This window comes from Musca domestica, unplaced genomic scaffold (genome assembly GCF_030504385.1).
Source record: "Musca domestica strain aabys unplaced genomic scaffold, Musca_domestica.polishedcontigs.V.1.1 18, whole genome shotgun sequence".
Lineage (NCBI taxonomy): Eukaryota > Metazoa > Arthropoda > Insecta > Diptera > Muscidae > Musca > Musca domestica.
In genome coordinates, this window is record NW_026712238.1 from 8,022,155 (window position 1) to 8,598,870 (window position 576,716).

The following is a 576,716-nucleotide window of genomic DNA, read 5'->3' on the forward strand; positions in this document are numbered from 1 at the left end:
CTAAAACCGTTATTTCGACCAGGCACGCTTTGACCGTATCAGCCATATGGCTGAGGGTATAAAAATATTGCGGCAGAAATTAACCTTGTATCAGAGAACTGAACTTATTTAAATTAGATTTATGTATTCTATAAAAATAACTGACAGAATCAGCCCGGTGGAAACATTTATACAGAAAACCCATTTTATTTAGACGGTTCCCTTGTTCTTTCTCCTGTAATTGTGCCATGTACATTAAGGTGGGAATACATAAAGCGATTGTTTGTCTGCCTTAAGTCATCGGCTGTCTTTTTCGTAGAGAAACAAAGGTGTTTGAGGTTGAATTAGTTCGATTTTGCTCCCTAGGCTCCTTTGTTCATTTCCGAAGAAGCCAGCCAAATAAGCCGTTTATGTATTCCCACCTTTAGTACAACACTATGATCACTTTTCCTTAGAATTTTTTTTAAAGTGATATGGAATAAGATGTCCTATTTATCTTATACATTTGTTCTTTTTAAGCTAGAAAATTAAACGCGGAAATATAATAAAAAAAATCGTATCGTGACATGGTTTCTATGACTTAAGTTTGTTTTAGATCTAGCTTACGCTTCGTTATTTAACTGACCTATAATCAAAGAAATTGGCATCTTAAATAATACGTTTTCTGATAATATTTTGGTGTTTCGACCACAAACAATTTTTGGTGCGACGGCAACTCTGTTCAATGACACATAACTGTACGACACGTTCTATAGTAATTCCACCGAATGAGACTTTTTTTGCAATATCTCGCTAATTGAAAGGGCAAAAGCTGAGTGCGTTCGTGAAAATTGTGAAAAAATGCAAAAATCTAGCTTAAATTACAAGCAATTCCTATAAATTCTGTATAAAAATGTGGATAACATAGCATACAACGGGATTGTGAAGAAAAATAGTCGGAAATTTATGGTTTTCTTTGTAAAATTGTGCTTTAAGTTTTCAACTCTTATGACGGCAACTAAATATTTGTCGACGTATTCGAATTGAATGTTAATTGAAATAATAACCGCTGAGAATTATGGAAATATCAATGGAAATAATGTGAATTTCATTGTTAAATAATATATTTTTCGAAGATTGCCCATTCCGTCGTTTGAAGTTTGATTTGAAAAAGAAGTGTGAGGTTTTGTGGGGCCAATAAAAGTGTCAGCGAAAAAATCTATAAATTAAAATTGGAGCAGAGCAGAGACAAGCAAGTGAAAAATTGAGACCCCCACACACACGCAAGTGAGAGTGATACACACAGGAATTATGGTAGCAAAACAAAAACGGAAATTTAGAATATAAACAAAAAACATAAAATATAAAGTAAAGGAAAAATAATGACCGGCAAAAAAATGTGTGCTTTGTGTACAACTACTGTCTACACAATTTTTAAATAATGATTTAGTTTTTTTTTCTGTTATTGATGTGTGGAGATTTTAATAAAAAATGGAAATAAATGGATAAAGAACGCCCGGGTAATTGTGTGTATGGACTGTTGCTGAGAAATCTTCGTAAAAATGGCTGAGGGTGGTGGTGGCGGTTGTGCTGCTGCTGTTGGCGGCGACCAACAACATTCGCTACCGGCAACAAGTGTCGATGACGAATCTCAAGACAACAACACAGAAGCCAATGAAAACACACAAAAAGAACAACAAAGCGATGTAAACAAAGAAATGACAACACATTCAAAAAGCTCTTCACCACCCCCCGTGAAAACAGATAACGTGGATAGTTTGTTTTATGCGGCAACCGGAACACATAAAGAAAAGGATGTAATTCAAAATAAAAATGAAGAACGGATTTATTTGGATGCCGATGCCAATAATGATGTAGCTCATGACGATGACGACGATGAAGATGGAGAAGATGAAAGTAATCAAACATTTTACGAAGCTACTGGCGGTGTAACGGAACTTGTTTTGACATTTGGCAATACACTGAAAATAGTTAATGATGTCATCAAAGAATCAGAAGCCAGCATGGCTTTGCTACCCATTCCAGTATCACAACAAGAAACCCATTATGTTGATGCTGCCACCGCTACAATTGATAATGCCGAGAATAAGGAAACCAAGCAATTGCCTTTTAGTAATGAAATAAATAACCTGAACATCACCAATAGTTTGTCGTCCACACGAACTAATACCATTCTTTTGGATGAGGATGAATGTGAAGGTGCTGTTGGCCTAGCAACTGATATTTTGAATGATGTGAATGTCTATGCTCCATCTTTGTTGGACAATGATCTCATTAGGATTCAACAGCAACATCCACAACACGATGAGCGGGATTTACACATTGAGGGTGAAACGGAGCCGATTGTGGTGTTGCGCAAAAAGAGAGGAAGAAGTAAGTATTTTTGAATCGAAATATAGGCTTTTAGTAAGCTAGTTATGCAGGCTTTTTGTTATGTGCCAAATCAAAAATAGTTTTTAAGGGCAGGTAATCTCGCCACAGGTTCTAGGGGACACGCTATTAGGCCTGAATATGAAGGCGGGTTGTGAGCTTTGGGCACATGGATTTTAAACTTTACATGGAGGTTTATCCCCTATTTATAAAAAAAAAACCTTTGAGACATGAATTTTCACACCCTACCATAAGAAGGTCATTTACGGACAACGTCTTATTATACCTTCCAGCATATTATGGAGAGTATATTAAGCTTGTCATTCCGTTTGTAACAACTCGAAATATACATTTTAGACCCCATAAAGTATTTATATTCTTGATCAGCACAAAATTCTATGTCGATTTAGGGATATACGTCCGTCTGTGGAAATCACTTTAGCTTCCCAACTAAATGAAGTAGGTTGATAAAATGTTACTCAAATGAATATTCTATCTGCATGGCAGTTGGTATTGAAAATGGACCATGAAGGTCCACGTTTTGGTATATCCCCCATATAATGGTACCTCACTATTTTTGGTATTTCGGTGATTTAAGCGACATTATTCACCGAAAATGTTTTACATTTGGTATTTGAAGTTCGTAATGGATACTACTGCCTATGACAGAAAATTGTCTGCGCAGGTCCACGTCTTCAAAGACCCCCATATAACGGCACCTTTCGATATTCGGTATTTTGATAATTTTAGCGACATTATTCACCGTAATTGTTTCAAATTTGGTATTTGAAGTTCGTAATGGATACTACAGGCTTTGAGAGAAAGTTCTCTGTGAAGGTCCACGTCTTCGTATAGACTCCATATAGCGGTACCTCCCGATATTGGGTATTTTGATGATTTAAGCGACATTATTCACCGGAATTATTTCAAATTTGGTATTTGAAGTTCGTAAAGGATACTACAGCATACGACAGAAAATTGTCTGTGCAGATCCACGTTTTGGTGTAGCCCCCATAAAATGGTACCTCCCTATATTCGGTATTTTAGTGATATTAGCTAGATTATTCGCCGATTTTTTTCAAGTTTCGCATTTGAATATTGTAATGGCTTATGACAAAAGTTGCCTATGCAGGTCCACGTCGTCGTATAGACCCTATCATCATTTGAAATACCTTTGACGTCGCATGGTCGGGTTATGGACCCCGTTGTTCCTCATCGTCTGCAACTATTTCTGCAATCACCATTAGAACCTCCATTTTTAACTTCAAGACTATTTTTTTTTACAGTACAGCCTTTTTGTTCGCTATTCACAATTTGGTGATCCAAACGAAACTGTGAACTGCTTGCATTTGCAGAACCATTACTCTTATCTATCTCCGCATAGCCAAGTTAGTTTCATCATTTGAAATACCTGTGACGTCGCATGGTCTGCAATCTCAAATAGTTGAGTTTTGTAATGCTCAAATAGTTGAGTTTTGTAATGCTCAGGTTCATCTTGCTGACCTCTTCATTTAGAATAAGCATAACGGGTCTTTGCTTTCAGAGTTAAAATCGCTTCTTATCATTATTTGACTAAAGATATCAAGAGACCAACTTCTTTTGGAGATTGCTCATGATCGATAGCATTTCATAGTAATTTACTTACGTGGTCGACTAAATATTTGCTTCAGATATTATATACTTGTTAGAAAAAGTAAGGCATTTTTGATAACTTCCAATTCCTAATCGACAGTGGTTCATATTGCTAAAAATCGTACTAATAACCTCCCCTAACACTATTTCCAATAGATGATCCTCATCCAGCGAATACTTAGGCTGACCTTACCCCATTATGTTTATGTCAATCTTGATGAATCACTCACCCTTCATCGTTTATAGTTATACAGATTTATATAATTTATAAATGCTATTTTCAAATAAATATCTAAAATTCATTCTAATTTTTCTTCTTCCAGACTTAAAGGATTACAATCACATCAATCAACATACAACTAGTGCCGCTCCAGAAGATGAACAAGCTTTGAAGCAACGTCAACAGACATTACTGACAACCAAATCGTGTGAAACTCCAGCTTCGGCCACAACATTGTCGCCCACAAACTCCTACAATGGCAGTATTGGCAGTGATGGTGGTGGCAGTGTTGGCGGTGGAGCGCGCCGCAAATCATGGACCCTCTCACCGCAAAGTGGTACCTCCACGCCGTTGAGCGGTGCCCGAAAGAAAGAAAAACGGGCCAGTGTAAAGTCGCCAGCGTCATCGACCCCAACAACCTCCACCGCAACGGATTCATTTAATCTTTGGATAGCTCGAGAATGTTATGAAACAGTACCAGCTGAAACTGTATTTGAGGTGGACGATGGCGGTCAAGGTTTGGTGGGACCAGTCAATTTTACAATCGATGAAGAGGCAGATGAGGAGGCAGCTGCAGTAGAAAGTTTACTGGGCGCTGCAGCAGCTCTACATGCCTCGGCCAGTGCTAACAAGGAAGCCCAGATCCAGAGACGGCAAAAACATTTACGTCAACCACAACATCGGCCATTGGAACGATCTTGGCCACCACGAGCCATTGGCAGGGATTTTCGTCTGCAAGGTGATGTCTTTAAATTTGATATTTTGGATACGGACGATACACTTGATGTCTATGGTGGTGGGGGAATTATCGGTTCCAATGGATATGGCAGCAATTCGAATAGCACCAACAACTCACCGCTCTATTTGCTGAACAGTGCCAATTCTAGTAATTCATCCAACTCGAGCCCGCAATATGAGCTAAGTGCCACACCCTCGCCACCTGCAATGAAATTTAAGCCTTTGATAAAAAAGAAAATCGGTCCTGATAGTTATATAAATACGATTACAACCAAAAAAGTGCCCGCAAGTGAAACATATGAGTTTCCGGCTTTTCCCACAAAAGAGAATTCCTCGAATACTCAATTTCCACAGACGCCATCGACCTCATCTCTGCGACAGCATAGACCTCTGACACGGACTCTGTCCAATGGGAAGTCGGCTTATGAGGAACGTCAATCTCAGTCGCCAAGTCGCCTAATGCTATCGCCAAAAAGGCATCGTAGCCCACCATCGGGATGCTCGACACGTAGTGCTTCCCCACTTGATTTTCAATTAAGTCCCGAGGCCCAGGTGTTGAACAGCAGCAACAGTGGACAACAGCAACAGGTGTCAGCAGTGTCCAGCAATTCGGGCACTCCCATTTTACACAATCGTCCGCAACAACGTCTGTTAAAACGGGTTGGCGGCGTTGGTGCTGGGGTGGGTTCCCCGAATCTTATATGTCCCCCAACACCTACACATCATGCCAGACGTCATGCTCGCATGCAACAGCAACAGGCGGCAGCAGCTGCGGCCGCTGCAATTTCCCTCAACAATAATCTCGATGATACGTATATTGGCAACGGGCCACCAAGTGGTGGTGGTGGTGGCGGCGGCGCTGTGGCGGGAGCCCATGCTAGTCATTTAGATTACAATTATTTATCGTCCCGTACTCCACCCTCTTCGCCAGCATTCCATGGTTCTTCCAGCAATCGCAGTGCCGATGATCGACCACGTGATCATTTAGGTGCTGCCGCCATGGCCGCCGCATCGTCCTCGGCCACTTCATCCACAATCGAGGTCATCGATAATGACGAAGATGACGGCAATGCCTCGGATGATTTGGGTGTGGTCCACATCACCAGCACACGTTTGCCTTCAATACCGGAGAGGGGTGCAGCAGGTGGCCTTTTACGCACTAGTGCCATATTTTCGGCCGAAGCTGACGGCCAGACCATAAATGCCGCCACTGCTGAACCTTTACCTCCGGCATGGGAGGCTAGAATGGATAGTCATGGTCGTATTTTCTATATCGATCACACGACCCGTACAACTTCCTGGCAAAGACCCGGATCAAATGGTTCGGCCACTCTAAATGGCCATGGTGGCCGTGAACAACATCACCGTCAACAACTGGACAGACGTTACCAATCCATACGGCGCACCATCACCAATGAAAATCGTCCGGCCATCGTGGGCCATAATGATAATACTCAAGCCTCGCAATCTCCACACCATCACCTAGCTCACAACAACAATCACAATGCACCACCACCATCGAATTTCCAGCACGTCTCTTTGTCGGTACACCCAGCTGTTCTTATGCTCTGCCGTCCGGATTTTTACTCAATGCTTCATACCAATGAAGATGCTTTAGCCATTTATAATCGCAATACTGCCCTCAAGCATATGGTAATACGTATACGAAGAGATCCCTCGTGTTTTCAACGCTATCAATACAACAAAGATTTGGTAGCTTTGGTCAATTCATTTGCCCAGCTCAATCGAGATTTGCCCTCGAGTTGGGAGACAAAGCTGGATCAGTCGGGCAAACAGTTCTTTATAGATCACAATAATCGACAAACGTCATTTATGGATCCACGTTTGCCCATTGACTGTCCAAGGATAATACGCCATAGGCAGCAACAACCCCAACCACATCATCCTCAATTCGATGCCATCGATGGCAATTGTATTTCTGCCGCTGGAGGCGTAGGAAATCATCCTCCCCTGCCACCACCCAGACCAACATCAACCTCATCGTCGTCGGGGACGACAAGCAATTCACGCCACAGTCAATTTATGCAAAACGATAATATGCCTCATTATGCACCGTCAACATCGTCATCATCCTACAACAATGGTCCCAGCTCCTCCAGTGCAATGTCGTCGAATAATAGTTATCATGAGATTCCCGTGGCCTATAATGAAAAGGTGAGTCTTGAATTTCCTGCCATTTAAGAAGTTATTTTAAAAATTGTTTTCCATGTTGTTGTTTTTCAGGTTATTGCCTTTTTGAGACAACCCAATATTATAGAAATTTTACGTGAACGTCAAGGCCAAAACAATGTGTCACGTTCCTTGAGGGAAAAAATTAATATTCTTCGAGTCGAAGGGGTGCCAGCCTTGGAAAGAATGGCTCATGATCTACAATTGACAATTATGTTAAGGTAAGTAAAGTACTTTTTACACAATAAAGGCGAAACTCGCTTTTTATCCAGATTTATGTATCAACTTATCTTTAGCCTAAGGGGAATATAATTGAACTCGTTTTTTATCTAAAATTACATTTTTTTCTCTCACAATGCCTCACACATAAGATATGTTGAGTTTTATATCTTTATATAGTTAGATATTTACATTGGTTGCTCAATAAAGAGTGGCTGTTTTTTATTGCGGCCTAGACCTTACAACACATGTTTATCCTATTCTTTATCATACACACTTAAATATCCGTGCTTTCTGGCAAAATACCTTCTCGTATACAATTTGTTACATATGCACTGATGTTATTGGCACCGCAATTAACAGGACTTATGAATTACTGGTACTGAAGATCTAGTTGGGTTCGACTTTTGTTAAAATTCGTGAAAAATGTTTTTTGGTTCCTCAATAATTCAGAATTATATGCTACTATGACCCTTTGAAAAATAAATTTAACCTTCAGAAAAAACTTAAAAAAATCCAGGAGTATAGACCGGAAGACAGTCCTTAAGAACTTTTAAAAATCTACGAATGTCATCCTATGATAAACTGTGAAAAAATGCGTGAAATTCTTCACTATTGACCTGAAGATATATTCAAGAAAATCTTCTAAATTCCATGACAACTGTCTGAAGATGGTTTTTAAAAAATCCACGATTATGGATTTGATGGTGGTCTTACAAATTTCCGAAAACCCACGACTATACATGTTATGTTAGCCTTAAAATAATTCCTTAAAAGTTATCAAAGGTGGCTATTCTGTTTTAAACCCCTTTAAAAGCCTCCTATATCTTACCAAAAAAAGATATCATCCTGAAAGTGGCCCGTAAACATTTTCTTTAAATAAGCCCTACTGAAATGCACGCCTGTAGACCTGTCGGTGGTCTTTGAAAAAATCTTTAAAAATCCATGCCCAGCGATCTGATGATGGTCTTCGACAAATTCTTTAAAGTTCCAGGCCTATAGACCTGAAGATGGTATTTTAAACTTCTTAAAAATCCTCGTTTAGGGACCTAATGATGGTGTTTGAAAAAATCTTTAAAAATCCACGCCTAGAGATCTGAAGTTGGTTTTTGAAAAATTCTTTAAAAATCCACGACTAAAGACCTGAAGATGGTATTTGATTTTTTTTTTAAATCCAAGCCTAGAGCTTATGGATGGTCTTTGAAAAATGCTTTAAAAATCCAAGCCTAGAGACATGAAGATGGTGTTTGAAAAATCCTTTAAAAATCCATGCCTAAAGATTTGGAGATGGCCTTTGAAAAATTCTTTAAAAGTCCCCGCCTAAAGATTTGGAGATGGTCTTTGATTTTTTTTTTTAAATCCACGCCTAGAGACCTGAAGATGTTCTTTGAAAAATTCTTTAAAAATCAACGTCTAGTGATTTGGAGATCGTCTTTTAAAAATTTTTAAAAATCCGTGACTAGAGACCGTCTTATTAAAAACTCCTTAAAAATCGATGCCTTGAGGTTCCTTGGTTAAAAATTCTTTAAAAATCGACGCTAGAGACCTGAAGATGGTTTTTGAAAAGTGCTTTAAAAATCGACGCTAGAGACCTGAAGATGGTTTTTGAAAAGTGCTTTAAAAATCGACGCTAGAGACCTGAAGATGGTTTTTGAAAAGTGCTTTAAAAATTCGAGCCTAGAGACCTGAAGATGGTGTTTTGAAAATGCTTTAAAAATCTACACCTAGAGAATTGGAGATGGTCTTTGAATTTTTTTTTTAATTCCAAATCTAGAGGTCTGAAGATGGTCTTTGATTTTTTTTTTTAAATCCACGCCTAGAGAATTGGAGATGGTCTTTGAAAAATTCTTTAAAAACCCACGCCTATAGACCTGAAGAAGCTTTTTGAAAAAATCTTTAAAAATCCACGCCTATAGACCTGAAGAAGCTTTTTGAAAAAATTTTTAAAAATCCACGCCTATAGACCTGAAGAAGCTTTTTGAAAAATTCTTTAAAAATTCACGCCAAAGGGAACTGATGATCTCTTTGAAAAATTATTTAAAAATCCACGTCTAGAGATCTGAAGTTGGTTTCTGAAAAATTCTTTAAAAATCCACGCCCAAGGGAACTGATGATCTCTTTGAAAAATTATTTAAAAATCCACGTCTAGAGATCTGAAGTTGGTTTTGAAAAATTATTTAAAAATCCACGTCTAGAGATCTGAAGTTGGTTTTGAAAAATTCTTTAAATATCCACGCCTAGAGACCTGATGAAGGTCTTCGGAAAAAATTCTTTAAAAATCCACGCCTAGGGAACTGATGACGGTCTTCGGAAAAATTCTTTAAAAAACCAGGCCTAGAGACCTAAAGATGGTTTTTGAAAAATTCTTTAAAAATCCAAGCCTAAAGACCTGAAGATGGTCTTTGAAAAAAATTAGTTAAAAATCTACACCTACCGACCTGAAATTCGTTAAAAAAATCCATATTTATTTTAATTTTAATTATATTCTTCTCTTCACACTGTTTATTTTGGAATGTATTTTTAAATTTTTAAATTCTAATTATCACTTTTTCGATGTTTTCTTCTGCATAGTAAATAATTCATAGAAAAATAAAAATTAATAAAGAAAAGACAATTATCAAATTTATTAAACAATTAGCACAAAAACATGTTGGCAATAAAAATAAACATGCTTTTAATTTATCAAATATTAACACCTTTCCAAATAACAATAATCGAAACTAGCTTCAGCATGATGTGTGTGGGAGTGGATGGATAGATACCTTAGTGTGTGTATTTGTTGGATTCCATACCTTTCGGTATTAATTATTGGCGCTAATTTGGCGACGTGAATTGCAGTGAGTAGTACGTACATATGTATGAACATATGTGCAAATTGAATTTAAATGAAATTACCTGAGGTCGCTTCGATATATGACCCAACATGTTTCGTGTCTAATTAGATTGTCAATATTTAGACAAGTTAATTACGAAAGTTGAACGTCGTGCGGTTAATAAAGGGAAACCATGTCACTTAGCTTTGTTTAAAAAATTCTAAAACCATATTTCATTATCAAGTATCGAATGAAATTCAGATCAATATTTATAAGAAATTCTTGAGTTATATCAGTTTTTAGCAGATGTTTTGTAAACTTTGAGATTTAATGTAGTCAAAGACATTTATTCAAACATTTGCAAAAATCAGCTTTACTTCTCTTATCTCTTAGATAAGTAACTGCAAATTATTCCCAAGCAACGCCTACATTATTTCATTTTTTTCATTCATTCATATATTTACATTCGATATGACAAAAGCTATTATAATCTAATTAAATAGAAATCAATAAGACGTTGACTTCCCAACCCACTAGCCTGGGAATATTAAATATTTGCCGTTCTTTACAATTCAACAACGATTAATACATAGTAATCAAGAATTAAGCAATGTCTCACTTATCGTAAAGGAATTCTTGCTTCGTGGAATTTATGACAGTCAGCCAGCCAGCCAGCCCTCCTTTCGTTCAGATTCTAAGTCATCTGGAAAATATTTGTAAACATTGGAATAAAACCAATACAGTCATATGAAATTCATTAAAACGAAGCAATTTCCTATGGATTTGTTAATTTGAATTTGAACGGATATATTAGCTAGGGAAATCTCTGAATCGGAATGATTTTTATATTTGAAGAAGGCGTGGATTTTTAAATCTATCTACCTCTATCCGTGGAATTTTAAAGAATTTTTAAAAGACCCTTATCAGGTCTCTAGGCGTGGATTTTTAAATCTATCTACCTCTATCCGTGGATTTTTAAAGAATTTTTCAAAGACCTTCATCAGGTCTCTAGGCGTGGATTTTTAAAGAATTTTTCAAAGACCTTCATCAGGTCTCTAGGCGTGGATTTTTAAAAATTTTTCAAACACCTTTATAAGGTCTCTATGCGTGGATTTTTAAAGAATTTTTCAAAGACCTTCATCAGGTCTCTTGGCGTGGATTTTTAAAGAATTTTTCAAAGACCTTCATCAGGTCTCTAGGCGTGGATTTTTAAAGAATTTTTCAAAGATCTTCATCAGGTCTCTAGGCGTGGATTTTTAAAGAATTTTTCAAAGACCTTCATCAGGTCTCTAGGCGTGGATTTTTAAAGAGTTTTTCAAAGACCTTAATCAGGTCTCTAGGCGTGGATTTTTAAAGAATTTTTCAAAGACCTTCATCAGGTCTCTAGGCGTGGATTTTTAAAGAATTTTTCAAAGACCTTCATCAGGTCTCTAGGCGTGGATTTTTAAAGAATTTTTCAAAGACCTTCATCAGGTCTCTAGGCGTGGATTTTTAAAGAATTTTTCAAAGACCTTCATCAGGTCTCTAGGCGTGGATTTTTAAAGAATTTTTCAAAGACCTTCATCAGGTCTCTAGGCGTGGATTTTTAAAGAATTTTTCAAAGACCTTTATCAGATCTCTAGGCGCGGATTTTTAAAGAATTTTTCAAAGACCTTCATCAGGTCTCTAGGCGTGGATTTTTAAAGAATTTTTCAAAGACCTTCATCAGGTCTCTAGGCATGGATTTTTAAAGAATTTTTCAAAGACCATCATCAGTTCTCTAGACGTTGTTTTTGAAAGACTGTTGTCAGGTTTCTAGGCGTGGATTTTTCAATCAATCTTCAAAGACCATCACCAGGTCTCTGGGTAGTTTTTTAGGCGGATAATTTTTGTTATATAGCCGTTTTTTCTTTTTGAGAGACCCTCCTCATAATTCAATTAAATTTTAGCCTTATTATAAACTAATTACAAAATGTATTAACAGAAAAAAATTAATTTTAATTTCAAATGTTTAGTTCAATGACCTGTAATCGAACATTATAAAAGGTCATTATTATTTTAAATAAATATTTCCTGTAATTTATTGTAAGTAAAAAAAAAACAAAAACCAAAACACCTAACAATCGAAATCTAAGATTTACCGCAATAAGTTTACACAAATTAATAACATTTACAAATTAGGCAGAACTCCGCAAGCCTCATAGTTTTTTTCCTTATCGCAGTCATCAATCTCAAATTAACCCTAAGCATGAAAATATTCGAACTTAATAACTTATTAGGTAGGTAGGTGAGCAATTAGTTAGTCAGTCACTTAGACAGTTTGTTTAAGTACACATACTCTCCTACCCGACCACCCCCGTTTGCCTGGGCTAGGTGTTGTGTGGCGGCTACGTGCGACCAACCTGTGGTTTTTGTTAATGGCTGTTGTCCTGCTTCGCTGCATTTTAAATTTTTTTGTTGATTCGATAAGAACTTTTGATTTGATTTGACTACGACAACAACGACTACGGCGTCGATAAAACAAGGTCAGATTTAATATTTTAATAAATGCTTTAAATAAAAATCTATTTTGTATTTTTTCTGTGTTTTCTTGAAGGTTAAATATTATCTTTTGAGGGTAATTAAGTGAAAAGGGTTGCGATTTGTATATCAGTAAAAAACCACATAGAAATCTTTTCTAATGTTTTAAAAATATTACACTCCAAACAAAATATTTGGTAGGATGGAAAATAATTTTTGCAGATAAAAGGTCGTTGTGAGTATATTAAGATCCTCGAAGGACAGATTTACTGTAGGTCGAACTTCTGAGTTATGGTGTGATGAATTTCCTTCTGGCTCTATTATTTCCATGTCCATCCTTCCTTGAACCGTAAAATAAGTACACAATTTGACATTAAAATGTTACGCGAAAATATTGCTCAGAAGATTTTAGATACGATTTTCACAGACAAAAAAAACATATTTTGATTTTTTCTCGTTTTTTTATTCATTCAAATTCACTCGAAAGTTGGAAATACCCATAAAAATATGGATATAAATGCCGAAATTCGAGTATTCGAGGGTGACGTATATCTTCTGTCATTGGGAAAATACTGTTCAAACATCAAACAACTAGCAAGTGCCCGATACTTCGTCAGGGACAGGTCCGCCTTAAAATGTTCAATTCATTCCAACAGTTCGTGTTAGGTCTTTTTAGTATTCTAAATTTTTAAATTTTGACGTTTCCTTCCTTTTTTTGGAAAAAAAATAAGAAGAAAATGTTTACCTTTACACAAAAAAAAACTTCATAATCTCTCATTTTGAAGTTTACCGAATATTATATTCGGGTCTCCGAAAAACTCCGAAAAACTCGCGTATTCGCTCGAATAGGAGTGAGCATGTTTTCGCTCGTTTTTGAGTGGGAGCAAAATCCATTCGAAATCGAGCAGATTCTCCTCATGCCGAGTACTCTTTTTAGTTCTTGTCATACCGTTGTTGTATTACTATGCATGCGTATTTTTTCTGTACTCGATCTCATCCCCTGTCAGAATAATGTCTATATCTGAGCCTCAGATACCAACAGTGACCTTAATATTAAAATTCAGGATTTCAGCTCTTTAATATTCCACATTACCAAATTCAGTATCAATTAGTACAATTATAGTACGCATATCCAAAAACAGCTATTTCTCTTTACCACAAGCACCAACAGTGCCATCCATATCAAATATCAGGATTACAGCTACAGGGTGAGATAAAAAATCTGCAACAAAGTCAAACGCCATAATTTTTACATTTTTTTAAATTTTATTTAATGAAAGCAAAAAATGTCGGAAATAACATCAAATTTTAGAATAATTTTAGATTTGTTCGAATTGGTCACCTTTAGCACGAATTATAGCCTTCAAACGGCCAATTAAACCGTCACACGCTGCCCGAATGTTGCTCTGCGGTATTTTGGCCCATTTCCGGCAAAGCGCTTCTTTGAGGTGATCGACACTTTGGTATTTTTTAGTGCCAACCTTGCTTTCCAAAATACTCCAGACACAATAGTCCAACGGATTGCTATCCGTTTTGGTGGCCATTGTGCGCTTTGGTGGCCATTGTGCGCTGAAAATTAAGCTCATTATGTAACCATTCTTGGGTGGCGCGTGCTGAGTCCTGTAGGAATGTCCAAGATCTGCGGCCAAAATGTTTGCGTGCCCAAGGCTTTAATACACCGTCCAGAATATTTTCGCAATAATATTCGGCAATTATTCTGATGCCACGGTCGATTAATACGAGCGGAGAACGACCATCGGCTGTTATGGCGGCCCACACCATCACCGTGGCCGGCCCTTGAGTTTTGGTGGCCAACCTGAAGGTGAACATTTTCAGCTGACCTGTTTACAAACTTCTGAAAAACGAATGTTTTCTCATCGGAGCGGAGAAAACCAAATTCGGCAGTTCACCACTTTCGGCCAAGCAAAGCAAATCTTTAGCTCTTTTGAGTCTATTTTTTTCTGACGCGGTGTAAGTTCTTGCACTTTTTGGAATTTAAATGGCTTTACCCCGAGTTCACTTTTCAATATTTGCCGAATGAAATATTGCGATATGTTCAGCTTACGAGCCATTTTTCGGCCACTGCGACGCGAGTTTCGATCAAGTCGCTTCTTTACTTTTCGAAGCATTTCGGCTGATGTTACTGTTTTCTTCCGTCCACCTCCTTGACATCGGGCTACGCTACCAGTATCACGGTAACGAGCGATGGTACGAGACACAAAAGATTTATTCACATTTAAATGCTGAAGTGCTCTAACGATAGCCACTTGTGGTTTTCAGCCAAATATAATGAATTCACACTATCACGCTTGAATTCCATCGCGAATAACTTTTTTTTTGGAAAATTCGCACCAAAATTCTTTTTTACGCTTGTAGACAATATAATGAGCTTTCACTGGACTAATTTTAACAGCTGTCGGGCGAGTGGCTTAGAAATGACAGCAGTCTGAAGATGGTTACAGTTTTTTCATCTCACCCTGTATGTTATTGGTGAATGGAGGGCCCCTTTTTTAGCCTCTCTTTTCAACAAAATGACAGTATTACCCAATAAAAAACCCAAAATAGTATAACTCTATTACTCCATTATCTGGGAATATTCATTTTAAAAATACAAATTGGAGATTTAATAATAAAAAAATATTATTTAAAAAAATCTTTGGTGCCAATGAAATATAGGCCAAATTCCCCTTCGAAACACCCACAAACTTCCTCACTTACATATGTATGTATCATCTATGTAAGTTTATATATTGATATTACAAAAACTTCCTTATCTTTGCTAAAATCAGCAATGAAAAGAGGGGAGCAGATGACGTCCAGCAGCATCATCGCCACCGTCATCATCTAACACTTCGATACTTCAACGACTCATCTCGATACTCGCATCTACTTAAAATACAAAAACATCGCGTATAGAAAGAAAATAAACAACAACATGTCATGCAAATATGTTTTGTTATGACAAATGCAATCTAAGCAGCAGAAACAACAACAACAACGCCAACAGTAATATTAATTGAAAAGATGAATAAAAGCCAAGCAACAACACAACTTCTAAGTTCGAATATATAATTGATGATAGCTACAATTAAGCCATCATTAAATGTTTCAAAAAATTCGAATAATAAAAAAAAATAAAATTAAAATTTTTATTCAACTGCAATAAATAAAAAACACCCCAAAAAACATACAAATGAAATGTCTTTTTGGGAGTGAAGAAATATTCGTTGATGTTTTAGGAGGGTGGATGGTGAAGTAACAATAACAAAATTGACCTACTTTTAAGTACCTAAATAAATGAAAACAAAGCAGATATATCTAATATCACTTTCGTGCCTCTATATAAGGTACATAGAGTTCATTTCTTTACAAAATGGATTTCTTCTAGCACTTCAAACCTTTACGGAATGATGTTTCCCATATCATTATGAAAAAGTATAATACAATAAGTACTGTGTCGTCGGGAGTCAGATTCTTGATCAGCATAAAATTCTATGTCGATTTAACGATGACCGTCCTACTGTTTGTCTGTCCGTCTGTGGAAATCACTCTAGCTTCCGACAGAAATGAAGTAGGTTGATAAAATTTTACTCAAATGTGTATTATGTTGGCAGGACTTTTGGTATTGAAAATGGTAGCCCCCATATAACGGTACCTCGCTATTTTCGGTATTTTTATGATTTAAGCGACATTACGCCTTCGTATAGGCCCCATATAACGGTACTTCCCGATATTCAGTATTTTGATGACCTTAGCGGCATTATTTACCGGAATTATTTCAAATTTGGTATTATAAGTTCCTAACGGATCCTACAGCCTATTACAGAAAATTGTCTGTCCAAGTACACGTCTACATATAGGCCCCATATAATGGTGCCTTCCTATTTTCGGTGTTTTCGTGATTTAAGCGACATGATTCACCGGAAATGTTTCAAATTTGGCATTTGAAGTTCGCAATGGATACTACAGCCTATGACAGAAATTTGTCCGTGCAGGTCCACGCCTTCGTATAGCTCCCATATAATGGTACTACCCGATATTCGGTATTTTGATGACTTTAGCGTCATTATTTACCGGAATTATTTCAAATTTGGTATTATAAGTTCCTAACGGATGACAGAAAATTGTCTGTCCAAGTCCACGTCTTCATATAGCTCCCATATAATGGTGCCTCCCTATTTTCGGGTTTTTCGTGATTTAAGCGACAATATTCACCGGAAATGTTTCAAATTTGGAATTTGAAGTTCGCAATGGATACTACAGCCTATGACAGAAATGTGTCCGTGCAGGTCCACGCCTTCGTATAGCACCCATATAATGGTACTACCCGATATTCGGTATTTTGATGATTTTAGCGGCATTATTCACCGGAATTGTTTCAAATTTGGTATTTAAAGTTCCTAACGGATCCTACAGCCTATGGCAGAAAATTGTCTGTCCAAGTCCACGTCTTCATATAGCCCCCATATGATGGTGCCTCCCTATTTTCGGTATTTTCGTGATTTAAGCGACATGATTCACCGGAAATGTTTCAAATTTGGCATTTGAAGTTCGCAATGGATACTACAGCCTAAGACAGAAAATTGTCTGTGCAGGTCCACGCCTTCGTATAGCTCCCATATAATGGTACTAACCGATATTCGGTATTTTGATGGTTATAGCTACATTATTCACCGGAAATATTTCAAATTTTGGTATTTGAAGTTCGTAATGGATACTATAGCCTATATCAGAAAATTGTATGTGAAGGTCCACGTTTTGATATAGCCAACATATAATGGTATCTCCCTGTATTCTGTATTTTAATGATTATAGCTACATTATTCACCGAATTTTTTTTCAAGTTTCGCATTTGAAAATTGTAATGGCTTATGACATAAAGGGTACATTCGGCATTTTTAAGATTTTAATAGAATTTTTAACGGATTTTATTTTTTGAAAAGTGCCAAATTCGTTCCAAATGGTGAAGGATATTGAAAAGTTCGGTCCGGCCGAAGTTACAGCTTTTTTACTTGTTTACTTTAAAATATCAGTTACCCTACAAGACTTTTTTCAACATCCCTCGCATGTTCTCACAGAGCGAAAGAATTATATTGAAAATATTCAAATCATGTGTGACTGCATGTTGTCTTTTAGACAAACGGAGAACTGAATTGAGAATATGACGCTATAATGAATAAAATCAACAATAGTTTGTCATAGCCATGCGGTCTCGAACAATATCATGTTTTATTCTGCTTCAATCATCCATCGTCTGTTATTGACTCACGGTGAGGTATTTCAATGTAGATGTACAGTATCGGACAAAACATTTGCAACTAGTATACACATTTCATAAATTGTCTTAATAAAACCTGTGGGGTAATGTTATTCAAATTTTATTTGCATTTTTGTAATATTGTAGATCTAAGGTAGCATTTTAAACAAAAATTACATTTACGTCTTTGTAATTTAGAATATTTTTAAAATTTTTGTGAGGAAAGTCATTATTTGGACAAGACAAAACAATTGCAACTTAAAACATTTTCTTGTTAAACTGTAAAAACCCGTTATGTTTTGTTTCGTTTTGATCTCATTCGCTGATTTTTGATTTAAATGCAAGGCTACGAAATATTAAAAAAAAGTTGCAATTGTTTTGTCTTCTTCAAATTATGACTTTCGTCATAAAAAGTTTAAAAATATTCTAAGTTTCAAAGACATGAATTTAATTTTTATTTAAAATACCCGCTGACATTTACAATATTACATAAATGCAAATAAAATTTGAATAACTTTACCCCACAGGTTTTATTATGGCAATTTATAAAAAATGTATACTAGTTGCAAATGTTTTGTCTGATACTGTACGTATATATGTAGATACTGCATTGTTAGCAGAAGTTGTCAAATGTTGATCTTAAAAAACGTACCTTTTTTCACACAAATGGCTTTGTCCAAAATACGTTACTTTTTTGAATGAAATTTGAATGTTGAGATTTTGTTGTGGTTATTTGCATAAAAATATTTGTCGTTGTTTAAGGAATATTGGTGGACATTTTTACGGCATATGTATTTGGAAGTTATTTTGCATATGGTGTAAACTTGCATATTCTAAAAGTACAACCTTCTGGCAAGGAAGATAAGTATTCTACTTTTCATCCCAAAATATAATTTTATAGCGACTTTACTATTAATCAATACCAGTTTATGGGGTATTTTCCCAAATCAAGGAATAAATTTTACAATTTGGTATGTGTCAAAGTCACAGCTTAGATTGGCTTGATTTTACTCCCTCGTCTTAGTGCTCGAATTTTACAAGAAATGTACTCTCCAATCTTATGTGGGACGTAGATAGAAACTCTTATACTCGAGCGTTTTATGGCATGATTGAAACATAAATAACCAGACGGATTATTTTTTTTATTTTTTCATTTTTTTAATTTAAAACAATTTTTTCTATAATTCAATTTTTTAGCTAATTATGATTTTGTTTGAAAATTATTAAAAAAGTAAGAATTCGACCACTCGAGAGCAAGCAATGCAAACTCGCTCATATTTCTGTGGCATAGAAAAATTTAGTACATTCAATTTTTTTCGCTGAAGTACTGCCGACCAAATTTGAAACTCGCTCGAATTTGAGAACATTCTACTCTCCGCCATAGAATGGAGGGTATATTAAGTTTGTCATTCCGTATATATACAATGCAAATTATATATATTCTTGATCAGCATAAAATTCTATGTCGATTTAATGATCACCGTCCGTCTGTGCAAATCACTCTAGCTTCCGAACGAATTGAAGCTAGGTTGATAAAATTTTACTCAAATACTCAGGACTTTTGATATTGAAAATGGGCTATATTTGGTATTTTTGATCATTTTAACGACATTGTTCATCGGAATTGTTTCAAATTTCGTATTTGAAGTTCTTATTAGGTACTACAATTTATGACAAAAAATTGTCTATGCAGGTCCAGGTCTTCGTATATCCCCCATATAACGGTATAGCACCCATATTCGGTATTTCGCTGATTTCAGCGACATTATTCACCGGAATTGTTTCAAATTTCGTATTTGAAGTTCTTATTGGGTACTACAATCTATGACGGAAAATTGTCTATACAGGCCCAGGTCTTCGTATAGCCCCCATATAACGGTATAGCCCCCATATTCCGTATTTTGCTGATTTCAGCGACATTATTTACCGGAATTGTTTTGAATTTCGTAATGGGTACTACAGTCTCTGAAAGAAAATTGGCTATGTAGGTCCACGTCTTTAGCCATAGCCACCATATAACGGTACCTCCCTATATCCTGTATTTTGATAATTTCAGTGACATTATTAACCGGAATTGTTTTAAATTTCGTATTTGGAGTTCCTATTAGGTACTACAATCTATGACAGAAAATTGTCCATGCAGGTTCATGTCTTCGTATAGCCCCTTAATATTTATACCTCCCTATATTCGGTATTTTGATGATTTTAGTGACATTATTTACCGGAATTGTTTCAAATTTCGTATTTGAAATTCGTAATGGGTACTACAGCCTATGGCAGAAAATTGTCTATGCAGGTCCAGGTATTCGTATAGCCCCGAAATATCAGTACCTCCCTATATTCGGTATTTTCCTGATTTAAGCTACACTATTCACCGGAATTGTTTCAAATTTCATATTTGAAATTCCTAATGGGCACTGCAGCCTGTGACAGAAAATTGCCTATGACAGAGTCCACGTCTACGTATGGATCCCAAAATATCAGTACTTCCCTATATTCGGCATTTTGCTGATTTCAGTCACACTATTCATCGGAATTGTTTCAAATTTCGTATTTGCACTTCGAAATGGCTACTACACCCTGTGACAGAAAATTATCTATGCAGGCCCAGCTCTTCGTATAGCCGCTAAATATCTGTTCCTCCCTATATTCGGTATTATTATAATTTTGGCCATTATTCACCGGAATTGTTTCAAAATTTCATATTTGGAATTCGTAATGGGTACTGGAGCCTGTGACAGAAAATTGCCTATACGAGTCCACGTCTTCGTATGAACCCCAAAATATTCGATATTTTTATAATTGTAACATATTCTACGGATTCTATTTTTTCTTTATTTGTTTTTTTTTTTTTTTTTTTTTTTTGAAAATTTCCAAATTAGCTCCAAATGGTGGAGGGTTTGTCAAAATTCGGCCTGGTTGAACTTACTACTTTTTAACATTTGTTTTATGCCATTTGTATTGGTGCGAATGTGCGTTGCACGTTTTCGAGGCTGAGCATACTTCGCTCGAAATCGAGCAGAATCATATACGATGTGGGAGCGCTTGCGAAGACCCCTGTTTTAAAAAATTAGAGTGCCACCACTAGTCTATCCAATAAAGAAGTTGCAAATACTGAACCTACTAATTTTGTTCTGACCTATTTCTATTATTTTTCAATAGTTGTTGAATGGTATTTACCTCAGTATACAAATTTTGAGGGCTAATGGCTTATTTGAAAGAATCTCATTGTATTTTAGTTTAGGATTCATACCCCTTAACCCTCACCTCCCCCACATATGGTAATCAACATTTTGCAAAAACAAATTGTATTTAGTTTTCTTCAAGAAAGTAATTAAAATTCTCTTCACGTCGTCTTCATTTGCTTTCCATTTATATTAGTGGGCGCCAACACAAACAACAACAGCCGCGAACAATTGTTCTTCTTTTTTTGTTAATTATACAAGTGATGTTGTCATTATTGACAATAAAATACTAACGGAATAAATAAATGTCACCAAACAAACAATTAATTAACATTTAATTTTTAATAAAGCCAAATATGTTTCGACTAAGAAATGGAAGGAAAAAAAACAAAATTTCCTAAAATGGTGAGGCGTTTTGACTCACTGTTCCACTTTTGAGGAAACTGATGTTGGCATTATTACCAATACGATATAGTACATATAAATGCCTTAATCACTAGCTTGGTAACCAAAAGAAAATATAAGTGAAGGAGTATGACGTACCCACTAACATTCCTTTAAAAGGCGAACATTTCTGACATCGATGTTGAAAGTGAAAAAGTCCGACCAATGTATTTAAAATGAAATAAGAAGGTTAGGTTAGGTTAAAGGATGCACGGTTGTAAGAAAAAACAACCACTCCACTCGGAGACCTTTTGGTCCATTGTGTTCATCCTAATTAGGAACATACGAGAATAGAATAGAGAGAAGAAAATGAATGAATAGCTAAGAGTGAAGAAATAAGAAATTGTATACAGAATAGAGAAATTGGTAGGTTTGTGTCCACGGTGTGTTAACGTATCGTCTTTTAGCCATTTTAGTCGCCCGGCTAACTGAAGAATGACTGCTGACTCGGTGTCGGAGGGGGAGGACAAGTCCGGCAGAATATGCTTACCCAGTAGCCTCTGTATCGCTCCAATAAAAGTTGGGCAGTGGCAGAGTAAGTGCTCCACCGTCTCAGTTTCTTCCTCGTCCTGACGAAGCCTACAGCATTCAGTATCGTCACCCCCCATTTGGATGTCATGGCCTTAATGTTGCAGTGTCCTGTAATTAGGCCCACCACAAGAGTCAAGACCAGCTTCGTCATGGATATCAGTGACCTTGACCTCCTCTCGGAGATCACCGGCCAGATCTTCTTAGAGACCCCTTCCAATCCCCTTCTAGTTAACCAGTTTTGCTGAAATTTCTCAGGATAATGCTTACGAAGAATTTGGACAAAGTGACATAGGGGTGCCTTCACTGAGCGCCCCATCTCCAGATCTATCGACTCAGATCCGCGCCTGGCCAATTCATCAGCAGATTCATTACCAGATATGTTGCAATGTCCAGGGACCCAGCAGAGTTTGACAAACGATTTAACCTTTACCAGAGCATTCCTGCATTACAGAACCGCCATAGCCTCAGGACCGCCCTTCAGGGCCGCTTGATTATCGACATATATAGTCACCGGTCCGTCCAGTTCATTGATTCTATTTGCCAGCAGCTCTATGACCTTCCTGACAGCGAAGATTTCTGCCTGAAAAACACTACAGTCATTGTTTAGTTTGAAGGATCGTCGAATATTTAGACGTTCACAGTAGACCGGTCCACTTTCCATCTTTGATCCATCAGTATACACAGCTATACCGTTAAATGGTGGAGTGTCACGAATCCAAATGTCTCTGTTAGGTATATGGATATCAAGTAGTTCAAAGCTGTGCCTAGGTGATATATAATCGCTAGCTATAGCCTGATTTACTATGCTTCCCACAAACTTGATAATGGCAGAGTGTCGGAAAGGCTGACTGAATGAAATATAAAATAAATAAAATAATTAATATCAGTCGGTTTGGCCAACAGATTTATACCCCCAGCCTTAAATTATGATTATTCAAACAGTTGACCCATTATGGGGGAGGTTCCGAAGCAGTTGACCAATTCGTATCTGCCCTAAGACTGACAAAATTCCATATTCATATCAGATTTCTGGTTAAGAGAAATATTTAGATATAGGAAGTTGTAAACAATCGCCGACTTGTTTCGAAAGTTATGACAGATAAAAGTACTGACAATTGTGACCCTTTGTTGGTTAGGTACCAGAAAGGTTTCGCAGATATATATCATCTTCACAACAGATCTTACGTTAGCAAAAATATTTGGATGTGTGAAATTTGAAGAAAGTTGGATATCTCGCTTTCTTTGAGCGTTTTGTTTTTCAAAAATCTTGAACCCTATGTGGGGAAGGTACCAGAAGAAATGGTTCGATCCCTCCCATCTTTATAACAGGTTTTGTGTTGATGGAAATATTGAGATGTACTAAGTCTGAATGGAATCAGATGTTAATGTCGTTTTTTATGAGCTTCATGGATGTTCAAAATTTTGACCTATTGTGGGGAGGTACCGGAAAGAGTGGAACCTAATTTCGGATTTTATGAACGTTTTGGTTATTCAAAACATTGACGCTTTGTGGGGAGAAACCAGAAGGAATGGTCCGATATCTACCATATTTATAACAGATCTTGTGTTGATAAAAATATCGAGATGTGCGACTTCTGAATGGAATCGGGCGTTAATTTCGTATTTGTGAGCTTTATAAAATATCCAAATTGTGACCCTTTGTGGGAGAGGTACCAGAAGGAGTGGACCGATATATTCCATCTTCATACCAGACCTTGGTTTAATAAAAGTATTGTGATCTGTTTAATTTGGAGACATTCGGACTCTTACATCAAATTTTATAAGAGTTATAATTATTCAAAATTTTGACCCTTTGTGGGGAAAGTACCAGAAGGAATGTTCCGATCTCCAACTTCTTTGTAACAGATTTTGTATTGGTAGAAATATTGAGATGAGCAAATTCTGAACGAAATCGGATGTTAATGTCTTGTTTTATGAGCTTTCTGGATATTTAAAATGTTGACCCTTTGTAGGGGAGGTACCAGAAAGTGTGGACCGTTAGATTTCATTTTCACACCAAATCTTGGATTAATAAAAATATTGTGATCTGTGTAATTTGGAGACAATCTGACTCTTACATCACATTTTATAAGTGTTCTAATTTTTCAAAATTTTGACCCTTTGTGGGGTAGGTACTTGATGGACCGACATTGTCCATTTCACACCAGACCTAGCGCTGATGCAAATATTAGGATTTGCAAAGTTGGAGCAAAATCGGATTATTCTTTCTCTTTCTGTGTATTTAAATATTTTATTGAAGATTTCGACCTTTTGTGGGGGAGAAAAAGTGGACCTATATTGCCAATCTTCGAACTCGATCTAAGTTTTGGCCGTATTAAATGATATATACCCTCTTTAGCCATATGGCTGAGGGTATAAAAATTTGTCCTTGAAATAATTGCAACAAATATTAAATATGTAAACTATGGGACCCAAACGTGATTCGAATCCAATTATTATTCAAACGATCTGTTGGCGAACCAAATGATTTGATATTGACACACAAAAATTCCAGCTGTCCATTTTATTTCAATTGTTGTTGATGATGAAGATATCTAGATCCTCCAAGTGTTAGTTGTTAATTCCATTATAACAAACATACATATCTTCTAAAGAGACAACAACACCCAATGTCGACAAAGCTGTTCATATTTCGTGCATTTAATTATCGCAAAGCGAGAAAAAAAAACAGAAGCCAAAAGTGCCTTAGAAAAATAACTTCTTTTCACACGCCTTCTGCTGCTGCTGCTGCCGACTGACACTCGGCATTCGGTATTCTCATGCAATGCATGTGTCATTTTTGCTTAATCGACAACGTCGCCGCCAGTGCCACTCTCTAGTCAGTAAGTCATTCAGTCTGTCCTTTATTTCTCCAAGTCAAATGTATCATAAAGCGTCATAAAGCAGACGACCGCAATCATCCGGGCAGACCATGCCATGCCAATCGATCGCGGCGACCCCAACAGTAGAGCAGTTCGTGAAAGACCACGAGTCTGGTCACAGCTCTGCTTAGAACTTTAAACGCTTTGTGGCTGGCTTGCTTTCTTCGCTGCAGAAACAAAAAAACAAACGTTTGCGATTTGTTTACAATTTGGTTTGAGTGATTGACTGAATGACGAATGGATGGACTAAGCAATTGACTATCAAAGTTTTGCTGCTGTCGTCTTTGTGGTGGTTACTGCTGATTAGGGGGCTCCCTGGCTCTTTATCGCTCGGTTGGCAGTTGGGGGAAGGGAGTGGAGTGCAGTGTTTGTTTGTATTGTCGTTTTTCTGCGTTTATTGTTTAACTATACCAACTGCTAATAACAATTAAGTAATAATAATAATAGTAACCACCACATTGGAGCAGGTCGGCCGTCCGATCTCTGCCGCTGGGGCGTCTAGTCTATTTTTCTGCTAATTTGCCTCTCGCAGTTCTTGGGCTCGTTGCTGCAAATGAAAAGTGAATTGTTTACAACAAAAAAGTTCATTCACAAGTCACAACTCCAGTGGAACGAACGTGCTACGTACGCGAGCACGCCTGGTCTGCTCTGCTCAACTAGCTAGATCGATCGGCCCGGCCGCATGCCGTTTTTTTTCGAATCGGAAGTTCGAGTTGTGTGTGTACGATTTAATATTGTTTTGATTATCGTTCGAGTTGCTACTCATCATCGCCCAGTGCTACTGTTCGGCAGTATTCTTCAGCATTCGGAAGAAGATTTTCCCAAAGCCCAGTGGCAAACAAGCAATAAGTGGCCACAACTTTATATGGTTGGTCGGAATAGAAATAATCGTTTGTGCATAAATTAAATAGCTACCATTTGTAATTGTTATAATGAACTGGACAACCACCCCCAACCGCGCTCGCTCTCTCTCTCGCTATTATTCGCAATAAACGGTATAAGAAATCCAATGAATAATTAAAAGAATATGAACAAAAAAAAAAAAAAGAAAACATTGTTTATGGCAAGGTGCAAAACGATCACTATTTCAAATGCTATAAGGAAAACATATTGAAAACCCCGCCAAAGTGACGTAAAATTTATTTATGCTCTCAGCGGATTGGACTTTGAGGAAAAGTATGGTGTGCTGCGTTAACAATACAAAAACTGCATTCTGTTTCAGTTCGTGACACAGTGTTCGGAAAGAAAATATGACCAAAAAAAAAAAAATAATTTATTACTGAGTAAAAAAAACTTAATTATCAAAAGCTCCAACTCAACGACCTGTGCTGAAATGAACGAAAATTCTCACTTCTCACTCGAGTAAACAAAAAACGTAGAAAAACATTTTTTACCCTTCACCTTGTTAGAAATTAATTTAACGAACTTCATCAAAATCTTTAAAACTTAAAAAAATCCGTACGTGTTCTGTAGTATAGCAACAGTTATGAACCCAAAATACCAAATAGTATCCCATTTAGTTGAAAAGTGTGACTGACTATAACCCTTATAATATCAATAAATTGTGGGATACCATTATACAAAGGCTACTCCAAAACAGAGATGGTCGGTCCATCATAACCATTTTTTTTAAATTTTCTTCAAAAATCTACCAATATATTTCCCAGGGCTCCCTCAGTAATATTCGAAAAAATCCTCGTGAATAATTACAAATGTTCCCCCAAAAGTATTCCTTCCACTACTATATCTGCCAATGGTAAAATACTGCATAATCTAATCCTCGATTTAAAATGTCAAAGGACACTCAGAAGTATTCTGTAAAAAATCACGACGCAAATGGTCCCCAAGAAGTGCTCTTGGAAAATCCACGATGCGAATGCTTCCAAAGATGTGTTCTTGAAAAATCTACGGTTATTTCTCCAAAAGTATATTTTGAAAATCTTTGATTATAATTATCAACGAATTCTCAGAAGCATTATTTAAAATATTCCTTAAAAATTCACGATTATAATTAAAAATGGTTCCTCAGAAGTATTCTTTCAAAAATTTATATGATTGTCATTGGTACTTCAAAAGTAATCTCTAAAAATCCCCTATTATTCAGGGTGAGATAAAAAAAATTGCAACAAAATCAAACGCCATAATTTTGACATTTTTTTTTTTTAATTTTATTGAATGAAAACAAAAAATGACGGAAATAGCATCAAATTAAAAAAAAAAATTGATTTATTCGAATTTGTCACCTTTGGTACGAATTATGGCTAGAGAAACCGTCACACGCTGCCTGAATGTAACTCTGTGGTATTTTGGCCCATTCCCGGCGAAGCGCTTGCTTGAGGTGATCGACATTTTGGAATTTTTTAGTGCCAGCCTTGCTTTCCAAAATGCTCCAGACACAATAGTCCAACGGATTGGTATCCGGAGATTTTGGTGGCCGTAGTTCGCTGGAAATGAAACGAGAAATCTCATTTTGGAACCTTTCTTGAGTGGCGCGTGCTGAGTCCTGTTGGAATGTCCAAGGTCTGCGGCCAAAATGTTTGCGTGCCCAAGTCTTTAATACACCATCTAGAATATTTTCGAGATAATATTCGGCAATTATTCTGAGGCCATGGTTGATTAATGCGAGCGGAGAACGACCATCGGCTGTTATGGCGGCCAGCCCACACCATCACCGTGGCCGTCGCTTGAGTTCTGGTGGCCAACCAAAGGTGCAAATTTTCAGCTGACCTCTTTGGCAAGTAAACACGATAATTTTGTTTGTTTACAAACAGCTGGACAACGAATTTTTTCTCATCGGAGCGGAGAAAACCAAATTCGGCAGTTCACCACTTTCTTGGCCAAGCGAAGCAACTCTTTAGCTCTTTTGAGTCTATTTTCTTTCTGTTGCGGTGCAAGTTTTTGCACTTTTTGGAAATTCAATGGGTTTACCCCGAGCTCATTTTTCAATATTTGCCGAATGGAATATTGCGATTTGTTCAGCTCACGAGCCATTTTTCGGCCAGGCAATATCGCGGGTTTCGATCAAGTCGCTTTTTTACTTTCCGAACCATTTCTGTTGTTTTCTTACGTTCACTTCCTTGACGTCTGGCTACGCTACCAGTATCTCGTTAACGAGCGATGTTTCGAGACACGAAAGATTTATTAACATTTAAATGCTGGAGTGCTCCAACGATAGCCACTTGTGGCTTTCCAGCCAAATATATAGAAATCACACTATCACGCATGAATTCCATCACGAATAACTTTTTTTCTGGAAAATTCTCGCCAAAATGCTTTTGTACACTTGTAAACAACATAATGAGCTGTCACTGGAATAATTTTAACACTTGTCGGACGAGTGGCTAAGAAATGACAGCAGTCTGAAGTTGGCTGCAGTTTTATTTCATCAAGTTTCATCAAAGAATAATTTTTGAAGTTTGGTGCCGAACCACCTATAAACGTAGATTTTTAAAATACTTATTTGTAGAACTTTCAAATTTATTCACACGGATTTTTTTAAACATTATTTGAGGATTTTTTTTCAATTTTTTTTTTATATATTAGCCCATATGTAATACCTTCCTCCTCAAAAAACCCTTCATCGACCATTACCTTTTTTTCTATTTTCTCATGTTACTACCAACTTTCATTTTCATGCAAAAGAAACTTAACTTTTTTTTTGGAAGCCATTAAAACAGGCAACACGGCTTATCTCGAAAAAATATATCAATATTCCAAAAAAAAAAAAAAAAAAAAAAAACCAATAGCCTTAGTATTTCAAAATGCTTTAAAATCAACAATTATAGTTGCGAATGAGCCCCCAAAAGTATGCTGTAAAAATCTATGATTATAGTTGTCATTAATCACCTAAATTCTATAAAATTCCGCTACGACAGAGGCAATTGGCCCTCAGGTTATTCTTTAAAAAAAAACCTTGATGGTACTTTAAAAGTGTGTCTATAACTCGAAAACCTACAGAACTTCATCCAAGCATTGGGCACACTTTTTATCTGAGTGTATTTACAAAATAGCTTTTTTTTACAGACGAAATAATGGTTATCTTGGTTAGATTTGTATTGCAATAAACCCTTCGAAGTAATCAATTAACACTCACACACATCATGACACACATAGATGGAGGCAAAAGCAGATAACTCAGTGATAGGGTCCGCTAATGCAATTAACTGTTTTTCGTATAGTTTTGTAATCGTTTCGGTTTATTTATACATATGTGGGTGTGTGTGTGTTATTGAAAAGTGTTGAAAAGTTCTATCAGCAAGGTTGGGCCTTCTTGGAGCATATCTAGTGATTGCAATATTTTAACGCATTACACCAAAGCTACGGGAGATATAGCGAGAGAGTGAGAGTGGGGGGACTTTACCAACCATCAAAACGATTTAATATTATTGTGAAATCGCAGAAACCATCCCCACCCATTAAATGCCCCCTCAGGTCGTTGTCAACAATCAAATCGTAACAAAACACAAACTGAAATGTAAATTAATAAAATTTAACACAATACCACCAAAGACCAGCAAATTTCTAAACGCAAAGTTCAATCGGTTAGATGCAACAGTTGGGACGCACCCACAACGAACGAGGATATGTTGGAATGGATCCCATTCATACTCCTCTCATAATCAAGTTTTATGGCATTGTTTGAATTGAAAGATAAACAGATATATAAAAAATACAAAAACCGCAATTCAAATGACATACCTACACTCGGGCATACTTATGCATGTTTATCTTGTGGATTTTAATGTTCCAAAGATATGATTTGATTTGAAACCGAGAATAATTTTTATGGTGAAATATTGTTTTTTTTTACAGTGTGTGTTATTTTAAATTAAAAAAATTGTGAATAAACATTTTTTATTTGTTTAATCATTTAAATAAAAACCCTAATAAATTAAACAAAATATGATTTAGAAAAAAACTTGAAAAAGAGAGAATATTATCTCCTCTTCGAATTCACCCGCTTGTATTGTTTTTGTTGTTGTGCTCCTGTGAAAATCTTAGAATGCATGTTATGAACCAAACCTCGTCACTGCTGATTTGTGTTGATTCCACGAGTCCAATTACAAATCCAACCAACTCCAATTCCAACGTCATCTCATCCGCCACCACCAAAAACAACAGCAGCAGAAACGACCGCCCAGCTGTCATTACCAAAGAAAACATTGTTTGGAATTCAAAGAATTTCTTCATTCGAAATGGGATTTTTCTCCAAAGCCGCCTACATTGTTTGGGCTGTGTAAGTATTTTGAAATTGTTTTTTTTCCTTTGTTTGCAATTGAATATCTGGACCGGAAATGGGGATATTAATTTTCAACTAATGTTTGAAGTTTCATTTCGGCGGAAATTAAATGAGAAAATGTTAGAAGTGCAAAAATGCGAAAACAACAAAAATAATTTTCTTATTTTTGTCTCATATCCTCCAAAGAAAGCATGAATGGAATATTATTTCGAATAATTTTTATACCCACCGCTAAAGTAAATATCGTGAAGATCAGTCTCGAAGTCGATTTAGTTATGACCGTCTGTTGAAATACAAATTTCGGATTTTATGATCGTTTTGGCTATTTAAAATGTTGTCCTTTGTGATGGAGGTACCAGAAAAAACGGTCTCTCTTTGTGATGGAGGTACCAGAAAAAACGATCTTGTGCTGATAAAAAATATTATGATGTGCCAAGTCTGAATGGAATCGGATGTTAATTTCGCGTTTTATGAGCTTAATAGATATTCAAGATTTTGATACTTTGCGGGGTGGTGCCAGAAGGAGTTGACCGATATATCCGACCGATATATTTTCAAACCAGACCTCGGGTTAATGAAAATATTGTGATCTGTGTAATTTGAAGACAATCGGACTCTTACATCACATTTTATAAGTGCTATAATTTTTCAAAATTTTGAGGTATGGACGAGACTGATGGAGTGGACCGATATTGTCCATTTTCGCACCTGACCTAGCACTGATGCCAATACTAGGATTTGTTTCCTGTGCAGCAAAATATATATATTTTTTTTGTTATTTAAACATTTCAGCCTTTTTTGGAGGAGGTACCAGAAGGAGTGGACCGATATTGCCCATCTCCGAACTCGATCTAAATTTAATAATAATATTGCGATGTACCAAAGAGACCTATGAAAAACCCCTCCGTTATCCTTTAATTTAAAGAAATTAGTAGATTTTAGGTACATTTTTTTATAAAAATGGACTGTAAATTGATATTTGGTGTCCTTAATGGGTGCCATAACTTGATACAACTCCCATATAACTCTGTCCCGATTTTAATTCTTTGAAGGGTTCTTACTAAAAATTGTCATTATTGGACATGTTTTTGATATAGCCCCTTTATATCCGTACTCATCGATTCAAGGTATTATCAAAATTTAAAAAAAAATATATTTTTTTTTTAACCTCAGCTATATGGCTAGAGAGAGTATATATACGGTCAAAACGTGCCTAGTCGAAATAACAATTTTAGACCCTAGGTCCCTTTTGGCCAAGTTCGTTTCAGGACATTTGTCTTTCTGGCTGGATGGTGCGCACGATAACTCTCGAAGAGAGTATCCGATTTTACCCAAACTTGGTGCATCGTAATATTCTAAAACTTAGATCGAGTTCGGAGATGGGCAATATCGGCCCACTCCTTCTGGTACCTCCCACGCAAAATGTCAAAATTTTCAAAGAAACTAATTTGCTGCACAAAAAGAGAAAGGATTATCCGATTTTGCTCCAACCTTGCGAATTCAGTGCTAGGTAAGGTGCGAAAATGAATAATATCAGTCCACTCCATCAAGTACATACCCAAAAAATGGTCAAAATTTTAAATAATTATAACTCTTATGAAATGTGATGTAAGTGCCCGATTGTCTTTAAATTACACACATCCGATGTGAAGATGGAATATATCAGTCCACTCCTTCCGGTACCTCCCCATAACGGGTCGAAATTTTGAATATTCATGAAGCTAAGATTAGATTTGCTCGAATTGGTCACCTTTGACACGAATTAAGGCTTTCAAGCGGTGAATGAAACCTTCACACGCTGCCCGAATATTGCTCTGCTGTATTTTGGACCTTTCCCGTCGAAGCGCTTATTTGAGGTGATCGATACTTTGGTATTTTTTAGTGCCAACCTTTCTTTCCAAAATACTCCAGACACTATAGTCCAACGGATTGGTATCCGGAGATTTTGGTGGCCATTGTGCGCCCATAAATGAAGCGAGGAACCTCATTCTTGGCTGGCGCGTGCTGAATGCGATGGTGCTGAGTCCTGCTGGAATGTTCAAGGCCTGCGTCCAAAATGTTTGCGTGCCCAAGGCTGCAATACACCCTCCAGAATATTTTCGCGATAATATTCGGCATTTATTCTGATTCCACGTTCTGCCACGATTAATACGAGCGGAGAGCGACCATCGGCTGTTATGGCGGCCCACATCATCACCATAGCCGGCGCTTGGGTTCTGGTAGCCAACCGAAGGTGCACATTTTCAGCTCACCTCTTTGGCAAGTAAACACAATCATTTTGTTTGTTTACAAACTGCTGGACAACGAATGTTTTCTTATCGGAGCGGAGAAAACCAAATTCGGCAATTCACCACTTTTGGCCAAGCGAGGCAACACTTTAGCTCTTTTGTGTCTGTTTTCTTTCTATTGCCGTGAAAGTTCATGCACTTTTTGGAATTTCAATGGCTTTACCCCGGGCTTAATATTTTGTCGAATGAAATATTGCGATATGTTCAGCTCACGAGCCATTTTTAAGCCACTGCGACGCGGGTTTCGATCAAGTCACTTCTTTACTTTTCGAACCATTTCTGCTGATGTTGCTGTTTTCTTCCGTCTACTTTCTTGACGTCGGGCTACGCTACCAGTATCACGGTAAAGAGCGATGGTACGAAACACATTTAAATGCTGGAGTGCTCTAACGATAGTCACTTGTGGTTTTCCAGCAAAATATAAAGAAATCACACTATCACGCTTGAATTCCATCACGAATAACTTCTTTTTCTGGAAAATTCTCACCAAAATGCTTTTGTACGCTCGTAAACAATATAGTGAGCTGTCGCTGGAATAATTTTAACAGCTGTCGAACGAGTGGCTTAGAACTGACAGCAGTCTGAAGTTGTTTGCAGTTTTTTCATCTCACCCTGAACATTATTCCTTTATGTGATTTAAGCAGTTTTGAATATTTTCAACATGATTTTTAACTAATTTGAATTCACATATGTTTCAATTCTCTCCGGTGCTCAAAAATCATTCCTATCTCTCGAATTGTTATTGAACGTGAGCATTTCCGTTAATATTTTTTTTTTAACCCAATAAAATAACCACATATTATTTAGCATTGCATTAATGACTCGTCACAATAAAACTCCCCTCAATATTTGGAATAATTTCTCCCCCAAATATATTTAACCTTGGACTTCAATAAAACCAAATTGTCAACTTAACAATTAATAATCGTTTTGCAAAAAAAGTGGTCAGTGGTGTCGAAAAACATTTGGTTCTGTTATCGCCCGCATAAACCGTAATTTTTCATTAAAAAGTGGTTAAGTGGGTTTTGTTATCTGGTCGGGTGTGTGTGCATGTGTTTTTTTGGGGTCCTTTCATGCAATATTCGAATCAAATCACTGAACCGTATCATGAATAATTTAGAGGCTTTTTTCTGCGATGCCTCTCTCAATTGGTCATTGGGTGGGCGAGTGTTACCAATGGCGTTAAACATCACATGGAAGTGAAATTAATAATTTTTATTCGTTTGAATTTTGGAAGTGATAATAACATCGCCGGATGACTTCATCATTGTAGCTCATCTAATGGAAGATATAAAGAAATGTAGGTCTTTTAAGTTGGTAATAGAAGGTCTGTTGCAGATTTCACTCTTGCCAAGCACTCTTGGTTTTTGTCATGCCGTTGTTGTATTTCTATGCATGTGTATTTTTTCTGTACACGATTTCACCCCCTCTCTTCTCTCAAAATAATCTCTATATCTCAAATTGCAGAACTCCAGCTCTATAATTTCCCCCATTACCAAATTTAGTACCATTTAGTACAATGACAGTACGCATATCTAAAACCTGCACTTCTCTCAACCACAGACACCAACAAAGACATACTAAATTTCAGGATTCCATCTCTATCCCTTCACCCAATACCAAAGTTGGTGCAACATTTAGTACTTTCCCTACATTACACATTTTGCATCGCAATCCCTGAGAGGCCTTAATACTAAATTTCTATCCTTCTCCCAATTTATGAAGCACCTCAATATAAAATTTCACGGTTTCAGCTTTATTCCTTCACCCAATAGCAAATTTATCAGTTCACCCAATACCAAATTGTACCAAATATAGTACTATTTAGAAGTTTTCGTGCACACATTTCCAAAACCACCTGTTTATCACAAATCTACTACCAACAGGTACCCCAACACATAATTTCAGCTTCATCTGTTCACCCTGAACCAAACTGTTCCAAAATTTAGTGCCACTTAGTACAGTTTGCACACTTAGTACAAATTTCCCTGACTGCCTTCATTATCAAAAATAATTTTTTACCTTCAAGATTTTAGCTTTATCCGTTTACATAACAGTACCATTTAATATGTTTTGTAACATTTTAGAACTTTTCGTAACCTGTAAGTTCGAATTTCCAAAAAAACCTTTGATACATCTATCCTCCACTCCATCAGTCACTCTCATTCCAGACTTAAGAATTCTAGCTCATTCCGTTTGTCCAATACAAAGTATTTAATTTTTATACCCACAGCCATATGGCTACAGAGGATATATATCATTTGATAGGGCCAAAACGTACCTCATCGAAATAACGGTTTTTAACCCTAGATCTCTTAGGACCAAATCCGTTTCAGGACATTTGGAGCCGATCTAGCGATGTCCGTCCGTCTGTCTGGTTGGTGCGCACGATAACTCTCCAAGGGAGTATCTGATTTTGTACAAACTTGGTACATTGCAATATTATTATTAAATTTAGATCGAGTTCGGAGATGGGCAATATCGGTCCACTCCTTCTGGTACCTCTCCCACAAAAGTTCGAAATTTTGAATCCAAATCTGTTTCAGGACATTTGGGGTCGAGCTAGCGATTTCCGTCCGTCCATCTGTGTGGCTGGTGAGCACGATAACTTTCGAAGGGAGTATCCGATTTGGTCCAAACTTGGTACATCATAATATCAATATCACTTAGATCGAGTTCAGAGATGAGCAATATCGGCCCACCCCTTCTGCTACCTCTCCCACAAAAGGACGAAATTTTCAAAGAAAATTATTTACTGCAAATCCTAATATTTACATCAGTTCTAGGCCAGATAGGCAATGTCGGTCAACTCCATCAAATACCTCCCCCACAGAGGGTCAAAATTTTAAATAATTATAACTCTTATAAAATGTGATGTGGGCACTCACTCTACAAATTAAACACATCGTGATATTTTTATTAACCCAAGGTCTGGTGTGATGATGGAATATATCGGGCCACTCCTTGTGGTACCTCCCCCACAAAAGGGTCAAAATTTTAAACATCCATGAAGTTCATTCATCGCGAACATCTCAATATTTCCATCAACGAAATATCTTTTATAAAGATGGTAGAGATCGGACCAATCCTTCTGGTACCTTTCCCACGTAGGGTTCAAGATTTTGAAAAACAAAACGCTCATAGAATGCGAAATAAATATCAAACTCTCTTCAAATTTCCCACTCACAAACATTTTTGCTAACACAAGATCTGTGTTGAAGATATAAAACTGCAAACCCCTTCGGGAACCTTACCCACAAACGATAACAATTTTCAATTATTTTATCTGTCATAACTTGCGAAACAAGTCAGCGATTCTTTACAACTTGCTATATCTAAATATTTGAATATGGATTTCATGATTTCGCATAAAATTCAATATAAATGTTAGATTTTTTTGTCATTTTTTCCATTACAATAATTTTACACGTATTAGATGAAGTGTGAAAATGGAATATTTCGGTCGACTATATTTGGTACCTCACGCATATATAACATTTTCTAAAAATTATCATATATCTCATTTAAAGTGAAGGAAGTAACCAATCTAGTCTAAACCTGGCACGTCGCAATATTGAAATCATATTCATTTAGGTCTGATACGAAATGGACATATTTGGTTCATTCCTTCGGAACCTACTCCATAGAGGGCCAACAATTTGAATAATCGTAACAGAAGTCAAAATATATTTAACTAATCGAACATTGGCTGAGGGTATACACCTGTCGGTAAAACCGACTGATAATTTTTTAACTTGTTAGTAGGTTTACTGATCTCCTTGTGACATATCTGTTGATTTTCTCTTATCAAATATATATAACCTCAAATATTACGTTTAGTTGTTAGAGAAAGATTGACTACTAAATTATTTGAAATACATTTAGAACATTTAAAATGTAATCAATCAATCGATCAGTTTTTGAAATAAGGAAAACAAACACCGCAGAACATACTGGGTGCAAATCTATAATTATTTTAATAAAGCGCCGTTAAAAAATCAATTAAATGTATTTCGTATTTGTTGTTAACAGCAGAGGCCAATGCCAATACAAATGCAATTAATAGTTTTATGGCAACAATTTGGCTAACACCTAAATTCCCTATTTACTTTTTCACAGTAATAAATATTAATTACCAAAAAAATTAAATATATTATTTAGTTGTTATACACATACACATGTTAATATATTTCGGATTATTTGTACCATTTAATTGTGTTTAATGATATTTATGAGTCAGAACAAACCATACTGCACGTGAACTAGTAACGTTTCATTTTGGCACAATTAACATTGAAAATAAAACAACACTCATAAAAACAAAAAAAAAAAAAAACACAACCAATTAACCAAACGTAATATAATTTTTGAAGTTGCTGTTCTTTGAAAGCAAAAAAGAATATTTGAAATTTTATACAAACTGAAATTTTATACAATGGCCAGCTACCATGGTAAAAAAGTGAAAAATTTGGCTAGACCGGTCGACATGTTGCCATACTATGAATATACACTCCTCCATAGGTCTTCTTTACATATAAACTTCTTTCAGATTTATTTTCCAATATGTAAAGATATTCTATATAGACTTCAAGAGATCAGTTTTATATAGGAGACCTAGAATTTCCATATGACTTTTTATAATTGATGTGAAGTGTTCTTACAAAATAGCATATCTATGAAAATATGTGTCCTTTGAAATATAGCTACAGAGGGTATATTTAATATTCCTCTTAGAAACAGTTTTAAGATTCCATGTTTCTGACTGGCTTGTGTGCACAACAATGCTTGACGATACCAATAATGGGAAGATCAGAATTTTGTAAAATATGTAAACTTTTTGAAAACTCACGAATATTATGTGAGATTCATGATTTCCGAACGACATTTCCTATTTGGTCTAATTTTTTAACATACTAATATGGCTGTCAAATCAAGGTCTCTCTAGCCAAGGAACGGAAATTTATTTCAAAAAGGACTCTTGATTTTGTAGAAGCAATTTTCGTTCTTGCTAAGCCCAAAAAGGTTTAAAGTACTTCTTGGCCGAGAATCGAGGATTTTTTATTTTTATTCTTGACCAAAAATCGTATATTTTTAAAAATAAATTTCAAAGACCAAAAATCCTGATTTTTTAAAGGAATTTATTTTTTTAATTAATTTTCAAAAAAAAAAAAACAAAAACCGTGAATTTTTAAGAAATTTTGAATTAAAATGTGAATTTTTTATAAGCTTTTCCAGCTACGAATCGTGGATTTTTTTAAGAAACTTCCTCCTGTCCGAGAATGCTGGGAGTTTTTAAAAGGAATTGTCGCTTTTTTAGAATTAATTTCCAGAAGAAAATTTTTTGTCCACGATACGTGCAATTTTTTAGAGAATTCTGGCCAAGAACTTTGATTTTTTAAAAATTGAAAATACAATGACCAAATTCAAAAATTGTAGATTTTTGAAACAAATGTCAAGTACAAAATGGTCTCTCTAAAATTCCTAGGATTATTCAAATGTCTTCCTGACCAAGAATCGTAGATTTAAAAAAAAAAATTAAACACCAAAAATATTTACTTTTTTTTTTGACCAAGAACCTTACATTTTTGGCCAAGGACCGGTGATTTTTTGCAAATAATGTTTAAGGACTAAAAATTGTGGGTTTAATTTTAGTTTCTAAAGACTAAACATGTGGATTTCTTAAGGATGAATGCTGGGGTTTTTTAAAGGAATTTCTTAGACAAGAATCGATGATTTTTTAAATTAATTTCCAGAAGAAAATAATTTCTACGATACGTACAATTTTTAAGGACTTCTGGCCAAGAACTTTGGTTTTTTTTTTTAAATTATTTTGAATGACCAAAATCAAAAAGTTATGGATTTTTAAATAATTTTCAAGGGCAAAATTGTCTTTCTTAAATTCCTAGGTGTATTTAAATGACTTCCTGACCAAGAATCGTAGATTTTTTAAATAATAAATAAATAAACACCAAAAATCTTGATTTTCAAATAGCGAATTTTTAAGGGAATTTTTTTGCCGATGATCGATGATTTTTTGTAAATAATTTTTATGGAATCGTGGATTTTTCAATTTAAACATTTCCGTAAAAACCCTAATGGTCGATTTTGTAATAGAAATCGATTAATGTAGCTTCCAACAGTACTTTACAAATAGCTTGGAAAAAAACCCGATGAGGAATGCTTCTGATAGTTCTTTGAAATCCAGCTTCTGAATGTCCCTCCACAGTTCTAATACCAAATCCCTTTCATTGCTGATGATAGTCTGTCAAAAATACTCTTAAAAATCCAAAGCTGTTAGTCCCACGTGTCATTCAATTCAAAACTCGCTTCATTATTATTAGTCCCAAGAGTCATTCAAAAAGCCCTTATAGAATTAGACGAGGGCAGCTTCTGATGGCCTTTCGAAAAGGCCGTAAAAAATTCAATTCATTCAAATGAATTCAAAAGCCACAATCGTGGATTCTATTTTTGATTTTTCTTCAAAGACTGGAATCAAAAATCTTACATTATTTTTAAATGAAGGTCTATAAAAATATGTTTTGAAATATACAAAAATCTAGGATAATAGCTTTTGGCTGACGCTCTTTAAAAAATATTTCTTTAAGATTTGTTACTCTTATAAAATATACGATCATAGCTTCCAATTATCTTCAACAAAGAATACGCGTAGAAGATCTCATCAAAAAAGAATACTTATGGACCGTTTTCAATACATAGAAATATATCACATTTATTGAGTATAGATATAGATTGCTTTATCAATCAGAATAAAAATATTGTGTGGTTGAAAACCTCGCTTTTATTTATTATTTATAAAACTATAATTAATTAGAACACTTATCATGACAATATAAAAGTAATTTACATGCCGGCCATGCCAACGTGGTAATCTCTCGAAATGTATGTGATATCATAAAAGTTATTAATATTTTGCCACAAAATGATAGGATTGTAAATCTGAATCATTTCGATAGCATCATCGTTGTGGTGGCTTTTATAAATAAACAACTTGGATAATTGCCGCTCGCACGTTTTTTTGCTGTTGTTTTATTTTTATTATTGGGCAAATGATGTAGAGGAAAAATGTGCTATGACTTCAATTTTGGGATGCTAACAAATGGGGCTTGGTTAATTTAGAGAATATTAAAGGTCATAAAAATACTTCTTAATATTAATAATATATTTCTCGTTTTTTATCTTTTCAGCCTTTTCGAACAGGAGATTATGAGCTATGTGCCCATCGAAGAACGCAGTCCCCAAGGCTCACCAGTGCTCAATTCTCGCATGCTGCAACGAGCTCCGCCACCATTCCGGCGTGACTTCGAGGCCAAACTGAGAAGTTTCTATAGGAAATTAGAATCAAAAGGATATGGTCAAGGACCACATAAATTAAAGTAAGTATATGATCATAGTTTTGGCAAATATTTCACGATTTTAAATTCTAAGAATATTTTCAGAATTTCAGCCTATTAGATTCTAATTAGTCCTAAGAATAATTATTCCAAAAAATTAAGGTTTTAAGAACATATAAGAATCCATTTCTATAACTTTGGTTCTCTTAAACTTTTCAAAATTTTATTATTATCGCATCTTCTTAAAAATCTATGAATATAGTTTCTGTTATTCCCTCAAAAGTATTATTAAAATTATTGATTTTAGCTGGGCCACGATTATAGGCATTTAAGGCCCCTCGGAAATAAATTAAGAACCCTCAAAAATAATCTTTATAATTATAACTTCTAAGTCTCAAGCAGCTAGGACCTCCAATGATAATGGCTCATTAAACCCTTAACCCTTATTTGCATAATGATCAGTCGGGTTTGCCGACAGATATATACCCCCTCAGTAAATTTTCGATTATTTAAATATATTTCGACTTCTGTTATGATTATTCAAATTGTTGCCCTCCTTCCCTTCCTTCAGTTCGAGTACAGCTCCTGATAGATCCTTTATATACACTCGGGACAGCATATCCGTGACAAAATTTTCTTATTGATTTCCAAAAATTTCTTATAAAATTTTGATGTGTTGTTTTGATGTGTTTTCCGAAATTTCTTATAAAAATCCGCGTAAATTGCTCCTATTGCTCTTTTAAAAATTCCAAATAAAAAACTATAAATGTAGGTCCTTTTGTTCCCCGGAACATTTCTCTTTTTAAAAATCGTTACAAATCCCGGGCTACTACTCTCACAGGTCCTTTATAAAATCCACGAGTAATGTACCGATGATCTTAAAAAATTCTAATAAAAACTCAACATTCCTTATTTAAATACACAATTAAACATTCCTTATTCAAATTCTTGTAAAATTGTTTAATAAAATTTCAGTAATAAGGTTTCTTATTGTCCTTCAGAATCCTTTATAAAAATCCACGAATTCAAATTGTTTAATAAAATTTCAGGAATAAGGTTTCTTATTGTCCTTCAGAATCCCTTATAAAAATCCACAAGTTCAACCCCTGATGGTGCTTCATAAATTCCGTTAAAGGTCCACCGTTGTTTGTTCCACTATTCTTTCATGGGTCCTTCTGAAATTGTTCATAAAAATTTACGAAAATAGTCTCACTGATGCTTCAAAAAAATCCTTACAAAAAGCTTAGATTATGCTTCTTCAAAAATCCTTTATAAATATCCACGAGTACAGCGCCCGAATGTCCTTAAAAAAATTTTAAAAATCGCTTCCATAAGTCCCACTGGTCCAAAAATTCCCTAAAAATCCACGATTATTGAAAATGTCCTCCTTCAAAAATTACTCAAAATAATTTATCTCACGAGGACTTTAAATATTCATTATAAAAATTAACGAGTATAGCACCTGATGGTCCTCCAAAAATTCTTTAAAATAGATTTCCAAATACACGGGTATAGCTCTATTAAAAACTGCTTAAAAATTCATCAGTGCATTTCTTGGTCGTCAGTCTTCTTTAAAATTTTGATATATAAATTCTCAAGTTCAGCTTTTTAGTCAGGTCCCATCAAAAATTCGTTTCTGATGGTCCCTTATAAAAATTCCTGTATTACTGCCCGTGATTGCCATTCACAAATTTCTTGAATATTCTGACAGGAAAGCTTTTGATGGTCCTTTCAGAATTATTTTTGAATTATTCCAGCTTTTCCCTAATAAAAATCCACCAACCAATAATCCCATACATACAGAATTTCCTAACCGCTCTTTTGAAATTACCAAGGTTGCAAGTTCTGACCGTCTTTCAAATATTCTTTTAAAATCCTTTTTCTTCATTAAAAATTATTTTCAAAATAAACAATTTTAATTTTTATTATTTATATTTTTTTAATATTATTTTTTTTTTCAGATTACAAATACGACGTACCCACTTATTAGAAGATGCCTTCCGTCGTATTATGTCTGCCAACAAAAAAGACTTACAAAGAGGACGTTTAGCTGTGCTATGGGATACGGAAGAGGGTCTGGACTATGGTGGTCCCTCAAGGTAACTTTTCATTTCAAAACCATTTTATTTGCATTTTATTAATCACCTCTCTCTCCTGATTTATTTACAGAGAATTCTTCTTTTTGCTATCCCGTGAACTGTTCAATCCCTACTACGGCCTCTTTGAATATTCAGCCAATGACACCTATACGGTACAAGTGTCACCACTTTCAGCCTTTGTCGATAATTGTCACGATTGGTTCCGTTTTAGCGGTCGTGTCCTGGGCTTAGCTTTAGTTCATCAATATTTATTGGATGCCTTCTTTACGAGGCCATTTTACAAGGCTTTACTAAGACTTCCGGTAGCTTTAAGTGATTTAGAATCATTGGATAATGAGTTCCATCAATCCCTGCAATGGATACGTGATAATGACATTGGTACGGGTATTGATTTGGGCCTGACATTCTGTGTGACCGAAGAGTTGTTGGGACGAGTTGTGGAACGGGAATTGAAACCGGGCGGCAAGAATATTATTGTGAATGAGAAAAACAAAAAGGAGTACTTGGAGCGTATGATCAAATGGCGTTTGGAACGTGGTGTCCAGGAGCAGACAGAATCGTTGGTACGTGGCTTCTATGAAGTCGTTGATTCTCGTCTGGTGTCGGTATTCGATGCGCGTGAATTGGAATTGGTAATAGCCGGTACGGCAGAAATTGACATAAACGACTGGCGCCTTAATACGGAATATCGTTCCGGTTATCATGATAATCATCAGGTTATCATATGGTTCTGGCAGGTCATTGAGAAGTTTACAAACGAGCAACGTTTGCGTTTATTACAATTTGTCACTGGTACCTCCAGCATACCGTATGAAGGTTTTTCGGCCTTGCGCGGTTCAACGGGTCCCCGACGTTTTTGCATTGAGAAATGGGGTAAACCAAATGCCTTGCCACGAGCTCACACATGTTTCAATCGTCTAGACTTACCACCATATCCCACACCAGAATTGCTGTATGAAAAACTGTTATTGGCTGTTGAGGAGACAAATACCTTTGGTATTGAGTAGAAAGCAATGTGATGATGGAAGGAAACGAAAGAAAAAACGGATGTCAGTAGCAAAAGAAAATCGTGATATTTTTCAAATATCTGTTATAATAATTATTACAAATGTTTTAAGTGTGCCGGTTTTTGTCTGTGTGCGTGTATGTGTGCGTCATGTAGTTAAGCAATTTATTTAGTTTAGTTATTTATTTTGTAATAATATTTTTATAAGATATTTAATTTATTTTCATATTCGAATTATAGTTGGCCATTATTTATTTAAAAAAATAGAATGTTAATAATTATGACGCCGTATGACGGAGACCGACCTCCCTTGTCCCCTGTCTATGTAGCATTAGATAAATGTTAGTATGTAGTTAATTGATTCGAGTCAATCAATTGATATTTTTTGCCAGTTAATTGATATTGCATTGCTAGTATTGCATCTATCCACCCATTTACTATGTACTCAAATGATTTATTCTGCCGTTTTGATTTTTTTTAATGTTTTAATATTTATTTGTTGCCTTAACATATTCTTGTCTTTTTAGTCATTAGATTTGTAAGTGATATTAACAAGTAATATTTAATATAATAATAATTATAACAACAACAATCGTTATTTACATATACATTCCCTATTATCGAAACAAAAATCACAAAATGGTCCATAGTTACTCTTGACATAAATGCCTGCAATATTTCCATGGTAAAATGGGATCATGTGTTAGTATATTATTTATAATTATGTCCAAAGTCGTATTGAGCAGTGGTCTAAATGCTTGCATTATGCTTTATATATAAGACCCAGGACGTTTTCAATTACAAATAACGATACACTAGTTTTTTTGATTGCAAGCTGTGTCTAGTATTGTTTTCTTCCACATTTTGGAAATTTTCAGATTAAGATTCCTTGGAATCCTTTGATTATCGGTATATAGTATATAGTGTTATGGGCAATATTGCAAACAAAAACACCAGAATTATTTTGGTCGAAATTTTAATCCGCAAACGAGTTTTGAAAAAGGGCCAAATTAACAATTTCCCTCTTTCGAAAATTTGTTAAAAACTCCTTTCAAACGATATCGTAGCAAGTCAAAATATTCTACAAATTTATTAGTCATAAAATTTTACTCTAGGTCCTAGAAGACCTCAAAAGTTTAAATCTTATCTAAACGCCAGGAATTCATATACATTAAAAACACTTTTTAAGGTTAAAGCCGTACTTTTGTGAGTTTATGCAAAAATCTCCTACAAATCATCACATTTGAATTATTACGTCGAAAAAATAAATATTCATAAGAAAAGTCACTAAAGAAAAGAAACTTCTACTTCCATTGCATAAAAAAATGTGGATCAAAGTTTCAAAAAAAAATTCTAATTTTTTTAGATAATTTTTTTTCTCGGCCTATTTTTTGAGTTGATGCCTGAAAGTTTACGTTTACGTTTTAGACGTAAGGTGTCAAAAGAAGAAATATTCTACACAAAATTTCACTATAAGTCTCGGAACAAACCATATATCTAAATACAATACAATACAATAAAATTACATTCAACATTTATGTACTAAAAGTGAAAAGTATATGTTTGGTTTTTACAGTTATTTTAACGGGTTCCTAATTTCAGTTAAAATCTCCTTTTATGCATCATTTTTTGCCAAAAGTGTCAAAGGAACAATAATTCTTGATCAAATTTCATTGTGAGTCTCTGAACAAAAGAAATTCGTATATTCAATATGTACCATGAAAAAATATATCATCAATTTTTGTTTAAAAAAACCTTGTTGATTTTTTGAAAAATCTAGCCATTTTTCTAATTCCTTGAAAATTTTCTCATAATTTCACTGTAAAATTGACAGTCGGAGTTGTAGAAAATTCCAAGTGCAGTAGCCAGTTGGGGTTGTAGAAAATTCCAATTGGACTTTCTAATGTTTCTTTGTATATCAAAACTCCAAAGGAGTAGTGGTTTCTTAGGTCAAATGTTGTTAAGGCTTTAATATAGTTTTTGACTATCTGAGATATTTGAAATTTTATTGAGATCTTTTTGATTGAACACTGAACATTGTACACTGGAGAAAAAAGATTTAACGACGTAATGGTAACTGATTTGATTACTGATTTGAATGATTACTAGATCGTATCAACTTCCTTGCGACAGTTTACAATGTGCCGTGAGTCTACGTTTCTGCACTTCTCATTCAGTCGATAGAAACATCTATTCAAAGACCAAAAATACCCTTTTTGGGAATATCGTATTTTTAAACCCTACTCCATAGAAGAGTACATATTATCGTCCGATTGTGCACCAAATGTGTACCGAATAGTATAAAATTTTGCACATACGACCGAATTGGGCCTGAAAATAAATATACAAAATTTGATCGTATTCGGTTCAGATATGCCTATAGCTCCCATATATATAGTTCATCCGATTTGTTATTTTTGTCGCCCGCAGCCGTAATATGCACTCGGCAACAACAATATTTAGGGAAATATATCAAATACGGCTAAGAAATACCTTTGCTAAATTTTTGTCGAGATCGGTCCAGATTTGGATATAGTTCCCATATATATCTTTATCCGATTTTAAGTTAATTGTGCACCAAAGGGGTGATACAAGCCCGAATTAAAAAGGGACACATGTTGGTATGATTTAATTCTCACAAATTCCCCATAAAAACTATTTTTTGTTATGTGAACCTCTACTAAATATTCAAAGTGGTGGGCCACGCCCGACTCTAAGATTTCCTTCACTGTTTTTTTATTATTACTTCACAAAATTAACTATCATGGAAATATTGCTGGCATTTTGTTAAAATTCAGCGTTTGCAAGTAGACTACAGTTAAATAATAGATAAATTAATAGAATTTATTAATAACAAATCCACATAAACATACTAATTGAACCAAATCAAAACTAGTATAGAAAAAACAAAACAATAATACATTCCAACAAAACTGTGAACCGAAACATAAGAATCCTTTATACCAATACACCATTCCAATGGCATAACGTTCAATAAAACCGAAATGATTTTCCAAAATGCATTTAGAATTATTAATTAATACCAGAACAAATGTATGTTAAAAACATTGGTTTTCGATTTGAATCCATCCAAGAATTTGTGTTTTATTTTTCAAACATAATTTATTTTAATGTAAAAAAAAACCCCTTAGAAAAGAAGAGTTTAAATCAATAGGATTTCCAAAAAATCAAACTAAGCAATTGTCCTTTGGAAGACTCATCGACTATCTTTCATAAAAATACACAAATATTGTTTTAAATCTAATTAAAATTAAATGAAATTATTATCTTTATAAAATTTTATTTAAAATATTTTATTTTATTTTTTTATTTTTAATTAAGATTTATACAATTTGTCATATTATTTTGAAAATAAGCTTTGTTATCATGACAACTTTTTTATTTATTTTAATTAATATTTACGTACTTTTTATAAATATTTTAGAATCTGTTTCTGTGTGACGAAATGAGACAATGGATTTGAAAGTAAAATACCCTTCCAAATGTGTTGTTAAATGTAAAATTTAACGCAAAAAAAAAAAATGAAAAATGTAAAATGCAGATACATAAGAAGCTTGGCATCAAAGTGGTAACAATCAAATGGGATGTCAGTGCCACACTTCAATCTTGTCGTTATTTTTATACCCTACACCACACATAGCATGGAGGGTATATTAAAGTCGTCATTCCGTTTGTAACTCATCGAAATAATAATTTTAGATCTAACAAAGCATATACAGGGTGAGATAAAAACTGCAACAAAGTCAAACGGCATAATTTTTAAATTTTTTTGTTAAATTTTATTTATTTCACATTTAAATGCTGGAGAGCTCTAACGATTGTCACTTGTGTTTTTCCAGCTAAATATAAAGAAATCACACTATCACGCTTGAATTCTATCACGAATAACTTTTTTTCTGGAAAATTCTCACCAAAATGCTTTTGTACACTTGTAAACAATATAATGAGCTGTCAGTGGAATAATTTCAACAGGTATCGGACGAGTGGCTTGGAATGGACAGTAGTCTGAAGTTGGTTGCAGTGTTTTCATCTCACCCTGTATATTCTTGATCAGCGTAAAATTCTAAGACGATTTAGTTCGTCTTTTGTAATGACGCTAGAGTCAAAACGAATAAAGATAGGAAGCTAATATTTTGCACAGATCGGTCTTTTGTCTGCATGCAGGCCAAGTTCAAAGATGGGCTATATCGATCCACGACATCGTATAGCCCCCAAACAACGGTACCCCCCGATATTCGGCAATTTGATGATTTTAGACACATTTTCCAACGGAATTGTCTGAAAATCCACACAAGGAGTTCTTCGTGACTACTTTACCCCCTGGAAGAGAATTGTCTATATAGGTCCACGATATCGTTTAGCCCCCATATTACTGTACCTCCCGATATTCGGTATTTTGATGATTTTAGCCACATTTTTCAATGAAACTGTCTGAAAATTAAAACAAGGGGTTTCATTTTAGTATTTTACTCCCTGGAAAAGAAATGTCTATATAGGTCTACGATATACGATACGATAGATATATTTTAAATGATTTTAGGGACATTATTCACTGGATGGTTTCAAATTTCGTATTTAGAGTTCGTAATGGAAGGTACAGTCTATGACAGAAAATAGTTTATGCAGGTCCACGTCTTCGTATATAACGGCTGTATTCTGTTTTTTTGAAATTTTAACAGAATCTTTAAATCATTTTATTTATTTATTTATTTTTTTTTTTGATAATTGCCAAACTTGTTCCAATAGTAGAGGGTATTCAAAGTTCGGCCCGGACGAACTTACGGCTTTTTTATTTGTTTCTTATAATCTGACTTTAATATGCCATGTCATGTATCATCACCTTCAAAGGTTTTTACTGGTATAAGTCATCGGCTGGAAGGCGTAGGGGCGAACAAGCATAAATTATAGCCCGGAACTGAACTATGTCTACCTAAAACCCAGTAAAAAAATACTTTTATGTATCTGCACATTTATTTGTATTATTTTATTTTTTTGGCATTTTCTTTCGTATCGACACACAGAAACAGATACTTGATTGCCAAAAAGATTTCTATGTATTAACTTATCTATTCATTTATTTTGATTCAAGTCTGATCAAATACTTATAAAACACGAAAGAAGATACTGTCATAAAATGCAACCTTTTAATTTTACATTAAATAAAAATAGAATTTATGTTATTTACTCAGTCTAAATAGTATACAAATATAAACAAATATATGTATTTATTTTAACAGAAACCCAACTATTCACTCAATATTTATATTTTAAAATACAACTCAGATACCACTCAATACCATTCCCAGGAAGCTATAAAGCTTTTTTTGATCTTAAATCAATTTTTAACCCTTTAAGAAATATTTATTTATGTTTTTAAAAAAATGAATGATTTTTAAATATTTTTATCAACAATTAAATACCAGATTAGAAAAAAAGTTAAAATAAATGAAAGTGAAGTTATGGACAAAACTAAAAAATAAATTAATTAATATGTGATTTTAAGCTTGCGCAATAACTAACTAATTTATTTTACCTATCTGATGATTACCTTAAACTTAGAACAAAAAATTTATATATATTTACATTTAATATATTTTATATCATTATGGAAACAATACTAAACTAAAAACCTGATTTATTCACCTTAATATTTGTTACCTGATAATTATTACATTATTTTATTTTTGTACATTTATTTTTTTAATTTTATTTATTATTTTAAATCCTGAATTTTTAATGCCTTATTATTATTACTGTATTCCAAAAAAAATCCTAAAAATATTTGATGGAGATTTTCGTAAAAATCATAAATAATTGGCCAACAAATGTTATTCGATGGCATGAACATTCGCTGTAGTTTTGTATCCTCAACCTCATGTATTCAGAGGCTATGCAGTAGTTGATACGGCCGAAAGCTTGCCTCATGGCAACTTTAGAATATTTCGCGTCTTGCCGCGTGTTTCGGAGCACTCATTAGATTTTTTCCTGTGCATCTGATGAAATTTACGATAGAGAAAGAGTTTTGAAATATTGCAAAGTTCATGGTTTAATTATTTGCTCGTGTTTTCCCGAAAGGTTTGTCTGAACCTAGTGTGAATAATTTAGTCACGGTCAATATTTTCAGCGATTTTTTATACCCTCCACCAAAGTAAGGAGGATATATAAAGTTTGTCATTCCGTTTGTAACACCTCAAATTATACATTTTAGACCCCACAAAGTATATATATTCTTGAGCAGCATAAAATTCTATGTCGATTTAGCGATGTCCGTCCGTCTGTGGAAATTACTCTAGCTCCGAACGAAATGAAGTAGATTGATAAAATTTTACTGAAATGTATATTATGTATGCAGGACTTTTGGTATTGAAAATGGGCCATGTAGGTCCTCGTTTTGGTATAGCCGTCATATAACGGTACCTCCCGATATTCGGTATTTTGATGATTTTAGCGACATTATTCACCGGAATTGTTTCGAATTTGGCATATGAAGTTCGAAATGGATACTACAGCCTAAGACAGAAAATTGTCCGTGCAGGTCCATGTTTTGGTATAGCCCCCATATAACGGTACCTCCCGATATTCGGTATTTTGATGATTTTAGCGACATTATTCATCGGAATTGCTTAAAATTTGCTATTTGAAGTTCGTAATGGCTAGAGAGGGTATATCGTTTGATACGGTCAAAAGGTGCCTCATCGAACTAACGGTTTAGACCCTAGGTCTTTTTGGGCCAAATCCGTTTCAGGACATTTGAAGTCGATCAAGCGATGTCCGTCCGTCCGGCTGGTACGCACGACAACTCTCGAAAGGAGTATCCGATTTAGTCCAAACTTGCTACATCGTAATATTATTATCAAACTTAGATCGAGTTCGGAGATGGGAAATATCGGTCCACTTCTTCTGGTACCTTTCCCACAAAAGGTCGACATTTTCAAGGACAATATATTTCTGCACATATAGAGAAAGGATAATCCAAATTTTCTCCAACTTTGAAAAACATTTTATTTACATCAGTTCTAGGTCAGGTGCAAAAATGGATATCAGTCCACTCCATCAAGTACCTCCCCCACAAAGGTTCAAAATTTTGAACAATTATAACTCTTATAAAATATGATGTAAGGGTCTGGTTGTTTTCAAATTACACACACCACAATATTTTTATTAACCCAAGGTCTGGTGTGAAGATGAAATATATCGGTCGACTCCTTGTGGTATATCCCCCACAAAGTATTAACATTATGAGTATCCATGAAGCTCATAAAACGCTCAATATTTAATTCAGACTAAAGTCAGATACAAAGTGGACAATATTGGCCAACTGCTTCAGAACCTCCCCATAAAGAGGAAACAGTTAGAATAATCATAACTCAAGGCTGGGGATATACAACTGTCGGCAAACCCGACTGGTGTCAAACTTAAAACCGAAACCACGTAGTTCGAGAAATTAATCCCCGAATTAATCACCAAATGCAAAATGTGGAAATTAAAAACGCCAACAAACATTTATTCAATTTGAAATTCTTCCACAAATAAACTTGAAAAAGAAAATCAAATGTACACCTCATGATGATACTTTATGAATTTGTGAAGAAGGCGGCAGTGTCGATCAAAAAGTAAACAAATAAATATATTACTAATTAATAAATAAATCCTAGCTTGTGACCTAATAAAAAACAAATAAAAATAAAAATGGACAAAAAACATAAATCAATTAAATTATATTGATAATAAATAAATACCAAGCAAAAAACAAACACAATATTTAAAACAACATATACATACAAAAAAATGCAAAACAATTTTTCTGATGAAAAAAAAAACAAAACAATAAATAAATTCAATAAAACAAATTTCTGAGAAATTCATAAAAACATTTTTTTTTGTTAATGAAATTACTTCTATATACAGTAGGAAGGTAAGTATTAGAAAGTATTTTATTAAACTTGACCAAATAGACAAATTTAAAGATATTATTCTGCCTACAAAAGAGATGAGCTTATTTTCAAAAAAAAAAAAAAATCCGTTTTAAGGCAACATAAATAAATAGCTTAATAACGAAGAAAGAACGAACAAACAATTTTTTTCAATAAAAAAATATTACCCTGTTCTAGAAAATGCAAAAAATCATTATTTTTTACAATTTTTTCGATACCATTAAAAAAGTTTGTGGGTTCGTTATTTATTATTTATTTGTCCCTCTTAAAATGACATATTATGTCTTTTAAAAATAACCTACATACATACATATGTGTACGTTTTTAAATTTCGCATACAAATTTTGTCAATTTCTTAAAATTTATCAAAATACCAGGGGAACATAATTATGTGTCAGACATAAAATAGAGCTATCCGAGCGGCGCCATCTGTTGTCAATAATAGTCAATAACATATTTCACGCTGCTGCACTTATGTCTCTTTGCCACTATCATGTGGGTTTGTGTCTTCAATGACATTGCTAGCACATGCCTTTTTCTTAGCAGCATTGCCAGCATCATTTTTTCATTGGGTGGCGATATTAGACACACATACATACAGTAAAGGAAAATATCCCTGCTACTCAATTCTGTTTGCCTGGTATTTTTGAGATTTTTCTGTGAAATTGTTGTGTCGTCACAACAACAACACCAGGGGGGTTTTTGGGTGGTGCTCTGCTCACACACAGGGTATTTTAAATATAATTTTAATAAAAAATCATAAAATGTCAGTTTTTTTTAAATAAAAAATTCTAGGTATTTTTATTGCTTTTATTATTTAATTTTTATAATATTAAATAAAAAAAGAATTAATTGTATTATGTAAAAAACCTACTACTAAATAAATCGTGATCCATGGTTTTTAGTAAGCGATTTTAGTTTTAAACTTTAAATCTTGGTTAATATAGGATTTTCTAGATTCTTTCTTATTTAAACAAATTGTAGAAAATATACTTACTACAAAATACTTACTTACTTTCTTTCATTTTCACCCATGTTTTTTTGAACCAATAAAAAATCTAATTTTTTTAACATTGATAAACACTTTTGTAAAGTTTTTATTTATTTATTAATTATTGTTTTATAATGATTTCCTGATTATAACTTAATTGCTAAAACAGTTTTCGCTTTTGTTATTAACTAACTAATATTACTACAGATAGAATAAATAATTTTATATTTTTTTAATAATATAAATAATATTTACATAAATTACAAGTATTATTTAAAGAAAAAAAACGGGATATTTTTGAAATAAGTTGTCTAAATGTAGATTTCCATTGTGATTTTTTGCAGAATTTTTAATATATTTAGCTTGCACATTGCTGATTTATTTATTTTCGGTTCCAGAACCAGCAAGGATCTAATAATTTTACTACAATAATCGATTTTTCTTTTTTGATATCGAAAAAATATACTGTCTAGTTCTGATTCACAGGTTCTCTGGATCTCACACTCAGATAGTTCATTTCTTTAAGGTTTTGGGAATTTTGATGTTTTTTTTTTGGACTGAAAAATTTTTATCTAACTACTTTTTATACCCTTCACCTTGGTAACATCCCTAAGTATTCGTCTTAGACCCCATAAAGTATAAATATTTATAATCAGCATAAAATTCTAAGTCGATTTAACGATGTCCGTCTGCCTGTCTGTTGAAATCACGATACAGCCCACATTATTTGACGTAGAGCGTCAACATTTAGCAGAACAATTTGTATTGTGTCTAGGATGGTTGGTATTGAAAATGAGATATATCGGATCTACGTTTTGCTATAGTCCCCATATAACAGTACCTCCCGATATTCGGTATGTTATGCTATTTAACACATGTTTTTACAGATTTGTCTAAAAATTGGTATTTGTAGGTCATAATGGGTTCTATTTGTGTGGCAAAATATTGTATGTGTAGGTCCACGTTTTTGTAAAGCCACATACAGCGGTACCTGCTACATTTTTTCACAGATTCGTCTAAAAATTATTATTTTTTGGTCATTATGGGTTCTAGCTCCGGAGGAGAAAATTTGTATGTATAGGTCCACGTTTTGGTATAGCCCCCATATAATGGTACCTCCCGATATTTTCATAATTTTTGTCACATTTTTTCACGGATTTGTCTAAAAATTGGTATTTTTGTCATAATGGGTTCTAGCTCCGGTGGCGAAACATTGTAAGTATAGGTCCACGTTTTTGTATAGCCCCATACAGCGGTACCTTCTCCTTTGCCACATTTTCCCACAAATTTGTCCAAAAATTGGTATTTGTGGGTCATAATGTGTTCTAATGTTTGCTTTACCCTAAGGTAGAGGGTATTAAATGTTCGGCCAGTCCGAATTTAATGTTTTTACTTGTTATGTAAGATACTTTTTATACCTAAAAAAATTGAAAGCCGATTTAATTTTTTTGCTAATTAAAAATTTATAGTTTGTCAAGGCATTGATCAATATTCAATTTTCTTTGTCTGAGGTCTAATATATAAGGAATCATAATCTTGGACTTTTGCTGGAATCATAATCTTGGACTTTTTTTTAAATAGAAACAAAATTCAAATTTGCATTAAAAACAATAGAAAATGTACCAATTTTTTTTTTTGAATTTTTTTTTGCGAAGAAGAGTTTTACAACTTCAGAAACAAATTTGGCAAATTAGAGTCAAATCGATGGAAAAATGTGGACAAGATCCTTGAAATATTTAAAACATTCGAACCTTTCATTACTATCAACCACACAAAAACGAGGACCTATATTGTTAATTTTTTGCAAGTTGGTAAATATGACTAAATCGAAACGCGAAAATTGACGGAAATTTGAAATCGAAAGAAATTACCTCGTTTACACTCATTTATGTCGATTTCTAGAGTTATATTTCGTAAAATTTCCCATTGCAGGAGTATTAGCTATCGTGATATTTTCAAACTCCTCGACAAATGGCATTGGATGTTTATTTCGATTTTTATGAACTTCAGGAATATTCAAAATTTTGACCCTTTGCGGGGGAGGTACCAAAATGAGTGGACTTTGATAATAATATTACTATGTACCAACTTTGAACCAAATGTAATACTCCCTTCGAGAGTTACCGTGCGCACAATCCAGTCAGACAGACAGACGGATGAGAGAACATCGCTAGATCGACTCCAAATGTCCTATTTATTTAAAGAGTAACTCATTTATAATTTTAAATTTCTTAAATTATTACATGAAATTATAGCTACATACAAAACACTTTAAATGTTACTAGAAAACAAGTAAAAAATCAGCTTAGTTCGGGCGGGCCAAGCTTTTAATATCCTCCACCATTGAGAAGGAACTTGAAAATTAAAAAAAAATCCAAATAATACCATTAAAGTAATGAACTTTATAGAGGGGCTATACGAAGACGTGAACCTGCATAAGCAATTGCTTTTTCATAGGTTGTAGGTACCCATTAAGATCTTCAACTACGAAGTTTGAAACAATTCGGGTGAAGGTACCGTTATATGGGGGCTATACGAAAAATTGAGCCGACATTTAGGTACTTAACCTGCCTACTGCCAAATACATATGTGTGCCAATTTTTAGCCTTCTATCTCAATTCGTTCGGAAGATGGCGTGACTACAACAGACAGACGGACATATAGACAGACATACACACAGACAGACGGACATCGCTAAATCGTATTAGAATTTTACACTGATCCAGCCAGATCCACCAGACAAAGCTAATATACCCTCCATAGAATGGTGGAGGGTATAAAAATGAAAATCCACTTCATTCGATGGATAATGGTATGAAAAAGAGTTAACTTTTCAGTCCACGCAGAATTGTCTTACAAATAATTTAAAAAAAAAAATTAACAAATTCTTATTAATTCTTAAAGTATTACATGAAATTATAGCTACAAATATTAATGTTTTTTTTTTCAAAAATGAATTAAATTTTCCAATATTATACATTGACTCTTCATATTAGTCTTCAATAGATCACATTAAATATATAATTTTAATTTTCCATTTTGTTTTTTCAAACAATAACACTTCATTTTTTTGTAACATTCAGTATATATAATAATAATTGTATTCATACATTATAGGTTGTTATGTATATAAATTTTGCAATAGCCATGGTTAAAAAAAAAGAACATTGTAGAGCTGTCATTAGCGAAATGTAATTTTCGTTTTAATTAAATTTATTTTTGCATTTGCTTTTCGTTTAAAATACCAGTCGTGACAATTTTAAAAACACATCGAAAAATCATGTTTGTATATGTAAATATTTCGTAAATTTTCTTATTTTTTCATTCCATTTATATGGTACGGCGGCGTATCTTTTTTCATTTTGTAATATATAATTGTATATTTTCATTTTTCATAGGTAGAAACCTCCATAAATTGTTTGCTTTTCAAAAAATGTATTGTGAATTATGTATGTGTGTATGTATAGCGTTATTGAATATTTTTTGTTCGATTTAATTGATTTTATATAAAGTGTTTTGTTTTGCATAAATTTCATTTATCTAATTGTTTAATGAACACGCAGATTTTATGTTTGAATCGATTTGGTTTTTATTCCGATGACTAATTAAATTGACACATTGAATAGCGTTGTTTACCATCTATGTAAATGCATAATGACTTTGCGTTTTGTTTGTATGTGTGATTGTTTTATATATATTTATGAAATTCGCATATAATTTTTGTTTATAACATCAACAATGAATTTAATATTTTTTTTTAATTCTTCGATTTGTGTTTGTTTTGTGATATGTCTTGAGCGATATTTGTATTTATTTACTAATGATTTCAAATGCTCGGGTATATGTTACGATTTGAATGACCTTCAAATGGTATCTACTTCCATATTTACTATTTTCTAGCTTTAATTTTAGAGTAAAATAAACCAATTGATATATGTTTGTAATTTGATGAATATAAGGGAATATGCGGTGGAAACTAATGCAAATCGATTTGTAGATTCACAATTGTGTATAGTTAAGTTTCACAGTTAATTATATTAACATCTTCTAGTTTAATTAACATTTGTTTAAAATTAATTTACAATTTTCCAAAAAAAGTTTGGCAAAAAATAAATCATTTAAATCGATTTGCAATGATTTCCAACACATACCCATATACGTTTTAATACTTTCACTATAAGACTTGATCATTTCAAAACATTATAATTACTATATATATTCATTAACTATGTTTGTTACACTTGGTTTAAGCAAAATTTATTTTACCTACTTTTTTTTCTGATTAAATTTTGGTTCCAATAATTATTGTTTTCGTTTGGCTTTGCCGGCAAATCAATAATTTAATTCGAAAACATCAAATATGAAATTTTAGTTAAATTTTTAATTTGCCGAATGATTGAAGATTAAGCTCTATTAACAATAATTTACGTATGTATATATGTACATATCAATATATATTTAATTATAAATTTATTTTAATTATTGTTTGTTACCAATTGTGCGTATTTGCATTAATTTAGATTTATTTTCAAAATATTTGAACATTTTGTTTATTAATATATTATTCAAAATCAAATGGAATTCAAAAATATGAGGCATAAAAATAATTTAAACGAGGTTTTTTGAATACTGTTATAATTGGTTACAAATTTTGTGCTTTGAGATTTACCAATTATCTCAATATTTTATATTTTTATTATAATTATATCATAAAGAATTAAAAGAAAGAATTACATTTAAACAAGATTTTTTTGAAAAGTTTTGAATTTGCTTAAAAATTGTTAAGTAGATTTATCAAATAATCTCTTAACTCAGATATAGTATAGACTTCCAAATATTTGAACGTTTATACATTTTAACATATTATTCAAAATCATATGGAATTTAAAAAATATGAGGCATAAACATAATTTAGACGAGGTTACGATTGGTTACAAATTTTCTAGATTGAGATTTACCCATTCTTTCATTTTTTTACATTTTGCAATATATTAATATCATACAGTATTAAAAAAATTATAATACAAGCCAAAGAATTAAAATTTTAACAAGATTCATTTTTAAAGTTTTGTAATTGCTCATATTTTTTTGAGTAGATTTATCAAATAATCTCTTTACTCCGATATAGTATAGACTTAAAATCGATATTTTCCTGTTTTAATCTTATTTCTAAATAACAATATATTTCAGTAGTCCCAATGGTGTTGTATGTGTTGATCGTGATTTAAATGATGACTGATCTGAAAACAGCTAAATTAGCAAAAATTATAAATTAGAGTAAAATTGTCTTGCTATGGTTGTGTGTTGCATCCATGGAAATAATAATGAGATCTGAAAGTGTAGAAAAAGAAATATAAATTAAAATAAAATAAATAAATGTATATAAATATTTTTTACTTTTACCAATTAATTTCTTTGTTTTTTTTTTTTGGAATTCAACTCTGGGCGGATTTTGGTTTCATTTGTAATGTTGAAAATAATGTGGATTACAACTTTTATAAAATCAAAATTAAGGTGGTCGTTATATCCATGTTGATTTAGTACTGAAAAGTCCTGCAACATTATTTTTAATCCGGTGCATAAAAAACGGTACTATTTTCTATGCTACATGTGAGTCTATGTGATGAATTTGATTTTTTGAAGAATTTATGTGGAATTGTCTTTAATGATACTCTTGGACAATATTCTTCTCGTAAAAGTATTAAAACTAGGCATTCAAATCTAGAGATAAATTCTAAAATTTGAATGGATCTTCTTGAGTAGAAATATGGAAAGTTGTATAAACGTAGAAGTCCCTATGACCGGTTTGGACGTCCGGCGTTCAATAACTTTCTTTGAAGAAACTTGCCAAGCAATACACATTAAGACCGTGAAGATAACGAAAGTTTTGAGCAAATCGGCTAACAACCATCTTAGATGCAATCAATTCCAAAATCAAATTCAACATTTCGAATAAAACTTCAGGGACTTCAGCAATTTGTTTAACTTCTAAAGAAAACGCCTCATTGATATTTAAAATTTTGGCCCTTTGTGGGGAAGGTACCAGAAAGAGTGGACCGGTATATCCTATCTTCACAGCAGATCTTTTGTTAGTACAAATAATGGGATGTGTGAAATATGAAGACAACCGGATGCTTATTTCAAAACGTTGACCCTTTGTGAGGGAGATACTAAATCTATCTCTATTTTTATAACAGATCTAAATGTAATCGGATGTTAATTTTGCGTTTTATGAGCTTCATGGATAATTGAAATTTTGATCCTTTGTAGGGGAGGTACTAGAAGGAGTTGACCGATATATCCCCTTTTCACACCAGACCTTGGGTTAATGATGTGTGTAATTTGAAGACAGTCTCACATCACATTTTATAAGAGTTATATTTATTCAAAATTGTGACCATTTGTGGGGGAGGTACTTGATGGAATGGACCGATATTGTTAATTATGGCACCTAACCCAGAGCTGATGCAAATATTAGGATTTGCAAATTTGAAGTAAAATCGGATTTTCCTTTCTTTCTCTGTGCACTAAAATATTTTCTTTGAAAATTTTGACCTTTTATGGGAGAAGGAGTGGAACGATATTATCCATATCCGAACTCGATCTAAGTTTGACAATATTTATACGATGTACCAAGTTTGGACCAAATCGGATACTCCCTTCGAGAGTGCGCATCAGCCAGGCAGACAGACAGACGGGCGGACATCGCTAGATCGACTCCAAATGTCCTGAAACGGATTTGGTCTAAAAGAGATCTTGGGCCTAAAACCGTTATTTTGATGAGACACTTTTTGGCCGTATCAAATAATACAGGAAATATGTACAAAAGTTTTAAAATTCCTGCAGTTCAGGACAATAAAAAAATAACTCAAAAATACAGTTTTGTGAATTTCCGAACAATGCACCACAAAGTTACAAAAATTAGAATGTTATTATTTTACATTTTATAATCACATAAAGTACAAACTGAATTTCTTTTGGGTTTCTGATTAATTAAAAAAATCTTGATTTTACAATAATATTAAAAAAAAAGAAAAATATTTTGTTCTGAATAAAAAAAATATATCTTTTTTTTTAAAAAATCCAATTTTGAAAATACTAATAAAGTACAAAGTGAATTCTCCTTCTTTTGGCTTTTTGATTGATGAAAAATCTTGGTTTAACAAGAATATTTGAAAAAAAAAATTAGAAAAAATGTTTAGTTCTTGATAAAAAATATTTTTTTAAAATTCCAATTCAAATAATTGTGTGTTGAAAAAAAAATTATTTATATTGAATGCCCTGTAAATTGTTATGTTTTAACAGATTTGTAGAGTAATAACATGTTTTATTAATTAAATGAATATAACAATCTGACTGATCTGGAAAAAAGAACAAAATTTTTCTTACAAAAACAGAATAACAGTTGCAAAAAGCTTTGAGCTTTAGATGAAAAAAAAAAAAATCAATTTGTAGGTTTTTTTGTTTAATAAATTTTTATTAAGTTCTCTTCAGTTTAAATTTTTGTATAACGTTTTCTTTAAAAACTTCAGCATTCAGCAAAATAATAATAATTATAATTATATTAATTAATTAATAATTAGTGTATGTTGGGATATTACTTAAATGGAAAAAAAAAATAATTGGGATTACTAAAAACTATAATTTCTTTTCTTTTCATTTCTCTTTTTGTTGTTGTTGTTTTAATTATTTTAATATTTATAAATTAATTAATGTATATATAGTAGGCATATATAATATAGTTTTTTTTCATGACAATTTTTTTAACATTTTAAACAACTTTTCATTTTTTTTTAATTTGAATTATTTTAACATTAGCTAAAAATTAAAAACAAAAAATACATTAATTAAATAAATCGTAGATTTTTTATTAAGATTTTTCACTTTTCACCCAGTCTCGCAATGAGATACTGAAACAGTTTCAAACTGTTGGATTTTTATTTTGTTCCTTTTAGGGTGGATTTTTGTTTTTATTTATTTTTTTTTCTCATTAATTTAATTGTTTTTTTTTTTAATTTTAGTAACAGCATAGTTTCCATTTTTTGTTTCTTCCGATATTTATTTTTTTTTATTAAGAATTCCCAAAATAATGTTAATAAAGTTTCCGTCGTTCTCCACTTGGAATACTTTGTAGACATATGTCGATTGAACAAATGCATGACAAAACATAAGCAGTACAACATATAAACTTATTTTTTTTAAAAATAGCAATATTTAAAAAAATGGAGGGTATTTTTGTTTAAATGAAATAAAGAATTATCATACTCCAAAGCAAAATAATAATATTTTTTAATATTTAAAAAAAAAAATAAAGACAAAAATATATAGTAAATCTTTTTGTTTGATAAGCTTAAAAAAGACGAAAATTAATTATGCATTAAACATTGAAAATATATAGAAGAGAATGAAACTAATTTTATAATTATAATTAAAAAAATATAGATGAAATCACACAAATAAGAGACCTTTAGGAAATTTGGATGGGGGATTAATTTGGGGAAATTGTGATCACAAGGAAAGTGGGATAATAAAACATTAAAATTGTTGTTTTGTTTTTTAGATTGATATGTTATTTAAATATGAAAGGAATTTGTGGGACGATGTTGGTGGGATGCAATCAGGGGTAGGAGAGAGATAGAAAGTATTTTAAAGTACATACTGGTTTTCTTTCTTCTTTGCTTGTATTCCTTTGTTGTTTTTTCTTTCTTGTATTATCTCAATAACTAATTCATTTTAATTATTTTACACTTTAAACTAAAACTTGTTTAGAGGGTTTTTGTTTTTCTTTTTCATTACCATTTGTTTTATGTATGAGCAGAAATTTGTTTAGAAATGATCTTAAAATTTGGCCCTGGGGATATTTATTTTTTTTTTTCATTTGAGAAGTGTAATTTGTATTGGAAGTAAGTGGGGATTTTTCTTATATATTTCTTTTGTATATACTTTAGTTAACCAGCTAAAGTTTGTTATGTAGCTAAACTTTGAATTTTATTTGAATTCAAAATGTCTTGAACAGAACATCTTGGGGTACTAATGTTTCAATAACTAAATATTTTGGGAGAGTTGCTTTTGAATTACATTGGAATTTTTCGATGGAGCTCAACATGCTTGTCTTTATTTTAAGTACATATTTTACCAATTGGAATCAAATTTGTACACACATTCAATCCAATCTAACGCCATATTTGACCATGCTATCAAATTTCATCCTTAGAAAATGTTTGCCTAAAAATAGGTTCTGCCCAAGCTCAAGTTATTTTGCCCTTTCTTTATATCAGCTAAATTCCGAATTTAATTTTAAAATGCCATGAACAGGACATATCTTGGGGCACTAATGCCACACCAACTAAAATTTTTTTGAAAGCTGCTTTTTTATTTCCAAATTCCTTTTTGGAAAATTATGTTTGGTATACCCAATATTATTTGAATTTTTATTGAAGATTATCCTTTGCCCTATACACATCTCAAATCGATGGAGTTCAATATGTATATCAATATTGTTTAAGTAAATAATTTTACGCAGTAATTGAAATCAAATTTAAACACACAATCAATTTAATTATACAACATGTTTGGCTATATCTCAAATCTCATCCTTTTGAAAATGTTTGCCTGAAAAGAAGTCCTGGCCAAGTTCAAGGTAATTTTTCCTTTCTTTAAATTAGCTAAATTCCAAATTTAATATAAATTCAAAATTCCATGAACAGAACACCATTGGGGTACAACTATCATAAAAACTAACCATTTTCAGAAATCTGCTTTTTTATTTCGAATTACATTTTACGCATTTTTTTGATATACCCTGTATTTTTTGATTTTTTTTGAAGAGAATCATTTGCCCTATACGGATCTCAAATTTTTTGCAGTACAACTTGCATATCTCTATTTCGCATCCCTTTGCACATGTTTGATTGAAAAGAAGTCCTGCCTAAGTTCAATGTCTGGAAATATATATTTTGAGTAAATATTAAAAAACCAACTTCTTTAAATGAGTGTATGCCTAAGATATATGTCTAAAAACTGAGCATTTCGGAGGACTCCCACCTATTTTTGGATTATGTCTGGAATATATATTCTGAGGAAATAAAAAACCATTTTACTGTCACGAACGTAGAAATCGGATGTGTCTCAAACAATTTGAATAACTTCATTTTGAAGCAAGAGGCTCCAATGGCTTATGGTAACAGATGTGATGAACAGTACGATATGAAATTTTAAGAGACTTTATTTAAAATAATAGTTTATATTTTCAAAATAGATTCAACTTTGATTTAGAAAGAAATAATAAGTTTTCAAAATAGCCTAAAATCGCTATACTTGGCAGATTTAAAAATGGATTCAAATTAAAATTTTAATTCAAAATAAAAGTTGTTGAGGAAATGGGCCCTAGGATTCGGTTTTATAATATATAGATTATTTTGAGAAATTCGGAATGTTTACGTCACGGGCAGTGTGAAAATCAAGAACATTAGATATATAATTAGAATTGATTTAAAATATGTTGGAAAGCCCATTTGGACCTAAATCAATTTTTGTAGTTTTTTTAATGGTACCATACAGATCAAACCGGTGGCATTTGCCCTTTATTTATGTTCTCTGTTGTAGTAATAGGTATTCTTTAAGACAATTGCACACAAAAGTTGTGCTCTACTTTACCCGCTAAATTTTATCCGATGGTCATCCAAAATGCAAGACTTCTGCACTGTCCTAAACTCTAGCCTTATGCGAAATAGCGTGATGATTGGTCTTAAATTGTGATCTGTACAGCTACTGCAAGACTAGGAATTTTTTAAGTTTTTGGTCCGTTACATTCCCTAAATATGGAAGATGCCGCGATGGAAGGACGATAATTATGCCTGTAGCGTGATTACAAATTTACATGGACAGATGGACAAACGAACGGATATAATAGAAGATCAATATGTGATATCGTGGATCTTGAACTAATATTTCGGGTGCTACAAACTTTTTTGAACTTATAATACCCCCATCACATAGTTTTGTAGGATTTAAATATTGGCACTACATTTTTCAATCAGACACAAAAGGATTCTTACAAGAATGGTACGAGGTAAAACTTATCTTTAGCATAACATTTTTGAAGTGAACATATCAAATTGAATACTCTAACTTCGAAGAGGGTATTATTGATTTTAAAATAGTATTTTCATGCTAGGGGGTCCAATCAAGAAAGATAACTCAAAATTACATTTTCGTAAAATAGAAATGGGGTCTTTGGGAATGATAAAAAACATGGATTTTAAATATAAAATATTTGTATAACTAAATGGGAAGGTTTTGAATTTCTACTAGGCATCCAATTACTTCCAATTTATAATTATGTGCTCTTCATTACATGTTGATATTGGTTCGATGTGTGTTCATTTAATTTGTATCATGTCTAGAATTCAATTTACATTTGCATAAAATGAAGATTGGGTCTCTTGGAATATATATAAAAAACTGATTTCAAATATATATGATATTGTTTTAATTGAATGGGAAGAATTTGAATCTCTGCCGGAATTTAGTAGTACATATATTTTCAGTTTATAAATTATATGCTGCTCATAACATATTGATATCTTCGATGTGTATTCATTTCATTTGTATTGTTTTAGCTCATTTGAATCTTCCAATATTTTTCATTTTGTTTTTCATGGGTAACTATTTTGGATTTTATTTAACTTTTCCCTCCCTAATAAAGGATATTAAAGAATGAAATTTTCCCTCAATAAAATGTTTCCACATAATATGCTGGACAGGTTTAAAACTCCCCCCAATTTGCTGTCAACCGCAAGGTTTCTGATTTACCCAATTTTTAGGTAAAAAAACTAATTTGATTTCCCTCTACTTTAAAATACTGGCTAATAAATCCCCAAATTTTTCACATCATCACCACTTTAATTTCAGTATCAGCCGTACGAAGAGGGATGATTACAAAAATTGTAAATTAAGAAAAGGCTTAACCCAAACAAAGTGAATGACAAATGTCAAACTTTCATCATTACGTTTCTTACTCCACAATACAAATACACATTCTTCTCTCATTATTTCTGCTAAATTAAATAGAAAACTCCCTATTTTTTCTTTGCTGGCCAATCACTCTAAACAAATTCTTCATAGGCTACACCGCCACCATCTGTACAACATAAAAAGTAACTAAAATACTTTTTTCTTTTCGTTAAATAATTTCTATAGTAATGCGTATAACTACTAATATTACTATTTTTATGGTTTTTATTAATGCTCGTTTTGTTCTCCCTATACTACATGCAACACAAGAAACGATGAAAGAAACTTTTGGCATTCCTTCGCGCCCTAGAGGCCCTTAGCTAACAGATAATACCCTGATCTAGACTCAAACCATTTGTGGCAGCGCCAGCACTCTTCACCACACCGTGATGGTGCAGATGATGATGGGGCGGATGGTGATGCGAGTGATGGTGGTGGTGGCCCGGATGATGATGGGAGTGGTGAGAGGACGAGGTGTTGTTGTTGTTGCTGCTGTTGGAACCACCACCATTGAATAGTAAAGCATTTGATGATGTTGTTGAGGTGTTGGTGGCATTGCTACTGGAACTGGTAAGACTACCATTGCTGCTGCTGCTGCCGCCTCCATTGATCAATGATTTGGTACTGTGGCTAAAGGGCGAGGCAACACCGTTCTTGTGTACCGCATTTGTTGTCACTGTTGCAGCTACTGCTGCTCCTACTCCTGCATTGGACGAGGGATGCCTGCATCCATTGTTTGCCGTTATTGTTGTAATGCCAGCCGCATTTGTTATTGCATTACAGGAATTACAATAAACACACTGTGTTTTTAAATTATTACTGCTGGCCAATAGCGGTGGCGGTATAGAAACAGGGCCAGCCGATGTTGTTGTTGTTGTACTGCCCAACTTCTTAACGCTGTGTATGGCCGTTATGGGCTCGGAGGCTCGTCTCAAAGCATTGTTGATGGTAATGGCCGTTGAATGCTGTGTCGGAGGATTCTGCAACGATGGTCTGCCATTGATGAATTTCGTTTTCGTTTCGTTTGTTTTCATCGTTGTGGTGTGGTTCGTCGTAGCAATGGCCGTTGGCTTAAGGCCGCCGCTGCTACCGTTCGTGGCAAATTCTGGTGGGTTCATGGGCTGTTCGCCACCCTCCAATTGGAATTTCTTCACTAAAGCCTTAACCGAGGTGGGAGATGTGTCCGAATTTGGTGCCTTGCGTATAACTTTGGGTGTAGTAGGAGCATCTGGGAAAAAAGAATTATGATTGTTGGTGGTGCCATTAGTAGTTGCTGCTGTTGTGGTTGCAGCTGTATTTGGACTAACAACACTTAGGGAAGCGGATGTGGAGGAATTCTGACATGCTATGGAAGCATGGGAGGGTAAAGTTATGGTGGCCACAATATTAGAGGGTATCATAGAAGAGGAATTGCCCATTGCTGTGGGATTGATGAGAATTGTTGCTGTGGTTGTGGTATTGGACTGTTGTTTTACTGTTAAATGGGGTTTCTTAATGCCACCGACGCCGCCTACGCTGCTGCCGCTGCTAATGCCATTGGTAGAGGGTGAAATTTTCTTGGTGGTCAGAAAGGTGTTTTCTTTATTGGAATCGGACGATTGGCGTCTGGCTGGTATGTGAAGAAACTGTTGTTGGTCCGGCGGCGGTGTTGTTGACATTGTTGACGATGTAAAATGTTGGTGTTGTTGTACACTGCTTAGGGGTATGGTAATGGCTTTTGTTGCTGCTGGCACATTATGGACCGCCGTGGTCTTTGTTGTGGCTGTGGCTGTGCCCAACGATTTGGGAGACTTTAGAAAGGATGACATTGTGCCATTTGTGCCTAGCTGGGATGAGGTCTTGTCATCGGAAATTTTGCCAAAACCATTTGAAGAGGACGCATGGCCATTGGTTAGGCCATTTGCATGACCATTGATGTGATGACCATTTAAATGATTCCTGGCATGGCCATTGGTGTTGGAGGTGCTTGAGTTGATTGTGCTAGATGAAGTAGTGTAACCATTGCTATGGCCATTTGTGTTGTTGTATTTCTGATAAGTGGTGGTATTAGTGTTGGTGTTGGTGGTGGTGGTGGTGGTGTTGCTGTTGTTCAATAAATCATCATCATCATCAACTTCCTCTTCTTCTTCGGAATTGTCTACACTTATTGCCTGGGGTTTATCTTTAACATTTCCAATTTCTTCATGTACTACCTCATGATGATCCTCAACAATGCTCTTGTGGGCTAAATCTACTTGCTGCTGCTGCTGCTCCTGCTCCTCTGCTGACACATTGTCAATGATGTCTTCTTCTTCGACAGCTACGGCATGATCATCGCTATCCAACTCCTCATCGTCAACTTCGTCATCTTCCTCATCGTCGTGTTCCAATTGCTGCTTATTGCTGAGTTTAGTATTGAAAATATGTCTATCGATGCTACATTCGTCTTTAAGCCAAATGTGTTCGAGACATCCTGCAGCAGTCATGCGATCTCTGTAACAAACAACAACAACAAATTAAATTTCAATTGCATAATTTTTTGGAAAATACAAACAAAAAAACGAAAACATACCCTGGCTTTATTCGCAATGCTTTGCGCATAAAATCAATGGCTGCCGATGAGACGCCTCCAAATAATTTATCCGGAAATGTTAGTGCACATTGTGATATATTAAGGAAGGTTTCCTGTTTGGTTTCACCGCCAAACGGTGAAAAACCCGTCAACAGGACATAGGTTAGAACACCCACCGACCAAATGTCGGTGGCCAGGGATAAGGGTTCATACTGTAGGACTTCGGGGGCCACATAATCGGGGGTGCCGACAATTTCACGTACATTGGTACCCTCGGTAACAACGCGTGAAATGCCAAAATCACACAATTTTAGACCATCTGTAATTTAGTAAAAAAAAAATTGTGGTTAATGGAATTGTTCCACTGGATGCCCAGGTGAGTGGCATACTTACCTTCAATACGTTCTCCGCTTAAAAGTATATTTTGTGGTTTTAAATCTAAATGAACAATGGATCGTTTGTGCAAAAATTGTAATGCTTTAAGTACTTCACGCATGCAAATGCGTGCCTGGCCCTCGTTCAGACACTCTTCGTTGTCCAGAAATGTTTGTAGTTCACCGCCAGTCGCTCTGCAAGGGAGAAAGAACAAGAAGATGTTTTGGTTTATTTGGATTATTAATTACAGAAAATAAAATCTGGCGAAAAATACTCACAAATCTAATAAAAGCGCTGTATCCGAACGTGATTCATGCACAGCATTTAATTTGACAATATTATCGGCATCATTACACAGCATGAGCACGGCTATTTCATGTTTGATTTCTTTATCGGACGATTGGGCACGTCTTCGCCGTTTCAGAAATTTCGCTGCAAAATGAACTCCAGAGTTTTTGTGTATCGCCCGGCGAACAGCGGCAAATTTGCCTCTGAAAGAAGAAAATAAAAAAATAGGAAATTAGTATAATTTTTTAAGTGTTAAATTTCTATTTTTTAATATTTTGTAGTGATTTTCGGAGGATTCGGTAGGCAAAAAGAGAGTAAAAAATTTCCCATGAACGCGTTCTTTTGCCTTAGGGTAACTAAAGCAATTGAGTCATGACAATTGATCTGAATCATCAGAGATAGCTTTAAATGAAATGGCTGTACAGGGAATTTTTCTTCATCTCATGATGGCTGGCTATGGCCCATGTGGATAAAAAATAACACAGTGCAAAACAAAAATAATTTCAGAAAAAATCCAGCTGGTTTTGAAAGTAGGGCTAAAAATAGAAAACACGTGTATTGGCGTTTAGAGATGGCAAATTACTCCCTCTTCCACATTTTTTAAAATTTTCCGATTAAGATTTCAGGGAATCTCTTGATTTTATGTATATAGTGTCTTCGGCAATATTATAGATACGAATATGAACATTATTTTGATCAGACATTTTAAACGCTAGAGCGAGTCACGAAAAAGGACTCTTTTTGGTTATTTTTTGAATATGTGGTCAAAAAACTCCATTTAAACGGGATCGTAGCAACTCAAAATATTTTTTGTTATTTTTTATAAAATTCTACACACGATCAAATCCGATTTGTGTTTTCCACAACCCAGACTGGCTATTGGACAGAGAAAATATAAGAAAATTTGAAACGAAATGGGTAAAAATGCAAAATTTTTATAAACAAGGATTTTTGTTAGCAAAAATGGATGATATTTTTTCATGGTATGTATTGAATATACAAATTTATTTTATTCAGAGACTCACAATGAAATTCGATCTATAATAATTCTTCTTTTGACAGTTTCTCCAAAAAATGATTTAAAAATTGGGATCTGGGCTTAGATAGAAAATATGTCATATTAACAATAAAAAACGTAAACACATAATTTTCCACTTTTAGTATTTAAGTTTGGAATGTAATTTTCTTGAAAACTATTGTATTTAGATACATGATTAATTCTGAGGTTTATAGTGAAATTTTGTTTAGAATATTTCTTCCTTTGACATTTTTTGTCTAAAACGGAATTTTATGTTATTTTCAGGCGTCAACTCGGAAAACGGTAGAGGAAAAGTTTATCCAAAAATTAGAAAGATTTTTTAGATTTCTTTAGCAAGATTGATTCATTTTTTTTTCGTTAAATAATGGAAATGGAGATTTCGTTTCTTTGGTAGCTTATAGTGAAATTTAGTGTAGAATATGTCTTCTTTTGGCACCTTCGGCCTAAAACGAAATGTTATGTCATTTTCAGTCGTCAACTCAAAAAAGGCCAAGAAAAAAATTACCCAAAAAAATTAAAAAAATTGGATATATTTTTGGTCTTCTGATGCACATATTTTGATATACAATAGAAATAGAGATTTCTTTTCTTTGCCGACCCATAGTGAAATTTCGTATAGAATATTTCTTCCATTGACACTTTCTACCTAAAACCAGATTTTATGTTACTTTGAGGCGTCAACTCGAAAAAAGGCCAAGGAAAAATTTATCACAAAATTTTGAAATATCATCGGTTTCTTTTTGGCGACAAACATTTTTGATATAAAATGGAAATAGAGATTTCTTTTCTGTGGTGGCTTATAGTGAAATTTGATGAAGAATATGTTCGTCTCTGACATCATCCTTCTAAAATGATGCTATGTTGGAGATTTTTGCATACACTCACATAAAGTAGGGTTTTAACCAGAAAACGTGTTTTTAATATATGTATGAATTCCTGGCGTTTTGACAAGATTTACACTTATGATGTCTTCTAGAACACATAGTAGAGTTTCATGACAAATAATTTTGTAGAATATTTTGACTCACTACGATCTCGTTCAAAGGAGTTTATAACCATATTTTCGAAAGAGAACCAAAAAGACCCATTTTTGACTCGGTTGAGGGCTAAGATTTCCGACCAAAATAATTCTCGTATTTTTATCCGCAATATTGCTGATGACACAATATACCCAAAATCAACGGATTCCAAGGAATTTTAAACCGAAAATATTAAAAAAAGTGAAAGAGGGGGATCTTACCCCCGTCAATTTGGGTTACTTTGCGATGCAAATTTTTAAAGACGCCGATAAAGTTGTTTTTTATTTTTTACTCTATCTTCATAATCTGCTGGAATTCCTCTGTATTATTGAATAGATTGAATTTTGTCGCTCAGTGTAATTATAAAGTTTAAAAATATTTCTGATTTTGGCAAGTTTTCCAAGTTTGAGAGATTTTTGTTTAATGAAAAAAAAGACCAAAAAACAACCATATGGTCCAGCTGGACACTTGGGTTGTTTTGATGAATGAAAATGTTGTTGTTGGTGTACGACAATTTCCGTCCAAATCGCAATAGACAACAACAACAATCCGCCCTAGTCAGAATGTCTGGTTAAAAAGTGGCGTGTATGAATATTTGTTGGTGTCTTGCGGATATTTTGGGCGTTCATGTTTAAAATTGAAAAAAGTAAGCAACAAGTTGTTGTGGTTATTACGAATATGATTTTGGGATTGTTGGATATTTACAAACAAAATATATGGCCAAAATAAGAAAAAAATAAAACTAATTAAATATGGCAAAGAGGAGGCCAGACAGTTTGGGATGTAAATCATTATTTGTGATTTTTATTAATTTTTTTTTCTTAATTTTAGTAAATGTCTCCAGATTTGCAAAAAATAAAAATTCTTAGGAAAAACGCTACCAGCTTTTCTTCTTCTTCTTCAATTAACAAGCTTTAAGTATTTTCCCGCAGAAACATTAATTTGATAAAGCGATTTGGTTCTCACTGGTTGGCCAGCCAAACTCTAAATCGTTTCCAAGAATATTCCGCAATTCATTTTGACTTTTATGACGTCTATGTTAAGCCGCCGCCACCAAGCCAACTTGAGCAGCTAGCTAAAAGACTTAATAAGCCGACTGTCTACTAATATGTGGTAGGGGAACTCTTTTCTCCTTCGCTTACAAAATTGTCTTGAGGAAAACAATTAAGTTAGGCAGCCAGGCAGCCAGCCAGGCAAAACAATTAACACAGAGAAGTTGGGAAAAAATGCTTCCCCCAAGGAAGAGGAAAACGACAAGTTGTAAAGAGTTCCGACGACAACGTCTAGAGGGAATTGCGTTTACGATTTTCACACACACACACACGTTCACAAATTACATTTCAATTTTGTTATTGACAACTGTTGAGGAGGAAGAATTCTTTGTAATGAAATAATTAAAAAGGAGAAATAGTTGAACAAAACTATTTACACTCAGAAAAAAAAAAGACAAAACAAAATAAAAAATATAAATAATTAAGTAAATAAATATGTAACAAATAAATAAATACATTAACTAAATATATCAATATCAATAAATAAGACTATATAAAACAATAGGTAGATAAATAAATTATTAAATAAAAATTAAAGAAAAGAAAGAAAGTAAGTAGATAAATTAATTAATAGACGAACAAAAAATAATAAATAAATAAATATTTGAAAATAAATAAACAAAACAAAATAATAATTAAAAAATAAAGCAAGAAATAAATAAAAATAAAAAAATAAAAGAAAAAAATAATAAAATGTCTTCTAAAGAGAGAGGGATTCCTTCTCTTCTCAGAGAGAAAGAGAGAAGTCCTTCAAAAGAACTTCTTTATTCTGAAGAATTTCAAAGACTTTCAAAGAGGTCATCTGAGATCCTATTAAACAGGGGAGCAATTTTAAGTTACTACAAAGAGAGAATCCTTTTAAATACATTCCGCGGAGGAAGTCCTTCAAATTGTACCTTTCTAATGCATCCTGCAGGGAATATATCTTTGAAAGCTACTCTAAAGTCTTCAAAAGAGATTATTTTTGTAGGTCTTCCACTCCTAGAAGATTTTCTTAAGTTATTCTAAAGAGAGAAGGCTTTTTTCCAAGGTCTTCTAATGAGTAACACATTTTAACGGGTTTTCAAAAAAAGTCCGTTTCAAGGGCTTCTAAAAGAGAAAGGCCTCTTGAAGGATTCAAAAAAAAAAAATCTAAAGAGCAACTTTTAGAGCTTTTTTATGAAGAGAGGACCTTTCCAAAGAAGACCTTCTAAAGTTGGACCGGGTAAAAGCGGAGACGCGTGACTTCAATGAGCGTAATTCTCTCCGCACAGAAATTGTCGGAGTAAAAGTCCACTCTGCCCAATTCTATTCCAATGGTCTTCTAAGAAAAGCGAATTTTTAAAGGACGACTTTTAAAAAGAGAAATACTGTCAAAGTTACTTTAAAAAGATAATTCCTTTCTAAGGAGAGAATATCCTTAATAGCACCTTCACAAGACATTTTAAAGATAGAAGATCTTTTGAAGTTATCATAAAGAGGACGACTAAAGAGGGAAGTTCTTCTAACGACCATCAAAAAACAGAATATTTTCCAAAGAGGGAAGTCCTGACGAAGTTGATTAAAACTGGGAATGCCTTTTAAAAGGTCTAAAGAGGAAATATCTTTTATCGTTAGAAGGTCTTTTAATGGTCCTTTCGAGTTATTTTACAACAGAATCTCTTTTTAAAGACTTCTAAAGGAAGAAGACCCTTTGGAACTATTCTAAGGACAAAAAACTTTTAAATGTCTTCCAAAAAATGTACTTTCTGAACTTCTCATAAAGAGAAAATCTTCTATAGGGAGAATATCTTGAAAAGGACCTTTAAAGGACTTCTAAAAATAGAAGATCAATACCTTCAGTATTGTCGAGAGAAGTCGATTTAACGGGCACCTAAAAAGAAAAGGTTCCGCCGAAGATTTTTTAAAGTGAAAATTATGTTTTAAAGACTCTTTTAAAAAAAATCTAAAGAGCAACTTTTAGAGCTTTTTTATGAAGAGAGGACCTTTCCAAAGAAGACCTTCTAAAGTTGGACCGGGTAAAAGCGGAGACGCGTGACTTCAATGAGCGTAATTCTCTCCGCACAGAAATTGTCGGAGTAAAAGTCCACTCTGCCCAATTCTATTCCAATGGTCTTCTAAGAAAAGCGAATTTTTAAAGGACGACTTTTAAAAAGAGAAATACTGTCAAAGTTACTTTAAAAAGATAATTCCTTTCTAAGGAGAGAATATCCTTAATAGGACCTTCACAAGACATTTTAAAGATAGAAGATCTTTTGAAGGTATCATAAAGAGGACGACTAAAGAGGGAAGTTCTTCTAACGACCATCAAAAAACAGAATATTTTCCAAAGAGGGAAGTCCTGACGAAGTTGATTAAAACTGGGAATGCCTTTTAAAAGGTCTAAAGAGGAAATATATTTTATCGTTAGAAGGTCTTTTAATGGTCCTTTCGAGTTATTTTACAACAGAATCTCTTTTTAAAGACTTCTAAAAGAAGAAGACCCTTTGGAACTATTCTAAGGACAAAAAACTTTTAAATGTCTTCCAAAAAGTGTACTTTCTGAACTTCTCATAAAGAGAAAATCTTCTATAGGGAGAATATCTTGAAAAGGACCTTTAAAGGACTTCTAAAAATAGAAGATCAATACCTTCAGTATTGTCGAGAGAAGTCGATTTAACGGGCACCTAAAAAGAAAAGGTTCCGCCGAAGATTTTTTAAAGTGAAAATTACCTTTTAAAGACTCTTTTAACGGCCATCTAAAAAGAGAAGATTCTCCAAAGAAGCTGAAGGTTTTTTTTTAAAAAGAGAATACCTTTCAAAGGTCCCCTAAAAACAGGAAATACCTTTCGTCGTTAGAAGACCTTTTAACTGTTTTCAATTGTTTTTTTTTTTTTTTAGAGCAGAGATTTTTTATGGCTTCTAGACAGAGAAGACCTTTAAAGGTATTTTAAGAACAGAAGAACTTTTAAATGTCTTCCAAAAAATACGATTTTATGAAGACCCTTTAGATAGAAGAGCTTGATAGAATAATTTTCAATGGTGTTTTTTAGACAATGGCCAATTGAGGGGTATTTCATGGCCAGAAGATCTGTCAGAGATTTTACAAGTTTTTTCTACCGACTAGCAGACATTCAATATTGGAAGATCTCATTTAGGTCCCCTACACGCAGAAAATTATATGAGAATAGTCTGGTTATCGAAAGAGTACAGAAACAATTTCGATATCAGCCTGGAAAAGGGAGAATTTAAAATTCAATGATTGATTTCATGAAATGTTTAATTTCTACTGTTTTTAAACATTTTTGGTCCAAAATTATTAAAAGAACAAATTATAAAAAATATATATAAATAAATTTTCTACGCTGATTTCTTGATAATTAAAAAAAACTAAGTAAAATTGGACTGGAGAATGATGTCTTCTTTTTAAGCAGCATTGCAATTGTCATGATTCACACTTGTTCAAAATCATTCGTGGTGAGAGAGTTTTTCCTTTTGTATGCCGATGAAAATTAAGAGAGAATATGTGTATCATTGTTTTTACTTTTTCGTTGGACACGACCAGCTGGACAAACGACGGACAATGATAACAACAACAACAAGAACAATTAAAAGGCATTGGCTTATTAAAGGCTAAGATTAACAGCCTGTTCCACGATGTCGAAAGAACACGTTCGCACAACTTTTACACGACAAACAGCTGATTTCCGTTCCACTAAAATCCATCAGAACGAAAATTTGCACGAAAATCAAAGCGAACGAAAACGTAAGCGTTTCAGTGTAATTTTGCGTTCCACTATCTTTTTTCTTTCGTACGCATGCGAACACAAATGTCAAAATCAGTCACTTGTGTGTTTGCTGTCGAATGATAAAAATTAAGGAAAATTGTTTTAACATAAACATTTCTTGATTGAAAATGGAAAGAAAAATGTAAGTAAAAATAATAAATGCAATTTAATCTGTGAACAACAAATATATATTTTTTTATTTTCTCAATTCCAGCACGAAAAAACTACACAGCTGCGGGCAATAGTTGAGTATATGGGGGAGAATCCTAAGTTCGCCAGAGGAGTGCCAATTTTTGGAAGCAGCAGGCAATCCCATGAAGACCACTGGAAAACACAAACCTAGAAAAAATCATTTTTTTATTATTTTAAAAATGTAAAAATACAATCATACTTACTGGTTGTTAGGTACTTCAAATAAATTCGAAGCATCTCTTAAATGCCTCCGTGGCACAATTTGAACCTCCTCCTCATCATCCATAAAAAATAGGGCTACAGAAATATTCATTTTTTTCTTTTTTAAGAACACAAATAATCTGAACACAATCACTAGAAATTTTATTTTGTTTGTTTATTTACAATTTGTTTGTTTACAACTGAACTGTCAGTTGAGACAGAGCCACTGCTGCTTTTTCGCGTTTATATTAGACATTTGGCCCTTTTTTTTGCCTTATTTCGCGATTAATTTTGCCAAAAAATATTTTGCAACACTGAATCACGTAAGGCTATGCGAAAGAAAGAACGAAAGTTAGTGGAACGCATTCTTATGCGAAAGTGAGTGAGTAGCCTTCGTTCGCACAAATTTTCTTTCGAGATCGTGGAACAGGCTGTAAGTATTGAATGTTTCCGGTATAGTACGGAACAATTGACTAATAACAACAAAGCCAATAACACATAGAAAACAACTTAAAATATTGTCAACAACAATATTGCCAAGAGAGGGGGACAGCAATTGTAGATGTGTGCAACATACAACATGTCGGAGAATAGTTGTAATCAACAACATAACAAATTGTCTCTTCCTCTCAGTAGAGAATTGAATTCATGTAGAAGAAAGGTGCTTACACTCGAGGGAAAAATTGCTCAATACAAAAAAAATGAATAAATGAATAAATAAACAAAAAAAGAGTCAAAAAAGTAATAGATATTATTTATTACACTCGAGGAAAATAATTCACTTAACCAAAAAAAAAAAAATAAAATAAATAAATAAAAAAATTTAATAATAAAAAAAATAAATTTTGAAAAAGGCTAGAAGTGAGTGGTTCTCACCCTATTGAGAATGCTCGATACTTAAAGAGCTTTGCTTCTTACCAAAGTTATCATACAAAAAAGCTGAAAAACCAAGCTATCATTCCTTTTCTTGGTAGGTATCAGCAAATATTTTTAAAAATTGTTATTTAATAAAAATATAATATTTAAATAAGAAACCTTAAGATTTACAAAAAAAATAAAAAAATTGTTATTATTTTTTTAATATTGCTTATGAACTTTACTTCTGTCCAACAAAAGTATTTCTCTTCCAAGTAATAAATAAAATATAAATTTCCATAATACAACAATTTTATATCCACAGCTGGCCAATTGCCAGCCGGCAATAAAGGATATGTTTATTAGCACTTCACAGAGACATGCGTACATTTTTTGTAGCTCTTGGAAAATTTACCGTTTCGAAATAGGTGCATAGTTTTGTCTTTATGCCCAGTTAGTTGTGTGCCGGATAATTGCAGTTTTGTCCAGCACAATTTGAACAAAATGTGCGAACAGCAACAGGAAACGTTCGAGGTGGCGGGGGTCTATAGCGCAATAGAAGTGCGTTGGAGTTGTAATTTGTAAATTCATTTTGTTGTAATTTTTGCTTGTAATTTATTGACGTGTCTAGGTTGGTGTAAGGAATTTGTGTTAATTTGTTCGGGCACGTTTTGTGCGGAATTAATTAAAACGACAGGGAGACTAATGGGTGTAAGTAGGAAAAAAAATCAAGTTAATAAGAAAATAAAAAATAGATAAAATCCTAAAAAACTTGATGTTTTATAAGCTTCATGGGTATTAAAATTTTGACCATTTGTGGGGGAGGGTACCAGAAAAAGTGGACCGATATATCTCATCTTCACACCAGACCTTTGGTCAATTAAAATATTGTAATGTGTGTAATTTTAAGACAATCGGTATCTTACATGACATTTTATAAATTTTGACGCTTTGTTGGGGAGGTACTTGATAAGGTGGACCGATATTGTTTATTTTCGCACCTGACATCGCACTGATGCCAAGTTGGAGAAAAGTCGGACTATATTATCTTTTTGTGCAGTAAAATATTTTTTTTTTTGTGGGGTAGGTACCGGAAGGAGAGAATTGATATTGTCCATCTTCGAACTCGATCTAAGTTTGTAGCGACATTATTTACCGGATTTATTTCAATTTTCATATTTAAAGTTCGTAATGGGTACTACAGCCTATGACAAAATTTTTTGTATGCAGATCCAATATAACGGTACCTGCCGATATTCGGTATTTTGATGATTTCAGCAACATTATTCACCGGAATCGTTTCAAATTTCGTAGTTGAAGTATGCAGTTTGACGTCTTCGTATATTTCCCATATAATGGTTTTCATTTAAATGACAGTTTACGGATTTTTGTGAAAATGTTCAAGTTCCTTCCAAATGGTGGAGGGTATTAAAAATTCGGCCCGGCCGAAATTAAATGCTTTTTTACATTTTTTCTTCAAACCGAAAATTCATTCTGCAAAATATTTTAAAAGAAAATTTTACTTCTCTCAGATTTGTCGATGTTCTCTCCTACACCATTTTTTTGGTTTAACTGCTTTAAAAAATTCCTTCTACAATCCCATCCCCCTGTCTGTACCTCCTCCCATATCAACAAAATCTAATGAATTTCATATGCCATGATCATGAGTAAGTTAACTAAAAATACCTCAAACTGTGGTTAGATATGCAAAACCGTTGCTTGCCCCCCCCCAAATAGATGTGTGGACCTAACCACAAAAAAGAGTTTTTAATTAATTTTCCAGCAATGAAAAAAAATAAAATGGGAATAAATAATGCAATTCTGAAAAAGGAAATGCGTGACTGCAGTTTAAAGATATCAATTTTCCGTTCAAGTTGGAAGCAGCATCGTCGGCCGGAGACAAGATACAAATTAAAGCCCCCAAAAGAGTGAAGAAAAAATAAAAAAAGAGAACTAGAACTGGTCAATTACCGGCAACAAAAATGTGTGGCACACCTTCCAGTTTTTTTTTTTGGCAAATAATGAAAATCGTATAGGGAAGTATGATAATTGGGGGTAAAATGTGAAAATTTTTAAAAAATAAATAAATATAAAATAAAACAAATTGATTTGAATTATTGAGAAAAACAAATGTTGAATAATTCATACATCAGAGAGAGTTTTTCAAAGGATCCAATAAAGACTGACATGTGGATTTTAAAAGGCTTTCAAGAAACATTAGACCCCTAAATAATTTATTGGAGAGATATTTCTAGGACCTAATGGAGACCGTATTTTTTAAATAGGCTCAACAGAACATATTTCTTCACGGACTCAATAGAGCTCCGAACTTGTATTTTCGAAATAATTTTTCGATGACCTAAAAGAGCTTTAAACCTTGATCCTTTGAAATATTTTTAAATGTCCAAAAATAACTTTAAATGTGGATTTCTTTTAAATATTTTTATCAAGGACCAAATGGACCTTTAAATAGGATTTTTTAAAGAATTTTTGCTGATTCAACAGAGCGCTAAACTTACATTTTTAAAAGATTTTTTGGAAGGACCGAATAAGTATTTAAACTTGGATTTTTTTAAATATTTTTTTAAGCACTAAATTGAGCCCTGTACCTGGATTTTTTTTAAAGAATCCTTTCAAGGGCTCAATAAAACTTAAAACGAGGATTTTGTAAAGAATTTTTTCAAAGGTCCAACAGAACTTCAAACGTGGATTTTTTAAAGAATTTTTTCAAAGGTCCAACAGAACTTCAAACGTGGATTTTTTAAAGAATTTTTCAAAGGTCCAACAGAACTTCAAACGTGGATTTTTTAAAGAGTTTTTTCAAAGGTCCAACAGAACTTTAAACGTGGATTTTTTTAAGATTTTTTTCAAAGGTTCCTACCGATCCCCAAACTGGGATTTTTTAAAGAATTTTTATCAAGGTTCCTACAGATCCTCAAACTTGGATTTTTTAAAGAATTTTATCAAGGGCTCAATAGAACTTTAAACGTGGATTTTTTAAAGAATTTTATCAAGGTTCCTACAGATACTCTAATGTGGATTTTTTAAAGAATTTTATCAAGGGCTCAATAGAATTTTAAACGGGATTTTTTTAAAGAATTTTATCAAGGGCTCAATAGAACTTTAAATGGGGATTTTTTAAAAAATTTTATCAAGGGCTCAATAGAACTTTAAATGTGGATTTTTTAAAGAATTTTATCAAGGGCTCAATAGAACTTTAAATGTGGATTTTTTAAAGAATTTTATCAAGGGTCCTACAGAACCTCAAATGTGGATTTTTTAAAGAATTTTATCAAGGGTCTGTAGGACCCTCAAACGTGGATTTTTCAAAGAATTTTATCAAGGGTCTGTAGGACCCTTAAACGTGGATTTTTTAAAGAAGTTTATCAAGGGTCTGTAGAACCCTCAAACATGGATTTTTTAAAGAATTTTATCAAGGGTCTGTAGGACCCTCAAACGTGGATTTTTTAAAGAATTTTATCAAGGGTCTGTAGAACCCTCAAACGTGGATTTTTTAAAGAATTTTATCAAGGGTCTGTAGGACCCTAAAACGTGGAGTTTTCAAAGAATTTTATCAAGGGTCTGTAGGACCCTCAAACGTGGATTTTTCAAAGAATTTTATCAAGGGTCTGTAGAACCCTCAAACGTGGATTTTTTAAAGAATTTTATCAAGGTTCCTACAGATCCTCAAACGTGGATTTTTTAAAGAATTTTATCAAGGTTCCTACAGATCCTCAAACGTGGATTTTTTAAAGAATTTTATCAAAGTTCCTACAGATCCTCAAACGTGGATTTTTTAAAAAAAATTTATCAAGGTTCCTACAGATCATCAAAGGTGGATTTTTTAAAGAATTTTTTCAAAGGTCCAAAAGAACTTCAAACGTGGATTTTTTTAAAGAATTTTTTCAAAGGTCCAACGGAACTTCAAACTTGGATTTTTTTAAAGAATTTTTTCAAAGGTCCAAAAGAACTTCAAACGTGGATTTTTTAAAGAATTTTTTCAAAGGTCCAAAAGAACTTCAAACGTGGATTTTTTAAAGAATTTTTTCAAAGGTCCAAAAGAACTTCAAACGTGGATTTTTTAAAGAATTTTTTTTAAAGGTCCAACGGAACTTCAAACGTGGATTTTTTTTTAAAGAATTTTTTTCAAAGAACTTCAAACGTGGATTTTTTTTAAATTTTTTTCAAGGTCCAACGGAACTTCAAACGCGGATTTTTTTTAAAGAATTTTTTCAAAGGTCCAAAAGAACTTTAAACCTGGATTTTTTTTAAATTTTTTTTAAGGGTCCAACGGAACTTCAAACGTGGATTTTTTTTTTAATTTTTTTTAAAGGTCCAACGGAACTTCAATCGTGGATTTTTTTAAAGAATTTTTTCGAAAGTCAAGGACAAGAAAAAACGTGGACTTTCGGAGATTTTTTCGAAGGTCAAGGACAAGAAAAAACGTGGACTTTCGGAGTTTTTTTTGAAGGTCACAAACGTACTGATTTTTTTCTATTTCTAAAAAGGACTGTTTTTTATTTCTAAGAAAGGATTTTAATAAATTTTTTAAAAATCTTGAATTTTGTAACAATTCTCCAAGGATCCAAAAATGGATTTTGTAAAAAAAATGTCAAGGACCCAAGGAGGACCTAAAAGAGCTCTAAACCTGGATACTCTTTGTTCAAGAGCCTATTCAAACGTGGACTTTCGGAGATTTTTTTGAAGGTCACAAATGTACTCATTTTTTTCTATTTCTAAAAAGGACTGTTTTTTATTTCTAAGAAAGGATTTTAATAAATTTTTTAAAAATCTTGAATTTTTTAACAATTCTCCAAAAATGGATTTTGTAAAAAAAATGTGAAGGATCCAAGGAGGACCTAAAAGAGTTCAAAACCTGGATACTCTTTGTTCAAGATCCTATTAAGCTCAAAAATGGAATTCAAAAATTATATTTCCAAAAGCTCTAGGTGTGATTTTTTAAGGAAAATTCTCAAGAACTCTTTTCAAGGATTCGAGGAGTTTTTTATTTTTTAAGGACGAGATGTTTAAGTAATTCTTCCAAGAATCCGACAGAGCAATATTTATAGGTTTTAGGTCTAATTTCATATTTTATATAATTGATTAATTTCAAAAAATGTTCGAACTCCAACCTGTCTTTCCATACCACCTACCCCATTCGTTTTGCTGTTAAAAAGCCGATAAACAACTTCAATTCATTCATTAGCATTTTAAACAAATGAAGGATGTTTTTTTATTTCTTTGTTTTGGTTTTCTTTGCCATGCCTAAGTACGTTTTGGCCAAGACTCGAGTGTCGTGTCTGACACGTTACGTTAGTGGCAATGTCGTGGTGGTGGTGGTGGAGTAGACCAGACTAGAATCTTAAGCCAATGATTTTCCGGTACATTGCATGTCACTGGATGGGTTAATTTGGTGGTACATGGCTCAACGGGACGTGGTCGTGGTGGCTGCAGCACCAGGATGGATGATATAAATGACATTTATGGTAAAGTTAATTAAGCAGTCTACGAAGGAAACCAGAAACCAAATGGCCAAAATAAAATAAAACAGTTGTGGAACAGAATTTTATCTGCAACGCCATCATCGTGTGCTGGTCGGTCGGTCGTCGTCGACGTTGTCATGTGTTTTTGCCATTCTTGTGCCATGTGTCACAGCCACGCAAAATTGCGTTTGTCAACAAAAATATTTACGTTGTTTACTTGGCTCTACTTCATAATGATGAGAGCTCAAATGATGATAATGACCATCATATTTCTAGCAACTTAGAAGTGTTACTTCTTTCGAGACCGAAAAAAATATGCTTCTCAACTAAAATAAGATTTTGTAGATTTGTCACGTTTTTTCTATCGGCTGAGAATGAAAATGCATTTGGATGGCGAAGGGGAGGGGGTTTCAGTTACGATGGCAGGAAACAATTTGATTTGTTTTATGTTTTGTTGTTGTTTTTGTAATATAGAATATCATTCTTTTGGTATTCAGTAGCATAGGACAGCATTATTAGTAGGTGCTGCTGATGGAAATTCAAGGAAAACGTTTTGGGGAAAAACATGGCCAGACAAACTGGTGCTACCAGTGTTGGATTGGTTCGAGGAGTTTTGTGTGTTTGTTTTTTTTTTCATTTTCTGTTGGAATGAAAGGTGTAAATCTGTTTTGAATTTGTAATGAAGGCAGGAGTGTCCACATCATGGGTACGAATGGACAAGTCTTAGGAGCTATGTCACGAAACCTTTTTCAAATTGATTTAAATGAAATTGTAACATGTAAAATGTGTAATGACAAAAATCAAAGAAGGGGGGAGGGGGGGGGGGGGGACTGAAAACATCGATTTTTAAAAGAAGTTTTCAAGTATTCAAAAATATCTCAAGGAACCAAATGCGGATTTTATAAAGAATGTTTTGACAAATTTTTTAAGAATCCAATGGTTTTTAATGATTTTTTTTTTCGTTTTTTATTTCTCAAAGAGCCAGACGTTGAATTTAAAGAACCTATTTCTTAGATTCCAATATGAATTTTTAAAGACTTTTTTTTAAAGAATTTTTAGAATTCTTTCAAGGCTTTAATATTTTTTTCAAAGGTTTCAACAGAACTCCAAGCCTGGATTTAATAGAAAATATTTTAAGGGTTCTAACAGAACTCTAAGCCTGGATTTCATAAAGAAATTCGACGGAACTCTAAGGCTGGATTCTATACAGAATTTTTGAAGGAAGAAGATCCGAAATTTTTTTTAAAAACGTGGGTTTTCAACGATTTTTTCAGGCATCCAACAGAGCTCTAAACTTGGATTTTTTAATAAATTTTTCCAAGAATACCACAGAGCTCTAAACGAAGAATTTTTGAAACAACGAACAGAGTTCTAGACTCGTATTTTTGAAAGAATTTTTAAGGACCAAAGATTTTTAAAATATTTTGCAAGGATATAAAAGGGCTCTAGATGTGACCTTAAAAAACAATGTTGAAGGACATATCAGGGCTGTAGTTTTTAAGATTTTTTAAGGGACCAAATAGAGCTCTAAAATTGTTTGTTTTTAAGGATTGTCTTCCAAGACAAAACACGTCTATAAACATTAATTTTTAAAGGGTTTATCAAAGACATAATACGGCTATAAACATGGATATTTTCAAGATTTTTTCAAGGGAACAAAATGACCCTAAACGTGTTTGTTTAAAGATTGAAAGAACATAACTGATCCTTGAACGTGGATTTTTTTTAAAGATTTTTTAAGAACATAAATGGTCATTGAACGTGGGGTTTTTAAAGATTTTTTCAAGCACATAACAGGTCTCTAAATATTTTTTTTTTAATTTTGGATTTCTTAAAGAGATTGATCCATGTAGCCTATGAGCGGATTTTTAAAGATTAGTTTCAAAAAACCATCAGAGCTCCAAACTTTGATTTTTTGAGAGATTTTTGTACAAAAACCGCTAGCTTTTTAATTTTTAAATAATTATTTGCGAATACTTCCAAAGATTCAATCGAGGGTTTTTTAAAGACAATTGTTAACGTAACTTCACTATAACTACTATAATCGCATTTTTAAGGCATATAGTTCAAAGTACCCTCTGTTTCTTTGTCATAAAATTTTACAATCCGCAACTACTCCTAACATTCATTATTCTCATCAAACAATACTTATATTAAACACTATTATATTCCACATTCCAAAGTTCTGACGTGACATATCTCAAATGATGTGCCATCAGACATCCAGACTTCAGTCACGTATTTTTATATTTGCACATTACATTCATGTATTGTAAAAACTAAATATTTAATAATAATTTTTTTTCACATTGATATTGAAATTTTCCCAGGAATCTCCAATAGTTGGCCAATAACATGCGATTAAACAAATGTTTTTCTTTATTGTTAATAACATTACTATTATTAAATGTTTGTAATGAAATTTAAAACCAAACATTTAATGACAATGAAAATGTGTGCGTTTTTTTCAGAAATGGTGTATAACACATATTTGCGGTTAAATAAGGGGTAAATGTTAAGTTCTAAATGGGAAGGTGTGGATAATAAAAAAAAATTAAAAATAATAATTTTCCCAAGATAAGTTAATGACCTCATTTCTAAAAATAGGTATGGTTCGAAAAGCTCGAGGTAAAGCCATTGAAATTCCAAAAAGTGCAAGAAAATAGACTCAAGAGATCTAAAGAGTTGCTTCGCTTGGCCGAAAGTGGTGAATTGTCGAATTTGGTTTTCTCACCTCAGTTGAGAAAACATTCGTTGTCCAGCAGTTTGTAAACAAAACATAAAAAATGATCGTATTTACTTGCCAAAGAGGTCAGCTGAAAATGTGCACCTTCGGTTGGCCTCCAGAACTCAAGCGCCGGCCATGCTGATGGTGTGGGCAGCCATAACAACCGATGGTCACTCTCCGCTCGTATTAATCGCGACCGTGGCATCCGAATAAATGTCGAATATTATCGCGAAAATATTCTGGAGGGACACGCAAACATTTTGGCCGCAGACCTTGGACACAGCACCATCGCACTCAGCACGCGCCACCCAAGAATGGTTACAAAATGAGGTTCCTAGCTTCATTTCCAGCGCAAAATGGCCATCAAAATCTCCGGATACCAATCCGTTGAACAATTATGTCTGGAGTATTTTGGCAAAGCAACGTTGGCACTAAAAATACCAAAGTGTCGATCACCTCAAGCATGCGCTTCGCCGGGAATGGGCCAAAATGCCGCAGAGCAACATTCGGACAGCGTGTGACTGTTTCATTGGCCGTTTAAAGGCCAAAGGTGACCAATTCGAAAAAATCTAAACTTAAAATTTGATGCTATTTCCGATATTTTGCGCTTTTATTCAATAAAATTAAAAAAAAACCTGTAAGTTCGATCTGGATACCCTCCACCATTTGGAACGAATTTGGCAATTTTCAAAAAAATAAAATCGGATAAAAATTCTCTTAAAATCTTAAAAATACCAAATGTAGCCGTCATAATAGGGTCTAAACGACGACGTAGACCTGCATAGGCAACTTTAAAACTTAAACAAACAACTTAAAAAATCGGTGAATAAGGTCGCTAAAATCATCAATACAGTGAGGTACTATTATATGGGGGCTATACCAAAATTTGGATCTGCAGCGACAATTTCCTGCCTTAGGCTGCAGTATTCATTACGAACTTCAAATACCAAATTTGAAATAATTCCGATGAATAAGGTAGCTAAAATCATCAAAATACAAAATATAATGAGGTACGGTTACATGGAGGCTATAAGAAGACGTGGACCTGCACGGACAATTTTCTGTAATAGGCTGTAATATTCATTACGAACTTAAAATACCAAATTTGAAACAATTCCGGTGAATAATGTCGCTAAAATCATCAAAATGCCAAATATCGGGGGGTACCGTTATATGGGGGCTATACCAAAACGTGGACCTACATGGCCCATTTTCAATTATATTCAAAAGTCCTGCAGTCATAATATACACTTGAGTAAAATTTTATCAATCTACTTCATTTCGTTCGAAAGCTAAAGTGATTTCCACAGACGGATAGACGGACGGAAATCGCTAAATCGACATAGAATTTTTATGGTGATCACTTAGTGGGGTCTAAAATGTATATTTCGGGTATAATATGTAAAAATCATGGCGTTTGACTTTGTTGAAGTTTTTTTATGTCACCCTCTATTTTTATACGTTTTGTATTCTTTTAGTCAAATCCAACATTTTCATAATATACAGTTTCCGAACTCAGTTTTTAAACTCACTCCATCTTCTTGTAACTTTTTATATTTAGCTAAATATTTCTGTAATATTTTTTTTTCCAAAATTGTTTCAATATTTATTCAAAAAAAAAAAAAATAAAATAAAATAAAAATAAAAAATAAATCATTCATTCATCTACCCATCACAAATATTTCAAATAAAATGATTCATATCATCTTTATTTATCACCATTCCATTTTTTTGCATTTCAATCAAAATCAATAGGAAACTACAAATCTTTTCTAATGACTGTGATTTTGGAAGAAACGCCTTCGTAACTTCAACCTATAATTTAAAATGGTTATTAGACAATGAGGTTTTTTTTTGTCCAATTTTGGGTGAATGGCAAACATTTTTTTTTTTTGGCGAAAAAAAAATATTCTTTCCATTGAAGATTTATAATCAACTTCAAACAGAAATACATCATTTTTGATTTGAATGGTGTTTGATTTGACCAATACATATGTGGGTTGGAGGGATCTATGTTTGCTTTATTTTTAATCTTTTTTTTGTCCCCGCCCACCCACACTTCTCGCATGTTCGAAACATTCAGATTACAACCAAAACAATATTTTTTTCTGAGTGGAGGGGGAGCACAGATTGTTTCGGTAGATTTCGATAACAAAAAGAGCAGCGAATGAACAGCTTCGTTTTAGCACGTTTTTCGATTAAAATAAGAAGTGTGTAATCATTAAAGAGATCATCATACCTCTCTGGACCAAATACGGTCAAGATTTAAATGTCAATTTTTATGTTGGCATATCTCACCAACTATAAAATGATACCGAGACAAGACAAGACAATGCGAATGCGATTAAGAATAACAATTTCAATTTAAATAATACCTGTTTCAATTTTTCAAACGTTTGTTTACCTACCTGTGCATCAAAATGTCATTGCCACCACCATCACTACGAAAGGCTCGAGGTGAGTGCCTGTCTAAAATCGGTCATTTATTGAAATAAGAACAACTGATCTGTTCTCTTTGATGTTTTTCTGAGGCTATTGTTTTTGACTGTCACTCAGATTTTTAATAAGTTGGACATTTATTCTTATTTGGTATTTCCATGATATTTTGAAAATAATTATTTTACATTCAGAGAAAAAATAATAAAATGTGAAGAGTTTTCGGCTAAATTAAATTTCTCTTCGGATTCAGAGAATTTTTTCTGTTGGAAAAACTTACTGTTTCCGAAAACAATTAAAGGGTAACTTTTTGTTATCTTTTTGCCAACACTGGATTAAACAGCTTATTATGTAAAGAAGCGACTTGATCGAAACCCGCGTCGCTGTGGCCGAAAAATGGCTCGTGAGCTGAACATATCGCAATATTCCATTCGGCAAACGTTGAAAATGAGCTCGGTGTAAAGCCATTGAAATCCAAAAAAGTGCATGAACTTACACCGCAACAGAAAGAGAATAGACTCAAAAGAGCTAAAGAGTTGCTTCGATTGACCTTCGGTTGGTCACCAGAATTCAAGCGCCGGTCATGGTGATTGTGTGGGCCACCATAACAACCGATGGTTGCTCTTCGCTCGTATTAATCAACGGTGGCATCAGGACAAATGCCGAATATTATCGCGAAAATATTCTGGAGGGTGGATTAAAGTCTTTGGCACACAAACATTTTGGCTGCAGACCTTGCACATTCCAACAGGACTCAGCACCATCTCACTCAGAACGCGCCACCGAAGAATGGTTACAAAATGAGGTTCCTCGCTTCATTTCCTGCGCACAATGGCCACCAAAATCTCCGGATACCAATCCGTTGGACTATTGTGTCTGGAGTATTTTGGAAAGCAAGGTTGGCACTAAAAAATACCAAAGTGTCGATCACCTCAAGCAAGCGCTTCGACGGGAATGGGCCAAAATACCGCCGTTTGAAGGCCAAAATTTATGCCAAAGGTGGCCAATTCGAACAAATCCAAACATACCCGAAAATTTGATGCCAAATTTTGTCTCAGAGGCTGAGGCCCGATTTGTGCTACGTTTTATTTTTCTATAGAAAAAAAAATAGCTCCATAATATTTCTATGGAAAAATGTCCTCAGGAGCTGAGGACCTGATTTTTTTCTATGTAAAAAAAATGTTTTAAAAGCTGAGGACCCGATTTTTTCTATGGAGAAAAAAACTGCCTCAGTAGTTAAGGACCAGATTTTTTTCTATAGAAAAAAGTACCTCAGAGGATGAGATCCAGATTTTTTTGTATAGAAAAAATGTTTTAGAAGCTGAGGCACGGATTTTTTCTGTAGAAAAAAATAACTCAGAAGCTGAGGCACGGATTTTTTCTGTAGAAAAAAAATAACTCAGAGGCTGAGGCACGGATTTTTTTCTATGGAAAAAATCTGGATATCATCTGGAAAGTGACCAGATTTTTTCTATAGAAAAAAGTGCTTTAGAAGCTGAGGAACAGATTTTTTTTTTTTTTATGGAAAAAATATTCTCACAAGCTTTTGATCGATTTTTTCTGTTTCCGTTTTTTTCTTGTTCTAGCCCACATTATTTTGTAAATGGTCAAGAACTTTAAAATAATTTATTCATGGTAAAACATTAACCTTTTCGCCAATGCAAATTGAAAAAAAATGGCATTGTATAACGCTGACGGCGAATGCTATAATTCAAGTGATGTCTTTGTTTTACAACGAATTCTGAAGAAGATACCTCTTGGCGACTCCCACTCGCATATTTGATATCTTATGCTTGGTCATGTCTGAACTTACAAAGTTACGTAATACATAATACATGAATGTTGTTGTTGTTGTTGTTGTTGCAGTTGACAACTAACGGCTGGGAGTTGAAGCTGCTGCTGGTGTTGCTGCCGTTTCCGATGATAACTTCAAGATAACACAACAAGTCACAACTTCATCATCATCATCATTTAGTCAAAGCTTCTTCATCGCCGTGTGATTTTCATCATGATGGCAAAGAACTGACGACCGACCAGCAGCTAAATTTATTTATTAGTAGACTTTGTCCAATTAGAGGTGGAAAAAAATAGAGACACTCACGCTGCTGTGTAGAACGATGATGACGACAACATCAACGAAACGGATCAAAGAAGAAGAAGAAACAACAAAAACAACAACTACAACAGCATATACAAGACTACTTATCAAGAAGCTCTTAAAGCTAGTCACCTCAATGTTAGGATGTCATTCATCTTCCACTAGGTGGACCAACCAGTAAACCAAAATGCCAGATTTTCTATGGGATTGGTTTCAAAAATCAGGAAAAAAAAATTGAATTGGGATCCGACTTTGAACGAAAAAAATCTGACATTTTTGCCGACATTTCTTAACAAATTCTGATGTCCACGGAATTGTGAATATTATAACGATATCAATTTCGAGCAGTTTCCGGAATGGGAAAAATATAGTTCCACTTTAAATGTACTTAACGGAAAGTCATATTTGGATGTTATTATTTATGAAAAATCTGACATTTTTGCCGACTTTTCGTATCAAATTCTGATGTCCATGGAAATTTGCAATATTGTAATAATATCAATTTCGAGTAGTTTCGGGAATGGGGAAAATATCTAGTTCGACTTTTCAAGGGACTTATAGGGCCAATCATATAGAAAGCCCCAATATTTAAGTTGGTCAGACTTTTGACATGACCTTTTTGGTCATCCCACAATTGGTTCGCTGGGATTGATTTTTGTTTTTTAATTCATTTTGGCTCCTTTGATGATGGCCTAGTAGTGGCAGTGACAACACATGTGGAATATCATTATGCTTCATACAGCTCCTCTACTCCCGCTTATCTGCGCCCTCATACCAAACCCCTTTGTATGAGGGGTATTGTACCTGTTCAAGTGACAAACGATGGTTGGCTTTTCATTATTTGTTTTGGGACCAGTTGGTCTCTTTTCTTTATTATTAATGTGACACGTACACGACTGAGGCTAGAATCTTGAAATTTTCCACGAGGGTCAGTCTTGGTGTGTAGGCGTGTGATAAGGCTGGGTTTATGGAAATTCGCACAAAAAGGATACGGAAAGTACTAAATTGTACTAAAAATTCAATACTTTGTATTGGACAGATGGAATGAGCTAGAATTCTGGAATTTGAGACGATGAATGAGAGTCATGGATGGAAGGCAGGAAAGTGTTTTTGGAAATTCGAACTTTAAGGTCACAAAAAGTTCTAAAATGGTACTAAAGGGCTAAAATGGTACCATTTGGAACTAAATAGTACTATATTTGGAATAATTTGGTGTTGAAAAAAATGTTGAAATTTTCGGATCATGATTTTTTGAAATCCGTTGTTTTTAGGTACATAGTATCTTTGCCAAATTTGGAATAAGAGTCACTGATGGAGTGCAGGATAAATTTAGCAAAGGGGTTTTGAAAATGTTCTAAGATGGTACCAAAATTCTAAAAAGGTACCATTTGGTTTTATATGAACGAATAGAGCTTAAAACTAGAAATTTGGTTTGAGAACCAAAGTTATAAAGTAAGGATTATATGTATATATGAAGGTGGTTTTGGAAATGTTTACTAAGTGAACTAACTGTACTAAATGGTACTAAATTTGGAACTGTTTGGTTTAGGGTGAACGGATAAAGCTAGAATTTTGAAACTTTTTATTGAGATCCCTGTTGGTGGTAGGTTTGTGATAAAGATATACTTTTGGAAATGTGTAATATGAGTGCAGGAAAAGTACTAATTAGTACTATATTTGGTACAATTTGGTCTAGGGCGAACATATAGTGCTTGAAATCTAAAATTAGGTATTAGGATCGCTGTTAATGTGTAGCCTGGACATATGAATGTAATTTCGGAAATGTGTACTATAATTGTACGAAATGTACTAAATGATATTATATTTGGTAATGGGTGAAGGAATAGAGCTTAAATCTTTAAATTTTATATTTAGATTACTAATGGTATCTGTTCGGTGGTGGTTTGGAAAAGTGTCCTATATTTTTTTCAAATAGTACTAAATTGTACCAATACTAAAAATTAAGTATTGGGTGAAGGGATAGGGCGGGAATCCTCAAAATTAATATTTAGGGCTCTGGAATTAAAATTTTGAGGTGGTTTGGGAAATGAGTACTATAATTATACGAAAAGTACTTCATGGTACTATACTTGGTACAGTTCTTCACCCTATACCAAGTATAGTAGTGCTGGAATCTTGAAAAGACAACCTTGGTATCTGTGTTTGAGATTTGGTGGTGGTTTGGAGATGCGTCCTATATTTCTTACAGAAAGTACTAAATTGTACTAAATTTGGTATTGAGTGAAGGGATGGGCCAGAATCCTCAAATTTAATAATGAGGTCTCTGTTGGTATCTGGAATTCAGATATGAAGATGGTTTTGGAAATGTGTACTATAATTGTACGAAAAGTACTTAATTTGGTATTGGGTGCAGAAACAGAGCACAAAGCCAGAAATTTGATATGGATATCACTGTTGGTGTCCGTGGTTGAAATTCTGGAATTCTATTTTATGGTCGTTACAATTATTTAAAATTTTGACCCTTTGTGGGGAGGTACTTGATGTAGTGGGCCGATATAAGAAGGGGTGGAAAGATATTGCCCATCTCCGAACCAGCAATGAGTTTGATAATAATATTATGATGTACCAAGTTTGAACCAAATCGGATACTCTCTTCGAGGGTTATTTTGGGCAACAGTCAAAGTGATAGACAGAGGGACGTATACGTAGATCGACTCCAACTATCCTAAAACGGATTGGGTCCAAAGAGATTTAGGATCTAAAACCGTTATTTCGATGAGGCACGTTTTGGTCGTATCGAATTCCCCTATATCAATACCCTCGATAGCCATGTGGTCCCCAGTTTCTGAGGATTTTCGTGGAAAAATTCAATTCTAAACTTCTGGGTATTTTTTTGTATAAAAAACAATTGGTCCCTAGATTTTGTGAATTTTTTCCATGGGAGGATTCTGAGGGTTTTTAGTTTTTATAAAAAATGATCCTCATCGAGCGATTTTTGTGGCGGCTCCCGTCACTGACTACAAATATAAAATAAAAACGACGTAATACCTTTTTCCGTAAAATAACAATGGTTGTTGTTGTAAATCCAATAATTTCAGACCAGGTCTTTACACATCTTGTCTCTCCCTCTCCTTAACTTTTTCCTTTGTTTGATAGTTTTGTTATCTGAAAAGACGACCGACCGGCAAATTGAAGATCCCGCACATTGAAAGTGCCCTCCTTAAAAAAAGTGATTTGTAATCCACTTGTTATTTGTTTTGTTAACGTTTTTGTTTACCTTTCGTTTGCTGTTGTTGTTATTGTCTTGGTTTTTTTTGTCGGTTGGTTCCATAATCTGCTTGTCTTCTTTGCCCCACCATTTTATTGTTGATTTTGTGTGTTAACGGTTTCTTTTTCAAACTCTTCAGAAATGGTGTTACCAATTACTCCCACCCCCATCGAAAAATGTGACAAGTGGTTATTATTTCCCTTTTAAACATTTTTTTATCATCTTCGTATTTATATCTCTCTTTTCTTATTTGATTAGTTACAGCCTCAAAACGAAATCAAACAAACAATAAACAAAAGTAGTGCAAGCAGATGGATGGATTCGTAATTCATTTTCCGCTAATAGTTCGTAGATAGTTGAATTGTGAATAGATGTTGTGAACATCATCATCTGGGTAGGGGTTTTTGCTTCTTTTTCCTATTGCATTATCTTTGGCGGAGCTGGGTGAGATCAAACCTCAAACCCCCTCCATACATCACTTGAATGGTGTTGCGTTTTTGGTTAAGTAAGTGCACTATATTATTAATATAATTATGTCATTTTTTAGCACACGCACACACACACACCTTTCAATCCCTTGCAAGATAATTGGTATGAGTCTTACACTCAGAAAAATTGGACTGTCAAATATTAAAGGACTTTTGTTAAAAAAAAATAAAAACAAGTTAAATAGTATCGGTCGGTTGGGCGACAGATGTTTACCCCCAGCTTTGAGTTATAGTTATTTTAACTATAGACCCTCTATGGGGGAGGTTCCGAAGCAGTTGGCCAATATTGTCCAATTCGTATCTGACAAAGACTGACATAAATATTACAAATTTGAAGACAATTGGATGCTTATTTAGCGATTTATGAGCGTTTCGATTTTTAAAATTTTGAACCCTTTGAACCAAAGGACATGGTCCGATCTCTATCATATTTATAACATATCTTGTGTTGATTGAAATATTGAGATTTGCCAAGTCTGAATGGATTTGGATGTTAATTTCGTGTTTTTGGAGCTTCGTGGATATTCAAAATTTTGACCCTTTGTGGGGGGTGGTACCAGAAGTAGTGGACCGATATATCCCATCTTCACAGCAGATCTTGTGTTAGTAGAAACAATGGGATGTGTGAAATATGAAGAGAATTGGATACTTATTTCGGGTTAAATAATCGTTTCGGTTATTCGAAACTTTGACCCCTTGTGGGGGAGGTACCAGAAGAAATGGTCCGACCTCTATCATATTTATAACAGGTATTGTGTTGAGAAAATATTAGAGTTGTCAAGTCTGAATGGATTTGGATGTTAATTTCGTATTTTAGGAGCTTCATGGATATTCTAAATTATAACCCCCCTGTGAGGGAGGTACCAGAAGGAGTGGACGGATTTTTTTCCATCTTGGTACCGGACCTTGGGTTAACAAAATTATTGGGATGTGTGAAATTTGAAGACAATCGGACTCTTACATGACATTTTATAAGAGTTGCAATTACTCAAAATTTTGACCCTTTGTGGGGTAGGTACTAGATGGAGTGTACCGATATTGTCCATTTTGGCACCTGACGTTGCAGTGACGCAAATATTAGGATTTGCAAAGTTGGAAAAAACTCAGATTATCGTTTCTCCTTCTGTGAGAAAATATATTTTTTGGACATTTTCGACATTTTGTGGGGGAGGTAACAGAAGGAGTGGACCGATATTGCCCATCTACGAATTCGATCTAAGTTTGACAAAAATATTGCGATGTACCAAGTTTGGACCAAATCGGATACTCCCTTCGAGATTTATTGTGAGCATCACCCAGCCAGCCAGACAGAAAGACGGACGGACGGACATCGCTAGATCGACTACAAATGTCCTGACACGGATTTGGTCCAAAGAAACCTAGGGTCAAAAACCTTACTTCTACTAGGCACGTTTTGACAGTATCAAATGATATATACCCTCTCTAGCCATGGCTGAGGCTATAAATATTACGATGTACCAAGTTTGGACCAAATCGGATGCTCCTTCGAGAGTTATTGTGCGTACCAGCCAAACAGACAGACGGACTTCGCTAGATTGACTCCAAATTTCCTTTGGACCAAAGAGACCTAGGGTCTAAAACTGTTATTTCGACTAGGCACCTTTTGACCCTATCAAATGATATATATCCTCTCTAGCCATATGGCTGATGGTATCAAAAATCATAATACATTTCATTTTTTGTTATTTTATTCCCCAAAGTATAACATTCCAATAAATTTTAAAAATATGAGGTTACATAACATATTTTCTTTATGCAAGTTTCAAATTGCCCATTTCCGCATTGCAAAAATTCCAGCTCGAAAATCTCGCCATTTATGGCCGCCACAGCCGAAGCTGAATAATAACAAATGGTTCCAAGGAAAAAGAAAAAACGATCAAAAAATATATGTGTCAGTAATGCTTTTAAAAATAACAAAATAAAATGTGTCACACACACACGCCGAGGTGTTGTTTATAATTACGTGTGGTGACCATAAAAACAGCAGCACATCTCATAAATTCGAATTCCAATTTTTTTTGTTATGCATTCTCCAAAAAAAATTTTTGTTTTGAAGACAATTCTTGGCGACATCTCAATTTACAAAGACATTGAAATTTAATATTTTAAAGGTTCTATTTGGCGTTAAGTTCTCTCGGCGCTCTTAATATGCAATCTAACATACAACAATGTTGCATCGAGCATGTTTGGCATCTGGAACCACACAGAGGAAACAGCCACAACCACAAAAGCAACATGCAGCAGCAGCACCAATGCAACATTGTTGCCATATAATTTTGTGGTTAATATTTATTTTCAGCAGAATAAAGTTGTTAAGAATCGAAGGAAATTCTATGATTTAATGGAATTTAGCACCAGCAATTGAAATCGCAATAGAAGAAATGGCTGAAAAACTGCAGAAGTTCGTTTAGGTATGTAAAGCTTTCAGAGAACCCCAGAAAATCGTCAGGTGTTCATTTTAGAGAAGATAATCTAGGAATAAACTCAGTCAGAGCAAAGGTTCTAGAGGAGGAATATAATTCGATCCTGTCGACAAGAAACAGACAAAGCCACGTTGGGTAAAAACAAATTGCGGGAAAAGGAAAACCCCCGAATCAAAGCCAGAGAAGGCCGCCAAAAATGGAAGGCTTCCAGAGACCGCCAAAAATCGTCAAAAAATTCTTATAACATGTCAAGGACCGGTCATGTCTCTGGGATAATGGCGAGCCTGTTTAAACCATTCACTTCAGGCTCCAGAGGTAAGATTCCGGGGGAGGAAAATCCACATTGGAGTAAAAACATGGGTAATCTGTTCATTTAAATGAAGAGGAAATGAGTCCTAATCAAAGTCAAAGAAGGTCCAGCAGAAGGTCTTCGTGGATAAGAAGATTATCCTTTCTTGCTTCAAAATTTGATTTATCGAAAGCTTTCTGTATTTTTATACCCTTCACCTTGAAAAGAAGGGTATATCATGTTTTTCATTCCGTTTGCAACATCCCTAAAAATTCGTCGTAGACCCCATAAAGTATATATATTCATGATCAGCATACAATTCTTGGTCAATTTAATCATTTCGGTCTGTAGGTCTATCTGTCCGTCCGCCTGTTGAAATCACGATACAGCCCATTTTATTTCATGTAGAGCTTCAAAATTTGGCAGGGCAATTTGTATTGTGTCTAGGATGGTTGCTATTGAAAATGAGATACATCGGTCCTCGTTTTGGTGTAGCCGTCACATAACGGTAACTACCGATATTCGGTATTCGAATTTGTCTAAAAATCGATATTTGTAGATCACGATGGGCTCTAGCTCCGGTGATGGAACATTGTACAATATAGGTCCACGTTTTGGCATAGCTCACTAAATATGGCTACCTCCTGATATTCGGTGTTTTGATGATTCTTGCCCTATTTTTCCACGGATTTGTCTAAAAATTGGTATTTGTAGATCATGATGGGTTCTACCTTCGGTGACGAAACATTGTATAAATATGTCCACGTTTTCGTATAGCCCCCATATAACGCTACCTTCCGATTTTCGGCGTTTTGAAGATTTTTGCCACACTTTACCACGGATACCTAAAAATTAGCATTTGTAGTTCGTAATGGATTCTAGCTCCGATGACGGAACACTGTAAATATAGGTCTACGTTTTCGTATGGCCCCGATATAACAGAACCTCCCGATATTTGGTATTTTGCTTCTTTTAGACACATTTGATTTGACAGATTTGTCTAAAAATTTGAAGTTCATAATGGGATTTAGCATCGGTGGCAGAACATTGAATATCTAGCTCCACGTTTTCGCATAGCACCAATATAAGGGTACCTCCCGATATTCGGCATTTTGAAGATTTTTGCCACATTTTTCCACGTATTTTGTCTATAAAATTGGCTTTTGTAGTTCGTAATGGGTCCTAGCTCCCGTGGCGGAATATTATAAATATGTCCACGTTTTCGTATAGCACCCATTTGACGGTACCTCCCGATATTCGGTATTTTGATGGTTTAGACACATTTTTTACGGATTTGTCTAAAAATTGGTATTTGAGGTCCATTATGGGATCTAGCTTCGTTGGCAGAACATTGAATATCTAGCTCCACGTTTTCGCACAGCACCAATATAACGGCACCTCCTTATCGTATCTCTCTATAATATGGTATTTATAGTTGATAATGGTTTCAGGTGGCGGAACATTGAAAATTTGGGGCCCACGTTTTCCCATAGCGCACATATCACGATATCCACCGATATTTAGTATTTTCATAATCCTAGTCACATTTACCCACGAAATTGTTTCAAATTTGGTGTTTAAGAAGATTTAAAAGATGACAATCCCTGTTGTATAAAATTTTCTATAGAGGTTCCCATTTTGGTACGGCCTCACCCACTAGGGTTTTTTTTGAAAAGTGTAACAGCAAATGATCTTACTGATATTTGTAGTTTAAAGTGGAAAACGTTTGAATTCAGATACTTTTATTTAAAAATGTTTGAATTCAGATACTTTTATTTATGTGGAGAGTATTAAAACTTCGAGCTGGCCGAACTTAATGTTTTTTTTTTTTAATTGTTTGAATTAAGACAAGCTCTTGAAAATGTTCATATCTATCGTTTGGAATTTAAAGAGCAGTAATGTTCGTAGATATCGAGTTGCTAAGTTGGCCAAATACGAAATATCACCAGAAGCAAAAAAAAAAAAAAAAAAAAAAAAAAAAAAATCAAACAATTTTCCAGTACAACTAGAAGTGGGTGTGTTTGATTTTTTTGGTGACTTTATAATGTAGTTCTGCTAGTATTTCTAGATTGTTATGTTAAGCCAAAGGGGGGAGACAGCTTCAGTAAGCAGTGTATGGGTATGTGTGCGGGTGACAAGTTGTTATTAACCATTACTTGGTAGCTTACCAAGCAACCCAGTAAATTCCACCAAACAATGATTGTCAAATGGTTAGACCGGTAGGCAGACTGAAAGGTGGTTGGTTTCTAACACCCAGCAGCAGCACCCAGTCAGATGGCAAATCAACTGGCCAATAATATTGGCAATAATAATAAAATTCAGCACTAAATAAAAAGAATTAGCAAAAAAATCGAATACAGAACAGAAATAATGTTCGTGATTTATTAGCATTTTTATGTTTATAATTGGGTGCGAATTTAATTTGGCAATCAAAAAAATATTCAAACACACAAATACATACATACATATCTTCGAAGGGGTTTGAGATTGAGGAAAACGTAGCCATCGTAATATATATATGTGTGTGTGTTTGAGTGTTAAAAAGTTAATTCAAAAACCAAAGAGTCTATGAGTAGAATTGGGCAATCAAAATATTTATTTTTTGAACTTTTGTTTATTTTTCTTATAAAATCAATACAGTAGGCTCCAGATAATTGGTTCAGAAAATAAAATATAAAATCAAATAAGACAAAATTAATATTAAAAAATATAAAAATAATGTTAAAATATATTATTTTCCTGAAAAATATTGACTCAAATGCCATGAAATAGAAATCTAACACGCCATAGTCATATAGCATTAGAGTCTTTTTTGCAACTTTACTCAACAGAGTTAAATGTGCAAGCAATTTTTAAAATTAATTAAATTTTATTAAAATAAATATTTCCAAAATTTAAATATTTTCCCCTCTTAGCTAGACCCACCTGTGATTGAGGTGCATATGCCTGACCATTATTATTATTACTGGGCCATGTTAAGGTTAATTAAACACTGAGCTGTGATTAATCAAAGTTAGACCCCGTTTTGGTTTGAAACCAATAAAAAACGAATGTGTGCGATTATTTTGATCAGCATCTCACGATGCTGAGAAAACTGAGGCTAAAAATAATCGATTAATCACAACCAAATTACAGTTTTGTGAGGAAATTGATTGATGGCAACGATTTTGAAAGTGCAACAAGAGAGGCAAGCATAACCAGCAATGGGTTAATTAATAAATGTTGATGGAGATTACGAAATATGATTGCGGAACATAAAATGCGAATTGAACAGTCAGTGCAGTGGATGAGGAAAAAATTTCAAGAGTTTTAGCCATTTCGTTAGGGGGAATGACTGAGAATCAACGCCCTGACAAAATGGATGAAACTCTTGAAATGTTGCACCAGTGTCAGTCTTGGTGCGTAGGCCTGTGATAGGGCTGGGTTTGTAGAAATTCGCATTAAAAAGTGTAAGAAAGGTACCATAACGTACTTAAAATTTAATACGTCGTATTGGACTAACAGAAGGATTCAGATTTCCTATGTATGAGGTCACTGATGGAAGGCGGCATAGATCCACCAAAGTACTAAATTGTACTATATATGGTACGATTTTTTATTGGGTGCACAGATAGAGCTTGAAATCTAAAAATTGGTATTAGAATTGCTATTTATGTGTATCCTGGTCGTATGGAGGTGGTTTCTAAAATGGGTACAATAATTGTACGAAATGTACTGAATGGTATTGGGTGAAGGGATAGGGTTGGAATCCTGAAATTCGATATGTCACTGTTCGTTTTTCTGATTCAAATAGGGAGTTGGGTTTGAAACTGGTGTCTAGGATTGCGATATGGAACTGTTATACAAATGGGTAATAAGATATGAAAATGGTTTACGAAATGTGTACTATAATTGTACTAAATGGTAGCAAATTTCGTAATGAAGGAAATTAAAGAGCTGGAATCCTGAAAGGTCACTGTTACCTGAAATATGATATGGATGACACTGTTGGCATCTGCGGTTTAGATATAGAGGATGATTATCGGATGAAGGGACAGATCTGAAATCCTGAAATTTGCTATTGAAGTCACTGTTGGTTTCTGGGGTTTACATAGACATCTGGGTCTTTTTCTATATGGGGAAGACCGTTGGGCCTTCTCCTAGGCGGAGCAGACCCTTGGGCCTTCTCTTAGGCGGAGCAGACCGTTGGGCCTTCTCCTAGGCGGAGCAGACCGTTAGGCTGCTCCTAGGCGGAGAAAACCGGTGGGCCTTCTCCTAGGCCGAGAAGACCGGTGGGCCTTCTCCTAGGCGAAGAAGACCGGTGGGCCTTCTCCTATACGAAGAAGACCGTTGGGCCTCCTGTGGGTCATCTTCTATACGAAGAAGACCTGTCTGTCTTCTTCTATACGAAGACGACCTGTCTGTCTTCTTCTATACGAAGACGACCTGTCTGTCTTCTTCTATACGAAGACGACCTGTCTGTCTTCTTCTATACGAAGACGACCTGTCTGTCTTCTTCTATACGAAGAAGACCTGTCTGTCTTCTTCTATACGAAGACGACCTGTCTGTCTTCTTCTATACGAAGACGACCTATCTGTCTTCTTCTATACGAAGACGACCTGTCTGTCTTCTTCTATACTAAGACGACCTGTCTGTCTTCTTCTATACGAAGACGACCTGTCTGTCTTCTTCTATACGAAGAATACCTGTCTGTATTCTTCTATACGAAGAAGACCTGTCTGTCTTCTTCTTACGAAGAAGACCTGTCTGTCTTCTTCTATACGAAGACGACCTGTCTGTCTTCTTCTATTCGAAGAAGACCTGTCTGTCTTCTTCTATACGAAGAAGACCTGTGGGTCATCTTCTATACGAAGAAGACCTGTGGGTCTTCTTCTTCTTCTGTACGAAGAAGACCTGTGGGTCTTCTTTTTCTTCTATACGAAGAAGACCTGTGGGTCTTCTTCTTCTTCTTCTATACGAAGAAGATCTGTGGGTCTTCTATACCTGGAAGACATTTGGATTTTCTTCTACTCGTAGAAGACCTTTCTTCTTCTACTCGTGGAGACCGTTGGGTCTTCCTCAATGCGAGGAAGACCTTTAGACTTTCTTTCAAACGCAGAAGTCCTTTGGGTCTAATTCTAAGCACAGAAAATCTGTGGGACTCCCATACCTAGGATGTTTTTCTATTTATAAACAGATCTTTCTGACTTCTGTACATAGAGGGCCTGGAGGCCTATCTGACCTGTGGGTCAAATTTTTTCTAATTAGATCTTATTAGAATTTTATTTTATTATTTTTCTTCTCAAACATAAACACCATTTCATGACTCATTTTGGACAAATCTTATTCCCTACAATTTCCGAACACTCACCGCATTGAAAGCCATAGAAGAAAAACCTCATGTTATTCCAATGTTGTCGCCACATTGTAGCCAATAAATTTTAGAATTCATTAAAAATTCCAATCATTGATGATGTCGATGATGGAGGTAGGTAGGCAGGCTGGCTGGATGGATGGATGGCTGTGCGCTTAGTTTTGTGTAATAAATGAGTTCCAGCCGAAAAATAAAATCACACACACACATACATGCACACACACCGGCAGACAGACATTTCCTCTTCCGGTTGAAAATCAATAGGAACAAAAATAATAACAACAACAAAAATAATTACAGAAACAAAAAAAAAAATTAAGAGGCAAGCCTACCTTAATGTGAAAGCGGTGGGGGTATTCAAACATGTAGCGGCTTACAAATTACAAAAGACAACAACAATAACAAAAATGCTTGATTAGCGTTTTTTTGGAGGTAGCTAGCTACCGACCACCACATACTGTCAGCATGGGGTTCATTGGCACCAGCCTAAGAAGTTCATTAGACAAAAGAAATAATTCAAAAAAACAAAACAAAATTGGTTACAAGTTGCCAACGAACCGCCCGAAAAATTGACAATGAATTACAAATTACCATCATTGGCTACAACAAAAACTACACGCCACCGCACTCAAGTGCCCAAAAGACCCCTTACATTATGCCGTTCTGTGATTTTAATAAGAAGGCTTTGAGAATGTAATCGGGTTTTTTGTTTGTGTTTGGAACAACACAACAATGCTACGGAGACCCTCAAAGAGACAAGTTCAATGAATTTTTGATGAATTTCCAAAATGCGATTTTGTTCTGTCTGTAGGTCTGACACGCACTGCATAAATAAATAAGTGATGGGACCAGACGAGACGCGTCAAAGGCAAATTACATTAAACTTTGCCGGCTTGGGTGGATGTGGTAGCGTCACGTCAATGCCGACGCCACAGCCTGGCTGGCTGGCCCTAAAGCCCACATTGGCTGGTCATGCTTTATGCTTCTTTGCCCTAGTGCTTGCATGGCTTACTCTTTGATTTGCAAGGAATTTCCAGATTTCAAATCAACAAATGGTTTTTTTGAGAGGAATAAACACGAGGAGGACGAGGAGTAAGGCCGATGCACATAAATAGGGATTTTTGGTATTAAGTAGATATTATGGTTGTGTTGAGGCTCGTGTTTTTTTTTAAGAACACTTTGGCAGGCACACGTGCAAGTCCGCAACTTTTTTGTTTCTCAAGAATGTTAAGTGCTTTTGTTTTTAAACAAATAAGCAATTAAAAATTAAAAATGGGGTTAAATGTTGTTTTTTTTCTTCTTTTACTTATGAAAATAAAAGAAGGGGTCGTCAACAGCAGCCTCCAAAAGGAAGAGGCATAGATTGATTACCAGGCCGCAGAGTATTTAAGAGTTTAATATATTTTACTCACGTGTCATAAAATATTTAAAAAGAGGTTGGTTTTTAAAATTACCTATAAAGAGAAGAAAGAAATGCATAAAATTAATAAAAATGTTATTTTTTTGGAAAAAAAAATAAAAAAAGTGTTTTAATATTTTAAACAGATATCCAAAATTTTTTTTAGTATAGAAAATTTAGTATAGAAAATGTTATTTTTTTTTGAAAAAAAAATAAAAAAAGTGTTTTAATATTTTAAATAGATATCCAAAATTTTTTTAGTATAGAAAATCTCTAAAAGAGATTTGTGTAAAAAAGAGACAAATAAAATTTTCTAGTTATACAGGGTGAGATAAAAAAAAATCTGCAACAAAGTCAAACACCATTATCTTTACATTTTTTTAATTTTATTGAATGAAAGCAAGAGATGTCAGAAATAGCATCAAATTTTAGAATAAGTTTAGAGTTGTTCGAATTCGTCACCTTTGGCACGAATTATGGCCTTCAAACGGCCAATGAAACCGTCACACGCTGCCCGAATGTTGTTCTGCGGTATTTTGGCCAACCTTGCTTTCCAAAATACTCCGGACACAATAGTCCAACGATGATGCTGAGTCCTGTATTAAATTCCAAGTTCTGCGGCCAAAAAGTTTGCATGCCCAAGGCTTTATTACACCCTCCAGAGAGCGACCATCGGCGCTTGAGTTCTGGTGGCCAACCGTCACTGGGATAATTTAAACAGCTGTCACCTTTGCCCCGAATTGTGGCCTTCAAACGGCCAATGAAACCGTCACATGCTGCCCGAATGTTGTTCTGCGGTATTTTGGCTCATTCCCGGCGAAGCGCTTGCTGAGGTAATCGACACTTTGGTATTTTTTAGTGCCAACCTTGCATTGCTAAAATACTCGAAACACAATACTCCAACGGATTGGTATCCGGAAATTTTGGTGGCCATTGTGCGCTGGAAATGAAGCGAGGAACCCCATTTTGTAACCATTCTTGGGTGGCGCGTGCTGATTGCGGTGGTGCTGAGTCCCGTTGGAAAGGTCTCCGGCCAAAAATGTTTGCGTGCCAAGGCTTTAATACACCCTCCAGAATATTTTCACGATAATATTCGGCATTTATTCTGATGCCACGGTCGATTAATACGAGCGGAGAGCGCCAATCGGCTGTTATGGCGGTCCACACCATAACCATGGCTGGCGCTTGAGTACTGGTGGCCAATCGAAGGTGCACATTTTCAGCTGACCTCTTTGGCAAGTAAACACGATCATTTTTGTTTGTTTACAAACAGCTGGACAATGAATGTTTTCTCATCGGAGCGGAGGAAACCAAAATGGGCAGTTCAGCACTTTTGACCATGCGAAGCAACTCTTTAGCTCTTTTGAGTCTATTTTCTTTCTGTTCCTGTTCTATTGTAAGTTCTTGCACATTTTGGAATTTCAATGGGTTTACCCCGAGCTCATTTTTCAATATTTGGCGAATGGAATATTGCGATATGTTCAGCTGACGAGCCATTTTCGGCCACTGCGATGCGGGTTTCGATCAAGACGCTTCTTTACTTTTCGCAACACTTCTGCTGATGTTGCTGTTTTTCTTCCGTCCACTTCCTTAACGTCAGGCTACGCTACCAGTATCACGGTAACGAGCGATGGTATGAGACACAAAAGATTTATTCACATTTAAATGCTGGAGTGCTCTAACGACAGCCACTTGTGGTTTTTCAGCCAAATATAAAGAGATCACACTATCACGCTTGGATTCCATCACGAATAGCTTTTTTTCTGGAAAATTCTCACCAAAATGCTTTTGTACGCTTGTAAACAATACAATGAGCTGTTAGTGGAATAATTTTAACAGCTGTCGGACAAGTGGCTTAGAAATAACAGAGGTCTGAAGTTGGTTGCAATTTTTCATCTCACCCTGTATATTGCAGGTGACCGTAAGAAATAAATTCCTCTTTGAAGGACTTTCAATAGCGTATCTTTAAAGGAATTTGTCAAAAAAGTTCAGTTCAAGAATCATGATTTTTTTCAGCTCAGATTTCCGTCTGGGTATATTGCAGCTTTTTCAAAAAAAAAAAAAAAAAAAAAAAAAAAAAAAAAAAAAAATCCTGCGTTGTTTAAGAAAAAAAAATCAAAAAACTATTGACTTTTTTCCGGCAAATAGTTATGAATTTTTTCACTGACTCATTCAATTTGCAGATTTTTTTTTAACCACTAAAATACCAAAATTATGATAAATATTTTCAATATCAGTATTTGTAGTTTGCCGATCGAACAACAAACAATTTTATAAATAAATAAAAGAAATGTCCTTTAAAAACGTTCATCCTGTTCTTTCTTTTCCCCTTTCCATACAGAATATCCAGGAAACTACTACAGCCTTTCTTTTGTTAATTACAAAACATAACATGAAATGAAACATTTTTTTACATATACTTCTGGCCAAACATATCCTGAAAGTATTTTCCAGAATGTTGAGACAAAGATGAAAAGCAAACCTGTTGGAGGAAGGAAAAAAAGAACGCGGAATCTTTTCATGTCTCAAGAGCTCTATATGAGTTGTAGAGAAAAGACTGTTTTAAAAATCTTCATACATCCATTTGATCCTTTGAGAAAATTTGTGAGTGCAAAGGAAGTTGCATGTACTCCAAGGATACAAGAAGAAAATATAAACAATATTGGGAAAGAGGAAACGTTTTCCCCTAAATTCACAAGCAATACCATTTATTGTAGCGATTTTCCGTTTGGTATGGGGAAAATGATCCAGGGATGGAATATTAAAATGTCTATAGAGAATTCTAAAGCTGACATAGATCTCAAATTAAAAAAAAGGTAACAAAAGACAATAATCGAAAAATATCATCTTTTAAAATATCTAAAAAATTCCCCTTGCATTGACTAACAGAGATGTATATTTAAATAAAATTCCATGATTAAAAAAATATTAAAAGTATTCAAAATTGAGATAATTTAAAACTAGAAAATACTCTAAAACATCCCTATGTATGCAAAAACTTCAAATGTGATATAATCCCTTAACTCTTGCCTCTTTAAAACGAACTTTTAACACTTTCCAGCCCTGCAACATTTTGCAATTGAACAGAGGGAAAGGTTTAACTATGCATGCTGGCTTAAAATCACAATAACAAAATACATTTGCCTGCCCGCACATCACTAGTTGTTGTTGTTGTTTTTATTTTTCCCTTTTCGGTATTTCTTATTTTTTTGGTTTTTGTTATTCCTCAAGTTCTCAACTTCTTGACAGAGTTCATTCAACTCGGTTGTTATTGTTGCTGCAATGTCTTAAAAACTGATTTTAAAGAAAACAAAGTACTACTTTTGCAAAAAAAAAAAAAAAAAAAAAAAATAACTTATATTCCTGGAGAGTAATTCCTCTCCCTCTCTTTTTATTATTAGGTTAGCACAACCATATAAAACACATAGGGTCTTTCGTTCCAGGCCATCCGCCAGGTAAAAGCCATATGACAACGTTTTGGAAGAGATAAATAACTTGATCTCTAAAAGCCCCCTAAAAATTGCTTTCTCATGGAATGGCTCCCAAACTAATATTTAGAGGTCCAGCTCGTATGGCTCGTGAGCTGAACATATCGAAATATTCCCTTCGAAAAATATTGAAAAATGAGCTCTCGGGGGTAAAGCCATTGAAATACCAAAAAGTGCCAGAACTTATACCGCGCAAAAGAAAGAACATAGACTCAAAAGAGCTAAAGAGTTGCTTCGCTTGGCTGAAAGTGGTGAACTGCCGAATTTGGGTTTCTCCTCTCCGATGAGAAAACATTCGTTGTCCAGCAGTTTGTAAACAAACCAAATGATCGTGTTTACTTGCCAAAGAGGTCAGCTGAAAATGTGGACCTTCGGTTGGCCACCAGAACTCAAGCGCCGGCCATGGTTATGGTGTGGTATGGCCGCCATAACAGCCGATGGTCGCTCCCCGCTCGTATTAATCGACCGTGGCATCAGATAAATACCGAATATTATCGCGAAAATATTCTGGAGGGTGTATTAAAGCCTTGGGCACACAAACACAAATTCTGGCTGCAGACCTTGGACATTCCAAGAGGAATCAGCACCATCGCACTCAGCACACGCCACCCAAGAACTGTTACAAAATGAGGTTCCTCGCTTCGTTTCCTGCGCACAATAGCCACCAAAATCTCCGGATACCAATCCGTTGGACTATTGTGTCTGGAGTATTTTGGAAAGCAAGGTTGGCACTAAAAAATACCAAATTGTCGATCACCTCAAGCGAGCGCTTCGCCGGGAATGGACCAAAATACCGCAGAGCAACATTCGGGCCGCGTGTGACGGATTCATTGGCCGTTTGAAGGCCTTAATTCGTGCCAAAGGTAAACAGTTCGAACAAATCTAAACTTATTCTAAAATTTGATGCTATTTCCGACATTGTTTGCTTTCATTCAATAAAATGATAAAAAAAAGTAAAAATTATGGCGTTTGACTTTGTTGCAGTTTTTTTATCTCACCCTGTATTTATATATTTTTGAAATTTGGTGAAGATACAAGAAGAAGTGAACCGATATTTCCCATCTCGGAACTCGATCTAAGTTCGATAATAATATTACGATGTCCCAAGTTTGGACCAAATCGGATAATCCCTTCGAGTTATTGTGCGCACCAGCCAGACAGACGGACCAAAGGTACATTACCTTGTAATGGATTACTCGCTTTCCATAGCTTCCCATTTTTCTGACAATGATTCCAATCGACAATTTTTTTTTGCTCCCCATAAACGCAGTACCCCATCCATATGTGTGTACGATATGAAAGGGCATACAGTTGAGAACATAAACAAAGTTGAGAAGAAGAAGGAGGAGGAGAAAGAAGAAGATAATGGTTTTGCAAACTTAAAGCGGAAGTAAACAGGATTTCTTTATCTTTATATGAAAGCATATGTACCATCACACACACACACAGATATACATACATGTATGTATGAATGTATATTATGTTAATGGGTATCTGCAGCATTATGATTATTACAATGGTTTCTCTGTTGTTGTTGCTTCTTCATGTGTCGGCTAGTCTTCTTATTATCTTTTTCTTAACAATTGTTGCTGCCGCTGCTGCAACATTAATGCATACAATACAAGCCCGCCAACAAACCATTCTGTTTTACGACATGTCGTGTCGTCGTTGTTAGTGTTGTAGTTGTTGTTGTCCGTTGTACGTTACATTTGTTTACAAATAAAACGAAAATAATGAAATTATAATTTTGGATTATTATGCTGCTGTCGTTTGACTCCTCTCTCTGCCTCTCTTGACAAGTTTTTCATATGTTTTTTCTTGGGTGGTTGGTGGCACAGTGGGATTTTTTTTTACAAAATGGGGAAATGTTGTCGAAAACAAAAATAGGTAGCAAAAATTGTTTGATGAAAAACACAGAACTTTTTTTATAGTTTAAGATCTTAAAATTGAATAGTAACCAAAATAATGCGATCATACAAATAAGAAGAATGCAAGAAAATTTTGAATTCCTTGGGTAGGTAATCCATGAAATCATAGCTTGAGGAAATTAATAAAATAGTTTTGTTTAATGATAATAATAGTCAAATGTATACCCTCAGCCAATGTCAACTTATTTTCATATGTTTTTACTTGCTTTATAATTTTAAAACTGTTGACCGTTTATGGGAGTGGTCCCGAAAGGGTGGGGGCAATATTGTCTATTTGGTATCTGATCTAAGTCTTATATAAATATTACAACGTGCCAGATTTGGAATATATGGAATATTTCCTTCACTTAATATGAGATACTGAGATGAGATGAGTGATAATTTTTGGAAAATGTCGAGATAAAACACCAGTTATAGTGGAATTAAGTATTTCACTTCACCTAATACTTATAATAATATTGAGTAAGATTAACGAAACTCGGATATTTATTTCTAATTTTATTCAAATAATTTTTAATCGGAATTGTAACCTTTTGTGGGGTATAAACGAGAAGGAGTGCGATATTAACATCAGATCGCTGTTTGAGGGAAATATTGAGATATACTAAGTTTGACCTTTGAGGGGGAGGTACCACAGAAGGGTGAGGCACCTATATTTATTCTCTTCACACCTCATATTATATTGAAAGCAATATTGGAATGTGAGAAATTTCGAAATTTCGCATTTTATGAGCAGTACGGTTATTCAAAATCAGACCTCTAAAAATCTTTTTGGAGGGAGTTTCACTCACTTTTAAAGTAGGAGCAAAATTGTTCAAAACGAGCAGGTTTTACTCTGGTAGAGCACTCTTTTAGCTCTTCTCATACACCCTTTCCCCTTTAGCCTCTTTGTGGGGAAAGTATCACAAGAAGTAGATAGATATGTCCCATCTTTATACCAGATCAAGTGTTAACAAAAAAGAGAGGAGGAATCGAGGTGGGGGAGGTACTTGATGGAGTGGACTGATATTGACCTTTTTCTTTATACCAGATTAAGGGTTAACAAAAAAGAGAGGAGGAATCGAGGTAGGGGAGCTACTTGATGGAGTGGACTGATATTGAAATTTTTCGCACCTGAATTTGCACTGATGCAAGTACTAGAATTTGCATCTTTTGAAAAATATCGGATGAAAATTTTTCCCTTTTTACGAGGTAAATTATTTTTTTTTGAAAATTTCAGCCTTTTGTTGGAGAGGTACAAGAAGGAGTGGGCCGATATTGCCCATCTCCGAACTCGATCTAAGTTTGACAATAATATAACGAAGTACCAAGTTTGGGCCAAATCGGATACCCAATTCGGGGATTATCGTGCGCACCAGACAGACGGACGGATATCGCTAGATCGACTCCAAATGTCCTGCAACAGATTTGGTCCAAAGAGACCTAGGGTCTAAAACCGTTATTTCGATGAGGCACGTTTTGGCCGTATCAAATGCTATACAGGGCGAGATAAAAAACTGCAACAAAGTTTAACGCCATACTTTTTATTTTATTTTTTTAAATTTTATTGAATGAATGCAAAAAATGTCTGAAATAGCATCTAATTTTAGAATAAGTTTACATTTGTTCGAATTGGTCACCTTTGGCACGAATTATGGCCTTCAAACGGCCATTGAAACCGTCACACGCTGCCCGAATGTTGCTCGCGGTATTTTGGCCCATTCCCGGCGAAGCGCTTGCTTGAGGTGATCGACACTTTGGTGTTTTTTAGTGCTAACCTTGCTTTACAAAATACTCCAGACACAATAGTTCATTGGTGGCCATTGTGCGCTGGAAACAACGCGAGGAACCTAATTTTGTAACCATTCTTGGGTGGCGCGTGCTGAGTGCGATGGTGCTTAGTCCTGTTGGAATGTCCAAGGTCTGCGTCCAGAATAATTTCGCAATAATATTCGGCATTTATTCGGATGACACGGTCGATTAATATGAGCGGAAAGCGACTATCGGCTGTTATGGCGGCCCACACCATCAGCATGGCCGGCGCTTGAGTTCTTGTGGCCAACCGAAGGTACACATTTTCAGCTGACTTCTTTGGCATGTAAACATGAACATTTTGTTTGTTTACAACTGCTGGACAACGAATGTTTTCTCATGGGAGAACATCAAATTCCGCAGTTCACCACTTTCGGCCAAGCAAAGCAATTCTTAAGCTCTTTTGAGTCTATTTTCTTTTTCTTTCTGTTGCGGTGTAAGTTTCTGCACTTTTTGGAATTTCAATGGCTTTACGCCGAGCTCATTTTTCAATATTTGTCGAATGGAATATTGCGATATGTTCAGCTCGCGTGTCATTTTTCGGTCACTGCGACGCGGATTTCGAACAAGTGGCTTCTTTACTTTTCGAACCATTTCTGCTGATGTTGCTGTTTTCTTCCGTCCACTTCCTTGACGTCGGGCTACGCTCCCAGTATCACGGTAACGAGCGATGGTACGAGACACTAAAGATTTATTCACATTTAAATGCTGGAGTGGTCTAACGATAGCCACTTGGGGGTTTCCAGCGAAATATAAAGAAATCACACTATCACGCTTGAATTCCATGACGAATGACTTTTTTTCTGGAAAATTCTCACCAAAATGCTTTTGTACGCTTATAAACAATATAATGAGCTGTCACTGAAATAATTTCAACATCTGTCGGACGAGTGGTTTAGAAATGACATCAAGTCTGAAGTTAGTTGCAGTTTTTTCATCTCACCCTGTATACCCTCTCTCTCTAGCCATATATACCCTCTCCAGCCAACTATAAATGATATTCCCACTGTATTACCCTCCTTTATGTCACCACCCTTCAAAGTTACTCCTTTGCTGTTTTGCAGTATGGCAATAAATTCAAAATAACTTTGTTATGTTTTGATTTGCATTTTGTGGCCACAATGCAGAAGGAGAAGAGAAAACGGACAAACAAAAAAGCTTACCACAAATTTGGTGAAATGTTGAAACACAAACAAAAGGGAAGTGCCAGCTAGCGATGACGATGTTGTAATACAAATTCAATTATGACCATCATAACACGAAGGAGAATGTTGGCACATTTTCAAAAAACAGGAAAAAAAACGTTTTGGTAAAGTTTCGATATTAGATATTGAAAAGTTTTTGAAAAAAAAAAACAAAAATGTGAAATAGGAGAAAATTCAATCGAATATAGGAAGGTTAAAAGGATGTCAATAAATTGAATACTTGCAGCTAGAAGTATTGTGGAAAACATTTTGGAAGACTTCTAGCTATACAGATTTTTTAAGTATAGAAGACCTCTTGAAATCATCCGATGTGCATAGAAAATCTACAGAAGGTTTCCATTTACTTAAGACCTCTTCCATTTCCAGAAGATCTCTTAAAGTTCTACCAATGTAAAATAAACGCGTCTTCTTCATGTAGAAGACCTCTCGTCGGTCTTCAATCTTTAGAAGAACTTAGGATAAGCGTCTTTCTGTGGAATACCTCAGGTGGGTTCTTTATCTATAAAAACCTTAAGGCATTTCTTCCTTCTGGATAAGACTTAAGGAAGGACGTCTTTATCCCTACCTATTGAAAAAAATGCAGAAGGATTTTTATCTGTAAAATTTTTATAGGCAATCTGCAAATAAAACCTCTAGAGTGTATTTTTTCACTAGAGGTCATCTGTCATAAAGAATCTATTAGAGGTCGTTAACTATAGAATATATTCGGAAAGTTGCTCCTGTTTATGAAACTCTTTGGAGGTTTTGGACTTATTAAAAGGCCATTGAAGGCTTCTAGAAGCTGTTCTGTCAGTAAACAAGCTTTTGGAGGTCGTTTGTGAAAAGAGATTATCAAAGGTTCTCAAGATGAACTCAATAAGGCCTACTTTTTTCAACGTCCTTAGCAAGATCTTCTATGTGTATAAGAACGCTGAAAGGACTTCCTTTTAAAGAAGACCATAAGAAGGCCGTCTGTCTGAAAAAAATTTCCAGGAAGGCCTTTTTCAAGTATTCAATTTTTAGAGGAACTTAGGATGATCTTCTTTCTGTGGAATACTTTTTCTATAAAAGATCTCAGACACGTCTTCCTTTAGGATAGAAAATCTTTTGAATGTCGTTTGAAAAAAGAAGGTCTTCTGAAGAACCCTTCAAAGAAATTCTATTCATTAAAAACATTTTGGAACATTCTTTTTATAAAATATCTCTTGAAAATCTCTTATCTACAAAATAACCTTGGAATGCCTTCAATGTTGTTCTAGAGACCTAGAACTGAGGTTGTCTGTAAAAAATTTTTTGGAGGTCGATTGCGATCCATAGCTTTTTATATTTATTGAAGACGTCTTGAACCACTTCTGTCTTTAGAAGATCTATAAAAGATGAGAGTTCTACCATTTCCACAAGATCTCTTAAAGTTCTACCAATGTAAAATAAACGCGAATCGAATATTGTTTTGCTATCCGGTTATTGAATATTTACATTCTCATTGACCGACCTTGCTAACAATTATCATAGCCATAATTCGTCATATTCCCTCCCCCGACCTCATGACAATAACAACAACTTAAGTCCGAATAAGCTTTGCCGACCAGCTTAGTCCGCCAGTCGATTGAACTTCCAGCTCATTGCAATTTATTTAAACGTCTTATTATGGGGTGATGGCCCGGTGGAAATCCTCCAGCGGCTGCAACACTTAAAAGATCAATGAAACCATAACAAAAAAACAAGCAACGTTGTGACCTTCCGGCTGGAATGACTTTCCGACTTGAGCCATAATTTACACGCCCGCTATTTCTTACTTCAGGCAATCGAGATGTAAAAATCAAAAACAAAATCAGGAAGGTGAGGAAGGAAATTTCAGTTGCAGTTTATGAGAGACCAAGACAAATAAGGCAATGGATGGCGGGAGCCAATGTAAAACAGCAGATAAATGTAAACTGTGTCAGCGGGCAATTTACACCTTGCGAATTGAAATGTAGTTTTTTTTTGCAAAAACAACAAAAATACAAACAAATGAATAGCATTTAGCTACCGCTCATAATTGTATGAATTACGAATGCGAGAAAAAAAAACTTGATTTACTGATACCGCTCCAAAGTCTTCCCATCGTCATCCGTTTCGATTTGTTTATAAGGAAGTGACATTGGTTCCGATTCGACATTCAGTGGAAACCAGTGGCTACGCTGCTCGTTTGAATTCGTCATTAAGCATTTTGTTGTGTTTAGAATCATTGTTTTTTTTCGACTTCTATTTCAAATGAATCCGATCACTGCGGGGGTGCTACTTTGTGACAGAAAAATAACATCAACAACAACTACGCTAAAGTTGTTTGAGAAACATAAATAAACGTTGCAAATTTAGAGGCGCTTCTGTTTGCAGTCCCAATGCTATAAATAAATACAATGATAGCTTGGCTTGGCCTACTGGCAACTTGATGCTTAGCAATATAGCCCAGCAAACAATTTTGTGGGGAAATTCAATATCAAATTTTGCAAAATATTTTTAATAAAAAACTAAGGCTTAAAAATGGAAAACCATGAAGAAATATTAAAGTTGGAAGGAGGAGGTGGACTTCTAACTGCAGAGGACCTTAAGAAGGGTTATATCGGAAAAAGACCTCTGAAAGGTTTCCTATTTGTGAAAGGTCTTTGGAAGGACTTATATTTATAGAAAGAAAGTTTTCTACACATAGAAGATCTCTAGGAATCCTTCTACATGTTGACAACTCAGGAGACTTAAAGAGGTCTTCTAACGGCAAAAAAGGCGATTCAAAAGGCCTTATATCTGTATAATATAGGATTTTTACATGAACCCTCCAAAGGTCTTCTCACTTTGAAAAAACTTTGGAGGCTCCTCTCAAGGGAAAAAGAAGATCCAAAAGGCCTTATGTCTGTAGAAACCCGCAGGATGAGGGTGCTCTACCTCAAATACCGAACTCGGAAAAATCTTCTAACTGTAAAACATCTCAGGAGGGTATTCTATGGGTAAAGGTTCTCATGAAAAACTCAATATTTTTATACATTCTTAGGAAGGTCTTCTCTCTGTATAAGAACTCTGAAAGGACTTCTTTCTAAAAACGACCCCAAGAAGAAAAAAGTATTCAGGAAAGCCTTCTTTATCTAGAAGACTTCCTGCAGGTATTTAATTTTTAAACGACCTTAGGATAATTTTCTTTCTGTGGAATATCCCAGGTGGATCCTTAACCTACAAAAGCCCTCAGGCACGCCTTCCTTCTAAATAAGTCTTCACGAAGGACTTATTTCGATAGAAGTTCTACGATGGTCTTCTTTCTGAAGGCCTTACGAAGACCGTTTGTTTGTTGGAGGTACCCCTGGTAGATCTTCAATCAGTGGAAGACCTCATAATGAATTTTTTATATGAGTCCTCAGAGGGTCTTCTATATGTGAAAGAATTATGGAGAGTCCTCCCAGGAAGGTCTTCTGACTCAAAGAGATCATAAGGTTTTCTAACCTTAGAAATCTCAGGAGGGCATTCTATCTTTAAAGGTTCTCAGGAAGAACACAATAATGCCAACCTTCGTAAGGTCTTATCTCTGTAAAAGAGCTCTGAAAGGGCTTCTCTTTAAATACGACATCAGAAGTTTCTTCTTTATGTAGAAGAGCTCCTGAAAGACCTAATTTGTGGAAGAGTGATCTTCTTTCTATGGCATACCTCAGGAGGGACTTTTATTTATAGAAGCCCACAGGACGTCTTTTTTTTTGGATAAGACTTCACGAAGGACTTCTTTCTGTGACAGGCCTCTGGATGGCTTCCTCTTTGAGGAACTTAGAAAGACCGTCTCTCACTCTAGAAAACCTATCTGTAGAAGACCTCAGACAGATCTTCTTCCTCTATTGGGCCCCAGGAATGTCTAATATCTGTAGAAGACGCCTGACCTCAGGAAGGTCAGGAAAATGACTTATGGAGAAGACTAAATATCTGTTGGAGATCTTAAGAAAACATCATATCTCAGACCCCCAGTCCTCTATCTGACTTCAAGAAGGTATTCAATCTCTAGAAGACCTCAGCAAGTGGTTCCATCTATAAAGTGTCTCACGAAGGGCTTTTCTATTTGTAGAATACCCCATGAAGGTCTAAAATCTGTTGAAGGCCTTGCAGTATCTCCCGAAGGACTTTTGATTTTAGATAACATCAGTATAGTCTTTTATCAGTAGATGACCTCAGACGGATATTTTATCTGTAGAAGACCCCAGGGAGCTCTAAAATCTATTGAAGACCCCCGAAACGTCTTTCCTATGTGGCAGACCATAGGAAGGTTTAACATCTATAGAAGACACCATGGATGTGGAGAATCTCAGGGATGCCTCTTATCTGTAAAAGACATCAGGAAGGTCTTCCACCACTGGCGGACCTCAAGAATGTGTCCTATTTGTAAGAGATCCAGAAAGATCTTCGATCTGTAAAAGTCCCCGGAAGGGTGTAGAACACCTCAAACGGACTCCCATATGTAGGAGACCCAAGGAAGGTCTAATATCTATAGAAGAACGCAAGAAGCTCCTCTATCGTTAGAAGACCTTTGGTTGGTTTTGAGAATGCTTCAGAAGGACCTCATGAAAGATTTCTGAAAGATTTTCCATCTGTAAAAGATCTTAGTAAGACTATAGGGCTTTATCAGATATCATGTAGGTCCTATCAGAGTCTTCTCTCTTATCCTAGTCCTCTATCTGTAGAAGACCTCCACCAAGTCCTCGTTCTTTAGAAGATCAAAAAAGCTCTTTAAAAAATCTTCTTTGGGATTTGAGATTCATTCCTCTGAGAATGTCTGCTGGTATCTCAGAGAACTGTCTCCCATCACAAATAAACACACAACCAAAAAAAAAAATCAACAAATAAATTTCATTTATTTATTTTACAACATTTAGTTGTTTTTGTTGTTGCTGTTGCAGTAGTTTTTTTCCATTTCAATAAAAAATAATTTAATGAGATTTTGAATGTCAATAACCGAATGTTGGCCTAGTAAAATGTGAGTAGTGAGGTTGTTTATATGATTGTTGTTGCTTTTGGCATTACAATTGTTGTAGTTGTTGTTGTTGTTCGCTTTTAATCATAGTAATTTGCGAATCGTATTTGTTTTACAAGTTTTCGTTTTCAATTTTTTTTTTCATTTTTCGAAATTATTGTGAGAAGTATTTGTTTTTAATTAGTTTTACGAGCCATTTGATTTTAGGTGTTTCTGCGGCTTTCAGATGTCATTTGTAAAACTTGTAAAATGTGGTTGTTGTTGCTGTTGTTGTTTTTTTTTGGTTTTTGTGGTGTGGGTGGAGGCGTTACCAATTTTCGAATGTTCAATTTGAATGATGTTAACATATTTCAATTAACCAAATTTGGCTAACTAGACAAGGAAATTCGTATTGAGTGGAATGGGAATTTTTTTTTTTTGGAAATGGTGGTGGTGGTATTGGAAAAATTTGTTTAAATTCTAATTATAAATTGGAGGTAATTTTGTTAAGTAATAAGATTTTTTTATAGCCAATGAGTTGTATGTGATTTAGTGGGTCCGAAGGTTGTCAGGTGGAGAGCTAATTAGAATTTCAAGGAAATGTATATGTTTTAGAATTTAAGGCTACTATATGAAGTAGATGTTATAAAAAACAATGAAAAAATGGAGATAGATCGGTTCGCTGCTGAGAACAGATGTTTAATATTTTGAAATATTAAATTAGAAATATTTGATATTTATCCATTGTGTGGGGGAAGTTATCTGAGAGAGAGTGAACAGAGAGTTCATTTAAGGTGGGAAAATTTTGAGCAAAGCGTTCCACGGTCCAACGGACCCATAATCATAGATCAACGCAAAAGGTGTTTCAGTAAAGATTTTTTTCAAGAAAAATCGGGGTCGTAATTATGGATTGGTTAAAGATCATTTTTAAGAACCATAGTAATAATCGAGGATTTATAAAGGGGGTTTAAAGACTATATTAAGACAATCTGAGTAAAAATATTTGCTTTTGAAAACTTTAAAAACCATGAGACTCAATAAGGAGACTTATTATGGGAGATTTTTAAAATATTTTTCAAATACCATCAGACCCAAAATATCGGAGTGTTATAAGTATCGGAGTGTTTTGTAAAGACTTTTTCGAGATCATCGGACACACAATTAAAAACATATATATATTTTTTAATCTTGAATTTTTCCATGTGAAATCGGTCTTTTAATTGGGGCTTTTAAAATAAATTTTTCAAGGATTATTGAATCCTTAGTCGTGGGTTTTAAAGAAATTTTTAAAAGGCCCAAAATCTTGGACTTTTTGAGATATTTTGTAATCCGCAATAGAATCCACAGATCTACAATTGTTAATTTTGTAATGACTTTTTCGAGATCATCGGACTTATAATTTGAAAAAAAAAAAATTATATTTTTTAAAGGACCATTGGACTCATTATACCATCAGCCATATGGCTAGAGAGGGTATATATCATGTGATACGGCCGTAATGTGCCGCGTTGAAATAACGGTTTTCGACCCTAGGTCTCTTTGGGCCAAATCTGTTTCAGGACATTGGAGTCGATCTAGCAATGTCCGCCCGTCCGTCAGGTGCGCCCGATAACTCTCGAAGGGAGTATTCGATTTGGTTGAAACTTGTTACATCGAAATATTATTATCAAACATAGATCGAGCTCGGAGATGGGGAATATAGGTTCACTCCTTCTGGTACCTCCCCCACAAAATGTCAACATTTTCAAAGAAAATAATTCACTGCACAAAAAGAGAAAGCATAATCCGATTTTGTTCCAACTTTGCAAATCCTTATATATGAATCAGTACTAGGTTAGATGCGAAAATGGACAATATCTGTCCATCTGCCTTCCCCACAAACGGTCAACATTTTGAATATAAATGAAGCCCATAGACCGCGCAATTAACATTCGATTCCATTCAGACTTGACACATCTCAATACTTCCATCAACACAAGATCTGTTATAAAAATGGTAGAGATCGGATCATTCCTTCCGGTACCTCCCGTGCAAAGGGCCAAAGTTTTGAATAATGAAAACGATCATAAAATCCGAATTTTCTTCATATTTCACACATCCCATTATTTCTACTAGCACAAGATCTGCTGTGAAGATGGGATATATCGGTCCACTCCTTCTGGTACCTCCCCCACAAAGGGTCAAGATTTTGAATAATTATGACTCTAATACAATATGAAATAAGCGATCGATTCTCTTCAAATTTCTTATATTCCAATATTTTCATTAGCACAAGATCTGGTGTGAAGATGGTAAATACTGGACCGCTACTTCTGGTACCTCCGCTACAACGGCTTAAAAAATTGAATAATTATATATCTGATAAACTGCGAAATATGCATCAGATTCGCTTCAAATTTCACATATCCCGATATTTTTACTAACGCAAGTTTTGGTGTGAAAATGATAGATATTAGTCTACCAATGCAGGTACCTCTCACACAAAATTTCATAATTTGCAAAACTTTTATTTCTCATAACTTGCGAAAAAAGTGGGCGATTCTTTCAAACTTGGTATAATTAAATATTTTCTCAATCAAAGATCTGATGTCAAAATGGAATTTATCGGCTCGCTCCTTATCAGCTTCCTCCTTCCTCCTATGATTAATAACTATTCCAAAAAAATTGATTTTCTTAAAATTTTGCACATCCAAATATTTTTATCATTATATAATTTTTTTATTCTTTGGTTCAATATATGTGGTACTTCACGCATACTTCAAATTTTCAAAAAAAAAAAATCATATAAAGTAAAGGAATTATCCAATATAGTCCAAATCGGGCACGTTGTAGTATATATCAGAGTTAGTTTAGAGGAGAAGTGGATAATATTGGTCCACTTCATCGCTATCTCCTATATCTAAATAATCATAATTTAAGTCAAATCATATTTTAGAATATACTGACATAGGGAGTATACATCTGTCGGCAAAACTGACTGATCCTTTTTAACTTCTTAAGGATATACCTTTAGTATGTTTGAATATTGAGAATTTTTGTTCATTGAGCCTTTTATAGTTCTGGGAAAATATCAAGAATCTTCAAAACGAAATTATTAGTCAAAATATTTCCTCAATCTCTTTAATTCTCCGAACCTCCTTCAAATTTCATTTGTCTTCATTTCACACGAAGGTCTTCACCCCCTCGTTTTTAAACGGCATCCAACAAAAATTCCAAAATCCTGTTAACCTCTTGACTTGATTCCTTTTCCCTTTAGCTGCACTAATGACGGCTCTGATGATGATTCTTATGTTGAACTTGGTTAAATTCCTGTCATAACTGCAGAGCAGTTTTCCAAGTAATCCCCCGTTTTTTTAATGGAATTCATTGCAAAGAACCTACAAATTGAAAGAACACAAGTCACAGCAGGTATTTCCTTGACGCTCCCTGCCAAGATATTCATTATTTTCTATGGCGCTTTTTTACACGCCAACTGTCACATATCATACATACATGCATATATATAACGAGAAATGCATAAAAGGGGGCTAGAGGATGGGAGAAATGGGTTCTCTCTTTTTGCTAGATTCTAGACAAATAAAAAAATGCAGTGGCAAACAAATTTGCCACAAAGAGCTAAAGGAGGAACAAAAAAAGATATTCACATTTGAAAAAAAGACGCAGAAAAAAAGGAAAAGACCCTCCATCATGTTGCCGGTTGCTGTTGTTGTTGGCATGGCATGACTCGAAGTGTCACTCATAGACTTGAAAGAATGGGATTAGGAAAAATGGGTTATGCATTTCGCATTCAAAGAAACACAAATGCGTTTTGCATTCTTGATATGAGAAATGTAGAGCCGTTTGCAGCTATGGGAGGGATATATGTACGTATTTACATATGTACGAGTATGTCTATTTAGACGCCCACCCACCAGGAAGTAACTAAAACCAACATTGTCTACATTTTACACATCTACATTTTACACCTTTGTTCTTTGGCTGGAAGGCTGGCTGACTGGATACAGAGATAGATGGAGGGTTTGGAAATTGAAAAAAAAAAAAAAAAAAAAATCCTCATTCTGGTATTCAGGTTTTTTATACTTTTTTTAAATAACTCCCGATCCCGGTGCAAAAAATATATTTTTTTTTTTTTTGGCATGAAGTAGGTGATGGCGTTGCAGTAGCAGCTTTGCATAAAATAAGTAAGTATGTCATTAGGGCTGATATGACACCACTTGGTCGTTGTCGTCATCGTGTTTGGGTGGAGGAGATAGGCTGACTGACTGGCAACAGTCATGTTTTTTTTCTATTTCTCGTTTGGGTTTGAATGATAGATAGCTAGACAGGCCCATAGAGACAAATAAATCTCATTAAAATCCCCATAGGTTCTGGCTTGTTTTTTTTCGCTCTCTCTGTCTGTCATGTTGTTTGTCAATATCATGTTGTGTGTCATATTTATTGGAATACGTTATTGAATATTGAAATTTATTGGAGTTGCAAAAAGGAATGAAGGGAGTCGGAGTTGGGGTTTTTTAAGGGAAAATTGGGTTAAATTAAAGGAATACAAAAGAAAAAAAAAAAAATAGAAACAATAAAATAAAATAAAAAAATATCAATAAATTTAATTCTATTAATTATTTCGCGGATTTTGGAAAAAAAAAATCTGCAGGAGGATCTAAATGATGTGAACTGAAGTACAAATTTTCAAAACTTAATACTACACTCCCACAGTAATCCATATTTTAAAACACAGAACTCCATCCTCATCGGTTAGCCAAAAAAAAAAAAAAAAAAATAAATAAAAAAAAAAACAAAATGGACCAAATTTAGTATCATATAGTACACACAAGTACGAATTTGCAAAATTTCCTACATAACCCAATTCTACACTCCAACAGTAATCTTGATTCAAAATTTTGGAAAATAAACCAATTCTACACTCCATCTATAATCTTGATTCAAAATTTTGGAATTTCAGCTCTATCACTCCACCTTAATCGTATTTCCAATTTTCAGGATACCAGATCCATTGGTTCATCCAAATCAAAAATTATACCAAATTTAGTACCATTTAGTACACTTAAATACACATTTTCATAACATCATACAGTCCAAAAGAAATCTTATTTTCAAATTTCAGGATTCCAACTCCAACCATTTCACCCAAAATTTAAATGGTACCAAATTTTACTATTTTACATTTGTACTATTTAGTACACATGAGTACATAAGTTTTCGAAACTACCCTCAAACCTCAATCCTAATATGTAATAGTTATCTTATTTCTAAATTTCAGGATACCAACTCTATTGGTTCTCCCAAAATTTAATTTTTACCAAAAATTTAGTACCATTTAGTACACATAAGTACGAATTTCCAAAACTTCCTATATTCCTCAGTCCTAGAATGCAATAGTACTTTTCCAAAATTTCAGAGTTCTAGTGCTATCGATTCACTGAAATTTCGAAACTGCACCAAATTTAGTACCACTTAGTACTTTTCATGCACAAAGGTACAAATTTCGAAAATTTCGTCCATATTCCAATCCTACACATAACAGGCCGATGTTAATTTCAAATTTCAGGATTTCAGCTCCATCCTTCCTTCAAAACTCCAATAGTACTAAATTCAGTACAGTTTTGTACTTTTCGTATACGTGAGTACACACTTTCAAAACTACCTCCTTATGACGACCCAACCTGGATTCCCATGCCAAACTTTAAGTTTTTAACTCTTATCGTTCACATGATACGAAATGGTACCGAATGTAGTAGCATTTTAATACATTTCGTACACTTATAGTGTGCAGTTCCAAAAATCCTTTGGTATATCCTTCACGCACTCTATCAGTGATTGTTATTCCAAATTTCAAATCTCTAGTTCTACTGCTTCCTCAAATACAAAGGGTACCACATTTAGTACCTTTTTATACATTTTCTACTGTTTTAGTTGGAATTTCCAAAACCCGAACCCTATCTGATCCCTTCGGAGCAAGAGTGACCCTCGCACAAAATTTCAAAATTCTGGAAATTTTATTTCTTTCATTTTTTTTTCAGAGAAACCTCTCTGCCTCCCCCCTACAGAAGCAGAACTTTAAACTATGAAGTCTCAGCGTTAACTATACCCTCAGCCATATGGCTAGAGAGGGTATATATCATTTGATAAGGCCAAAACGTGCCTCATCGAAATAATGGCTTTAGACCCTAGGTCTCTTTGGACCAAAACCGTTTCAGGGCATTTGAAGTCGATCAAGCGATATCCGTTCGTCTGTCTGTCTGTCTGGATGCCTGGTGCGCACGATAACTCTTGCAGCAAGTATCCGAGTTGATCCAAACTTGGTACATCGGAATATTATTATCCAATATAGATCGAGTTCGGACATGGGCAATATCGATGCTTTAGGTACCTTCCCCACAAAAAATATTTTACTGAATAGAAAGAGAAAGGATAATCCGATTTTGCTTCAACTTTGCAAATTTTAATATTTGCATCAGGTCCATCAAGTACCTCCTCCACAAAGGGGCAAAATTCGGAATAAATGTAATAGAAGGGATTTTGCTCCAACTTTTCAAATTTTAATATTTGCATCAGTTCAGTTGAGAAAATGGCCGGTCTACTCCATCAAGTACCTCCCCCACAAAGGGACAAAATTCGGAATAATTTTAAATTTTATAAAATGTGATGTAAGTGTCCGATTGTCTTCAAATAACACACATCACAATATTTTTCTTAACCCAGCGTGTGATGTGAATATGTAATATAGGGGACCACTTCTTCTGGTACCTCCCCCACAAGGATTCAACATTTTGAATATCTATGAAGTTGATAAAACGCAAAATTAACATCCAATTCCATTCAGACTTTGTACATCTCAATATTTCTATCAAAGCAAGATATTTTATGAAGATGGTAGATATCGGACCATTCCTTCTGGTACCTGCTCCACAAAGGATCAAAGTTGTGAATAAGCAAAATTATCATAAAATCCGAAATAAGTATCCGATTCTCTTCATACTTCACAAATCCCATTATTTCCATTAACACAAGATCTGCTATGAAGATGGGATAAATCGGTCCATTCCTTCTGGTACCTACCCCCACAAATGGTCAACATTTTGAATATCTATGAAGCTCATAAAACGCGAAATCAATATCCGATTCCATTCAGATTGGCAAATCTCAATATTTTTATCAACCCAAGGTCTGTTATAAAGATGGTAGAGATCGGACCATTCCTTTTGGTACCTCCCCCACAAAGGATCAACGTTTTTAATAAGCAAAACGATCATAAAATCCGAAATAAGTATCCGCTTCTCTTCATATTTCACACATCCCATTATTTCTACTAACACAAGGTGTGCTGTGAAATTGGGAAAAATCGGCCCACTCTTTCTGGTACCTAACCCCACAAAGGGTCAAAATTTTGAATATTCATGAAGCTCATAAAACCCGAAATGAACATCCGATTCCATTCAGGCGTGGCACATCTCAATATTTCCATAAACGTAAGATATGTTATAAAGTTGGAAGAGATCAGATCACTCCTTCTGGCACAAGTGCTGTGAAATTCGGTCTACTCCTTCTAGTACCTCCCCACAAAGGGTCAAAAATTTTAATATCCATGAAGCTCATAAAACGCGAAATTAACATCCGATTTCATTCAGACTTGGAACATTTCAATATTTCCATCAACACAAGATATGTTATAATGATGGGAGGGATCGGCCCATTTCTTTTGGTATTTATATGAGTCTTAGGTCAGTTACGAATTGGTCAATATTGGCCAACTGCTTCGAAAACTCCACCATAAAAGGGTCAACAGTTAGAATAATCATAACTCAAATCCGACTGATACTATTTAACTTGTTAGAAGTAGGATTGGAATGAAAATCATTCCAAGTTGATAAGACACTGACCTCCTCACCATATTTTCCGGTGTAGTTTTTAAGTTTCGTTAATATCATTCTCAAGAATTTTAAAGTTCTGTTTAAACTTCTTGGCCGGCCTTACAACGGCTGGAAGCTTACAAGATTCAGAGCGGTATGGCAAGTAAGAAAGAGAGAGAGAGACATGTCGATTTGATTGCGGTGGCGTGCTGTTGGACATGTATGATTGATACTTAATCCCTGGAATCAAGGTTATAGTACAACATAATTGTTGTTGTTGTTGCTGTTGTCTGAGAGGTGGCAAACAACAGAGAGTGAGTTTGAAAGGGAGCCAACGAAAAGTTCAAACTCGGACTGACAATGTAGTGACTGAGTTATGTTGCAATGGTATAATCTGGTTCTTGTTCTACAACCCAAGACATTCTATATGTGTTCTGGTCTAAATTGTATTGTTTCTTTTTGTTGTTGTTGTAATGCTACGAAAAATTGTTCTAGCCGTTTCGAACACTCCCCAATTGTTTCTATTTAATTATTGTTGTTGTTTGTGGTGGTGGCGGTGGTTATGGTGTCGTTGTTACCTCTGGGGGCTGCCAGAGTTAAATCAAGAAAATATGTTCATTTCAATGGATAAGGCGACATATGTAGATATGTATGTATGTATGTATGTCTCAAGATTGTATCAGTAGTTTTGTTTTCATGACAAGATTTCAAGTCCGCATTTTTTTTTTTTTTTTTTTTTTGCTTTTTTGTATGACCCACCATAGCAGCAGCTCAAATTAAGCGGCACAGTTTATTACTTTTGATTTCATTTTTGTTGACGTTGTCGATATATGTCTGTCTGTATGTCTGTCCGTCCATTTGCCTGTCTTTGCTTCCTTTTCCACCTATTGTTGAGTTTATTTTACACATTTTTTTTGTATTTTATTTTATTTATCTAAAGAATTTTTGTGGTGATTTATTAAGTTTTTCGAGTTGTATTAAAACGAGGGGATTTATTGCCCGAAATTGATAATAAAATTTATTTTTTTCGAGATTTTTATTTTGAGTTTTTTTGTTTTGCTTGATTGGTAAGTTTTGTTAAAATTTCATGTAATCTGATCAATGACACCTCAAGGTTTGTGTTGTTAAAATATTTTGTTTTTTTTTTTTTTTTTTTTTTTTTTGAGGGAGTTCTTAAATTATTTTAAATAAATAAGGAATGAATGGAAATTCTGTATGAGGCGGCGGTGTTTTGCAACACAAATGCCACTAAATTGGGGGGAGGCCATATTGGAGTTAATTTTTGAAATAATATTAGCTTTGGAGGTAAATCTCGTTACTTACGTCAAGAAATTGATTTAATTGCTAGTCAAGGAAATAAGAACCGAAGTAAGTACCTGGAAAGAGAGATAAAAAACAAAGATTTTGTTAGAATGATTAGACAGAGAGAAGATAAAAAATTAAAATTACTTTTTGTCATTAAAAATAAATTTTATAATTTTTGTAATTAATTTTTTTAAATAAAATTATTTAATTTTATTTTAATTTTTGTTACTATTATTACACCGTGCGACAAATTTCAATTTATTTCAACAATTATGAGAAGAATCCAGCAGATTTTGCAAGCAAGGCTAAAAAAGGAAGACACGTGTATCGGCGTTTTGAAAGTTTGCATCGGTTCCCCTCTGTTCCACACTTTTGGAAAATTTCAGAATAAAATTCCTCGGAATCTTTATAGTGTATTTGGCAATATTACGGATAAAAAACAAGGGGATTATTTTGGGCGAAAATGTTAATCCTAAAGCAAGTCGAAAAGGGGGTATTATAAACTTTCGAAAATATGATTAAAAACTCCCCTTAAACGGAGTTGTATAATGTCAAAATATTGTACAGAATTATTTGTCATAAAATTCTACTATAAATCCTAGAAGACGTCATAAGTCTAGATCTCACCTAAACGAGGAATTCATATACATATATAAAGAAAAGAAAAGTGTGAGTTTGTGCAAAATTCTCCAGCAAAGCATAATTTTGAAGAATGACCTCAAATATCAGATTTCAATATAATATATATCAAAAAAAAAAAAAAAAAAAAATAAAAAAATAAAAAAATAATAATGAATAAATAAATAATTAAAAAAAATGAAAATAAATAACATATTTTCATCAATGTTCCATATTTTGTGATCAATTTTTCCTTGGACTTTTTTCGTGTTAAAATTTTTTCTAAGACGGAAGATGTCGAGACAAGATATATTCTACACAAAATGTCACTGTAAATCTCTGAATAAACCATATATCTAGGTGCAATAGTTTTCATAAAAATTACATTCCAAATCTCTTTGGATCAAATCCGTCTCAGGACATTCGAAGTTGATCTAGCGATTTCCGTCCGTCCGTCTGTCCATCTGCCTGGAGCGCACGATAACTCTCGAAGGGCGTATCCGATTTGATCCAAACTTGGTACATCGTAATATTATTGTAAAACTTAGATTGAGTTCGGCGATGGACAATATCGGTCCGCTCCTTCTGGTACCCCCCACACAAAATGTCAAAATTTTCAAAGAAAATAATTTACTGCCACTCCATCAAGTACCTCTCCCACAAAGGGTCAACATTTTGAATAATTATAACTCTTATAAAATGTGATGTAAGAATCCGATTGTCTTCAAATTAAACACATCAAAATAGTTTTACTAATCCAAGGTCTGGTGCGAAGAGGGGATATATCGGTCCGCTCCTTCTGGTACCTCACCCACAAAGGGTCAAAGTTTTGAATAACCAAAGGGTCGAAGTTTCGAATAACCAAAACGATCATAAAATCTGAAATAAGCATTCGGGGTTTTTCAAATTACATACATCACAATATTTTTATTAACCCAAGGTCTGGTGTGAAAAGGGAATATGTCGGGCTCAAGTCAACTCCAACAAAGGGTCAAAATTTTGAATATCCATGAAGCTCATAAAGCGCGAAATTAACATCCGATTCTATTCAACCTCGGCACATCTCAATATTTCTATCAATACAAGATCTGTTATAAAAATGGTAAAGATCGGCCCATTCCTTCTGGTACTTCCCCCACAAAGGGTCAAAGTTTTGAATAACCAAACCGATCATAAAATCCGAAATAAGATATTTCTACTAACACAAGATCAGCTGTGAAGATGGGATATATCGGTCCACTCCTTCTGGTACCTTCCTTTACAAAAGGTCAAAATTTTGAATTTTCCTTAAGCTCATAAAACGCGAAATTGTCAACCAATTCCATTTAGACTTGGCACATCTTAAAATTTCTAACAACAGAAGATATATTATAAAAATTGTAGAGATTGGAAAATTCCTTCCGGTACCTCCCCCACAAAGGGTCAAAGTTTTGAATAACCAAAACAAAAACTCATAAAATCTGAAATGAGCATCCGGTTCTCTTCATATTTCATACATCCTATTATTTTTACTAACACAAGATCTGCTGTGAAGATGGGATATATCGGTCCACTCTTACCTCCTCGGGCCGGACTTTTAATACCCTCCACCGTTGGGTAAAGGAAACGTTGGAACCCACTATGACCCACAAAAACCATTTTTAGACTAAAAAATGGGAAAATGTGACAAAAGTCATTAAAATACCGAATATCGGGGGGTACCACTATATGGGGCTATACCAAAACGTGGACCTATACATACAAAGTTTCGCCACACGAGCTAAAACCCATTATGACCTGTTATTTAGGGATGCTGCAAACGGAATGACAAAGTTAATATACCCTTCTTTCGAAGGTGGGAGTATAAAAATTTTGAACATCCATGCAGCTCATAAAAAGCGAAATTAACATCCGATCCCATTCAGAATTGGTAGTCTAATAATATGCCCACTAACGGCGATTCTTTACAATTTGCTATATCTAAATATTTCTCTCAACCAGAAACTTGGGATGAATATGGAATTTATGATTTTTCCATAAATTAGATATAAATGTTCGATTTTCTAGTAATTTTGCCAATACCAAAATATTTATATGTATTAGATGAAGCATGAAAATGGAATATTTCGGTCGACTATATCGGATACCTTAGGTAAATTTTAACATTCATAAAGAAAGTAGCCAATATAGTCCAAACCGGGTACATCGCAATATTTATATCCTATGTATCCAGGTCCGACACGAAATGGTCAATGTTGATTTCCATTTCTTTGTAACCTACTCCATAGAGGGTCGACAATTTGTATAATCATAACAGAAGTCAAAATATATTTAAATAATCGAATCTTGGCTGAGGTTATACCGCTGTCGACAAAACCGACTAATATTTTTTTACTTTTTTTTTCATTAATTTTTTAGTTGTTTTTTATTTGTTATTTTTTTTTTTATTTTTTTGGAATTGAATTGGTCATTCCACATTACCTTGAAAATTTTAATTTTTTTCACATTTTGAATCGTAAATAAATTCCATACCATTTTGGGAATTTATTGCTGTGACTCCCACAATTAATTGGAGGATGTGGTAATTTTGGTTGTCCTGACTTAAATAGTAATTACAAAAATAATTTTGGCTTTTATTTGAAAATTGTAAAATATAGCATTTTTCAAAATTTTATAATGAAAAAAAATTAAAATATTTTCTATATATTTCGTAAAAAAAATTAGAATTTCATTTTACCTTATTTGGCATAATTATAAATGCAGCTTGAGAGATACAAGGCTCTGAGGAAAATTAAATGTTCATCTATAGCTGAAAAGTGCCTGAAATTGGAGCATCTTTCGGTATGACACCAATTTATCAAAAAAAAAAAAAAAAAAAAAAATGTGTTCTCACAATGGGGTTATGGAGAAAAGGTGCTGCAATTACAAGCAATCTTGGGCTATAGATAATTATTTTATTTTCCTTTAAGCCTTTTGTATCTGTCCCAAGTCTTTTGAAATTTTATTTGCCAAATGTAAACTAAGTCTACCTCCAAAATATTCTCATAAAATTATCTTCACACCTACAGATTATAATAATTATGATATTAAAAATTTTGACACCTTTTTTTGTTTGTCGTGGTCTTGTGATAATTACTTTATTACGCTGCCTCGGATTTTTAGAAGATTATAACAAATATAATTACACATTTCAAGTCAAATACTTAGCCCCACCAACTTGAAAAGACAACAGAACAAAACGAATTTTGTATTTTGTTATTCAACTGTGGAATATTCAATTTGTCGCCGCGTTTGTATTCAAATGTTTTTTTGGAGATTAAGTTAAATATAATTTGCAATTTTGTTGCGTTACTTCTCCCCTTTTTTCTCTCCTACCATTCGTAACAATAGAAAAAGATACCGCCTTATCTGCTTTTGGTTTTTGTCTTTTTTTTTGGCAATTAGCATTGCTCTTTTTGGTTGGTTGTTTGTTTCTGTTGCTGTTCGGCATTAGTATTTCTTTCTTCGACATCGGCTTCTGTTTATATTTTTTTCGTTTGAAAAATTTACATTTTTTTTATTTATATTTTTGGTCATTTGTTATTATTTTGTTAATAGCTTCGGACATTGTTTGAAATATTCATAATGCCATTTATTTACCAGCTTTTGTATTCATTGAAATATAAATGCAGGTCTTTTGCATAAACAAATTAAATTGTGTGTTGTTGAACCAAAAAAGGATACAACTGGTGTTGCTTCTGCTGCTTCTGAGTGATATTTCATACTTGCCAAACAGCAGACGTGTTTGAAATGTTAAAATGATTAGCAAAAAATATGAACAAATAAAAAATAACCATAAAATGAAATTTTTTGAGAATATTTTTGGGGGATCTGTTTTAGGAATCTGCATCCAACTTCAGACTGCAGTCATTTCTAAGCCACTCGTCCGACAGCTGTTAAAATGATTCCAGTGGCAGCTCATTATATTATTTACAAGCGTACAAAAGCATTTTGGTGAGATTTTTACAGTGATGGCATTCAAGTGTGATTTCTTTATATTTGGCTGGAAACCCCACAAGTGGCTATCGTTAGAGCACTCCAGCATTTAAATGTAAATAAATCTTTTGTGTCTCGTACCATCGCTCGTTACCGGTTACCGTGATACTGGTAGCGTAGCCCGACATCAAGGAAAATGATTCGAAAAGTAAAGGCCGAAAAATGGCTCGTCAGCTGAATATATCGCAATATTCCATTCGGCAAATATTGAAAAATGAGCTGGGGGTAAAGCCATTGAAATTCCAAAAAGCGCAAGAACTTACCGTGGCATCAGAATAAATGCCCAATATTTTCGCGAAAATATTCTGGAGGGTGTATTAAAGCCTTGGACACGCAAACATTTTGGCCGCAGTCCTTAGACAATCCAACATTTGTAAGCCACTCGTCCGACAGCTGTTAAAATAATTCCAGCGTACGAAAGCATTTTGGTGAGAATTTTCCAGAAAAAAATTATTTGCGACTTGATCGAAACCCGCGTCGCAGTGGCCGAAAAATGGCTTGTGAGCTGAACATATCGCAATATTCCATTCGGCAAATATTGAAAAATGAGCTCGGGGTAAAAACATTGAAATTCGAAAAATTGCAAGAACTTACACCACAGCAGAAAGAAAATAGACTGTAAAGAGCTAGAGTTTCTTCGCTTGGTTTTCTCTGCTCCGATGAGAAAACATTTGTTGTCCAGCAGTTTGTAAACAAACAAACTTATCGTGTTTACTTTCCAAAGAGGTCAGCTGAAAATGTGCACCTTCGGTTGGCCATCAGTGGCCAATCAAGCGCCGGCCATGGTGATGGTGTCGGCCGCCATAACAGACGATGGTCGCTCTCCGCTCGTTTTAATCGACCGTAGCATCAGAATAAATGCCGAATATTATCGCGAAAATATTCTGGAGGATGTTCTAAGGTCTTGGACACGCAAAAATTTGGCCGCAAACCTTGGACATTCCAACAGGACTCAGCACCATTGCATTCAGCACGCGCTACTCAAGAATGTTTACAAAATGAGGTTCCTCGCTTCATTTCCAGCGCACAATGGCCACCAAAATCTCCTGATACCATTCCTTTGGACTATTGTGTCTGGAGTATTTTGAAATGCAAGGTTTGGCACTAAAAAATACCAAAGAGTCGATCACCTAAAGCAAGCGCTTCGCCGGGAATGGACCAAAATACCGCAGAGCAACATTCGAGCAGTGTGTGACGGTTTCTTTGGCCGTTTGAAGGCCATAATTCATGCCAAAGGTGACCAATTCGAACAAATCTAAACTTATTCTAAAATTTGATGCTATTTCCGACAGTTTTTGCTATCATTCAATAAAATTAAAAAAAAATATATATAAAAATTATAGCGTTTGCCTTTGTTGCAGTTTTTTTTTTATCTCAGCCTGTAAATGTTCATCACACAATTCAATATTAATCTTATTTTCAAATTTCTGGATTCCAACTACCGGTTCATCCAAAATTTGAAATATACCAAATTTAATACCATTTAGTACACATAAGTACGAATTTCCAAAACAACCTACATACCTCAGTTCTTCAATGCAATAGTAATATTTTGCATTTTACGACCATTTCGGTTTATCAACATTTTGACCACATTGTGGGGCAGGTACCGATATTTACCATTTTTCATACCAGACCTTTGATTGGAAGATAAATTGGGATGTGCCGAGTCTGAAAGGTGTCGGGTGCTCATCTTCACATCAGATCTTGTGTTAATTAAAATATTCCAAAAATGATTTTTGAAGTGATTCCAATGCTACAATTGACAGCTTTTTAAAATATCCTCAAAATACTATTTTTTCCGGAACAAACAAAACATGAAAACATCATTCCTAAAAATGTATGTTTCCTTCTTTCCATTCATAATTTGCTGCATCCAAGCCTACACAAGAAGAAAAAAACCCAAAAAACCTCAAATAACCGCCATCAACAACCTTTTATTAAATGCCAAAATAATATGAAGGATTTCCAAGAACTCGGCATAAGTCAAAATACTGCCTAAAGTTTCAAAAGCCTAAAAACATAATCTTACAAAAAGTATGATTTAATCATGAATAAAACATAAGTTTTCAAACTAAAAACTTTTGGAGTAATAATACCCCAAAAGAAGTAAGAATTTGTTTGTTTCCTTTGGTCCACTGATAAATGTCAAAAGCACACAGAAGAATAAAACAAAACACTAATTGAAAAAGGGATTTTTTTGCCGGGAGCTGCATTGAAAGGAAAGGAAAAAACAATGGAGTAAAAAAATTAATTTGACGATTTTCGTAAGCCCTACAATGTACATTGATCTGAAAAAAGAACATTATGTGAAATTTTTTCAATATAATGGAGTTTTCTTTGGGGAGGTATCAGAAGGATAGCTTAACATGAGCGGAATTATTGACTCTACTTAACAGTACTTTCAGATTATTTAAGTTATTCATCACCAAAATATTGACCTTTTGAACCGATAGTGGTGGAATTCTAAAACTTAGAATTAGAGTCGCTGATGGAGTGCAGGTTAGATATACCAAAGGGTTTTTTTTTTAAATTCGAACTATAAGATTAGGAAAAGTTCTAAAATGGTACTAAACTTCTAAAATGGTACCATTTGGTATTAGGTGAACGGATAGAGCTAAAAACTTGGTATGAGAATCAAGGTTTGAAAGTATATTTAATATATGAAGGTGGTTTTGGAAATGTGTGCTAAGTATGCGAACTGTACTAAATGGTTCTAAATTTGAAACAGCTTTGTTTAGGGTGAACGGATGAAGCTGGAATTTTGACAATTTTGTTTTGAGGACCTAGAGGTGGTTTTGAAAATGTGTCCTACAAGTCCTACAAAATGCTAAATAGTACTAATTTTGGTACAATTTAAATCTGAAAGTTGGTATAAGGGTCGCTGATCATGTGATCGCTGTGGTTTTTTTCATTATAATTGTACAAAAGGTACTAAAAGTTACTAAATGTGGCTGAAATACTAAAATTTATTGTTAAGGGCACGGTTGGTACCTGAGTATAAGATTTGGAGGTGGGTTTAGAGATGCGTATTTTAAATTTAACTAAATTTCGTATTGTGTGAAGGAATAGACCTGAAATCACCAACAGTGATGGTGTCTGTGGTTACGATTTGGCGGTGATTTATAAATGCGACCAATATTTGTACGAATAGTACTGCATGGTACTAAAATTCGTTACTTAGATTACTGATGCTATTCGCGTTTGAGATATAGAGGTGGTTTTCGAAATGTGTTCGATGATTGTACGAAAAGTACTAATTTGTACTATATTAAAACGAAATGTACTGTATGGTACTATATTCGGCATTGAGTGAAGGAATAAAGCTGAAATCCTGAAATTGGTCAGATTGGATGGATTGGTAGGTAGATTACTGATGCTATTCGTATTTGAGATATGGAGGTGATTTTGAAAATGTGTACTATAATTGTACGAAAAGTACGAATTTGTACTATATTTGGTATTGGGTGAAGGAATAGAGCTTAAATGCTGAAATTTGATTTGGATGTCACTGTTGGTATCTGTGGTTGAGAAAAGGTACTGGATTTGGAACATTTTGAAGGGGATCGACATAAACCATTTCCACACCAAAACTTATATTGGCAGAAATACTTAAATGCGTTAAGCCCGGAGAAAATCGGAACAATATCGTCACCTTCGAGAATTTTTATTCTGTAAAATATGTATATAATTTTTCTTTTATTTTTGGAGGAGGGTGGTGGGAGGGTTGTAGTAATGAATGAACCTTCTCATTTTGGAATCGATAATTCCTTAATAAAAAATTACTATGTACTGAGGTTTAGATCAAATTGGATTTTTTTCAAATGATTGTGGTCATCATCCAGTCAGGATGTCAGACAGACTGGCATGGCCAAATCGGCTCCAAATTCTCTGAAATGTATTTCATCTTCATAACCATCAGGGAACTAAGGTTAAACGAAATTACACTCCCACAACAAGATACTGGTTTTTCATTTAAAAAAAAATCCCAACCCTCCACTCCTAAGGAAAGTTATATCCTCCACTTTAATATTAACGCTGAGTTATTTTGGTCACCATAATGTGAATGTCCTACTCTTGGCTTTGGTGTTACATTTTTTCATTTCTCTACTTTTTGCTGCCCGCCAGCACACTTAAAAAGTAAAACTTGAAACGCTAAACTCAAAACCAAGTGATATGAACTTTAATGTTGGCTTTTTTGCCTGCCTGCCTGATTTACGCAAAGGCCTAAATGCGAGACGACGATGGCGATGATGATGCTCACGCAGACCAATAGCCAGCCAGCCGAGCCGCCAATATTTGCCATTTAGTTGTTTATGGCCATTTGAGGAACGGTGGTGGACGACCAGGAATGTTTAATGTGCATCACATGGCAATTTGCATCACTTTCACCCCAAGGTGGGGGTTTCTGTTTTTTTTTTTTTTTTTTTGTTTTTTGCCTCTCTTTAATATGGTCTGTCGGAAAATCATAATGATCAACATCGTCTCACATGATGAGGGCGACAATGTTCAGCGGAGCATTGATAATTTGGAGAGGGAGGGAATATTTTTATGAAGCATAAAACCATGGGTGAAGCGACAGACATTTCATTATATTTGAGTGTTTATGAAAGTCAAAACACAGGTCACCTCCATCAACACAACTTGATGTTGGCCTTTTCAAGAAGTCCCGCACGTGTGGACTCAATTTTTGAGCACCCAAAGATAACGGGTCTGCTGCAATATTTCCTTATTTTTTTCTTGGTCTTTAAATTTTCCCCTCTTTGGATGAGAGCCTCGAAAACAGTTTGTTTTTGAAATATCCAAAATTATGTCAAAATCAATTACTGCCACCATGTCATGGTCAAATGAAGGACTACCTTCACATATTGCGTGTGTGTGTTATTGTGCATGAATTTAGGCGGTTTACATTCAATTCTTGCTCTCTTTAATCCCAGTTGTCTTACCATTTAAGTTTTGATTATAAAGGCCATAATCAATTATTGTACCATAAAATCCCTTTAGAGAGCATCAATTCATTATGCCCCTACTTGTCCCTCCACTAGCTGTCATCATCAGCCAATGTCTTCTTGGGGATTATTTAGGTATCATCTTTTTTAAATGGCTGAAGAGATGATTTTGTTTTCTGCCATGACTTTTTGTGTAGGCCTTGATTACGAGTATGTGGCCTTAAGAAGATTACGGCAGCAATAAATGGAAACACACTTTTGTGATTTAATTTTAATTGTTGAATTTAAAGGAGGACTTTTCAAAAGAAAAAAAAAAAGTTGTTGATTTAAATGCCAAACATGTCAATATTTGGTGCATACTCTTAGGATGTTGAAATTAAATAACTAATATAACCTACTTTTTCTTTATGATATCGACAAAATAGTAAGACAAGCTGATTTTTGTAGATTAGGTCTAAATGCTAGTTTACACATCACTTTATAATAATTTTTTCATATTTTATTTAGTATTTTTGGGGGTAAAAGAAAATGCTTCGGAGTATTTTATAAATATATTAAAATATACGCATAGTATACATATTCCTATATTTTCTGAATTCATTAATAATTTAATGTGAAAACCGAAAATGTCAATGTGTGTTGCATACTTTTAGGATGTTGAAATGAAATTATAAACAAAACAATATTTACAGGAATGCAGCCACAAATGGATATTTAACATATCATGTCAACGTCATATGTATAGTGGTTTCTTCATAGTAGTGTTGAGCACTTTTAGAGCATACTCTAGGGCGCTTCCCACAATTATTCAACTAATAGGAAATGCCCTGAAGCCTTCAATAAAAAAAATTGTATAAATACGTTTTGTCAAGACTTTTTGAGTAGGTTTCTTTAACGAGCATGCGATCTTAAAAGTACTAAATCGGCGAAAAATGGAAAAAAAATTCAGAATTATTTTTAATTGTTGACATTAAAGAGCTTTGAAGGATGTTTCGCAAAATTTACTATCTGTTAATGTAAATTCCAAAAAACGTGTTTTTTATATTTTTATTGAAAAATTTTGAAGCATACTTTTGGGTTCTCCCCAAAATTTTTGAACGCTTTGCAAAAATTAATATAAAGGGTGAGATGAGAAAACTGCAACCAACTTCAGACTGCTGTCATTTCTAAACAACTCGTTCGACATCTGTCAAAATTATTCCAGTGACAGCTCATTATATTGTTCACAAGCGTACCAAAGCATTTTGGTAAGAATTTTCCCGAAAAAAAGTTATTCGTGATGGAATTGAAGCGTGATAGTGTGATTTCTTTATATTTGGATGGAAAACCACAAGTGGCTACCGTTAGAGCACTCCAGCATTTAAATGTGAATAAATCTTTAGCGTAGACCGACGTCAGGGATGTGCAGAAGAAAACAGCAACATCGACAAAAGAAAAGACGCGACTTGATCGAAACCCGCGTTGCAGTGGCCGAAAAATGGCTCGTGAGCTGAACATATCGTAATATTCCATTCGGCAAATGTTGAAAAACGAGCTCGGGGTAGAGCCAGTGAAATTCCAAAAAGTGCAGAACGTATACTGCAACAGAAAGAAAATAGATTCAAAAGAGATAAAGAGTTACTTCGATTGGCCGAAAGTGGTGAACTGCCGAATTTGTTTTTTTTTTTTTTTTGGTTTTCTCCGATGAGAAAACATTCGTTGTCCAGCAGTTTGTAAACAAATAAAATGATCGTGTTAACTTGCCAAAGAGGTCAGCTGAAAATTTGTACCTTCGGTTGGCCACCAGAACTCAAGCGCCGACCATGGTGATGGTGTTGGCCGCCATAACAGCCGATTGTTGTTCTCCACTCGTATTAATCGACCGTGGTATCAGAATAAATGCCGAATATTATCGCGAAAATATTTTGGAGGGTGTATTAAAGCCTTGGGCACGCAAATATTTTGGCCGCAGACATTCAAACAGGACTCAGTACCATCGCTCTCAGCACGCGTCACCCAAGAATGGTTAAAAAATGAGATTCCTCGCTTCATTTCCAGCACACAATGGTTACCAAGCGCACAATGGATACCAATCCGTTTGACTATTGTGTCTGGAATATTTTGAAAAGCAAGGTTGGCACTATAAAAATACCAAAATGTCGATCACCTCAAGCAAGCCCTTCGCCTGGAATAGGCCAAAATTCCGCCGAGCAACATTCGGACAGCGTGTGACGGTTTCATTGGCCGTTTGAAGGCCATAATTCGTGCCAAAGGTGACCAATTCGAAGAAATCTAAATTTTTTCTAAAATTTGGTGTTGCTTCCGACATTTTTTGCTTTCATTCAATAAAATTTAAAAAAAAATAAAAAATTTGACTTTGTTGCAGTTTTTTCATATCACCCTGTAAGTTTGACAAATATATTTGCATGTCCTTAGATTGGACCAAATCAGAAACTCTATCTAAGAGATTGGACCAAATCAGATACTCCATCAGACTGATATTCATGGCTAGGTCGACTCCAAATGTCCTGACACAGATATCGTTCAAAGAAACAAGTGGTCTGAAACTGATATTTAAATGAGACACTCTATGGTCATATCAAATGACATTACCATACATCTGCCGTCATAAGGCTGAGTACATATTTTTTTTTATTCAAAATTAATATTTTTATAGCATCTCATCTTGTAACGTATTTTTTAATTTAGGCTTCCAAAAAAAATCCAGTATTTCATGGAGAATTCAAGCTAAATAAAGCAACTTAAAATTATTTTTTTTCTATTCAAAAATGTTCTTCCTAAAAATTTGTGTTTTTATAACAAAAATTTAAAAATGTTTGTGTCTGACAAATATGTAGCTACCTTCATAATATTGCAGCTAGCAAATCAATAATTTATTGTTGTTTACAAACAAAATCAACAACAACTAACACTTTAATTAAAGGCCACTAGTGTGGTGGTAGGTAGGTAGGCAGCAACACTAGCAGCAACAGCAGCAGTTCAAATGAAAACGAAACAGTAGCAATGGTGCAGAAAAACGATGCTGTCAGTCATTAGCCACCAATGTTGTTGTTAGCTGATGCATCCACAATTCAAAAACAACAACAACAAACATCTACACTACAACAATAAAATGTATTAAGGTGTTAAAATACTTTTGTTTTAATTAAAAGTTTTCATTTTTGCGGTTTTTGGAAAATTGTAATCCATCCGAACGACGATGATGATGACGATCGATCGACCGACCAGGTAACCATCCACCATTGTTGTTGTGGAGTGCTGGTGGTGTTGAGTTGTTGTTGTTGCAACACCAGTGTTAATTGAAGGTTAATTGCATTGAAATTATAACTTTTCAATGGCCATTAAAGTAAGCTGATATTTTTGTGAACTGTTTGAGAAAAACAAAAAAAAAAAAAAACAAACAAAAGCAAACTAACAATAATAACAAAACCAATAACAACAATTAAAATAGCAATGTATTATGGGTTGGCAACGAAAATTGTGGTAAGTAATAATGGAGGAAAAACTTATGGTGAGTGTTTGTATGCCAACACGCCTAAAAGTATGCAGCATTCTTTGCTAAAATTGCGTTAAAGAGTCGAACTCAATGGCCAGACGAAATGGCTGAAGCTAGAATCTTGAAAATTTACCTGAGAGTCATTCTTGGTGCGTAGGCTTGTGACAAGACTCCGGTTTTGAAAATGCGTACCAAAAAGGTTCCGAAAAGTACTAAAATGTACTAAAAATTTAATACTTTATTTTGGTCTAACGGAATGAGCTAGAAATTTCGAATGAGAGTAGCTGATGTAGTACAAGCTGTTTTTAGAAATTCGAACTTTAAGGTTACGAAAAGTTCTAAAATGGTAAAAAACTTCTAAAATGGTACCATTTGGTATTATGTGAAGGAATTGAACTAAAAACTTGAAATTTGCTATGAGAATTAAGGTTGGAACATAAGTTTGATAAATGAAGGAGGTTTTACAAATGTGTACTAAGTGTGCGAACTGTACTAAATGGTTTAGTTTGGGGTGAACGGATAAAGGTGGAAATTTGAAATTTTGCATTGGGGTCCCTGTTGGCCGAACAATTTGGCATTGGCTGAACAGTTGCTTGAAATCAGAAATGTGATATTAGGATCGCTGTCCATGTGTAGCCTGGATGGATGGGGGTGGTTTCGGAAATGTGCACCATAATTGTACGAAAAATACTGTAGGGTACTATATTTGGTATTGGGTGAACGGATAGGCATGCAATTCTGAAATTTGATATTTAGATTACTGTTGGTATCGGAGGTTGAGATTTTAAGGTGATTTCGGAAATGTGTACTATAGTTGCGAGAAAAGTACCAAATGGTACTAAATTGGGTATTGGTTGAAGGGATAGATAGTGACTTTCATTATGAAGAAAACAATGCGACCTGGGAACTGCTATATGTCCTATGTGTATTCTGTAATGCCAGAACCCTTATTATTTCTATGCGATTCTGTTTTTCCAAGATCTGACATCTTCAATAGTACAAGGTGCTTGTGGGTTTCTATAAGACTTCATACTTAAGGACTTCTAAAGCAATTACAGTTTCCATTACGGTCTGAAGTTTTTATAAGGCATTATACCTTCTGAGGCCTTCAATTGGACTTCACCTCAGCATGAGGTGCTCGAAAAGCAGTTCTCTGCATGAAGACATGGTGATGGTCTTCAATGATGAAGACATGATTGTCTCGATATGAAGTCACGATCTGGGTTCACCTTAAAAACCTGAGAACCTTAAAGGTCTCCTATAAGATCACAGGCCTTCTAAAGGACAATGGGACCAGGTACCTGAGGGTTTGTGTAAAGCTTCATACCTAAGATCTTCTATAACATCTACAGTCAATACGAGTTGAGGTCGATGAAAAGACCTATAGTCTTCTATACGAAGTCTTTGGTGGTCTTCTATACAGAGAATGAGGTGTTCGAAAAATAGTCCTCTACACGAAGATCTGGTGATATTCGATGTTAATACATGGTTGTCCCGATAGGAAATCCCGATCTGGGGTTTCTTTAAAATCCTGAGGACCTAAAAGGTCTTCTATACGATCTGAGGCCTACTAATGAACTTGAGGTCTCCTATATGATCTGAAGGTTTCTGGAAGACCTGAAATCTTCTATAAGACCTAAGATCTTCTATAAGATTTAGGAAATATGTACTTTAATTGTACGAAAAGTATTTAATGGTACTAAATTGGGTACCGGGTTAAGGAATAAGGCCGGAATCATATTTAATATAGAGGTAGATGTCTGTGGTTAAGATATGTTTTGGGAATGTGCACTATCTTTGTACGAAAAGTACTAAATGGTACTACATTTTCATATTGGGTGAAGCGACAGGGCTGGAATCCCGAAATTTAATATTAAGCTTTCTGTTGATTGAGATATGGAGGTGGTTTTGGAAATATTATAGTACATATTTCCAAACCCACGAAAAGTACTAAATAGTACTAAATTTTGTATTAGGTGAAGAAGGGCTGAAATTCCGAAATTTGATAAAGATGCCATTGTTGGTGTCTATGGTTGAGGTATGGAGATGGATTTCGAAATGTGTACTATAATTGTAAGATAGTTACTAAATTTGGTATTGGGTAAAGGATGGAGCAGGAATCCTGAAATTTTATGAAGATTTCACAGTTGATGTCTGTGGATGAGAGAAGGTGCTGCTTTTGGATATGTGAACTATAATTTTACTAAACGGTACTTAATCTCGCAATAGAGGATATTACAGACTGAAAATCCTGAAATTTCATTTTCTGATATTTTAAATTGAGATATGGGGTGGGTTTGGGAAATTTGTACTATAATTGTACGATAAGTGCTAAATAGTACTAAATTTGGTATTGGATGTAGGGTTGGAACAGGAATCCTGAAATTTAATATGGATTTCACTGTTGGTGTCTGTGGCTGAGAGAAGGTGCTGCTTTTTGGATATGCGTACTATAATTTTAATAAATGGTACTTAATGTCGTAACGAGGGATATTGCAGAGTAGAAATCCTGAAATTTGATATTATGATCACTGTTGGTATTTGAGCTTGAGATATGGAAATTGTTTTTGGAAATTTGTACTATAATTGTACGAAAAGTACAGAGGGTACTAAATTTAGTATTGGGTATAGGATGGAGCAGGAATGCTGAAACATGATATAGATTTCACTGTTGGTGTCTGTTGTTGAGAGAAGGTGCTGCATGCATTTTGAGTAGTAACAAGTAAAAATGCAGCTAAGCTCGGTCGGGCCGAACTTTTAAAAAATTAAAAAAACTTAACTTAAAAATTTGAAAAAAAAAATCCGGAAACTACCACTTTAAGAAAACCGTTATATGAGGACTGCTTAGGACATTTTTTGTCATAGGCTGTAGTACCCATTACTAACTTCAAATATGAAATTTGAAACATTCTAGTGAATAATGTCGCTAAAATCATGAAAATACCGAATATCTGGAGGTACCGTTATATGGGGGCTATGCGAAGACGTGGACCTGCATACAAAAGTTTCAAGTTACTCTCCTTTCAAATGACTCACAGAATCTTCAGGCGTAATAAAAATTCCCTCCCGATCCCATAATCTTCCTGCGCTCTGTCTTCTTAGCAGTGATTAAAAGGACCATCATAAATTTTCCCCAACATTTACGATAACATTTCTTCTTTGGCACTCCATTACGGATAATTTATGGGAATTCTATTTAGGAATTTCAAATACTAAACTTAGTCATTTGTCTAATAAATATTTTAGCTCCTCTCTGAATTTTTCTCTATTTGGAAATGGGGAAAACGAATAGAAAAACTTAGAATCATATAAAAAATGCAACAATTTGTTCGTGGTTGTTGTTGTTGTCGTTGTTGGCATTGTCGTCATTGTGTTGCTGTTCTATTTGGTATCCAAAACCAAATAAAATTCATTACCAAACGATTAGTCATCCGTTCATTCATCGTTCGTTTGGTTAGGTTATTCATTCATTACGTGGAGGGAGAGAGAGTTGGAGAGGGAGGGAGAAGAGGGAGCCAGAGGTAGGCGTGTGTGTGTGCGTCTCGCTGGAGCTGTGGAAAATATCATCAACTTCGAATGCAATGCAACGGCATGGCTGGCAGCGTCATAAAATCTGTATATGGTCAATGGGACGATAAAAAAAAGCAAAGTCCAATGGGTAATGATGCTATGGCACAGTGGGTGAAATTGAAACTCAAATCAAGTGATGTTAAAAAATTGAAAAAATTAAAAACTTGATCGTTTTGGGGAAAACCTGCTTCCAAATTCCAAATCCCCCAGAAATGCAAAATAAAACTCCACCCAAATTTCATAACCTGTTCTTTCACTCCATTATGGCACAGTGGGAGATATTGTAAGAAAGGTCCAATGATGTTATGAAAAGGGTGAAGAAATAATAAAAACACATAATTTTTACAGAATTGGTTATTTTTTATACCTTCACCACACTATGGAGGGTATGTTAACTTTGTCATTCCGTTTGTAACAGACCCAACAAAGTCAAACGCCATAATTTTTACATTTTTTTTTAAATTTTATTGAAAGAAAGCAAAAAATGTCGGAAATAGGATCAAATTTTAGAATAAGTTTGATTTGTTCGAACTGGTCACCTTTGGCACGAATTATGGCCTTCAAACGGTCAATTAAACTGTCACACGCTGCCCGAATGTTGCTCTGCTGTATTTTGGCCCATTCCCGGCGAAGCACTTGCTTGAGGTGATCGACGCTATGGTATTTTTAGTGCCAACCTTACTTTCAAAAAATACTCCAGACACAATAGTCCAACGGATTGGTATCCGGAGATTTTGGTGGCCATTGTTCGCTGGAAATGAAGCGAGGAACCTCATTTAGTAACCATTGTTGGGTGGCGCGGGGGCTGAGTCCCGTTGAAATTTCCAATGTCTGCGGCCAAATGTTTGTGTGCCCAAGGCTTTAATAGACCCTCCAGAATTTCTTCGCGATAATATTCGGTATTTATTCTGATGCCACGGTCGGCTGTTATGGCGGCCCACACCATCACCATGGCCGGCGCTTGGGTTCTGGTGGCCAACTGAAGGTGCACAGTTCCAGCTGACCTCTTTGGCAGGTAAACACGATCATTTTGTTTGTTTATAAACTGCTGGACAACGATGGATGGATGTTTTTTCATCGGAGCGGAGAAAACCAAATTCGGAAGTTCACTACATTCGACCCAGCGAAGCAACTCTTTAGCTCTTTTCTTGCACTTTTTGGAATTTCAGCCATATTTCAGCTCACGAGCAATTTTTCGGCCACTGCGAAAAAATTTAAGCCCATTTAGCGATGTCCGTCTGCCTATGTGTCTGTCTTTCCGTCTGTTGTTAGAACGAATTGTGATAGAAGGCAAAATTTGCACACATGTGTATGTTGACAGTAGGTTGATTTCTAAGTGGGCCATGTAGGTCCACGTTTTTATATAGCCCCCATATAACGGTACCTCCCCATATTCGAAATTCTGATGATTTTAGCGATATTTTTTACCGGAATTATTTTTAATTTCGTATTTTATTTTCGTAATAGGTACAGCAGGATATGTCAAAAAATCGAGTATGCAGGTCCACGTTTTCATATAGCCCTAATAAAAATGATACCTCCAGATATTCGGTATATTGATGATTTTGGCGATATTATTAACCGAAATTGTTTCAAACTTCGTAGTTGAAGTTCGTAATTGGTACTACAGCATTTGACAAAAAATTACGTATGCAGGTCCACGTCTTCGTATAGACCCCATATAACGGTACCTCCCAATATTCAGTATTTTGACGATTTTAGCGACATTTTTTTACCAGAATTGTATCAAATTTCGTACTTAAAGTTCGTAATGGGTACTAAAACCTGTAGTAAAATATCGCGTATGCAGTTCTGAGCCTTCGAATAGCCCTCGTATAGCGATACCTCCCTACATTCGATATTTTGATGATTCGCCAGAATTGTTCCAATTGTTCGTAATTGAAGTTCGTTATGGGTACTACAGGCAATGCCAAAAAATTACTTATGAAGGAACACTTCTTCGTATAGCCCCATACAAGGGGTTTCATTTGAAAGGTATTTTCCAACGGAACTTTTTTTAAATTTTTATGTTCCTTCAAAATGGTGGAGAATGACTTTTTACTTGTTATTTTGAATATCCTCCACTGTTCTCTTCAAATGCAAACCATTTGCTCTTATTTTCCGAGTTCATATCAAACGGAGTAAATTTCAGCCAGCAGCAATTTTCACAAACGTTTTTTTTTGCTTTTCATAGCAGCTATGAGTAGTCATGTTCTAAGCATGCTTAGCTTCTACGAAAAAAAAATTAATTAAATTCTTTTTTCGAATTCTCACCGTGATGACGCGTCATAGGCAAAAACAACAATAAAAAATTGTAGAGAAAACATATTTCCAAGTTTTATTAGCCATGTTTCCTCGAGATCCTAACATTGATCACGAATGATGATCAAGGGCACACAACGATAGCCACAATGACATGTGACTATTGTGGCGGCTTAAGAGAACGACCTGTCGGAAGACTCTTTATCATCATTCTGAGGTTGTGGGAGATTTTGAAAAAACTTCCAAATGACCATTCTTGCCTGGCCTCCTTGAGTTAGTATGCCTGTAGGAAGTTATTGTCGTTTTCAGGTAACACATACCCAAGCCATGACTCACCATGTTGTGATTTTATCCTCCTTCTTCTGTGTGATGTGTTTGTGTGGCAAGATATGATGCCCAGAACACACAGCTTAAAAGAAGTGTCATTAACATGATCATTCTATGGCGATTATATGACCAAGTTTTATTTTTGGCCCATGGGTTGGGACAACTGTAAACCTTCCTTTGGTCATTTATGACTTCTTTATTCGTGGCCCACACTGTTTTTGTTAAATTGCCGAATGATATATGAGATTGCATTTTTATTACTTATTTTTTAAGTTAAGTAATGCTGGAATATTGTTTAAGTACTTTGTTTGTCTTAAGCTATGGAAAATGGAAGAATTTTTAAGATCTTCAAGAAGACCAGCAGAAGCCCTAGAGCCATATTTCAGAAAGGATACATAAATGCCGAATTAGATGTGTCCTTCTGTAGCAAAAATTAACTAGGATTCTTCCATGTCGTTCTTTTGCTAAAATTGGATGACTAAAGATTTCTACTATAAAAGTCTAGAAGTCTTCTGAGATTGGAGAGCTTTTTTGGAAAAGAACTCAGTCTTTTGATTCTGCAGAAATGTCGCCCAAATGACGTCTTTTAAAGGGGAGAATCAAAACCTTCCAAAGGCAGAATTAAAAAAAACTGAATTCGCAAAAGTGGACTCGTCAATAGACTCGCCCTACCAGAAATATATAATGACGGACATATTTCCCTGATAATAAAATATATGAAAATGGCGCCCAACGTGAATTTTTGGCTGGCGATAAAAGTAAAAATATACCGTTTCTTTTAATAACTATGCTCCAAACAAAATGGAAAATTCATGATTTCAAAAAGTGATTGTTGAAAAAAAGGCGACCAATAGAAAACTTCAAAAAATAGAATGGGTCTTCCTTAAAAAACTTGGAGATTTGTCACATTGACTCAAAACTGGGATTCATCTCTTTTTGGAAAAAATTGCCACCTAACGTAGGCTTTTTATTTGAGCTGTAAACTATCAGGCAATTTTCACTACCCGACGATGTATCTAACAATTATAAAAATTCAGACAATTATAAAAATTGGAGCTCTATGGGAAACATTTTTTACAGCATCGGATTTAGACCCTAGGTCTCTGTGGACTAAATCCGCTAGAGGACATATGGAGTAGATCTAGCGATGTTCATCCGTCTCTCTGTCTAGTCCGATTTGATCCAAACTTGGAAAACTGGAAATTTAGATCGGCTTCGGAGATGGGCAATATCGATCTAGTCCTTTTGGTACCTCCCACAAAAAGGTCGAAATTTTCAAAAAAAAAAAAAAAAAAAAAAAAATTTGCACAGAAAGAGTAAGGACAATCCGATTTTGCGAATCCTAATATTTGCATCAGTGCTAGTGAAAATTGACAATATCGGTCCACTCCAGCAAGTAACTCCCCCACAAAGGAAAAAAATATTGAATAACCATGAAGCTCGTAAAACGCGAAATTAACATCCGATTCCATTCAAACTAATGGAATGAATTCCATTCAGACTCCGATTCCACGAAGACCACTAAGATCTGCGATCAAAGGAAGTCATTCCTCTAAAAGTGGAATGTCTTAAATGTCGACCATAGATGGATGAGCACATACATATTGCTACGATATTTAGTTAGTTGGTAGATCTAAAATATGGCGCCCAATGTGAAGCGTGGTCTTCTTAATCTAGATCTAGCCCATCGGTTTATCTTGAAATTGGCATTCCCGTAACTATGATCCAGAAACTATGCTACGCACTAATTGGTGCCAATTGAAGTGAGGAAATTTCAATTGTTATACCTTCCATTTTTAAATTTACATTTTCGGAATACATTCCGAAATATTTCACGCAAATAAAATCACTAGCAATTTTGTACATAGTGGCGCCCAACGTGGAGTTTTGTGTTTTCGACGAAACATTGCGGACATTTTGTGCTCCCAGATATAATTTCACAAAAAAAAAAGGTCCGATGAAATGTTCACTGATTTTTCAATATTACACAGGCTTACAAACCTGACCTCCGAAAATGTTCTTTGAAATTTGTGAAATATATTTTTGGAATAAGTGGTTTAGTTTCTTTTGTCTCTTCTGGAAATGTGGGATATTTCTGGATTATCCCCCTAAAAATATTACACGAAATCATAAACAGGGATCAATTCACAGTATTGGACAAAGTGGCGCCCAACGTGGGGTTTTTTAAAAATGTCAGCACTTATTAAATGCCTTTTTACTACTTTAATGCATGCAAGCTTTCGAAAAAGTGTCACTCGCCCTCCCAGAAAATAATCCCGAAAGAGCTTTTCTACAAGCACAATGTTCCCAAAAAGGTGGCGCCCAATATGCACAGACTTCTCCTAGTGTAAAGAGCTTAAGTCTACGTTGCACCTTGAATTTCTGTAACTAAATCAAATGGAAATGAATAATGTAAAATTTATGGATCACTTTTAAGACCTCTGGAAGTCCTAAAATGACCATAGAATGTGGCGCCCAATGTGTATTTTTTTCTATTTAAGTAAAAAAATTTCAATATCATCCAGGTAATGTTTGTAATTCATTGAAATCTTTAGCATTAACATCAAAAATGTATGCTAATGTTTCTGAATTCGCCAGGACTTCAAAAATATCCATCGCACTTGGACTATATGAAAATATGTTCCACCATTTTCCTGCATTTTTATTAGGACCTTGAGGACTCAATGTCAATAGCTTTTTGATTGGCCATATATGTATTTCAATATATCGATTTTTCCACATCTCATTTTTCTCCATCCTCCTCTCTTTTCCTTCACATCTTCAGAAGATGGTTGGCTGACTGATTGGTGGCTTTATTGGTTAGTTGGCTATATGGTTTTTTGCTTGACAACCAGTCATCTGCAGATGGATAGATAGATGGGTGGTGGTGGTTAGTGGTAATGCTTATGGATGTTACCTTTTCTTCTTCTTCTTTTAAAAATCAATTCATTGGCATTCTACATGCCAACCATAACATGAATATAAAAATGTATTCAAAAATCTTAATGATTGACAGTTTTGGGACACTGCGATATACCATGTTTTCTTAGTGGGCAATAAGATCTCACTCACTTATACCTGACTGACTGGCACTGGCACTTGGTTTTGGGGTTTTTTACATTTCTTCTTGCCTCACCATCGTCGTCTTCATCACCATCTTCAATTACTGGCTTCTAACTATTTTGTTACAAATAAAGTAATAAAATTAAGTTCGCTTGGTTTGATCATCACCATCAGTGGTTGTTAACGTTTTTTTTTACCTTCTGGGTATTTATATTTTTCATCTTCCATGTGAAACTAAATGAGTTAAGCTATTGTTGCTCCTCCATACTCTGTTCATATCTTATCAAATTAAGCTAAACGAAGCGTTAAAAACAATTTTCTAATTTGCTTTTGTTGTTGCTGTTGTGGATTATATTACATAATGATAATTGTTGGCTGTTGGGTGCTAGCAAAGAGCAGCTTGAGGTTAGAGAGGTTTTGCAATGGAATTGTGGGTATATTTTTTGAGTTTGGTAAAGTCATATTACAATTGTTTTTGACATTGACTTTTGTAAAAAAAAAAAAAAAAATAATAATAATAATAAAAAATAAATAAATAAATAAATAAAAATAAATAGATAAATAAAATAAATAAAAAAATATACCTATATTGGTAACTTTGGTACAACAGAAAATAATTTCCATATTGGGCGCCACTTACTTACATTTGCCTATGTAAAAAACTCTAGGTTGGGCGCCACATTTTTAATTTTTTTCACGATTATGTTTAGAACTCTACAGATGATTGTTTGGTCTGAGAGCGCAAATTGCTAGATTTAGGATGCTACTCAAAGAATTTATGTTGGGCGCCACTTTACAAATTCTGCTCATGAAATAAGTTCAAGCCAGGAATTCATTGAATATTTTGCTGGTAATTGCTTTTAGTTTTAAAATATTGAAATAATTTTGCCGACAACTTAACGTTGGGCGCCATTTAAGATAATTTGGTTGTAACCCATTTTCCTCCTTCTATTTTGAGAAAAAAAAAAAAACAATTAAAAAAGCAGTAAGTTCGACCGGGCCGAACTTTGAATGCCCTCCACCATTTGGAATGACTTTAGAAATTTATAAAAATTAAAATCCGTTAAAAATTCTGTTAAAATCTTAAAAAACCGAACATAGACGTTTTATAGAGGTCTATATGAAAACGTGGACTTGCATAGGCATATTTTGCCATAAGCCATTACAATATTCAAATACGAAACTTAAAAAAAAAAAAAAAAAAAAAAAAAAAAAAACGGTGAATAATGTAGCTAAAATCATCAAAATACCGAATAAAGGGAGGTACCCTTATATCGGGGCCATACGAAGTCCTGGACTTGCATATACAATTTTCTGTCAAAGGCTGTAGTATCTATTAGAAACTTTAAATTTCAAACAATTTCGGTGAATATTGTACCTAAAATCGTCAAAATACCGAATACACAGAGGTACTGATATATGGGGCCTATACGAAGACGTGGACCTGCATAGACAATTTTCTGCCACAGGCTGTAGTATCTATTAGGAACTTTAAATACGAAATTTCAAAAAAAAAAAAAAAAAAAATTCGGTGAATATTGTACCTAAAATCTTCAAAATACCGAATAAAGGGAGTTACTGATATATGGAGCCTATACCAAGACCGGGACCTGCATAGACAAATTTCTGTCATAGACTGTAGTTCCAATTACGAATTTTAAATACGAAATTTAAAACAACTCCGGTGAATAATGTACCTAAAATCGTCAAAAATATCGAATATCTGGGGGTATCGTTGTATGTGGGCCATACGATATCGTGGACCTATATAGACATTTCTCTTCCAGGTGGTAAAGTGGAACTTCAGTTATTGATTTGCAGACAATTTCATTGAAAAATGTAGCTAAAATCCTCAAAATACCGAATATAGGGAGGTACCGTTATATGTGGGATATACGATATTGTGGACCTATATGGAGAATACTCTTCCAGGGGATAAAATGCTCCTAAGGAACTCCTTTTGTGGATTTTCAGACAATTTCATTGAAAAATTTTACTACAATAATCAAAAAACCACCTAAAAAAAGGGGGGTACCGATATAGGGAGGGTATACGATATCGTCCACCGATATAGCCCGTCTTCGAACTTTACCTGCCTGTAGACAAAATACTTTTCTGTGCAAAATTTAACTTCATATCTTTATTCGTTTTGACTATGGCGTAATTACAACAGACGGACGGACCGACAGGGCTATATCGTCTTAGAATTTTACGCTGATATGTACTTTGTTATGTCTAAAATTATTATTTCGATGAGTTAAAAACGGAATGACGAACTTAATATACCCTCCATACCATGTATGGTGGAGGGTGTAAAACTAATCCCTAATAATGAAAATTTTAAGTGTCACAGTGTAGATTGCACCACTGCGACATTCTGGCATGACAACAATCTAAAGGTCGTCATGACAGCAATTGTTCGATGACAGAGGGGGCAAACATAAGGGCATGATCTCCACAACTAGCATCACCACCGCCACAAATGCCTGACAATGTTGCGCCACGACCTATGTGATTGAATGTCAACTATTTGTGACTGACAATTGATGAGTGATGTGTTGGAGATGACGTTGATTATTGAGTTTGTTTGGTTTTCCATTCCATTGCTTCTAACGGTTGTTGTAGGGGGTTATATGATGATGCTAACTAAGATTCGTAGAGATGTTTTTAATGGATTTTTTTTGCTAACGTCGATTTTTTTGACGTAAGGTAAATAAACAATTTATGAAAAATAATATTTTAAAATTATTCATAAAAAATCACAAATTATTCACCTAAACACAAACAAAGTGAAAATAGTATTGGTCATGGTAATTCCATTATACTCATTTGAGAAGGTCGCTCCTCCTTCATTTTTTTTTAGAGATATGTCATTTTTTGCTATTTAATAAACACTTATCTCACCAATGTGAGAAATGATGAAGATTTCAGTAGAGAAACTAAATAAAATAAAGAATTAATAATTAAATAGCAAAATATTTAATTAAAAAGGTGGGATATATGACTAAATATTTTGAGGTCATGGTTTCCTGTTGTGTTATTTTGAAAATAATTGATGGTATCATGACCTATTTTTGTGAGATTTTCATTTTTGTTTTGAGATCGATGACCGAATAATAATAAAAATATAAGCAGGAGCTTTTGCATTTGGCTTAAAAAATCGACATTCATTATAAAAGAGACTCCACGTTGGGCGCCACTATATAAAGGCGTAAAATTGGCATCCGCTACGGAATAAACGAAGATAATATTCAACAAGTAAAAAAGCTATAAGTTCGGCCGGTCCGAAATTTAAATACTCTTCGACACTAGGAATGAATTTGGCAATTTTCAAAAAAAAAAAAAAAAAAAATTAAATAAATAAATAAAATCCGTTAAGTATAATTCAAGTAGATAAAATCCGTTAAAAATTCTGTTAAAATCTTAAAAATACCCAATGTAGCCGTTATATTAGGGTCTATACGACGACGTGGGCCTGCATCATAAAAATAATAAAAATACCGAATACAGGGAGGAACTATTATATGGGGCTATGCCAAAACGTAGACCTGCACAGACAATTTTTTGTCATAAGCTGTAGTATATATTACCAACTTCATATACCAAATTTGAATCAATTCCGGTGGAAAATGTCGCTAAAATCATTAGAACATCGAATATCGGGAGGTACCGATATATGGGACTATTAGAAGACGTGGACCTGCACAGACAATTTTCTGTCATAGGCTGACATATCCATTACCAACTTCAAATACCAAATTTGAAGCAATTCCGGAGAATATGGCATGGCAGGTACTGCTATATGGGGGCTATAGGAAGACGTGGACCTGCACAGACAATTTTCTGTCATAGGCTGTAGTATCCATTACGAACTTTTAATACCAAAGTTGAAACAATTCCGGAGAATAATGTCGCTAAAATCATCAAAATACCGAATATCGGGAGGTACCGCTATATGCGGGCTATAAGAAGACGTGGACCTGCACAGACAATTTTCTGTCATAGGCTGTAGTATCCATTACGAACTTCAAATACCAATTTTGAAACAATTCCGGTGAATAATGTCGCTAAAATCAGCGAAGTACCGAATATCGGGAGGTACTGTAATATGGGGGCTATACAAAGACGTGGACCTACACAGACAATTTTCCGTCATAGGCTTTAGCATCCATTACGAACTTCAAATACCAAATTTGAAACAATTCCGGTGAATAAAGTCGCTAAAATCATCAAAATACCTAATATCGGGAGGTACCGTTATATTGGGGCTATACGAAGACGTGGACCTGCACAGACAATTTTCTGTCATCGGCTTTAGTATCCATTACGAACTTTTAATACCAAATTTGAAACAATTCCGGTGAATAATGTCGCTAAAATCAACGAAGTACCGAATATCGGGAGGTACCGTAATATGGGGGCTATATAAAGACGTGGACCTGCACAGACCATTTTTGTCTTCGGCTGTAGCATTCATTACGAACTTCAAATACCAAGTTTGAAACCATTCCGGTGAATAATGTCGCTAAAATCAACTAAGTTCCGAATATCGGGAGGTACCGTAATATTGGGACTATACCAAAATGTGGACCTACATGGCCCACTTTCAATACCAAAAGTCCTGCAGACATAACATATATTTGAGTAAAATTTTATCAACCTACTTCATTTCGTTCGGAAGCTAGAGTGATTTCCACAGACGGATAGACGGACGGACATAGCTAAACCGACATATCATTTTATGCTGATCAAGAATATATATACTTCGTGGGGTCTAAAATATATATTTCGCGGTGTTACAAACGGAATGACAAACTTAATATACCCTCCATACTATGTTCGATGATATAAAAATATAACTGCATGAAATACTAATATAAAGAAACCACACGTTGGGCGCCACTCAAGTAAAATTTTCGGAAAAAATTATAAACAATTGAAAAGCTAAACATTTTAGTAAGTAGGTGGGATATTTTGCTGGTAAAGTTGAGATCAGGGTTATAATTGGGTATACCACTTTCACCATCCCATTTCTGTGCGGCTTCCATTTTGTTAATTGTATCGAATCGAAAAGTTAGCTGGAGTAGTGGCGCCCTCTTTGGAATTTTAAAGAAGTTAAAATCACAAATAAATCACCAAGAAGATCATTGGGCGCCACTTTAATAAATTGTGTAGTTGAAAGCAACTCTCGGTTGTTACCATTTTTGATATATACATTTTTTATATGAAATTTTTAATGATGCCACGTTGGGCGCCATTTTGGTTCGATACATAACCTCCTTCCATACACAGTTTTATTAGGCAAACATGCCATTATAATCAAATTTGGAACCCGACAAATATTCCACGTTGGGCGCCATTCAAGTTTGATGCTTTTTAAGCCATAATGTTTTATAAAAAAATGTTAAATGATTAATCTTTTGTCATTTCAAGCCTTGGTCTCTTCGAGTGTTCAGTTTATATAGATATATAGTTTATACAGATATATTTCTCCTCTTAATTTCCAATTATTCCACATAAATTTAGATCCCATTAATTTTCAACCTCATTTTCCTCGTTACCATCCTTTGCCAACCCATAAAAATGATAAATTCATTTCGAATACATTCTAAATGATTTTTTCCTCCTCCCTTTTTTAATAGTCCATTGCCTTTAAAAATAATAGCATGGTCAACAAAGGGAAAAATGCAAGGAGAAAAAAACTAGAAAGAACGACGTCCTCTACGTCAAAGTAGTACCAACTAAAAACTTTCCCACACTTTGAATAAATGCTTACAATTATAGTTATCATCATACGAATATGCGCTGCTCCCCCACACCATTTAGAGTTTTTAGACAGCAGCAACAACAAGAAAAACACCATCATCGTCATATAGACATTGCAACTCTTTTCAACAACTCCTAAATGTTTGTTGACGGCATGATGATGATGATGCCGTTGTTGATGAACAAATAGCAATGAAGAGGTGAAAACAGAAAAGAGAGCTGTGGGTGAAGAAAAATAAGGAATGAAGAAACGAAAAACATGAAAAATATAACTGACCCTATCTAATTGAATGCAATGTGGAGAGGCATAATTTTTTCTCAAGGAGGGTGGTATGGAATTTTTTGGGGAGAAGGAATACTGAGATAATTTTTTCTGAAAATATTTGTGAAGATCTCTCATCTGCCTTGACTGAAAGTTCATTCATCCAATAGGGTGAAAAAGATTTCAATTTGGTGGTTTGTTGTTAATATGTTGTTAAAATCTGTTTCTGTCGCTGTTTTGAACATCCTCAGGTTGGGCGCCACTTATGTAACCCAAAATTCCCGGTATTTATGTTACCCAACATGCCGTAAAACATATATATGTCTTTGTTTTTAGAGTCTATTTACTTAATATACCAGTGTAATGAATTTTAATGTGACCTTTTTTCAGGAATACCACTTTGGGCGCCAATTATGCTTATATAACATTCTCTCAGTGTTTTTGAAGTTTCTTACAAAACAAATAAATGGTTATCTCGCAGCGATTCATTCGAGAGATTATTGAATTAATTACAGAATGACGATTTCTACGTTGGGCGCCATTTAAACTTAAAATTCAAATAACACTTACCCAATATAACATTGATTTTCAGGCTGTCTGTTACAGACAAATTGTTGTTTTCCCAAAGAGATTCTTTAAATTTAATTAAATTTCCTTTCCCCTTCCTCTTCTACCTCGCAAAAAAAAGCAGTAAGTTCGGCCGGGCCGCACTTTGATAACCCTCCACCATTTACAACGAATTTGAAAATTTTCGAAAAAGATAACATTCGCCAAAAATTCTGTTAACATGTTAAAAATACCGAACATGGCCGTTATATTAGGGCCTGTACGATGAGCACCTACATAGGCATTGTTTGTCACAAGCCATTACCATATTAAAAATCGAAACTTGAAATAATTGGTGAATAATGTTGACAAAATCATCAAAATACAGAATATAAGGAGCTACTGGTATATGGGACCTATACGAAGACCTGGACCTGCATAGACAATTTTCTGCCTTAGGCCGTAGTATCCATTTTGAACTTCAAACACCAAATTTGAAAAAATCCGGTGAATAATATCGCTATAATCATCAAAATACCAAATACTGGGAGGTATCATTATATGGGACCTATACGAAGACCTGGACCTGCATAGACAATTTTCTGCCACAGGCTGTAGTATCAATTTCGAACTTCAAACACCAAATTTTGAACAATTCCGGTTAATAATGTCGCTAAAATCATCAAAATACCGAATATTGGGAGGTACTGTTATATGGGGGCTATACGACAGACAGACGATTTTCTGTCTCAGGCTGTAGTACCCATTTCGAACTTCAAATGTAAAATTTGAAACAATTCCGGTGAATAATGTCGCTAAAATCATTAAAATACCGAATATCGGGAGGTACCGTTATATGGGGGCTATATGAAAACGTGGACCTACATGGACCATTTACGAACTTAACCTGCCTACTGGAAAAATAAACATGTGTGCAAAATTTTAGCCTTCTATCTCAATTCGTTCGAAAGATAGCGTGATAAAACAGAGAGACGGACAGACAGACAGGCGGACATGGCTAAATCGTCTTAGAATTTTATACCCTCCATAGTATGGTGGAGGGTATAAAAAGCCGTGTGTGACCTCTCTTAAATATTTGGACCTAAAATTATACTTCAGAGGCAAAAAGAGTTCTTTCTACGCCATTTATTAGTTAATGTATAAATTTGTATTATTTTTCATCAGAATCCCATGTTGGGCCCCAATTAAAGCAATATGTACATATCTTCATAGTTTCATAATTTTTATTAAATACTTCGTTGGACGCCAATATATCTATATTTATCTTTATCTCTTCCCCTGTTGACTTTAATGCTAGAAGTTTGAAATTTTTTCCCAGAGCGAATTTTTCGAGAAGAATTTTAATGCGGCGTCATGGTAGAATCTGGGGAAAAAAAATATGTCAAAATATTTTAACAGAAAGCACGTTCGTCCAATCGATGGTCTTCTCAGCTTTTCACCTTAGAAAAACTTACAACTTTTCCAGTAAATAAATAGGCATTGATTTTTTTGAAGAACTTCACTGGGATTAAGCCTTAATGACAAAGAAGGTTCGGTCTTTCTTCGAAATTTTTATATTTCTCAATTCTCTCACTTAATTGCCCAAAATTAAATAATAATAAAAAAAAATAATTTTTCCAAAATTAACAATCCACCCCCCTCAAAATATCCAACTTTCCATCGATATCTGACAACAAGGGAATGACTAGCTCTCTCTCTCTCCAGCCTTTTGACCATTGGCCTAGCCAAAATGGCTCAACATGTTTCATATAAGGCAAGCAGCACAGGCAGCAATGCAGCAGGCAAAGATGCACATCAGCTGTCAATGGCACAGCACCCTCACCATTTCCTTAAACAAATCTCGACGATTTTATTTAAACATGCTCGTGCTAATGTTTCTAATTAAGATTTCAGCCAAAGAAAGAAAAAAAAAATGCCTTCATTGCCATACTGAAAAAAGTGGTGATTTTCATTTCAAAAGAAGAGAAAAAAACAACAACAAACAAATGGGGAGCTTACAAACAAATATTGAAGTGTGAGTGTGTGCTGTTATTACTTCTGGAGGATGCTGGCGGCTTTTACTTCTGGCAGTCATGTGTGAAAAACTAAAGCTAATGTTTGTAAATGGATTGCATTTAGTTTATGGATTTTGCTTTACAGCAAAATAGCTTTGTCAATCACACACATCTCTACCAACGAAAACTGGAGTTGAAAATGCCCCTTTCCACCACTTTATAGTTTACCTAAACAATTAGCATAGATTCTCTACAAATATAAGCAAGTAATATAAGAAAGTTTGTAATAAAGAATGACTTTTGAAAGGCAAATTTAAATCAAATTCCCCCCTCCATTTCCAAATGCATAAATTTTCTTAACTTTCTTTTCAATATAAAACTCATAAGTTGGGAGAAAACTAAATTTACGTTGGGCGCCAATTGATCATCAGAATCACAAAAAACATATAATTGTTTAAGTTTCCTTAACTTTGAATGGCTTCGGTATGTTCTGACGTTTAAAGAACCGTATTCTTAAAAATTAAAAGATTGGAGAAAACTGAATTTACGTTGGGCGCCACTTGAAAAATCATCGGAAAAAAATAATTGTTTTAGTTGCCTTAAATTTGAATTGTTTCGTTATGTTCCAAATTTAAAATACCATATTCCTAAAATCTATGTCACTATAATGCGCTAGATATTTGACAGTCTCACGTTGGGCGCCAATTTCAAAAAAGGCTATAATATTTATTACACATAGTATATTTTGAGAATCTTCTATGCAAAAAGATTGTAGAAAGGTCTCCGAAATGAGACGATCTTTCTAGAATCTTCTGTATAGAGAGTACCCATAGAAGGTCTTCTTTTTCACAGAAGAAGTTAAAAAGTTATCAAAAAGACTAAAATTCCTCCAAAAATATGATTTTTAACTTTGGAGAAAATTGGACTCAAATAAGTCAAGTCTTACGTTGGGCGCCATTTGACCTTTCATTAAAAAATAAATTATTTTTATGAACGTATTTTTATTCCATAACAAAAATATTTTTTTTCTAAAACCACACGTTGGGCGCCACCGTATCATACAACAAATAATTTGCAAAAGAATTACAATCTGTGGATATTCTTAAAATGTTTGATGATTTCTTAATTTTCCCTTAAAAATTTAATTCGATAGCGCACTTATATTTACAAAAAATCCTCTCTCTCCTATATCAAAGTTGATTCTTGAAATTAGCATATAAGGATGAGATAAAAAAAAAAAAAAACAGCAATCAACTTCAGACTGCTGTAATTTCTAAGCCACTCGTCCGACAGCTGTTAAAATTATTCCAGTGACAGATCATGAAATTGTTTATAAGCGTACAAAAGCATATTAGGTGAGAATTTTCCAGAAAAAAAGTTATTCGTGATGGAATTCAAGCGTGATAGTGTGATTTCTTTATATTTGGCTGGAAAACCGCAGCGGCTATCGTTAGAGCACTCCAACATTTAAATGTGAATAAATCTGTTGTGTCTCGTACCATTGCTCGTTATCGTAATATTGGTAGCGTAGCCCGACGTCAAGGAAGTGGGCGGAAGAAAACAGCAACATCAGCAGAAATGGTTCGAAAAGTAAAGAAGCGACTTGATTGAAATCAAAGTCGCAGTGGCCGAAAAATGGCTCGTGAGCTGAACATATCGCAATATTCCATTCAGAAAATATTGAAAAATGAGCTCGGGGTAAAGCCATTGAAATTCCAAAAAGTTCAAGAACTTGCACCGCAACAGACTCAAAAGAGCTTAAGAGTTGCTTCGCTTGGCCGAAAGTGGTAAACTGTCGAATTTGGTTTCCTCCGCTCCGATGAGAAAACATTCGTTGTCCAGCAGCTGTCAGCTGAAAATGTGCAACTTCGATTGGCCACCAGAACTCAAACGCCGGCCATGGTGATGGTGTGGGCCGCAATAACAGCTGATGGTCGTTCTCCGCTCGTATTAATCGACTGTGGCATAAGAATAAATGCCGAATGTTATCGCGAAAATATTCTGGAGGGTGTATTAAAGCCTTGGGCACGCAAACATTTTAGCCGCAGAGCTTAAAATTCCAACAGGACTCAGCAGGCGCCACCCAAGAATGTTTACAAAATTACAAATTTGAAAGTCTCACGTTGGGCGCCAATTTTATACAACTATAATATTTATTACACATAGTATATTTCGAGGATCTTATATTCAAAGAGATTGTAGAAAGGCCTCCAAATTGAGATGTTCTTTTTAGAATCTCCTGTTTAGAGGGTGCCCATAGAAGGTCTTCTTTTGCAAAGAAGAAGTTACTAAAATTCTTTTAGTCGAAATTTTCGTCCAAAAATTTGAGCTATCAATTTAAAGAAAATTGGAATCAAATGAGCCTTACGTTGGGCGCCATTTGACCCTATGTTAAAAAAATATGATTTTTATGAATGCTATTTTATTCCATAAAAAATAAGTATTCTACAACCACGCATTGGGCGCCACCGAATCATACTAGGACTTATTTGGAAAAAACAAATTTTTGTAGTTATCCTCGGAAAATCTGAAGTTTTCTTAATTTTCCCATAAAATTTTAGTTCTACAGTGAACTCATATTCACAAAAAATTCTCTCCCCTGTATAAAAGTTTATTTTAAAAATTAGCATAGATATGTGTAAGTTTTAGATAACTTCAGAAAAGCAAATAAAATTCTGCTTCTCCCAGCACAACCTCCTCTTTCTCTCTGGTAGGGGTAAAAAAACACTCCATTTGGCGATAGGAGCAAAGACTCTACAAATATATGTGTATGATTGTAAAAAGAAAACTTCTCAAAGGCAAATAAAATTCTGCTTCCCCTTCCCTCTCTCTCTCTCCACCCTGGCATAGCCAAATAAGACACTCCATTTGGCAAATGGCCATAGGTTCCCAGTAAATAGCAACTGGTTTTTTTCGTGTGAACACTTTGTTATTTTTTCGGTGTGACCTGTTTACTGCTACTCCTTGCCATTATGATTGACTACATCATCAAAGACTGTCAGATACTGCTCTAGGTAGGCCTGGGCTGGCTACTGCCACTGCCTGTGTCTATGGTCATGGTACATCATTACGACGCTGTTCGCCGATTTTCTCCAATTTACTTAGAATAAAGTAGAAGCTGGATACGGATTTGCTTGCCATTTAAATGAAACCATCAATCATATGGCAGTTATGATGACGGTCAATTCTTAACGCTATTCAGCAGTCGGTCTGTTAATTCTATGACAAAGGCTGTGTCGTTGTCGTTGTTGGTGTTGGCGTTGAAGTTGTTAAATGGATTCGCTATGACTTACTTCCTTGTATGAATTGTGAGAAAGAAAAGTGGAAATTTAATGGAAAATATTTTGTGGAGTTAACTGCTGTGGGAAAAAGTGGGTTGCGAGACTTTGTTATGTGTGATTCACGAGAAAAAGAGGTAGAGATTTTAGTGATGGAGGTTTTATTTTTTAAGTGATTAGAATTTGTATTATTGGGTTATCATTATAGAGAGAGGAAGAGAGCCAAGGAGAGGGGAGAGATAATCATCTTTTCGATGATGATATGGAAGACATTCTGTCTATAGAAGACGTACAGAAAGTATCCTGTTTATAGAAAACCTAGAAGTATTCTTCTGTACATCGGAGGCCCTAGAGGTCTTCATTTACCTATTGAGGACTTAGAGGTCTTCATTTGCCTATTGAGGACCTAGAGGTATTCTTCTGTCCAGAAAAGACCTAGAGGTCTTCTTCGCTCTAGAAAGACCTAAAGGGCTTCTTCTGTCCATAAAAGACCTGGGTCTTCTTCTGTCCAAAGAAGACCTGGGTGTTCTTCTGTCCAAAGAAAACCTGAAGGTTTCCTGTGTAAAGAAGAACTGAAGGTCTTCTGTCCATAACAGACCTGGAGGTCTTCTGTCAATAGAAGGCTTAGAGGTCTGTCCATAGAAACCTAGATTTCTTCTTTTTATGGAAGACCTAGAGGTCTTCTTCCCTCTAGAGAATACCTAAAAGTCTTCCTCGGTCTATAAAAAACCTAGAGGTCTTCCTGTGTTTATAGAAGACCTGCATGTCTTCCGTCTATAAAAGACCTAGATATCTTCCTCTGTCTATACAAGTCCCAGAGGTCTTCTCTCCATTGAAGACCTAGAGGTTTTCTTCGGTCTATATAAGACCCTAGAGGGCTACTTTGGTCTATAGAAGACCCTAGAGATCTTCTTCTGTCTATAAAAGATTTAAAGGTCTTCTTCTGTCTATAGAATAAGTCTTCTCCGGTCTATAGACAACCTAGAGGTCTTCTTCTCTCTATAGAAGACCTAGCGGTCTTCTTCTCCCTAGAGATCTTTTTTTGACTATAGAAGACTTAGAGGTCTTCTTCTGTCTATAGAAGACCTAGAGGTTTGCTTCGGTCTATAGAAGACCCAGAGGATTTTTTTTCTTTATAGAAGACCTAGAGGTCCTCTTCTCCCTATAAAAGACCCTATTGACCTTCTTCTGTCTATAGAAGACCTAAAAGTTTTCTTCTGTCTATGGAAGACCTAGAGGTCTTTTTTTGTCTATAGAAGACTTAGAGGTCTTCTTCAGTCTTTGGAAGACCAAGAGGTTTTCTCTCTATAGAAGACCTAGAAGTTTGCTCTCTATAGAAGATCTAGAAGTCTGCTCTCCATAAAAGATCTAGAAGTCTTCTTTTTATAGAAGTACTTCTGGCTATAGAAGACCTACAGAATATCTTCTATCCACAGACTATCTTTAGAGAATATCCCCCAAATTGAGACGATCTGTCTAAGGTTTCTTGTTTATGGAGTACCTATCTATTTATAGAAGATCTAACGAGCTTTTTCTATCTTTAGATCATTACCTCACTTGGAAAGGTCATATCACACTTTTTTATCTCATTTTCCCCTGTTTATTCGTTTCATTACCGGTCATTTGTCCATGACATTTGATGTCTGTTTTATCTGTATCTGTTGTAAAAATTACATTAATGCACGTCGTATTTTTTCCTGATTAAATTGCACATAGCGCGCCAATGAATTTTATGCGAATTCAGTTGTGTGTGAGTGTTTTTTATGACTTTTTTATATGACTTTCCTGTCCACTCATGCGCGCAAATCAACTATTCGCCGCCATGAGGGGTGACAATGATGATGACACGAACAATGTTGATGGGAACATTTCGCGAATAAAGATTCCGACAGAGATGAATTGGGAAATTGGAGTTGAAATAATATAGTCATTTGGTGGACAATAAACCTGGTATCGGATAAATATATATATTAGAGCTATATCTAAATCTGATCCGTTCTAGATAAAATTTGACAGATGTATTTCTGGGCTGTATCTGATATCTGGCACCATATATCTTTCTTGTAGAGTGCATATAACGAATATGAGGGACTTAAATACTAAATCGGATGAAACGTATACATGGGAGATATAGCTACATTTGAACCGATTTTCTCGGAATTAGATGTTATTGTTCCTAGAATCAATTCGGTCGGATGTGCCAAAATTCAGGTCATTTGGACTGATATTGGCCATTTGGTATACAATTAAACCGAAATCGCTTAAAAATATATATGGGAGTTATATATTGTCCAATAGGAGGTTTTTAAAAATTAAAAATCCTCTTTGTTCTTAACATTTTTTTTTTTCGGAATATAGTACATACTTGAAAATATTATTTCATTTAATGTCAGCCTTATTTTCATTCCAAAAATTTTCCACTCACACTCAGGCCGGCTTAAACCAAAAACGAAAAAAAAGCCCCAAAAGCACACCAACAAAAACATAAAATTTGCGGTCAGCTAACAACAAATTAAGGAAAAAATTATGCGGCATTTGCGCATAAAATAATTGCCGTAAAAAAATTCCATATAATCAGCCAAAAAACAGCGTCGTCATGGCGGACATTTTACAGCCTGCTAAAGACCAACATGCACTTGGCACTACTGGCCCCCATATAATAACAATAATATAAGAAGTGGCCAAAGGAGAAAATTATAAAAACGTAGAGGCAAAAGAAAAAAGAAAGAAAGCAATAATAACCTGGTATAAAACTTCACACACGTACAAAGGCAAGGGGTGGGACCATGAGGGGTATGGGGGAATTTCTTCTTGTTTTTAATTTTTATGAAAGCCCCCCCTCAATGTTAAGATGCCTCCAAGAAAGAGAAAAAGAAATGTTTGCTCAACAATGTATGGCTAGGTCTTGCAAATAAATGTCTGCTTGCCTCTGGGCTGGCCAGGCATTTGAGCGCAACTCCCAAGAAATTGCCAAGGGGAAATAATTTTGCAGTAAGACGAAAAACCAGTTTTTTTGGTTATAGAAAATATGACGGTTTTTTGGTGGCACGAGTTTAAAGTTTTGCACTGCAGCAAAAAATTTTGGAAGAAAAAAATACGAAAAATATTGATAAGATGGGGAAATAAATAAAAAGGGCAAAGGACTAAGGAATGTTGGATAAAAAAAAAAAAAACTAAGCCATAAGTTAAGACAACTTAAGACACCCTCAATACCACATCATGAGTTCCTTAAATTCTAATCAGAAGTCATAATTGCTTGCTAATCAGAATTATAACTCATTATTTAAATGTGGGGTGTCATGGGAAGAAAGAACTTCTTTGTAACTACAGGGTGATATACAAAAAACTGCGACCAACTTCAGACTGCTGTCATTTCTAAGCCTCTCGTCCGACAGCTGTTAAAATTATTCCAGTGACAACTCATTATATTGTTTACAAGCGTACAAAAGCATTTTTGTGAGAATTTTCAAGAAAAAATATTATTCGTGATGGAATTCAAGCGTGATAGTGTGATTTCTTTATATTTGGCTGGAAAACCACAAGTGGCTATCGTTAGAGCACTCCAGCATTTAAATGTGAATAAATCTTTTGTGTCTCGTACCATCGCTCGTTACCATGATACTGGTAGCGTAGTCTGACGTCAAAGAAGTGGGCGGAAAAAAACAGCAACTTCAGCAGAAATGGTTCGAAAAGTAAAGAAGCGGCTTGATCGAAACCCGCGTCGCTGTGGCCAAAAAATGGCTCGTGAGCTCGGGGTAAAGCCATTGGTATTCCAAAAAGTGCAAGAACTTACACCGCAACAGAAAGAAAATAGACTCAAAAGAGCTGAAGAGTTGCTTTGCTTGGCCGAAAGTAGTGAGCTGCCGAATTTGGGTTTCTCCTCTCCGATGAGAAAACATTCGTTGTCCAGCAGTTTGTAAACAAACAAAATAATCGTGTTTACTTGCCAAAGAGATCAACTGAAAATGTGCACTTTTGGTTGGCCACCAGAACTCAAGCGCCGGCCATGGTGATGGTGTGGGCCGCCATAACAGCCGATGGTCGCTCTCCGCTCGAATTAATCGTGGCATCAAAATAAATTCCGAATATTATCGCAAAAATATTCTGGAGGGTTTGTTAAAGCCTTGGGCATCCAAACATTTTGGCCGCAGTCTTTGGACAACCCAACAGGACTCCATCCATCCATCGCACTTGGCACGCTCCACCCATGAATTGTTACAAAATGAGGTTCCTTGCTTCATTTCCAGCGCAAAGTGGCCACCAAAATTTCCGGATGCCAATCCGTTGGACTATTGTGTCTGGAGTATTTTGGAAAGCAAGGTTGGCACTAAAAAATACCATAGTGTCGATCACCTCAAGCAAGCGCTTCGCCTGGTATGAACCAAAATACCGCAGAGCAACATTCGGGCAGCGTGTGACAGTTTCATTGGTCGTTTGAAGGTGACCAATTCGAACAGATCTAAACTTATTCTAAAATTTGATGCTATTTCTGACATTTTTTTTATTTTGTTGCAGTTTTTATACCCTACAACACTATGTGTTGGGGGTATTATAAGTTTGATTGGGCCAAAAATTATGTAACACCACGAAATATTGGTTTCCCACATAGGAAAGTATATATGGATCTTCCTAGCTCGCCGAGCTGAGTCGATCTAGCTATGTATGTCCGTCCGTCCGTCTGTCCGTCTGTCCGTCTGTCCGTCTGTCCATGTTAATTTGTAATCACTCTACAGGTCGTAATTATGGCCCGATCTTCACGAAATTTGAAATGGAGGTGGGGCTTGGACCAGAATAGAACCCTATTTCTTTTGGAGATGATCGCATAATATTTAGGGGTTGAAATGGACCAAAAACTGAAAAAAATCCTGATTTTGCAGTTGCTCTACAGGTCGCAATTATAGACCAATCGACGCGGAATTTCGCATGTAGCTAGAGTTTAGGGCGGGGAAGAAGCCTACCAATTTGGGTGGTCATCGGATAATATTTAGCTGGTAAAATAGACCATATCTTTTGTGTTGAAAAAATTCAAAATTGTTCATTAAACCGCGAATATTTTAAATCCCGGCGAAATCACAAAGCCATGACAAGGTTACTTCTGATCTTTACATTGATTTTAACATCCATCAAATCGGATATATAGCAAAATATGTGCAATATATATGTCTATCAAAGAAGATATGCTTGAAAGATCTCTTATATGTCGAGAACGGCTGAACTGATTTCGACAGTTCTCATTAATTCAAAATGGCCTCTTGGCAGGAAAGGAAAAACGTCTAAAAAATTGCATAAAAATATCTTTCTAAAGATGAAAATATTGATTTTGTAATATTTTCTCATATTTTTTCAATTTTGTCATATTTTTTGGCATATTTTCATTTTGAATTAAACATTTGGTAATATTTCTACAGCTAACAAAACTAAGTAGTTAGGATATCAGGATATCATATACAGATCGCATTTATGGCCCGATCCTTATGAAATTTTGCATGGGGATAAGATGAGGGTCAGAATAGAAGCCTACTCATTTTGGAGATAATCGCCATATATTTAGGGGTTGAAATGGACAAAAAAAAAACTGCAAAATTGTCAGCAAGTCGTAATTATCGCCCGATCGTCACGTGCATTTGAATGGAGGTTACCGGACATTGCAAAAGCAAAATAGTTTTGGATGGCCATCCAATAATATTCAATGTGTGAAATAGTTTGCCAACTTTTGTAGACAAAATACGAAAATATCCATTCCAGTGTCTTTTTGGAGAATTCACAAATACAGGAAAGACGCACTTCTGACTATTTCGTTAAGGCCGATTTCGTTGAAGAAAATAGTCAAATGTCTGTATCTCATATAGATCATACAGATCTGGGAAGACCATTTACGTGCAACATCTACCTATAAATTGGAATTAAGCAAATTAGTTCAAGTTTCTATTATTCGAAAATTGGAGAACGAAACCTGATGGTTTTCTTTTATTATTTGTCACAATATCTTGTGGAATTCTTTCGAGTATCTGGCCTATATAAACTGTATCATTTATTATAGTGTTGTAGGGTATTCAACGGTCGGCCCCGCTCGACTGTAGCCTTTGCTTACTTGTTTTTTATCTCACCCTGTACATATTCCATATAAATAAAAATTGACAATAAGTCGTCAAACTTCATATTCGCAAATAAAAATTATAAACTCATATATGACATTTGTCATGTTGGGCGCCACTTCCCAGAAAAAGATGATTTTTGGAAAGTCTAAATGTCCTAGATTTCGCTAAAAATAAAGAATGGTTTAGATCAGAATAAATTAGATATTTATGATTTCAGCAGCACGTTGGGCCCTATTTATATTGAGGTATTGTAAATCCTAAAAAAATCTTAAATTGTCCCAAATTAACATTGAATTATTATAATATGAGACAAAAAATAAACATAAATGAGTATAAAATCGCGTTGGGCGCCATGTATGTTAATACTCTCTTAATTCTATAAAGAATTTAATTTCTCCAAACTTTACGTTAAATTATGTGTCTGGGAGAAAAATGAATTGATATGAGTGAGCAGCTATAGAGAAGTCATTTATAGAAGTGTTTGGAACTGTCCATGGCCCTATGGGGTACGAAACTGCTTATATTGAAAATGAAACAAGTAAAAAAACATTAAGTTCGGCCGGGCCAAACTTTTAATACCCTCCACCTTAGGGTAAAGGAAACATTAGAAGAAATGTGGCAAAAACCATTAAAAAGCCGAATATCGGGAGGTACCGTTATATGTGGGCTCTACCAAATCGTGGACCTACACATGCAAGGTTCCGCCAACGGAGCTAGAACCCATTATGACCTACAAATACCAATTTTCAGACAAATACGTGAAAAAAAAAGGGGCAAAAATCATCAAATTAACGAATATCGGGAGGTACCGTTATATGGGGGCTATACCAAAACGTGGACCTATAATTACAATGACTCGGCACACGAACTGGGACCCATTATGATCTACAACGACCAAATTTTCAGTGAAATTCGTGAAAAAATCAGTCAAAAATCATCAAAACACCGAATATTGGGAGCTACCGTTATATGGGGACTATACCAAATCATGGACCCATACATGCAATGTTTCGCCACCGGAGCTGGAACTCATTATGACCAACAAATACCAATTTTTAGACAAATCCGTTAAAAACTGTGGCAAAAATAATCAAAATATCGAATATCGGGAGGTACCATTATATGAAGGCTATACCAAAACGTGGACCTATACATGCTACGTTTTGCCACACATACAGGGACCCGTTATGACCTACAAATACCAATTTTCAGACAAATCCGTTAAATAATGTGGCATAAATCATCAAAATACCGAATATCGAGAGGTACCGTTATATGGGGACTATACCAGAACGTGGACCGATATATCTCATTTTCAATACCAACCATCCTAGACATAATACCAATTGCTCTGCTAAATTTTGGCGCTATACGTCAAATAATGTGGGCTGTATCGTGATTTCAACAGACAGACAGACAGACAGACGGACATCGTTAAATCGACTTAGAATTTTATGCTGATTATGAATATATATACTTTATGGGGTCTACGACGAATATTTAAGGATGTTACAAACGGAATGACAAAGTTAATATACCCTCCTTTCCAAGGTGGAGGGTATAAAAATATATATTAACAAATTCGGAATGCTCATGGTAAGGAGTTCTCATCCTTGCAATGCATGAAATAATGGTGTGTGATTGCCTAATATTTGCAGTGCAATTCGAGAAAAAATCTACTTATTTTTTGGGAAAAACTTATATCCTTAAAAATATTTTAGAATTTTTTGACATTTCCCAGACAAAACTTTTAAATGCAAATTTTCATTTTTTTTTTTTTTTTGGACTTTTCCTTATCATTGACTTCCAAAAAACAATATCCCCAATAACTTTATCGAACAAATTTGTCCACTTCCTTGCCATGGCAGCTGCTGCTAGGCCTTAACTTTGTTTCCCCTCTTCCGATTTCAAATGGATAAGCGCTGTTTAATTGCTGCAAAATTATGCTTGATGTTTCGTTTTTTGCCTTAATATAAAATTTACTACACAAACAACAATAAATGGCCATAAGAGCAGTATTTGTTGCTATTGCGAACGTTTTGAAGTTTTCATTTTCTGCTTGTGGCCATAAAAAGCAACTCTTTTTCTAAATGTTAGTTGTCGTTGGGGCAATTCATGTGGCGTTATTTAATTGCTGTTTTTTTACGTTGCCATGAATATTAATCAAATTATTGGTTAGAGCAGCAATAATCGTTTCAAAAAAAATTTAAACAATATCAATAGTTTTCAAGAGTGATTGTGTCCATAAAAATTGCAAACGGTAAATTTTTTAAATTTAAAAAAAAATTGTTTCATCCATTCAGTATAATAATAAAAGTACTTACTGATAAGGGATACAATAATATAGGTTTAATTTTTGGACATGGTATGGACATTTACCTGCAAATATAGAAGTAAAAAATTTTATTTAGTATATTTTTCTTTACAGAAATTAAAATATTTTATAAAAATGTCTTACATTCTGCCAGAGTCAAAAATATTACTATAGGTCCTGGAAGACGTCAGGAAGAGTCCAAATCTAATTTTACGGTATTTTAGAATAAATCCGCACTTTGTGCGAGTTTACCTAAAACTCTCCTACAAAACATCGTTATGACGTCATGACGTTAAAAAATTAAATTAAATTCCTCAAAAAAATTCAGCAAAGAACAAAAATCTCGACTTAAAAATCAAAATAAACATCAACGTTCCAAAAAGATGATGTACAGGGTGAGATAAAAAGCTTCAACAAAATCAAATGCCATAATTTTTACATTTTTTTTAAATGTTATGAATGAAAACAAAAAATTTCGGAATAAGCATCAAATTTTAGAATAAGTTTAGATTTGATTGAATTAGTCACCTTTGCCACGAATTATGGCCTTCAAACGGCTAATGAAACCGTCACACGCTGCCCGAATGTTGCTCCGCGGTATTTTGGCCCATTCACGGCGAAGCGCTTGCTTGAGGTGATCGACACTTTGGTATTTTTTAGTGCCAACCTTACTTTGCCAACCTTATTTTTGTGGCCATTGTGCGCTGGAAATGAAGCGGGGAACCTCATTTTGTCACCATTCTTTGCTGAGTACGATGGTGCTAAGTCCTGTTGAAATGTCCAAGGTCTGTGGCCAAAATGTTTGCGTGCCCAAGGCTTTAATACACCCTCCAGATTATTTTCGCGATAATATTTGGAATTTGTTCTGATGCCACGGTCGATTATTGCAGCCCACATCATCACCATGGCCGGCGCTTGAGTTCTGGTGGTCAACCGAAGGTGCACATTTTTAGCTGACCTCTTTGGCAAGTAAACACGATTATTGTCTGTTTCTTTGTTTACAAACTGCTGGACAACGAATGTTTTCTCATCGGAGCGGAGAAAACCAAATTCGGCAGTTCACCAATTTCGGCAAAGCAACTCTTTAGCTCTTTTGAGTCTATTTTCTTTCTGTTGCGGTGTAAGTTCTTTCACATTTTATGAATTTCAATGACTTTACTTCGAACTCATTTTTCAATATTTGCCGAATGGAATATTGTGATATGTTCAGCTTACGAGCCATTTTTCGCTTCTTTACTTTTCGAACCATTTCTGCTGATGTTGCTGTTTTCTTCCGTCCTCGGGCTACGCTACCAGTATTAATGTAATGAGCGAAGATTTATTCACATTTAAATGCTGGAGTCATCTGACGACAGCCACTTGTGGTTTTGCAGCCAAATATAAAGAACTATCACGCTTGAATTCCATCCGGAATAACTTTTTTCTGAAAAATTCTCACCAAAATGCTTGTAAACAATATAGTGAGCTGTCACTGGAATAATTTTAACAGCTGTCGGACGAGTGGCTTGGAAATGACAGCAGTCTGAAGTTAGTTGCAGTTTTTTCATCTCTCCCTGCACACCTGTCGGAAAAAAACGTTACGTGTTGTGTTTTTTTTTTTAATTTTATTGGAGGAACCTCTTAGAGCTAAATCGTGAATATTTTAAGATTTTTCGAAACAAACCATTAGAGACCATTTTCTAATAAAAAATGTTTTCAATGCCTGAATTTTTTTACTAAAGAAATGTAAAGGACGATTTAAGGTTTTTACCGGAAACAATTTATACCAATATAATTTTATTAAATATAATTTATATAGGACTATTATAGGACAGAATCTAGATTTTTATGGAATTTTTACGGATCTCCTAAGGACGAAAGTGCTACTTTTAAAATAGTGTGTATCAAAAACTTAAACAGAGATAAAAAACATTTATAAGGACTTTCTCAAGTTTTAAGAGGAATTTTTGAAATAACATTTTATGAAGAACCCTAAGAGACTTCAAATCGATTTTTATAATCAAAATAGGTACGCCTGTTGGAAAAAAACGAAATATCATATATATATATATATATATTTTTTTTTTAAATTTTATTGGAGGAACCTCTTGGAGCTAACTTGTGAATATTTTAAGATTTTTTCAAAACAAACCATTAGAGTCGATTTTCTAATAAAAATTTTTCAATGGATTTTTTCTAAAGAAATTTAAAGGACGATTTAAGGGTTTTACAGGAACAATTTATAAAAAGCGATGAGACATAAAAATCTGATTTTTTAAATATATCCTATCAGGGATCATCATAAGACAGAATCTAGATTTTTTTATGGCATGTTTACGGATTTTCTAAGGACGAAAGTGCTACTATTAAAATAGTGTGTCAAGGACTTAAACAGAGATTAAAAAAAAAACATTTATAAGAACTTTCTTAAGTTTTAAGAGGAATTTTTGAAAAAAACATTTTATGAAGAACCCTGAGAGACTTCTAATTGATTTTTATAATCAAAATAGGTACACCTGTTGGAAAAAAACACACATAATATATTTTTTGTTTTTTGTTTTTTTTTTTAATTTTATTGGAGGAACCTCTTAGAGCTAAATCTTGGGCGATTTAAGGTTTTTATCGGAAACAATTTATAAAGGGCGATGGGACATGCCAATATAATATATATTTTATATATTCTATCAGGGACCATCATAGGATAGAATATAGATTTTTTATGGCATTTTTACGGATCTTCTAAGGGCGAAAGTGCTACTATTAAAGTAGTGTGTTTCAAGGACTTAAACAGAGATTTCATGAAGAACCCTGAGAGACTTTAAATCGATTTTTATAATCAAAATAGGTACACCTGTTGGAAAAAAACGACACATAATATATTTTTTGTTATTTTTTTTTTTAATTTTATTGGAGGAACTTCTTTGAGCTAACTCGTGAATATTTTAAGATTTTTTCAAAACAAACCATTAGAGTCGATTTTCTAATAAAAAAAATTTTCAATCCCTGAATTTTTTTTCTAAAGAAATTTAAAGGACGATTTAAGGTTTTTACCGGAAACTATACCAGTCTGATTTTTTAAGTATATTCCATCAAGTACAATCATAGGACAGAATCTAGATTTTTTATGGCATTTTTACGGATCTTCTAAGGACGAATGTGCTACTAATAAAATAGTGTGTTTCAAGGACTTAAACAGAGATTTAAAAAAAATATAAGGACTTTCTTAGGCTTTAAGAGAAATTTTTGAAATAACAATTTATAAAGAACCCTGAGAGACTTCAAATCGATTTTATATAGATATTTTCTAAAGCACCATCACCGGGTTAAATCAAGATATTTGATGGTATTGTATTTTCGCATCGTCTAAGGACGAAAACGGAATATTTTTAAAGATGGTGTTTTTCAAAGTCTTTCAAAAACTGCCAGATCCATGAATAATTTTTCAAGCACTTAGTTTTTTTTTAAGAATATTTTTCAACGACATTTAGAGGTAGAATACATTAAATTTCTTCGAATTGGAATCTTTCGAGGAAAACTGAATATTTTTAGAGATCGTGTTTTTCAAGGGCTTTCAAGAACTACCAGATCCATGAATAATATTTCAACCTCTAAGTTTTTTAAGAAAAATTTTCAACGTCATTTAGAGCTAGAATACATTAAATTTCTTCCAATTGGCCCCTTTCGAAGTAGATGGCTTATTATTTCGATGACTTATCATCTGCATCGTAAAACAAAAAAATATAATAATTTCATTAATATATTCATTTTGAAAAACAAGCCATTATCTTCCGGTTTTATTGGGCCTATATGGCTCTTAAATCTATTATTATTCACTTTAAAAAATTTGCAATGCAAAATTCACATCATGTATGAAAATGAAAAAAAAATTGCTAATTTTGTTATTGTCGTTGTTGTTGCTTTTTTTTGTAAAACAATATGTAATTGCATATGAATGAAATTGGCGCTGCAGTTATTTCCGTTAAATTCGCTGCAACTTTTACTATCAAATATATCGATGACGATGATGATGGCGATGACGACGAAAGTATATCTTCTGAAAGTTGACGGGAAAATGTCTATATTTGTTTATAACAACAACAACAACAATCAACAATATCGACAACAACTATTATCAGCTGCAGCATCATCATCAGTATCCAGGTTCCACAGCTGATGTTGGTTTTTTTCTATTCATATCACATGATCTGACACAAGTCAACCAGTAGCCGTAGTTGTCTATATGTATTTTGGCCAATATTTGATGTTTCGTTTTGTTGTTGTTATGAAATTGAAGGAAAAACAAAAAGGAAAAAAAAAACAGTAGCGCCATCCATCCATCCATTCCATTTTTTTTTTGAAATTATGCAATTTCCTTTTGGCAGATTTGCCATATCGGCTGCTTCAATATTGTTTAGATTTTGTTGTTATAGTTGTTAGTCTGGTTACAGATAGTAGCGGTGTTGTTGTTGTTGCTGCAACTGTGGCTGGATAGTTTGTTATCTCGCTTGCAAAAAGCCTTCCAGCATTATGGAAATCAAAAAATTTGTAAACGAGTCCACAAAAAAAAAAAAAATTGTTAATGGGGAGTAGTGTGGCAAATGTGGGTGTAATGTTTGGCGGTATGCGGAGGGGATTTTTCGAAATTTTAAAGAATATTTTTTGTACAACCATCAGAATTTTTAAGGATATTTTTCTAAACATCATTAGACGATTTCTAAGCAAATGCAGACGATTTTTGGGAACATTAGCTCCTGATAATTTGATTTTGATTTTTCCAAGGATTACCAGAGATTTTCAGTGCATGAAACGACGTTTTTATACCCTACACCTCATAGTGGTAAGGGTATTATGTCTTTGTGCATTTGCTTGTGAGATGGAGAAGGAAGCGAGGTAGACCCACAGTTACTTTTGAGAATATTCATAGAATCACTTTTTGAGTCGATTCACGTGTGTCAGTCCGTCTGCCCATGTATTTTTGTGAACAAAATGCAGGTCGCATTTATTATTCGATTACGATGAAAATTTCCAAACAATATTTGCTTGGTCTAATGATGAACCCCATAAAAATTGTGATCATCGGATCAGATTTAGATATAGCTCTCACATATATCTTCAAACGATTTTGGATTAATTGTGCACCAAATGGCTAATAAAAGTCCAAATGACCTGTATTTTGGCACATCCCACAGAATTCGGAGTAGAAGCAAGTAAATCAAATAGAAAAGCATTTTGGTGAGAACTTTCCAGAAAAAAAGTTTATTCGGGATGGAATTCAAGCGTGATACTCGTGACTTCTTTATAATTGGCTGGAAAACCACAAGTGGCTATCGTTAGAGTACTCCAGCATTTAAATGTGAATAAATCTTTTGTATCTCGTACCATCGCTCGTTAGTGTGATGCTGGATACTAGCGTAGCCCGAAGTCTAGGAAGTTGGCGGAAGAAAACAGCAACATCAGCAGAAATGGTTCGAAAAGTAAAGAAGCGACTTGATCGAAAACCACGTCGCAGTGGCCGAAAAATGGCTCCTGAACTGAACATATCGCAATATTTTTCCATTCGGCATATATTTAAAATGAGCTCGTTGTAAAGCCATTAAAATTCCAAAAAGTTCAAGAACTTACACCGCAACAGAAAGAAAATAGACTAAAGAGTTGCTTCGCTTGGCCGAAAGTGGTAAACTGACCTGAATTTGGTTTTCTCCGCTCCGATGCGAAAACATTCGTTGTCCAGAAGTTTGTGAGCAAACAAAATGATCGGGTTTACTTGCCAATGAGGTCAGCTGAAAATGTGTACCTTCGATTGACAACAAGAACTCAAGCGCCGGTCATGGTGATGGCCATAACAGCCGATGGTCGTTCTCCGCTCGTATTAATCGACATCATGCGTGGCATCAGAATAAATGCCAAATATTATCGCGAAAATATTCTGGAGGGTGTAGTAAAGCCTTGGGCACGCAAACATTCTGGCCGCAGACCTTGGACATTTCAACAGGACTCAGCACCATCGTACTCAGCACGCGCCACCCAAGAATGCTTACAAATTGAGATTCCTCGCTTCATTTCCAGCGAACAATAACCACCAAAATCTCCGGATACCAATCTGTTGGGCTATGGGGTCTGGAGTGGTTTGGAAAGCAATGTTGGCGCTAAAAATACCAAAGTGTCGATCACCTCAAGACAGCGCTTCACCGGGAATGGGCCAAAATACCGCAGAGCAACATTCGGGCAGCGTGTGACGGTTTCATTGGCCGTTTGAAGGCCACAATTCGTGCCAAAGGTGAACAATTCGAAAAAAAATCAAAACTTATTCTAAAATTTGATGCTATTTCCGACATTTTTTGCTTTCATTCAATAAAATTTAAAAAAAATTGTGAAAATTATGGCGTTTGATTTTGTTGCAGTTTTTTTATCTCACCCTGTATATCATTTGATACGGTCAAAATGTGCCTCATTGAATTAAGGTTTTAGATCCTAGGTATATTTGGACCAAATCTGTTTGGGGACATTTGAACTCGATCTGGCCCTTCCCATCGTCTGTCTGGCTGGCTGGTGAATAGCAGAATAACTCTCGAAGGGAATATCTGATTCAGTCCAAGCTTGGTATATCGTAATATTATTGCCAAACTGAGATCGAGTTTTAATATTTTTCAAAGGATCCGATGACGATGTTGAGGGTTTAAGGACCTTTAGAGATAACAAGAAAACATTTTGAAAAATGATCAGTGCTCTTTCCGCTGTTTTTTACAACCATTGAGGAATTTAAGAGCATTTTTAAGGACTTTTATAGACGATTTGTTGAAAATATTTGTCGTTGGATCGTGGACCTAATAACGGCCGCTTTTAAAAGTCCATTTAAAGGTCCTAGGCCACCAATAAAAATTTTCGTTTTTTGGTGACATTTCGTATTTCTTAAAACAATCTGGCAAGAAGCTTTGGAGCTGCCCACGAAATTTGTTAATAACCTGAGAAAACAGCATCGATTTGTGATATTCATGTTATATATTCAAGGCCTATCATAGTTATTATTGAGTAGATATCAATGAGGATTCTTTAGCGAATGTGTACAATGGTTTCCAAAAGAGGATTTTAATTTTATTATTTCTTATTTTTAGAGATTTTTCTGATAATTTTGAAACATAAACATTGAAACAGGCGCCTCCCAAGAAAATTTAAAGAATGGATCTTTACAGCTACGGACGAGGACCTTTAGAAGTACCATTGAACATTTTCTCCAAATTATAGGATGTTTAGAACTACCTATAGAGACCCTTAATGAGTATTTTTAGGGACATTTAAAATATTTTTAATGATAACTTTGGAAGGGCTGTTTAAGCTTCATATGGGGAATTTTTAAGAAAAGGTTTTGGATGGAGTTTTAAAGTTTCCAACATTGTTTTTCTTTTATGGATCTTTAAAGTTGCCAACGACTATTTTAAAGTACAGTTTTACAATTTAGAGAATCGACACCGATTTTGTAAAAAATATTTCTCATTGATCGGCAAATCAATAATTGTGGATTTTTAAGGCATATTTGAGGGGTTTACAGGCATTTCACAATTCCTTAAATTGCCTTCCAAAAGTCTCATCCTTATCTAGGATTTCAAAATCCATTAAAATATGTTACAGACTATTACTGCCAAAAAAAATATCCATTTCATTGTTCCAAATAAGGAAGCACTCCTTTACAAACGAAACGACGAACAAAATGACATAACCCAAGTGTTTGCCATAATGAACCACTATTCATCCTTTAGAAATGGGGATACCAGAAATGTGGAATCAGTGGTAGCAGAGGAGCATTCAAACTGGGTCAAACAAACAGCCAACCGAAATAGGCCCACTTTTAAAACAACTGACACAAGATATGAACACTTCACAAATGGGAAGAGACAGAAAGCAGAGAGCTATTACTGCTGCTGTTGCAGCAGCAAAGATGAGGATGACGATGACGACGACGATAGTGCAACACACATTCGTTTTCAATTTCAATTCACTTTTCCTTCATTTTTTTTTTGGGTTGCAACCACACTTAGGCAACCATCCGTCCATCCATCCAAAAAAAAGGCAACCGAAAACAACACAACATATCATTCAAACTCACAGACATATGTATGTATATATGTATGTACTTGTTGCCATTATATGCTCTGTAAATGATAGCAGGCAAATGTTGCATGATTTTTTTTTTTTTTGGCATTTTCCAAATGAAAATCTCTTTGGGGGGAAGTGAGCGGCGAGCTGCATTAGAAGCTCGAGAGGAAGGAACACACATTACCTTTCTTTATTGCCACTTTATGTTGCCAGCTAGGAGGTTCTTCGCTGCAGCAGCTAATGGACGAATGGATGGATGGCTGGCAAAATGGTATTTGGAGCTTGCCTGGCTGATTACAAGAGTAAAAGTGATATCTTTCGTTCCCTGGCAAAATAATTTCTTATTTAACAGATTAACTTAACAAGGTACGACTCGCTGACTGACTGCCTAAATAAATGTCTATCTGTCGGCTTGGCTGACTATTTTGTGTCTGTTTTTTGTGCAGCAATGTGGAAAACTGTGATAATAATCTTTGATGATTTTATTTTTTGTTGTTTTTTATTTTTCGAAAAGAAAAACTAGTTTTTATTAAATTAAATTATGATAATTTTTTGGACGATTTCGTTGAAAAATTCGAGAGTTTTTTGGTCGCAATGGGTGGTATTTTGTCATGGTTGGGTGCTAATGTGTGTTTTGTGGTTGGAAATTGATTAATTTTTTTTAGTTTTTTATTTTTTTTTTATAAAAAGTGTGGCAAATCAAATGTTCCAAATATTAAATGAAAGGAAAGTGGATTCAAACATGGCTGCAAGAACTTCGCAAAGTAAAATGATATTGAATTTTTTTTTCAAGTACAATCAGAGCTATCAATGTGGATTTGTAGATATTTTCCCAAGGACCTTCACAGCAACAAAGGATGGATTTTTAAGGAGTGTGGTTTAAGGTCAATCAATCAGCTTGGATCATGATGTTTTTTCCAAGAGAATAAAGGGCGACTCATTCGAATTGCCTATTTTTAAATTGTATTTTTCAAGAGCAATAAGGACAATGCTAGATTTTCAGATATTTTGTAAGGACCATCAGATCTACCAACCTGAATAAGGACCTTAAGAGTTACCAATCAATCTTTTAGATTTTTCAGGAGTGTAAGGGCGACCATTTTGGATTGTCTTGAGTTTTGGAACAAAATATTTCAAAGGCTATCAGAGCAATGTTAGATTTATAATTTTTTTTCAAGGACTATCAGAATTACCAACGTGGCCAGGACCTGTAGAACTACAAATGTGATTGTATTTAAAAATATTTTTAAAGGACCCACATATCTATGTTAAGGAAAATCAGACTAATACCAACCTAGAATTTAGGTTACAAATTTAAATTTTTTGTTGAGCAATTTTTTTACAAGGATCATCAGAGCTATAAAGGTGCTCAAGGACCTTTTGAACTAAAATTTCGGATATTTTAAGGATCATCAAAGATTTATTAACAAATATTTTTTAAATTACCCGAAGTGGATTTTTTTTTAAAATATTTTTCAAAGGACCCATAAATATTCTTCAAGGACCCAAAGAGGAATTTTTAAAAAAAAATTAGAGGATCTAACGTGGATTTATTTAAAAATATTTTTTTGAAGAATCAAACGTGAATTTATTTAAAAATATTTTTTTGAAGAATCAAACGTGAATTTATTTAAAAATATTTCTTCAAGGACCCAACAAGGAGTTTTTAAAAATATTTTTTTAGAGGATCAAACGTGGATTTATTTAAAAATATTTTTTTGAAGGGTCAAACGTGAATCTATTTGAAACATTTCTTCAAGGACCCAACGAGGAGTTTTTAAAAATATTTTTAAAGGATCAAACGTGGATTTATTTAAAGATATTTTTTTAAGGAATCAAACGTGGATTTATTTAAAAATATTTTTTAAGGACCCAACGAGGAGTTTTTGAAAAAACTTTTATAAAGGATCAAACGTGGATTTTTTTTAAAATATATTTTAAAGGGCCCAACTTGGATTTTTTAAAAATTTCCTTTAAAGGACTCAACTTGAATTTTTTAAAAATATCTTTTAAAGGATCAAACGTTGATTTATTTGAAAACATTTCTTTATCGACCCAAAAATATTTCCAAAGGACAAAACGTGGATTTATTTTTCTAAAAAAAATTTTTTTAGAAATATTGTTCCAGGACCTTCAGTTCTGCCAATGTGATTTTTTCAAAAATATTTTAAGGAACTAATTTTTAAAGAATATTTTCTTTAATTAATTAATTAATGCTACAAATATTTTTCAAGAACCTTCTGAGCCACAAACGATTTTAAACAATGTTAATTGATTTAAGGACCATAATTTGGATTCTTACATATATTTTTTCAAGGACCACCAGTATTTCTCCAAAGATTAATTTTTTTGAAGGACGTGGATTTTTTCAAAATATTTTTTTTGAAGGACAATCAAAGAATTGGTTTTAAGGACATGGATTTTTTCAAACACCTTTCTTTAAGGACGTCAAAAAATTGTGTTTTTAAGGACATGGATTTTTTCAAAACATTTTTTTAAGAAGATCAAATAATTAACAACAAAGATTTTTTAAAACATTTTTTTGAAGGACATCAAAGACTTGTTTTTGAAGGACGTGAATTTTTTCAAAACATTTTTTTGAAGGACACGGATTTTTTTCAATGGATTTTATTTGAAGGACATGAAGTTTTCAAAACATTGTTTCTTTGAAGGACATGGATTCTTTCAAAGAATTTTTTTTGAAGGTCATGGATTGTGTCAAAGCATTTTTTTGAAGGTCATGGATTTTTTAAATCATTTCTTTAAGGACATGCATTTTTTCAAAGATATTACTGCGAAGGATGTGGATTTTTGACAATGATATTTTTTTTAAAGTGGATTTTTTTTTTTTTTTGAATGACGAGGATTATTCTATGTTTTTTAAAGGACTTATATTTTTTTCTATGAATTTTGTGGATTTTTTGAAAGATTTTTTGAAGTACGTGGATTTTTTCAAATAATTTTTGTTGTAAAGGACAGGCATTTTTTAAAGAATTTATTTTGATGGCCATTTGAGAACTCTCACAAAACGCAAAATATGCGTCAGATTCCCTTCAAACTCGGCATATCTCAGTACTTCTACCAACATAAGATCTGGTACGAAGAACGGACGAAAAGAAACACTCCTTCTGGGACATCTCCCACAAAGGGTCAGAGTTTTGAATATTTATAACTCTCATAAAACTCCCATTCTCTTCAATTTCATCCTACATCCAAATATTTCTTCCAAAACAATATCTGGGGTGTCGGGAATGGATATCGGCCCACCCTTCCTGATACCTCCCCCACAAAGATCACAATTTTCAATAGATTTCTTGAGTTCTAGTCATTGGTTTTTAAAAATATTTCAATAGAATTTATTTTTATATTTTCCGACAATTCTGGAGCTCGAATTGCGGAGTGTTAACTTAATATTTTTTAAATAATTCTAGAGTTTTAGTAAAATTTTTGAAAAAAAAAATAATTTTTAATACTTTTTGAGAATTTTTAGGTCCAGTTTTTTTTTATTTTGACGTATAACCCAACTACAAAAACCCTTCGTCGACCATTACCTATTATTTTCTTTGCCCATCTCATGTTACTACCAACTTTCATTTTCATTCAAAAGAAACTTACGTTTTTTTTGGAAGCCATTTAAGCAGGCAACATGAGAGTCTCCCCAATGTGGTATGGCTTGGCTTATCTCGAAAAAATATATCAATTTTGCAAAAAACAAACAAAAAAGACAACAATGGGTTTTTCTTTTGTTACGATCTAAACAAGTATGGAGAGAAAAAAAAAACGACAAGGAAGTTTTCTTTCATTATTCATTAAAGTCAAGTCAAGCCAAGCAATGGATAGGCTGCTCTCTGCCCGCTACCTTACATTGATGTCGTCTTTTGTTTAGCGAGGAGCAATCGTAGAGCAGTGGGTAATTGGTGGTAAGATGATGATAGAGTAGAGTGTTACGACAAAAAAAACAACAACAACAAAAAGTTGCCCAAAAAGAAAAAGTGAAAAACTACCGGAAAATTTATGTTTTCCGAATAATGCGTTTCAGTTGCTTGTATTACATGGTTGTGGGAGGGATGGGGGTAGGAGAAGCGAAGTTAGTTTGTTTTCAAAACAACATTTTAACAAGTTTTGGCCGATAAACAACAACAGCAACAACGCCAACGACAATGCAATAACAAGCCAAGAAAAATTGTTGTTGTTATTGTTGTAATACGTTAAACTTTAATGCAAAACGCAATTCCTTTAGCCCAGAAAAAAAATCTTCCAAGTCATCATCAGCAGTGACCAGTTGAATTTACTTGGTTAACATATTTTCGAGAGTACCACCTCCATTCCATTCCATCCCTCACCATTTCCAACACCTTTACCATCTCCAACACCCTCACCATCTCCAACACCCTGACCACCTCCTCCACGATTGTTGGGCTCTGTTGGTCTTCTCCTCCTGGCCTGCTGAAATCATTAGCTTTTGACAATGACTAGCTTTACATTTTTTCAGTCCAGTTCAGTTGGCAATTTGTCGGGAAAACTTTTTTTTTGCCAGCTGTAGAAGTTACAATGTTGCAGCAGTCGCACCGGCAGAGGCGGTGGCGGGCTAACTTTCATTTGGGCGTTTGTTGTCGTTTTTTTTCTCTTCTCTCTCAAACAACAAAGTTTCAAGTTGTTGTTCGAACAAGAATTGCCATTCAACAACAAAGTTGTTGGAGGAAAATTTTTTACAAAACAAAATTGATTAATTGATATGAAAAGGTAGCCGTCAACGGAATGGGCGGTATCGTAAATATATGTTTCAAGATTGAGAACAAAACTCGGGTTTTCCGACAGATGTATACCCCCAGCCTTGAGTTGTGATTATTTTAGACTGTTGACCCTTTATGGTGGAGGTTCCGAAGCAGTTGGCCAATATTGACCAATTCTAATCCGACCTAAGACTGATATAATTATTACATCGTGCCAGATTTTGAATATATCGATTAATTCCTATACTTTACATACATGAGATATGTACAAATTTTCGGAAAATGTGGAAATATGCGTGAGAAACCTGATATAACGGACCATTTTCAATTCCATTTTCATACTTCATCTAATACAGGGTTGCCCATATGTTGAGAGGTCCCCAAGAACATCCCAAAAACGCCGTTCTCAGCAGTTGGGTGTGGCACGGTCCAATTTACAACGGATTATTCGCATTGATTTGCATTTGTTCCCGTACAAAATTCAATTGACGCAAAGAAGGTTGCCTGCGGACAAGCCTCGTCGATTGGAATGGGCCCAAAGGGCCCAAAGGTCCGTCGAATATGGGCAACCCTGTACAGATAAAAATATTGATATGTGCAAAATTTTAAGGAAATCGGACATTTATATTCAATTTTATGCGAAATCATAAATTCCGATAAATTACATATTCATATGAGATTTCTGGTTAAGAGAAATCGCCTACTTGTTTCGCATGTTATGACAGATATAAGTATTAGAAATTGTGACCCTTTGTGGGTGAGGTAGCAGAAGGGGTTGGTAGATATACAGGATGAGATGAAAAAAACTGCAACAGCAACATCAGCAGAAATGGTTCGAAAAGGTAAAGAAGGGACTTGATCGAAACCCGCGTACCAGTTGCCGAAAAATGGCTCGTGAGCTAAACATATCGTAATATTACATTCGGCAAATATTGAAAAGTGAGCTCGGGGTAAAGCCATTGAAATTCCGACAAGTAAAAAAGTGGCTAAGTTCGGCCGGGCCGATCTTTTAATACCCTCCATCAATTCGAAGGAAAGGAAAAAATTAAAAAAAAAATCCGAAATCTGCCACTTAAATGAAAACCGTTATATGGGGACTATACGAAGACGTGGATCTGCATACGAAATTTTTTGTCATAGGCTGTAGTACCTATTAAGGTCTTTCAATACGAAATTAGAAACGATGCCAGTGAATTTTTTGTCACAGGCTGTAGTATCCCCTACGAACTTCAAATACGAAATTTGTTACAATTTCGGTGAATAATGTAACAAAAATCATGAAAATACGGAGTATCGGGAGGTAACGTCATATGGAGGCTCTGCGAAGATGTGCATACGAATTTTTTTTTGCCATAAGTTGTAGTACCCATTAAGATCTTTCAATACGAAATTAGAAACGATGCCGGTGAATAATGTTGCTGAAATCTTCAAAATGCCGAATATCGGGAGGTACTGTTATATGGGGGCTATACGAAGTCTTGGACCCGTATACAAAAATTTAGTCATAGACAGTAGTACCCATTACAAACTTCAAATACGAAATTTTGAAATAATTCCGGTAAATAATGTCGCTAAAATCAGCAAAATACCGAATATCGGGAGGTACTGTTATATGGTGGCTATACGAAGATCTGAACCTGCATACAACATTTTTTGCCATAGGTTGTAGTACCCATTAGAATCTTCCAGTACAAAATTTTAAATAATTCCGGTGAATAATATTGCTGAAATCATCAAAATACCGAATATCGGGAGGTACTGTTATATGGGGCCTATACGAAAACGTGGACCGACATGGCCCATTTACGAACTGAAAATGGACAAAATTTTAGCCTTTTATCTCATTTCGTTCGAAAGATAGCGTGATTACAACAGACAGATAGGCCGACGGACATCGCTAGATCGTTTTAGAATTTTACGCTGATCCAGAATATATATACTTTGTAGGGTCTATTACGAATATTTCTAGAAGTTACAAACGGAATGACAAGGTTAATATACCCTCCATAGAATGGTGGAGGGCATAAAAAGTGAAAAAACTTATACCGCAACGAAAAGAAAATATACTCAAGAGGGCTAAAGAGTTGCTTTGATTGGCAGAAAGTGTTGAACTGCCGAATTTGATTTTCTCCGACCTATGAGAAAACAGTCGTTGTCCAGCAGTTTGTAAAAAAAACAAAATGATCGTGTTTACTTGCCAAAAAGGTCAGCTGAAAATGTGCACCTTCCGTTGGCCACCAGAACTCAAGAGCCGGCCATGCTAATGGTGTGGGCCGCCATAACAGCCGATGGTCGCTCTCCGCTCGTATTATTCGACAGTGGCATCAGAATAAATGCCGAATATTATAGCGAAAATATTCTGCAGACCTCGGAAATTCCAGCACAGCACCACAGCACTCAGCACGCGCCACCCAAGAATGGTTATAAAATGAGGTTTCTCGCTTCATATCCAGCGCACAATGACCACCAAAAATTCCAGATACCAATCCGTTGGACTATTGTGTCTGGAGCATTTTGGAAAGCAAGGTTGGCACTAAAAATACCATAGTGTCGATCACCTCAAGCAAGCACTTCGTCGGGAATGTGCCAAACTACTGAAGAGCAACATTCGGGCAGCGTGTGGTGGCTTCATTGGCCGTTTGAAGGCCATAATTCGTGCCAAATGTGACAAATTCGAACAAATCTAAACTTATTCTAAAATTTAATGCTATTTCCGACATTTTTTGCTTTCATTCAATAAAACTTAAAAAAATGTAAAAATTAAGGCGTTTGACTTTGTTACAATTTTTTATGTCACCCTGTATGCCTCAGGAAAATAAATCATAAAAATTAAAAAACAAACAAAATCTACTATATGACCTCCAAAATATATATCTATAATGTATAATATTGATAAAATCTTTACGGTTTTCTTACAACAAATCACTCCAAAAACCATAAAAAGCCACAAATAAAATTTAAAACTAATATCCAAAAATAAATAAATAAATTAAAAAACATTATTCCCCCTTTCCACAATTCGTGTTTATTAATAACAAATTTAAAGTTGGAAAATAAACAAAAAAAAAAAAAATAATAAAATTTAATTGACACATAAAGCATGTGTAAAGTTCTAGCAACTAAATTATGATTATAACTGAAAAGCCATTAAGAATAATTTTTTCCACGTAAAATAATGGCATTATTAAATTAAGTAAAAAAAATAAAAAAACATAACAACAACTAATGTTTCCTTATTGAAAAAAAGAGTTGATTAACACCCACACATCGGTGAAACCACCACAGTGCCATAGAAAAGCAATTTTGAAATTCTTTTTTTTTCTAATGTCTTAGAAGTTCATTTATCGAGCGGTACAGAAAAATGTCCAATATTGGAAAGGCTTTAAAAGCCCACTCTCGATTGCATGCAGTTTCTTGCTGCCATGCTAGGTTAGTAATTTAAAATAATGTTTATAATAAAATACATATTTATTCACATTATTACTATTATTATTATTACGGCTGCTATTGGCCTTTGAGATTTTTATTTCTCTAATTTAGTTTTATGTTGGTCGTTTTTAATCACATTAAAGATATAAATCATTTTTTTATTGCCATTCCGGGTGAGGTTGGTTTTTTTTTTTGAGAATTACGATATGGAGACAATAACAGAAGTGCTGTTCTGGTGATTTTTGAAAGAAAATTTCAGAAGATTTTTATCATTTGAACAGAATTAATAAATGGCTTCCTTCAGGGGGTTTAGAAATATCTTCCTCGCTCAGGATTTTTGAGCGACAAAAATGTGGCAAAAAAAATCGAAATACCCAATACAAATTGTTCTGCTAAAATTTGACACTCTACGTAAGATAATGAGGGCTGTATCGTGAATCCAGCAGACAGACGAATTTCGTTTAAACGGCTTAGAATTTTATGCTGATTATACTTTATATACAGGGTGAGATGAAAAAACTGCAAACAACTTCAGACTGCTGCCATTTCTAAGCCACTCGTCCGACAGCTGTTAAAATTATTTCTAAAACTAAAGGATTTTGGTGAGAATTTTCCAGAAAAAAAGTTATTCGTGATGGAATTCATGCGTGATAGTGTGATTTCTTTATATTTGGCTGGAAAACCACAAGTGGCTATCGTTAGAGCACTCCAGCATTTAAATGTGAATAAATATTTTGTGTCTCTCGCTCATTACCGTGATACTTGTAGTAGCGTATCCCGACGTCAAGGAATTGGATGGAAGAAAACAGCAAAATTAGCAGAAATGGTTCGAAAAGTAAACAAGCGACTTGATCGGAACCCGCGTCGCAGTGGCCGAAAAATGGCCCGTGAGCCGAACATATCGCAATATTGCATTCGGCAAATATTGAAAAATGAGCTCGGGGTAAAGCCACTGAAATTCCAAAAAGTGCGAGAACTTACACCACAACAGAAAGAAAATAGTATCAAAAGATCTAAAGAGTTCCTTCGCTTGGTCGAAAGTGGTGAATTTCCGAATTTGGTTTTCTCCGCTTCGATGAGAAAACATTCGTTGTGCAGCAGTTTGTAAACCAACAAAATTGTGGTGTTTACTTGCCAAAGAGGTCAGCTAAAAATGTGCCCCTTCGGTTGACCACCAGAACTCAAGCGCCGGTCATGGTGATGGTGTGGGCCGCGATAACAGCTGATGGTGGTCGCTCTCCGTTTGTATTAATCGTGGCAGACGGTGGCATCAGAATAAATGCCGAATATTATCGCGAAAATATTCTGGAGGGTGTATTAAAGCCATTTTAGCCGCTGACCTTAAACATTCCAACAGGACTCAGCACGCGCCACCCAAGAATGGTTACAAAATGAGGTTCCTCGCTTCATTTTCAGCGCACAATGGCCATAAAAATCTCCGGATACCAATCTGTTGCACTATTGGGTCTGGAGTATTTTTGGGAAATCAAGGTTGGCACTAAAAAATACCAAATTGTCGATCACCTCAAGTAAGTGCTTCGCCGGGAATGGGTCAAAATACCGCAGATCAACATTCGGGCAGCGACGGTTTCATTGGCCATAATTCGTGCCAAAGATGACCAATTCGAACAAATCTAAACTTATTCTAAAATTTGATGCTATTTCCGACATTTTTTGCTTTCATTCAATAAAATTTAAAAAAAAGTAGAATATAGAAAAATAATAATAGAATAAGATATTCTATCTTAGACGAGTCCTAAAGTTCCCACATTCGAAATTTAACTCCAATATTTCTATCCTTTGAAGAGGATTTCGGATATCTTGCATAGCTTCCATAACTCCTTTATATTTTGAACACTTAAACAACAAATTAATAATTTTTCCTACGAATAAAGTTTGTTTATAGTTTCTTTATTGTTTGGAACACCACCCCAAAAAATGGCGCCCAACGTGGGGTTATCGTTTTACCATTGCATCAAATTTTACTGGCACCTACTGCGGGGTTTCCCTGACGACTCTCCCTTTGTCATAATACTCAAATGTCTTAGATGAGTCCTAAAGTTCCCACATTCCAACCACCATAACAAAATGGCGCCCCCAAAGGGGGAGTTTCATAGATGACCCTCATTCTCAGAATTGCGGATATCCGTAGGTTCTATTAAATATCTTTCATTCTTAATTGTATCGAAAGTTTTGTGCGTCTTGAACCACACAAGCAAATGGCGCCCAAGGCGGAGTAATAATAATTTCAATCAAGTTTTACTGGCACCTGATGAGGGGTTACCCTGTTGACGACTCCTCCGTTTAGAAAAGTGGATGTTTCGAAAAATATTTCCCAGTCCTGGTTTTATTAAAAATCCTTTTTTTAAAGCTTCATCGGAGGCATGGATTTTTTTTTAAATATTTTAAAAGTCAGATTCGTGGATTTATTATTAAATTCGTTTAGAAAATTGGATTTTTCGAAAAAAAATTTCCATGATTTCCAAAAATATTCTGAATTGTTTTCTTTTTTGTTTGCTTAAATTTTAGACACATTGCCACACATTGGGCGCCACTGAAATAATTCATCTTATATTTTCCATTAAAAACTTTTTATTTTGATAATCGAACTCTGTTTCATATCAAATGCCTAAATTTACAAATTACCAACTCCCCCACCCCCTACTCACTTCGGAATAAATTAGTGAAAAGTTTTAGGGTTATTTTCCATGATTTCCCTTTTCCCTAAAATAAAACAAAAAATTGGTTTTCTTCCTCAGCAATTTGCCGAAACCAAAAACAATTGATTTCAATCATTCATTCACTCATTGCTGGTATTTTTCATGCCCTCCCCCACCCCTTCGCATTCTCATTTGAAATGAATCAGTCAGTCAGTTGGACTGATTGGCATTTCTCTCTTCACTTTCAGTTTATGCAAATAACCATTAATGGGTTGCAGTAGTAGCGACAGAGTAGCGGCAGCAGTACATTTCTAAGCTTCAGACAGCAGTTCGAATACCGAGTTATTAGTTGGGTTGCAAATGCATTGATTATGTTGCCATGACAGCATCCATCGATCCATCCATCCATTCGTTGAATGGCAACGTCCACGGAAAGTACTCAAACAACAAATTCGCTTGGGCGAAACAACAAACAAGTCAAACATTCCAACAATGTATCGCTCTTTCCCCCTCACCCCTCCCTCTCTCATTCCACAGAGAAACAATCGATAATCGAAAAAAATAGAAACAAATGAGGGAGCTGCTGCACTTTTGTACACCCATAAAATGCGGCCATGGTTAACCGTTGTTTGATGGAATGGTTGGCATGGTTGCCGATGCACTGGGCATTTGAAGGGGTGCTCCTCTGGGGCACTAGAGAGAGAGAGAGTGGGGGGGATACTCATCAGCTGTAGTGGCTGTGGCATACATGTGTGATATGTCGATATAAATTCAATTGTTTCATTTGTTATTTGTTTTCACATTGCCAGGCAGTCGCTTCTTCTGCTGCAGTTGTTGCTGCTGCTGTTGTTTCGGTTGCATGTGCCACTGAGCTTTATTTTTGTGTTGTTTCGTGTTTTTTTAGTTGCCACTTTTTCTTTCTATCTGCGCCGACGTCACTGAGTGACTCCCCCTCTAAAATGCCGATTGGACTTCAATGTCATACCGGAAATTCAATTAAACTCCATTATATTTTGTGTCAATACGTGACACTGCATCAATTTATTGGTTGATTGCAAGCCAATGGCAGAGAAAAACCTCGAAAAACTAAACACACATTTTTTTGAGTTGTTTCTCTGGTAGTTTTCAATTTTCCATTTGAAATTTGTTTGAATGGAAAAATATTTTCAATTTTTCAAAATTTAGTCATTTGCTTAGAAAAATTAGGAAATTGGAAAGGGAATTGAAAAAATTTTATTTATAATTAAATGAACCATTCAATATAGAAATTATTACAAAATTAAAAAGTATTAGTCGGTTCTGTCGGCAAATGTATACCCTCAACCGATGTTCAATTATTTAAATATATTTTGGCTTCTGTTATGAGAATTCCAATTGTTGACCCTCTATGAAGTAGGTTCTGGAGAAATATCATATAAATATTGTGGGGAAGGAACCAGAAGGAATGGTCCTATCTCTACTTTCTTTATAACAGATCTTGTGCTGATAGAAAAATATTGAGACGTGCCAAGTCTGAATGGAATCGGATATTAATTTCGCGTTTTATGAGCTTCATGGATATTCAAAATTACGACCTTTTGTGGGGGAAGTCCCAGAAGGAGTGGACCGATGTATTCCACCTTCACACCCGACCTTTGGTGAGCAAAATTATTGGGATGTGTGAAATTTGAAGACAATCGGACTCTTACATCACATTTTATAAGCGTTGTAATTATTCAAAAATTTGAACCTTTGTGGGGGAGGTACTTGATAGAGTAGACCGATATTGCCCACTTTCGCACCTGACCTAGGACTAACGCAAATATTAGGATTTCCAAAGTTGGAGCAAAAACTGGACTATTGCTTCTCTTTCTGTGCAGAAGATATATATTTTTTAGCAAATTTTGAAATGGAAGGAGAAGGAGTGGACCGATATTGCCCATCTCCGAAGACGATCTAAGTTTGACATAAATATTACGATCTACCAATTTTGGACCAAATCAAATACTCCCTTCGAGAGTTATCGTGCGCACCAGCCAGCTAGACAGTCGGACAGACAGACGGACATCACTAGATCGACTCCAAATGTCCTGAAACGGATTTGGTCCAAAGAGACCTAGGGTCTAAAACCCCATTTTCGATGATGCACATTTTCACTGTATCCAATGATACATACCCTCCCTAGCCATATGGCTGAGGGAATAATTATTACCCACGTTGGGCGCCACTTTTGGCGCCATTTATTCATTTTTCTCAAAAAATAAAAATCATGAATTTAAAATTTGGATTTGTAAGAAGGGTGGATGAGCAAGGGTGGATCCAGTCATTGGATGTCTATAAAATTTTATTCGAAAATGAAATTATTGCCCGGCGATGGGTGCCATTTTTTGAAGTGTTCGAAGCAATAGAGAAACTATTGGCAAATTGGATTTCAATGATTACCCCACGTTGGGCGCCATTCATTTTTGGTGCTCAAAACATACAAAATTTTTAATTAAATTTAGGTTGAAAGATATCTATCAGATTCTGGAGATATCAGAAATTTCGAGAAAGAGGGTCATCTATGGAACTCCCGCCGTTGGGCGCCATTTGGTTTATGGTGTTAAAAGTATAAAAATCTTGCAGTTAAATGTAGACTGTGAAAACTTAAGGACTCATTTAAGACAATCGTAAGACCCCTCATTGGGTGCCACAGAAATGTTATTGAATTACGTTGGGCGCCATTTTTTCTGGTTTTAATAGCAATAAAGAAACTAAAATATGGAAAATTAAGAATGAGGTAGATGTAGTAAAGATGAAATATGTTCGAAATTCTGAGAAAGATGATAGTCTGTTAAACTTCCCCTTGGGCGCCATTTATTTTTGGTGTTCAAAGGACAAAATCTCGAAGTAAAATGGGGAAAATGGAAACCCCTGGGGATCATCTCATATATATTCGAATGCAATAAGCTGGCGAGCCATCAATGAAATCCATCTTTGGATACCAGTAGAATTTGATTCAGATATAAAATGATAACCCCTCGTTGGGCGCCATTTGTTCAGAGCAACAAATTATAAATTTAAATTAAATTTTTTTATAAATCCTGTTCACTACTCGTATATGATTCGCAGAACCTATGAACCAATGAACTTTTGATACCAGATATCAGTGAATTGCATACGGCAGGTGGCCCACGTTGGGCTCCATTAATCTTAAAAAACCATTGAATTTAAAATAAAAATCAATAAAGCGATAGAATATATTTGTTTTCTCCAATAAATCTATTTTAAATCATAAGTTTGCGTAATTACATTGGGCGCCATTTAATTTATTTGCAAATTTTCCAATTTAACATCAGACATTAGTTATTTTATTGATGTACAGAAATAGCTGTTTCCTATATGGAAGGAAGGTCTTTCTACGTACATACATCTGTTGATATTGTTTATATATCCGGTAACAAATGTTGATAACTAATAAGATTTCTCTTCAAACAAAAAAGATTTGCTATGAAAAAAAATTAGAAAATTTAAACTTTAGAAATCCTAATTTGTATGCACATAACGTAAATCATTTGTAATTGAAACGGTAGCTGATGCAACATGATAGGGTGGCGCAATAGAGAAGGAATGAGGGTAAGGGTAAGGATACTTTTAAGGGCCCCATTGGAGGAAAGAAAATAGGGTTTTTTTAAAAGACATTTAAAAAAAAAATGTTCAAGGAATTGTCAAGGATTTTCTCAGGACTCAGGACGCAACAGAGAAGGAATGAGGTGGGGGTAAGGATATTTTCGCCCCTTGGGGGAAAGAAAAGAGGTCTGTTTATAACATATTTTTTAAGAAAAATGTTCAAAGAATTTTCAATGATTTACTCAGGACTCAAGATGGATGTTGTGATTTCTTAAAGTAACTGTAAGACTGTAGTCATGGAGTTTTAAAGCCTAGTTTAAAAGCTTTTCCAAAGATTAGATATTTTCCAAAGATGATTATCAATTTACCCTCGTTAGGGGATATTTTTCAGGGGCCTTCAAAGCTATTTCCGAGAATTTAGAAAAGAATAATTTTCCAAGAACCATAAGATCTATAATAATGACATTTTTTGGAGTAATTTTTTTAGCATGGATTCTAAGAATATTTGTCCAGCTACCCTTGGAGCTATCCTTGGGAGTTTTTCGATTTTTGTAAGAAGGGGCCTATTTCTCCTAAGGCCTTCCTTAGAAAATAATCATTTTCAAGCACCATAATGTCTATAATAATGACATTTTTGGAGTAATTTTTTAGCATGGATTCTAGTAATATTTGTTAAGCTACCCCGGAGTTATCGTTGGGAGTTTTTCGATTTTTGTAAGAAGGGGCCTCCTTCTCCTCAGGCCTTCCTCTCTCATTGGAGTTTGTTGCTTTATTTTTTTCCGCTAAAATCAAGTGATATATTTATGTAGCACTTATGACAGCCATACGCTATGCCTACTCCACGCTCTCTTCTGCCTCGTGTAACAAAAAAAAATCCCGTGAATAGCAGAGACGACATGTGTATGGTCGATAGAATCGGATGCAGGAACGGATTGAATAATAAGTGAGCAAGTAAAGTAAAGTAATGAATGGATGGCTGGCTGGATGGATGGAGTAAAAGTTCTAAAGTGTGTGGGCAATTGAAAATAGTTTTTGGTTTTGTTTCCTCTCGGCTACGATCTATGTCTGGTATTCAATTAAAAAAAATTACTTCAATTCATTCAGTGATTTAGTGTTGTGGTTGTTGTTGCATTAGCATTCCTGAAGCTATTTTCATTCATGAAAACGCGGCGTAAAGGGGAAAGGGGAGCGATGGGGAAAGGAAGAATTTTTCAATGCAATTAATAATCATTTTGAGGTTGCATTGGGAATTTGTATGTTGAGTGGAGGTGTTTGTAAGGGTGTAAGGAGGACAGATGGAACCAGGAGACAGACGGAGACCCGGGGTTTTTCAAATCCGTTGGATTTTCAACATTTTTTACATTAACAAATTATATGAATTGAAAGTGGAAATATTCTTCGAATAAATATATTACGAAATTTTCAGAAAATCGGTTGTAAAGAAAATATGAGTAGGAGTCCTTAATGCATGCCAACTTTTTTTCTCATAATTTTATCTGATTAAGGAAAAACTGAAAAATCTTTACAATTCTTTAAATTTTGTCTAAAAATCGTTTTTTACAAACCATTCTTTGACCAACTGTAATACGGGATATTCTGTAATGAGCATTTACCTGCAATGAAAAATAAAAACAACAGAAATTAGTAACTTCAGAAAAATATTGAGCAGAAATATTGACATTGTATTTACATGGATGCTATGTACGAGGAACTGTTAAAAATATTTTTTAAAAACTTAAAATTTTAAATAATTTAATTTTTTATTTTTTTTTTAAATTGTGAACTTTTTTAAAATATTTTTGAAGAACTATCGATGCTTCAATTGTGGATTTTTGTTAAATAATTTTTGAAGAATTTTTACAAATTCAAATTTAATAAAAAATGAGCTCGAGGTCTTTGTTGTTGTTTAATTATTTATTATTTTCGATATTTCGTCCTCCAACGGAAGACATCATCAGGAACAATACTGTTTAAACATATAACAAAATTTTACAAAATATCGCTGAGCTTCGACGCCGACCTTGTGTTGCTGCCATCTGTTTTGTCACTGTTTTGTCACTTCAGTGACAAAACAGATGGCAGCAACACAAGGTCGGCGTCGAAGCTCAGCGATATTTTGTAAAATTTTGTTATATGTTTAAACAGTATTGTTCCTGATGATGTCTTCCGTTGGAGGACGAAATATCGAAAATAATAAATAATTAAACAACAACAAAGACCTCGAGCTCATTTTTTATTAAATTTGAATTTGTAAAAATATATAATAAAGGTCGAATTAAATATCTAAAAATCAAATAATTTTTGAAGAATTATATGAAGGACCATCGAGGCTTTAATGTCGAAAATTTAAAAGTACTTTTAAAGGACTAGACTTCTGAAAATATTTTAAAAATCCTTTGAATCATAATCCTAGACTTTTAGGATATTTTTAAGTGGTATCGAAGCTATAATCGTTAATTTTTCTTATAAAGGACGATTTTTTCAATATCTGTTTAAAGTGCTGTTAAAGCTATAATCATATAATTTTTGCAGATTTTTTGAAGGAATACTGAAGTTAAAATTAGGTTGTTCAAAAAGTTTTCGAAGCACCATCTAAACTGCAATCGTGGATTTTTTAAGTTTGTTTTAAGAATTTTTTTTTAAGAAGTATGGAAGCTATAATCATTATTCTTTAAGAGTTTTTTTTTTTAAATCCCCATCGAAGCTATACTAAGATTTGCATATAAAGGAGCAACAGAATAGTCAGTGAAGCCCATAAGGGATGTCACTAAAGTTTGATTTCATGGTAAAAAAATAATGTTGCTAAAATCATCAAAATACCGAATATTGGGAAGTACCGTTATATGGGGGCTATACGAAGTCGTGGACCTGCATAGACAATTTTCTCCTTAGGCTGTAATATTCATTTCGAACTTTAAACACCAAATTTAAAACAATTCCGGAAAACAATGCCGGTAAATCATCAAAATACCGAATATAAAGTGGCACCGTTATATGGGGGCTATACGAAGACGTGGACCTGCACAGACAATTTTCTGTCTTAGGATGTAGTATCCGTTTTGAACTTCAAATGTCAAATTTTAAACAATTCCGGTGAATAATTTCGCAAAAATCGTCAAAATACCGAATATCTTGAGGTAACGTTATATGGGGGCTATATGATAACGTGGACCTACATGGCCCATTTACGAACTTAACCTGCCTACTGGCAAAATACACATGTGTGCAAAATTTTAGCTTTCTCAATTCGTTCGAAAGATAGCTTGATTACAACAGACAGACGGACATGGCTAAATCGTCTAAGAATTTTACGCTGATCAAGAATATATATACTTTGTTGGGTCTGACATGAGTATTTCGAGGAGTTACAAACGGAATGACAAAATTAATATACCCTCCATAGTATGGTGGAGGTTATAAGAATGTGTGAATTTTAGGAGTAATCTAAAACATCGGAATATTATAAGCAAGGGAGTCATCAGTAAAAAGTAAAAAAAAGTGTCAGTAAATTTGATTCAATTGTGTAGGGCGCCGTTTGAAGCTATAGTTGTGAAATGTTTTAGGAGGGAAGCTATAATCTTTAATAATTTTAATGATTTTGGGAAAGATTGTCGAAGCTATAGTCGTGCTTTTTTTTTTTTTTTTTTGATTTTTAAAGATACGATTTCGATACTAGATACTAGGAACATCGAGGCTATAATTGTCGTTTTTAAAGTATTTTTTGATGGGGTATCGAAACAATAATTGTGGATTTTTAAATAATATTTTTGAAGGTTAATCGAAGCTGTTATTATCGTTTTTTTTTTAATTTTCTGAAGCACCATCGAGGCTGAATTCTTTAACATTTTAAAGGTCCTTTGAAACAGTAGTGGTTAATTTTTTAAATGTTTTTTTAAATGGAATGTTCAATCTGTAATCTAGCATTTTTTTAACGATTATTGGAAAGACCTTTGAAGCTATAATCTTGGATTTTTGAAATTTTATATGGAATTTTTTTTAGGAGTCATTGAAAGGTTATAACCGTGTTATTTTATTTTTTTAGGACCAACAATGCCTTTTTAAAAGGAAATGAATGACCATTAAATCTATGATTGCGATTTTTTTTTTTTGAAGAACCATCGAAATTATAATCCTGGATATTTTAAGATTTGTTAATCGCGGACTTTTTTAAATTATTTTTTAAGACTGTTGAAGCTTTAATCATGTATTTTTTAAGACTTATTTGAAGGACCACCGAAGCTATAATCATAGATTTTTATACCCTACACCAGGGTGGTCAGGGTATTATGTCTTTGTGCATTTGTTTGTAACAGGCAAAAGGAAACGAGATAGACACATAGTTCCTTTTGATGATCTGCACAGAATCACATTCTGAGTCAATTTACGCATGTCCGTCCGTCTGTCCGTCTGTCCATGTATTTTTGTAAAAAAATACAGCTCGCATTTATTACCCAATCCAGATGAAATTTTGCACAAATCATCTGTTTGGGCCAAGGACGAACCCTATTGAAATTGGAGATAATCGGTCAAAATTTAGATATAGCTCCCATATATATTGTTCATCCGATTTGTTATTTTTGTTCTCCGCAGCCGTAATATGCACTCTGTAACAACAATATTTGGGGAAATATATCAAATACAGCTCAGAAATACATTTGCTAAATTTTATCGAGATCGGTTCATATGTGGATATAGCTCCCATATATAACTTCGTCCGATTTACCTTTGATTGTGCACCAAACGTCTAAAATTTGCCCAAATTGTATGAAATTTGGCACTTACGATCGAATTGAGTCTAGAAGCTAGTATGTCAAATTTGGTTAAGATCAGTTCAGATATAGCTCCCATATATACTGTTCATCCGATTTGTCTCATTTGTTACCCACAGCCGTAATATGCACTCCGCAACAAAGATATTCAGGGAAATATATCAAATACAGCTCAGAAATATCTTTGCCAAATTTTATCGAGATCGGTTCCGATTTGGATATAGCTCCCATATATATTTTTATCCGATTTAAAATTAATTGTGCACCAAATGGGCAATACAAGTCCGAATTTAAAAGATACAAATGCTTCGGCATATTTAGTCCTTTGAACTTTAAATTATAATTATAATCATAGCGTGTATGCTTGAATTCTCCCATAAAAACTTAATTGTTATGCGCAGCTCTACTAAATTAGCAAAGTGGTGTAGGGTATCATAAAGTCGGCACCGCCCGACTTTAAGACTTTCTTTACTTGTTTTATTTTACTTTTTTGTTTTTAATTAACCATCGGAGCTATTATTGTGGATTTTTAATGATTTTTTAAGACAATCGAAGCGATAACTTTTTTAACAATATTTTTAAAGGATTTTAACCATAAACATTGATTTTTCAAGTATCGAAGCTATAATCATGGATTTTTATGGATTTAAGGCTTTTTGTATCGAAGTTATAATCACAGGAAGAACCGTCAAAGGTGTAATTGTGTATTATTTATAAGTGCTTGTTTTTAAAGACAATCGGAGCTTTAGGAAATATTTTTGAGGGACCATCGAATTGGAAACTTTTAAGGAATATTTCTAAAAGACGTGCTTGGCTATAATAATAGATTTTTTTCTATGGAATCGTTAGTCTATAATCACGGCTTTTCAAAGAAATCTTTTAAAGTAAAATTTTAAAGAATTTATAATCATTGATTTTTTGAAGATATATTTCTAAGGACCATCAAAATTATGAACCTGGGTTTTTCTATGATGATGTTTTTGAGCTATAATCGTTATTTTTTATTTTATTTTGTTATTTATTTATTATTATTATTATTATTATTATTATTGTTTTTATTATTCTTATTCTTATTTTTTTTTTTTTTTTGAATAACATTTAATATTTCATCTTCATTTTATAATTGTTTTTTTTTTTTTTTTTTTTTTTAATAAATATATTTTCTAAAACATTTTGGAGAACCATCGAATCCATCCATCTGTCCGTAGATATTTGTCAATTTTTTTTATTGACCATCGAATTGTAATTGTGGTTATTGTTTTTCACTTGAAAAGTGTTGGACCTCTTCACTTGAAAAGTGTTGGACCAATTCATTGAACGAAGATGTAAACAACATGTTAGAGGGTCAGACTAACCCACACATCCCCCCCATCGCTCAAATACGGATATAATTGTGTGTAAGAAAATGCATGCGATTGAAACGCATTTTATTTCTCCAGCTTTTGTTATTATATCCAAAATGCTTTTATTATTAAAAAAATTGAAAACAATACCACCCGAATGGAAAAAGAGAAGCATGAAAGTGAAGTGTATTGTCCCAAAGTAGCTTTGGATGGCTCGCTGACTAACTGCCGCACTCTTGTCGCTGGCTATTGTAGGTGAAAAATTACTTGCAATTTTTATGTAGTTAGGGAGTCTTTGTTGCTGTCGTAGCTATTGTTGTTGTTGCTGTGATTATGCTTCGTTCATATGGTTTTATTGTTATTTTATATTTTTGGAGTTTTTTCATTGTTTGTATCTTTTCTTTTTTGAAAAATTGTCTTATTTTCAAAAACCTTATAACAAGGCGAACTTATAGGCCAAATAGCAAAGCAAGCCGTCAACTGATACTCCCCCACCAAAAAAAGACTAGTAAATGAAGGGATTACAATGGTAGTGCTTACAAAAGAAAACGAAAAAAAAATTAGAAAGTGTGTGAGTTGCATAATTAAAATTGAAAGAAGAAGGAGACGACCCAAACAAAAAAAAAAAAACACAAACAATAATAAAAAGAAAGAAATGAAAGAAATCAGTTTAAATTACAGAGTTATGATCAAAAAAAAACAAAAAAAAAAGTAACGAGGTTTTTGGGCGAAAAACTTCCTTGAAAAAAAAAAAAAAAAAATTTTGAAAAAAATGTTTGATAAATATTATGGAATTATATGAAAAAAAAATAATATTTAATTGATTGTGGATTTCAGTTATATTCTTTTCTTTTTTCGACATTTTTGGGAACAATATCACACATATTATCAGAACTATTATCAGGATATGTTTACAGAATTCATTGAAGGACCATAATCATGCATTTTTTTTAAATCTTTTTCAGGACCATCGAAGTTATAATTGTTTTTTTTTTTTTAATATTTTTAAAGAAACATTGAAACCCCTTTATCATTGATTTTTTACTAATCTTTGATTTTGTGGATTTTGATTCTGTGGATTTTTTTTGATGTTGCTAGTGCTATTATCGAGGAATATTTTTGAGGAATATTTTTTAAGGGTATAATCTAGGAGTTTTTAAGGTTTTTATCGAATATGGCCTGCAAGATTTTTTGAAGATCATTGGCGTTATACTTTGGGATTTTTGTATTTGTTCGAAGGACCATTAAATCTATAATAATATATTCCTAATTAAAAAAGTTTTGAAGGACCACCGGGGTTATAATCTCGGATTGATTGAATTTTTTTTATTTTTGAGGACTTGCCCGATTTTTACCTTTAAGGACTTGAAAGACTCAGAAGGACCATTATGGAGGCTAGAGATGAAAAGACTGCAACCAACTTCAGACTGCTGTCATTTCTGAGCCACTCGTCCTACAGCTATTAAAATTATTCCAGTGACACCTCATTATATTGTTGACAAGCGAACAAAAGCATTTTGGTGAGAATTTTCCAGAAAAAAATTATTCGTGATGGAATTCAAGCGTGATAGTTTGATTTCTTAATATTTGGCTGGAAAGCCGCAAGTGGTTATCGTTAGAGCACTCCAGCATTTAAATGCGAATAAATCTTTTGTGTCTCGTACCATCGCTCGTTACCGTGATATTGGGTAGCGTAGCCCGACGTCGAGGAAGTGGAAGAAAACAGAAACATCAGCAGAAATGGTTAGAAAAGTAAAGAAGGGACTTGATCGAAACCCGCGTCGCAGTGGCCGAAAAATGGCTCGTGAGCTGAACATATGGCAGTATTCCATTCGACAAGTACAGAAAAATGAGCTCGGGGTAAAGCCATTGAAATTCCAAAAAGTGCAAAAAAATTACACCGCAACAGAAAAAAAATAGACTCAAAAGAGTTAAAGAGTTGCTTCGCTGGGCCGAAAGTGGTGAACTGCCGAATTTGGTTTTCTCACCTCCGATGAGAAAACACTCGTTGTCCAGCAGTTTGTAAAACAAACAAAATGATCGTGTTTACTTGCCAAAGAGGTCAGCTGAAATGTGCATCTTCGGTTGGTCACCAGAACTCAAGCAACGGCCATGGTGATGCGGTGGGCCGCCATAACAGGCGATTGTCGCTCTCCCCTCTTTTTAATCGACCTTGGCATCAGAATAAATCCCAAATGTTAATGCGAAAATATTCTGGAGGGTGTATTAAAGCCTTGGGCACGTAAACATTTTGGCCGCAGACCTTGGACATTCCAACAGGACTCAGTACCATCGCACTCAGCATGCGCCACCCAAGAATGGTTACAAAATGAGGTTCCTCGCTTCATTTTCAGCGCACAATGACCACCAAAATCTCCGAATACCAATCCGTTGTACTATTGTGCCTGGAGAAATTTGGAAAGCATGGTTGGCACTAAAAAATACAAAAGTATGGATCACCTCAAGAAAGCGCTTCGGCGGGAATGGGCCAAAATACCGCAGAGCAACATTCGGGCAGTGTGTGACGGTTTCATTGGCCGTCATTGAATGCCATAATTCGTGCCAAAGGTGACCAATTCGAACAAATCTAAATTTATTCTAAAATTTGATGCTATTTCCGACATTTTTTGCTTTCATTCAATAAAATTTAAAGCAGAAAAAATTAAAAATTATGGATTGACTTTGTTGCAGTTTTTTTTTTTTTTTTTTTTTTTTTTTTTGTTGATTTCACCCTGTATTTGGATTTGCAAAGTTGGAGGAAAATCGGGTTGTCGTGTCTCTGTGGAAAAAAAAAAATATATATTTTTTTAAAAAATTCGACCTTTTGTGGGGGATGTACCAGAAGGAGTGGACCGATGTATTCTAACTCAACACCAGACCTTAGGTTGATAAATTTATTGGGATGTGTGAAATTTGAAGACAATCGAACTCTTACATCAAATTTTATAAGGAGTATAATTATTCAAAATGTTGACCCTCTGTGAGGGAGGTACTTGATGGAGTGGACCGATATTGTTTATTTTCGCACCTGACCTAGCACTGTTGCAAATATTAGGATTTACAAAGTTGTAGCAAAATCGGATTATCGTTCCTCTTTCTATGCAGAAAATATAATTTTTGAAAATTTCGACTTTTTGTGGGGGAGGTACCAGAAGGAGTGGACCGATGTATTCTAACTCAACACCAGACCTTGGGTTAATAAAATTATTGGGATGTGTAAAATTTGAAGACAATCGGACACTTACATCACATTTTATAAGAGTTATAATTATTCAAATTGTTGACCCTTTGTGGAAGAGGTACTTGATGCAGTGGACCGATATTGTCCACTTTCGCACCTAACCTAGTACTGACGCAAATATTGCGATTTGTAAAATGGGAGCAAAATCAGCTTATCGTTTCTCTTTCTTTGCAGAACATATATTTTTAAAAATGTCGACCTTTTGTGGGGGAGACACCAGAAGGAGTGGATCGATATATTCCATCTTAACACCAGACCTTAGTTTAATAAAAATATTGCGATGTATATATTCTGAAAGTAATCGGATCATTATTTCACATTTTAAAAGAGTTTAAATCATTCAAAATGTTGAACCTTTTTGGGGGAGGTACTTGATATTGTCCATTTTGGCACCTGACTTAGCACTGATGCAAATACTAGGATTTACAAAGTTGTAGCAAAATCGAATTATCGTTCCTCTTTCTATGCCGAAAATATATTTTTTGAAAATTTTGTGGGGGAGGTACCAGAAGGGGTGAACCTATATTGTCCATCTCCGAACTCGATCTAAGTTTGACAAAAATATTGCGATGTAACACGATTGGACCAAATCGAATACTCCCTTCGAGAGTTATCGTGGGCACCAGCCAGCCAACCCGACAGACAGATGGACGGACGGACATAGGTAGATCGACTCCAAATGTCCTGAAATGGATTTGGTCCAAAGAGACCAAGGGTCTAAAACCGTTATTTCGTCTAAGCACCTTTTGACCGTATCAAATGATATATAGGGTATATATCTAGCCATATGACTGAGGGTATAAAAAACCCTCTCCATATCCATTTCAAGAGCAATAAAATCATTACACACACCATCAACAACAACAACAACAACAAAGGCAACAAAACAGTCACACTTTCCCACAATTTGAAAACAGAATAACTCTCACTTGAATTGTGTGATTATTGTTTTTATATTTTTTTCTGTTTTTAAATTCAAACATTGTTTAAATTGCGAATATTTAGCCAGACAATAAAACCAAAAAATCCAACAAAAAAGTGGCTGTGAAAACAATGAACAACGGATTTGACAACATGTTGTTGTACAACAGGTTCATAGTACGCGGTAATAACAATTAACCCACCTTCCCCCACCCCCCAAACCAAACAGCAAGCCGAGGGATCTATGTATGTCTGGATGAAGAAATCCCCCCCCCCCCCCGCCATTCGAAAAAGCACTTGACATCTTTTCACGCAGAGCATGTAAACATGGTGTTAATCGACACAATTATAACACGCTGCCATGGCTAACACAATTTCCACAGCCAAAAAAAAAAAATGGAAACGCGTAATTGCATTGGACATTAAAATGCGTGTATTGTCGAAAAGTGCTGTTGTCGTTATTGTCCCATAACAAATTTGGTTTAATTTTAGGCCAACATCACACCGTGCCGTCCATCAAACGCTCAGACACACTCACACACTCTCGCACTTGGTTTATGCAATTCTATGTTTTATGGCTTAGCCAGACAGTTATTTAATTGTTAAAGCTTGTCTCAGGTTGTTGTTATGGTGGTCAGCTGGTGTTTGTTTTCCCCGTACTTCCCCCCGGCCAACTTTCAATTTGTTTGAAGCCAACAAATAACCAGGGCTTGCAACAATGTTATGTTGGGGCGACAATTTGGCCAATAGGTGGTCATCAAAAGTGGGTCTCCATAATGTCTCTCTCTATTGTGTAGCATGGCTATTAGCTTTGTTTACAACACTGTTTATCCATCTAACCCCTCTCCTTCCACCACATCTTAACCCCCTCCACTTAAGGCAAGCAGCTAGTCAACATAATCCGTATGAAATGAAATTGTTTATATTTTTTCATGGTTCAATGCCAACTGCAATGAATCTCAAATAGGTTTTTGTTAACGTAATTGTTTAAAACAAAACTCACGAAGTTACATCGTCCTATGAATGAATAATCTTTGTTTTGGGTTTCGTTTTTTTTTTTTACTTTTTTTGCCAGCCAGCCAGCCATATTCCGCTGAGCCTATGATATTATCAGGGGGAAGGGGGAAAAAGTGCTGTTGGTGGGGGACCTGAAAATCATTGTTTGCTGTCAATAAAGTTTGATAATGACTTAGATATTGGTAAAGGTGTTACACCATTTCCCATAACAAAAAAAAATCACAATTTTTTCTATCAAAGAAAAAAATATCTAGGATCCGAGTCCGTTTTTTTATCGGATTACAATTGCAGTATCTGGGAACCAAATTTCTCACCAGGAAAAGAAAAGGGTTTAGGTTTTTATAAAATATACAAACCTTCAAAGTAAGATTAAGAAGAAAAGCAACAGAAAAAAATGGGTACTCCGTTTTAAAGGTTCCTTTTGATATTAAACCAGTAAAAAAGCTATAAGTTCGGCCGGGCCGATCTTTGAATACCCTCCAACATTTGGAAAGATTTTGGTAATTTTCAAAAAAAAAAAAAAAAAAAAAAAAAAAAAATCTGTTAAAATCTTAAAAGTACCGAATGTAGGCCTTATATTAGGGTCTATATGTTGACATGGACCTGTATAGGCAACTTATGTCATAAGCCATTACAATATTCACATGCGAAACTTGAATAAAAAAATTCGGTGAATAATGTAGCTAAAATCATCAAAATACCGAATGTAGGAAGATATCGTTATATTGGGGCTATACGCAGACGTGGACCTTCACAGATTCTGTCACAGGCTGTAGTACCCATTACGAACTTCAAATACCAAATTTGAAACAATTTCGGTGAATAATGTCGCAAAAATCATGAAAGTACCGAATATCGGGAGATATCGTTATATGGGGGCTATATGAAGACATGGACCTGCACAGACAATTTTCTGTCATAGGCTGTAGTATCCGTTACGAGCTTAAAATACCAAATTTAAAACAATTCTGGTGAATAATGTCGCTAAAATCATTAATACCCTACATACTATGGTGGAAGGCATTAAAATAGAAATAATGTAGTCCTCAGTTTCAGAGGTTATTTTTTCCTCAGCTTCTGAGGTTATTTTTTTCTATAGAAAAAAATCTGGTCCTCAGCTTCGGAGGTTTTTTTTTTTCTATAGAAAAAAATCTGGTCCTCAGCTTCTGAGGCATTTTTTCTATAGAAAAAAATCTGGTCCTCAGATTCTGAGGTTATTTTTTTTTGAGACACTATTTTTCTATGGAAAAAATTGGGCCAATTTTTGAGGCACTTTTTTATATGGCTTCGAATTTTGAGGCACTTTCTTTCTATGGAAAAAATTGGGCCTCTGCTTCTGGCACACTTTTTTCTATAGAAAAAAATCTGGTCCTCAGTTTTTGAGGCATTTTTTCTATGGAGGAAAGAATTGGTCCTCAGCTTGTGAGGATTTTTTTCTATACCCAAAAATTGTTCCGCAGCTTCTGAGGATTTTTTTATAGCCGAAAAAATTGGTCATCAGCTTCTGAGGACTTTGTTTATGTGGATAATAGTTGGTCCTCGAATTCTGAGGATTTTTTATATGGAGAAAGAAAATTAGTCTCCAGCTTCCGAGGATTTTTTTCTATAGGGACCTAGAATCTAAGGACTTTAAATACGAATCAACGACCAGACGAAACAGCTGAATGTGAAATCCTGACATTTAAAATTAGAATCTCTAATGGGGTGCAGGATAGATGTAGCAAAGAGTTTTTGGGAATTCGAACGTAAAGGTTACGAAAAGTTTTAAAATGGTACTAAAAATCTAAAACGGTACCATTTGGTATTATGTGAACGGAAGAAGCTAAATTTGGAATGAGTTTCAAGGTTGGAAAGAAATTTTAATGTATATGAAGGTGTTATTGAAAATTTGATCCAAGTGAACATATGAAGATGGCATCGGAAATCTGTACTATAATTGTACGAAAAGTACTAAGAGGTACTACATTTGGTTTTGGGAGAAAGGATACGGCTGGGATCCTGAAATTTTATATTGAGGTCTCTGTTGAAATTTTGAAAGAGTATCAAGGTGGGAAAGCAATTTTAATGCATGAAGGTGGTTTTGGAAATATGTACCAAGTGTGCGAACTGTACTAAATGGTACTAAAATTGGGACAGTCTGATTTGGGGTGAACAGATGAAATTTTGTATTGGGGTTCCTGTTGTGATAAAGTGGTGGTACTGAAAATGTGTACTATAATTGTACGAAAAGTACTAAATACTAATATAATTGGTATAATTTGGTATCGGGTGAACAGATAGTGCTTAAAATCTGAAATTTGATATTAGGAACGGTGTTCATGTGAAACATTGACATATTGAGGCGGTTTTGGAATTGCATACTGTAATTGTACGTAAAGTACTAAATGGTACTAAATTTGGTATTGAAGAGATAAGGCTGGAATCTTGAAATTTGATATTTAGATTACTGTTGGTATCTGTGTTAATGGTTTGGTGGTGGTTTGGAAATGCGTCCGATATTTGTACGAAAAGTACTAAATGGTAATAAATTAGATTTTGGGTAAAAGTATGGGTCTGGAATCCTCAAATTTGATATGGAGATCTCTGTTAATATCTGGAATTGAGATGTGGAACGTGTTTGAAGAAAATTAGTACCAAAATTTTACGAAAAGTACTAAGTGGTACAAAATGTGTTATTGGTATTTTGTATAGAAAAAAATCGAAGGTATAGGATTGAAATTCCGAAATTTCAATCCTATGGAATTGAGATATGCAGATAGTTTTGGAAAAATATATTAAAGTTCTCGAAAAGTACTAAGTGGTACCGAATTGGGTGAAGGGATAGAGTGGGATTCCCGAAATTAGATATTGGGATCTCTGTTGGTATCTGTGTTTGAAATTTGGCGGTGTTTTGAAAATGCGTCCAATATTTGTACGAAAAAATTCTAAATGGTACTAAATTAGGGGTTGGGTAAAGAAATGGGGCTGGAATCCTCAAATTTGATAATGAGGGCTCTGTTGGTAGCTGGTATTGAGATATGGAACAGGTTTTGCAAATAAAAAAAAATATTGGAAAAATACTAAGTGGTATCACATTGAGTATTGGGTCATGGGATATAGCTGGAGTCCCGAAAATTGATACAGAGGTCTCTGTTGGTATCCGGATTTGAGATTTGAGGGTTGTTTTGGAAATATTTGCCATAGTTCTACGAAAAGTACAATGTGAAAGGATAGAGCGGGAATCCCGAAATTAGATATTGGGATCTCTGTTTTTATCTGTATTTGAGATTTGCCCATGGTTTGGAAATGTGTTCTATATTTGTACGAAAATTACTACATGGTACCAAAATTTGGTATTGGTATTTTGTATAGAAAAAAATCGATCCTGTTTCTGAGGATTTCTCTTCTATCCCAAACTTTGGGTCTAACAATTTCCATATAATTTGGTGTATGAAACACAGTTTTTTTTTGGTTCCAACATTTTCTGGCTAAACGGGCTAAATACCCGCAGCAGCAACAGCAGCAGAGGTATTGCCAATTGTGTAATATTTGTTTTGAGTTTCTTTCGTTGCTACATTTTTATGGGTTATTGTATGAATAATTCCGTTTTGTTGTGTTAAGCCAAGATCTGAAATGACTTTCTGGCATGGTTTCTCTCTCTCTCTCTCGCGCTATACATAGATGCATGAATATGAAATTGAATTTATAATTTCTGCATAATTTTGGTACAATTCGAATACAATGTATCGTAAATTTGGTATTTGTAATGGGGGGATTTCCTTTGTAGCGACGGACGATGATGGTGATGACAATGCAAAAGATATGAGTCATGCAGAGATTGGTTTTTGTTATTTTTGGAGAATTTTGATTTCAATTTAGTTGGAATTTTGGGAATAAATTAAAAAATGAGATGGGAGAGATGGGTCAAAAGTCAGATGGATTTTGGGTCAGTATTTAAATTTTTCAATATTTTCAAGAGACAGCTGACCTCCAATGGAATACTTAATGCAAAAACTATGAAAATACATTATAGCCACCCATGCTCACGAGACCCCTCTCTTTTAATTTCTAAAAATAAACTACAAAACCCTGACCTCCGCACCTAAGGCCATGCCCATCAGAGCTTGAAGAAGCATGCAACCCAAGAACGCAGATAATCTTTCAAGAAAAATTAACAAAACGCCTCCCTTCATGGCTGGGTCAAATGACAGTCCAACACCACTTTGTCTAGCTTGAGACTGCACTATGTCATTCTACCTACCTACCTACCTACCTCCCTCACCTCTCTCTCTCTCTCTCTCTCTCTCTCTCTCTCTCTCTCTTTCTTGCCAACCATTGACTTTGCCAGTGATTTTTTTCATTTTGGTATTTCATGCAAATCAAAAAACACTTTCACTCTTAATACAACAACCCAGCACAGACATGCACACACAGGGTGTATGTATGTATATGTATGGAGGTATTACACTACCCTTGTCATAATTAAACCTTACCTTAGTTTCGATTTACCTTACCTTGGTTCAAGTTCGTTAGTTAGTTTTAAAAGTTGTCAACGCCATGGATTAGTTTTCATCACCGCAAATTGCTATTTAAGAAAACAATTGTTAAGTGTCAACCACATTTAAATGTATCGCATTTCGAAGCAGCAGCAGTGGCAGCAGCGCGAAAAAAAAACATAAAAATCACACATTCACCCAAAAGTCAATGGGTTGGAAATTGCAAAAAAAATTAATTTGAAAAAAAAAACAAGCTATGCACTGGAGTGTCGCAAGTCATGGCACTCGTAGAAATTAAAAAAAAAATCAAAAATTCAAGAAAATTAATTGGCATGGTTGGCGCCCAACGTGGGTCCCAGTATATACATTTTGAATTGCGGAATAATTTTTATGAAATTCTTTATTCTTAAATATATAAACTCAGACCTAAGTTTAACATCTTCATTAATGGCGCCCAAAAGGAAGGTTACTTCAGAATTTTTTTCCTTGGACACCCGAAGGAGATCCCATTAATTAAATTTTTTAACTGCATCTTTTTACGAAATTATTTTCTTTTTAATAGGAAATCAGATCTCATTTACGCCGAGGTACTCTTTCGGAGAGGCCCAATGTGGCTCCCAGAATAAATAAATAAAATGTGAAATAATTCCTTTTTTTAAACAAATTCAGATTTCAGTTTCATTGGCTTTTAAATGGCGCCCAACGAGAGGATACTTGGAAAAAAATATACAATTTCAAATAACGAAGCTATCCCCTGGAGTATAACAAGGCATGGCACTCGTGGAAAAAAAATTGCATTAAAAAATAAAAAAAAAAAACTTTTCATAAGTGGCGCCCGACGTGGATTCCAGAATATAAATATAAATTTGAATTACAAAATATTGTGTACGAAATGCCATGGTTTTTAATATGCATTCAGATCTCAGTTTATAAATGACGCCCAAGGCATAAGGTCACTTGGAGTTTCTTCGTTGATGCCCAAAGAAGTTCCCTGTATAAAGGCTCATTTTTAGGAAATTCCTTTCTTTTCAATACTAGATATCTCAGTTTCCTAGTTTAATAAATGGCGCCGAATGAAGGGATGGCCGTGGAATTCTTTCGTGGCTTTTATATAAATTCAGATTTTAAATAAATAAATGGCGACCAATGAGGGGATACTTGAGTCTTTTTTAGTTTCTACAAAAATTATAAGAAAATTAGACCTCTCTCCGAGGTCTTATATTCTTTGGAAGACGACCTCTCTCCGAGGTCTTCTATTCTTTAGAAGAAGACCTCTCTCCGAGCTCTTCTATTCTATAGAAGAAGACCTCTCTCCGAGCTCTTCTATTCTATAGAAGAAGACCTCTCTCCGAGCTCTTCTATTCTATAGAAGAAGACCTCTCTCCGAGCTCTTCTATTCTATAGAAGAAGACCTCTCTCCGAGCTCTTCTATTCTATAGAAGAAGACCACTCTCCGAGCTCTTCTATTCTATAGAAAAAGACCTCTCTCCGAGGCCCTTTTTTCGTAGAACAAGTTCTCTGTCTGAAGCCTTCTTTTAAGTAGAAAAATACCTTTTTCAGATGCACCCTTTTCTATAGAAGAAATAATATCACAGAGGCATTATTTTCTAGCTAATAAGTCATCTCTCATCTACTCTATAGAACAAGACCTCTGTCAGAGGCCTTCTACTCTATAGAAGAAGACCTCTATTCTATAGAAGAAGACCTCTGCCAGAGGCCTTCTATTCTATAGAAGAAGACCTCTGTCAGAGGCCTTCTACTCTATAGAAGAAGACCTCTGTCAGAGGCCTTCTACTCTATAGAAGAAGACCTCTGTCAGAGGCCTTCTACTCTATAGAAGAAGACCTCTATTCTATAGAAGAAGACCTCTGCCAGAGGCCTTCTATTCTATAGAAGAAGACCTCTGTCAGAGGCCTTCTATTGTATAGAAGAAGACCTATTTTTTTCTATTGAAAAATTACGCTCCTCTGTAATGTCACATTTGCCCACCTCAGTTCTAACATTCTTCAATAAAATCCGTGTAAATACAACACAAAAACGAATGGAAACACACATAGAACCCACAAATGTCAATTGGTTTTGTTGGAAAAGGTCTTCCAACATAATCACCACACAAGCACGCTCAACCACTCCCACCACAGCGGTACTGAAAGGGTCAAGTTTCTGTCTACATGTCATGTGATTTACGTATGTAAACCAATTGTAGTATATGGAAGAGAAAACGAAAATCACAGACAAATGAAAGTGAAACCATTTAGAATGTTAACAGCCAACAGAATGTTAAGTATTTACAATGGCTTTTGACGGATTTTGTGCGGCGGTGCAACATTAAAGGCATGGCAAAACAATTCAAGAAAGGTGAAGAAGATTAAAAGTGTAGAGAAAAAATCTGACGAACAAGTAGAAGAAAATAAAGAAAAATTCAATTTTTTCAATAAAGTTCATAGCTGAATGGCGCCCAACGAGTGGTTAGATTAAATAAAGTTTGATGTTTGTAGACTGTATTTGAAATGAATTAAAAAAAAAAATAAAATAAAAAATAATAATAAATAAAAAAATAATAATAGTAAAATATATAAAAGACAATTATACAAAGTGTGGAAAAATTGCAAAATTTTGGCTCCAACGCGGGAGAATATTATTATTTTCTTTTTTAATTTGCTAAGAAGCAATATGAAGGACTTAAAAGAAACATCTACAAAAGTAAGTCACAAAATGGAGTAGGTTATATAATTTTAGATTGATAATTATTCATTGGCGCCCAATGTGGAGTACAATTTCATTTTATTTTTAATTTTATTTTTTATTATTTTGATTATATTATAATGTCAATAACAGAAATTTAGAAAAATTGTCTAATTCTGTCTAAATGTTCTAATTCGCAAACATTGAAAAATGAGCTCGGGGTAAAGCCTTTGAAATTTTAAAAAGTGCAAGAACTTACACCGCAAAAGAAAGAAAATAGACTGAAAAGAGCTAAAGTGTTGCTCGCGTGGCCGAAAGCGGTGAACTGCCGAATTTGGTTTTCTTCGCTATGATGAGAAAACATTCGTTGTCCAGCAGTTTGTAAAGAAACAAAGTGATCGTGTTTACTTGCCAATGAGGTCCAAAGAGCTGAAAATGTGCCGGCCACGGTGATGGTGTGGGCCGCCATAGCAGCCGATGGTCGCTCTCCCCTCATATTAATCGACCGTGGCATCAGAATAAATGCCAAATATTGCGCGAAAATATTCCGGAGGGTCTATTAAAGCCTTGGGCACGAAAACATTTTGGCCTCACACTTTGAACATTCCAACTCAGGACTCAGCACGCGCCACCCAAGAATGGTCACAAAATGAGGTTACTCGCTTTATTTCCTGCGCACAATGGCCACCAAATTCTCCAGATACTAATCCGTTGGACTATTGTGTCTGGAGTATTTTGGCAAAACAAGGTTGGCACTAAAAATACCAAAGTGTCGATCATCTCAAGCAAGCGCTTCGCCGGGAATGGGCCAAAATACCACAGAGCAATATTCGGGTAGAGTGTTACGGTTTCATTAGCCGTTTGAATGTCATAATTCGTGTCAAAGGTGACCAATTCGAAAAAATGTAAACTCATTCTAAAATTTGATACTATTTCCGACATTTTTTGCTTTCATTCAATAAAAAAAATAAATAAAAATTATGGCATTTGACTTTATTGCAGTTTTTTTTTTATCTTGAAGTTACTACAATGAAGGATTCATAATTTTTCATTGGCGCCCACAGTGGGTTATATTTTTATTATTTTAATTTGAATTATGTATTTGAGTTTTTTGCTTGAAAGTGATATAAACTGACTTTAAAGTAGACGGTCGATCGGCTCCCATCATGCAATACGGCTTTGTTACTATAATGAAAGATTGATAGATATTCAATGGCGCCCAAAGTGAGGTACAAATGCATTTTTTATTTGAAGAATATAAATTGAAAGAAAAAACCCAGTGGGCAAGTAGAAAATATTATTTCAGGAAATGTGTCCAATATTGGCGCCCAAGGTGAATCAAAAGTATTATTATTATATTAATTGAGTTTTTGCTTGTCATATGAAATGACTTTAAAGTAGATTTTAGATTCAAGAAAATTGTCTACCATCATGAAATTCGGCGTAGTTACAATAAGGTAGGATTGATTTTTTTTCATTGGCGCCCAAAGTGGACTATTATTTTTATTATTATACTATTTTTTAAGGAAGAAGTCAAGATTGTTGATTCAAGAAAATTGTATACCATTGGCGCCCAACGTTGGTCAAAAATATAATTATTATTTGTATAACTTCAGTAGGTGGCGGTGGTTGGCGCCCAATATGGAATTTGTATTGACTTGCTAATCCCAAAATCCGTTCAGGCAAATCTTTTCTTGGGTTTTTTCCAAGAAAATTACTCTTCACAAAAATCTCCTCTAACTCTTTTGACATAATCGATGACAAATCATTAATTATTTTAACAAAGAAAATAATGCAAATGGACAATAAAATAATAAAAAAAAAAACAACAACAATTACAATTGACATTTGTTCTTTTTTCCCATTCTTGGCTAAAAACAAAACGTTAATTAGCATATTTTGTAATTTATTGCATTTAAATGGAACATTAATTATCCCGGACACATGTTACTTAAGAGATTAGCACTTGTTATGTAAAACAATAAGAACAACAGCAAAAATTATAACAATAATAAAGATATTGGATTAAAATTTATTAGGCTTTAGATTTTCTACTTTAAAATTACAAAAAAAAAAAAAAAGATTAGAAAATTGATCATTGAAAGGGATTAGTTCTGTGTCTGATGAAGGAAAAACAAAACTGAACATTTGCATTCCGCATTCAATTGAAATTAATTTAGATTAATTGCCTTTGTTGTTGTTGTTGTCGCTTTCGCACTCTTTTTCTCTCGGCTCGGTTAATGCGCAATTCTGCCAAGTGTCGTGCTCGGCTCCAGTTCTGTCTGGAAAAAGGTGTAGTTTTTTTTTTTTTTAATAACAAAATTGTCGGCTAATGACACGGTGTTGATGGATCACCATCATCACCACCGACCGACCGCCTGCCATCATCACATCTCATCTGTCATTGGCTTATTGTTGTTGCGTACTGTTTTTTGTTTTCTCCTGTGCGGTTTTCTATTGGCGACAATGACTGTTACATCTGTCATTTATCCAATAGCCAGCCACTGGACAAAGTGACTGCTGCTGAATCACTTAAGATTAGAGCGAACGGCGAGCCATCGCGTTAAGCTAAATCTAATCAGGAAATTGACTTTTGTTTTATGGGCTACTCTTTTTTAAGTGCGGTAATCGGTTTTAACATCACACATTTAATTTCATTTAATTTATGTAGGGTGGAGTCTGCGTTCGGCATGGAGACATATTGATTGTAGTTCCTGATTCCTAAGATCCCAACACGTTTGCAAATTTATTGTGTTAGCGCGAAGAGGCGACATGTCAGATTGACAGATATGTAGTGCGATGTTGGCAGGTGCAATAATGGGTATTTTGTAATATATTACAGTATTAGGGGTGTGTGGATTCAAATCGGTTTTTGATATATATAAGACCTCTTTCGAGAGCAATAAAAGGCCTCAAGCAAAGGTCTAAAGAAGCATTTTCAGAGGTCTATACAAGACTTCTTTCAAGACATACAATACCCCTCTCTTGGAGGTCAATTTAATACTCCACTTAGAGGTATATAGAAGACCTCTCTCTCTCTCTGAGGTCATAAAACACGATTATCGGAGGTCTCTAAAATACCTCTTTCAGGGTTCTACAAATACTACAATTAGTGTTCTATAGAATACCTCTCTGAAGCATAAATACTACTCCTTCCAGGAGTCAATAGAAGACCTCTCGGAGGTTTCGTAAAATACCTTATTCAGAGTTTTACAAAAGATATTTGTGAAGAACTGCAGAAGACCTTCTTCGAAGGCCTACAAAAGACCTCTTCGGTTTGGCTCTTAAAGACTTCTATCAAAGGTCGACAGAAAATTTCTTCAGTGATATATAGAAGAAGACCGCTCTCAGAGATCTACAAAATACCTCTACACGAGATCTAACGATGTACAGGTGTACAGAAGATTTATCCAAAATGTCGACATTAGACTTCAGAGGTCAGCAGAAGACATCCATCTGAAGTCTATAGAAGAGGTCTTTAAAATACTTCTTTTAGATGTCTTTAAAAGGCCTATTTCAGAGTTTTTTACAAGACCTCTTTAAGAGGTCTATTGAAGATATCCTACCGAGGTCTATAGAAACCTTTCAGAGTTCCAATGAAGACCTCTTTCTTTCTAAAAAACACCTTTTTCAGCGGTCTATGGAAGAACTATCTCAAAGACCTATTGACCTCTATCGAGGCACATAAAAACCTTCTCTCAAATGTCAATCCAAGTCTTCTTTCAGAGGTCTGTAGAAGACCTCTTTTAGAGGTCTATAGAAGTCCTCTTTTGGAGGTATATAGAAGACCTCCTTCAGATGTCTATGGAAGTCTTCTTTCAGAGTTCAATACAAGACCTCTTTCAGAGGTCTATCTCAGCCCTGTTTCAGAGGTTTATAGAAGACCTCTTTCAGATAGATGAATTTTTTTAGAGATCTGTAAAAATCATTTTTTCAGAGATCTACAGAAGACATCATTCCGAGGTCTACAGAAGATATATAAAATACCTCTTTCAGGAAGGAATACATCTTTAAAAATCCCTAGAAGACCTATTTCAGAGGTCTATATAAGAACTCCTTCTGGGGTCTATAGAAGACCTCTTTCAGAGGTCTATTAAAGAAGACCTTTTTCAGAGGTCTATAGAAGACCTCTTTTAGAGGTCTATAGAAGACCTCTTTTAGAGATCTATCAAAGAAGACCTTTTTCAGAGGCCTTTAGAAGACATCTTTCAGAGGCCTATAGAAGACCCCTATCAGAATTCTACTGAAGGCCTCTTTCAGAGGTCTATAAAAGACTTATTTTAGATGTCTATAAAAGACCTTTCTGAGGTCTATAGAAGACCTATTTCCGAGGCCTATAGAAGACCTCTTTCGGAAGTCTATATAAGTATTTTTTTAGAGTTCTATAGAAGATCTTGTTCGGAGGTCTTTAAAATGCCTCTTTCAGAGGTCTATGGAAGACCTCTTTAAGAGGTGTATAGTTGACCTCTTTCAGAGGTTTATAGCAGCCCTGTTTCAAAGGTCTATAGAAGACTTTTTTCAGAGATTTTTAAAGATCTCCCTTAGAAGTTTGACAGAAGACGACATACCTCACAGGTATATTGAAGATCTATCTCACAGGTCCCTAGAAGACCTCTCCCAAAAGTATGTAGTAGACCTTACTGGAAGTTTTTAGAGGTCTTCTGGAGACCTCTTTAAATTATATGCATGGCTCGAAAAATATATTTTTCTGAGAGCTATAAAATACTTCTTTCTAGAAAATTCCATTGTACCTCGTTCGCTTTATTAAAAATTGACATAATACTGAACTCTTTTCTCTTTAACTACCGCTTTTGGGAAAATCTTTATAAGTTTGCTATCTTGTCCTCATTGAAATGCATAATTCAAAAAGGTAACTCAAAAAACCTTAATTTAGTTTGGAACAGGATATGTAAGGTGTTCCCTAAAGATGAATATTTGCCATAAGATATGGGCTGCTGGTTTTTGTATATTTTAATTAAGAACTAGTTTAAAAAAAAGTTTCCAAAAAAACGTATATTTTGATTGGCGAAAAAATCATAATTTAATATTAACTTAATAACATGTCTGTCTGTCTGTCTTAAAAACGTTATTTTCTTATCTAAAATTTAGGTGAGGAATTTTATTCTAAACTTACCGAAAAAAAAACAAGAACTTAACACACATTCAAAACAATAGCTGTGAAAAGACCTTCAAACATTTGACCTACCGACCCAATAGAACAGCTCAGCAGCTACCACCATCTACCAAAAACAATGGGCCATAATTAACGCCTGATTCTATTTTTGCGTCCGACTTCAAAACAAAGAAAATAACTGCGCCGCGTGCACTACAATGGAACCGCGCTTGATTTGAAATTATTCTTAAAAATACCCCAAAAAAAAAAAAAAAAAAAAAAAACACAAGAACTTCTTAGAAGCCATTGTTCTTTTCTTATAATTCGCAAAACTGAACAACAGCAGCAAAAAATTACCTTGGCGCGTGCTTTTAAACATAGAACATAATTAATTAGCTTAGCTATGGTGACCTTAATGATAGCTTCTTAGCAATTTGCCAAGTATTTTATTGTCTTTGCAGATTTTTTTCTTTGCCTTTATGGAATTTTAAATTCTTGGTTAATTTGAAAAGGTATTTTTAATTTGAAAGGTTAATTTTAGTTTTGGGGAACAATTGAATTGTGGGAGTGTAACAAGTCAAAGGTATAATTACCAAAGAGAGAAATAAATCGTGGTATTGCAAATTCAAGTCAACCGACCAACATATGGGTAATCACAAAAGGCTGCGCATTTCCAGAAAACTTGGATTTATATTTAACGCCATCTATATGTGATGCAGAAATTTGCAAATAGTTAACCGTAGTCGTCAAAACTGTTGATTCCTAGTTATCATGCCCTTTCCTGAGCCACAGCTCAATATTTTCTTCTGGTATGTATTCCGAATTCCAAAACAAATCTATTCTAATTTTAAAGGGGCATAAATACTATTTACACTTTACGCCATCTATATATACAGGATGAGCTAAAAAAAACTACGACCACCTCCAGACTGCTGTCATTTCTTAGCCACTCGTCCGACAGCTGTTAAAATTATTCCAGTGACCCCTCATTATATTGTTCACAAGCGTACAAAAGCATTTTGGTGAGAATTTTCCAGAAAAAAAGTTATTCGTGATGGAATTCAAGCGTGACAGGGTGATTTCTTTATATTTGGCTGGAAAACCACAAGTGGCTATCGTTAGAATACTCCAGCATTTAAATGTGAATAAATCTTTTGTGTCTCATCGTACCATCGCTCCCTACCCTGATACTGGTAGCGTAGCCCGACGTCAAGGAAGTGGACGGAAGAAAACAGCAACATCAGCAGAACTGGTTCAAAAAGTTAAGAAGCGACTTGATCGAAATCCGTGTCGCAGTGGCTAATAAATGGCTCGTGAGCTGAACATATCGCAATATACCATTCGGCAAATACTGAAAAATGAGGTCGGGGTAAAGCCATTGAAATTAAAAAAGGTGCAAGAACTTACACCGCGCAACAGAAAGAAAATAGACTCAAAAGAGCTAAAGAGTTGCTTCGCGAGGCCGAAGAAAGTGCTTAACTGCCGAATTTGGTTTTCTCCGCTCCGATGAGAAAACATTCGTTGTCCAGCAGTTTGAAACAAAGAAAAAAAAGATCTTGCTTCCTTGCCAAAGAGGTCAGCTGAAAATGTGCACCTTCGGTTGGTCACCAGAACTCAAGCGCCGGCCATGTTGATTGTGTGGGCCGCCATAACTGCCGACAGTCGCTCTCTGCTCGTATTAATCAACGGTGGCGTCAGAATAAATACCGAATATTATCGCGAAAATATTCTGGAGGTTGTATTCAAGCCTTGGGCACGCAAACATTTTGGCCGAAGATCTTGGACATTCCTACAGGACTCAGCACCATCGCACTTAGCACGCCAACACCAAAGAATGGTTACAAAATGAGGTCCGTCGCTTCATTTCCAGCGAACAATGGCCACAGAAATCTCGGGATACCAATCCGTTGGATTATTGTGCCTGGAGTATTTTGCAAAGCAAGTTTGGTACTAAAAAATACCAAAGTGTCGATCACCTCACCTCAAGCAAGTGCTTCGCCGGGAATGGGCGGGCAGCGTGTGACGGTTTCATTTGCCGTTTGAAGTCCACAATTCGTGCCAAAGGTGACCAATTCGAACAAATCTATATATATTCTAAAATTTGATGCTATTTCCGATATTTGTTGCTTTCATTCAATAAAATTTAAAAAAAAATGTAAAAATTATGGAGTTTGATTTTGTTGCTGTTTTTATGATCTCACCCTGTATAATGACAACCCTAGCGATGACTCTTATCATGACAGTATTAAAAGCCTTTTGCTGATCAATTTCTAGTGAAGATGGCACCAGATATTGCTACCAAATCTAGAAAAGGGAAATATCTGAGCCCCAGTTTGTATTCCAAATTCGTACTGGCAATATCATCGGATATGGGTTAAAAAAATGAACCGACATCTATATATCGATACCGATTATCAGTGGATATAGTGAAAAAAATATTTTAATAGACCCATGGTTAAGAGGATCCTGGTATCAAGATTTCAATATATTATATCTAAACTAGAACGACTCTAATTATTAAGAAAAAAACAGGTTTGTTCTTAACGCCACCTGTATGCCAGCCAACAAAGATAGTGTCATAAACAACCATATTCTTGTTATGAGTGTTGTTTCGTAGTTATCATGCCTTTCCCTGGGCCACAGCTCGATATTGTAATCCAGAAACAGTCAAAGTTGACATTTTGAACTCTAGATTCAAATTTTTAAAGAGTTGAGAATATTATTCACACTTTACGCCATCTATATGTAAAATTACAATGACAACTCTAGCGAAGACTTTCACCATCGCAGTGTTGAAAACCTTTGCTGATCATTTTCTCGTCAAGATATAACTCGATATGACTATATAAGTTAAGTGGGTCACAGCTTGATCCGTTCAGCCCACAAAACGGATATATATTGTCACTAATAATACTAAAAGACAAATATTGAAAAAGGCGCCATCTATATATCATTTACCAATATTAATTATGTCCAATAATTCATGCCTTAAAAAGTGATCACAAATAATAGCTAAAAACGCCGAAAACTCAATATTTAAGGAGTTATGGCCATTTTACGATTTCCAATATCATGCCTTAAAAAGTGATCACAGATAATAGCTGAAAACGGCGAAAACTCAATATTTAAGGAGTTATGGCCAATAATTCCTGCCTTAATTACGTTTAATTTTGTAAAGGATAAAAGGTTGTAAGAGCTTATGCCTATAAATCGGAAGATCTATGGTTTACAGGATGATCCTGTGATCAAAATTTCAATAGATTATATCATGATTATGGATTATGCGCCCTCTTTATTTAAAAATAAAATCCAGTTCGTAAAAAATTACTTATTCATTGACTACTAGATGAGATACTTGTCCAATTCATTAAAACAACATAAAACGGATGACTACTGTCAGCGGTGACACTGGCCTCCTCAACATGAAAAACAAGCAGAAAAATAGACATTATGTTTTTGTCAGTCATTTGGTGGACAACATCCAAAACTCAATTTTTTCAAAGAAAAAAAAAAAAAAAAAATCGGACACGAATGGAAACAGTAGTCATAATTGCCATGACGCTCGACGAGTAGAAAAATATTATTTCAGATGAATAAACTAATAAAAATGTTGTAAGTTCAGTCGGGCCGAACTTTGAATACCATCCTCCTCCACCGTTTGGTATAAATTTGACAATTTTCAAAAAAATTAAATCCATAAAAATTCTGTTAAATTCTAAAAAATATCGTCATATGGGGGCTATACGAAGACGTGGACCCACATGGCTCATTTTCTGTCTTAGGCTGTAGTACCCATTACAAACTTCAAATACCAAATTTGAAACAATTCCGATAAATAATGTCGTTGAAATCATTAAGATACCGAATAACGGAGGGTACCGTTATATGGGGGCTATACGAAGACGTGGACCCACATGGCTCATGGCTGTCTTAGGCTGTAGTATCCATTACGAACTTCAAATACCAAATTTGAAACAATTCCGGGAAATAATGTTGCTAAAATTATCAAAATACCGAATATCGAGGGGTACAGTTATATGGGGGGCTATATGAAGACGTGGACCTACATGACCGATTTTCTGTCTTAGGCTGTAGTATCCATTACGAACTTCAAATACCAAATTTAAAACAATTCCGGTAAATAAAATCATCAAAATACCGAATATCGGAGGGTACTGTTATATGGGGGCTATACGAAGACGTGGACCCACCACATGGCTCATTTTCTGTCTTAGGCTGTAGTATCTATTACGAACTTCAAATACCAAATTTGAAACCATTACGGTAAATAATGTCGCTAAAATCATAAGAATACCGAATATCGGGGGTATCGTTATATGGGGGGCTATACGAAGACATGGACCTACATAGCCCATTTCCAATACAAAAAGTCCGGCAGACATACTATACGATTGAGTAAATTTTTATCAACTTACTTCTTTTCGTTCGGAAGCTAGAGTGAATTCCACAGACGGGCGGACATCGCTAAATCGACATAGAATTTTATGCTAATCAAGAATACATATATACTTTGTGGGGTCTAAAATGTATATTTCGAGGTGTTACAAACGGAATGACAAACTTAGTATACCCTCCAACTATAATGGAGGATATAAAAAAATTGTTTGTTGTTTTGCTCCTACAAAAAAAAATCGAAACCTAGGTATTCCCTGTCTTACCCCCTGGTAAACATTACCATCGTTCTCCACTAATAAACAAACGTTGTTTTTATAAAAACAACAATAAAGGGATAAAGCCAGACCATTTTGCAACAACAAAAACAATTTAGTTTTGTTGTCTTAAAATGCTATAAACTCTTTTCAAATTGCTTTCGCTCGCCTATCTCCTCGGTAAGCAACAGTTTCCTTTTCAGAGCAACTACCACCTCTGAAATTGACAAATTATGTTTTTTTGGGTGCACCGTCGTTGTCTATTTTCCAAAGACATTTCTGGTCCAAATGGCGGGGAATTTATGAGTTGTCTATTCGGTTTCCTTGTAAATTATGTTTGTTAATTGATTTCATGTTGTTGTTGCTGTTGCTTCTGCTGTTGTTAAACTTTAATGAATATCCGTTGAAATGGCGGGGAATTTAACAATGATTTATTAGAGCATTCCGAAAATATTTCGAGTTGACAGTTGAGTTATGAGTGAGTACCAGTAGCAATAGTTATGTTCGCACTGAGCAGTTACATAAGTTTTGATGAGATTGATCTGTTTGCTGATTTGAGTTGTGGAATGTCGTTTCAATTATGGAAAAGGAGATGAAAGAAATGGAGAAAAGGTTAAATGATCGAAAAATAGGCATAAATGTGGTTGCGATTTAAAAGAAAATCTCTTCAAGAGGACTTCGGCGCGTGAAGAGGAAGGTGATAGATCCCATCCCTAGTCTTGAAGTAACAGTTCCGCCAACATAAGTTACTCATCCACCAAGAGATTATTAGGGCAGTAAATGCCTAGGATTTCAAAGCTTGTTTTGGAATCTATTGACACCAAATGGCAGATTTTGGAGATTTATGATCCATGCTTGAGGAATAAGACCATGTTCAAGGATAAGGCAAAATTTCCCACCTACAGGTTGAGATAAAAGAAAATCTGCAACAAAGTCCAAGGCCATAATTTTTACATTTTTTAAAAAATTTTATTCAAGGAAAGCAAAAAATGTCGGAAATACCATCAAATTTGAGAAAAAGTTTAGATTTGTTCGAATTGGTCACCATTGGCACGAATTATGGTCTTCAAAGGGCCAATGAAACCGTCACAGGCTTTGGTATTTTTAGTGCCAACCTTGCTTTCCAAAATACTCCGGACACAATAGTCCAACGGATTGGTATCCGGAGATTATGGTGGCCATTGTGTGCTGGAAATGAAGCGAAGAACCTCATTTTGTAACCATTCTTAGGTGGCGCGTGCTGAGTCCTGTTGGAATGTCCAAGGTCTGCGGCCAAAATGTTTGCGTGCCCAAGGCTTTAATACACCCTCCAGAATATTTTCGCGATAATATTCGGCATTTATTCTGATGCCACGGTTGATTAATACGAGCGGAGAGCGACCACCGGCTGTTATGGCGGTCCACACCATCACCATGGCCGGCGCTTGAGTTCTGGTGGCCAACCGAAGGTGCACATTTCCAGCTGACCTCTTTGGCAAGTAAACACGATCATTTTGTTTGGTTACAAGCGGCTGGACAACCAGTGTTTTCTAATCGGAGCGGAGAAAACCAAATTCGGCAGCTCACCACGTTCGGCCAAGCGAAGCAATTCTTTAGCTCTTTTGAGTCTATTTTTTTCTGTTGCGGTGTAAGTTCTTGCACTTTTTGGAATTTCAATGACTTTACCCCGAGCTCATTTTTCAATATTTGCCGAATGGAATATTGCGATATGTTCAGCTCACGAGCCATTTTTCGGCCGATCAAGTCGCTTCTTCTTTACTTTTCGAACCATTTCTGCTGAAGTTGCTGTTTTCTTCCGTCCACTTCTTTGACGTCGGGCTACGCTACCAGTATCACGGTAACGAGCGATGGTACGAGACACAAAAGATTTATTCACATTTAAAAGCTGGAGTGCTCTAACGATAGGCACTTGTGGTTTTCCAGCCAGATATAAAGAAATCACACTATCACGCTTGAATTCCGTCACGAAAAACTTATTTTCCGGACAATTCTCACCAAAATGCTTTTAGTCAATATAATGAGCTGTCACTGGAATAATTTTAACAGCTGTCGGACGAGTGGCTTAGAAATGACAGCAGTCTGAAGTTGGTTGCAGTTGTTTTTATCTCACCCTGTATATCTCTCTACTTCCCAATAGCCAACCAACCAAATGAAAAGTGGCAACAATTGATTACTTCTGTAACTAATGACGACGTTTGTCACATTTCAACCTGGTTCACTATGACCAGTTCTTCCTCCCAAGCCTTTATTTAGGTCAAACTTTTCCTATATCGTTTTTTTTTGTTCCGCACAGCTTCTGACATGTTTGAAGCTTTTTTTTTTTTGTTGTATATTCTCTTCCAACGAACAAAGAGGTTTTTTCTTTCTTCATCCCAACATTTGTCCAAATTCCCGTTCCGGAGAAAACCCATCAACATCGACGTCATGACCATCAATTTAGCCTTGCATCCGACATATTGTTGCCACTGAAAGGGAACAAAGCCCAACACCAAAAAACATACGAAATACTGGCTACTGGAAGTTTCTTCATTGGGAGAGAGGGGAGGGGAGGTGAGGGAATAGGATCCATTCGGTCTCTGTCTTCTACCTACCATATTTCGCTTGTTGTTAGTTCATTCGACTTGGGCAAGTTTCAACAATTATTTATTATATTTTCAAAATTTCCGTGGACTTCCTTCTTTGGCGGACCAGGCCACCATCAGCACCACTCATTCGCAACATCCACAAAACAAATAAAAAAGAGCCGAAATGGACAGCTGTTTGGGTTTTCTTGGGAAAATGTATAGATTTTTTTTTGGTGTTGTTGATGTTTTGGTTTCAAATTCTTTGGCTGCTGCTGCTACAGTGTGAAGAGATTTCTTCTTAACTTTTGTTTTTCCAAGTCTTCCATTTTTTACCCTTCCATCGACAAGCTAAACATTCATTTCCTCCTTAAGAACTGATCCGAATATTCTCTGTATGGCTCATTTTTAAATTAAATAAACAAAATTAATTATATATTTTTGAATTTGACGGCGGGGTGAGATGTTATTGCGGATAGTGGGGCGATGAGCGTTTTTGCTTAGAAAAACATGAGCAACAAAAATGCTTTCCAAATAGTTTCGTTGTTTTTGGCTATTTCTTTTGAAGCTATTTTCTCAACTGCTCTTCATTGTTTATTGACCTATCTATCATCTGGATATAATGATTTTGCAATTTCCATGATTGTGGAGGAGAATCAATCAGCAATAAGCTGCGGGGGTGTGAAGGAAAAGGAGGGACGGAATAGAATTTAAACAGCATTTGATTGAGGAAAGAAAGGAAGAGAGAGGTCTTCATTAATTGAATAAAAGACCTCGGGGAAGAGTGGGGTTTCCCATAAAAAAGAAGCTCTCCAATAGAGATCTTCTTCCATAGAAAAGAAGAACTGTTTCAGATCTTCGTCATCTTCCATAGATTAGAAGAGCTCTGAGAGAGGATAGAAGGTCGCGAAGAGAGGTCGTCTTCAATAGAAGAGAAGGTCTCGGAGAGAGGTCTTCTCCTATAGCATAGAAGACCTCTGAGAGAGGTCTTCTTCTATAGCATAGAAGACCTCTGAGAGAGGTCTTCTTCTATAGCATAGAAGACCTCTGAGAGAGGTCTTCTTCTATAGCATAGAAGACCTCTAAAAGAGGTCTTCTTCTATAGCATAGAAGACCTCTGAGAGAGGTCTTCTTCTATAGCATAAAAGACATCTGAGAGAGGTCTTCTTCTATAGTGTAGAAGACCTCTGAGGTCTTCCTCTGGAAGAGGTCTTCTTCTAATGCATAGAAGACCTCTGGGAGAGGTCTTCTATAGGATAGAAGACCTCTGAGAGAGATCTTCTTCTATAGCATAGAAGACCTCTGAGAGAGAGGTCTTCTTCTATAGAAGAAGAAGAGAGGTCCCTTTTTATAGAATAGAAGGCGCGTAAAAGAGGCCAGTTCCTGGACCTGGACCTATATCCAATGATATATCTTATTTCCCCCCCTAGGAGTTGTCCTCCCATGGAAAAATATTGTCATAAATCCTTTCACCATTTTAGAAGGAAAAAATAAATACCTGCACACACACACACACCTCACATAAATCTGCAACGTATTGGTATGTGGATGTAGTTCATTTTAGAATAACTAAAGAGAAGGTTGGCCGGTCATAATGATAAATTCCGAAGAGTTTGTGCCTTTCAGAAAAAATAATAAAAAAGACAAACACACACATAAGTGGTGGTGAACGTGAAGGATTAACGGCTGACTTGGCTGGTAAATTTCGAAGACATGTAAGGCACCAGCATCAACGCCACCACCAGCCATTCTACAGAGAATGGTACGAAACGAGTGAAGCGAGTGAGTGCATGGCAAATATTTGACTTTTAACGGCAAATAGTTTCTGCTTAATTTAAGCGATCATTTTTTTTTTTTTTTTTTGTTGGTTGTTGTGGTGTTCTTGTTGCTGCCTGGCTGCTTGGCTGGCTAAGGTTTATTTGTAATTTTAATGTGGCGGGAGGCATTAACAAATAAATAATGTCATGTACTAAGACGAAAAAAAAAAAGAATTATCGTGCCATGGTAATGCTGGTGATGGTGGCAAATCTAAACTCCTATGAATGTCCTACTCCTCCTCTTCGTCACCACCATCGTCACCATAACCCAAGACCAGGACCATGGGAGCAGCATGCATATTAATCTCGTGCAATTTGAAATCTAAGCAAAGCGCTTTCTGTTCTGTCAAAATATTTAACGACAGATTGTTTGTTAAACATAAATTAAATCTAATGATTGAACAAGAAAAAAGAGGAAAAAAAAAGACCACTCTGAAGCCAAGTTCGCCACAAAATTGGTGTTGGATGTGGTCGACAGTTTGAGACCTTAAGGGAATTTATTTTTGAGATTTTAAAAAATAAAATTAATAACAATAAAAAAAATATGAATATTTTTAGGTTTAAAACCGTTCTTTGTGTGAGTTTGGGTGAGTTTGTGAAAAAATCTCCTACAAAGCATTATTTTAGAAGGAGGCCGTCAAAGACAAAATTATTCCTCATCAAATTTCACTACAGGTCACCGAAGAAATGAAATCCCTATTTCCATTGAATATCAAAAAAATATTCGCATCAATGTTCACAAAAAAAAAAAAAAAAAAAAAAAAAAAAAACGGAAAACTTTTCAAATTTTTTTCATCAATATTTCTTTGGACTTTTTTTGAGTAGACGGCTGAAAGTACCATAAAATTTCGTTTTAGGCGAAAGTTGTCAGAAGAAGAATTATTCTACACAAAATTTCACTATAAATCTCAGAACACACCATATCTCTTAGTACAATAGTTTATAGGCCAATTACATTTGAAATTACGGTACTACAAGTGAAAATTAGGTGTTTGATTTTTTTTCCTGTTAATTAAAGACGTTTTCAATCCGAGTCAAAATCTCCATTTATACTTCATTTTTTGGGAAAAGTATTAAAGGAAGAAATATTCTAGATCAAATTCCATTGTGAGTCTCTGAAGAAAAGAAATCTGTATATTCGATACGTGCCATGAAAAACTATCATCAATTTTTGTTAATAAAATCCTGTCCTAAATGTGGCGAAATATATCTGAAACTATTGAGGTTATTTTGTATTTAGTCAAACTATGCAAAGGCCTTAACAACGAAGTTTGGCATAAGAACTTCTTGAAGGGTTTTGATCTAAGAAGATGTGCTTAGAATATTTCACAACCCAGACTGGCTACTGGACACTGAAATTATAAGGAAATTTGGGGCGAATCGGAAAGAAATGCTAAATTTATCAAAAAATCACCAAGGGTTTTTTATTAACAAAATGTAAGGCTATTTTTTCATGGTTCATATTCAATATAGAAATTTCTTTTATACAGAGACTCACAATTAAATTTGATCTAGAATAATTCTTCCTTTGAAGTTTTCCCCGAAAAATGAAGTACAAAAGGGAGATTTAGACTCAGAGCGAAAACGTCCTAAAATTGCAGTGAAAAAAACATATTTTTCACTTGTAGTGGAATTTCCTTTAAAACTATTGTACCTAGATATATGGTTTGTTCTGAGATTTATAGTGAAATTTTGTGTAGAACATTTCTTTTTGCGACATCTTCCATGTAAAATGAAATTTTTTGATATTTTCAAACGCTAAATCGAAAAAAGCTGGGGAAAATTGATCAAAAAAATTAAGAAATATACCTGATGAGATGAGAAAAATTGCAATAATCTTCAGACTGCTGTCATTTCTAAGCTACTCATCCGATAGCTGTTAAAATTAGTCCAGTGACAGCTCATTATATTCTTTAAAAGCGTACAAAAGCATTTTGGTGAGAATTTTCCAGAAAAAAAAGTTATTCGCGATGGAATTGAAGCGTGATAGTGTGATTTCTTTATATTTGGCTGGAAAACCACAAGTGGCTATCGTTAGAGGCCTCCAGCATTTAAATGTGAATAAATCTTTTGTGTCTCTTACCATCGCTCGTTACCGTGATACTGGTAGCGTAGCCCGACGTCAAGGAAGTGGACGGAAGAAAACAGCAACATCAGCAGCTCTAAAAATAAAGAAGCGAAGTGATTGAAACCCGCGTCGTAGTGGCCGAAAAATGGCTCGTGAGCTGAAAACATCGCAATATTCCATTCGGCAATTATTGAAAAATGAGCTCGAGGTAAAGCCACTGAAATTCTAAAAAATGCAAGAACTTACACCGCAACAGAAAGATAATAGACTTAAAAGATCGAAAGAGTTGCCGAAAGTGGTGAACTGCCGAATTTGGTTTTCACCGCTCAGATGAGAAAAAAATCGTTGTCCAGCAGTTTGTAAACGAATAAAAAGATCGCGTTTACTTGCCAAGGAGGTCAGCTGAAAATGTACAAATTTGATTGGCCACCAGAACTCAAGCGCCGGCCATGGTGATGGTGTGGGCCGCCATAACAGCCGATGGTTGCTCTCCGCTCGTATTAATCGACCGTGGCTTCAGAATAAATGCGAATATTGTTGCGAAAATATTCTGTATAGTATTAAAGCCTTGAGCACGCAAACATTTTGGCCGCAGACCGGAATTCGGTATTCTCCGATCCGATGAGAAAACAAAATGATCGTGCTTACTTGCCAAAGAGGTCAGCTGAAAATGTGCACCTTCGGTCGGCCACCAGAACTCAAGCGCCGGCCATGGTGATTGTGTGGGCCGCCATAACATCCGATAGTCGCTCTTGGCTTCTATAAATTGACCCTGGCATCAGAATAAATGCGGAATATTATAGCTAAAAAAAATATTCTGGGGGTGCATTAAAGCCTTGGGCACGCAAACATTTTGGCCGCAGACCTTGGACATTCCAACAGGACTCAGCACCATTGCACTCAGCAAGCACCACCCAAGAATGGTTACAAAATGCGGTTCCTCGCTTCATTTCCAACGCACAATGACCGGACACCAATCCGTTGGGCTATTGTGTCTGGAGTATTTTAAAAAGCAAGGTTGGCACTAAAAAATACCAAAGTGTCGATCACCTCAAGCAAGCGCTTCGCCGGGATCGGGCCAAAATACCGCAGATCAACATTCGGGCAGCGTGTGACCGTTTCATTGGCCATTTGAAGGCCTTAATGCGGGCTAAAGGTGACCAATTCGAACAAATCTAAATTTATTCTAAAATTTGATGCTATTTCCGACATTTTTTGGCTTTCATTCAATAAAAATAAAAGAAGAAGTAAAAATTATGGTGTTTGACTTTGCGGCAGTTTTTTTATTCTCACCCTGTAGATTTTTCTTTTTATACCCTCCACCGTAGAGTTTCGATTGAGTAAATGTGGATTTTTTAAGAGACTATCGAATCTATTCCATCGAAGGTATAGCCATGTATGTTTTTTTTTTAAGGATAGTAATTGTAGATTTTTTAGATATTTTTGGAGGACGGTCAAAGCTGTATTCGAGGAGTTTTTAGGTTTTTTGAAGGACCATCGAGGCTATAATTTTAAAATATTTTCGAAGGAATACCGAAGCTATAAACTTTAATTTTTATACCCTCCACCATAGTATGGAGGGTATTTTAAGTTTGTCATTCCGTTTGTAACACCTCGAAATACATATTTTAGACCCCACAAAGTATATATATTCTTGATCAGCATAAAATTCTAAGTAGATTTAGCGATGTCAGTCCGTCTGTGGAAATCACTCTAGCTTCCGACCGAATTGAAGTAGATTGATAAAATTTTACTCAAATTTATGTTATGTCTGCAGGACTTTTGGTATTGAAAATGGGCCATGTAGGTCCACGTTTTGGTATGGTCCCCATATAACGATACCTCCCGATATTCGGTATTTTAATGATTTTAGCGACATTTTTCACCGGAATTTTAACAGAAATTTTAACGGATTTTATTTTTTTTTTTAAATTGCCAAAGTTATACCAAATGGTGGAGGATATATCAAATTCGGCCAGGCCAAACTTACAGCTTTTTATTTGTTTTTTCTACTTTGCTATACATTTTTTCTCGATGTCTTCGGGGACCTATAGTAGAATTTTATGACAAATAATTTTGTGGAATATTTTGACTTGCTACGATCCCATTTAAATGGAGTTTTTGACCATATTTTGAAAAAAGGACCAAAAAGACCCGTTTCGTGACTCGCTTGGGGGTTAAAATTACCAACTCAAAAAATCCTCGTATTTTTATCTGTAATATTGCCAAATACACTATACCTAAAATCAGCGGATTCCAAGGAATCGAAATCTGAAAATGTCAACAAAAGTGGAGGAGTCAGGAACTTGTCCCCTCTAATTGGGACTCTTTGCGAAGTAAACTTTCAAAGCACCAAAAAAACTATTTTTAGCTTTGCTTTCATAATCTTCGGGAGTTTTTCTGTGATTTTGATAAATTAGGGAAAATTTAGGAAATAAAGTCGGGTTCAGGGAAAATTTTACCAAGTCCTCAAAAAAAAAAAAAAAAAAAAAAAAAATATTTTTTTTATTTTTCCAAATTTATGTCCCCCAGTGTAGGGTATAAATTTAGAAAATAAAATCGGGTTTAGGAAAAATTTTTACGAAGTCCTCAAAAAAAAAATATTTTAAATTTTTTCAAATTTATGTCCCCCATTGTAGGGTACATCCCAAATTATTAAACACAAATAAATAAATAACTAAATATTACAAAGAATTGCGCCAAACAATGTGTTTATTGCAAAGAGGGGGAGGGGGTGGAGGTTGGGGTGGTGTGTGTAAAAAAACAACACACAAAATAGCAACACTCACTCACAATCGGAATCGAGCCAAGAAGACGGAATATGGCCGTAACGAATGAAAGAAACGAAAAAAAAATCTACAAATCTGCAAACTATGAAAAGTGAACGGCCACAACAAGATGAATGGATGCGATGGTGGTGGTGGTGTTGTTGTTGTTATTTGGTTTCTGGGATGCTGGTCGAAAAATCACCCAAACACAGGAAAAAAAATTGTTATTTTGCTGCTGGTGCTATGAAATGTTAATTCGAGAGAACAACAACAACAAAAGCAAAAACACCAAAAAATTGCAAAATTTATTTTATTCAAAATAACATTTAAAAGAACTGAGAACTGTATTATCTAGACCCAAAAAACAACTATTGTTTTTTTCTATTTCTTGTTTTTGGATCCTTGGGCTCTGTTGGTATCTCAAGAATTTTTCATGTTGCCTGTCACACACAGCGCAATAAGATTGCAACATGTATGGTGCAGCAGCAGGCTGGCTGGCAGGCAGACAGCCAGGCAACCACCACCAATGTTGGTGACTGGCGGCTAAAGTTGACAACAATGTGTTGTCTATCTGTCGGCATGTTGCTTGCCCTCAGTTGCTGGTGAATGTCTTCGATTGAATTTATTTATATTTCTTAAAATTCAATTCAAGAAAAAAACAAAAAACTGAATTTACCAACAACAACTAAATATGCTGTGTTTTCAAGATCACAGCATGTGGGTATTGAAGGGAAGTACTTTGAAAATAAGTTTTGCTAGCAAATTCAATATTTTGTAGAGAATCGTCGTATATTGAAAAGTAATACAAACAAATGTTTCAACAGTTATCCCATAAATATATCCGCTCCTAGACAAATTCCTTTACTGATAATACTTTTTAGATGACCTCTATACAGAGAAGAACTTTCAGATATCTTCCACATAACGAATACTTTCTGAAGGTATTTTATATAATGAGGACCTTCTAGAGGTTTTCGGTACAGGAGATATCGTAAGGAGATCTTCTGCAAAGAGTAGATCGTATAGAGGACCTTGAAGAGGATTTCAGTATAGAAAAGATCTTTCAGAGGTTTTCTTTACCAAGAAGACCTTCACGAGGTCTTCTGTACAGAACAGATCTTCAAGAGGACTTCTGCACAAGAAAAAAAAACTCCTGTAAAGAGAACACATTTGAGTGGTTTTCTATAAAGCTAAGACCGTCGAGAGATCTTCTATGAAGATAAAACCTACCAGACGTCTTCTGCATAGAGAAGATATTTCAGATGTCTTTTGTACATAAAAACCTGTCAGAGTTCTTCTGTGCGTAGAATACCGCGTCTTATGCAGAGAGCCTTTCTTAGACCGTCGAGTGATCTTCTATGAAGCTAAATCGTTCTGAGGACTTGTATAAAAGAAGACCGTGAGAGGTCATCCGTATATCCTTTCGGCGGTCTTATTCTCCTGTGTAGGAGAAGAGGACCTCTTCTTCTCCTGTATTGAAGAATAAGTCCTCTTCGTATCCGGTATAGAAAAACAAGACATCTTCTTCTCCTGTACAGAAGAATAAGACATATTCCTCTCCGGAACGGAGAATAAGACCTCTTCTGGAGAATAAGAACTCCTCATCTTCGGTACGGATATGTAAGACCTATTCTTCTCCGGCACGGAGATGTAAGACTGTACGAAGAAGCAAGATCTCTTCTTCTTCGGTACGGAGAATAAGCCGTTCTTCTCCGGTACGAAGATTAAGACCTCTCCTTCTCTGGTACGGAGATGTAAGACCTCTTGTTCTCCGGTACGGAAAATAATACCTCTTCTTCTCCGGTACGGAGAACAAGACCTCTTCTCCGGTACGGAGAACAAGACCTCTTCTCCGGTACGGAGAACAAGACCTCTTCTCCGGTACGGAGAACAAGACCTCTTCTCCGGTACGGAGAACAAGACCTTTTCTTCTCCGGTACGGAAAATAAGACCTCTTATTTTCCTGTACGGAGAAGCAGAACTCATCTTCTCCGGTACGGATAATAATACCTCTTCTACTCCTGTACCGAGAATAAGACCTCTTCTTTTCCTGTACAGAGAAGCAGACCTCTTTGCGAAGAGGTAGTCTCCTTCTCCTAGACGGAGAGGAAGAAGATCTCCTTGCGAAGAGGTCGAAAAAGACCTCCTTTCTAAGGACAAGACCTTCTTTCGAGGGGTCGTCTTCTTCTTCTTCTCCTATCTCACGGTGAATATGACCTCCTTAAGAGGGGTCGTCTTCTTCTTCTTTCGAAAGTTCCTATACGGAGAAGCAGACCTCCTTTCGATGGACGTCTTCTTCTCCTCTATGAAGAGGGGAAGATTTCTTCTTCTTCTATGCGGAGAGAGGATTACCTTCTTTATCTCCCAGATATTTTCCTGTACACAAAGGACTACGATTTCGATACGGATAGGAGGACCTATTTCGACGGTATCTATTCGAAGTTTTTCTTCTGTACGGAGAATCCCTCTGAGGTCAGATCTAATATCCTACTTTTAAAGGTCTTCCGCTTTCGAAAAACTTCTATTCGGAGAAGACTTGCTTTGAAAGGACTTACGCAGGACATATATGTTATATTTAACGTATGAAAGACCTGATAATAACATGGCAAGTCTATAAGAGTCCTGTCGAAGATCTCCTACTTATAGTAGGACAAGACGATCCCCTCTGAATGATTTTCTCATTTACAAAAAGGACTTCCATTCGAAGGTATTTTCCCATATATTGAAGGTCTTCTTCGATAAAGAGAGAACCTCTCATTTAAGGTCAGATCCGATATGTAGAGGACCTCTACAATAAAAGGTCTTGTCCTCATATATGGAGCGGACTTCTCCAAAGTTTTCTTCTAGTATATGAAGAGCTCTGTTGTAAGGTATTCTTTAATTCAAAGGGAAGGTCCGCTTCCGAAGAACTTCTATACGAAGAAGACTTGCTTTGAAAGGTCTTATGCAGGACACATGGGTTATATTTAATGTATGGAAGAATTTTCCTATCGAAGAGTTCCTATCTATAGAAAGCCTTTTGAAAGTTTCCTACTCATTAAAGATCCGTATTAGGTCCACTGTACATAGATGACCTTTTGAAGGTTTTCTATACATAGAAGACTTATTGTGGATCTTCTTCAGGACATATGGGTTATATTTAATGTATGGAAGATCTGTTCTATCGAAGATTTACTATCTATGGAAAACCTTTTGAAGATGTCCTACCCATTAAAGATCCGCATTAGGTCTTCTATACATATATGACCTTTTGAAGGTTTTCTATGTATTGAAGACTTATTGTGGGTCTTCTAGCCATAAAAGTTCGGAAGTTTCCGAATTCTTCTATCCTCAAAGGAGAGAGGTGAAAGGTCTTCATCTATAGAAGAACTGCTAAACATATTCATCCATAAAAGATCTAGCGAAGGTCTGTTAAATATCTTCTTTCCATAAAATTCCATGTTAAGGAGTGTTATCCATAAAATACCTGATGAACTTCTTCTACCCATATAAGGCATATTTAGGTTTTTCTTGGGAGAGAGGACCGTTGAGAGAGGACCGTTGGATTTGGTATTCTTTAATTTCAAGGGAAGGTTGGCTTTTGAAGAACTTCTATTCGGAGAAGACTTGCTTTGAAAGGTCTTATGCAGTATATATTTATATTCAACGTATGGAAGAATAGTCTTCTGTCTATAAAAGTCCTGTCGAAAATCTCCTATTCATAGAAAACCTTTTGAAGGTTTCCTACAAATTAAAGATCCGTATTAGGGCCACTATCCATAGATGACCTTTTGGTCTTCTAGCCATAAAAGTTCGGTTCGGAATTCTTCTATCCTCAAAAGAGAGAAAGTCTTCATCCATAGAAGAGCTGCTGATCATATTCCATCCATAAAAAGTGCTAGCGAAGGTCTATTAAATGTCTTCTTTCCATAAAATACCAGGTATAGGAGATTTATCCATAAAAGACCTGTTGAAGTTCTTCTACCCATACCTAGAACTACTTAAGGTTTTCTAGGCCCGTCTTTTCCTTTCTGGAAGTTTTTCCCCTTAAGAGGACCTTTCATTTCTGCAACATGTCAATAAAAATCTTTTTTTTTTTTGTATTCATATCTGTGGCATTGTTGTTTTGGTTTTCCCCAACCTTTTGAAGGTTTTCTATCCATAGAAGACTTATTGTGGGTCTTCTAGCCATAAAAGTTCGGAAGTAATCGGAATTATTCTATCCTCATAAGAGAGAGGTGAAAAGTCTTCGACCATAGAAGAGCTGTTGAAGATATTCATCCATAAAAGCCCTAGCGAAGGCCTGTTAAATGTCTTATTTCCATAAAATACCAGATGAAGGAATTTTATCCATAAAAGACAGGTTGAAGTTCTTCTACCCACACCTAGAACTATTTAAGGTTTTCTATGCCCGTCTTCTCCTCTCTGGAGGCCTTTCGCCTTTAGAGGACCTTTCATTTCTGTAGCATGTCAATATTTTTTTTTTTTTTTTTGTATTCATGTCTCTGGCATGGTTGTTGTGGTTTTCCCCAACTCTTCTCACTGACCAAATTGTATCATTAAAAAATATATATTTTTTTTTCTAGAGCAATTTGGCACTACTAACCGACATTAAATGGCAATAACAATAAAAATTAATGGATATCAACAAAATAAAAAAAAAAAAAAAAAAAAACACAGAGAAAATTGATCTTAATAGACACGTTCTTGGCCTAGTTTTTTGAGTGAGCTGTTTTTTGCTTCGCTTCTTTTCGCTTCTCCTCCAAAGATGACAACAATAAGAAACGATTTGTCTTCTTCATATTCGACATTACTGGCATTACTTTCGGGCCATTGTTGTTTGGTGACGGCAAAGATGATGGCGATGGCAATGGTTTCTGCAGCTTGGTTGGTGGCCTGGCCCGGCATTTGTGAAAGATTTTTTTCGGTTTGGTTTGGATGTGCTCTCATTTTGTTGTTGTATATATCTCACTTAATAAAGGAACAAACAAAGATTGTCATATCTACAATGAAATGAAACGATACCCCAATATTCTACAAAAAAAAAAAAAAAAAAAAAAAAAAACTCCATAGATTGGGCCAAGAACATTGTTACCACCACTAGAGATAAGAGTGGCAACAGCAGAACATTTCGAAATTGTAAGCAATATCAGTTTACTTGCCATGATTACAACTGACAGCAGTAAAAGTAACAGAAACCGAAATTAGGCTAAGTTGTTGAACTAAAGACGAGCCAGTGAACGAACGACCTACTCTCCTCATGGTTTGCCATTATTATTATTTTTTATCATCATTTTCATATTATCCAAAATGTAACTAAGCACAGCAGTGCTGCAGTAGCAGCTGATGCGATATCTGAAAGACACCAGAACAAAACGTTCAACAATCAAACGAGCAATTTGGAAGAAGTGCAGTACCGAGCAGAGCACAGAGGCCAATTCTCTGGAACAAAATTAAAGATAAAAACGTGCTGATGGTTTTATAATTTTCATTATGGCTTCTGTTTTTTCGTCGTTATCTTCAATTGAATTCTATCGGCTTCACAACAGCTACCAACTTCTTTGTTGGCTATTAAATTGTAAAGTTTTATTGATGCAGTGGCTACTGTATTTCCCCATCATTTTTTTTTTTTTTTCATTTCCAAACGTTCCAAAGTGATTGCTTTATATTCTTGGTCCATCATCGTCACACAAAGATTTGCTGTTACTTCTTTTTCCAATCGATAGTTTTGATACTTTCATTTTATTGGGAAAATAATGAAAATAATTGACAAGTCATTCGTTTTATTTTATCCATAAAGAAATTGGTGTTACATTTCCTTTTGCTCTAAAACGATGTTCTTTCCTTTTCATTGGGTATCAGCAATCAAATTTAATTTGAAAGTCTCAAAGAAAAATAAATTACTTTCAAGTTCAAATGTGAGATGTCCGTCAAGATGTATATAAATTTAATTAGCAAAGACACGAACCAAGGGGATTTTTCTCCGGTTCAGAAAGGGTTAATAAAGAGAGATAGCGAGAGAGAGGTCAATATAAAAAAAGAGAGAGCAATATAAAAAGAGAGAGAGCAAGATGAACAAGTAAAAAAGCAGCAAATTTCGTCGGCAGGGCCGAACTTTTAATACTCTCCACCATTTGGAAGAAACTTGAAAAATTTCAAAAAACTTCCGGAAACTACCACTTAAATTAAAACTTTTATATATAGACAATACGAAGACGTGAACCTGCTTACGAGATTTTTTTTGCCATAGGCTGTAGTATCTATGACTTTAAATACGAAATTTGTTACAATTCCGCTGAATGAAGTCGCTAAAATCATCAAAATACCGAATATTTCGGGATGTACCGTTATATGTTCTACCCATGACTTTAAATACGAAATTTGTTACAATTCCGGTGATTAGTGTCGCACAAATAATAAAAATACCGATTATTGGGAGTAACCTTTATATGGGGGCCATACGAAGACGTGGACCTGCAAAGGAATTGTTTTCCATAATTTGTACTTGCCATTAAGATATCCCAATACGCAATTTGAAACGATTTCGGTGAATAAAGTTGCTGAAAACATCAAAATACCGAATATCGGTAGCTACCGTTATATGGGGGCTATACGAAGACATAGACCTGCATATGAAATTTTTTGCCATAGGTTGAAGTACCCATTAAGATCTTCCAATACAAAATTTGAAATAATTCCGGTAAATAATATCGCTGAATTCATGAAAATTCCGAATATCGGGGCGTACCTTTATATGGGAACTATACGAAGACTTGGACCGACATACAAAATTTTTTGTCATAGGCTGTAGTACCCATTATGAACTTTAAATATGAAATTTGAAATAATTCCGGTAAACATGAAAATACCGAATATTGATGGGTACCGTTATATGCGGAATATACGAACACTTGGACCGATGTGGCTCATTTACGAACTTAACCTGCCTACTGGTAAACTATGCATGTATGGAAAATATAAGACTTCTATATCAATTCGTTTGAAAGATAGCGTGACTACAATATACAGATGGGCGTCGCTAGATCGTCTTAAAATTTTACGCTGATCCAGGATATATATACTTTGTAGGGTCTATTATAAATATTTCAAGGAGTTACAAACGGAGGGACAAAGTTAATTTACCCTCCATAGAAATGTGGAGGGTATAAAAGAGAGAGAGAGAGCAAGATAAAGCAACAGAGGGGGTGAGAGAGGTCCATACATAGTACTTTCAAAATATATCGACCTTATAAGCAAAAATTATGTTAGACTTAGAAGTTGCCTGTAATCTGTAATTTTCCTCCAAATGTGCTATCATTTGTCAGAAAATTCGAAAAAATTCCTGAGTCTGAAATTCGTTTTCCTTCAAGGTCCATATATTTGGAAAGTACTCCTCGGAAAGATCCCCTCGAGACCTTTCATTTGTACCCAACCTCAACATCGCTTCATTCTTAGTTTCTGTTCAGTGAGCCCTTTTATCTGAAACTTCCCTCAAATTGAGGGAAATTCGAAAAATTCAGAAAATTCGAAACAAAAAAATCTAAAAATCTTTTTGCCTATAAGGTCCATATATTTACCTCAACACCACTTGATTCTTAGATTCTGCTCAGTGGATCTTATTTCCCTCATATCGCAATGATAATAAAAACAAGCTTAAAAGAATCTGTCGGTTCCATTCACCTTTGCGTGAGAAAAATTATAGTAGACCGAAGTGTTCCACTTCATCTACCACTGAAAAAATATTGGGTTGAATATCTCACATTTATTTCCAAGATTATGCGAATAATTAATCAAAATTAAAACCTTTTGTGGGGGAGGTACGTGAAGCAGTGAGCCGACAAATTATATATTCACATCAGATCTCGGGTTACCACGTTTTAAAAGAAACGCTGACTTGTTTCGTAAATTATAAGAGGCATAAATACTGAAAATTCTGACCCTTATCTCTGACCCTATAGGGCATATACCAGAAGAGGTGGACCGATATCTGTCAACTTTACACCACATCATGTGTTGAAGGAAATATTGGGATATATGAAATTTGAATAGAATCGCAAGCTTATTTCGACAATTATGACCTCTGGGCATTAGCTACCAGAAAGGGTGGTCTGATATATTACCTGATTATGTGTTGATATAAATATTAGTATGTGTGAACTTTGAAGGGAATCAGATGCTTACTTCACATTTTTAAGCGTTATGGATATTCAAAACTTTGACGCCATAGTGGGACAGGTACCAGAAGGAGGAGACCGATAAGTCCTATCTTCACACCTGATTATGAATTGATAGAAATATGTGAAATATTGGGATGTGTGAAATTTGAAAAGAATCAGATGTTTATTTCGCAAAAAAAAATTTTGACCTTGACAAAATGTTGACCTTTTGTGAAGTAGGTACCAGGAGGAGTAGACCGATATATTCCATCTTCACATCAGGTCTTGTGTTAGTAGAAATATTAGGATGTGGCAAGTTTGAAAATAATTGGATGCTCATTTCGAATTTTATGAATTCATAGTTATTCAAAATTTTGACCCCTTTGTGGGGGAGGTTCCAGAAGAAGCCGACCGATACATCCTATCTTCAAACTAGATCTGGTGATAGTATATTTATTGGGATGTGTGAAATTTAAAGAGAATCAGATGCTTGTTTCGTATTTATTAGAGTTATGATATTCAAAATTTTGAACCCTTTGTGTGGGAGGTGTATAATGGAGTGGGTCGATATTGTCCATTTTCGCACCTGACATAAAATTGATACAAATATTAGGATTTACAAAGTTGGAACCAAAACGTATTATCCTTTCTCTTGCTGTAAGGCACATCGTAATATTTTTTTGTCGGAATTTTTAACGGATTATTTTTTATAAACTTGCCAAAATCGTTCCAAATGGTGGAGGGTATTCAAAGATCGGCCCGGCCGAACTTACAGTTTTTTTTACTTGTTAAATATTATCAGGTTTTAAGTAATATTTTTAAGCGGACAAAATTTGTCCGAAATTTAGTTTTTGAGACGCTCAGGAAATGTCGAATGGCATATTAGACCATTTCAGGAGTCAGGAAATTTGTTGTAATTTTCAAAATAAAACTACAGATTTTTACTTACTCATAAACAAGTTTTTAATAAGAGATCCCACATACCTGGAAAAAGAAACAGAATTTAAAAATTGATTAGAAAATGAAGTATTTTTCATAAATAATAATCTTCAGATAAATTTAAGCTTAATTCGCTATCAATAAGTAAGAGGCTTTAATTTCCTTCCACCCAAACTCATGGGTCACATGGGCAATGGGTTGTCTTCAAGTCTTGTTTTCTTATTTTCCTTTTTGCGACATGACAATTTCTTATCAAATTAAGAAAAACAATAAAGAAAAATGGGACAAAGCCAGGAAAAAAATAAAAACAATTAAAAAAAAACTGAAAATTACTACACAACCAACGACGACATTTCCCAAGTGGACTTAAGAAATACAAAAAAAAATAGAAAATAATAAAAAGGGAAAACATGAACAACAACAACAAAAAACACAAGTAAATAAAATAAAGCTAACCTCAATATTGGCCAGGGAAATCTAAAGAAGTCATGACATAAATTTTGCATGATTTCTTGGAAGGGAAACCAAAGGAAAAGCAGAAAAAAATGCAGCAGCTACAACTTCTAAGGCAAGTTGCAGGCAATTCTTTATCACAAACATGCAGTCGTTGTCGGTGTCAGCCACTCAGGCAGGCCGGCAGTCAGTCAGGCAAACAAAAAAAAAAAAAACTCAGAGGGCAACTCTTTTGGGGAAGAATAATTTCTAAGGGGTTTTAATTTCGTTGTTACGTTCCTTCATTCTTGCTGTTGAATTCATAGAGAATTCACCCTCCGCCCCCTTTCGCTTCTCTTCCATGAAAAACAACAACAACAAATAAAGCCAATTGCTGGGCTATGGTGGTGGCGGCGTAAATTGCAATTTTTGCAGTTCTATGCATAAATTGCTGATATGTTCCATATCAGAACGCTCCTAGTAGCTGCACCAAACACAGCTGGAGACGTATTGCGAATGTAAGACGACAATGTAGAAGGAAGAGGAAAGAGCAAAAAACAAAAGCCAATTGCATTGTGTAAGAACTATGCAAAATGTATGTGTGTGATGATATGTATTCTGTGTTCAACCGGGTGTCCAACCAAAGTGTGGGAGAGGAGGCCAGAGGGAAAGGGGAACAGGGAATTCTTATCAGAAGTTTTCTTACAGTGAAACGACTGACACTCAGAGAAAAATGTGTAAAAAATACGAATGTTCGACGAAGCTTTTTAAAATTAAATAAAAATTCTGGAGAATTATTTTTTCAGTTTGAGATATATTTTTCCATTACACTGTGCGACAACTTTCAGGTCATAGTCCGGGAGTGGTAAATTCCAAGTGTAGGTTGTAGTATTCGTTTAGTAGATAAAGATCCCAAAAGGGTTTTGGGTTTCTAGGCTAAACCTTTTTAGGGTCCATTATATATAAAGCCCTAAGCGTACACAAAGAGACCCAAATATTTTGCTGTGTACTTCGCAAAATTTAAGGTAGGAGGTAATTTAGGAGGGGAGATTTAAAATTTGATTGCCTCTCTTAGGGTACTTTGTTTTACATTTTAGCCATATTTTTATACTAATTTCGGAAAATGTTGGTCATTTGAGGTCCTGATAAGAAGAAACTACCCTTGCCAAAAATGATCAATATGGGTTCACTTTTTGATGTGATCCTCCTATAAAGGTATCCTCTGATTTAAGCTATGTTCAGGGTCTTGAACAAATTTCGCACTTGATTTGACCCATATTGGGGATCTTGATTTCTAAGATGATACAAAACCTATTCGCAAAAAAATGTAGGTCAATGTTTCGGAGTATTGGGACTATACTAAAATTTATAGAAAATGTTGACATTTTTCTTTAAAATAGTTCTCTACTACCAATGTTGCCTAAAATACAACATTTTTAGCCAGATTAATTGGAAAATGAGGACAAAATACTCGAAAAATTACGTACCTACCCCTTAGAATACAAAATGCCAAATAAGGGGCAAACCAATTGAAAAATGTGGCCAAGACCCCGAAAATGGCTGACATCAGGGGAGGGTTATATCACAACATGGCTATATTGATAATTTTTTGCAAGGATAGTTTCTTCTCACCGAGAACTCAAATTTCCAAAAATTTCCGAACTTAGTAAAAAATTATTGCTAAAATATAAAAATTATTGAAATTGGGATATACCCTTATATGGGGACTTTGGACCGACATGACCCATATTTTTTAAAATTCAAAAAAAAAAATGATTTAAAATTTTAGATTCGTCCCTTTTTAGTACTCAAAATGCACAATTTGTTCGGTTAGACAATTTTTAACCAAATCTTCATACATCGAATTAAATTTACAGACTTTCAAGATTTTAAGTTTTTCAAGTTTTCCCTTTTTCGAAAAAAATAGGAAAAGGATTAACTTTTACACCAAAAAGTCTAAAAATCTTTAATTTTGGAGCTTACCGAGGAGAATATTTGTAAAATGGACCAATTTTTCTGTCCAAAACTATTTTATCGCCCACTAGAAACCCATATCCAAAGCAATCTACATCTCTTCATTCTTGACACCAACAGTGATCCAAGATTAGTACCATTTAGTACTTTTCGTACAATTGTAGCGCACATTTCCAAAACCACCTTAATATCTCAGTTCTAGACCTCGATATCAAATTCCGTGATTTCAGCCCTATCCATTTACCCCATACCAAATGTTGTACCCTGTAGTATTTGGATACAAATTTCCGCATTTTATCTCTACTTCTTTACCCAATACCAAATTTTAGTACCTTTTTGGTGCTCTTTGTACAATTATATTACATATATCCGAAACAATATATATCCATATATCCTGGCTACACATGAACAGCGACTCTAATACCAAATTTCAGATTTCAAGCCCTATCTTTTTACCCAATGCCGAATTGTACCAAATGTAGTACTTTCGTACAATTATGGAACGCATTTGCACAACCACCACCCTGATACCAACAGAGACCCCAAACATGAAAATTTCGGGATTTCATATCTATCCCATCACCCAATTTACCCAATTTAGGACCACTTAGTACTTTTCGAAAAATTATAGTACACATTTCCCGAACCACCTCATTTCTAGATGCCAACAAAGACTTCGATATCAAATTTCGGGATTCCAGCCCTATCCCATCAGATACCAACAGAGATTCCAAGTATCAAATTTCGGGATTCCAACTCTATCCCTTCGCCCAATATCCAATATTTAGTACTAATCAGTATTTTTCTAACAATTTTGGTACACATTTCCAAAACTACCTCCATATCTAGTTTCCAGGTACCAAAAGAGATCTCGATATCAAATTTAAGGATTCCAACACTATCCCTTGACATAATACTAAATATAGTACCATTTAGCACTCCTCAAACAATTTAAGTACACATTTACGAAACCACCTCCATATGTCCAAGTTACACATAAACAGCGACCCTAATAACAAATTTCAGATTTCAAGCCCCATACGTTCACCCAATACCAAATTTTATCAAATATTGTACTTTTCGTGCGCTTGTATTACATATTTCCAAAGCCACCTCGTTATCACAAATCTTCCACCGTAAGGGATCACAATATAAAGCTTCATTCGTTTACCGTTAAACCAAACTGCTCCAAATTTAGTACCACATGGTACAGTTCACCCAGTTAGTATGCAAGACCAAAATCACCTTCTTATGTCAAAATTATTTTCCAATCTCGATTCTCATAATAAATTTCAAATTTTAAGTTCTATCCGTTCACACAATTGCAAATGGTACCATTTTAGAAGTTTAGTGCCATTTTAGAAGTTTAGTACCATTTTAGAACTTTTCGTAACCTTAATGTTTGAATTTCCAAAAACGCTTTGGTACACCTATCCTGCACACTATTTAGAATTCTATTAGAATTACAGCTCATTCCATTTGTCCAACACAAAGTATTCATTTTATAGTATATTTTAGTACTATTCGTACCCTTTCAGTACGAGTTGACAGCTTTATCACACGCCTATGTACCAAAACTAGTCCCCGTGCAAAATTTCAAGAATCTAGCCTTTGCGGTTTCATCTGGGCGCTGATCCACAGTCAGTCAGTTATTTGAATACTCTTTTGTTTATACATTTTTTATTATCTAAGGGCCATCTAGCTATGATCCTGAAGTTCTAATTAATATTTTTCTCTGGATTTTCAGAGACCTTTGAGCTTTAATTTTGGATATTTCAAAAAATGTTTGAAGATTCAACTATGATGGCGGATTTTTTAAATGAGGATTCTTAGAGTTATTGGGAATCGGAATTTTTCGTGGAAATTTCAGAACAATATACTATGATTTTTTGGGAACATGCATTTATGGGTTATTGGGGCCAAAAAGTGAAATTGCTAAGGAAGATTTTCTCCAGGATTACTGAAATTGCTTTCATGGATTTTTAAGATTTTTTTGAAGGACCATCAAACATACAATTTGGTGAATTTCTATGAAATTATTTCAAGGTATATAAGATCTATGATCACATATGTTCGGAATATTTTCCAAGGATCTCCACATATATATGTTGCAAAGAATGTGTTTTCCAAAAGCCACCTGATCCACAATTGTGATTTTTAAGAACTAATTTGTTCAGTGCTACATGGGCATAAGGGTGATTTTTTAAGGGCTATTTTCTATGAGCGTGTACCTAACACCTTACATTTTCCATATAGGGTGCCACAATGACCAAAAACTAGGGTCTTGGATACAAGACGATAGAGGTGATTGCCAACTGCGATATTGAGAATAACTTGAATAAAATCCAATTCCCAAAAAACACAGGCACACACCCTTCCCTACGACATATAAAAATTGTGATAAAAAGTTAAAAAGTTATAAGCTATAAACAAATTTGTGAAAAAAAGTTCCGCTTGGAGTAGCCTGCTGCTGCACACCACCACCGCAACCAAGTCCAAATGTGCATAAAATTAAGAAAAATTGCACAAAAAAAAAAAACAAGACTTGGGTAGCATTTTGTTTTTCTTGTTGTTCTTGATGGAAAATTACAAAGAAATAAAATACACAATGCGACAGACTGACAGATGGACGGACGGACGGCCAACAGCTTTACAAACTATCAGTAACAGCAGCAACAACAACAAACCATTGCAGGCAGCATTTGCTTGACATGAAATTTACATCTTTCGTCGGCTGTTGTTGGTGTTGCTGATCGGTAAAACTTCAAAGTGTTGATTATTGTTTGTTGTTGTTCTTGTTGGTGTTCTTTTTTGCAATTGGCGTTCTTGTGATTTCTTACTAGACAGATTGTTGTTTTGAGAAAAACAAAAACAAAAATATTAAAATTACCAAATAAACCAACAGATTGAGGCCCAAGAAAAGGTTGGAGGGAGGTATGATAATTATGGTAATTTTGAATTTTTTGCTACATGTTAAAAAAAAACAAACGCTGCGAAGTGACAATTACAAAATGGGATTTTCAAAATTAATTCAATTAGAGTGTATTGAAATTCTGAGAATTAATAAAATCGATTATTTGTATTCAACAACGACTTTGTTTAAAGCCGCCTCGGCAATTTTTCCTCTCGTGCTGCTTGCCTCCCGCCACATTGCGTGAAGTCAAGGAAATTTGTTTTGTTCAAAAAAATAAGTAATTAAAACAAATTAACATGATTTCGCAGAATATTGACAACCTGCCTGTTTTGCCAATAGCTAAACGGATTAAAATTCCAATTGGCTTAAGAATAAAAAAGAATGTATTGAAAATTTGGAGTAGGAACTAGTTTTGTTGCGATTTTTTAAGTGCCAATCTGAAGTCATTTTGTATTATTAAAAGGCAGAAAGAGCAATTTGTTACAAAAAAAAGAAAAAAAAATTGGTTCCAAGAAATGATCGCAGTAGCAATTTCGGCATTTAGGCCTTGATATGGAACATTTCAATAGGTCAGCTCGATCCGTTGTAATATTTATAAGCAATAATAAAAGAGTAGTGAAATAACTGATCGGCTGAGAATCAACGCCCACAGGAAACCGCAAAAGCTAGAATCTTAAAATTTTGCACGAGGGCTAGTCTGAGTTTTTGGAAATGCGTACAAAAAAGGGCACTAAGAAGGTACGAAAAGTGTTTAATAAAATGTACGAAAAATATAATACTTTGGATTAGACAAACAGAATGAGATAGAATTTGGAATGAGAGACAATCATGGAGTGCAGGGTCGATGTACTAAAGGGAAATTCCAATTTTAAGGTTACGAATTATAAAACAGTGTTGGCATGTATGTTCGGGATAGCGTAGTATTTTGTTGTTGCAAAAGAGTTAGGTTTAATGACCATTATTGTTGATTTCATAAAAATAAGGTGGCATTTTTTATTTGAGCTAGAAATTTAATATTTTAGTCATTCATGGGGTGCAGGGTAGATTTACCAAAGAGATTTTGGAAATTCGAATGTTAAGGTTACGAAAAGTTCTAAAATCTTACAAAACTTCTAAAATCGTACCATTTGGTATTATGGAAACGGATGAAGCTAAAAACTTGAATTTTGGGTAAAATAATCCGTTTTGGAAAGAAAGTTTGATATATGTCGGTGGTTCCGGAAATATGTACTAAGTGTACGAACTGTACTAAATTTGGAATGAAAATGGTACTAAACGAAAAGTACTAAATGTTACTAAATTTCCTACTGGCTGAGGGAATAGAGATAAAATTCTGAAATTTGCCATTTAGATAGCTGTTGATATCTGAAATTTGGTGGTGACGGTTTTGGAAATGTTCACCAATTGTGCGAGCTGTACATAAAATAGTATTAAATTTGGAACCAATCGGTTTGGGGGTGAACAGATGAAACTGGAATTTTGAAATTGTTTATTTGTGTCCCTGTTGGTGGAAGGTTTGTAATAAAGAGGTGGATTGTGAAATATGTACTTCAAGTGGACGAAAAGTACTAAATAGTACTATATGGTGATATTGGGTGAACAGAACATTGCTTGAAATCTAAAATTTGGTATTAGAGTCGCTGTTTATGTCTGCTCATGGACATATGGAGGTGGTTTCGGAAAAATGTACTATAAATGTACGAAGAGTACTATATGGTACTAAATTTTGGTATTGCGTGAAAGGATAGAGCTAGAATCCTAAAATTTGATATTGGGGATTCTTTTGGTATCTAGAGATGGTTTAGCAAATTCGTAGGATAATAGTATGGAAAGTATTAAATTAAACGAAGAGTACTAAACTGAGTTGGTACAATATGGTATTGGGTGAAGAGATAGTGTTTGAAGTCCGAAATTCGCTATTAGGGTCGATGTTCATTTGTTGCCTGAACATATGGTGGTGGATTTGGAAAATGTGTAACACAATTGTTTGAAAAGTACTAAGTGGTACTAAATTTAGTATTGGGTAAAGGGATAGAGGTGGAATTACGAAAATGTATGTTGAGGTCGCTGTTGGTATCTGGAATTGAGATATTTAGGTGGTTTTTAAAAAGTGTACTATAATTTAGGAAATGTGTACTATAAAGTACTAAACTGTACTAAATATGGTATTGAGCGAAGATACAGGTCTGTAATCCTGAATTCTGGTCTCTGTTGGTATATGGTGATGATTGTATTAATGCGTACTATAATTGTACTAAAAGTACTAAATTTGATACAGTTTGGTATTAGGTGAACATATAGTGTTTGAAATCTGAAATTTGACAATAGGTTCGCTGTTCATGTGTAGCTGGGACATATCGAGGGGGCTTTGGAAATATATACTATAATTGTACAAAAAGGTACTAAATTTGGCATTGATTGAAGGGATAGATGTAAAATTCTGAAATTTGATATTTAGATCGCAGGTGGTATTGGTGTTAGAGATTTGTCGATGGTTTGGAAATACGTCCTATATTTATAGAGGGTAGAGGGATAGGGCCGGAATCCTCAAATGTGATATAGAGGTCTCTGCTGGTATCCGATATTGAGATATGAAAGTGGTTTTGTAATTGTGTACTATAATTGCACGTAAAGTACTAAATAGTACCAAATTTGTTATTGGGTGAAGGAAAAGATCTAAAATCCTGAAATTTTATATTTACATTACTGATGGTAGCTGTGAAGATTTGACGGTGCATTTGGAAATGTGTACCATTAGTGTACGAAAAGTAGCAAGTAGTACTAATTTCTGATCACTTTTGCTGTCTATGGAGAGATGTAGATTGTTTTGGATATGCGTATTAAATTTGACTAAATTGGGTATTGAGTGAAGGAATAGAGCTTGAATCCCGAAATTTGATATTGAAGTCTCTATCGTTATCTAGAATTGAGATATGGTGGTGGTTTTGAAAATGTTTACTATAATTGTAAGAACAGTACAAAAGGGTACTAAATTTAGATTTGGGTGAAGAAATAGAGCTGAAATCCTTAAATTTAATTTTGTGTCTGTGGCTAAGATATGGTATGATATGGTGAGTTTGAAAATGTGTGCTAAAAGTGTACGAAAAGTACTAAGTATTGATTGATGTCGTTGTCTAGGATGAAGAGATGTAAATTGTTTTGGATATGTGTACTAAATGTTACTAAATTGGGTATTGAGTGTTGGGAGATAGCTGGAATCCCGAAATTTGATATTCAGGTCTCTGTTGGTATCTGAGATTGAGACATGGAGGTGGTTGTGGAAATGTGTGCTATAATTGAACGAAAATTACTAAATGGTACTGTATTTGGTATTGGGTGTAGGGATAGGGCTGGAATCCACAAATTTGATATTTAGATGACTGATGGTATCTGTGTTTGAGATTTGGCGGTGGATTTGGAAATGTGTACTAAAATTTTTCGAAAACTAAGTGGTACCAAATTGGGTATTGGATGAAGGGTTAGAACTGAATTTCCGAAATTGATCTCTGTTTGTATCTGAGGTTGAGATATGGAGTTTGTTTGGAAAATATGTACTATAATTGTTCGCAAAGAACTAAATGGTACTAGGATGAAGAGATGTTTAATGTTCTGGACGTACGTACTAACTGTTACTAAATTTGAGGCGATGGAGTTGAAATTCTGCGTTTTGAAATTTAGCAATTCCGCTAACTAAATATTTTAATAGCTCGAATTATCTGCTGTTTTTTCTGTCATTCACCGACCTCCTGCAATTTCTGGCTAACCTGTATTTATTTACAATGCAAAATCATAAATTAAAATAAACAAATCAAATCTCTCCCTCTCTCTCTCGTTAACATTCACTACTCGGCCACCAAGAACAGCCAATAAATCTTTTTTCGAAATGTTATTAATAGTTATCATCTGCAGCGGAACAGTGTATTTTCTATTACCTGTTTCTCTTTATTTTTTTTTTCTCGCTTGCAACTGAGATCGTAAACTAACCCTGTGACATTTTCCATGAGATAGCCCATAAAATACAATCTCGTAAAATACACTTTACACCGAAACTAAATAATGCGGCTATCACCCTTAGGGGGGTCTTTAGAGCAGAGCTGGGTAGCTCTATCGCGCTATCGAATAATGTAAACGAATTGCAAATTTATGAGATGTAATGTGTTTCAGTAAGGTTACTGTTGTTGTTGTTGTTGTCGTTGTTGCCGATTTGTTTTGCAACAAACACAACTCATTTGTTTATCTCTAATGAACATTTCAACAACTAAATGTTGAGCGGCTGCTGCTACAACATTCATCGTCGTTTGCATGTTGCAGCTGATCTTAAATGTTAAGTCAGCACTCCCTTTGTCCCCCTCTCTCTCTCCTCATTCTCTCCTACAAATATCAAAATGTTTAAAATTATATGGTGGTTTTAATGGTGTGTTTTTTATAAAACAATAAATTATTATAATTTAATACAATTTTCTGTAAAACAATCCTAGAGAATTATAGACCCCGACTTGACTTCAGAAATTGACAGAATTATGGCCGTAAGGTGCCGGAGAGATAATTTGCATGACACGAGCATTTGTTTACCTTTTGATCGTGTCTCAACAATTACTTATTGATTTTTATTGTTAATGATAGACATTTCAAAAAATTTGCCATTACTCGCAGCAAATCGTTTATGAATTTTCATTAAAAAAATTTGGATTTTTTCAATAAAACATTCTAAGATTTCATTAAATTTAGATGGCAGCATTGAAGGTTTTTTTTTTTATTTTTGAGCACTCGTTTGTAACATGGATAAGCAATCGAGATATACCCATAGTTCCACTTGATGATCTCCATAGAATCACATTCAGAGCCGATTTATGCATGTCTATCCGTCCGTCTGTCCATGTATTTCTGTGAACGAGGCCCATTTATATTCCGATTCACATGGAATTTTCCACAAATCATTTATTTTGCCCAAGGACGAACCCTATTAAAATTCGAGATAATTGGTCAAAATTTAGATGGAACTTCCAAATATATCATTGTCCGATTTTTTCTTTTACTGTGATCCAATTGTATAACATTAGCTCAAATATGGTAGAATTTGGCACCTGCGACCAAATTGAGCCTAGAAGCACTTATGTCAAATTTGATGGAAATCGGTTTAGATATAGCTATAGCTTTCAAATACATTTTTCCTCCGATTTATATTTTAGTCCCCCACAGCCTTAATATGCACTCCACAACAATGCTATTTGAATACGGCTCAGAAATAGCTCTGCTAAATTTAATCGAGTTCAGTTCAGATTTGGATATAGCTCCGATATATATCTTTATACGATTTTACGTTTATTGTGCACCAAATGGTTATGATGGTTATACCCTCAGCCATATGGCCACAGATCATTTGATTCGGTCAAAACGTGTCTAATCGAAATAACGGTTTTAGACCCTATGTCTCTGTGGACCAAATCCGTTTTAAGACATTTGGAGGTGATCTAGCGATGTGCGTCCGTCCGTCTGGCTGGCTAGTGCGCACGATATCTCCCGAAGAGAGTTTGCGATTTGGTCTAAATTAGGTACATCACAGTATTATTATCAAACTTAGATCGAGTTCGGATATGGGTAAAATCGGCCCACTCCTGGTGGAATCTCCCCCACATAGGGACACTATATTGAATATCAATGGCGCTCATTAAACGCGAAATTAACATCCGATTCCTTTCAGACTTGATACATCTCAATATTCCATCAACACAAGATCTGTTATAAAGGTGGTAGAAATCGGACCATTGCTTGTGGTACCTCCCCCACATAGGGTTCAAGATTTTGGAAAAAAGCTCAAAGAAAGCGGAATAAGCATCCAACTCTTCTCCAATTTTAGACATACAAACATTTTTGCCAACACCAAATCTGTTGTGAAGATGATATATGTCTGCGAACCCCTTCGGGAACCTCACCCATAAAGGGTCCACCCTCTACTACCTTTTCCCACTTTTCCCCCTCTTCACAACTACACAGCAACTTCAAATCCTGTTTTCTATTACACGCAAATCATAATACAGTATATTTTTTCCACTCATTTAATTCCTTAGAGCAAACTCTAGCTCAATTTTCAGTGATTCTGCTTCCACTCCAAATATTTCAAACAGGAAAAAAGTGAAGAGTACAATCCATAAAAAAACGCCTACACTTCGAGTAATTCTGCTCGTGAGCAAGTCTCACTCCTGAGCGAAAATGAGCAAATCTGTGCTCTGAAATATATAACGAACGTCTGTCATTTGGTTTGCTGGGCATTAACGTCATATAATTCCTGAATTTACTACCACCACCATTTGATATGCAAATCCATATGTGAAGTTGGGATAACATATTTTGTATTCCAAAATCACAAAACAGTGAGCTCATGTGAACAATTGCTAAGCAGACATTTAGACGCATGGGCTGGTTAAGGGTTTGGTGCAACCGAAAAATGCAATTTGTAGGAAAGAAGGTGGGATGTTTCATTCCCCAGAAAAAAAAAAAAACAACCTTATTTTTTTTTTCGGACCGTAAAATCTAACTTTACGGCCATTCAGAAAACCGAAAATTTTATATTTCATGTTGTGTGTTTATTTTTGTTTTTATTTCAAAATATCATTCTCTGGGTAAATGAAAACTTTAGTGAGGCTTAAATTTCGTTGCTAACACGGCCGACTATTTTGTGGCGCTCCCACACTCAAACCACCAACCCCCAGCAGTCTCGCCAACAGCACAGTAACCAAGCTGGGCCAGCCAGGCCAGCTCTTTTGACTTCTTTTAACAAATCGTTTTTCACGGTAGGCAATGGTTCCCCTCTATTCGTTTTTTCTGACTGCTACTGTTTTTGTTGTTGTTTTTGTTAAAACTTACGCAATAAAATGCAATGCTATTTGATTTTTATTTTTTGGATTTTGTATTTTTTGTTTTGAGTTTTGTCTGCTGCCTGCCAGGTCAAAGTTACAAATAGGCGCTTGCTGTGATAATTTTGTAAATGTAATTTGAAAATAATTTTAATACAGATAACACTTTAGTTTTTGCTTCACTTTTTGGTGAGATTTTTCCAGAAAAAAATTTATTCGTGATGGAATTCAAGCGTGATAGTGTGATGTCTTTATATTTGGCTGGAAAACCACAAATGGTTATCGTTAGAGCACTCCAGCATTTAAATGAGAATAAATGTTTTGTGTGTCGTACCACCGCCGTGATACTAGTAGCGAAGTCTGACGTCAAGGAAGTGGACGGAAGAAAACAGCAACATCAGCAGAAATGGTTCGAAAAGTAAAGAAGCGACTTGATCGAAACCCGCGTCGCAGTGGCCGAAAATTGGCTCGTGAGCTGAACATATCGCATTATTTCATTCGACAAGTATTGAAAAATGAGCTCGGGAAAAAGCAATTACCCATTGAAATTTCAAAAAGTGCAAGAACTTACACCGCAACAGAAAGAAAATTGAGTCAAAAAAGCTAAAGAGTTGTTTCTCTTGGCCAAAAGTGGCGAAATGCCGAATTTGGTTTTCTCCGCTACGATGAGACAACATTCGTTGTCCAGCAGTTTGTAAACAAACAAAATGATCGTGTTTACTTGCCTCTTTGGCAACTGAAAATGTACACCTTCGATTGGCCACCAGAACTCAAGCGCCAGCCATGGTAATGGTGTGGGCTGCCATAACAGCCGAGATGGCCGATCTCCACTCGTATTAATCGTGACAGACCGAGGCATCAGAATAAATATCGAATATAATCGCGAAAATATTCTGGAGGGTGTATTAAAGCCTTGGGCACGCAAACATTTTGGCCGCAGACCTTGGACATTCCAACAGGACTCAGCACCATTGCACTGAGCAGGCGCCACCCAAGAAGGGTTAGAAAATGATATTCCTCGCTTCAATTCCATCGCAAAATGGGCACCAAAATCTCCGGATACCAATCCGTTGGACTATTGTGTCTGGAGTATTTTGAAAAGAAAGGTTGCCACTAAAAATACCAAAGCGTCGATCACCTCAAGCAAGCGCTTTGCCGGGAATGGGCCAAAATACCGCAGAGCAACATTCTCGGGCAGCGTGTGGCGGTTTCATTGGCCGTTTGAAGGCCATAATTCGTGCCAAAGGTGACCAATTTGAACAAATCTAAACTTATTATAAAATTTGATGCTGTTTCCGAAATTTTTTGCTTTTATTAAATAAAAATAAAAAAAAATGTATAAAAATAATTGCGTTTGACTTTGTTGTAGTTTTTTTTGTCTCACTCTGTACATGGTAGCCATAACTTTATCTGCACCAATTTCCCCAAATTTGTTGTACTCGTTTCTAGGATGAATTTAGTCGGAATTGCCTAAATTTAGTCCTGATTTGGGCTGAAATTAGCCATTTGGTGCACAAAAAAACCCATATCCTAATCTGAACCGATCTTGACCACATGTTAAATATTTATTTCCGAGCTATATCTGATATCTGGTACCCAATATTATTATTGTGGAGTGTATATTACGCATGTGAGGGGCTTAAAATCCTAAATCGGATGAAACATATATATGGGAGCTATAGCTATATCTGAACCGAATTTCTTCAAATTTGATGGACTTGCTTCTAGACTGAATTCGATCGGATGTGCCAAAATTCAGGTAATTTGGACTGATATTCGCCATTTGGTGCTCAATTAACACGAAATTGGTTGAAGATATATATGGGAGCTGTATCTAAAATTGATCTGATCTCGCTAAATTTTGACAGAGGTATTTTTGAGCTCCATAAGTTATCTGGTACAAAATATCATTCTTGTGGAGTGCATACTGCGCACGTGAGGGACTTAAAACCCCAAATCGGATGAAACATATATATGGGAGCTGAGGCTGTATCTGAACCGATTTTCAACAAATTTGATGGACTTGCTTCTAGACTGAATTCGGTTGGATGTGCCAAAATTCAGTTCATTTTGTGCATAATTAATACGAAATCGGTTGAAGATATAAATAGGAGCTACATGTAAATTTGAACATATTCTCACCAATTTTAATAGGGTTCGTCCTTGGGCCAAAACAAATATTGTTTGGAAAATTTCATCTCAATCGAACAATAAATGCGACCTTCATTTTGTTCACAAGAATACTTGGACAGATGGACGGACGGAGGAACTGAGAGACTGACATGCATAAATCGACTTAGAAAGTGACTCTATGAAGATCCTCAAAAGTAACTATGGGTCTATCCCGCACAAATGGTCAAAGACCTAATACCCTCACCACTATGTGGTGTAGGGTATAAAGAAATAATATTTTAAAAAACTATTTTCAAAACATTTTGTAATTACATAATGACAATTGTAATAAAAAATCAAAACACATTTGTAGATCACAGAAAAAAGGACCGCCTTAGAAAACCAAAAAAAATCGCCAATTCCAACACCTACATATTCAAATCTGATTTGAAATGGTCATAAAAAATAGTTTTACTTCACAAACAAAAAAAAAAAAAAGAAGAAAAAAAACCGCAAAAACTAAAGCCTTATATGAGACATAATCTCAGTCACATATCTACGTATGTTTATGAGCGGATCAACTTCCATTGCAGACTGACATAAAGACATTTTTTTCTGTGTTTAATACTGAAATGATTAGACAATATTACAATGGTAATTTAAAAAAAAAAAGCAGAAAAAAATCCGGATACCAGTGGAGAAAGACCACCACCGCAATGGCCAACAATACATATGACCACTTTTGGTTATTATTATGACCTGCCAAGACTCTCCTCCACCAAGAAAAGTAACAACAACATTCATTATTTCTTTCTCAGTCACTTTACAACAAATTTTTCTATTGTTGTTGTCTCTTTTTATTTTTTTTTTAATTTTTTTCTGCTTTACAAAAAGCATAATAATTTACAATCAAATAAAAAAGCCGACAATAATAATTTGCATATTTCTAGCTAATATTATTATTAATAACAATATATAGAAAACACTTTGTTTTGTTGGTTTTGTTGTTGTTGGCTTGTTTTCTACATTGCCATTATTCATTGTTATTGATTTTTTACGTAATTACTAATGGCAAATATAATTTTCGTTTTTTTTTTTTTTTTTTTTTTTTTGAAAATAAATAAAACCTCAGCTGAAAGCTAAATTGCCATTCGCTCGCTCTCTTTAAACTACCGCCAAACAAATGCTGCCACCTACGAAAATTTGTGGCCAAAGGGAAAGGTCTTTTGTGAAATAGAAATACATTTTTATAATAAAAAAAAATAAATAAAGAAATCTAGTTTTATTTTGACCATAAATGGAATTTTATAAGCCATTCAAGCAGCTGAATAATATTTAGTCATGTCATTTCAAATTTTGGATTCTAAATTATTTTGAAATAAAAATTCGACTCACGTAAAAGAATGTCATAAAAGAAACCAGTAAGGAAAGCTCAAAAGTCGGGCGGGGTCGACTATATGATATCCACTATGCATATTAAGTAGAGCTCTCGTAAAAGGGTTTATACAGGGCATTTCAGAGCTCTACACATTTAACCCGAAATCGGATGAAGATATATATGAGAGCTATATGCAAATCTGAACCGATTTCGATAAAATTTAAAACAGCTATTCCTGTGCTCCATCCAATACCTGGTACCAAATATCACGGTTGTGGAGTGAATATTACGAATGTAAGGGACTAAAACACTAAATCGGATGAAACATATATATGGTTGCTATATCTATATCTGAACCGATTTTCACTAAATTTGATATACTTGCTTCTAGGCTGAATTTGGTCCGATGTACTAAAATTCAGTCCATTTGAACTTATATCGGCCATTTGGTGCACAATTAACCCGAAATCGGATGAAGATATATATGGGAGCTATATCCAAATCTGAACCGATTTCGATAAAATTACAAACAGCTATTTCTGGGCTGTATCTTATATCTGGTACCAAATATCATTCTTGTGGAGTGCATATTACGAATGTGAGAGGCTTAAACACCAAATCGGATGAATATATATATGGGAGCTATAGCTGTTTCTGAACCAAATTTGTTGTATTTGCTTTAAGGCTAATCTCGGTCACATGTGCCAAAATTCGGGCCATTTGGGCTGATATTGACCATTTGGTGGTCAATTAACCCGAAATCGGATGAAGATATATATGGGAGCTATATCCAAATCTGAACCGATTTCGATAAAATTACAAACAGCTATTTCTGTGCTCCATCTAATACCTGGTACCAAATATCACGGTTGTGGAGTGCATAGTAGGAATGTGAGGGACTTAAAGATCAAATCGGATGAAAGATATATATGGGAGCTATAGCTATATCTGAACCGATTTTCTCCAAATTTAATATACTTGCTTCTAGGCCGAACTCGGTTGGGTGTGCCAAAATTCAGGTAATTTGGAATGATAGTGGACATTTGGTGCACATTTAACCCGAAATCGGATGAAGATATATATGGGAGCTATATCTAAATTTGATCCGATTCTTACCAATTTCAATAGGGTTCGTCCTTGGGCCAAAAAAATATTGTTTGGAAAATTTCATCTCAATCGGATAATAAATGCGACCTGCATTTTGTTCACAAGAATACATTGACAGACGGACGGACGGACGGACGGACGGACTGACATGCATAAATCGACTCAGAAAATGATTCTATGAAAGTTCACAAAAGTAACTATGGGTCTATCTCGTTTCCTTCTCCATGTTACAAACAAATGCACAAAGACATAATACCCTTACCACTATGTGGTGTAGGGTATAAATGCACAAATGCCATGTTACAATCAAATGCACCACTATGTGGTGTAGGGTATAAAAATTGAAAACTTAAATTCTAGTACAAAATAAAGTTTATATAAAGATATTGAAATATTAATTGAAATTTTGTGCAAGTATTTGTACTCAGTTGGAAAAAATTTGATTACAAATTTAACTGCATCTTAAAAATTAATTTTTCTCCAAATTATTATTTTGGTATAAATTTTCAACCCCAAACGTGTCGTGTCAAATATGGTTAAAAATGTCCCTTTAACGGGATCGTAACAATTCAATATTCTATAAAATTATTTGGAATAAAATTCTATCACCGATCCTAGAAGGCATCAAAAGTCTAAATCATAACTAAACGCCAGGAATTCATAAATTGAAAACAAAACAAATTTTTTTTGAACTTGATGTGAGTTATTCAAAATCCTTAACTAAACGCCAGGAATTCAAAAATTTAAAACAAAAAAAAAAAATTTTTAACTTGATGTGAGTTAAGCTAAATCCTCCTACAAAGTATCATTTTAGGAGGAAAACTTAAAAGCCAAAAATGCTTTCCATAAAATCTCTATATACAAAAGAGTACTAAAATTATTGACCGACCGACCGGCAACAGCTAGACTCTTGAAATTTTGCAGGAGGGTCAGTTATGGTGCATAGGCTGGTTTTTTTTTTAAACTACTAAAATATGCTTAAAATGTAATACTTTGCTTTGAAAACAAGGAAAAAAACATGTAGAAAAAACTGTAAGTTCGGCCGGACCGAACATTAAATACCCTCCACCATTTGGAACGTATTTAGCAATTTTCAAAAAAAAAAAAAAAATAAATAAACATGCTGTCAAAATCTTAAAAATACCGAATGTAGCCGTTATATTAGGGTCTGTATCATCAAAATACCGAATATGGGGAGGTATCGTTATAAGGGGGCTATATGAAGACGTGGACCTGCACACTCAATTTTCTATCATAGGCTGTAGCATCCATTACAAACTTCAAATACACAACCTGAAGCAATTCCGGTGAATAATGTCGCTAAAATCATAAAAAATACCGAATATCGTGAGGTACCGCTATATGGTGGCTATACGAAGACAGTTCCATGTCTTCGTCACAGACACTTTTCTTTATTAGGCTGTAGAATCCATTACGAACTTCAAATACACAACCTGAAGCAATTCCGGTGAATAATTTCGCTAAAATCATAAAAAATACCGAAAATAGGGAGGTACCGTTATATGGAGATTAAACGAAGACGTGGACCTGCACAGACACTTCTGCCTTAGGCTGTAGTATCCATTACGAACTTCAAATACCAAATTTGTAACAATTCCGGTTAATAATGTCGCTAAAATCCTCAAAATACCGAAGAGGGGGGGGGGGGGGGGGGGGGTTACAGTTATATGGGGACTATACCAAAACGTGGACCTACATGGCCCATTTTCAATACCAAAAGTCCTGTAGACACAATATACATTTGATTGAAATTTTAGCAATCTACTTCATTTCGTTCGGAAGCTAGAGTGATTTCCACAGACGGACGGATATCGCTAAATCGACATAGAATTTTATGCTGATCAAGAATATATATACTTTGTGGGGTCTAAAATGTATATTTCGAGGTGTTACAAACGGATTGACAAACTTAATATATCCTCCATACTATGGTGGAGGGTAGAAAAAAAAGGAAGCTGGGAAGAGATTCACTGATCAAGTGTAGTATAAATGTACCAAAGGGTTTCTGGAAATTCGAAGTTAAATGCTACGAACATTTCTAAAATGGTACTAAACATCTAAAATGGTACCATTTGGTATTATGCGAACGGATAGAGCCACACTTCCAATTTGGTGCAAGAATCAAGGGTGGAAAGTAAATTTGATGTTTGAAGGTGGTTTCGGAAATGTGTACTATAATTGTTCGAAAAGTACAGAATGGTACTATATTTGGTATTGTTTAATAGAATTGATATAAAATTGTGAAATTTGATATTTAGATTACTGGTAATATCTGAGGTTGATATTTGGAAGCGGTTTGGAAATGGCTCCAATATTTGTACAAAAAGTACTAAATTGTACTAAATTTGGCATTGGATGAAGAAATACAGCTGGAATCGTAAAATTTGATATAAATGTCACTGATATTTGATAACTGTTGATTCTGAGATTGAGAATTAAAGGTGATTTACCATAAATTTACGAAATGTACTAAGTGGTACTAAATTTGGTATTGAGTGAATGTACAGAGCTGGAGTACCGAAATGTGATATTGAAGTCTCTGTTGGTATCTGGTGGTTGGTATTGGAAACGTGTAAAATAATTTTTCGAAAAGTACCAAATGGTAAACATTTTCCATTACTGTTGGTGCCTACGAAAAGCACTAAGTGGTACTAAATTTGGTATTGAGTGAATGTACAGAGCTGTAGTCACGAAATGTAATATTTAGGTCGGTCTCTGTTGGTATCTGGTGGTGGTATTGGAAGTGTGTACAATAATTTTTCGAAATGTACCAAATGGTAAAAATTTTCCTTTACTGTTGGTGCCTAGGATGAAGAGATTTTTCTAAATTTGGTAATGGGGCAAATTGCAGAGCTGAAATCCTGAAATTTGATATTGAGGTTAGTGTTAGTTGCTAGAGTTTAGATTTGGAGACATTGAAATAGTTTTGGACAGAAAACTGAATTTTTGTCTATAGCCAATGAAGCTGCTAATATTCTCCTCGGCAAACTTTAAAATAAAAGATTTCGGTGCAAAAGGTAAATATGTTCCTATCATTCTTTCCGACAACAACTTAATGTCCTCCACTATTTGGAACGAATTTGGAAATTTTCAAAAAAAAACAAATCTTTAAAAAAATTGTTAAATTTTTAAAAATACCTAATATAGCCGTTATATTGTGCTCTATATGACGTGAACCTACATAGACATTGTTTGCCACTAGCCATTACCATATTCAAATTCGAAACTTTAAATAAACGGTGAATAATGTAGCTAAAATCATCAAAATATCGTATATAGGGAGGTACCGTTATATCGGGGATGTGCGAAGACCTGGACCAGCCCAGACAATTTTCTGTCACAGGCTATAGCATCCATTACTAACGTCAAATACGATATCTCAAACAATTTCGGTGGGTATTGTACCTGAACTCTTTTCTGTCTTAGGCTGTAGAATCCATTACGAACTTCAAATACACAATTTGAAGCAATTCCGGTGAATGTCGCTAAAATTTTCAAAATACCGAATATAGGGAGGTTCTGATATATGGGGCCTATACGAAGACCTGGACCTGCATAGACAATTTTCTGTCACAGACTGTAGTTTCCATTACGAATTCTAAATACGTAATTTCAAACAATTCCGGTGAATAATGTGGCTAAAATCATCAAAATGCCGAATATCGGGAGGTACCGTTATATGGAGGCTATACGAAGACGTGGACCTGCACAGACAGTTTTCTGTCTTAGGCTGTAGTATCCATTTCGAACTTCAAATACCAAATTTTGAACAATTCCGATCATTAATGTCGCTAAAATCATCAAAATACCGAATATCGGGTGGTACCGTTATATATGGGGCTATATGAAACCGTGGACCTCCATGGCCCATTTACGAACTTATCCTGCCTTTTGGAAAAATAAATATGTGTGCAAAATGTTAGCCTTCTATCTCAATTCGTTCGAAGGATAGCGTGATTACAACAGACAGACAGACAGATGGACAGGCAGACAGACAGACAGGCTCAATCGACTTAGAATTCAAGAATATATATACTTTGTTGGGTCTGACATGAGTATTTCGAGGAGTTACAAACGGAATGACAAAGTTAATATGGTGGAGGGTATAAAAACGCCTAACACGACCTTTTGGAAAGAATCTAAAATTTGTTGGTTGACTTTTCGCAGAGGAAGTAGCGGTCACTTGCAAAGATGTTCATTTTTGAACAGGCAACCGCATCCTTAACCTTCTGAATAACTTTTCTCACTTGCTGAAAGTGTTTACAGTTTTATGAATTTAGCTTCAAATTTCTCCAAATCTCAAATGCCGCCGAAAAAAATCAAAATCTCGTCAAACGCAAGGAGCAAAGGAAAAGCTAAAATGTGAATATAAATTTTGATTGAATGGTGTTTCTTTCGAATTTGTTTTGGATGCCAGCGTTTGTGGAAAACAGAGGAAACGACAAATTGGTGGAGATAAAAAAAAAATTGTGAAAAAAAACACTTTAAAGTATTTTGTTGCCATTGATCATCACGGCCGCTTTGCAGCAGGCAATGACGACGAGTGCTAACTTGGCGGTGGAATGTTTTTAAACGGACAACAACAACAAAAATATAGCTTGTAAGCCTCCGGTTATACATTGACCCATGGAAAATGGTATTTTTGTTGTTGCTGTTGTTTTCTTAATGCGAAAATTTTACAGAGTGTTCATGTTACACCGAAATGTAGTTTTCTCCCATAGTTTACACCTCCTCTTAACACGACCGGCCAACAGCTAATGTTTCATGCCAAGATGCTATTACATGCCTGTGAGACTGCTGCCGCCGACTCTGGCACTCTATCCTTTTTTGGGACGCGATCGTCCATAATAAATACGAAAGTTTTCCTTTTTTTTTTTCTTTCCACAATAAAGGGGGGTCGTCTTACTTTCCTTGGTTAATATTCTACCGAAAATGTTTTGACATTTCTGGCACAAAGCAATTTTCTTGAATATTAGAAGCTGCCTCATTTTCCTTGTCTAAACTACCAACCATGTCGCCTATGGCTTGATGTGATGTTTTTTGATAAACTGTTTTTTTTTTATGAAAACCTAAAAACCTAGAAAAATAATATTTTAAGAATTAAATTATAAATTTAAAAATTTGGCTATAAATCGTTTAAGGGAGAGGGAAAGAAAGTTGGGACGCTTCGTATTGTTTTTTTTATGAAAGTCTCAATACCGCGTCTTTCCAAATACATTCAAATGAAAAGGAATTTGAAAAAATTGAAAAATCTCGGAATTGGGAAAGAAGAAAGGTATGGACATTTTCACGTCCTCTAAAAATCTACAAAAGAAACCCTTACTTCTGCTGATTAAGTTGGTTAAAGAAAGCTTAAAAAGGTCCAGAACCGTGCAGGGATATTTTTCCAGAGTACAGCCCCGGAATATTTGTCGGAGAGCTTTTGTGGCTTAGAACCAATATATGACTCCCCTCAATTTTTTTTGCTTTTTTATTATTTTAAGGGTTGCTGACACTCCCTGCCGGAAACTTTCAATATAGCTCCCAGCGGTAGCTCTTTATTTTCTATATTTTATGATCACAAAGGTTGTAATTTGGCAATTTGAATTCTCTTTGATTAAAAATCCGTCCTATGAATATTGGCCCATGTTTTGGCATAAACACCATAAAGCGGCACCGAGTGGTTTTGGGTACTTTGAAGGTCGAATTTTCCTCCTAAACATGGTGTGTAATTTTAATTTCTTCAAATCTTAATAGGTGGAATGTGACAGCGTCCAATTTTATATATACTTTGAAGGTTCTAATAACACTATCCCACATAGTCGACATTAATTACACTGTGCAACACAAAAAATGGTAATGGGGAAAATCTAGCAGATTATGAAAGTAGAGCTAAACAACGAATAAGCGTGTATCAGAGTTTTGAAAATGTACATCACGAAGTAACGGCAATGGAGGGGTCAAGTTCCCCTCTCTTCCACATTTTTGGAAATTTTCGAATAAAAAATCCTCGAAATTCGTGCATTTTCGGCATATAATGTCTTTGGCAATATTGCAGCTAAAAATACGAGAAATATTTCGGTCGACAATTTTAAACCTCAAGCGAGTCTGCAAAGGGGTATTTTTGGCCCTTTTTTAAATATGGCTTAAAACTCCCCTTACACGAAGTCGTAGCAACTCAATATACAGGGTGAGATGAAAAAACTGCAACCAACTTCAGACTGCTGTCATTTCTAAGCCACTCGTCCGACAGCTGTTAAAATTATTCCAGTGACAGCTCATTATATTGTTTACAGGCGTACAAAAGAATTTTGGTAAGAAATTTCCAGAAAACAAGTTATTCGTGATGGAATTCAAGCGTGATAGTGTGATTTATTTATATTTGGCTGGAAAACCATAAGTGGCTATCGTTAGAGCAATCCAGCATTTAAATGTGAATAAATCTTTTGTGTCTCGTACCATTGCTCGTTACCGTGATACTGGTAGGGTAGCCCGACGTCAAGGAAGTGGACGAAAGAAAACAGCAACATCAGCATAAATGGTTCGAAAAGTAAAGAAGCGACTTGATCGAAACCCGCATCGTAGTGGCCGAAAAATGGCTCGTGAGTTGAACATATCGCAATATTCCATTCGGCAATTATTGAAAAAGAAGATAGGGGTAAATCCATTGAAATTCCAAAAAGTCCAAGAACTTACTCCGCAACAGAAAAAAATAGTCTCAAAAGAGCTAAAGAGTTGCTTCGCTTGACCGAAAGTGGTGAACTGCCGAATTTGGTTTTCTCCGCTCCGATGTGAAAACATTCGTTGTCCAGCAGTTTGTAAAGAAACAAAATAATCGTGTTTACTTGTCAAAGAGGTCAGCTGAAAATTGCACCTGCGGTTGGCCACCAGAACTCAAGCGCCGGCCATGGTGATAGTGTGGGCCGCCATAACAGCCGATGGTCACTCTTCGCTCGTATTAATCGACCGTGGCATCAGAATCAATGCCGAATATTATCGCCAAAAAATATTCTGGAGGGCGTATTAAAGCCTTGGGCACGCAAACATTTTTGCCGCAGGCCTTGGACATTCCAAAAGGACTCAGCACGCCACCCAAGAATGGTTACAAAATGAGGTTCCTCGCTCCATTTCCAGCGCACAATGGCCACCAAATCTCCGGATACCAATCCGATAGACTTTGTGTCTGGAGTATTTTGGAAAGCAAGGTTGACACTAAAAAAAAATACCAAAGTGTCGATCACCACAAGCAAGCGCTTCGTAGGGAATGGGCCAAAATACCGCAAAGCAAGATTCGGGCAGCGTGTGACGGTTTCATTGGCCGTTTGAAGGCATTAATTCGTGCCAAAGGCGACCAGTTCGAACAAATCCAAACTTATTCAAAAATTTTATCCTATTTCCGACATTTTTTGCTTTAATTCAATAAAATTTACAAAAAAATATATAAAAATTATGGCGTTTGAATTTGTTGCAGTATATCTAAAATCAGCGGATTCTCCGCTCTAGATCCAAAAATTTCAATAAAAAAAATTTGGAAGAATTGAAAATTTACAATAGTATCCGTAACAAATTCCAAATACCAAATTTAATGCAATTCCGATGAAAAATCAAAATACCGAATATCTGAAGGTGAAGGTGATATGGTGACTATACCAAAAATTAGACGTATATTGGTATTTCTATGCAACGAAGTTTCTTAAATAATGGAAACACATTTGGCAATTTATTGCAAAAACATAATTTAACAAAAACACCCAAAACCCTTTAAATTTGTCGGTACAGTTATATGGGGGCTATACCAATACGTGAACCTATATAGCCTATTTTCAATACCAACAGTCCTGCAGACCTAGTGCACATTTGAGTAAAATATTATCAATCTATTTAATTTCGTTTGGAAGCTAGAGTGATTTCCAAAGACGGAGAGACAGACAGACCGACTGGCGGACGGACATAGAATCTTGTGCTGATGACGAATATATTAACATTTTGTGGTCTAAAATACTTATTTCGAGAAGTTACAAACGGAATAACCAAGTTAATATGGCCTCCATACCATATAGTGAGGAGGATCTAAAAAATGATAATTGGAGGCCATTTGCTGCAAAAACAACAATCCAGCACAAAATAATTTAATTCGGAAATATAATAATTTTCGAAACCAAATTTATATGTTTTGCCATATTTTTAGACACCCCCAGAGAATTACTAAAAATTTTCAAAATAAAAAAATTATTTAAATAAAATTTGAAAATTTCTAAATTTTTAAGAAAAAAAAGTTTTAATGCCCTCAATATTTCTGCATAATAAAGCTCCAACCATTTTTGCTTATCATCCAAGTCCTACATTATGTTATGAACGCAAATTTCTCTTCCTGTTCGCCACATCATTCTAATGATAATAGTTGGCTGGTGGAAAATTAATAGTCGGACTGGCCTGACAAGAGTTTTATCATTCGAACCCATTAAGTAGAGCTATAAATCATATTTTATTTTGCATTTTCCTAAATTGTAGTGCAGTGGCAGATAAAAAAAAAGAAAACACCAACAACAAGTGCGACGTAGTTCGACTGAGACCCAGTGACAACAACAATAACAAAAAAAATAAACAATTGCTTTGGACAAATTTGTACAATTTCGCATTTTATGATCTTGAGCTGATGACGATTTGCAGCAGCAGCAGCAGAAATAATAAATGATTTCTGTTATGGATTGATTTGGATCGGTTGCAAATCATAGGTTCGTGGAAGGGGGTGAAGAGGGAGGGGGTTTCATTGGAAAATTGAAAAAAAAAACTACTCAAAATGCGCGGGTGATTCGGATTTTATTACCCACCATCATAAGCCACAATCCCGCTTGTGACAGATCATGGAGAGCAAAAGTCAAACCAAATGTGCGGCAGCTTTTCTTTACAAAAGTCATGATCTTTTGTGTGTTTTGTAATCAAAACCGGCATTAAATTCTGAAATTGAAATTTTATTTCTTATAATTTTTTTTTCTTACAACAATAAAACTTATTCCGTGTTAGATATTAAATCACAAGGCAACAACAAAAAAAAATAAATAAAGAAAAATAAAAAATAACATCGTGAAAGCAATTGCTCCACATATGATTGGAGGGGGGAGGAGGGGGCACTTTATGACTTGGTATTATTGTTTTCCACATTTGGTGGTAGCTAATGTTATTGTTTTCAAATATTTAATTGTTTTTTGATTAGTTGAATTAACATATGTTGTTGTTGCTGTCATTATCGACGTCTGTGTGCGGACAACTCATTCTAATCGCTTTTAAAAAAGGATTTACCTGACAGTCAGGTGAGGAAAATAATTTTTTTTCAACTACAAATTGAAATTTAATTTTCACCTTTTATAGAATCAATTCCAAGAAATGGAAAATTGTCAATAATTGTGTGTGTTTTCAAATAAAGTTGTAGAGAAAAAAAATATAAAACAAAGGGAAGTTAACTTGGGTGACAAAGAACATTATTGCCCAATGAATAATTGGCTGATATCTATTGTTTTTTTATATGAAAACGAAAATGGTAATATAACAATTAAGCCTCTACGATTCGATTTTTTTTTCAAAAAGTGCCACTGCTACAAACCACGTACATGTGTGTATGTAACTTGTGTACGTTTAATAAATTAGAAAATTTACTTTACACTCAAGTACTTTGCCGTATTCCCATAACAATCAATTGACAAATGTCGATGGTGTGGAATATTTCCATGACGACAATATGAAATCAATAAAAAAAGAAGTGAAAAAGCAGCTAAGTTCAGCCGGGCCGAACTTTCAATACCTTCCACCATTTGGGAGGAATTTGATAATTTTCAAAAATACGAAGACCTTCACCATAATTCTCTGAATAAACCATATAACTAGGTTAAATAGTTTTTAAGAAAATTACATGCGAAATGGGTCTATTCTAAGATTTATAGTGAAATTTTGGTTCGTTTTTGCAAAATATTGTAAAAAAAAACCTATTAAACGAGGCGATACTGATTCAAACTATTCTACAAAATTATTTGTCATAAAATTCTACTATAGGTCCTAGAAGACATCAAAAGTCAAAAACCTTTAGGAATTCTTAAATATTAAAAAAACAAAATAATAATAATAGTAATAATAATAATAATAATAATAAAAATAATAATAATAATAATAATATTAATAATAATAATAATATTAATAATAATAATAATAATAATAATAATAATAATAATAATAATAATAATAATAATAATAATAATAATAATAATAATAATAATATTAATAATAATAATATAATAATAATAATAATAATAATATTAATAATAATAATATTAATAATAATAATAATAATAATAATAATAATAATAATAATAATAATAATATTAATAATAATAATAATAATAATAATAATAATAATAATAATAATAATAATAATAATAATAATAATAATAATAATAATAATAATAATAATAATAATAATAATAATAATAATAATAATAATAATAATAATAATAATAATAATAATAATAATAATAATAATAATAATAATAATAATAATAATAATATAATAATAATAATAATAATAATAATAATAATAATAATAATAATAATAATAATAATAATAATAATAATAATAATAATAATAATAATAATAATAATAATAATAATATAATAATAATAATAATTAATAATAATAATAATAATAATAATAATAATAATAATAATAATAATAATAATAATAATAATAATAATAATAATAATAATAATAATAATAATAATAATAATAATAATAATAATAAAATAATACATTTAAGGGATAAAGCCGTTCTGTATGTGATTTTATGCAAAAATCTCCTACAAAGCATCATTTTACAAGGTTGACCTCAATGACAAAAATATTCTTCATCAAATTTCACTATGGGTTACCAATGAAAAGAAACCTCCATTTCGACTGCATATCAAAAAAAAATATATATTTAAAAAGAAAAACAGAGCGAAAATATTTCCAATTTTTTTGATCAATTTTTCCTCCGACTTTTTTCGAGTTGACACCTGAAAGTAATATGAAATTCCGTTTTAGGCAAAGAGTGTCGAAGAAAGAAATATTCTACACAAAATTTCACTATAAATCTCTGACCAAATCATATATCTAGGTCCAACAGTTTTCAAGAAAATAGCATCCGAAACGTATATGCTAAAAGTCAAAATTATGTGTTGCTTTTGTTACTCCTAATTCAACACCTTTTCAATTCAAGTCCAAATCTCCCCGTATACTGCATTTTTCGGAGATGGCGTCAAAGGAAGAATTATTCTAGGTCGAATTTCATTGTGGGTCTCTGACCAAAAAAAATTAATATATTCAATATTTACCATGGAAAAAAATAATACATTTTTGTTAAAAAAAATCCTTATTTATTTCTAAAAAATGTAGGACTTTTTCATTGCGCATTGCCTTATTTTTCCAATTGAAATTATTTTATTTTTAATTTCATTGGATATGTAAGCATAGCCAGCCTTGATCGATTTTTTAACTATTGACATTATCTGCTGCAATGTTAAATAAATAAATAATAATTAGGCAAAATATTGTTTTGATGACTTTGAAGAAATATTGATGAGAGAATAATTCCGAGGTGTAGTTAACAATTTATGCAAATTAATCGCAAATAAGCAAACAACGACATTGCTTTGAACTAACTAATCAAAACAATATTTTGTAAATAAAATGCCACACAAAGATATGTATTTTTATAAATATTTTTTTTCTTTTTAATAGTATTTATTAATGGCTTTTAGGAAAAATATTTTACATCAGCTTTGGTTCTGTTAAAAAAATTTTAAAATTATTTAAACCTGTCAAAACGCATATTCGGCGAAATTTTATTAGACAGAAAAGTTTTAGAAAGCATTTATAGGCCAGTAAAGTCTGACGGGACCGACTATGTGATACCCTACACCATTTGAATTAGATCATACTACCTATCAACATTTGGCTTTAGAGAAGTTATAGTTTGGTTTCAGAGGGAACAAATATAAAAATTCGGAATTGATTTTCACAAAATTTGACGGTGATATTTTTATCTCTTATGCAAACTAACATAGCTATAGAAATGGATTATATTATAAGAATATATATTCGACCCGAGGTCCACAAAATGGGAAACGTATATCCCGAAATTCACTACATTTGGGCGGATATCGGATAATGGATATATATGAAAGTTATATCCAAATCTTAGCCGTTCCTGATAAAATTTGGCAAAGGTATTACTGAGAATCGGTTGCAGCTATATATGGGAGCTATATTCAAATCTGAAACGATCTTGGCAAAATTTGATACACTTATTTCAGAGCTGTATCTGATGTCCGGTACCAAATATCATTCTTGTGGAGTACATAATACGCCTGTGGGGACCTTAAAACCCCAAATCGGATAAAACATATACAGGATGAGATGAAAAAACTTCAACCAACTTCATACTGCTGTCGTTTCTAAGCCATTCATTCGACAGCTGTTAAAATTATTCCCGTGAAAGCTCACAAGCGTACAAAAGTATTTTGGTGAGAACTTTCCACCAAAATTATTCGTGATGGAGATCAAGCTTGATAGTGTAATTTCTTTACCTTTGGCTGGAAAATCACAAGTGGCTATCGTTAGAGCACCTCAGCATTTAAATGTTACCATTGCCGTTATACTGGTAGCGTAGCCCGACGTCAAGGAAGTGGACGGAAGAAAACAGCAACATCAGCAGAAATGGTTCGAAAAGTAAAGAAGCGACATGATCGAAACCCATGTCACAGTGGCCGAAAAATGGCTCGTGAGCCGCATATATCGCAAGATTCCATTCGGAAAATATTGAACAATGAGTACGGGGCAAAGCCATTGAAATTCCAAAAAAGTGCAAGAACTTACACCGAAACAGAAAAAAATAAAGAATAGAAAATAACCCTCTTCGCTTGGCTTGTCCGAAAGTGGTGAACTGACGAATTTGGTTTTTTCCGATGAGAAAACATTTGTTGTCCAGCAGTTTGTAAACAAACAAAAAGAACGTGTTTACTTGCCAATGAGGTCAGCTGAAAATATGCACCTTCGGTTGGCCACCAGAATTCCGCCGCCATAACATCCGATGGTCGTTCTCCACTCGTATTAATTGACCGTGGCATCAGAATAAATGCCGAATATTATAGCGAAAATATTCTGGAGGGTGTATTAAAGCCTTGGGCACGCAAACATTTTGGCCCCAGACCTTGGAAATTCCAAAAGGACTCAGCACGCGCCACCCAAGAATGGTTACACAATGAGGTTCCTCGCTTCATATCCAGCGCACAATGGCCACCAAAATCTCCGGATACCAAACCTTTGGACTATTGTGTCTGGAGTATTTTGGAAAGCAAGGCTGGTACTAAAAAGTACCAAAGTGTAGATCACCTCAAGCAAGCGCTTCGTCGGGAATGGGCCAAAATACCGCAGACAAACATTCGGGCAGCGTGTGACGGTTTCATTGGCCGTTTGTAGGCCATAGTTCGTGTCAAAGGTGACCAATTCGAACAAATCTAAACTTATTCTAAAATTTGATGCTATTTCCGACATTTTTTTGCTTTCATTCAATAAAATTTAAAAAACGTAAAAATTATGGCGTTTGACTTTGTTGCAGTTTTTTATCTCATCCTGTAAATGCATTGAAAATTCACATTCAGCAAAATTGTATTGACCAGAAAATTTCGTCAATTTTTTTTTATTGACACTTAACATTTATCAAATACCATGATTTAAGCTTATATCGTCTTACATCATATTTTTTTTCTGTGAATTTCAACTGTAACCTAATCATGATAAATTGCCAGCCATCGAAAAGATTATCGCTTTGTGACATACACCTTACATAAGATTTTTGTAATAAAAGTAAATATTTGTATTTTTTATTTAAATTCAATTTCCTCAAAAGACCCCAGAAATATAAAAATATTTAACCTTGATTCATGGCAATCTTCTTTTGATTTTTATGACTTACTCTGTTAGTGCGGCTGGCTGGCTAGCTAGGCTAAGTAGGCGTTTAAGTGTCAATAGTGGCACTTCTTTTTTTTTGGTGGACTTGAAAACCAAAACACACCAAAAAAGATAATCTCAAAACTATAAATTTCCAAAATCAAGCAGCCAGCCATCCAACCACCCACCCATATTTTTTTTTTTTTTTTTGGTGAATGGGTTTCTTTTACAAAAAAAAAACACAAGTTTTGATTGAAACATTTGTTGGCTGGAACCTTCGGAGCGTTAAGAAACACTTATACGTTCATCAGCTGGTGTTTGTGTGTGTGAGTGCCTGCGTTTTTTTTTTTTTTTTGGTAGCGTTTTTTTAAATCGTCATCTGAAAATACCAAAAATGTTGATCATGGCTGGTCTTTAACACCAAATAATGCCAAACATTTTTTTTTTTTTTTTTTTTGATTCAATAAAATTTCTGTTAATGGTGTGGCGGTGGTGATGATGATGGCGCGACAATAAATGATGGACATCAATCTGACACAGACATGATTTTATATACCCCCACCTACCCTATAATGGAGGAGGGACATTAAGTTCATCATGCCGTTTGTAATTCATAGGAAAAAGCCATTCATGACCCTCGAAGGGAACTAGTAAAAAGTTGAAAGTTGTATGAATCCATAACCCATTACAGGGTAATGGAAACAAAAACGCCTTTTGCATTACCATGAGGATGAAAATAATGGGTGGTCTATATTTGTAAAAGAGTAAAATATAAGTGACTGACTGAATCTCGAAATTTCGCACGAGGGTCAATCTTTGTGCGTAGGCGTGTGATAAGGCTGGGTTTTTGAAAATTCGTACTAAAAACTTTCGAAAAGTTCTAAAATGTACTAAAAATCAAATACTTTGTATTGGACAAACGAAATGAGCTGGAATTCTGAAATTTTTAATGAGAGTCACTGATGCAGTGCAGGTTAAATGTGCCCGAGGATTTGGGAAATTCGAACTGAATCTCGAAATTTCGCACGAGGGTCAGTCTGGGTGCATAGGCATGTGATAAGATCGGTTTTTTTTTTTTTAATTTCGAACTGAAAGCTTTCGGAAAGTACTAAAACGTACTAAAAATCAAATACTTTGTATTGGACAAACGGAATGATATAGAATTCTGAAATTTGTAATGAGAGTCACTGATAGAGTGTCGGATAGATGTACCAAAGGGTATTGGGAAATTCGAATTTTAAGGTTACGAAAAATTCCAAAATGGTACTAAACTTCCAATATGGTACAACTTGGTATTTTGTGAACGAATAGAGCTAAAAATGATAATGAGAGTCACTGATTGAGTGCAGGATAGATGTACCAAAGGGTTTTTGGGAAATTCGAACTTTAAGGTTACGAAAAGTTCTAAAATTGTACTAAACTTCCTAAGATGGTACATTTTGGTATTATGTAAGCGGATAAAGCTAAAAACTTGAAATTTGGTATGATATTCAAGGTTGCAGGTTGGAGAGGCTGTGGTTTTGGAAATGTGTACTAAGGGTGCGAACTGTACTAAAAGGTACTAAATTTGAAACACATAAGTATCGGATAAACGGATGATGTTGAAATTAAATTTTTGTTTGGTGTCCCGGTTGGTGATGGGTTTGTGATACAGAGGTGGTTTTGGAAATGTATGCTTCGAGTGTACGAAAAGTACTAAATAGTACTATATTTGGTACAATTTAAGATAGTGCTTAAAATCTCAAAATTTGGTATTAGGAACGACGTTCATGTGCAAACTGGACATATTGAGTGCTTTTGAAAATATGTACAATAATTGTACGAAAAGTACTAAGTGGTACTAAATTGGGCATTAGGTGAAAGGAGAGCGTTGGAATCCCGAAATTTGATATTGAGGTTTATTTTGGTATGTGGAGATGGGTTTTGCACATGCGTACTATAATAGTACGAAAAGTACTAAATTGTACGAAAAGTGCTAAAATGGGTATTGGGGGAAGGGTTAGATGTGGAATCCTTAAATTATATATTGAGGTCTTTGTTGGTATCTTTTATTGAGATATGGAGGTGGTCTTAGAAATGTGTACTACAATTGTACGAAAAGTACTAAATGATACTAAATTAAGTATTGGGTGCAGGGATAGAGGTGGAATCCTCAAATTTTATATTGAGGTCTCAGTTGGTATATTTTATTGTAATATCGAGGTGGTTTTGGAAATTTGTACTACAATTGTACGAAAAGTACTAAATGGTAATAAATTTGTCTGTCTATTTGTAGCCTGGACATATGGAGGCCGTTTGGGAAATAAAATTCTGAAAGTTAATATTGAAGGCTTCATTGGTATCTGGAATTGAGATATGGAGGGGGATTGGAAATATGTACTATAATTGTACGAAAAGTACAAAGTCGTACTAAATTGAATATTTGCTAAAGAGATGGAGCTGGAATCGCGAAATTTGATACTGGGATCTCTGGAGGTATATAGTGGTGGTTGTGCAAATGCGGGAAATGGGTACTATGATTGTTGGAAAAGTTCTAAATGGTACTAAATTAGGTATTGGGTGAAGGAATAGAAATGAAATCCTCAAATTTAATATTGAGGTCTCTGTTGGTATTTGGAATAGAGATATGTAGGGGGATTGGATATTTGTACTATAATTGTACGAAAAGTACTAAGTCGAACTAACTTTGATATTCGGTGAAGGGATATATCTGGAATCCCGAAATTTGATATTGAAGTGTAGTGATTGTGCAACTGCGTACTATAATTATACGAAGAGTACTAATTTGGTACAATTTGGTGTTGGGTGAACAGATAGAGCTTGAAATCTAAAATTTGGTATTAGGATCGATTATTATGTGTAGCCTAGACATATGGAGGTGGTTTCAGAAATGTGTACTATAATTGTATGAAATGTACTTAATTGTACTACAATTGGCTGAAGGGATCGAGCTGGAATCCAGAAATTTAATATTGAGATCTTTGTTGATATCTGGATTTGAGATATGGAGTTGGCATTAGAAATATGTACTATAATTTTACGGAAAGTACTAAATTTTGTATTGGGTAAAGGAATAGGGCTGAAATCCTAAAATTTGATGTCATTGTTGGTGTCTGTGATCAAAATATGAAGTTGGCTTTAGAAATATGTACAATAATTTTAAGATAAGTACTAAGTGGTACTAAATTGGGTAATGGGCGAAAGGATAACTCTGAAATCCTGAAATTTGATATAAATGTCACTGTTGGTGTCTGTGATTAAGATAAGGAGGTGTTTTTTTTTTTTTTTTTTTTGAAAATATGTACTACAATTTTTCGAAAAGTACTAAAGGGTACTAAATTGGGTATTTGGTGAAGAGATAGAGCTGGAATCCAAAAATTTGATATTGAGGCCTTTGTTGGTATCTGGAAATAAGATATAGAGGTGTTTTGAAAAAAGGACTATAATTTTTCAAAAAGTACTAAGTTGGGTATTTGGTTAAGGGATAGAGCCGGTACTAAAATTAGAGTATCGGGTGAAGGGATAGAGCTGAAATCATGAAAGTTGATATTGAGGTCTCTGTTGGTATCTGGAATTAATTTTTGGAAAAAAGTACTATAATTTTTCGAAAATTACTAAGTGGTGATAAATTAGAAATTCTGAAATTTTATATTGAGGTCAGTATTTGTTTCCAGGCTTTACATATGGAGACGTTGAAATAGTTTTGGACGGAAAAATTGGCAAACAGAGGCATCGTTCCGACATGTTTCTTTATAAAAAGAGCAAGAAGCGGCTTTTTTGTTATCGGACCATGTCGAACGAATATTCGTTCATAAAACTTGAAGCGGATGATGTTAATATTAGCGGATATATTTCCTTACAAAAATTTCTTTTATATTCATTGTCTAGTGGTGTTGGGTACCCCAAAAATTCGAAGTGGCCTAACTTAAAGTCTTTCTCAATAGTTTCTATTATCGTCAACGCAACGCCATCACAACCACCTGTTGCTTTGGATTTGTTGTTTTTTCTTCTTCTAGTCATGCGTCCAAGTCCGGCCAAACCACAACATCCAGCAGCTCACTCACTCATTTACCAACCGATATGGTCAAATGAATGACATGGTCTTAAAAATTTATCGATTTCTGTTTTGACCAAAAATGCATTTTATCTTTGTTTGTGATTCGGTCAATTATTGTCGAGCGTTTTTTTTTTTTTCGACAAACTTTTAAGATTAGTCATGCTCAAAAGCAAACAGAAAAAATATTTGTCTCCAGCCGGTATCGAAATTACCCACAGCTCCCAAGAGAGGCGAGAGAGAACGGGGTGGAGATGCGTACGTATGATGATTATGGAACTGCTTTTTTTCTCAACTACCTCAAGGCCATTCAAGGCTGACTGGTTGGTTAGTCAGCCAGGCAGCAGCTAGCCAGCCATTCAGTTAGACAGTCCATCTAAAACACTTTGACTCAAAATGTGAATCCGTATTTCTGTTAATTCATACAATTTCGATGATTTTTTTTTGATGTTATTGTTGCTGTTGTTGTAATTCTCCTTTATTGCCACTTTTTAATTAAACACATCATCATGGCGATGATGATCATCAGCATTGACGCTTACGAAAAAACAAAAAATCCAAACAAATATACAACTCCCATCTTTGCATGTGTGTGTGGGTGTGTGTGTGATATGTGTAATGAAAGAGAAAATCACTGTGGAAATAGTACCCCACTGCCATTGCTGTTGCTGGTGATTACCAGCTGCTGTGGCCGCTTTCATGTTCATCATCCTCTTGGGGGGTGAAGATATTGGCCAACTTGCTCTGACTGCGTGTGTGTGTGTGTGCGTCCGCCGTGTGATTTGGCAATTAGCACAATTTATATGCTAACCATTAGTTATCAGCTGGTATTTAATCAAAATATCACCATGTTTTTTGTTTTTTTTTTTTTTTTTCGAAACAGATAAAAATTTCAATCAAAACAAAAACTCGATAAACGAAACGAAAGAAATTGTAATTACCACTACTTGAAGCTGTGTGTGCAGCTGAATAAATACGATTTTTTTATTGTTTTGCTTCATTTTCGAAATGGTAAAAGTTTGATTTGCAACGCAAAGTAGAAAAAATAAGACTTTAAACATTTAAATTCGAAATTTTGAGATATGAGGAAAATTGAGCTAAATTGTCATTATTTTGGAATTTTTTGAAGAAATTCCGTAGCAAATTGTTCAATTTGTTTTACATAGAAACATTAGGATTTTTTGTTATCAAATATGGAATACTATGAGATTATTCGACAAAAAAAGATTTTAAATATCTTGGCTAAATAATTTAAATTATCAACTTTTGGATTGTAGGGAGGAACAACGATATGATAACATGGAAAAAAACAGTAAAGATATATTTTGGGAAAAATATGTCGGATTAAATAGTTTTTCTCTTTTAATGTGAGAATCATTAGATCGAGTCCAAATAAATAAGTGGATCAGTTTTGGACCCATAAAATCTGCAATTTTTAGGATTTTGAGATTTTTGCTTAAACTCACATAAAGTACGGCGGATTTAACCCTAAATCGTATTTTAATTAATTTCACGCGTTTAGATAAGATCTAGATCTGTAATCTCTTTTAGGGCCTATGGTAGAATTTTATGCCAGATAACTTTGTAGAATATTTTGACTGACTGCGGACCCGTTTTAAGGGAGTTTTCAGCTATCTTTAAAAAAAGGACCACAATGACCCCCTTGTTGACTCGCCTGAGGGTTAAAACTTTCAACCTCGTGTTATTAGTTGCAATATTGCCGAAGACACTATATAACTCAAATCAACGGATTCCTAGGAATCTTAATCTAAAAATTACAAAAAACAAGTAATAAAGCAAAAAGTTCGGCGGGGACGATATTTGGATAAAATATGCCAATTTTCAAAAAAAAAAAAAAAAATAAATAAATAAATAAATAACATCCGTTAAAAAATGCTGTTATAAACTTAAAAATACCGGATGTAGCCGTTATATTAGGGTCTATATGATGACGTGGACCTGCATAGGCAATTTTCGTCATAAGCCATAATAATAAAATATTTGGTGCATAATGTCGCTAAAATCATCATACAAAATAATAAAAATGGGAGGTACCATGGGGTTTATACCAAAACGTGGACCTGCACAGACAATTTTCTGTAAATTTGAAACAATTCCGGTAAATAATGTCGCTAAAATCATCAAAATACCGAATATCGGGAGGTACCGTTATATGGGGGCTATATGAAGACGTGGACCTGCACAGAAAAAAAATGTGAATAAATCTTTTGTGCTCGACGTCAAGGAAGTGGACGGAAGAAAACAGCAACATCAACAGAAATAGTTCAAAAAGTATAGGAGCGTTTTGATCGAAACCCGCGTCGCAGTGGCCGAAAAATGGCTCATGAGCTGAAAATATCGCAATATTCCATTCGGCAAATATTGAAAAATGTGCTCGGGGTAAAGCCATTGAAATTCCAAAAAGTGCAACAACTTACATCACAACAGAAAGAAAATAGATTCAAAGAGTTGCTTCGCTTGGTCGAAAGTGGTGAACTGCCGAATTTGGTTTTCTCCGCTAGGATGAGAAAACATTCGTTGTCCAGCAGTTTGTAAACAAACAAAATTATCGTGTTTACTTGTCAAAGAGGTCAGATGAACCATCGCCATAACAGCCGATGGTCGCCCTCCGCTCGTATTAATCGACCGTGGCAACACAATAAATGCCGAATATTATCGCGAAAATATTCTGGAGGGTGTATTAAAGCCTTGGGCACGCAAACATTTGGACGTTCCAACAGGACTCAGCACCATCGCACTCAGCACGCGGCACCCAAGATTGGTTGCAAAATGAGGTTCCTCGCTTCATTTCCAGCGCACAATGACCACCAAAATCTCCGGATACCAATCCTTTGAACTATTGTGTCTGGGGTATTTTGGAAAGCAAGGTTAGCACTAAAAAATACCAAAGTTTCTATCACCTCAAGCAAGCGCTTCGCCGGGAATGGGCCGAAATGCCACAGAGCAACATTCGGGCAGCGTATGACGGTTTCATTGGCCGTGTGAAGACCATAATTCGTGCTATACTTGTTTTAAAGAGACACTGACATGTTTTGCAAGTTATAAGGGTTATAATATTAAAAATGTTGATCCTTTGTTGGGGAAGGTACCTGAAGGAGTGGCCCGCTATATCCCAAATCTGGTGTTTGTACATTTATTTGGCTGTGCGAACTTGGAAACGAATTGGATGCCCTTTCTGGGGAAGGTACGAAAAGGAATTTTCGGTAGAAATAATGGGATGTGTCAAGTTTGAAATGAATGGGATTCTCATTTAGCATTTTATCAAGTTTAGAGGTATCCAAAATCTTGATCCTTCGTGGGAGTGCTAAACGAAAGGAAAGGTCCTTACCATCCCAGGTTCATCTTCCTATCTTCTAAGATAAAGAGTTGAAAAAAATATTACGACAAGCGAAATTTAAAGAAAATCGAACAATTCTTTAATATTTTTTGAAAATGGCGTTGGTTTAAAATTTTTAACTCTTGTGGGGGGGGGGGTGTATTAGAAGGAATAGGCTGATATTGCTAATTTTCGCACCTTACCTAGCACTGTTGCAAATATTAGGATTTGCAAAGTTTAAAAAATTGGATGGTCCTTTCTCTTTCTCTCATAAGGTAATTTATTTTCATTGAAAATATTGATTTTTTGTGGCGGAGGTACCAGAAGGATATTGCCCATCTCTGAACTCGATCTAAGTTTAACCAATAGTTTCACAATGTACCAAGCCAGACCGACGGACAGACACACCTTGGTCGACTCCAAATGTTCAAATACGGATTTGGTCCAAGAAGACCTAAGGTCGAAAATCGTTATTCGATGAGGCACAGTTTGGTCTATAAAATGATATATACCCTCTCTAGCCATATAGCTGAGGGTATATTGTTCTCCTTTATTTTTGGCAAATTTAGCAATTTTTTCCGAATTCCCTGCAAAATGTTCTAATTATTTCACTATCCAATCTTTGGAAAATACCAAGTGGATTTGATAATGTTCGGTTTGAAAATCAAACGCCCAAAAGGGTTTCAGATTTTTAGACCAAATTTTTATAGACCTTCATATAGCCTCGATCAAGCACTTTAAAATACAATATAGAGCTTTGAATTTCTTCAAGAAATGGGTTCTGACCGTCTACTTTTTCTTAAGTTTTGGTCAAATGTAGACGTTTTGAGTTCTTATCATGTAGAAATGCTATTTACAAAATATATCAATATAGGTCCAGCTTTTGGTACAGCCCTTAAAAAAGAAGATATCCCCTGATTTTATTTTTTGTGGGGGTCATCTCATATTAAGAAATCCAGTTTGTAGTGCGATTTTTTAGGGGTATACCTCGCAAACCATTCAATTTAATATCAATTTCATTTTTTTAAACATTTATTCTATTCAATTCAAACAAATCTCAAATTACATAAATTGGCTAAGCCTTGTCGTATTTTCATTTTTTTTTTGCACGGAATCTAAGCGCTTGCATTGTAATGCTTACAAATTAATTACTCACCTATGAACACCACATACATACACACAAACACTCGTACATTTATTAATTTCGGTTCAATAAAATCAGCTCTAAATGAATTTGTTGAAAATGTGAAACAATGGAGAAAATATTTTCCAAAAATTCATTTTAGCAACAACAGCAACGGCGCATTCATACCAAATAATAACAAACTTGTTCAAAGACACGTTTGCCGTCTAACAACAACTGCAACAAAAAAAAAAACACAATTCCCAAAACAATAGAGTTAGTAATATTACAAAAAAAAAGCACCAGCAACAACAACAACAATAAAATAACAAAACATGTGCTACTAACATAGCAAAATGTGTGTGGGGCGAGACTCTGTGGGCCATGCCATGCCATGCCGCGATCATGTTCAACGCCACAGCCCCACGATTACAGCAACAACAACACCAAGCATATCATCCATTCCAACCAAGCCAGCTATCCATCGAATGCGCCATGAGCAGCTTTGTCGTCTCTCCAATGATTATGGCAAATGCAAGTATTTTGCTCGGTTTTTTGTTGTTGCTTCAACATATTAAACAGCAATTTGATGATTTTGACTTAATTTTAACAACAACAGCAGCAGCAACAACAACAAAAAACAATATTATAAAATGTCGCCGAGTACAAGTGTAATTTTTTTTTGTTTCTATTATTTTTGTAGCTCTGGTGTGCCTTCAATATTTTCTGTTTGGCGCCGGTGTGCCCCAAACAGCCAACAACATATCGAGCATTGAATATTTAACTCAAAAAAATAATGTTTTTTTTTCTGAAAAGATCAAAAGTTGTCTCTAGTGTCGCGTTATTTGGTTGTGTTCGAACGGCTGTGAACGAGCCCGATGATCAGTTCGACGAGATCAACCAGATGTATGCTGTTGTTATGGTTTCAATTGCTCAGCTTTGTTCTGCTCTGCAAAATTTGATTGATTCGAGCGATATGTTTTTTTGTATGGTTTGTGTCTCGGATGTCAGCTCACAGAGACAAATTTGTAAAATGCCAGCACAAGCAGGGCATAACTAATTCTCCACCATTCTATGGAGGGTATATCAACTTTGTCATTCCGTTTGTAACTCCTCGAAATACTGATGTTAGACCCAGCAAAATATATATATTCTTGATCAGCATAAAATTCTAAGACGATCTAGCGATGTCTGTCTGGCTGTCCGACTGCCTGGCTGTCCGTCCGTCTGTCTGTTGTAATCACGCTATCTTTCGAACGAATTGAGATAGAAGGCTTAAGTTTTGCACACATGTTTATTTTTCCAATAGGCAGGTTGAGTTTGTAAATGGGCCATGTAGGTCCACGGTTTCATATAGCCCCCATATAACGGTACCTCCCGATATTCGGCATTTTTATGATTTTAGCGATATTATTCACCGGAATTGTTTAAAATTTGGTATTTGAAGTTCGTAATGGATACTGCAACCTATGACAGAATATTGTCTGTGCAGGTCCACGTTTTCATATAGCCCCCCATATAACGGTACCTTCCGATATTCGGTATTTTGATGATTTTAGCGTCATTATTCACCGGAAATGTTTCAAATCTTGTATTTGAAGTTCGTACTGGATACTACAACCTATGACAGAAAATTGTCTGTGCAGGTCGACGTCTTCATATAGCCTCCATATAACGGTACCTCCCTATATTCGGTATTTTGATGATTGTAGCGTCATTATTCACCGGAATTGTTTCTAGTTTTTTATTTGAAGTTCAAAATGGATAGTACAGGTTGAGACAGAAAGTTGTCTGTGCAGGTCCACGTCTTCCTATAGCCCCCATATAACGGTAACGGTATATTCGGTATTTTGATGATTTTAGCGACATTATTCACCGGAATTGTTTCAAATTACGTATTTAGAGCTAGTAATGGGAACTACAATCTGTGACAGAAAATTGTCTAAGCAGGTCCAGGTCTCCATATAGTTCCCACATACCAGTATCTCCCTATATTCGGTATTTTGACGAGTTTTGACGTATTTAAAGTTCGTAATGGATGCTACAGGCTATGGCAGAAAATTGTCTATGCTGGTTCAGATCTCCGCACAGCTCCGATATAACGCTACCTCCCTATATACGATATTTTGATGATTTTAGCTACATTATTCATCGTTTATTTCAAGTTTCGAATTTGAATATGGCAATGAGTTATGACAAACAATACCCACGTAGATCCACGTCGTAGACAGCAATATAACGGCTATATTCGGTATTTTTAAAATTATAACAGAATTTTTTATGGATTTTATTTCCAAATTCATTCCAAATGGTGGAGGGTATTCAAAGTACGGCCCCGCCGAACTTACTGCTTTTTAACTTATTCATTCTTTTCATTTGAAAATCATTCAATATTCATTGTTCGCCGCTGATGGCAGGCGTTTATCTGCAGCTTTTCTTCATCATTGTTTCTTGGCGGGCGGCAACGGTTTCTTTTGCCCGGTTGGTGAGCGAGACAGGGCGCGGGCACGGTAGTGAGTGTGGTTCTCATATCATATCTTTGCCAGACACTTTACACTCTTTCGTTAATTTTTTTCTGTCGTTTTTTCTTATCTTCATTCGAGGGCAAGCGGGCGTTATAGAACATGTCTAATTGCGCCCACATTATTGCGCGGAATGGCAAAAAGAACAGCGGGAATAAATTGCGAACCAGATATTGATATTTTTGAGTTGCTGTTTAATTTTTTTATTCTGTGGGAAATACAAAATGTTCTAATTTTTATGACATTTAGAAATAAATTTTAGAGGTTTTTGAAAAAAAAAAGTCAAATGTAAATGGAAAAAATTAAAAATGTCGAAGGAAATAGTGGAGCCATATTAAACTTTAAGGTTATTTCAGTCGGAATCTATGCTCAAAACCCAGAGTTATAGACCAAAATGAAGATGTTTGACAGTGAAACTGAACACAAATCGTGTGTGAGCTGTATAAACTCCGATGAGAAAACATTGGTTGTCCAGTAGTTTGTAAAGAAACCAAATGATCGTGTTTTCTTGCCAAAGGGGTCAGCTGAAAATGTGCACCTTCGGTTGGCCACCAGAACTCAAGCGCCGGCCATGGTGAGGGCGTGGGGCGCCATAACAGCCGATAGTCGCTCTCCGCTCGTATTAATCAGAAACAGACCGTGGCATCACAATAAATGGCGAATATTATCGCGAATATTATTTGAAGGGTGTATTAAAGCATTGGGCGTGCAAAAATTTTGGCCGCAGACCAGGATTCAGCACCATCGCACTCAGCACGCGCCACCCAAGAATGGTTACAAAATGAGGTTCCTCGCTTCATTTCCAGCGCACAATGGCCCCTAAAAAATCTCCGGATACCAATCCGTTGAACTATTGCGTCTAGAATATTTTGGAAAGCAAGGTTAGCACTAAAAAAATATCAAAGTGTCGATCACCTCAAGCAAGCGCTTTGCCGGGAATGGGCCAAAATACCGCAAAGCAACATTCGGCAGCGGGTGACAGTTTCGTTAGTCATTTGAAGGCCATAATTCGTGCCAAAGGTGACCAATTCGAACCAATCTTAACTTATTCTAAAACTTGATGCTATTTGCGAAATTTTTTGCTTTCATTGAATAAAATTTAAAAAAAAAAATGTAAAAATTATGGCGTTTGACTTTGTTGTTGATTTTTCATCTCACCTTGTACATGGTGGAGTAATGGGATTTGAATGAGGGCACAGAAAACTCACACGCATACATTGAAAAGCCAATGTACCCAAAACGAATCATTGTTTGGTGCAGATTTTGGTTTAGAGGCATAATTGTGCCATTTATCTTCGAAAATGGGTTCACGGTATCTCCCGATATTCGGTATTTTGATGATTTTAGCGACATTATTCACCGGAATTATTTCAAATTTGATATTTGATATTCGTAATGGATACTACAGCCTAAGACAGAAAATTGTCTGTGCAGGTCCACGTCTTCGTATAGCCCCCAAATAACGGTACCTCCCGATATTCGGTATTTTGATAATTTTAGCGACATTATTCACCGGAATTGTTTCAAAATCGGTATTTGAAGTTCGTAATGGATGCTACAGCCTATGACAGAAAATTGTCTGTGCAGGTCCAAGTCTCCGTATAGCCGACATATCACGGAACCTCCCAATACTCGGTATTTTTATGATTTATGCGAAATTATTCAACGGAATCGTAACAAATTTTGTTTTTAAAGTTCATAATGCGTACTACAGCCTTTGAGAAAAAATTTCGTAAGCAGGTCCACGTCTTCGTATAGTCTCCATATAACAGTTTTCATGTAAGCAGTAGTTTCCGGAAGTTGTTTTTTTTTTTTTTTTTTTTTTTTTTTGAAAAATTTCAAGTTTCTTCCAAATGGTAGAGGTTATTAAAGGTTCGGCCCGGCCGAACTTAGCTTCTTTTTTACTTGTTTGACATGATTTTCCTTCTCTTGAATATATCCGAATTTGTGTTATATAGAAACCCAAAATATTCTCAAATCTTGTCTAAAATTAACCGATAAATCAAATATTCAAAAAAAAAAAAATGTTTAGCAATATGAGACATTTGTTAAATATCGCAAAAATATTTGGTTTCTGTGCAAGAAAATAAGTATCTATAATTATATTTTCAAAATTCATGTGTGTGCCAACTATTTTTTTTTTTTTTTTTTGAAAAATTACAACATTTTGTTTTATTATGCATCTGAGACCTGCTAATTATAATATTTTGTGTAATATATTAAAAAACTATTATGATATAATTTGCTGCATATACGATATTTAAATCAAAGTGGGTTGCGGTGCGGTTGGTAGTAGTGCCAAAGGAAGGAATGAATGAATGAATGCAAGCAAATGGGAAGTTGGCAATTTTATATTCAGCCACATTTGTTGATTCATGAAGAAAGGGTGGTTGGTGGTCTCAAATGTTAAATAACATTTTGTGTGAAAATTATTTCAAAATCGAATACATTTTTCAGTGCAGCAGAGCAAAAAAAAATAAATTTGTCGATTTTTGCACTTTTTTCAAAATATATATATTAATGCAGATACTCACACATAGCCAATTATTATTCATTGATAATTAATTTGATTAAATTATAGCATCATACCTGCAATGAAAAATAAAAAAAGACAACAAAAAATTAATAAATGTTGCCAAACAAGATTTATATAAATAATTAAAAAAAAAAAACAAGAAAAAGGTTGTCAGTTCGACCGGACCGACCTTTTAATACCCTCCACCATTTAGAATAAATTTGGAAATTTTCAAAAAAAAAAAAAAATAAATAATAATAATAATAATAAAATCCTTTAAAATTCTGTTCTGTTCTGTTATTAAAAATACCGAATGTAGCCGTTATATTAGGGTCTATACGGCCTGTGTAGGCAACTTTTGTCATAAGCCATTACAATATTCAAAGGAGAAACTTTAAAAAAAAAGTAGGGTGAATAATGTAGCTAAAATCATAAAAGTGCCGAATATCGAGACGTAACGTTATAGGGATATAGGAAGACGTAGACCTGCACAGACAATTTTCTGTCATAGGCTGTAGTATCCGTTACGAACTTCAAATACCAAATTTGAAACAATTCCGGTTAATAATGTCGATAAAATTATCAAAATATCGAATTATCGGGAGGTACCGTTACATGGGGGCTATACGAAGATGTGGACCTGCACAGACAATTTTCTGTCATAGGCTGTAGTACCCATTCGGAAATCCAAATATGAAATTTGAAACAATTCTGGTGAATAATGTCACTTAAATCATCAAAATACCGAATATCGGGAGGTACCGTTATATGGGGGCTATACAAAGATGTGGACCTGCACAGACAATTTTCTGTTATAGGCTGTAGTACCGATTACGAACTTCAAACACCAAATTTGAAACAATTTCGGTGAATAATATCGCTAAAATCATCAAAATACCAAATATTGGGAGGTATCGTTATATGGGGGCTTGCTATACAAAGATCTGGTCCTGCACAGACAATTTTCTGTCATGGGCTGTAGCATCCGTTACGAACTTCAAATACCAAATTTGAACCAATTCCGATGAATAACGTCGCTTAAATCACCAAAATACCGAATATCGGGAGGTACCATTATATGGGGGCTATACGAAGACGTGGACTTGCTTAGACAATTTTCTGTCATAGGCTGTAGCATCCGTTACGAACTTCAAATACCAATTTTGAAACAATTTCGGTGAATAATGTCGCTTACATCAAAAAAAGCAGAATATCGGGAGGTACCGTTATATGGGGGTTGGCTATACGAAGACGTGGACCTGCACAGACAATTTTCTGTCATGGGCTGAAACATCCGTTACGAACTTCAAATACCAAATTTGAAACATTTCCGGTGAATAATGTCGCTTAAATCACCAAGGTGCCGAATATCGGGAGGTACCGTTATATGGGGGCCCTATACGAAGATGTGGACCCACATCACCCATTTTCAATACCAAAAATCCTGCAGATATAATACACATTTGAGTAAAATTTTATCAACCTACTTCATTTCGTTCGGAAGCTGGAGTGATTTCCACAGACGGATAGACGTACGGACATGGCTAAATCGTCTAAGAATTTTACGCTGATCAAGGATATATTTGTGGGGTCTAAAATGATTATTTCGATGAGTTACAAACGGAATGACGAACTTAATATACCCTCCATATACTATGTATGGTGGAGGTTATAAAAAAATGTTGCAGAACACCATGTCTATGAGAAGTGCTCAAGATTTTGTCATTATTCTGCCACGTTTTTTGTCTTCCATTCTTTGTCTCAAAAATTATTTCTAAGCCATTCAAACACCAACCAGTTTATGACTAATTTCTTTAAATTCATATTTAATTATGGCATTGAAGACCGAGAGCAGACCACAAAAGTCAATGGCGTAGTTGCAATAGATTCTAAGAACCCCAAAAAAAAAAATTCTACTGAGAGTGGGTGTCTCTTCCCAAAGGCTGGGTAAAATGGAAAAAATTGTCTTAAACTCCCTTTTTTTCTTTGGATTAGGATGGGGATTCCAAAAATCATAGCTGCCCTATCGACGCCCTTGCCCAAAAAAAAATTTGTTGTGACAAGACCATTCATTAAAATGATGTAATTTTTAGTAGATTTCGTTGTTGTTGTTGGTAGTTTTTGTTGCAAATTAAACGGTTCCTCGGGCGATTAGTAGTGGCGCCTTAGACAACATTTTTTCATCACCTTTAATTTGCAATAGATTGGGTGTTGACGATGATGCCGATGATGACGACTCGTCGTCTTATTTAAAGCGGTGCCAATCGAAGGTTTTTTGTTTCGTTTTGATTGGCAACAAATTGTGCAAAAAAAAAAAGTAAATTTTAAAATGTTTAAAATTTAATTAAATTTGAAGGCAGACGCGTGCTTTTTTATTGCTGGGGTTAGTCAGTCAACCAGCCAGCCAAGTATCGTCAAACGATTGGGGCACCTCTTCAATTGAGTTAATGTCAGTCGGATGATGATTATGATGAGTTTCATCATTGCATTGGAGGGTGAACGGATGGGGCTGATTAAATATTAAAAAATCATGCAATGAAAAAGAGGCAACATTCAAATGATGAGCAAGTCGAATACCGGTGGGAGCCAGCTTTTAGAGGAAAAAGTTAAAAGGGTGAGATAAAAAACCTGCAACAATCATAAACGCCATAATTTTTACATTTTTATACCCTCCACCTTAACTTTGTCATTCCGTTTGCAACACCCATAAATATTCGTCGTAGACCCCATAAAGTATGTATATTCATGATCAGCATAAAATTCTAGGTCGACATAACGATCTCCTGTCTGTCTGTCTTTTGAAACCAAGATACAGCCCACATTATTTGACGTAGAGCTTCAAAATTTGACAGAACAATTTGTATTATGTCTAGGATGGTTGGTATTGAAAATGAGATATATCGGTCTACGTTTTGGTATAGCCATCATATTAGGGTACCTCCCGGTATTCTGTATTCGGATGATTTTAGCGACATCATTCACCGGAATTGTTTCAAATTCGATATTTGAAGTTCGTAACGGATACTACAGCCTGTGACAGAAAATTGTCTGTGCAGGTCCACCTCTTCGTATAGCCCTCATATAACGGTACCTCCCGATATTCGGTATTTTGATGATTTTAGCGACATTATTCACCGGAATTGTTTCAAATTTGGTATATGAAGTTCGTCATGGATACTACAGCCTATGACAGAAAATTGTCTGTGCAGATCAACGTTTTTGTATGGCCCCCATATAATGAATGGTACCTGCCTATATCCAGTATTTTGATGATTTTAGCTACATTATTAACCGATTTTTTCAACTTTTGCATTTGAATATTATGATTAAAGCTGCCGATGCAGGTCCACGTCCTTGCATTTTTAACGGTTTTTATTTTTTTAAAATTGTCAAACTCGTTCCAAATGGTTCGGGCTGGCCGAACTTACAGCTTTTTTAATTGTTTTTTTTTTTTTTTAATTTCATTGAATGAAAGCAAAAATGTCGGAAATGGCATCAAATTTTAGAATAAGTTTAAATTGGTTCGAATTGGTCACCTATGGCACGAATTATGGCCTTCAAACGGCCAATGAAACCGTCACCGTCGCTGTCCGAATGTTGCTCTGTGGTATTTTGGTCCATTCCCGGCGAAGCGCCTACTTGAGGTGATCGACACTTTGGGAATTTTTAGTGCCAACCTTGCATTCCAAAGTACTCCAGACACAATAGACCAACGGATTGGTATCCGGAGACTTTGCTGGCCATTGTGCGCTGAAAATGAAGCGAGGAACCTCATTTTGTAACCATTCTTGGGTGGCGCGTGCTGAGTACGATGGTGCGGAGACCAGCTGTTGGAATGTCCAAGGTCTGCGGCCAAAATTTTCGCGTTCACAAGGCTTTAATACAACCTCCAGAATATTTTCGCGATAATAATCGGCATTTATTCTGATGCCACGTTCGATTAGAACGAGCGGTGAGTGACCAATGGATGTTATGGCGGCCCACACCATCACTATGGCCGGCGCTTGAGTTCTGGTGGCCAACCGAAGGTGCGCATTTTTAGCTGACCTCTTTGGCAAGTAAGCGCGATCATTTTGTTTGTTTACAAACTGCTGGACAACAAATATTTTCTCATCGGAACGGAGAAAACCAAATTTGGCAGTTCACCACTTTCTTCGGCCAAGCGAAGCAACTCTTTAGCTCTTTTGCGTCTATTTTCTTTCTGTTGCGGTATAAGTTCTTGCACTTTTTGGAATTTCAATGGCTTTAGCCCGAGCTTATTTGTCAATATTTGCCAAATGGAATATTGCGATATATTCAGCTCACGAGCCACTGCGAAGCGGGTTTCGATCAAGTCGCTTCTTTACTTTTCGAACCACTTTTGTTGATGTTGCCGTTTTCTTCCGTCCACTTTCTTGACGTCGGGTTACGCTACAAGTATTACTTCTTTACCTTTCGAACCACTTTTGTTGATGTTGCTGTTTTCTTCCGTCCACTTCCTTGACGTCGGGCTACGCTACCAGTATCACGGTAACGAGCGATGGTGCGAGACACAAAAGATTTATTCACATTTAAATTCCGGGGTGCTCTAACGATAGCCACTTGTGGTTTTCCAGCCAAATATAAAGAAATTACGCTTGAATTTCATCACGAATAACTTGTTCTCTGGAAAATTCTCACCAAAGTGCTGTTGTACGCTTGTAAACAATATAATGAGCCGTCACTGGAATAATTTTAACAGCTATCGGTTGGTTGCAGTTTTTTCATCTCACCCTGTAATTATTCAAAATTTTGAACCTTTGTGTTGGAGGTACTGGATGGAGTGGACCGATATTGTCCATTTCCACACCTGACCTACCACTGATGCTAGTATTAGGTTTTGCAAAGTTGGAGCAAAATTTGATTGACCTTTTTTCGACCTTTTTTGGGGGAGGTGTCAGAAGAAGTTGACAGATATTGTCCATCTCCAAAGTCGACCTAAATTTGATAATATTAGGATGTACAAAATTTTGGCCCAATTCGATTTCTCTCTTCGAGAGTTATCGTGCGCATCTGCCAGAGAGACATAAGGACGGACGGCCATCGCTAGATCGACTGCAGATGTCCTGAAACGGATTTGGTCCAAAGAGACCTGAGGTCTAAAATTGTTGTATCGATACTCGTATATGCAAAAATCTCCCACAAACCATCATTTTAGAAGGATAACTTCAAAGACAAAATTATTCTTCATCAAAGTTCAGTTCACCAAAGAAAAGAGATCTCTATTTCCATTCTGTAGCAAGAAAATATGTATAGCAATTTTCCCAAAAAATGGCAAAAATATTTCGCAATTTTTTTTACCAATTTTTCCCCGATATTTTTTTTTCGAATTGATGCCTGAAATTAACATAAAAGTTCGTTATCCCTAAGCTAATGCAATAAGAATGCCAACCCTACCACAAATTTTCCATCCCATTTTAATTTTTTTTCCAAATTTATACCCCTTTTTCCTCTGGCATAAGAGCCCTGTTTGTTTATATAGTTGTTGTTGTTGGTGTTTCTGTTTGTTGTTGATGATTTTGCTCCATTATTTATCCACCAAAAATATTTACCGCACATTCCTTAATGCACATTTGTTTGTTGGCTTGTTTGTTGTTGTTGTTGTTGATGCGTTTTGCATTGTTTATTATGGCAAATGTTCCGCAGATCTTCTTCCTTATTTCTTAAAGGTTCATTTCATTTCGTTTGGCTGGCTGTAAACAAAAATAAACTCGAAAGGAATTTTTATTAAGAATGGATTTCATTTCCGCACAACTGCTGCCAGCTACCAAAAACAAATAAATTTTTGAATTTTTTTATTGATTTTTTTTTCGCAAAACTTCTAAGAAAGCTGGAAATGGTAGGTCTGCTGTTAACTTTTTCTCTTCGTTTTCACAACTGGTACGCGAAGAGAGAATCAGATTTGGCCCAAACTTGATACATTGTTATCTTATAAAACTTAGATCAATTTTGGAGGTGGCCAATATCGGTCCACTCCTTCTGGTACCTCCCCCACAAAATGTTAATTAAAAAAAGAAATAAAAATAAATAAATAAAAAATAAATAAATTATAATATTAATTTACCTCGTATAACAAGAAAGGACTATCCGTTTTTTGTTGAAACATTACAAATCCTAATATTTGTATCAATGCCAGGTCAAGTGGGAGAAAGGGCAGTATCCGGTCACTCTATATACAGGGTGAGATACAAAAAAATCTGCAACAAATTTTAGACTGCTGTCATTTCTAGCCCACTCCTGCGACAACTGTTTAAATTATTCCAGTGACAGCTCATTATATTTTTTACCAGCGTACAAAAGCATTTTGGTGAGAATTTTCCACAAAAAAAAAGTTATTCGTGATGGAATTCAAGCTTGATAGTGTGAGTTCTTTATATTTGGCTGGAAAACCACAAGTGGCTATTGTTAGAGCACTCCAGCATTTAAATGCGAAACCCGAAAAAATGGCTCGTGAGTTGAACATATCGCAATATTCCATTCGGAAAATCTTGAAAAAAATGAGTTCGGAGTAAAGCCATTGAAATTCCAAAAAGTGCAAGAACTTACACCGCAACAGAAAGAAAATAGACTAAAAAGAGCTAAAGAGTTGCTTCGCTTGGCCGAAAGTGGTGAATTGCGGAATTTGGTTTTCTCCGATGATAAAACATTCGTTGTCCAGCAGTTTGGCAAGGGGTCAGCTGAAAATGTGCACCTTCGGTTGGCCACGAGATCTCATGCGCCGGCCATGGTGATGGTGGGCCGCCATAACAGCCGATGGTCACTCGACCGTGGCATCAGAATAAATGCCAAATATTATCACGAAAATACATGCAAACATTTGTCCGCAGACCTTGGACATTCCAACAGGATTCAGCACCATCGCTTGGCCGAAAGTGGTGAACTGCGGAATTTGGTTTTCTCCGATGAGAAAACATTCGTTGTCCAGCAGTTTGTCAAGGGGTCAGCTGAAAATGTGCACCTTCGGTTGGCCACCAGAACTCAAGCGCCGGCCATGGTGATAGTGTGGGGCGTCATAACAGCCGATGGTCGCTCTCCGCTCGCATTAATCGACCGTGGCATCAGAATAAATGCCGAATATTATCGCGAAAATATTCTGGAGGGTGTATTAAAGCCTTGGACACACAAACATTTTGGCCGCAGACCTTGGACATTCCAAGAGGACTCAGCGCACCATCGCACTCAGAACGCGCCACCCAAGAAAGGTTACAAAATGAGGTTCCTTGCTTCATTTCCAATGCACAATGGCCACCAAAATCTCCGGATACCAAGCCGTTGGACTATTGTGTCTGGAGCATTTTGGAAAGCAAGGTTGGCACTAAAAAATGCCAAAATACCGCAGAGCAACATTCGGCAGCATGTGACGGTTTCATTGGCCGTTTGAAGGCCATAATTCGTGCCAAAAGTGACCAATTCCAAAAAATCTAAACAGATTCTAAAATTTGATGCCATTTCCGACATTTTAATCAATAAAATTTAAAAAAATTAAAAATTATGGCGTTTGACTTTGTTGCAGTTTTTTTTATCTCACCCCGTATGGGTCTAACTCGTTTCCATTTGCCTGTTACATACAAATGTACAAAGACATAATACCCTGAACACCTTGTGATGCACGGATTTCAATGATTTTATAACCTAAATTGAAAAGGAGCTATCTTTCCCCCCTTAAAAAATCTGCCAAATTTTTCATGCAACTATTGACAGAAAAAATGGATTCATTTTGTTGCACAGTGTTATTAATCGCGTATCTGGTTCAAAACTCTTATTGCTTACAAATTCCCCGAGCTTTGTATGCTATTCATTTCAGAGGTATTTTATTTATCACAAGCCTTTTGTTGTTGTAATACAATAACATAGATTCAAAATAATTCCTCTGCCGTTAGAGTCTATTCACTATTTATCTCATACCTACTGATGATAAAGAGGTCAATGCTACATTGGGGAACAAAAAAAAATAATAGCAAAGTTCTGATGCTCTGATGGATAATGAACTTCAGAACAGAAAACCGTTTACATTTGCATAAATTCTTTGTTGATTTCGGTAAGTGATGACGATGGCGGAATGGTGTTGATGATGAGTATATGCCGATGTTTTTGTTGCTGGCGTTGTTGTTGTTTACAACTATTGTGTAAAAATAATAGACAACAAAGATTAGAACGAACCTCGTCTCCCCTCACACACATGTTGCCGCATGATGGATGAATAGATGAATGGTTGGTTGGATGTATGGACGTGTATGAGTGTGAATGTTGCGTATAACCATGATAAACAAAAATAAGTTTAGATTTTTATCACCAGCATGTCAACTGTTTCTTGTGGCGGGTCGGTCGGTCGGTGCTAGAAAATTATGAAGAGTTCTGTGTGTGTGGCTAGGCTAGGAAGTCGCTGCCACACACTGTGTTTTCAAAAGAAACTCAAAAAAATGGTAATAATAAAAAAAAAACAATTAAAAAAGGCAGCCAAGTTCGATCGGGTCGAACTTTTTATACCCTCCAGCATTCGGAAGAAACTTTAAAAAATTAAAAAAAAAATCCTTCGAAAAATACCCTCCACTCTTTGGAAGAATCGAAAAAAATTAAAAAAAACCGTCGAAAAATACCCTTCAAATTAAAACGCTATATGGGGCTATATGAAGACGTAGTTCTGCACACGTAATTTGTGACATAGGTTGTAGTAACCGTTCCGAACTTTACATAGGAAATTTAAAACCGGTGAATAATGTCACAAAAATTATGAAAATACCAAAATATCTGGGGGTACCCTTATATGGGGGCTATACGATATCGTGGACCTAAATAGATAATTATCTTCCAGGGTATAAAGTACTCACAAGGAACTCCTTGTGTGGATTTTCAGATAATTCCATTGAAAATGTGGCTAAAGTTATCAAAATACCGAATATCGGCGGGTACCGTTAGACTGGGGGGCTGTACGATATCTTGGACCGATATAACCCATTTTCGAACATGACCTGCCTGCAGACAAAAGACAGATCGGTGCAAAATTTTAGCTTCCTATCTTAATTCGTGTTGACTGTAGCGTGATCCCAACAGACGGACTGGGCTAAATCGTCTTAGAATTTAACGCTGATCAAGAATACTTTACAATTATTATTTCGATCACCTACAAACGGAATGACGAACTTAATATACTCTCCATACAATGTATGGTTGAGGAGGGTATAAAAATATAGTGGGAAATGTCAATCCATCCCGGTGGACAATTCCATCATCGCCATCGTCAATGCCATCATCACCACAAACCAGCAACACATCATCATCATCATCATCATCATGTGTCGCATGCTCTTTGATTCCAATTCCAAGACTAAACCGCATTGCCGCTCTGCTCTGCTCATCTTTTAAATTCTGTGTTAATTAACGGTCTTTTGTTTATATTTACTTTAATACCGCATAAGAATTATTTTTTATTCTTTGAAAGATCTAAGAACAAAGTTCTGACGATGATGGTGTTGTGTTAGACCTTAAGATGGCTGGCTTTCAAAGCTTCATCATCTGTTCGAAATTCAAATGAAATTCATTCATTTATGAATAGGACAGGGAATGACTTCACAAGGCAACCTACCTCACACACTCACACCCACACCTCACCCCCCCTCCCCCACAACCCCATCAAAAGAATAACACCATCCTCACCACAACCAACCAAACAAACAAAAGAACTATCAACAACAAATGTCGAAGAAAATTTTAGCATAAACAACGGATTTTTTGCCTTCTCTCCGGGACTATGGCAAAGAATAAAAATTAGATAGAAAAAATAATGTTGCATGCAACTCTCTATTTGTTGGATATTTTTCCAGAAAATAGCATTTTTTTCCTTTTTTGTGGGTTGCGAATTTTCAGCATTTCTTTGCTGCACATCTTATGAATATGAATGGGTTTATAATGAAATACGATTAGCAAGGCAATACTTAGGCCAGACAGCATACATATGGTCTTTGTACTATTCAACTCCGGGAAATGGTCATGGATTCTAACAGAGGTTGTTATTTAGGGAGTATACACTCGAGAAAAAATAAGGAGCCAACGAAAATAAAATATTTTTAACTATAAACATTGGTTGGGAATTTTGATTGCATTTTTGGCTTAACTCAAGTTTAGTAAAAACTCTCGGATTTTTTTTTTGCCCGACTTGTCCGGATTCAAAGACCCATATCTCTATATCCAAGATCGATAATAACACATATTGTATCATTTTGGAAAGGTTATATTGTAAGCAAAAATTTGACATAAATTTTCTGGACTCCCAAAATGGGACCTTTTTTGACTTTTGGGGTGTTTTCTTTTTTTTAAAATCCGAGTCCGATAAATCAATAATTTCTATACAATTCCGGAACAGTTTTAAATAACCCAATCATGAGACCACTTGTTGGATAGCTACTTTCAAATGATACATTTATTGTAGGACCGAGTCTTGGATCGGGACTTTCCCGGAATCAGGCTAAAAATGCCTAAATCTGGAAAAATTAAAAAAAAAAAAAATCCGATAGTTTTTACTGAACTAGAGTTGCTCCGTTTCATCAAGTCACCAAATTTTTTTAACAAACAAAAATTGCAAAAAATTAATTTGGAGGCTAAAGTTGAAGCTTTTGTAATATAATTTAAATAATATGAAATAGGACGAAATAGTCCTTGAAAGTTTTCAATAAATATGTAATACTGAAGCACTGAAGGGTTTTCAGAAATATTTTAAAATCTTGGATGAATGTCATTCTTGGTGCGACGGTTTCAGATAAGGCTTGGTTTTTGCAAATTCGTGCTAAAACGGTACGAAAAGTACTAAAATATACTAAATATCGTACTCTTTGTATTTGACGAACCAGTAGAGCTAGAACTGCTAAATTTGGAATGAGGGTCACTAATGAACAGTATGACTGATGTATTTTTTAAAGTTTTTTTTTTTTTTTTCAAAGACCTTCAGTTAAAGAAAAACATAGATTTTTTAAAAATATTTTTTCCAGGACCTTCAGCTGAAGAAACGTGGATTTTTTAAAGAATATTTTTTTTAAGGTCTTGCAGTTGAAGAATCGATTATTTTTTTAAGGACCTTCAGTTGAGGAAACGTGGCTTTTTTAAAGAATATTTCATCCAGAACCTCAAATGAAAAACCGTGGGTTTTTTAAAGAATATTTTTTCAAGGATCTTCAGTTGAGAAATCGTGAATTTTTAAAGAATATTTTTTCAAGGACCTTCAGTTGAGAAATCGTAGATTTTTAAAGAATATTTTTTCAATTATAAAAGAATATTTTTTCAAGGACCTTCAGTTGAGGAAACGTGGATCTTTAAAAAATATTTTTTCAAAGACCTTTGGTTAAAGAGACGTGGATTTTTTAAAGAATATTTTTTTAGGACCTTCAGTTGCTGAAACGTGGATTTTTAAAAGAATATTGTTTCAAGGACCAGCAGTTGAAGAAACATGGATTTTTTAAAGAATATTTTTTCAAGGACCTTCAGTTGAAGAAACGTGGAGTTTTTAAAGAATATTTTTTCAAGGACCTTCGGTTGAAGAAACTTGGATTTTTTAAAGAATATTTTATGAAGGAAATAATATTTTTTCAAGGACCTACAGTTGAAGAATCTTGGATTGTTTACAGAATATTTTTTCAAGGACCTTCAGTTGAAGAAAAACATGGATTTTCTAATGAATATTTTTTCAAGGACCTTCAGTTGAAGAAACATGGATTTTTTTTAAAGAATATTTTTTCCAGGATCTCCAATTAAGGAAACGTCGATTTTTTAAAGAATATTTGTTCAAGGACCTTCAGTTGAAGAAAAGCGGATTCAAGAATTATCTAAAATTGCTCATAAATTCACCCTTTTGTCCTTTCAAAATTTTTTCAAGAGGTCCACGAATAAAAATCGTTTTTTTTTTTTTTTCTACTTCTTTATCCCTGACTCACCGAAAAATAAAACTTTAGTTCCTTGTATTTCCATTTACCTTTTTTAACAATATTTATGGTCATGTTATTCCTCGAAATTCTTCACAAACACCTATTTGGCACACTAACCTTCCATAATAGTAAAAAGTAACAACAACCATCTAAATCGACATTTTTACTGATATCCATAAAAGTGTTTTCGTTTCAGTTTTTTCCTTCATTTTGGGTTGTTTGCTCTTTAAAAATCTATTTCCCATGCCAATCAGTTGTGGAAATCGTAAAAGAGATTCCATCTTGTTATGGAAAGAGGCATAAAACTGCAAACAAATGGTCCAATCTATGGCCATGGGCATTTCTTCTGCTTTCTTCTTCATCTTCTTGTGAAGTAGAGTTCTAAAAAATGCTCATAGAAGTGATTTTTTTCTGCGTCTAAGCGTCCAGACACCACACATTCACCAACAACGACATTTAGTTGCTATTTATGACAATCAAACATGTTGTGTGGTGATGATGATCATTAGAGAGATGACGATGATGATGATAACTATGAGAATGATTTTGATTTAAGTAAATTTGAATGACTAAGACTAGTTTTCAAAATAGAAAACATAAATAAAACAAGTACAAAAAGCAGTTAAGTTCAGCCGGGCTGAACTTTTAATACCCTCCACCATTTAGAAGGAACTTGAAAATTTAAAAAAAAAAATAAATAAATAAATAAAATCCGATAACTACAACTTAATAGAAATCCGCTATATGGGACTATACGAAAACGTGAACCTGCCTACGATATCTTTTGTCATATGCTCTAGTACCCACTACGAACTTCAAATACGAAATTTGTTACGATTCCAGTGTGTAATATCGCAAAAATCATGAAAATACCGACTATTGGGAGGTACTGTCATATGGGGACTATACGAAGACGTGGACCCGCATACGACATTTTTTGCCATAGGTTGTAATACCCATCAAAATCTTCAAATACGAAATTTGAAATGATTCCGGTGAATAATGTCGCTAAAATTATGAAAATACCGAATATCGGGAGATACCGTTATATGAGGGCTATACGAAAACGTGGACCGACATTGCCCATTAACGAACTTAACCTGCCTTTAGCCCCCTATTACAATTCGTTCGAAAGATAGCGTGATTACAACAGACAGACGGACATCACTAGATCGTCTTAGAATTTTACGCTGATCCAGAATGTATACAGGGTGAGATGAAAAAACTGCAACCAACTTCAGACTGCTGTCATTTCTAAGCCTCTCGTCCGACAGCTGTTAAAATTATTCCAGTGACAGCTTCCAGAAAAAAATTACTCGTCGTGGAATTCAAGCGTGATAGTGTGATTTCTTTATATTTGGCTGGAAAGGCACAAGTGGCTAAAGTTAGAGCACTCCAGAATTTAAATGTGAATAAATCTTTTGTGTCTCGTACCATCGCTCAAAGAAGTGGACGGAAGAAAACAGCAACATCAGCAGAAATGGTTCGAAAAGTAAAAAAGCGACTTGATCGAAATCCACGTCGCAGTGGCCGAAAAATGGCTCGTGAGCTGAACATGTCGCAATATTCCATTCGGAAAATATTGAAAAGGGAGCTCGGGTTAAAGCCATTGAAATTCCAAAAAGTGCAAGAACTTATACCGCAACAGAAAGAAAATAGACTCAAAAGGGCTAAAGAGTTGCTTCGCTTGGCCGATTGAAGTGGTGAACTGCCGAATTTGGTTTCCTCCGCTCCAATGAGAAAACATTCGTTGTCCCGCTGTTTGTAAACAAACAAAATGATCGCGTTTACTTGCCAAAGAGGTCAGCTGAAAATGTGCACCTTCGGTTGGCCACCAGAACTCAAGCGCCGACCATGGTGATTGTCCGCCATGGGCCGCCATAACAGCCGATGGTCGCTTTGCGCTCGTATCAATCGACCGTGGCATCAGAATAAATGTCGAATATTATCGTGAAAATATTCTGGAGGGTGTATTAAAGCCTTGGGCACTCACACATTTTGGCCGCATACCTTCGACATTCAAACAAGACTCAGCACCATCGTACTCAGCACGTCACCCAAGAATGGTTACAAAATGTGGATCCTCGCGTCATTTCCCGCGCACAATGGCCACCAAAATCTCCGGATACCAATCCGTTGGATCATTGCGTCTGGAGTATTTTGGAAAGCAAGGTTGGCACTAAAAAATACCAAAGAGTCGATCACCTCAAGCAAGCGCTTCGCCAGGAATGGGCCAAAATATCGCAGAGCAACATTCGGGTAGCGTGTGACGGTTTCATTGGCCGTTTGAAGGCCATAATTCGTGCCAAAGGTGACCAATTCGAACAAATCTAAACTTATTCTAAAATTTGATGCTATTTCCGATATTTTTTGCTCTCATTCAATGAAATTTAAAAAAAAAATGTAAAAATTATGGCTTTGACTTCGTTGCAGTTTTTATCTCACCCTGTAGGGTCTATTGTGAATATTTCGGGGAGTTACAAACGGAATAACAAAGCTAATATACCCTCCATAGAATGGTGGAGGGTATAAAAATTAAACAAAGGTGGAGTAGGGGGCATCAGGTAGATTTCATATTTGGCCTTAAACCAGGCGCCAATAAAAATTTGTTTTATTTTCCGCATATGCCGTAGTTTTGTCAATTTATTTATGGTATTTTTTTTTATTCATTTATTTTTTTTTTAAATATTTTATGAGATTTTTTGCCACATGATTAGTTGTTGTTGCTGTTGCCGTTTTTTATTCAATTATTGTGGAACTGAAATGGCTTTTATCTTCAGCGCTCACGATTTGTGTTTCACATATTTGTACAACACAAAAGAAGAAGTGGGAAATAAAATCACAAACCTAAGACTGACTCCCCCGCATCACAGCTTAGAGTTGTTGTTGTTATTTTTATTGTTGTTGGCTTTTGATACTTGGATCAAACTATATAAAGCAGTCACTTAAATGCCGCCGCCATCGCCGCCAATAAATGCTAGTTAATATTTCATTTTGTACTTCTGTGTATGCATGTGTGTGTGTGAATAATGCGATTTGAAATGCACCAAACTAGATGTGCAACAACAACAACAACAATAATGTGAACATTGTTGTTATTATGACAGTTGTACATTAGAAGATATTTTAATTCGCATTAATTCGTTTCTAAATCAAATAAATTTCAAAAAAAAAAAAATTGTTTTCAATTCTTTTTGTTGTTGTGATTTCGAGTAATTGTTTTAAGAACACCGCAAACCAAACAAGTTGCCTTTTTAAAGCCCGACTGAGCGAACATATGCAGCACAATTTAATTTAATATGCAAATTGCAAAATTATTCCACAACTAATGGAACTTTTCATCGCAGAAATAAATATTCTTTGCGATTGACATTAAGCTCCGAATGAAATAAAAAAAAATTAAAAATATAAAAAATTAAAAAAATAAAAATTATTTAATCGGATTTTAAGTATTTCGTTAGATACGGATTAAAAATTGATTGCAAAACACTTGATTTGTCAAAAGATTTAAAAAAAAATCTGCTTGATAAACATTTCGAAACAAAATTCTAATACGGCTAAATATTTTCATAATTAATTCTGATTCTGATTCTGATTTTTTAAGCCCATGTTTTTCATGACTCGCTAAAACTTTTTGATCATGAAAATTAAATATTTGAATCAGTTAAGTCAATAATTTTTTAAAGCAAGCCTGGGTAAACATTTCTCGTTTAATTGAAAAGGAAATTTTGAAAACAAAATTATTTTCAAATCCGCAAATTCAGTTTAATATTTAGCCGATTTACTTTTAATTTCCAAACTAATCCCCTTTTCAGAGCAACAATAAAGGTTTTTGGGATTATAGTATTTGATTTAAAGGTCATTAATCGTAATCTTTTGTCATTTTAAGGTCTATGGAGGATTTCTAAGGATTTGTATTTGTATGAAGGAAACTTGCATATAACTGTCCATATAGGTCCAAAATTTTGGTATTGTCCCCATATAACTGCACCTACAGGAAATTCGATATTTTGATGATTTTAGCGACATTATTCAACGGAATTGTTTCAAATTCGGTATTTCAAGTTCCAGAGGGATACTACAGCCTAAGACAGAAAATTGTGTCTTCAAGTCCACGTCTTCTTATAACCTCCATATAACGGTACCACCCGATATTCGGTATTTTGATGATTTTAGCGATATTATTCACCGGAATTATTTCAAACTTGATATTTGAAGCTCCAAAGGGATACTACAGCCTAAGACAGAAAATTGTCTGTGCAGGTCCACGACTTCGTATAACCCCCATACAACTGTATTCGGTATTTTTTGATGATTTAAGCGACATTATTCACCGGAATTGTTTCAAATTCGGTATTTAAAGTTCGTAATGGATACTACAGCCTATGACAGAATTTTGTATCTGCAGATCCACGTCTTCGTATAGCCCCCCTTTTGCGGTACCTCCCGATATTCAGTATTGTGATGATTTTAGCGACATTATTCACCGAAATAGTTTCAAAGATCCACGCCGTCGTATAACCCCCATATAACGGAACCTCTAAATATTTGGTATTTTGATGATTTGGAAATATCTCAAACTTGATATTTAGAGCCCCTATAGGCTTTCTCTGGAAGATTATTGGCTGGCTATATGGTTCCACGTTTTTGAAAAGGTCCGATATAAAGATACTTCCTCATATTCGGTATTTTAATAATTTTAGCTACATTTTTCAACAAAATTATAATAAACTTGGTTTTTGAAGTTCCAAAACGCCACCACCTTCTCCCGCAGATAATTGGCTGAAGAGGTCATTTTTCAACGGATTTTTGTAACCTCAAAGTGTATATATCATTTGATAGGTAAAATGTGTCTCTAGGACTCTGTGGACCAAATTCGTTTATGGAAATTTGGAGTCTGTGTGACTGGTGCGCATGACAACCCTCGATGGGAATATCGGATATAGTCCAAGCTTGGTACATCATAATAATAATATCAAATTTAATTCGATTTCGGGTATGGACAATATTGGTTCACTCCTTCTGGTACGTCCATCATGAAAGTTCGAAATTTTCACTTATATGTCATCCAATTTCGGGCATACTTTGCAGAAACCAATATAATTATCAGTGGCTTTCTCCATCCAGAAACTCCCGACAGAGGGTCAAAATTATAAAAAAATCTATAATGTGAAAGAATAATGAAATATCTGACTGACTGAGAATCAACGCCCAGACGAGCTGAAGCTAGAATCTTGATATTTTCACTCTTGGTGCGAAGGCATGTGAAAAGCCTGAGTTTTTGGAAATTCGTACTAAATGGAAACGAAATGTACTACAAATTAAATACTTGTTATTGAAGGAACGAAATGAGCTTTATGCTTCTGAAATCTGGAATGAGAGTACTGATGGAGTGCAGGATAGATGTACCTACGGGTTTTGGAAAATCGAACTTTAAGATTACAAAAAGTTCTAAACTGGTACTAAACCTCAAAAATGTTACCATTTGGTATTATGTGAACGTATTGAGTTAACAACTTAAAATTTGGTTTGGAAAATCCGGAGCTAGAAACTAAGTTTGATATATGAAGGTGATCTTGTAAAACTATACTAAGTGTGAACTGTACTAAATGGTACTAAATTTGAAAAAAAAATTGTATTGGAATCTCCATTGATGGTAGGCTTGTGATAAAGAGGTGGTTTTGGAAATGTTTACAACAAGTGCACGAAAAGTACTAAATGGTACTAAATTTGGTATTGGGTGAAGGGATAGAGATACAATTCTGAAATTTGATTACTAGATTGCTGATGATATTTGTGCTTAAGATATAGTGATGGTTTGTAAATGCGTCTTGGTATTGGATGAAAAATAGAGCTGGAATTCCGAAATTTAATACTGATGTAAAAATAGAACTAGAATCCTGAAATTTGATATTGAGGTCTCTATTGGTATCTGGAATTGAGATATGAAGGTGGCTTTGGAAATGTGTACTATAAATGTACGAAAAATATGAGCTAAAATGCTCAATTTTGATACGCATGTCACTGTTGGTGTGTTGGTGGTTGAAAAGGGGAGCTGGTTTTGGATATGCGTACTATAATTGATCGAAAAGTACCAAGTGGTACTAAATTGGGTTGTGGATAAAGAATTACCGCTGGAATCCCGAAATTTGATATTGAGATCTTTGTTGGTACCTGGAAATAAGATATGTAGGTGGTTTTGGAAATGTGCATTATAATTGAACGAAAAGTACCAAATTTGGTTTTGGGTGAAGGGATAGAGCTTAAAACCTGAAATTTGATACGGATGTCAATGTTGGTGTCTGTGGTTTAGATATTTGGGCTAAATGTTACTAAGGAGCTGAAATCCTGAAAATTGATATTAATTGGTATCTGAGGGTGAAATATGGAGATTGTTTTAAAAATACGTATTTTAACAGTACGAAAAGAATTAAATGTTATTAAATTTATTATTGGGTGCAAGGATGTAGCTGAAATACCAAACTTTGGAACCTCCGATTGATATATGCGTACTGTAAGTGTACGAAAAGTACTAAATAGTATTAAATTTGGTAGTAAGTGAAGTTATAGAGCTGCAACTCCATATTAAGGTCACTGTTGGTTTCCAGGGTTTACTTATGGAGACGTTGAAATAGTTTTGAACAAAAAAAAATATATATGGATCGATTGCTGTAAGGTTTACCTAATATCCTCTTGAGGAAACTTCAAAATGAAAAACTTTGAAAACCTCTTGATGCGAAAGTTGAACATTTCCTTATTATTCCTTCCGAAAAAAAAAAAATATTGAATCGATATAGGTATAAAACCTTGAAAGTCTGAGAATTTAGTACGCCTTCGTAGTTTTGATTTCAAAAACTTGTCAAACTGATCTAATTGTACACCTTGTGTACTAAAAAGGCCTAACACGAACTGGTTGGAACGAATCTAAAATTTTAAGGTGGACTTTTCGCTGACGATGTAGCGGGCACTTGCTAGTATCGAAATATTTCTCTTAACCAGGGAACTGATATGAATATGGTATATGTCGATTTTCTCCTTCAGAACCACCCCCATAACCCTTTGATACTCATAATGCAAGTCAAAATGTATTTCAGGGTTGGAATTGTGGATTCTTTAAAGAATATTTTTCAAATGAGTTTAAAAGTTGAAATGGAGGATCCCTTTAATATTGCAATATATAAATAAAAAATATTTTTTTCTTTTAGAATTAATATCAAGAGCTGTTCTACAATATATACTGCTCTCATAGTTGCAATAATACATTTTTAAAACAAATATTTTTGGAATAATTTTTTTTCTCCTAATTTTTTCCATTTACAAATATCTAGAAGCTGAGACGACGAAGTACTTCGATTCAAGTTCATATTAATTTCAAAATTCCTAAAGCCTCATCACTTCTGTTTTCCAATGAAATTATCAATCAAAATAAACATTCAAGTTTACGAAACGCGTTATGAATGACTGCAAAATGTCTGTTATTTATCTTCAGACTTTTGAAGTTGATGTGGCTGGTTGTCTGTCTGTCTCTCTGGTCGATTGAATTGTTTACATTGAAAATTCCTGGCCCATGAAATAATAAATTCGAACGATAGGTGGTATACCACCAAAGCCATGGGCATATGGTTTTGAATCTTCCAGATAAAAAAACACAAAAAAACAAAAACAAAAACTCATTACAATGTTGTTGGCAAAAAGTTACTGTATCTCTGATTTTGTTTATTTTTGAAATTCCGCAAATTTTATTAGTGAAAAAATTTTGCACAGTTTAGTTGGCCCTTTGGAAAATTTGCAAAAAAAAAAAAAAAAAAAAAAACAGTTAAGAAAGTCTTAAAGTCGGGCGGGCCGACTTTATGATACCCTACACCACTTTGCTAATTTAGTAGAGCTCCGTATAACAATTTAAAGTTTTTATTGGAGAATTCCATCATAACGCTATGATTATAATTATAAGTTAAAGTTCAAGCATTTGTATCTTTTAAACTCGGACTTGTATTGCCCATTTGGTGCACAATTAATTTAAAATCGGATAAAGATATATATGGGAGCAATATCCAAATTGGAACCGATCTCGATAAAATTTGGCAAAGATATTTCTGAGCTGTATTTGAAATATTTCCTTGAATATCGTTGTTACGGAGTACATATTACGGCTGCGGAGGACAAAAATAACAAATCGGATGAACAATATATATGGGAGCTATAGCTATATCTGAACCGATCTTCACTAAATTTGGCATGCTAGATTCTAGACTTAATTCTATCGTAAGTGCCAAATTTCATCCCATTTGGGCAAATATTACACATTTGGTGCACAATCAAATGTAAATCGGACAAAGTTATATATGGTAGCTATATCCAAATCTGAACCGATCTTGATAAAATTTAGCAAAGGTATTTCTGAGCTGTATTTGATAAATTTCCCCAAATATTGTTGTTACAGAGTGCATATTACCGCTGTGGAGGACAAAAATAACAAATCGGATGAACAATATATATGGGAGCTATAGCTATATCTGAACCGATTTCAATCAAATTTGGCATACTTATTTTCAGGCCTAATTTGGTTGTATGTGCTAAATTCCACACTATTCCGGCTGATATTACACGTTTGGTGCACAATAAAAGGCAAATCGGACGAAGATATACAGGTTTGCCCATATTCGACGGACTCATATGGCAACGCCATAACTTTTGACAGAGATGTCACATCGCTTAATGACATATCGCGTTTGAAGCGTCGGTCCAAGCAGATTTTTACCATGAACCAATACACGCCACGCGAGCTCTCTGAAATTTACATTCAACGGAAGAAGTCAATTGTGAAAACTCAACGTGCTTTTAAAACATTAAAAAATGTGAGAAGTGCGCCTTCTAAGAACACCATTAAGCGTTTATACGAAAAATTTTCGACTGGAAAGGCTCTTTCGAATCCGAAGAGGCCATATAAAAGTCGACCAAGGCGATCGGCCGAGAATATCGCTGCCGTACGAGACAGTGTTGAGAAGTCCCCAAGAACATCCCAAAAACGCCGTTCTCAGCAGTTGGACATGGCTCGGTCCACTTTACAACGGATTATTCGCATTGATTTGCATTTGTTCCCGTACAAAATTCAATTGAGGCAAAGAATGTTGCCTGCGGACAAGCCTCGTCGATTGGAATGGGCCCAAAAAGTCATCGAAATGACCGAAAAAAAACATGGGTCCATCGAAAATGGGCAACCCTGTATATGGATGCTATATCTAAATTTTTACCGATTATCTCCAATTTCAATAGGGTTCGTCCTTGGGCCAAACAAATGATTTGTGCAAAATTTCATCTGGATAGGGCAATAAATACGAACTTTACTTTGTTCACAAAAATACATGGACAGACGGACGGACGGACGTACATGCATAAATCGACTCAGAATGTGATTCTATGCAGATCTTCAAAAGGAACTATGGGTACATCTCGTTTCCTTTTGTCTGTCACAAACAAATGCACAAAGACATAATACCCTAACCACCTTTGTGGTGTAGGGTATAAAACAAATAAAAATAAATAGAATCTATTTGTGGCCATAATTTTGAGGGCCATTGGAAAATATTTTTTTATTTTTATTAATTTTTTTTATTTTATATTTTTTATAGTAACTTCTTGAGTTTTTTTTTTCTTTTTTTTCAAGTTAAAAATAAACCCTTTACCAATAACAGTTTTATGATCCGTTGATAAGATTATAAACAAAAAGCCTATTGAAGGAATTAAATTTAATGACATTTTCTGTAGATATTATTAGAGGTAAGTGAAAGACATTATCATTTCCATGAACCATAAATAAGTAACAGTCATAAACATGGCTCTTCAAGTCCAGGGATTTTACTGTCAAGAGGAATTCTCAGACACACACACACATAAGGGTACACACGAATAGAGAGCTCTAAAAATGTTCTGCACCGGCGATTAAAACTGACAATAATCATAAATGTCAAGTGTAAAAATTGCAGAAACAAAGACAAGTGCTACGAGCGTTTTCTACATCGAGTCATCATCATCATCTTTGCCATCATCATCATCGGTTATGGTTCTACAACTAACAAAAACAACAACAACAATAATATTTTGAGTACTTTTTCCTTCTGCTTTAAGAAAAATTAAAAGTTATTATTTATGGGGAAAATAAGAACAATGACAAGTGCGAATACAATACATCAGGGATGGGAAGTTTTGAACTCTTGTACTTTTTTCAGTATATTTGTAGATAAATTCGGGAATGATACATTAACTAGCAGGTGCCCTTTAATTCGTCGTTAGCGAAAAGTCCACATTAAAATTTAAGATTCGTTCCAAACAGTTCGTGTTAGGCCTCTTTAGTACTCAATATGTACAATTTGTCAGTTTAACAAAATTTTTTAATCAAAACATCCTATATCGTACTAAATTTTCAGTCTTTCTGGGTCTTATATACGCATTCAAATTTATCCTTTGTCGGAAAGAATAATAGGAAAACGTTTACCTTTTACAACAAAAAGTCTTTAAAATCTTTAATTTTTTAAGTTTACCGAGGAAGATATTATTAAAACCATTGCGCAATAGATCCACATCTTTTTTTTTTTGCTGATCAGAATTATTTCAATGTCTCTATATAGAAACCCAAGAAAGCAAAAGTGACCTCAATATCAAATTTTAGATGTTCAGATCTATACCTTCATCCAATACCAAATTTAATAACATTTAGAGGGCATATCCAAAAAAATTTACATCTCTTAATCGTAGACACCAACTTTGATCCAAAATTGGTACCATTTAGTACTTTCCAATAAATTTAATTTTCATTTGCAAAACCACCACCAGATACCAGCAGAGACCTCCATAACAAATTTCGAGATTCCAACTCTACACATTACACTCTACACTCAATACCAAATTTAATACCACTTTGTACTTTTCGAACAATTTTAGTAATCATTTGTAAATCCGTTGAATACCAGACACCAAGAGTTGTCGCAATATAAAATCTCACGGTTTCAGCCCTTCACCCAATAAAAAATTTAGTTCAATTTAGTACTTTTCGCACAACTAAAGTACACATTTCCGTAACCAACCCATATCTCAAGCTCAGATACAATCAGATATTTAAATAAGAAATTTCAGGATTTTATCTCCATTCCTTCAACCAAGATAACATTTAGTACAATTTAGTACTTTACGAACAAAAAATATAGTACACATTTACAAAACGACCTACATATCGCAATGCTAGACACCAACAATTATCGCAATACAACATTTCACAATATCAGTTCTAGTCCTTTACCCAATCCCATATATAGTACCATTTAGTACTTTTCGTACAATTATGGTACACATATCCAAAACCACCTCCATATGTCCAGGCTACATATGAACAGCGACCAAATAACAAAATTTCAGATTTCAAGCACTTTTTGTTCCCTCAATACCAATTATTGGTACCAAATACAGGATGAGACAAATAAAAAAAAACTACAACAAACTCAAACGCCATAATTTTTACATTTTTTTTAATTTTATTGAATGAAAGCAAACAGTGTCGGAAATAGCATCAAATTTTAGAATAAGTTTAGATTTGTTCGAATTGGTTACCTTTGGCACGAATTATGGCCTTCAAACGGCCAATGAAACCGTCACACGCTGCCCTAATGTTGCTCTGCGGTATTTTGGCCCATTCCCGGCGAAGCGCTTGCTTGAGGTGATCGACACTTTGGTATTTTTTAGTGCCAACCTTGCTTTCCAAAATACTCCAGACACAATAGTCCAACGGATTGGTATCCGGAGACTTTGGTGGCCATTGTGCGCTGGAAATAAAGCGAGGAACCTCATTTTGGGACCATTCTTGGGTGACGCGTGCTGAGATCGATGGTGCACTAAGTCCTGTTGGAATATCCAAGGTCTGCGGCCAAAATGTTTGCGTGCCCAAGGCTTTAACACACCTCCTCCACCTCCAGAATATTTTCGCGATAATATTAGGCAATTTATTCTGATGCCACGGTTGATTAATACGAGCAGAGAGCGATCATCGGCTGTTATGGCGGCCCATACCATCGCCATGGCCTGCGCTTGAGTTCTGGTGGTCAACCGAAGGTGCACATTTTCAGCTGATCTCTTTGTTTTGTTTACAAACTGCTGGACAACAAATGTTTTCTCTTCGGACCATCGGCTTTTATGGCCGGCTCTTGAGTCCTGGTGGTCAACCGAAGGTGCACATTTTCAGCCGACCTCAAGTAAACACGATCACTTTGTTTGTTTACAAACTGCTGGACAACTAATAATTTCTCACCGGAACGGAGAAAACCAAATTCGGGAGTTCACCACTTTCTGCCAAGCGAAGCTACTCTTTAGCTCTTTTGAGTCTATTTTCTTTCTGTTGCGGTGTAAATTCTTGCACTTTTTGGCATTTCAATGATTTACCCCGAACTCATTTTTCAATATTTGCCGAATGGAATGTTGCGATATGTTCAGCTCACGAGCCATTTTTCGGCCCCTGCGACGCAGGTTTCGAAATCAATTCGCTTTTTTACTTTTCGAACCATTTCTCCTGGTGTAGTTGTTTTCTTCCGTCCACTTCCTTGACGTCGCTGGGCTACGCTACTAGTATCACGGTAACGAGCGATTGTACGAGACACAAAAGATTTATGCACATTTAAATGCTGAAGTGCTCTAACGATAGCCACTTGTGGTTTTCCGGCCAAATATAAAGAAATCACACTCTCACGCTTGAATTCAATCACGAATAACTTTTTTTCTGGAAAATTCTCATCAAAATGCTTTTGTACGCTTGTAAACAATATAATAAGCTGTCACTGGAATAATTTTAAAAGCTGTCGGACGAGTGGCTTTGAAATGACAGCAGTCTGATTTTGGTTGCAGTTTTTTCATCTTACCCTGTATCTATCCAAAAGATACAAGACATTCTATGGATGTTCCAAATATACAAGCCTATCTATGGATATCCTAAATATACAAGATATTCTTTGGAAATCCGAAAGATACAAGATATTTTATGGCTATTCAAACAACACAAGACTTTCGAGGGGTATTCTAAAGATGCAAGATATTCTATGGATATCCGAAAGATATCCTATGGATATTCGAAAGATATCCTATGGATACAAGACCATCTATGGATATCCTAAAGATATCAGATATTCCAGGGATATTCTAAAGATACAAGACATTCTATAAACATTTGAAAGATACAAGATATTTTATGGATATTCCCGAAACATAGGATATTCTATGGATATTTCAAAGATACATTATATGGATATCCTAAAGATACAAATCAGTCTGTGGATACCCTAAAGATCAAAGACATTCTATGAATATCCGAAAGATACAAGGTATTTTATATATATCCAAAAGATACAAGACATTAAATGGATGTTTCAGATATACAAGTCATTCTAGGTATATCCCAAAGATACAAGACCATCTATGGATATCCTAAAGATACAAGATATTCTATGGATATCCGAAAGATACGAGATATTTTATGGGTATTCAAAAGATACATGACATTCGAGGGGTATTCTAAAGATACAAGATCATCTATGGATGTCCTAGAGACACAAGATATTCAATGGATATCCGAAAAATACAAAACCTTCTATAAATATCCAAAATATGAAAGACCATCTATGGATATGTAATAGATACCAGATATTCTATAGATATCCTAAAAATACAACACAGACTGACTGCGGATATTCCAAAGATACAAGATACTCTATGGATATCCAAAAGATACAACACATTTTATGGGTATCCGAAAGATACGACACAGACTATAGATATTCAAAAGACACGAGATAATCCATGGACATCCAAAAGATAGAGGATATTCTCAAGATACAAGACGTATCAAGGATATTTTAAAAACACCAGAACTTCAAGACATTTTCCATGACCAGAATACCTTCGAATTATCTCCTAGGAAAAATCATTTGAAATACTTCCCAATAACTATGACTTCCCATCCCTGCCACCTTCAGCCACAGGTAAGAAATACAAAAAACTTTCTCTCAGCCTTTTAATGACAACAACAATAGGTAGCTACTACAATCCTTGTCATGCCATTTTGCGGAAAATAAGAAATAAATATTTCAACAATTTCCTAAATGATCTGGGCAAAGAACAATTCTGTTTTTCCCCAAAGACCGCTCAGAGGGGTCGTCTCCACCACATTGTCCACACAAATCATCAGCCACCACTGAAGCCAACGACAAGAAAAAAAACCGTACCCCCAATGGACTTGGATCACATGTAATTATGGCAAATGAAAAGCAGACCACAAGAACAACAATCAACAATGAATTATAGAACGCTGGCCAACAAAGAAAAAATAATGAAAAACTCTTTGGCGACAGCGTTAAGCAATTTTCCCACTCTTACGCTTACCATTCCTCCCTAGCTTTTTCCTACTTTCCGATGCCGCCGCCATACCAAACCACACCACACGCCAATTGATGCTTCACGCATTCCAATGTCACTTTTATTCACTCCGCCGTTTGAAAAGAAAAATCCAAAAACAACAACACCAACACCAACTAATGGCCAAATGAAAGAAAATGAAAAGAAGTGGAAAATGCAATGTGTACGCAGTCAGTCAGCCTCCTCCTCTTTGTGCCGCTCCGCAAGAATGTTGTTTATTCTAAAACGTCTTAAATGCCGTCACAAACAATTGTGGCCAAAAGGCTTTTGAACGGCGCAAATGACAATGCCAGCTGACAGCCAGGAATCTATCTAAACGCGATGAGAGATAGATGGACTCATCCTAAAAAAGGAAAGGAATCTTATGAGATATTTTCTCTAATGCCTGTGTGAGAGCGGCGGAGATGGCAGCTGGGGCGGTAGCATCATCAGTTTGTCGCCAGTCTAAGATGCGCGCTCATTAACGAGGGGGAGTGGGGAAAAAGTTGGAAATACGAGGAGAACAAAAAAATCTTAAAAATTAAAAAAAAGCAAAAATACAAATTTAATTTCCTTTCATTCATAACAAAAACTTGAAAACCCATTGAGTGTTGGTCTCCAATAATATCTTCCGAAATAATTATAATTAAATAAATAAAAAAAACAATAAAGAAAAAAATAAATAAATAAAGATTATAAAAATACCGAACATATTCCTAAAAACTGAAATATATTGACAAATATATTTAAATAAAATTACCTCAAATATATTTGAAAATATTAAAAAAAACAAGTAAAAGTCGGGTTTGTCGACGGATGTATACCCTCAGTCAATGATCGATTATTTAAATGTATTTTGACTTCCGTTACGATTATTCAAATTGTTGACTCTCTATGGAGTGGGTTCCGAAGGAATAGGTCAATATAGTCGATTTCGTATCGGACTTAAATAAATGTGATATAAATATTGCGACCTGCCAGGTTAGGCCTATATTGGTCACTTTCTTCACTTCATATGAGATATGTGATAATTTTTAGAAAATGTTAAAACCTGCGTGAGGTACCGGATATAGTCGACGGAAGTATTTCATTTTCATACTTCATCTAATACAGATAAATATATAGGTATCGGCAAAATTTCAAGAAAATCGATTCCAATTTTATGCGAAATCATAAATTCCATATTCATCTCAGATTTCTGGTTGAGAGAAATATTTAGAAATATTTATTCAAAACTTTGACGCTTTGTGGGGTAGATACAAGGAGCAATGGTCCGATCCCCACCATCGGATCTTGCGTTAATGGAAATATTACGATGTGGGAAATCTGAATAAAATCGGACATATATTTCGCGTTTTATGAGCTCCATGGCAAATCCAAATTCAGACCTCTGTGGGCGAGGTACTAGAAGGAGTGGATCGACATATCCCATCTTCACAGCAGATCTTGGGTTGATAAAAATATTATGATGTGTGAAATATGAGGAGAACCGGATGCTTATTTCGGATTTTATAATAGTTTTGGATATTCAAAACTTTGACCCTTTGTGGGGCAGGCCCCAGAGGGAATGGTACGATCTATACCATATTTATAACAGATATTGTGTTGATAGAAATTTTGCGATGCGCCAAGAAGGGAATCATATTTCGGATTTTATGCATGTTTTGGTTATTCAAAACTTTGACCTTTTGTGGGGGATGTACCAGAAGAAATGGTCCGATATCTCCCATCTTTATAACAATATAAATATTGAGATGTACCAAGTCTGAATGGAATCAGATGTTAATTTCTTGTTTTATGAGATTCATGGATATTCAAAATTTTGACCCTTTGTGGGGAGGTAACAGAAGGAGTGGACCGATATATTCCATTTTGACACCAGATCTTGGGTAAATGAAAATATTGTGATATGTGTAATTTGAAGACAATCGACACATTTTATAAGAGTTATAATTATTCAAAATGTTGACCCTTTGTGGGGGAGGTACTTGATGGAGTGGACCGATATTGACAATTTTCGCAGCTGACCTAGCGCTGTTACAAATATTAGTATTTGCAAAGTTGGAGCAAAATCGGGTTATCCTTTCTCTTTCTGTACAGTTAAAATTTCGGCCTATTGTGGGGGACCGATATTACCCATTTCCGAACACGATCTAAGTTTGACAATAATATTACGATGTACCAAGTTTGAACGAAATCGGATACTCCCTTTAAGAGTTGTCGTGCGCAGCAGCCACCAGACCGAGAGGGGGACCGACGGACATCGCTAGATCGACTCCAAATGTTCTGAAACGGATTTGGTCCAAAGAGACCTAGGGTCTTTAAACCCTTATTTCGATGAAGCACATTTTGGCGGCATCAAATGATATTTACCCTCTTTAGCCTTATGGCTGAGTGTGCACAAAAAACGGATAATTGCTGTCCCCAAAACTCCCGCAAAATATAAACATTTGGTCCTTCGACAATTAGAAATTCGCTCAGATATTCTCAATTCTCTCTTCTCTCGATTGTAAATATAAAAATCGGAGTTTTGTCGATTATATGTATGAATTAGTTTGGGGGAAATATAAATATTTGGCCCCTGGTTAATATTTGTATTTCCGAGCAATGCCAGTTTTTACGGAACGAACTAGTTCCAAGTTCAACGAATGGAACGATAGAAACTATAACCAACAAGTTCTTAAAGCTAAATTTCTCTCTTTATTTTATCTAATTTTTATTGTTCCCTTCGTTTAGTCACACTTATTTCCGATTCTTTGGTTTGGGCCAACGAAAGAATGTTTTTTGCGTCCTTTTCATTAAAAATAGGCTTCTCAATTGCCGTGTATCGAATATTCGCAATGAATCGTTTAATTGGAATGAGTCGCCCGTGAATACCAGAAACTACTTATTTTTCTTAATTGCAGTTTTTCATAATTGGTCCTCCGATCTGTTATGGAAGAGTTTTAATTGTTTTTGCTCACTTAAACAAAAAGTCCATGGTTAATACTTCTGTTCTTTAGAAGAAAAATACCCACCACGCGATTTGGTCCATCGAGCTCAGAGCGATATGCTCTCTCTCTCTCTCTCGCTCTAACACAAATTAAATCAAATGTACTCAACTTATCACACACCCCTCGTCGACGATTACTCGCATCTGTGCAAAGTATAAATTAGTGATGAATCGTTCAATTGTTGTCTGTCTTTCGGTCTGTCTTTTTTCCACATTTTCTTCAAATAAAAAACGCGTTTTTCTCTTTGTCAATTGCAAAATTTCCACAAAAAAGAGCAGAGAAAAAAGACAAAAAACAACACAAAACAGACAACTAGTTGGATAAGTAATAGCGAATGGCGCTAAATAGCGTTAAGAAGTATGTGCTTAAATGTGCGTAATGGATGGATGGTACCACCATCAACAGCTGTTCAGCTCAGAGTCTATTTTTTTTTTTTTTTTTTTGCAACTAACAAAAGCATAACCAGTAAAGAAAGTCCCCGCCCGACTTTATGATACCCTACACCACTTTGTTAATTTAGTAGAGCTCCGCATAACAATTAAAAGTTTTTATGGGAGAATTCAATCATACACCCTATGATTATAATTACAATTTAAGGTTCAAAGGACTAAATATGCCGAAGCATTTGCATCTTTTAAATTCGGACTTGTATTGCCCATTTGGTGAACAATTAATTTGAAATCGGATAAGGGTATATATGGGAGCTATATCCAAATCGGAACCGATCTCGATAAAATTTGGCAAAGATATTTCTGAGCTGTATTTGATATATTTCCCTGAATATCGTTGTTACAGGGTGCATATTACGGCTGTGGGTAACAAATACGACACATCGGATGAACATTATATATGGGAGCTATAGCTATATCTGAACCGATTTCGATCAAATTTGACATACTAGCTTCTAGACTCAATTCGGTCGTAAGAGCCAAATTTCATCCCATTTGGGCAAATTTTAGACGTTTGGTGCACAAAAAAAGGTAAATCGGACGAAGTTATATATGGGAGCTATATCCAAATCTGAACCGATCTTCATCAAATTTGACATAGTAGCTTCTAGACTCAATTCGGTCGTAAGAGCCAAATTTCATCCCATTTGGACAAATATTAGACGTTTGGTGCACAATAAAATGTAAATCGGACGAAGTTAAATATGGGAGCTATATCCAAATCTGAACCGATCTCGATAAAATTTAGCAAATGTATTTCTGAGCTGTATTTGATATATTCCCCCAAATATTGTTGTTACAAAGTGCATATTACGGCTGCGGAGGACAAAAATAATAAATCGGATGAACAATATATATGGGAGCTATAGCTATATCTGAACCGATTTCGATCAAATTTTGCATACTTATTTTCAGGCCTAATTTGGTCGTATATGCAAAATTCTATACTATTCGGGCTGATATTACACGTTTGGTGCACAATAAAAGGCAAGTCGGACGAAGATATATATGGGAGCTATATCTAAATTTCGACCGATTATCTCCAATTTCAATAGGGTTCGTTCTTGGACCAAACAAATGATTTGTGCAAAATTTCATCTGGATAGGGCAATAAATGCGAACTGTACTTTGTTTACAAAAATACATGGACAGACGGATGTACGGACGGACATGCATAAATCGACTCAGAATGTGATTCTATGCAGATCATCAAAAGGAACTATGGATCTATCTCGTTTCCTTTTGCCTGTTACAAACAAATGCACAAAGACATAATACCCTGACCACCTTGTGGTGTAGGGTATAAAAAGGCTGCATACCTAGCGGCTAGATATCCACAGACTTTCCTTCCCAGTCTCCCCTTTTCAATAATTTTCCTTCCACCACTACTCATCAGAGTGACACTTTAATGAAGATGATTTCTTTTGGGTTCGTTCGAATGACAATCACAAATAATGGCGATGACGATGATGATGACGACAATGAGTGCGTCGATTTAAAAGAATGGTATTTACGGTGACTGACTTTGGCTTTAGCCGCTCCGCGCCACGAAGCTCCTCAGCCAATGACAATATTGAGAATAATGATAGCCACTAAAACTGGAATGATGAGATAGTCGCCACATTTTTTCGTCTCCCCCTCCACTCCATGGTTTTTAACACACAAATATTGTCGGCGATTTGTAATGTTTATAATTCCATTGGAAATAAGCAAGTAATTACTAAGCAAACGCGAGCTGTGAGCAGAGCAAACATTCAAAGGCCGACACACTAGTAGTTGGCTGTCTGAGTGGCGAACTGACAGAGCGATTTTCCCCAGGTATTCATATGTGAACTTGAATTCATATTTTTAGAACTTTACAGCGACCGAACTCTTCTCATTCTAATGGCTTTTTAATTTTGTGTGGAAAACGAATACAATAAAATGGGAGTTATTCGAAAGAATAGGGTCTTTTATGCCATGATGATTATGTGATTACATAAACCGTTAAGACTAACAATAGCAGTTTAAATATGAAACTTGGGAAACGGAGCTGAAATTGTCGTAAAAATTCTTGTTTGAAATTATTATTGCTCTGTTCCAGAACCCGCAATTTTTTTCGTTATCATAAAGAACGAAATCGCTTATCGTAGTAAAAATTTTAAATTCCTGCAGTTCTGGAACGAAGTTTAAATTTTCACAATATTAACCACTTGAATAAAAATTTAATATAGGTTTCGGTATTTCAACCATTTTTTAATAATTCTATTTTTTTTTTTTTTTGAACGCAAAGTAGATTTTGAAAAAATCCATGTTTATGGCTTAAGCCGTTTAACCTATGCTAGTATTGAGATTTGAATTAATTAAATGTCGGGAGGCAATAACTAAAAATTAGAAATAACCTAAAGTTTTTGTCGGCACATGGAGGATTGAGAAACTTGTTAATTGTAATAAAGGAAATAAGCTGATACGCCTTACCGAGGTCTTTATATAAACCCCCAGTTTTAGTACTAATCATTGTCAAAGTAAGCAGGGATACTGGTTACTCTCTCTCTCTCTCTCTTTCTCTCTCACTCTCCAAATCTGTAATTTGGTATTCACATATTGATAATAATAAAAAAGGGGTACTTACTGGTAATGGATACAATAATGTAAGGTATTCTGTAATCATATTTACCTGCAAAGAGAAAAAAATTATATGTATTAACCTGTATATATATATGTGGTTAAATAACTGACTGGGTGACTGATTTTGAATAAAGCGCTGAAGCCAGAATCTAGAAATTTTACATGAAGGTCTTGGTGAAATTCGTATTAAAATGTAATAAGTACTACGGATGCAATAAGTACCAAAATGTACTAAAAGTTGAAAACCTTGTATTGGACAAACGGAATGAGCTAAAATTCTGAAATTCGAAATGAAAGTCAAAATCGAACTTTTAGGTTACGAAAAACATTTTAAAATGGTTCCATTGGGTATTACATGAACGGGTAGGGCTTAAAACTTGAAATTTGGTATGAGAAGCAAGGTTGGAAAGTAATTTTGAAGGTGGTTCCGGAAATGTGTACCAAGTGTGCGAATTGTACTAAATGGTGCTAAATTTGGAACAGTTTGGTTTAAGCTTTGGATAGGATGAAACTGAAATTTTGTATTGAGATCCCTGTTGGTGGTAGAATATAGTGATGAAATGGAAATGTGTACGACAGTGCACGAGAACTACTAAATTTTGTACAGTTCGGTATTAGGTGAACTGATAGTGCTTTAAATCTAAAATTTGGTATTAGGGTCGCTGTTCATGTGTATAGAAGTTGTTTTGTGTACTATATTTGTACGAAAAGCACTAAATGGTACTAAATTTGATAGTGGTTGAAGGGATAGGGCTAGAACCACGAAATTTGATATTTAGGTATCCGTATTTGAGATTTGTCGGTGGTTTATAAATGCGCCCTGTGTTTGCACTAAAGATAATAAATGGAACTAAATTGGGAATGGTGTTAATGGATAAGGCTGAAATCCTGAAATTTAATATAGATGTCTCTGTTATTGTCCGTGGTTAAGATATGGAGGTAGTTGTGGAAATGTGTTACAAGTAAAAGTACTAAACTGTACTACATTTGGCATTGGGTGAAGGGCTGGAATTTTCAAATTTGACATTGAGATCTCCGTTGGTATCTAGAATTGAGATTGGAGGTGGTTTTGAAAAAGGAATAGAGCTAGAATGCAGAAATTTGATATTTAGATAATAGCTGTTGGTATCTGAGGTGGTTTTGGAAATGTGTACTAAAATTGTTCGATAACTACTAAATGGTGCTAAATTTAGTATTGAGTGAAGGAATAGAGCTGGAAACCCGAAATTTAATATTTAGGTAACTGTTGGTATCGCAGGTTGATATTTGGAGGGGGGTTTGGAGATACGTACTATAGTTGTTCGAATATTACTAAATGGTGCCAAATTGGGTATTGGGTGAAGGAATAGGGCTGAAATCCTGAAATTTGATATTGAGGTCTCTGTTGGTATCTGGAATTGAGATATGGAGGTGGTTTTTGAAATGTGTACTACAATTGTGCGAAAAGTACTGAAACTGAGTTTGGAAACGCGTACTATAGTTGTTCGAATTTTACTAAATGGTACAATATTTGGTACTGGGTGAAGGGATGGGTCTGAAAGCCTGAAATTTGATACAAATGTCGCTGTTAGAGTCGGTGTTTACAATATGGGGTTGATTTCAGAAATGTGCCCCTGCAATTGTATGAAAAGTACTAAATGGTACTATATTTGGTCTTGGTTGAAGAGATGGAGATAAAATTCTGAAAATTGATATTTAAATCGCTTATGGTATCAATGTTTGAGATTTGACAATGGTTTGGAAATGCGTTCTATATTTGTTCTAGAAATTGCACCCAATGCCAATTGTGATATAGTTACGAAAAGTACTATAAAGAACTAAATTTGGTATAGGATAAAGGAATATGGGTGAAATGGCGAAATTTGATATTATTTTCATAGCGGAAAAAGGAAAAACTTAAATAGAATATAAAACCTAGAAAATCGAAACACTCAGTAAGATGCATGAATTTTTGATTAAAAATGTTTGTCAAAACAAACAACTTCTTAATTTGTAATACTAAAAGGTCTAACACGAACTGTTGGAACGAATATAAAATTTAAGTTTTATTGTGTAAAAATAGAATTAAAATTGCGTGGGGAAGAATCTCAATATCAAATAATTACTAATTATTCTTTAGCGTACTGGTAATGCAGAGGGTATGTAGTTGGCATCATTTGTGTCTAAAACCAGTTTGGACTTATCAAATGATGTACACCCTCTGTTCGATTATATAAAAACCAAAAAGTAATCACATGTTACACATTCTCCTAAAGTTCATTGACGCACACCCCTCCTACTCTACCAGATCTAACAGCTTAGAAAAGACATTGACATTGAAGGGTGCCCCGTTCCAAAAATTAAGTCATTTTGCTGACTTGAACATTTGGAACAAATTAATTACCGTAACAACGTACGCACACATGTGAAGTGAGACTTAATTCGTTCTAACAATTTTCTGATCTGATCATCGTCATCGCATAGATGGGAGAACAATTTAAAGCACCCCTTCCCCCCACACCTTCCCTTGGATCTGTAGAACAAATTACATACATATGTAGTTGAGTGCCATAAAGCATAGCGTTGAAGAAAATTATTACAAGTCAGAAAGGGAGAGACTTGAAAAGAACACGAAGAAGAACGAAAAAGGTCTAAAGTCATCAAACTTTATTTTTTCTGTCGAGAGAAGTATGAAGGGAAGAGGGAGATTGTAGCCTCCTTAGTAAAAAGGCATTAAAAGGCCAACGACAGCTAGTGTAAACAATTTCGGATTATTGTGAAAACGATGAAACGAATGTTTATTTGTGTACTTTTTACCACAGTTATTGAAAATCGTATTAAATGCGTCACGCTTAAAAATGTTAGAGAAATGATGATCATGATGATGACGATCATCATCATCGTCATCAGCAGATCAATGATCATTACAACGACAAGTTGATCATTACAATGACAAGTTCACTCTTAAGTTTGGGTGGAAAGCAAGGAATTGAAAGAAAAAAACAGACCAATTTCGAAAAATTATAAATTTTATCAGGTTAGAGGCAACAAGTAACAATATGGTTCCACTAATTTTAGGGCCAATACTTTAAATAATGGTACCTCTTAAAAAAAATTATGGTTATTCTTAAAATTTGCCATTGCCATTTTTTTTTTTTTTTTTTTTTTTTTTTGAAATATTTAACCCATCCTGAAGATTGACTTATTGTGTTTGGTATATTCGGTTACAATCGCAAAAAATCATAAAAATGTATATATAAAGCCAGCGAAGTATATGAATTGGGTGCTTAAATTGACATCGGGTCATGGTCTGGCGGTGGGTAGTTAAAAGTGGAGGTAATAGATTGGCTAGTAGATAAAAATCCCCAAGTTTTGGATTTCCAGGCCAAACTTTTTTAAGGGCCCATTGAATATAGCCTATCAAATATATATACCTACTCTACTTAACAAAATTTTAAATAGAGCTTCTAAATTTGATGTAGAATCATTTTTACATAATATTGGGGTTATGTCGGTCCACGTTTTGGTATAGCCCATATTGAAGTATTTTTTTTTATAATTTAGCCATTTTTTTCTAATTTCGGAACATATTAACAATTTTATTTATTGGTTAGAAAAAATCATTAATGAAAAAAATTTATCGATATAGGTCCATGTTTTGCTAAGTATTTTGAAAGTATCACCTGATTTCAGTTTTATGCTAGGTCTTGGCCACAATTTTCAAATTGATTTGGAAGTTGTCGTCTAGGTTTCTAAAGGGGTAGAATACCTCCTCGCAGAAAAAATTTAATGTAACCCATATAAAGCTCTGCATTACCTTCTGATTTTTGCTGTTATTACTCAATACCTTAATATCAAATTTGGGGATTCCAGCTCTATATATTCGCTCAAAACCAAATTTAGTTACATACACTTTTCATAAAATTTTAGTACTCATTTGCAAAATCGTTTCATATCACAATTCTAGACAGCAACAGTTATCGCAATATAAAAGTGCACGGTTTTAACTGTATCCCTTCGCCCAATATAAAATTTAGTACCACTTAGTACTATTTAAATAATTATAGTACGCATTTGCAAAACAGTTCCATATCTCAATCCGAGACACCAACAATTGTTGCAATAGAAAATTTAATGGTTTCACCCAATACCAAATACAGTACCATTCAGGACTTTTTGTACAATAATAGCACACATATCCGAAACCACCTCCATATATCAGCTTTAGATATCAACAGTTATTCAAATATCAAAATTCAGGATCTTACTTCTATTCCTTCAACCAATACCACTTTAAGTACCATTTAGGACATTTCGTACAATTATTGTACAAATTTCCAAATCCACCCACATATCTCAGTTCCAGAGACTTCAATATCAAATTCGAGGGTTCTAGCCATATTCCTTCACCCAATTCCAAATTTAGTACAAGCTAGTACTTTTTGAACAATTATAGTACACATTTCCAAAATAACCCACAGACACCACCAGTGCCAGCTACATCAATTTTGATGATTCCAGCCCTCACTCAAAACCCAATTAAGTACCATTTAGTACTTTTCGTACAATTATAGTACGCATTTCCTAAACCACCTCCATATCTCCACTTTAAATCTAATTATCAAATTTAAGGATTTTATCTCAATTCCTTCAACCAATACCAAATTTAGTACTATTTAGTACTATCCAAAATTACCTCCACTACTCAATTCCAGATGCCAACAGAGACTTCCATATCAACTTTGAAGATTCCAGCCCTAGCCCTTAACCCAATACCAAATTTCGTACCATTTAGCACTTTTCGTACAATAATAGTACACTTTTGCAAAACTACCTCCATATCCGCCAAAACCAAGACATCATCACAATCACATTTCGAAATACTAGGCTATCAATCATCCAATACCAAATATAGTACCATACAGTACTTTTCGTACAATTATAGTACACATATCTACCTCCATATGTCCAGGTTACACATGAACAACGACCCATATACAAAATTTCAGATTTCAAGCACTATATGTTCACACAATACCAAATTGTACCAAATAGAGTACTATTTAGTACTTTTTGCACAATTATAGAATGCATTTCCAAACCCACCTTCATATTTCAATTCCAGTGACTTCAATATCAACCTTGAGGATTCCAGCCCTATCCCTTTACCCTATACCAAATATAGTACCATTTAGTACTTTTCGTACAATTATAGTTCACATTTCCGAAACTACCTCCATATGTCCAGGCTACACACGAACGGCGACCCTAATACTAAATTTTAGATTTCAAGCACTGTCTATTCACAATATACCACATTGTACCAAATATAGTACTATTTAGTACTTTTCGTGCACTTGTAGTACACATTTCAAAAACCTCCGTTTTATCAGAAACCAACCACCAACAATACAAAATTACAAAATCCCGGCTTCATCCGTTCACCCCAAAACCAAACTGTTTCAAATTTAGTACTATTTAGTACAGTTTGCACGCTTTGTATTATTTTCCAAAATCGAACTTACTTTCCAAACTTGATTCTCATACCAAATTTCAAAATTTTAGCTCTATCCGTTCACATAATACCAAATGGTACGATATTTAAAGTTCAGTACCATTTTAGAATTTTTCGTAAACTTAAATGTAAAATTTTTAGAAATTATCATTTTTGATCTTTTCATAACCTTAAAGCTTGAACCATTTGGTACATCTATCCTGCATTCCATCAGTGAATCTCACTCCATATTTCAGAATTTTATCTCATCCCGTTTGTCCATTACAATTCAAGTTTTAGTACATTTTAGTACTATTCGTACCCTTTTAGTGTGAATTTCCAAAAAACCCAGCCATATAACATGCCTCCGCACCAAGACTGACTGACCCTCGTGCAAGATGCTAGCTTCAGCCCTTTCGTCTGAACGTTGGTTCTCAGTCAATTAGTTTTTTGCTCTTTACATAACCTGCTTTATTCGATATCATAAAGGGAAAATCAGTTATCGTATTAAAAACCTTTAATTTCTTGCAGTTCCGGAATAGACCTTTTCTCTATTTATTTATTTCTCTATATAATTGTTTATTTGTATTTTTTTAACTTTTTATATAAACTCCTCCACCTTAACCAAACCACCCCATTCATTGGCAACATTGTATTTTGGCCATGTTCGGAAAATACATTGTTTTGGTTCTTAATAACAATTTTAACCACACCACACAAGTGCCTTTAAGTGTTTCATTCTTGTTTTCGTTTTTTTTTTTTCGTTAACCATACACTTGGTATTGATCTTTACCGATTTCTTTGATTCGAAATGATATTTTTTCAAATATTCTAGTTTTTTGTTTTGAGTTCGTTGAGTACATGTTTTTAATGATCTTGACTTGGTTTCAAACAATGTTCTCCAAGAAAAAGAATCCGATAAAAACACCCAAAAGTATTTTGTTTCACAATGCAACAATTTATGATAATTCATGGTTGGTGGTTTGTAGAAATTCTAATTTTTGGTTTAGGAGACTAGTACTGGAATTCAATGGAAAAAATAATAAAATTTCCTTGGCATGTCATCCAATGTTGCCTTGGTCTATAGAAAGGTCAAACATTTCTGCGGAAATCCACCATAAACCATTAATCATTTTGATATTATTTTAAGAAGATTTTCCACACTTCAAGACAGGAATTCAATATTTTGTTTGAAATCCTCTGATCCAACCACAACTGATATTCTTAAATTGTTATCTTCGGTGTTGTGACTTTTGATGAGAGATGTTGGCTGGTTGGCTGTATGGCTGTTTAGTTGGGTATTGTGTAATTTTCTTTAACCTTGTAACACTGTTTAAAAAGTCATTAAAGCTACCACATAATGCTCATCATAATGACAACAACAACAGCAGGCAGTACCTTCACAACCATCACACTAGACATGATTTTCCTCAAAGCAGCAACAACAACATAAACACATTTTCCCCCCACTCCCTAAGTGATCGCCGACAAATGTTCATTAATTTCTCGCTCTTCTCCTCTCCATGAATTGAAGGTTCTCCCCCCACTCACTCACTCGCAATCAGACACGACATGTTTGCTCACTCGGACTGCTTAACCTTTACTTTGAACTCTGTTAAGAAGTAATACCCATTACTCCCTACTTGAAACCCTTCCCCCCTTCTCCTCTTCCTCTCCCCACCTCATTCGGGTGATCTTTTCTTAATCGTATTTACGTTGATTGATTTTTACAGTCTATAAAAAAACACCTTTTTTCAAACCAAGAGAAATAACAAAAATAAAAAAAAAATTGTGGGATGTTCGTTCAATGGTCGGTCGAACACAACCATGGTCAATGTTGTGGATGAAGATGATGATGTCAGTAATGGAGTGATGGAGGGGGACAAACACATGAATGTTCGGACATATGGACTTAAATACTTACGAATTTAAAAAGTTCGACAACATTTGTAAAATTTCAAAGTCAAAATTGAAAAATAAAATAAAATCGAGTGGAAAATATAGAATAACAAAGAAAAAATAGCATAGGACATGATTTTTGCAAAATAAAAAAATCCTGAATCAGGGGTATATTACTACCACAAAGAGCGAAGGGTATTTTTTGTATAAGAAATGAGGAAGGATGTTTTTCAATTTACACGAAGTTTCAAAACTAAGGTTTGTGTAATTTTTTATAAACGAAAAATGTCTCAAAAAGTGTTTTTATTAAAAAAAAAAAAAAAAAAAAAAGTATCTGTCGGTTTTGCCGACAGATGTATACCCTCAGCCAATGTTCCATTATTTAAATATATTTTGACAGAAGGAATTGTCCGATCTCTACCATCTTTATAACATATCTTGTATTGATGGAAATATTTAGATTTACAAGGCCTGAATGGAATCGGATGTTAATTTCGCGTTTTGGGAGCTTCATAAACATTCAAAATTGTTGGCCCTTTGTGGAGGAGCCACCAGAAGGAGTAGACCGATATATCTCATCTTCACAGCTGATCTTGTGTTTGTAGAAATAATAGGTTGTGTGAAATATGAAGAGAATAGGATGTTTATTTCAGATTTCATGATCGTTTTGGTTGGGTTGTGAGGTAGGTACTAGAAGGAATGGTCCTATCTCTACAACATTTAGAACAGATCTGTTGTTGATGGAAATATTGAGGGGTACCAAGTCTGGAATAGAATCGGATGTTCATTTCGCTCTTTATGATCTCCATGGATATTTAAAATGTTGACCTTTTGTGGGGGAGATACCAGAAGGAGAAGACCGATATATTCCATCTTAACACCAGATCTTGGGTTTATAAAAATATTGGGATATGTAAAATTTGAAGACAATCGAATTCTACATCCCATTTCATAAGAGTTATAATTATTCAAAATTTTGACCCTTGGTGGGGAACGTATTGTCCGATATTGTCCATTTTCGCACTTGACCTAGCACTGGCGCACATATTTTGATTTGCAAAGTTGAAGCTAAATTGGATTATCGTAGGGAGGTATTAGGAGGTATGTGCATTTTTTTTAAAAAATTTGACTTTTTGTGGGAGAGGTATTAGAAGGAGTGGACCGATATATTCCATCCTAACATCAGACCTTGGGTTACAACACATTTTATAAGAGTTATAATTGTTCAAAATTGTGACCCTTTTTGGGAGAGGCACTTGATAGAGTCGGATTCGGATCGGATTATCATTTCTTTTTCTGTGCAGATAATACATTTTTTATTTTTATTTTTTGAAAATTTCGACCATTTGTGCGCGATTACCAGAAGGAGTAGACCGATGTATTCCGTCTTCACATCAGATCTTGGGTTAATGAAAATATTGTGATGTGTGTAATTTGAAGAAAATCGGGCTCTTACTTCATATTTTATAAGGGCTAAATTTATTAAAAATGTTGACCCTTTGTGGGGGCGGAACATGTTGAAGTGGATTGTCCATATTCGCACCTCTCCTAGCACTGATGCAAATATTTCAATTTGCAAAGTTGGAGCAAAATCGGATTATCCTTTCTCTTTCTGTGCAGAAAATATATTTTTTGAAAATTCCAACCTCTTTTGGGTGGAGGTACCAGAAGGGTAGACCGATTTTGCTTATCTCCAAACTCGATCTAAGTTTGACAAAAATATTACGATATACCAAGTTTGAGCCAAATCGAATACTACCTTCGAGAGTTATCGTGCGCGCCAACCAGACAGACAGACAGACAAACAGACGGACGGACGAACATCGCTAGATCGACTACAAATGTTCTGAAACGGATTTGGTTAAAAGAGACCTAGGGTCTAAAACCTTTATTTCGACTGGCCACGTTTTGACCGTGTATCAAATGATATATACCCTCTGTAGCCATATGGCTGAGGGTATAAAAATGTTTATTGAAAATGTCGACCTTTTGTGGGGGAGGTACCAGAAGGAGTGGCCCGATATTGTCAATCTCCGAACTCGATCTAAGTTTGATAATAATATTACGATGTACCAAGTTTGAACCAAGTCGGATACTTCTTTCGAAATTTATCGTGCGCACCAACCAGCCGGAGAGACGTACGAACGGACAGACGGACACTCCTAAATCGACTCCAAAGGTCCCGAAACGGATTTGGTCCAAAGATACCTAGGAGCAGTATTAAATTAAATATAACCTCTCTATTTCTAAGGGTATAAAAACAGACATGAGTTGATTCACGAAATAAACAACAATTAAATTGCGGATCCTATATATTTCCCCGAATGATCTGATACCCCTTTCCCATTCAATACCACCACACCCCAGGATGGTTTTTTTTCCCCGAAAAATACCCTCATACCTGACGACTCTAGATTATCAATACCAAATACTTTTTTAAATTTTACTGACAAACCTGCAAAAAAAAAAACAAATTCCAATGGCCAGACAAGGCTATTCTCCCTTGCTCTCTCATAGAAAATTGTTTAAAAAACCAAAACATTTTCTTCTATAAATAGCCATAAACGCTTCGACTTATTTGAATACCAAGAAAAACAAAAACAAAATAAGAAGCGATGCTAATGTCAATGTTTTATGCATATTTTGTTTGTTGTTGGAGTTGTTGGTTCTTTGCCAGAGAACAGCATGATATTGAACGAGTTTCATTTTCTTTCTGGGTTTATGGCAAATTTCCTTGGTCTGCCATGGTCTGGCATGACTGACAAGATATGAGTTACAAACACGCCTGATGCTGCTGCTACTCCTATGCCGGGCCGACGGCCTGGCTGACTGCCTCACATTACCCTAAACAGCCAAGTTCTTTGGCATGCAATTACCAGCTTCTTGCTGGTGTTGTTGTTCTTGGTGCTGATGGCTGCTATAGCTTTATTCTTGTTATCAAAATATTTTGCCTTCAAACCAAGATGACTGACTTTTCAAGATAGAAGAACAGCAGCAGCTGCGGCGGCGGCGGCAGCTCCGGCATTAGTTGGTTGGAAAATACTTTGGAGAACACATCTTCTTTGGCAGAGGAGGACGACAACAACAGATGTTGAAGTGGAAGGCCGGCTGGAAACAAAAACTTAAGATTATGGCTAGAGTACTTAAAACAACAGCAACAACAACAACATGAATTGTTGGAGTTTAAAATAATAAGTAAGTCTACCTTCAAGCACGCACACACTTCTACCCAACCAACCATCGGCATCCCATCAACCATCAACATCATCTTCATCCTCATCCATAGTTCAACAGACTTTGTAGAGCTTCATACTTTTGTTTTACCGTTTTCTTTATTTTAAAAAAAACACGATTTTAAGTTTTTGAGCGATGTTAATTTATTTTCAAAATTGAACACTAACTGATATTTTACAATTTTTATTGATGCTTTTATATGATTTTTAAATGAGAATAATGCTTATCTTAATTTTAATAATTCCGAAGAACTGTTACTATTGTGACCCAGTTCTTTGGAATTGATGATTTTGAATTTTAATTTTACAAAGTGATTGAACTTATAATAAATGCTTACTTGTCAATATGAATATTACTTAGCTTTTGTAAGTTGTATTTTGTAAATTGACCTAATTATTTGGAGTTAATGATGATTAATAGTTAAATAGTACGGAAGTTAAATTTGGTTTGTTTACGAATGGGTGAAAAGAAAGATTGACAATTAAATAGTAAGGTGGTTCGTTATAATTTATAGAAAAGAAAGATATTAAGGTGGTTCGTTATAGATTATATTATAAACATTGGTGTGGCTATAACACCCCCACCGTTAGATTGAGGCTCCGACGAAATTACAAATTTTTGTTTGGGTTTTATTACAAACAAAATACATATTACTGTTACGGAAATTATAATTATTACATCAATACTAAAACTTATTAATATAGTTTTTTTTATTTTCATACATTATTTCATTAATATTATTTTCATATTTTTCTTGTTTTATTGATAGATATTCTAATTCTAAAGGGTTAATTGTTATGTTTTTCAATTCTTTAATTTTAGTTGCAATGTTAGGTAGGATAATTTTATCATATATCTTTATGTGTATATTCGTGTAAGTTTCATTAAAAATTTCAATTTGGCAGTTTTCAAACTTAATTACAAAGTTTCCTTTTTGTTTTACTTTCATTTGATTACAATTATGATTTATATTAGCATAAAAATTCTTAAATACTAAGACACCAGGAATTATTTCCTTTACAATTGTGTCATTTAGAAATTTCATGGGGCATTTAGCCTCTTTAAACATTAAAATATCTATTAAACACTTATTGTTAATTTTTATCATATTTTTAAATAATTTGTTTTCAACACTTGTTTCGTAAATATTATTATTGGAATCAACTAGAACTTCTTTTAAGCTGAGATCTATAGATTTGTTAAAAGTATTGGGAATGGGTTCAAAGTGGATTTTAGAGAAGTATTCATTGGATAAAGTAGGTATTTGTAAAATGATTATAAGGTTTTCACTGTGAAAAGCGACTGAAACTTTAATATCTTTATAACAGTCAAAGTCGTTTATAAGATCTAGTTCGGTCTTGGTTAAGATGTTTGTTGGAATTATTCCTAGTTTACTTGAAAATATTATTTGTCCTATGTCATCTATATGGTCTTTAAATAGCATAATGTCATTATTTATTTGATAAATTTGTGTCATATAAGTGAATTCGTCTTCTAATGTATTTATTTTATTTTGTATTGTTCTCCTGAAATTATTTAAGTATCTTTCTATTTTGTATTGTTGTGTGTTTATATGAGTTGTTATGTTTTGTATCTGGGAAGCTATAACATTATTGAATTGTATCAGTTTGTCCATTTTGTTATTTAAGTTTGAATGTCCAGAAAAAAGATATTTAAGTTTGTTCTCAATTTCTTTTTCGTCATCACTGTCCATTGTTCCTGCTACTATTTTTAATCCTTTTCCTAATATATTAACTAATCCACGTTTTGATTTAAAATGAGGATATAGACTATTTATCTTAGCTTGAAGTAGGTCGAAATTTGTATCTATAGTGTTTATTAGTGGTTTATTATCCAGTGTAGTTGTTTTGATAGTGTTGATGTTTTCCATTATAGTGTTTAATGTGTATTGGTATGTTGTTAGGTTCACGATGTGTAAGACTGTGTTGTAGTGTGAAATTGGTTTGAATTCTCCAACTTTTATTGGAATGTAACCATTATTATTAGTCAAGTCCTGTATATCTATATTTTGTGCCGTTGTAATCGTAATCAATGTCAGTAGTAGAAGCCGGTCCATTGTCTAGAAAAGATAAAAGTTTAAGTTTCAATAGTTGGATTATCTCTATCTTGGTATCGTTTCTTCGGTTTGACGTGCGTTTTATAGTATTTTAGTTTGGTAGTAGAATGTTCAATGTGATTGTCATCTATTTTTGTACTGTCTATTTTTCTGTATTTCCTATGATTTTTTCCTCCTCGTATTTCTTTTATGAAATTTGTTCCGTCTTCTAATGTCACGTCTTTTCTGTCTCTATTCAATTTGTTTATATACTTTTCTTTTTTTGAAATTATTTTGTCATATATATCTTTGTAGGAGTCTTCATGAATTTTTCCATTTATAAAGTCAATGGGTTTATGTCCAGTAGTAGAGTGGATTGTATTGTTGTAGAATCCGATGATTCTGATCATTTTCTCTTCAATTGTATCATTACTGGTTCGATCGTCGTGTCTTAAAAGTCTTAGATGTTCGTTAATGGTGTTATGTAGTCGTTCAATGTCTGCGTTCGAGGTGTGGTTACTGTTGGATGTATAATGTATGTCAATTTTTTCGTCTTTTAGAAATTGTTGCATTGGTATTGCTTTAAATCCTAGTTCATTGTCAACAACTATTTTATCCATTTTTCCTATTGTATTAATTATTTGTAGTAGTTTTGATTTAAATTCCGTCCAAGTTCTACCTGTAATTTGGTAAGCCATTGCGAATTTAGAGAATTTATCTATAGCTGTCATAAAAAGGCTTTTATTTAAGGAGTAAAAGACATCTATATGCACGATTTCTCGAGGTCTTGTTGGTGTTTCAGTTATTTGGAAGGGTATTTTGGGTGGATTTCGGTCATATTTTTCTATATTACAGATTTCACAATTGTTAATAAATTGTGTTATCCTTAATTTTAGCTTTGGATTGTAAATTTTTAGTTTTAATTCTTCGAATACGGCGTTAATGCCTCTATGATTTTTGTCTAAATGTTCATTTTTTATGATTTCGGTAAGTTGTATTTCGTCTTCAACATCTTCTAGTATCGTTGTACATCTTACTATTTTTAAATTAGTCCTGAAAACTTCGTTGTACGTTGTTATGAATATATTAAAGAGAGAGTCGTCAATTATAATTGCGTTAATTTGTGTAGGGTGGAAATGGTTTTTAAATAATGTTATAGTGGAAGATCTGTCTAAGTCTTTAAAATGGAATATTTTTCTTGTTCTTTCAAATATTTTAAGTGTTTTAATTTTGACTGAACCTGATGTAATTTTCTTTATTACGATTTGATTTTTATAGAAATTAATGGGACATGTGGTTTCAGAGAACATGCTTCCTTCGATAGTATTAATTTCTTTAATTTCGGGAATTATTCTAGATAATGCATCTGCATTTCCATTTTTAGTTCCTTTTTTATATTTGATTTCATAATCGAATTCGGATAGTTTTAGTCTCCAACGTATAAGTTTAGAGTTGGGTTCTTTTATGGAAAATAGCCATGTTAAAGGTTTATGATCTGTTTCGATAATAAATTTTCTTCCAAAAAGATAAGGTCGAAAATATTTTGTTGCCCAGACTATAGCTAGTAATTCTTTTTCTATTGTACTATAATTTATTTCATGTTCATTTAAAGTGCGACTTGCATAGCATACTGGTCGATCATTTTGTGAAAGAACTGCCCCTAGTGCATAATTGCTGGCATCTGTTGTCAAGGTAAATATTTTATTAAAGTCAGGATAGGCTAATATAGGATCATTAGTAAGAAGTTTTTTTAAATGTTTGAAAGCTATGTTGGTATCCAGTGTCAGAAATATCTATTTGTGCATTCTTTTTTAAGAAGGTAGTAATTGGTTTGGCTATTAATGAGTAATCTTTTATAAATTTCCTATAATATCCTGTTAGTCCTAAAAATTGTTTAATTTGTTTTGTAGTTTTAGGTATTGGGAAATTTACGACACATTCGATCTTCTTTGGATTGGGCTTAATGCCATTTTGAGTAATAACGTGTCCTAAAAATTCGGTTTCCCTTTTAAAGAATTCTGATTTGTCTAGTTGTACTTTCAAATTAGCTTCTTCTAGGCGCTTAAAGATAAGTCTTATTGAATCTTCATGTTCCTGAAAGGATGTCGAGAAGATTATTATGTCATCTAGGTAAACTAGACATATTTTATTTATATAGTCTTTTAGGATGGTATTCATTAATCTTTGAAATGTCGCGGGTGCTGTTTTTAAACCAAATGGCATTCTTAAAAATTCATAATGTCCACCTTCGACTGTAAAAGCTGTCTTATGTACGTCTGCTTCATCGACTTGAATTTGATAGAAACCTTTTGCTAAATCTAAGGTTGTAAAATACATGCATCTTCCTAATTTATCAAGTATGTCGTCGATGTTCGGAATAGGATAACGGTCGTCAATAGTCACTTCGTTTAATTTTCTATAGTCAACTACCAATCTCCATTTCTTTTTACCACTTGCATCTTCTTTTTTGGATACGATCCAAATAGGTGCAGAGTAGGGAGAAGAACTATGGCGTATGATACCATTGTCGAGCATTTCTTGTATTTGGCTCTGAACTTCTTCCTTATGAATATATGGGTAACGATAAGATTTTGAATGTATTGGAATATCTGTCGTGGTATTTATTTTATGTTTTATTGCGTTAGTAAATGTCAAGTTAGATTCTGGGTGGTAAAAAACATTATTGAATCGTTTTATTATTTTTAATATGGATGATTTTTCTTCGCTATTCATATGAGACATGCGGATTTGTTTTAGTACGGGTTCCGTTTGTTGGAACTCTTCATCCACAATACAGAAGTTTTTAGCATTTACTGTAGTTATAACGTCTTTGTTGATATAGATTTCATTTAAGCTGTCAAAAGGCGTTTGTATTTCTAATTTATAATTCTGTACGTTATAAATTCCTTCTTTTAAAATTGTTTGTCCAGAATGATTTCGTTGTTCTGGAAAGTGAAAGAGTCCAAATTTCTCTGGAATTATAAAGTTTACTGTACGAGTCCCTTCATATTGTAATGGTATTTCTTTATCGTTTATCATTAATTTGTCATTTGTATAGTCGATTACTGCTCCGAATCGTTTTAATACATCATTACCAATTATTCCATCATAATAATCATGAAATTTGCATTCAATCAATTGCATTTTTTCGTTTTCATTTCCTAATTCGGTAAATAAAGGAACACTATATATTGTTGTTGTTTTGACTTGATTTTGAAGAGTTTTTAGTATTAAAGATCCCGATTCAATTTTCCATTTTGGATTACATAGACCGGGATTTACTATCGAATGAGTAGCTCCGGTATCTATAATAAATTTAAGATAGTCTTTTACTATTATATGAGGTAATTGGCCCCGGAGGCTAGTGTAAGAAAATTTTGAGGAATATCGTATTTATTTTGATCTTGATGTTCCGATATTTCTTGATTGTTAGGATGTATTTGGTAATTTGGATATTCTTGTTCTGTATTCGAATATGCTTGGTTATTTTTACCGAAGTATTGTTCGTTATTATAAGTTTGTGCCTGATTTTGAACCATATTTATGTCCATTGGTTCTGGGGCAGGTTGTCTATTTCCATGATTGAAATTGGGTTTCCAATTATTTTGAAAATTTGGTTGGGTTGGATTATTGCTTACATATCTATTTTGTTGAAAATAATTGTCCCTTGGTTGATAATTATTACCATTGAAGTTCCTATTGATTTGATTATTGTTCTTATATCCTTGATTTGGTCTTGGTCGGTAATTTTTGTTCCCTTGGAAATTATTGTGGTTATTTGGATTGTTTTGTTGTGGTCTGTCAGTGTTTTGTGGTGTTTGTGTTTGGTTTCTATATTCTTGTTTGTGTTTATTATTGTCGTGTTTATTAAATTGTTTTGGAGTAGTATTAAACACTCCGTTTGATGTAGTGTAATATGCATAACCTGATTGAAATAATATATCCATTGCTATTTCTAATGTATCTGGGTTCCTGCATGTAATTATAGTTTTCATAGGTTCAGGTAATTTTTCTCTGAATATGTTTAGAGCTGTCTTCATGTTATTTTTGGCACATTCATTAGTTCCTGGTCCTGTTCCTAATGTTATAATTGTTTTGTTATTGAGACTTCTTAGATGGGTTTTAATGTCATTATAAAAATCAACGCTGTTCGTTTTAAATGTAACACTCTTTAATTTGTCAAATAATTCTTCTAAACTTTGTCTTTCACCAAAGTTATTCATAAGTACCGTTTTTATCTCATTCCAAGATTGTGCTTGGCAATTTATTTCAATTATTTCCCTAGCTTTTCCTTTTAATTTGCTTTTTATTATGTCAGAAAATAAATATTGAGATGGTGCATCGTATCTTTGGAGAAGAGGATGAACTCTCTCTATTAGGTTAATGAAAGTTTGAAGATCTCGATAGTCTCCGGTAAATTCGGGAAGTGTACCTAAATATTTAAGGGGATCGATAGTGATCGATAAGGGAGTTGAATTGTCGTTAGGCATTTTGCTTTTATAAATTTCTTCTCTGAAGTCTACGTTTTCTATTAATTATCCTGTTTCTAGAACGGTTTCTTGTTTGATTATTGACTTCTAGTCTGATATTATCGTTAACGTCAGTTAAATAACCGTCCGTTGATTCAAATCCTGAATCGAGAGTTTGTTCTATGTAGTCGATAAATTCTGGTTCTATTTCGTAATCTAAGTCTGAAGGGTAGTCCGAAATTTCAGAGTCGCTCATAGATTTTTGTTTTTAAATAATTCAAGGTGAAAACAAATTAAAAAAGGTAAATAGGATGTACCGTAGTTTCTTATTATATAGTTATGTTAATTATATTAATAAAAATATATCATACTTTAATCTTACAATGTTTATGGGAATTCAGCCAGACTCGTCCTTTTTATGCGTCCTTTTCGTGTACTGCCTCTCTACTTATTGAAATCTGCTTCTTTGGAACCTTTTTTTTTTAAATAGTGAAGGATCTGTTTTTTAGGTCCTTACTGTTCTTGATTCCACGTATAATTTATTAATTCGCGGAACGATTAAGGATATTATTTTTTAATAATCCTTTTTTTTTTAAATAGTGAAGGATCTGTTTTTAGGTCCTTACTGTTCTTGATTCCACATATAATTTATTAATTCGCGGAACGATTAAGGATATTATTTTTTAATAATCCTTTTTTTTTTAAATAGCGAAGGATCTGTTTTTTTAGGTCCTTACTGTTCTTGATTCCACATATAATTTATTAATTCGCGGAACGATTAAGGATATTATTTTTTTAATAATCCTTTTTTTTTAAATAGTGAAGGATCTGTTTTTTTTTTTTTTACACGACAGGGAATATTATCGGTTAATATTCTTCCTTAGTTCGTCACTGATAAGGATATTATTTTCTAATATCCTTTTTTTAAAAAACTCCAGAGGATCTATTTTTATAGATCCTTTTTATTCCGCGATAAAACGTTGAAACGTAAATACATATCTTTCGTAATGTACTTCGCGGATCCTACCGACTGCGCCACTTTTGTTTTACCGTTTTCTTTATTTTAAAAAAAACACGATTTTAAGTTTTTGAGCGATGTTAATTTATTTTCAAAATTGAACACTAACTGATATTTTACAATTTTTATTGATGCTTTTATATGATTTTTAAATGAGAATAATGCTTATCTTAATTTTAATAATTCCGAAGAACTGTTACTATTGTGACCCAGTTCTTTGGAATTGATGATTTTGAATTTTAATTTTACAAAGTGATTGAACTTATAATAAATGCTTACTTGTCAATATGAATATTACTTAGCTTTTGTAAGTTGTATTTTGTAAATTGACCTAATTATTTGGAGTTAATGATGATTAATAGTTAAATAGTACGGAAGTTAAATTTGGTTTGTTTACGAATGGGTGAAAAGAAAGATTGACAATTAAATAGTAAGGTGGTTCGTTATAATTTATAGAAAAGAAAGATATTAAGGTGGTTCGTTATAGATTATATTATAAACATTGGTGTGGCTATAACACTTCATCTCGCAACCAGCGACAACCGGCCAAGTGCCAGCAGCCTCGGCAACAACAACAACAACATCAAGAGTATCTCTCCAGTTACATTTCACAGCAGATGCTGTTGTGGGGGGACCGACCGACCGACTGGTTGGCTGACTGACTGGCTATGTTGCTGGTTGTAACCAGCAGCAGCAACGACAACAACAACAACTACATCTCGACCAAGTCACTCACACTGTGACGACTCACTGACTCACTTGAAACGACCTTTGAAAATATGTGAAGTTGCTAACGTCAATCTTCTTTTATGGCCAGAAGTAGAAAAGCAAAAAAAAAAAGAAATGAAACCAATACCAGCAGCAGCTGGAGGAGACAAGAAAAAAATCAGGATCGATGTTTGCAAATAAAAGGCAAGAAGAAAATTCTCAAGTTCCAGAAGCTTCCAGGGTCTGAGTTCCAGTTTCTCAATTTCAAAGGCGTTTTATTTTTCTAGACGAGAAAAATTCAACTCAGAATCTGAGGTGAAAAAAATTTAACTCAGGATCTGAGGTGAATTATTTTGTCTAGAAAAAATTAAGATCAGGATTTGAGGTGGATTTCTTCGTCTATAAAAAAATTCAGCTCAGGATCTGAGGTAGATTTTTTCGTCTAGAAAAAAATCATCTCAGGACCTGAAGCTCAGGATCTGAAGTGGATTTTTTCGTCTAGAAAAAACTCAGATCAGGATCTGAAGTGGATTTTTTTCGTCTAGAAAAAAATCAGCTCAGGATCTGAGGTGGATTTTTTCGTCTAGAAAAAACTCAGCTCAGGATCTGAGGTGAATTTTTCGTCTAGAAAAAACTCAGCTCAGGATCTGAGGTGGATTTTTTCGTCTAGAAAAAATTTTTTTCGTCTCAGGTCCTGAGCTGAATTTTTTCTAGACGGAAAAAAATCCACCTCAGGTCCTGAGCTGAATTTTTTCTAGACGGAAAAAAATCCACCTCAGGTCCTGAGCTGAATTTTTCCTTGACGGAAAAAAATCCACCTCAGGTCCTGAGCTAGATTTTTTCTAGACGGAAAAAATCGCACCTCAGTTCCTGAGCTAGATTTTTTCTAGACGGAAAAAATCGCACCTCTGTTCCTGAGCTAGATTTTTTCTAGACGGAAAAAATCGCACCTCTGTTCCTGAGCTAGATTTTTTCTAGACGGAAAAAATTGCACCTCAGTTCCTGAGCTAGATTTTTTCTAGACGGAAAAAATTGCACCTCAGTTCCTGAGCTAGATTTTTTCTAGACGGAAAAAATTGCACCTCAGTTCCTGAGCTAGATTTTTTCTAGACGGAAAAAATCCACCTCAGTTCCGGAGCTGGATTTTTTCTAGACGGAAAAAATCCACCTCAGTTCCGGAGCTGGATTTTTTCTAGACGGAAAAAATCCACCTCAGTTCCGGAGCTGGATATTTTCTAGACGGAAAAAATCCACCTCAGTTCCGGAGCTGGATATTTTCTAGACGGAAAAAATCCACCTCAGTTCCGGAGCTGGATTTTTTCTAGACGGAAAAAATCCACCTCAGTTCCGCAGCTGGATTTTTTCTAGACGGAAAAAATCCACCTCAGTTCCGGAGCTGGATTTTTTCTAGACGGAAAAAATCCACCTCAGTTCCGGAGCTGGATTTTTTCTAGACGGAAAAAATCCACCTCAGTTCCGGAGCTGGATTTTTTCTAGACGGAAAAAATCCACCTCAGTTCCGGAGCTGGATTTTTCTAGACGGAAAAAATCCACCTCAGTTCCGGAGCTGGATTTTTTCTAGACGAAAAAAAATCCACCTCAGTTCCTGAGCTAGATTTTTTTCTAGGCGCAAAAAAATCCACCTCAGTTCCTGAGCTAGATTTTTTTCTAGGCGCAAAAAAATCCACCTCAGTTCCTGAGCTAGATTTTTTCTAGACGGAAGAAATCTAGCTCAGGAACTGAGGTGGGTTTAGCCTAAAAAATCCACCTCAGGATTTCCCCTGGATTTAAGAATCTCCCTCTGAAAACTATTTCTTGTGGCCCTCCCTTTCTCCAGGCCTTGCTTATTGAAAACCCCCTGTTGCACCCCTTGGTGTCCCTTTTCAAATATTTCAGAAACTAAAATGTTTGCAGACGCACATTTCGGAAAAAGAAAAGCCATTTTCAATCAGAAAATACGAGATACAAGAAAATCCCATAAGACAAGCAGCGCAAATACTCTTTCGTTCGCATCGCTTTTAGCTGCAAAATGAGGCTTATAGGTGAAAATATGCATTTTTTTCCATCATCAACATCAACATCAGCAGCAGCTTCGACGATGGCCATGACTTCATGCCTCACTTTTCCCCAGCATACCACACCGCCGTTGTTCCCTGGAGTATTGCTTGTTACGGCTAGCTTTGGCTTGTTTTTCCAGCATCCGCTTGCTGCCAGATCTTTTCTGGTTATGCCGCTGTTGTATTGAGAATTTCAGAGAAATGGCGAGAGTGAGAGAAGAGAGGGAGAAAAGGACGTTGGCCAGACCAACTTATAAGCTGATTGCATGCCAGTCCGTTCGTCCGTCTGTCACACTCGTGGAGCTTGAGCAGACAAACAAACAACAACTCTGCGTGATTGGTAGCAGTTTCGGTTGATGTGTGATTTCTGGCCATAATTTCTTCGATGCGTTTGTCGCAACGTCGCGTTTTGAGAAAGTATTTCAGTTTCTTTGGCTTTAATCATCATCGCCATCATCATTTACGCGAAAGTCATGTTATCACTTTTCTCGCATTCACATTTCGCTGCAGCAGCAGCTATGACAACAACTATTGTTGTTGTTATTGTTTTCATTGCAGTCGTTATCTTTATCGCGCTGAACAATGTTCCAGTTTTCCACGGTATCATAATTTGTATCCGTGTATCGCATCCAGCCATCCATTCAAGAGATGCGTTCACATTTTATTTTTGATTGACAACATTCACACCACAGACACACACAGACGCACATTATTGTTTTGTGAGAGGAAATTTTCTTCGAGAGAGAGAGAGAGGAGGTCAGGAAAATGGAGACGAAATCATTTCTATTGCAGTATTTGTGACAAAAATATAAAAAATTGAAAAAAAAAAAATCCTTGAAAATTGAGGAATTTAAGATTTATCCGTTTGCGGATAAATATCTCAAATCGTTCGAATATGTATGCGGATAAGCGATTTATGCGTTATTTTGTAATAATATTGAAGAAATTATTTTTTTTTAAATTTGGTGGAATTCGGATTACCGATAAATGCGGATAAAATCTCAAGTTACTCGGATAACTGCGGATAAGCGATTTTTGCTTTATTTTATAATAATTTTATAAAAATGTAGATATTTTTTGAAAATATGATGAAATTTGGGTTACGGATAAATGCGGATAAAATCTCAAGTTACTCGGATAATTGCGGATAAGTAGTTATTGGGTTATTTCACAATAATATTGAAAAAAAAAATTACAAAAAATTGCAAATGCGGATAAAAATCTCAAGTCGTTCGGATAAGTGCGGATAAACGATTTATGAGTTATTTTTTAATCATATTTAATAATTATACAAATTTATATGCAAAATGTCATGTAAATAATTTACGGATAAATGCGGATAAAATCTCAAGTTGCTTGGGGTGGATAAGCGATTTTTGTTTTATTTTATAATAAGATTGAAGAAATGTACAGATTTTTTGAAAACTTGACGGAATATTGGTTACGGATAAAGGCGGATAAAATCTCAAGTTACTCGGATATTTGCGGATAAGCGGTTTTTGGTTTATTTCGTAAAAAATATTGAAAAAATGTAAAGATTTTTTGAAAAATTGACGGAATTTGGGCTACGGATAAATGCGGATAAAATCTCAAGTTGCTCGGATAACTGTGGATAAGCGATTTTTGATTTTTTTTACAATAATATTGAAAAAATGTGAAATTTTTTTGAAATATTTAAGGAATTTGGTTTACGGATAAATGCGGATAAAATATCAAGTTACTCGGATAACTGTGGATAAGCGATTTTTGAGTTAATTCACAATATTATTGAAGAAATGTGCAAATTTTTTGAAAAATTAACGAATTTGGGTTACGGATAAATGCGGATAAAAATCTCAAGTCGGTCGGATAACTGCGGATAAACTCTTTATGGGTTATTTTTGAATCATATTTAATAAATATAAAATGTTTTACGCCAAATGTTATAAAAATGAATCACGGATAAATGCGGATAAAATCTCAAGTTATTCGGATAACTGCGGATAAGCGATTTTTACTTTATTTTATGAAAATTTTATTGAAATGTACAGATTTTTTGAAAATTTCATGAAATTTGGGTTACGGATAAATGCGGATAATATCTCAAGTTACTCGGATAATTGCGGATAAGCGGTTTTTGGTTTATTTCGCAAAAATATTGGAAAAGTGTAAAGATTTTTTGAAAAACTGACGGAATTTGGGCTACGGATAAATGCGGATAAAATCTCAAGTTGCTCGGATAACTGTGGATAAGCGATTTTTGGGTTATTTCACAATAATATTGAAAAATGTAAACATTTTTTGAAAAATTTAACGAATTTGGATTACGGATAAATTTGGATAAAATCTCAAGTTGTTTGGATAAATGTGGATAAGCGATTTTTGGTTTATTTTACAATAATATTGAAAAAATGTAAAATTTTTTTGAAATATTGAAGGAATTTGGTTTACGGATAAATGCTGATAAAATATCAAGTTACTCGGATAAGCATTTTTTGAGTTAATTCACAAAAATATTGAGAAAAAATATACAGATTTTTTGAAAAATTTACGGAAATTGGGCTACAACGATTTTTGGGTTACTCCACAATAATATTGAAAAAATGTAAACATTTTTTGAAAAAATTTAAGGAAATTTGGTTACGGATAAATGCGGATAAAATCTCAAGTTACTCGGATAACTGCGGATAAGCGATTTTTGCTTTATTTTATAATAGTATTGGAATAATATACAGATTTTTTTGAAAAAATGATGAAATTTGGGTTACGGATAAATTCGGATAAAATCTCAAGTTGCTCGGATAAGCGCGGATAAATGATTTTCGATTAGTTATAAAATAATGGAACACAATAGGGTTGAAATTTACATGAATGTTTCAGCAATATATAGCTATTCGGACAAAATTTAAAACAAATCTTTAATATTTTCTTTGGAGGAAAATCCGGAGCACTTTTTCCCAACATATACATAAAAAATGTGTCAAATAACTTATAAATCAAAATTATATGCGTTTATTTAACATATTCTAGTTTAAAATTTTCAATTTCCTCCAAATATGACAAAATGGATAAAAACGGATAAAATCTTAAGTTGTGCGGATAAGCGCGGATAAACTAATTTCGAACTTCCTCTTAAGCGTAAAACACATTTGCATCAAAATATCTAAAAAATTGATATAATTTTTAGCAAAATATTAAAAAATATTAAAAATATGCATGTCAAAGTTCAATTTTTGAAAAATCGTAACCACTTATTCTCATGTGAAAAGAAAATAGGTCATATTCTTATTGAATTTAATTATTTAAGTCTTTCTTAATACGTTTTACTTTAAAAATTTAAATTTCCCTCAAATTTGACAAAGTGGATAAAAACGGATAAAATCTCAAGTTGCTCGGATAAGAGCGGATAAATGGTTTTTGACTTCGCTTTGGAATATAAAACCCAGAACCATAACTATTTGAACAGTAAACTTTAAAACGAAGCTGCAAATTCACTCCAAATAGTTGTCCGCTATGGAAATATTTACTTAAATCTAATGTGGCGACGAACTACCGACATTCAAATGCCACTGACACTGAGTTTTCTTCCGCTCATCCCTCAATTTATTGGCAGCTTGGTATCTCTAAATATTAATTTTTTATTGATGTGGTGACACTGAATTGTTGTCAGCTTGGCCCTCCATTTATTGACTACTTTATGGCACTAAATATCGTCTTCTTTTCGGCTTGGTGACACTGAATTTTTGTCTGCATGTCCATCCCTCCACAAATTTGCTGGCAGTTTTGGTGACACTGAATTTCCGTTTCTTCGTCGTCCATTCATTTCGGCCTGGTGGTGTTGGCGGCTTGTTTTTAATTGTTAGACGACGGCCAATAACTTATGACAAACAACACCGGCACCAGTAGTAACACGGCCAACTGACAACCAACAACGGCAATGACATTAACAAAAACATAGCCATAAAATGTGCTGCCGTTCATAGAGAGTGCATCCGTGAGGCCAACAAACCTAGAGTTGTTTTTTTATGCTTTTGGGTCTGTGTCAAATGTCGCTAAAAGTGTGCAAAGTTTTTTTATGGCTACTTAAGGAAAATATTTGGATTTTTGACAGGGGAAAAAAAGGGAGGTATGAAAATTAAAATTTGGAATTTGAAAAAAAATTAGTGTCTAAAAAATTGAACTTTTTCGTTCTAATTCAATTTTGATTTTCCACTCAGAACCCAATGGAAAATTGACTTGAAAATTTTAGAGGAATAACATATTAATTTTCGACCTGCTGGTAATGTATAAGGTAATTTGTTGTCATTACTTTTTAATGGAAAAAGTAACTAAGAAATTTTAGCGCTCGTCTTTAGTTGGACAGGGAATTTCAAAATTTAAATTTTCCACTCAGGACCCTTTGGAAAATTGGTTTAAGAATATTGCAGGAATAACATATTATTCTCCGACTTGTTGGTCATACCTAAGGTAATTTGTTGTCATTGCTTGGCAATAAAAAAGGAAATATGAAATTTTTGTTGGGCTCCTTACTTGGATATGGATAGCCTGCTAATTTGAGTTTAGAATTTCAAATCAAGATCCAGCGAAAAATTAAGTGGAGAATGTTAGAGGAATAACATATTACTCATGAAATGCTGGTAATGCATGAGGCAGCTCATATCGTTACCTTGTTGCTTGGACTTAGACATTCTTTTTTCAAATATTTCTGGGTGCCAGAGAAAATTCAGAATATGTACGCTGATATTTCACATGTTTCGACTCGGTGGTAATGCATTAGGTGGTTTCTTGTCATTACCTTGTAATCAGAAAAAATAGACAAGAAGATTTTTAATTATTTTACAAATGAATTGCCATTCAGTATCAGGAAAATGAATTTTGATGGATTCTAAAGGATGTGTTCTTTAAGCTGGTGGTGTTGCAGAGGGTAACTTGTTCCCATTACATGGTAATCAAAAAAGTGACAAGCAAATTTCTCATCTTAGCTTTTTAATTGGGCATTGATAGCCTACCCCGAACAAATTCAAAATTTTCTTAGATTCTAAGACAAGGTATTAACAAGACAGCTCTGAACAGGATTGGATCATGTTCATCCATATTAAAAACATATTTTTCGACTTGGTGGTAATGCATGAGGTAACTTCTTGTCCTTACCTTGTAATGAGAAATGGGAAAAATATTTCTGTTAATTTCACAAATGATTTCCCACTCAGTATCTCCTGAGAAAATGTATTTTGGATGGATTCTAAAGGAAGTGTTTTTTGAAACCTGCTGGTATTTTAGAAGGTAAGTTGTTCCCATTACTCGGTAATCAAAAAAGTAGCAAGCAAATTTCTCATCTTAGCTTTTTAATTGGACATTGACACCCTACCCAAACCTAAAATTTCTAAATTAGAATTAGATTCTAGGACAAGATATTTACAAGACTGCTCGGAACAGAATTGGATCTTGCTCACTGATATTTACGATATATATTTCGACTTGCTGGTAATGCATAAGGTAATTTCTTGCCATTACCATGTAATAGGAAATTTTAATGAAACTCTTCCTTTAATTTCACAAATGATTTCCCACTCAGTATCCCCTGGAAAAAATAGATTTTGTGGATATTAAAAGAAATTTTCTTTCACTTATTGCGTTGGGAGAAGGTAATCAAAAAAGTGGCAAGCAAATATCTCATCTTCGCTTTTTAATTAGACATTGACAGCCTGCTCCGACCAAAATTCTAAATTTTCTCAGATTCTAGGACAAGATATTAAGAAGACTGCTCTGGAAAAAATTGGATCATGTTCACCAATATTAAAAACATATTTTTCGACGTGGTGGTAATGCATAAGGTAACTTCTTGTCCTTACCTTGTAATGGAAGATGAGAAAAATATTTCTGTTAATTTCTAAAATAATTTCCCTCTCCGAAACCCCTAAAAATATGAGTTTTGGATGAATTCCAAAGGAAGCGTTCTTTGACCTCCTGGTATTGTAGAAGGTATGTTGTTCTCATTACCTGGTAATCAAAAAACTTGCAAACAAATATCTGCTTAGTCTTTTAATTGAACATCCAAAATCCTAAAATTTCTTTGATTTTAGACAGGATATTAATTAAGAAGAACGTTCCGAGCATGTTCAGTAACTGCTGGCCTTTCTCATTACTTTGTAAGGGGAAAAACATCATTTACCCAACTGGTGGCAATTACTCTCTAAAAATTTTCAAGTTTATTTAAGTTTATTTAAAAAATTATGAAAGAGACTCTTAGATACGTAGAAATTTAATTATGGGGTTCATTGTCGAACATGTCCACTTATGGCTGGCTGTACTCATTATTTGGTAAGGGAAAATGTTATTAGCCTTGTGAATTGAAAAATATCTAACCCAGATTTTTGATATTCCGATAATGCTCAATGTAACAAGTTGTCATTACCTTGTAAGTGGGAAAATATTTCAATTAATTATTCACACCAGAGCCCTCTGGACGATATACTTGTGAATACCTAACCTTCTAATCGAAAAAGTGACAGGGACAGTTTTTGCAATTCCTTTATTTCAATATTTCTGGGATTTTTTGATGTTTCGTAACATGATTACTCTCTGCTGGATTTATTCATTATTTGGTAAGGTGAAAAGGATCTTGTGATCATTACCTTGTAATGGGAAAAGTGACTTCCACGTATTTCTGCTTATTTTACATTTTGGATCTTTCGAAACAGGATTACTTTCTGCTGGATTTAGTCATTATTTGGTAAGGGAAAAGGGGTCCCTTGACCATTACCTTGTAATAAGAAACGAGCCTACCACATATATTTCCCCTTATTTTACATTTAATTTCCGATTTGGAACCCTCGGGACTATTGCCGAAATTTCCCTCCTACACCTCGAAAAAGTCCCATCGGTGTTGGCATATTTCGGTCACAGTGAAATATGTTTGACAAGCAAACGACAAACAAATAATAAAAACAGATACCGACAAACATAACCAACAATAACATGACAAATTTATGTTTCTGTTGGAGGGCGACACTGCGGCAATGTCATAAATTTTCGAATTGAAAAAAAAAAACGAACAACACCTAACAATTTTTCCCTGACAATGGAGTAGATTTCCAGCACAACTTCAAATTTTCCGGGAGCGGAAGAGAGTAGGATATTTTTTCCCCAAACCAAGCAAACAGTAGCCAACCCAGCCCACTGCAGGGATTTCGGTGTACTATTCTTTCATGACCATGGATGAATGGCGTTTGGAGTTCCAAACACCATTTTTTGCCTGACATTGCCTTTTGTTCGGCATTAGATATCACAAAAGACATAAAACATGTTTCATTCATTCATTTCGGTGTTGTTCGGTGCTGCTATCGAATTTCGGTGGTTTGAAATATTCAATACTGCCGACAAACATAAATTCAAGCTCAATCGGTCGGTAGGCAGGCAGGCAGACCCGGTCGGCCGACCATTAGACAAGAGTATTGAATTGATTTTACAGCAGCCAACTGTTGCTGCTGCTACTGCTACTGCATGCAACAATGGGCATGTTGCATTGTAACTACTTGACTTGTTTGTTCGATGTTTGATAGTTGTCATATGAATGTCATTTTCAACGACAAACAAATGGGGAGTTGGAGGGATAGAGAGAGAGAGAGAGAGAGAGAGACTTGCGGATCAAACATATAAGCCCACCAATAACCATGGACAACACCAAAGTTTTGGTGTTAATGGGCCTTCACATGTTGCCGACACATCATGGCCAGCAGTCGTCGGTAGCCGTTATCCCTTCTTAAACTAAGACAAAGTGGTATTATTGTTTTGAGGTTAACTCCCAACCCAAAATTGTAAATAATCGCCGCCTCTCCTAATACAATGGCATCATGTTGGGCGCCATTTCCATGGTCATGTGTAGATATATCAACATGGCAACAATTTGCTTTTGTGATTTATTCACCACCCAAACTAATTGTTAAAAATAATCTTTAATCGACCAGTGGTGGTGGTTGGTTGGTATGTCTCCGCGACTTCTATTTCTGTTCAAGTTGACTTGGTCGGCGTTAGTTGTTCATGCCGAGATAAGGAGACTGAAAATAGCAACGGCCAGAAGAATGGTTTAATTAAAGAAAATACAATATTGTGTAATTGTATACCGAGATACATGCAAATATTTCTAGAATGCAAAAAACAAACAGAGCACGAAGTGATATATTTCAAGGTTACGCAAACACACACAAAGATTTTTATGGAAAATATTTTATTATAAAGTTTTGTAAGCCATACAATTAGAATTGCAAAAATATGGAAAGATTTCTTGGTTAAATAATTTGGGAGGCCATATTAAAGACATTTTAAGAAAAAAGGGGTAAAATTCGTGAAAAATAAGAATTTGGATAAAAACGGATAAAATCTCAAGTTGGACGGATAACAACGGATAATGTATTTTTGCAATCCACGGTGTTTAGTGAATTCAAAAATGCATTTAAAATTATTATCCAACCCAAAATATGTTGAAACGACGAGAAAATGAAGTATTTTATGGTCGTGGAATTTTTATTAAAAATAATTTATTACAAATGTTCAGAATTCATAGTATTTTAATAAGAAATATGCAATATTCCTTGGTAGAAAGTTTAAAATGACTTTACTAAAGTTCATTTAACAAAAATTTTGGAAATATGCACCCAAATATGGATTTGGATAAAAACGGATAAAATCTCAAGTTGTGCGGATAACAACGGATAATGTATTTTTGCAATCTACGGTGTGTAGTGAATTCAAAAATGCATTTAAGATAATTATCCGCCAGAAAATACCAAGAAACAAAGCGAAAATGAAGTACTTAATGGTCATGGAATTTTTTGAAAATATTTTATTACAAAATTTCAGAATTTATAGTATTCGAATAAGAAATTATGCAATATTCCTTGGTTATAAGTTTGAAATGACTTTACTAAAATTCATTTTACAAAAATTTGGTCAATATACACCCAAATACGGATTTGGATAAAAACGGATAAAATCTCAAGTTTGGCGGATAATAATGTATTTTTGCAATCTACACACGAAAATTAAGTATTTTATGGTCATGGAATTTTTTGAAAATATTTTATTACAAGGTTTCAAAATTTGAATAAAAAATATGCAATATTCCTTGGTGGAAAGTTTGAAATGACTTTACTAAAGTTCATTTTACAAAAATTTGGCCAATATTCATCCAAATATGGATTTGGATAAAAGCGGATAAAATCTCATGTTGAGCGGATAACAACGGATAAACAATTTTTCGATCTACGGTTTTAAGTGAGTCCGAATATGCATATAAAGACATTATCCAACAGTAAATATTAAGAAACAGAGCAAAAAATAAATATTTCAAGGTCATCAGAGGTATTTACATATTATTTCTTCCAAACTTTTGAATTCACAGTATTTGAATGGGAAAATGTTCTTTAATTTATTGAAAATATAATTCAGAACACTTCATAGAATAAATTTTACGAAACATTTGGTAAATATCTCTTCAAATGAGAATTTGGATAAAAACGGATAAAATCTTAAGTTGGGCGGATAAAAACGGATAAAATTTTTTTGAGGTGAATACACCACTGCGAAGTCAAAAATACAGTTTAAATCATTATCCGCAACTATACGAAAGAAATATAGGGCAAAATATGTTAATGGGAATACTTTTTGTCACAAAAAGGAGAATAACATCATAAAATGCATGGATAAGTTAACGATGGATGTTAAAATGGCGGATATTTCTTGATAAAATGTTCCGGAAGACTTTACTGATATAATTTAATGAAAAATTTGGAGAATATATCAAGAAATGTGAATTTGGATAAAAACGGATAAAATCTCAAGTTGCGCGGATAATCATGGATTAAGCAGTTTTGAGCTCTACATACTTCCACAAACTCAAAAAAGTTATTTTTTTCATTATTTCTCCCAATTAAGTAACAATTTAGATCAAATTATGATTAAAGAAAACCGATGAAAAGGATAAAATCGGAAAATGTATAGATAAGTTGCCTCGGGATAAAAAAAGTAGGGGATATTTCTAGCTAAAGTATTTTAGAGGACTTTATGGAAGGCATCTTATGAAATTTTTGAACAATATTTCATCAAATACGAATTCGGATAAAAACGGATAAAACCTCGAGCTGAGCGGATAAAGCATTTTTAAGGTCTACATGCTCCCGAAAACTCAACAATGTAATTTGTCTCATTTTTTTCCCAATTAAGTAACAATTTAGATCAAATTAGGTTTAAAGAACACGTTTTTTCAATGAAAAGGATAAAATCGGAAAATGTATGGATAAGTAGCTTGGGATTAAAAAAGTAGGAAATATTTCCTGCTAAGGTATTTTAGAAGACTTTATTGAAGGCATTTTATGAAAAATTTGAATAATATATCATCAAATACAAATTCGGATAAAAACGGATAAAATATCAAGTTGCGCGGATAACCAAGGATAAAGTATGTTTCAAGTCTACATACTCCCACAAACTCAAAAATGTAATTTTTATTATTTTTTCCCCAATTAAGTATCAATTTGGGCAAAATTATGTTCATAAAACATTTTTTACCAACAAAAAAATATCAAATCGGAAAATGTATGGATAAGTTGCTTCTAGATGTAAAAAATGGCTTATATTTCCTGATATAATGTTTGGGATGACTTTACGGAAGGAATTTAATGATAAATTTTGTTTGAATAAGTTGCTTCTAGATATAAAAATTACGCATATTTCTTGATAAAATGTTTCAGTGCACTTTACGGAAGGAATATAATATAAAAAATATATCATCAAATATAAATTCGGATAAAAACGGATAAAATATCAAGTTGGGCGGATAACCACGGATAAAGTACTTTTCAAGTCTACAAACTCAAAAATGTAACTTTTGTCGTTATTTCTTCAAATAAAGTAACAATTTTAGACCAAATTATGTTTAAAGAACATTTTTTACCATCAAAAAAGCATAAAAAAATAAAATACAAATGCGGATAAAATCTCAAGTTGCGCGGATAAAGACGGATAAAATATTTTTGAAGTCTATGATCTTCTGCCAACTCAAAATTGTACTTTTACTCATTATCCGTGGACAAAATGGACGCAAATTGATTATATGAAGAAAATATCCACAATTCCTTTACAAAAATGTCTACCTCAAAAAACCTCAAATTTTATAAATATATAACAATAATTTTTGAAATTCCTAAAAAGGTTCAATGACTGAAAATAACGTATCTCCTAAGTTCTCTTTAACTTATAATTACTCAAAAATTTCTTGACCAAAACAAGAAACGCCTACTCGTTTTGTTTTGTAAATTCTATGCTTTTTTTTGCGCCATATAACCAATATCCCAAAACATAAACAATTAATCAATGAAACTGTGTTTTACGACCAATTTTCTCACCAAAAAAAAAATCCATCCATTTGGGGGGCCATTAATGATCCACAAAAAAACGAAAACATCAATAAAATTTACAGCTCATTACATGACTTCAATGGCAGCCACCCTCCATTGAAAAATAACCCCGTCGACCATATAACACAAGTGGGGGAAAATTACCTGTAATGAAAGAGAGGGGAAAAACAATTAATCATGTTCTAAATTAAAAAACAATTTAAAATTAATTTAAAAATAATAAACAATACAAAGATAAATGAACATGTAACAACGGGAGAGAGAAAAATCGATTATATTGCGAATTGGCGGTAAACACTAAAAGAAACAGAAGCTTAACAACAATTAATGAAAAAAATAATTTTATGTAATACAAAAAACAACAACAACAGCGCAATAGGCCTATATTAAATGCCAGATTTTAAAACGGAGATAATAGTTAACATAACAAAAAGATGGCGCCCCATCAAGGAGTGTTGTAATAACGAATGAAAAACATGTTGGCCGGCAAAGTAAACAGTAGCTGGAAATGTTGGTGATGATCAATATTTTGATATAAAATTCGATAAGAGAGAAAATACTCGCAGAACTGTCGTTCCAATAACATTAATTTTAAAAAATAAAAATTTTTAATGTTTAATGTTGGATAAAAGTGGACAAAAATTTAGATTCATATGTGGATGTATAATAAAAAATTCTTAAAATAGGTACCGTAAATGTAATCTAAACATATTTTTATCCAAATTGGGTAATAAATATAATTTGGATAAAAGTGGATAAAAATCTCAAGATAACAGCGGATAAGCGATATTTGGTGTCTACTCAATACAAATATATCATGAATGGTAAGCTAGATTATTCCATTCCAATAAAAAAATAATGACTTCCAGGTCAATATTATGAGAAATGATGTGTTGGATAAAAATGGATAAACCTCAAGTTGCTAGGATAACAACGGATAAAGCATTTTCATGACCTACATATTAAAATGTCATAAACAGTTGAAAGAAAAATCTTTTCTGGCGCAAAATGTCCCGAAAATTTGTTTGGATAAAAATGACAAAAGTGGATAAAAACGGATAAGTTATTTTTTCTAACAATTTTTTCTCGAAAATGATGAAATAAAAGTTAAATTATTAAGATTCATTATAAAACGTGCCTTCTTAAGTCAAAATTACCATAGTTAAGCGTTTTGGATAAAAACGGATAAAATCTCAAGTTGCTCGGATAAGCGCGGATAAGGTAATTATAAGTCTTACACAATAAAACAATGCTAAGCTTATAAAAATTCAACCGTTTGTTTAAACAAAACTTCAGTTTGGATAAAAAACCGAAAGTGGATAAGAGCGGATAAGTTAATTTTGGAAGCATTTTTCTTCGAAATGATGAAATAAAGTTTAATTACTAAGATTCATTGCAAATCATGCCTTTTTAAGTCAAAAATGACGCAATGAAGCTTTTTAGATAAAAACGGATAAAATCTCAAGTTGCTCGGATAAGTGCGGATAAGGCGATTTTGATGCCTAAATACTAAAAATATTCTAAACTGTTGAAATTAAACTCTTTTCTAGTGCAAACTGTCCCAAAAATCAGTTTGGATAATAACACAGAATGTGGATAAGAGCGGATAAGTTATTTCCCATATTTCTTCCCCGAAAATAATAGAATGAAAGTTAAATTAATAAGATTCATTGCAAAACATACCTTCTAACGTCAAAATTGTCATAGTTAAGCTTTATGGATAAAAACGGATAAAATCTCAAGTTGTTCGGATAAGCGCGGATAAGGTGATTTTGAGGCTAAAATACTAAAAATATTCTAAACTGTTGAAATTAAACTCTTTTCTGGCAAGAAAATGTCCCGAAAATTAGTTTGGATAAAAACACAGAAAGTGGATAAGAGTGGATAGGATAATTTTGCAAGAATTTTTCTTCGAAATTATGAATTCTAAGTTTAATTATTAGTATTCATTGCAAATCATTCCTTTTTAAGTCAAAAATGACGCAATGAAGCTTTTTGGATAAAAACGGATAAAATCTCAAGTTGCTCGGATAAGCACGCAAAATTACAAGTCTAAAAGAACGCTTGTTGACTTGTTGGTTGTGCGAGAAGCATGAACATTTGAAATGCTTAGGTTTTAATGGTAAGCATTTTGATATCATAACTGATCGCAAATATGGGCTTCGCTGGTCATGTGACAATTGTAGGTCCCTTGAAGTAGATTTTTATCGTCTATTCAAGGAATCTAAAATTGAATTAGCTGCCATGAAGAAAGAGTTTAGTGTCGTTACTTCCAAACTTGAAAATTTTGAAAAAATGTTTACAAAATTTGAATACGCAGATGGTTCACCGAAACGTAAAAAATTCTCAGCTATTGCTTCCGGTGTTAATTTAATATCCCTAAACACACCAGTTGTGGCTCCGCCACGCAATGCTGCTGAGTCTTTACCGTCGGAAAGCCATTTGGCGCCACCGGCGCTGTGTTCACCCTTGCCAATCGTTTCAAGTCAAGTTTCAAGTCTTAATGAATTCTCAACGATTGAAACTCCATCTTCTGAATCCGTACCCATAATGCCCTTAGGTCCTCTAAGTCCGACTGTACCATCAATAGTTGTTAATCCTATTTCAAATGTTGATGCTTCAGCTCCTAATTCATCCGCAAAAACTGTAATTGGTCCTTGTCAATCTGGGAGTAGTAATGAACTAGTTGTAGTTGCTCCCAGGAAAAGTATTTTTATATCTAGATTACATTCCAATACAACTATAAATAACATATCTAATTACTTAAAATCTAAAGTGCAAAACCTGGGTGATAATGACTGTAGAATTATTAAATTTAATTCGTCATTACCACGAGATATATCATCGTTCAAAATAATCGTGCCTCATGATATGTTTGATACATTGTTAAATAGATCTTTTTGGCCAGATGGTGTTCTTGTAAAGGAATTTGTGTTTAGAGAGAAAACTAATGCTAATAAACCTGTCAAGATCCCTTCAAGTGTGCCGGTCTCAAAAAACTAATCAATTCTCTATCTATTCTTTACCAAAATGTAAGGGGCCTTAATTCTAAACTGAAAAACATTTATTTAAAATCCTTTTGCTGTGATTTCAAAATTCTCGTTTTCACGGAAACTTGGCTTAAACCAGGCATACGTGACACTGAGATTTTGTCTGATCAGTACCAAATTTACCGGAAAGACAGATTGAATAAAGTTGGTGGAGGAGTATTCATTGCCGTCCACAATTCTATTGCCTCGGAGCGCATTTTGCTTACAGAATGTCCTAATATAGAATTTGTTTGTGTTAAGCTAAATTATTTAAATAATACGTTTATTCTTACGTGCTCTTATATTGCTCCAAATTCAAATGTAGATATTTATCTTAAACATTCAGACCTAATAAAAGAAGTTTCAACGTGTCGGCCTTTAAATTCAGAATTGATTTGCTTTGGTGATTTTAATTTGCCCAGTTTAACTTGGGTCCCAGGTGATAACAATGTTGATTATGTACCCATTTCATCCTCAGAATTATCCTCTGATATGTTACAGTTCTGGGAAAACATTTCTGATCAATGTCTGTATCAAATAAATAACATTTATAATGCGAGAGGTAAACTCTTGGACTTAGTGTTTTCATCGACTACAAACTCTTCCGTATGTAGAATTTCTCCTTTCTCCGAGCCTGAAGACTTGTATCACCCTACTCTATCGATAAACCTTGAACTAAAAAATATTCCTATGATTAAGACATTATCGTCTTCTAAAACACGAAAGTTTAACTTTAGTAAGACAAATGTGGATCAGCTACGTACTACATTATCCAATATTAATTGGGTCTGTGAAGGTAACATTGATTCTCGAGTCTCGTGTTTCTATAATAAACTTAATGATGCATTTAAAGTCTCAGTTCCTGTCCAAATCTTGTGCTCAGATATGGGCCCACCTTGGTTTACCCCACATCTGAGACGGTTGCGAAATGTAAAAAGTAGACTATTTAAAAAATTTAAAAAATGCTGTACAACGATAAACTTTAGTAATTACACTATAGCCAGAAATATCTACAACATTCAAAATACTAAATGTTATTCTAATTATCTAATAAGAGTGAGAGTTAACTTAAACCGAAATCCAAAATATTTTTACAAATTCGTGAATTCAAAGAGAAAAGTCCGGGAATATCCTAGAAACATGAAGTTCGGGAGTAAAGAATCATGTGACCCTAAAGAAATCGCAAATATGTTTGCAGAATTCTTTCAGAATACCTACTCTAAATTTACCACAAATTTTACTACTTACCCTTATAATGTTAATAAGCTAAATCAGTTCCCTCGTATCACATTCACGGAGACTGACGTATTAAACGGTTTATTATCATTGAAATATTCTAACTCACCAGGTCCTGATGGTGTACCAACATCTATTTTAATCTCATGTGCTCATGAACTTTATAGACCACTAACGACAATTTTTAATGACTCATTGACATTAGGTTACTTTCCTCTATTTTGGCGTTCTAGTTATATTATTCCTCTACATAAATCCAATAGTAGATGTGTTATTGAAAATTATAGAGGCATAGCAAAACTAAGTGCTATTCCCAAACTTTTTGAGCTTTTGGTCACACGTAGAATAACTCATTTTGTCTCACCTGTAATATCACCTCAACAACATGGTTTTGTTAGAGCTAGATCTACTTTGACGAATTTATTAGAACTTACCTGTCAAGTGCACAATGGTTTTTCAAACAAGTGTCAAACTGATGTTATTTATACAGATTTCAGTAAAGCATTTGATACCATTGCACATGAATTATTAATTTATAAACTTGATTCCATGGGGTTTCCTACAATACTCTTATCATGGATATTGACATATTTACAGAAACGTACCCAAAAAGTATCATTTAAAGATATTCTTTCTAATAATATAAATGTAAACTCAGGAGTTCCTCAAGGTAGTCATTTAGGTCCACTACTTTTCGTACTTTACTTAAATGACCTTCCATCTGTTATTCGTCGCTCTAAAATTTTGATGTTTGCTGATGATGTTAAATTATATTCTAATCTCGAGTCTTATAACCAAATAAATAATCTTCAATGCGATTTAAATTGTCTTGTGAATTGGTGTAGTGAAAATGGGATGTCATTAAATTTAAAAAAGTGTAAAAAGCTATCTTTCTATAGATCCCAGTCTGTCAAAAGTGACTATTTTATTGGCTCATATAAATTGGATAATGTAGACTCCTTTGTAGATCTGGGTGTAATTCTGGATAGAAAACTTAGCTTCAATTTACATATAGATTCTTGTGTTAATAAAGCCAAGTCGTTGCTTGGATTTATAAAACGTTGGTCTAAAGAATTTGATGATCCTTATGTTACTAAACGTTTATTCATTAGTCTTGTTCGACCAACTTTGGAGTATGGTTGTGTACTTTGGAGTCCCTTCTATAAATTATATTCTGACAAGATAGAATCTGTACAGATTCAATTTCTTCTGTTTGCTCTTAGAGGCTTAGGATGGAATTCGAATGAAGCTCTTCCACCTTATGAAAATCGCTTAAAACTTATAGATCTTCCGTCACTTCACAAAAGGCGTCAAATGCTAAGATGCATTTTCATAATAAAACTCTTGCGCGGGCAAATTCAATCTGAATTTCTCTTAAGCGAAATAAACTTTAATGTCCCTTCGCGTAGCACGCGAAACTACTTGCCTCTTAAATTGACAATAGCAAAATCTAATTACGAACTATGTAATCCTCTGCGGTCTTTATGTGATGAATATAACAAACTATACAATATAATGTCTTTATCTGAACCCTTGCATGTTTAAAAAAATCTATCTTGTGTTCTTAAAATGTAGAAACAGTTGCCAGAAATAATTAATTGGATTTTAGTTTTGTTGTAGTCTATATGTTTGTATTGTGTATATTAATGTACTTTATTGTTTAGCCGGCTGATAATTACTGTAGCCGGTTTCCCCTAGCCTACTAACCCCCTATATTTCGGACTATAGGGTGTACGCGCTCCCTTCGTTATGGGGAGGTGGCCCCCTCGGTCGGCAGGGGCGGGAAAGTGTGGCGATGGGAACGATCGAAAACAAAAAAACAAAAAAAAGGTGATTTTGAGGCCTAAATACTAAAAATATTCTAAACTGTTGAAATAAAATTCTTTTCTGGCGGAACATGTCCCAAAAATCAGTTTGGATAAAAAGAAACGAAAAAGTGGATAAGAACGGATAAATTATTTTTCGTAATTTTTATTCCGAACATTATGAAATAAATTTTAATTATTAAGATTCATTGCAAAACATGTCTTTTTAAGTCAAAATGGCCATTGTTAAGCCTTTTGGATAAAAACGGATAAAATCTCAAGTTGCTCAAATAAGTGCGGATAAGGTGATTTTGAGGCCTAAATAGTAAAAATATTCTAAACTGTAGAAATTAAACTCTTTTCTGGCGGAAAATGTCCCGAAAATCAGTTTGAATAAAAAAAAAAAAACGAAAAAGTGAATAAAAACGTATAAATTATTTTTCGTAATTTTTTTTCCCGAAAATTATGAAATAAAAGTTAAATTAATAAGATTAATTTTAAAACATGCCTTCTTAAGTCAAAATTACCATAGTTAAGCGTTTTGGATAAAAACGGATAAAATCTCAAGTTGCTCGGATAAGCGCGGATAAAGTGATTTTGAGGCCTAAATACTAAAAATATTTTAAAAATTTGAAATTAAACTCTTTTCTAGTGCAAAATGTCCCGAAAATTAGTGTGGATAAAAAACGAAAAAAGTGGATAAAAACGGATAAGTTATTTTTCATATATTTTTTTTTCGAAAATGATGAAATAAAAGTTCAACTATTAAGATTCATTGCAAAACATGTCTTCTAAAGTCGAAATTACCTTAGTTAAGGCTTTTGGATAAAAACGGATAAAATCTCAAGCTGCTCGGATAAGCGCGGATAAAGTGATTTTAAGGTTTACATACTAAAACAATGTTAAGCTATAAAAATTCAATCGTTTTTTGAAAAAAAAAATGTCCTAAACATTCGGTTTGAACAAAAACACAGAAAGTGGATAAGAGCGGATAAGTTATTTTTTCGTAATTTTTGTTCCCGAAAATGATGAAAAAAGTTTGATTATGAAGATTAATTGCAAAACACGCCTTCTAAAGTCAAATTTGCCATAATTAAGCCTTTTGGATAAAAACGGATAAAATTTCAAGTTGCTCGGATAACTGCGGATAAAGCATTTTTGCAATTTATATGCTCAAGAATGCATAAATAAAACGTTTGTAGCTATTATTTCCACCAAGGTCCTTAGAATATCCAACAAATATATGTTTCAATTGTAAATTTTTTATGCTCTTGAGCAAAAAAAAAATGTTTGAAAGGATTTTCAATATTGTTATTATTATTTCATTTCCATTGTTAATTTTATAATAATTAATAAAATAAACAATCCAGCATTTAGAGATAATAATGGCATTTTATAACAATATCGCATTCGCTTGTCGGTTTGGGGGATTCGAATTGTTGAAAGCCAGCCACTGGTGATTGGCTTCTGATCTCAAGTTTTTTTTTTCTTTTTTTTTTTTTGAAATGGCCAATTTTGGCCACATTGAACTTGACCATGATTAGGTGTTAATGGCGGTTTAATTTCATTAATAGCACACACAGACACTCGGATAAAAAAATAAATAAGTAACATATTTGCCTTATTATCATTATTGTGTTGACCTTTTTTAATGTATTTTTAATTTCCGAAAGCTTTGATTGGATTTCAACTCCCAAAGAAGTACCAAGACTTCAATATTTCAATGAAAAAAAGCATTGCTTTGACTGGCAGCACCGCACACAAATCAGGGTGTTGAAGGTTACTTGGCTTTTGTAAATTCGGGTGCATGCATTCGGGTCGTTCGTTGGGTAGGTCGCCACCACATGTTGATATTCATTGAATCCATTTAAAGGCGACAAAAAAGAAGCAAACGTCAACAGTCAATATTTAGGTTATTGGGGATGGTCTTTTAATTTGTTGATTTATGTTGTTGGAGGGGGTGGGGATTGAGTGCAGCCAATATGACATCTTAATTCCTAATGCAGGGCGAGCAATTGAGGCCGTCACCTTTTTTTTGTTTGGATTTGAACTTCTTTCACAATGTGCGCTGTTTTTTTTTTCTAATTTTGCCGGGACCTTAAGAGTGACATTAAGAAGGGTGTGTGTGCGTGTCTTGAAAATTTTTGAATTTTTAAAGTTGTCTTTTGTCGCATGCCAAGTATGTAATGCATGGCTCCGCCGACCGTTAAAACATCAAAACTCAATCGTAATATTGAATTATTGTTATTTGTTGTTTTTATTAAAATTAATTAATTGTCTTAATTGAATCCAGTAAACAAATATATATTTGATAACGAAATGTGTTTGGCGCCACCGAAAGTCAAAAAAAAAAAACTTTTCCTTAATTGAAAGAATGTAGAATTCCAATTTTTGGTGATGAGTCAATTTTAAATTTAGACTTTGTGCCTTGTTCAGAAAAAAATAAGGAACACAAGGGAAAAAATTAAAAAAAAAATTAAACTAATATTTTCTTTAAAAAAAATACACAATTACCAAAAATCTTTGGTTATAATCTCCGGAGATCCCTCAAACATGATTAAACATCTTTTAATATTGCCGGTTATGGCGTTGAATTAACGAGAGGTTTTTTATAGTTCTGAGTTTTAAGAGCTTAATGGATATTAAAATTTTAGAGAATTTGTGAGGGTGTTACCAGAAGGAGTGGATCGATATATTCCATCTTCACTGCAGATCTTGTGTTAGTACAAATAACGGGATGTGTGAAATTTTGAAGAGAGTTGGATGTTTATTTCGGATTTTATAATTGTTTTGGTTGCTCAAAATATTGACCCTTTGTGGGGGAGGTATCCGAGGAGATGGTTCGATCTCTATCATCTTTATAAGAGATCGGGTGTTGATGAAAATGTTGAGATGTGGGAAGATTGAATGGAATCGGATGTTATTTTCGCGTTTTATGAGCTTCAGGGATATTAAAAATTTGGACCTTTTTTAGGGGACTGGTATCTCCCCAGAGTGTACCGATATATTCCATCTTAACACCAGACCGTGGATTTATTAAAATATTACGATGTGTGTAATTTGAAGACAATCGGACTCTTACATCACATTTTAGAAGAGTTATATTTATTGAAAATTTTGACCTTTTGTACATTATGGAATGGACCGATATTGCCCATTTTCGCACCTGACCTGGCACTTATACAAATATTAGGATTTGCAAAGTTAGAGTAAAATCGGACCATCCTTTCTTTTTTTGGGCAGCTAAATATTTTATTTGAAAATGTTGATATTTTGTGGGGGAGGTACCAGAAGGAGTCGACCGATATATTCCATCTTGACACCAGACCTTGGGTTAATAAAAATATTGGGATGTATGAAATTTGAAGACAATCGGACTCTTACATCACATTTTATAACAGTTGCAATTTTTCAAAATTTTGACCCTTTGTGGGGGAGGTACTTGATGGAGTGGACCGATATTGTCCATTTTCTCAACAGGCCTAGCCCTGATGCAAATTCTAGAATTTGCAATGTTGGAGCAAAATCGGATTATCGTTTATCTTTTGTACAGAAAATATTTTTTTTTTTTTTTTTTTTTTTTTTTTTTGAAAATTTCGACCTTTTGTGGGGGAGGCACCAGAAGGAGTGCACCGATATTGTCCATCTTCGAACTCGATCTAAGTTTGACAAAAATATTACGATGTAACAAGTTTGGATCAAATTGGATACTTCCTTCGAGTGTTATTGTGCGCCCCCGCCAGGCAGACAGACAGATGCTAGATCCACTCAAACTGCTATGAAACGGATTTGGTCCAAAGAGACCTAGGGTCTAAAACCGTTATTTCGATGAGACACTTTTGACGTATCAAATTATATATAACCTCTGTAGCCATATGGCTGAAGGTATAATAAATAAAATAAAATACAGTGCCTGAAAAAAATTACGAGTTAAAAAAAAAAACAAACAATTTTGAATCTAGGAACTCTGGTTTCGTCGTGATTAAAAACGACGGCTCTGACAGTCCTTTAAAGCAATTAAAAAGCAAAAAAACCTAAATTATAGTCTGGATGGTCCTTCAAAAAGTACTCCCCAGAATAGCTACACTGATCCTCAAAAAAAAATATATATATTTAAAAAATTCACGAATCTTAGATGGATTTTTAAAAATTGTTATACATATATAAAATTAAAATATATTCTTTAACAAAAAAATATCTGTATGCTCGAAAGACCTCTTCTCTAGCGGCTGCAATAAAATAAATATTTCATTAATTTCTTCAATGCCACTAATTAAATATACTTTTTAATTACAAAAGGGTTCCCCATAAATTGTTCCCCACATATGTGATGTATTTCCGCATAGTTCTTTTTCGCATCGCATCGTCTTCTTCTTACATTTCAATTAAAACCAAAAAATGTTGCAGACAAGTTGTAAAATCATTTAATTTATTAACGGGGGTATGTTTGCAATTATTCTCCGGCAACAAAAACAGAAATATTTATATTCATTTGTGTGATTTCAGAAGATTAATGGCCAGTGTGACAAAAGGCTGGTTAAATAAAAAATATTTGAATATTTATTATCCTCAAAAAAAAAAAAAAAAAAAAAAAAAAAAAAAAAAAATTGGGGAAGGACAAAAAATATACAAATTGTGAAGTGACAAATGTAAGACATTGAACTTGAGTTTTTAAGAGTTTCGTTTTCATTGTCAACGAACGAAAGACAATGACAATGAAAGGGAATTAAGAATGGTAAGAGAATCGGAAAAAAATTGAGACGGATTTTGAGGCTTGTAGACTTCAAATGACCTTTCTATTGGATTATATATGCCACATAAGTAGATTGTAGATTTCCTCTACATTTCCTTATACATTTCCTCTCTCCTACAATTGATCCGATTGAGGGAGTATCCGATTTGGTTCAAACTTGGTACATCGTAGTATTTTTGTTAAACTTTTTTTCTCTACAGTTCCTTATACATTTCCTCTCTCCTACAATTGATCCGATTGAGGGAGTATCCGATTTGGTCCAAACATGGTACATCGTAATATTTTTGTCAAACTTAGATCGAGTTCGGGGATGGGCAATATCGGTCCACTCCACCTGGTACCACCACCCACAAAATATAGAAATTTTCAAAAAAATATTTTCTGCACAGAAATAGAAACGATAGTCCAATTTTGCTCCAACTTTGCAAATCCTAATATTTGCGTTAGTTCTAGGTCAGGTGCGAAAATAGACAACATCGGTCCACTCCATCAAGTACCTCCCCCACAAAGGGTCAAAATTTTGAATTATAACATCTCTTATATAATGTGATGTAAGAATCCGATTTCACACAGCCCAATATTTTTATCAAGTCAAGATGTGGTGTTAAGATGGAATATATCGGTCCACTCCTTCTGGTACCTCCCCCACAAAAGGTCGAATATCCATTAAACTCATAAAATGTGAAATTAAAATCCGATTCCATTTAGACTTGGCACATCTGAATATTTTCATCAACACAGGATTTGTTTTAAAAACGGTAGAGATCGGACCATTCCTTCGGGTACCTCCCCCACATAAGGTTCTAGACAAAACCCTTAAAGAATGCAAAATAAGCATCTAATTCTCTTCAAATTTCCCAAACACCCAAACATTTTTGCTAACACAAGATCTGTTGTGAAGATGATATATATCTGCAAACTTCTTATGGCACCTCAACCACAAAGGGTCACAATTTTCAATACTTTTGTCTGTCATAATTTGCGAAACAAGTCAGGGATTCTTTCCATCGAATCATTTCCCTCAACCAGAAACCTAGGATAAATATTTCGCATAAATTGAATATAAATGTTCGATTTTCTTGTAATTTTTCCCATACCAATATTTTATCTGTTTTAAAAGAGGTATGGAAATGTAATACTTCGTCGACCATGTCTGGTACCTCATGTCCATTTGAGCACTTTCTAAAAAATATCACATATTTGATATAAAGTAAATGAAGTGGTAGATGTAGTCCGAACCTGGCACGTCGCAATATTTATATCATATTTATTTAGGTCCGATATGAAATGGACGCTATTGGCTCATTTTTTTTTTTTTTTTTTTTTTTTTGGAACCTACTCCATAGAGGGTAAATAATATGAATAATCATAACAGAAGTCGAAATTTTTTCAAATAGTCAAACATTGGCTGAGGATATACATCTGTCGGCTGATAGTTGTTATTTAATAACTACAGTTCCAACAGCCAAAACTACGACTAAAAATGGTTAAAAAGAAGTTTACAATTTTGACTTCCGAGGTGCATTTTCAGAATAATCGTTAAATTGTTACGAGTTGGTCTCTCCCTAAAATATTCAAAAAGTGTCCCGTACCATCGCTCAAGGCAGAGGACGGAAGAAAACAGCAATATCAGCAGAAATGGTTCGAAAAGTAATAAAGCAACTTGATCGAAACCCGCGCGACCGTGGCATTAGAATAAATGCCGAATATTATCGCGAAAACATTCTGGAGGATATATAAAAGCATTGGGCACGCATACATTTTGACCGCAGACCTTGGACATTTCAACGAATTGATCTCTCCCTAAAATATCTAAAAAGCATCAGAGTGTATATGAAAAATCATGTTTATATCTACAAGATTCCTTCAAAAAATGTCTTTAGCGAAAATCTAAAATGTTAAAATGGGAGACTATTTCCCAAAAAAAAAAAAAAAAAAAAAAACAAGTTAAAAAGTATCAGTCGGTATTGCCGCCAGAGATATACCCTCAGCCTATGTTCGATTATCTAAATATATTTTGACTAGTGTTAAGGTTATTCAAACGTTTGACCCTCTATGGAGCAGATCCCGAAGGAATGGGCCAATATTGCCCATTTCCTATCGGGCCCAAAATATGATATAAATATTTCGACAGACGTGCCAAGTCTAAATGGAATCGGATGTTAATTTAGCGATTTATGAGCTTCATGGGTACTCAAAATTTCAATATTTTGTGGGGGAGCTACTTGATGGAGTGGACCGATATTGTCCATTTTCACACCTGTCCTAGCACTGACGCAAATATTAGGATTCGCAAAGTCGGAGCAAATTCGGATTAGCCTTTCTCTTTCTGTGCAAAAAATTTGTTTTTTTTTTGAAAATTTCGACCTTTTGTGGGGGAGGTACCAGAAGGAGTGTGCCGATATTGATCATCGTAACACAAGACCTTGGGTGAATATAAATATTGGGATGTGTGAAATTTGACGACAGTCGGACTCTTACATAACATTTTATGAGAGTTGTAATTATTCAAAATTTTGACCATTTGTGGGGGAGGTACTTGATGGAGTGGACCGATATTGCCCATTTTCACACCTGACCTAGCACTGACGCAAATATTAGGATTTGCAAAGTTGGAGCAAATTCGGATTATCCTTTCTCTTCCTGTGCAAAAAATATATTTTTTGAAAATTTCGACCTTTTGTGGGGGAGGTACCAGAAGGAGTGGACCGATATTGCCCATCTCCGAACTCGATCTAAGTTTGACAAAAATATTACGTTGTAGCCAATTTGAACCAAATCGGATACTCCCTTCGAGAGTTATCGTGCGCACCAGCCAGCCAGACAGACAGACGGACGGACGGACGGACGGACATCGCTAGATCGACTCCAAATGTTCTGAAACGGATTTGGTCCAAAGAGACCTAGGGTCTAAAACCGTTATTTCGACTAGGCACGTTTTGGCCGTATCAAATGATATATACCCTCTGTAGCCATATGGCTGAGGGTATAATAAAATATTTTTCATGAGCCACAATTTTTATACCCTCAGCCATATGGCTACAGAGGGTATATATCATTTGATACGGCCAAAACGTGCCTAGTCGAAATAACGGTTTTAGACCCTAGGTCTCTTTGGACCAAATCCGTTTCAGAACATTTGGAGTCGATCTAGCGATGTCCGTCCGTCCGTCCGTCTGTCTGTCTGTCTGTCTGGCTGGCTGGCTGGCTGGTGCGCACGATAACTCTCGAAGGGAGTATCCGATTTAGTCCAAACTTGGTACATCGTAATATTTTTGTCAAACTTAGATCGAGTTCGGAGATGGGCAATATCGGTCCACTCCTTCTGGTACCTCCCCCACAAAAGTTCGAAATTTTCAAACAATTTAGTTTTTGCACAGAAACAGAAACGGTAATCCGATTTTGCTCTAACTTTGCAAATCTTAATATTTGCGTCAGTGCTAGGTCAAGTGGGAAAATGGACAATATCGGTCCACTCCATCAAGTACCTCCCCCACAAATGGTCAAAATTTTGAATAATTACATCTTTTATAAAATGTGATATAAGAGTCCGATTGTCTTCAAATTTCACACATGCCAATATTTATGTTAACCCAAGGTCTGATGTTAAGATGGAATATATCGGTCCATTCCTTCTGGTACCTCCCCCACAAATGGTCGAAATTTAAAAAAATATATATTTTTTGCACAGAAAGAGAAACGATAATCCGATTTTGCTCAAACGTTGCAAATCTTAATATTTGCGTCAGTACTAGGTGAAGTGTGGAAATGGACAAGATCGGTCCACTCCTTCTGGTACCTCCCCCACAAAGGGTCAATATTTTCAATAATTAAAACTCTTATACAATTGATGTAAGAGTCCGATTGTCTTCAAATTTCACACATCTCAATATTTTATGTAACCCAAGGTCTGGTGTTAAGATGGAATATATCGGTCCTTCTGGTACCTCCCCCACAAATGATCGAGATTTTCAAAAAAATATATATTTTCTGCACAGAAAGAGAATCGATAATACGATTTTTTTCCAAATTTGCAATTCCTGATATTTACGTCAGTTCTAGATCAGGTGCAAAAATGGATAATATCGGTCCACTCCATCAAGTACCTCCCCCACAAAAAGTCGAAATTTTGAATATCCATCAAGCTCTTAAAACACTAAATTAACATCCGATTCCATTCAGAATTAGCACGTCTAAATATTTTTATAACGCAAGATCTTTTATAAAGATGGTAGAAATCGGACCATTCGTTCTGGTACCTCCCACACAAAGGATGACAGATTTGAATAATCAAAACGAGGAAAGAATCCGAAATAAACATCCGGTTCTCTTCATATTACACACGTCCCATTATTTATACTAACTCAAGATCTGGTGTGAAGATGGGATATATCGGTCCACTCCTTCTGGTACCTCCCCCACAAAGGATCAACATTTTGAGTATCCATAAAACGCAAAATTAACATCCGATTCTATTCAGACTTGGAGCTTCTCAATATTTTCTCCAATACAAGATCTGCCATCTTATAATTGTCATAACTTGCGAAACAAGTCGGTGTTTCTTAACAACTTGCTATATCTAAATATTTCTCTTAACCAGTATTCTGATATGAATATGTAATTTGTCGGAATTTATGATTTCGCATAAAATTGGATACGAATGTTCATTTTCTTCACATTTTTCACATACCAATATATTTTATCTGTATTAGATGAAGTATGAAAATGGAATACTTCGGTCCGCTATATCCGTTACCCGACGCATATTTCCGAAAATGTGCACCTATCTCATATAAAGTGCAAGAAGTAGCCGATATAGTCCAAATCTGTCATGTTCATAACTCAAGGCTGGGGGTATACATCTGTCGGCAAAACCGACTGATACTATTTTACTTGTTTTTATTTAATTCAATTCTTTTTTTTTTTTTTTTTTTTTTTTTGATCTAATCTTTTCCCAAAAATTATGTATTTTCATATTTTATATTTTACTATCGAAAGCGATTATATGTTGCATATATATTTTTCTAAATCAATATCAATTTAAATTAATTGAAATTATTACGGAAATATCGAAAAGAATTTCATTTCAGTTGTTTCGGTTTTTTTAGTTATGGCGACAATAATATTTTAGTTGATTTACTGTAAATAAATGGCCATAAATTTCTCGTCACCACCACCACACCAAGTGTGTAAACAAAAACAACAGATGGACGGACAGACAGTCGGACAAACCAAACAGACAATGCATAACAGTCATAGTCGTTCGTTTGTGACGACAACTAGTGAAATATAAAAAAAAAATATATTTTTTAGTTTACATTTTTTTCAAGTTCATGAACTCTATAAAAAAAAGTGATATAGCTACGACGATGATGATGATGGGTAAACTCGGCGTTTTTTGCCCGTTTTGTGATATTTGTGTTTTACATAATAGCTGGGATGGGATGACGGATGGATGGCTGCCCAGCTGGCTGAGATGAGATGAGTAACTGGATGAACGGATAAAGAGATGGAACGAAAGGCGACATGGGTTTTCAATGTGAAAATGTCATGACCACTGGTAGTTATCATTAAGACAACGACGACGACGGAACACACATTAAAATCATATTGACTTTGTCGCATTTCCTCCTAGGCTTTGAGAGTGTGAGAGATGAAGATGATGATTCAAAACAAAACAAAACCAAAAAAGTAAAAAGAGTGGCATAAATCGTCATAAAAACAGATCATTATCATCAACAACCACCAAACCCAAGAGCAGCTCATGAATTTTTTCCCATATATCATTTGGCCAGAAGTCATAAATATTATTTACAGAATGGGGAACACATGTGTGTGTGTATGTGTCTGAGGTCATTTGCGGCTTTGTTTTTTGCAAAAAAAAAAAAAATAAATAAATATAAAATATGTCGCTAAATTTCTTCCGGTGACCATAATTCAATGCTTATTTAAATTATTCGAAAGATGTACTGAGGTCTGCAACTAGGAATTATAAACGCCTGTTTGAACCCAAATCCATTACAGAATAATGATTAATATTAATGGAACACATGTTAAAGAGTGTCAGTCGGTTCTTCCGACAGACGTATACCCTCAGCCATTGTTCAATTTTTTTTAAATATATATTTGACTTCTGTTATGATTATTCAAACTGTTGAAGTGGGTTCTGAGGTAATAGGTCAATATTGTCTATTTCGTATCGGACCAAAATAAATATGATATAAATATGGGGAAACATGGTGAATGGTTGGTGGCTTCCTTCACTTGACATGACACATGTGATAATTTTTAGAAAATGTTAACATATGCGTAAGGTACCGGGTATATTCGACCGAAGTATTCAATTTTCATGCTTCATCTAATACATATAGAAATATTGGTATGGGCAAAATAACAAGAAAATCGAATATTTACACGGTGAGAAAAAAACTGCAAAAAATCAAACGCCATAATTTTTTACATTTCTTTTAAATTTTATTGAAGCAAAAATGTCGGAAATATCATCAAATTTTAAAAAAAGTTTAGATTTGTTCGAATTGGTCACCTTTGGCCCGAATTATGGCCTTCAAACGGCCAATGATAGTCCAACGGATTGGTATCCGGAAGTTTTGATGGACATTGTGCGCTAGAAATGAAGCGAGGAACCTCATTTTGTAATCATTCTCATTCAGTTTCACGGGACACAAAAGATTTATTCACATTGAAATGCTGGATTGCTCTAACTATAGCCACTTGTGGTTTTCCAGCCAAATATAAAGAAATCACACTATCAAGCTTCAATTCCGTCACGAATAACATTTTTTCTGAAAAATTCTCACCAAAATGGTTTTGTACGCTTGTAAACTATAAAATGAGCTGTCACTGCAATAATTTAACTGTCGGACGAGTGACTTGGAAATGACAGCAATCTGAAGTTGGTTGCAGGTTTTTCATCTCACCTTGTATACCCTCTGTAGCCGTATGGCCGAGGTTATAAATACATTTTTTAGAGCTGCCGAATCTATTGTCGTGGGGCTTTTCAGATGTTTCAGATTGTAAGCTGAATCAATTTTATTATTATTTTTTTTTGCAATTCCATTATTTTTTTAATTTTAGATAGTCTGTATTTATTTTTATTATTCCCCAAAACATATTAATAATTCATGTATTACCCACCACCCCCGTCCCCATTTGTAATATTCCCCTATTGTTGATTTTTTACTCAGACAATGTCAGTTTGTTTAATCTGTCTCTTTTTTGCCACTCGCACCTTGAACTTCTCATTGAGACAAAGACGAAACAAAAATAAAACAAAAAATAGTTAAACAACTTGAAAAAATTAGCAACAGCAAAAAAACAATTCTGACTTGAAACGGCTCGTGTGAATGTAAAAAATAATAAATAACACCGGGCTAATAATTGAAGACAAATATTTGTTGAAATGGCTAAATAAACAAAAATTGAAAAAAAAAAAAAAAAAAAAAGAATTGGAAACAAAAAAGAATTGAAAAAATAGGAACAAAGCCGCCTTAACTGTGAAGTATTATTAACAATTTTCAACAATTTGTTAGGAGAGGGACAGAAGGTAAATTTTTTGTTATTTATTTAAGCTTCTACCATTTTATTTCATTTATTTTTTTTTTATTTTTTTTTTATTTTTTTTATTTTATTTTTTTTTTTTTGGTTAGATATGGACCTCAAGTGCCAACCGAGCAACCGTTATAATAACCCTGAAAAACGCATCAAAATATTTGGAGTACATTCAAAATCGAATGAGAATGTTGTGGATGGCCGATCGGCCAACCGGCCGGATACAATCACCATTAAGTCTATGAAGCAATAAATACAACAGCTTCAGCTACAAAAAATACCTTTTCGATATGCCAGTCATTTAGCCTTCTTCTGATAATTAGCAAAACAAGCTGGTGGTAGTGGTCGATTTTTATTTGCCATGCTCTCAAGTACCATAGCAATTTTGGAATTTTTTTTTTGTCTTCATTTTGGTGTTGTGATGATTGTCAAGGTTTTTTTTAACGTTCTTCAATAAAAAAAAAATTTAATAGATTTCAAAATTTATTGCTAGGCTAGGCGATTTTAGACCACTGATAATTGATTACATGAAAACCAGCAAGCCTCGTTTCACAAGGAGTTCCATTTAAAATGGAAAACCCCCTCCCAAGATTGATATTCATGAAATAAAAGATAGAGTGGCGAACTATTTTTAAATCTAATTTTTTTTGCAAATTCGCCATATCAAAAGGAAAAGGGAATCTAAAAATATCACAAAAAAAATTGAAAAATAGATTTCGCATTGGAATTGAAACCACATCTATTGTTCGGAGGAAAAACAATAAAAAAAGCTCTAGGCCAAATTGTCCATGATGTGCTACAGAAGAATTCACCAACCCTCCCCCGACCAAATTGTATCCACAAAACTAAAATTGCCATTCCCCTGTATTTCCCTTCTTTTCCCAATGCCGTAAAAAATTTATTCACATGCCCTTCCTTTTTTGTGCTCCCTCTTCAAGCTCTTGCAAATTCTTTGAGGAGGCCCATTTTAATAGTTTCATGGGACGGCAATGCCAGGGGTTTTTCATTTTATCTCTCTTGCCTCTTTGGAGTTTAAACAAATAGAAACATGAAACAAAGAAACGCAATCTACTAGCAGAGGCTTCTCTCCGCTCTCCCTCCCGCCCCTTCTCCATAAAAAGCCACAAAAGAATGCCATAGAAGAGTCAGAATAAAAAAAAATAACAAAAACCATACAAAAATTATAATACCAAGACTCAATTTTATTTTTACTGGTCATCGTCGTCTCCATGGCCAGCCGCATGCATGGCCTAGCTTAGTTTTCAGTTTTTTTTTTAGATCAACAATTCAAGGTCGTTTTGCTTTAAAGGCAGCAGCAGCCAGTCCCCCTCCGTCATTAGCATCTTCAACGCTCCGGTTAGTGCAGATTTTTGAAGGTGGCCGGCCATAACTTCACCCCAACATCCGCAAAACGTAGAACAGTGTAAAGACAAAGAAAAAAAAACAGAAGAGAAACCCATAAACTATGAAGGCCAGGGTGGCGATATGACTTGAAGGACATATCTAAAGAGATTATCTCCGAGAAACTAAATCGCAAAAACTGATAAGCCGAAAAAGAAACACTTGGGATTTTGCCAGAAAATGTCTGAACAAAAATTCCTTAAAATGAGACCTTGACAAAATAAAATAAAAAATAAAATAAAAAATAAAAAAAAATAAAAAATAAAAATAATTTAAATCAGGGGAGTATCTTTACACAAGGGCTGTATCAAAATGTGGAGGAATATTGATATTTTTTTGTAAATAGCATTTTTACATAAACAGAGCTCAAAATGCCAAAATTTGGCTAACTAAAATGGAAAACATGGCAAAATCGAAAAAAAAAATGCAGGAAATCGGAATTATCTTTAGAAGGAGACAATTCCAAAAAATAGAACGATATGACCCATTTTCGGTACCAACGATTCTGGATGTAATCCAAATATCTCTATTAAATTTCAAAGCTCTAAACATTGAGATATACAGGGTGAGATGAAAAAACTGCAACCAACTTCAGACTGCTGACATTTCTAAGCCACTCGTCCGAAAGCTCTTAGAATTATTCCAGTGAAAGCTCACTATATTGTTTACAAGCGTACAAAAGGATTTTGGTGAGCATTTTCCAAAAAAAAAAAGTTATTCGTGATGGAATTCAAGCGTGATAGGGTGATTTCTTTATATTTGGCTGGAGTACTCTAACGATATCCACCATTTAAATGTGAATAAATCTTTTATGCCTCGTTCCATCGCTCTTTACCGTGATACTCGTAGCGTAGCCCGACGTCAAGGAAGTGGACGAAAAAAAACAGCAACATCAGCAGAAATGGTTCGAAAAGTAAAGATGCCGCTTTATCGAAACCCGTGTCGCAGTGGCCGGAAAAATGGCTCGTGAGCTGAACAATTTTCCATTCGGCAAATATTGAAAAATGAGCTCGAGGTCAAGCATTGATATTCCAAAAAGTGCAAGAACTTACACCGCCACAGAAAGAAAATAGACTCAAAAGAGCTAAAGAGTTGGTTCGCTTGGTCGAAAGTGGTGAACTGCTGAATTTGGTTTTCTCTTGTCTCCGATGAGAAAACATTCGTTGTCCAGCAGTTTCTGAACAAACAAAATGATCGTGTTTATTTGCCAAAGAGGTCAGCTGAAAATGTTCGCTTGGCCACCAGAACTCAAGCGCCGGCCATGGAGATGGTGTGGGCCGCCATAACAGCCGATGGTTGCTCTCCGCTCGTATTAATAGACCGTGGCATCAGAATAAATGCCGAATATTATCGCGAAAATATTCTGGATGGTTTATTTAAGCCTTGGGCACGCAAACATTTCGGCCGCAGATCTTGGACATTCCAAAAGGACTCAGCACTCTAGCACACTCAGCATGCGCCACCCCAGAATGGTTACAAAATGAGGTTCCTCGCTTCATTTCTTGCGCACAATGGCCACCAAAATCTCCGTATACCACTAAAAAATACCAAAGAGTGGATCACCTAAAGCACTCGCTTCACCGGGAATAGGCCAAAATACCACAGAGCAACATTCGGGCAGTGTGTGACGGTTTCATTGGCCGTTTGAAGGCCATAATTCGTGCCAAAGGTGACCAATTCGAACAAATCTAAAATTATTCTAAAATTTGATGCTATTTCGAACATTTTTTCCTTTCATTCAATAAAATTTAAAAAAAATGTAAAAATTATGGCGTTTGACTTTGTTGCAGTTTTTTTTATTTCACCCTGTACAAAGGGAGATTTTGATTCGGATTGGATACGTTTAGAACAAACTGCAAAAAATGTCAGCATATAATTTTAACTTTTAATGCATAAATTTCGAATGTAATTTTCATAAAAACTAATGTATCAGATATATGGTTTAGAACATCACATTGTGTAGAACATTTCGTCCTTTCACACATTCCGTCTAAAACGGAATTTTATGTAACTTTCAGGCCTCAACTCGAAAAAAACCGGGATAAAAATTAAAAAAAAAAAAAAAAAAAAAAAAAAAAAAAAAAACATTGGCAAATACTTTCGAGTTTTTATTGAACGTTGATGCAGATATTGTCTTGATATATAATAGAACTGGAGATTTCTTGTCTTTGGTGACTTATAGTGAAATTTTTTGAGGATTATTTTTGTCTTTGACATCATTCTTCTTCAATGATGCTTTGTGGGAGATTTTTGCACAAACTTACACAAAGTACGGCTTTAACCCTAAAATGTGTCTTTGATATTTATGAATTCGTAGCGTTTAGTTAGAGTGAGACTCTTGACGTCTTCTAGACCCTATATTAGAATTTCATGACAAATAATTCTGTAGAACATTTTGACTTGCTATGGTCCCGTTTAAAGGAATTTTTTAGGGATATTTGTAAAAAAGGACCAAAAAGTCCCCTTTTTGTCTCAGTTGAGGGTTAAAATGTTCAGCCAAAATAATTCTCGTATTTTTATCTACAATATTGCCGAAGTCCCTATGTACCTTATATGCACGGATTTCAAGGAATCTTAATCTGAAAATTTCTATATGTGTGGAAGAGGGGGTAGCTTGTCCCCTCTTTTTCGGTTTCTTTGCGATTTAAACTTTCAAAACTGCAAAAATACATATATTCTCCTTTTAGATCTACTTTAATAATCTGAAGACGATAATTACGGGGGAAATACCGTAATTATTGAAAACATTGAATTTTGTTGAACAGTGTAATCTTTTTTCTTTTTTTTTTTTTGTATTTCGGGGCTAATACATCTCCCATTTAACGTTAAAAAAATCATTCTTATTCCCACCTCCTCCACTCAATAACGTTTTTATTTTATTTTTTCTTTTTCATAATCTTAGATAACAATCAATCAAAATATGAAGAGCAACGAAAAAAAGAATATTTAAAAAATTCCAATTTTTATAAAAATTATAACTGAACTGCTAATGAATTCGGCGAAAAAAGCAGGGTTGGCTGGCGAATTGAATGAACTCTAAATGGGCCAACATAAATAATGGATATTACCAAATACTTGTGGCCAGAGACTACTACTCTGCTGGGCGTGCGCAGACCGACGATGAGTGGGGATGGGAATATTGGAAACGTAACGAAATGTGTAAACGTGATTGGAAACTTAAAATTAAAAAAAATAATAAATATTATTATTGTTATTGCTATTGAATTTGCATAACATTCACCGAAAAGACAGGGAATAACAAAAGAGCAGAAAAAATAAATAAAAAAATAAATACAAGAAGAAGAATCAAAATAAACAAAAAAAAAACAAAATTTGAAGAGAAATGTAAATATTGAAAAAATTTTGGAATGTTTTGGTTTTTTTATTTCAAAAGTTGGGCTCCAAGGCATTGTGTTTGAGTGCCAAAGGTATCACTTACATGTCATTGAAATTTGGGAATTTGTATTGGAAATTTATTATTGGGGGACTGATGGTATTTTTTTTAGAAATAAATTAGATAACAATATTTATATAAAACATTTGAAAATATCAAATATTAAAACATAAAATTTAAAAATATCAAATATTAAAAAATAAAATATTGAAATATAAATAATTGAAATTTAACATATTGAATTTAAGATTTGAAAATATCAAATATTGAAAAATAAAATATTGAAATATATAATTTGAAAATACAAAATATTGAAATATAAATAATCAAATTTAAAATATTGGTATTTTTAGAAATAAACTAGATTACAATGTTGATATATAACATATGAAAATAGAAAATATTGAAAAATAAAACATTGAAATATAAAATTTGAAAATATCAAATATTGAAAAATAAAATATTGAAAGGTAAAATTGAAATTTAATTGAAATTTAAAATATTGAATATAACATTTGAAAATTTCGAACATTGATAAATAAAATATTGAAATATAAATATTTTATAGATATATTTTATATAAAATATATATATATTATATACTTTATATATTCTATAGAAAAAAACAAAGTATTGAAAAATAAAATATTGAAAAAATCAAATATTGCAAAATAAAATATTGAAATATAAGAATATTAAAAAAAAAAAAAACAGTAAAGCAAGTCTAAATGTCGGACGGGGCCGACTTTGCATAGAGCTTCATATAACAAATCGGATAAACAATATGTATGGGAGCTATATCTGAGCCGATTTTCAATACTTATTTTCAGGCTTCATTTAGATATTCAGATATTACACATTTGTTGTACAATAAAAAGCAAATCGGAAAAAAGATATACAGGGTGGGATAACAAAAAACTGCAACAAAGTCAAACGCCATAATTTTTATTTTTTTTTTAATTTTATCGAATGAAAGCAAAAATTTCGGAAATAGCATCAAAATTTAAAACAAGTGTAGATTTGTTCGAATTGGTCACCTTTGGCACGAATTATGGCCTTCAAACGGCCAATGACACAATCACACGATACCTGAATGTTGCTCTGTGGTATTTTGGCCCATTTCCGGCGAAGCGCTTGCTTGAGGTGATCGACACTTTGGTATTTTTTAGTCCCAACCTTACTTTCCAAAATACTCCAGACACAATAGTCCAACTGATTGGTATCCGGCGATTTTGGTGGCCATTGTGCGCAGGAAATGTAGCGAGGAACCTCATTTTATCCTCTGAGTCCTGTTCGAATGTCCAAGATCTGCGACAAAAATGTTTGCGTGCCCAAGGATTTAATAAACCCTCCGCGATACTATTCGGCATTTATTGTGATGCCACGTTTGATTAATACGAGCGGAGAGCGACCATCGGCTGTTATGGCGGCCCACACCATCACCATGGCCGGCGCTTGAGTTCTGGTGGCCAACCGAATGTGCACATTTTCAGCTGACCTCTTTGGCAAGTAAACACGATCATTTTGTTTGTTGCTGTTTTTCAATATTTGCCGAATGGAATTTGCGATAAGTTCATCTCACGAGCCATTTTCGGCCACTGGACGCGGTTTTCGACCAGGAACTACGGTAACGAGCAATGGTAGGAGACACAAAGGATTTATTCACATTTAAATGCTGGAGTGCTCTAACGATAGCCACTTGTAGTTTTCCAGCCAAATATAAAGAAATCACCCTATCACGCTCGAATTCCATCACGAATAAGGTTTTTTCTGGAAAATTCTCACCAAAATGCTTTTGTACGCTGGTAAACAATATATTGAGCTGTCACTGGAATAATTTTAACAGCTGTCGGACGCGTGGCTTAGAAACGACACCAGTCTGAAGTTGGTTGCAGATTTTTCATCTCACACTGTTATGGGAGCCATAGCTATATCTGAACCGATTTCGATCAAATTTAACATTCATATTTCCAGGCTTAATTTGGTCGTATATGCAAAATTCTATACTATTTGGGCTAAAATTACACGTTTGGTGGCCAATAAAAGGCAAATCGGACGACGATAAATATGGGAGCTATATCTAAATTTTGACCGATTATCTCCAATTTTAATGGGGTTCGTTCTTACATCAAGCAAATGACTTGTGCAAAATTTCATCTGGATCGGGCAATAAATGCAACCTGTAGATTGTTTACAAAAATACATGGACAGACGGACGGACGGACATGCATAAATCGACTCAGAATGTCATTCTATGCAGATCATCAAAAGGTACTATGGGTCTATCTCGTTTGCTTTCGCCTGTTACAAACAAATATACAAAGACATAATACCGCGACTACCTTGTGATGTAGAGTATAACAATATTGAAAAACAAATTCTTAAATATTGAAAATACTAAGTATCGAAAAAATAAATATTGAAAAACAAAGTATTGAAATATAAATACTTGAAATTTAAAACATTTAAATATAGGAATATTAAAATATATATTACTGAAAAATAAATTATGAAAATATAAAATATTGAAATGTAATCTAGAAGTATAGAACACTTTAAAGAACCAAAAAGTCAAAATAAAGCGGTGGGGTTCTCAGACTAAATTCCAAATATTTTTTGGAAAAACTTAAAACAGGGGTTCCCTTACTATTAGCCTCATAAAGCTATATTTATTTAAGAATATTAAAATTCTTTATAAATAATTATTTTACCTATTAAAAACTTTATGAATTCAAAAACTTTTAAATTTTAGAAATCTTAAGAAAAAAATTGAATGACTTTCCACAACCGATTTATTTGAAATTCCGCAATCATTTCAATTTCGTAATTCATTTGCAGCACATTATCACATGCTGTGATCATAACACTCCCCTTAGTCTTCTCTTCACCACTCGCTTCTAACCTGAGTCGTAACGCCAGTAAATCTAACATTTCACCATACTTGGTTCCGCAATTAAATGTTTTGCAGCAAAACAACAAATTCTTTTGTTGTTTTCTTTTACGAAAATTTATGAGTGGCAAGTTCAAAAGCCAATAACCGTTTTAATAAATAAAATAATAAATAAATAATTATTTGTTTTTATTATTATTGTTGTTCTCTTCTTCTTCTGCCTGCCAAGCATGTCGGCGTGGTGTAAATTATTCTAAACATGCAAAATATACACATTTTTTTCGTTAGAAATCAGCGAAGGAATTTTAATTATTTTACGGCTAGGCCAATGACGTTGTGGAAAATATTTTGCAACAATTTAAATGTTATTGTTTACAAAATTCTAAGGCTTGATTTCAAATGAATTTTGTTTAGATCAATTAATTGATGGTGTCAATGACGCTGGCTAGTGTCGGCGGCTATTTGAAGTGGGGGTTTTCCGTGTGAGATTTTTTAGTTAATAAAATTGACTTTTAAGAAATTGAAGCCCATCTGTTTAAATTAAATTTGCCTGGAAATGGGAAAATGGGATTCTGAGAAGATTGTTCTGATAAAACAATTTTTTTCTAGGGATACAAGCGGCTCGGCAAATTCCAGTAATCAACTTTGATTTTTGCATATATGTAAGGGATGGAGGGGGGTGAGTTACATGAATCAATATTGACCTTCAACCTCATTCGAACTGTTTTTAATTAGAATCATAAAATTTTCCTGGGTTTGACACCGGTTGTTGCATAATTTGCGTATATCGGACCTGCGCAAATATATTCAAAAAATTTGGGAACTGTATGAGCGGTGAGATATACCTTCTACATAACCAGAAGGTCGAAGACAATGGGGTATTCTCTTAAAAGATTACACAGTAAAATATAACATTTTCTCGTTACCAAGTAATGAGTCCAGCGAACATTTGGTTGTTGTATTTGCATTACTAGTAATGACTACCACATACCCTCTGCATTAGCAGAATCTCAAAAATAATGACAGCTGCATACCCTTCGCATTACCATTAAGCTAAAAAATTATGATTTATTCATATAAAATTTACAAGGAAAAATAACTTACCATGTAATGAGTTATAACGGCACACAGTGAACATATCGGACTGCAAAACCTAAGGTTCGAATATCCGTACCAACAATCATACATAGGAAAATACGAAGAGTTTGCTGACGCAAAAAATCCCGTAAGACAACGACTAACAACGATTATGTGGCTAAGTGCATGATTTGGCCAACTACCAATAAGAGGATCGTAAGTTCAACTCCTCAATGAGGCAAGCAATATAACAAAATAAAAACTGAGGTATGGCGAAATTAAGTACAAATTCAACTCTGATCTGCCTTTTTTAACTAATTTATCGAATCTTGGTGATATCTTGGTATCAAATGTACTTAATAAACTCTTTATTTTGTAATGAGATATTTTTCTGGGTTATCCCAACACATGGGCTTATCAAATTGTTTGCTGGGTATCAATTTATGCGTTCTACATAAATTGTTAAAAAGTTGAAAACTATCAATCGGTTTTGCCGACAGATGTATACCCTTAGCCAATGTTCGGGGAAGGTACGAAAAGAAGTGGGCCGATAAATTCCATATTCACATCATATCTCTCGTTGAGATAAATATTTAGATATACTAAGAATCTCCGACTTGTTTCACAAGTTATGAGAGATATAAGTATTAAAACGTGTGCCCATTTGTGGAGGAGGTGCCAGAAGAGATGGGCCAGTATCTATCATCTCCACAGTAGATCTTGTGTCAATAAAAAAATATTGGAATGTGTGAAATTTGAAAAGAGTTGGATGCTTATTTCGCATTTTATGAGTTAAATTATTCATTTATTTGACACGTTATGGTACCTTCCTTAAGGAGTTGGCCGATATTTCCCATCTTCAGGTCAGATCTTGTGTTGGTAGAAACATTTTCATGTGTGAAACTTGAAGAGAATCGGATGCTTATGTCGAATTTTATACTTTTTATGATTATTTACAATTTTGACCCTTTGTTGGGGAGGTACCAGAAGGAGTGACGCAAAAATCTTCAAAACAGATTTTGTGTTGATAGAAATATTGGGACGTGCCGAGTGTAAGAGGAATCAGATGTTAATTTCGCGTTTTATGACCTTTATGACTTTTCAAAATACTGACCCGTTGTGGGGGTGGTGCCAGAAGGATTGGACCAATATTTCCCATCTCTCAACTCGATCTAAATTTGATAATAACATTATGATGTCGCAAGTTTGGTCTAAGTCGGATACAGACCAGAGAGACGGATGGACACCCCTAGATCGACACCACTCCACGGACGTACGGACACACCTAGGTGACTTAGGGTCTAAACCCGCTACTTCGTATATCTAATAAAATTCGAAAAAGAAATTCCGATTTGAATGAAATTTCGCGCAACCAAATATTTACATTCGGCATAGGCTTGTTTCGAACATCGAAAATTTCGGCACACCGGGTAACTATAGGTCATATAAAATGCGAAATAATTAAACAATTTTCACCAAAGCTCTGTTTTGCTCGATTGTACTCGGAAGTGAAAAATACTCGCTAAGAGTAGAATCTGCACGTTTTCAACTTTAATCTCACACGAAAACGAACAAAATATACTTGCACTTATTCGAAAATTAGAGAAAAATCGATTTCCATTTTTTCACTCACAGCAGTATATTTGCTTAAATTCAAGCGAATTTCATTCTCTTCTCGAATTTGAGCGAGCATTTTTCAGTTCTGAACATGATACATTACAAAATTTCCAACGTTGCATAATTTACATGGAAGAGGGAAGGATATCCCAAAATCATTTCAAAATCCATTTTTCTAATCAATCCAACCCTCCTGGTGCCTTGCCCACAAAATCATCAAGCTTAAAAATGGTAAAATTTCCAAACTCCGTCCTTTTTTTATACCATCTACCATTCTATGGAGGGTATATAAGCTTTGTCATTGCTTTTGTAACTCCTCGAAATGTTCATAATAGGCCCTACAAAGTTTATATATTCTAAGAGAATTTAGCGATGTCGGTCTGTCTGCCTGTCTGTTGTAATCGCCCTATCTTTCGAACGTATTGAGATAGAAGTCTAAAATTGTGCACACAGGTGTATTTTGCCAGTAGGCAGGTTAAGTTCTTTAATCGATGATTTGATGATTTTAGCGACATTATTCATCAGAATTGTTTCAAATTTCGTATTCGAAATTTGTAATGGGTACTTTAGCCTATGCCTCAAAATGGCGTATGCAGGTTCACGTCTTCGTACAGCCGGTATCTCCCCTTATTCGGTATTTTATGGGTACTACTGCCTATGACAAAAAATAACTTATGCAGGTCTTCGTCATCGTATAGCCTCCGAAATCATTATAACAGTATTTTTCGTAATTTTTGAAAATTTTAAAGTTCCTTCCAAATGTTGGAGGGTATATAAAGTTCGGCTGTTTTGTAACTAGTTTTTCCTTTAAAAAGGGTTAAGATTAATTTATGAGCTTCCTTGCAAGAACTTCTTAACCAACAATCGTAAATCTTTTTAAAGGAAAGCTGGACAAGAATCGTTAATTTTATAAAAAAAAATTTCCCACACTTAGTGGCCGGAATTGTAGACTTTTTTTCAAATATTTAACACTTCTTGTTGCAAATTTTGTTTTTTTTTTTTTTTTAAATATTTTCACGATGTTTCCGCCACCTTTTATTAAAGAATGTTAAAGGGCTTTTCGGCAAAAAAAAATAATAATTATTTGATGGTATAAGTTCTAGTTTTTTTCTAGTTTTTCAAAATATTGGGACTGTAAGAAGTCTACTTTTTATGGTGCTGAAGTGCTAACCAAGAATTTAAACTTCCTCATATTCTCTCCGTAAAACTTTTGAATTACCTTCGGCCACTGCATTTACATCATCTCTTTCATCCCAACTTCACCGCCTAGGGATTTGAAAATATTTGTTTTTGGGCATCTGACATTGATTTGAAAGACGTTCCTCCACACTACTTTTAAACCCAAAATATGTACGCCTTAATCTTCCTGAACAACTCCTAAACTCGTTTGATGGCTACTGGAATCTACTCACACATTTCTATGTTTGATTTCAGACCTTCAAGGCATTTTTTTCCTTTCGAGGAACTAAAGCTGGAGTAACCCGCTTTTTATACCCACCTACTATTCCTTAGAGAAAAAAAAACACGCCAACTTTACTGTTATCATAACAGAACTTATCTGGTCTTTGAGTTGCACTCCCGCATAATAATGATCACGTCTTTTAAATATTTACATAATTCCCTTAGAGTCATCGGTCTAGGCCAATTCCGCCTGCTATCAGGGACTCTTAAGTATCTACTTCATAGCTGAGGTACATTAAAATGCAAAAAAATGCATTGTATCACGTTTTAACGTTCGGACTTCTAATGTGAGAAGCCGCTAAAGAGCAGCAAAAAACGAGTACTGGAATTTCTTTAATGATTCTAATAGATCCCCCCACCATCTTTACCTTCTCTATTTTTTCCAGGAACACATGATTCATGTGAATTAGAAAAGAACGAAGGAAGAGCACGGCAATGCTGCTGATGACAAAAGAGTGGTAAAAATCATGATAAACGATTATACACAATAGTTTAAATAGCTTCGCAGCGTTTTTTGTGTTGTTCTTTGGGTAATGGAGAGAGTTACTTCATAGGAGGGGAGCTGGGGTGAAGCAACAATGAAATGTCTAAAAGCATAAAAAGTGCATTTATTACAGAATAACAGAAAGGAGGGGAAAATAAAATTTCCCACTGCATACTGGAAACTACGGGAAAAGACAGCAGCAGGAAAAAAACTGCAATTGCAGCTAAAGGTAGGTAGGTAAAACATTGTTTTTCTGCACTTCTTTGCAAATAATAGTACTTCAGTATTTCATTCAAGCCCTGGAAATAAATGACTGTTACTTCATGAAGTTCTCCGGACTGAGAGGAAGAATTATTGTTGTCGTCGTGCGTTTTTCTGTTTTGTTGTTCCTGCATAGAGACTCTGTTATGTTTACGTGGCTTTTATTAAGCGGAAATATTAAAAACAAAAAAAAAAAAAACTCCCAGCTAAAAGAAAAACAAACTCAAGTCGAGCGGAGAGAAGGGAAGTGGAGTACGGGACATTGTTGTCCCCTTGTTGTTTGTTTGTTTGTTGTACTTTAATGTTCTAAAAAAAAACAACAGAGCTAATAACACAAAAGGGCAATATGTTTGAATTACAGCTGGGGAGAAAAACGTCGTAACAATGGCTCAGGGAACTACAGCAGAAACATAAATGCAGAATGTGTTCCTGGTTGAATTTGAAAAAGAAGTTGGCATTATGAGAATCATATTAGAAAAAGAAAAAAGAAAATTAACTTCTCACTTATGATGTATTCCCATAACGAGCTTCTAATGATCTGGTCTCCAGGAAAAATGTCAAAGAATGATATTATTCCATTTCCCAGGTTAAGATTTGATATTAAAGAAAACTAGTGGGAGATTTTCTCTCTACAGAAGACCAGTAGATGCTCCCCATATTTAAAGAAAACTGAATACTTTTTTGCTCAAAATTCAAGAAAAAATATTGTTGTGAAATATCAGATTTTCGAGATTGGAAGATCAAATTGTTTGAAATAAATTTAAGCTATTGAAATTTATGTGCGTAAAAAATATAACTTACGGCTTTAGGGATTGAGATATGTTCGGGTTAAAAAAATTACCTGTAAAGAAAAAATAAGTAAAATAAATTAGTAAGAATATTCACAAAATGAAATAACTTTGAAATTTTAAGCAATCTGAACAGGGTTCTAAGCTAATTGAACCAAGTATAACACAAAACAAAAAAAAAAAATAAAATAAAAATAAAAAATAGCCTAGCCCAAACTTATTTTTATACAAAATCGTGGGAAAAATCATTAAAACACATGGGGCTATACAAAAACGGGGACCTATACATACAATGTTTCGCTAAAGGAGCTAGAACCCATTATGACCCACAAATACCAAATTTTGGACAAAACCGTAAACAAATGTGGCAAAAGTCATCAAAATACCAAATATCGGAAGATACCGTTATATGGAGGCTACACCAAAATGTGGACCTATACATACAATGCTTCGGCGCACGAACTATATCGGGAAAAACCCTTATATGGTGGCTATACGAAAATGTGAACCTATACATACAACCTTCCGCCATACCAATCATCCTAGACACAATACAAATTGTCGTGCCAAATTTCCAAGGTCTGCGTGAAATAATGTGGGACATCGTTAAATCGGCTTAGAATTTTATGCTGATCATGAATATATATACTTTATGGGGTCTATGACGAATATTTAGGGATGTTACAAACGGAATGACAATGTTAATATACCCTCCTTTTCAAGGCGGAGGGTATACCAACAAGAAAATAGCCTGTGCCAAACTTTACCTTTCATCTCAATATGAAAACTTAAGTAACTGAAAAAACAGTTACCTTAAAATCAGATCTCAGTGTTGCTCGTTTTTACTCCCGAGTAAGATCTACTCGCGAGCGGGAATGCTCGAAAAGTACAGATTTTATAACAGGTTTCTACTCCACTCTTTTATTTTTTGTGTGGAAGAGGTCGAGCGTGATTCCTCTTTAAAATAAGAACAAGATAAAAATTATCAGTAGATTTTGCAGACAGATGTATAACCATTGCAAATGTTCGATTATTTAAATATATTTTGACTTCTATTAGGATTATGCAAATGTTTGACCCTCTATGGAGATGGTTCCGAAAGAATGTGCCATTATTGTCCATTTCGTAACGGACCTAAATAAATATGACATAAATATTGCGACGTGCCAAGTTTCGACAATATTAGTTACTTCCTTCACTTTCGCTTTCTTTTGCTTTTGTTTTGTTTACAAAATCTTGGACCCATGTGGGGGAGGTACCAGAAGAAATGGTCCAATCTCTACCACCTTCATAACATATCTTGTATTAATGGAAATATAAAGATGTACAAAGTATGAATGGAATCGGATTTTAATTTCGCGTTCTATAAGCTTCATGGGTATTCAAAATTTTGGTTCTTTGTGTGGGAGGTACCAGAAGGGGTGGACCGATATATCCCATTGTCACACCAGACCTTGGGTTAATAAATATATAGGGATGTGTGAAATACGAAGAGAAGCGGATGCTTATTACGGATTGTATGGTCGTTTTGGTTATTCAAAACTTTGTCCCTTTGTGGGGGAGGTACCAAAAGGAATGATCAGATTTCTATCATCTTAATAACAGATCTTATATTGATAGAAATATTGGGATGTACTAAGTCTGAATGGAATCGGATGTTAATTTCGCGTTCTATGACCGTCATGGATATTCAAAATTTTGACCCTTTGTGGGGGACGTACCAGAAGTGGTGGATCTATATATTTTATCTTTACACCAGAACTTTGGTTAATAAAAATATAGCGATGGGTGCAGTTTGAAAACAATCAGACCCTCACATCACATGTTATAAGAATTATAATTTTTTCAAAATTTTTACCCTTTTTGGGGGATGGAGTGTACTAAAATTGTCAATTTTCGCACCTGACCTAGCACTGATGCAAATATTAGTATTTGCAAAGTTGGAGCAAAATCGGATTATCCTTTCTCTTTCTGTGCAGTAAATTATTTTCTTTGAAAATGTTGACATTTTGTGTGGGAGGTATCAGGAGGAGTGGTGGACAGATACTGCCCCTCTCCGAACTCGATCTAATTTTGACAAAAATATTACGATGTACCAAGTTTGGATCAAATCAGGTAGTCCCTTCGAGAGTTATCGTGAGCACCAGCCAGCCAGAGGGACAGGCGCACGAACATCGATAGATCGACTCCAAATGTCCTGAAACGGATTTGGTCCAAAGAGACTTAGGGTCTAAAACCGCTTTTACGATGAATCAAGTTTTGGTCGTATCAAATGATACGACAGCCCTATGACTGAGGGTATAGAAAAAAACGTTACGAAGCACGTTCTGGCGGTATTAAAAGATATATAAGCTCTGTAACCATATGGCTGTGGATAAAAAAATTGAGATTGAAACCGATAACGGGTTAAAAACTCAAAATTGAAAATCAATTTAAAACAAGTGGTCGAAATGAAAAGAAAGTAGGAAAGAATCGAAAAGGCTTAAAAGTCGATTTGTCGATTGCATTTAACAAAGAGTTACTCTATCAACATTTCCCAGAATATTTTATTTCTGAACCCAACCTATTATATGGATCCAAAAACTTAAAAATCTTTAAGGGTAGGTTAACCTTTGATTCACAGATATTTTCAGAATTTTTTGGCTTTAGTTGAATGGAGCCCACAATAAAGTCACCTAAGGAGTGTCCAAAAATGTTAAAACATTTTAAAAATGTTCTCAAATTTTTCTAAATCAGTGTTGACGCATGTTTCTAAAAAAAATCTGGGAATTGTTTAAAAACCCCTAATAAACATTACCATTGTTCTCCACCAATAAACAGACGTTGTTTTTATAAAAATAACAATAAGGGAGTAAGCCTGACCATTTTGCAACAAGAAAAATCGAAATATTTACAATCTCATTTTGACCGAAGAGCAACAGCTCCCATAACACACATAACTCTTTATTAAATTCCTTGGAAACTACCAACAACCAGCAACCCCTTACACTACATTGAAATGTCAAAAACTGTCACCACACACTTTCTATTAAAATCACCCCTTTCTTTTCTTGAAATCAAAGTAATTACAAAAACCCCTATTCCAATTCATTCAAATCAAGCACGCATGTGGTTGTCAAAAAGTCAGGAAAAAAATGTCATCATTTCATTTATAATAACTGTCATCAGCAAACCCATCCAACCAACCATTCTACCACCTGATGTAAATCAAAAATATCAAAATAAATATTTCGTTAAAAGGAAATTAACCACAAAAATCCCCTTTCGGATTTTTTTATCAAAACTTCACAGCAAGAACAACAGAAATATCTATGCCAGCAATAATAAATCCTACTGCAAAATGGGGGAGGTGTTTTTGCGAAACTATGGCAAAAAAGAACTCAGCATTATCTTATCAATATGGAGCAGCTTTTCAATATATTGCGGGTCTATACTATTTACGGTATTTGTGGTAAAAGTGTATTTGCAAATATTTATGGTTGGAAGTTTAGGTTCGATTGTGAAATGATTGCGCATTACAAGGAAATACATCCAGCAATAAATGCATTATCGGAATCAGATTACAAACGCATTATTTTAATCAGGGCGTGGTACTCGAAATAAGTAGTTATTCCTAGGCCACAAACAAGTCTGCAAAGAAGTAGTTATTCATTGGCTATTAAATAATTTGGATATTATTTCTCAGCATGCCAAGGAATGACTACATTGGTCGCAAAATTATGCATACGCCATTATTTTTAAGCAGCCCTATATAATATCAAATTAAACCAATATTTTTTTTGTATTATTTATTCAATATTATATAAAATTAATTTTTATAATTGCCGAAGAAACAAAATAAATAAAATAATCTCTATTTTGCTGCATCAAAATATTCATACACTTCACATACAGGATGAGTTAAAAAAGTGCAACAAAGTCAAACGCCATAATTTTTACATTTTTTTTTTTAAATGTTATTAAATGCAAGCAAAAATGTCGGAAATAGCATCAAATTTTAGAATACGTTTAGATTTGTTCGAATTGGTCACCTTTGGCACAAATTATGGCCTTTAAACGGTCACACGATACCCGAATGTTGCTCTGCGGTATTTTGGCCCATTCCCGGTGATCGACACTTTGGTATTCTTTAGTGCCAACCTTGCTTCCCGAAATACTCCTGACACAATAGTCCAACGGATTGGTATCCGGAGATTTTGGTGGCCATTGTGCGCTGGAAATGAAGCGAGGAACCTCATTTTGTAACCATTTTTGGATGGCGCGTGCTGAGTGCGATGGTGCTGAGTCCCGCTGGAATCTCCAAAGTCTGCGGCCAAAATGTTTGCGTGCACAAGGCTTTAATACACCCTCCTAAATATTTTCGCGATAATATTCGGCATTTGTTCTGATGCCACGGTCGATTAATACGAGCGGTGAGCGACCATTAGCTGTTATGGTGGCCCACACCATCATCATGGCCGGCGCTGATGTTCTGGTAACCAACCGAAGGTGCACATTTTTAGCTGACCTCTTTGGCAAGTAAACACGATCTGGACAATGAATGTTTTCTCATCGGAGCGGAGAAAACCAAATTGGGCAGTTCACCACTTTCGGTCAAGAGTAGCAACTCTTTACCTCTTTTGAGTCTATTTTCTTTCTGTTGCGGTGTAAGTTCTTGCACTTTTTGCAATTTCAATGGCTTTACCCCGAGCTCATTTTTCAATATTTGCCGAATGGAATATTGCAATATGTTCAGCTCCCGAGCCATTTTTTGGCCACGAGTTTCGACCAAGTCGAACCATTTCTGCTGATGTTGCTGTTTTCTTCCATCCACTTCTTTGACGTCGGACTACGCTACCAGTATCACGGCAACGAGTGATGGTACGAGACACAAAAGATTTATTCACATTTATATGCCGGAGTGCTCTAACGATAGCCACTTGTGGTTTTCCAGCCAAATATAAAGAAATCACAATATCACGCTTGAATTCCATCACGAATAACTTTTTTTCTGGAAAATTCTTTTAAGGTTTGGCATATTTTTGATGCAGTTATTTCGGAGTTTTGGCTTATACTGCGCTCCAATCGAATCGTGTCAATAACTTTGGTTTCCCCACTTCATGGTGTTTTGATGACAACTGCCGCTATTTAGGTAGTTTTTAATTACACTCTGTACGGTGGCGTCTGATCTACCAATTATTTTCCCAAGTTCAGGCAGAGACTTGGGATAAATCACTGCTTCTACCCATTGTTTTGATTAAGTTCTGGTATGGAGTCGTTTCCTAAGAATTGGGATTAGTTATTTGCAAACGCGCATCTTTCCGCAAGCCCTGCATATGCTTCCTTGCACAATTGAGCTTGCAGGTCCAGGTGACCCACGTAGCCTGTTGGATGCCACTTATCTCTTTCTTACGCAGTAATAAAAGGTTCTTCGTTTTTGCTTCTGCCAATTTTGATTTTTGTGGTTTTCCCTACGTCTTCATTGTCCCGTTGGGATATGTGGGCGTTTTTCCCATGCCTTTGTCTGTTTTGTCGAGAGAGTTCACTATCTCGTTACCTCTAATCCCCGCAGGACCTGGTACCCATATTGATTGAATTTATACTCTCTCGGTTGTCATAGCTTTTATTGCGATCTTAGGTGAGGACATTTATGGTAGTCGGTATCGTGTTGGCACTAAGCCAGTTCAGGTACTCTGTAGCAATCGCCCGGACTTCCGCTTGAAGAATCGTGTAATGATCGATCAAGCGAAAGAAGATTACAGTTATGGCTGTTCAATAAAAAGTTCCATTCCTGCTGTCCACCCATAACACCGAGCTAGCTGTGTAACAAAAGTTTCCAGTAGGCATTTGTGCTAGGAATATCTCCTCCCCACAAGTCTCTGTTGGGAATTAATGTTTCACATTGTTCCAGGTCTTCGGTCCGATACAATGTTTTCCATTGACTATACCGTTGTTACCCGTAAAAATTTACGCCGTGTGGCCTTCATTTATCCACTCGTCCGTCGCCTTGAGTCTTATGGTCGCTTCAAAACCTTATCTGAATATCTATTGGGTGTACATATAAAAGTATCGCCAAAGCCCCAGTTGGTCTTATCCTCATTGCACCGCAAATGCTTTAGCAGTACATTGGTTGAACTTTCCGTAATATTTTTATCCGTAGCTCTCCACAAGACTACTGATGTGTAGGTCATTGCAAGGCCGAATTTCTAGGGTGTCATCTTTGGATCGAACCTCATTTTGAGCATATGGCCCTTTTGTCCACCATCTATGAGCTTCTGAAAACACCTCCCAATACTCTCATGCATACAAATCATAAGTCCTTTAACTTCAATTTTCCTTCCGTCATTTTAAGGTAACTTTTTTTTCTACAGCTTTAAAAATAAAGTGCCAAAGCAAAACAGTGAAGATTAGAAAAACTCAAATAAAAAGGGGGAGAAAAAGAACTCATTTGTCTACATTACGTTTTTGTTTTAACACTTTCGTGTGGTGTAAACTGGCCGTACTTTGGCTCAGAAACTCCATTATCACACAAATTCTAAAGCCTGTTCTTTTGTCTTTATTCCCAAGTCTGGCAGTGAGGAGGTAGGTACGTGTTTAAGTACCGAAAAATATTAAATGTGTGCTGTTATTGTCGCTTTATTTTTTTTTTTTTTTCATATGAATAACTTCTGGTGAATACCTCTGGATGGTTCTTGACAACTGTTTTTTTGTTGTTTTTTTTTTTCTTCTTGAAGTTAATTTATATTTTTTTAATATTTTCTCCCCCTTTGCTGCTTCTTCCTGTAGCAAAAAAAATGTTTTTGACTGAGACAAGTCAAGTTAGCAATAGCAAGCACCCCGCTGTTGCAGATATATAGAAACGAACCGCACTAAACCGAGCCGTGCCAGCCAACCAACCAGCATATTATAAGGTGGTGCGGTGCTGCCATCAGCCGACTTAATGTCTGTCCTCCCCTTATATATATTTATTTATTTATATGAGAATGTTGAATGTCTCTGTATTAACTTTAACCAGCTGAAGAATGACGAAAAAACAACAAGAAGTGAAGAAGAGAAAAAAAACCTTAACCAACCTTATGCGCTCAAGTTAATTTCAAGTTTGTACCGTTAATATTTGAGAATTTTGCAATACTTTATTTAAATTCTTGTGTTAAAGTTTTTGTTTTTTTTTTTTTTTTTGTCGTTTCTCCGACTTCAAATGACTGTAATTTGCTCTGTTTTTCGACAGTTGCTTGCTTGGTTGCCTGTTTGAAGTTAACCGTCGCGTTTTTCAGCGTTTTCATTGTTGGCATCGTGGCGGAGTTTATAAAAAAAAAAAAAAAACTTGGAATTAATTATGCAAGAATTTCATCAGCAGTAAATCGAAAAAAACAAAAAAGAGTCAAGCGAGCTTTCCACCATGCAAGACAGTGGTGCTGGAGAAAATGCGTGCGTTTTTTTCGCTAAGGGACTGATAATGGTTTTATATTCTCAGTCAGTGAAAGAATTGCTTATTTATTAGAGAATAAACAAGCAGCTTGATTTTTTACAGATAATGCAATGGTATTTCTTTCCCTAATAAATAGTGGACTACCCTAGAAAGCTTTTAAAGGTCCAAATGAGTTGAGTTGAAAATGGAAATAGACAAGGACAAGTAAAGTAGTCGGTTTTACCGACAGATGTATACCCCCAGCCAAGAATTATGATTATTGAAACTGTTGATACTACATGGGAGAGGTTCCGAAGCAGTTGGACAATATTGACCAACTTGTATCTGACCTAAATCTGAAATAAATATTACAACGTGCCAGATTTGGACTATATTGTCTACTTCCTATACTTTATATGAGATATGTGCAAATTTTTGGAAAATCAGGAAATATGCGTGAGGTAACAGATACAGCGGACCAAAATAATTGGTATGTGCAATTTGAAGGAAATCGAACATATATATCCAATTTTATGAGAAATCATACATTTCGAAAAATTTCACATCATTATTGGATTTCGGATTTAGAGAAATATTTAGTTGTAGCAAATTGTAAAGAATCACCTACTTGTTTCGCAAGTTATGACAGATATAAGTATTGGAAATTGTCACCCTTTGTGGGTGAGATACCAGAAGGGGTTGGCAGATACATATAATCATCGCAATAGATCTCGCATTAGCAAAGACACTTGGATGACTGAAATTTGAAGATAGCTAGATTTCGTTTTCCTTTCCTCTTTCAAAATCTTGAACCCTATGTGGGGAAGGTATCAGAAGAAATTGTCCGAACTCTACCATCTCTATAAAAGACCTTGTGTTGATGAAAATATTGAGATGTACCAAGTGCGAATGGAATGGGACCCCTTGGGGGTAGGGGTGGCGAGGTACCAAAAGGAGTAGACCGATATATCCCATTCTTACACCAGACCTTGGGTTAATAACAATATTGTGATGTGTGGAATTTGAAGGGAATTCTTGTTCCGGATTTTATGATCGTTGTTGTTATTCAGAGCTTCGACCCTTTGTGGGGGAGGTATCAGAAGAAATGCGCCGATCTCTACCATCTTTATAAGAGATCTTGTGTTGATGGAATAATTGAGATATGCCAAGTCTGAATTGAATCGGATGGTAATTTCGTGTTTTTTGGGCTTCATGAATATTCAAAATGTTGACCCTTTGTGGGGGAGGTACCAGAAGGAGTAGACCGATATATTCCATCTTCACACCAGACTTTGGGTTAATAAAAATATTGTGATGTATGTAATTTGAAGAGAACCGGGTACTTATTTCGTATTTTATTATTGTTCTGATTATTCAAAATGTTGACCCTTTGCGGGACAGGTATCAGAAAAAATGGTCCGATTTCCACCATCTTTATTACAGATCTTGTGTTGATGGAATTATTGAGATGCGCCATGGAATCTGATGTAAATTTCGTGTTTTTTATCTTCATGGATATTCAAAATGTTAACCCTTTGTGTGGGGGGTGGGGGTGTGTACCAGAAGGAGTCGACCGATAAATACGATCTTTACAGTAGATCTTGTGTTAGTAGAAATAATGGGATGTGTGAAATATGACGAAACCCAGATGTTTAATTCGGATTTTATGATCGCTTTGGTTATTCAAAACTTCGACCCTTTGTGGGGGGAGGTATCAGAAGGAATGCTTCGATCTCTATCATCTTTATAAAAGATCTTGTGTTGATGAAAATATTGGGATGTGCCAGGTCTGAATGAAATCGGATGTTAATTTCGTGTTTTATGAGCTTCATGAATATTTAAAATTTCGAAACTTTGTGGGGGAGGTATCAGAATGAGTGGCCCGATAGATTCCGTCTTCATACCAGACCTATGGTTAATAACATTATTGTGATCATTTCACATCACATTTTATAAGAGTTATAATTAAAATGTGGACCCTTTTTGTGGGGACGCACTTGATGGAGTGGACCGATATTGTCCATTTTCTCATCTGACCTAGCACTGATGAAAATATTTGCATTTGCAAAGCTGCAGCAGAATCGGATTAGTCTTTCTCTTTGTGTGCAGTAAATTATATACTGTGAAAATGTTGACATTTTGTGTGGGAGATACCAGAAGGAGTGGACCGATATTGTCCATCTCCGAACTCCATCTATGTTTGACAATAATATTACGATGTTCCAAGTTTTTCGGATACTTTCTTCGAATGTTATCGTGAGCACCAGCCAGCTAGACAGACCACGGACGGACGCTAGATCAACTCCAAATATCCTGAAACGGATTTGGTCCAAAAGAAGATCCTGGGGAGGTATCAAAGAAGTGGACCGATAATGCTCATCTCCGAACTCGATCTAAGTTTGACAATAATATTACGATATACCAAATTTGGAAAAAATCGGATTCTCCCGTGCGCACCAGCCAGCCAGACAAATAGACGGACGGACTTCGCTAGATCAACTCCAAACGTCCTGAAACGGATTTGGTCCAAAGAGGGTCTAAAACCGTTATTGCGATGAGGCACGTTTTGTCCATATCGAATGATATATACCCCCCTCCAGCCATATGGCTGAGGGTATAATAAATACATTTTTTCTCTTCTTTAGCAAAAAAATTGTATTAATGTTCTCCAACAAGGTTTTTCACTAGGCAAATTGTTTTCATTTTTTGTTTCCATTTTATGTTTGCTGAAATTTGATTTTCAAACTCTACTACTAGAACTACGAGTAATTAACAAATTCTACGCTATGTCTACCAAACTCCTACAAATCTTATTATAACACAGAATCTAGCGCTACTACAACGTATACTCAACTAATTCTCCATTATATCAACTTTAAATTTTCTAATAAATATTTTTCAGCAGTTCCACCTAACCCTAAATGCGCATATGAAACTTCAACTCTTTATTTCGTGTAAAATTTTTCACTAGGTAAATTGTTTTCATTTTTAGGCAAAATCTAAAAAATGTTATATTTAAGCTCTACCACTACTTCCTACAATTTCTATAATATATCTACCTAACATGTAACGAAAATACTCCCCCATTAAGTCCATCTTACCCACAATGCAGTGCATTAAAGTTCCAACACTTGTTTCACAAAACAACTTCCTTGTTTATTTCGCGGTACGAATTGTCACTCTCTGGCCCAGGGCTCATTTGTTGCCGAAGCGAACAAAATATTTGCTCTACATTTCAACATAAATGATGATATGTTGTTGTTTTTGGGGGTTTTTCTGGGGAATTTTTGTTGTGTTTATCGTAATTTATGATTATTATGAGCACCGTCCCGTCGACGTCACTGCTCATTGGAAATTCTTATGTCATTTGGATTCCCTCTAGCAACTTATCCCATTTGAGGAGGAGTTGCAAAAAGTAAGCCAGCAAAGTCGTGAATTTGTTGTAAAAGCTTTTTGTTGGCACGTTTTTGTAGAACTGTTTTTTTTTCTTTGCTTTGAAATAAGTATCTGAATTGTTTTATGTTTGTCGAAAAATTGCTAAAGGGGAGTGTTTATTCATTGGAATTGTATAACTCCATAAATTCCAGTTCAAAGTCGTCCACGTCTAACTACAATGCAAATGTTTTACGCAAAAACTTTGATTGGAATGTTAGTTTATTAAAAATATGAAAGGAACTTAGAACGGAATGGAATTGAAAGTTTATTCAAATATACTCAGCTAAGTTATGGAAAACTATTTAATCCGCTTTTTGGAATAGGATTTGGTTATATTTTAGTTAAAAACAAGTAAAAAAACATTAAGTTCGCCCGGGCCAAACTTTTAATACCCTCCATCTTAGGGTAAAAGAAACATTAGAAGAAATGTGGCAAAAACCATTAAAATGCCGAATATCGGGAGGTACCGTTATATGGGGGCTACACCAAAACGTGGACCTATAATTATAATGTTTCGCCACACGAACTAGGACCCATTATGGCCCACAAATACCAATTTTTAGACAAATCAGTGGAAAAAACCATCAAAATGTCGAATATCGGAAGGTACCGTTATATGGGGGCTATATCAAATCATGGACCCATGCATACCTTGTTTCGCCACCGGAGCTGGAACCCATTATGACCCACAAATACTAATTTTTAGACAAATCCGTGAAAAAATGTGGCAAAAAAACTAAAATACCGAATATCGGGAGGTACCTTTATATGGGGGCTATACCAATGTGGACCTATACATACAATATTTTCCCACACGCACAGGGACCCGTTTTGACCTACAAATACCAATTTTCAGACAAATCCGTGAATAAATGTGGCATAAATCATCAAAATACCGAATATCGGGAGGTACCGTTATATGGGGCTATACCAGAACGTGGACCGATATATCTCATTTTCAATACCAACCATCCTAAACACAATGCAAATTGCTCTGCTAAATTTTGGTGCTCTACGTCAAATAATGTGGGCTGTATCGTGATTTCAACCGACGGACAGACAGACGGACATCGTTAAATCGACTTAGAATGACAAACTTAATATACCCTCCTTTCCAAGGTGGAGGGTATAAAAATATTATTTTGCCAAAATCTACAGTGTTTTTATACCCTCCACCATAATATGGTGGAAATATACATTTTAGCATAAAATTCGATATCGATTTAGCGACGCCCGTCCGTCTGTGGAAATCACTCTAGCTTCCGAACAAAATGTAGTAGGTTGATAAAATTTTACTCAAATGTGTATTATGTATGCAGGACTTTTAGGATTGGAAATCGGTTAAGTAGGTTCACGTTTTGAAAATCGGTTATAATGGTACCTCCCTTTTTTCGGTATTTTGGTGATTTAAGCGACATTATTTACCGGAAATGTTTCAAATTTGATATTTGAAGTTCGTAATGGATACTACAGCCTAAGAAAGAAAATTGTCTGTGCAGGTCCACGTCTTCGAATAGCCCCAATATAACGGTACCTCTATATTCGGTATTTTCATAATTTTAGCTACATTATTATCCGATTTTGTTTCCAGTTTCGCATTTGAATATTCTATCAACTTATGACAAAAGTTCCCTATTCAGGTCCACATCATCGTATAAACCCTAATATAATGGCTATATTCGGTGTTTTTAAGATTTTAACAAAATTTTTAACCGATTTTATTTCTTTGAAATTTTCCCAATTTGTTCCAATTGGTGGAGGGTATTTAAAGATCGGTACGCCCTATCTAAGAGCTTTTTTACTTGTTTTCTATACCCTCAGCCATATGGCTGTCGTATCATTTGATAGGACCAAACCGTGATTCATCGTAAAAGTGGCTTTAGACCCTCTAGGTCTCTTGGGACCAAATCCGGTTCAGGACATTTGTAGTCGATCTAGGTGTGTCTGTTCGTCTCTCTGGCTGGCTGGTGTACCTGATTATTCTCGAAGGAAGTATCCGATTTGGTCCAAACTTGGTACAACGTAATATTATTAACAAACTTAGATCGAGTGCGGAGATGGCCAATAACGGTACACTCCTTCTGGTACCTCCCCCACAAAAGGTCGAAATTTTCAAAGAAAATAATTTACTGCACAGAAAGGTAAAGGATAATCCGATTTTGCTTCAATTTTGCAAATCCCAATATTTCCAGCAGTGCTATTCCAGATGCGCAAATGGACAGTTTCTGTCCACTCCATCATGTACCTCCCCCACAAAGGGTAAACATTTTAAATAATTATGAATCATATAAATTGGGAGTATCTGAGTTAGGAGTATCCGATTCGGTTTAAACTTGGCGTATCGCAATATTACTATCAAAATTATATCGAGTACGGAGATGGGCAACATCCGCCCACTTCCTTCCCAACAAAAGGTAAAAAATTTCAAAAAAAAAAATTATATTCAAGAGAAAAGATAATCCGATTATGTCCCATCTTTGCAAATCCTAATATTTGCATCAGTGCTAGGTCAGGTGCGAAAATGGACTATATAGGCCCCCTCCTTCAAGTACCTCCCCCACAAAGTGTTAAAATTTTGAATAATTACAACTCTTATAAAATGTATTATAAGAGTCCGACTGCCTTCAAATTTCACACATCCCAATATTTATATTACCCCAAGGTCTGGTGTGAAGACGGAATATATCGGATCATTCCTTCTGGTACCTCCCCCAAAAGGTTCAAAATTTTGAATATCCACGAAGCTTATAAAACACGAAATTATCCGTTTCCATTCAGACTTGATACATCTCAATATTTCTATCAACACAATATCGGTTATAAAGATGGTAGAGATCGGACCATTCCTTCTGGTACCTGCCCCACAGAGGGTCAACAATCATAAAACCCGAAATAGGTATCCGGTTCTCTTCATATTTCTCACATCTCATTATTTCTAGTAAGACAAGTTCTGCTGTTAAGATGGAATATATCAGTCCACACCTTCTGGTACCTCCCCCACAAGGATCAAAATTTTGAATATCCACGAAAAGCTCATAAAACGCAAAATTGACATCCGATTCCATTCAGACTTGGTACATCTCAATATTTCCATCAACACTAGATATTTTATAAAGATGGTAGTGATCGGACCATTTCTTCTGGTACCTCCCCCACAAAGGGTAAACATTTTGAATAACCAAAACGATTATAAAATTCGGAATTAAGCATCCGCTTTTCTTAATATTTCACACATCCAATTATTTTTACTAAAACAAGATCTGCTGTGAAGATGGGATATTTCAGTCCTCTCCTTCTGGTACCTTCCCCAGAAAGGGTCAACAGTTTGAATATCCACGAAGCTCACAAAACGCGAAACTTTTATGAGTGTAATTTTTTAATTCTCTCCCACAAAATGTTCATCCCCATTGTAGACAAATTGAAACGCCATTTGCGAAAAAAATGTCTCCCAATTTACATATTTGTTGGAGGTGTTTGAAATAAATTTCATGCTTCGTTTCAGCTCCATGGCTCGCAGATAGATCACATGAAATTTTGCGCAACCATAACCAAAAAAAAGATAATCCCTCTAATTCTGCTAACCTTCCCGGGTGATGTATTTTGGCCTTAGTACGAAGTACTTCTTTGCGTGGTAACTGCTGGCTGGGTTAGTTGGTTGGATGGCTGGCTGGCTGCTTGATTGCCGCCACTTAACGAGATGAGGCAATAGCGCCCAGACCACATTACCAGCTGGGCACATATGCCAAAGCGACGCGCCACACACGCATATAATTTCAAAATCATCATTCTCATTGCCGCGCTGGAGTTTATGACTGAAATAAAACATTGCGTTTTTTGTTTTCTCTAAATAAAATGTAAAAAAGACCAGACCAGAGACGATATCTCATAGTCAGCCATAAAAAACTGCATACATTGGCCTTGAATTTGCTGCTGCTGCTGTACATTTTGTTTAATGTTTAATTTCAAATTATTGTTGAAATTTATACCTACCTACCTAGCAGCAGCCTACCAAACCCGGCAGTTGCTCAAACGTACAAAAGCTGAAAATAAAAGCGCACTTTGTGAAACACTCATTCTCAGTCACTCCAATTAAAAAAATGTGTGTGTGCCACACAGAAGTGCGTTTGCTAAAATGTTGGAATATCTTTTTGATATATGCAAAACTTTTCACAAAACGTCCCATTATTTAGTTGGTAATTATTTGCGATGAGAAGGTCGTTAATTCTCTTTTGTGCGGAAGTCTATTTTGAAACAAAAATTTGAATTTGAAACGGAAAATAGCTGAGGGGCTTTGAAAATAATTTTAAAATCGCTAAAACTATAGGAATTTATATCAAGTCGAAATGGCCCAAAAATCGAATCTTATTTAGAGCCACATATCCATGTTAAAATAATGGTTCGGTAAGCAGATTTGTAATGAGTATTTTCCCTGGTTAAGCTATAAGAAGATTAGGAGATTGATATTTACCTAAAACATAATGTGATAACCATGCTAGAGCCTTTGTTAAAAATTGAGGTAGACTTATTCTAACAGTTCACCAAAATTTGAAAATTTTGCTTTATTGGGCCAGGTAAGAAAATTTTTAGATTATTACAGATTCCCAATACAGAAACCAGAGGAAAACAAGTTAAAAAGTATCATTCAGATGTACAGCCAATGATCGATTATTTAAATATATTTTGACTTCTGTTATGATTATTCAAATTATTGATCCTCTTTAGAGTATGTTTCGCAGGAATGGGCCAACATTGTCCATTGATATCGGACCTAAAAAAATATGATAAAATATTGCGATGTGCCAGGTTTGGGCTATATAGGCTATTCCATCACTTGATATGAGGTATGTGATAATTTTTAGAAAATGTTAAAATGTGCCTGAGGTACGAGATATAGTCGACCGAATTATTCCATTTTCATACTCCATCTAATAGAGATAAAAATATTAATATGGGCAAAATTACAAGAAAATCGAACATTTTTATCCAATTTTACAAAATCGCTGACTTATTTCGCAAGTTATGACAGAAAACAGTGTTAAAATTGCGAAAATTGTGAAGTACCAGAAGGCGTTCGCTGATATATATCATCTTCTCGACAGATCTTGTGCTAGCGAATATCTTTGTATTCGTGAAATTTGAAGAGAGTTAGATGCTTATTTCGTTTTCTGTGAGCGTTTTGTTTGTCAAAATCTTCAACCCTATGTAGGGGAGGTACCAGAAGATATGGTACGACCTACACCAGCTTCATAACAGATCATGTGTTGATGGAAACATTGAGGTGAGCAACACCTGAATGGAAACGGATGTTAATTTCGCGTTTTATGAGCTTCATGGATATTCAAAATTTTAACCCTTTGTGGGGGATGTAGCAGCAGAAGTGGTCCGATATATTTCGTCTTTACGCCAGACCTTGGGTTACTAAAAATATTGTGATATGTGTAATCTGAAGACAATCCGACTCTTACATCACATTTTATAAGAGTTGTAATTATTCAAATTTTCACTCTTCGTGGGGGGTACTTGATAAAGTGGACCGCTATCATCCATTTTTGCACCTGACCTAGAACTGACATAAATAATAAGATTTGTAAGGTTGGAGATCGGATTATTGATTCTCTTTCTGTGCAGATTTTTTTTTTTTTTTTTTTTTGAAAATTCTGATCTTTTGTGGGGGAGGTACCAGCAGAAATTGTCCGATATATTTCATCTTCACGCCAGATTTTGGGTTAATCGAAATATTGTGATATGTGTAATCTGAAGACAATCCGACTCTTACATCACATTTTATAAGAGTTGTAATTATTCAAAATGTTCACCCTTTGTGGGGGGGGGGGGGGGGGGGTACTTGATAGAGTTGACCGATATTATCCATTTTTGCGCCTGACCTAGAACTGACATTAATATTAAAATTTGCAAGGATAGAGATCGGATTATCGCTTCTCCTTCTGTGCAGAACTTTTTTTTTTTTGAAAATTTCGAACTTTTGTGGGGAAGTTATCAGAAGGAGTGGACCGTAATTATTTATCTTCACACCAGATCTTGGGTTAATAAAAATATTGTGATACGTGTAATCTCAAGATAATCCGACTCTTACATCACATTTTATAAGAGTTGTAATTATTCAAAATGTTCACCCTTTGTAGGGGAGGTACTTGATGGAGTGGACCATATTCGCACCTGACCTAGAACTGAAGCAAATATTAGGATTTGCAAAGTTGAAGCAAAATCAGGGTATCCTTTCTCTTTCTGTGCAGTAAATTATTTTCTTTGAAAATTTTGACATTTTGTGGGGGAGGCACTTGCTGGAGTGGACTGATATTGCCCATCTCCGAACTCGATCTAAGCTTGATAATAATATTACGATGTACCAAGTTTGGTCCAAATCGGATACTCCCTTCGAGAGTTATCGTTCACACCAGACAGACTGGCGGACGGACGGACGGACATCTCTAGATCGACTGTAGTCTGTAGTCATATGGCTGAGGGTATAAAAACGTAAGAACCCCAATTTTGGACTGTCAACTAAGATGAAAGAAAAACTTTGCGGAACGGGTGAAGAAAGGTTTTATTGCACTCTTTTCTTGTAAGAATTCAATGGACTGACTCTCTCTCTCGCGCTGATATACACTGAATCTATAAAGCTGTGGTTCGGCCCATCCTTTTCTATGGAAGTCTTGTCGTAGTGACACACATTAAAATACAAGGTAAATAGCTCGAAACTCTTAAGCCTATATAAGAGCAGCTTCAATTCTAGTCACAGGAGCATCAAAAAGGAGACCTGTAGTACGTCCCGCAGCCTTAAACGGAATATCGCTCCGGTTTAACTTGGCAGACTGCACGTAGTTCGATGAGGCTGTCAGAACTGAATATGCTCTATACTACACGACAGGGTCTTGCCAGTCAGCTGGAGCGTCTAAGAGCTAAAGTAAACTTTAACCCTCGCCAACCATGATCTTTGACAGAATAGAGATACCAATTCCAAACAGAGATGAATGGAACGGTGCTAGCCTACCTCTGGTGATGTGAACGGACAGTTCAAATATGAAAGAAGACCCAGGTGCCGAGCAATTAAGAATGACATACTCCCACAAGTTGAATGGAAGCATAGTGTTTTCCAGAATCTTTGCTATCATGAAAACGTAGAATTGATTAAAACTAGGGGGAGAATGAAATAACTTAATCGATGTCCAAAAATTTTACTTTAATTGCTGTTCCAAGTTTGAAATTAGGTAAAAAACTACATTTGCCAAATAATATTGAAATCGGTTCAGATTTGAATATAGCTCATACATATATTTTCTTGGCCGATTTAAAATATTTTACGCAGCAAGCTCGATATGTATGTCCGATTCCAAAGGAATTTAAAATAAATTACGGAATTCGAAACAATACAAATTTGCCAAATTTTATTTAAATCGGTTCAGATGTGGATATAACTCCCATATATATTTTCAGGCGATTTAATGTATTTGATGCACCATACACCCTATGTTTCTCCAATTTCTAAGGGGGCTAGCGAAGGGCGCTTGCTTCAGCTAGAAACCTAAATTTCTCATTTCATAGTTATGTTTCTACCTTGAACTTCCCGTTGAACTTTTCCAATTAACGGCGAATTTTTTTGAATTTTTTAAGTTCCACAAAAAGACCTTCATAAAACCAAAGTGGCCTTCGCTCCATCAATCAATAACTTCAATTTCGATTATCACTCAAAATCCCTTGCTATTTTCACTTGGCAGGAGCCCACAAATTACACTCATTAACAAAAAAAAAATGCACAGGAAATAATGAAACTCTCAAGAATAAGTTTTTCTATTATTCCACTACTCCAACCAAAAAAAAAAAAACAACTCTTCCTAGAGAACAAAGGCAGCCAACACAGAATTATTTTCTCAATTTGTTTTCCCTAGATGTGTGTTTGCAAACAAACAGGCAACATATGGTTTGAATTTCCGTTTTATTACGACCCCCCAATGATGATGAGGATGACGCCGCCGCCATCGCCCTGCCCTGTCATCGGTGAAAAAAATTGACAGAGAGAAAAAAACTTTATCTTTTGTTTGTTACGCTATTCAACTTTTTATTACGTTTTAATGTAACTTTAATGAATGTGTTTTTTCATGTTTTTGTTTTAGTTTGTTTTTCTTCTTCTCTCTTTTCTCTATAAAAATACATTCAACTACCAATAAATGTTTAAGGATGGGGTTGGGGGCAAGCAAGTATGGTATTTGTTCAAGAGGACAATGAAAAGTTTGTTGTCAAGGTCTGGGATGTATGCATTTTAAAAATGAATGAATGAATGATGGAAATCGAAAGGTTATGTTTGTTTAAGGAAAGAAGAAAGAACAAATATTTGGTTGGTTTAAAAAACGGCTGTAAAATTCAAACAGAGAGAGAGAGGGATACAAAGGAGAGATATAACGTGTATTTTTTAAAAATATTTTTAAAGCACTGGCCATAAACGTGGATTTTTTAAAAAAATATTTTTTAAAGCACCAGCTATTAACGTGGATTTTTTAAAAATATTTTAAAAACACAGCAATAAACGTGGATTTTTTAAAAATATTTTTTAAAGCAACAGCAATAAACGAAGATTTTTTTTAAAATATTTTTTAAAGCACCACCAATAAATGTGGATTTTTTAAAAATATTTTTCAAGCTCCAGCAATAAACGTGGATTTTTTAAAAATATTTTTTAAGCACCACCAATAAACGTGGATTTTTTAAAAATATTTTTAAAAGCACCACCAATAAACGTGGATTTTTTTAAAAATATTTTTTAAAGAACCGCCAATAAACGTGGATTTAAAAAAAAAAAATTAAAGAACCACCAATAAACGTGGATTTTTTTTAAATATTTTTAAAAGCACCACCAATAAACGTGGATTTTTTAAAAATATTTTTGAAAGCACCAGCAAAACGTGGATTTTTTAAAAATATTTTTAAAAGCACCACCAATAAACGTGGATTTTTTTAAAAATATTTTTAAAAGCACCACCAATAAACGTGGATTTTATTTAAAAATATTTTTAAAAGCACCACCAATAAACGTGGATTTCTTTAAAAATATTTTTTGAAGCACCAACAATAAACGTGGATTTTTTTAAAAATATTTTTTGAAGCACCAACAATAAACGTGGATTTTTTTAAAAATATTTTTTGAAGCACCAACAATAAACGTGGATTTTTTTAAAAATATTTTTTGAAGCACCAACAATAAACGTGGATTTTTTTAAAAATATTTTTTGAAGCACCAACAATAAACGTGGATTTTTTTAAAAATATTTTTTGAAGCACCCACAATAAACGTGGATTTTTTTTAAAAATATTTTTTGAAGCACCAACAATAAACGTGGATTTTTTTAAAAATATTTTTTGAAGCACCAACAATAAACGTGGATTTTTTTAAAAATATTTTTTGAAGCACCAACAATAAACGTGGATTTTTTTTAAAAATATTTTTTGAAGCACCAACAATAAACGTGGATTTTTTTAAAAATATTTTTTGAAGCACCAACAATAAACGTGGATTTTTTTTAAAAATATTTTTTGAAGCACCAACAATAAACGTGGATTTTTTTAAAAATATTTTTTGAAGCACCAACAATAAACGTGGATTTTTTTAAAAATATTTTTTGAAGCACCAACAATAAACGTGGATTTTTTTTAAAATATTTTTTGAAGCACCAACAATAAACGTGGATTTTTTTAAAAATATTTTTTGAAGCACCAGCAATAAACGTGGATTTTTTTAAAAATATTTTTAAAGTCCCAGCAATAAACGTGGATTTTTTTAAAAATATTTTTAAAGTCCCAGCAATAAACGAGGATTTTTTAAAAAAATATTTTTTAAAGCACCAACAATCAACGTGGATTTTTTTAAAATATTTTTTAAATGATCAAATCATTTGACACAAAAATGCAGGGTGAGATGAAAAAACTGCAACCAACTCCAGACTGCTGTCATGGGCCAAAATACCGCAGAACAACATTCGGGCAGCGTGTGACGGTTTCATTGGCCGTTTGAAGGCCATAATTCGTGCCAAAGTTGACCAATTCGAACAAATATAAACTTATTCTTTAATTCGATGCAATTTGCGACATTTCTGCTTTTATTCAATAAAATTAAAAAAAAAAAATATTTAAAAATTATGGCGTTTGACTTTTTTATCTCACCCTGTATTTGGCACATAAAATACAGTTTGTATTGGTCAACCTTACTTCTTGCCCTCCTCCGATAGAGGAGGGGTGAATGTCTGCGGTTAACTTTTCAATAAAAACCCACCAGTGATAAATTAGATTTTCCTCGCTTGTAATTATCCTGTAAACTTATTGACCGCTACAGAGAGCCAAATGAGGGAGGTGATGGTGTTGCACACTTATTTTCCACCCCCGAGGGAAATGTAGCACTACGACAATACCACTGGGACTGGGACTGGCGGCGCAATGTTGGTACGGCACTTATGTTTCAAATTAACCACCAAAACAATATAAAATGCTTTATTCCCTCGGCTATATGGTGGCGTCTGCCAGACAAGGGTCGTTGTTTGGACAGGGTCAAACAAACGAAAATTCCACCCCCTTGGCTATGAACACAATTCACCCCCTCAGGTTCAGACCTTGAAGGGCCCAAATAAAAATTGAATAAGAAAATGTGTTGAAAAGTGTCAATGTTTAGATGAGTTTGCTTGTTGCTCTCCATCCCCTTCTCCTCCCACTATCCCTGACCCAGACCACATCACCATACAATGGAGAAAGATCTAAATTGAAATCACTTTGGTAAACCAAACAAATAAATTTGTGTTCACCATTAAAATGGAAAAAATATGTCTGAATTGATGGCTGGCTGTCTGCAAGACTGACTGACTGTCTATCAATGGCAGTAAAATGCCATTATTGTCGTCAAAGGACAAAACAAGGGGGTGTTTGTCTGGCAACATAGCCTTGCCTAAGTGAGACTTTATTAAATATTTACAATGCGTGTAAATTGTTACTTTTAGCGAAGATTCAATCCACGACAGCAACAACAACACGTCAAAGTAAAAACAAACAATTGCCCTCATCCTTTGTCCTTTGGCAGCAGCAACAGCAGCAAACATATGCTTGCCAAGTTCAAAATTCTCATAAAAATCTCAATGCTATTTATTCTCCTCTATTGTGGGAGTCTGGATGGATGTGCATTTCGTGGCCAAACGTTAATGGTTTGGCGAATAAGATTTGAGAGATTAAATTTTTATGGGATTACAGTTTAAGGCAAATATTGGTTTTGATGTAATTTTCCTCCACGCTGAACTTTGACAGCGAGCGTGTGCGTGTTTCGGGATAATTTAGTTATTTTTGGATGTTAAGGAAAATGGAATAGAAACATGGAAAAATAAGGGAAAATCCATTTCCATAGATTTAAAATAAACGAAATGCCTTTTTTCAGGGACTAGTAAAAATCGTTGGTTTCTATAAAAAAAAAACAGTTAAATGATTTTTAATACCGGATATAATAGTGGATATTTTACAAATATTTTTTCAAAAATCCTCAATAAAAATATTTTTGAAGAACCATCTATAAAGTGATTTTTTTTAATATTTTTTTAATATTTTCTTTCAATATTTTTTCAAGAACCTTCAATGGACGTGGATTTTCAAAAAAAAAATATTTTTCAAGTACCTTTTTAGCAGTGGATTTTTTTATTTTTCAAGGACCTTTATAGCCGTGGATTGTTTATTTTTCTTTCTCAAGGGCCTTAAATGGACGTGGACTTCTAAAATATATTTTTTCAATAGGCGTGGATTATTTTTAACTACTTTTCAAGAACTTTCAATGGACGTGTTTTTTTTATAAATATATATTTTATCACCTTCAGTAGATTAAAAAAAAATGGTTTTTCAAAAACCTGGATTTTTTAAAAATATTTTTCAAGAATCTTTAATATATGTAATTTTTTAAAACTTATTTTCTCAAAGACTTTCAATTTTTAAAAAAAAATATTTTTTCAGTACCTTCAATAGATGTGAATTTTTTAAAAAATAGTTTTTCAAGAACCTTCTATAGACGTGGATTTTTTTTAAATAGTTTGCAAAGGCCTTCAAGAAACGTGGATTTTTTAAAAATATTTTTTAAACCACCAGCAGTAAACGTGGATTTTTTAAAAATATTTTTTTAACCAACAGCAGTAAACGTGGATTTTTTGCAAATATTTTTTAAACCACCAGCAGCAAACGTGGAATTTTTTTCAAAATATTTTTAAAACCACCAGCAGTAAACGTGGATTTTTTAAAAATATTTTTTAAACCACCAGCAGTAAACGTGGATTTTTTAAAAATATTTTTTAAACCACCAGCAGTAAACGTGCATTTTTTAAAAATATTTTTTAAACCACCAGCAGTAAACGTGCATTTTTTAAAAATATTTTTTAAGTAATAGCAATAAACGTGGAAATAAATGTAGATTTTTAAAAAAAAATATTTTTAAGGACATTCATAGACGTGGATTTAAAAAAAAATATTTTTTAAGGACCTTCAATAGACGTGGATTTAAAAAAAATTATTTTTTAGGGTACTTCAATAGACGTGGATTTAAAAAAAAAATTAAGGAACTTCCATAGACGTGGATTTTTAAAAAAATATTTTTTAAGAACCTTCATTAGAAGTGGACTTTTAAAAAATATTTTTTAAGGACCTTCAATAGACGTGGATTTAAAAAAAAATATTTTTTAAGGACCTTCAATAGACGTGGATTTAAAAAAATATTTTTTAAGGACCTTCAATAGACGTGGATTTAAAAAATATATATTTTTTAAGGACCTTCAATAGACGTGGATTTAAAAAATATATATTTTTTAAGGACCTTCAATAGACGTGGATTTAAAAAATATATATTTTTTAAGGACCTTCAATAGACGTGGATTAAAAAATATATATTTTTTAAGGACCTTCAATAGACGTGGATTTAAAAAATATATATTTTTTAAGGACCTTCAATAGACGTGGATTAAAAAAAACTATTTTTTACACAACCTTCAAATTTTTAATAGTGGATTTCCTAACAGAACGGTTTCAAAGAGTAAAAACTGAGGATTTTTAAGAATTATTTTTAAAGGCTTCATGGGGAAAAATCTCGATTTTTAGATAATATTTTCAAGTAGTACTCCGAGAAAGGAACAAGAAATGATCTTCTGATTTTGCGGAAACCTAGCAAATCCTAATATTTTTATCAGTGATAGGTAAGTTGTGAAATGGGGCAATATCGTCCCACTTCATCATGTACCTCCCCCCACGAATAGTCAAAATATTGAATAATTATAGTTCGTATGAAAATGTGGAATAAGAGTTCGATTGTCTTAAAATTTCGCACCCCTCAATATTTCTTCTATCTCCGTCGACAAAAACCGACTTATATATTTTTTACTTGCTTGCAAAGACTCTTTGCACAATTATTGTGAATTTTTGAAAAAAAAAAAACTAAAGAATTACTTTTAAGGACTCTTAGAGCAAAAATCGTGGATTTTTCAATCATTATTTTGATGATCTCTAGAACCAAACTGGGGATTTTTTGAGAATTATCTTAAGAGCACTTAGACCAAAAAAATCGTGAATTTTTTTGAGCAATATTTTCAAGAACTCTCAGAAAACGTTCAAGAAGAAAGCTATCGAATTTTTTAAACTTATTATTAAGGGACTCTAAAGGACTCATAAAGCAAAAATTGAGAATATTAAAAAAAAATATTCTCCTGGAAGTAAATTGAAAAAAAAAATAGTAAATTGTTTTGAAAAATTACTTTCAAGGACACCTGGGGCAAACTCCGTGAATTTTTTTAAATAATATTTTAGCTACATTGAAAGCTAACCTTACCTTTGGAATTGAGATATTTCAAAGTTCCAGAAAAATAAATGTAGCTTACCTGAAAATAAATAAGAAATGCAAAATAATTTAAAAAATCGGAAATATTTTATAAATTGCCATAAAAAATCTTAGAATTGAAAATTAATTTCATTCAAGCAAATATTTGTATTCTCCTTTAAACGCAGAAAAAAATTGGTTACACAATTGCACAATAAATTGCAAAAACAATCAATAATAATAATAATAATAATAACAACAAACAAAAAAACTTGCAATATTTGTAATGATTTTCCCCCCCAACACAAAAAAAAACTTGTCTAGGTAAATATTTTCGGATTTGTTTGTTTTTGTTAATTGAAAAAATCAGGCAACAAGCTGCAACCAAACAAAAAAACATTGCTGATAAACAAATTGTTGGATAATTTATAATATTATGCAATCTTTTAAATCTGATTTGTTTCTGCTCTCGAGACCCAAACAACAACAAAAAAAGAAACACTTTATGGTTACCGCAGCAACAGACCCGACCGACCGGCCATTTAATTAATGGGCCTCCATCGACCACCGACCACCACTATTGGCAAAATATTTATACCATGGCCTGCCTGACTCTGATGAGGAGGTTATAATTCGAAAATGCTGGCGCCATTTTGGACAAAGAGGCAGGGGGGTTTGTTTACATTTTGTGTTAATTTTACAGCGCGCCAAACACCACTCAAATATTTTAAAGTGTTAAACAAAAATCGTTGTTATCGCATTTTCGACATAAAAATTTTGAGTTAAAATACATTAAGTTTGGGTTTTTTTGCGGGTTTCGGTTTTGGCATAAACAAATGACCGAATATGCCAATACTAAGCCACTACCACCACCTCGATTATCAAAACACCCACCAGCTCGGCGCTAATCGTAAAGAAATGAATTATAATTTGCCAATACATGGCAAAATAATTTAGAAATCAAGATATTTATAAAAAAAAATATTGTTAATGATGTTTTTTGACGCTCGAAGAGAAATATCCGCAAATAAAGAGGGTTACAAAATATTTCTAAGGAACTGGATTTTTTATTAAAGTAAATTTTCAAAAATTAACAAAAGCGTCGATTTAAAAAAAATGATTTTTTAAATCATTTTTTCAATGCACACCGATGCCGAAAGGTTGTACGTAACAGGTATTGGCTAAGGGCCCATTTATTTAAATATATTTAGAATTGCGATATTATTATCCAAATTGTTGACCCTTCAGGGGGAGGTTCTGCAGGAATGACCTACATTGTCCATTTCGTTTCCGACCTAAGTCAGATATAAATATCACAACCTGCCAGATTTGAACCATTTCACTTCACTGTATATGAGACATGTAATAATCGTTGGAAAATTTTGAAATGTTTGAGAAGTACCAGATTTAGTGGATCTAGTATTCCTCTTCATCTAACACTGATAAAAATACTGGGATATGCTAAATTTAAAGAAAATCTGACATTTTTTAACTTTATCCGAAAAATTGTAAATCTAAATTTTATTTTTTTTTTTTGGAGCAAGAACGAGAAGATTTGGGCCAATAAATTCCATATATTGACATCTGATCTCTGGTTGAGAGACATGTTTCGCAAGTTGTGAGAGATATACGTATTGGCAATCGTAACCATTTGTGTGGAAGGTTCCAGAGGGGGTGGGCCGATATTTCTCATTTTCTCCTTAGATCGTATGTTAGTAAAAATATTACGATATGAGCAGTTTAGAATGAATCGGAAACTTTTTTGGAATTATATGACCGTTTTGGTTGTTCAATATTTTGACCCCTTTGTGGAGGAGGTACCGGAAGGAGTGGACCGATAGCTTCCATCTCCACACCAGATCTTGTGTTGATAGAAATATTGGGATGTGCCGAGTTTGAAAATAATCGCATGCTCATTTCGCATTTTATGAGTTTCACGATTAATCGAAAAATTTGACCCGTTGCGGGGGAGGTACCAGAGGGTGTGGGCCCATATATCTTATCTTCGCAGCAGAACTTGTCTTAATAAAAATATTCAGATGTGCGAAATTTGCAAAGAATCTGATGCTCATTTGGCATTATATGAGACTTTTGGTTAAACAAAATTGTTACCCCTTTGTGGGGAAGGTACCAGAAGGGGTGGACAGATTTATATCATCTGCACGCCAGGTTCTTGTGTTGGTGGAAATATTGGGATGTGCCGAGTTTGAAAGAAATCGTATGCTCATTTCGCGTTTTATGGGCTCCATGATTATTCGAAATTTTCACCCTTTATGGGAGAGGTACAAGAAGGAGTGGACCCATAGCTATTATCTTCACACCAGATTTTGTGTTAATAAAAATATTGGGATGTGTGAAGTTTAAAACGAAATCGTGTGCTTATTTCCTGTACTCATGAGTTTTTTGGTTATTCAAAATTTTGACCCCTTTGTGGGGGAGATACCTAAAGGTGTGGAACATAGCTATCATCTCCACACCAGATCTTGTGTTAGTTAAGACATTGGAAATTGTGAAGTTTACATTGAAACGGATGCTTATTTCGCATTTTGAGAGCGCTTATGTTATTCAAAATTCTGAGTCTTTTGTGGGGGAGGTACCAGGAGGAGTGGTCCGATAAATTCCATCTTCGCAGCAGATATTGTATTAATAAAAAATTGGTATATATGCAAATTGATGACAATCGGAATCTAATTTGAGATTTTATAAGGGTTATAATTTTTCAAAAGTTTAACCCTTTGTGGGGTAGTTACCAGAAGGAGTGGATCGATATTGTACAACTTCACACGAGATCTTGTGTTAATTATAAATTTGGCGATGTGAGAAGTATGAAAAGGATTGAAGGAATGTTTCGAATATTACACGCATATTAACTTCGCGTTTTATGAGCTTCATGGTTATTCAAAATGTTGACCACTTGTGGGACAGGGAGAGGTCCGCTACATCCCCACTTCCCACCAGATCTTGCATTAATAAAATTATCGGATATTTTCGGATCGGATAATGGATATCGGACTCTTATTTATATTTTAAAGGAGTTATAATTATTCAAAATGTTGAGCCATTTGTGGATTAGGTACTTGATGGAGTGGGACGATATTGTTCATTTTCACACAAGATATGGCGATGATAGAAGTATTTGGATGTGCCATGCTTGAAAGGAATTGAATATTAATTTTCAAAAATTTTTAACCCCTTATGGGGGAGGGAGAGGTCCGCTACATCCCCTCTTCCCACCAGATCTGCTGTTAAAAAAAATATTCGGATATGTGAAATTTGATTACCATCAGACTCTTCTTTATTTTTTATAGGAGTTATAATTTTTCAAAATTTTGACCCTTTGTGGGTAGGTTCTTCATGGAGTGGGATGATACTGTCCATTTTCACACCTAACCCAACCCTAATGCAACCATATCAGGATTTGCAAAAAATAGGGCAATCCTTTTTTATTCTATGAGGGAAATTTTGGAAAAACTCTAATTTACTAAAAATTCTTCGAAGGAAATAAATTATTTTTACCCTGATTTCGGGAAAGCTTATGAAAATAACTATCTAACAAGAGGTCACATGATAGGGTAATTTTTAAGCGGTTCGGAAGTTATAGTCAAATTTTTATTTTTTTGGACCCGGATTTTTTTTATAAAAACCCCAAAAGGTCAAAAAGGGCCCATTATAGGCGCCAACCAAAATTATGCCAAATTATTGAAATTGAAAAGTTTTTACTAAACTAGAGTTAAGCCGAAATTATTTTCTGTGAAAATGCTGACTTTATGGTATGGACAGAACGGACACCCTGAAATCGACTCCAATTGTCCTAAATCGAATTTGGTCCATAGATGCCTAGGGTAAAAAACCTTTACTTCGATGAGTCTCGTGTTGGCCCTCAGCCATATGACTGAGGGTATGATAAGGGTGTTATGCTCTCCTTTGAGAAGTTTCAAAAAAATAGTTGACGATTAAATTTATTTTTTTTTTTCTTAAGATATTCATAAAAATTCTCCAATTCCAAAAAAAAAAACAAATTGGATATTTACAACATCTTCACGATAATGACTTTGAAATCACTTCTTTAAATTTTCAAAAAAAAAATATTTAAAATTTTGACTATTTGACGGATCTTAATATTTTGTGACCCCTACTACTACTACCACACTCTCAATTATTACAATGAAGTTTCAAATTTCTGTTTAGCTACCGGCCAATGAAAGTGATATTCCAAAAAAAAAGGTTTTGTCTTAACTAATTGGGGTTCAAAGACCACCGCTCATTAATCACCAAGAATGCGAGATATTTGCGAAAGTGAAATGAAAACGACGACGACGATGATGATTACTAATGTCATTTAGTAAGCGCGTTTTTCCAAAAACATTTTTAAATGGTGGGAACCAATTTGAAAATTTTAGATATATTTCAAAGGCAATTTAGAAAAGAAGAAACATCGTTAGGAAATTTACTATTTCCAAAGGTAGTAGGGTGGAAACGAAATTAGAGGTCCCCCAAAAAGCGTTGGTCGATTTTAATAAAATGGCATTTAATGATGGCGATGATGACGATGAAACTTCATTATCATGAAATAATCTCCAATCTGAATTTTAGGATATATCTCTGAATCTCTGTGTTATCAGATTTTGACTAAATTCATTCCTCGAAACTCTTTCCCATTGTCTCTTCAAAAATGTATTCAAATGAACTTTAATTTATTATTGAAAAAAAATTAGGTTACACATGATTCGCTTTAATATATTTATTTATATGACCTTAATTGGACGGCAAACAATATTTTTTTCATTAATCATTCCCCGGTGATTGATAGGCGCCAAATTTACAAGACTCGACAGAAAACTAACTCATCAGTAGCCAATGTTACAAAAAGCATAAAAAATGCCTATGAATAACAAGTTTAACGCCACAAAATAAGCAAATCATCATAATTAAAAACTCACTAAAATTATGACAATCTGAAAAAGTTATGACTTCAAAACTTTCAATTCAAATGAAAAAAGTTAATATGGAAAAAAGTCTCGCGTTTTTTTTAATGACTATCTATGAGTGGGGGACCAAAAAGGGTATTTTGTTATTTTATCATGTTTAATTACTTGCGAAAAATGTGACATTAAATCCTCTCTAATGATGATTGTTACCATAACATCTTATTTTGTCAAAAAAAAAAAAAAAAAACTAAGCCCCACTTCACAGCAATTTGGTGGCTGGCTGGCTTAGTTACCCAAATTTCCAAGCCAACACCGCCACCCAATTTTTATTATTTATTTTTTTTTCAAAGCACCCCATATATCAATTACAATGGTATTTTGTTTGCCAAAAATAAATAAATAAATAAATACATTTTTTTGCATTTGACATTTTCTTTCTTTCAATCCCCCCTTCTTTCTTTGATTTTGAGTTCAATTACAATCGTATTTACACCAACGCTCAACGACCACCTCTTTTTTTTTTTGGCTACCAATGAACTATTTCTCTTTTTGTCAGCCAAACGAAGTTGGCAAAAAAAATTCCCCCCTTCCACCAAAATTATGAAATCATAACTTTTTTTTTTCATTTTGAATTTAAGGAATGATATGAAATTATACAATTTTTTTTTCCATGCGAGCTATCAATCACCGGACACATTTTTGATGTGATAAATATCAGCAAAACAAGTTTTTTTATCTTGAAGAAAAAAAATTGGAGAAAAAAATTAATGCCAATATGTAATCTTAAAATTTACGAAATTTTAAGCTTACCTATAAACGAGCAAATATTATGGGGGGATTATAGTTCAATTATGGTGGTATTTAAAGTTATGGCGAAATTTCTTGTCTAATTACACTCAAAGAAAAAAATGGGCTACAATTGATGAATAATTTTTTACAACAAGTTTTTCCTTTCTTAAATTTTATTTAAAATAAAATCTTCCCTGCGAATACTAAGAAAATTTGCTAAATTTATAAACTCCGTAATTATTTTAAGAAGATTGCTAAAAGTTGTATCAGAGCCCTCAGAAATGATTATAAAGAACATATCTTAAATGAATGTCGAAGTCTTACGTGTGGATTTTGAAGATAAATTGTTGAAAAGACTACTCGAAATGTGGAGAAAAGTGGAATCAAAATTAGAGTATTTTTAAGAAAACATGTTATGTATTCTCTAAAAAATAGACGTGGATTTAAAAGGAATCTTGAAAAGACTATAAGACATTTTTGGACTTATTATTATTATTTTTTAAAGAAAAAATGTAAAAGCTTCTAAAAGAAAAAGACATAGATTATTAAAATAAAATAATACAAAAGAATTCCGAGAGCACTAAAATAAATTCCAGAAAGACTCTAGGTTTTTCTCAAAAAAATTTAACAAAGATCCTAAGAGGATAGACGAGATTTATAAAATAATTCAATTTAAAACAATAATTTTTTCTAAAAAAAAGCGTGAATCTTTAACATAATTTTTTTTAAGGACTATTAATCTTTCTATTCAAAAATTTAAACGGCAATAGACTTGAGTTAAAAAAACAATCTTGAGAGAATTTTTTTAAGGAAATTTCCGAAAAATAGGTGTAGGGTTTCATGGAAAAATTTTGAAAGGTCTATTTATTTGTTTTAAGAAAACATGTTTAAAAACTGTAAGTTCGACCGGGCCGAACTTTGAATACCCTCCACCATATGGAACGAATTTGGCAATTTTCAAAAAATAAAATTAATATTAGGGTCTACACGACGCCAGGAGCCATTACCATACTCAACTTGAAAAAAAAAATCGGTGAATAATGTAGCTAAAATCATCAAAATACCGAATATCGGTCTATACCATTTTCAATACCAAAAGTCCTGCCGACATAATATATATTTGAGTAAAATTTTCGCTCGGAAGCTAGAGTGATTTCCACAGACGGACGGACACCGTTAAATCGACAAAGAATTTTATGCTGATCAAGAATATATATACTTTGTGGGGTCTAAAATGTATATTTCGAGGTGTTACAAGCCGAATGACAAACTTAATATATCCTCCATACTATGGTGGAGGGTATAAAAATTAAAGGATTCCTGGTAGGAATAGATTTTAAAATTTTGTGAGGACTCTATAGTTTTTTTTACCAAAAATAGAAAAGATTCTCGGAGCAATAGTCGCAACTGATAAAATAAAATCTTGAAAGGACTATTCGTCTTATTTTTCAGAAAATAACTCCAAAGACATTTGGATGCGATCTAGGGGTCTCCGCCCGTCTTCTTCGAAGGGAATATCCGATTAGGTCCAAATTTGGAGCATACTAATAATATCAAGTTTAGATCGAGTTCGGAGATGAGCAATATCAGACCATTACTTCTGGTGCCTCCCAACAAAAGATCGGAATTTTCAAAAAAAAAAAAAAAAAATATTTCACTGCACAGAAAGAGAAAGAATAATCCGATTTTGCTCCAACTTGGAAAATCCTAATATTTGCATTAGTGCTAGGTCATGTGCGAAAATGGGCAATATCGGTATTCTCCATCAAGTGTTTCCCTCACAAAGTGTCAAAATTTTGAATAATTATAACTCTTATAAAATGTGAAATGCGTTTGTTTTCGAATTACACACATCACAATATTTTTGTTAACCCAAGGTCTAGAGTGAATATGGAATATATCGGTCTACACCTTCTGGTATCTCCCCCACAAAGAGCCAAAGTTTTGAATATCCCATGAAGCTCATAAAACTCGAAATTAACATCCGATTCCATTCAGACTTGGCAAATCGCAATATTTTTTTATCAACACAAGCACTGTTAGAAAAATGGTAGAGATCGGACTATTTCTTCTGGTACCTACCCCACAAAGGGTCCAAATTTTGAATAGCCAAAACGAGCATAAAATCCGAAATAAGCATCCGATTACCTACATATTTTACACATCCCATTATTTCTACTAACACAAAATCTGCTACGAAGATGGGATATATCGGTCAACTCCTTCTGGTACCTGCCTCACAAGGGGTCCAAGAATCTCATAAAGCGCGAAATTAATATACGATTCTATTCAAACTTTGCAACATCCCAATATTTCTAGCAACGCAAGTCTTGTTATAAAGATGGTAGAGATCGGACCATTCTTTCGGATACCGCCCCCACAAAGGATCCAAATTTTGAATACCCAAAAAAATCCGAACTGAACATCCAACTCTCTTCGAATTCCATACATACAAACATTTTTGCTAACACAAGATCTGTTGTGAAGATGACATATATCTGCGAAGCCCATCTGGTACCTCACCCACAAAGGGTAACAATTTTCTATACTTTTCTCTGTCATAACTTGCGAATAACAAGTTGTTAAGAATCGCTGACTTGGATTCTTAACAACTTGCTATATCCAAATATTTATCTCAACCAGAAACCTGAGATGGATATGGAATTTATGATTTCGCATAAAATTGTATATAACTGTTTGATTTTCTTGTAATTTTGCCCATACCAATATTTTATCAGTGTTAGCTGAAGTATGAAAATGGAATACCTCGGTCGAGTATATCTGGTACCTCACGCACATTTTAACATTTTCCAAAATGTATCACATATCTGATATGAAGTGAAGAAAGCAGTCGATATAGTCCAAACCTAGCACGTCGTAACATTTATTACATATTTATGTAAGTCCGATACAAAATTGACAAATTTGGCCCAATCCTTCGGAACCTACTCTATAGAGGGTCAACCATATTAATAATAATCAGAGAAGTCAAAATGTGTTTATATAATCGAATATTGGCTGAAGGCATACATCTATCGACAAAAACCGACTGATACTTTTTTACTTGTTCATCTAATATTTGATTTGTAATTTTTCCAAATCGATTTCAATTTATTTTCTAATTCTATTTTCTGTTATTGCAGCTTATTTATCCTTCATAATTTTATTATGATTTTTCATACTATTTTAAGTTTGAAGACAAAATTCGGAATACCAACCTGAAAAGAGAAAGAAAAAACGTTCAATTAATAATTATTCTAAAAAAAATTAAATGAAAATAAAATTAATTTAAACAAAAATAAAATCTAATATTTAATCTACTGTTTGCCCCCAATTAGTACTTCGTGACAGATCTAGGTATCTAGTTAATTTATGTTTCTTTTTTGAAAACTTTTTTTTGGAGAAAAAAAATTAAGCCATCACTTGTGATCAGAATATATGATGATTTCTAAGACGGAACTTCCAACCAAACAAAATATGAAAAACACTAAAATCCCCTTTAATACCATTATTCTCAGAATTCTCAAAAATGTTATGATCTTGAGCCCGAAGAAAAAAATACTAAAACAAACATTAACATCTCCCAACCAACAAAAAAATACGATAAATGGTCGCATAATTAAGTAAAATAAATAGTCGGCAGAACCTTGGGTTACGACTAAGTGTTATTAAGCTGTTTCTTATTTGTTATAATGCTTCTTCTTCTTCTTCAGTTGCTTTTTTTGCATAAAACTAAAAGTGATGGCGAAAGTTGTTGGCTAGCCATAATTTAGACTTATGTTGGGTTGAAGAGTGATAACAGCAGAATATTTATAACAAATTAGAAAGTAAATGGAAGACAAAGAATATTTTTTTAATATTTGTTTTATGTGCAAAAAAGTAATATTAAAAACCTTTCAACGCAACGGAAATGAATATTAAAAAAAACTAAATCAGTTACCACATTTGTCTTTTTGGCAAGTCGGCCAGCCACCCATCCACAAAAAAAAAGACATTTCACTTTGTGAAATTGTCCGTATCAAATTAGAATTATTTTTTATTTTTATTTTTATATATTTAATTTGGTATTGTAATTTTATGGTCATCGGATAAAGACAAAAAAATAAATTATAAAAATACGCAGTTCTTTCAATTTCCATTTTCTTTAAAATACAAAAAACAAAACAAATGAGATCATCAATTTAATTTACAAAATTAGGCCTCATAAATAATAAAAATGGAGAAATAAAAACCGATTTAGGTTAATTTATGCAAATGCAAAGAAATTCAACACCAAGGGGAGCAAAAAAAACACAAAAAGAACAATAAACAATTTAAATGTAAATTTTGTGAGGCCTTTAAAGGTATTTCCTTTTCTGCTAAAAAAAAGAAAAAAAAAAACTCATTAATTCCACTCCCAAATTTTTAAACACCTAATGAAATTTAATATCCCAGAAGAACTTGTTGAACATTTTTTTTTTGCCACTTAAGGAAATTAGAAATGTCAATTTAGAGAATTTGTTACATAGTTTGCATGTCAAGGAACTATCAAAGGCATCAATAAAAAAATGTTTTTGGTTATAAAAATAAATCTTGAAAATATTTGCCAGAAATAGTTTTTTTTTTTTCAGACAGTCTGTCGTCGTCAAATGTCAATGTCATGGAAGGAATTTAAAAGAAACGACGAAAAAACATTTCAGCCAATCGATGTTGCAAACAAAACGAAAATATAAAAATAAAATTCTAGTGGAAATCTCAATTTCCTGGCTGTCCATGTCGAACACTTTGGGAAAGGTCAAGAATCTACAGAAGAGCAATGGAAAATATATGGGAAAGAAGCGAAATAAATTTACAAATTTACAAAAGCAGCTAAGTTCGGCCCGGCCGAACTTTTGATACCCTCCACCATTTGGAAGGAACTTGAAAATTTTCAAAAAAAAAATTGAAGATGTGAACCTGCTTACGAAATTTTGTCATAGGCTGTAGTACCCATTAGGAACTTCAAATACCAAATTTAAAACAATTCCGGTGAATAATGTCGCTAAAATCATCAAAAAACCGAATATCGGGAGGTACCGTTATATGGGGGCTATACGAAGACATGGATCGTCTGCATACAAAAATTTTTATCACGACCTTCAAATACCAAGTTTGAAACAATTCCGCTAAATAATGCCGCTAAAATCATCAAAATACCGAATATCGGGAGGTACCGTTATATGGGGGCTATACAAAGACTTGGACCTGCATACAACAACAATTTTTTATCATAGGCTGTAGTACCAATTATGAACTTCAATTAGGAAGTTTGAAACAGTTCCAGTGAATAATGTCGCCAAAAATCATTAAAATATCGAATATCGAGGGGTACAGTTATAAGGAGGATATTCAAAGAAGGGGGACTGTATACAAAAATGTTGTTCATGGGCTGTAGTACCCATTACGAACTTCAAATACCAAATTCAAAATACTTTCGACAAATAATGACGCTAAAATCATAGAAATGTCGAGTATTGGGAGGTTTGGGATTGGATTGGGAGAATAAATATACTTTGTAGGGTCTATTATAAATATTTCGAGGAGTTACAAACGGAATGTCAAAGTCTCCATAGAATGGTGGAGGGTATGAAAATGTTGATACTAGATATAGACGAAAATTGGTGAGGAGGTATCCTAGAGCCAGGAGACTAAAAGATAATAAAATTTAATCCATTATATTGGTCAAATATCATTATATTGGTCTGAAATTTGAAAGGAAGGTCGCTTATGAGGGGCGGGGAACAGATGTTTTGGAAATTCGTACTAATTGTGTACTAACCTGTAAGGAAAGTTCAAAAGTCGGGAGGGCCCGACTATATGATACCCTACGACACTACGCATATTTAGTAAACGTTTAAATTGGGAATTTATGTGAAGCAGATCATACCAACTATGAACCTTTTCTTGTCTACGTTAGAAGCTTTATCTAGATCGCTGTCGATCTCGATAAAATTTGACAGAGGTATTACCGAGCTGTTTCTGATATCTGGTACTATATATAAATTTGGAACGATTCTCACCAATTTCAATAGGGTTCGTCCTTGGTCCAAACCAATGATTTGTGGAAAATTTTATTTCAATCGGACAATAAATGCTTTGAATAAAAAACATGGACAGACGGACGGACATACAGGGCGAGATGAAAAAACTGCAACCAACTTAAGTCTGCTGTCATTTCTAAGTCACTAGTCCGACAGCTGTTAAAATTATTCCAGTGACAGCTCATTATATTGTTTACAAGCATACAAAAACATTTTGGTGGGAATTTTCCAGAAAAAAGAAGTTATTCGTGATGGAAATCAAACGTGATATTGCGATTTCTTTATATTTGGCTGCAAAACAACAAGTGGTTATCGTTAGAGCACTCCAGCATAACAGCCGATGGTCGTTCTCCGGCTCGTATTATTCGACCGTGGCGTCAGAATAAATGCCTATTATTATCGCGAAAATTATCTGGAGGATGTATTAAAGGACATTCCAAAAGGATACAAAAGGAAGTTCCATACTTCATTTCCAACGTACAATGGCCACAAAAATCTCCGGACACAATCCGTTGGACTTTTGTGTCTGGAGTATTTTGTAAAGCAAGGTTGGCACTAAAAAATACCAAAGTGTCGATCACCTCATGCAAGCGCTTCGCCGGGAATGCGCCAAAATACCGCAGATTAATTGGGCGTTTGAAGGCCATAATTTGTTTCAAAGAAGACCAATTCGAACAAATCTAAACTTATTCTAAAATTTGATGCAATTTCCGACATTTTTGCTTTCATTCAATAAAATTTAAATATTCTGGCTTTTGACTTTGTTGCAGGGAGTCCCCGTGGTACGATGAAAAGGTAACTCATTTAAAAAATAAGAAAAAATATGAAATAAATGAAAGCAACTTGTTGCGTATAATTTTGAATAATTCTGACAAGAATCGGGCATAGCCTCAGAGCTATAATTCTGTAATTTTACAAAGCTGTTCCACCTCCTTATTGCACCATGGGAGTCCCAAAAATTTAAAAAAAAAAATAAAAATTTTATTTAAATTTGTCTTTTTAATTTTGAATTTTCTTAGCATTTTTTTATTTATTTCTTCTCAAAGCTGCCTTAGAGAGGGGAAAGTCCCACTGCGCTTTGAGTGATGGGTTAATGTTTTGGATTTAGTTTTTTATTTCTTCTGCCCTCTGTGATTTGTTGTTGATTTCTTTGTTGTGCTGTAACTAAATACAGTACTTGAAAATGACACCATTCACTCAAGAGGATTCCTGCAATGTAAAAAGACTGACTGTCACCTCAAGACAATTAAAAAAAAATTAATAAGAAAACAAAAAAAAAACACCAAAGAAAAAAATTCAATTACATTTTTTTTTTTGTTATTAAATATCCACCAAGTGTGGCATGGGTGGCAATAGCAGGTAAATATGGTTTAGGTTTTGTTTTCATTGGTGAAAAGATGTTGGTGGTTAATGACGCAAATTTGAAAGTAAATTTTTTGTTTTTTTTTTCATTATTTTTTCGCTTTCAAATAAAACATTAAATCCCGAATGGTTTCTTATATAACAATGTCTAGGTTTTTACGGGTTTCAAAAATATTGGAGAGTAGGGAAAATATTTTTATTTAAATGAATTATGACTCAAATTTCAAAATTTTGTAATATTTAATATTCCAATGGACATTCCAGGAGGAAAAAGACGAGGAAATTCTCTCATATCAAGGGTTAGAGGCCTCCTCCTTTTGTCAAGAGAACAAATTCTTATGATGCATAGAAACTTCAAAAGTCTAAAACTCTCCCCTCTTCATATTCCAAGTCGAGCATGAAGGTATTCCCATGACAACAAACAACAACAATAACAACTACTCAACTATTAATAAAAAATAAAAATGAAAAAGAAACAAAAAAAACTCCAACAATGCTTAACACAAGAATAAAACGAAAGCCCAAGAACAAGGAAGAGGAAGCTGCTATGAAAGCGAATCATCTGCTTTTCTGACCCTCTCCTCGCCTTATATTAGTTAACTTAGTTTCTTGAATATCGTCATTGACAGACAACAAATAGCGAGCTTGCACTGCTGCAGCCGCATCCTCGTAGTAGTTGAAGAAAAGAGAAAATATTCGAAAGAATTTGTGACTTTCAAAAGCGAACGACCTTCACAGTCATTGGACCCAAGCAGCTTTTCAAAAAAAAAAAACACACACAAAAGACAAAACAACAACGGCATCGTCAACCAGCCAAACAGTAACAAAAGCAAAGCAAACTGGCGGAATTGCTGCATGGAAAGGCGCAAGAAGATACAGAAAGAAGGCAAAGACACACACACAAAAGAAATGATAATAGCAAACGAAAGAAGGAAAGAAAGAAAAGAAGTTGGAAATTTCTTGTAGCAAAGTGTGGTGTGGATGCCGGGACCGACAGACAGCAGCACAAATCAAGATCTTCTTTTTTAAAGAAAGATTTGCAACAATGGCAGCCTCAGAGCCACAAAAGAGAGTTAATTTCCAATAGAGAGACTCTTTGACGTTTTTAAAGAGACGAAACTAACTCTTCATTGCAAGGAAACAGGAAGAAATAATTTATAGAAATGTTTTCAAAAAAAGAAGACAACGTTTGCAGACACGCACAACGTTTAAAAGCTACATGAATACTAAAAATAACCTCACCGAACCCTTTCATTAATTCCTGTGAAAAAGAATGACGTTATCTACAATTCTCGTCTTTTATTTTAAAAACAAAAAAATAGCTTTCAAAGTAGGACTTTCGATCGACATGGTCAAATTTTCACAACAGTATCAGACAAACGGAATGAGCTAGAATTTTGAAATTCGGAATGAGATTCACTGATGGAGTGCAGTACAGGGAGAGATGAAAAAACTGCAACCAACTTCAGACTGTTGTCATTTCTAAGCCACTCGTCTGACAGCTGTTAACATTATTCCAGTGACAGCTCATTATATTGTTTAGAAGCGTACAAAAGCATTTTGTTGATAATTTTCCAGAAAAAAAGTTATTCGTGATGGAATTCAAGCGTGATAGAGTGATTTCTTTATATTTGGCTGGAAAACCACAAGTGGCTATCGTTAGAGCACTACAGCATTTAAATGTGAATAAATCTTTTGTGTCTTGTACCATCGCTCGTTACCGTGATACATGTAGCGTAGCCCGACGTCAAGGAAGTGGATGGAAGAAAACAGCAACATCAGCAGAACATCAGGTTCGAAAAGTAAAAAAGCGATTTGATCGAAACCTGCGTCGCAGTGGCTGAAAAATGGCTCGTGAGCTTAAAATGTACCGCAACAGAAAGAAAATAGACTCAAACGAGCTAAAGAGTTGCTTTGCTTGGCCGAAAGTGGTGAACTGCCGAATTTGGTTTTCTCCGCTCCGATGAGAAAACATTCGCTGTCCTGCAGTTTGTAAACAAACAGAATGATCGTGATTACTTGCCAAAGAGGTCAGCTGAAAATGTGCACCTTCGGTTGGCCACCAGAACTCAAGCGTTGGCCATGGTGATGGTGTGGGCCGCCATAACAGCCGATGGTCGCTCTCCGCTTGTAATATTCGACCGTGGCATCAGAATAAATGCCGTATATTATCGCGAAAATATTCTGGAGGATGTATTAAAGCCTTGGCCACGCAAACATTTTGGCCGCAGACCTTGGACATTCCAAGAGGACTCAGCACCATCGCACCCAGCACATGCCACCCAAGAATGGTTACAAAATGAGGTTCCACGTTTCATTTCCAGCGCACAATGGCTACCAAAATCTCTGGAGTATTTTAGAAAGCAAGGTTGGCACTAAAAAATACCAAAGTGTCGATCACCTCAAGCTAGCGCTTCGCCGGGAATGGGCCAAAATACCGCAGAGCAACATTCAGGCAGCGTGCGACGGTATTATTGGCCGTTCGAAGGCCATAATTCGTGCCAAAGGTGACCAATTCGAACAAATCTAAACTTATTCTAAATTTGATGCTATTCCGACATTTTTGCATTCATTCAATACAATTTGAAAAAAAAAATGTAAAAATCATGAGGTTTGACTTTGTTGGTGCTTTTTTATATCACCCTATATCTTTATTGTTCAAAAAGTACTGAATGGTACTATATTTGGTATTGGGTGAAAGGATAAGGGATAAGTCTGGAATCCCGAAATTTGATATGGAGATCTCTGTTGGTATCTGGGATTGACATATAAAGATAGTTTTGGAAATGTGTACTACAATTCTACGAAAAGATCTAAATAGCAGTAAATTTGATATTGTGTGAAGGTATAGAGCTGAAATTTGATATTAAGGTTACTATTGGTTTCCTGGGGTAAAATATGTTGGCTTTGAAATAGCTTTGGACGAAAAAAATCGATGTGGTCTATTGTGATATCATCCTCGGTAAAATGGAAAGATTATGAGGACTATTTCCTATTATTCTTTTCGAAAAAAAAACTGAAATAATATATAAAATCTTCAAAGTCTGAAAAATACCGAATAAGAGAAGCGACCGTTGTATGTGCGCTATAGGAAAACGTGGACACACATATACATTATTCTGCCAACTAAACTTGAACCCATTCGTAGAAAATATCGGGAGGTAGGTAGGCAAACATATGCTGTAACAAAACGTGGATCGATATATCTCATTTTCAATACCAACCATCCTAGACACAATATAAACTATTATGTCAAAATTTAAAGATCTACATCAAATAATTTGGGCTATGTCGTAATTTAAACAGACAGACGAACATCATTAAATCGACATAGAATTTTATGCTGATCATGAATATATGTGGAGGAAATAAATAAAAAGCCCTAACAAATACACGGACATTGGATGAGGGTATACATCTGTCGGCAGAACCGTCTGATACCTTTTAAATTGTTTGTGAATGATTTTCGGAAATGCAAAGGTTTAGAATGGCACCAATTCGCTAGTCCCTACAAAATGTTCACATAAGAGATTGAAGATGACCCCCATAAATATACACACCAAGTCAAAAGTCCACTAAAAACGTTACATTTGATTTAATGACAATTTCCCACAACATTTTTTTGACCCCCAAAAAACCCGCTGCCAAAAATAACCCAAACTTCATTTGAAAGTTTCTTTTTATTTCAGGTTGATTTGACATCAAAACACAAAAAAAGAGAAGTAGAAAAAAAAACTGGTCAAAAATATTTAACTGTCATGTCAATGTGTGACAACCTGTGAAGTACTACTCCAATTTGACTTGTTTTTCAAAGGAATAATACAAAAACAACAACAAAGACTGTAATGAAAGACGTTAGCAGCCAAAGGCCATTTCATAGAACACAACAACAGATGTGTGTATGTGTGTGTGTAACATGATGGTAAGTGCTGTCCGTAACTGAATGACAGACAGACGGACAAGACCAACGACCTCAAAACATTAATCGCAACAAGTTCTAGTTTCGGTACGGTTTTTTCGGTATTCTCACAAAAAGCGAGCAAAACAATTATAAAATAAATGTCTTCAATTGAATGAATTTTTTTTCCATGTGTTCTCAAAACTTTTTCGCACTTCACTTGAAAAGAGAAACTTATTCCAGTTGTTTTTTTTTTTTTGATTTTTTATATAAAAAATTGCTAATAAAAATTATCAGCAAAAATGTATGTTATCGATATTTGTATGGGATTTAACTTTTGTAATTGATTATTTATTTATTCCACTCAACTAAAATTTTTCCTTGGCGTTACTTTTTTGCGCACTTTTCTTTACTTTTCCTTATCTGCTGGAAACAGAAAACAAAAACGAAATCGAATCGAAAAATTGTGTTGGAATGATAAGAAGTCTTATCGGAATTTTGTGCTGAATAAATGTGTGAACGGATATTTTGCCCCTCGAGTTTTTGATTGGAATCAAATAGAGTGGATACCTCTACGTTATAGATACTGGAAATGTAGAATATTTTATATTTTTAATAAATCCTATATGGAAATAAATACCTTTAAAAATTTCGAACGTGTATATTCCAATTGGATGTACTCAGAAGGAAATCTTGTAAAACCCCAATGTATTATGCCAAAAACAATAGCAACTACACTGGTGGCCAAAACTAAAGCAACTGAAATTACAAGGAGAATGAATGCCCTGTAACTTTTTCAAAAATTAAGAAAATGAGAAAGTTTTTCTTGTTTTAAATTAGGTACTTTATTCACTTTTTAAAAACCTAAAACATAAAACCAAAATTCATGTTTGGTAAAGTCAATCAATCCGATTTTGGCAACTCTGTTGTACATTTATATAACCGCTGCAATTTCAGTTGTTTTTACTGTGATATTTATCGCTTTTTGCTTCCTTCGACAATTTCGCTTGTCATATATCCTTTTTGAGAAGTTTTTTACAACAGTATGTGTTTTTCAGTTCGACTTTTAAGTACTGCCCAAAAAAATTTTAAAAATGGCTAAAAGCAAATACAGTACCTGAATTAAACAGCAAATTATCAGTGACTATCAAAACAACATATCACAGAAAATGATTTCCGAGAAATATTTCATAGATATTTATGTGATTTCATAATTATTTCTGTATACTAAGTCGGTTTTTTGAAACTGGATCAGTAGTAACAGTCTATAACGGATGAAGGCCGTAAAAAACTTCAGCCCGTACTGATCCACAAATTGTGAGAGAAATAAAAAACAACTATTTAAGAGTTCAACTGGATTGGTGAGAGAGCAATCATTGGATATAAGCTCGAGATCAGTGCGTAAACGAGTAGTGGCAGCTGGTCTGCATGCCCGTAAGACTTCAAAAAACCATTTATATCTGAAAAAATCAAAAAGGCTTTCGAAACGATAATATTAAGTGGAATCAAGCTCAATGGAAAAAACATTATTTCTGGGATGAGTCTACGTTAAATATTAAAGGCTCAGACGTGAAAAATTCTACGGTGAGAAGGCCAAAAAATGAAGAACTCAAGCCGCAGTGTTGCAAAGGTACAGTGAAACATGAGGGAGTGTCAAAAATGGCGTGGCGCTGTTTTTATTTCTATTGACTTGGGCCTATCCATAAAATAAAGGAAGTTGTGGATCGGTTTGTTTACGAAGATGTGTTGGACATCACGTTGTTCCCTTACGCTGAGTAAAATATTCGGCTGATTTGGGTGTTTCAGCATGACAATGATCCCAAACTTGTATCAAAACTTGTCAAATATTGGTTGCGGGAGTCAAAAATTCATGTTTTGTTATGGCCGGCACAATCACCTGACCCAAACTCCTTAGAAAACCTTTGGAGTATCGTAGATAGGAAGATCAAGCGAGATTCTGAAACAAATAAGCACAACATTTTCTAAATAATTCGGAGTGCCTGGAAAAGCATACCCAAGGATCAAATTGAGCGTGATTCAATGGCTCGTAGGTCTGCAGCTGCTATCAAAAATAATGGATGCTATCGACTATTAGCCAAAATTTAATTATTTTAAAATAAAAAATCAAAAAGTTGCTTTAGTTTTGACAAAGCAAAAATTGGGTCATTTTAGTTTTCCATATATTATTTTTCTTTCAAAATTATTTTTGTATTTTTATTTTTAGTTTATTAAAAGTGAATTAAAGACGTCATTTAAAACTGGAAAAATAGTTACGATTTGTTTATTTTTGTAAAAGTTGCAGGACAATTATTGTCTTTGCGATTTAAGTTGCTTTAGTTTTGGCCACCAGTGTACATATATTATGCATGACAAGTAGGTCAAAAAGTAATGAGTTAGTTTGGAATGAGAGTCACTGATGGAGTGCAGAACAGATGTAGAAAAGGGTTTTGGAAATTCGAACTTTTAGGTTATGAAGAGTTCCAAAATGGTACTAAACTTCTAAAATCGTACAATTTGGTATTATGTGAACCGGATAAAGCCGAAATTTAGTATGAGAATTGAGGTTGGAAAGTAAGTTTGATGTGTGAAGGTGGTTTTGGAAATACGTACTAAGTCTGCGAACAATACTAAATGGTACTAAATTTGGAACAGTTTAGTTTAGGGTGTATAGATGAAGACAACATTTTGAAATTTTATATTGGGGTTCTTGTTGGGGGTAGATTATGATAAAAATGTGATTTTGGAAATGTACTACAAGTGGACGAAAAGTACTTTATTTGGTACAATTTGGTTTTGGTTCAGCAGATAGAGCTTGAAATCTGAAATTTGTTATTACGGCCGCTTTTCATGTGTGGCCTTGACATAAGGTGGTTTCGGAAATATGTACTATAATTGTACCAAAAGTATTAAATAGTACTATATTTGGTATTAGATGAGGGGATAGAGATAAAATTCTAAATTTGATATTCAGATTATGGATGGTATCTGTGGCGTATCTGGAGCTAGTACTAAATGGTACAAAATTTGGTATTGGGTGAAGAGATAGAGCTGAAGTTGCGATATTTTATATTGCGATAACTGTTGTTGTCTACGTTTGAAATATGGAGGTGGTGTTGAAAAAGTGTAATACAAAAAGGAAAAACAAAAAGTACTAAATAGTACTAAATTTGGTATTAGGTGAAGGGATAGGGGTGGAATCCTTAAATTGTCAATCAATAGGGGTGAAATCCTAAAATCGATGTCACAGTTGATATCTGTGGTTAATATATGAAGGTGGTTTTGGAAAGGTGTATTGTAATTGGTCGATAAGTACTAAATGGTACTATATTTGGTATTGCGTGAAGGGATAGAGCTGGTTTCCCGAAATTTTATATGGATGTCGCTGTTGGTGTCTGTGGTTGAGAGGAAGAGGTAGTTTTAGTTATGCGTACAAATATTGTACTAAAACTTACTAAATTTGGTATTGGGTAATGGGATTGAGTTGAAATTCTGAAATTGCATATTGAGACCACTGTTGATTTATAGGGTTTACATTTGGAGAAATTGAAATAGTTTTGAAGTTTAAGAAGAATCGAAAACTTATTTCGAATTTTATGAGCGTTTTGGTTATTTAAAAATTTCACCCTTTTGTGGGGGAGATACCAGAAGAAATGGGCCGATCTATCCCATCTCCACAATAGATGCTAGTAGAAATATTGGAATATCTGAAGTTTAAAATGAATCAGAAAATTATTTCGCATTTTAAAGGCATTTTGGTTATTCAAAAAATTGACCGCTTTGTGGGGGAGCTATCAAGAGGATTAGGCCGATATATCTCATATCCACACTAGTTCTTGTGTTGGTCGAAATACTGGGATGTGTGAAATTTAAAGATTATCGAACTTTTATTTCACATTTTGAAGGAGTTGTAACTATTCAAAATTGTGAACCTTTGTGGGGGAGGTACCAGAAGGAGTCAGCCGATCTATTCCATCTTCGCACTAGATCTTGTGTTGGTAAAAATATTGGGATTTGAGAAATTTGAAGACAAATTTTACATTTTATGGGCGTTTTGGTCATTCCAAATTGACCCTTTGTGGGGGAGGTACTTGGTACTTGAAGACTGTCGGACGCTTATTTCACATTCTATACGTGGTATAATTTTTCCAAATGTTGACCCTTTGTGGAGGAAGTACTTGATGGAGTGGGCCAGATCTTGTGTTGATAGAAATATTGGGATGTGTAAAATTTGAAGACAATTGGACTTCAATTTCACATTTTATGGGGAGTTATAGTTATTCAAAATTTAAAACCTTTGGGGAGGAGGGTACTTTATGAAGTGAGCCGACAATGTCTATTTTCCAGCTGACCTAGCTATGATAAAAAACATGAGGATATGCAAAGTTTAAACAAAATAAGACAATGCTTTCTTGTTCTGTGAGGTAAATGATTTTCTGTGAAAGTTTTGACATTTTTGCGGGGGAGATACCAGAAGGAAGCGGCTGATATTTTCCATCTCCGAACTCTATCAAAATTTGATAATAATATTACGGTGTACCAAGTTTGGACCATATCGGATACTCCCTTCGAGAGTTATGGTGCCCCCAGATAGCCAACCAGCAAGACGGACGCACGAAATTACTCCTCGTTGGGCGCCACTTATACAAATAATGCCAAAACTAGACAGCCGCTAATTTAAGGATTTACTAGATTTTGTCTCTCTTTTTCAAAAGATTTTACATTTAATTTTTTAGGGATTTATTCCAACCGGGTGAAAATGTGAAAACAAAACAACCGCACGTTGGGCGCCACTTCGTTATTTTAACAAGGAGAAAATACAACTTTGTAAAGATTGTAGACACCCCTAGATCGACTCCCAATATCCAGAAACGGATTTGACCCAAAGAGACCTAGGCTCTAACACCGCTTTTTCGACGATGCAAATGTTGGCCGTATCTAATGATATATACAGAGGATATGGCCGCCAAATGACTGAGGGTATAATAGGCACTTATTAAATCCATTAATAAGTAATGAGATTTGTTACTGGGTATGACAGTTTTTTTCCTGAGTTTTGGAACTTGAATTGGGTACAAGTTGCAGAAAACATCATCTCTGCTTTTTGACTTTTCGATTTTTGCCTCCAACAAAAACAAGTCGACTTTTTGATCTTTCAATTGTTGATTCTCGATTTTATGCTTTTAAACTAAAGTGAAATAAAGTTTGATTCGTTTATGTTTGTTTTCATATGTGGGATGATTCCATCTATAGATTATAAAATCCTTATTTTTTAATTTTTAATAACTCACATTCCAACTTCTCTAAAATCGATTAATATCTAATTTAAATAATTTGTATAATAAATTTCTTCTCCCAATTCTCCCTTCTCCAAAATCGACCAAAAATATCTATTTTATAGATAAAAGCAGCAACTCTCTTTCTTTCGGCCCTTGTTCTTGAATATATCTTTTCTTTGAAGACCTCAAACATCGAGAATGAGAAGGTAAAAAATAATGTATCGAAAAAACACACTAGTCCACGTTTAATGAATTCCAAATTAGATACAAAAACGAGAGACTGACTACTCATGTTCTTTTGGGCCATGAGATGACGCATTTTTTGATTTATGTGTTGATGTTGTTGTTGTTGTTGTTTTTTATTATTATTAACCATTATTATCATTATCATTATTGTTGTTGGTGTTTTTCACTTTTGCTTCGTGCTGTTGTAGATAACTAACTGTGTGACTTTCTTTGTTGTGACTTTATTTTTCGCCAGTTCTTTTTTTATTATTATTTTTATTTGTATTCATAACGTTCTAGAAATTGTTATGGAGGGGTTATGTAGGCATATGAACAACCAACAAACCATTTTGAATTCAGGTTATGCAGGAAAAGTGGAACATGTAAATAAGGGCAGCAAAGTTTGATATGAGTTTTTTCTTCAAGAATATTAGGTTTAAAAATTGAAAGATCTCAACAGAATTCCAGCTATTTTGGCTATACTATTTAAGCCCCTATAAAGGGTGATTTTTATGAGCTATAGAAAACTTAAAAAAATAAGTATAAAATTCGGAAAAGTACAGGGTGAGATGAAAAAACTGCAACCAACTTTGGAGTGATGTCATTTCTAATCCACTCGTCCGACAGCTGTTAGCATTATTCCAGTGAGCGTACAAAAGCATTTTGGTGAGAATTTTCCAGAAAAAAAGTTATTCGTGATGGAATTCAAGCGTGATAGTGTGATTTCTTTATATTTGGCTGGAAAACAACAAGTGGCTATCGTTAGAGCACTACATCATTTAAATGTGAATGAGTCTTTTGTGTCTCGTACCATCGCTCGTTACCGTCATACTGGTAGCGTAGCCCGACGTCAAGGAAGTGTACGGAAGAAAACAGCAACATCAACAGAAATGGTTCGAAAAGTAAAAAAGCGACTTGATCGAAACTTGCGAAACCCTTTCGGCAAATGAGCTCGGTGTAAGCCATTGAAATTCCAAAAAGTGCAAGAACTTACACCGCAACAGAAGGATAATAGACTCAAAAGAGCTAAAGAGTTGCTTCGCTTGGCCGAAAGTGGTGAAAAAACATTCGTGTCCAGCAGTTTGTGCACCCTCGGTTGGCCACCAGAACTCAAGCGCCGGCCATGGTGATGCTGTGGGCCACCATAACAGCCGAAAGTCATTCTCCGCTCGTATAAATCGACCGTGGCATCAGAATAAATGGCGAATATTATAGCGAAAATATTCTTGAGGGTGTATTAAAGCCTTGGGCACGCAAACATTTTGGCCGCATACCTTGGATATTCCAACAGGACTCAGCACCATCGCACTCAGCACGCGCCACCCAAGAATGGTTACAAAATGAGGTTCCTCGCTTCACTTTCAGCGCACAATGGCCACCAAAATCTCCGGATACAAATCCGTTGGACTATTGTGTCTGGAGTATTTTGGAAAGCAAGGTTGGCACTAAAAATACCTATGTGTCGATCAGCTCAAGCAAGCGCTACGCCGGGAATGGGCCAAAATACCACAGAGCAACATTCGGGTAGAGTGTGACGGTTTCATTGGCATTCTGAAGGCCATAATTCGTGCCAAAGGTGACCAATTCGAACAAATCTAAACTTTTTCTCAAATTTGATGCTATTTCCGACATTTTTTGATTTCATTAAATAAAATTAAAAAAAAAATGTAAAAATTATGGCCTTTGACTTTGTTGCAGTTTTTTATCTCACCCTGTAAGTTATCGATACTTAAGAGATTGTCTGATAAAAGAATGACCAAAAAAATCTGTGACAAAACGCCAAGCGGCAGTTAAGTTAAACCCCAGATTTTAAAAAGGAAATAACTTGGAAAAAGTTCTTTGAAGATTTCGAAAACTTTGCTGTCAAATTTGGCAACTTTTTACAGAACATTTTTTGCCTTGGATTTCACAAATCCTGATCCAAACCTGAAGTTTTTTAGCTTACAGAACTTGTCTTTATAGCTCCCGGCCCTGGATTTTTGTGGAAACTTGAACTCATGCTTTCACCAATAGGACTTCTAACATGTAACCCAATACTTTGTTAATTGGTTGGCTAAAAAAGAATAATTTTCATATATCTGCCACAATATTTATGCAAACATTGCAGCTAAGTTAAATCGATATTTTATAAGGAAGTTATAACAATAAGAAATAACTTAACGTACATCTATAGCTAAATAGTAATAAAAATTGTCCAAAAAATAAAATTTTTAATTTATGTGCCACAAAATAATTACAAATCACAAATGGCAGTTAAACAAAAATAGCTGAATTCCCTAAAACTATCTTCCAGAAAAAAAATTGGTCTTACTTCAAAATACCTATAAATATGTTATCAATGCAAACTGAATAATTTTTGTTCCAAAAATAAAATCTGTGGGAAAACCTAAAGTGACAGCTAAGTTCAAAACCACATTTTAAAATAGAAAACAAAAATGCATCAAAGTAGTATAACCAAATTTATAAGTTCTATGTCGATTTCCCAATATTTTACAGACAATTTTTCGAATTGTATTTCACAAAACCTTAAGTTTTTTTAGCTTAGAGAACTTCCTCCTCCTTCTTCCTTTATACCTGCAAGGAAGCAAGGGCTTATTGGAATTATTTTTTTAACATTCTTCCAAATATGCCCGTGAAGATAAATTGTAAAATATAAATGCAATGTGTTGGTGCGCAAGGGGTTAATTGAAAAATAGTTTTTTTTTAATATTAATGATTTTTACCATTTTTTTGGATAAATCAACGTATTTTTAAATTAATTTAAATTAAATTAACTAATTAAATTAATTTAACAGGAAAATGACACAATTTCCCGACGAGGACGAATAACCAGAGTGGTGTTGGCGGTAGGGAAACTGCATGGAAAATGCTGAATTGCACAAAAACTATGCTAGCTGCGTCATTGAGGCGGGTCTTAAATGAAAGGTCTCGAGGAGTACTTTCTGGCTATATATGCCTTATATTCCCAACTGATTTCAGATAATCGAATTTTTTCGATTTTCTAACCAAAGTGGCGGTTTCGGTAGGGAAACTGCATGGAAAATGCTGAATTGCACAAAAACTATGCTAGCTGCGTCATTGAGGCGGGTCTTAAATGAAAGGTCTCGAGGAGTACTTTCTGGCTATATATGCCTTATATTCCCAACTGATTTCAGATAATCGAATTTTTTCGATTTTCTAACCTTATATTCCCTTTCTTGCCTTATATTCCCAACTGATTTCAGATAATCGAATTTTTTCGATTTTCTAACCAAAGTGGCGGTTTCAGTAGGGAAACTGCACTTTGGTTAGAAAATCGAAAAAATTCGATTATCTGAAATCAGTTGGGAATATAAGGCATATATAGCCAGAAAGTACTCCTCGAGACCTTTCATTTAAGACCCGCCTCAATGACGCAGCTAGCATAGTTTTTGTGCAATTCAGCATTTTCCATGCAGTTTCCCTACCGAATCCGCCACTTTGGTTAGAAAATCGAAAAAATTCGATTATCTGAAATCAGTTGGGAATATAAGGCATATATAGCCAGAAAGTACTCCTCGAGACCTTTCATTTAAGACCCGCCTCAATGACGCAGCTAGCATAGTTTTTGTGCAATTCAGCATTTTCCATGCAGTTTCCCTACCGCCAACACCACTCTGGTTATTCGTCCTCGTCGGGAAATTGGGTTATTTTCCTGTTAAATTATTTTAATTAGTTAATTTAATTTAAATTAATTTAAAAATACGTTGATTTATCCAAAAAAAATGGTAAAAATCATTAATATTAAAAAAAACTATTTTTCAATTAACCCCTTGCGCACCAACACATTGCATTTATATTTTACAATTTATCTTCACGGGCATCTTCCAAATCGTATGCAATCAACAAAAGGGATTTTCTTTGACCGCAGGTATAATCTCTTCTCAGCCTTTCCTACTCGAAACGTCAAAGGAGAATATCCAAACATGACAAGTCAAAGCAACTGTGATGGCATGTATTTTACAAACGAAAAACATTTAATTCTTCATAATCTCATTTTTAATGTGAAAACCAAAAAAAAGTAACAAAACAGAGAAAAATTACAAAATAAAAAAACAGTCATCACATTGCACGTTAATACCTTCAGAAGTACACATTTTCACTCACAAGCAAGCAAATCGCAAGCGAGTAAAGAACAAGCAATCACTAGAGATAAGCTACATTTAATACAAAAGAAAAATATACGGAATTTTTGTGATTATTACACAGCGTAGAATGTCAGGAATGTCAAGAATTTATGGGAGAGACAAATAGATAGACCGAAAGACAGACAGACAGACAGACAGACAGACAGAGAGCTACTGCCAGGCGGTTTAGTTAGTCTAGTAGTCAGCGAGTCCAGATAATGATAAGAAGTCAGTCAACCAAATAATCACCATAATGTTTTCCCACAAAACCGAAACAGATGGAGGGACAGACGGACTGACAGACAATGCAAATGAAGTCAGAAAATAAAAAATAAGAGATGACAAAAATAAAAGTGACAAATTCCCAAGTGGGTAGTAAGTTTTTGTTAAAATCGAACGAAAGAAAACCAAGTAACCATTCTGAGTAGATAACGAATGAAGGAGAGTATGGGGAAGAGGGGCTAGATGGTTTGAATATCGATTTTTTAGTTCTTTTTAAATTGTAAATCAAAAAATAATTATGATCTAATTATTGCTTTTTGCTAGAGAGTAAGAGAGAAAAAATACTCCAAATGATTTGGCTATCTAGAATTTTTTAAACCCTCCACCATACTATGGAGGGTATATTAAGTTTGTCATTCCGTTTGTAACACCTCGAAATATCCACAAAGTATATATATTACTGATCAGCATAAAATTCTATGTCGTTTTAGCGATGTCCGTCCGTCTGTGGAAATCACTCTAGCTTCCAAACGAATTGAAGTAGATTGATAAAATTTTACTCAAATGTACATTATGTCAGCAGGACTCTTGGTATTGAAAATGGGTCATGTAGGTCCACGTTTTGGTATAGCCCCCATATAATGGTACCTCCCGATATTCGGTATTTTCATGATTTTTGCGACAATATTCATCGGAATTGTTTTAAATTTGGTATTTGAAGTTCGAAATAGATGCTACAGCCTAAGACAGAAAATTGTCAGTGCAGGTCCACGTCTTCGTATAGCTCCCATATAACCGTACCTCCGGATATTCGGTTCTTTGTTGATTGTAGCGACATTATTCACCGGAATTGTTTCAAATTTGGTATTTGAAGTTCGAAATCTGTACTACAGCCTAAGACAGAAAATTGTCTGTGTCGGTCTTCGTATAGCCACCATATAACGATAACTTCCAATATTCGGTATTTTGATCATTTTAGCGTCATTTCTCACCGGAGTAGTTTCAAATTACATATTTAGAGTTCGTAATGGGAACTACAGTCTGTGACAGAAAATTGTGTATACAGGTCCAGATCTTCGTATTGACCCCATATGTCAGTTCCTCCAAATTCGGTATTTTGACGATTTTAGGCACAATACTCACTCACCAAAATAGTTTGAAATGTTTTATTTGAAGTTCGTAATGGATACTACAGCCTGTGACAGAAAATTTTCTATGCAGGTTCAGGTCTTCATATAGCTCCGATATAATGGTACATCGCTATATACGGTATTATGATATTCACCATTTATTTCAAGTTTCAAATTTGAATATAGTAATGGCTTATTCCAAACAATGTGTATTAAAAGTCCATGTCGTATAGACCCCAGTATAACGGCTATATTCGGTATTTTTAAGATTTTAACAGAACTTTTTAACGGATTTTATTTTTTGAACATTTCGAAATGGTGGAGGGTATTCAATGTTCGGTCCGGCCGAACTTACAGCTTTTTTACTTGTTTTTGTTTTAATACAAACACTGGAGATCTCTTATCTGCTTGGCAACGTCATGCGCCTTCGACAAAGAAACCTTGTTTGAATTTGAAAATTTTATGTTGGAGTCAATACTAAATCAAAAGTTAAAGTGGATGCCTACATATCTAAGCTAAACGTTATGGCACTTGTTGGAACGATTTTTTTTTACAAGCTAACGAGTTTGGTTTGGGATTTTGTATATTTTTAATTCTTAAATTAATTATTTGTAATATTTCATATTAGAATATTTCTCGACTGACCAGCCGAAGATTATTGTTAGCTATATTTGCAGTTGTCAATTTGTGTTTCATTTTTTTTAGACATTAAATTGAAGGCTTTGCTGCAGGTACAACCCGGCTACCTAAGCTGGTCAGGCAGCACCTACATGCTTTTGTGACTCATTCTAACGGAGAGCGAATGTACCCCAGCCAGCCTGTTTGACATGAACAAACTTTTTTTTTGGAATTCTTGATACGGGTTGTTGTTGTTGCTGTTGCTGTTGTTAAATGACAAAGTCAGAACAGCCACATGAGTTTTGAAAAACAAAAGTTTTCTAATGCTACGGCCGCTGACATTTGGAATTTTTCCTGAGAAAATAAAAACAATAATTCCAAGTTTTCGATTTCCTGACAGCGTGCGATTGCCGAAAAGGGTTTAAGGGAATATTTTGAAAGCTTTCTGAAATCGAAATTGTCAGTCAATATGTACCAAAAACAAGTTAAAAAGTAGCGGACGGTTCTGCCGACAGACGTATACCCTCAGCCAATGTTCAAATATTTAAATATATTTTAATTTCTATTATGATTATTCAAACTCTCGACCCTCTATGGAGTGGGTTCTGAAGGAATGAACCAATATTGTCCATTTCATATTGGACCTAAACTATATTCGTAACTTCATCATAAAATCCATATTCATCCCAAGTTTCTGGTTGAGAGAAATATTCAGATATAGCAAATTGTAAAAAATCGCTGACATGTTCCGTAAGTTATGATAGATAAAAGTATTGAAAATTGTGACCCTTTGTGGGTGAGTAACCACAAGGGGTTCGCAGCTATATATTATCTTCACAACAGATCTAACAAAAATGTTTGTATGTGTGAAATTTGAATAGAGTTGAATGCTTATTTCGCTTCATTTGAGCGTTTGATTTCTCATAATCTTGAACCATATCTGTGCGAGGTACCAGAAGAAATGGTCCGATCACCACCACTTTATAACAGATCTTGTGTTGATGGAAATATTGAGATGTGCCAATTCTAAATGGAATCGGATGTTAATTTCGAGTTTTAGTAGCTCACAAATATTAGCTAAAAACGTTGAAATCTCAATATTTAAGGAGTTATGGCCATTTTAAAATATTCAGTAATTCATGCCTAACAAAATGATCACAAATAATAGCTAAAAACCCTGAAAACTCAATATTTAAGGAGTTATGGGCATGGATATTCAAAATGTTGACCCTTTTTGGGGGAGGTACCAGAAGGAGAGAACCGATATATTCCATCTTGACAACAGATCTTGTGTTAGTATTCACACATATAATAATGGAATGTGTGAAATATAAAGAGAACCTGGTGCTTATTTCGGATTTTATAAACGTTTGGGTTCTTCAAAACTTTGACCCTTTGTGGGGTAGGTACTAAAAGGAATGGTCCTATATCTATCTCAATCGTTTGTTCATAGAAATATTCAGATGTGCCAAGTCTAAATGGAATCGGATGTTAGTTCCGCCTTTTATGAGTTTAATGAATATTCAAAATTTTGGCCTTTTGTGAGGGAGGTACCAGAAAGGACGCACCGATCTTCACACCAGACCTTGGGTAAGCAAAGATATTGTGATGTGTGTAATTTGAAGACAATCGGACTCTTACATCACATTTTATAAGTGTTATAATTATTCAAAATATACCCTCTCTCTTTTTCTAAGAAGTATATATATATATATATATATATATATATATATATATATATATATATATATATATATATATATATATATATATATATATATATATATATATATATATATATATATATATATATATATACATATATATATATATATATATATATATATATATATATAAATATATATATATATATATTTGAAATATCTGCTGGCTGATGCGTACCATAAATTTTGGAGGGAGTATCCGATTTGTTACAAACTTGGTGATGGGCAATATCGGCCCGCTATTTCTGGTACCTCTTCCGAGGTACTTCTGGTATATATATAAATATAAATATATATATATATATATATATATATATATATATACTTCTTAGAAAAAGAGAGAGGGTATATTTTTTGAAAATTTTGACCTTTTGTGGTAGAGGTACCAGCCGGAGCGGACCGTTTGTACCAAATCGACTCCAAATGTCCTGAAGCGGAGTTGGTCCAAAGAGTCCTATTTTCTAAAACCGTTATTTCGAGAAGGCACGTTTTGGCCGTATCAAATGGTATATATCCTAGCCATATGGCTGAGGGTATAAAAAGTGTAAAACGCCAAAAAAAAATATTGTAAAAAAAATTCCGGTTCTTTCTTTCTTTCTTGTGTCCCTGGCCAGGACCTAAACTAAGTGATACCAAATATAAAAATACCAAAATAACGTCACTTTTGGTGAAGAAAGCAGTTTGGATTTTCATAACGCTCAAAAACAGCCGGATGTTGTTATTTAAAGTTCTAATCCACATTAAAAAATATTCTCAAAAATATCTGTCGTCAATTTCTGAACTAAAGTTTAAATTAATAAAAAAGAATTTACAATAAAAGAATTTTTTTGATAAAACTCCAGAATATTCCTTACATATCTCCCAAATAACCCCACGATCTCTTTAAAAAAAATATGTTTTGAAAATCCAAGATAATGGGCAATAATTGACCCCGACTTCAAAGTAGAATTTTTAAAAACCCTCTTTAATTTACTTCAATGTTTTTTTTTTTTTTTTCAAATTTTATGATTGTCCCAGTATAATTCTATAACAAAAAATTCCATTACCAAAGCCTCCAAATCTCTAATGCAAATTGTAATATTTCATGATCAAAAGAAAGTAAAAAGCCATAATGACCCAAACAGAGATGGTGAAGAAAAATGGAAACATAATAAAAATTTATGGCAATTATTTCCAGCAAAAGCTATGGAATTTAAATAAAATCAAGAAAGTGTTTTTTTTTTTTTTTTTGCCGAGATGTTGAAAGGGAAAAGAGTCGGCATGCAATTCTGCAATAACACAAACAACTCAAATCGAAAATAAGAAAACCATTTCATTTTCCAAGACCACCACCGACCATCATCATCATCATCGTCGTCATCTTTGTTCGTCATGGTTCCTCGGCGAACGGACATTGCGAGCAAAATCAACGTCAAATTATAACAGAAGAAGCAGCTGAAGAAGACAACAACAATAAAAGCGAGCAGTCAGTCAGTCAGCGAAATTGAAAAGAATTATAACACGAAAGAAGTTTGGCTGCTACTCCCCGGAATCAGGGTGGAGAGATGGGAATGGATATGGATGGCGACCAAAGTAAACCAAAGACTAGTATTTGTCCATCCCTCCATTTCTTCTTCTGGTTTTCCTCTCGTATCTGCCGTCTTTTTTTTTTTTTTTTGCCAAAACAAGAACCGGCTGTCTGTTGTTTGATTGAGTCGGCTAATGTTTGATAATAAAAACAAAAAACACAAACTTAGCAAAAGAAATGTGAATTTAGTCTGTCTGTATGTCGGTCTGCTGTCTATTGGTCTGCTATGGCGGCTGCTTCTTGCATTCGGTTTCGGCAGAAGACAACGCATTTGTATCCATTAGAGTAGTTGTCTGTCTGTCTCTCTGGCTGTAGCGTCCGTCTATAGAAACTAAAAACAAGACAATTTAATGCAAAAAAAAAAAAGATACAACAAAAGCAAAAAGCCCCTAAAACGGAAAAGAAACTCTAAAACTTGTTTTGAGAAAATGAAACAGTCAAAATCTGGTAGACATTTCTGGTTTCCTCTGATTTATTGTGTATACCTATGGCAAACATTTTAGGAGATTTTTTATGCTTTAACTAATTTTGAAATAAATTTGAACACTTCTAGATTTGTTCAAAATTAACTCCAGAAAAAATATTTTTCCAGCTTGGAAAAATATATAAAATGCCTATAAATTATTTTCTGAAGAACTGAATGGGCCATTCATTTGTACAAATATTGAATATTTTAAGATATAATCCATTTACCATATATTGTTGGGAAAATGTGGAAAATACCAAATATAGGGAGGTACCGAAATTTAGTGGCTATACGAAGATCTGGATCTGCATAGAAAACCAACAGACTGTAGTACCCATTAGGAATTTCAAACACGAAATCAGCAAAATACCGAATAAAGGGAGGTACCGTCATATGGGGGGGGGGGGGGGGGGTGCAATGATCAATTTTCTGTCACAGGCTGTAGAACCCGTTACGAACTGCAAATGTGATGTTTGAAACAATTCTGGTCAATAATACCCTTTTATGAGGGCTAACGGAAGATCTGAACCTGCACAAGCAATTTTCTGTCACTGGGGCTATACAAAGACGTTGACCTGCATTGTAAATTTTCCCTCACATGCTGTAGGGCCCATTACGAACTAAAATTAATAAATTTGAAACAATTCCTCAAAATGTCCATAAAATTATCAAAATACCGAATATAGGCGGGTACAGTTATATGGGGGCTATAGAAAGATCTGAACCTGCATAAGCAATTTTCTGTCACAGGCTGTAGTACCCGTTAGGAAGTGCAAATACGTAATTTGAAACAATTCCGGTGAAAAATGTCGCTAAAATAATGAAAATACCGATTAAAGGGAGGAACAGTTATATGGGGGTTATACCTAAACTTGGACCTATATATCCCATTACCAATACCGCAAGTCCTGCAGAAGAAACACACTTTTGAGTTAAATTTTATCAACCTACTTCAATTCGTTCGGATGTTAGACTGATTTCCACTGACAGACGGACGGTCTTAGTTAAATCAACATCGAATTAGATGCTAATCAAGAAATATAAGCTTTGTGGGGTCTAAAATTTATGTTTCGAGGTGTTACAAACCGAATGGCAAACTTAATATACCCTCCACGGTGGAGGGTAAAAAAATTGGGTAAGTCTCAATTTACCCAAAATCGAATATCTAATTCGCCTCGGAGGAAAAATATGGATATGATCTTCAAAATATCCTTCGACACAACCAATTTTAAAGTATTCTGAACTCTTCCGCAGGAAGAATATAAAAAATGAAAATAGTACGGAAGTATTTTGGTACGAAGGTATCGTTTTAGCGGAGGACTTGACATGAACGGAGACCAATATAGGCCATTTTCAATACCAAGCATTAGACCAGATATACATTTTTGTGTTTAATTTTCAAAATCTGCTGACATCAATATGTGTTCAAATTTGCTATTCCCAAATTTTTATAAAGGCTGCAGGGCAGATCATAAATTTTGAATTCAATTTTGAACTATTTCCCATAATGGAAAAAAATCGGTAGCATCAATCAGATTATTTTCAAGAAGTACTAATAGTTCTGGATGAAAGAAAGTTATGAGAATTCATTCATAAATGAACAATGTCCTGCCAGAAATTGTATTTCAAAGCATCTTACAAAAAGCAAGTGTTTTTGGTAAGGGAAAACATGCTAACAGATAACAAAACACTGAATAGTTACTTACGTGAAATTTTCAAATCGAAAAGCATTTTCCAAATATTATTGGTTTTTTTTAACATTTTAGTACCGCCAAAATTCAATTTCTACATTTTAAGCATTTGTAACAATAGAGCGACTATTTTTTGGCGGGTACATGGAATTTTAAATATCTTTCATTTTCACTTAATAAAATATGTTTTAAATACAAACTCGAAACAATAAGAAAATTAAAGTTAAACAAAAAACTTGCCATTAAAAAACAATTGGGGAATGATAAATCGATTATTTTTAACAATATTAAGAAAACAATGCAAAAAAATTAATAATTTTAAACAAAAGCTTATTTAAAGAACAGGAAAATAAGAAGAGAATGTTTTAACAACTGAGAACAATATGGGTGAGGAATGCTGGAATTTCCGAAAATTGAGAACACACATGTGAGCGGGAAATAGGGTCGGTGAACGGTGTAAGACAGTTTAATTTTTATAAGGGTATTTAAGAAAGTTGCATAGCTTTAATCTTTCATTTTTAGACACTTAAGGAAAATTTACTTTTTTGAGGTATGAACCTCCTGGTTGTTTGACCCGAACTTTGTGGTTTAAAAATTTATTTTCTTGAGGGGATGAACCTGGCTGTTTGACCTGAAATTTCTGGTTTAAGAAGGGATAAGGCCTAAATCTATTTGCAATTTGCTGTTAAAATACCTATCCAACAAGAGATTATATTGTTTAAAAAAAAAACGCTGACTTAAGGAACTTGAGATGGATATCTTGAAAGTTGAAACAGATATATATATATGAAGATATATGTAAATGGATGCTATATCCACATCTGAACCGATCTCTTTCAAATTCAGAAGATGTATTTCTATACTGTATCTGATAGTTGCCACCAAATATCTTTGTTATGGATAGTATTTTACGGGTGGGAGGGAGTAAAATACAGAATCGGAAGAAAGATATGTATGGGACCAATAGCTATATTTTAACCGATTTTCACCAAATTTCATAGACTTTCTTCCAGGCTAAATCCGTTAGTATGTGTCAAAATCCATTTAATTCGGGTTTTTGTTAACCCTTTGGAGCACAATAAACTTGGAATCGCGTAAAGATATATATGGGAGCTATATCCAAATCTGAACCGATCTCTATAAAATTTGGTAAAAGTATTTCTGAAATGTATTTGATATCTTTCTCCGAGGATCGTTATTACAGAGTGCATATTACGGCCGTAGAGGAGAAATTTAACAAATCGGATGAAGAATATATATGGGAGCTATACCTATATCTGAACCGATTTCCGTAAAATTTGACTCACTTATTTCTAGACTCAATTTGGTTTTACATTTCAAATTCCATTCAATTTGGCCTAATATTACACGTTTGGTGCACAATAAAAGGCAAATCGGACGAAGATATATGAGGGAGCTATATCTAAATTTCGACCGATTATTTCCAAATTCAATAGGATTTGTCCTTGGGCCAAACAAACGATTTGTGCAAAATATCATCTCGATCGGGCAATAAATGCGACCTATACTTTGTTTACAAAAATACATGGACAGATGGACGGACGGACATGCATAAATCGACTCGGAATGTGATTCTATGCCGATCATTAAAAGGAACTATAAGAAAAAATAGCAGTTTCTGAGTGGCCAAAGCATACGTTTCTGATAAAGAGGGTATGTATCACTTCATATGCCAAATATACCAGATCAAAATAACGGTTGTAGAAACTAGTTTTCGTCCAAAGTCAGGACATATGGTGTCGATCAAGCCCTCTTCTTCTTTTCATTTTTCTAAAATGAGCATACTTGATCATTTCGATTGAAATTTGTTCGACGTCGGATAATAGAATTTGACCCAAAGACAACTTCCATACCACAAATTGTTAATAAGGATCATTATTCTATTTCAGAACTTCAAGAATGTGAAACATTTTGCTATGAGAACATATTTTTCCTTTATGATATCGAAAAACAAATCGCAAAAATAGTAGATTCCTGCAGGTTCTGGAACAGAAAATGTACTGAATTTTATTGAATTTATGGTACTTTGTTTTTATTGGGAACATAACTTTATCCATTTTCCAAATATGAATCTATATTTCATAAAACTAATAACAATAAGGTGTTCTTCTAATTTGGAGAATTTTTAAGACTCATATTTTCCATTAAATGGATGGAAATACAAGGATACAACTTTTTGTTCTGTTGAATCCTTCCCTAAAACAGATTAATACATTTTCAAGATAAATATTAACAATAAGAACTGTCCCTACAAAGATCCTCCACATGAAACCAATTACCCAATCAAAAAAATAACAAAAACCAGTTATCCTTTACGAAATAAATACCACAAAATAAGCGAGGAACACCTGCTGAGCCTCTGGAGAGGACACAAAGACTTAACCACAGATTACCACAGTAAAAACAAAGGATATGAAAAAAAATAAAAGAAAGAACTAAAATAAAGTGATTGGTGGTAAAATCTTGTTTAAAAGGATTTTCTTAAAGCGGTGGTGCCGGCGACATGTGGAGGAAGTAATTGTAATATTGTTGCGTTCCTTTTTTCTTTGTGCAAAGTGTCCAGACAACAAAGGATAATCGGGGTGATACACACACACACCCAACTGAATTGTGCCACGCATACCCACACACACAACGAGAAAAATGTGTGTCAAAGAGCAACAAATGGGACAACAGGAAAAGCAAGCGCAACAACAAAAAAAATATGTGAATGAGGAAAATTAGGACAAAATTGTATATCCCGCAAAAGGAAAATGAAAATTTGTTGAAAAACAAAATTATGTGTATAAATCAAGAGTCCTCTCGGGAGGGAGGGGTTAATTGAGAGTGTGGGAATGATTGGGGTAAGTGGAAAATCATTATGAAATCAAGGAATTTTCCGTGGAAAGGGAAATTTTTGAAAGGATAATTTTTTCATATTAAAGTAGATTCTAAATTTTTCGGCATCTGACGGATGTTGAAAATTAAGTTTATCTAATAATTCGGATTCAAATAAAACATTTTATTAAAAATCTTTTTTAAAGGCTGTGGGAGGGTACTAAATGAAAAGAATTTCGACTTTCCTTCTCCGAAATTTCGCTATAACTGTTGGTCTGTGCGTAGATATGGAAAATAGACTTTTTGAAATAAGTCGGATGACAAAAAAGATTGAATTTTAAGGGTCATATTAATCCCCACCCAGAAGAGGAAGCTTGTGAAGAAGGGAGCTAAATGAAGTAAAAGATCCCTTTTCTGTGGCCTTTTCTTCTGAAACCATTTTTTAATTCCGGCAAACCTTTCACCTGTGAATTGGGACATAGGAGATGAATTTCTCTGTTCCAAAAACCTTTCGGAAACAATCCGTCTACGTATCCAACTGATAAGAATTGCAGTCCTTAACAAAATTTCCAACTTCATTCAAAACAAAAGAATCATTTTTACAACACGGGAGCTTAAAGGAGAACACAAACATTTTTAACACTTTTTTGACTTTATGCTTCACTTACCTGGCAAATGGAGTTTGTTCAACATCATAAATTTCGTTGATATCCTCGGGAACCAGCAAACCTTTGAGCCGCTCCTCATCGATGTCTAAAAGACCATCGCCAATGGGAAATATGCCTTCCGAAAACATGTTTTGTTCACTTTATTTGCTTTGCTCACTTTTTGTTTGGGGAAACTATTTTTTTGTGGGAATTTTAAAAGTAGCACTTTATGGTTTTTATCGTTGTTGTTGTTGTTGTCACAATAAATTTATTTGGGGGGAAATGCGTTTTAAGCAGGGAGGCGGGAAAGGATTAGCTTTCGCAACAATATATTTTTTGGATATTAAAATAACAACGATTTTTAAGGGAATTTTTAATTGCTTTTTGGATTCCTTTCACACACTTTCAGGGCACTAGAAAAATAGAAATTGAAAAAAAAAAAAAAACACAAAATTAGAAAAACTTTTTAAAAGCCACTAAATCACTACAAAAAAAGGTTTTATTTAATAAATATTCATGTTTTTCTTTGTTTTCTGTTTTTGCTGCCACTTTTTTAAGGTTTTTCACTTCTTTTAAAGCCTTTAAACTTGCAAGAAATTACTTTTTGCACAACAGAGCCTGCATTTGCCAAAAATAAAGCAAACAAACAACAACACCATTATTAACCCAACAAAATTGCACTCTTATGAGAACAGCTGCTACTGTCTTCTTTTATTCCGAGGAAGAGAACAAGGAAATCAAGTTAGAGTATGGGTATTTTTCTTTCAATTTGACATTTGTCCACTTCTTGTTGCTGCTTTCTTGATTTTATTTTCGTTTATTCTTTCATTTTTCGGTGTTTGTGGTTCTTCTTCTTGAGTTTTTTTTTGCCTACTACTTCTTCACACTTCTTCTATTTACTTTTCTACTTATGTGTTTGTAAGTTGTTGCTTGCTTGCTGGCTGCTGTTATTTCAAATTATTGTAGTTATGTTGTTGTTTTTGTTGGTGGTGTCTTGTTTTTCTCCACTACACTTTGCACTATAATTGTTGTTGCTGCCGTTGTCGTTTGAATGGTAAATCATGTTGTGTATCATTAACACAAAAGGTTGGAAAGAGATAGGTGCACCACACAATACAAAGGGAGTCGTGAGTCGTAGTAATGACACGGGAGAAGAACATTGCAAGGGAGACAAACCGACAGACAGACACACAAACACGAACGAACTTACACACAGTCAGAGCACCACAAAATACACAACACTACTCAACAGTAAAATTATAATTTCACGTAGAATTAATCTCCTCTCTTGGTGGAGAGGAAGAGAGGGGAGTACATGTTAAGGAATTATTAAAGGTATTTTATTAAATTGTTACAATGAAAGGGTTTTATTTGTCTTGGCAATATTTAAATTTTTGATTGTAATTCACTTTAAACAGCAATATTTTCACTTTCAGCGTTTTTCTTTTTCCTCGGCTTTTAAAAAACTTCAAGACACTTGAGGTTAACAGCAACAATGTTAAGAAAACTAGTTTTTCTTTTTTAAGGCAGGCACACTCAAAGGAAAGCAACATCAGCAACAAAAAAATACAATAAGAGAGGCACTCGAAAACACCAAATATATTTTGGGTTTCTTCTTATTAATTTTATGCAACTTCAATAAAATTGTTTAATATTCTTATTCATTTATACACTGGCAACAATTCATGTTTTATTTTCCTCTTAATTTAACTTGTTTTAAGTAAAGTAAAGCAAAAACCACAACTCTTTTTTCGTTTTGTTGGTTTACTCACATTCATTCACTACTTTTGACTTCTTTTATACAATTTTTCTTTCTGCCGTATTCTCGCATTTGTTAAGGAGCCACAAAACAACATTTATCTCCTCCACTCGACACAGAAAATAAAATTAAATATTTTTTCTTTCTTTGAACACGGCACGGAAATGTAAGGCGGGGAAAGGTAACAATTTATATTTCAAAAAAATATATATTTTTAACATTCGTATTTCGTTACAATTCGGTTTTATTTTTCTTTCTTTCTGGTAATTTTTTTTTGTTTTAACTTTTATAAAATAATATATCTCCCATTCGTGAAGAGTCACACATACACACAACAAACATTCATACGCAGCACAACGACGGAATCAACGAACGAACGTGTACGCGCGAGAAAGAAAAATACTCCGACTTTCGTGTTTACTCCACGGCTTCACGGTGATTTTTGCGCTAGGGCTATGTAAGTCGTCTTTCGATTAATCGACATTCGGGCTGTGGTGAAAATAGGGTAACGTATGTCGACTTTCGATAAATCGTTCTGTATGTGGTGAAAATCGAAAAAGTGGACTCTTTGTAATCGGTTTTTGAGCATATTGGTTTTTGGTCGACATTTACATGAGTCAAAACTTGAAATAATGCCCACAAATATACGAATTTTATGAATCGAAAATATTTGATCGTACTGGCAATTCTTTTGTGTTATATTTTAATTAAAAATATAAATAACAATGACACAAAAGGCAGTGATGGAAAGCAAAAAACGAGGACCGAATTCAAAAGAAAAAAATATTACCCCAAGAGGTAAAAGCAGCAAAAGGGCAAAAAAGCCCAAAAAATAAGCTTCACTAGACGTCAGACTTATTTATATAGTATAACGCACTGCAATTTTATTCAAAAATTTGACACAGCGTTACCTAAAATTTGACGTACTCGGTGGACATATGGTTTTTTATACTTTTTTGTTCGCATCTCGTAATAAAACGGAACCCGAATTAAGTAACAATAAAATGTTTTTATCCTGGCATAAATCATCGGCTAATTTATTCAAAGATGTTTTTTATCCTGGCATAAATCTTTGGCAGATTTATTCAGGGAAGAACAAAGGATTTTTTTGGTGACGAAGTAATAAGTATGAGTTGAAGTTGAAATAAGTTAACCTTACTTTTAGGTCAGTCTTTAGGGATCAATGCCCAGAATAAAAAATAATAAAAAGCTGATATTGAGCCCACATCGACTAATAATTCGGAATGATTTTCTATGTCGATCTTCATACTTGTCATAATCAACTAACCATTCCATAATCAAGTCTTACATGACTTATGAGGCTAATATTTTAGTTTTATGTTTTAGATTATATTCTTCCTTGACTGGTCGGAAATGTATGTAAATTTCTAGCCAGTTGTACGTATTTAAGGACGAACTATTGCTAATTATTATTTTTTTAAACAAGTAAAAACAGCTGTAAGTTTGTCCGGGTCGAACTTTGAATACCCTTCACCATTTGGAACGAATTTGGCAATTCTCAAAAACAATAAAATCCGTTAAAAAATTCTGTCAAAATCTTAAAAATACCGAATATAGCTGTTATATTAGGGTCTATACGACGACATGGACCTGCATAGGTAACTTTTGTCATAAGTCATTACAATATTCAAATGCGAAACTTAAAAAATCGGTGAATAATGTAGCTAGAATCATCAAAATACCGAATATCGGGAGGTACCGTTATATGGGGACTATACGAAGACGTTGACCTGCACAGACAATCTCCTATCATAGACTGGAACATTCATTACGGACATCAAATACCAAATTTGAAAGAATTCCGGTGAAAAATGTCGCTAAAATCCACAAAGTACCGAATATCGGAAGGTACCGTTATATGGGGGCTATATGAAGACGTGGACGTGGACAAACAATTTTCTGTCTTAGTATCCATTTCGAACTTCAAATACAAACAAATTTAAAACAATTCCGATTAATATTGTCACTAAAATCATCATAATACCGAATATCGAGAGGTACCGTTATCCATTTTACACATTTTCTATACCAAAAGTCCTGTACATAGACGGACGGACATTGCTAAATCGACATAGAATTTTATGCTGATGAAGAATATACATACTTTTTGGGGTCTAAAATGTATATTTCGAGGTGTTACAAACGGAATGACAAACTTAATATACACTCCATACTATGATGGAGGGTATAAAAATAAGAAGGCATTTTAAAAGCAACTTATTATTACAAAACCTAAAATATTTTTGACATATAAATGTTCGCAAGTGCTGATGCATTCATCTGTATTGTATTGTTCATGATTGTCTCATATGCTTGTTATTGCCAGTTTCATGAGATTGTTCTCTCTCTTCCATCGTTGTGTCTCTCTTTTCTATGTATGGCATAGGTTTATCGATGTTATCGAACACATCGATAACTGATGCAATTTAACGGCAAAAAATTTAAATAAAAGCGGGAATGTTTTTCTCTGGGAATGAAGGAATTTATCAAAAAAAAAAAAAAAAAACATGAAATGGAGTTGTTATTGTATTAAGAACCCGATATTCTCTTAGATTAAAATATTGTGAAAAAAAAAAACTATCAAACAAATAAAACTATTTGTTGCATTTCTGATTTGTACCTTTGATATTACAAGACTCTAACTTTATGGTCTGTTCCACAAGCAGAAGCAAGCATTTAAAACTTTTTACTACGATTACAAATTTTCCCTTTATGATATCGAAAAAATTGCAAAAATAGTAGATTCTTGCAGGTTCTGGAAGGTATAATTCAGGAATTGTCCAGCTACTTTTTTCTGAGAGATAAACGTAAATTTATTTATTTTTGCAAGAAAAGTCAGTCAGTCAGCCTTGGTACGCAGGCGTGTGTTAAGGCTGGGTTTTGCGAAATTCGTACTAAAAGGATAGGAAAAGTACTAAAATGTACTAAAAATTAAATACTTTTTTTTGGACAAACGGAATGAGCTGGAATTCTGAAATTTGGAAATAGAGTCACTGTTGGAGTATGGGACATATGTCCCGAAGGGTTTTTTTTTGGAAATTCGAACTTTAAGGTTAAGAAAGTTCTAAAATGGTACAAAATTTTCATTTGGTATTATGTGAAAGGAACACTAAAAATTTGACATTTGCTATGCGAATCAAGGTTGGAAGTAAGTTCGATATATGAAGGTGATTTTTCGAAATGTGTGCCAAGTGTCGAACCCTTCTACATGGTACTAAATTTGTACTAAACCTTTTGGTTTATGATGAACGGATGAAACTGGAATTTTGAAATGTTGTATTGGGGTTCTTGTTGGCGATAGGTTTGTGAAAAATAAGTAGTTTGGGAATTGTGCAATACAAGTGCACGAAAAGTAGTAAATATAAGGATGTTTCGTACAAGACCAAATCGGATGAAACATATACCTACACCTATATCTGGATAGATTTTCACTAAATTTGGTGTATTTGCTTTTAGACTGAAATCGGTAGGATGTGCCAAAATTCAGGTCATATGATATTTGGTGCACAATAAACCTGAAATCGGTTGAAGATATATATGTGAGCTATTTCGAAGTTTGATCTGATTCTCACCAATTTCAATAGGGTTCGTCCTTGGGCCAAACAAATATTGTTTGAAAAATTTCATCTTAGTCGGATAGCAAATTCGACCTGTATTTTGTTTACAAGAGTGCATGGACAGACGGACGGACTGACTGACATGCATAAATGGATTCAGAGAGTGATTCTATGAAGACCATCAAAAGTAACTATGGTTCGGTTCTCGATTCCTTCTCCATGTTACACACAAATGTACAAAGAGATAATACCCTTACCACTATGTGGTGTAGGGTATAATGAAATGCAGGGGGTTCTGATCAGTATTGCCGCATGAACTTTATCCCAGAAAAATAGCAAGTTCCTAAGGTTCCGTTTTTTATAAAAAAATCCTTATATTTCTGAAGCAAACACCATTACCTTACCTCCTCTACTGTGGATAAAATTTCCTTTATTTCCAGCAAATACCATCCTCTTCTCCTGCCGAAAAAATTCTCAACTAGATTTTCATTTCCCAGTTCACAAAGGTCAAGAAACACAATGCAATTGCAATGGGTTCCGCTTCTTTGTTGTTTGTTTTTGTCGTTTCGTTTAAACTTGAAAAGTCTTCTTTCACTCTATTCTGATGATGACGATGATGCATTCCATTTCAACAATTTGCGTCTGGCGGCAGACGGCACTAAACAGAGAAATTACGTCTGCTTCGGATTTTCCTCAAAAGGGTTCAGGGTCATAAATTTCACTGATTCGGCGGCTGGTATTAAATGCAGCAGAAATACACCAAAAAAGAGGCGAGCCCGCGGCAAGAGTAGCCGCAGGCAATTCTCACTTGACATTTAGAAATTGTTTACGAAAATAGAAGCGATAAAGAACGTTAACCTCATCGAATCTGAAAATAAAATGAAAGTGAAAATTCCTGGCAAGAATTCGCAAACAAGGCAAAGTAAGAAAAAAAAAAAGAAAATAAAATAAATAAAAACTTCACGCAGTTTACTTTTCAAGCTAGAGTAGCAAAGTACAATAACAAAATGGTACTTCAATGCTAATTAAAGGAAACATCTGCACCATCCCCATTCCATACCCAGAGATGACTCTCCACCATTACCTTGCAGCCACCAAAAAGCAATACATCAACGATATATTCTGATGTTACATGTTAAGGCCTGCTGGCGAAATCTGTATTTCATTCTTAATGCCTTCTGAGGAAGGCATTTTAAGAATTTATTGCGAAAATAAACAAAATATATTTGAAAAATACAGTTGTTACAGGCTGCACTTGCTGCGCAATGGATTGTCGGTATTTTGAAACTCCTCATTTGAATTTTTGCGTTTTTTTTTCTTCGTAGCAGAAAAAGTTGTTGTTCCTAATCCTTCCACGTAAAGTTAATTCAAGAAATTAAATGGTACACTCGAAAAAAAAATGTTGTAATGCCTCTGCAGAAATGACGAGAAAATCTTTTTTTTTGAAAACTGGGGGTGTTTAAAGAAATTCAGGATTTCTTAAAAAATACCAAAAGGTGCTTGGGAAGTTGAAGGTCAATGTATCTCCCCGCTCAGTTTATCATGAATGTTGATCTACTCTCTCACTCTCTCGAAAAAATTATCGTCCCATTTGTCGATTACAGGCATGACAAAAAAAATAGAGGTAGACTCATTTGCTAAATGGAATATGGCAACCCTTATCCAACGAACTTGACCTTGTCATTTTAATACCCTCAGCCATATGGCTAGGTATACAGGGTGACATAAAAAAAACCGCAATAAAGTCAAACACCATAATTTTTACATTTCTTTTAAATTTTATTGAATGAAAGCAACAAATGTTGGAAATAGCATCAAATTTTAGAATAAGTTTAGATTTGTTCAAAGTGGTCACCTTTGGCACGAAGGCCATAACTTCAAACGGCCAATGAAACCGTCATACGGTGCTCGAATGTTGCTCTGCGGTATTTTGGCCCATTCCCGGCGAAGCGATTGCTTGAGGTGATCGACACATTGGTATTTTTTGTGCCAACTTTACTTTCCAAAATACTCCAGACACAATAGTCCAACGGATTGGTTTCCGGAGAATTTGGTGGCCAATGTGCACTGGAAATGAAGCAAGTAACCTCATTTTGTAATCAATCATGGGTGGCGCGTGCTGAGTGCGATGGTGGTGAGTTCTGTTGGAATGTCCAAGGTCTATGGCCAAAATGTTTACGCGCCCTAGGCCTTAATACACCCTCGAGAATATTTTCGCGAAAATTGTCGGCATTTATTCTGATGTCACGGTCGATTAATACGAGCGGAGAGCGACCATCGGCTGTTATGGTGGCCCACACCATCACCATGGCCGGCGCTTGAGATCTGGTGGCCAACCGAAGGTGCACATTTTCGGCTGACCTCTTTGGCAAGGAAACACAATCATTTTTTTTTTTTTTTGTTTACAAACTGCTGGACAACGAAGGTTTTTCATCGGAGCGGAGAAAACCAAATTCGGCAATACAACACTTTCGGCCAACCGAAGCAACTCTTTAGCTCTTTTGAGTCTTTTTTCTTTCTGTTGCGGTGTAAGTTCTTGCATTTTTTTGGACTTTCAATGGCTTTACCCCGAGCTTATTTTTCAATATTTGTCGAATGGAACATTGCTGTAGCCATTTTTCGGCCACTGCGAAGTAGGTTTCGATCGTCGTTTCTTTACTTTTTGAACCATTTCTGCTTATATTGCTGTTTTCTTCCGTCCACTTCCTTGACGTCGGGCTATGCTACTAGTATCACGGTAACAAGCGATGGTACCAGACACAGAAAAATTTATTTAGATTTATTCACATTTAAATGCTGGAGTGCTCTAACGATAGCCACTTGTGGTTTTCCAGCCAAATATAAGTAAATCACACTATCACGCTAGATTTCCATCACGAATAACTTTTTTTCTGGAAAATTCTCACTAAAAGACTTTTGTATGCTTTAACAGCTGTCGGACGCGTGGCTTAGAAATGACAGCAGTCTGAAGTTGGTTGCAGTTTTTTCATCTCACCCTGTATGTAAATTAGAATAGAGTCCAATCTCCCTCTTCGATTTCCAACTCTATACTCTGGATCGGTGATGAGAAAAGAAAACCAACCGAATGGTTTGGCTGTTGATTCAATTCTCTATCCGGCTTGAAGGATCAATGTAACTGAGAATATAATCCAATCTTCCTCTTCGATTGTCAATTCTGGATCCTGCTCGGAGGGTCAATGTTTTTAATAATGAGAATAGAGTCCAATGTAAAGTGAGAAAAGAAACACAACCGCTTCGCTTGGGTGTAGAATCAATTCTCGATCCGGCTCGAAGGACCAAATGTAATTCTCTATTCCGCTCGACTGGTGCAATGTTTAGTGAGAAAGGAAAACCAACCGAATGGTTTGGCTGTTGATTCAGTTCTAGTTTGTATTTAAAAATATGTTTCTTAAGTACTTCTGAAACTAATCTTACTTACCCTAAACGCAGCCATACAATTATTCTTATGTATTCTAATATTGAAAGGAGAACATTGCAGGGCTGCTTGACATTTCATTCAAGTGGTCTTGTACATGGGTCATAAGCTTTATTATCTCACACATTATCACATGTGATATTTTATGGCGGCTGGGAAATATGAAGTTTTAGAATATTTATTGTTTATTGCTAGGTTTGTACACGCTATATTGGCCAACTCTATCGGAACCTCCTCCATAAAGGGTCAACAGTTTGAATAATCATGACTCTAGGCTGGGGGTATACACCTGTGACAAAACCGACTGATACAATTTTACTTATTTTATATTTTTTTAGCTACGAAGCAATTTCCTCGAGTGTAAGGCTACGTGAAGTGCGTCGTATAATCAATAATACTTAATATGCGTACATACTTCATACAACTTCGCACAGTGTTAAGTAGCTTGTTCCGGTTGTTGGGCTGTAACAGACTGTAAAGTGGAAGACAACACAGCAGACATTTGCGGACGGATGGATGGATGCATGGAAGCCTGGTGCGGTGCGTGTGTGTGTGTCTGTGTATGTTTTAAATGTAATTACGTTTATATTTATTGTTGATGTTTTTAAATACGTTTTTGACTTCAAGATCTGCATATTCCGATGATTATCTCCGGATGCTGTCGTTAGTTGGAGGGGGTTCTGAGTGTTGCAATCGCATGGCTGGCAGCTAACAACAACTTCTATGGAATTTTTCGCAAAAAAAATCACACAACTTGTAGACAAATAACAAAATTATAAATGGAATCTCAGTACGTAATCTCAGACCATAACACCAGCACCACAAGTGGGGGAGATTTTTTCTTGTCTTTTTTTCTTCTCTAGTTAATCCCATTCTTTCTATTGTTGTTTCAGTTTTGTTGTCTTGGCATGATGTCTGGCTGCCGGACACACTGTCAACATAGTTTTAACAAGAAGGCGCCAGCATCAACGCCTTAAGGAGAGATGCGTTCTCTGTTGTTGCTGTTCTTCTTCTGTGTTGAACAAATTATCTTTATTACATTGGCGATTCATGTTGAGCGTGTCAACAAAACGAGACAGAGAACAAATTACATTTTGGTATTTTTGAGGAAAATGGAAGAAAAAATAATATTTCATATTTTAAAAAGAAAAGCGAGAAAAATATTTGAAGGTGTATTTATCTCTTGCACCTCTTTGCCAAAAAAAACATCGACTAGATGTTGTTAAGGTGAGCAGTGATGGAAATTGGCATTTGTGCCTGTATGTTCTGAAAACAAAACTACCCGAAATTCCAAACAATTTTTTTTCATATCCAGAAAAGAATCATCCTGATCCTCATCCTGGTAGGCAATTATTATTCCAACAATTTAAAGAGTTTTAGTCGGTTTTGCCGGCAGATGTATATCCTCAGCCAGTCAGATGTATAGCTTAGTCGACGTCAAGGAAGTGGACGAAAGAAAACAGCAACATCAGATTCGAAAATTAAAGAAGCGACTTGATCGAAACCTGCGTCGCAGTGGCCGAAAACTGGCTCGTGAGCTGGACATATCGCAATATTCCATTCGGCAAAGATTAAAAAATGAGCTCGGGGTAAAGTCATTGAAATTCCAAAAAGTGCAAGAACTTACACCGCAACAGAAAGAAAATGACTTAAAAGAGCTACAGAGTTGCTTCGCTTGGCCGAAAGTGGTGAACTGCGAAATTTGGTTTTCTCCGCTCCGATGAGAAAACATTCGTTGTCCAGCATTTTGTAAACAAACAAAATGATCGTGTTTACTTGCCAAAGAGGTCAGCTAAAAATGTGCACCTTCGGTTGGCCACCAGAACTCAAGCGCCGGCCATGGTGATGGTGTGGGCTGCCATAACAGCCGCTCGTATTAATCGACCGTGGCATCAGAATAAATGCCAAATATTATCACGAAAATATTCTGGAGGATGTATTAAAGACTTGGGCACGCAAACATTTTGGCCGCAGGCCTTGGACATTCCAACAGGACTCAGCACATGCCACCCAAAAATGGTTCTTCGCTCATTTCCATTTCACAATGACCACCAAAATCTCCGGATACCAATCCGTTGGATTATTGTGTCTGGAGTATTTTGGAATTCAAGGTTGGCACTAAAAAACACCAAGGTGTCGATCACCTCAAGCAAGCGCTTCGCCGGAAATGAGTCGAAATGCCACAGAGTAACATTCGGGCAGCGTGTGACGGTCTCATTGGCCGTTTGAAGGCCATAATTCGTGCCAAAGGTGACCAATTCGAACAAATCTAAACTTATTCTAAAATTTGATGCTATTTCCGACGTTTTTTGCGTTCATTTAATAAAATTTAGAAAAAAATGTAAAAATTTTGGCGTTTAACTTTGTTGCAGTTTTTATACCCTGCACCTCAAGGCTTGACCACCTATATAATGCTTTGTGCATTTGTTTGTAACAGGCAAAAGGAAACGAGATAGACCCATATTTCCTCTTGATGATGTGCATAGAATCAAATTCTGAGTCGATTTATGCATGTCCGTCCGTCCATCCGTCTGTCCATGTATTTTTGTAAACAAAGTACAGTTCGCATTTATAGCCCTATCCAGATGAAATTTTGCACAAATCATTTGTTTGGCCCGAGGACGAACCCTATTGAAATTGAAAAAATAATCGGTCAAAATTTAGATATAGCTCCCATATATCTCTTCGTCCGATTTGCTTTTTATTGTGCACCAAACGTGTAATATCAATCCGAATAGTATGGAATTTTGCACGTATGATCAGATGGGACCTGAAAATAAGTATGCCAAATTTGATCGAAATCGGTTCAGATATAGCTATAGCTCCCATATCCTCCGCAGCCGTAATATGCGCTCTGTAACAACTATATTTGGGGAAATATATCAAATACAGCTCAGAAATACATTTACTAAATTTTATCGAGATCGGTTCAGATTTGGATATAGCTCCCATATATAACTTCGTCCGATTTACCTTTGATTGTGCACCAAACGTCTAATATTTGCCCAAATTGGATGAAATTTGGCACTTAGCTTGAGTCTAGAAGCTAGTATGTCAAATTTGGTGAAGATCGGTTCAGATATAGCTATAGCTCCCATATATACTGTTCATCCGATTTGTCATATTTGTTACCCACAGCCGTAATATGCACTCCGTAACAACGATATTCAGGGATATATATCGAATACAGCTCAGAAATATCTTTTCCAAATTTTATCGAGATCGGTTCCGATTTGGATATAGCTCCCATATATATTTTTATCCAATTTCAAATTAATTTTGCACCAAATGTGCAATACAAGTCCAAATTTAAAAGATACAAATGTCTCGGCATATTTAGTCCTTTGAACTTTAAATTATAATCATAGCGTGTATGATTGAATTCTCCCATAAAAACTTTTAATTATTATGTGGAGCTCTACTAAATTAGCAAAGTGGTGTAGAGTATCATAAAGTCGGCCCCGGACGACTTTAAGACTTTCTTTACTGGTTTTATCTCACCCTGTATATAGGGGGATGGAAAAGCTGATGAATTACCTTGCGTGGCTCCCAGTCAACTGATTTAACGATTGATGACACTGTTAAACCACCGATAAGCTATTATGTCAAATGTTTCAAAAAGGCTGCCCACCTATATAGCTGCTAGGAGGTGGCACTTGGAAACTGGATGAAAGGTATCTGAGGCAATCTGTCTCGAGAATAAGATCCTGTTCCCTTCTATCAGTTAGTAGATCAGATCTAAGTATTGCGGTGGGCATATTGGCTGGCCACTGATATCAGATCAGATATCTGACCTCAAAATGGGACAAAAGTGGTCCTGACTACTGTAGGCTATGTGAGAATGAAGAAGAGGGAGAGACGATTTAACTATGCAGATGGTCCATGTTATCAAACAAGAGACAAAGTCTATTTGCCAGGTGGAAGATAGAATTCTTCTTAGAGTTAGAATCCATTATCAGCTATCCAGGGTAGGCTTGTATCCTGCCTAGACAGACCACCCTGCCAAACCTCTACAAATCTTTCTTTCCATATTTTCCCTCTATTCAATCTCCAGTTCGACATCTTATTTTAAATGTATTCAATCAATTTCAAATTTACAACAAGCAGACAAAAATTTGAAAGAAAAGCCTCTAGAAAAAGAAAATGTATAAATTGTCGTCTCAAATATCTAAGTTCCAGATTTCTAACGTCAGGAAGAAATTTAGCAAAATTGTTATAATCACAAACCTCGATGACTACAGTTTTCCATGAAAACGACTTTTAACTCCTCATACTCTAAATATTGTTACACTGTGCAACTGAAAAAAAATCTTGCCTTTTTTGTAAGCAAAAATTATAATCTGCAAAAGAAAACAACACCTCAATAAATTCATCATGCACAAATATTTAGCAAACTTATTTTAAAAATATCCAACATAAAAATAGCCTTACAAAGAATGTACTGCTTCCACTCGATGCCTTTTTTTCAATATTTGTTTTTCAAATAAATTCTAAAAACATAAATTACAGCAAATTGTGTACAAAACATCTAATGAATGCCTGGGTGCCCACAGAGAAAGAGACATTGCCTTTTCAAACATAAATTGGGATCATAGAATATAACATAATTTCAATTGGCTAAAGCAGAGAAAACCAAACGACAACAACAACGACAAATTGTAAAAATGATCAAGAAAAACATCGGTCGTTCCGCCGGTTTTACATGATGATGATGATGGGCAAATCCGCGTGGAAATCTAGTGTTTCTGTTTGTCATATAGACAGAAAGCCGGCGACATAAACACTAGATTTCCACGCAGATTTGCCCATCATCATGATCATCATGTAAAACCGGCGGAACGACCAGCCGACCGACGGACGTACCATACGGTGAGTGACTTGTTCTGAATTCCTAAGTGTTTACATGCCGCAACCGGTGGCGTGCCTTCCTTCAGCATTGAAAAATATAAATCTTTTTTAAGTGAATAACGCAACTATTTTGAATTTTGTATTTCTTTTTTGTTTTGCCTATTTAGAACGACAAACAGATAGAAATTACATGGCAGGCGGCGTATAGAATTCCTACCGGCTGTGAGCCGGTGAGTCGAGGGAATAAAGTACAAACTGTTTGCCATTAGCGTGATGTGTCGAAAATTTCATTTTCATTTGAGGATGGATTTTTTTTTTTTAGCCAGGCGACACTTTACATTGCCAAAGAATGTTGTTGAATTATGATAATGGCGATATTGTCGCCTGGTAATTATGTGAATGTGTTTTGTTGGTGGGTGTGTACGTTTGTTCGAAGGGGCTTTGATGGGAAAAGGAAAGGTTCTATGTAAATTTGTTAGAAGATTATACCGGACTGTAGGCTTTGTAATAAGTGAGGGAATATATTATTTTAATGACGTCTAAAAATACCCGAGAAAACCTCAGTAAAGGTTGGGCAACTCAACATTAGCTGTAATACCGGGTATATTCTATCAATATGATGATCAATATGAATATATCTTAACTGAATTTGCTATACTCATATGATGTCTTCTAACAAGCAGGAATTAAACTGGAGAAGAACATCGGGACATCGATTATACAGGAGCGTGCAAAAAAAGTTATTTGCGCTCTATTCATGCCGGAGCACGATAGCGAAAAGCTGAAAGCTCTAAACACTAGTCGTTCATTTCATGAGATGAGGGGAAGCGCCCATAGTTCAAAACAGGTCTGACGTATGCCCCAGGGCAGACCTTTTTTGAAATATGTTTGCCTCGTCTGGTGGCATGGGATGAGGGGAGGCACCCATAGTTTAGAACAGATGTATCACAATGGCATACATAATGTACGACTTGTGATTCATGTACGACTTTTAATTCAGTCCCCATGCCGCTAATGACAAAACTAATCCCCCTTGAGTGAACCGCGGTTTTACTGACATTCCAGCTCGGAAGAGCTCTCCACAATCTACATTGGATGTGATGATAAGCCCTCAGGCATTATATCTTTTGGCTCACTGTCAAGCAGCAAGGATTCTGGTAGAACTACGGGAGGATGATAATTTTCGCATTTTGGTCCTGAAGGAATCCTGAACATACCAACAGTCGAAATATTTTAGGTGAAGGTGTTATAATTAATTATTACATTTTAACTTTTTCGACTTCAATTTCATATTGTAATAATATCTGAAATGTCCTTGTCCCAGAAAAAATGTCCTTTTAAATCCACGCTTGTAGTTGAAATGCAGTTCTGACGGTCCTTGAAAAAATATCCTTTAAAAATTTAAGCTTATAGCTCAGATGGTCCTTGAAAAAATATCCTTTAAAATCCACGCTTGTAGTTCAGATCTAGTTCTGATGGTCCTTGAAAAATATCCTTTAAATATTTACGCTATAAAGCTCAAATGATCCTTGAAAAAATATCCCTTAAAAATCCACGCTTGTACTTCAGATGTAGTTCTGATGGTCCTTAAAAAAATATCCTTTAAAAATCCACGCTTGCAGTTCAGATGTAGTTCTGATGGTACTTGAAAAAATATCCTTTAAAAATTTAATCTTATAGCTCAGATGATCCTTGAAAAAATATCCTTTCAAAAACCACCCTTGTAGTTCTGATGGTCCTTGAAAAAATATCCCTTAAAAATCCACGCTTGTACTTCAGATGTAGTTCTGATGGTCCTTAAAAAAATATCCTTTAAAAATCCACGCTTGCAGTTCAGATGTAGTTCTGATGGTCCTTGAAAAAATATCCTTTAAAAATTTAATCTTATAGCTCAGATGATCCTTGAAAAAATATCCTTTCAAAAACCACCCTTGTAGTTCTGATGGTCCTTGAAAAATATACTTTAAAAATTTACGCTATAAAGCTCAGATGATCCTTGAAAAAATATCCCTTAAAAATCCACGCTTGTAGTTCAGATGGTCCTTGAAAAAATATCCTTTAAAAATCTACGCTTGTAGCTCAGATGCAGTTCTGATGGTCCTTGAAAAAATATCCTTTAAAAATCCACGCTTGTAGTTCAGAATTAGTTCTGATGGTCCTTGGAAAAATATCCTTTAAAAATCTACGCTTGTAGTTCAGATGCAGTTCTGATGGTCCTTGAAAAAATATCCTTTAAAAATCCACGCTTGTAGTTCAGAATTAGTTCTGATGGTCCTTGAAAAAATATCCTTTAAAAATCTACGCTTGTAGTTCAGATGCAGTTCTGATGGTCCTTAAAAAAATATCCTTTAAAAATCCACGCTTGTAGTTCAGAATTAGTTCTGATGGTCCTTGAAAAAATATCCTTTAAAAATCTACGCTTGTAGTTCAGATGCAGTTCTGATGGTCCTTGAAAAAATATCCTTTAAAAATCCACGCTTGTAGTTCAGAATTAGTTCTGATGGTCCTTGAAAAAATATCCTTTAAAAATCCACGTTTGTAGTTCAGATGTAGTTCTGATGGTCCTTGAAAAAATATCCTTTAAAAATCCACGTTTGTAGTTCTGATGGTCCTTGAAAAAATATCCTTTAAAAATCCACGCTTACAGCTCTGATGGTCCTTGAAAAAATATCCTTTAAAAATCCACGCTTACAGCTCTGATGGTCCTTGAAAAAATATCCTTTAAAAATCCAGATGGCTCAGATGGTCCATGAAAAAATATCCTCAAAAAATATCCTTTCAAAATCCTTGAAAAAATCTTAATTAAATATCCACGTTTATAGCTCTGCTACTCCTCGAAGAAAAATATTTCTTTAAAAACTCCGCGTTTATAGCTCTGCTGGTCCTCGAAGAAAAATATCCTTTAAAAAATTCAGGTTTACAGCTCTGCTTGTCCTCGAAGAAAAATATTATTTAAAAAATTCACGTTTATAGCTCTGCTACTCCTCAAAGAAAAATATTTCTTTAAAATCTCCACGTTTATAGTTTTGCTAGTCCTTGAAGAAATATATCCTTTAAAAAAATCCACGCTTATAGTCCTGCTAGTCCTCGAAGAAAAATATTCTTTAAATAAATCACGTTTATAGCTCTACTAATCCTTGAAGAAAAATATGTTTTTAAAAATCCACGTTCATAGGTCTGCTATTCCTCGAAGAAAAATATTTTTTGCCTTACCTTGTCTCCGGATCTAAAGGCTTAGAACCCTTTTTATAGCCTACTCAGGCTCTGTCTCCTTTATAGAAACCTTTGCAGGCAAACAGGAGCTTTCACACAGTCGTCACTCTTTTGGAGGCCTCGATAGGTTACACTGCTGCTCTGTATCCTGCTTATCGGAAGTTCCCTTGGGCTATGTCGGGATAGTTCCTCTCGAGAAAACTCCTCCTAACAAACTTCAGGTTTGTCGCATTATAATAATCACTAGAATACCGCTCCATTGTTTTCTCGCAGACTCACATATCTTACAGCGATCATCGAAATTAAAATGTGTAATCGATGAACTAACATCACGAACACAGTCGCGCAATTAGGAATCGATCTAGTCACTAATGGTCGTTAGATTCAACCAGCAAAATCCAATCCCATCATTAATTGGAGAAAAACAAACGAGAAGAGAGATATGGTAACGAAGCTTCGTTAAAATACAGTAGGTACCCTGACGCAAACCTGAAATAGTGATGGGCTCAAGGGGGCTAGTACTAAGGTTTGACTTCGGGGCGCCGAAACATTACCTCGTCAGTCTAGAGATCATTTATAATAATCAAATTTTTGACCTTATCTAGCGGTTCAGGAAGATGCAGTCGACTTAAATCCTTCCCCAATTACTCCACTTACTGCAAGCCCAAAACTTGAATAAATCATACCATCCAATCTCCTCACCAGGTCTTAACATTCAGTTAAACCTGATGACAAGCTGTGTGGTGTGCGCCTTTTAAAGGGGTAACCATGAAAATAATTGATAGCCAGAAGAAGAAGAAGAGTGTTGCCAACCGTTTTTAGAAAACAGCTGATTATTCCAATTAGCAAAATGTCAACAAGGGGGAATAATTTAGAAAGAAAATGGAAAAATTATATTCAGAAAATGGCAACCAAAATTTCCTGGCCAAAATTGCCAGAAAAATCAGCTTTTTTTAATTTTACCAGCGAAGAAGATTGGACGTGTGGCTCCCCGTAACCAGCAAAGGAAAAACCAACAGAAGTTTTTGTGGTGAACCACTTGTTGAAGAGTGAATTCAATTTTTTTATTTGTTTGAAACTTATAAACAAACAACACAAAATACAAACTTTTTCTACACAAAATTGAAAGCCTTAAAACGATTAAACAAAATTTATCAAGAAAAGGCTAAAAGTTTAAAAGTTAAAAACTTATAACTAAAACAAATAATTTCATGAAAATTAAAAAATTAAACTTATTTTAAAATTTAAACAAAATTTGGAAAAAAATTGAACAAAGTTTGGAAACAATTAAACAAATTTGAAAACAAAACAATTGAAATTCTAAAACTAAAAAAAATAAATCTTAAACCTAAATATCCAGACCAGGAAACTGGAGTCAACGAGCCACACCATCGCCCGTCCAATCCATCGAGGGAGGCGCAGATTTTACGCCATTGCTGCTCCAGCGTGGCCTGGTATCATTCCCAATCGACATTTGTCACACTGAACTCCGGACAGACAGACGGACGACGAAGCTAAATGATTAAATTCCGCCGTTTTCCTGTGAAAGAAAGATAGAAATTAGAAGGGGTAAACAAATGAATTTAAATTTAAATTTTACTCACATTTTGATTGAGGTGCAGGTTCACGACGTTGAAAAGAGCTCTATTCAAGGTTAGGTAACCAGGCATTTTATTTCGCTCGTCGATTTTTTTGGTTGTCGACACCACTCCTTTGTTTGTCCTTCCCTAAAATTGAAAAAAAAAGAAACATAAAAAAAAATTGAACGTGGAATATAATTAAAAAAGCTAGACATTAACAATACGTTCGTACTTACCAATTGGGAAGAACCTCAAACATTAGCAGCCTTTACTGTTCCATACTTTTTGTCGACCGCCATCGCAACCTGAAAGGAGAAAGGAGCAAATATGATATTTTAAAATAATTTTGGCGCTGTAAATCTATATCTTCGATTTTTTTGTCATTATGTTTTTTTTATAACATATAAAAGCCTTGTTGAATTGTTCATATCTTTGAAGAGCAAAATTGGCTGAATAAAATGTACAAATTTTTTATAGAAAAGATAAATATGTTTTCGGCTTAAAGCCCTATTAAAAAGGTGGTGGCCATGGGATAAAATGTGGTAAGTTAAGGGTCAAATCTGGGACGTCAGGGATAAGTAGACGTCATGGCGAGAGGTGTTCTCGGAGGGAGGGATATCTCCTGGTTGGTCAGCCGCCAGGAGCACTGTTTTCTGTGGTGATAAAGTAAAGTAAGTTTGGGATTTGGGTTGTAGTTTAGGTGAACGGTTTCTTTTTCTTTTTTTTATAGACATGTTTCAGGCTTCCTTTTATCCCCCTTTTAGATTTTGTGTGAAGTCCGGTATGATTTTTTGTTTGTTCAACCGAAAAGGTCTACAAGTGGCAAGACCCAACCCCCAATCCGACGAGCCATAGCCGCGCTAAACGCCAGCATACCGGCAACGCCACTTAAGGATCACCACAGCGATTTTTCGTTCATTTTCTTGGAACACGGTTGTTACAAAATGGCGCCCAGAACGTGGGGCCTGAGACATGTCGTTAGTTTTTAACAATTGTTAATAGTAGTGCATAAATGTGTTTTCAGTGAATCTTCAATGAGTCCCGTCTAGGTTTAATTGAAAATACCTGACGCGTTGCTTCATCAAAGACTCGGGAAAACACCCTTTGTTTTTCAAGAAAAATATGAAACCTTTTTTTTTCATTTCTAGTGGCTTAGTCGTTCTAGATAATCAATACGTCTAATTGCACTAGCATTTATAATAAAATTTCATATTTCAGTAAAGTTCAAATTTCAGATATTTTAAAGTTATGACGTTGAAGAAATTCGTCTGGTCTAACAGTTTTCATTTGTGGAGACCCGTCTTAGCAGCTTATAAGAAGGCAGGTGACGCGCTGCTACACAAATGTGAACTGCTAGCCTCAAACGAATTTGGGTTTTTTTTAGAATTTAGTTTCTGCCTATATTTAATTTCAGTACCCGGAATTTGGTAGCTGATCTCAGACTTACCTAGATTTTCCATCGGTCCTGCGACAATCGTGGCTTCCGACCATTGGTCGTATGGTCATGGAACGTCTTGAGGTATGCCTGAGCAAGCCGCCTATTCCATATTCCATTTTTATTCCTCAATGCAGTTTTAGTCAATTTAAATTCATCAGTTTTGCCAGTGTAACTCACCAAATCCCTGTAAAAAAAAAAAAAGTGAAACATTTTAGAATTCCCACAGAAACAGTTTATTTGATCTTGACTTACCACTATTTTGACCAGAAATCCACCACCTAACATCATTTGAATTTTCCAGTGTATTTTCATCGAAATTATTCTGCTGGAAAGTAGAATTTTTATGCCGTACCGAATAACCTGTAAAAGTGAAAAGTTTGAATTATTGTCGAAAGAACTGAATTACATTGAATTTATTTTTTATAGTTTAATTACTATAATTGTCTTTTATTTTTTTCCTAATTAAGTGCACGATTGTTTAGTTTCGAGCAAAATCTTTTGACAGATTTAATTTTGATATTTTTGTATTGCCTTTTTGGAGTGTTTTCGTTTATTGGGTTCATTATTTCAAGTAGCAATATGCCTCTTACTAGAGCTGCGAGTGCAAGTTTGGCAGGTAGACCGATACTAGGGCAAAATGGGGCGGTAGCCACTACCGAAGCTACAGCCGTAAGCAGTGTGGTTACCGGGGTTCACAGCGCTCCTTCTAACGCACAACATGTTACAACTGCCGCGCATAGTGGTCCCATTGCTTCTCATATGGCACATTTAACACATGGGGATGTCCCAGCTCAAGGGATTTCAGTCCCAACAGCAAGGTCCAGTTCATCGGCACCGCCACCAGTTCCTTTGAGCATGCAAGAGGCCGCTAACTCGTTCAACACGTCTTTTTGGTCGCATGGAAGCGTTGCGTCACCAAACTATAGTGTCCTGACCGGGTTGCAGCAACTACAGAATAGGCCAATTGTTCCGCCAGCCGATCCAGCAGTCAGTGCAGGGGTGAGGGAAATTATTAATTCTGCCATCGCCCTGTCTCAATTGCAATATCGTCAACAGGAAGAAGAAAGATTGAGAGTTCTGATACCGAGAATTGCCGAAGCGACCAAGCGATCGTTGTTGGGGGACAATGAGGCGACAAATCAATTATTGTCACAAGCCGGTTTGGCGATGCCAGCCGCGGCACCACATGCACCAACGCGGACATCCCTGGAGTCAGCCATTCTGTCCTCACATGCATTGGCGGCAGGCTTAACGTCTCAGCAGCCTAATGTAGCAAGGGGTTTCCAACAATTATATCCGGAGCGGGCAGTAAATCCACCATCGATTCACGATCCTAGACTGCTGTCACTTGGTCCATTCAACCAACCGCCACCAGGGTTCGCATCAAATGGTGCACCAGCACAGCCGCCAACCAGTTTATCGGTACCACCGCCAGCCAACGGAGTCCGAACTCATGCAACACCACATATCAATCAAATCAATCAACAACCAAGCAGTACCATCTCAGAGATCTCCGGACGTTTTAATTTGGCGAAATGGGGAGTATCTTTTGATGGGACCGACAAAACCATGAGCGTCCAAGAGTTCATCTTCAGAGTGGGTGAACTGAAAAAGGATTATAATTGTCCCGATGAAATACTAATCACCAAATTTCACCAACTCTTGGAAAAACCAGCACTTGATTGGTATTGGAACCACCGGAAATTGGTCCAGTTTCGCACATGGAAGGAATTAGAAAGTGCTTTGTTGGCGCAATACCAAAGATTTGAAAATGAATTCCAACTTCAAATGCAAATTTTAAATCGGCGTCAACTACCCCAAGAGAATTTTGAGGAATTTTATAATGATGTGCTGCGGTTACGAACACAGCAAAAATCGCCCTACCGAGAGCACGAGATAGTGGAAATAATGCGAGGCAACCTTAAGCCGTCTCTAGCTCAAATGATCTTCTCTGCTCAGATAAGTAGCTTGGGTGATTTTTATAGGCAGGTGAAGAAAGCCGAAAATCTTGTGTGGAGCCAAAGACAGCAGAGATACAACACACCACAAAAAGTGCATGAGATCGATTGGCAGATGGAAGAGGAACCCCGAGGTGAAATTGAAGTTGATGCCGTGACCATGACATCCAAATATAAATGTTGGAACTGCGGTGTTGTGGGTCATAGCTGGATGGAGTGCCGGGAACCTCGAAAGATTTTCTGCTATAGGTGTGGCCTAGAAGGTGTTACCGTCCCCGATTGTCCGAAGTGTCAGGGAAACCGACCCAGGAACCCACCTCAGTCTGGGCAGGTGAGGTCAACCCCAGTTTAAGCCCAGAGCAGTGTAGTAGTTCTAAGGCCAACTTTTCTATTTTGAAGAATGAGGAGAGAGAAAATAAAAATTCAGGGATAAAACCGAGATTGAGAGAGTTGAAACCCCTACATATTCGAATCAAAGAATATTGCGAGGCGAGAGAAAGAATTTTTGGGCAAGTTTCCAATAAAATAAAAAAGGCTAGGGAGAGATACAAGAGGAGAAGACGCATTCGACAGGAGATAGCCTCGGCTACCATATTTGAAGGGGAAGATAATCGTCTCTATACAAAACTAAATATCAACGGTGAAGAGATAGAGGGATTGTTAGATAGTGGGGCTACAGTCTCCTGTCTGGGTAAAAATTGCCTTAACTTTGTGGAAAGGGCAGGGTTGGAAATTAACCATTTCCATTCCTTTATCAAAACAGCTGATGGCAGCCCACATAAAATAGTTGGCAGGGTGACGACAATGGTCAAATTTAGGCAGCAGGAGCATTCTGTCATATTTTATCTTGTTCCTTCTCTGAGCCGTGAGTTGTTTCTGGGGGTAGATTTTATGAAACGTTTCCAAATGTTCGCTCAGGTGGACAGTTTGTCCCTTCAGCAAGTGAGTCTCTGTGGTGAGCCTGAGATCAGTGATGTTAATAGCCATTCTTTGTCCGAGGAGCAACGAAAGCGTTTGCAACTAGTAAAGGACAAATTTCCTTGTTTTACCAAGTATGGCTTGGGAAAGACTAAAGCTGAGGTCCATTCAATCGACACTCGCGATGCAGCCCCGGTGAAAGATAGGCATTATCCCGTTTCCCCGGCTGTGCAGAAGCTTATGTATGCGGAATTGGATAGGATGCTAGACCTAGGTGTGATTGAAGAGAGCGAGAGTCCATGGAGTCATCCGGTTACTCTAGTCCGAAAGGGCGAAAAGAACCGTTTGTGCCTGGACGCTCGCAAAATCAATGCACTGACGGTCAAGGACGCCTATCCATTGCCGCATATAGAAGGTTTACTCAGTCGGCTGGGGGATACCTATTTCATTTCTAGTGTCGACCTGAAGGATGCGTTCTGGCAAATTCCACTGGACCCTTCAAGTAGAGAGAAAACTGCATTCACAGTGCCCGGACGACCACTTTACCATTTTACAGTCATGCCCTTTGGTCTGTGCAATGCAGCCCAAAGGTTATGCCGTTTAATGGATAAAGTGATCCCTGGCGCACTACGTGATAGAGTTTTCGTCTACTTGGATGATCTTTTGGTTGTTTCGCCAGACTTCGACACTCACCTGAGGTTGTTAGAGCAGGTGGCAGATTGTTTGGCTAAAGCAGGACTCACAATAAATGTAACCAAGTCGAAGTTCTGCTTCAAAGAGCTAAGGTACTTGGGTTACATTGTTGGAGGTGGCAAACTTAAAACTGATCCGGCAAAGGTGGAAACAATCGTAAAGTTTACGTACCCGAAAACAGCGAAGCAGGTGAGAAGTTTCATGGGTACAGCAGGGTGGTATCGAAGGTTCATTGCCGACTTTGCCACCATTGCTGCTCCCATCTTCGAGACCCTCAAAAAAGGAAAACGCTTCACGTTCACGGAGGAGGCCAAGGTAGCATTTGACAGATTGAAGCAAGCCCTAGTGAGTAGTCCCGTCCTGACCCACCCAGATTTTACCAGGCATTTCTATGTTCAATGCGATGCCTCTGACTTGGGAATAGGAGCAGTTTTATTTCAAAGAGACGATGAGGGTGGAGAACATCCCATTGCATACTTTTCGCAAAAGCTGACTTCTGCTCAGAAAAATTACTCGGTGACTGAGAGGGAGTGTTTGGCAGTGGTGATGGCCATTAAAAAGTTCAGGCCATATATAGAGCTGATGCCTTTCACAGTGATAACTGACCATAGCAGTTTAAAATGGCTCATGTCACACCGAGATCTGAGCGGAAGGTTAGCCAGATGGAGTCTACAGTTGCAGGCATATTCCTTTAAGATAGAGCATCGCAAAGGAACCCAGAACATTGTACCTGATACCCTGTCAAGATATGATATGGAGGAGATTTCCCTGGATGTGAAATCTTTAATTGATCTTGATTCCTTAGCTTTTAAAACAGATGATTACTTAGCCTTGATAGACACCATCGAAAACAATTCCTCACAACTTCCCGATCTAAAAGTGGTTGATGGTTTTGTGTATAAACGAACACAGTTTTACGATGGTATTCCCCTTAATGAAGATTTCGCCTGGAAGTTATGGGTACCCAGCGAAATGACCCAGGAAATCATTGAAAAAGCACACTGTCCACCACAAGTTTCTCATGGAGGTTTCCACAAGACACTGCGTAGGGTGAAAGAGTACTTTTTCTGGCCTAATATGAATACTCAAGTTAGGAATTTCGTACAGAATTGTCAAATTTGTAAAGAGACGAAACCAGCTAATTCGACTCTTCGTCCACCTATGGGATCGGAAACAATTACCGAAAGACCTTTTCAACGAATTTATGTCGACTTCTTAGGTCCTTATCCCAGGACTAAAACGGGAAACAGTTTTATTTTTATTGTGGTAGACCACCTTTCAAAATACGTCTTGCTAAAAGCCATGGCCAAAGCAAATTCGAGAAATATAGTAAAGTTTTTAATTAGTGAAGTATTTCATAAATTTGGAACCCCAGAAGTAATAGTGTCCGATAATGGAAAACAATTTATTAGCAAAGAATTTGCACACATGATTAAATTTTTTGGCATAAACCACATCAAGACCGCTTTTCACTCCCCGCAAGCAAATGCCTCGGAGAGGGTAAATCAGTCCATTTTATCAGCGATTCGAGCATATCTGGGAGAAGATCACCGAGAATGGGATCAAAATTTATCAGAAATTGAATGTTCTCTACGATCTTCTGTCCATAGTTCCATTGGAACTACCCCTTATTTTGCGCTCTTTGGAGTCAATATGATAAATCATGCTAGTCTTTATAAATTAGCCAGGAAACTAAAACTTCTTAATGACCCCGAGACGACACTTATTCCAAGTTCGGTAAAACAGAATCTTATTAGAGAAAAGATAAGAGATAGTCTGCACCAGGCATACGTAAGAAATGAAAAATCTTATAATCTAAGAACTCGTCAGGTCAAGTTCATCCCAGGGCAAGAAGTGTTTCGAAGAAGTTTCAGGCAAAGTGATTTTAAAAATAATTATAATGCTAAACTTGATAAGAAATTTTTCAAGTGTCGCATTGTGAAGCCAGTTGGGAAATGCCTTTACGAAGTCGAAGATCTTAAAGGGCATCCCATTGGCATTTTTCACGCTAAGGATTTAAAGCAATAAATGCTTAAGTTTAGATGATTTAAATTCTTCTAATTAATTTTTTTTTTCTTTTTGCATATATATAGCGGCCGAAGTCTAAAGCATATATATATGAGAGAGCATTTATATACTAGTTAATTTAACTTCAGTTTTAAACTAGAGCGGAGATCTTAGAATGAAATATCAATCCGCAACGTCTACATGAAAATATTTAAAATTAAACTCTTAATTCTACCTTAAAGTTTTCTTAATTTTAAAATTTTCCAATACTCACCTGAATTTCCCAAGAGTTCCTGAAGATCCATTTGAATTTTGATAAAAGTAGTACCTGAATTAAAAAACATTTTTATTAGGATTGTTTACGATATAGTATTATAAGGACTAACCTGAATTACTACTTACGAATTGTCCTTTATTATTCCCAAGTTTTTTTCAAGCTGTAGGACAGCTTTTTCCTTCCTGTGTGATGTGTGTAGGGTTAAAGGTTGAACCCCATTTCTCCAGTTTTTTTACCATAAAGAAAAAGAAAGATGAATTAGTGAAATATCATTATTTAAGATTAATGGCAAAAAAAAATAGAAGTAAACAAAAATGAACAATTTAAAAATTAAAATAGACATAAAATGTCATTCTCAAGCCATACTTACGAAGTTGTTTGGCTAAAAATTGATTATAAAATATAAAATTTTTGTTTATAAAAAATAAAGTTCTTATAATTTTTCTCCATTTTCAGAGCAAAATTACAAAAACTATGAAATTGAATTAAAACTACAACTTACGTCTAGTTTTGAAGGTCCGACAGTAGTACCTCGATTAATTCTGGCAAGAAATTTCGTTGGTGGCATAGTTCTCAAATCCCGTCTGTTTTTTTTATTCGAACAGGCGTCCAATCTTCTAGACTCTAACAGCTGATGTCAGAATTGCGAAGTCAGAGTACGAATTAAAGCATTCTGGGTTTACCGACTCTAGTTGATGTCTGCGCATCCGGAGCAGTCACCTGGTGACTGTCTTTGACCATTAGTGCAATTCCCCTTTCGCGGTGAAGCAGTAGCCGTTCGCTCTTTGGCACGGGCCAGGGAACTGTTGTACACGAGGTCGCAGATCAGTCCTTCACCCGCCTTACGACACTAGAGTCTGGAAGCCAGAAGACAAAAAGAACAAATACACCTCAGTGCATTTGCAAACCATCGTATCCGACATTCTGACAAAAGCTGCAGGTCTAGTCGATGGTACACCTGCTGGAAAAAAAAGGGAGAACAGGATTACTCGAACTTACCATCAAGTGTAATTTCCTGTTTTTGCAGGACAGGCAAGTTCTATTGCCTAAAAGCTTTTCTAATTCTACTTACCTTTTGTGAATTAGATATCCAATTTACGTAAATTCTCTAGTCATTCTATTGGAAGTTGAGACCATCGAAAACTTTTTCTTGTTACCATAGGAGGCCACTCGCCTAGACACCAACAGCAGTGGTCAGGGAGAATTCGTTGGATTACGAGCGGAAGCATCCCAGATTTACCGACTCTAACAATATGTCTACGATTCCTGAACAGTCAATTTATGACTGTCCTTGACCATTTGTGCACTCTTCCTTTATATTCCCATACGCAACTATGGCACAAGGCAGAAGAGTGTTGTACACAAGGTCGCAGAGCAGTCAGTAATCGATTTATGACGTTAGAGTCTGGAAGCGGGAAGACACGGTCAAACACATCTAAATGCATTTGAAATGATGCCGTATCCAACAATCTGGCCAAAGTGTGGACCTAGTTGAAGGTACCCCTACAGCAAAAGAAAAGAAAATATCAGGTCTCAATCTTACCTTTCGTTCCATCCAAGCCTAGGCAGTCACCAATCTGAAAAGATAAGAATAGGAAAAATGAATATTAGTTATCTGTGAAAAAGAGGAAACTTTAAGTCAAATTCAAAAATTAATTTAGAACGAATAGATTAAAATTTAATTTTTAGGCAATCACACCGAATATGTCCGTCCGATTTGAATAACTTTCTCAATTTTATCTTTAATAATTTTCTTTTTTCATACAGTTTAATTATTCCTTCAAAATTTAAAACATTTCACATAATTCGTCACTTTAAATTTACCGAAGCTCAATTCCTAAATATTTTATTTTCAATTAATTCACAATAGTATTTCAATTTAATTTAAATTAATTTTTCTTTCATTTTTTTTTTTTTTTTTTGATATTAATTTGCACAGCAAATAAAAACACTTTTTGCATTAATTTTTTTTTAATTCTGCAACTTTTTAATTTTGTTTTCATTTTTTTTATTTCAATTAAATTCTTTGCACTTTTCGTTATTAAAAATAAACACAATATGTGCACGCACAATTTATGTCCGATCAATTCTAATTTTTTTCACTATTTTCCATTTTTTTCACTATTCCCAACAGTCATCATTCATTAGTTTTTTTGCACATTAGCTCTGTTGCCCACAACATTGTTAATTTTTGCATTTTGTTTGTTTTCACTATTTCAATTTTTCTTTTCTTTTGGCAACATTATCTATTTTAATTTTTATTTGCACTTTTCACTCATTCCTTAATTCTGTTTTCTTTATCTGTTCCATCTTTATTCACTACTCACTCACTTCGAATTGTATTTCAAACTTATTGTTTCCGCCAAAGTCACATTTTTTCTTAATGAGTGCATTTTTTCATTGTAAATGCAAATGCTACTTTTATTTACACTCACACACACACTGGATGGAAATCATTAATTTTTTTTGATTAGGAAATTAAATTATTTTTATGAAATTAATTGAACTTGTTTCATAAAAACCACTTTATTATTATTTTTTCTTTTTTTCCTTTCATTTTCTTTATTATTTTCTTAGATTTTTGTGGATTATTTTTCTTCATGCAATATTTGCAATTTACAATTCTCACATACACCCGCACTGTATGTCAATGATAGTAATTTTCATTCATTTTTTTTGGCACTTTATTCACTTTTGACTTTAGTTTTACACGTTATTTTCAGTAGCCCGGCACTTACTTTTGTTTTATTTTAATTATTTTATTATTCACTTTAATTTTTTTCACTCTACTTACCCATAATTTATAATTTCCGCAGCTCCAAATTTTCTGTCCGTCCGTGCTCCAATCCACCAAAAAAAATTTGCAATAGACGCGTACTCCGATTGTTTTCATTCATAAACGTCACTACTATCGATAGTCACTACGATCGATATTCACCTTACGTCAGACTAAAAGATAACGCGTGGCGTATGGCGTAAGCATTATACCATGTTCCTATGGGCTAATGGAAGATTAACACTGTGATAAATAAATCACGCCGAAATTAAATTTTATTTTGGAAAATCAGAAAATGATTATTAGGGATGCCAAACCGCGAATTTTAGGGATGCCAAACACAGATTTCTTTTTTTAATAAGCCCATCAAAATAGTGATACCTTTTTTTATTTTTGAGACGAGTGTCGCACTTTTTTCCCCCTATCCTTCGATAAGGATATCAGCAGGATAGTTGGCTTTGTGGTGTGCGCCTTTTAAAGGGGTAACCATGAAAATAATTGATAGCCAGAAGAAGAAGAAGAGTGTTGCCAACCGTTTTTAGAAAACAGCTGATTATTCCAATTAGCAAAATGTCAACAAGGGGGAATAATTTAGAAAGAAAATGGAAAAATTATATTCAGAAAATGGCAACCAAAATTTCCTGGCCAAAATTGCCAGAAAAATCAGCTTTTTTTAATTTTACCAGCGAAGAAGATTGGACGTGTGGCTCCCCGTAACCAGCAAAGGAAAAACCAACAGAAGTTTTTGTGGTGAACCACTTGTTGAAGAGTGAATTCAATTTTTTTATTTGTTTGAAACTTATAAACAAACAACACAAAATACAAACTTTTTCTACACAAAATTGAAAGCCTTAAAACGATTAAACAAAATTTATCAAGAAAAGGCTAAAAGTTTAAAAGTTAAAAACTTATAACTAAAACAAATAATTTCATGAAAATTAAAAAATTAAACTTATTTTAAAATTTAAACAAAATTTGGAAAAAAATTGAACAAAGTTTGGAAACAATTAAACAAATTTGAAAACAAAACAATTGAAATTCTAAAACTAAAAAAAATAAATCTTAAACCTAAATATCCAGACCAGGAAACTGGAGTCAACGAGCCACACCATCGCCCGTCCAATCCATCGAGGGAGGCGCAGATTTTACGCCATTGCTGCTCCAGCGTGGCCTGGTATCATTCCCAATCGACATTTGTCACACTGAACTCCGGACAGACAGACGGACGACGAAGCTAAATGATTAAATTCCGCCGTTTTCCTGTGAAAGAAAGATAGAAATTAGAAGGGGTAAACAAATGAATTTAAATTTAAATTTTACTCACATTTTGATTGAGGTGCAGGTTCACGACGTTGAAAAGAGCTCTATTCAAGGTTAGGTAACCAGGCATTTTATTTCGCTCGTCGATTTTTTTGGTTGTCGACACCACTCCTTTGTTTGTCCTTCCCTAAAATTGAAAAAAAAAGAAACATAAAAAAAAATTGAACGTGGAATATAATTAAAAAAGCTAGACATTAACAATACGTTCGTACTTACCAATTGGGAAGAACCTCAAACATTAGCAGCCTTTACTGTTCCATACTTTTTGTCGACCGCCATCGCAACCTGAAAGGAGAAAGGAGCAAATATGATATTTTAAAATAATTTTGGCGCTGTAAATCTATATCTTCGATTTTTTTGTCATTATGTTTTTTTTATAACATATAAAAGCCTTGTTGAATTGTTCATATCTTTGAAGAGCAAAATTGGCTGAATAAAATGTACAAATTTTTTATAGAAAAGATAAATATGTTTTCGGCTTAAAGCCCTATTAAAAAGGTGGTGGCCATGGGATAAAATGTGGTAAGTTAAGGGTCAAATCTGGGACGTCAGGGATAAGTAGACGTCATGGCGAGAGGTGTTCTCGGAGGGAGGGATATCTCCTGGTTGGTCAGCCGCCAGGAGCACTGTTTTCTGTGGTGATAAAGTAAAGTAAGTTTGGGATTTGGGTTGTAGTTTAGGTGAACGGTTTCTTTTTCTTTTTTTTATAGACATGTTTCAGGCTTCCTTTTATCCCCCTTTTAGATTTTGTGTGAAGTCCGGTATGATTTTTTGTTTGTTCAACCGAAAAGGTCTACAAGTGGCAAGACCCAACCCCCAATCCGACGAGCCATAGCCGCGCTAAACGCCAGCATACCGGCAACGCCACTTAAGGATCACCACAGCGATTTTTCGTTCATTTTCTTGGAACACGGTTGTTACAGCTGCGATGATTTTTCAAAGTCATTCACACTTTTCAAGCGACATGTAATAACCACAATGGCATTCGAAGAAGTCTGCATAATTGGCGATGTTGTACGGCTATATTTTTAGTTTCTTTAACAGTGCAAAAAATGTTTGTGTTTTCAAACATTCGTTTTTTTCGCCGCTTAATGAGGTCTTTTAATAGCTTGCGAACGAGATTTTTGTGCAATTTACAACTATTTCTGTTTTAGAATTAATCATTTAAATGTGCATTTTGACATGGTGCAAATATTTTGATTAACATGTTTGTTCTTATTTATTTTTGTTGGTTTTTGTTGCATTCTTGGCGAATTAGTTATGTTGCAGTGTTGTAAATACATAAACATAAATCATAAAAAAAATGTGGAGATACTTTTAGGTATTGATGTTATTTATGACTGACTGATTCGTTGCTGGCTTAGGGATTGTACAAATGATTATCTAATCGGCAATATTTGGGTTTTTTTTTAATATTTGCTGAACATTTTAAACCGTTGAAAATGAAATTACAATCAATTATCTGTGCATAGGCAGGATGTAACGTAAGAAGAAAAAAAAAACAAGTAAAAAGGTCGGTCCGAACTTTAAGAACCCTCTAATTCGAGGTAACGAAAACCTTTAAAAACAAGTTAAAAAGTATCAATAGGTTTAGCCGACAGATGTATACCCTTGCCATTGAAATCGTTTGCAAATTGCAGTAAGTCTTCAAAATACCATAAAGTGGAGGGTACCGACATTTGTGGGCTGTACTGAAGTGAGAAACTACATATGAAATTTCCCGCTACAGTGGCATAGACTAACGAATGTATAGACGAAGGGAACCGCTTATTATCGAAAAAATTCTGATTAGCAAATGTCGTCCATTTCGTTTCAGAGTTTTTCAGTAAAATATTGAAGTTATTCGATTTTAAGATGTTAAAAATATCAACAACTTGAGGATATTTGATAGTTCAAAACTATTGCATAATAAGATTTAGGTGTACATGACCTGATGACAACGAAAAATAGGGGAATAAACAAATGAAGTCCTTGAATGACGGTGAAATGTGTTTTCGAAGTCGAGTAGATCCACTGCCTAAAATCAGAATATCCATAGGAAAACGTGGATCAATATTGACAAGGTTCTAAGAAAGGAGATAGAACCTATTTCGAACTCTAAATTCTGAATTTGAAACAATGGCACTCTATATCAATTTGTCCGAAAGATAGCGTGATTACAACAAACAGGCGGATGGACAAATACACCTACAGACAGATGGATATAGCTAAATCGACTTTTAATTTTACACTTATTAATACTAATTTGTAGGGTCTAACTTCAATATACCCTCCATGGTATGGTGGTAAAAAAACGTAAAAGAGCCCCACTCACATAAAGTCTGCATCTCACTTAACCATCAATCAGGAATTTTGTACCTGGACTAGCCTTAACCTCCAAAGTCCAAAAATATCTCCATATTCCCTCGAAGATATGTGTTACCCAACATTGACAGCTATCCCAAATAGAAGACCTATACTTTAAAGAAAAATTAGAAGATGGGAATTTAAAACAATCAAAGGATTTAAAACGGGATATTTACTGATTTTTGCCCACGAACTGTAATCAAAAATATCAATCTTCGGCCAGTTCAGAGAGAAAATGTATTTTAGTTCCGTTTCCTTGGGAATATTAACGAAAAAATAAAATTTTTGTTCGTTGAAAAGTTTTTTGACATTCACGATGATAAACGTTAAAAAGACGGATCCTTTTTTCCAGTGACCCGGTTCACCTATCAACTTTTGGACAATGCCTGATTTTACATCTTCCCAAATTTCAGGATCAACATCAATGCAAATTTTAAAAATTCAAAAATGCAGAAAAATTCGCAGATGAAGATTGTATCCGTTGAACATTGTTCGACATCGCCGATGTTGATGTTAAGAAAGGACCCAGGTGCACATATCAAATTTTGGCGAAAGTCTCACAGGTTTAGCATATTCCCGATTTTAGAAACCAACAGCAAAGCAAATTGTAATTTTTTTCTCTATTTAATTTCAAAGTCAAATAAAAAAAATCCAAAAAATAAAAATTTGTCGCCGTTGAAAAAAATTCCTTTCAACATCGACGTTGATAAAATTTAAAAAAATGCCGGCTTTGTTGTTTATTTGAAATTCAAACATTTTTCAATTTCTTTACATTTGAATCGGACCTATAATTTTCGATCTCTTATTGTGGTTTAAAAGGAATCGTTATCCGGGATAAAAATACTATAGTACAACAAGCATTGGATAGAAAACAATGAAAATTATGGAAAACATTTGAAACTGTCACTAACATCGCTGTTTAAAGAATGTCATATCGAAAGAAAAAAATAATAAATTTGAAAATTTTCAAAATGGGGAACAATTGTGAAATCATATTAAAATATAAACCCAACAATGAGTTAGCCTCGGTAAAGTCTACAACAAGCATTATACAATAAAAATTATGGAAAACATTTGAAATTGTCACTAACATCGCTGTTTGGAGAATGTCATATCGAAAGCGGAAAATGAAAAAATAAATAAATTTGAAATTTTTCAAAAAGGGGAACAATTGTGAAATCGAATTAAAATATAATCCAAACAATTTTTTAGCCGCGGTTAAGTTTACTGATCACATTTAACGGTTCAGAGCAAATCCATGTGATGCATTTATTTTAATTTTGGTATGAATAAATGTACAATCAGAAAAAAAATCTTTTTGCCAAATATTTTAGATCAGAAAAAAAATATTCAACCAAAATTGGTGGTTATTTCAAATTGACAAGAAAGTTTGTGTTACATAAAGGCTGACATAGGTGAAGAGTGCAAAAAATTACCATGTTATTACGGAATGTGCATGGAAGGATGCTGATGCTGTTAAACCAAGCTAGTCAATCGATCTTATGCTTTTATACGGAATTGCAGCAACTTTACTAAGAGATGTTTATCTTTAGAGATTTTCATAAGGAATTGTAAGTCTCAAAATAACTCAAATTTATAGATTATATAAATCCCTTCTCCAAGCTTGTCAAAAAATACAGAATGTATCATGCGATCATAATCTATATAAATACAACTGGTTTAAAATTTGACACCGATGACCAATATAATTGGTGAAACACCATTCAGGTTTGGTTTAGTTTAAGGATTCTTAGATCAGACCTGGTAAGTGACAGAAGGGAGTTTTGGTTCAGATGGCCTTAGATACCTTGTAAAGAGCCCCACTCACATAAAGTCTGCACCTCACTTAACCATCAATCAGAAGAGCAATGACAAAAGCGGAGCGGTAAAATGATAAACTTTTGATAAAATGATAAAAAAATTGGATATTTACTGATTTTCGCCCAGCAAGATTTGCTTTAATCCACTGCAATCAAAAAACATCAATCGTCGGTCAATTCATAGCGAAAATGTATTTTTGGCCCGGTTCGTTGTCAATAATTGGTTTGTTCCAGAATCTACAAGAATCTACTAGTTTTGCAATTTTCTCCGATAACATAAAGAGAAAATCTGTTGTCGTAGTAAAAACTTTTACATTCTTGCACTTCTGGAACAGACCAAATAATGGAAAAAATGAAAAAATTAAAATTTTTCTCGTTGAAAAAAGTTTTTTTGACACCGACGAGATAAACGTTAAAAAAACACGGCTCCTTTTTTCCAGTGACCCTGTTCGCCGGTCAACTTTTGGCGAATGTCTGATTTTACATGTTCCCCTTTTCAGAATCAACTTCAGTGCAGATGTTAAATGTACAAATTGCAGAAAAATTCAAATAAAGATTGTATCCGTCGAATATTGTTCGACATCGCCGATGATGATGTTAAAAAGGACCCAGGTGCACGTATCAAATTTTGGCGAAAGTCTCGCTGGTTTTGCATATTCCCGATTTTAGAAACCAACAGCAAAGAAAATTTATAATTTTCTGTCGAATTAATTTCAAAACAAAAAAAAAAAAAAAACTCAAAAATAAAAATTTGTCGCCGTTGAAAATTTTTTCTTTTGACAACGACGTTGATAAAATTTAAAAAATAATGCCGGCTTTGTTGTTTATTTGAAATTCAAACATTTTTCAATTTCTTTAGATTTGAATAGGACCTATAATTTTCGATCTTTTATTGTGGTTTAAAAAGAATCGTTATCCGGGGATAAAAATACTATATTACAACAAGCATTGGATAGAAGACAATAAAAACTATGGAAAACATTTGAAATTGTCACTAACATCGCTATTTGAGGAATTTCATATCGAAAGGGAAAATGTTCAAAAAGGGGAACAATTGTGAAATTGAATTAAAATATAATAAAAAAAATTTTTAGTCGCGGCAAAGTCTACAACAAGCATTGGATAGAAGACAAAAAAATTATGGAAAACATTTCAAACTGTCACTAACATCGCCGTTTGAAGAACGTCATATCGAAAGGAAAAAAGAAAAAATAAATTTGAAAATTTTCAAAAAGAGGAACAATTGTGAAATCGAATTAAAATATATTCCAAACAATTTTTAGCCGCGGTAAAGTTTTTGAACATTTTTAATGGTTCAGAGCAAATCCAGGTAATGCATTTATTTTAATTTTGGTATGAATAAATGTACAATCTGAAAAAAATTCTTTTTGCCAAATATTTTAGATCAGAAAAAAATATTCAACCAATATTGGTGGTTATTTTCAAATTGACAAGAAAGTTTATGTTGCATAAAGGCTGAAATAGGTGAAGAGTGCAAAAAATTACCTTGTTATTACGAAATGTGCATGGAAGGATACCGATGCTGTTAAACCAAGCTAGTCAATCGATCTTATGCTTTTATACGGAATTGCAGCTCAACTTTACTAAGAGATGTTAATCATTAGCGATTTTCATAAGGAATTGGAATTCTCAAAATATCTCAAATTTCTCCAAGCTTGACTAAAAGATACCGAATGTATCATGCGTTCAAAATCCATATAAATACAACTGGTTTAAAATTTGACACCGATGACCAATATAATTGGTGAAACACCATTCAGGTTTGGTTTAGTTTAAGGATGTGCGCCTACACGGAAGTCAACAGCTACTTTACTCAGAGACTTTTGGTCCTTTATGTTCATCCTGGGAAGAATAACGTTGTTGGTGATAGGAAAGATCGAAACAAGAAATGGAAGAAACAGGTTGGAGAGAGATTTATAGTTTGCAGTGCGGTTTACCTAGTCAGGGAAAGCTTTTTGCAAATGTGTAGATGTTAATGGGATTTATGTTTGAGAAGAACGTTGGAGTTTCTACCTCTCTAGCTGAATATATACTGCAGCGGTGTCAGTATGCCTACCAAGATTCTTAGCGACCAAGACCTGGTAAGTGATAGAAGGGAGTTTTTTCTTTTTTCGAGATTTCCGGTCAGATGGCCTTAGATACTTTGTAAAGAGCTCCACTCGCATAAAGTCTGCCCGTCACTTAAACATCAATCAGCGGGGCAATGACAAAAGCGGGACGGGACAGAATATATGATGATCAGATAAAAAATACAAACATGTACTTAAGCTGGCATTAACTTGTAAAATCCCAAACTATCTCTATATTCCCTCGAAGATATGTGTTACGCAACATTGACAGCTACTCCTAATAGAAGAACTATATTTAAAAGAAAAGTTACAGGATGAGAACTAATCAAAGGATCAAAAAGGGGATATTTACTGATTTTCGCCCAGAAAGTTTTGCTTTGAATCCACTGCAATCAAAAAAACATCAATCATCGGCCCATTCAGAGCGAAAATGTATTTTTGGTCCGGTTCGTTGTCGATAATAATGGAATAAAATGAAAAAATAAAAATTTTTCTTGTTAAAAAAGCTTTTTGACATCGACGATGATAAACGTTAAAAAAAAAACACGGATCCTTTTTTCCAGTGCCGGTCAACTTTTGGCCAATGTCTGATTCTACATGTTCCCAATTTCAGAATCAACATCAGTGTAGATGTTAAATGTTCAAAAATGCAGAAAAATTCAAATAAAGATTGTATCCGTTGAACATTGTTCGACATCGCCGTTGATGATGTTAAAAAAAGGACCAAGGTGCACATATCAAATTTTGGCGAAAGTCTCACTGGTTTTGCATATTCCCGATTTTAGAAACCAACAGCCAGGAAATTGTAAAATCTTCTATCTATTTAATTTCAAAACCAAACAAAAAAATAATAATTCAAAAATAAAAATTTGTCGCCGTTGGAAAAATTTCCTTTTGACAACGACGTTGATAAAATTTAAAAAATAATGCCGGCTTTGTTGTTTATTTGAAACTCAAACATTTTTCAATTTCTTTAGATTTGAATCAGACCTATAATTTTCGATCTTTTATTGTGGTTTAAATAGAATCGTTATCCGGGGATAAAAATGCTATAGTACAACAAGCATTGGATAGAAAACATTGAAAATTATGGAAAACATTTGAAAGTGTCACTAACATCGCTGTTTGAGAAATGTCATATCGAAAGGGAAAAATTGAAAATTTTCAAAATGGGTAACAATTGTGAAATCGAATTAAAATATAAACCCAATAATTAGTCGCGGTAAAGTCTACAACAAGCATTGGATAGAAGACAATAAAAATTATGAAAACCATTTGGAACTGTCACTAACATCGCTGTTTGAAGAATGTCATATGGAAAGGATAAAATAAAAAAGAAAAAAAATAAATTTGAAAATTTTCAAAATGGGGAACAATTGTGAAATCGAATTAAAATATAATCCAAACAATTTTTGGCCGCAGTAAAGTTTTTTGAACATAATTAACGGTTCAAGCAAATGCGCTTATTTTAATTTTGGTATAAATAAATGTCCAACCTGAAAAAAATGAAAAAAACTTCTTTTTGCCAAATATTTAGAATCAGAAAAAAGAATTCAACCAAGATTGGTGGTTATTTTCAAATTGACAAGAAAGTTTATGTTGCATAAAGGCTGACATAGGTGAAGAGTGCAAAAAATTACCTTGTTGTTACGGAATGTGCATGGAAGGATACCGATGCTGTTAAACCAAGCGAGATGTTAATCTTTAGCGATTTTCATAAGGAATTGTAAGTCTCAAAATAAATCAAATTTGTCGGTTTATAGATTATATAAATCCCTTCTCCAAGCTTGTCAAAAAATACAGAATGTATCATGCGGTCAAAATCTATATAAATGCAACTGGTTTAAAATTTGACACCGATGACCAATATAATTGGTGAAACACCATTCAGGTTTGGTTTAGTTTAAGAATGTGCAGCAACACGGAAGTCAACAGGCACTTTACCCGGAGACTTTTGGTCCATTGTGTTCATCTTGGGAAGAATACCGTGAATAACGTGTTGGTGATAGTAAAGACCGAAACAAGAAAGGGAAGAAACCGGTTGTAGAGAGATGCATAGTTTGCGGTGTGGTTTACCTAGTCAGGGAATGCTTTTAGCAAATGTGCAGATGTTAATGGGATTTATGTCTGACGTTAGAGTTTCTATTTCTCTCTAGCCGAATAGATACTGCAGCGGTGTCAGTTTGCCTACCACGATTCTTAGATCAGACCTGGTAAGTGACAGAAGGGAATTTTTTCTTTTTTCCATATTGCCGGCCAGATGGCCTTAGAAACCTTGTAAAGAGCCCCACAATCAGTAGGGCAATGACAAAAGCGGGAAGGGACAGAAGATATGATGATCAGAGAAAAAATACAAACATGTACTTAAGCTGGCATTAACTTGTAAAATCCCAAACTATCTCTATATTCCCTCGAAGATATGTGTTACCCAACATTGACAGCTACTCCAAATAGAAGACCTATATTTTAAAGAAAAAATAGAGGATGGGAATTTAAAACAATCAAAGGATTTAAAATGGGATATTTACTGATTTTTGTCCAGGAACTGCAATCAAAAATATCAATCTCCGGCCAATTCAGAGAGAAAATGTATTTTGTTAATGAAAAAAAAAGTTTTTTTCGTTGAAAAGTGGATATCAACACGATGATAAACGTTAAAAAACACGGATCCTTTTTTCCAGTGACCCCGTTCGCCGGTCAACTTTTGGCCAATGTCTGATTTTACATGTTCCCAATTTTAGAATCAACATCAGTGCAGATGTTAAATGTTCAAAAATGCAGCAAAATTCAAATAAAAGTTGTATCCGTTGAACATTGTTCGGCATCGCCGATGATGATGTCAAAAAGGACCCAGGTGCACGTATCAAATTTTGGCGAGAGTCTCGCTTCAAAACCAAATAAAAAAATCCAAAATATAAAAATTTGTCGGCGTTGAAAAAAATTTCTTTTGACATCGACTTTGGTAAAATTTAAAAAAAAACCGGCTTTGTTGTTTATTTGAAAATCAAACATTTTTCAATTTCTTTAGATTTGAATCAGACCTATAATTTTTAATCTTCTATTGTGGTTTAAATAAAATCGTTATCCGGGGATAAATATACTATAGTACAACAAGCATTGGATGGAAAACAATAAAAAATATGGAAAACATTTGAAACTGTCACTAAATTCACTGTTTAAGAATGTCATATAAAAATAAATTTGAAAAGTTTCAAAAAGGGGAACAATTGTGAAATCGAATTAAAATATAATCATATCATTTTTTACAAGCCGAAAAAACGTTAGAACACATTTAACGGTTCAGAGCAAATCCAAGTAATGAATTTAATATAACATGGGTCCAATTTGTCCAATTTGAAAAAATCAGATCAGAGAAAGTTATTCAAAAAGAAAAGAAGCTTTCTAAGATGCAAAACATATTGTCGAAAAATATGAGAAAGTTTATGTTCAATAACGGCTGACATATGTGAAAAAATTGGTTTGTTATGACGGCAACGTGCATGGAAGGGCACCAATGCTGTTAAACCAAGCTAGGGATTGCAACTCAACTTTATTAAGAGATGTTGATTTTAAGCGAATTTCGAACTGGAATTCTCAAAATTGTCGGTTAGTATATTTTATAAGTCCCTTCTCCAAGCTTGACAAAAAAATGCAGAATGTTGCTATATATGACTCTCTAATTATGCTTTCAAAATGTTTAAAATTTGACACCGATAACCAATATAATTAGAGATACAACATTCAGATTTAGTTATAGTTTCTGTATGTTTTCCTCCATTTGAAGGTTTGGCTTGGTTTAAGGATGTGAAGCTACACGGAAGTCAGCAGCTACTTTACTCGGAGACTTTTGGTCCATTGTGTTTATCCTGGGAAGAATAACGTTGTTGGTGATAGGAAAGATCGAAACAAGAAAGGGAAGAAATCGGTTTGTAGAGAGATGTATAGATTGCAGTGTGGTTTGCCTAGTCAGAGAATGCTTTTAGCAAATGTGTAGGTGTTAATGGGATCTATGTCTGAGAATAGCATTAGAGTTTCTATCTCTCTAGCCGTATAGATATTGCAGCGGTGTCAGTATGCCTACCACGATTCTTAGTTTAGACCGGGTAAGTGATAGAAGGGAGTCTTTCTTCTTTTCGAGATTGCCGGCCAGAAGGTCTTAGATACCTTGTAACCGGTTTTCCAGCGTCATCTTCTACCAGCTACATCGATGGGAGGCATTTTGAAGCCTTGACAATCTCATCAAATGTTAGATTAATCGACTGGGAACCACCTCACGTTAATTCATCAGCCATGCCATTCCCCATTGTGTTGACATGCCCTGAAACCAAACTAAGCTTAATGCAGATGTTATTTCAATGCCTACCAATTTTCCATCATTGTACGGATGATGGTGAGTACGCGATCCCTTCGTAATGAGGAGTACGCCCTCACGGTCGGTTGTGGTGGAAAAGAGTAACCTTGGGATTGTTAGAAAAAATCATGTATTTCAAGAAGGGCTTGCTTGCCGTCAAAAATAGCTCTCCAATTAATGATACTTAAATTGGGTCAGAATATGCCAAAATCATTATCCTTTTATCTTGCCATGTAAGAAATTAACCCAAAGGTTAAAATTGAACATTGATCTGAACAATGATTTCATGAGTAAATTCAATTCATAAGTAATGTTCTGGAAAACGCTGAACGTGGCGGTGCTTTCAAAATGTTTGTAATATTGTATGTAGTTGCAAATACATACATACCTACTTACCTCTGTAGTTTAAATTTTGACCCTTTTTTAATTTCACTCGTACACATCTCGTAGCTGGAGACTACCTATTAAATATATTAATTTATTATTTAAAATATATCCTACCTGTTTAAGCTCAATTTTGTGGTTGATTGGATACTTACTTTTTATAGGGGGAAAAACTTATTGCTAATTATGTCTTGGGATTCACCGACTCCATATTCATTTAAATTTGTTATTGTAAGCACTATTTACAAATACACAATTGCCGCATAAAGTTAGTTGGTGTTTCTTTTATTTCATTAGAAAATATAACAATTAACAATTTAAATAACAACGGTCTTGTTATATTTAGTTGGTTACAGAAAAGAAAGTCATTTTGCGCGCCTCTTATTTTTTTACATCACTTGACATTTTCGACAGCTGTTCCATTAACACAGAGTCTACACAATTGCTAACGCCTTTAAAATACGAGAAAACTCTGTAAGCTTAGCTTGTGGCATGATAACTTTAATACATTTTTTTTAATTTTAATACATTGTTGGTAGAATTCTTCATTTAAGTTGAAAACTATATTTTCTGCTTACACAATTTAAAAAAACGTACAATATAACAACTTATATATTTAATAAAAAACCACAATTAAACGTACTTAAAAACATATGTTGCACAACACTGAAAATATTTGTAATAGATTAACTTTGAAGCAGTGTTGTTAAGCGTACACAATTGCATTGAACAGCTGTTCACCTGACAGCACACGCTTTTCAACAAAAGTTGGATGATTACAACATAAAAAGCCCAAGGAATTCCTAATCATTCATCTTTTTTCCTAAAATAATAAATATTTTAAGAGTTTATAAATAAAATAAAGTACAAAAGTAAATCATAAACAATGGCAAACAAGGAAGCAGCAACAACCTCTTTAGATTCTTTGGACAAGGAACAAATGAAAACGGTGGGTATTGTGGACAACAAAAAGAGTTCTGCGATAAAAACTAATTGGATTTATAAATTAAAATAATGTTGTTTATAAATAATTTACAGTTCACAGACTTCCTAATGTCCTATAACAAACTGTCGGAAATGTGTTTCACAGACTGTGTGCGAGATTTCACTGCCAGAGAAGTCAAGGAGAGTGAGGTAAGGTCATGATAAACAGACATCAAAGGCCACAATACATTTGTTTTCTAATTTGATTATGATATTCTTATTTTAGGAAAAATGTTCCCTGAATTGCATGGAAAAATATTTGAAAATGAATCAGAGAATTTCCCAAAGATTCCAAGAGTTCCAAATGATTGCCAATGAAAATGCTTTAGCAATGGCCCAGAAAACCGGCAAGTTATAGAGACATCGGAATGAAGCCAACATTAGCGGCATCACCACCAAATATGTGTTGTAGTCAAACAACGGGGGAGAAGAATACTTAAACACATTCTCAGTTACCTAAAATTGTTTTTTTTTATAAAAAAAAAGTGAAACATGTTTAGTTAAAAACCAGTTTTGTTTTGCATTTCAATAAATGTTTTAAAATCCGAAAAAACAGGAAAAATTTTATTCAAAAACATTATTTTAAATTTCAATTTAAAAAGTTTAAAGATATTAAATTTAAAAACTAGAAATCAATTATGTTTGATATTTTCGATTTAAAAAAATGCTTGAAAGGTAAATAGGCAGCTCTCTACTAAAACTTAAAACAAAAATCTATCAAGAACATATGACAAAAATACTTGTTAATTTGGTTTAAGGGCATTATTAATTAAAGTTGTTTAGACTTAGCTTCTAGGTCGTATGTATTTCTTTTTTCGATATAGATATTAGCAAGTACATTGCATCTTTTAACTACAGCTACATGTTAATATTACTTCTATATCATCGATCAAAAATTGTTATTAGTTTATTTTCGACAAGAAAACAATTAAATTAATGATAAGTCACTTAAATGTAGTAATATTAAGTATTAGTGAGGAGTTTTTTTGTTTTGTTTAGATAGTTGGTAGTGATTGTGGTGGGGGTGGAGGAGATTATATTTAGAGCATCCATCGCTGTTAGTGAGTCGGTGTTGAGCTTTCGGGAAAGCCTTCCACTTCACTTATAAGAGCATATTCCAAAATCACCCGACCTTCCTTGTATCTGTGGGAATAGAAAAAAAAATAAAAATATGGAAAAATACGTTTCTCTTCGAGAGAAAATGAAGGCAAAGGCATCGAATCTATATGAGAATCGAATTTAATCTACCCCTAATGTGTCAAAACATCAAATTGCAGCTGAATTGACACTAAAACTTACAAAATACCGAAGATCTGATTGTACCGTTGTATGGGGGTCATATCAAAAGACAGAGTCAAATTGTTTTACTCAATGAGAACAGTAACAGAACAGAACAGTAGTTACTTAAAAAGTTGAAAGCGAAACCTTCAAGTGGGTCTATATTGAATTTTTTATGCGTGGAGTAAAGAACCCCACAGAGAGTCCAGAATATCAAACAACACCTGAATTTATTGGAAATTAGGGCGGATACCACGAAAATTTCGCAAAGCAAGAGGTATTATGTGGGCCGATTATATATTAACACTTCAATAAGAAACGTCCTAAAATAGCTCTACAGAGCACGCAAACATTTTGGCCGCAGACCTTGGACATTCCAACAGCACTCAGCTCCAACGCACTCAGCACGTGCAACCCAAGAATGGTTACAGAATAAAGTTCCTCGCTTCATTTCCAGCGCACAATGGCCACCAAAATCACCGGATACCAATACGTTGTACTATTGTGACTGGAGTATTTTAGAAAGCAAGGTTGGCATTAAAAAATTCTAAAGTGCACTACGTACTACGTCGGGAATGGGCAGCGTGCGACGGATTCCTTTGCCGTTTGCCAAAGGTGACCAATTCGAACAAATCTAAACTTATTCTAAGATTTGATACTATTTCTGACCTTTTCTTGCTTTCATTCAATAAAATTTAAAAAAATGTTAAAAATTATGGCGTTTGTCTTTTTGCAGTTTTTTTATCTCACCCTGTACTGGACACCTTGTCTTTAAAATCTATAAACTAGGATATGGGCATACCTTTCACCCCAATTTAGAACTAAGATACCTGTTAATTGACCCGTTGTGTTCTATGTGGGATTGAAAAATTTTAGCTAACCATTGTATGTGGGGCTACACGCCATAATGGACCAATATCTCATTCAACATATCATATCACCCATATAATTTGGGTAGATGGACTTTGGATTTACTTAAGTCGTATTCATCTCCTCTAAAAACTCCAAATTCATTTCAAATATCTTTACATTCACTAATTACAAATCTACAAGACTTCATTTCCCCTTGAAAATAAATCGATCAATTAGCAATAATTATTCAATCATAATTGCTCACATTTGGTACTTACTTTTGTTGTTCATCCGTTGCATATTCATACATCCAACCAAGCTTAGCATTGCAGTTCTTGCACATTACATCTCGCACCATGTGACGGCCCGTCAACATGACCCTCTCCTGGACATTGCTGAATGTAAGATTCACCACACGTTTGAAGAGATAAGCTCGTCCTATAGACAACAGATGTATTGACGTAATTCCAACGCAAAAGATGATAATTATAATTGAGTGATTACACACACCGTCGGGGGGAAAACAGAACCACAAAAAACAAATACAATACGTACTATATTACATACGATGCGCAATTACCTTTATGTGTGACACACAATTACATCAAACAAGAAACGGAAAATGATGGAACACAAAGTACAGAGACAGATAAGAAGAAATTGAACTTACCGGTGGCTCCTGTAAAGCGCGTACTTATCAATTGATTGCGATTGGTAAGGTTCGTTTGACACTGGCCACAGTTGAACAAACGAATGCCCCCCAGATGTTCCAAAAATACACGGCCCATTTCAAATGCGTATTCGTTTGTTCGAGTGTTGTTGTTGAAGAGCAAGTAAATGAATAGAGGAGCTGTTGTATTCTTCTATGATGGGACAAGATTCCCAAAATAACTTACACAAGACTGGTGTCAGATAGCAGCCAAGAATGTATTATAGGTGGTTGCTTTGATTCCAATTATCTGAAGTAACTGGGATTTGTTTACAATGGAATTTTTATGACACTTGTGGTTTATTTGTTGATGAAAAATCGTTTTTGTTGTAATTAATTTTTTGCCAGTCGTCTTTGTTGTTTTTCCTTTTTTTCAATAACGCTAGTGAAGGAATAAGTCTGATTATTCGTATAATAGAGTTATCGATACCAGCTGTTATCAGACATATGTTTGCGTTTAGGTTACACACAATCGAGCAAAGGGATAGCAGAAGTGACAGTTATTTTTAAAAATTTCTGCTTGCCAAAGGGGTATAAAATAAAAAGAAAAATGATTAGAATGTTAACATAAAAACACAGTCAGCACATTGCTTCATTTTCTTGCTATAAATATGTAGAATTACAAAGGAAAAACCAAGGTGTTGAAAAATTCTGACGCCGTTGACCTTTATAAAGTATAACCTTTGACATATTTTCAATCGAAATGGTAAAATTTACGAATTATTTTAAATAAAATAGTATTTGTTATTAAAACAATATTTTTTATAATTTTTAGGTGTTTTAAGAGTTAGTCTGTTCCAGAACTCCAAGAATGTTAAACATTTGACTATAATAACTGATTTTTCCTTTGTGATATCAAAAAATGAAAATTGAAAAACTAGTAGACTCTTGCAGGTTCTGGAACAGAACAAGTGATCTAAAGTTACAAGTTTCCCATGGCAAAACAATAGAGGTACACTCATTTGTTTAATTGAATATGCCAACCTTTTTTTTTTGGCGAACTCGACCCTGTCATTTTTCAAATAAATGGCGAGTGGCAGTTTTTACAAAAATAATTAATAATTTTTCTGTTCCAGAACTGCAAGAATGTACAACTTATTACTACGATAATCGATTTTCCTTTTATGATATCGAAAAACATTCAAAACTAGTAGATTGTTGCAGGTTTTGTATAAAACGACATCTTTCGCTGACAAGAAATTAAGGTCAAATGGACCGCCATAACAGCCGATGGTCGCTCTCCGCTCGTATTAATCGACCGTGGCATCGGAATAAATACCGAATATTATCGCGAAAATACTCTGGAGGGTGTATTAAAGCCTTGGGCACACAAACATTTTGTCCGTAGATCTTGGACATTCTAACAGGACTCAGCACCATCGCACTCAGCATGCGCCACCCAAGAATGGCACCAAAATCTCCAGATACCAATCCGTTGGACTATTGTGTCTGGAATATTTTGGAATGTAAGGTTGCCACTAAAAAATACCAAAGTGTCGATCACCTCAAGCGCAAGCGCTTCGCCGGGAATTTTCCAAAATACCGCAGAAAAACATTCGGGAGTGTGTGACGGTTTCATTGACCTTTTGAAGGCCATAATTCGTGCCAAAGGTGACCAATTCGAACAAATTTAAACTTATTCTAAAATTTGATGCTATTTGCAACATTTTTCGCTTTCCTTCAATAAAAATTAAAAAAAATGTAGAAATTGTGGGGTTTGACTTATAATTGTCATTCCTCATTTTTTATAAATAAGCGCTTTATGTATTCCCACCTTAACATCACCGAAAACGTTTCCTTAAGATGAAGGGTTTGAAATCGTTATCTTTCCAAGTCCAAGAACTGATAAATAAACTTGGTTCGTGCCACGGAACAGCGAAAATTAAAGTTTATTTATTTATTTTTTTTTAAACCTGCCACTCGTCATACGTAAATATTTTGTATATGAATGAAAGTTAACGGCTATCTGTAGATAGAGTCTAATTATTGTTATTATTATGACCACCAAAGATAAGATGAAAAAAATCGTGGAATAATTTACTTTTGCCGATAATCGTTTGCGCTGACCCGCTCCAGTAGTAAGCGGGTTGTTTTACTGAACGGATCATAAATAAGACCATGGTGGCTACGAAAGTAAGAGAATTTTTAATTAATTTAAAAAAAAAAAACAATGAAAAGCTATTGGAAATAAGTAAACAATGTCTCTTCAGTGGACTAAAGGAAAATAACTGGCATATTTTCAGGAAAGGTTTGATAACCCCAGTGAATAAAAATTGTTGATACAGACATTTTTTTCTTTTGAATTGAGGGAACACTTGTTTGAACCAACCGACTTTTCGATGAATTAATTGTTTTGACAAGCCAAAAATTGTAAGCAAAAAAATTATCTAAAAGTGTGGTTAGTGGGTCAATAAGTGTAAATGTTTTGCCATTTAATTAAATGCTAATAACCTAAGTGACACATCTAATAAATAATACACTTTATTTCACCCCTATGACAGTTGTTCAGTATTTACGGGTATTTAGTTGCAAATAGGTCTTTAATGCCGGTATTACCGGTAAATATAAATGTTACGTTTTCACGAATTCTTAATTGCACATTGATACTCTATAACAAATTAATAGAAAATGATATAAATTAACAAAAAAAGTATATATATATATATATATATTTTTTTTTTTTTTTTTTTTTGGTCTACTAAAATCAGCACGCAGTACTGGGGAAAAAATACTGCAACAAAGTCAAACGCCATAACATTTACATTTTTTTAAATCTTATTGAATGAAAGCAAAAACTGTCGGAAATAGCATCAAATTTTAGAAAAAAAATTAGATTTGTTCGAATTGGTCACCTTTGACACGAATTATGGCCTTCAAACGTCCAATGAAACCGTCACACGCTGGCCGAATGTTGCTCTGTGGTATTTTGACCCATTCCTGCCGAAGTGCTTGCTTGAGGTGATCGACACTTTGGTATTTTTTAGTGCCAACCTTGATTTCCAAAATACTCCAGACACAATAGTCCAACGGATTGGTATCCGGAGATTTTGGTGGCCATTGTGCGCTGTAAATGAAGCGAGGAGCCTCATTTTGTAACTATTCTTGGGTGGCGCGTGCTAAGTACGAAGGTGCTGAGTCCTGTTCCAATGTTCAAAGTCTGCGGTCAATATATTTGCCTGCCCAAGGTTTTAATACACTCTCCAGAATATTTTCGCAATAATATTCGGCATTTATTCTAATGCCACGGTCGATTAATACGAGCGGAGAGCGACCATCGACACCATCACCATGGCCGGCGCTTGAGTTCTGGTGGCCAACCGAAGGTGCACATTTTCAGCTGACCTCTTTGGCAAGTAAACCCGATCATTTTGTTCGTTGACAACCTGCTGGACAGCGAATGTTTTCTCATCGGAGTGGAGAAAACGAAATTCGTCAGTTCACCACTTTCGGCCAAGCGGTGTAAGTTCTTGCACTTCTTGGAATTTCAATGGTTTTAGCGTGAGCTCATTTTTCAATATTTGCCGAATGGAATAATGCGATATGTTCAGCCCACGAGCCATTTTTCGACCGCTGCGACGCGGGTTTCGATCAAGTCGCTTCTTTACTTTTCGAACCATTTCGGCTAATGTTGCTGTTTTCTTTCTTTCACTTCCTTGACGTCGGGCTACGCTACGAGACACAAAAGATTTATTCACATTTAAATGCTGGAGTGCTCTAACGATAGCCACGCTTGAATTCCATCACGAATAACATTTTTTCTGGAAAATTCTCGGCAAAATGCTTTTGTACGCTTGTAAACAATATAATGTGCTGTCACTGGAATAATTTTAACAGCTGTCTGACGAGTGACTTAGAAATGACAGCAGTCTGAAGTTGGTTGCAGTTTTTTCAACTCACCCTGTATTTAAAAATACCATGAAATAAACGTATGCAATTAGTGAACGGTTTATCAGGAAACCCAATAAACTTCTGAAATCTTATCAATCCTATGAATGGAGCCTCCAACCGATGTTTTTGCTATATGAGACACCATTAATAAATAATAAAGTCGATTTTATATGTTTATAATAGGGTAGATTTAAAATGATTGTGGCATAAATAATAAAAAAAAAACATTTCAGATTAATTGCTGTGTTTATTTAAGTGAAAGCGAATTCCGAGAATATTTCAATAGTTATTTTTATTAAATATAATTTAAATCAGAGAATAGACAGACATTTTTAATATCCACAAATTTTTCTTCTTCCAGATACTTTGTTTGGCTGTAATTTCGGCCGTGTTACCCCACACAATACTGGTAAGTATATTTTAATACATGGCAGAATGAAAGAGGCAATCTCATTTGCCAAATCGGTAATGGCAATCCTTTGTTATCAGGCATGGCACAAAAACAATTCCGATCGAAAGTAGAATAAATTCCGTATTGAGCATCTTCAGAAAAATAAAAACCATGGTATAATAATGTGGTAGAACAGCATCGTAAAACTAAATAAATACTCAGAGCTGGCTATGCCCGCTTCCTGTCAGAATTATTCACTTTTAAAATGAGTCAAATAGGGCAAAAGATAAATGAAATGTCTGGATGTTCTCTTAAAAATATGATCCTCAGTGTTCAATCCTTAAATTTCGTGGCAAATCTGGTTAATATCATTAATGCGCGCCCCGCAATTTAAGTTTCTTCCAATCATTGATTTTGAAAATATTTTGTTTTTATTTTTCAAAACAATTCATATAAGTTGGCAGAAATCGGGCACTCTTAGAAAAAAATTGTAATCAGGTGGTAGCTTTACTTTACCTTTTTATTGTACTATGCTAAAAACTAATTTTTTTCGCAATGAAACTTCGTTTGATTTTGCAAGTGGAGTTATATTTTTTGGGAATTTATAACTTTAGAACACTCGATGGAAAAAATATTAGACGTAAAATCATTTGCTGAATGGAATATGGCAACCTTTTTGTGACGAACTCGACCTTGACATTTAAAAATATCAATTTTCATACCTAAAATATTTTCGTATGACGAGTGGCAGCTTTTACAAAAGTAAGGCTGCGAATACATAAAAAGCTTGAAGTCATGGCTAGGCATATTAATGCCAAATTATAATGAAAAACGACGGCAGGATATTAGTGCGGCTCTGTAATTCCTTTGTGAAATGTCACAAAATAGGCCGTGCCATGACTTCAAGCTTCTTATGTACTTAGCCCTTAATATTTTATTTTTGGCGTTCCTTGGCAAGTAAAAACGGTCTTATGTTCCACATCTTAAGGTGGGAGTACATAAAAAGCTTTTTTGAGTTGCATAAGTCATCAGCTGGCTTCTTCGTAGAGGAACAAAGGAGTTTTAGGTTTACTTAGTTCAAATTCGGCCCTATGCTTCTTTGTTCTTTTCCAAAGAAGCCAGTCGATTACGTAGGCCAGTCAAAAAAGCGTTTTATGTATTCTCCCCTTCAGAAAGATTCCAAGATCTCAAACCCTTCATCTTAAGAAAACATTTTCGGTAATATTAGTTCTTGTGTTGGTCTCGAGTGTACTTTAACCTTAGATCTGCCTTTAAGGGTCAAATCCTCAGAATTACCAGTTTAGAAATGTTGCCCAAATCTTCACAATACCTGCTATATGGAATCTGTACTGAAACGAAAACTTACACTGACATGTTCTTGTAACGAGTTTAATGTCAATTCTACTAAAAGGGAGAATACATAAAACGTTTTTTTGCCTGGCTTAAGTCATCGGCTGGCTTCTTTGGAAAGGAGCAAAGGGCCAAAATCGAACTAAGTCAACCTAAAACTCCTTTGTTCCTCTACGAAAAAATCAGCCGATGACTGCAAGAATCTACTAGGTTTGCAATTTTTTTCGGTATCATAAAAGGAAAATCGGTTTAAATAGTAAAAACTTTTACATTCTTGTATTTCTGGAACAGACCATTTTTTTCAGTTCTGACCAAAAAAGACCAAAAATTTAATCAAAAGTGTTGTTCGTTTATTATTGTTCTGTTCCGGAACTACAAGAATGTGAAAGTTTTTACTGCGATAAGCGATTTTCCCTTTATGATATCGAAAAAAATGCAAACATAGTAGATTCTTGCAGGTCCTGGACTAACTAGTACATTCTTGCTGGTTCTAGAACAGAGCATATATAAGCATAAGTCATTTATAAATGCTCTGTTTCAGAACCTCCAAAATTCTACATTTTTTGAATCTTCGTTCGATATCATAATGTGAAAATCGGTTATCGTAGAAAAAATCTGTTGCAGAACCTGGAAGAATCCAATGTTTTTGCAATTTTTTCACTATTTTTGAAAATTTCCAGAAAGGGAAAGTCGGTTATCGTAGCAAAAACTGTTCTAGAACTGCCAGAATGTGCAACTTTTTGGTACAATAACCGGTTTTCTCTTTATGTTATCGAAAAAATTGCACAACTAGTAAATCCTTGCAGGTTCTGGAACAGAGCATATATTTTTTCCATGAAAAAAGGGCTCGCTGTAATCGAAAAAGTACATATGTACCATGATGCAATAATACAGGTAGGCGCATCACTACAGCTGCTGATACAATGAGCTGTCATTTTTTTTTTTAATTTTGAATGAAAAATAATTTCAATTAGTGGAATTTATTAAAGATCACTTATCATACAAACCTTTGGACGACATCGTAAAAGAAAATTTTTTGAAATCCATTTATTTTCGCTGCTATATATAAATCTTGGTGACATATGAATGTCGGCGAGTGTTAATGCATCTACCTGTATTCTTCTATCATGATATGTATTTCACAAATGAAATGCCGTCCATATACATATGAAAAATTTGACACTACATATGACATATGTAAAACGCTTATCGTTTGATAGCAGCTTAATGCAGATATGGATATGCTCATTTGAAATAATTTCACTTCCTTGATTCTTCCATGGACCGTCATTGCTTTACTAATTTAGGCGGTGTCTTTGGTTTTTTTAATTTTTCATATTAACCTATTGCTTTCTTTCTTTGACAGTCCCAACACATAGTTCCCACCCTATTGGTGCATGGTGGTGCCGGAGATGTAAGCGACGATTCTATTCCATATAAAAACGCTGGTGTTAAGCTAGCAGCCCGTATTGGTTATGAAGCCTTGAAAAAGACCGGCAATGTCGTCGAAGCTGTACAACAAGCTGTCCAGGCTATGGAGGAAAATGATCAATTCAATGCTGGTTATGGCGGTGTCCTGACATGGGAGGGAAATGTGGAAATGGATGCAGCGATTATGGAAGGTGCCACTTTGGATGCTGGCTGTGTTTCGCTCATTCGTGATATTCTACATCCCATTGCCCTGGCTCGTAGTGTTATGGAAAAGACACGACACAAATATTTGGCCGGTGATGGTGCCATGGCCTTTGCCATTGAAGATGGTTTTGAAATATTGCCCGAAGGTTCTCTGGTAACGGAGCGAGCGAAAAAAGCTTTGGAGGACTATAAGAATAGTTTGAATAAAACAAATTCGGCATGTGATGACGAGGAGGAACAACCGGAGATTGGTGATAAGGTGTTTGGTTCTCCCGGTACTGTGGGCGCTGTGGCCATTGATGCTTATGGCAATGTGGCGGCTGCCACATCAACGGGGGGTATTACTGGAAAAATGCCTGGCCGTATTGGAGACTCACCAATTTTGGGTGGCGGCACCTATGCCGATAATGCTGCTGGTTGTATCTCGGCCACCGGTAATGGTGAGACCATTATGCGTTATAATGTTGCCTCAAGAATTCTGAGTTTAATCGAACATTTCGGCCTGACTGCCCAAGAGGCTACTGCCGCTGTTTTGGAACAAATGACGGTGCGTTTTAATCAGACAGCTGGTGTTATTAGCATTGATCCGAATGGTAATTTGGGAATCTACTTTACATCGAGACGCATGTCGTGGGCCTATCAACGTGGCGATGAACTTCATTATGGCATCGATAAAGGTGAAGATATTGTGGAAATAATTGGTGAACCAAGGGTGAAATTTTAAAATGTCGGATAGACACACATACATATACACATAAAAATATTAAATTTGGAAATTTTTAATAATAAAATAACTAAATATTTTTTTTACTAATTTTAGTATCTTGTTATTTGAAAATTATACATGGCAATAGATTTTGATTTATATGATTTTTTTTTTAATTTGAGCAATTATAAGACTGATTGTTTTTAAACGTTGGGCGCCACAGTTTGTGTTGGGCTTAGCTGTCAAGTCCTTCTTATAGTACGGAGGCAATTACATTAAAAACAGTCAAATTATACAACTTTTAGCCCTGCTGAAGAATATCCCACTTGACGTGTTTCGATCAGTCCCCTTCTATCCGGATCGTAAATAATGGCTACGATAAATTCTTTCGTAGATGGAATGAAAGTGAGAATGGTAGAGTAAAGGTGAAAGTACATATTTGGCTGCCTTAAGTCATCGGCTGGCTTCTTCGTAGATGAACAAAGGAGTTTTAGGTTGACTTAGTTCGATTTTGGCCCTAGGCTCCTTTGTTAATTTCCGAAGAAGCCAGCCAGATAAGCGCTTTATGTATTCTCACCTTAACTCTCAGATTTATCCCGGGTATTACTTTTGCTCAGACGAACCCCGATTTTGGTGTTGGACTTCACTTAAATGCGTTTTTGTATAGAGGGAAAAATTCTATTCGAGGACTGGCTACAGGGATTGTATTAATGTCCTTTTTATGATGATTATATAAATCTAGAGTCCATGGACCAATGGGATGTTAGTCGTGTTCTCTCCACTGGTTTTACGCATGCTAGCCTTGCGGAGTTTGCTAGTTGAGCTTTCGCCTGTCATCGGACACTGGTGTGAATAGTAAATGCGTTGTATGAATGTGTCTGCTTTTTGTGTATGAGTATGAATGTGGGATAAGTGTGTTTAGGAGGTCTTAGAATGTTTCTTTTCCCTGAACACGTGGGGCTGAAACTGGAAGTAACTCGGTTAAAAGATCTGACCAGAGGTAATTTTCTGGTACCTCAGGTGGTGCCTCAGCATCATTGATCTTTAAGATCTTGTCGGCGCACTTTCAAACCAAATAGGTTGCTGTTCATCAACCTCAGATCGGAAGAGGTGAATAGGCCTCGCTTCTCCCAGTGAGAAAGCTACGTCCATGTAAACGTGGTGATTAGACTGCTCCATCACTTGTGTTGCACAATCATATTCCCTGATCGTGCCTTAAGATTCTCTCATTTTGGGTGACCAGTCTCGTGTTATATGGAACACAAACTGGTAGTAGTTTCGACTACGAAGTCTGACCGGAAACTATTCTGGGGTTTCGGTTGTCAGGAGGCCCTTGTTCTGTTGATCTGGCTGGAATATATAGGGTAAAAAAATGTCGGAAATAGCATGAAATTTTCGAAAAAGGTTTAGATTTGTTCGAACTGGTCAACATTGGCATGAACTATGGCCCTCAAACGGCCAAAACACGCTGCCCAAATATTGCTCTGCGGTGTTTTGGTCCATTCCCGGCGAAGCGTTTGCTTGAGGTGATCGACACTTTAGTATTTTTTAGTACCTTGCTTGCTAAAAATAGTACCTTTAGTACCTTGCTTTCCAAAATACTCCAGACACAATAGTCCAATGGTTTGATATCCGGAGATTTTGGTGGCCATTGTGCGCTGGAAATGAAGCGAAGAACCTCATTTTGTAACCATTCTAAGGTGACGCGTGCTGAGTCCTGTCGGAATGTCCAAGGTCTGCGAAAAAAATGTTTACGTGCCCAAGGCTTTAATACACCCTCCAGAATATTTTCGCGATAATATTCGGCATTTATTCTGATGCCACGATCGATTAATATGAACGGAGAACGACCATCGGCTATTATGGTGGCCCACACCATCATCATGGTCGGCGCTTGAGTTCTGGTGGCCAACCGAAGGTGCACATTTTCAGCTGACCTCTTTGGCAAGTAAACACGATCATTTTATTTGTTTACAAACTGCTGGACCACGAATATTTTCTCATCGAAGAAAACCAAATTCGGCAGTTCACCACTTTCGGCCAAGCGAAGCAACTCTTTAGCTTTTTTGAGTCAATTTTCTTTTCGTTGCGTGGTAAGTTCTTGCACTTTTTGGAATTTCAATGGCTTTACCCGACCTCATTTTTTCAATATTTTGGCACGAGACACAAAATATTTATTCACATTTAAATGCAGTAGTGCTCTAACGATAGCCACTTGTGGCTTTCCAGGCAAATAAAAAGAAATCACACTATCACGCTTGAATTTTCTGGAAAATTCTCACCAAAATGCTTTTGTAGCTTGTAAACAACATAATGAGCTGTCACTAGAATAATTTTAACAGCTATCGGTCGAGTGGCTTAGAAATGATAGCAGTCTTAAGTTGGTTGCAGTTTTTTCATCTCACCCTGTATAGCTGATATTCGAATTGATACCTTTTGAATAGACCTAGAACTCTGTGGAGGGCTCCCACTCTCTAAGATAACTCTGGATAATACAAAAGGGGCGCTCGCTGACGCATCCTAGCTTGACCCCTGTGCAGAGGTGCATCATTGTTAAATCCGTCAAAGCGAAAATCATGTAAAACCTCCTCGACATCAGTCTCTTCTGTCCGTCAACCAAATTTCGTCTAGAGATACACGGTCGACTTTGTCAAATGAATCAAAAATCGATTTTCAATTATGACTTTTCGAACCAAAGTCGATTTTATTCGATTTCGATTTTCCGATGTGTTGTCCTCCCAAATACTTAATCACTGCACATTAAGCAAAGTTTCATTTCGGTCTGGGTTTGATTACATTTGGTCATATAGTGGGAAAAAGGACGCATGTACTATCGTACGTTCTGGCTCTGTGGAGAGAATTTCGGCAAAATTTGGCGAAAAATGCAAAAAAAAAATTATTGCATTAAAAACCCATTCTTCAAAAATTACTCCCAAATATTTTTTTTTTAATTTTTTTACATTTATTTAAGAATTTTCTTATTCTCAAAAATCTTTATTTCATTTCTTTTCTAATTTCAATATTATATTTATAATTTCTTTGTTGTTGTTGTTTTGTTCCAATAAATAATTTACAATAGTTCTTTGTTTTTGTTTTGTCCATTTCTTACACTTCTGTTTCTGATAAATAGTTAATAATAGGGGATTTTCTTAATTGGATACCTGGTAATTGTTTCATCATTTCCTTTTTTTGTTTTGTTTGTTCATTGTTTTCATATAAAATTATGGATGATCTTAGCTACTAAAAATTATAACATTTTTTTTGGTTTTTGTTGTTTTTTGCTAATTATTTTCCTGTCTCTCTTAAATAGGTTTTTTGTTTTGTTAGTGTTTTTACTGTTATTATTTTTGTTTTTGTTAAAATTGAATTTTGATATCTAGACTGGTTGGAGAGTATATTGAGGTGCAATGGAGGTTCAATCAGAGAGATATTGATTGATTTATATTGCAAATATTGGTAGACTCATGGTAATACTCATAGTACAATGAAGACAAGGTAGGCTAATCTTAAAAAAAATTGCCACTATAGAGGTCTACCTGTTTTGGCTCGTAATGTTAAAATTATTAGCAAAACAATCAAACCACTTGTTGCATTGATTTTGAATAAATAATTGAAAACCGCGAAAATTGAATGAAAGGTCGGAATTTCTTTTCAAAATCATTTTCGAATTTTAAAATAATTCCGCTGAAAAATGTGGCTAGAATTATCAAAATACCGAAGATACGCTGAAGATAGTACCTATTGGCAACACCAAAACCTAGTTTGAAGTACACAACTCCGTTGAACAAAGCCGCTTAAATCATCAAAATACCAAATATAGGGAGGTACCTTTATATGGCCTAGATGTGGTTTTGTACAGATAATTTTTAGTAAAGAAAGTAGTACCCACTGCGATCTCCAAATTTGAAATAATAGCTAAATTTGAAACTGTAGCTAAAATCAGCAAAATGAAGAATATTGGGATCACAAAAATGCCGAATAAGGGTGTTATGTAAAGGCGTGGACCTGTATATGCAATTTTTTTATCAGTGGATGTAGCATCCAATACGAACTCCAAATACCAAAAGTTATAGAATTCCGTAAAATGTGACACAAATCATCAAAATACCGAATATCGGGTTATTAGGCACTTTACCTAAGCTTGGATCTATTTGGGCAGTTCTTTGCAAAGATTTGTCGTACATATGGGGAACTGCCAATTTACAGCAAATTCTGATAAAAAAATATGAATAAAACAGCCAAAATACGAAAATCTGGCGGTACCATTATATGGAGGCTTTATCAAAATGTGGACCTATAAAATGCATCTCCACAAAATTTCATCAACCTACTTCATTTCGTTGGGAATCTAGAGTTATTTTTCACAGACGGGCGTACATGGCTGTATCGACATAGAATCATATGCTGATCTATCACACTATCACGCAAAAAATTAGGGAGATTGGGACTTAAGATGAGAATACATAACACGCTTTTTTTGATAGGATTAAGTCATCAGCTGGCTTCTTCGGAAAAGAATTAAGGAGCTAACTCGAACAAAGTCAACTAAAACTCCGAGACTTAACCCTGTATTCACATAAAGTATGGCTTTAACCCTAAAGTGTTTTTTTTAATATTTATAAGTTCCTGGTGTTTTGGTAAGATTTTGAATTTAGGGGGAAATTTCCTGAATATATATATTTTGTAATACAGCGTTATTTTTTCGGGTTTAAAAGTAAATATTCTATATGCATAGATCGACCTCAATTTCCTCAATACATATTCTCCAAATTTGTTTCCTATAATTTTCAATAAACATATTTCATTTTTCCAGATTAACCTTTTCATATGCAGCAGCATCTAATTTTGGATGTGTGTGCCTGGTCATTTTTATTTTTTAATTTAATTTTTTTCTATTCAATCATTGACGATCATTTGTAATGATCTTTTCTTTTTTTTTTTTTTTTGAAATTCATTGATTTGATTGGATTGACATACAAAAATTCTTATAAAAAATTCCACAAAAAATACAAGTATAAACACATTATTTTTTTATTTTATTTTCACATTGATTGTTATTTTGTTAAGTGCTGAAATAAAATTTATATTTACTGTAACTATAGAGTAAATCAAAAATATAATTTTTTTATTTGTAAATAAAAATAGGATATTTTTCTCGTTATAAAAAATAAGAAATTATGTTTTTCTTTGTTATTATTTTTTTTTATAAATATACAAGATTTTTATTTTTGTTTTTTTTTATAACCTAGGATATTAAATTAGGAAGTCAATTAAGAAATATGTCAATTTGTAAAATATGAAATAGCTTGTTTTTTTGGTGTTGGACTAAACAACAGATTTCATATTCAGAACGTATATATTTTTGCGTGTGTGTTTTGTTGTGGAAATAAAAATAGACTTGTGTTTGGAATTTCTCCTTAAGGTTTTCAAAATCAAAACGGCTTAGGCATCACATAAACTATATTGATATTTATAAATTAAATTCTTTGTTTTTCGATTTTTTCATCTACAATATTAAAATTATGTATAACAAGGTTTTTTTTTCAATTTTAATACATAACTAGATTTTAAAGCCATATTTTATTTTGTCTTATCCTGTTTTTAAAGCGGCAAATGCAAATAAAAATAAAGGCTAAATATTTCAAGAAAAAGTAAATGAATAAATAAATCATAAATTTTTTTCTGTGCTTTAATTTTAATTAGAATGAAATAATAATTTAATTTAGGTATATCTTTTAGCTTTTCTTTGCATAGAATATAACAATTAAATAAAAATAACAATTGAACTGGGAAGACACAAACGTTTCTCTTTTCTACTCTCTTTACTCTCCTTCAATAAACGTCATCCGATTGTCGTTATTTTTTTTCTTTTATTAACTTTAATTTATGAGCGAATATTAACTCCAAATTTGATGTAACCATTTTTACTATCTCTCTTCTGAATAAATTCTCACTGAAGTCAAATGAAATCTCCACGATTTTTTCTTAATATTACGATTTTGGAGGTAAAATCTTAAAAAATCGAAATTATCTAAATTCTACATCAACCGTTTTTGTCGTTGAAAACCTTGAACAGGTAGGTTTGATAAAAAGTTCACGATTTCCTAGATATATTTTTTGTAAAATTCCTCAAGAAAGAACTATGAAAAAAATAAAGATTCATGATGTTTGTCCTTGGAGACTCAGAAAAAATGTTTTAAATTTGATGGCTCGAAGTCTTATTTAATATGTAAAATTAAAAAACCTCGATTTTAAAAGTACACGATTTTTTCCACTGAATACCTTGAAAATATATTCATAAAAAAGCCCAATTTTTGCCTCTGTCGTGCATTTGGTATTTGGTGTTCTGTAACATCTGATATTTGGAATTTTTAAAATGTTTGCGGAATTTTTCAAAAAGTAAAGTAAAGTTCCTTCTAAATGGCGAAGGATATAATAGGTTCGGTTGGGCTTAATGTTATACTTGTTATTACTAAAGATCTTGAAAAAATATCTTTAAATATCCTCGATATTGGTCCCAGAAGACCTCAAGATTTTTTTTTACAAAATTGAAAATTTTTTTCCCCGGGAAGCTTTAAAAACAATAAAACATTTACGACACTTATCTCTGAAATCGTTGTAAATGCATTTAAAAAATCTATGAATTTTAGAAATCCTCAATTTTTGTCTATGAAGACCTTGAGATAAATATTTTTAAATATCAGCGATTTTTGAAAAAAATATTAAATTAAAATTATTTGTCCTCGGAGATTTTGAAAAAAAATATTTAAAAAAATCGACGTTTTTTTCTAAATAACTTGAAAATTAAAAATATATATATATATATATATCCATGAGGGCCCTGAAAAATATTTAAAAACTACTTTTGTTCTAAAAACCTTGAGCATTTCTTTTTTAAATTAATCATTTTCGCCCTTTATAACTTGGAAAGAATTTATAAAACTAGGAGTTCTGTCCCAGAAGAACTTAAAAAAAATTAAATATTCAAGAATTTCAGATTTTCAGGAAATTCAGCATTTTTGTGTAATATTTTAAAAAAATTACGACATTGAACGAAATATTAGAAAAAAAAACACAATTGTTGTCCCTGAATATCTATCTTAAATAATACTTCAAAAATTCCAAGATCTATGTTCCTTTAAAATTATAGTTTAAAACTCCCCGATTTTCGCCCATGAAGATCTTCAGAAATATTTATATATATTTAAAAATCCATATCCACGATTTTCCTCTAAAAGCATATATTTTGTTTCAGAATTTGCAAAGATACTATATAATAATAATAATTATAATTAAAATAATAATAATAATAAAAATAATAATAATAATAATAATAATAATAATAATAATAATAATAATAATAATAATAATAATAATAATAATAATAATAATAACAATAATAATAATAATAATAATAATAATAATAATAATAATAATAATAATAATAATAATAATAATAATAATAATAATAAAATGTTTCAGAATTTGCAAAGATACTATATAATAATAATAATTATAATTAAAATAATAATAATATTAATAATAAAAATAATAATAATAATAATAATAATAATAATAATAATAATAATAATAATAATAATAAAAATAATAATAATAAAATGTTTCAGAATTTGCAAAGATACTATATAATAATAATTATAATTAAAATAATAATAATATTAATAATAAAAATAATAATAATAATAATAATAAAAATAATAATAATAAAAATAATAATAATAAAAATAATAATAATAATAATAATAATAATAATAATAATAATAATAATAATAATAATAATAATAATAATACCAGTTTTGCATTTTTTTCTATATCACAAAGGAAAATCGGTAATCGTAGTAAAAACTTTAACATTCTTGCAGTTCATGAAAAAATATTTAAAAAAGCCGCAATCTTGGATCTTAAAAAAAAAGATATTTTAAAATCCACTATTTTTCTTTCCAGAAGACCAGAAAAAAATATTTAAAAAAATCCATGATTTGCGGAGGCGGCAAGGATCATATTAAGTTCTATAAGATGATGCAAAAGTGAATGCGAAAGATAAATACCATTCCAAATTAGTTTCCATTTTTGACTTTTTTTTTAGTTAAATTCAAATTTGAATAATATATATACCAAATGGCTCTAAATATGTCATTTCGTCACAAGAAGGTCTTCGTTTGTCTGTCTGTTAAAATTAAGGTAGAAAGCCTTTATAGGATAATTGGTATTAAAATTGGGTTATATCGATTCCCGGTATATGGGTACCCTCGAATTTGAAAACGAAGTTCCCAACAAAATTAGTTGCAATTTATCGCTTCAGGTTCTCAGAGGAAATAAGCCCTTCCTGTAAAAATTGTGCAATATAGATAAAATAATTCCAACGGAGATACTTTAAAGAACACGACAACGAGGATGAATTTCCTAACTCCACAAATTATCTTAAAATAAATTACATAAAAATAAACTCATGAAAATTAATAATAAAAAAACCTTTGTAACAAAACCAAAATTAACTAAATTAATATACACCTAGAGTAAAAAAAATTAAAACAAGTAACAAATTTTGCTTTATGATTTTTAAGCATATTTTACTTTATTTCTTAGTTATTTTTTTCTTTAATTATATGTTTTTTTTTGTAATAATTTTTCTTTTTATATAATAACATAAAAACACTTTCATTTTTCACTGGTTGGAGACGGATGGATGTAAAAGGATGAGAGAGGGATGACGTGTGTGTATTATATTTAACTATATTTATAATGTAATCAATTTGGTTTGTTGTGGTTGTTCTTATTATTCTGTTCTTGTTGTTGGTTTTCTTCTTCTTCTTCAATTCAAAGTAATAATGAAATTGAAAAATGGATGGATGGATTCAAAAAGTTGTTGTTGTTTTCATTTAAATTTAATTTAATTTACATTTACACAACATAAGAATAAAATAGTTTTATTTTTTTGTAAATTTAAATACATAAATATTTACTTAATATAGATTTATGTATACATAAATATTTATATTAATTTATTTAGATTTTTTTAGTAATAAAAACACATTGGTATTACAAAATAATAATAATAATTACATTAAAAAACAATTGTTTTTAAGGTTTTCTGATTTCTGACTCTCTCTTTCGTTTTTTTTTTCATAAAAAATAACTTAAATATGAATTCAATTTAGGTTTTTTTTTTAAAGGAGATAACTATGTATATTAAACACATTATGAAATTACTAATAAATGCTTATAAGGTAAAAATAAACAAAAAAATTAAAAAAAAAACAATTCTATTTAAAACATATTCCTATTTGTTTAACAATTGTTATTAGTTCTCCTTTTTTTCTTTTGATAAAAATTATATTTATAAATTTATTTATATATAATAAGTATATAGATAAGGAAGATGACTGAAGAAATATTTCTTACTTTTTGATTGATTTCGTTTGAAAGTTTAAAAAAATTATTTATAATATAATAATATATGTATAAATACATAGGATTTCTTTTTTCAATATTTATATATAGATATAGGTAGTTTCATTTTTTTTCTTTTCTTCGAAATATTATACAAAAGATGAGGAGGGGGGCTTGACTTATTGGTTGAGGGTAATTGAGGTAGATTTGGTTTCTTATTTAACACAAATGAAAAATGAATGATTGTATTAAGTCGTATTTTTATGGCATTGTACTGAGCTTTTATGGAATTGTTTGAAAATTTTTTAAAAATATTTGCTGTCCTTAAAACACTTTATAATGTGAATTGGAGGTTAATAGGCAGATATTTATGTCCAAAGAATATTTATCAAAAAATCCATGTTTTTCTTTTTTAAATTGTATAAATCGACCTTTCATCAAAATTTAATCAAGATCAAATATTGAGGTAACTCAAAAAAAATGTATGAAGAATGTGCAAAATAAACCAGTAATGAATGATATCCTACACCACTTTGCATATCATACGAAGGAAACGGAATACCCATTTTCAATACCAAATACCCCGGACAAATTTGGCCAAAATGTCAATGATAATTTCAAGCAACCAAATGGGCCCAAATTCTTGTTTTATAAAAATGTAAAGTAAAAATTATAAAGGAAATACTTTTACTTTCATAGAACAAGAATACAGCCACTGAAATTATTTTCAGTAACAGTTTTTCAAACCGAAACCAATTCTTGATCTGATACAATGAATGATACAAAGAATGAGTTGGTGCTGAAACGTATGGGTTATTACGATGACTCAATTGTCAGTAGAAATAATTTAGGTACAGCATCAAACTTTATTCGGCGTAATCATGAATAAATATTCCCTGCATTCTGATTTCTAATTTTATTTCTTTCCGAAACTAGAGTGAAAATTCAAAATCGGGGCTCTAATCACATTAACATCAAATTATCCTATACCGATTTCCTCTAATTTACCTTTTATTAGGGATTGAAATTATTCCAAACAAATTGTATATATTTAATAAATTTAAAAAGGTGATGTAAAACGAAACGATATAAATCGAGACGACGCAATTCGTGATTCTTGTATCTTACTCACATACATTAGTGCCTCCTAATAGTCATTTATTGTTCCTCTTAACACTTAATTAATTTTCCATAAAAAACAGGCAGTAGGATAAAATTTATAGTCCTTTTTACTAAATAATTTCAATTGTATCCATTTGTTTTCCATATTAATTGAAACATTAATTGTTGTAATATGCATTTCGAGACTAATGTGTGCCTCAATGCAAACCATGCAAAATATTTATTAGTCATAATTACATTCATTATTCCTCTAAAGACTTATTTAACTTTCAGTTAACATGCGGGAAATGTGAATAAAGTTTTAAGGCCTATTTGGACTTTTTAGGGATACTTCTCGAATTTTTTCATTTTTATGGAAATTATTTTATATTCAAACCTAAATTGGTTTATTTTAATTTGAATTTTACTGGTACAGGTCCTATTTTTAACTATGAAAAAATTTAATGTTTGCTTTTATCTTCGGTAGTTGCTGATTAAAATTTCCAACAATATTTTGAAACTAGATTGGCTTACATGAAAACTTGCCAACACTTAATATTTAATGCAAAGCATTAATGACTGTCCTTTGAGAAACTGATAAAGCCAAAACAGTTTAATTCATTTTACTTTTCTTAATCATATATTTTGTAATGGAATTCGAATGGTTTCTTGTACTTCTCCATTAAAATCGATGGCAAGTGTTGCAGCATGTAGGGACAGCTCAAAGCTTTAGGAATTTTCAAAGAAAACAAAACATAGATACATCAGAAGTGAGTGTATGTGTGTTTTTTCAAACCTTTTTTAAGAAAAGAGAGGAAAACAATCAGAGTTGTGAGAAAACGCAAAAGCTGACACCATGCACATTTAATTTAAAAAAAATTGCTGGACTTGTAAAATTGTAAAACTTCGAAAACAACATTTTTTTGGGACCTGTTTCTGTATGACAATACAAAAGCGAATGTCAACGAAAAATGCCATTCCAAAAATTATTTTGAAATTTTTGATTATTTTTTGATTGAATCAAAAATTTGAAAAACTCATTTGGAATAGTGTTTTTCATTCGCATTCACCTTTGTAACGGCGTAGGGAAACAGATCTTTGTAACAACCTACTATGGTTTAAATCCGGAAACTAGATAAAATGCATGCAAAACCTAAGGAACAAATTACCGAAATGTATATCGAAATATATTTTTATATATTTTATCAACAAAATTGATGCCAAATTATAGCTGACGCTCTTACCTTTCCAAAAACTAAAGTTTTCTAAATTTAACAGTTGTTTCAAATAGCAAGGCTTTTAGTTGCCATGTGATCATTTTCATAAGCTTTCAAACGATATTGCCTATAACTGGCAAGTGGATCCGGGATCTTGAACCCTGACTTTCGGAATCAGGATAAAAATAACTTCCCCTGGAAACAAATTTCGAAAAAAAAAGTTTCTACTAAACTAGAGTTGTTTCAATTGGCCACATCATTAAGATTTTTAGCGCTAGGATCTTAGTAAACCAGTATCGGATATGACATCAATATTTCCAAAATGTTTTTTTGTTGTTATTTTCATGGTCAAATGTCAAATACAAAATCATTAAAATCGACGTCGACTAAAAAATACAATGTCGTCACAATTTTTTTATGGCGACATATATTCTCTAAAAACGACTTCACTTCGACTGTTGTATCGACAATGATAATATCAATCATTTATCGCTATCGACAAAAAACAAAAACCCTAATATCGTTATTGTCGCCTCGATTTTATTTTGCGACGTCGACGACAACCGTAATGGGGCCGATTTCCTTTTTTCCGATATGCTAATTTTTTGAGGAAAGGAGAAGAAAATCATTCACAGACAAAAAGTATAATTCCATGCAAGTTTCATTCTTGATACGATGTATGGACTTGGTTCAAAAATAAAATTGGTTTATAACAAAACTCATGCTTGCTTAAATCTCTTGGACAAATTGAAAACTCAACGATTTCTTCTTTTTCGACAAATTTTGAAGAAGAAATCCATTTGAAATCCATCCAAATTTTATAAAAAATAATTCAAATTAAGAGATTTGTAAAGCTTTTTAAAAATGTCTGATAATAATAAGCGGAAGTTTTATGATTCAAATTAATCATAAAAACCAATTTTCAAATTCATATATGACACATCTTAAAAAAGTTCTGGATTACGAAAATCCAAATTGTAACATCATAACAATTTTATTAAAAATTATTAGAAATATTAAAATTTAAATCTATCATAAAAAACTTGATCGAAATCTTTTTAAAAATATCTTTGGTGTGTGAAGATGTTAAATAAATGTCGAATGTTTTTCGATACATAATGCCAAATGTTTTCAATTTAATTTCTTAATAGTTTTTGGGGCGTAAATAGAGAAATATTTCAAATCTCAAATTTTGATTAAAAATATTCATTTCTCAAAGGCCCAAATAATTCTAAATAACTTGACCGCTTTCGTACTTTACTTTTACATTCAATTCATGCCATAACTCCTACCACGACTGCACAATATCATCACTCATATTTCAAATGTGTTAAATAGAAAACTAATATCTACCTGGCGGGGTTAATAAATAAGGGACTTTGTTTTACTTGGGGGTGGGGATCCTAGGGTGGTGGTGTTAGTTTATTTGTTTCTAATTTATTTTCTTTTTTGTTGTTTGTAAGTAGAATGATTAATAAGTATTAAAATACAATTTTCATTTACTCTCATATATGATTGTATATTAGGGGGAGGTTTACTTTAGTTTTTCTTTTTGTTGTTTTATAAATTAAAAAATTGCTATAATTTATTAAACATAATTTAAAAAAAAACATAAAAATATCTTTTTAAATATAAATATATACAACAATTTGTTTTGTTTTCTTTTGGGAGGTTAAATGGTTTTTTAGTTTTAGTTTTCATTTCGGATTTTCTCTGGAGAGCAGTATCGAAGCGACATAGTATAAGAAGGAGAACAGTAGGAGGGGCAAAGGGCGGCAGGTGTATAAATTAACCAAATCGGCTGGCACACTTCTTTTTTGCACATCCTTATTCTTTTCCTTTCAACATAAAACGTGCAACGAAAAGAAAAAGGATGAGATGAGGAGGTTTGTGTGTCAGGGGTCTTCTTTTTTTTGTTTGCTTTTAGAAAAAAGTGGAAAATTTTCTTTTGTTCGGTTGTCTTACACTATGGCTACTTGTACCATTTGTAGCGTTGACATTTACCACAGCCACAGAAGCATAGGCAGCCGGCTCTTCTGGTATGGATGTTGCTGCAGCAGCGGCAACACCAACGCCAACACCAACAATAACATTACCACCACTGCCACTGCCAAGGCCACCCACACCACCGCCACTATTTCCGCTACTGCTGCTACTCTCACTGGTGCTATTCATGTTGTTGATGATAAGTGGTTTTTTGGCCATTGAACACCCACCGCCGCCGCCACCAGCGGCCATAAATGTTACGCCGCCACTGCCTATGCTATTTGCGGCCATCAACTTTTTGTGGCCATAGACATTGTGCAGTGACGTCGCCGCGGAGGCAGGTGGGGCTATAACGACCGGTACCAGCACGGGTTATACAGAAATTTCATAGTTCATGTCATACACACTGGCACGATCGGGTGTGGGCGTGGTGGTATTTGCCCGCGAGCCAATTATGTGCTGGGCAGCTCCGCCACCTTGTCCCGTTATAATGGCACCATTGTTGCGATTTTGTTGTTGCTGCTGATGTTGATGATGGTGTTGTTGTTGCTGCTGCTGCTCAAGCGTTTGCATTTCCATAGAGTCTGTCATTTCGAGTGCTCTGACAAAGGACATGGGTCGGGTGGGAGTCTGTTTGCGTTTGATTTGAGGCGAAGGTTGTGTATTGGATGACATGCCAGCTGGCGGAGGATTGGGTGGAAAGACGGGAACACCACCATGGATTTTGGGTTGATAGTTTTGTGAACAGCTGGCTGCAGGACCACCGGCATTGCCGGTGCTACCGGAGCCCAGAGCTTGACTATAGCTGGCCATGGGTTGGGGTTGGGATTGTGATGTCACCGTTGAAGTCCCACCGCCATAGCGTAGCATATAGGCTGGTGCGGAAGCTGTTGTTGAGGCCGAAGGCAATGTTGTGGGACTAGTTGGATTTGAACGATGGAATACACCTCCTCCATGCATCTGTTGTTGCTGCTGCTGCTGCTGATGTTGCTGTTGGAAGTCATGAACCACACCGCCACCAGGCTGCATGCGCGAGTGTGTCATAATTAGGGGATGACCCTGTTGTGCTCCACCTGTTACGGTTATGTATTGAGGCCCGCCTGTACTGTGATGTTGCATGCTGGTTGGCATCGTGCCCGCACTGCTGCCAATACCTCCTAAGCCTACTCCGCCTGCCATTGAAGATGGTGGTGGCATCATCATGCCCCCGCCGCCACCACCACCGGTGCTATTTTGGAAACCTGGAGATGTGTCCTTCCACATGTAGACTCCTCTCTGGGGACTGCCGGCTAGTTCCCGTATGTTATCAACGGTATTGTTGGAGCGAGCATAGGCCAGATCACCCATTGTCGGTCCCATGGCACCGCTGCTTTGACGCACCAATTCTCCCTCGGACAGAAAACGACGCTGGGGACTGCCTCCGTATGGCTGTTGGGCCAATGCAGCTGCATGTTGTTGTTGTTGAATGTTAATAGCCCCTGGAAAAGTGGGAGAACACTATTATTATCCGATTGTTTTTTGTATTTTTCTTTTGTGATCGCTTACCTTGTTGCTGTTGCTGCATTATGGCACGTTGCTGCATTAGCATTTGTTGTTGCTGCTGTATCGTGGGTAACTGCGGATGCTGTGGCGGCAAGCCCGCCGATGAGGAGGACGAAGAACCCGGCCCGGGACCAACATTTGTGGTATACTCATAATAGGATTGTGTTGGATTTTGTGAATTGGCAAGTTGTTGTTGCTGCTGCTGATTCAAACCAATAAAATCCGGCCTTCTTGGCTGTGTGGGTGTGCCAGGATTTGATCTATTTGAAGTTTTCGAAAAGATTTATTTATATTTTCATTAGTTTAATCAAAAATACGGTTTTTGAACACGAAAAAAAAACAGTTTCATATTATTTTTCTCGGGGGAAATAGGGGGGAAAATAGAAACAAAGCTGAAGAGAATAGTTAGGTTATGTTATGCCAAATAGTTACAGAACTCAATTGTTAAGCTTTAAGCCAAAGAACAATTTTAATTTTTTTGATTTTTTTTTGCGGGGGAGATGTTAGTACAAATTCAAATTGTGATTGTTTGCAGTTTTCAAAATACAAAGAAAACAGAAAAAAAAAACATTTGAAAAAAGCAGTGCAGACACAGAAAACTTTTTCAAGAAATTGAAGACACAACTAAAATGAAGAAACTAACATGAAAACCAAGAAGGTACAAATCGATTAGTGAGATAGAGAAACATGTTAATTGGAATGAATGTTGATATTGTGCTTTGGATGTGAATGATATTTGTTGCAATGGCCTAATGGATTGGTGGTAATTGTACAATTTTCATGAGCCGAGTGATAGGTGGATATGGTTTCTAAATTTTTACATAATTGTTTATCAAGCGTAAAAAAAGTATTGAGTTGAATTGAAAAGTATTGAACATAATTATGGTCAACCATTGGGTATGTCTGGTCAATAGTAGTTTTTGTCATTTCAAATCAATTCTAGTCTAACTAAAGTCTATTTAAATAAGTAAAAAAAAAATAATTTTCCTAAAACTAATGCTGAAAAGTAATAAATTAGCATAAATCTGTGAACAATAAAGAATAATTAATGAAAATGTGATTATCCTTGGGGAATAATTTTAAATAATTATCCGGGAAAAATCTACATAGCTTCAAGATAAAATTGTAATCTGAGGCTCTGATGGATGTGATTACACTAAGCATTACTAAATGATTTTTCCTACACCTTTTGTACCATATAAGATGTAAAACCTCTAAAATGACCAGAATAGAATTCTAAGTAGATTCAGTGTTGTCTGACCGCATGTCTGTTGAAATTAAGATAGATCCGATGTTATTTTATATAAAGCTTTCAAATTCAATAAAAATATGTATTATGTTTGGGATGATTAGAATTGCTGATACTATATAACAGTACCTCCCCATTTTTATTTCTCCACCATTTAAAGATAAAATTCTAAGACGAGTTGGGGATGTCAGTTTGTTTGTCTGTCTGTGTATCTGTTGTAATCACGCTATTTTTCGAACGAATTGAGATAGAAGGGAGAAATTTTGCATACGTCCATATTTTTACATTAAGCAGGTTAAGTTCGTAAATAGGCTATGTCGGCCAATGTATATAACGGCACATCCAGATAATCGGTATTTTCCTAATTAGCCTATGACAAAAAATTTTGTATGCAGGTCCACGTCTTCATATAGCCACCATATAACGGTACCTCTCTTTATTCGGTATTTTGAAGGTTTTAGCGACATTATTTACCGGAATTCTTTCAAATTTCGTATTTGAAGTTCATAGTGGGTTCTACAGCCTATGACAAAAAAATTCGTATGCAGGTCAATGTCTTCGTATAGTCTCCATATAACCGTTTTCAATTAAGTGGTAGTTTTCGGATTTTTTTTTTTAATTTTCAACTACCATCCAGATGGTGAAGGCTATTAAAAGTTCGATCAGGCCGAACTTAGCTTCTATTTTACTTGTTGATAATTTGAAGGTATTAGCACGGCTCGGATTTTTTTGGCAGAAATATATTTGGACAGTGTTCAAATGTAAATTTTGTGCAATTTTTTTTTTAACGTTTCTCTTTATTGATGGATTTTTCCTAAAAAAACTATTGACAGCAAAAGAAGACTAAGACCTGTATTCGCCTCCCGGAAGATGTTTTAAATTTACCTTGGTTTTAAGCACAATATTTAACTGAATCGGCAGCAGAATTTCCTTTGGAAAATCATTGGAATAGTTACACGATTCGATTCGATTCCAATTATATTTTATTATATCTCCGATGTTTGATTTTATGCCTCAACGAAATCAGTGTTAGAAGTGTCCTTTCATGTATTTGTGATTTTGCCTGGAAGTGACTTTCAGTATTAAAAATATTCCCGTTTAAATTGAAGTTTTTGTGTATTGCTTCCAAAAGATATGGTCAATTTTATCCACCATTTATTATTCATTAACCATCCAAAATCTTAAGCTTGTGCCAAGTCCTAAACCCTACTTACATACAAATCTATAGAAAGACTGAAAATCAGCAAAAAAAATGTATCTTACAACAAAAGGGCTTCTATTCCGACCTTTACACCTGAGGAAAACTGGGGAATAATTTCTCATTTTAAGCCACTTATTTACAAATCCTTTATGCTTTAAAGAGATACCAGCACATCTACATGAGAAAAATGTTGATGTAAGTTTGATTGCAATATTACCCTATGGATTTTATATGAGATATATGAATGAATATATTTTTTTAATTTTTATGGTGGAGGTGCAAGAATCGGTGAGCCAATGTTTTAATTTTTGCCCCCTACTTAAATCTTATATAAATATTCATTAAATATTTGTATTATTATTTTTTTTTTGGCGAAATTTTTTAACTATTGTAGGGGAGATACCAGACATTGGCCAAATTTATATAGAATAATTTTAATTTTTTCTACAAAATTCCTGGTTACCGGAAGAAAAACAGTATATTTTTGCATTTATTTATGGAACAAAACTAGCGATTACCTTTAAAGTAGAGTTTAGTTAATGGTTAGACTTATATCTATTTGAAAATGTTTTTAATTTAACACGGATTTATAAGGATACAACTGATTTTGTGTGATGAAAATGAATATGTTTCACATTCATTCTAATACTAACAACAATGCTATTGTCTACAATTAAATGGAAAATTATTTTCAGTATTTCCATTATTCCAAAATTCTAAACTTTTAAACGATTTTAAACTTCCTAATGATAATTTGAAAAAAAGGAGCATACTAAAAATAAATGTTAAATGATGTGTATAGCACAAAAAATAATATATAATATTACGAAAATATATATAAAAAAAATGCCAGGAATCATGTCAACCAATTCATTGCATACTTTTTGGGTAAATCTAAAAATCTCTCTTAACTAATTCTAGAAGCGTTTGACTATTTTTTATTAGAAAAAAATATTTGATTAGCCCTTTAAAAATGTATATTTTAATAAGAATTAAAAAAATAAAAAAAAAAAACAAATGTTTGAACATGGATGAATGGTTAACCAATGTATTCGCCCAAATGTATGCCAAACTAATTGAAAGAATTTGAAAGAGTTGTTAATATTTTATAAACAATTCTAAAACAAATTTTGGGTCATTTGACGTTGTGGAAATTTTTAAACTGGAGAAAAACAAATAATATCAATGGGATTTATGTAATCAGGGATTAACACCCCACCCCTTGCTATTTAAAAAGGCTTGAAGTGAAGTTGGAAAAAACTGCTGAAATCTTTTACAAGAGCAATAAATGACAAAGGGAGGTGGTCTATAGGAGTGGGTCTCTTACAATACTACTTATAGCTTGGGTCGTATCAACACCAGCTGATCGATTCACTTTGATGAAGAGAGTCTCAATATTGACCGTGGAGTGCATATTCCAGACTACTTTTGAGGTAATCTGCAGATTGGAAAATACTCAGCATCAGGCTATCTTTTCTCTAACGGGTAGCTCCAACAAAAAATTTGGTAATATTCGAATTCAAGGACATCTTCTTAGACGGGGTCATATCTGTAACCAAACTAAATATTGACCGTGGAGGGCATATTTAAGACTACTTTTGAGGTACTCTGCAGATTAGAAAATAATCAGCATCAGACTATCCTTTCTCTAACAGGTAGCCCCAACAAAAAATCTGGTAATATTCGAATTCTAAATCACCCAACACCTTTTGGGGTCATATCTGTAATCAAACTTTTAATCCAGAAGACGTAAGACCAGGAGGAGAAATTTCGGTCTGCAGATTGGAAAATAATCACTGGCAGCAGTCTATCCTCTCCCTAACGGGTAACAACAATAAAAATCTGGTAATATTCGAACGGGGAGTCCTTCTGAGGGTCATCTTCTTCGACGTCGAATCTTCCTAACAATTATCGAACACCTTTTGTGTCATATCTGTAACCAAATTTTCCAAAAACCAGGAGACAAAAGACCAGGAGGAAAAATTTAGGTATGTCTTCCAGGTGAAGAAATGCACCAAGCACCACAAAGGTGACAATGACAGTAGTCTGAAGTTGGTTGCAGTTTTTTCATCTCTGCACCTCCGGTTGGCCACCAGAACTCATGCGCCGGCCATGGTGATAACAGCCATAACAACCGATGGTCGCTCTCCTCTCGTATTAATCGACCGTGGCATCAGAATAAATGCAGAATATTATCGCGAAAATATTCTGGAGGGTGTATTAAGGATTTGGGCACGCAAATATTTTGGCCGCAGACCTTGGACATTCCAACAGGACCCAATAATGGTCACAAAATGAAATTCAACGCTTCATTTCCAGCGCACAATGGCCACCAAAATCTCCGGATACAAATCCATTGGACTATTGTATCTGGAGTATTTTGGAAAGCAAAGTTGGCACTAACAAATACCAAAGTGTCAATCACCTCAAGCAAGCGCTTCGCCGAGAATAGGTGGAGGGTATTAAAATTTAGGACCCAAAATTTGAGATTAAAAATGTTTTTTTTTTTGTTAAAATTAATTTACAGTGAAAAGTATCGATGTAATGTGAGATATGGCCAAAAATTTGTATTACATTTTATTTTTAAGAAAAATTTTGAAATGAATTCACTTTGGAGACGAATGAATGACAAGCAGAACAAAACACAACACGTGAAGTGAAAAAAAAGATAATTACGAACGAAAATGGGGACGAGACAATTTAAATTAAAGAAAAGTAAAACAAAAACAAAGCAAAATATTTGTTTAAAAAAAATTAACTCACCTCCATGTGTTTTTTTTTTGGGTGAAATAAACAGAGAAAACAGAAGTTGTTGGAAACAGAGTTGAGCAGAAGAGAGTGGTGGGTGGTTGAGTAGAACGAAAATAGTTATTGACGAACAAAAAGTTGTTTGATATTTGGACGGAGCTTCTTGTTTGTTTTTATTTTTGCTTTTTGTTACAATAAACAAAATTTTAAATCTAGATGTTTAGTTACAGAGAAAGAAGAGGAGGTGTTTCTTGTTTGATATAACAAAATTTTGTACACGGGCTTTCTGTTTTTTTTTTATTTTTTGAGGTGAGTTGAGGTGTGATGTGTCTGTGTGCGCGCACTCACTCGCTCTCTTTCTTTCTTTCATTTTCTTATAGAAATACAATTTGTTTTGGGTTTTTGTTTCATTATTATTTTACATAGTATTGGTTGATCATTTTTGGCTTTAGAAAAAAAAAGAAAATAAAAGAGGAATAGAAGGGTTTTTTTTTTTAATTTAAAAAAAATACATTTAAATATTGAAAATAAAATAAAACACATAGTTGAATTTATAGACAAATGAATGAATAGTTTTGATGAGAAGTTTAAGAAATGTAAACAAAAAACAAACAAAAGGAATTTCGAATGCTCATCAAAGAAGACAGCTCACTTATACACTGTTTAACCCCAAAAGTATGCTGTAGTTTTTTGTTTTTCATTATTTCATTATAAAAAGCACAAAGAAGGTTTGTGTAGAATACACCCTAATCATAAATAACTTATTGTGAAATAATTTCGTTTCTGAATTATTTATGTAAATAAGTGGAAACTTCACGATGATGAGGTAATTAATGAGAACCTTTTTAAATGTGTTTTTGCAAAGCATAACTCCTACAAATAAAAAAGTGGGTAAGATAATAAATTAAAAAAATTATTTCAATAACATTGTTATTTATTAAACAAAATTTATTTGAGAGTACCAGAAATAAATCTTCAAATATTTGTGACATCAAGAAATCTAAAAACACTTTATATACTACTCTTCTGAGATTATTACGAAGCTTCATGTCCCATGGGAAATCCTGATCGATATCGGAGCAAAAGATAACATACAGTCGGTGGTAGTAAAACACATTTGGGGATAGCCAAAAGGTGAATTTACACAAGTAAATCTAGAAAGCTAAACATATGTTTTGGATCAACTGTAGTGAGTATATAGAGGGAGTTAACGAAGAGGTCAAATTCAAAATACTATAGGTGTGAATGTCCTTTACTGTGGAAAATAATTTTTTGTTGGACCAGTTTTAAAATAAACAAGTCGGTTTTGCCGACAGATGTGTACCCCCAGCCTTGAGTTATTATTATTCAAACTGTTGACTCTTTATGGAGGAGATTTCGAAGCAGTTGACCAATTCGTATCTTTGGACTATATCGACTACTCCCTATACTTTATATGAGATATATGCAAATTTGTCAAAAATGTGGAAATATGCGTGAAGTAACTGATATGGCGGACCGAAATATTCCACTTCATCTAAATACAGACAAAACTATTGGTACGTGCAAAATTTAAATCGAATCGAAAAATGTAAAGCGAATCGAACATAAATTCCGATTTATTACATATTTATATCAGATTTCTGGCTAAGGAAAATATTTAGATATAGCAAGTTGAAATTTGAAGACAATCGGATTCCATTTTCGGATTTTATGAACGTTTTCGTTATTCAAAATGTTGACCCTTAGTGGGGGAGGTACCAGAAGAAATGGTCCGATCTCTAACATCTTTATAATAGATCATGTGTTGATGAAAATATTAAGATTTGCCATGACTGAATGGAATCGGTTGTTAATTTCGCGTTTTATAAGCATCATAGGTATTTAACATTTTGACCCTCTGCGGGGGAGGTACCAAGAGGAGTGGAACGATATATCCCAATTTTTCAGCGGATATTGTGTTGTTAGAAATAATAGGTTGTGTGAAATATGAAGAGAATCGGATGCTTATTTTGGATTTAATAATCATTTTGGTTTTTCGAAATCTTGACCCTTTGTGGGGGAGGTACCAGTAGGAATGGTCCGAACTCTACCATCTTTATAACAGATCTTGTGTTGATGAAAATATTAAGATTTGACAAGTCTGAAGGGAATCGGATGTTAATTTCGCGTTTTAGTCATGCTTCATGGATATTCAAAATGTTGACCCTTTGAGGGGGAGGTACCGGAACGAGTGGTCCGATAAATTCCATATTCTCAACGGATGTTGTGCTAGTAGAAATAATGAGATGTGTGAAATATGAAGTGAATCGGATGCTTATTACGGGTTTAAAAATCGTTTTGGTAATTCGAAATTTTGACCCTTTGTGGGGAAGGTACCAGAAGGAGTAGACCGATATATTCCATCTTCACAGCAGATCTTGTGCAAGTAGAAATAATGAGATGTGTGAAATTTGAAGACAATCGGACACTTCCATCACATTTTATAAGAACTATAATTATTCAAAATGTTGACCCTTTGTGGGGGAGATACTTGATGGAGTTGACCGATATTGTCCATTTTCGCATCTGACCTAGAACTGATGCCAATGACCTTTTCTCTACGTATGCTCCTGGAATAGACAAACAATAGATTAAAAGACTCATACTTTACTATTGTAACTACTCCACCTAAAGACAAGGACAGCAATGTCATTAGCTGGAGAAGTGTTCTAGAAGAAGTAGTATTCTTCATGAAAAAACCTTTCAGAATAGAGTTTTAAAATGATTTTTATATTTTTCTGGATAATAATTATATTTTCTTCCTTCATCCTCACACAGTAGTTATCATCATTTCCCATTTGGACGTGATGGACATAAATTATAAATGTTATTTGACCCGGTACAACGCCCTCTAACTTCATCTCCAATGAATATACTCAATATAGAGACCTGCTAGTTTTCCCAGTTATCTGGAAAAGTTTCAATCTGATGGACTATATCAAAGAGCGGTGGAATTTATAGCGGTCGTTATTAGACCATCGGTCGATCATTACCGCCACGTTGCTAGATTAATTTTCTTTTCAGCTTTTTAAATAGTACATTTTTGTGTAATAAATAGACTATCAATTTATTCATTCTATGGGAAAGGCGCTCTGATCTTTTATTAAATATCCAGTTTGACTTATAAATTAATTCGGATTTTCTATTTCCTTTGCAAAAACACATTTTTGTTGATAATGAATGGGGCAATGATAAAACAAACCACAACTCAAAATGAATGCAACAAGCAACTGAATATGCCTAAAAATATGCAATGATTATGTAAACATTGCAGCATTAGAAGAAGGAAAAAAACACAAAGCTGGAAATTGAAGCCATAACAATCTCTTTAAAAAATAAATAATTTTTTTTGTTAAACTAAATACTTGTTGTTGTTATTTAAACATATATAAAAATAACAACTTTTGTTTAGTCGTTGCAATGAAAAATAACTCTACCTAAAAAAAAAGAAAACAAGAATAACAATACTCAATAACAATTCTACTCAAACGAAAGCTGCTGTTGCTGCTGTGCGTATAGTTTTCATCAACCATGTTTTACAAATCTCAAAAGAAAATCAAGAAAATTTTTGGTGTTCCAATAACAAAAAAAAAAAAAAAAAAAAAAAAACATTTTGCATTGCTTTGCCTCTGAACAACACACACACGGAGCAAGTGAGACAGAGAAAGAACGAACGAACGAAAAAAAATGCAATTGTCTACAATTTGTTAATTACCGATTATGTTGGCACAAAGAAAACGTGGCAAATTCCAGCTATGTCCATCTTTTTTGTATAAATTTCATAAATTTTGTTTCATTTTTTTAATTTTTTTTTGGTTGGAGTGGGGAACGAACGAACGAAGGGGGAATTTATTAAAAAATGCGTGTCATTGTTGTTGTTAAATGCAAAGGATAGTTAAAAAAGTTGGGGTATTATTTTAGGCATTGTTCGTTGGTTATTGAAAATTGTGTTTCACATGGGAAGTGGGTACCATTTTCATTGTTTTAAAATTTTCAATTTGTTTTAATTTGCAGAAAGAAGAAGATACAAATAAAAAAGCAAAATATTTATAAAAAGGAAAAATTTTTTTTTTAATTATTTTCATTGGTCCACAATTTGTTTGTTTGGGTCGTTTGAAATTTTGTTAAAAAAGGTAAACAAGTGTATAGGTGTTTTTTTTTTTGGGGGGGTTGGAAAATAGAAATGTCATAGAGTAACACAGGTGTTTTGGTGGCATTTTGATTGCATATTTTTGAATGAGCAGCACAACTTACCTTCTAACTGGACTAGCCATAACTAGTGGAGTGGCTACACCCAAGGGTTTCATGCGTTGCTGCATGGTGGGTGTAGCCGTTGTCCCCGTACGATTTTGTGCTTGTTGCTGCTGCTGTTGTTGTTGTTGCTGACTTATGTGATTTGGATGATCTGGTGACATGGCATCATTGAAACCACGCTGTGGATCTAGACCCCTGGTTTTCCGAGGGATGGAAGAAAGAGCAAAAAAAAAGGGGATATTAGTAAAAATGTAGAAAGTATTTAGAAGGGTAGATAAGTTATAGTTATCCACAGTATACACAATTAAAAAAAAAAAAAAACATGTTAAAAAGTATCAGTCGGTTTTGTCGCCAGATGTATACAATCAAGCCAATGTTTGATTATTTAAAAATAATTTGGCTTCTGCTATGATTTTTCAAATTGTTGACTCTCTAGGAATGGACCAATATTATCCATTTCGTATGGCACCTACATAGATATAAAATAAATAATGTGACGTGCCAAGTATGAATGGAATCGGATGTTGGGGGAGGTACAAGAAGGAGTGGACCGATATATCCCATCTTCACAGCAGATCTTGTGTTAGTAGAAATAATAGGTTGTGTGAAATATGAAGAGAATCGGATGTGTATTTCAGATTTTTTGATCGTTTTGGTCATTTGAAATTTTGACCCTTTGTGGGAGAGGTACCAGAAGGAATGGTCCGATCTCTACCATCTTTATAACAGATCATGTCTTGATGGAAATATTGAGATTTACCAAGTCTGAATGGAATCGTATGTTAATTTCGCGTTTTATGAGCTTCATCGATATTAAAATTTTTGACCCTTTGTGGGGGATGTACCAGAAGGAGTGGACCGATATATCCCATCTTTACAGCAGATCTTGTGTGGGTACAAATAATAGGGTGTGAAGCGAATCGGATGCTTATTTCGGATTTTTGGATCGTTTTGGTTATTCAAAACTTTGACCCTTTGTGCGGGAGGTACCAGAACAAATGGTCCGATCTCTAGAATCTTTATAACAGATCTTGTGTAAATGGAAATATTAAGATGTGTCAAGTTTGAATGGATTCGGAAGTTAATTTTGTGTTTTATGAGCTTCATGGATATTCAAAATGTTGACCCTTTGTGGGGGAGGTACCAGAAAGAGTGGACCGATACATTCCACCTCCACAGCAGATCTTGTGTTAGTAGAAATAATAGGTTGTGTGAAATACGAAGGGATTCGGATACTTATTTCGGATTTTATGATCGTTTTGGTTATTCAAAACTTTGACCCTTTTGTGGGGGAGGTATCAGAAGAAATTTTCCGATCTATACCATCTTTATAACAGATCTTGTGTTGGTGGAAATATGAAAATGTACCAAGTCTGAATGGCTTCGGATGTTAATTTCGTGTTTTATTAGCTTTATGAATATTCATAATTTTGTCCCTTTGTGGGGGAGGTACCAGAAGGGGTGGACCGATCTGTACCATTTTTATAACAGATCTTGAGTTGATGGAAATATTGAGATTTACCAATTCGGAATAGAACCGAATGTTAATTTCGCGTTCATGATGCTCATGGATATTCAAAATTTTGAGCCTTTGTAGGGGAGGTACAGGAAGAAGTCGACGGATATATCTCATCTTCGCAGCAGATATTGTGTTCAAAATTTTGACCCGTTGTGGGAGAGGCACAAGAAGGATCTGTGCGATATATACCATCTTCATACCAGATCTTGTTTTATCAAAAATTTTATTTCGCATTTTCTTAAAGATATAATTATTTAAAATGTTGACCCTTTGCGGGTGAGGTAACAGAAGGAGTGGCCTGATATATTCCATTTTCTTGCCTTAACTTGTGTTAATAGAAATTTTGGGATGTTCCGCGTTTAAAAACAATCAGATGCTCATTTCCCGTTTAATGGGCTTCATAGTCATTCAAGGTGTTGACAGCTTTGTGGGGGCTTTGTGTACCAAGTTTGAATCAAATCGGATACTCTCCTTCGAGAATTATCGTGCGCACCTGCCAGCTAGACAGGTAGATGGACAGACGGAAACCCATAGATTGACTCTAAATGAAACCGATTTAGTCCAAAGAGACTTAGGGTCCAATGCTCACAATTATCCACGCTGTGGATAAGTTATCCAGCTGCGGATAACTTATCTACGATAAATTGTCCACGATGTTAATAAGTTATCCACGTATAAATTATCCACGTGTATAAGTTATGTCCGATGTGGGTAAGTTATCCACCGTGTTATTTTTATTATCCACGACGAAGTTAGCCGCGATATTAATTTTAATATCCATAATGTGGATAAGTTTTCAATGGTGTTGATTTGATTATCTACAACATGGAAGTTATACACGATGTTGATAAGTTATCCACAGCGTTAGTAACGGGTATAAGATATCCGCATCGATGTTAATGTACTTATTTACGATGTGCATAATTTATTCACGATCCGCAATGTTAAGTGTATTATCTATGTTGTGGATAAGTTATCTACAATCTTTATTTAGTTATCTACGACGTAAATCAGTTATCACAAGGTACAAGATATATATCCGGTTAGATAAATGTATTTTTTCATCGAAAATGATCTCGTGTAGTCAACTATCCAACATGTAGACAAATTATCCATGGTCCAGATAAATTACATACGATAGGTGCTAGGTTCAAAATATTTCCCCAAAATCATTTCATATCTTACCTCTGTCTCGCCAAGGGACTATGCCGGGGATGATACATGCGCATGTGACGCGGCGAATCACCGCCACCATTATTCTGGCCCGCATTACCCTGCCCCGTTGATATTGTCCCATTGACATTCTCCATTTGGGGTAAAAAGAAATTGGTTGAATTGTGTCGTTGTAGTGGCGGTGTTGGTTCACAATCTTGACTCTGTGATGCTTGCGGTTCCATATCGGTATCGGAACATTCACGACCGGGCGATAACTGTATTGCATGTTAGGGTTATTATCAGAATAAAGAAATGAAAAGGGAAGAAACACACAGAAAAAAAACATAAATCAAATAAAATATTCAAAAATTGTCAATTACCTTATAATTATTTAATTTTATAATTATTAATTTATTAACTTGAATAATAAAAGACATATGCCATTAATCGTAAATATAATAATAAAAAAATAACATGAAATGGATGAATTCGAAAAAAGAAAAGAAATAACGACAACATGAAACGACATTTGATGGGGCGGATGCACTCTAAATGAGATGTGATGAAAAACTCACGGGAAAAATTATAAAGAGTATCCTACAAATAATGTGACTGAGAGAAGTGGGGCCTAGTTCTGGGAGGAGGACTACGTAAACAAATTAGAAAACAAGGGACAATGTGGAAACGATTTATGGAAGTTGTGTGTAAAATAAACGACGAAACCATTGTAAATTAAAGAGAATTTGCAGCAATACTTTTCCTAAGATTTACGACATTTTTAGAGAACCTCCAAACCTTCCAGTATAAACACGGAATGTTTCAAATATGAAATTAGAGGGGTTTTTTACGAAAGTTGTTTTTAAGAACTAAAAAGTTTTTTTTTTTCAATTAAATGATGAATTTGCCAGCAATTTTCACTTACCTGCCACAAAAGCGGCAGCTAAGTAAAAAAAAACATTAAAACGAGTAAAAAAGTATCAGTCGGTTTTGCCGACAGATGTATACCCCTAGCCTGGAGTGTGAACTGTTGAGGTACCAGAACAAATGGTCCGATCTCTACCATCTTTATCAGTTGAGATACCAGAACAAATAGTCGGATCTTTAAAACAGATTTTGTGTTGATGAAAATATTGAGATGTGCCAAGTCTGAATGGAATCGGATGTTAATTTTACGTTTTATGAGCTTCATGGATATTCAAAATTTTGGGCCTTTGTGGGGGAGATACCAAAAGGAGTGGACCGATAAACCCCATCATCGCAACAGATCTAGTGTTAGTAGAAATAATTGGATGTGTGAAATATAAAGAGAAAATGTTGCTTATTTCGGATTTTATAAACATTTTGGTTATTCAAAACTTTCACCCTTTGTGGAGGAGGTACCAGAAGGAACGGTCCGATATCTACTGTTTTTATAACAGATCCTGTGTTGATAGAAATATCCAAATGTTCCAAGCTAAAATGCAATCGGATGTTAATTTCGCGTTTTATGAGCTTAAAGGTTATTCCAAATTTCAACCTTTTGTGGGGGGAGGTACTAGAAGGAGTGGACCGATATATTCCACCTTAACACCAGATCTTGGGTTAATAAAAAATGTTGTGTTGTAATTTGAAGATAACTGGACACTTACATCACATTTTATAAGAGCACTGACGCAAATATAAGGATTTGGAAAATTGAAGCAAAATCGAATTATTATTTCTCTTTCTGTGCAGAAAAAATATATATTTTTTTTGAAAATTTCGACCTTTTGTGGGGGAGGTACCAGAAGGAGACCTTGGGTTAATATTCTTGGGATGTGTAAAATTTGAAGACAATCGGACTGTTACATCACATTTTATAACAGTTGTAATTATTCAAAATTTTGGCCCATTGTGGGGGAGATACTTTGATGGAGTGTACCGATATTGTCCTTTTTCGAACTTAACCTAGCACTGACGCAAATATTAGGACTTGCAAAGTTGGAGGAAAAGCGGATTATCGTTTCTCTTTCAGTGCAGAAAATATATTTTTTGAAATTTTCGACCTTTTGCCCATCTCCAAACTCGAACTAACTTTGACAATAATATTAGGATGTACCAAGTTTGGACCAAACATCGGACATCGCTAGATCGACTCCAAAAAATATTTGGTCCAAAGAGATCTAGGGTCTAAAACCGTTATTTCGACTAGGCACGTTTTTACCGTATCAAATGAAAGGGTATAAAAAAAATCATCTTTTACTTTTTTGGGGAGGTACCAATAGGAGTGGACCGATATTACCTATCTTCGAACTCGATCTAAGTTTGACAATAATATTAGGATGTACCAAGTTGGGAACAAATCGGATACTTCCTTTGAGATTTTTCGTGCGCACCAGCCAGAAAGACAAACGGACGGACAGACATCGCTAGATCGACTCCAAATGTCCTGAAACGGATTTGGTCCAAAGAGACCTAGAGTCTAAAACCGTTATTTCGACTAGGCACGTTTTTACCGTATCAAATGATATATACCCTCCCTAGCCATATGGCTGAGGGTATAAAAAAATCATCCTTTACTTTATTGGGTTTCAAGGTGTATATAGCCTCCACTTTATGTCGAGAGGGTTGAGAAATGAAAAAAACTATTGATATTGTCAATTTTTTTAAAATAATAGCAATTTGCACTTACCTGCCACAAAAAGTGGCAGATAAGTTAAAACTATGGGCTTTTCGTGTGAGAATTCGTTAATTTGGCCAAATATGTTAAATATTCTTAAACAGCTTGCCAAGAAAAATTCTTCCGATGAGGATTGAATGAAAATTCTTAAATGAACGTATCTGTGATAAAATAAAAACTGTGATTCAAACTAAGAATAAAAATGTGGTTTCAATATACTTCTCTAAATTACCAACAATGCATTTTGAATATGAAAAAAGGAAAAACCAAAGGTAATTTTTAATAAATATTAAAAATGGAATTTTTTAAAACTTTACTGGAATTGAATGTTACGAAAATTGCAAAAATGTAAAAACAAGGAAACACTTGACAACTATTGAATAAAAAATGTCAAAAAAAAAAAAGATATATGAAAACAGTGGTTGCTGGGCATGGCGACGTCTATGAATTGTTCAAATTTCTTACTTTAAAGAACGAAAATGTTATCAAGATATTCAGAGAGAGAAAAAAAAACAATTTTCAATAAAATCTTAAAAGAGAGTAAAATTAAAAAACGGTTTACCTTATTTTTGTTTTGAAGAACAACGGTTGGTGCTTTCACAAAAGTCGTGTTTCAATTTGACCAATTCTTGTTTTTTGTTTTTGTCTTAATAATTTTTTATCTTCTTCTTTACAATTGAATATCAATCAATTTATTACAAAAATACAATTAATTCTAGCAGCAAAATGATAAACAAATAAATAACCACAATCAAAATTAAATAACTCAATACAAATGCAAACTAACAACTAACGATTTATTTTTTTTGCTGAGCCAAACCGAAATAAAAACTTGTACATTTGGGGAGTCCAAAACAAAAACTAAGTAATTCCAAATAATCCATGCAAATAAAAATCAAAAAAATGCCAGAAAGAAATAAATTGTTTGGTGCCAAAAAATTGAAAAAAAAAGAATCGGATAAATATCAACTGACTACAAATCTGTGATCAGTGGCTGTGCGAACGAAAAGAACAACTCAAGTGGAAAAATTTAGTGATTTGCAAACAAATGCAATTGAAATTGATTTGTCTACATCTTTTTTTTTTGTTTTGGAAAGGAGGTGGTGGTGGTGGTTTAGTTGTTTCGAGTGCGGTAAACCAGTGCAATAAATTTAATCCGATACAAATGTACAAAAGATTATAACAGCAAACAGAAAAAAAAACGACAATAAATAAACCGACTAGATATAAAGAAAAACTACAATTGGAAAAAAGGTTGACAAGTCCTGGCATCGATAATCTATCCTGGTGAAGTAGTGGCACAAATACAAAAATGGGTTGATATTTGACTTAATATTCATTTATTAAACCCAAGCTCCCTATATGGTCACCAATGCGGGCAACTTTCCGGCGGTAACGCTGGTACCAAATAACATTGCTAAGGAATGCATGATACGTCTTTAAGAAGGCTTAAATAAAACAATTTATGTATCGGAGCTATGGATATATGGAGGCCGATTTCCACCAAATGGAAAAATTCCGTTGAATGTGCTAAAATCTACTCCTTTTGGGCTTCAATCCACTCCTTTTGTGTCGATATTAATCATTTGGTTCGCAATGACCGTGAAGATATATATGGAAGCTATATCCAAATCTCAACCGATCTCGATAAAATTTCATTTCTGAGATGTATGAGATATCTTATGTTAAATGTAATTGTGGCGGAGTGCATATACGAAAGTCAGGGACTTAAACACCAAATCGGATAAACTTATGTATGGGAGCTATAGCTACATCTGAACCGATTTTTACTAAAATTGGAAGTATTTGCTTCTGAAATCCACGCCTGGGGTCGTCTCAAAGCCACTTCAAAATTCTTTAAAATATCCACGCCTGGGATCGTTTGAAAGCCCCTTCAAAATTCTTTGAAATATCCACGCCTGGGATCGTCTGAAAGCCCCTTCAAAATTCTTTAAAATATCCACGCCTGGGTTCGTTTGAAAGCCCCTTCAAAATTCTTTGAAATATCCACGCCTGGGATCGTCTGAAAGCCCCTTCAAAATTCTTTGAAAAATCCACGCCTGGGGTCGTCTCAAAGCCGCTTCAAAATTCTTTGAAATATCCACGAATGGGATCGTCTGAAAGCCCCTTCAAAATTTTTTGAAAAATCCACGCCTGGGGTCGTCTCAAAGCCGCTTCAAAATTCTTTGAAATATCCACGCCTGGAGTCGATTTAAAATCCCTCAAAATTCATTAAAAAATCCACGCCTGGAGTCGATTAAAAATCCCTCAAAAATTCATTAAAAATTCACGCCTGGAGTCGATGAAAAAATCCCTCAAAAATTCATTAAAAAATCCACGCCTGGAATCGATGAGAAATCCCTCAAAAATTCATTGAGGAATCCACGCCTGGAGTCGATTAAAAATAACTGAAAAAATTATTGACAAATCCACGCCTGGAACCGATTAAAAATCCCTCAAAAATAGATTGACAAATCCACGCCTGGAACCGATTAAAAGTCCCTCAAAAATAGATTGACAAATCCACGCCTCGAGTCGATTAAAAATTGCACAAAATTCATTGAAAAATTCATGCCTGGAGTCGATTAAAAATCCCTCAAAAATTGAAAGACGAATCCACGCCTGGAGTCGATTAAAAATCCCTCAAAATTGATTGAAGAATCCACGTCTGGAGTTTAAAAACCCCTCAAAAATGCATTACAAAATTCACACTTAAAGACGTCCAAAAATCCATTAAAAAATCCACACTTAAAGACGTCAAAAAATCCATTAAAAATCCACGCCTAAAGAGGTCCAAAATTCCCTCAAAAATGCACGCCTAAAGACGTCCAAAAATCCATTAAAAAATCCACGCTATAAGACGTTCAAAGGCTCCCAAAAATGTATTTAAAAAATCCACATTTAAGGACGTTCAAAAGTCTCCCAAAAATGCATTTAAAAAATCCACACTTAAAGACGTTCAAAAGTCTCCCGAAAATGCATTAAAAAATCCACGCTTGAAGACGTTCAAAAGTCTCCCAAAAATGCATTAAAAAATCCACGCCCAAAGAGGTCCAAAAATCCCTTAAAAATGCATACCTAAAGACGTTCAAAAGTCTTCCAAAAATTCATTAAAAAATCCTCAAAAATTCATTAAAAATCCACGCCTGGAGATGTCTACAAAATCCTCAAAAATTCATTAAAAATCCACGCCTGGAGATGTCTACAAAATCCTCAAAAATTCATTAAAAATCCACGCCTGGAGATGTCTACAAAATCCTCAAAAATTCATTAAAAATCCACGCCTGGAGATGTCTACAAAATCCTCAAAAATTCATTAAAAAACCCACGCCTAAATTCCCTCATAAATTCATTAAATCCACGCCTAAAAACTCCATCAAAAATTAAAAAAACCAACCTCAAATTTCCTCACAAATTCATTAAATTCACGGCTAAATTCCCTCAAAAATTCATTAAAAAATCCAGGAATAACGTCCTCAAAAAACTTTTAAAAATCCACGCCTCAAGTGGGGTCGTCTGAAAGCCCCTTCAAAATTATTTAAAGATTCCTTGAAAAAATTCCTTTTTAAAGAATTTTAATGGAAGTCTTCTTCTTAAATCTCCTTGATATAGGATCAAATACTTCAACATTCTGTCCAAATTTTGGTATACTTAAAAAATAGTATTTGATTTCGACCATACATTCTGTTACCAAAAATAGTAACAAAACTAAATAGTTTAACAACACTTTTAGATGTTTGATAATCTCTATCAATCAATAGATTAATTCCTTTAAATCGCTCAGAAGATTAATAATGACATAACCGCAATTTCCTTTCATCTCCATGTCAAACCACAACGAAAATTTACAATAAACACATTTAACTCGATTCAATACATATTTCAAATAAATATAAACATTTTATATACAAAACATAAAAATTATAGCAATAATGAAGATAAACATATATATATATTCACATTAATAATAAAGCTGTAGTTACTTATTTTGGGTTTTATTTGGTTTGTCATTGTTTTATTTTTCATTTTTTTTTGTTTTGTATTTTCTTGGCAGCAGCCATAGGACACTTAAGCTTCAGCGGTTTTTTGGGCCATTGAACAAAACAAAGAGGATTTTGTTCTTAAATTTGCATACAGATGAAGAAAAGGTAGAAGAAGACGAAGAAGGAACCGAAATGCAAAACTAAGATAGATGTCGAGACTACAAACAACTAAAAATGCATTCGAGTTGGAAAGGAATAAATTGTAATAATAACAACATAACCAACCTACAAGTAGTCAGTCAGGCACATACCAACAACAAGTCTACAAGTTATTTCGGTGGCATGCACTTAGAAAAATTGCCAAAAAATAAAAATCTAAAGAAAATATATCATAATTCTAATAGAAGAAAATAAGATACAAACAAATTAGGAGAAGAAAAAAACAAAAACAATTGAAAGTGGTATTAGAAAAAAAAAGGGAAACTAAAAAAACAAAGGCAGGTGGGTCTAGAAACTTAGGCAGGAGGGGGTAAGGACGGAAAGTGAGAGCAAGTCAAGGATATAAAAAAATATCTCATAGAAAAATAGGAAAAAAAAAACACATTTCTTTACAAAGACCGACCTACAAAAAAATAAACCATCAAGACATGTGATATATGCCTCAAAAAAAAAAAAAAAAAAAAAAAGCCTTCTGGCATTGCCATGTTGTTCCAATGAACGAACGAGAGAGAGAGGGTGTGTGTGTGTGAGCAAAGAGATTTTGTAAAAATAATTGAAAAGTCCAACCAATACTCGGTAAAAATATCAATTTTCAAAAGAAGAATTTTCACAGAAGACAACTTTGATAGCTTTTCTCAAGGGATGAGCAAAAGAAAAGAAAAATTGTATGGTTTCAATTTAAAACATATCAAAAACATTCACACATACACACACACACACACATTTCATATTGAACAGTTGAGTGCCAATTTGAAGAGGAGGAAAAAATATTATCACATATGGACTTTTTATTTAGCCACTTTCAGAACTGAGTTACCGTAGTTCGTTTGAACGAAATTTGACCAAGTCGAGATGCTGACAAGTGAAAACGGCATTAATTCCGGGCAGAGCATTTTATAACCTGCACCATGAAGAAACATTTAATTATGTAAAAATCGAAGTGGCGAAGGCTTTTAAAATATTTAACATTTTTCGCCTGGACAATTAAAGCTACTTCGGAAGAAAGGTGAGGTTGTCATATTTAAAATCAACCGGGACCGCCAGGATGACTACAGGGTGAGATAAAAAAAACTGCAAAAAGTCAAACGCCATAAATTTTACATCTTTTTAATTTTTTTGGCCCATTCCCGGCGAAACGCTTGTTTGAGGTTATCGACACTTTGGTATTTTTTAATGCCAACCTTGTTTTCCAAAATACTCCAGACACTCCAGAAATGAAGCCAGGCGGCCCACACCATCACCATGGCCGGTGGCCAACCGAAAGTGCACATTTTCAGCTGACCTCTTCGGCAAGTAAACACGATCATTTTGTTTACAAACTGCTGGATAACGAATCTCATCGGAGAAAACCAAATTCGGCAGTTCACCACTTTTGGCCAAGCGAAGCTACTCTTTAGAACTTTAAAGTCTATTTTCTTTCGGTTGCTGTGTAAGTTCTTGCACTTTTTGGAATTTCAATAGCTTCACCCCGAACTCATTTTTCAATATTTGCCGAATGGAATATTGTGATATGTTCAGCTCAGGAGCCATTTTCCGGCCACTGCGACGCGAGTTTCGATCAAGTCGCTCTCCGCTCGTATTTATCGACCGTGGCATCAGAATCAATGCCGAATATTATCGCGAAAACATTCTGGAGGTGGGCCTTGGGCACGCAAACATTTTGACCGCAGACTTTGGACATTCCAACAGGACTCAGCGCCATCGCACTCAGCACGCGCAACCCAAGTGTGGTTACAAAATAAGGTTCCTCGCTTCATTTCCAGCGCACAATGGCCACCAAAATCTTCGGATACCAATCCGTTGGTCTATTGTGTCTGGAGTATTTTGGAAAGCAAGGATGGCACTAAAAAACACCAAAGTGTCGATCACCTCAAGCAAGCGCTTCGCAGAGAATGGACCAAAATACCGCAGAGCAACATTCGTTTGTTGAAGGCCATAATTCGTGCCAAAGGTGACCAAATCGAACAAATCTAAACTTATTCTAAAATTTGGTGCTATTTCCGACATTTTTTGCTTTCATTCAATAATTTTTTTTATCTCACCCTGCAACAAGAACAAGAAACCAGTGTGTCAAATTTGCTGTAGACGGGTTCAGATATAGCTATAGCTCCCATATATATTGTTCATCCGATTTGTTGAATTTGTCCTGCACAGCCGTAAATCAAAGACAGCTCAGAAATACATTTGTCAAATTTTATCGAGATCGGTTTAAATTTGGATATAGCTCCCATATATATCTTTATCCGATTTCAAGTTAATTGTGCACTAAATGGGTAATACAAACCCGAATTGAAAAGGCACAAATGCCTCGGCAGCATCCTCTCTTATATTAGTTTCTTTGGACTTTAAATTATAACTATAATCAGGGGTTGGCAGATATAAATGATCATTTTCACAACAGATCGACGAGTAGCAGGCTTAGTGGCAAGTCCTTACCATGATAAGGAGACTATGTCATGGTGGACATCGTCACCTCCACAGTCCATAATGTTTATGGAGAATAACGAACAAAAAACAACTACAACAAAAAACCAAACTCTGACCCAACTTCACCTGCCTCATTGAAGGCATCGACCCAAGACACGACCACGGACATAAACACAAATGTGGGCGGGGACTTGACACTGTCAACTTACCAAAACGTTGTTTGTGAGCACATACTAAGACAGAGTGAACAGCTGTCCGACCTTCTTGAAAAGGCCAGAATCCTCAAACTCCGCCAGGAGAGCCTCGGCAACATTTAGTAGAAACCTATTCAGAGGAGAATATTCCTCTCTTATATTAGTTCCTTTAGACTTTAAATTATAACTATAATCATAGTTGCTATGAATTCCCATAAAAACTTTTACTAAATATGCAAAGTGGTGTAGGGTATCATAAAGTCGGCCCGCCCGGCTTTAAGACTTTCTTTAGTGGTTTCAGTCTCAGCAATTACCATAGATTTTGATATATTTCAAAAGTAGTTCGGCGTTCATTGCAATTTAATTATTGCGCCTAAAAGTATGCTATTCAATTTCAGTACTGACCATCATCAAAGAGGTTCATCCTTGTAATTTATTTATCTGCCAGTGGAAACTGAACATCGGGATATATTCAAATATAACTTCAGTGTATTGTAAATAATCGCTCAATTATTCCAACTTACGAACAATACAAAACAAATGCAACTAATTACAGTACATCTCTGTCAGTCCGTCATCCTCTGACACAACAAAGAAAAAAAAAAACACGAAAACTCCCAACCGATAAATTTATCAAAGTGAAAACTATTTTAGAACTCCCTTTTGTGTGTTTTGCAAATAAAATGCCAAGCTAATAGAGCTTCTATCCGGATGGTATCTCGAGAATAATAAACACTTTGTTAAATTTTGAAATGGCAACAACAGCAACAATAACCACACAAAAAAGTGCTAGTTATAACTAAACATAGCAAAGAAGAGCACTTATAAATAACAGACTAATGAAAAATACATTGTATAGTTTTTGTTGCTGTTGTTGTTGGTTTTTGCCATTTTCATTTTGAAAGATATATATTAGCGCAAAGACCAAAGCGAAACAAACAACCAACCAACCAACATACAAAAGGAGTTAACTAAAGTGTACTTAAAACCACTAGTCATTCAAAACTAACTACCCGAGCTGATACCAAAGGAATTAAGAGGAGAGATCTACCCATAAATATGTATTTAAAAGATATGTTAGAGGGACAAACGAAAAATGCATCTATGTGGTGTTTGTTTGGACATTAGCCTTTTGTGTTGCTACAGTTTCAGGGATAAATATGGTGGACACAATGCACAAACTGCTATAACATTTGGAAAATTTAAAAATTTTGGTGTCACAACTGGAAGCGGAAATTGGACCTTAAGGACAAATAACAAGTTAAAAAGTCTCAGTCGGTTTAGCCGATATACCCTCAGTTAATACTCGATTATTTAAATAAATGTTGACTTCTGTTATGATTATTCAAATTGATGACTCTCTATGGAGTATATTCCGAAGGAATGTGCTAATAGTGTCCATTACGTATCGGAGCTAAATATTTATGATATAAGTATTGCGACGAGCCAGGTCTGGACTATATTGGTTACTTCCTTCACTTTATACGAGATATGTGATCATTTTTAGAAAATGTTAAAATGTGGGTGAGGAACCAGACATAGACGGCCGAAGTATTCCATTTTCACATTCGAACATTTATATTCAATTTTATGCGAAATCATAAATTCCATATTCATCTCAGGTTTCTGGTTGAGAGAAATATTTAGATATAGCAAGTTGTAAAGGATCGTTGAATTGTTTCGCAAGTTATGGCAGATAAAAGTATTGAAAATTGTGACCCTTTGTGGCGAGAGGTACCAAAAGGGGTTCGCAGATTTATATCGTCTTCACAGCAGATATTGTGTTAGCAAAAATATTTGGGTGTGTGAAATTTGAAGAGAGATGGATGCTAATTTCGGCCTCTTTGAGCGTTTTTCAAAATCTTGAACCCTATGTGGGGAGGTACCAGAAGAAATGGTCCCATCTCTACCATCTACACAACAGATCTTGTGTTGATCGAAATTTTGAAATGTACCAAGTCTGAATGGAATCGGATGTTAATTTCTCGTTTTATGAGCTTCAAGGATATTCAAAAATTTGACCCTTTGTGGGGGAGGTACCAGAATAAGTGGACCGATATATCCCATCTTCACAACAGATCTTGTGTTAGTAGAAATAATGGGATTTGCGAAATATGAAAAGAGTTGGATGCTTATTTCGGATTTTATAATCGTTTTGGTTATTCAAAACTTTGACCCTTTGTGGGGGAGGTACCACAAGGAATGATCCGATCTCTACCAGCTTTATAACAAATCTTGTGTTAATGGACATATTGAGATGTACCAAGTCTGAATGGAATCGGATGTTAATTTCTCGTTTTATGAGCTTCAAGGATTTTCAAAAATTTGACCCTTTGTGGGGGAGGCACCAGAATTAGTGGACCGATATATTCCATCTTTAAATCGGACCTTGGGTTGATAAAAATATTGTGATGTGTGTAATTTGAAGACAATCGGACTCTAAAATGTGATTATAGGAGTTCTAATTATTCAAAATTTTGACCCTTTGTGGGAGAGGTATGAGAAAAAATGGGCCCATCTCTACCATCTTCATAACAGATCTTGTGTTAATGGAAGTATTGAGATGTGCCAAGTCTGAGTGGAATCGGGTGTTAATTCCGTGTTTTATGAGCTTCATGAATATCAAAAAATTTTGACCCTTTGTGGGGGAGGTACCAGAAGGAGTGAACCAATATATTCCATCTTCACATAGGACCTTGGCTTAATAAAAATATTGCGATGAGTGTAATTTGAAGACAATCGAACTCTTACATCACATTTTATAGGAGTTCTAATTATTCAAAATTTTGACCCTTTGTGGGGTGGTACTTTCATTTTCCATTTTCGCACCTGACCACTGATGCAAATATTACGATCTGCAAGGTTTTAGTGAAAACGAATTATCATTTTCTTTTTTTTTTTTTTTTGAATATTTCAACCTTTTCTGTGAAGAAATGGGCCGATATTGCCAATCTCCGAACTCGATATAAGTTTGATAATAACATTACGGTGTACCAATTTTTAGCGAAATCGGATACTCCCTTCGAGCGTTATTGTGCCCACCAGTCAGCTAGACAGACGGGCGGGCAGTGTGCGTGATTTCTTTATATTTGCCTGGAAAACCGCCGATGGTCGCTCTCCGCTCGTATTAATCGACCGTAGCATCAGAATAAATACCGAATATCGAAATATAATCGAAAATATTCTGGAGGGTGTATTAAAGCGTTGGGCACGCAAACATTTTGGCCGCAGACCTTGGACATTCCAACAGGACTCAGCACGTGCCACCCAAGAATGGTTACAAAATAAGGTTCTTCGCTTCATTTCCAGCGCACAAGGGCCACCAAAATCTCCGGATACCAATCGTTGGACTATTGTGTCTAGAGTATTTTGGAAAGCAAGGTTGGCACTAAAAAATACCAAAGTGTCGATCACCTCAAGCAAGCGCTTCGCCAAAACACCACAGAGCAACATTCCGGCAGCGTGTGACGGTTTCATATGTTTGTGTGTTCCGACGATGACGATGTACCAAGTTTGGGCCACATCGGATACTCCCTTCGAGAGTTATCGTGCGCACCAGCCAGCCAGCCAGACAGATAGGCGGACGAATTTGGTCCAAAGAGACCTAGGTTCTAAAACCGTTGTTTCGATGAGGCACGTTTTGGCCATATCAAATAATATATACACTCTCTAGCCATATGGCGGAGGTTATAAAAAGGTATATCTGAGGACGCTTGTTAATACGTTGGAAGTTACAGAATAACTGAACCATTTTGAAAAATTTGTAAGATTGTGCTTTCCGGGGATAAAGTGAAATGTTGATTTACAACTACATTGGTGCTGAAGCCATACAAAACTTTCAAACCGAAGGACCTATGTTAAGAATCATTTTCTTCATTTCTTCAACCGGATACTGTAGATTATATAAAGGACCAAGGATATGTAATCAAATGCAGTGAATTACAACTAAAGGGAGCATTAAATGCTCTATTCAAATAAAAAATAAAATCTTTTAAATAATAGCAAAGCTAATAAGTATTAAAAAAAGATAGACAAAAAGTAAATAAATACAACATTACACACTAAGAGATAATAACAAAAATACAGATATAAAAAGAAACTAAAAAAATAATAATACAAAAAAGATACAAAAAGTTTAAAACTAATACAACAAATACAGAGGGAGAATAGTAATAATAGTAAATACAGAAGAAACATAGACAACAACAACAACATCAACAAGAATAGTAATAATAAAACATAACACAAAGAGAACAGGAATTGGAAATTAAACAAATACAACAATTGCTATTTTAAAATGTAAGTTTTAATTCTTTTTGTTGCAATAGGAATAGTTGTAGTTGTTTTTGTTATTGTTAAAAAATTACACAATTTACCCACCTTACTATAAAGCGTTGTGCTGCCCGACCGCTGATTAAAACCATTGCCCTGGTCCGTATAAGTCTTTACCTGTGTATGACGCTGGTCCCTATCGTAATAATTGCGAGGCATTCCATGGGGTGAATGTTGATTATTGGCCGATGGCATACCACCGGCACCGCCGCCACCACCCGCACCGCCATTGCCACCGCCAGCACCTGGTTTGCCACGAATACTGCCGGCCGAATTTTGTTGATTGTTAGCATCACGTTCAGTGGTTATCGTGCTAATGGCTTGATTTTCTTTATGAGAACGACGTGCAGCATATTTATCGGGTTTGAGAAGACTATTCACATACATACATCCATATCGAACCATACCATAGCATGTGGTCAAGGATTAACAAGCATGATGATGCCGGCATTGTTGTTGGTTGTTGATAATAATCGGAAGTGATTATCAAAGTGTTGCCGTTTAACCGATTCGAAAATGTGCAATCATCAAATAATAAACGAGGACATGAAGAGAGAGAAAGAGCGAACAAGTTTATTTATTATTAATTACATTACGTTATGAAATCAAATTAAATCACAATCAATTGCTGTGTCCATTAGTTTTTTTTGTTTTACTACTCACCTTGGATATTGAGGACCGAATTGAGTGTAGCAGCAATTATGCCAACAACCTCGGGAAAATGGATTATAGCCACCTTTGAATTTACCTGTCACCTGTTCATTTGTGGTGCGACCCCGCGAGACCAGTACCATGTGGAAGCCGGTCAAACCAAATATGGGTATAGCTAATATTGTTACAATACCCATTAATACCATACTATGGAAATAGAACAAGGAAAAGAAAGAAAACAATAAAATATGACTTAAATGGTACGAATGAAAGGATTGTAGTCGGTTGGACCTAAAATTGTAATACTCGACACCATTATGATTACTTTCAGTCTTATTTACAAAATTTGAAAAGACGTGTTTAAGAAGTGTTTTTTTTGTTTCAGCGTAAGAAGGAAGCAGAAGGCAAGCTGACCAAATTTTAAGGACATCTATGGTCATAAGGATCTAATGACCAATTCAATTCTAGAAAAACCATAAAATTTGTGACTGTCTTAGAATTTATAGAGCGTCAGATAATTGCAACATTCATGGTTATGATGCGGTAGGGAAATGAGGATCTAAGTCAAGTAAGACGGATTGCGATAATAAGATGAAGTCGACTGGTTCGGCTAATCCGAAACAATTCAACAATTCCCTTTAAAACAACACTTTTTAAGCTCCCCACAAAGAAGCCAGAGACAAATTCTAGAATTTGATATTGACAAAATGTATTCAAAACCAGTTAAAAAGTATCAGTCGGGTTTGCCTACAGATGTATACGCTCTGCCAATGTTCGATTATTTAAATGTATTTTGACTTCTGTTATAATTATTTAAATTGTCGACCCTCTATGGAGTAGGTTCCGAAAGAATGGGCCAATATTGTCTATTTCGTATTGGACCTAAATAAATATGCTATAAATATTGCGACGTGCCGGGATTGGACTACATTTTTAGAAAATGTTAAAATGTGTGTGAGGTACCATATATACTGGGTGAGATAAAAAAACTGCAAAAAAGTCAAAATCCATAATTTTTACATATTTTTTTAATTTCATTGAATGAAAGCAAAAAATGTCGGAAATAGCATCAACATTAGAAAGAAAAAGAATAAGTTTAGATTTGTTCGAATTGGCTACATTTGGCACGAATTATCGCCTTCAAACGGCCAATGAAACCGTCACATGCTGCCCGAATGTTGCTCTGCGTTATTTTGACCAATTCCCGGCGAAGCGCTTGCTTGGGGTGATCGACACTTTGGTATTTTTTAGTTCCAACCTTGCTTTCCAAAATACTCCAGACACAATAACCCAACGGATTGGTATCCGGAGATTTTTGTGGCCATTGTGCGCTGGAAATGAAGCGAGGAACCTCATTTTGTAACCATTCTTGGGTGGCGCGTGCTGAGTCCTGTTAGAATGTCCCAGGTCTGCGGCCAAAATGTTTGCGTGCCCAAGGCTTTAACACACTCTCCAGAATATTTTCGCGATAATATTCGGTATATATTCTGATGCCACGGTCGATTAATACGAGCGGACAGCGACCATCGACTGTTATGGCGGCCCACACCATCACCATCGCCGGCGCTAGAGTTCTGGTGGCCAACCGAAGGTGCACATTTTCAGCTGACCACTTTGACAAGTAAACACGATCATTTTGTTTGTTCACAAACTGCTGGAGAACGAATGTTTTCTCATCGGAAAAAAAACCAAATTCGGCAGTTCACCTCTTTCGGCCAAGAGAAGAAACTCTTTAGCTCTTTTGAGTCTATTATTATTCTGTTGCGGTGTAAGTTCTGGCACTTTTTGGAGCACATTTTTCAATATCTTCCGAAATGAATATTGCGATATGTTCAGCTCACGAGCCATTTTTCAGCCACTGCGACGTGGGTTTCGATCAAGTCGCTTCTTTACTATTCGAACCATTTCCACTTATGTTGCTGTTTTCTTCCATCCACTTCCTTGACGTCGGGCTACGCTACCAGTATCGCGATAAGGAGCGATGGTACGACACACAAACATTTTATTCACATTTAAATGCTGGAGTGCTCTAACGATAGCCACATGTGGTTTTCCAGGCAAATATAGAGAAATCACACTATCACGTTTGAATTCCATCACGAATAACTTTTTTTCTGGAAAATTCTCAACAAACTGCTTTTGTTCGCTTGTAAATAATATAATGAGCTGTCACTGGAATAATTGTAACAGCTGTCGGACGAGTGGTTTAGAAATGAGAGCAGTCTGAAGTTGGTTTCAGTTTTTTATCTCACCCTGTATAAGAGTTATAATTATTCAAAATGTGTACCCTGGATGGAGTGGACCGATGCTGTCCATTTTCGCACCTGACCTATCACTGATGGAAATATTAGGATTTGCAAAGTTGGAGCAAAATCGGATTATCCTATTACTTTCTGTGCAGCAAATTATTTTCTTTGAAAATGTTGACATTTTATGGGGGAGGTACCACAAGCAGTAGACCGATATTGCCTATCTCCGAACTCGATCTAAGTTTGACAAAAATATTACGATGTACCAAGTTTGGATCAAATCGGATACTCCCTTCGAGAGTTATCGTGCACACCAGCCAGACGGATGGACGAACGGACATCGCTAGATCGAAATGTCCTGAAATGGATTTGTTCCAAAGAGACATAGGGTCTAAAATCATTATTTCGATGAGGCATGTTTTGGCTATATCAAATGATATATACCCTCTCTAGCCATATGGCTAAGGGTATAAACATTGCCGCTGATTCAAATGACCTATATGCCTAATAAAAAATTCCAGCCCCTTGTCCATCCAAAATACTAAATAACTCACTGGTTATTGAGAGTCACAACAGTGATGAGGGAAAATTTCCCTGTAGAGTGACTCTCTGCTTGTCAGAATTAAAAAGGTGGAGCTTAATTTTTCATCAGTTAGCCCTTCCAAGGTATATACAACGTGTTTGATAAACTTGTCTTTGTTCCGACTTAAGTGATGTCTCGATGTTATCACCAGGTCCAACCACTTCTCTAAAGTCATACAGAGTACCTTCAAAGAACCATGTCATTAACCGATACCTCATAATGGTGCAGAGTAAGTGATGTCTGCTTCTGACTACAAACGAATTTAACGAATTTTTAATTAAAAATATGTCATAAAGCGCTTCAATACTTACGATACTATTGGTGCTGTATGCCTTATATTTGGCATAATTTTTAATACATAAAATAAGCATAACGAAAATATGCTTAACATGTGTATCGACAATGAAACCAAAAAGAAAAAGAAAAATCTATAATTTCGACGTCCAATGCAATTATTCACCCAAGGACAGTGATGATCGAATGTCTGTAACGAAATAATGAAATAGTAGTAGCAACAGCAACAACAAGGTAGGATAGGAGAGAGATTTTCAATATACAAGAAATCACAAACAGATGCACACAGTCGATTTCACATGCAGCAATGAAGGGAGGATGGGAAATGAAGAAAAGGCGTAAAAGGAAAGGCAAGTTATCACATATCAAAGTGAAAAGGGGAGGTTTCAAGGTTATATGAGATTCTTTCTCCAAATTTTCAAATAACACAGTTGCATATTAGGAAAATCGAAATCTCCTGCATTGCTACGGATTCGACTGCTTAGTTGCATCTGCACCATGTGAATTTTGTCCTTACCTCTATGCAATGATTGCACACGGAACAATGTGAGCATCTTGGTGGTCGATAGAATTTACAGGTGACACACCATTTCATTTTCACCGTAATCCCATTGATTTCGGCATTTTTGTATAGAGGCGCCCGAAACTCCTCTTCTCGATCTTCATCAGGGGAAGCTGTAATGGAGAAATTTTGAATGAATATTTGTTTTGTGAGAAAAATAATATTTTGGATATGCTTACCTTTTGGTATTACACCTGGATCCATAAATGTCGCCAATGTAAAATTGGCCAAGACAAAAAACGTTATAACACCCTGATACGCCGGTACCCATGGATGACTTTTTAAGTAATATTGGCAGCTGTAAAGGGGAAGAAAAAAATGAAAATAAATTAATAAAAAATTGAGAATTTTTTAAAATTCAAAAAAGGACATAAGAAACGGAGTAGGATATCAAATAAGAAATATTGAGTGCTTTTACAGTACAATTTTGGAAAAGTAGCCTATGATGAACTTTGCTATCGGAAAAGATATCTTCGATGAAATTTTCATTCGGAAAGACATCTTCAATGAAATTTTCTATCGAAAAAGTCATCTTCGACGAACTTTCTATCGCTAAATTATCTCCGACAAACATTTATATCGGAAAAGTAATCTTTGATGAGGGTGAGATGAGAAAAATGCAACCAACTTCAGACAGCTGTCATTTCCAAGCCACTCGTCCGACAGCTGTTAAAATTATTCCAGTGACAGCTCATTGTATTGTTTGCAAGCGTACAAAAGCATTTTGGTGAGAATTTTCCAGAAAAAAAGTTATTCGTGATGGAATTCAGGCGTAATAGCATGATTTCTTTATATTTGGCTGGAAAACCCCACGTGGATATCGTTGGAGCACTCCAGCATTTAAAATGTCCGTCAAGATAAATTTAAATTTAATTAGCAAAGACACAAACCAAGGTGATTTTTTCTCCGGTTCACAAAGGGTTAATAAAGAGAGAGAGAGAGAGAGAAAGAGAGAGAGGGAGTAGTAAACCAGAGAAAATTAAAGGTAAACTAAATTATATTAGTTTTCATCAAATTTCATAATTCTCCCTACAAATTTCAAATTTAAAATGAAAATGCTAAATAAAAACCTAATTAAAATTTACGTTGAAAAACTTTGAAACCCTTAACTCTACATTTAAACCGAGAATAAAATATTTAAAAATGAAGTGGTGTTGTGGCTGGGCACAAATGAAAGATCTCGAGGAGTACTTTCCGAATCTGTGGACCTTATAGCCAAAAAGAATTTTTGACCTGTGAATTTTTTGCATTTTCTGAAGAATTATCGCTCAATTTTATGGAAATTGCAGATAAAAGCGTCCACAGAACAGAAACTAAAAATGAAGCGGTGTCGAGGCTTGGCACAAATGAAAGGTCTCGAGGAGTACTTTCCGAATCTGTGGACCTTATAGTCGAAAAGAATTTCAGACTTAGGAATTTTTTGCATTTTCTGAAGAATTATCGCTCAATTTTATGGAAATTGCAGATAAAAGCATCCACAGAACAGAAACTAAAAATGAAGCGGTGTCGAGTCTGGGCACAAATGAAAGGTCTCGAGGAGTACTTTCCGAATCTGTGGACCTTATAGTCGAAAAGAATTTCAGACTTAGGAATTTTTTGCATTTTCTGAAGAATTATCGCTCAGTTTTATGGAAATTGCAGATAAAAGCATCCACAGAACAGAAACTAAAAATGAAGCGGTGTCGAGGCTGGGCACAAATGAAAGGTCTCGAGGAGTACTTTCCGAATCTGTGGACCTTATAGTCGAAAAGAATTTCAGACTTAGGAATTTTTTGGATTTTCTGAAGAATTATCGCAGATAAAAGCATCCACAGAACAGAAACTAAAAATGAAGCGGTGTCGAGGCTGGGCACAAATTTAGAAATTAATTAAATATGTGTTGCAATTATTTTTGTATTTTCTGTATTTATAATTTGTATTCAACAATTTTTTGTCAGTGCATGTATATTACCTTCGGTTCAATTTTAACTCCAATCAATGCTCTCACTATTTTTCGAAGTTCGAATTGAATTTGTTAGATTTGATTTTAGCTTTACATTTGCTCTCACTGAGGAAAGCTCTAAAAGCTTTTACAAAAAACCGAAAAATTTAACAAATGTTCTTCATGTGTAGCAGAGTCGTGAAGAGGGAGAGAGAGAGTGAGAAAGAGAAGCAAGATCCTGCGTAAAGTGTTTGTGAGAAGACAAAGAACTAAGTGCGCGCTTCCAAAATGCGAACGTTACTATATCTTTTTTTTTAGGAATTTTTTTTTTGTTTTAAGAAAATGCTGCGTCAGAAGAGTGCAATCCGGCGTTGGAAAACATATATTTTTGTACACATGGGCCATTATTTCGTTAATGCTTATTCTGCACTAAGTTAATTTTACACCAACAAGTACTAGGTTGTAGGAAAAACGTGAAGACACTATTTTTTATTTCAAATATTTAATTTTTATTTTCAAATTCATACTTTGATACAGGACGAAAATTATTTTTTTTATTTTTGAAAATTAACGTATTAAAAAAATAAATAAATTAGATAAAAGAGTTTAAAATATAAAAAAAAAAATAATTATAAGTAAATCAATCCAATTGACATATTATATATATATATATATATATATATATATATATATATATATATATATATATATATATATATATATATATATATATATATATATATATATATATATATATATATATATATATATATATTCGAGCAATAAGAATACAAGCAATGTAATAGTAACAATACAAATATACATACATATACATATATTTATTTATTTTCTTTTAATTTATTTTTTAATGGATCTTATGGAAATTGTTGGCATAGTTCACAATTACACATTTCTATACTATTTTTGCTATTAATATACTTGAAGCATCCTTTACATACAGGTCGTTCGCAGGTTTTACAAGTCATTATATTGTTTTCGCAATCAACTCCACAGTGTAAACAATACGAGCCCTTATCGTCTGCATTGTCTATTAAGATTTTCTTAATATATGTCCTAAACTTCTGTTGAACTTCGAGATTTTTTAGCTCACTTTTGGCAAGAATGCGTTCAACAAATTGGATATATCTCTTTGGATATAGAATAAGCATAAACGAAATAATGGCCCATGTGTACAAAAAAATATGTTTTCCAACACCGGATTGCACTCTTCTGGCGCAGCATTTTCTTAAAACAAAAAAAAAAATCCTAAAAAAAATAAATAGTAACGTTCGCATTTTGGGAGCGCGCACTTAGTTCTTTGTCTTCTCACAAACACTTTACGCAGGATCGTGCTTCTCTTTCTCACTCTCTCTCCCTCTTCACGACTCTGCTACACATGAAGAACATTTGTTAAATTTTTCGGTTTTTTGTAAAAGCTTTTAGAGCTTTCCTCAGAGAGAGCAAATGTAAAGCTAAAATCAAATCTAACAAATTCAATTCGAACTTCGAAAAATAGTGAGAGCATTGATTGGAGTTAAAATTGAACCGAAGGTAATATACATGCACTGACAAAAAATTGTTGAATTCAAATTATAAATACAGAAAATACAAAAATAATTGCAACACATATTTAATTAATTTCTAAATTTGTGCCCAGCCTCGACACCGCTTCATTTTTAGTTTCTGTTCTGTGGACGCTTTTATCTGCAATTTCCATAAAATTGAGCGATAATTCTTCAGAAAATGCAAAAAATTCACAGGTCAAAAATTCTTTTTGGCTATAAGGTCCACAGATTCGGAAAGTACTCCTCGAGATCTTTCATTTGTGCCCAGCCACAACACCACTTCATTTTTAAATATTTTATTCTCGGTTTAAATGTAGAGTTAAGGGTTTCAAAGTTTTTCAACGTAAATTTTAATTAGGTTTTTATTTAGCATTTTCATTTTAAATTTGAAATTTGTAGGGAGAATTATGAAATTTGATGAAAACTAATATAATTTAGTTTACCTTTAATTTTCTCTGGTTTACTACTCCCTCTCTCTCTTTCTCTCTCTCTCTCTCTCTCTTTATTAACCCTTTGTGAACCGGAGAAAAAATCACCTTGGTTTGTGTCTTTGCTAATTAAATTTAAATTTATCTTGACGGACATGCATTTAAATCTGAATAACTCTTTTGTGACTCGTACCATCGCTCGTTACCGTGATACTGGTAGCGTAGCCCGACGTCAAGGAAGTGGACGGAAGAAAACAGCAACATCAGCAGAAATGGTTCAAAAAGTAAAGAAGAGACTTGATCGAAACCCGCGTCGCAGTGGCCGAAAAATGGCTCGTGAGCTGAACGTATAGCAATATTCCATTCGGCAAATATTGGAAAATGAGCTCGGGGTAAAGCCATTGAAATTCCAAAAAGTGCAAGAACTTACACCGCAACAAAAAGAAAATAGACTCAAAAGAGCTAAAGAGTTGCTTCGCTTGGCCGAATGTTGTGAACTGCCGAATTTGGTTTCTCCGCTCCGATGAGGAAACATTCGTTGTCCAGCAGTTTGTAAACAAACAAAATTAACGTGTTTACATGCCAAAGAGGTCATTGGCCGTTTGAAGCCCATAATTCGTGCCAAAAGTGACCAATTCGAACAAATCTAAACTTATTCTAAAATTTGGTGTTATTTCAGAAATTGTTAGCTTTCAATCAATAAAATTTAAAAAAATATGTAGAAATAATGGCGTTTGACTTTGTTGCATTTTTTATCTCACCCTGTATGCAGAAAAAGTCAACTGAAATTTTCGAGAGGAAAAGTCATCGCCGATGAACTCTTTACCATAGGAAAATTCTTCTCCTCGATGAATTTTCGATAGGAAAAGTCAGTCATCTCCGATAAGCTCTTCTATAGGAAGAGCCATCTCTCCGCTGAACTCTTCTATAGGAAGAGACATCTCTCCGCTGAACTCTTCTTTAGGAAGAGTCATCTCTCCGCTGAACTCTTCTTTAGGAAGAGTCATTTCTCCGATGAACTCTTCTATGGGAAGAGTCATCTCCAATCAACTTTTCTATCAGAACTTTTCTATCGGAAAGTCATCTCCTATGAACTATGCTCTCGGAAATATCATATTCCGATATTTAATCTCCGACGAGATTTTCTCTATACGGGAAAAAGTCATCTCCGATTAACTTTTTCTTATCTCCGATGAACTTTTTCTAGCGGAAAAGTCATCTACTATAGGAAGAGTCATCCCCGATGTGCTCTTCTATAGGAAGAGTCGTCTCCGATGTACTCTTCTATAGGAGAAGTCAACTCCGATGTACTCCTCTCTAGGAGAAGTCATCTCCGATGAACTCTCTTCTAGGAGAAGTTATCTACGATGAACTTTTCTAAGAGTAGTCTCTTCTTCTGGAAGAAGAGTCATCTCCGATTAACGTTTCTATCGAAAAATCATCTCCTATGAACTCTAGAAGCACATTCATCTCCGATGAACTTTTCTCAAGGAAAAGCCATCTCCGATGAACTCTACACCAGAAAAACTCATCTCCGACCAATTTTGTCCAAAGGAAACAAAATATTTTCCAATAAAAACATATTGAGACATCTAAAAGAAAGTTCCACAAAGAGAAACAACAACAAACAACAAACAATTTTATATTTGGCCTATTTCCATTTGAAATCAGATATTATCTGAGATAACCTCGATGTTGGTTGGTACTTGAGAACATCGTTTTTTTTTTTTTTTGATGGCGGAGGAAGAAATGTTTATTTTTGTTAATTTATATTTCGCAAGTGGTTTTGTTTTTGTTGTGTGTGCAGATATTGCCATATTTACTTCTCTGTATGTACATACATATGTGTATGTATGTATGTACAAATGTAGCCACCACATGTAAACATAGAACTATAAATAAATATGTATGGATACAAGTTTTGTTGGCCTATCATCAGAATGAATACGAAAATGAAAAGCAAGACTGGCGGACAGACGGACTAGCAAACAGACTGCCATTAAAATCGAATGGAAAATCTTTCAATTGGCATCGACGGCCTATTTTATTTGGGTCAATCATCAGCAACTACCACACACACATAGAATGTGATGATCATGGTGATAATGATGAAGAACTGCTCTCCTGTGGAGCAGAAAAAAAAAATCAATATTGGAAAATTGTTGTGAATGATTTCCAACCAAACAAATATATCAAAATAATTCTCCACAAAAAAAAAAAAAATGTGACACCTTCTCGAAAATTGCCACCTGTGATGGATGGCAAATTAACAAATGAAACCCAAGCCATATTTATATAATTAATAATAACCAATCAATGTTCGAGACAAAAAATTGAAAAAAAAAAAAAAACATAAACGTCAACAAAAATAAATTTTCCAGGTTAACAACGTGACAGTCAGCCAACCAACCAACCATCCAGCCATTTGGCGAGCCAGCCCAGTATTCTACTAATGAAGCTGAAATGACAATAATAAAGCTCAAATTGCCTAGTGCTCGGCTTCATTAAACCGCAATAGCTCGCTCTGCCATATTAGCATTTGGTGAATTATTGAAGTGTTAGTGTAAACAGTGAAGCCGTAGCAGCAGCTACGGCCACAGCAAATTCCATGGAACATTCCAAATAAATTTGCGGCAATAATTGAAAAAAAAATGTGTGAATACGTCATATAGTAGGTTAAAATAGAATTTGGGGTACCCTACCTCTGTATACTGAAATGGGGAATCAATCCAAATTGGAATCGCTGATTTTTGGAAATTCGTACGAAACTAAAGCTATTTTGTCAAAAAAAGGTACAACATAATGCAACCATCACATTTTGCTAGGAACCTTTAGGAAAAAAGGTTATAGAAAAATTATATTTTGGAAATGAGGGGTAAATACGAAATTAGTTGCCTTTAAAGATTACCAGAACCCTGAAATGCTGTCACTGTTGATTTAAATTTATTAATAATACAATAATACTAGGTTTTATAAAATTGTACAGAAGGGATACGAAAATTATATAAAAAAACAAGTTAAATAGTATTAGTCGGATTTACCGACAGATGTATAACCCCAGCCTTGAGTTATGATTATTCAAACTGTTGAGCATTTATGGGGGAAGTTCCGAAGCATTTGGGCAATATAGACCAATTCCTATGTGACCTAAGACTGATTTAAACACTACAAAGTGCCATATTTGGACTAAATCGCCTACTTCCCATACTACTTAATATGAGATATTCGCAAATTTTTGGAAAATGTGGAAATATGCGTTAGGTACCAGATATGCAGGGTAAGATTAAAAAAAAACTACGACAAAGTCAAACGCCATAATTTTTGCATTTTTTAAATTTCATTGAATGAAAGCCAAAAATGTCAGAAATAGCATCAAATTTTAGAATAAGTTTGGATTTGTTCGAATTGGTCATCTATGGCACGAAATATGACCTTCAAACGGCTACGCTGCCCGAATGTTGCTCTGCGGTATTTTGTCCCATTCCCGGCCATGCTATTTTTTTTTTTTGAATTTTATGATCGTTTTGGTTATTTCAAACTTTAACCCTTTGTGGGGGAGGTACCAGATTAAATGGTCCTATCTATTACATCTTTATGACAGATCTTGTGTTGATAGAAATATTTAAATGTGCCAAGTCCGAATGGAATCGGATGTTAATTTTGCGTTTTATGAGCTTCATGAATATTCAAAATTTTGACAATTCGTGGGGGAGGTACCGGAAGGAGTGGACCGATATATATTCCATCTTCTCGGCAGATTTTGGGTTAATAAAAATATTAGGATGTGAAAATTGAAGACAATCGGACTCTTACATCACATTTTATAAGAGTTGCAATTATTCAAAATTTTGACACTTTGTGTGTGTTGTACTTGTTGGAGTGGACCGATATTATCCATTTTCGCATCTGACCTAGAACTGGCTGAAATATTAAGATTTGCAAAGTTGGAGTAAAATCGGATTATCTTATCTCTTTCTGTGCAGAAAATATATTTTTTAAAAATTTCGATCTTTTGTGTGGTACCAGGTACCAGAAGGAGCCGACCGATAAAATCGATTTAAATTTGATAATGTTATTACGATGTACCAAGTTTGGACCAAATCGGATACTCCCATCGAGCGCGCACCAACCAGCTAGCCCAATAGAACAATAAACGATCTTCAAATTTTGTTCAAACTTTGCAAATCCCAATATTTTTATCAGTGCCAGGTCAGGTGCTATAATAGACCATATTGCCTCACTTCAAAAATTAATTTATGCAAACTTTGCAAATCCTAATATTTTTTTCAGTTCTAGACAAGGTTTGAAATTTGACAATATCGGTTCACTCCACCAAGTCCTCCCCCACAAAGGGTTAAAATTTGCACTTATTACAACGCTTATAAAATGCGAAATAAACATCCGCTTCCTTTAAACTTGGCACAGCCGAATATTTCTATCAGCACAAGACCAGGTGTGAAGATGCTAAATATTTGACTATTCCTTGTGGTACCTCCCACACAAAGGTCCCTATTTTCATAAGTACACCACACCACAAGAGCCAATATTTTTAATAACCAATTCGCCCATAAAATGCGAAATAAGCTTCCGATACGTTCTAAACTTCACGCAGTCCAATATTTCTACTAGCCCAAAATTTGTTGTGAAGATAAAATACATCGGAGCACTCATTCTGGTACCTCCACCACAACCGGTCAAAATTTTTAATAATTATATCTCTCCCGATTCTCTTCAGATTTCACACATCTCAATATTTTTTATTAATGTTAGATCTGGTGCGAAGGTGGATGTATCGGTTAACTCCCTCTGGTACTTCCCTCACAAAGGGGTACAAATTGTATATAATTTTATCTCTCATAAAATTCGAAAAAAGCACCCGTGTGAAAAAAAGCACTTGGTTCTCTTCGAATTGCACACATCTCAATATTTTTACTAACGCAAGATCTGGTGCGAGGGTGGAATATATCGGTAAACTCCTTCTGGAATCTCCCGCACAAAAAATAAAATTAATATATCTTCAAAATCTTGGTATTATATCGATCTTTTTTCTTCATAAAATCCCCATGACCTGAAACCGAAATTGTAATCCCAACATCCCATCAAAACCCCCTTTTAAAAGCCAATTTTCCCCTTTCACAAAGTTACCGATAACCAGTCAATACTGATTTCAATTGTGTAGTGTAATAAGTCCACATTCATCTCATTTATGGATTTGTGTAAACCAACCTCCTACTCCTACCCCCACCCACCGCTAACACACAGGCATATTTATCCACTGGCAGTCGTAATTTTGGATTACTGTTCAATGTAACCTTCCAGCCGTCATACGTGCCTGCTGTAATGTTTATAAATTATTATTGAAAATATAGATGGTAATATTCAAATTAATTTTACGAGTGAACTACGATGAACGAACAGACTACCTAGGCTGCTGAATATTGTATCTGTTGTGCAGGTGCAGGAATTTATTAAAAAGGGGGCTGGGGTTTGGGGGTGCTTGAGTTTGTTGTAAATATTTGAAATTTATTACCATATTTCCTAATTACTCGCAAACACACACACATATGCATAATGAGTATCAGCGTACAGTATTAAAAATTTGGACATCCTTAAATAACGTTCGCCGTAGTTTCACATATTTACTTGTAAACATAAACACTAATTGCAATAAATCCTAACCAACGACCACGTTTTAATTTATATTGAGTCAAAATCAGTTTGTATGGCTGTGATTAAGTATTGCAAATTAAAAAAATATTAAATTTTTTTTCGAGTGTACAATTTGTTTTCGTTCTGCTGTGTGGCCGTAATTTGCATAAACCACATTAATTTGGTAAAATTCAATTGAATATTTTATAACAATAATTTTGGGTATTCATTACAAGCCCAATGTGTTCTGTATTTGGGAGGGGGTCTTTTTTGTTCCATTTTTGGGGATGTGAATAATTCGTTTCATATCGCATAATTAAATCTCAATGAATGGACAATTATGCAGTAGCATATTTGGTCCTTTAGACTTTTTTTTGGCCGGGAGCACAATGACAATTTATTTTTTATTTTTTCAACAAGAGGTGAAAAAAGAGAAGAGAAATTTGAAGTTCGGTGACATTCTTTGAAAATAATTCGAAAACAATTATTGAAGATGAGAGAAAAGGTGGTATATCGCTTCAATGGAGAGAAAAGCTGACATAGCTGTTCCATGGCGAGAAATGCTGCTATAGCCGTTCGAGAAAAGTTGCTACAGCTCTTCTAAGGTCAGTAGAGCTGCTACAGCTCTTATAAGGTCAGTAGAGCTGATACAGCTCTTCCAGGGTGAGAAGAGCTGTCAAATGTCTTCTATAGCGAGAAGAGCTGCTACAGCTCCTCCAGGGCTAGATGAGCTGTCATAGTGCTACTATGGCGAAAAGAGCTGCTAAAGCTCTTCCAGAACGAGAAAAGCTGATAGCGAAAAGCCATAGCTCTTCTACGGCGTGAAGAGCTGCCTTAGCTCTTCCAAGTCTAGAAGGGCTGCTACAGCTCTTCTAAGGCTAGAAGAGCTGCTATATGGCGAGAAGAGCTGCCATAGCTCTTCTATAACGAGAAGAGCTGCCATAGTTCTTCTATGTCAAATCTCTTCGAAGAGATAATATAGCTCTTCTATTTCCAGAAAAGCTAGAAGACCTGTAGCAGCTCTTCTGCGGCCAGAAGACCTGTAGCAGCTCTTCTGCGGTCAGAAGACCTGTAGCAGCTCTTCTGCGGCCAGAAAACCTGTAGCAGCTCTACTGCGGTCAGAAGACCTGTAGCAGCTCTTCTGCGGACAGAAGACCTGTTGCAGCTCTTCTGCGGACAGAAGACCTGTAGCAGCTCTTCTGCGGCCAGAAGATCTGTAGCAGCTCTTCTGCGGCCAGAAGATCTGTAGCAGCTCTTCTATAGCTAGAAGACCTGTAGCAGCTCTTCTGCGGCCAGAAGACCTATTACAGTTCCTCTATGGTCAGAAGAACTGTAACAGCTCTTCTATAGCCAGAAGACCTGTAACAGCTCCTCTATGGCCAGAAGACCTGTAACAGCTCTTCTATGGCCAGAAGACCTGTAACAGCTCTTCTATGGCCAGAAGACCTGTAACAGCTCTTCTATGGCCAGAAGACCTGTAACAGCTCTGGGGCCAGAAGACCTGTAGCCGCTCTTTTGCGGCCAGAAGACCTGTAGCAGCTCTTCTGCGGCATGAAGACCTGTAGCAGCTCTTCTGCGGCCTGAAGACCTGTAGCAGCTCTTCTGCGGCCAGAAGACCTGTTGCTGCTCTTTTATAGCTAGAAGACCAGTAGCAGCTCTTCTGCGGCCAGAAGACCTGTCGCAGCTCTTCTGCGACCAGAAGACCTGAAGCAGCTCTTGTAGAGCAGCTCTTCTAAGGTCAGAACAGTTCTTCATGTCTTCTATGCCTCAAATTCTTTCTCTCATGAAACATTTTTGTCCAAAACTTTATCGCATGAGATATATTTCTATCGCATGCGGTATTTAAAAGATATTAATAATTTTTTTTTGACCCGAAACAGTTTTTCTCGACCTAAATATTTTCTCTTAAAACAATGTCTTTCCAAAATTTTTTTTCTCATGACATAAGCCCGAAATTTAAATTCTCTTCAATAGCTCCTTAGCTTGAAATAGAATTTCCCGATATGATTTCTCGAATGCATTTCGTTTTCTATTTAACTTGATTTTCTCTGGACTCCATTTCCTATTTAAATATCCCATGTGGGCGCCATTAATGCCACCCTCCCCCTCTAACCATACGTCCACAACAATTGCAACAACATTTTGTTTAAACGCACAATTGGGCAGGACAATAGAGATGTTGTAGACCAATTGCAACTCCTACTGCTGCAACATGGAACAACAACAAAAACAACGACACCATGTTGCAGTAGCATTGTAAATTGTTTGTGTTCAGTGATTCTGGTACTGAGGTTGCAGCAGCGCCACAATGCTACCATTATCATATCCATTTATAAAGAAACCCTGCTGCAGCCGCCGTTGCACCCTTCTGGCTGGCCCATATTTCCATTTCAGTGCTCCAGATCCCGGCAGATTATCCTATTTTAATGTGAGTACTTTCTTTTATCCTTACATTGTAGTTTTTTAATCTCCTGCCAAAGGCAGGCAACTGCTGCCACCTACCAAATGCATGTCTTTGGAATAGTAGGACGGACAGGTCGTTGCCATTGTAATTTTGCGTTTTTTCTTTCATTTTTTTTTTGTTGGAAATGACTGCGTGAATTTTCCCTGGTTAGTTTTTTCTTCTTTTATTTCCCCCCACGCGCCAGGGAAATATAATTTTGAAACAGAAAGAAATTCTAATTCGAATTCAAATACTCATACACATCCTCTTTGCATTGTTGTCCTTTGAGCATTTTAGTTGTTGCTGTTGTTATAGCTTACATTTCCTTAATTAATTCCAGTTTAAAAATAATTGAGGATATATTTCTGAAATCCCCATATAAGTATATGCCGATTTAAAGTAAAATGTTTACATTCTCTCCCTCTCTCTCTCTTGGTCTCTTTCTCTTTTTGTTTGTAATGTTAGCTTAAGGATAATAGATCGTTTCACAACGTTTCTTTTATTGTATTCCAATTGCCAGCCATCCAGCCAGCCAGCCATTGTGTTGGGAGTGGCGGCAGGATAATAAGCTTTCCGAAAAGCAGGATAATAAGAGCAAACATCTTTGCCATTTCTTTAGCCTCAACAGCATAGAGGAGACAAGACAAGCTCGAACAAAAGAAGTTTTTTTTTGTGGTTGTTTTAAGGATCTACATGCACTCCAACCAACAGCAGAAGAAGAAGAAACAAGTAAAAAAGCTGTAAGTTCGGCCGGGCCGAACTTTGAATACCCTCCACCATTTGGAACAAATTTGGAAATTTTCAAAAAATAAAATCCTTAAAAAATTCTGTTAAAATCTTAAAAATACCGAATGTAGCTGTTACATTAAGGTCTATACGACGGCATGCGAAACTTAAAAAAAATCGATGAATAATGCAGCTAAAATCAACAAAATACCGAATATCGGGAGGTACCGTAATATGGGGGCTATACCAAAACGTGGAGCTGCACAGACAATTTTCTGTCATAGGCTGTAGTATCCATTACGAACTTCAAATACCAAAATTGAAACAATTCCGTTGAGTAATGTCGCTAAAATCATCGAAATACCGAATATCGGGAGCTACCGTTATATGGGGGCTATACGAAGGAGTGGACCTGCACAGACAATTTTCTGTCTTAGGCTCTAGTATCCATTACGAACTTCAAATGCCAAATTTGAAACAATTCCGGTGAATAATGCAGCTAAAAACATCAAAATACCGACTATCGGGAGGTACCGTTATATGGGGGCTATACCAAAACGTGGACCTGCACAGACAATTTTCTGTCATAGGCTGTAGTATTCATTACGAACTTCACATATCAAATTCCGGTGAATAATGTCGCTAAAATCATCAAAACACCGAATATCGGGAGGTTATATGGGGGCTATACGAAGGAGTGGACCTGCAAAGTCAATTTTCTGCCTTAGGTTGTAGTATCCACTACGAACTTCAAATACCAATTTTAAACAATTCCGTTGAATAATGCAGCTAAAATTATCAAAATACCGAATATAGGGAGGTACCGATATATGGGGGCTATACCAAAACGTGGACCTGCATAGAAAATTTTCTGTCATAGGCTCTATTACGAACTTCCAATACCAAATTTTAAACAACTCCGGTGAATAATGTCGCTGAAATCAACAAGGTTCCGAATATCGGGAGGTACAGTTATATGGGGGCTATACGAAAACGTGAACCTGCACAGACAATTTTCTGTCATAGGCTCTAGTATCCATTACAAACTTCAAATACCATATTTGAAACAATTCCGGTGAAAAATATCGCTAAAATCATAAAAATACAGAATATCGGGAGGTACTGTTATATGGGGGCTATACCAAAAGGTGGACCTGCATGGCCCATTTTTAATACCAAAAGTTCTGCAGACATAATATACATTTGTGTAAAATTTTATCAATCTACTTTAATTCGTTCGGAAGCTAGAGTGATTTCCACAGGCGGACAGACGGACGGACATCGCAAAATCGACATAGAATTTTATGCTGATCAAGAATAAATCTACTTTGTGTGGTCTAAAATGTATATTTCGAGGTGTAACAAACAGAATGCCAAACTCATACTATGGTGGAGGGTATAAAAACGGCAGTATGTATTTAATGAGGACACGACATGAGCATTTTGAGCAGGCACACACCATCATGTCCTGCTGATGTTCGCAGCGAAAGAGAAATGACATACAAATCATGGTGGCTGGCTGGCGTATGTTTGGGAATGACTTAGTCAAAGATTTATAAGTAAGACAAATGTGCGAGTGAGGGGCAAGTGTGTGTGTGTGTTCTCCTCTAAAAATTGGGTCGCCTTAAGACCATAACGAAGAAAAATAGAGGTCCTTTGCAATGAAAGTAGGAGTGTTGCTTCTCCACTGCAACAATGCTGCACATAAATTATCATTGTGCTCCTTATCCCCTCCAAAAAAAAAAAAAAAAAACTACCACAAAATGCCATCAAAGCTCATTCTTGAGGGGCCACCAGCCAGAGGAGAAGTTCGCATCATGACAAAAATATGTGTACTTCAATTTTGAAGTGGAAAGTGTTGAAATGCTACATTGTAATTTTATGCCACTTGGCTATTTTTTGTTGATTTTCTTCTTGTTGTGGAAGAGGATTGGAGAAATTGTGTGAGATTAAAGGAAATCCTAAAGAATAAAAATCTTCTCTCATGAGATATTTTTTTTTTTAATTTACAATGGATGTGATAGGACATTTTCTGCGCAGTAATAAAGTTTTCAGTTTCATCCAATACCAAATTTAGTGCCATTTTGTACTTTTCGTCAAATCCCAATGCCAGATAACAACACAGACCTCAATATCAAATTTTGGGACTTCAGCTCTATTCCTTCACCCAATTTTCAATTTAGTTTCCATTCAGTATTTTTCGTACAATTATAGTACACATTTCCAAAACTACCTCCATATTCAGATGCCAATAGAGACCACAATATTAAATTTCGGGACTTCAGCTCCTCTATCCCTTCACCCAATTCCCCATTTAGTACCATTCAGTATTTTTCGTACAATTACAGGGTGAGATGAAAAAACTGCAACCAACTTCAGACTGCTGTCATTTCTAAGCTACTCGTCCGACAGGTGTTAAAATTATTCCAGGGACAACTGATTAAATTCTTTGCAAGAGTACAAAAGCATTTTGCTGAGAATTTTCCAGAAAAAAAAAGTTATTCGTGATGGAAATCATGCGTGATAGTGTGATTTCTTTATATTTGGCTGGAAAACCACAAGTGGCTATCGTTGGAGCACTCCAGCATTTAAATGTGAATAACTCTTTTGTGTCTCGTACCATCGCTCGTTACCGTGATACTGGTAGCGTATCCCGACATCATGGAAGTGGACGGAAAAAAACAGCAACATCAGCAGAAATGGTTCGAAAAGTAAAAAAGCGACTTGATCGAAACCCCCGTCGCAGTGGCCGAAAAATGGCTCGTGAGCTCAACATATCGTAATATTCCATTCGGAAAATATTGAAAAATGAGCTCGGGGTAAAGGAATTTAAATTCCAAAAATTGCAAGAACTTACACCGCAACAAAAAGAAATTAGACCGAAGAGAGCTAAAGAGTTGCCTCGCTTAGCCGAAAGTGGTGAAATGCCGAATTTGGGTTTCTCTGCTCCGATGAGAAAACATTCGTTGTCCAACAGTTTGCAAACAAACAAAATGATCGTGTTTACTTGCCAAAGAGGTCAGCTGCAAATGTGCACCTTCGGTTGACCACCACTCAACAACTCAAGCGCCGGCCATGGTGACGGTGTGGGCCGCCATAACTGCCGATGGTCGCTCTCCGCTCGTATTAATAGAACGTGACATCAACATAAATGTCGAATATTATAGCGAAAATATTCTGGAGGGTGTATTAAAACCTTGGGCAGGCAAACATTTTGGCCGCAGACCTTGGACATTGCAAAAGGACTCAGCACAATCGCACTCAGCACGCGCCACCCAATAATGGTTACAAAATGAGATTCCTCGCTTCAGTTCCAGCGCACAATGGCCACCAAAATCTCCGGATACCAATCTGTTGGACTATTGTGTCTGGAGTATTTTGGAAAGCAAGGTTGGCACTAAAAAATACCAAAGTGTCGATTACCTCAAGCAAGTGCTTCGCCGGGAATGGGCCAAAATACCGCAGAGAAACATTCGGGCAGCGTGTGACGGTTTCATTGGCCGTTTAAAGGCCATAATTCGTGCCAAAGGTGACCAATTCGAACAAATCTACATTTTTTGCTTTCATTCAATAAAATTTAAAAAAAATAATAAAATTATGGCGTTTGCCTTTGTTGCAGTTTTTTTATCTCACCCTGTAATGTTGATATAATTGGGTGTTTTTGGAAATGTGTACTAAGTACTACAATATACAAAAAGCTACTAAATTTGGTTCAATGTTGCTTTAGGTGAACGAAAGAAGCTGGTAATTTTGAATGTGGAGACCCTGTAGTTGGTACGTTTGTGATAATGAGGCGCACGAGATGTACTATATATTACTATATTTTGTACAATTTGATATTAGGAAAACAAATAGTGCTTGAAATCTGAAATTTGGCATAAGGTTTTTGAAAAATGTACTAAAAAGTACAAAATAGTACGAACTTTGGTCTTTGGGGAAGGAAAAAAGCTGAAAACCTGAAATTTGGAGTAAGAGTCTTTGATGTTGTGTAGAATAGATAAACTAAAGGGTTTTTCGAAATTCTAACAATCCGTGTACCAAAAGTACTAAAATGCACTAAATTTTGTACCGTTTGGAATTATGTGATATGAGTTTCCATTTTTCCATTTTTTTTAACTGGGGTTGATGTAAGGAGATGGTTAAGAAAATTTGTACCATGTGTTAGAACTGTACTAAAAGGTACTCAATTTGGTACAATTTTGTTATGTTTAACTTGGACGGTATTTTCGAAATGGGTCCTATATTTGTACGAAAAGAACTAAATGGTACTAAATTTGGTATTGGGCTGGAATCCTTAAATTTCATATTGAGGTCTCTATTGGTATCTGAAATTGGGATATGGAGGTCGTTTCGGAAATGTGTACCATTATTGTACAAAAAGTACTGGATGGTACAATATCTGGTATTGGGTGAAGGGATAGAGATAAAATTATGAAATTTGATATTAAATTTACTGAAGGTATCTGCGTTTAAAATTTGGCTAAGTTTTCGAAATGTACTAAATGGTAGAAAATGTGGTATCGGGTGAAGAGATAGGGCTGGAATCCTCCAAATTGAATTAGGGTCACTGTTGGTATCTGAAGTTGGAATATGGGGATTGTTTTGAAAAAGCGTAGAATAATTGTTAGAAAAGTACTAAAAGTTACTAAGTTTGGAACGAATCTAAAATTTTAAGGATGACTTTGGACGACGAAGTGTCGTGCACTTGCTAGTGATACCAATAAATGAGGAAATACTATTATTTGTTTGTGGATAGAAGTGGATTTTTAGAAATATTTGTTCAAGGAGCAAATGATCAATAAAACTGGATTTTTTAAAAATATTTCTTAATGACTCAAAGAGAAATATGCGTGGATATTTAACGAATATTTGTTCGTTCGAAGACCAAATGACGAATAAACGTTAATTTTTGAAGGATATTTTTTCATGGACCAAATGACCAGGATTATTTTCTAGGACCATTAAACGTGAATTTTTGAAGAATTTTTTTTTCGAGGAACAAACGACCAATAAATTTGAGTTTTAAGGAATATTTTCTTAAGGACCAAACGATCAATGAACGTTGAGTTTTTTTAATATATTAACAAGGGTCAAATAACAAATAAATCAGGACATTTTAAGAATATTTCCCAATGACCAAAAGGGAAATACACGTGAACATTTTAAAAATATTTCTTCGTTCGAATACCAAATGACCAATAAACGTGGATTTTTGAAGTATATTTTTTCATGGATTTGAAATGACTTGCATTATTGAAGAATATTTTATCAAAGACCAAATGGCCAACAAAAATGGATTATTTTCTAAATGACCAATAAACTGGAGTTTTGAGGAAAATTTTTTAAGGACCAAACGGCAAATTAAATAAGTTTTTTTTTTAAATATTTTATCAAAGGCCAAATAAAAATTAGGAGTTTTAAGAATATTTTTTCAACGACGAAACGACCAATTTTTGATGAATATTTTTCAAGGACAAATGACCAGTGGATTTTGAAGAATATTTTACCCAGGAACAATAAACATGGATTTTTTAAGAATTATTGTTCAAGGACCAAATATTCTTAAAAATATTCTATAATTACTAAATGACCAATAATTCGGAATTGTTTATGATATTTTTTATAGACTCGGTGGTCGTAGGACTACCGAGGGTATTTATGATTTCATAAGTCCAAAACGTGCCTTATCGAAATCACAGTTTTAGACCCTAGGTCTCTTTGGCTAAATCTGTTTCAGGACTTTTCGAGCCGATCTAGGGGCGTTTGACTGTCTGTGTGCCTGATTGGCTGGTGCGCATGATAACGCTCTAAGGGGAGCATCCGATTTAATTCAAACTTTGTACATGGTAATATTTTTAATAATTTTTAATGGAATTCGGAGACGGAAATATAGGTTCACTTCTTCTGGAACATCGCCCACAAAAAAGCTAAAAATTAAAAAAAATTTTTTTTTTCATAGATAGAGAATGAATCGTCCAATTTCGTTCAAACATTGAAAATACCTATATTTGCATCCGTGCCAGGTCAGGTGCAAAAAGGTGCGTGAAGATAAATTGCTATTTTTTTAGGGTAAGAAAATTTTTTATTTTTTTTTTTTTTTTTAGGCAATATTTTTCATCTCTCCTGACATATTATTTTATAAATGGAAAAATGTCTGTTATGAGATTTTTTGTTATGAAAAAATTTATGTCATGCTAGATCTACTTTTTATAGAAATAATTTTTTCAAAATTTATTTTCCTTCACTTTTGAACATCATTTAATTGTTTTGTATTTTGTTCCAGCTGATGGTTTTTGTATCTTGAATTACAAATTTATTGTTGTGTAGCTTTGTAATCCATCGAATACCCAAGTGTAAATCTCCATGAAATTCTTTAGAATATCCGCAGACACTCATACAACCATAGAAATATTCCTAGTATTTTGTATCATTTCAAGTGACTCGATATGGAAAATTTGTTGTTAAAACAATGTTGAACAAGCAGCGGCCATAATAGAATCATGTCTTGAAGTGGATCACGCGATATAGTGTTTTAAGTTGGAAATGTAATTTGTAGCAGCAGCAGATGCTTTGGAAGGGGATTTGTTCAAGTGTTTTCTGTTTTTCATTTTTTTTTTTGTTTTCAATTAAAGAGAGACAGCATGGCTCGCTCTATTGGCCTGGCCCGGTCTCGTCTGGCCTAGCTCTGCCGGCCGCTGCTTTGGCTTGTTGTTTTGTCCTGAATTCTCGGCAAATGTTCAACAATGGTGCAATGAACGAATGTTCGACTGAACGAACAAAATGCGAATAATTGTTACAAATGTTGCACCAATTGTGTCAGTCAGTCACTCAGCCAGCCAGCCAGTCAGGCGAGCGAGCGAGCGAACGACCAACCGACCGGTTACTATCGCCGTTTAATTTGACTTTTGCTATTATTGTTGTTCGCGTTGTTGTCCATTTAATTTCAATTAACATTGAATTGGTATAACAACGACATAGAGCAAAAATAATTGGAAATTTTCTCATGACTTTGAAAACGAAAGATATTGAATTGGGATTTAAGAAATTGTCTTTCTTTGCAGAAAACTTTAATCTCATCTCAAATATTTTGAAAAATGTAAACAAAATGGGACCACCGCTCAATTTTGGCTACATCTTGATGTAGACTTTGAAAATGACTCATATTTAGAGCTCATCTTGCAAAATCTACTCAGTTTTCCCTGTAACTACTGGTGAGATGAAAATACTGCAACCAACTTCAGACTGCTGTCATTTCTAAGCCACTCGTCCGACAGCTCTTAAAATTATTCCAGTGACAGCTCACTATATTGTTTACAAGCGTACAAAAGCATTTTGGTGAGAATTTTCCAGAAAAAATTTTATTCGTGATGGATTTCAAGCGTGATAGTGTGATTTCATTATATATGGCAGGAGAACCACAAGTGGCTATCGTTAGAGCACTCCAGCATTTAAATGTGAATAAATCTTTTGTGTCCCGTACCATCGCTCGTTACAGTGATACTGGTAGCGTAGCCCGACGTCAAGTGGGCGGAAGAAAACATCAACAGAAATGGTTCGAAAAGTAAAGAAGCGACTTGATCGAAACCCACGTCGCAGTGGCTGAAAATGGCTCGTGAGCTGAACATATCGCAATATTCCATTCGGCAAATATTAAAAAATGAGCCCGGGGTAAAGACATTGAAATTTTAAAAAGTGCAAGAACTTACACCAGAACAGCAACAGAAAGAAAATAGACTCAAAAAAAAAAATAAAGAGTTGCTTCGCTTGGCCGAAAATTGTGAACTGCCGAATTTGGTTTTCTCCGTTTCGATGAGAAAACATTCGTTGGCCAGCAGTTTGTAAACAAACAAAATGATCGTGTTTACTTGCCAAAGAGGTCAGCTGAAAATGTGCACCTTCGGTTGGCCACCAGAACTCAAGCGCCGGCCATGTTGATAGTGCGCCCCGCCATAACAGCCGATGGTCATTCTCCGCTCGTATTGTTCGACCGTGGCAACAGAATAAATGTCGAATATTATCGCGAAAATATTCTGGGGGGTGTTTTAAGCCTTGGGCACGCAAACATTTTGGCCGCAGACCTTGGACATTCCAACAGGACTCAGCACCATCGTACTCAGCACGCGCCACCCAAGAATGGTTACAAAATGAGGTTCTTCGCTTCATTCCCAGGGCATAATAGCCTCCAAAATATCCGGATACCAATGCGTTGGACAATTGTGTCTCGAGTATTTTGAAAAGCAAGGTTGGCACTAAAAAATACCAAAGTGTCGATCACCTCAAGCAAGCGCTTCGCCGGAAATGGGCTAAAATACAGCAGAGCAACATTCGGGCAGCGTGTGACGGTTTCATTGGCCGTTTGAAGGCTATAATTCGTGCCAAAAGTTAACAATTCGAAAAAACCTAAACTTATTTTAAAATTTGATGCTACTTCCGATAATTTTTGCTTTCATTCAATAAATTTTAAAAAAATAAATGTAAAAATTATTGCGTTTGACTTTGTTGCAGTTTTCTCATCTCACCCTGTATATCTTCGTCCAATACCCAATTTAGTACCATTCTCGTATAATTTTAGTACTCATTTGCAAAACTGGCCCATATTTTAATCCTAAACACATAATATTTCAGGGTTTCAGCTTTATCAGATCACGCGATACCAAATATAGTACCATTTAGTAGAACTATAGTACACATTTCCGAAAACACCTACATTCTCAATTATATCAAAAACATTATACTCAAGATACCAGCAGTGAGAACCAACTTCAGGATTTCAACTCTTTAACTTCCCTCAGTATCCATGTCCAAAATCAGCTCCTTGTCTCAACCACAGACACCAATAGTGACATCCATATCAATTTTTAGGATTTCAGATCTTTTCCTTCACCCAATAAAAAAAGTTCATTTTAGTAAAGGTGTAAATTTAAACCATCTTTATATATTCATTCCAGATACCAAATAAGGCCTCAATATCATATTTAAGGATTCCTGCCCTATTCCTTCACCCAAATACTAAATTTAGTACTTTTGGTACAATTATAGTACACATTTCCGAAACCACTTACAGATCTCAATTCCAGATACCAACAGTGCCAACCAACTTCAGGCGATTCTTTCACCCAATACCAAATTTAGTACTATTTAGTACTTTTTGTACAATTTTAGAACACGTTTTCAAAACTACCTCCATATCTCAATCCCAGATACCAACAGAGACCTTAATATCACATTTCGAGCTTCCGGCTCTATTCCTTCACCGAATACCAAATTTAGTATGATTTAGTACTTTTCGTGCAATTATGTTACACATTTCCAAAGCCTATTCCTATTTCTCAAATCAAGATACCAACAGAGACCTCGATATCACATTTGAGGAATTAATATATATCCCTTCACGCAATACCAAATATAGTACTATTTAGTACTTTTGAAGTTTAGTACTATTTTAGAATTTTTCGAAACTTTAAGTTCGAATTTCCAAAAAAGAATTCACACCGGATCATGCGTTAGAAAAATGTTGGGATGTGTGAAATCTGAACAGAATCGAATGCTTATTTCGCGTTTTAATATTCAAAATGTTGACCCTTTTGGGGGTTCTACCAAAAGGAGTGGACCGATATTTACCTAATTCACAATAGATCTTGGGTTAGGGGAAATATTGAAATGTTTAAAGGTTAGTATGAATCGGATGCTTATTTCGTATTTTAAGATCGTTTTGCTTATTTAAAATAATGTTGCGGGGAGGTTCTAGAAGGAGTGGATATACACCAGGTCTTGGGATGGTAAAAATTTTGAGATATACGGAATTGGAAAACAATCGAATCTAATCTAATTTTACATTTTATAAAAGTTATAATTACTCAAAAATTTGACCCGTTTTGCGGGAATGGACCGATAATGTACACTTTCGCACCTGACCTAGCACTGATGCAAATGTAGCGATTTGTAATATTTGAACAAAATCGTACGATCCTTCCTCTTTCAATGAGGTAAAATATGTTACTTGCTAATTTTGACCTTTTCTAGAGGAGGTACCAAAAGAAGTGAACAGATATTGTCCATCTTCGAAATCGATCTATGTTTGATAATAATATTACGATGTACCGATGTTTGGAGAAAATCGGATACTCCCTTCGGTAGTGATCGTTCCTACCAGCTAGGCAGACCGACGGACGGGTATCTCTAGATCGACTCCAAATGTCCTGAAACCTATTTTGTTCAAAGAGACTTTGGGTCTAAAACCGTTATTTCGATGAGGCACGTTTTGACCGTTTTAAATTATATACCCTGTGTAGTCATATGGCTGTATACCCTGAGTCATATGGCTGTATACTCTCAGTCATATGGCTACAGAGGTTATATCATTTGATACGGCCACAACTTGCCTCACTGAAATAACGTCTCAAGAAATAATGGTAAGAAGTATTCTATGACTCCCAAAAAAAAAAAAAAAAAAAAAAATTGTCTCATTAGACATAATATCATTATTTATCCTTCAAGGCGAAATTTTACAGGATTCCGAATTTGTCATTGAGGCACTATTGAAGATGGATGACTTGTTTGTTCTTCAACCACTCCAAAGACAATTATTTGGCACTCCCCCCAAAAATGCTGACTGACGTTATGTTTGTAACAATATTTCGCCGTCGAGAGTATCCATTTCACATTTCTGTAACAAAATACCCGGTCATTTTTTTTGAAACTAACAAATATTTAACACAATATTAGTCTGAATTCAAAATAATCCTTTAAATTGCTATTAGTTTTGTAATGGGATATTTGTTAAGCAGGATGGATGGATGAGTGATGTGGGGTGTGTGGGTGTTTGTTTGTTGGCTGAGTGAATTGTGGCAAACGAACAACGAACGAGGTAAACACACAAAAAAGAAGGACTTGGTCCTCGTTTTTTTATTGTATTTTCAATTTTCCGCATGAGTATTTTTTGGCGAGCCATTAACTTTTGTTGTCGCTGGGGTAGAGTTATGTCAACTTCAGTGGCAGTGCTGGGTAAACTTTTTGATGCAAACAATGCTGAGTGACTGACTGCTGTGTGAGTGGTGACGACTGGTGATGAATGTTAAAACAATGAAAAATTTGGGTGTGTGTGTGTGTGGGTGAGAGGGTTTTAGGAGGACCATTGAGAACTAGAGTTGGCTTTTAATCATTTTGGCTAAGAAAATGTGAAGTGAAATGGTTTTCTATGAAAACTACCAAGCAAAGAAGTAGTAAAGTTTATTCCCGCGATAAACTATTTTTTAAAAGAAAATCTCCATGCAGAATTTTAGACTTTCTGCGGATTTACCTTAACCGTCTCACAACAAATTTTCGTAACTCTACTCCCAAAGAATTATCTGTTTTAAAGAAAGTCTCACACGCACAATTCGAAGAACGAAAATCTACTGTTAGACTTCTTGACTTTTTATACCCACTGCTGTATGGCTAAAGAGGGTATACATTAATTGATATGGGCAAAACGTGCCTCATCGAAATAAAGGTTTTAGACCCTAGGTCTCTTTGAAACAAATCCGTTTCAGGACATTTGGAGTCGACCTAGCGATGTCAGTCCGTCTGTCTATCTGTTTACCAGCCAGTCGGTCCACACGATAACTCTCGAAGGGTGTATCCGATTTGATCCAAACTTGGTAATCGTAATATTATTGTCAAACTTAGATCGAGTTCGAATATGGGCAATATCAGGTGCGAAAATGGACAATATCGGTCCACTCCCTCAAGTGCCAAAAATTTTTTAAATAATTCTAACTGTTATAAAATGTGGTGTAAGTGTCCGATTGTCTTCAAATTACACACATCACAATATTTTTGTCAACCCAAGGTCTGGTGTGGAAATGAAGTATGTCGGTCCACTTCTTCTGGTACCTCCCCCACAAAAGGTCAACATTTTCAAAGAAAATAATTTACTGCACAGAAAGAGAAAGGATAATCCGATTTTGCTCCAACTTGGCTAATACTTATATTTGCATCAATGCTGAGTCAGGTGCGAAAACGGACAATATCGGTCCACTGCATCAAGTACCTCCCCTGCAAAAGGTCAAAATTTTAAATAATTATAACTCCTATAAAATGAGATGTAAGTGTCCGACTTTCTTCTAATTACACACATCACAATATTTCGATGAACCCAAGGTCTGGCGTGCAGATGGAATATATCGGTCCACTCCTTCTGGTGCCTCCCTCACTAAGGGTCAAAATTTTGAATATTCATGGAGCTCATAAAACGCTTGCTTGAGGTGATTGACACTTTGGTATTTTAGAGCCAACCTTGCTTTCCAAAATACTCCAGACATCCAGACATAGTCCAACGGATTGGTATCCGGAAGCGAGGAACTTCATTTCGTTGTGCTGAGTGCGATGGTGCTGAGTTCTGTTGGAATGTCCAAGGTCTGCGGCCAAAATGTTTGGGTCCCTAAGGCTTTAATACACCCTCCTCTGTTGCGGTGTAAGTTTTTGCACTTTTTGGAGCTCATTTTTCAATATTTGCAGAATGGAATATTGCGATATGTTCAGCTCACGAGCCATTTTTCTGTCACTACGACAAGGGGTTTCGATCGATCACGTGGCGTCTTTACTTTTCGAACCATTTCTGCTGATGATGCTGTTTTCTTCCGTCCATTTCCTTGACGCCGGACTACGCTACCAGTATCACGGTAACGAGCGATGTTATTGGACACAAAAAATTTATTCACATTTAAATGCTGGAGTGCTCTAACGATAGCCACTTGAGGTTTTCCAGCCAAATATAAAGAAATCACCTTAGCACGCTTGAATTCCATCACGAATAACTTTTTTTCTGAAAAATTCTCACCAAAATGCTTTTGTACGCTTGTAAACAATTTAATGAGCTATGATCGGAATAATTTTAACAGCTGTCGGACGAGTGGCTTAGAAATGACAGTAGTCTGAAGTTGGTTCCAGTTTTTTCATCTCAACCTGTACATCTGTCTTCAAAACCGACTGATACTATTTAACTTGTTTTGTTTCCTTTCAGCCTTTTAAGAACCGATTTTCGATTTTCTTAAAAATCTGTGAAAAATGTTCTTTGGTTTGCATATCCTGATGTTAAGGGTTTATTTCAGTTATATTTTTTTCTTGTCTCCTCCCTTTTTTTCCTTTTTCGCTTTATTTTTTTTTTGTCTTCCTTCCTTTATTTACACATCAATGTCCTTATGAATGAATTTGACATTTCAAGTATTCCCCATTACCAGGCTCTTGCCATTGTTTGCTCATTTAGATGTCTGCGTATGTGTGTGCGTGGGTGGGTGTACGAGTTAAAACTATTCACCATTACCGGTTCATTACTCCCAGAAGTATAATGGGGAAAAATACTTTCTGTTTTGTTTATTTTTTTAAGGAATGTTTTCTGACATCTCTTAACGACGATTTTCCAATCTACGATGCTCCACCCAACATCTCCTCTCAGAAACATCATACCAATATTTATAGCATCATTAGACTTAGGGATGGCATGTAGAACTATGGTTTTGACAAGACGCTGGGACCATCCAAAAAAAATTTCTTATTGGCAAGTTCTACAAAAATCAGACAGATTGAAATTGAATATGAGAACCGCCACCTATATGGGAAAATATCGCAAATAAACCCAACAAATATTCGCAACTTAGTGGAAATATTTATTTTCCAGATGTGTTCTTTAAGAGGTTAGAGGTCAATTTCAGTTACATAAACCGGTAGAAGAAAATTGTAAAAAGGAGACTTTAATTGGATTACACAGAGCGCTACCTATATGTGGAAACGTCAAACTAAAAGTACAGAATGGTTACACCCAAGTGCGAAAATTATTCTATTTATCCTGCTGTTGAAGAGGGAATTTTTTCGGAAGGTTAAATACCAAAACTAAATTTATTTTAAGAAATACGGGTCATTTTTCTAGTCTCCGCGGGATTTTGACAAAACGTAGAATAGAATAACCAAATTTAATTTGGGACGTGGATTTGAAATTTTGATTTCACCTCATATTAACTTTTTTATTGGTCTAATATTTTTCCACGTATACAGCCTCTTTCGTGTTTCTTAGAACCCAAAGACAGCATAAAATGGATGTTAAGAGGGCGACATCTGAACTAAATATAGCTAATATTCGTCCTTGAGTTCAAATATTATTCTCGAGAGACGCATATCCCGAGTTGGGGCAAAATATCTGAAAAAATTCTCAGGATTTTTTTTTTACATTACAGGAATTTTTTTGTCTTGCAGAGAAAAATTATGGTATAAAAAACCTCTGGCTTTCAAGTCTGCAATACAACATTAAACGGGATTGGGCGCCACCTGCTTTCGGAAAAAAACTACCAAAAGGCAAAAACCCGTTGCATTTGCTTCTAGTCACCGACAGATGTAGACGACATTATACTGTAGCTGTCGTTAGTTTAAAATTATGTTTTCAGTCTTTTTAAAGTTCCTGAAAGCCTAAAGACAGCATGATATGAATATTTAAAGCGCCACCTATATGTGGATAACGTGAAAAAAAGGAATCCGTTAAAAATGCTGTTAAAATCTTAAAATCGAGTTGGGGCAAAACATCTGAAAAAATTCTCAGAGAAAATAATGGAATAAGAGACCTCTGGCATTCAAGTCTGAAATACAACATTAAACGGGATTGGGCGCCACCAGTGTTTTGGAAAAAACTACCACCAGGAAAAACCCGTTGTATTGCTCCTAGTCTCCGACAGATGTAGACAACACTATTTTGTAGTTGTCGTTAATTTAAAATTATGTTTTCAGTCTTTTTAAAGTTCCTGAATGCCTAAAGACAGCATGACATGAATGTTTAAAGCGCCACCTGTATGTGGATAAATTGAAACAAGGAATCCGTTAAAAATTCTGTTAAAATCTTAAAAATACCGAATATAGCCGTTATATTGGGGTCTATACGAAGACGTGGACCAGCATAGGCAACTTTTGTCATGAGCCATTGCAATATACAAATACGAAACTTCAAAAAATAAAAATCCGGTAAATGATGCCGCTAAAATCAGCAAAATACCGAATATATGGAGGTACCGTTATATCGGGGCTATACGAAGACCTGAACCTGCATAGACAATTTCCTGTCACAGGCTGTAGTACCTATTAGGAACCTCAAATACGATATTTCAAATAATGTCGGTCAATATTATACTTAAAATGGTCAAAATACCGAATACTGGTACTGATATATGGGGCCTATACGAAGACCTGGAACTGCATAGACAATTTTTTGTCATAGACCGTAGTCCCATTATGGACTCTAAATACACAATTTGAAACAATTCCGGTGAATAATGTCGCTAAAATCAAAAAAATACCGAATATTGGGAGGTATTGATATATGGAGCCTATTAGAAGATCTGGACCTGCATAGAAAGTTTTCTGTCATAGACTGTAGATGCAATTACGAACTCTAAATACAAAATTTGAAACATTTCCTGTGAATAATGTCCCTAAAATTATTAAAATACCGAATATTGGGAGGTACCGTTATGTGGAGGCTATATCAAGACGTGGCCCTGCATACGCAATTTTCTGACATAGGCTGTATTACCCGTTAGGAATTCGAAATACAAAATTTGAAACAATTCTGGTGAATGAACTCATAAAATCGTCAAAATATCGAATATCGGGGGTACCATTATATGTGGGCTATACGATATCGTGGACCTATAAAGACATTTCTCTACCAGGGTATAGAGACCTTAAAAAGAACTTCTAGTATGGATTTTTAGAAAATTCCATTGAAAAAAGTGTAGCTAAAATCGTCAAGATACCGAATATAGGAATGTACCCTTATATAAGGAGATATACGATATCTTGGACCCATATAGACAATACTCTTCCAGGGGGTAAAGTACTCAGAAGGTACTCCTTTGGTGGATTTTCAGACAATTTCATTGAAAAATTTGGCTACAATCATCAAAATAGCGAATATCGGGGGGTATCGTTATATGGGGGCTGTACGATATCGTGGCCCTATATAGCCCATCTTCGAACTTGACCTACCTGCACACAAAAGACTGATCTGTGCAAAATTTTAGATTCCAATCTTAATTCGTTTTGACTCTATCGAAATTACAACAGAAGGACAGGCGGACGGACGGACTAATTTTAAATTTTTCTATAAAAATCTCTTTTCCCATACCGAGACTTTTTCATACCTTTTATACAAGTTTTTTTGACATCTGGAGAACCCTTCGATTGTCCTAAAACTTAGAAATTCACATCCTCGTTACAACTGCATGGGATTGTTTTTTTTTCCTTTCCAGCCCCCCTTCATTTCAGGTCATTAGAGTGCATTTCAGATTGGATTTTATTGTTTGTTTTTATGCTTCCAAGTCTCGACAGCAAAAACAACAGCAGCAACAACGATAAACACATATTATTGTTAAATCAGGGAAAAGGGAAGAAATAGGAGGAAAAATCTAAATGTCAGTAGCAGAAACAACAAATGAATGAATGAATGGAAGGCTGACTGGTTGGCTAAATGAATGAACGAACGAACAGAACCGAAGGAGAAGCATTAAAACAATAGAAAGGATAACAATACTACAATCACTATCACAAAACCATATACCACAATTACAATACACCGAAACCGATTTACGTTAAAAGAAAATGGAGGAAGGACAAAAAAAGCCATGTGGCAAATCCCCGAAACCAAAACGGAACGGAAATGTAAAACACAAATCTCTACCGAAAAACCTGTTAAATTTTTTTAATAGAATTTTATTTAAGCCAGAATAATCCAACTTTGAACATCCTGCATTCATTATTTTCGCACAGAGATAGGAAGCGACCACGACAGAGACAACTACAAAAACAACATCAAGGAAAACCTTAGCAATTTGTAACATTAGTTAGTAACAGTTATCCCTTTTCTCTTTCTCCTCAACCCGATTGAGGGCAATACCACGACGAAAAAAGGCGATAATTAGCATTTACGCTGAAACAATGTTTGTGGCAGAACCATGGCAAAAAAAGTTGCTAATTGTTACAAAACTTTTGTAAAAATGTCCAAAAAACGTGTTACAACTAAGTTGCTATTCGGTATGTGATTTCAGGTTGTTCTCGCAGATGACGAGGTGGTTTCAGATAATTTTGAGACACATATGTTTAAGAATATTATTTATTTCATAAAAAAAAACTACACTATAATGGAATGGCTGATTTTTGCATTACAGGGTAATAACTACATCATACTTTCCTACATCACCAGCACGCTAAAAAATAATGGAAAAATCTCACCTGCATGCTCAAAACAAATATATTCCCTAAAAATTGACAATAGGAAGAATTTATTCTCCATCCCTTACTAAGTAATGAGTAATGGCGGCACATATTGTGTATACATCTCCAAAAAAAAAAAAAAAAAAAAAAAAAAAAAAACAGAATAAAAAATAGTCTGCTGAATTATATGTAATTCCGGAAAGAAAATTTTATTTTATGTTATGAAAGTGAAGGGAATTTGATGTGCAGCAAAATATCTCATTACCAAATAATGGGTTCAGGTAGTACCATTGGGTACTTTGTACTTTTTTAAGTCGTAAAAAATAAATTTGTTGTTAAACGACATTTTCTGTTTATTGAAATATAATCAGAATTTGATGTAACGGACTACCAATACGATAAAGCAAAAACACTCATTACCAAGTAATGGGTATACGTTATACTTTTTGGTATTTTGTACTTTCAAAAGTCATAAAAGCAGATGTTAGCCTTTAAATAACATTTTATGTTTGTGGCATTGAAAAGAATACGATTGCCAGACTATGAATTCGAGATAGGAAAATATCTCATTACCAAATAATGGGTTCAGGTAGTATAATTGGATACTTTGTACTTTTTAAAGTTGTAAAATATATATTTTTTGCCTTTAAACTGCATTTCTGTCCCCTTCACTGAACGGAATGTGACGTACCAATCTACCATTCAGCAAAAACACCCATTACCATGTAATGGGTATACGTTATCCTTTTTGCTATTTTGTACTTTAAAAAAATCGTAAATGCAGATGTTAGCCTTCAAATAACATGTTATGTTTGTGGCATTGAACAGAATACGATTGTCAGACTATGAATTCGATATAGGAAAATATCTCATTACCAAATAATGGGTTCAGGTAGTACCATTGGATACTTTGTAATTTTCAGTCTTAAAAAAATAAATTTGTCTTTAAACGACATTTTCGGTTTATTGAAATAATCAGAATGTTATGTACCAATATACTAACCCGATCCAGCAAAGACACCCATTACCAAGTAATGGGTTATGCTTTTTGATATTTGTACTTTAAAAAAATCGTAAAAGCAGATGTTAGCCTTTAAATAACATTTTATGTTTGTGACATTGAACAGAATGCGATTGCCAGACTATCAATTCGGCATAGGAAAATATCTCATTACCAAATAATGGGTTCAGGTAGTATCATTGGATACTTTGTACTTTTTAAAGTTGCAAAATATATTTTTTGCCTTTAAACTGCATTTTCTGTCCCTTTCACTGAACGGAATGTGACGTACTAATCTACCAACCCGATCCAGCAAAAACACCCATTACCAAGTAATGGGTATACGTTATGCTTTTTGGTATTTTGTACTTTAAAAAAATCGTAAAAGCAGATGTAAGCCTTTAAATGACATTTTATATTTGTGGCATTGAACAGAATACGATTGCCAGATTATGTATTCGATATTGGAAAATATCTCATTACCAAATAATGGGTTGAGGTAGTATCATTGGGTACTGTGCACTTTTTAAAGTCTTATAAAATAAACTTGTCTTTAAACGACTTTTTCTGTTTATTGAATTATAATCGGAATGTGATGTACCAGACTACCAATCCGATCCAGCAAAAAATCCCATTACCAAGTAATGGGTTTTACGTCATACTTGTGAATTTGTTGTACTTTTTAAAGTCATACACTTAGATGCTACCCTTTATGAACGTTGAACGGAAAGTGATTTTCCAGACTATCAATCCAACCCAGGTAAATATCTCATTACTAAATAATGGGTTTAGGTGATACTTTTCCTCTGAAGACAGACACATATAAATTAAAACATTCAATTAAAAGTCAGCCTTTAAACAATATTATGTATATTCGACAGTCGGACTGTGAAACTGAACTAGCAAAAATCCTATTACCATGTAATGAGTTGAGGCAGTACCTCTCAGTAATTTCTACTTTTCGAAGTTGATGCTTGTCTTTACATTTTTTGAATGTGTTGCATTGGGCGCAATGTATTGTGTCAGAATATCAAGCAAACCCCCGTCGCAGTGGCCGAAAAATGGCTCGTGAGCTGAACATATCGCAATATTCCACATTCGGCAAATATTGAAAAATGAGCTCGGGGTAAAGCCATCGAAACTCAAAAAAGTGCAAGAACTTACACCGCAACAGAAAGAAAATAGACTCAAAAGAGCTAAAAAGGTGCTTCGAATGGCCGAAAGTGTTGAACTGCCGAATTTGGGTTTATCCGCTCCGATGGAAAAAAAATTGTTGTCCAGCAGTTTGTAAACTAACAAAATGATCGTGTTTACTTGCCAAAGAGGTCAGCTGAAAACACCTGCAGCTTCGGTTGGCCACCAGAACTCAAGCGCCGGCCATGGTGATGGTGGGGAGCGCCATAACAACCAATGGTCGCTCTCCGCTCGTATTGATCGATCGTGGCATCGGAATAAATGCCGAATATTATAGCGAAAATATTCTGGAGGGTGTATTAAAGCCCTGGGCACGCAAACATTTTGGCCGCAGACCTTGGACATTCCAACAGGACTCAGCACCATCGCACTCAGCACGCGCCAAAATGAGGGTCCTCACTTCATTTTCAGCCCACAATGGCCACCAAAATCTCCGGATACCAATCCGTTTGACTATTGTTGTGTCTGGAGTATTTTGGAAAGCCAGGTTGACACAAAAAAATACCAAAGTGTCGATCACCTGAAGCAAACGCTTCGCCGTGAATGGGCCAAAATACCGCAGAGCAACATTCGGGCAGAGTGTGACGGTTTCATTGGCCGTTTGAAGGCCATAGTTCGTGCCAAAGGTGACCAACTCGAACAAATCTAAACGTATTCTAAAATTTGATGCTATTTCCGACAATTTTTGCTCTCATTCAATAAAATTTACAAAAAAAATGTAAAAATTATGGCGTTTGACTTTGTTGCAGTTTTTTTTATCTCACCTTGTACTTGGACGCCATTGGGGGAATACTTCAGACATAAGTATTCAGATTTCCATGACTTAATCTTATTCAAAGGTCAACTATAATTACAAGACCATCAGGATATTATCTATAGTTAGAAATCATTTAGGCTATCTTTTATATAAGTAGGATATATTCTCAAGGGTATTCTATATAATTTAGGAGGATTATTATAATTTAAAGGCTTTTTACAGACATAAAAAAAACTTTCTATAAATATGTAAGACAATAAAGGGGTTTTACCATATAGAGTATCCAACGATGTTGCCAGGTGGCAGACTGGGTCTCCTCTGAAATGACCAACTTTTAGGTATTTTTCTGAACACTTTGGGTGGAAAAGCTCAAATTTCTCTCTAGGTCAGTGGAAACAACATCCGTTGTCTACAATAGATTCCGATGATTCCTTATAGACCTTTAAAATGTCTTCAATACCTGTCAAAGCTAAAATATCCTTTTTAAGGGTAGTGGGTGTTTTAAAAATCTCCAATTAATATAATACTTTTTGTACATCTTCAGACTTTTCCTATTAATATGGGGCTTTTTCAGATTTTCTCTGATTATACGATTTTCTAAGGGTCTTCTATTGACGGAAGACCTTTGTAGTTTTCTGCAGTAAGGTTTCAACAAGGTCTCTAGATCTAGAAGAGAGACTGAAAATACTTTGAAAAAAACTGTATATAGTTCCGGTCATTAACTTTGTCACCTCATTACTCATTTTATGAAAAAAAAAAAAACAAAATGTTTCCACTAACCCAATTTAAGTAAATAGCGAACAAAAAATAGAAATCCACTTGTGGTTATGTACTACCACATTATAAAGTACATTTCCCAGAAATGCGAACAAAAAAACCCTCAGACATATGAAGCGATAAAAGCTTTCAATGTTTACAGAAACCGTTTGTCATTCGAAATGAAAAAGACAAAAAAAAAAAAAAACGAGTTAAGGCCAAATGTGTTTGCCACTTTTTTTGCATTATTTAGCCAGGCCTAGCCTAGCCTGCCGCCCTGGCCTTCACTGTCAATGACACCAGCACATCACTTACTCTCTCTCTCTCTCTCTCTCTGTTTGGTTTGGTTTTGTCACGCTGTGATTTTATTATAAGCCACGGAGGAGGAACAACAAGTTTCGTGAATACATTTCATCACCCGTCTATGGCGATTACGTCGGCAGCGTCGGAAAAGCAGATAACTTTTATTTTCCTTGAAAAGTAGCAACTGCAAAAATGAACATTGACACCCAGTGTCATTCTCAGTATTTTTTTTTTGTTTTTTTTTCAAAAAACATCCTGAATTTTAATTTTGAAGGTTGCCACCACGTTTTGCTTGGAGGTTTTTGAAGCACTTAGCCTTCAAAATGCGTTAGTTGTAAGCAAACAATTGTGGAGACCTAGGGGAATTTTTGGGCAGATAATAAAATGAAGGTCTGAGCCATATGGGGCGGAAAGAAATGATAAAATTAAAAAAAGTCATGGTTAGCAAATTTGTTGCGCTATATTTAAAATTTTTAACGGTTCTCGAGGAATTAAGAGACGTTTTGTTTTATAAAAGATATAGTGGGGTATGGGGGACCCTAAAAGACAAAAAAATCCTTTTTCCGTAAAATTTACAAAAACAGGTAAAAAAGATGTAAAAGCCGAACTTTGAATACCCTCCACCAATTTTCAAAAAAAAAAAAAATAAATAAATAAATAAATAAATAAATAAAAAATTCCGTTAAAGCTTCTGTTAAGGTCTATACGACGACGTAGGATCTGCATAGGCGAGTTTTGTCAGAAGCTATTGCAATATTCAAATGCGAAACTTGAAAAAAAAATCCGTTTATAATGTAGCTAAAATCATAAAAATACCGATTATAGGGAGGTACCATGGGGGTTATAAAACGTGGACCTGTACAGACAATTTTCTGTCATAGGCTGTAGTATCCATTACGAACTTTAAATGGGAAAATTGAAACAATTCCGGTAAATAATGTCGCTAAAGTCATCTAAAGACCAAATATCGGAGGTGCCGTTATATGGGGGGCTATACGAAGACATGATCCTGTACAGACAATTTTCTCTCATAGGCTGTAGTATCCATTACGAACTCCAAATACGTAATTTGAAACAATTCCGGTTAATAATGATGCTAAAATCATCAAAATACCGAATATAAGGAGGTTCCGTTATATGGGGGCTATACGAAGACGTGGACCTGCACAGACAGTTTTCTGTCACAGGCTGTAGTATTCATTACGAACTTCAAATACTAAATTTGAAATAGTTCCGGTAAATAATGTCTCTAAAATCATCAAAATACCCAATATCGGGAGGTACCGTTATATGGGGACTATGCGAAGACGTTGACCTACATGGCTCATTTTCTGTCTTAGGATGTAGTATCCATTACAAACTTCAAATATCAAATTTGAAACAATTCCGGTTAATAATGTAGCTAAAATCATAAAAATACCGAATATAGGGAGGTACCATGGGGATTATATAACGTGGACCTGTACAGACAATTTTTTGTCATAGGCTGTAGCATCCATTACGAACTTCAGATTCCAATTTTGAACAATTCCGGTAAATAATGTCGTTAAAATCATGCAAATACCGCATATCGGGAAGTACCGTTGTATGGGGGCTATACGAAGACCTGGACCTGCACAGACAATTTTCTGTCATAGGCTGAAGTTTTCTTTACGAACTTAAAATACTAAATTTGAAACAATTCCGGTAAATAATGTCGCTAAAATCATCAAAATACCGAATATCGGGAAGTACCGTTATATGGGGGCTATACGAAGACGTGGACCTGCTTAGACAATTTTCTGTCATAGGCTGTAACATCTATTACGAACTTCAAATACAAAATTTGAAACAATTCCGGTAAATAATGTCGTTAGATTAATAGTTAAAATACGGAATATGGGGACGTACCGTTATATGGAGGGTATACGAAGACGTGGACCTACATGGCCCATTTTCTGTCTTAAGTCGTAGTATCTATAACGAACTTTAAGTACCAATTTTGAAACAATTCCGGTAAATAATGTCGCTAAAATCATACAAATACCGCATATCGGAAGGTACCGTTATATGGGGGGTATACGAAGACGTGGACCTACATGGCCCATTTTCAATACCAAAAATCCTGCAGACATAATACACATTTGAGTAACATTTTATCAACCTACTTCATTTTGTTCGGAAGCTAGAGTGATTTCCACAGACGGATGGGCATTGCTAAATCGACATAGAATTTTATGCTGATCAAGAATATATATAATTTGTGGCGTCTAAGATGTATATTTCGAGGTGTTACAAACGGAACGACAAACTTAATATACCCTCCATACTATGGTGGAGGGTATAAAAATGTCACAAAAACAAGCAACCACTCCATACATCCCTCTATGCTGATCAAGAAATTTCCTTTATATCCGGAAATTATTTGTTCAACTTTTCTTAGAAGAAACTATTTTTTGTTAAATGTTTTTCTTCGCGCTACCTTCCATATTCGACTCATTCTTAATTATTTTGTGACCACCCAAAGGAGTCACCAAAAGTCGCAATCAATTAACGTTTAATACTACCCTGTTGCCAAACACGCAAGGTGGTAATGTTTACGTGTTCGTTTCGTAAACTGTTTTTTCACAAAGTTATCGACACGAATTAAACCTCATTAAATGATTAGCGAATTAGTGTTGGAGAAAAGGTCAAAATCCACATAGTTTAGGGGGAAATTAAAAAGAATCATTTGCACGCAAGAACCTTATATAAATATTAACAATATTTTATTAGATACGAGACCTTCTTAAAATCCGTTACAGATAGACCGTTTGTTTGAAACATTCTATATAACTGGAAGATCTACTAAAGTATAACTTTGTAGGTCTATAAAACCACCTTCTGTGAAAATAAAATTTTATAGATAGAAAACTTCTAAGAAAAATCTTTGTATATATTACTGTGGATCTCCCACAGACAGAAGACTACGGAGAGTGTACTTTACATACAGAAGTCCTTTGAAGTAGAAGACCTTTTCTAGGTATATGTATACTGAAGAAATTGAAGAGATATTCAATAGACAGAAGACCCCTTGCAGGTCTTCCATACACAGAAGAACTTTGAAGTACCTGCTATTGGGAGAAAATAACTGAAAGGCCTTCTATGCAAAAAAGTCCTTTTATTTCCCTCATATTGAGCGATATTTTTTCAGAAAATTCGAAATAATCCTATGTTTGAAATTCTTTTTGCCCATAAGGTACATATATTCGGAAACTACTCCACGCTCCCTCTATATGAGCAATAATATTCAGAAAATTCGAAAATTTTCTAAATCTGAAATTCTTATATTTCCCTATATTTGGAATGTACTAATCGAGACCGTTCATTTGTGCCCAGCCTAAACACCGCTTTATATTTAGTTTCTTTTCAGTTATCTGTAATTTTCCTCAAATTGAGCGATAATTTTTCAGAATATTTAAAAAACTCCCAAGTCTGAAATTCTTTTTGCCTATAAGGTCCATATATTCGGAAAGTACTCCTCGAGACCTTTCATTTGTGCCCTGCCTAAACACCACTCCATTTTTAAATCATAAATTAAAATAGCTTTTATTTCTCTCTCTCTCCTGCTTTCTCTCTATTTCCCTGTCTGAACCGGAATTGCTAATTAAATTTAAATTTATATTGACGAACATTTTGTAGAAAAAATACCTTTAGAAAGGTGTATTCACCGAGGTCCTTTTGAGGTCTTCCATAGAACAAAAGACTTTGAATGACAATTTATAGACAAAAGACCTGTTATAGAGTTTCCACAGACAGAAAACATTGGAAAGTCCTCTGTATACAGAAGGCCTTTGGAAAGGTATTCTATAGGTATTCCTTTATATGTTTTTTTATACACTGACCAAAAACGAAAAACGTTTGAAAACCAATTGAGACTCTTCTATATACCGAAGATTCTACAAGGATTTTTTTAAACGAAAGAGCTGAGCAGGCCTAAAATCCATGTTTTGTGAATAGCAATAGCAGTAGATCTTAAATAAATTCCTATAAAACTCACTTTGTTAGCTTAGATGGCCTTTGATAAGAGAGAGAATTGTATCTGAAAACACGGTTAAATCCTTGAAAAAAATTAAAAATGTCCATGACGGTAACCCTTTAAAAAATTATCTAAAAAAATTATATTGGTAACCCTGTTGGACTTTTGAAAACATAATTTTTAAAAATCCAGTCCCGTTTATTATCTATAAAAATTCATGTTAAAACATGATCTTTAAAAATAAACGGTCTTTGAAAAAAAAAGAAATATATCTTAAAAAATATTAGGTTTTTAGTACTGTTGAGAAAATTTTCAATATAAAAAACTGTCATGTGGGGGCTAAACGAAGACATGGAACTTCAATTACGAAATTTGAAACAATTCCGGTGAATAGAGATATTATTGTATCACCAAAATACAGAATTTAGGGATATACCGATATTTAAGTGCTATACGAAGACCTGGATCTGCATAGACAATTTTCGTTGCCCATTATAAACTTTCATTACGAAATTTGAAACAATTCCGGTGAACAATGCCGCTATAATCATTAAAGTACCGAATATTGGGAGGTACCGTTATATGGAGGTTATACGAAGACGTGGGCCTACACAGACAATTTTCTGTCATAGGCTCTAGTATCCATTTCGAACTTCAAATACCAAATTTGAAACAATTCCGTTGAATAATGTCGCTAAAATCATCAAAATACCGAATATCAGGAGGTACCGTTACATGGGGGCTATACGAAGACGTGGACCTACATGGCCCATTTTCAATACCAAAAGTCCAGCAGACCAAAGACACATCTGAGTAAAATTTTATCAACTTACTTGAATTCGTTCGGAAGATAGGGTGATTTCCACAGACGGACGGGCAGACGGGCGGACATCGCTAAATCGATATAGAATTTTATGCTGATCAAGAATATCTGTACTTTGTGGAGACTGTATATTTCGAAGTGGTACAAATGGAATGAAAAACTTAATATACCCTCCATACTATGGTGGAGGGTATAAAAACGGTGAAAGTTATTTATAAAATTATAAAAAAAATACTGAATATAGGGGGGTTACCCTTGTGTATTGGCGTCTATACGAAGACGTAGGCAAATTTTGTCATAGGCCATTACAATATTCAAAAACGAAACTTGAAAAAATTCAAAAATAAAAACATAGTTTTTTTAATGACCTTAAGCCAAGCAATTAACCAAATAAGTAAAATAAATATAACAGGTCAACAATATACAACAACAACAAAAATTCCAGTAAATAATGTAAAAATGTCAAAATATCGAATATGGTGAGGTACCCATATATGGGGGCTATACGGATACCTGGACTTGCATAGGCTGTAGTACCCGTTAGGAATTGCAAACACGAAATTTTAAACAGCTCCGATGAATAATGTCGCTTATATCATCTAAATACCGATTATAGGAAGGTACAGATTTATGGAACAATACCAAAAGCCATGCAGACCAAACAATCATTTGAGTAAAATTTTATCAACCTACTTCAAAATTCGTTCGGAAGCTAGAGTGATTTCCACAGACGGACGGACATCGTTAAATCGACATAGAATTGTATGCTGATCAAGAATATATATACTTTGTAGGATACATACAAATATACATTTTAGTATATTTCGACGTGTTAAATTTCAATATGGCAGCGCTAATCGTTAAAAAAAATCCAAGTCGGTAGCCCCAATGGTCCTTTAAAAATTTTTCAGATGTTTGTTGGTTGTTCTGGTTGGTCCTTAAAAATAGTACTAGCCAATATCTTCGTCCTTAAAAAAATTCACCATGGTGGCCCGAGTCGTCCTTGAAGCTACCTGTTAAAAATCCAGACTGGCAGCCTTATTATCCTTCAAATGATAATCCTAGTAGCACTTATGATCCCCTTAAAAAATGTTCTTTCAAAAATCCACGTCGACATTCTTATAAGCCCTTCAAAATCTATTCGTAAAAAACAACATCGTAAGCTCCAATGAGTCTTAAAATATCGACTTTTAATGCCCAAATGATCCGTAGAAGATCCATGTTTGCCGCCCTAATTGTATTCTAGAGTAAATTCCTTGAAAAACTCACGAAAAGAAAGACTAGTTTCATAGAATTTCACAAATTATTCCCAAATTTCCTCCCACCTTTGCAAAAGTTTAATTCATTTATGTTTTGAAAATAAAAACATATATTTCTCTAATTGCTTTCAAACTATGTTACAAAATCATGAATTTACAAACTGTGAAAATAGTGTTTTTGGGAAATTTCCGATTGCCAAAAAAAAAAAAAAAACAACAGAAAAACGCATAAAAGCGGTTAAATCAATGAATCAACCA

At 34.8% G+C, this 576,716-nt stretch overlaps 7 protein-coding genes and 3 long non-coding RNA genes across 14 annotated transcripts in view; 5 read left to right on the forward strand and 5 right to left on the reverse strand.

The window, feature by feature from the left end:
* The first annotated feature begins 766 nt into the window (after window positions 1-766).
* LOC101900175 (E3 ubiquitin-protein ligase HECW2) lies at window positions 767-45,966 on the forward strand. 2 transcript variants are annotated; one of them, XM_059120918.1, is made up of 6 exons: window positions 767-2,352; window positions 4,305-7,114; window positions 7,184-7,350; window positions 39,692-39,880; window positions 41,800-41,937; window positions 42,008-45,966. In XM_059120918.1, the coding sequence occupies exons 1-6, from the start codon at window positions 1,521-1,523 to the stop codon at window positions 42,942-42,944; spliced, it is 5,073 nt and encodes a 1,690-aa protein (XP_058976901.1). In that variant the 5' UTR covers window positions 767-1,520; the 3' UTR covers window positions 42,945-45,966. The 2 variants fall into 2 exon arrangements, with proteins under 2 accessions (XP_058976901.1, XP_005175005.1); XM_005174948.4 differs by lacking the exons at window positions 767-2,352; window positions 4,305-7,114; window positions 7,184-7,350 and adding an exon at window positions 29,814-30,195.
* Window positions 45,967-59,337: 13,371 nt separating this feature from the next.
* LOC101900001 (death-associated protein kinase related) lies at window positions 59,338-440,502 on the reverse strand. Of its 2 annotated transcripts, none has more exons than XM_059120919.1 (6): window positions 440,057-440,502; window positions 438,306-438,697; window positions 67,109-67,321; window positions 66,849-67,024; window positions 66,456-66,774; window positions 59,338-66,376 (listed from the first exon to the last, which is right to left on the reverse strand). In XM_059120919.1, exons 2-6 carry the CDS (start codon window positions 438,431-438,433, stop codon window positions 64,225-64,227), a joined length of 2,988 nt encoding a protein of 995 aa, XP_058976902.1. In that variant the 5' UTR covers window positions 438,434-438,697; window positions 440,057-440,502; the 3' UTR covers window positions 59,338-64,224. The 2 variants fall into 2 exon arrangements, with proteins under 2 accessions (XP_058976902.1, XP_058976903.1); XM_059120920.1 differs by lacking the exon at window positions 440,057-440,502 and adding an exon at window positions 438,886-439,632.
* LOC131801862 (uncharacterized) lies at window positions 74,140-74,622 on the reverse strand. Its single transcript, XR_009341937.1, has 2 exons — window positions 74,370-74,622; window positions 74,140-74,298 (listed from the first exon to the last, which is right to left on the reverse strand). It is a non-coding gene; the product is annotated as an uncharacterized LOC131801862 (long non-coding RNA).
* Window positions 440,503-458,715: 18,213 nt separating the features above from the next.
* LOC131801840 (uncharacterized) lies at window positions 458,716-461,173 on the forward strand. Its single transcript, XM_059120825.1, has 2 exons — window positions 458,716-459,135; window positions 459,193-461,173. Exons 1-2 carry the CDS (start codon window positions 458,716-458,718, stop codon window positions 460,444-460,446), a joined length of 1,674 nt encoding a protein of 557 aa, XP_058976808.1. The 3' UTR covers window positions 460,447-461,173.
* A 6,394-nt stretch (window positions 461,174-467,567) lies between these two features.
* On the reverse strand, window positions 467,568-468,430 carry LOC131801863 (uncharacterized). Its single transcript, XR_009341938.1, has 3 exons — window positions 468,302-468,430; window positions 468,090-468,212; window positions 467,568-468,025 (listed from the first exon to the last, which is right to left on the reverse strand). It is a non-coding gene; the product is annotated as an uncharacterized LOC131801863 (long non-coding RNA).
* Window positions 468,431-472,987: 4,557 nt separating this feature from the next.
* On the forward strand, window positions 472,988-473,995 carry LOC109612147 (uncharacterized). Its single transcript, XR_002194345.2, has 2 exons — window positions 472,988-473,581; window positions 473,656-473,995. It is a non-coding gene; the product is annotated as an uncharacterized LOC109612147 (long non-coding RNA).
* Window positions 473,996-479,808: 5,813 nt separating this feature from the next.
* LOC101892318 (mitochondrial import inner membrane translocase subunit Tim9) lies at window positions 479,809-480,613 on the forward strand. The gene is made up of 3 exons (XM_005181151.4): window positions 479,809-480,025; window positions 480,115-480,210; window positions 480,287-480,613. The coding sequence occupies exons 1-3, from the start codon at window positions 479,963-479,965 to the stop codon at window positions 480,416-480,418; spliced, it is 291 nt and encodes a 96-aa protein (XP_005181208.1). The 5' UTR covers window positions 479,809-479,962; the 3' UTR covers window positions 480,419-480,613.
* A 484-nt stretch (window positions 480,614-481,097) lies between these two features.
* On the reverse strand, window positions 481,098-483,296 carry LOC101892151 (protein yippee). Its single transcript, XM_005181150.4, has 3 exons — window positions 482,861-483,296; window positions 482,469-482,628; window positions 481,098-481,203 (listed from the first exon to the last, which is right to left on the reverse strand). Exons 1-3 carry the CDS (start codon window positions 482,976-482,978, stop codon window positions 481,119-481,121), a joined length of 363 nt encoding a protein of 120 aa, XP_005181207.1. The 5' UTR covers window positions 482,979-483,296; the 3' UTR covers window positions 481,098-481,118.
* Window positions 483,297-484,920: 1,624 nt separating this feature from the next.
* LOC101891978 (probable isoaspartyl peptidase/L-asparaginase GA20639) lies at window positions 484,921-490,924 on the forward strand. Its single transcript, XM_005181149.4, has 3 exons — window positions 484,921-485,032; window positions 487,149-487,196; window positions 489,895-490,924. Exons 1-3 carry the CDS (start codon window positions 485,018-485,020, stop codon window positions 490,885-490,887), a joined length of 1,056 nt encoding a protein of 351 aa, XP_005181206.1. The 5' UTR covers window positions 484,921-485,017; the 3' UTR covers window positions 490,888-490,924.
* Window positions 490,925-504,502: 13,578 nt separating this feature from the next.
* Window positions 504,503-576,716, reverse strand: part of LOC101891806 (palmitoyltransferase ZDHHC8) — a 181,853-nt gene continuing 109,639 nt past the window's right edge. Inside the window, exons 2-10 of one of the 3 annotated variants that reach the window (XM_011293229.3) lie at window positions 536,585-536,703; window positions 536,361-536,518; window positions 535,861-536,033; window positions 532,730-532,924; window positions 532,115-532,439; window positions 518,304-518,548; window positions 515,600-515,794; window positions 506,130-506,386; window positions 504,503-506,062 (exon numbers count right to left, since the gene is read on the reverse strand). In XM_011293229.3, coding sequence (XP_011291531.1) covers window positions 504,957-506,062; window positions 506,130-506,386; window positions 515,600-515,794; window positions 518,304-518,548; window positions 532,115-532,439; window positions 532,730-532,924; window positions 535,861-536,033; window positions 536,361-536,518; window positions 536,585-536,703 — 2,773 coding nt within the window. In that variant the 3' untranslated portion in view covers window positions 504,503-504,956. Of the gene's footprint in view, window positions 506,063-506,129; window positions 506,387-511,725; window positions 511,771-515,060; window positions 515,109-515,599; window positions 515,795-518,303; window positions 518,549-532,114; window positions 532,440-532,729; window positions 532,925-535,860; window positions 536,034-536,360; window positions 536,519-536,584; window positions 536,704-576,716 lie in introns of those variants that run through there. The other 2 variants (XM_059120923.1, XM_011293231.3) reach the window with 2 other exon arrangements.

Excerpts from the sequence above, each read along its gene's own strand:
- LOC101900175 (XM_059120918.1), top strand. The coding sequence starts at position 1,521 with ATGGCTGAGGGTGGTGGTGGCGGTTGTGCTGCTGCTGTTGGCGGCGAC. Across the intron at positions 2,353-4,304 it reads GCGCAAAAAGAGAGGAAGAA|ACTTAAAGGATTACAATCAC; the intron begins GTAAGTATTTTT and ends TTCTTCTTCCAG. Across the intron at positions 7,115-7,183 it reads CCGTGGCCTATAATGAAAAG|GTTATTGCCTTTTTGAGACA; the intron begins GTGAGTCTTGAA and ends GTTGTTTTTCAG.
- LOC101900001 (XM_059120919.1), bottom strand. The coding sequence starts at position 438,433 with ATGTTTTCGGAAGGCATATTTCCCATTGGCGATGGTCTTTTAGACATC. Across the intron at positions 67,322-438,305 it reads GAACAAACTCCATTTGCCAG|AGGCAAATTTGCCGCTGTTC; the intron begins GTAAGTGAAGCA and ends TTCTTCTTTCAG. Across the intron at positions 67,025-67,108 it reads ACAGCGCTTTTATTAGATTT|AGCGACTGGCGGTGAACTAC; the intron begins GTGAGTATTTTT and ends TCTCCCTTGCAG.
- LOC131801840 (XM_059120825.1), top strand. The coding sequence starts at position 458,716 with ATGCCTCTTACTAGAGCTGCGAGTGCAAGTTTGGCAGGTAGACCGATA. Across the intron at positions 459,136-459,192 it reads ATCCAGCAGTCAGTGCAGGG|GAAGAAGAAAGATTGAGAGT; the intron begins GTGAGGGAAATT and ends TATCGTCAACAG.
- LOC101892318 (XM_005181151.4), top strand. The coding sequence starts at position 479,963 with ATGGCAAACAAGGAAGCAGCAACAACCTCTTTAGATTCTTTGGACAAG. Across the intron at positions 480,026-480,114 it reads ACAAGGAACAAATGAAAACG|TTCACAGACTTCCTAATGTC; the intron begins GTGGGTATTGTG and ends AATAATTTACAG. Across the intron at positions 480,211-480,286 it reads GAGAAGTCAAGGAGAGTGAG|GAAAAATGTTCCCTGAATTG; the intron begins GTAAGGTCATGA and ends TTCTTATTTTAG.
- LOC101892151 (XM_005181150.4), bottom strand. The coding sequence starts at position 482,978 with ATGGGCCGTGTATTTTTGGAACATCTGGGGGGCATTCGTTTGTTCAAC. Across the intron at positions 482,629-482,860 it reads GCGCTTTACAGGAGCCACCG|GACGAGCTTATCTCTTCAAA; the intron begins GTAAGTTCAATT and ends TGTTGTCTATAG. Across the intron at positions 481,204-482,468 it reads GCAACGGATGAACAACAAAA|ATACAAGGAAGGTCGGGTGA; the intron begins GTAAGTACCAAA and ends CTATTCCCACAG.
- LOC101891978 (XM_005181149.4), top strand. Across the intron at positions 487,197-489,894 it reads TGTTACCCCACACAATACTG|TCCCAACACATAGTTCCCAC; the intron begins GTAAGTATATTT and ends TTTCTTTGACAG.